Raw genomic sequence first — 407,299 nt, 5'->3', positions numbered from 1 at the left:
GGCTGTAGTACAAGTGAGCTGTGCCATCCCATCTACATCAGTCTGTTCTCAGTCTCCAGCAGGTGGCGGTGGCAAGTCTGGGCAGTCTTTCCTCAGGTTAGTTGGGCCTGTTGGATCTGCTTGGTGACCTTTGTTTGTCCCTGTTTTTGTTCGCCGGACTGAGCTTGGGGGACCCTTTCAGGGGTGCCACACTCGACTGGTCAAGTTCTTCCTCCACGTCCCCAATTTTTTGTGCTTAAGAGGTGCCTCAGCTGTAAGCCTTGCCACAGTTCAGGCAAGGCATATAGCTTTGAGAGCCTGTGCGGTCTGCTCATTTGTTAGGAAAAATTGTACTTAAAAAACAACAACCCCATCCCGAGGTTTAACTTGAAAGGGCCTGAAAGTGTAACTGTCCCCAAGTTCCTGCTCTTAATGCATCCCATTGTGGTCTTTAGAGGGACCAGCAACAGAACAGAACATAAGAATAACTTTATTGGGTTAGACCAATGGTTATCCCGTCTTCGCAGAGGCCAGTCCAAGTCAGAAGTACCTGGCAAACACCTAAATAGTAGCAGCATTCCATGCTACCAAGCCATGTCTGGCTCAACAGCAAACTATGGACCTTTCCTCCGGAACTTGTCCAAACCTTTTTTTTAAAACAGTTACATTAACTGCTCTTACCACATCCTCAAGTCCTTTTCCCAATCCCCAAATGACAGCTATTGAAATGGTATTTAACATATTCAGAGGTTTAGCTTTGAAATCAGAATAGCAATATTTATTGTGTCAAATTTGTATTAGTAGGGGACTAGAATTTCACAAAAATATACAAAAGAATTGAATTCAAACACTTACAATGGAAATCAAAAGATGGTTACATGCCACTACATGTTTCAAACTCAGCGCTGCCAAGTCAGTCCATGAATTGATCTGTATGAACGTTTGTACACATTCTGTAGATGACATGAATAAAGAGAAATAGAACGTGCTCAATTTGGGATATTTTCATGGTACTATTTCAGTGCACACCCTGTGCAATAATCCTTTGGGTTTTTAAAAAAAAAATGTCTGTCAAAAAGCTGGTGATCGTTGGTGTGTATTTCTTGGACTGACCTGGCCATTTCATCATATGTGACCCACATGCCAACAAGAGAAGTTCAGATTAGATTTTTAAGGTTTTAGTTTGTAGTTACTAATTTAAAACAGATATTGGAACTTGCGTACCATGGTCTTGAGGCCCAGTCTAATGGCTCAGCACGGAATGCTGAAGAGGTGTTCTTAGGAGGTCCCAGCCATCATACAACAGCGACACCTACTGGCTGATTCAGAGTCACGCATGGGTCAGGTCCTAAAGAAAACTTTTCAGACAGCGCACTGTTGCTGTGCTGGCTGGACCAGAATATAGAGGAGGAAAATCCCTAGACACGAGTGCATGAATGCTTTTTGGCACCAGAACCCGAGGAGAGGCTGGCTCTACTTGAGTTGGAAGTGTAAATAAACACGCGAAAGACTGAAAACACAAACAAACATGACCCTTCCTAATGTGAAATTCTGGCATATGCATTTGGGCTTATATAGAGATATTTATTTTTATTATTAGAGTAATTGTATTTTGAAAATTTCTACGCTGAAAAGGGTTAGTGTTGATAGTTCCTTAGAGAAGGACAGTGACAAAGGAGTCTTGGATCTTGGAATAGTTCAATTTTATTTTTTCCAACCCAACGGAGGCTGAAAAGAAGTATACAAATGGGGTCAAGTATGGCACAAATTAACTCAGAAAATGTTAATGCAATGGGAGAACTTGGTATGGGACAAACACTGGTGAAAATACACAGTTTGAAATGGGCCTGATTGGCAGGGTGTGGTCCAATATCTTTCTGTGGGATAACATGTCTTAGGAACGAGGTTCATTAGTCATGATAGCTGCAAAACTAACTTATTTGGTGTCGAGAACATTGATTGGGAGAAATGTGAATACATTGATAATGTGCTGAATTCAGAGCCTGGGCTATTCAGACAATGTTTCCTCTTAAGCTGTGTGGCCACACACCTTTTAAAAGGAGACCGTGCAGCTGGTGGAGTTGAGACCAGCATCCCCTCCATCTTGTGCTACTGTTTTCTCACAGCAGCAGCAGTGGTAAACTGAAACAAACCGGTTGCGGGACCTTCCCATACATACCTGCGGGTGCTGGCCCGCCCTCTCTGACATCACTTTAGGTGCAAAGCTGGCAGCCACAGATATGTATGGGAAGGTCCTGCAGCTGGTTTGTTTCTGTTTGCCACTGCTTCGTGAAAGCATCAGCGGCGGTGGGGATGTTAAGGGGCAAATGCTGGTGGATTGGGGTGGGGGGAGAGAGGGGACAGACACTGGTGGATGTAGGTTGGGGAGCGTGAGGGGTCAGGTGCTGGTGGATATGAGTTGGGTGGAAGGAGATACACTGGTGGATGGGTGAGAGAAGAGGGGCAGAAGCTGGTAGAAATGGTTTGGGATGAGGTAGATTTTGTTTAGAAGTGGGAAGACAGAGTCTAGGTAGAACAGGGGGGAGAGAGGGCAGATGATGGGGGTGGGGTACAGAGAGGAGGGAGATGATAGAATGGAAGAGCTGAAAGGGGAAATGCTGGCTAGGAAGAGAGGGAGCAGATGTATGGAAGGGGAGAGATACAAAAAGGATGGAAATACTGATTGAAGGAGAGGGGAGATGCTGGATGGAAAGGGGATGGGGAATAAGCTGTCTAGAAGGAGGACGACTGAAGTCTGGATAGAAGAGGGGAGGGAGATGATTGAAAGGGGGGCAGACTGGATGGGGGAGAGACAGAGAAGGAAGATGCTGATGGAAGGGGAGAGAATGTGGAGATGCTGGATGGAAGAGGGGAGATAAATGATCAGATATTTATGGGGAGAGACAGGAGGAACTAATATTGGAAGGGGAAAGAAAGGACAGCTCAAGGGGGACAAACTGTATAGGAGAAGGAGAGAAAGGGCAGAGTTGACGAAGGACTGGGAATAAGGAGAAGTAAAATAGGAGAACCAGGGGGAGATAGATGGAAAGCTGCCAGTAGACCATAAAAAATGAGGGAACTTGAAGACTACATAGTAAGAATTAGTTAAATCTGGACAGAGAGGTAGAAAAATAAATGGAAGAAAGCCAAAGGAAAAAGGAGAGAAAAATCCTGGAAAGAGACTTAAGATGGAGGAAAGCAGAAGCCAGAGAAGTGAAAAAAGAATTGTATTTCTAATACAGGATAATGTAGTGTGGTACCCACATTGATAAAGGTTAACAAATATGAATAGAAAATAGAATTAAGATGATTTATTTTCATTGAACTCATTTTAATATATTTTTGACAAACTGTCAGAGACAAACCTCCTTTCTCAGGTCAGGATAGCTTCTGAGAGCTAACAAGTCCTTTCAATAAAAAATAATCTTATTTTCCATTTTTTAATTTATATTTGTAATTCTTAATTAGTAATATACTGTGTGCATAATACTTTCAGGGTAATGTAATGGAAAATATTTGCTCACATCAATGTTTTTACTCTGGATTTGGGCAGCCAGAACATTGTTGTATTGTATTATTTCTGGGATTTGTGTGCGTGTTTTAATTTTTGATTATGCCATTAGGGGAGAAATGTTATTTATTTATTGGGATTTATTAACCCTTTTTATGAAGAGATTCACCCAAGGCAGTTACAGCAATTTTGTTAACGGCATAACAGTAGTAAAAAGACAAAAATATAAACATATGTGTAAATACAATGAATGAGGTAAACTCAAAATCAGCAAATTGAAACAATAATGGGACGACCATGAAAGTTTCAAAAATGTACTTAGCACTGAAATTCAAAGAACAGAGATATAATACAGTACAATGTCAGCATAATACTTATGAAACACCTAATAAGCACACATTAGAACATTCAAATAACATTGATATGATGCTAATTTTGTTCTACAATACCGCTTATCATATAGCTGAGGGACCAAGTGCAGACATTAGATGGGGACAAGATGGGTGGCTAAGCTCAAGGCAAGTTGTTTAATCAGTTAAGCAAGATTGATCTAAGTTACAGTGGGTGTGGCAAGCTCGTCCAGATGCAGAATGAGTGTGTAGTCAAGTCACCCTATCGACTGAAGGCTTGAGAGAAGAGCCAGGCTTTCACCTGCTTCCTGAAGTAGAGGTAGTCTCGAGTTAGATGTAGCCCTTCTGGAAGTACATTCCAGAGCATGGGGGCTACTCCTGAGAAGGCTCGCTGGTGGGTATCACATCGTACAATTTCTTTTGATGAGGGTACAGATAGGGATGCTCCTTGAGAGAATCTCAAAGGTGTGGAAAGGGCTATTCTGGCCCGTTTTGTCTGAGGGCCTTGAAAATCAAACATAGGGTTTTAAATTTAGCCCTGTAAGGTAGTTTTTGCAGGAAGGGTGTAATGTGGTCACACCGCTTGCAGCCTTCTATCAGTCGTGCTGCAGTATTCTTAACTGGCTGGAGCTGATGCAGACTCTTTTCGGTTAGACCAGTGTAGAGGGTATAGTTGTCTAGTCATGACGTTATTGTGGCATAAAAAGTACAGAGCCTTTCAAAAGAGTGCACATTCTTGCTTAACTGTACACATGCATCTACTCAGTGGCGAGGGTAGGGAGGCACCCAGGGCGGCAGTGCCCCTCTGTGCCCTCCTCTCCCCCCACATACCTTTGTAAATATTCACCAGCATGAGCAGCTTCTCCAGCATGCCGCTTGTGCCAGTGTTAGGTTTATCTCTGATGTCACTTCCTGGCCCTGCAACCCAGAAGTGATTCAGAGGGGGAACTATGCCCGCGCTGACGAAGATCTACAGAGATATGGGGTGGGGGGAGGGGAGAGATGGTGTGGCAGGGTGGAGAGGTGCAAGCACCCCCATCAAGATGGCACCCGGGGCGGTCCGCCTCCACCCCCCTCTTACAATGTCACTGCATCCACTATTTGTGCACTATCAGCAGAGTGCACTATTGATGGCATGTGAAAAAAATTGACATTTTGGGGTGGGGGGCTTCTTTTGTTTGCCAACAACATGAAATATCATTTCAAATGGATACATGTCTGGCATATGATGGTTCTATCATAGGAGGAAGTGATATCGTGATAGAGGAATGGGTTGAAAACCCAGAGAAATCGGAGTTCAGTACTGCTTCTGGCACCTCTTTTGACCATGGACAAGTCACTTTTTCTGTCATTGTGTCAGGTACTCTTTTAGATTGCATGCTGTTTGAGGGACAGTGCCTTGTGTGCATCCAGTGAAAGTGTTGTTATTATTTTTCACATGATACAATTATGGTCATAGAGCTGATTGAAATTAAATATTTTCTTCCACTGCAGATAGTGGTAGTGTTCTCTAGTGCAACGTCTCAGCAGGGCTGAATCAGGCAAATCATGGTGACTGGAATATATCCCGAGCGCATATAGGTCTGTATACCTTTGAAGGAAAGAGCATGAATCAGAAATACCTTTTGGAATCTTGGACACCCTTCCCTGCACTTGTAAGAATAAGAACTCTCTTGGTGGACAATGTACTGAAAAGTAGTGTGTCTTATGCTTTTAAAAGTTATACATATTTGGTTGTAACATAGTAAATGTTGGCAGGTAAAGAACGGATCATCGAGTCTGCCCAACAAGGCACTCTGCACAGGTTCCACTTCTTCATGATATAAGTCTTCATTTCTGTCTCTTCTGCCAATAAGTCTACTTGGCACTGGTCCTACTGCCCAACCACTGGAGTTGCTGTCAAAGCCAACTCCAGCCTAGATCCTGATTTCCTATGTGGGGAGCATTTTAACACAGTCAGGTAGGCTGAAGGACTTTCACAATTTCAGTGAGGCAGGACGTATCCTGGAGTTTTCAGCTAGGCAGTGTTAATGCACACACACTGAGCACCCTGTCTAGTTTCAGATGTCTTTCTCTGTGTACCGCACGATCATCATTTTACCCTTGGCTGCTGCTTTGAAAAATGCATGAGGGAGTGAGAAGAAATGCCAGTCACCTTCCTACACACACATCCTTCAAAACAAAACAGGACAAAGAAAAAACAGACTAGCGAGAGAGAGATTAAAAGAGGTAATTAAGTCGCAGACTTCTTCCAGCTAGCCCTCTGCTGCTATAAAGACTTCTGTAAAAAATACAATTTATTAAAAAGTAAACCCCTCCCCTAAAAGGAAATGTGAAAGTAAAACATGTAATTCCTATTTCTGTGCAGCTGAGCGCACGTCTTTTCAATGCATCAGGTAACGCTTCCTCCTGGTATCACTTCCAAGATACTACATGGAATGAGTCTTGTACGGTGCATGCCGCAGTTAACAGCGGTTCAGTCATACAATGAAAACAAAAATGTATGGCATTGATGCACTCTACTGGACATGGAGAACACGACTTGACTTGCAAGGCAGAAAACAGGAGTCGAAATTCTAGACCATGGGCAAGGCACCGATTGCAGCAAGTAGCAGCTCTGCCCACTGACCTAATATAATGGTTGCACATGAGGAATGGGTTCATGCATATGTTCATCAGAGGTGACCATGGCCCAAACTGCTTCAGTCCCACTATCTCCGGTAGGACGAGGGAGCTGAGTTTCTCTCTTCCTTGCAGAAATGCCAGATCTTATGTTGAGCTGTTTCAAAACTGTTTATTAAGATCCTCAGGTCTCTTCCCAGAAGGAGCTGGAGATTGCGTTGATGATAACACAGTTTGAAGAACTTCACAGGAATCTAATGTTCTCATTGAACATTAAACACACTAGTGTGCAGGAGAAGGTCATAACCAGCATCTGATTTTCCTTCAGCTCCTGTTCGATAGCTTACAATGGCTGGAATCTGAACGTGAGCCTTCACTATGCAGGGTAAATTTGGTTTCAGTATGTCTGCAGTTCTCCACCTGGACAGATTCCAGAGTCTGCATTCTTTGCTAAGGAACTGCTCCCTCCATCCCAGGGGGACTGCAGAGCATGCAGGAACACTGCGGATTTGATTGGATTGCAATGCCATCTCTTCCAGGCCAGCCTCTACAAGCACACTCATTCTTCTTAGGGTCAGTTTTCCACGCTTCTCCTTCAGTGAGGCATGTGCACACATTTCCAGACAAATAAGCTGCATTGAAGTAAGGAGAAATTGATCGTTAAGCTATATGACTATAAGAGTTTCTCAAGAATATCTATATCTTTTGCTTTTTAAAACCCGAAGCCCTACAGTGGACCTTAATAGCCTGAGAAATAAAATGCTTATTTAATATGTAGTACAAAACATCTGATCATGAAAAAAACAAGGTAAGGGGGGTTGTGGGGGTACGTCGGAGGCAGTATGGCAGCGGCGGGAGGGAGCGGGCATCTCTCCCACTGCTGGGGTGAGGGGTGTCAGGAGTTGTTGTATGGCGGCGGGAGAGGCATCTTTCCTGCTTCCAGGGGATGTGGGTGGAGAGGGAAGGGGAGCAAAATTTTCTGGCAGGTCTGAGCTGTCAAGCCTTTCTTTCCTGTCAATGCCTGAGCCAATCAGCACTCAGACACTGACCAGAAAGTAAGGCTACAACAGCTCAGACCTGCTGGAAAATTTTGCTTTCAAATGTAGAACAGTGAGGTTAGAGAATCACCCGGCGATAATAGAGAATCGCCTGGAGTGCTTCTTTAAATATTAATGACCTTGTAATACATTTGCCTGGCAGAGTTGGAGACTGCTAGGAAGTTTGGAAAAGACCACGGTAAGCCCTTTTGATAATCTGCCGCTAAATTAATATCGGGTTCAACTGATTAAAGGTTGCATTACAGGTACTATGGCAGAATCGTTAACTATTGTTTTGCCGAAGCCAAATAAAGAACCTATGTTGGTTTCAAATTACAGGCCTATTTCTTTGATAAATGTAGATGGCAAACTTTTGGCTAAGTTATTGGCTTTGCACTTGGCCAAGGCTCTCCCTTATATTATTGGTATGCACCAAATGGGGTTTGAGGCTCAAAGACATTCTTCAAATAACACCAGGCTGGCTTTTCACATGTTAAATTTAACAAAAGCCATGGATGATCCAGCCTTCTCTGTATCCTTGGATGTATCCTTTGATCCTGTCTCCATTGAGATTGTGTCACGTTTTGAGTATCAAGCTACCTAGGTTGTATAAGGACAATAAGATCTTATTGGACATTTGGGAGACATTAAAATTTTTTAATAATTTAACATCTGTTCCAATTCATAAATCCACATGTCAGTCCCTTTGGCTGAACTCCAAGATTCAAATTGGCGGGTTTAAGGTCATCTGGAAGCACTGGATGAAGGCGGGCATAAGTACTCTAGATGATGCAATTTCTGATGGAAAGCTGCTTGATTTTTCACGATTGCAATAAACATTTGGTATTGCTAAAACTCAAAATTATAGGTGATTGCAGTTGAAGCAGGCCATTTAGGAGGGATTCCCTGATTGGAAAAATCTTAAAACTCAGTATAGTTTGCCATTCCTGTGCTTCCAGATGGATTTCCTGGGTCACCAGGCCGCTCAGTGGTATAAATTAATATCTGGATTTTTGAATAAGAAACCAAAAACTGGTCTTCGTGACATTTGGAGCATTGAGATAAAGCATCAGATTACTGCGTCTCGATGGCCATGAATCTAGACTTGGAGAATGAGATGTCTACATCTATGAGACAAACATGGTTTTTCTTATTACATAGAGCATTTTGGACTCCGGTGTTGGCACTGTATCTTGAACCTGAGACATTAGATCATTTATTATATTATTGTCCCTTGATACTTCAATTTTGGAGATCCATTTGGGATCAGGTGAACAAAGTAATGGAAAATCCAGTGGCACTAATGTATGACACTGCTTTTTGGCACTTTGATGAGCGCTAAAAGCCAAATATCATCTCACAATAGCAAACTTCTCTTTATTATGACAGGGGTTGCCATACAGCTTATTTTAAGGAATTGGAAAAACTGGGATCGGTTAAACTATACTGTTTGGTGGGAGTCTCTGTGTCATGTCTTTAAAATAGAACGTATTATGGCTATACAACAGGGACATTATTAGAAGTTTCTGAGGATTTGGGAGCCATCGACAAAATTTTGCAGAGTGATTGTTGATTTTGCCCTTTAGCCATGCACGTCCAGGGTGGGTGGGTGGGAGGGAGGGCTGGAAAATATTTTTTAATTCCTTAATTTGAGGGCAATTTTTGAATATGAGTATGGGGGGTGATATATCTATTTATCATAGATTACAATTTGATTGAATTTAAGTGCTTTTATAGTGTAATATGATTGTATAATACTTTGCACTTATTTATGGCTTCAAAATGAATAAAGATATTTTAAAAAAAACAAAAAAAGATAATCTGCTGCTAAAATACATGGACGCTAAACTGGCTGGAACTGGCTCAGCGACCCTGTTAAAGTTTTGAGAATCTTCCCCTGAGAGTCCATTCTGGTGATGTTATATGCTTACAGCATTGAGTTTAATCTGCTTGATAATCGCCAGGGAAAGATTAGAACAGAGATAAGACTCGCTTGGGCCACAATAATCGTTGCTACAAAAATAAATCATCCCCCATAATGCGGTCAGTGCAGTGGAAAGGCTTACCTGCAGTCATCCCCACCGGCACTAATCACATAGCGATCTCCGCTCGTGAATCGTATATTCGTTACATGAGCTGAGTGACCTAAAAACCGTTTGTGTTTTGCCTAAGGAAAAACAAGAGAAAGATCTCGCTCTGAAGCATTACATTTTCTACAGGCAAAGGTCTACGCGAAAATACATCTATTACTACTACCTAATTCTATAGTGCTGTCATCAAACGCAATTACCTAACTTATAATTACGTCAACGTCTTTCATTATTTATTTATTAGGCTTTATTAACTGTCTTTATGAAGAGATTCACCCAAGGCAGGTATAATTCTACATAAAACGTACAATTTTGTTAACAGCAGTAAAAAGATCAAATAGAAAACAATGAATGCAATAAATTCAAAATCAGTAAATTGAAGTTTAATAGGACTACCATGAAACAGATTCAAAAATTAATATCACTGAAATTCAAATAAAAGAGAGACAGAATACTTATGAAGCATCTAATAAGCACATTCAAATAACATGCTAATGTTTATTTATTCATTCAAATAACATGCTAATGTTATTTATTCATTCAAATAACATGCTAATGTTATTTATTCATTCAAATAACATGCTAATGTTATTTATTCATTCAAATAACATGCTAATGTTATTTATTCATTCAAATAACATGCTAATGTTATTTATTCATTCAAATAACATGCTAATGTTTATTTATTCATTCAAATAACATGCTAATGTTATTTATTCATTCAAATAACATGCTAATGTTATTTATTCATTCAAATAACATGCTAATGTTATTTATTCATTCAAATAACATGCTAATGTTATTTATTCATTCAAATAACATGCTAATGTTATTTATTCATTCAAATAACATGCTAATGTTATTTATTCAATTTTCTATACTGTTTTCCCAAGGGAGCTCAGAATGGTTTACATGAATTTATTCAGGTACTTAAGCATTTTTCCCTGTCTGTCCCGGTGGGCTCACAATCGATCTAATGTACCTGGGGCAAAGGGGGGATTAAGTGACTTGCCCAGGGTCACAAGGAGCAGCGTGGATTTGAACCCACAACCTCAGGGTGCTGAGGCTGGAGCTTTAACCACTGCGCCACACTCTCCCCTAATGCTTTCTATAATAAAGTTTATCCTATAGCCGAGGGCTCAAATACAGATATTAGATGGGGACAAGATGGGTAGTTCAGAGTGAGTTGGGATAAGAACATAAGAATTAACCTACTAGGACAGACCGAAGGTCCATCACGCCCAGTATCCTGTTTCCAACAGTGGTCAACCCAGGTCTCAAGTACTCGCACCTAGCTCCATCCCATATGGGAGGCTAAACTCAAGGTAAGTTGTTTATACAGTTATAGGAGGTGTGATGTGGCACTTTGGGACATGAAAGCTGACCGCAAGAAAGACTTTCTATTTTCTCCCAGCTATTGCATAGCTATTCCACCCAACTTTGCAGGGTTGTTTTGGGGGGGAAGGCAATATTTTGATATGTGTTTTGGTGGCAAAGATGAATGATGACCATGGTATAAAATGGTAATAATATGAAGTAGATAATTTTTTTTTATTTTTTTTTTAATAAGGGACTATGGGGCTCATAATCAAAACTTAAGAACGTCATTGGGATCGCTTATACCTTTTGGTGGAACTCTGCGACATATTCAAAATGGAAAGGGTAATTGCCATACAGCGGGGGAACATTAAGAAGTTTCAGGATATTTGGGAGCCATTAACAAAATACTGTAATGAATGAATATCAATTTTGTCCCCTTAAATATGCACATCCAGGATGGGGGAGGGGGTGGGGATTTCTTGGTTTCTTTTGAGGGTAAACAATGTGGGGAGGAGGGCGGTTATTATGTGTTTTCTTAGGTTTGATGAATGTTATTGAATGGGGAGGGGGAGGGATATGGGATTTGAAATTGAGCTTTATAGAATACTAGTCTTATAGCCCGTTACATTAACGGGTGCTAGAATATATGTATGTATGTGTGTGTGTCTGTCTTTTTTCTCTCTCCTTAGTCGCTTTCTGTATTTCTGTCTGTCTTTTTTTTTTTTTTTTTTCCTTGGCTGTCCACTACCACCCCTTGCCTGCTCCCCCTGTCCATTCTCCCTTCCTTTTACCTCCCCTGTGTCCTCCACCACCCCATCACTGCTCACCTTATCCAGCAGAAGCCCTTCTCCCTTTGTTTTATCTCCCCCTGTCCATCATCACCTCCTTCCTGCTCCCCCTGTCCAGCAGTAGGCCTGTCTTCATTTTTCTGCCCCCCCTCCTTGTTCATCAGCACCTCTTCCCCTGTCCACAACCCCTTTTCTGCCCCTCCATTTCCCTCCCACCCCACTTTCCTGTGCAGTATTTTCCTCCCCCCCCATACCTTCCTCTTGAACTGCATGCCCTACTTATGTTAAAATGCTTTCCGGGTTTGGCGGCCGACATCCGACTCGGGCCGCCGCGGTCGACATCCGCCTCGGGGGGGTGGAGGAAGAGAGAGAGAGAGAGCTTCGGGTGGCCAGCAGCCACCGCGGCCGACATCCGCCTCGGGCCGCCGACAGCTGCTGCGGCCGACATCCACCTCGGAGGGAGGGAGAGAGAGAGCTTCGCGCGCATGCGCACTCCTATCTGCGGTGCCCTACAGCTCACAGAAAACGGATGCACGCGATGGGAGTGCGCATGCGCGGCCTAGCGTTTTATTATATTAGATTAAGTTATGTATTTAAGAACAAATTGATGTTATATAGTGTTTCACTTTTTGTAAGTATTAAAAATGAATAAAGAAGTTAAAAAAAAACCAAAAAACAACTTAAATACGTCTAAAAACCTGCCCAAGTCAACACTTGGATGACCTAAAAGACAGTGCTGATAATCAAACCAACTTTCTGGACTTGCCGCAGGACTTTTTATGACTCTGAATGCCACTGTGTGCCCAGAGCCGAAAAGGGCATATCTGGAGGAGTGGCTAGGGTGAGATAGGGGCCAACCTAGACTTACCCCCCTTTTTACAAAACTACGATAGCAGTTTCTAGCGCGAGGAGCGGCGATGAATGGCCCGCGCTGCTCCTGACGTTCATAGGAACTCAGTGTGCATCGGAAGCAGCGCAGTCCATTCAGCACGGCTCTTCGCGCTAGAAACTGCTATCGCAGTTTCATAAAAGGAGGCTTTAGTCATCCTGCAGGGATAATCAAATGTTTTACTAGACATCCTGGGTGAAACTTAAACATTGTGAGTTAGACGATGTAAAAACAGGTATAAGGGCCAAAATGACCAGATAAGCACTGCAGAGATAAAGTAAAGACCCCCCCCAACTCCCCCAGTGTTCACTGACCCCCTCACACCGCCCACAAAGATCAGAATAAAAATGTACATACCTGTCTCCAGAACATCAGCATCTGGTATAGGAAAGCCTAGCAGAGCAATACACAGATGTCTTAAATAGCCTGGGTGGGGGGAGGGGGCTAGTGAATCATAGAGAAGAGGACCCAAGCCCATAAGCCACCCTAACCACTATATTTATAGTGGAACATGTGTGCCCAACAAATTCCCCCCCCAAACCTTATTCTGCTGCCACCTGCAGCCATAAGGGCTATTGGGGTTGTAGACAGGTGGGTACAGTGGGTTTTGGGGGGGCTCACCATAACCTATAAGGGAGTTCTGGTGAGATGTTTATCTGGCACCCTTTTTGTGAAGTTCACAGCAGTGCTCTGTTGCCATGTTTGGGTGGCCAGTCTACAAGATTGGCCTCTCTCATGTCCAAATGGTCTTGTTCTGGGCATTTAGGACTTGGATGAAATTTTGGTCGAAAATGTGGTATGAAGATAGACATTCTGATGGTCTGGACGAACAATAGCTTGGATGCCCAGATTAGATGATTTTCGGGGAAAAAATATTCTAGATGTATTTATCGAAAATGGGCATACACTGTTACATTTGTTAATGCAATATAAGTTTTTATATGAAATTATGCTTGTTCTACACTGCCTGCACTGGGTGAATCTCTTCATCATAAATCCTAATAATAAATGCATCATTAATGCCAACTAAAGAGACTCTTACAAATTTTTCAGGACAAGGGAAGTCAAACAACTTGACCATGCCAAAGTCATCTCCAGTTACAAGACTGATTCCTGAGTGGGAAACGCAGGCGCAATTCACATCGGCCTTCTCAGCATGTCTGGACCAAATTCCAATGACTTCATCCCCAAGCACACTGGGAAAAAAAAAAATTAAAAAAATTAAAAAAAGAGGCAAACATTTTTTTCTTGGCTGCAACTCTCAAGTTTCAAGTTTAATAAAATTTTGATTAATCGCTTAATCTTGATTCTAAGCGATGTACATAATAAAAATACAGTGTTGGGGAAACAAAACAATGCATGACAAAAACAAAGGCCTACGGGACTATTAACAAACTTGACAAAACTAAAAACAGGAGGAAAAAGGAAAAGAACTACAAGTTATTTGACAGAAAGCGAGACATTTAGGGAAAAAACAAGGGGGGGGGTGGTAAAGTTAAAAAGCTTCAATAAAATAATAGAGTCAGATTAAAATTGACTGGATAACTATTTTCAAATGCGTCTTTAAAAAGAAAACTCTTCAATTTACTTTTGAATTTTTCCAAGTTGTATTCTTCCCTCCAGTAAATAGGAAGAGAATTCCAGGCTTGAGGAGCCGTAACAGAAAAAAATAAATTGTCGCCTTGTATTAATAATTTTGAGAGAGGGAATCGTTAGCAAATGCTGTTCATTGGATCTCAACATTCTATGGGAAGTATATGGAATTAATAATTTATAGATGAAAGCGGGAGTTTTATAGAGTAATGATTTGAATGTGAGCAGACATAATTTATGTGTTATCCAGCAAAGCAGCAGATTGCAAAGGGACCAAATGGGTCCTCAGAAATACGGACCATGGAAGATTTACCAATGGGTCCTGAGATGAGGAGGCTGCTAGGTAAATCCTCACTCGTACAATGCAGGACAGTTAGGCCACCGGCTTCCTAATCTGATCTGAAACCTGCACGCCCAGCACATAGTCACCTCTGACCTGCAACTTCTTCCTCCTCATCATCATATCACAGCTATTTCTATATCATTTAATCCAATCTACAATGTGTGAGTCGCTCTAAGCCTAAACAGGTTCAAGGCGACGTACAAGTCGGATGTTAAGCAGATAAAGGAAAAAGGAGGAGGAGAGGGAAGGGTGAAGAGACCTCTAAGGGTAGGGTTACCAGATTTTCCCAAAGGAAAATACGAACCCATGGACATGCCCCTCTGCCCCGCCCAGTTCCACCCGTGTCATGCCCTGTCCCATCTTTCCCCAGCCCCACCCCTTAGCTGTGCAGGACGGCATACGCACATGTGACGTGATCACGCGACGTCACCTCATTGCATCCGCGGATGACGTCCCGACGTCGGAAGCTTTTCAAAGCTCAGACAAAGTGCCGGGTTTTGAAAAGCCATCCGGACCTATGGACATGTCCTCAAAAGGAGGACATTTCCAGGGAAATCCAGACATCTGGTAACCCTATATGTGGGGAAGCAAAAGGAGATATTTGAAGTCCGGTTTACATTGGATAAGCATTGAGGAGACATTAGAAATACAGTTTACATTGGAGCGAGGAAGAAATCTTTGAGTGAACAAAGTTTATTCAGAATGGTCTCTGGGGCTCACTGGGCCATCAGGGAACTCTTTGTTCATGGCGGTGGTGGTTGGGGGGGGATGTGTTAGGCCCACAGAGAAACTGCCCCAGGTATATTAGAGAGACTGTGAGCCCGTCGGGAAAGAGAGGGGAAAATTTTTGAATACCTGATTTGTTACCCGTTCTGAGCTCCTTTGGGAGGACGGGATAAAAAAATTGAATAAATAAACAGATAATTGCATAAATAAGTCATTGACAAGCAGTGAGAGAGTTTGAGGCAGGGAGGTCTTGGTGAGGGGGTGGTTGGCTGGGGTGATGTGGTGCGTGTCGGATGACCCTTTGCTCTTGAACTGGGACCTTTATTCCAGTCTTGAGGCGGAGTAAAGATTCAACTGTACTGGGGAAGTAAAAAACACAGGCCCGAGTTTAATATTTTTTTTCTTTTTTACAGGGTAAGCAATTTCAGATTTGGATGTTTTGTTTGCATTTTAAATCCATGTCGTGTTACACTTTTTCCAGTGGTTTTATTGCAGTTTTTCCTGTGCCGAAAAGATCTTACTATATTGAGAGTATATTTAGTGAGGGAAAATCAGCAGTAAATAGGTGTGCTAAAGCAGTGTTCTTCAACCGCCAGTCCGCAGTGCGATTGATGAGGCGTTGTCTTCGAGCCTCCTCCCTCTTCCTCACTGCCGCATTGCACAAAGCCGCGGGCAACGGCTCCTGCACACGTCCTGTGCCTGAACCGGAAGCCTTTGGCTTCCAGATAAGGCGCAGGACACGTGAGGAACCCACTGCCGTGGCTTTGTGCACTGTGGCAGTGAGCAAGAGGAAGCCAGCCCGAAGATAACGCGGGGGCAGCATAAAATAGACAGGTGGGAGCAGGCCAGAAATTAAGGCACAGCATGGAAGGAGGGAGACAACAAAGGTAGGGGGAATGATTTTATTTTTAAATTTAGTGATTGAATTGTGTCAATTTTGAGAATTTTCATCTGCTGCCTATATTTTGCACTGTTCAGGAAGAAATGCATTTGTTTCTTTTTTTTTCTCTGGGGTTGTACAGCATACAGAGTCTTGCATCTTAGGGTTTGGTTTGTATATATTAGTACTTTTAGTTTTTGGTCCCGTATTTGCATAGGGGTTATCTGTGTTCTGGTAGGAATGAATGTTGAGAAGCATATAGTGTGCTTTATATACCGTATTTGCCGGCGTATAAGACGACTTTTCAGTACCTTAAAATCCTCCCCAAAGTCGGGGGTCGTCTTATACGCCGGGTACTGTTTACATGCAGTGGCGTACCAAGGGGGGGGCGGAGGGGGCGGTGCGCCCCGGGTGCCAGCCCTAAGGGGGTGTTCCCGGCCTTGCCGTTCAGTCCCCCGCCACCCCAGAAGGACCGCTCGCCCCACTGACCTTCCTGCACCACCTGTGAAGCAGCCCGCAGCAGGATCGCGAAGTCAGCGTCAGCGATCCCTGCGCTGCTTCCTGCGCCGCGATCCCGCCCCTTCTCTGACGTCAGAGGAGGGGCGGGACCGTGGCGCAGGAAGCAGTGCAGGGATCGCTGACGCTGACTTCGCGATCCTGCTGCGGCTGCTTCATAGGTGGTGCGGGGAGGCCAGGGGGGCGAGCGGTCCTTCGGGGTGGGTCGGGGCATCAGGCCTTCAGGGTGGGGCGGGCGGGCAGGCAGGCAGGCTTTCAAGGGGGGAGGGGGTGACAGGCAGGCAGGCAGGCCTTCAAGGGGGAGACAGGCCTATAAGGGGGGGACAGGCCTACAAGGGGGGGGACAGGCCTTCGGGGGGGTGCAGGCCTTCGGGGGGTGCAGACCTTCAAGGGGGGGACAGGCAGGCAGAAGGTTGTGCAGAAGGTGTGCGGAAGAAGGGGTAGTCTTATACGGCGAGTATATAACAAACTCTATATTTTAACTGTAAAAGTTGGGGGGTCGTCTTATACGCCCAGTCGTCTTATACGCCGGCAAATACGGTAGTTTAATTTTGTGGTTAACCATTAATACGATTATATTGTGTGTGTGTATATATGAAAAACGAATGGAAAAAATAGTGTTACAATTAGTATTATTATGGGGGTGGGGTCTGAGGCGGAGATTAGGCAGAGATGGGTGGGGTCTGGCCTACGACTTAGCCCAGTGTTCTTCAACCGCCGGTCCACAGACCAGTGCTGGTCCACAAAATAATTCTTTTATTTCTGCCGGTCCATAGATGTAAAAAAGGTGAAGAAAATTGCTAAAGAACAGTGCAGCTTATTACACAGGCCCTGGGAAGACCCCTCCCCCCCATCTAAAGTGGACAAGAAATACATCCTACCTAGGAAAGACCTAATCATCATCTGCTAGGTGTTTTTAGACCCTTCTAAACTTAATTCTGCTTTTCCCCGATACAAGTAGGAATATTTATATATATTTATATATTTATATATATTTAATTATATTTATAGAATTCTCTATAACACCTACAACATCATCAATGCTATTTTATATGTTTACTGTTCATTAAATCTTCCCCTTGTATCTGTATTTTCCCTTGACCCAGCCACACAAGCAGGAGTAGAACATTTCCAAACCCAATTCTACTCCCAAAGCAATCAACAAAGAAGCCTCCATAACGGTCCCTCACTACCACTCCTGTCCGTACTACCGTATGCAAATAGTAATCTTCAGGTTACACACATCTTCCGCTAGGAAGGTGGACCACTGATTGACCTGTTCTGACTTTACTAGCCAGTCAGGTGCCCCTAATTCTGGTCACAAATAAAGAAATCATTTTGCAATGTGATCTTACTTCAGCCCCTAGGTCTTTGGTTCAGATGGTACTTACCTGGTCCAGGAAACCCATGTAATCCTGTCAATCACAGCCTGCTCCATCAGTGGTTTTCCTGAAGGCACTTCATAGACATATCGCTTGTAAGAACCAGTGGAAACCTTGACGATAAAAAGATAAAGATAAATGCTTGGTGAAGTGACAAGTCGGAGGAGTGGGGGGTCCAGAGATAACATTATAGATATTGTTCAGCTACTGGACTAGATAATAATAATAATAATAACTTTATTCTTTTATTCCGCCATAACCAAAAGTTCTAGGCGGTTTACGCTACAAAGAGCTGGACAATCAGCGAAATACAATAATACAGTAAAAAATGCAAGTATTTGTAAAATAGAATTTCAATAATAAAACTCACTAAGTAATAAACTTATCGAACAAAGTGGTCTTAATTAATTTCCGAAAACAGCAATAGGATAACATAGTTTGCTGAATACATTTCCCTAACCAAGATTGTTGCCAGGGTCCTATCTAAGGTCTTATATCTACACCCATTAATTTTGGGATAAGCAAATAAGTAGAAGTTTCTAGTTTCTCTTGATGGTCTATGCAACCCAAAATGAGGAAAAAGGTAAGCTGGAGATAATCCCATTGGTCCAACCTAGTATAGTAATTCTTATGTTCATATCAGCTTTCAAATGTTGAATGGAATCTTGAGGGACTTCTTGGTAGATGGTTGTAGAAATAAGCATGTTGAAATGGATGAACATTTTTGCAGGAGTTGATGAAAGAAGTGTCGCATTTTAACCCTTTATTTGGCTTTGTTGTTCAGAAGCAACATGTGTCTTTTATGGCTCTTAAGCAATAGTAGGGTGGGAGGGTGGTAATCTGGACCAGATACTTAACTACAAAGAACAATGTTGGATTTTCGGATTAAATATGGTGACTCCTAATAGGCTAAATCTGGAGATAGAATGGGCAACTCCTCTTTAAATATATTTAATAAGAGGACGATTGACCTGTGATTGCTATTGGTTGTCAGGCCAGGAATCAGATTGGCTACCTGTTCTGTATGTCCTATAAAGTGACTGCAAAAAAAACCCCACCGCGGCCATTTTGAACTTCATCGAAGACGGTGAGAAGCGGATCAAATTGGCGTTCATAGGTAAATAATAATGAATAAGGGGTATTATTAGAATAGAAGAAAGAGTTGATAAGTTTTTACAGGAATTATATGCCGTTTTGGGCGATAAAAGGTTTTTAAAAAAAAAATATCTTGCATGCTTTGCTGGGGACAATCTTGAAAAAGCCACTGGGCAAAACATGTTGGAGGAAAATAGCCTCCAGCTGAAATAATAGATCAGAGTGCACAAGATAAGTGCTCTTTAAGTATATCTGTTAAAATGAGAACTTTTCATACTATTTAACCTATAAAATACATTAGTAAATCGTATGATGAAAGCGTAAAAACAGAGTATGAATAAAACGTATAAAATTAAACTTATGAAATCGTTGCTTAAGCTGTGCACATATTTCCATTGATTAGAAGGGATCAAACGCAGAAAGCACGTCCGATGACCTATTAAAAGAGCTCATGCTGAAGCTATTGATGGTTTATATTGCCTCACTTCTATCTATGGGGTCCTTTTACTAAGGTGTGCTAACTGACTTAGCACACGCCCATAGAATATAATTGGTGCCATAGCATTTAACGTGTGCTAATCTTTAGCACGTGCTAAATCAGTTAACACGCCTTAGTAAAAGAACCCCTATATCCATAGTTTGCTGAAATTGACGAGTGAGCAAGGTATTCATGGGAGATCTGCGTCCAAATGTCTGTCTACTCGGCACTGTTCCTCTCGTTCAACATCAAGTTACGTAAAGCAGCTGTTTCACCACCTGCCAATTAAAGGGTTAACCGGCAGTGTGTATGGAAAACAACAATTGGGTTAGTTTTCAGACCATTTTCGGATTTCTTGGCTCTCTGGGTATGTTCAGGTTCATTTCCAAAATTTGATTGACAGGTGCACATGAATTTCATGCAAATAAATCAACGTTACATGCATTGATTTGGAGGATTTATACCTGATTTTTGGTCACCTCACATGGTTTATTTTGTGCAAGGCTTTTTTTTTTTTCTGGGGCTACTCAGGGGTTCTGAGTGCCGACACCTTTTCCGTTGCCTCGTAAAATCGGTCCATTGTCTCTACATATTAATGAAAGAGCCCAGGTTTTGTACATCAACGCTGCTTTTTATAGATTCTGTGGCTGATTACAGGAGGCCTGGCTATTCTGAGGTAGATCTTTCAGTGATCACCCCACTCCTGAAGGACATCTTGGTATCTGAATGTCGGCCTTTCTATTGCAAATGCAAGCAGTGTCTCACTTCCGGCTCACCACACAATAGTTTCCCACGTATTCACCTTTATAGGACCCCCAGGGACCCCTGAAGAAGACTTTTTGTCGAAACGCGGACCGTGTTGGGTCCTGTATCCCTAGCAGACTAGGTCTTTTAAGGCTTTTATGTGGATGAATTTATTTTTATGTGGATGAAATTATTTTATGTGGATGATTTCAGTGTACCTTTGGAACTTTGACACTTTCAAATAAAGTCCTTTTAGGAACATTGTCACTCCACAGAGTATTTTTGGTTTTATCTGAATGTCGGCATGTTTTTTTGCTAGGAAAAAAAAGCACTGATTTTATGTAAATGAATACAAAGTCCATAGTCTTGCAGTGTCGGTTACCTGGATGTAACTGCTGTCTGCAGAGAAGTCCATCTGGATAACAAAACTGGGAATATCTTTACAGTAACTGATACGGTTCAGTGACGGGCCCAGCGTCAGATCATAGAAATCCACTGCATTCTCACTGGACCCGACTGCTAGATACCGGGAATCTGGACTGAACCTAAGCATCCCAAAATAATAATAGTGATAATTAACAAAAATGCTGACACTGACAATTGCAACTTGCCACTAACAAATACCCCGCCCGGATGCATGTTCTTCGGCAGGCGATGTCCTGGAGGGCCACAAACCAGTCTGATTTCCAGGCTATTCCTACTGAATATTCATTTATACCAGGGGTAGGGAACTCCGGTCCTCGAGAGCCGTATTCCAGTCGGGTTTTCAGGATTTCCCCAATGAATATGCATGAGATCTATTTGCATGCACTGCTTTCAATGCATATTCATTGGGGAAATCCTGAAAACCCGACTGGAATACGGCTCTCGAGGACCGGAGTTCCCTACCCCTGATTTATACGATATACCATCAATTCCAAAAAGTTAATTTAAATAATCAATTCACATTATTCATCATTAATTTTAATATCAACATGAAATATATCTCACATAACCTACATATAATTTTAATACACATATAGAGCCTCCCCACTTCTTACAATCAATAAAATGATCCCTTTAAAAATTGATGAGCATGATATATGTGTGTGAACTGGACATTACTTGCTATTGAGAGATCAACTGGACATGCACAAACTGATGAGTGAGAACTTTGAGTCCAAGCATGTTTTATGCTGGTTACGGCTATTAATGTTGTTTGATTGCTGAGATACCCAAATGATGGCTGAACATTTTATGAACAAATAAACCAAAACTGCAGATATGTACAACAACGTAGGCAGAATTTATTGTGACAACCAAAAAATATATATTAAAACCTTTTTACCAAACAGGGGACCCAACACGGTCCGTGTTTCGGACAACCTTCATCAGGGGTCCTATTTGAGTACAAATGTAACACAAGATGCAAATATTAAAATCATATAAAAAACAATATGAAAAAATATTAAAAAATATATATAATATACTAAAACGATAATGATGAAATTTAAAAGACAAGATGATCTTATGTGACCTTAAAATTGAACGTTGTGATCTGATAACGTCAGGACAGATGTGAATGTTTTATATATATTAAAAGAGTGACAAATCTGCATGCAATATTAATAAACTACATGCAAGAAATAAACATGAGACCAAATTTTAACCATATTGGGTTTAGATAGACTGCAGAGAAACCTAAGTACTCTATAAAGGTGCAAAAGGAGATATAAGATAATGGTGAATAGGTGAACATTTCATGAAATTTTTAAAGGGATCATTTTATTGAATGTAAGAAGTGGGGATGCTCTGTATGAGTATTAAAATTATATGTAGGTTATGCGAGATATATTTAGGAGTATTTAACAAAATTATTTCATGTTGATGTTAAAATGAATGATGAATAATGTGAATTGATTATTTAAATTAGCTTTCTGGAATTGATGGTATATCGTATAAGTGATTGAAGCTATTGAAAAAGTGGTGATAAGCCCTGGAAAGTTTTTTAATTGATTTTACTGGCTATTCATGAGATATATTTACATACAGTGGGTTGCATATAGCTGGTTAATTATTACAGTATTTATTCCCACCCCACACCCCCCTTTTACAAAACTGCGAAAGTGGTTTTTAGCGCCAGCCGGCACGCTGAATGCTGTGCGCTGCTCTGATGCCCAGCACTGAGCAAAACCTCACAATCCCTAAAAAAGGATGCCTGCATTTGCTCTGACCTGATGTCTTGAATTGCAGAGCGCCGATCTCTCTTTTTCCCCCATATTTTCAGAGAGGCCACAAGCAGGATAAGGAACTCCCCATTCTTCATGCCGATGGCCACCATGTCGCCTTCTGGGCTGTAGCAAACAGTACGAGCTGCATGCCCTAAATTCACTTTGTTCAGCATCTTCTGTGAGAGTAAATAAAGCCCCCACACCCCCCCAAAAAATAATTAGACGCCAGTAAATTCATCACATAAAGTAAATTCTGGAAGCACTCATTTAAAGATGTTTTGGCTGTTTATATCTATACTTTACTTTAAAATTACTGAGCTTTGGAATAATTTTCCTGTCCAGCTGCGTAACTCGGGCTCTTTCCAATTATTTCGAAAACATCTGAAAACGTGGCTATTTTCAAACATGTAAACTCCGCTGCTCTCTCTATAATCACTCATTCTTATTATAGTTTCCTCTCTTCAAAACTCTTGTAAACCATGCCAAGCTGTATCCTTACAGAGAAGATGTGGTATATAAGCTTAGGCTTTAGTTTAGTTAACTAGTAGTCCATACATTATATTACTGTGTGGTTTGAGCTATATTCCGTCCCAGGTCCCCAGAAGGCAAAAGTCAGTGACCAACAAACCAGCCTGATTTTGTAGCAATCAGAAAGGAATGTTTTTCAGGCCATGATAAGTTACGGGTATGAGGTAACCTTGTCCGCAATATCCCAGAGTCTCACTGTTCCATCCTCAGCTGCAGAGAGGAAAAGGTCTCTGGACGGATGTGTTGCCAGACCCCAGACAGGTCCATCCATGTGACCGTTGATTAGAATGTTACAGGCCGCGTTCTTCTCCCCAACTTCAATTATTTCAGCATTCCGAGTCCCGACGAGAATCTTTCCCTGGAACGGTGCAGAAGAGTAGTCAAAGCTGTTAAGACAGTACTTCCATTCTGTTTGTTTAATAATTTACACACACAATCTATATTCCAAACAAGAAAAACCTGCATAATCAATCTTCCCAAAGAAACGTAAATAAAACGAGTGGGGAAGGAACGTTACACATCAACCAGAGATAAACTAATCAAAATTTCCCCACTTCCAAGTTTATTTCGGATTTGATCATCTGCTTATCAGATTCCTAAGCCGCGTACAAAAATAGGGGTAAAACAAAGCACACAGTCGTACTAAGACAAGAGGGAAAGAGAGGGAAGAACTGCATTGTCAAACTAGGAAAGGAAGACAATTAGGGGTGATACATGAGGAGGGGCCCATCTGTTCTGAAGACCCTGCTATTATGGCCTTTAGACCACTCGACTCTCTTTATGCTGATACAAATAATATGAGTTTAATAATCAAATAGCAATAGCTTACAGAAACAAATCACACAGCATACAGAGTAATAGAGCATACACCAGGCTGGCCAGACTGATGGAGAACTTCCAAAGAGTTCTGAAACTACGGTCTAGGGAGCTTTCTTTTATATGATTCTGACAGCTCTGGCCCACGTTGGTGCAGGTTATATTTCATACTTTCATTGGTTAATCATATTCATTATCTCATTTATTAATCTATGGATTGGTTAATATAATTGAGTGATTCTGTGTCACGTCTTTTTTCATCTACTTCTCCCTTACTTCCCCGTAAATGTCCTTTTAATATAACAAGTTCCTCTTTAGAGCACCTGGGCCTAACGGTTTTCCGGTTCTGTGGTTAGCCTTCTTGTACACTTCTATCCGTGGTTCGTCTTCCTTTCATAAAGTTATCATGCTACTTATATTTTTCACCAGAATTGGTTTTCTCTCTAACTACGCCCTCTGCTTCTAAGAAAAAGCAGAAATGCCTTTCAGAGTTGACAGTTTCTAGTCAGAGAGCCCATTTTGCTTTTTCAGCAACCATTTTAGGTCTTAGCTGTATTGGCCTTGCTTTGGCCTGCTATTGCTGTGACAGGGAAATTCTCGGGGGTCTTCACCTGAGCCAGGGCCAGATTTAGATAAAAAGAGGCCCTAGGCTATTCCACTTATGAGGCCCTTTCACCTCCCATTTTTAAGTTTGTAAATTACATGAGAGATAATAAAATGCATAATTACTGTGATATATATCAATATGTTAAATGAAGCATGTTGTTATTGGTACTAACCTTTATAAAAAATGTGACACGGATAATAAATAAAAAAAAGTCGAGAACACTTATTTGGACATTTATTCTCAGCACCATATATAGTACTTGTAACAATAACTAATCAAAAATAACACACAACATTGCCCCTTCCTATGTCCATAGTGCCCCCAGTGCGTCCTTCCTCACCTCACCCCCCCTCCGATGCCCGCCTGCCTCCCGTCCCCCTTCCATTGAATACCCCCCATGCCATCCTGCCTGCCTGCCTTCCATTAAACCCCCCCACCCCCCTCCAATGCCAGTCTGGGCCACCCTGTCCTGACGGATCCACGTTTTGCCTCCCTCCCTGCGGGGCTGGGCTTTGCCCAGCTGTTTCCGCACTGACGTCTTTCCCTCCCCGATCCTCCTCCCAGGGCGAGAAAAAGAAAGGGAGAAGCCGAGTCGGCGCCCCGTTGCGGCCGGAGCTGGTTCTGATCCCGAAGCGTAGAATTTCTCCTTATTTTCGGTTCAGTGTTTTAGAGTTCACTGTTTTTAGAATAGTGTAATTTTAATTTTGCTAACAATTTGAATGTAGGCCCCTCTTGATCTTGAAGCCCTAGGCTGAAGCCTAGTTAGCCTATAGGAAAATCCGGCCCTGACCTGAGCTCGCAGGACTTTTCCTCCCCTTCCTCAGTTCTACTGAAGGTTTAACGGGAAAATATGGATACGTTAAAGGAGTCTTTAAACAGTTTTTCATGTGGTTGATTTCCTCGTTTTTGGGGGGGCTTAGATAAATAAAACAACACTTACCCCCCTCTTTTACTACGGCGCGCTAACCGATTAGCGCGCTAAATGCTAACGCGTCCATAGACTAACATGCACGCGTTAATCGGTTAGCGCACTTTAATAAAAGAGGGCCTTCAGCTGTCAGCTGATTGGGTAACCCAGTTCTCTAAATGTAGACACTGCAAAGGTCATTCTATCACTGGGCATTCACGAGTTTCCATCCCTTGCACAGAAAAGTGGCACTTAAGTGTTTAAGGGCACCCCATGCTATTCTATAAGGATGTTGTAAGAACATAAGAAGTTGCCACCACTGGGTCAGACCAGAGGTCCATCGCGCCCAGCGGTCCGCTCCCGTGGCGGCCCATCAGGTCTGTGACCTGTGAAGTGGTTCCTGACCATTTCTGTAACCTACCTCTACATCTATCTGTACCCCTCAATCCCCTTATCCTTTAGGAACCTATCTAAACCTTCCTTGAACCTCTGTAGCGTGCTCTGGCTAATCACAACCTCCGGAAGCGCGTTCCATATGTCCTCTGGGTAAAAAAGAACTTCCTAGCGTTTGTTCTAAACCTGTCCCCTCTCAATTTCTCCGAGTGCCCTCTTGTACTTGTGGTTCCCCACAGTCTGAAGAATGTCCACCTTCTCTATGCCCCTCAGGATTTTGAAGGTTTCTATCATGTCTCCTCTAAGTTTCCGCTTTTCCAGGGAGAACAGCCCCAGCATTTTCAACCTGTCAGCGTATGAAAAATTTTCCATACCTTTTATCAGTTTAGTCGCTCTTCTCTGAACTCCCTCAAGTACTGCCATGTCCTTCTTGAGGTATGGCGACCAGTACTGGACACAGTACTCTGGGTGCGGGCGCACCATTGCACGATATAGCGGCATAATGACTTCCTTCGTTATAGTGCATAGCTGCAGAGTTCATTGGTTTACACACCCTTTTATTAAATGTTGAGAGAACCCTCTCTTTTCAGGCTGCTAAATTGAATGTTTAGTTTGGAAAAAATCAGGCTAGGAGCTTCTTCTTATTTCGATTTTAGAAAATTATTAAAGACACAGCTTCTTTATTGCCTTTGGATGTATAATATTTAGTGGCGCTTTGTATACAGTCCTCACTATTGTTTTCTGGTTGCTCTATTGTGACATGATCAATTTTTGTTGTTTACTTATGCTTGAAAATAAATAAAAATTATTGAACTTAAAAAAAAAAAAAAAGACACAACTATTTGATAAGTTTATATCCTAACGCACTCTTTTGTCTGTTAAAATAACTATATTATATTTGATAACTTGATGTATTTTTATCATGATTTGTAGTTTTTTTCACTGTATGCTCAGCTCTACTTGTTGTGAACTGCCTAGAACCATGTCTGGTCTGGCGGTATATAAGAATAAACTTATTATTATTATGCATGGGTTGAGCATGGGCAGGGCTCTCACACACAACTTTACATAGTGGTGTAGTAAGAGGGGGGGCAGACTGCCCAAGGTGCTGTCTTAGTTGGGGCACTGGCACCTCTCTGCCCCCCCCCCACCACACTCGCGCTCTCGCTTCCCTCCCTGAACCTCTTTAAATCTTTACCAGTGTGAGCAACTTCTCCGGCCTGCTGCTCATGCCAGCATGGCTCCCCTCTGAAATCACTTCCTGGTTGAGGGACCAGGAAGTGACATCAGAGAGAAAGCCAACATTGGGACGAACAGTGAGCCAGAGAAGCTGCTCATGCTGGCAAAGATTTAAAGAGGTTCAGGGAGGGCGTGAGCGTGGTGTAGGGGGTGGGGAAGGAGAAGGGGCAGGGAGGAGGGCGTGGGAGGTGCCACTGCCCCGGGCACCTCCCACCCTTACTACACCACTGATTTTACACATTCTTATGCACTTATGCCAGCACTAAATATTAAGTCGAACAGGAGAGAGGGCGTCTATAGTGGAATAAACCAAGCCAAGTAAAAAAAGCACAGTGCACCTGCAAGAATGGGTTGTCATCAGGACCCAACACTGGCCATGCTTCAGCAAAACACCTCCATTAGGGGTCGTACATGTTAATAACTTTAATAATAATAATAATAACTTTATTCTTGTATACCGCATTACCATGGAAGTTCTATGCGGTTTACAGATGAAGAGACTGTACATTTACAGCGAAGTTACATTTTCAGCGATGCTATGTTTACATTTTTGGCGATGTTACATTTACGGTGAAGTTATTTTACAGCTGGGTTACATTTGCAGAGAAGTTACATTTGCTGTGAGTTACATAGAGCGGTGTTACATACAGCGGAGTTACCTACGGCGTAGATACATACTGCGGTGTTCGATAAGGCAGAGCAGAGGCATTTAGTATGGGGAGTGACGAAGACAGGGTAATTAGTTGGAAAGAGTGATCCATTTTGTTAAGCCATTTAGTGGCTGACAAGGTTGGAGGAGTCGGAGAGTCTAGAGGTAAGTCGAGGTCAGAGAAGGAGGATAAGGAAGAGGGGGAGGAGAAGTTAGAGGAATTTGTCAAACAGGTAGGTTTTGATTGACTTCCTGAACATTTGGTAGGGGGGGAGGGGGAATTGGAGATGAGGGCTGTGAGGCATTTGTTCCATTTACCCGCTTGGAATGCTAGGGATCTGTCGAGGAATTTCTTGTAGAGGCAGCCCTTCAGGGAAGGAAAGGAAAATTCGTGTACGAGATGGGCCTGCAATTTCAAGGTGCTCAGACAGGTAGATTGGTGAAGAGCCTGCTAAGGTTTTGTAGCAGAGGCAGGCGAATTTAAAGATGTTAAGTCCTTTGTTCCTTGAAAGATTGGTAAGCATTACTACCGCTTACAATGTTAAAACAATGTGGCTAATTCGTACAACTAAAGAAAAGCTGCTAAAATTATCTTAACGACAGAGAGTTCATCTATCTTATTGTGCAGAGGAGCAAAACCGACGCTGGGTTACACTAGCATTCTCTAACACAGGGGTGTCAAAGTCCCTCCTCGAGGGCCGCAATCCAGTCAGGTTTAATGATGTATGGAGTCCACTGACTACTTTTGTTTGGTTTTTGTTTTGTTACAATCCTTCAATATAGCCTGTGGTACGCTGCCTATGCCTGCTAGGTGTGTTCCTAGTCCAGAGCCCTGTCTGAAGTCCAACCTTCTCCCCGATGTTACCAATTCCTCTTTTTATGAATCTCCTGATGCCATTTCTCCTTTGCTCTCTAGAGGGAAGCAGAGAGCACATGTGCAGAATGCCCATCCCCCTCTCAGGCCCAGGCTTGCTGATAAGAAATTCTTTTTACCTGAGGGTTGGGGGCGGGGCTGCAAGCTAGTTACCCAGAGAGGAAAGCTCCTGGGGAATCACTTAAAAGGAGAAGAGGCACAGGACAGGCAGGAGAGTTCAGGGCTGGGAGATTCTGATAGCGGTTCTCCACTTGAATGCATGGAGCTGACTGAAGCCGGTGAAGTATCTTCTTTGAGGGAAAATGAAGAACCACAGTCCATGGAAATAGACCAGGATTCATCTGCTGCTCCAATTAGTGGGAACCTACCAATGGAAGTTGGCTCCTGTGAAGGCAAGCTGCTTGTTGGTTAAATGTGAGTAACTGGGAACCTTTTCTGAATGAGAGACTTCCATAAGTATATTATGCCCTGTAGGAGCTTCAGAAACCAAAAAGCTCCAGAAGATTTGAAAGACTCTTTTTTGTTTGCTGAGTTTTTTTTTTGTGTTTTGTTGTTGTTTCTCTGATATGAGAAAGGATTATTTCCAGCCTAGGTAGTGGGGTTCGCCTCACGTATTTTTGTGGTGGGATAGTGGGCCTATTTGGCAATATAATATCACGTGAAGCACACTACCTCCCCAGCTTTGCAGCAGCTGGGTAAGTCACAGCATTGCTCTGACTAGTGCTGTGAGAGTCAATTTAAGACTGTTTATATTTTGTTTCCTGACTAAGAAATAAGCATGGGCTGAAGCCAATTGCCTGAACTTAGAAGGACTGAAACTGTTGGACATTTACCCTTTGGGACAGTTTGCTGTTTTTGTGGTTTTCTTTTTATTTGTTTGTTGCTTTGGGAGCTTATTGCTAAACATGGAAATATCCTGACCAGGTTTTTGTTTTCTCCCAAAGGAAAAATAAATTCTGATTTTTATTTAAATAACTACCCTGGACTGGTGTAACAGTGTTTTTCTTCCACCATTATTTCCCTTGTGAAGCTCATCGCGGCTCACAAGAGCACAACTTTCGTGTCCCAGCCGCTCAGGGCCCATTGTCCTGAGACGGTTGGTGACAAGCCTCCCTGCTTTGCATTGACTGAGTCCCAATGTCTGGGAAGCTTCATTATTTCATCCAAGACACCGTTTTTGTTCAGTTGTCAAATGTCTCGGGTACTGGCGGAAGAAAGCTCTTCCAGAGATGCAAAACAATGTCCACGCATAGGTCGAAGTCTGGTAGACTCATGTCTGGACTGTAGGGAGCTTGAGGTAACACCTCCCAGCCATATTTGTCTAGTTTTTCAATGACGAGTGTGAAGGGACACGTATCAGTATCATGTACCTTGGTAGTTTTCCATAGAATGTTTTGAAGCTGTAAGAAAACCAGACCTGTTTGTTTTTCCTTCTCTGAAACTAATACAAGGACATTTATGTTTGATAAGATGTGTGTTATCTTGTTGTGAGGTGACTTCAATTGTTTTTATAAACCATATTTGCAAACAGCTTTAGTTAAGAGGCTTTGCTGGCCAAGGCTCTTCTGACCTTTTGGAAAAATGCTGATGTCTTTAAAGTTTCATGTAAGAACATAAGAACATAAGAAGCGCCATCTCCGGATCAGACCTTCGGTCCATCAAGTCCGGCGATCCGCACACGCGGAGGCCCCGCCAGGTATACACCTGGTTTATTTTATAGCCACCATATCTTTATATGCCTTTCTCAAGGAGATATGCATCTAGTTTGCTTTTGAAGCCTGGGACTGTCGATTCCGCAATAATCTCCCCTGGAAGAGTATTCCAGATGTCCACCACTCTCTGTGTGAAGCAGAACTTCCTGACATTAGTCCTGAACTTGTCCCCCCTTAGCTTCATTTCATGTCCTCTTGTCCGTGTCAAATTGGATAATGTAAATAATCTTCTCTGCTCTATTTTGTCAATTCCTTTCAGTATTTTGAAGGTCTCGATCATATCCCCCCGCAGTCTCCTTTTCTCAAGGGAGAACAATCCCAGTGTTTTAAGTCGATCCTCATATACCAGTTTCTCCATACCCTTCACTAGTTTAGTTGCTCGTCTCTGCACCCCCTCTGTGACCTGTGTCCATATATGGTTTGTGTTTACGTCACATGCTGACACATGCTGACAACACTGATTCATTTAGAATGATATAAAAGGGATGTAAAGCTCACAATAAAATTGGACATGTTTGAAAGATGATTTCTGGTCTTTAAGATGTGTCCCCAGGTACCTGACCTCCAAAATGACAGAGACAGAGAAAGTATGGGGCAGGAATTGGGACCTAATCCTTTTCAGAGTGGAGGGCTCCATTTTCCCCAGGGCCAAAAAAATTTTGACGAGCTCAATCAAAAGTCAAACAAATGATGATTTTTGCTTATGATCATGAAGGCATCATCATTACAAAGTTCCATGTGGAAGATTGTGTGTTCCCTCTAAGCTGAGCAGGAGTCCTCCACCCACAGTCTCACCAATAGAGGGTGCTGTTTTACTGTCACATTTTTCAATTGTGAGGGACAGGCAAGTTCTGCAGGACTCCAGGGAACATACCTGTCCTTAGCGACTGAAAATATTCCACCCCCTAGTGGTAGCAATGCAGCTGGAGGACACCTGCTCAGCTTAGAGGGAACAACCCAGTTGCTCTTGGCTGGGCCACTCATTCTTCACAACGTTCGCCCGTACACAGGGAATGTCGTCATTGAAAAACTACGTGAATACGCATGTGGTCCTGAGCTGGAAGCTTTTCAAAACCCGGACAAAGTACCGGGTTTAGAAAAGCCGTCAGGATGCCTGGACAGTCCGGAGAGTGAATGCAGGAACCTAACCCTATTTTCCCCAAAAGGATTCATTGTTCACTTTCAGCGGTTTTGAGACGCGGTCTTGTACTGCTGGAACCTAACCTTTATTTTCCCCATAGACTCAGCATTTCGTTATTCGTGATTTTGAGGTTCACGAACATTTTCCGGAAACATACTGCCATGAAAAAATGACAACAGACTATACTTTGCAGGTGGGCGTTCACATTTGCAGGGCTCGCGTTTACATGCCTGGATTATAAAATATTATAATCTATGTGCATACTTTCACAGTTTAGGAGCTAGCGCTTACATCAGCTCTACGGCTGTAGGTGCTCAAGAGTAAGACATAGGTGCGTATTTGACCTGTTATGCTTGCATTGTATTAAGAAAAGCAGATGCCTACTTTTCTTTATAGAATAGGCCCCCAAATACAATTACCCTCAAGATTAGGGTTACCAGATTCCCCCGGACATGTCCTTCTTTTTGAGGACATGTCCGGAGGTCCGAACGGCTTTTCAAAACCCGGCACTTTGTAAATCACGTTGGGCAGGCAGCGGGGGGATGGGACTGGGACAGGGCTAGGGTTGGGGATGGGACTGGGACAGGGCTAGGGTTGGGATTGGGGACGGGACTGGGGCATAATGGGTGAAACTGAGCGGGCCTGGGACGGGCCTAGGGGGTGTCCAGATTTTACTATAGTATAATCTGGCAACCCTACTCTAGATATCACCATTAAGAGATGGCTAGATTCGACATTAGGAGCCCCTGGGAAGGAGCTCTGTGCAGTATCTTGAATGAGCTCTAGCTAACCCCCCAGTCTAGGAAGACTATGCATGATACACTCACCTCATAGGCGCTTTATTGAGATTAGAAAGAGTACACCTCCTTTATCTTATAGGGAAGGCATGCTCACCTTGCCTCTGCACACTGAGCGAACGCAGTCTGTTGTCTGGCCTGTCTCCAACCTGAAGGCACGACATCGCTTCAGTTCCTGATCCCAGAGTTTCACAGCTCCTCCTTCCTTTGACCTAACACAAGAACCCAAAGCTCTGCATCAACTTCGAATGTACCGAAAGGCAACAAAAATCTTTACAAGGAAATAGAATTAAATACATGAGAAATACAAGGTAAAATCAGACTAATTTAATACTCTTCTTGACTAGGTGAGGTGTCGGCCTGGTGGCAGAGCTGATGCATCAACACCCTGACGTTTTGGGATCAATCCCAGCACTGCTCCTTGCGACTCTGGGCAACTCACGTAATTCTCCTTTGCCTCAGGTACAAAATAAGTACAGGCAGTCCCCGAGTTACAGACGCCTGACTTAAGTACAACTCGTACTTAAGAACGTGGTTGTGGCTTCATTTGATTTCACTGAGCAGTATTTCCAGTGGCAAAGACTCCTACACTTCAGGATTCAGGAATGATGCAGGACCATATTAAGAACAGCGTGTGTACCTTAGAGGGAACACTGTGGGACAGTTGGCCCTTTGTCAGCTGGGAACAGAGGTAAGCAGCATGAATTTTAAAATTTACAAGTTCTGAGTTATATACAAGTCCGACTTAAGAACAGCTTGAAAAACATAACTCATTCTTAACTCAGATACTGCCTATATAGGAATAATTAAACCATTGTGACATCACTGATGAAGTTGGCTCTTAGGCATTGGTGGAATGAGGCATTATGACATCACAATCTCAGCTCTGGAATGTTGCTACTCCTTGGGATCTTGCCATGCACTTGTGACTTGGGTGAGTCAAGTACAGCCAGTCCCTGATTTACAGACACCCAACTTAAGTATGAGTCGTACTTAAGAATGCAGTTGCTGTCAGGGCAGGATTAACCAATAGGCCCAGTAGGCACGTGCCTAGGGCCTGAAATGTCAGGGGGGCCCGATGAAGGAGGGCATCAACATTGTTTTTTCCAAACGGCAATAGGCCCCTCCAGCATCGATTGGCAATGCGGATCCCCTCCCTTCCCCCATCGATGGAAAGTAAGACAAGCAAGCAACGCGGGTAAGAAAGGCAACGGGAACTGTAATTGTGCAAGCGGTGCTGCTAGCCCAAAGCTTCCCTCTGACGCAGCTTCCTGTTTCTGCCTGGGCACATGGTGGGATGGGGCGGGGCAGGAGGCCCAGTGTACTTGTGTGCCTAGGGGCCCTCGAGGAATTAATCCTGCCCTGGTTGTTGCTTCATTTGATTTCTCCTAAAGCAGATTCAGGAACGATGAAGGGCCATATTAAGAACAGCGTGTGGTTGTGCGTGCTGTAGCTTAGAGGGAACACTGCAGGGACAGTTGGCCCTTTTGTCAGCTGGGTGCAGAGGTAAGCATCAAGAATCTTAAAATCTACAAGTTCTGAGTTATATACAAGTCCGACTTAAGAACAGCTTAAAAAATGTAACTCGTTCTTAACCTGTATAGGAATAACCAAGCCATTGTGACATCACTGATGAAGTTGGCTCTCAGGCATTGGTGGAATGAGGCATTATGACATCACAATCTCAGCTCTGGAATGTTGCTACTCCTTGGGATCTTGCCAGGCACTTGTGCCCTGGGTTGGTCACTGTTGGAAACAGGAAACTGGGCTTCAGGGACCTTCAGTCTGTCCCAGTATGGCAACTCTTATGCTTTTATGCGAGTCAAGTACAGGAAGTCCCCGAGTTACAGATGCCCGACTTAAGTACGACTCGTACTTTGTAGTTTCTCAGGAAACTACAAAGCCATGGCATAGAGGGGGATATACAAAGATGGATAGGCAAATGGCTGGAAAACCGAAAGCAGAGAGTGGGCATAAATGGGAAGTTCTCCGACTGGGAGAAAGTGACTAGTGGTGTACCCCAGGGCTCGGTACTTGGGCCGATCCTTTTTAATATTTATATCAATGACCTGGAGGAAGGAACATCCAGTGAGATCATCAAGTTTGCAGACGATACAAAACTATGCCGGGCGATCAGATCGCAGGAGGATAGAGAGAAACTCCAGAGCGACTTGTGTCGGTTAGAAACATGGGCGGAGAAATGGCAGATGAAGTTCAATGTGGAGAAATGCAAGGTAATGCATTTAGGCAATAAGAATAAGGAATACGAGTATACAATGTCAGGTGCAACTCTGGGGAAGAGTGAACAAGAAAAGGACCTGGGTGTACTGATAGATAGGACCCTGAAGCCGTCGGCACAATGCGCGGCAGCGGCAAAGAAGGCAAATAGAATGTTGGGCATGATAAAGAAAGGAATCTCGAGTAGATCGGAGAAAGTTATAATGCCGCTTTATAGGGCAATGGTCAGACCTCACTTGGAATACTGCGTTCAACATTGGTCTCCCTACCTAAAGAAGGATATAAAACTGCTGGAGAGGGTGCAGAGACGAGCAACAAAACTGGTGAAGGGTATGGAGAAACTGGAATACGAGGATAGACTTATAACACTAGGATTGTTCTCCCTTGAGAAAAGGAGACTGCGTGGGGATATGATCGAGACCTTCAAAATACTGAAAGGAATTGACAAAATAGAGCAGAGAAGATTATTTACATTGTCCAATTTGACACGGACTAGAGGACATGAAATGAAGCTAAGGGGGGACAGGTTCAGGACTAATGTCAGGAAGTTCTGCTTCACTCAGAGAGTGGTTGACGCCTGGAATGCCCTCCCAGAGGAGATTATTGCGGAATCGACCGTCCTAGGCTTCAAGAGCAAACTAGATGCATATCTCCTTAAGAGAGGCATATAAGGATATGGTGGACTATAAATTACGACAGGTGTACACCTGGCAGGGCCTCTGCGTGTGCGGATCACCGGACTTGATGGACCGAAGGTCTGATCCGGAGATGGCAGTTCTTATGTTCTTATGTAACGCAGTTGTGGCTTCATTTGATTTCACTGAGCAGATTCACATTAAGAACAGTGTGTGGTTGTGCATGCTGTACAGGGAACACTGGTGGGGACAGTTGACTCTTTTGTCAGCTGGGAGCAGAGGTAATCAGCATGAATTTTAAAATCTACAAGTTCTGAGTTACATACAAATCTGACTTAAGAACAGCTTTAAAAACTGAGTTACCGACAGGTCTGCAGGTTTTTTGACAGGCCTGCCTGTCTTTTTTATTCATTTTTTTCCCATGGCACAGATATTTTGCGTGTGTTAAAAAAATGAAAAGACAGACAGGCCCCCCCAACAAACGCGATCCCCCCCCAAATAGCAGGAGGGATGCCCACTCCCTCCTGCCACCAACTGACACTCCCTAACCAGCACTTGCCTCACCCCCTGACCGGCACTGCAAGGCATCCCCTCCACGAACAGGCCCATCCCTGGTCAGGCCTGGCCTGACCCGGCCAGAAACCTCCCTTATATCTAAAAGTTGGGAGCAGGTGGGGTGCTCAATCCCTCCTGCTCCTTAGGCCTCCAGCGCTGTCTTCTGCTGTCTTCGGGAGCAGGAGGAACTGCAATGTCCTCCTGCTCCTGCCCATGATGCACTGCGAATGTGGGCCTTAGGCCCTGTCCCAGTGCATTATGTGATGCACGGAGAGGAGCCTAAGGCCCTGTTTGGCTCAGGCTCCTTCCTTGGGCGGGGCCTGGGGTGCCTGAGCCAATCAGGGAGTTCCTTAGGGCTGAGCCTAAGGAAGTCCCTGATTGGTCAAAGCAATATCCAATCAGGGACTTCCTAAGGCTCAGCCCTAAGGAAGTCCCTGATTGGCTGAGGCGCCAAAGGCCCCTTCCAAGGGAGGAGCCCAAGGCGCCTCAGCCAATCAGGGCCTTAGGCCTCACGCATCACATGATGCACCGGGGCAGGGCCTAAGACCTCAGATGCGTCCCGAGAGGCATTGGAGCAGGAGGGGTTAAGCACCCCTCCTGCTCTGTGAAAACCAGGAATGGGGAGGGGGGCATCTGGGGGTGTGTGGCAGGAGGAAGTTGGCATTCCTCCTGCTGTTAGTTTTTGGGTGGGTGGGACTGATGGCAGGAGGGAGTGGGAACCCTCCTGCCATAATTTTAAGCGGCGTCGGGGCAAATTTTTTGTGGCGTTCGGGGAGTTTGGGGCACTTGTTGGGAGGGTGGGTTTAATTTTTTTTTTTTAAATCGGGCCAATCAGAGCCTCAGGCTCCTCCCTGGCACATCCCAAGATGCACTGGGGAGAGGGATATCCAATGTAGACGATGCAGCAGCAGCTGCAATGAGGAAGTCCAGCTCCGTCCGGCTCATCTGTTCAGGTAAGGGGGAGGGGTGTGGCGGAGACGGGGAAGGGGGATCACTACTAGTGGGGGGAGTAGTCAGCTCGGGTCGCAGAGGGTAGTTTAGTGTAGCAGGAGAAAGTGGGCATCTCTCCTGCTGCTGGGGAGGGGGGGGAGGTGCGTTCGGGTCAGGCTGGGCAGCATTTTTTTAAATTATTTTTTTTATTTAGTGCAGCAGGAGAGAGTCGGCTCGAGCAGCTGGAAGACAAAAAAATAAAAGAAAATCGCCACGAAGGTAAGGGAGGGTAGCTGCTGAAAGACATCTACTAATCTTTGCAGGCTTGACTGTGCAGATTTCACCACTTTCCTATAGCACCCGACTGTCCCTCCTAGTCCCAGACATCTATTGTATTTCTACTTAGTGTTCAGGAAACTCGGCGGCCCCAGTATGCTTGTGGGGCGAGAGAGTGGAAAGAGGAAAGGAGGAGCAACATCGGTCCCGCTGCCAAACATGCAGAGAAAACTGCGAACCCCTTCTTTCCTATTGGACAATATTTCCCGCCCATCATACTGATTGGCTGCTTTTCAATGACATTTGCCATATCTGGTTTTATTTAACGTTAGTAGCTAGTTTAAACCGACTCCTAAAAACATGGTCCTTGAAAAGAAATTTGGCTCTCAAAAGAAATCTTAATCGTTGGCTCTTTTGACTAATGAGTTTGCCGACCACTGCCCTAGTCTTTGCAATTTATGACGGAGTGAAAAATCGATCCACTTGTACCCGTTCTGCTCCACTTCAGTTAAAAAAGCTTTTAAAATTTGTAATATTCTAGCAATTACGAGTGACATACTTTCTGTCCCCCCACTTATCGATATTTCCAGAATTTGATGGGCTCACTTCACCAACCAACCATACCTGATAAAATCCCCACGCCAACTCTTTACAATTATCAATATAATCCATTCACATATCAATTCATTGTCCAAACGTCCATTCCTCAACTTTCTTATGGAAGGTGGAAAAAACCCTTTTCTGTCACACCTCTAATGGGCGTGAGTTCCAAAAAACAGGGGCCAGGGCATTTGTCCTGTAGGTCAGTGGTTCCTAACCCTGTCCTGGAGGACCACTAGCCAGTCAGATTTTTCTGGTTAGCCCTAATGAATATGCATGGAGCAGATTTGCGTGCCTGTCACCTCCATTATATGCAAATCTCTCTCTTGCATATTCATTAGGGTTATCCCGAAAACACGAGGGAAACAAAATGAGAGGACAAAAAACAGGGTCTTAAACTGCCTATACACAAATGCTAGGAGCCTGAGGGCCAAAATGGGAGAACTGGAAATCACTGCCAGCAATAAGGACCTAGACATAATTGGAGTCACAGAAACGTGGTGGACTGAGGAAAATCAATAGGATGTGGCCATACCAGGGTACAAACTGTACAGGAGAGACAGGACACATAAAAAGGGTGGAGGAATAGCGCTGTACATAAAAGACTCCATACCATCAGCCAAGATGGAAACAACAGTACGAGCGGATGGCTTGGAATCACTATGGGTTAAACTACAGGGAGGAGCAGGGGCAGACATTAAATTGGGTCTGTACTACCGCCCACCTGGACAACCGGAAGAAATCGACCAGGAGCTGGAAGCTGAACTGAGGCAGGTATGCAAAAGCGGAAGTGTGGTGGTGATGGGGGACTTCAACTATCCTGGGATAGACTGGAGTATTGGGCACTCAAACTGCGCAAGAGAGACCAAATTCATAGAGGTCACGAGGGACTGTTTCATGGAGCAACTGGTCACGAAACCAACACGGGGCGATGCCACTCTTGACCTAATCTTCAACGGCCTAGGAGGGCCAGCAAAGGAGGTGGCGGTATTACCCCCGCTAGGTAACAGCGATCACAACACGATCCAGTGCAGGCTTGAAATTGGATCATCAAAGGGGAAAAGAACCACAACGACGGCACTCAATTTCAAAAAAGGAAATTATGATGCCATGAGGAAAATAGTGGGAAAGAAACTCAAAGGCAACATAGGGAAGACGGAATCCGTAGAACAAGCCTGGACCTTACTCAAGGAGACTATGCACGAAGCGCAAAACCTATGCATCCCCAAGTTCAGAAAAGGGTGCAAAAAAAATAGAACGAAAAATCCAGTGTGGATAACAAATGCAGTGAAGAAGGCGATAAGCGACAAGAAGGCATCGTTCAGGAAATGGTAAAAAGACCAAACAGAGGAGAACCAAAGAGTACACAAACAACACCAGAAGGAGTGTCACCGAGTGGTTAGAAAAGCAAAAAGAGAATACGAAGAGAGACTTGCAGAGGAAGCAACAAACTTCAAGTCGTTCTTCAGATACGTCAAGGGGAAGCAACCGACGAGAGAAGAAGTGGGACCATTGGACGATGGTGACAGAAAGGGAGTAGTAAAAGAAGAGAAAGAGATAGCTGACAGGTTAAATGAGTTCTTCACGTCAGTCTTCACAATGGAAAATATAACCAACATTCCGGAACCCGAGGAGATCGTAATAAGAGACCAAGATGATAAGCTGGTCGATTTAGAAGTAAGCCAAGAGGATGTACTTAAGCAGATTGACAGACTAAAGAGCGACAAATCGCCAGGTCCGGACGGCATTCACCCAAGGGTACTCAAGAAGCTAAAAAACGAAATAGCGGAGCCATTTCAACAGATATGCAACCTATCCTTAAAAACCGGTGAGATCCCGGAGGATTGGAAAATAGCAAATGTCACGCCCATCTTCAAGAAGGGCGCAAGAGGAGACCTGGGAAACTACAGGCCGGTAAGCCTGACCTCAGTCCCGGGAAAGATGATGGAGGCACTGATCAAAGACAGCATCTGTGAGCACATCGAAAAAAATGGGCAGCTAAAACCGAGTCAACACGGCTTCTGCAAGGGTAGGTCATGCCTCACTAACTTATTGTACTTCTTTGAGGGGGTGAGCAGTCAGGTGGATAAAGGGGAATCTATAGACATCATTTACCTTGACTTCCAAAAAGCCTTCGACAAGGTGCCACATGAGAGACTGCTTAAAAAGATATGGAACCACGGGGTACAAGGGGAGGTCCACCGATGGATCAAGGTCTGGCTGGCAAACAGGAAGCAGAGGGTTGGCGTAAAGGGCCACTATTCAGACTGGAAAGGGGTCACGAGCGGAGTTCCGCAAGGGTCGGTGCTGGGACCGCTCCTGTTCAATATCTACATAAACGACCTAGAGGCGGGAATCAAGTGTGAGGTCATTAAATTTGCAGATGACACCAAACTATGCAGCAGGGCTCAAACCAGGGAAGACTGCGAAGATCTTCAAAAGGATCTAACACAGCTGGAAAAGTGGGCCGAAAAATGGCAGATGAGCTTCAACGTGGGGAAATGCAAGGTCATGCACGTGGGGAAAAAGAACCCGATGTTCACATACAAAATGGGGGGAACATCACTAGGGGTCAGCAACCTGGAGAGAGACCTGGGAGTGATGGTAGATGCAACACTGAAGGCATCAGCACAATGCGCCACGGCCTCAAGGAAAGCAAACAGAATGTTGGGTATCATTAAGAAGGGTATTACAACCAGGACGAAAGAAGTCATCATGCTGCTATATCGTGCAATGGTGCGGCCGCACCTGGAGTACTGCGTCCAGTACTGGTCGCCGTACCTCAAGAAAGACATGGCGGTACTTGAGGGAGTACAAAGAAGAGCAACTAGACTGATAAAGGGAATGGAAAAACTTCCATATACCGAAAGATTGAAGCAGTTGGGACTTTTCTCCCTGGAGAAGCGAAGACTTAGAGGAGACATGATAGAAACCTTCAAGATCCTGAAGGGCATAGAAAAAGTAGACAGGGACAGATTTTTCAAATTAAGGGGCGCCACAAGTACAAGGGGGCACTCGGAGAAATTGAAAGGGGACAGGTTTAGAACAAACGCTAGGAAGTTCTTTTTCACTCAGAGGGTGGTGGATACGTGGAACGCGCTTCCAGAGGCTGTTGTAGACAAGAAAACATTAAATGGTTTCAAAGAAGGTTTGGATAGATTCCTAGAAGAAAAAGGGATTGAGGGGTATAGATAGGTATAGACCATTGCTCAGGAAATGGGCCTGATGGGCCGCCGCGGGAGCGGACCGCTGAGCATGATGGACCTAGGGTCTGCCTCAGCGGAGGCAACTTCTTATGTTCTTATGTTCTTAGTCCTCCAGGAACCACTGCTGTAGGTAATTCCTTTTTATTTTCCAAAGAGACTGTACTAGAGGACATTAGAGAATATAGATGGACACTTTTTATTGGATATATTTTCCATGTTAAATCAGTCTGATTCAGATTTTTTGGTCACTTCCAGATTATCCTTGATCTTGGGACTGAAAAATGTGAGTCAGAAGAATTAAAAAAAAAATAGTCTCATCTGCAGGGAGAGGCGACCCCCCAATGTTGAACAAACTGGGATAAGAGCATAATGCAGGGATAAGTGATTTATCCATAAAAGCAACATAAGAGAATGATTCGCAAGATATTTATTCATTGAATTTGGACTGGTTTAAAGAATATAGGAGAAGTTTATATTAAAAAAAATAACAAAAATTCAGCAAAAATATATATTTATAAAAACGATCACTCCATGAAGAATGAGGCAATATGACTGAGCTCTAAGTTTGGAAGATCAGCCAGCCATCTGAGGACCTATAATAAACAACATATTAGTTTGCTGATATAGGAAATCGATACAATAAGTAGGAGTTTTATGAGACATAGGGACTTACGGTCTCTCCTTGCCCCCTGTCACTATGAGGCCATCCCTGAGCGTGGTGTACATGGTGAACACAGGCCCGTTATGAGCTTTGGCCACGATCCTGGACAAAATGTGATCTTTCCAGACAAACACATCTCCGCTGATGGTCCCCGTAAAGGTCAAGTTATTCTGAAACAAGAGAAGGGAGCACAGTCAACACAAGTTCGCAGATAGGTCCAAGAATGAGAAACCAAGAAAAGGCAAGAGACACACATTTTATGCATGGATGGTACATTTCAGTCTCCCAGCACTAGAAAACCTGCACCGGCCACCATAGCACAATCTGGATAGTGCTGAGGTGGTCCAGCAGCAGAGCTGAGGAAGAAACAGAAGTTTTTGGGTACTGCTCAATCTTAGCTGTACCCAGATAATTTCTGACGGCCGCTTTATACCCAGGCATTCAGCACTGGTTTTAAAACCACGGTCGACACTTAAGAAGCAACACTGAGCCCAGTGTTTAAATATTGGAGCGATAGCAGATGACAACAAAATAGACCCATTGACCCTTCCAGTCTGCTTGAACTAATTTCCTTTGTTGCCATTTCGTTGAATGAACTGGAATTTGGCATTTTAATCTACCTATCAGCTGTGTCTGGGGTAGGCAATTCCGGCTTGCACCAATTAAAAACCAATTAAACTGCGACGTGCAGGGGGGGGATGGGCGGCCGCTAAACTTATTGCGGCAGAGAGATCCCTTGCCAAAATAAGCTCAGCGGCTGTGTCTGCTTACAACGTAGGCCAGCATTTTGCTGGCCTACATTGTATGCTTCTAGTGCGGGCCTAGGGAGGTGCGTACGGCTTCTGGGCCATGACATGCCCATGCCTAGACTTAGGCGAGCTTAGGCAGGCTTGTGTGCCTCCCTAGACTCCTGGAGGCGCCTCCAATGTAGGCAGCCTGCCTCGGGAGGTTTTTGTAGTTTTGGTTTTTTTTAGAAAACATACATCCCTATTGGCTGATTAGGCAGCAGTTGGCCGCCTACAATCAAGATGCCGTTTATAAAATTTGGCCCTAAATGCTCAGACACTGCTCCAATGCTCACAGAATTCCTATGAGCGTCGGAGCACTTAGCGCCCCGGGCTACAGTAGAAGCCTCTACCATGGCTTCGTAAAAGGGGGGCTTAAATGAGGAACTGTGATAAAAAGAAAGAAACACAAGTGGTACGGTCGTAAAAAAAATCTGCAAATAGGAAAAGAGAAAAACAATATAATAACAAAACATGCAAGGTCTCTTTTTTGACCGATTTGTCATTATATTATTAATAATAATAATAATAACTTTATTTTTGTATACCGCAATACCACAAAACAGTTCAGAGCGGTTTACAGGAGATAAGAACTGTATTTATGCAATGAAGGTACAGAGAATTAGTTATCAAGTGTATGGTATAAACCAGTGGCCATTACAAAATGATCCAATACCTGTTGCAAGGGGGGGTGCAGAAAGGGGAAAGAAACAATAACCGGGGAAGAGGGGGAGGAAGGGTAGGGAGGGAGGCGAGGTTGAGATTAGTAGTTTGGTTGGGAGGGCGGGAGTTAGAGGAATTTATCAAAGAGGTATGATTTGAGAGATTTCCTGAAGTTGGGGCAAGAGAGATGAGGGTGGTCAAGCAGTCATTCCATTTGCCAGCTTGGAAAGAGAGGGTTTTGTCCAAGAATCTTTTGTAGATGCATCCTTTTGGGGAGGGATATTGCAGGTTTTTATAAGACCAGAAGAAAAGTCCATAGTCTATTATTGAGAAAGACATGGTTCCCCCATGGAAAGTTGCTACTCTTTGGGTTGTGGCTAGGTACTAGCGACCTGGATTGGCCACCATGAGGCAGGGCTACTGGGCATGACCCAGTAAGGCTATTCTTATGTTCTTATACCACTAGTGTTTCTATTATTAGTGGTTTCATTGCTTACATCTGAACTAGGTAATATATATAGAAAAATATATGTATACGTATTTTTTCTTCTTTGCATTTTGTCTTCTTACCACTTTACCTCATTTAGGCCCTCTTCTACAAAACCAATAACAGCAGCCCGAGGTAATCGCACTGAAACCCTTTGGGAATAAATGAACTTCTATGTCATTGTTGTGCGGAAGCCATTAGCATGGCTTTGTAAAAAGAAGGGGGGGTGGAGTTAGCTATTTATATCATTGGCGTTTATCCTGTTTCTTTATGTCTTTAATATCTTGCTAATCATCAACCTTTCTGTATATATTTTTAGATTGCCTATATACAGTTTTGTAATTTGTAGTGAACTCATTACATTTGTAATCATAAAGTGAAGCTCTATTTCTTAGTAATATTTGGAAATGGGATGGGTGGAGAAGGGGAAGGGAAGGGGGGAGGGAGTGTTGAGAAGTACTTTATCGTGTTTGTATTGTGATGATAATTGATTGTTGATTTCTTTGAATTTATATATCTACAATGTATTAACTGAGTTGAGATGATATTCTTGGTAAGATTTTTGCTATGTATATTTTATTTTTAAATCTCAATAAAAATTATTGAACATTAGATTGCCTATATACCCTCTCTTATTCTTTTAAATCTGTTTTTAAGTTCTTTGCTTATTTTATACATTAGATAAAGTTTTTTATATACTTGCTGGTTATTATTATCTATTTTTGCTTTGTCAATTTCATTGGTGCTTATAAATGAACACTGAATGTGCATTTTCTAAAAAATTTTTATATGTTCATATGTATTCATCCATAAATTATTGCATATCTATCTTCTCTCTAGTCATTAATCTATATTATTTTAACTATATTAATTTTATTGATGAATTTATTTTTTAGCTCATGGTCCCAATTTGTTTTCTATGGATTTAGACTCCTGAGGCTGGCTCTTGTGGCTGAAACATGATAGAATAAACCCACTTTTGTAAGACATCATTAGAGTTGGGTTCATTTTTTGTTCTCTCTGCAGTCGCATGCCTACGTAGGTAGCATTGATCAGTTCTGTTGGGTACCTACAGCTCCAAAGGCTATGGAAAGCATTGTCTGCATGCGGGCATTCTCGATGGAGCTCAGCATTCCCTTCTTGCTGAGCAGAGCCCTTCCGGCCAGGGTCCAGAACCTCACGTGCTTCACGCCCACCGACACAAACTGGGTATCCGAATCTGGTCTGAATTCTGCCACGAAAATGCGCTGACTGTGGCCGACTCTGCTGGCAATTTTGGCACCTGGAAACAAAGATAAGAAAGGATATCCTTTTTAGGTTACATGTACAAATTCAAATCAAGCTTCTTTCCTAGCATATTCTACGGTACAGTGCTGTGCTGTGATTCCTGAGGGGTGAAGAGGTGGTGGGTAGCAGTTTCCCTCCTGCTTTCTTTGCACGTCTGACTCATTCTGACACTTAACCCTATATGACTTGGGAGAAGGAAATGGCAAAACCACCCCTGTTTCATTCCAAACAAACCACAAAGGAGGCGGTGTCTTTTAGGGTGTGCTCATCAAGGCACATCTGGATCTGGAGTAGAGAATGACATGGTGACAAAATTCATCACCGTTCCCGTCCCCGCAGATAACCGCGGGAAATAATCCCATGTCATTTTCTAGTGTCTATTTCAACCTCGGTCCTTCTACACCAGCATTCTTCAAAGCAAAGCTTGCGGGTCAGTGGTTGTGGCCATTCATACTCTGATTCTTATGTGAGCCAAGGATAATGAAGCCATTGTGACATCACTGATGTGATTGGCTCTTAGGCACTGGTGGAATGAGGCATTATGACATCACAATATCTGCTCTGGATACCAGAGACTGTCATTCTGTAGTGTCTGTTTCAACCTCAGTCCTTTTACACCAGCATTCTTCAAAGCAAAGCTTGCGGGTCAGTGGTTGTGGCCATTCATACTCTGATTCTTCCCTCTCTCCTTAAAGAATTACATGAAGATGGATTCCCGCGGTTATCCGCGGGGACGGGAACGGTGATGAATTTTGTCACCGTGTCATTCTCTAATCTGGAGCTCATTCTGAGCCAGAGCGGAGATTAATCACGGTCGCTAAATGTGGCCACTAGGTGTCACTGGTGCATGATGGTTAAGGCTCCCTCTCTCCTCCTCTCCAAGGGCTGTGGTGTTCTCAACCCCAGCCTTCATCAGGAGTAGAAATCTGAGCTGGGAATCAAACCCAGAAGCTCCACATGACAATTTTGCTGTGGAAAAACCCTACTATGAAAATTGGATGGACAAGAAGTCTTTGGATAACCAGCCTCATTACCTGACGCATTCTTATAATAGTGTGACGTCTTACAAATGAAACCCCACATTTGTTTGATTGGTTCCTAAATTTTATTTTCAAATTAGCAATGGGATTTAGTCCAGGGTTTTCACAGATCACACTTCCATCTTCTATCCACTGGGGGGGATGAGGGGTGAATTCTATAAAGAATACAACAGGTGAAGTAGCTAAATGTAGATGTGTAAATGCTGACTCAGGTTAGCATTCTATAATAATAAGAATAATAATAATAACAGCTTATATACCGCAATACCGTGAAGTTCTATGCGGTTTACAGAAGATTAAGCAAAGGTACAAATTGACTGACTTCAAGAGGGGAGGAAGAAAGAGAATTAATAGGACAGGAAATTCATTGTTGAGGAGAGAGAGATCAAAAGGACAAGTTAATCGCTGTAGAAGGGAGAAAGAAGAAAGGATCAGTTGTCTAGATGCTTTCGGAACAAGTGTGTTTTTAGACGTTTCCTAAATTCTGAGCACCCAGATTCCGTTATAGAAAGCTAGCAGAAGTCAGCATTCACACGCCTACATTCAGGCATGGCCACTTCCACCATGCCAAGAGCAGGTATACCTAGGAGCACCTAATTATAGCACTTTAGTGTGTAAATCCAACAAACTTTTTCCTTCTTCTATTACCCGAACATATTGTTTTTCTCCACTGTATCCTGTAAGTACTTGAATCTTTATATGTAATTTCTCAACTATATTATGTAATGTATATAATTCTCTGGGTAATGTCCAGATCTCTTCTAATTTGTAATCCACTTAGAACCGCAAGGCACAAGCGGAATAGAAATCACTAATGTAATGTAATGCAAATGAGGCTATTCTATAACCCACGTGCGTAAGATGTTGCCACACCCATGCCCCACCCCATATGAACAAACCGTTGCGCTGGCGTGCTATATGACTTGCACACTTTACAATACAGGATGCCACTGAATGATAGAACATAAGAACATAAGAAGTTGCCTCCACTGGGTCAGAGAAGAGGTCCATCCTGCCCAGCGGTCCGCTCCCGCGGCGGCCCATCAGGTCCGCGACCTGTGAAGTGGTTACTGACCACTTCTATAACCTACCTCAAGTTCTATCTGTACCCCTCTATCCCCTTATCCTCCAGGAACCTATCCAAACCTTCCTTGAATTCACACACATGCTAGTACTCTATAATTTTATTAGGAGGTCCTAGCAGTGGCATAGTAAGGGGGAAGGGGGGAGCGTTCCATCCTGGTCGCCATGTTGCTGGGGGCTCTGGCACCCCTCCTCCTCTCTGCCCCCTGCCCATTCCCCCCCACCACCATGCATGCGTCCTCTCCTTCCCTTCCCCCGTACCTCCAGTTTATCACCTCCGCAACAAGTTCAATGTGCTCCTCACAACTGTGTTGTCTCTCCTACCGACGTCACTTCCGGGTGCCGCACATAGAAAGTGACATCGGTGGAAGAGATGACGGAGTTGCGAGGAGCATGTTGAAGTTCTTGACACTCGCGGCAGTCAACAACTAGAGGTACAGGGAAAGGGAAGGGGAGCGCACATGCGGCAGGTGGGATCAGAGAAGGAGGGGGGGTGGAGACGAGGACGGGGGAGGGGCGCCTCTCACCCTCGCTATGCCACTGGGTCCTAGTCTAGGAATAGCCTAGTGGTTAAAGTACCAGGTTTGATATCTAGGGCTGCCTGGCTCAAATCACACTGCTGCTCTTTGTGACCTTGGGCAAGTCACTTAACACTCCATTTAAATGATAGGGAAAAACCTAGGACTTCCTTTAAGAACAGAAGAACATAAGAATTGCCGTTGCTGGGTCAGACCAGTGGTCCATGGTGCCCAGCAGTCCGCTCCCACGGCAGCCCCTAGGTCAAAGACCAGTGCCCCAACTGAGTCTAGCCTTACCTGCGTACATTCTGGTTCAGCAGGAACTTCTCTAACTTTGTCTTGAATCCCTGGAGGATGTTTTCCCTTAATAGCCTTCGGAAGAGCTTTCCAGCTTTCCACCACTCTCTGGGTAAAGAAGAACTTCCTTATGCTTGTACGGAATCTATCCCCTTTTAACTTTAGAGAGTGCCCTCTCGTTCTCCCTATCTTGGAGAGGGTGAACAACCTGTCTTTATCTACTAAGTCTATCCCCTTCAGTACCTTGAATGTTTCGATCATGTCCCCTCTCAATCGCCTCTTTTCAAGGGAGAAGAGGCCTAGTTTCTCTAATCTCTCACTGTATGGCAACTCCTTCAGCCCCTTAACCACATTCTGGTTCAGCAGAACTTGTCCAACTTTGTCTTGAATCCCTGGAGGGTGTTTTCCCCTATAACAGCCTCCGGAAGAGCGTTCCAGTGTTCTACCATTCTCTGGGTGAAGAAGAACTTCCTTACGTTCGTACAGAATCTATCCCCTTTCAACTTTAGAGAGTGCCCTCTCGTTCTCCCTACCTTGGAGAGGGTGAACAACCTGTCTTTATCTACTAAGTCTACCCCCTTGCTAAATCCTAAAGTGTGCATGTCAGTCTATGGTCGCATTAGCGCACCTTAGTAAAGCAGGGGGGGGGGGGGAGGCTAGTGTACCTTGAGCTAGGTGCGAGCAAAATCCCAAATAGCAATAATACAACGGCAGCCACAAAAGTTTACGCTCATCTACCCAAAGTGGCAAAAAGAGTCTCAGTCTGGGCAGAGTGGATGGGTCCACTGGCCTTTATTTGAGCTGATTTGCCCCTGCGCTGTGAAACAAACACTTTCCTACCTTCCTGCCACTTCCAGATGGTAATGGTATGCTCCGTGTCCAACCCAACAGAGAGCAGGAGCTTGCCGGTGGCGCTAAAACTGACCGAGCAGACCCCCTTTGAGTGGTAGCACCTCAGCACTGCAAGGGTCTGTTTGTTCATCGCATCCCACACGTGGATAGAAGGAGCCGTGGCTGAAATCGTAAAGCAGAAGAGAGAGAGAGCGCCGAGGGGTAAGCAATTAATCAAAGGCTGCAAAGTCTGCAGTCATCGTTTATTTTTATATACCGCCAAACCATCAGTTCTTGGCGGTTTACACAGTAGTAATTACAACAAGTAATTAAAATACAGATCCAAATAACAATGTCTTATAAAAGAAAATAATACAATTCAATAAAAGATGCTGACTAACAAAATACAACCCTAACTTATTCAAAGTAAAATATGCACAATGCAGATTATTTATACTAAAATAGATAAGCAACATTATTCCATAAAAATAATAAAAAATCTGCTTATCATAATAATTTTGAAATCCATTAAATATTGTATTGTTTAAATAGATAAGTTTTAAAATCTTTCTGAAATTGATAAGTGAGGGCTGGAGTAATAAGAGCATTCAAACATGAATTCATTACTCCTGCTTGAAATGCCACAGTCCTATCTGGGATCCCATGTGGGATCCCTACGAGGGTCAACATAAGGAAATTGGGTCATTAGGGCTTAGACAGGGGGTGGGTAAGCAGAGTGGGCAGACTTGATGGGCTGTAGCCCTTTTCTGCCGTCATCTTCTATGTTTCTATCTACGAATTTCTTAAAGCGGCACGTTTTCGCTGAAGGAAAATAAAACCAACCGGATCTACGTAGATTTTTTTTACATATAAAAAATCTAAAATGAGCAACAAGATAAGATGGAGCTAACTCAAATAAAACTTTGAAACAAATACATCCAAATTTAAACAACACTCTAGCCTTGAACGACAACCAGTGAAGTTTTTGATAATATGAGCTGATGTGATTTCTGTCCGCCGTTCCCATCCCAGTCCTCGGGATACTCCCAGTCCCTCCGGGTTTTCAGGATATTCACAATGAATATTATTATGTCTACATGTTACTGAAGCAGTGTACGCAAATCTATTTTATGAATATTCATTTCTTATTATCCCCTCCCCTCTTTTTTTTTTTTTTTTTACAAAGCCGCGTTAGGCTTTTTTACCACCGGCCGCAGCCGTATTAGATCTGACGCTCATAGGAATTCTTTGTGCAACCGTGGCCGGCAATAAAAAAGCCTAATGTGGCTTTGTAAAAGGGGGAGGGGTAAGTTTTTTAATTTACCACTTAGACTTAATACAATGTACAAAAAAATAAAAACAAGATAAAACAAAGAAAAATAATTCCATCATAATGACAGAAAAGACCTAAGCATCACTCCCACCGAGAACAGATATGAAAACGTCTGTAAAGAACATATCCATAAGCTAACATATTTCAGTTAATAAACTCAAAATAAAACACTTTTCTTTTCTACCTTAATGATTTGTCATTTGTCATCAATGTCTGTACGGAAATATTCCAGAATTATTTAAAAATAACATATGAAGCTGAGAATTTGGCCCTACTGAAGACGACTGTGAATCCAAAGTTGGTTGATACTGGTAAAAAGAGCTTTTGTTGTGCAGGAGTTAAGTTTTGGAACTCCTTGGTAGGGCAGATACGGAATTGCTGTGAGAAGGGTACATTTAGAAAATTACTCAAAACGTAGTTATTTGTTGATGCTTTCTTTTAGACATACCCTTGGCCCTACGCTATTAATTTTTAGCCATGATTTCTAAGTTTTATTTTTATGCAAAACTATGTTATCATTTTTTAGCTATGAATTTTTAGGATTTGCTTGTATGTCTATTTTACTATGTTCTTAAAATTATGTATGTATATTTTGTTAACCGTTTAGTTGTAAACGGTATAGAAATTTTTTAAATAAAATAAATAAATAGATACCTTTGTTGTCTGGACATTTTTGTTTTCCATCATCTTGATTCCAGGGCAGAAGGAGATGATGTCTTATTAACGCCATCTCCTGCTGCCGACAGAAGTGGAAACTTCATTTTTACGTATTGTAGAAAAACAGAGGACTAAAAAAATAAGCTGGGAGGGTGTGAACGGTTAAAAAGAAAAGGTAAGGAAAAACTAGGCTTACTGGATTTACCCAGACATGTTCTCTTTTTAGAGGGCTGGACGGCTCTTCAAAACCCTGCACTTTGTCCGGGTTTTGAAAAGCTTTGAGCTTGGGGCCACATCTGGAGGGCATCTGCTCATGCGTGAATTCAATGCGGTGACGTCACACACACGCATGCATACGTGATGTCACCATGTCACACCCGCGTATGCTTGGAGGCTCTTCAAACACGGCTCTGAACTCGAGAAGAAGTTTGGGGGCTGGGGTGGACTGGGGTGTGTCTTGGGCAGAACAGGGCTGGGTAGAACTGGGCGGGGAGGGGGTGGGGCCACGTGTCTGGATTTTACTATTGTAAAATCTGGTAACCCTAGGAAAAACAAACTGTGCGTGGTAGTCAAGGGGTGATGTCAGGTGATCGACTTCACTTCCTATCCCGTGACCCATTGAAGATGGTGGCAAGTACTTTGAAAGTAATGTAGGGTCCTCTAGTGTGTGCTGCCATCTTGAAAAGAGGATATGGCCTGGGCAGAGTTATGATGACACTAAAAGGGGCAGAGATTAGGGGTGGGGTTATATAAAATGGGTGGGCCATAATACAATAACTAATGATGTCATAGAGGGTGGAGAGGGGCAGAAAGTAGGTGAGGCTTAGGCAGATCTTTGCTTCTGATTGGCTGATAGGAAGTGGGCATGGTCGCCTGTCAAAATATGCAAATTAGCTTTGACAAATCTATGTAATTATAGTACTTGCATATTTTATAAAATACTGTACATGTGGATATTGCAGCTTCACCCCACCTCTGCACAAATCAGTGCCTCTAGAATAGCCACACAAAAGTGAGTGCATTGTTTTCATATGCCCGCCTTTTACACGAATATAACTACAGGAAATTTATAAGAGCCCCATGGTATAGTATTTAAAAGCAACTAGTTACAATAATATATTACATTACATTAGGGATTTCTATTCCGCCATTACCTTGCGGTTCAAGGCGGATTGCAAATGGATTGTCCGGAGATTACAAGTATTTAGGGAGTACAGTCAAACCTCGGTTTGCGAGTGTTTTGCAAGACGAGCAAAACATTCTTGCAAAACTTGTCTTGCAAACCGAGTGTTGACTCGATTTGCGAGCACCCCCCCCCCCCCCGGAGAATCGGCATCACTCCCCCCCCCCGCCCGAACAACTTGAAACTTACCCCCGTCTGGCAACGGCATGCAGCCCACAGGATGTGCCGGTGCCGCTTGAAGAACTTCCTGCCTCTGCCGGGCCTTGAGCATGCATCTGCGCATGCTCAAGGCCTTCTAATTCTCCCTCTCGCCGGGGTGTGGGTGGGAACGTATCAAGCGAGTTTCCATTATTTCCTATGGGGAAACTCGCTTTGATATACGAGTATTTTGGTTTATGAGCATGCTTCTGGAACGAATTATGCTCGTAAACCAAGGTTCCACTATAGTTTGTACATTTCTTTGAGTTGTAAAGGATTACGTCCGAGTTGTCATGAAATTAGAAGTTCATATGTAGTAGTTGTAGGTGATGCCTGGGACATTTCTGATTGTGTTAGTTGGGTTTTATGTGTTTTTTTGAATAGAAGGGTTTTTATTTCTTTCTTGAAGGTTTTGTAGTCTGTGGTCGTGGTCAGTAGGTCGTAGAGTTGTGGGTCAAGCTTGTAAATGTTGCATGATGAACATCTAAGGCTAATGCAATTTAGCAATGTTATAATAGCCCAGAGCTGGTCACTTACCTGTTGGCCAGTCATCCTCTCTGATATTCTTTCTCTGCAACACTTAACCCCAACTGATTTATTAACTTCCGAGTTCCCGAAGCAGGAGACAAACCATTGTAAGCATTTTTCACGCATTTTGGCCCTCAACTTGCTCAAAAGCTATTTCTCCCCTCTCTCCAAACTCTGTATATCATTTGTCCTTTACATCATCTAATGTTTCCTTACCTGACATGTCTGCTGAGTCTCCTGCAATGGAAAAGTGGAAAGAGAGATTTAGACCAGTGATCGGGGAAGCAGAAATCAACTGAAATAACTGCAGAGATTATCCCTTGCTCTGCCTCATTTCCTTTCACAGAAGGGCATAAAATTACATTAAAAAAAAAAAAAAATTCATGTTGGGTAAGGCTCCACATCAGTGGTTCCCAAACCTGTCCTGGGGGACCCCCAGCCAGTCAGGTTTTCAAGATATCCCTAATGAATATGCATGAGAGAGATTTGCATACCTGTCACTTCCATTATATGCAAATCTCTCTCATGCATATTCATTAGGGATAGCTTGAAAACCTGACTGGCTGGGGGTCCCCCAGGACAGGTTTGGGAACCACTGCTCCACATTCAGCAGAGCTTTTGGTAAAATACCACCAGAGTAATATGGGCCACCACACCAAAGTGTAACACAAAGCAAAAAAACGGAATGAAACAGTGATTATTCATGAACCTTTGTTCCTAGTTGAGTTAATTATCATCATAACATTACATTCTTTCATAACCACAAGCAAAGCAGCAGTACCATTATGCGTTTGACAAATTAATCTCCTAAACAGAAGCCTCACCACTTACTAAGTTATATTTTCCCTCTGTCAATCTCGGTGTAATATGCTGTCCTTTTATCTATTTCTTATGTAATTAGTTGTACCCTCACTTCTTGCATTCTGTAATTCGCTGATTGTCCAGCCTTCTTCAATGTGAACCGCCTAGACGTCTTTCGACTGTGGCGGTATAGAAGAATAAAATTATTATTATTATAATAATTATTACAGTAAGGCTGACCACATCCTCCAGGTCTACGGGCTAGATTCACTAACCTGCCTGATCGTGACCGATCCGTGTCCAATCTGGGCAGGGCCGATCGATTCTGCAAACAAGAATATTCTAATGGGGGGGCGATTGGAGGCACTCAGCACGCCCCCATCCGCCGACACGGATCGCTAGGTAGTGATCCCGAAGCATGCGGAGACCGTCTACTTTGCCTGTAGATGGTCTGCGCATGTGTTTGCTGTCTGTTTTTTTTTTTTTTAGTGGCCTCGACTCACCTGCTCTCTGCCGCCCTTCCCTGCAGTGTGAGCCCGTGGTTTTAACCCGCGGGTTAAAACCACAGACTCGCACTGTGGGGAAGGGCGGATGAGTCGGGACTGAGCAGGACACGAGAGTCGGGGCAGAGAGCAGGGCGGCCAGAGCAGCAGAATCGAGGCAGAGAGCAGGGTTTTAGCGCAAGCGACTGGTCCTCACCAGTTGCTAGTTTTTGGATCAGCCAGCCAGTCAGTGTGCCAGAAGTTTTGTGAATCGCGTCCTTCCTGCTTTGCATGCCGATTCCCCTCATTTGCATGCACGGATCGGGATCGGATCGGTACACAGGTTAGTGAATCGGGTCGGAGGGAAATCGAGTCACATAGGGCTCGCAAACCGATCGGTACATGATCGGTTTGCTTAGTGAATCTAGCCCTATGTCATGAAGGGCAAAACTCCCCTGTCATTATCCAGGTATATATTTCAAGGCGTTGCTGAAAAGTTCTCAGCCCAACCAACCAGTTTCTTAAATTCTGAGCGTTATTTTACCACTGTAGCTCAAAAGAGTGTTATCTTATTTCATTAAGTGCCAATTTGCAGAAACGAAATTCTATGTTTTGACATTGTTTCAGACCATTGCTTGAACCAAATCCACATCATTCTCTTTGGCCTGAGAACTTTTCAGCACCCCCTCGTACTATTGCGCTAAATTAAGATCACTTGAAAACATTTGAGGGATAACTTGCTAATAAAATTTCCCCTCTCATAAGAACATAAGAAATTGTCTCCGCTGGGGCAGACCAAAGATCCATCGCGCCCAGCAGCCTGCTCCCGCGGTGGCCCATCAGGTCCATGACCTGTATGGTGATCCTTGTTTAAATCATTTAAGCCCCCCTGTCCTTCTGTCTATGCCCTATCATAGCCTATCTCTACCTCTATCTGTATCCCTCAATCCCCTTATCTTTCAGGAACTTATCCAGTCCTTCCTTGAAACCCGGTAGTGTACTCTGTCCTCTCCCTCTCTCAATCCATAATACATAAACAGCTACCATTTCTTCAACTAACCTCATTCTAGAGACATTAGAAGTTGTTAAACTCCCAACCCTCCAACACACTAGAAACAAATCAGGTACAGAGGCTTACACAATTATGAATCCCCTCCCCCCTAGGGAATGTCTGGGAATAAACATAACATAGAGAATGACACGGTGACAGAATTCATCCCAAACCATCCCGTGTCATTCTTTAGTGTCTATCTCAACCTCGGTTCCTCTACACCAGCACTCTTCAATGCAAGGCATGAGGGTCAGTGGCTGTGGCCATTCATACTCTGATTCTTATGTGAGTCAAGTATAGGACAGTCAAGCCTTTGTGACATCACTGCTGAGGTTGGCTCTTAGGCATTGGTGGAATGAGGCATTATGACATCACAATCTCAGCTCTGGAATGTTGCTACTCTTTGGGTTTCTGCCAGGTGCTTGGGACCTGGGTTGGCCACTGTTGGAAACAGGATTCTGGGCTGGATGGACCTTCAGTCTGTCCCAGTATGGCAACGCTTACGGTCTTATGTTCTAACCATCCCGTGTCATTCTTTAGTGTCTTATCTCAACCTCAGTCCTTCTACACCAGCATTCTTCAATGCAAGGCTTGAGAGTCAGTGGCTCTTCCCATTCATACTCTGATTCTTCCCTCTGTTCTTAAAGAATGACTCGGGGATGGTTTCCCACGGTTAACCACGGGGATGGGAATGAGGCTTCACTCATCAAGGGTTTCTTATTTAACTATATTGTGCAGTTTCAAGTTTATTTAAAATTTGATAAAAGCGCTTATAAAAATTTCCAAGCAATTTACATAATAATACAATGCTAGGTTGGATCTGCTCTGCAGGATAAACTTCTCCAGGATTTGTAAGGGAACGGAGCTACTCCTGGTCAGTGACATAATAAGGGGGGTAGGGGGTGGACCACCCCATGCGCCATCTTGGTGGAGGAGCAACCTCTCCGCTCCCCTGCTCCTTCCCACCTTTGCCCCACCACATGTGCGCCTTCACTCCCCCCCATATACCTCTAACTCATCGCCAGCACGAGCAACAGCTCCATCCTGCTGCTCATGCTGGTCTCAGGGCTCTTTTCTGACATCACTTCCAGGTCCCGTGATTAGAATGATGTCAGAGGGAGAGTCGACACTGGTGTTGGTCGACAGTTGGAGATGCTGCTTGCGCCGAGGAAGCTAAACAGATACGGGAGAAGGGAAGGGGGGGGAGGGAAGGAGCAGGGGGTGTAGAAGAGGGCAAGGGATGCTGCCACCGCCCAGGAGCCTCTCACCTTCGCTAAGCCAGTGCTTCTGGTTTAAAGATTAAAGCCTGTTTTTTTTCATCCAGGCATTTGGCAATTCAGGTTGGGAAGGTAGGCTATGATTTTGACTTATTTGTATGTGCGAATTGTTTATAATTTGTATTAATTTTATCTTTTGTAATGTAATTCACCCTGATGTATATACTTTATATGGGTGGACTCTAATATAGACAAAGCAACTTTTTATTTATTTATTTATTTAATTTGATTTCTAGTCTATCCTCCTCGAAGGGGGGGGGGGCAGTCTGTCGGAGTCTGTTTAGCTGAAAAGGAGGGTCTTCACTGCGAGTTCTGAGATCTTATCTAATCACGCAACCGGTTCCAGAGTTGAGGGATGAAATGACGGCATGAGCATTTCTGGGCAGTTTCCATCTGGAGGGATTTTCCCTGAGGGATGCACAGTTGTCTTTCCACGGGTGAGCGGAGGGGGGCAATTGGGGGTGTGCTGTTGTAGTTTGGAAGCTATGTATGTAGGGGTTATGTTGTGGAATCTTTTGTGAGCGATTATTAGAGCTTTGAAAATGCAGCGTTTCCTTTCCTGATAGGTAGCCAATGTTCTACTTGGAGAGCTGGAGAGGTGGGGTCATGGTAGTTGAAGCTGTACAGGAGTCAGATTGCTGCATTTTGGACCCACTGGAGCCGTCCGAGTTCTTTTGTGGTGATGCCGTTGAATAGAGAGTTGCCTGTACCCAAATAAAGCCAAGCCTCCTCTCAAATCACAAGTCAGGAACGTTGGAATATGACTAGACCCAACCCTTACTCTGATCCTCCAAATCCTAACCTACAAGAGCCATTTCCATGATGTATTATATCTCTCTTATTTGCATTTCACTGCTGTTATAAGTATAATTTTGAAACCGTTTCATGGTGGTCCTATTATTATGCTTCAATTTACTGATTTTGAGTTTACCTCATTCATTGTATTTATGTTGGTGTCGTATATAGAATATTCCCCAATGTGTACAGCCCTTGATGGAGCCTGCTTCAACTTTGACGGCTGGGCTGAGGACCTTTCAGCGGCCCCTCATACGGTAGTCCAGGGGTGGAGTCATATTTATCCAGGCGCTTCTGATTTCAGCAATATATACATAGTAACATAGTACATGATGGCAGATAAAGACCTGAATGGTCCATCCAGTCTGCCCATTAGTTATACCCATTAAAAATACCTGATTAAATTAACTTGTCTCTTCTTTGATATTTCTGGGTCATAGACTGTAAAGTCCACCTGGTATTGTCCTAGGTTCCATCTAATAAAGCCATTGTGACATCACTGCTGAGGTTGGCGCTTAGGCATTGGTGGAATGAGGCATTATGACATCACAGTCTCAGCTCTGGAATGTTGCCACTCTTTGGGTTTCTGCCAGGTAACATAGTTTCATAGTACATGACGGCAGATAAAGACCTGAATGGTCCATCCAGTCTGCCCATTAGTTATACCCATTAAAAATACCTGATTAAATTAACTTGTCTCTTCTTTGATATTTCTAGGTCATGCACTGTAAAGTCCACCTGGTATTGTCCTAGGTTCCAAATGCTTAAGTTGCCATCCAAGCTCACTCCAGCCTATCCAACCATCCTCTTTGCAGGATATCTACCATAAGTCTGGCCAGTAACATCCTCATGTTCCAAGTTAGTGGAGTTCCCATCGATGCCCTCTAGAGAATGACACGGTGGTTGTTACCCGCGGCTAGCCGTGGCTAGCTGCGGGTAACCCGCCAAAATGGTGACCAAAAAAAAGGTCACCGCGAGTTCGGGGTCAAGGCCATTCACCGCCCCGTGGAGCGGTGATTGGTAGCACAGGGCGGTGAACAAGTAGTGAACGCACGGTGAACGAGCGTTCGAACCAGCAGCCCACTCTCTCCTGCCGGCCGTCCATGCATCTCCCTCCCTCCTTTTCCTTTACCTTTTCTTCTTGAAACTGGCGATTTCTATAAGGCTACGAGCTGTATTACAGCCGGAGCCTTGAAGTCGTGTCGCGTTGCCTGCTGGGAAAAAGTCTCCTCTGACGCAACTTCCTGTTTCCGGTTGCATCGGAGGAGACGTTTCTAGCAGCAACCCGACGCGACTTCAAGGCTCCGGCTGTAATACAGCTCGTAGCCTTATAGAAATCGCCAGTTTCAAGAAGAAAAGGTAAGAGAAAAGGAGGGAGGGAGGGAAATGCACGGCTGGCCGGTGGGAGGGAGCTGCTGGACTGCGTGAAGGGTGCTGGGGATGGGGGGATGGAGAGGAGAAGACTCTGTAGGCGGGGACGGTGATGGGGCGGTGAAGGGGACGGCAGAGACAGGGAAGGGGCGGTGAAAGGACCAGCGGGGACAGGGCGGTGCAGAGGATGGTGGTCCGGGGACGGGGACAGAATTTTTCCCCGTGTCATTCTCTAATGCCCTCCCCAGCCCGTCCTATACCAAATCATCACATATGGGACACAGACAGTGCAAGTCTGTCCACTACTGGTCTTAGCTCTTTAATTTACAACTTTTGTTAATGGTGCCCACATAACCATAGGCCAGAAAAGATACTAGAGAACTCGTCAGAAGATCCAGGATTTAGGCACCCGTGTCTCAGCGGATGCGGAAATGCTGCTTGAAACAGAAGAGTGCATACATACATTCTGTAGGGTTGCCAGACGTCTGGATTTCCCTGGACGTGTCCTCCTTTTGAGGACATATCCGGGGGTCTGGATGGCTTTTCAAAACCTGCCACTTTGTCCTTCTTGCAGTAGAATATCCGCTCATGCGCAGATACAATGCAATGATGTTGCGTGCACATGCACGGATGTCCTGCCCGACGAGAGCAGGCAGTGGGGGAGTGGGGCTGGGGCAGGACCAGGGCGGGATTGGGGACGGGACAGGGCAGTGATGGGTGGAACTGGGCGGGCCTGGGGGGGCAGGTCTAGGCGCCCGGATTTTCCCAGATGGAAAATCTGATAACCCTAACAATATGTTTTTTAGGAACTCGTTAATTTTAAAAATCACTTGCAAAGGAGAAAAGTAAAAGCGGAACAGAGAATGAATTACAGTCCTCTACATGGTGAGGTTCTGTCTACTGTATGACGAGCATGTAGGGTTGGGTTTTACGAAAAGGTTACATCACTTGTGACTGTGCATACATTTGCTCTCTTTCTTTACAGAAATACAAACATACCTACTTGGCCAGTTGCCACCACGTTGCTGAACTTGGGGTGTTGGTTGACCGTCAGGCACAGAATGTCATCACTATGCTCCTGGTAAAAGCTCTGTGAGCCTGTAAAACACAGGGGGGTCTCTTTAGACTCTTGTACAGCAGGAAACTGCTAGACATAGAAACATGGTGGCAGATAAAAGCCAAATGGCCCATCCAGTCTGTCCATCTGCAGCATCCACTGTCTCCTCCTCTCTCTATTGGTTAAGGCTCTTAACATTTGCATCTCCTCTTCCTATAGGCTAAGGCTCTTTACACCTGCATTGTGATGTCACAGAACTTTAGTAACATAGAAACATGATGGCAGATAAAGACCAAATGGCCCATCTAGTCTGCCCATCCACAGATACCATTATCTCTTTCTCTCTCTGAGAGATCCCACGTGCCTATCCCAGACCCTCTTGAATTCAGACAGAGTCTCTGTTTCCACCACCCCTTACGTATTTACCACCCACATGAAACCTAATCGTTCCTTTGATGTTCGTTAATTTAAGATGGGAATTCCCAATGTAGGAAAGAAAATCAAGTGGGGAGTAGGACTGTGCACATCAATCTTGAAATCATGAAGCTTAAAGACAAAGGACATTATCCAGGGTGCCCACAAAAACATTCCTTGATTTTAAATAGTTACAAAACCAAAATTTATTGGAATATTCTCTCACCTTTGAGGCTACAGTTTCATCAACTCATAAAGTTTCATATGGTATCTCTTGATTACATACACTCGATGTGCGCCCCCCGCCTGCTACTCGGCAAACATCGATGTGATAATCGAGCTTGGACAAGACTCTCCGAAGCATATCCAGCGTGATCGTGTTTATAGCTTCAGTGATGCGTTCCTGCAGATCATCCGTAGTTGCGGGTAGTCGAGGTACATACACTCTGTCTTTCACGTACCCTCAAAGGAAAAAGATCTCGGGTGCCACTTGAGGAACACCTGGTCATTTTGTTGCTTTGCATTGCCTGAAGGTTGCAACTTCTGCACCAATTGTAGCTTATAAGGGTGAAAGTGCAAGTGATTGTGTAAGATCTTGCTAACCTTGATCCATGTGGGGACGTGAGCAACAGGAACTACATCAGGGAAGGAAAGAAGGACCAGTTCCGGATCCTAGGAAGGAAGCTGAAAACCAGAACACCGAGGGTACCCAGGGCTGACGAGAAGAGGAAGATGGAGCTGCAAGCAATCAACGCATGGTTGAGGCGCAGGTGTGAGGAAGAAGAATTCCACTTCATGTGCAACTGGACGGCATTCTGGGGGAAGAGCAAGCTATTCGGGAAGGATGGACTCCATCTCAGCAGAGATGGAACGAGGCTGCTTGCAAGCAACATCAAGAGAGAAACTGAGAAGTTTTTAAACTAGGAAGAAGGGGAAAGCCGACAGTCGACCGAAAGTTGATGGTTCGGGAACCGGTATACCCAGAGGATACCGTGCAGAAAGATACTGGATCACAGGCAAGACAGAAGTCGTGACGGAACGAAAGGGACACAAGAGGGAAAGAAATGCAAGAAATTAACAGGCCGCAAATTCAAGGGTAGGTACATGAACGCAAGGAGCCTGAAGAATAAGATGGGTGAATTAGAAGCTATGGCACAAAAAGATAACCTTGATATCATCGGCATCACGGAAACATGGTGGAACGAGGAAAATGTCTGGGACACTACTACCGGGATACAAACTATACCGCAGAGATAGAGTGGGTTAAAAAGGTGGGGGCATTGCCCTATACATCAAAGAGGGCACTGAGTCTACCGGAGAGAACACACTGGAAATGAAAAATAGGGTAGAGTCTCTATGGGCCAAAATTCCAAGGACAAAAGGAACGGAAACAAAGATCGGCATCTAATACCAACCCCCAGGGCAGTCCGAACGAATTGACGGAGAGATGACAGATAAGATTAAATGCAACTGCAAGGGAGGCAACGTGGTTATTATGGGTGACTTCAATTATCCAGGGATAGACTGGAACCTAGGCACCTCCGGCTGCGGTTGGGAGACCAAGTTCCTGGATGCTGTAGGCCAGTGGTTCCCAAACCTGTCCTGGGGGACCCCCAGCCAGTCAGGTTTTTAAGATATCCCTAATGAATATGCATGAGAGAGATCTGCATATAATGGAAGTGACAAGTATGCAAATCTCTCTCATGCATATTCATTAGGGATATCTTGAAAACCTGACTGGCTGGGGGTCCCCCAGGACAGGTTTGGGAACCACTGTTATAGGCGAATAACTTGTCAAGGAAAATACGAGATGAAATGCAATTCTGGACTTAATTCTAAATGGACTACGAGGACCAGCGCAAGGTGTAGAAGTAGAAGGGATGCTGGGAAGCAGTGATCACAATATGATCCACTTCGACCTGGACACAGAGGCAAAACATCGAACCAGAACATCGGCCACGGCACTAAACTTCCGAAAAGGGAATTACGAAGGGATGAGACTCATGGTGGGGAAGAAGATTAAGAAGAGGATAAGCACTGTAAAAACGCTAGAGCAAGCATGGCCCCTTTTTAAGGACAGGGTCACCGAGGCGCAAAATCTAAATATACCGCGTATCACCAAGGGATCCAAGAGGAAAAAGAACAGGGAACCGGTGTGGCTCACTGTAGCAGTGAACATAAGAACAATAAGAACTGCTGCTGCTGGGTCAGACCAGTGGTCCATCTTGACCAGCAGTCCACTCACACGGCGGCCCTTAGGTTAAAGACCAGTGCTTTAAATGAGTCCAGCCTCACCTGCATACGTTGCAGTTTACCAGGAACTTGAAGGAAGCGATCAGAGACAAGAAGACTTCGTTTAAGGAATGGAAAAGGTAAAAAAACGGATGAAAACTGGAAAAAGCAGGGGCCACAAGGCGGTAAGAAGGGCCAAAAAAGACTATGAGGAAAAAATAGCCAAGGAGGCAAAAAACTTCAAGCCGTTCTTTTGATATGTTAAGGGGAAACGACTGGCGAAGAAAGCGGTGGGGCCGTTGGACGACCATGGAATAAAGGGAGCGCTAAAGGAGGACAAAGCCATCGTCGACAAACTGAAGAGGATATACGCAACATACCGGAAGCCGACAGGCTATACGCAGGAAACGAGGATGGGAAACTGACAGGGATGACATGGTCAGTCTAGAAGAGGTATGCAGGTAGATTGATAGGCTTACAAATGATAATCCCCGGGACTGGATGGCATCCATCCGAGGGTGATCAAGGAACTGAAAGGGGCTATAGCTGAACTGCTTCAACTAAAAGCCAATCTGTCGATCAAATCGGGAAGGATTCCGGAAGACTGGAAAGTGGCGAATGTCACGCCGATCTTCAAGAAAGGTTTGAGGGGACATCTGGGGGAACTAAAGACCGGTGAGTCTGACCTCGGTACCGGGAAAGATGGTAGAGGCGCTGATAAAGGACCGCATTATTGATCACCTTGACAGACACGAGCTGATGAGGACCAGCCAGCATGATTTCAGCAAAGGCAGATCTTGCTTGATGAACTTGCTGCACTTCTTTGAGGGAGTAAACAGGCAGATAGACAAGTGCAAGCCGGTTGACATTATATATCTGGATTTTCAGAAGGCATTTGACAAGATCCCATATGAACGACTACTTCGAAAAATTGTGAGCCATAGAATCGAGGGCGAAATCCTGATGTGGATTAAAAACTGGCTGGCGGATAGGAAACAGAGAGTAGGGGTAAATGGACAAAACTCGGACTGGAAAAGCGTCACGAGTGGAGTGCCGCAAGGTTCGGTCCTTTGCCCCCTGCTCTTCAACCTATTTATAAATGACCTGGAAATGGTATGAGAAGCGAAGTGAATAAATTTGCGGATGATATGAAGTTATTCAGAGTGGTGAAGATGCAGAAGGATTGCGAAGACCTGCAACATGACATAAACACGCTCGAGAAATGGGCCACCACATGGCAAATGAGGTTTAACGTAGATAAGTGTAAGGTGATGCATGTCGGTAACAAAAATCTTATTCACGAATACAGGATGTCTGGTGCGGTGCTCGGAGAGACCCCCCAGGAAAGAGACTTGGGAGTAACGGTCAAGAAGTCGATGAAGCCATCAGCGCAATGTGCAGCAGTGGCACAAAAGGCAAACAGAATGCTAGAAATGATTAAGAAGGGGATCACGAGCAGATCAGAGGTTATCATGCCACTGTAGAGGGCCATGGTACGCCCCCACCTGGAATACTACGTCCAGCACTGGTCGCCATACATGAAGAAGGACATGGTACTACTCAAAAGGGTCCAGAGAAGAGCGACTAAAATGGTTAAAGGGCTGGAGGAGCTGCCTTACAGTGAGAGATTAGAGAAACTGGGCCTCTTCTCCCTTGAAAAGCGAAGACTGAGAGGGGACATGATCGAAACATTCAAGATAATGAAGGGAACAGACTTAGTAGATAAAGATAGGTTGTTCATCCTTTCCAAGGTAGAGAGAACGAGAGGGCACTCTCTAAAGTTGAAAGGGGACCGATTCCGTACAATCGTAAGGAAGTTCTTCTTCACCCAGAGAGAAATGGAACACTGGAATGCTCTTCCGGAGGCTGATATAGGGGAAAACACCCTCCAGGGATTCAAGACAAAGTTAGACAAGTTCCTGCTGAAACAGAAAGTACGCAGGTAAAGCTAGGCTCGGCTAGGGCACTGATCTTTAAACCAAGGGCCGCCACGTGTGCGGATTGCTGGGCACGATGGACCACTGGTCTGACCCAGCAGCGGCGATTCTTATGTTCTTATGTATTTGCTGTCACCTTATTTATAAACATATTCCAATAAGTTTTGATTTTATAACCATTTAAAATCATGGAGTGTTTTTCTGGGCCCCCTTTATTAATGCATTTTCTTGTTCTGTTCCACGTGGGGTAGCTTTACCTACTTTTCGTGGTTTCTACTGTCATGCCCAATGTAGCAAATAGGTTTTGATCTGGTACGCGAACAAAGCTTTTAAGTCAAGAAAATGTTCTTTTAACAGGTCAATTTTAATAATAATAACAGTTTATCTACCGCAGGACCGTAAAGTTCTATGCGGTTTACAATCGTTAAAAATGCTAGAAACTAATTTCCTGCACTGTATTTCACCTCTTGGATAGGTATAAATTTTTCGAAGCTGAATTTGTTTTGTTTAGCTGTGTCTCATGGTGTCAGGTCAAAAGCGCGTCGGGACAAAGGTGCGCGCAGACAATTGAGCGCAGCGTGGAGGCGCGCGCCGCAGAAAATTACTGTTTTTACGGCTCCGACGGGGGGGGGGGGCGTGGGGGGAACCCCCCACTTTACTTAATAGAGATCGCACCGCGTTGTGGGGGCGTTGTGGGGGGTGTAACCCCCCACATTTTACTGAAAACTTCACTTTTTCCCTGTTTTTAGGGAAAAGGTTAAGTTTACAGTAAAATGTGGAGGGTTACAACCCCCCAAACCCCCCCACAACGCCGGCGCGATCTCTATTAAGTAAACTGGGGGGGGGGCTCCCCAACCAAACCCCCCATCGGAGCCCCTAAAAACTGTAATTTTCTTCGGCGCACGCTTCCGTCTTGCGCTCAGTTGTCGGCGCGCACCTTTGTCTTTCACGGGGTTGTCTATGAACCGTGTCTCAAGGGAAAAACTCCCTGTAAAGCAGCAGCTTGCCTCCAAGCCATCAAAACACATTTATCAGATCAGTATTTGAAATTTATTTATTTAATTCATTTCCCATTCATTTTAATTCATTTATTTAATTCATCCCATTGACCCCCCAAAGAGCTGAGAACGGGTTACAGGTTGAACATACATCATTTCAGTACAAGTTTAGGATACAAGTTTTTATCCTAACTTGATACATACTAGTGTACTGTGAAAAGCAAGCTTTTAATGCTCTTTTGTCTTCCATACCTGTAGCGACATTGTACATGATTCCCACAGATGCAGTGTGATACAGGATATCTGCTCCATCATTCAGATAGTGGACATTGTTCCGGCAATCTCTACCTCGGTATCCAAACACCAGCTCTAACATCAGGTCCTACCACACAGGTGCAAAGAGACAGATCAGTAACCACTGTATTCTTCCTACAGGCCAGTCAGCTGTTTAACATTTAAAATCTTATATGGAGACGCTCCCAACAGTTTCTCCACATTGGCTGAACTTAATAGGCAGATCTAAAGAACATCGTAACTCTGGATTGTTTGACTTTATCGTCTCCATCTCTGAGAGGTATAAAATACGAGCCGATTCATTGCAAATCATTCAATTATCAAACTACAAAAATCTAGAATTCACTTCCCCTACAGATTCAGATTATTTCTAGGCATGCTCTGTTTTGCAAAAATCTGAAAGCATGACTTTTTCAAAAAGAGGTTTAGTTTGACCTTGACTCTGCACCGTATGTTCGTCTCCGTGTAACGAAAATTCTGTTTATAACCGGCTGTTTTTTTTAGAAGTCTATGTTAGGAATTTAGACTGTTTTTGATTCGCACCTTTGTGTAGCAATAATGCTGACTATAACCCATCTCAAACTCCACTTAGCGAGGATTTGGCAGAATATAAGATTACATATAAAATAACATAACATAATATTTTAACTCCAGGGTTTCTAGTCCATTCCAAACTTGTTAAAACCACAGGCAAAATATACAATTCTCTATAGAGCCATGGACATGTCACAAAGTCATAATCTTTGTAAAGAGGACAGGGGCCCAATATATTAACGATCTTCTCCTTTTTTTTTGTCTACGTAAAACCATGGCTTTCCTCTTGCTATAGCCTTGGTCCTCATTCCCATCCTTGAGGGCTGCCAACAGGCCAGGTTTTCAGGATATCGCTAATGAATATGCAAGAGAAATGCCTGTATACAACAGAGGTAGAGGTTAAGCAAATCTCTCCCACGTACAGTATAATCATTAGGGTTAGCCTAAAAATCTGCCTCATTGGCAGCCCTCAGGGACTGGAGCCAAGGCTAAAACTCTACACAGCAAACTATGACATAACTTTCCTCCTGGATGCCACTGGTATCAACGTGTGCTACTGTTAAGACACACGAATTGGCACCAATAATTGGCAATTAACACGTCATAATTGACGATTAGCCCTAATTAAAAGTTATGTCCACAACGCAGCGTGATTCTATACAATGTATGCGCCAATTGCAGTGCAGAAATTTCAAGAGGGGGCATGGCCAGGAGCAGATCACGGGAGTTCCTACAGAATACCCCCGATGTTATGCGCAACTTAGGTGCAGGCATCGAAGCATGGTTTTAACTGGCTTAAATGGGTGTGCCTAAGTTACGCAACGCACAAAGGCGCTCAGCACCGTCCTAGTCAATGCTGATTTTTTGGACACTATATATAGAATCAGGCCAATCAATAGGGTCGCTAGGATATAGACTTAATAGAGCAGGTCAGTAGAGTTAAGGGGGCCAGTAGACTTAAAAGGGGGGTCAATGGTATGGGCAGACTTGATGGGCTGTAGCCCTTATCTGCCGTCATCTTTCTATGTTTCTAGATTCTAGCAACGGCGCCAGTATCAGCAGCTGCCTACAAATGACCGCCAATCACGTGTTAATCACGCATTGGTGCTGTTGATAGAATTGTGGCTGTTTTTAAAACAGATGCCTTAAAATGTAGGCCCAATATTACTGGCACTAATCTTTAGATCCAGAGATAAATGCAAACTTTCTTAATAAATACTGGATTCTTGTAATATCACTATATAGTTTCTAAAACTCACTATATAGTTTTTACACAGACGCCTTAGCCCCACCCCTCCACCACTGTATTAATTTTATACTGTGGGAAGTTCACTGTGGCTTTCCATCATTGGCTGTCTGTTTGATTTGTTTTTATGTTCATTTCAATTCTTCTTTTTAATGTTATAGCTTATATGTTGCCTTCTTAAATAGATATACTTTTTAAATATTTTTAGTTTTGTATTATTGTTAAGTGTACATATCAGCTTAGCTGTTTTATACTTATCTCAGCTGAACCCGGGAGTCAGACCCGGGTAGGCCAGCATTTTAAGGCGCCTGTCTTGTGCCTACGGAAGTGTCTAGGGTTATCTAAGGATGCCAAAAGCCAATTCCAGCATAAACCATGCCCGTGCTGGTCTCAGGCGTCCTTAGACATGCCTGGGGTTACCAGATTTTTATCCGGAAAACCCTGGACACATGGTCCTGCACTGTTCTGTCCCTAGCCTTGCCCCATTCTGCCTGTAAACACCCCCTCCCCCCCCCCCCCCCCAGCAAAGTCTCATCTTTGTTTTCTGATCTCTGGCTTCCGTCTGGAGGAAAAGTCCATAGTCTGTTACAGAGAAAGACATGGGGGAAGCCACTGCTTGCCCTGGATCGGTAGCCTGGAACGTTGCTACTCTTTGGGGTTCTAGAATCTTGGTACTCTCTGGGATTCCGTAATCTTGTTGTTCTTTGAGATTCTATATGGAATGTTGCTACTTCTTGGGTTTTTGCCAGGCACTACTGACCTGGATTGGCCAACGTGAGAACAGGCTACTGGGCTTGATGGACCATTGGTCTGACCCAGTAAGGCTATTCTTATGTCTGAAGGGTCTCCGAGCTAGAGGTCTGCACGGGAATGGGGATACCGGGAATCCCACGGGTATCCCCCCTAACCCACGGGACTCCCACGGGGACCCCCCTCTGGCCCACAGGACTCCCACGGGTACCCCCCTCTAGCCAACGGGACTCCCACGGGGATGGAAGGCTTTGGAAGCAGGGTTCGTCCATATAATATAATGGACATGTCAGCCTTAGTAAAAAAGGGGGTTTACCTGAACAGAAAACAAAAAAGGGTTCCACCAAAGAGATTCCAGAAGGAAAACAGCAGCGCAAACACAAAAGAAACTGTGGAATTGATGATCCTGTCAGTAATCGCTGCTTTTTATGGGGACGGGTGGGGACGGAGAAGATCCTGGTGGGAATGGGCAGGGATGGGTGGGATTTCTGTCCCCCGCGCAACACTCTACTCTGAGCATGCGCGGACGTGTGCAACATCATCCGCTCATGCTCAGAGGTCCTCCAAACGCGGCTGGGAGGTCGGGGATTTGCATAACCTGGACAAACCACTGGGTTGGAAAGTCTGTCTGGGCACCCAATCCTCATGTACGAGTTTTCCTGGACGTCTGTAACCCTAGACGTGCCTAGACGCTTCTGTAAGTGCACAAACAGTGCCTTCAACGTAGGTGTTCGCCACAACGATTAAAACCCTTGCGATTGGTTAGTTAGATGACAGTAGGTTGCCTACCTCTGCTTAACTTTGGGACGCCGTTGCAAGAATCCGGGCCTCACTGCCTAAATGCCCCCATTCAGTTACATAGTAACATAGTAGTAACATAGTAGATGACGGCAGATAACGACCCGAATGGTCCATCCAGTCTGCCCAACCTGATTCAATTTAAATTTTTTTTCTTAGCTATTTCTGGGCAAGAATCCAAAGCTTTACCCGGTACTGTGCTTGGGTTCATTGGTTACAGGTATCATTGTTGAACTTACAAGTTTGGAAAAGAAATCAACATATTTCATCTTGCTAACGGGTACATAACACATACTTCTCGGAATTGACACACAAACTTGTCATCACGAGATCACAGGCATATATCGGATTGCATTTGCTCTTCTCTTTTGCTTACCTCAATGGGTCTCTTTTTTTTGCCCACATTATTTGTCTGCAGTTTTTCAGGCGGTGGCAGTGCCCTACTAACTGGTGGTCTGAAACAGAGAACTGTGAATAAGAAAAGGCCGTCCGTCACCCATTCTGCACCAAAGCAAAGTCTTACGATCTGTTATCTGCAGAAGGAAAGCTGTTAAAGTTTCTTCATCATTTGTCTTTCGATAAAACACTTGGATATGATTACATGGTTCTTCGCCTTTCCAGAGCTTCAAGAGTAAAGATGAGTTTGGGGAACTCAGCTCAAGGGGAGTAATCGTATTTCTTGATGAGCAAAACCTTCAAAAGCCACCGTGGCTCCTAAGCCCTCTGGTGCGTTTTGCATTTTCAGTGCTATTTGGAAGGATTAGGAAGGTGACCAAATAATTTCAGCTAATTGTTCGTTTCTTCAAGATAGAAAGGTAAGAAACCGCCTTTGTGCCTCCCCCATCAGCAAATGCACTGCCACGAGTCTATTTATGCTTCTGGTGTCACAGACTTTCAGGTTTTATAGGCCAACTCTACAGACATTATGGGGCCTTTTTACCAAACAGTGGAAAAAGTGGCCTTAGATGGGTCATTCTAATTCGCTGCCATTTTTACTGCCAGGGTAAAATGGACAATTTTTCTATTTTCCCTATTAATGGTCATGTGCTAATTTTCCCCATTAGCGTATGAGCTCCTACTGCCAGCTATTTTGTAGGCAGAAAGGAATCATGCGCTAAACTTCAGCTAATTGGTTACCACACGGATTAGCACAGAACACTCCCTCTCTTTGCTCTTACATCTGCCCCCAGTGCTAAAATTTGTTAAATATTTTAGTGCATGGGCACGTGCCAATTCCAATATTACCATGGGATGCCTGAACGCACTGCGCAGTAATACATTTTTTTGCTACGGTAAGCACACGTTACTGCTTACCGCAGCTTTGTAACAGGGACCCTAAATGAAACAAATTTGGCAAGTCAGGTTCCATTTCACTAAGCAACCCTACCCATCGTATTGTAAACTGAAAAAAAAAAAAATATATGAGCCATGCTTTACTGTGTGCATCTGATCTCCAATTTGTTCCAACAGATCGCTCCCCTGTGCAAGTACTCCAGTTAAGGATGGATTTATGGCCGCAATCACAGATCATAATGTTTGACCCCACCTTTATTTTAATTCAGAAAACTGTAGTAAGAAAAGTATGAGCAGCCAAGAAAACAAGAAAGCAACGGTCTATATATAAAGGAATTCAACCAGGCAGAAGAGGCTCCTGCCTAGTTAAATCACCTGTGGGGGCTATCCACTGATATTCAGATTTTTAAATATCTACAAGGCATAAATGTGCATAAGGAAAATCTGGAATGAGGGGGGCATAAGATGAAGGTGAAAAGAGATATACTCAGAAGTAACCTCAGAGAATACTTTTTCATGGAAAGGCTGGTGAATGCATGGCACAGACTCCCGGTGGGAGTAGTGATGAAAAAAAGTATACAGTATAATCTCATTATAATGGACTCACTTATAACGGAACCTCGTCTAAAGCAGACGAGGTCCGCTGGTCCCGGCTGTGCGCCTTTATAAACATGAAGTAAATCATCGCATATAGCGGACTCGCATATAATGGACTTACGGATATAACGGACATTTTGGTCCCCGGAGTCACTTTTAGCTGTAGTTTTGTTCTGCTATAACGGACATGCAGGCTCTGCCTATAAGGCGTATGGCATGCTGGTGATACAGTATCAAAATGCAGCCAAGAAAATGACAGATTATTTTTCTTTCCAGGACAGTGCGACATGCTTAACCTGTTCGCACTTTTTGTTCGCATCTTCTTCTTCTTTTTTTCTCCTTCTTCTTTTTCCATCCCTCCTTTCTTTCTTCTCTCCTTTGCTTAGCATTTGGTCTTCTGATGGGTTTCACGCCTGAGGGTACCTTGGGAATGGGTGGTGGGAGGGGGGGGGAGGTTGGTATGCTTGGGAGTATGTATGTTCTGTTGTTCGGACTGGCTGTTGTTGTGAGCGAGGTGGTGAATGTTGTGGTAGGTCCCCTTTGGGGACGCTTAAATATAAAATGGTGGAAGGTTATGACAATTGATGTCTTGCTTTATTGTATTCTTTGTCCTGGTCGATCAGAGCTCTGCACCGTTTTGTTTTTCCTGTCCTGCTGAGCCCCTGGGGGGCTTTGGTTGCAGGGGTCTCTGTTCATCTTGTTTATGATGCCTACTCTTTGTATTTGGCTGTTTTTCCACTCTTGCTGTGTACTTTGTATTTACTCTGGTTGTGACCTTTTTCACTTTCAATAAATATATGTTTAAAAAAATAAAGAACATCTTTTAGTGTTCTCGTTCTGCAATCATTTCGTGCCATACCAATGTTCTGCTGAGTTTTGTTCTTGATGTTGCTGATATACTTGTGCAGTGACTGTTGTTCATTGATTGAACGTTGTTTCAAGTTGACCTAAATAAAGTTAAAAAACAAACAAACAACCAACTCTGGATATAACGGACTCTGTGTATAAGACTGTTTTTCCAGGTCCCTTGAAGTCCGTTATAACGAGATTATACTGTATCTGAATTCAAGAAAGCTTGAGGAGAGGAAGGGACAGTGGATGGCATGGATAGGGCCATAAGGTCTTTATCTGCCTTTATTTTTCTCTGTTTCTATCAGCACTAACTACCTAAGCCAAAACTAGCTATTTAGTGAGTAGTCTGGGGTCGGAATCGGCACTTAACTGGTTAAGTGCCGATACTCAGTCTTTAACTGATTTAGTTGGCCAAACGGGATCACATAAATAGCAGTTGTCTTTTGGATGGTTTAACTTAACTGGTTAAGACTGAATATCAGTACTTAACAGGTTACGTGCTGGCCATAAACACATACTTGATATTCAACACTGGTGTCTGGACATGGCTTGATATTGAATATCGAGGCATATAGTCAACGGTGGTTAAAAAAAAAAAAAAATAGAATTATTGACTGCTGACGGCTGAATACTTACTTAATAAGAGCATAGAGTACTTACTACTGGATGAGGGAGGCAGGAAAGGAGTGGTAAAGGATGACAAGGAGGTGGCAGACAGATTAAACACGTTCTTCTCGTCAGTCTTCACGAAAGAGGACACATCCAACGTGCCAAAACTGGAAAAAACCTTCAAGGGGGATCAGGAGGAAAAATTATTATCGATAGAGGTGAGCCTCGAAGACGTACTCAAACAGATAGATTAAAAACTGACAAATCGCCGGGACCAGATGGAATCCACCCAAGAATACTGAAGGAGCTCAGAGACAAAATAGCGGAGTTACTACAGGAGATTTGCAACCTATCCTTGAAAACAGGGGTAATCCCGGAGGACTGGAGGATAGCGAATGTTACACCTATCTTCAAAAAGGGATTCCGAGGCGACCCGGGGACTACAGACCAGAGTGAGCTTAACCTCAGTTCCGGGGAAGATGGCCGAATCATTAATCAAGGATAGCATCAATGAGCATATAGAAAGAAATAATCTGATGAGAACCATCCAGCATGGTTTCTGTAAAGGAAGATCTTGCCAAACGAACCTACTGCACTTCTTCGAGGGGATAAACAAACAATTGGACAAAGGTGACCCCATAGACATCATATATCTGGACTTCCAAAAAGCCTTCGGCAAGGTACCCCATGAGCGCCTGCTAAGGAAACTGTGGAACCACGGAGTGGAAGGGGACGTGCACAGATGGATCTGTAATTGGCTGGCGGACAGGAAGCAGAGGGTAGGAGTAAAGGGACACCACTCTGACTGGGAAGCAGTCACGAGCGGTGTCCCGCAGGGGTCAGTACTGGGACTACTGCTATTCAATATATTCATTAATGACCTGGAAGTAGGGATGAAGTGCAAAGTTATAAAATTTGCGGACGACACAAAACTCTCCAGTAGGGTTAGAACTGTTGAGGAATGTAAAGAACTACAAAAGGACCTGAACAAACTGAGTGAATGGGCAAATAAATGCAAATATGTTTCAATGTAGAGAAATGCAAAGTCTTGCACATAGGGAAAGGAAACCCGATGTACAACCAGAAGATGGGGGGAATGGTATTGGGAAAAAGCAATCTAGACCTGGGACCTGGGAGTTATGGTAGACCAAACAATGAAGCCGGGGGCACAATGCGCAGCGGCCTCAAAGAAGGTGAACAGAATGTTGGGCATTATCAAAAAAGGAATCACTACCAGAAACCAAAGAAGTTATCCTGCCGCTATATCGGGCGATGGTGCGCCCGCATCTGGAATACTGCGTTCAATACTGGTCGCCGTACCTTAAGAAGGATATGGCGACACTCGAGAGAGTCCAGAGAAGAGCAACAAAGATGATAAAGGGCATGGAAAACGTTCCATATGCTGAGAGGCTGGATAAACTGGGGCTCTTTTCCCTGGAAAAATGGAGATTTAGAGGGGACATGATAGAAACTTACAAGATCATAAAGGGTATAGATAAGGTAGAGAGGTACAGATTCTTCAGACTGGAGGGGGAAACAAGAACAAGAGGGCACTCAAGAAAATTGAAGGGAGACAGATTCAGAACAAATGCTAGGAAGTTCTTCTTCACTCAGAGGGTGGTGGACACCTGGAATGCGCTTCCGGAAGAGGTGGTAGAGCAGAGTACGATTTTGGGTTTCAAAAAGGGGTTGGATAAGTTCCTGAAGGAAAAGGGGATTGAAGGGTATAGTTAGAGGGGTACATATAGGACAAAATGTCTTAAGTAAAGGATCACTTACAGGTCACTGACCTGAGGGGCCGCCGTGGGAGCGGACTGCTGGGCGCGATGGACCTATGGTCTGACTCGGCAGAGGCGATGCTTATGTTCTTATTAATGCCTCTGTAGACATCTGTAGATCTTATAATTTGTAGGTCATATATTTGTTATGGTTGGTCCTGGGATTCTAGCTCTATAGTTGCAACTCAATTTCCTCCAGCAACTCTTCTTTTTCCTCTGCCCATAAGCTTTTCAACTCTACCTATTTTTCTCCTCTGTAATTGCAGATAGACCCTGGAAAACTTCCAGCTTTAGAACTTTCCACTGAACTGATCCGAGTTTGCTTGCATCAACCAGGATCTGCTCCTTGAGCCTACAATTGATGCCTCTAGGCTGGTTGTCTCTCCTAGAGCCAAGTGTCCTATGTGCCCTGTCCATTTACATCGGCACAGTTGCTTCCTCAGTGGCTTCTGAGGACTTCAGAGTATGGCGAGTGATCTTCTGAACCACCACGGCGCAATCCTTAAAAGCCCACATCTTTCGGAACAACCTGAATGTGGATGTTGTGCCTTTTGGAATGGTTTTCCAAGTCTTTAACACAATCTCACAGTGTTCGAATATCCGTTCCCTGAGACTTGTAGGAGGAGTGGAGGCCCTTCGTGTGTTCTTCGCATTGCACTACTCTGCCCCCTCCATTTCCTCTTGCTTTGTGCTGATTTTTCTGATCTCTCTTTTCATATCATCCAGGATTTCCTTTAATTCCTGCTGCACTAACTCCAATTCTGTTTTTAGCTCCAGCTTCATTTATGCATTTCTTGTTGGCTGATTCCTTTCTACAACACTGCTGAGAACGCTTTTTCTCTATAAGTCTGAATACAGTGCGATTTAGATTACTCTGTAGACATTCAGCATACATCGCATATAAGTTGAGTTTTGCTATTTAGGATCCCTGAGGAAGGTATAGACTTGCCAAAACACAGACCATGTTGGGTCCCACTGACAAGTTCAACCTATGGATTTTCAACCAATAGACTGTATAACATTGTAGATACTGCCCCTCCCCCCAAAAAAAATCAACTTTTGAAGGGGCAGATCAGATCACTTTCTATTCTATTCAAGAGAGCATTCCTGCCTGCAGACGCCTCCAGATATTAAGATAGTCACTTAAAAATAAAATACATAGAGGCCAATATTCGTCCTGTGGCAGTACATGGCTTACGAGTTGCTCAGATTCACGGGCTGAACTAACCCTCCAGCATAGAACATCTGGGTTTGTATGGCAGCCCAGAAGTTAACTGTGCACCTGCCAACATTCACACTGGTGCCCAGTCTGCAAGTGCTCTTTACAGAATACTAGCTTGGCGCACTTCTTGCGTCTAGGTTTGAGTGTTAGCATTTAAGCTTGCCAAAGTCTGGTGTAAATGCTTACGACCAACTGATGGCAGTTAGACACGAAAGTGCAAATATTCTATTAAAATGCGCCTAATTTCTGGGAATGTCCCTGACCTACCCATGATCCTCCCTTGGTCACGCCTCTTTTGGAGTTGCATGCTTTGAAATTTAGGCACAAATAAATCTGATAAAAACAAAAACACTGTGGAAAAGATGATGTTGAAGTTGCAGGCTTTATTTAAAAGTTCAATCCAATAATCTAAGGACCCAAAACGTTGGGGGACTGTGGACCTAACACGGTGCGTGTTTTGACAAAACTGTTTCCCTCAGGGGTCCCTGAAGGTCGTAATACAGAAACTCGTGGATCAAAGGCTAAAAACAACTCTTGGCAAAACTCTGCACAGTTGAGAAGTCCTCAATGGCAGGAAATTTAGGCATGCATGCTACAGAATAGGGCTTAGGGCAGATAAGTGCATAGCTCCTAATTACTCACAATCAACTCCAATCATTTCTTCTTAGCATCTAATTGGCTAATTAGTTTACACGCAGATCTGGGATCTGCACCCAAATTTGGGCAACCCTTATAGAATCCTGAGCTAACTGTCAATATATTTAATACATGGTAAATATAGTAACATAGTAACATAGTAGATGACGGCAGATAAAGACCCGAATGGTCCATCCAGTCTGCCCAACCTGATTCAATTTAAATTATTTATTTATTTTTTCTTCTTAGCTATTTCTGGGTGAGAATCCAAAGCTTTACCCGGTACTGTGCTTGGGTTCCAACTGCCGAAATCTCTGTTAAGACTTACTCCAAGCCCATCTACACCCTCCCAGCCATTGAAGCCCTCCCCTGCCCATCCTCCTCCAAACGGCCATACATAGACGCAGACCGTACAAGTCTGCCCAGTAACTGGCCTAGTTCAATCTTTAATATTATTTTCTGATTATAAATCTTCTGTGTTCATCCCACGCTTCTTTGAACTCAGACACAGTTTTACTCTCCACCACCTCTCTCGGGAGAGCATTCCAGACATCCACCACCCTCTCCGTAAAGTAGAATTTCCTAACATTGCCCCTGAATCTACCACCCCTCAACCTCAAATTATGTCCTCTGGTTTTACCATTTTCCTTTCTCTGGAAAAGATTTTGTTCTACGTTAATACCCTTTAAGTATTTGAACGTCTGAATCATATCTCCCCTGTCTCTCCTTTCCTCTAGGGTATACATATTCAGGGCTTCCAGTCTCTCCTCATACGTCTTCTGGCGCAAGCCTCCTATCATTTTCGTCGCCCTCCTCTGGACCGCCTCAAGTCTTCTCACGTCTTTCGCCAGATATGGTCTCCAAAACTGAACACAATACTCCAAGTGGGGCCTCACCAATGACCTGTGCAGGGGCATCAACACCTTCTTCCTTCTACTGACTACGCCTCTCTTTATACAGCCCAGAATCCTTCTGGCAGCAGCCACTGCCTTGTCACACTGTTTTTTCGCCTTTAGATCTTCGGACACTATCACCCCAAGGTCCCTCTCCCCGTCCGTGCATATCAGCTTCTCTCCTCCCAGCATATACGGTTCCTTCCTATTATTAATCCCCAAATGCATTACTCTGCATTTCTTTGCATTGAATTTTAGTTGCCAGGCATTAGACCATTCCTCTAACTTTTGCAGATCCTTTTTCATATTTTCCACTCCCTCTTCAGTGTCTACTCTGTTACAAATCTTGGTATCATCTGCAAAAAGGCACACTTTTCCTTCTAACCCTTCAGCAATGTCACTTACATACATATTGAACAGGATTGGCCCCAGCACCGAACCCTGAGGGACTCCACTAGTCACCTTTCCTTCCTTCGAGCGACTTCCATTAACCACCACCCTCTGGCGTCTGTCCGACAGCCAGTTTCTGACCCAGTTCACCACTTTGGGTCCTAACTTCAGCCCTTCAAGTTTGTTCAACAGCCTCCTATGAGGAACTGTATCAAAGGCTTTGCTGAAATCCAAGTAAATTACATCTAGCATATGTCCTCGATCCAGCTCTCTGGTCACCCAATCAAAAAATTCAATCAGGTTCGTTTGGCACGATTTACCTTTTGTAAAGCCATGTTGCCTCGGATCCTGTAACCCATTAGATTCAAGGAAATACACTATCCTTTCTTTCAGCAACACTTCCATTATTTTTCCAACAACTGAAGTGAGGCTCACCGGCCTGTAGTTTCCTGCTTCATCCCTGTGACCACTTTTATGAATAGGGACCACATCCGCTCTCCTCCAATCCCCAGGAATCACTCCCGTCTCCAGAGATTTGTTGAACAAGTCTTTAATAGGACTCGCCAGAACCTCTCTGAGCTCCCTTAGTATCCTGGGATGGATCCCGTCTGGTCCCATCGCTTTGTCCACCTTCAGTTTTTCAAGTTGCTCATAAACACCCTCCTCCGTGAACGGCGCAGAATCTACTCCATTTTCTCGTGTAACTTTGCCAGACAATCTCGGTCCTTCTCCAGGATTTTCTTCTGTGAACACAGAACAGAAGTATTTGTTTAGCACATTTGCTTTCTCCTCATCACTCTCCACATATTTGTTCCCAGCATCTTTTAGCCTAGCAATTCCATTTTTTATCTTCCTCCTTTCACTAAATATCAGAAAAAAATTTTATCTCCCTTTTTTACATTTTTAGCCATTTGTTCTTCCGCCTGTGCCTTCGCCAAACGTATCTCTCTCTTGGCTTCTTTCAGTTTCACCCTGTAGTCCTTTCTGCTCTCCTCTTCTTGGGTTTTTTTATATTTCACGAACGCCAACTCTTTCGCCTTTATTTTCTCAGCCATTAGGTTGGAGAACCATATCGGCTTCCTTTTTCTTTTGTTTTTATTGATTTTCTTCACATAAAGGTCCGTAGCCATTTTTATCGCTCCTTTCAGCTTAGACCACTGTCTTTCCACTTCTCTTATGTCCTCCCATCCTAACAGCTCTTTCTTCAGGTACTTTCCCATTGCATTAAAGTCCGTACGTTTGAAATCTAGGACTTTAAGTATCGTGCGGCCGCTCTCCACTTTAGCCGTTATATCAAACCAAACCGTTTGATGATCGCTACTACCCAGGTGAGCACCCACTCGAACATTAGAGATACTCTCTCCATTTGTTATGTTCTATGTGGTATTTCCTTGGGGAAATGTGAGCCCCCCCTCCCAATAGTTAGCATTCAGCTTTACCATATATTAAATGTTTACTTTTAACATGCAGCAAGTGCAAACAATTATTGCACTTTTGCTAACTGGACCATTAGGTCCAAAATAAGCCCCTATACATCTTCATAGCATTTCGTAGAAAGTGTAGTTACCGTTTGTTAAGTTATGTTAATCAGGTTTTCTATTCCTCCTTTACTTATTCAAGGTTGGATTACACTTCTCCCTCCATATTCGCGGTTTCAGCAATCGCGGTTTCGATTATTCACGGTTTTTAGCTTGCTGGCTCCTCCCCCAAAATTACATCAGCTTGCATAGAGAAATCGCTGATTCCAAGCGTTTACAGAGAAAATAGTCTATTCCCAGCACTTTCTTCACCGTGTTTTGCCTCTCCTTCAGGTACAGGCCAGGTCTCCCACCATGTTATTCGCGGTTTTACCATATTCATGATGGTTTTTAATAGAAAACAGCAAATAACATATGAAAAAGTTATTCATGGTTTTTCTGTATTAACGGTTCTATTAATCTCCTATCCCAGCGAATACGGAGGGAGAAGTGGTACATTACAAGAGGTTGGGTCGGTTACCCAGGAAGTTACGATGGACATTCAACAGAGTTGCTAGTTCAACTATTAATACAAGTAGGTCATCGTTGGCTCTTTTTTTTTTTGTCACAGTTCAGAAAAGGGCTTTTATAATTACCATTTCAGTTACTTCCGGGTTGGCTCCCTGTCTTGGTACAGAAATGCTTTTCAAAGTTTTCTGAACCTGAGATCGTGATCCCAAGATCGCAGTGTAAGCGGTAGTTGGTGCCGGCATTTTGATAATTGATATTGGACGGATAAGGTAATTTGCCAGGTAGACTTTGTATTGTTGCATGCTGGGAATTTTAATTACCTTCTGCCCAAACAAGGTAAACTAATATCGACCATACAAAAAAAGTTTCACGATTTCCCTCTGGAACTTTCTTCATCTCTGAAAAGAACTGCATCTACAGACAAGGTCCGAGTTACCATCCTCTTCATGCTCACATTTTCTCCTTTTAAATCAATGTTTAAACAGTTTCTTTCTTACATGATGAAGAGTTTAAAGAAATAAATTACTCTTTCACTGAAAGTTATTGCCTTATACCAGGGATCTCAAAGTCCCTCCTCGAGGGCTGCAATCCAGTTGGGTTTTCAGGATTTCCCCAATGAATATGCATTGAAAGCAGTGCATGCACATTGATCTCATGCCTTATATTGTACAAGCGTGACTTTCCTTGGGAGCAGTATCTAATTCAAAAACTGACTTATCAGTTTTACAAATGCAACCCCTTCCAGTATTGCAAGGAAAATGATGGGGGGGGGGGGGGGAACATAGCCAGAAAAAAATAGTCATTCAGGTCAATAATATCAAGAGGACAATGACGAAACAATGCACACTGCTTTGCAACTGGAACATTCTGAAGACTAGTGGTTGAGGCCTAAGCAACCCTAAGACTGCATTGGACCCCAGTAATTGCACATGACAGATGATGGTGAGAAGAGCAAGCAGAGGACTGGATTCAGTAAAAGGTGCTGGAAAGATCTGCGCTGAAATCACATTCTATAAAGGGGAGAGAGTGGTTCAGTGCTTAAAGCTACAGCCTCAACACCCTGAGGTTGTGGGTTCAAACCCACGCTGCTCCATGTGACTCTGGGCAAGTCACTTAATCTCCCCCAATTGTCCCGGGCACATTAGATAGATTGTGAGCCCACTGGGACAGACAGGGAAAATGCTTACGTACTTGAATAAATTCCTGGAAACCATTTTGAGCTCCATGGGGAGAACAGTATAGAAAAATAAATAAATAAAGGGTACTCCATATGTCCTTTATAGCACTTAGGGCCTTATTCTATAAACAGAACCTACATTAGATGCTGCCTAGCGACACCTATGTTTGGGATCTGGGCCTATCTTTTACTTTTTAATTGACCACGCTAATTTTCAGCCCAATATAAAAAACCCCAAACAAACATTAATTAAACAATTCAGCACCTAACTCTTAGGATGCTTAGCGATTCCTGAGTGGAGGTGCCCTCCCACACCTAAGGATGCCTATCTCAAACAGTAGTCATGGTTATGGGTGAAGAATAGGCATTGCTGGGTTAGGTGACACCAAATTAGCCGAGTGAAAAGCTGGCCTAATGGACTGTGCCTATGTCTAAGATGCCTAGTGACATCCAAGTTTGCTTAAGCGCCGCTAGGCGTGATTCTACAAATGGCACCTAGCGGTTGGTTTGTTTCGTTTTTCATATTTATAGCCTAAGTGGTTTATATTCAGGTACTCAAGCATTTTCCTCAATTTGTCCTGGTGGGCTCACAATCTCATGCACCTGGGGGCAGTGGAGGATTAAGTGACTTGCCCAAGGTCACAAGGAGCAGCACAGGGTTTGAACCCACCACCTCAGGGTGCCAAGGCTGTACCTCTAACCACTGCGCCACACTCTCCGAGCGGTACTATTTATAGAATGTAGCCCTTAGTGCCGACCCTGGTATTGGCATGCAAACCTGGAATTCTATGACTTTGCAACTAAATTAGAGGAACACTCCTGATATGCCTGTGTCCCTTCCGTGGCCACATTCCCTTTTGGGCATGCAACTTTATCAAATAGCATGCAGGCAGAAGCACGTATAAATCCAAAAAATTGCCAATTGACACCAAAATTGGGGTTAATTAGCCCATTGACCCCCCTTTTACAAAACCATAGCGCAGTTTTTAGCCCCGACTATGGCGGTATCAGCTCCAACGCTCATAGAATTCCTATGAGCATCGGAGCTGTTACCACTGTGGCCAGCGCTAAAAACCACGCTACGGTTTTGTAAAGGGGGGGGAGGATAAGTAATTATGTTGTGCACGCATCTCAGGATCCAAATTTCAGCAGCCTTTATACTATAGAATCCAGGGGGAGAATGCTTAAGACAAGACAAGAAAAGACAAGAATTACCTGGAGCCTCTAGTCAGCAGCAGACAAGAGAAAGAAAATGATTACAGTATATAAATAGGATTGCCAGCATATGAAAGAACTTGTTAAAAGTCAGAAAGAGGTCTGGCCTGATGGCCCAGAGCAAGTGCGAAAGATTCGCAGCCCTGACGGGAAGGGATTCAATTCGTTGTGCAAGAGCGCCACCTAGGGAGTATTTTTTATAACAGTTCACTTACGTCAATGTTCAAACGAGGCGCTTATTTTATACCTATTTTGTAAAAGCCAAATAATCAGCACCAAAACTTGTACTAATATTTTTGAAAGGATTGGTCACACAGAAAAAGTTCACTCTATATATAATATTCCATAATAATTTATTTTGTGAATAATTGCAGCGGAGAAAGAGATGGAATGGTGAGATGACCTCAGCAGCATTATTACTGTTAAATGCGCAACCTTCGAAAAATAAGAAAATTCTTCGAAAAAGACCACTACAGGATCATAGTTCAATCCCTTGTCCTAGAACTAGTGGACTATTGCAACATCCTCTACTTTCCATGCCCCACAAACCTGATAAACCAACTGCAGACCATTCAAAACACAGCCCTCAGGCTGATCTACTCACTCGGAAAATTCGACCATATCACTAAAGCCTATCTTGACTCACACTGGCTACCGATATGAGCTCAAATCCAATTCAAATTTTAACGTCTACTATACAAAGCAATAAACGGATCTGCACCCACTTACCTCAACAACTGTCTAAATCTCACCTGCACATCCAGAATAAGAAGAACCCAGAACCTATTCTCCTATCCACCGTTCAAGGGAACTCAGTGAAAGAAGATGTACAATGGCCTCATAGCGAAACTGGACCCCTATATCTCCAACTTGTTGTCAACCACAAGTGACTTTAAATCATTCCGAAAAGAAATCAAAACCCTACTATTCAAAAAAATCTATACAACCTCCCCACCGACCCTAACAAGTAACCAACCCTAAACTCTTCTTCCCTACTAGTATTCCTCAATTCTCCTCCCTTCCCCAACCTCTCCCCTCTGCCTCCTCTATTAACCCTTCCCTAAACTGTAATCCCCCTGCATCTACTTTGTAAGCGTCCCCTTAATTGTAATTCTCTGCATCTACTGTGTAAGCGTCCCCCAAACTATAACTTCCTGGAAAAACCCAGCTATCTTATACTATAACCCGCTTAGAACTGTAAGCATCCCCTAAATTGTAACTTCCTGGAAATGTCCAGATATCTTATACTGTAATCCGCTTAGAACTGCAAGGTACAGGCGGAATATAAGTCACTAATGTAATGTAATGTAAATGATGTTTTTGTCTGTACTTGTTAGTTTTATGTAAGCGAGGTAGAAGTTTTTTAAATTAATAAATAAAAAATAACTTTTCTTTTAAGACCTTCTGAGGTGGACTTTAAGGGAGTCTCATCCCTTGATTTGGGGCTCTTCAAAGAGAACAGATCCCCTTTATTGTTAAGTCAAATTTTCTTGTTATGGAATAAGTGTCAAAACATTATTCCCCCTCCCCCCCCCCTTTCTACTAAGTGGACTGGAAAACTACAAGCTCCGATGTGCATAGAATTTCTACGAGCGTTGAAGCAGCGTCAGAGCATTTAGCAAGCTGGACTGTGGTAAAAACCTTTACCGTGACTTAGCCAAAGGGAGGGGGAGATAATGTTTTGAGACTGTTATTGCATAACAAGAAAATATGACTGGATGATGATGAGGGGTGTCTGTTTTCTTTGGCACAAGTATAGCAAAGTCTTTTAAATATCTCCCCCGCCCCCTTTTTTTGTGTTATGGGATACTGGATATAGAGTGCACTATTTTGAAAAGGTAGTAAAGGTGCGTTTGCGTCTTTATAAAACAGGCCCCACAATAAGTACCAGAAGAGCAGAAATCCTCATGCACCACTTTATGCCTACTCGGAAGACGTGGACATCACGAACCCATCTCTGCTCACCCAAAGGAAGAATTACGCCCACATCACACAAAAGTGGAAACACTTTTCCTGTATGTCTCCGTTTTACCTGTATGCACCCCTGTGCAATCTTATAACAGCCTCTTTTGCATGTGAAACAAGCTATACATGCAGCAAATGGCTTATAAACAAAGTTATATTGTCAATTTGGACTCTATATATGTTCTACTGGGTTATAAAATAATTGTCATAGGCTCATAAAGTTCAAATATTTCCTGACCTATGTAGAGCTACACAGCTCAGGAGAAAGGCCTTTTTGGCTTTGAAGTCTGAATTTTTGGTCTAGGCAGGGGGAAATATTTTATCTTCAGGTTCAGTGTAAATGCTTGGTTAAAACCGATTTTATTTATTGGGCTTTATTAACCACCTTTATGAAGAGATTCACCCAAGGCGATGTACAGCAAATACAATTCAACATTAAGCTTGCAATCTTGTTAACAGAATTAACAGTAACAAAAAGACAAAATACAAACAAATACAAATGAATGAGGTAAAGTCAAAATCATTAAACTGAAACTTATTAATAGGACTACCATGAAACAATTTCAAAATTACATATTTATTAAGAGCATTGAAATTCATATAAGAGAAATAGAATACAATGTCAGCATAATACTTATGGAACACCTAATAAGCACACGTTAGAACATTCCAATAACATAGATGTGATGCTAATGGTTTTCTAAAATACAGCTTATCACAGTGGTTTCAAACTCATGGCCCGGGGACCACATGCGGCCCACCAGGTACTATTTTGAGGCCCACGGTACGTTTATCATAATCACAAAAGTAAAATAAAACAGTTTCTTGATCACATGTCTCTCTAGTTATAAATGACAATATTATTATTAAGACTTAGCCAAAAGGAAAGATTTATAAACTATAAAGAGTTTTACCTCCTGCAAAATTGTCATTTCTTTAATAAGACATTAACTATTTTTTCTGAGGCCCTCCAAGTACCTTCAAATCCAAAATGTGGCTCTGCAAAGGGTTCGAGTCTGAGACCACTGGCTTATCATATAGTTCAGGGGCCAAGTGCAGATTTTAGATGGGGTCAAGATGGGTGGCTAAGCTCAAGGCAAGTTGTTTATACAGTTAAAACAACATATAAAGAACTGATTTACTTACATTGTGTGTAGCAAGCTACACTTGGTGCAAAATGAGTGTATAGTCAATTACCCCATAGGACTGGGGGTGCTAAACCAAATTGGAAATGACCCCTTTCTGGTTAAAGGAGTTTGTTCAATATTGGGGGTGCTCAAGCACCCACAGAACTGGCTCCTATGAATCAGCCCAAGTATTAAAGGCTTGGGTGAAGAGCCAGGCTTTCACCTGCTTCCTGAAGTAGAGGTAGTCTCGAGTTAGACGTAGCCCCTCTGGGAGTAAATTCCAGGGCGTGGGGGGCTACTCTCGAGAAGGCTCACTGGCGGGGATCACATCGTACAATTTCTTTTCATGAGGGTTAAGATAGTGATGCTCCTTGAGAGGACCTCAGAGGTCTCAAAGGTTTCATCAAGTATTCTGGCTCATTTTATCCGAGGACTTTGAAAATCAATCATGGAGTTTTCAATGAAATTACTGGTAATCAGTGTCGTTTTTGCACGAAGGGCGTAATGTACTTACGCTGCTTGCAGCCTTCTATCAGTCGTGTTGCTTCTAAGCTGAACAGGAATCCTCCAAATGCAATGTTGTGTTTTCAATCGCTAGGGACAGGCAAATTTCCTGGAGTCCTGCTGAGCTTGCCAGCTCCTCACCATTGAAAACGTGACAGTGAAATAAACCCTTCCACTGGCAGGACTGAAGATGGCGGACTCCCGCTCCGCTTAGAGGGAACAGTGATTCTAAGTCACGTTTTTGGACACTGAAGGGTCCTTTAACTAAGGCACGCTAGTGTGTCTTGGCGTGCACTAAAAATTAACACATGCTAAATGCTACCGCGTGCTAACACATCCATAGGATATAATGGACGCATTAGTACACATTAGCATGTAGACCATCTTAGTTGTTTTAGAGCTCTCTGGAAGCAAGGAAACTCCCTAAACCTATTTTGGTCTCTTCTAACTCGGTTCAAAAGGTCTCACATGCACAGAAGTATACCTGGTCATGGATTTAAGAAATTACTCATGTTTCCTTTTCTATTATGGAGGAGTGTGTGGTGCAGTGGTTGGATCTACAGCCTCAGCACCCTGCGGTTGTGGGTTCAAACCCCGCCGCTGCTCCTTGTGACCCTGGGCAAGTCACTCAGTCCTCCTTAGCCCCAGGTACATTAGATAGATTGTGAGCCCACCGGGACAGAGAGGGAAAATGCTTGAGTACCTGATTGTAAAAACCGCTTAGATAACCTTGATAGGCGGTATATAAAATCCTAATAAACTTGAAACTATTGCTAGTTCAAGGTCTCCTGCTAACTAGAAGTTTTCTTATCTCCACCCTCTAGAATTTCCTTAATTTTCTTTTCTTGTGGTTTATTATTTCTTACTTTTATTGATATTTCTTTACATAGTTCACCCCCCCCCCAAAAAAAAAAAAAACCTTTTACAAAACCGTAGCACAGTTTTTTTAGGGCTGGCCATGGCGGTAACAGCTCCAACGCTCATAGAATACCTTTGAGCGTCGGAGCTGTTACCTCCGCGGCCAGTGCTAAAAAAAACACGCTACTGTTTTGTAAAACGGGGTGGTAAGTTAGTTAAAGATTTCAAAGTAAAGGATTATTTCTGTTCAACAAGAGTTGTCTTGATTGAATATCAAAACTTTATACATAAAAAAAAAAAGATCTCTGTAGACACATGACTGCATCTCTTGCGCATGTTTGATAAAAGCTGCTTTTCAACAGGGGGGATATAGCTGAAGCTGTAAAACGATACAGATGCATATATAGGCTAATTTTATAATAGCGGTTCTCAACCTTGCTTCTGCTGTGGCAAAACTGACACTACTACTACAGTCAAACCTTGGTTTGCGAGAGTTTTGCAAGACGAACAAATTTATTTATTTATTTATTTATTTATTTAGATTTTTATCCCGTCCTCCCAATAGCTCAGAACGGTTTACAAATGAACATACACAGTGCGGAGTAACTAGACATATAAGTAGTACAACAGGTTTAGTGGTTGGATTTATAGTTTTTAGAGAGAATTGAATACAGGGAGATTAAGCAGAGAGAGAGAAGGGGGAAATACCGTAGTTTAATTTACGGAAAGTTATAAGCATATAGATGCAAATTTTTAGTGGATAGAGTAAGAGAGGGTCATACTGGAATTTCGGGAGGGAGATAGGAGAGTGGAGGGTGGGGCTTAAGGGGGGGAGAGACAGAGGAGATCTTTAATTGAAGAGGAGGGTCTTTACCGATTTACGGAATGCTAGTAATGAGTTCTGTTGTCTAAGTTGGGGGGGAAGTTGGTTCCAGAGGTGTGGAATGAAGTGGCTGTAGGATCGTTTGTGGGCAGTTTCTGTGAGCAGGGATCTTCCGGGGGGGACGCATAGGCGTGTCTCTGACTTTGAGCGGAGGGTGCGAGTGGGGTTGTAGACTTTGACACGCAAAACAAGCGTTGACTCGATATGCGAGCCCCCACCCCACCCCTGGGAACCAGCTTCGCCCATCCCCGCCCGTGGCCCACCCCCAAACCCTTACCTCGAGCGGGCACCGGCACACCGCACCAACCCACAGGTCGTGCCGGTGCCGAAAGAGCCTGCCAGGCCTGCTCAAGGCCTAACGGCTCCCACTCTCTCCGAGATTCTCATGAGAAACCGAGAATCTCACGAGAATCTCAGAGTGGGAGCCGGAAGGCCTTGAGCAGGCCTGGCAGGCTCTTTCGGCACCGGCACGACCTGTGGGTTGGTGCTGCGTGATGGTGTCCGCTCAAGGCAAGGGTTTGGGGGTGGGACGCGGGGGGGCTGGAGGTGAAGCCGGTTCCCGGGGGTGGGGTGGAAGCACACCAGTGGCCTCAGGGTGTGTGTGTGTCTTTTTGGGATAATAATAATAATTTATTTCTTATATACCGCCAAAGCCGTAGAAGTTCGAGGCGGTTTACAATAAAGAAGGGCTGGACAATCAGCGAATAGGTACAATCAGAGAAAGGGTACAATCAGCAAATGCAATCGGTGAATGGGAACAATACGCAAAATAGATACAATTAATAGATGTGGTGGGGGTAGGGTGGAAGCGCACCAGTGGCCTCAGGGTGTGTGTGTGTCTTTTTGGGATGTGGTGGGAGTAGGGTGGAAGTGCACCAGTGGCCTTGGGGGGGGAGGGGGGGGTTGGGATGTGGAATGAATCATTCGAGTTTCCCTAACTTTCTATGGGGAAATTCGCTTTGATATACGAGCACTTTGGTTTACGAGCATGCTTCTGGAACGAATTATGCTCGCAAACCAGGGCTCCACTGTATTTATCATTTCTATAGTGCTGAAAGGTGTCTGCAGCATTGTACATTTATTTCTTTATTTACACACCAAAAGGTTCTTTCACAAATTCAGAATTTTTTGGTTCAAAATTTATTTATTTTTTTTTTAAGTTGGTGGTACCTGCTGCAGGATACTCCGGCTTCGGAGCACACTTTTGCTAAATGCTAAGGCATCCACAGAATATAATGGGCGCCTTAGTATTTAGCATGTACTAAATCGGTTAGTATGCCTTAAAAAAAGGACCCCATAATATTCTGCTTTAAAAACATATTTGAACCTGAAGAGTTACACAGGATATCCTTACAGAATAAAGTGATATGGTAGCTGTGTTACTTTATTTTTAAAAGTAATAAGCATAAATAGAAATAAAACACATAAAACCAGATTAAAGAAAATAAGATGATACGATTTTTATTGGACGAACAATACTTTTTAAATTTTTATTCTTCATCATTTTTAACAATATTACAAGACATTATATAACCTTGTACAGAAATTAGGATAGATAACTTTACATTGAGTATCACTCAGATAAAAGAAACAGAAATACCTTCTTCGGGTCAGAAAGAGAAATGTAAAAGCATTCTGAGCAGAAAAAAAAAGCTATTTCCCTTGAAAGGTAGTCAAATATATTAAGATGATACCTTTCTACTGGAATAATATAGCTTCTTTTTTTTTTTTGCATAATTTTATTTCTGATAATTACTTTTAGAATAAATAAGGATAAAATAAGCCTTTCACTCTCATATATTCACCTCTCTAAACTAAAATGTGATACATTATTAGGGCTAAATGTTGTGTGATCGTGGGAACCGAAGTATCCCCCTCTTCAAACCCAGCATGCAACCAAAAATAGGGAGAAAAAGCCTCAGACTAATGTAGCAGTATAGAACCAAAAGGTATAAATCAAAACTGCTTTTCATACTTTCACAGAACAGCTCAGGTTTCGAAAAGGGCAAAGTCACCTGGAGGCATGTTCAAGGACTTAGCTGACAAAAGACGACTTGAGCTCCAACGCTGTCACGTCTTCTCCAATCTTCCCAACAAGCGACCTTGTTTCTCCAATGTTTGGCTCATCAGGGGAACAAACAATACAGCCTTGAAAAGTGCAGCCACGCTGAGACCAGCCCCCTCACTTGTTGGGAAGATTGGAGAAGACGTGACAGCGTTGGAGCTCAAGTTGTCTTTTGTCAGCTAACTCCTTGAACAAGCCTCCAGGTGACTTTGCCCTTTTCTAAACCTGAGCTGTTCTGTGAGGGAGTTTTTTGCCAGTGAAAGTATCAAAAGCAGTTTTGATTTATACCTTTTGGTTCTCTAGTGCTACATTAGTCTGAGGTTTTTTCTCCCTATTTTTGGTTGCATGCTGGGTTTGAAGAGGGGCGGGGGGGGTTATCTTGACCTCGGTGCCATGATTACATAATATTTTGACTCATTATATGAACATATTATATGTTGTGCCTCCTCGTATAATTTGTTAACACATTATTAGGGCTGCCATGCCCCCCTGCCTGTGTACTGAAGATTTTGGCATACAATCAGTCAAATGCTGCTTTCTTTGAATTAAAGTGTGCAAAATCAGCTTTTGTGGTGTAAGATATGTGAAATCCACAAAGCCGCTGAAAGGGAGCGCTGCAAAGAAGCAATCCCAAAGTCAGAAGCCAAAGACCAGGCTTCCACAAAAGAAGCAGGAACGTCCACAAAGTGCACTAAGTGGAGCCAGTCCTTGGACCCAGGAGTTTAGAACGCAAAATATTTTATTTAAAATTGTGAAAAATAAACGAACAAGCACTGGAACCTATACCCAATACGGGCCGAAATTTCGGCAATATAAGTCTTCCTCAGGGGTCCTATTAAGGATCGAAAATCCAATGAAAACATACAAAATAAAATAAAAATGACACAGCATTAGTAAAAATATAAAACATTACATCGAGGATATTGTTTATGTTTTTATTTGATTCCCTATCTAAATGTGTTGTCTTATTATTATCATTTTTCTGATGTAATATTATTATGAACGTTATGCATGATTAATGATTTATAATGCTCGCACATTAAGACTGTTTTTATATGTTAAGTTTTTTACTTCATTATTGTTGTTTTTATTTCATCCTCGATTAAATGTTTTATAATTTTACTAATGCTGTGTCATTTTTATTTTATTTTGTATGTTTTCATTAGATTTCCGATCCTTAATAAGACCCCTGAGGAAGGCTTATATTGTCGAAACACGGCCCGTGTTGGGTCTAGGTTCCAGTGCTTGTTCGTTTATTTTTCACAATTTTAAATAAAATATTTTGTATTCTATACTCCTGGGTCCAAGGACTGGCTCCATTTAGGACCTCTTCTATCAAACTGCTGCGCTGAATGGCCCGCGCTGATCCCGATGCTCATAGAGTTTCTATGAGCGTCGGGAGCAGCACGGCTCTCTGCGTTAAAAACTGCTAGCACATTTTGATAGAAGAGGCCCTTAGTGTACTTTGTGTAAGGTATGTATAGTGTGACCATATGGCTCCAGAATAAAGGGGACGGATTGAGACATCCGGGTTTTACTTCCATTGAAAGCAACCAAGATGTCTCAATCTGTTCTCCTTACTTCCATTGCTTTCAGTGGAAGTAAAACCCGGATGTCTCAATCCGTCCCCTTTTTTCTGGAGCCATATGGTCACACTAGGTATGTACCACACACAATACATTTTGGGCTCCTGTTATACAGCTGTGGTAACGATGCAGCCGCAATAAATGCAACGAAGCGCAAAGGAATCGAATGGGCATCGGTGCACTTACCACGGCAGCATCGCTACCACAGCCTTGTAAAAGACCCCCTTTAGGTCCTGTTTGCCCAAGGGGAACTGCAGTGCAGGACTGACACAATGAAAGCAATTCACCCATTTGAAAGAGTTTGTTGCTTACCTGACTACCCCCTGCCTTCATGGGAAGCAAGAAAAGAAAAAGAAGCAGAGCAAAAAGGTTAAAAAAAAAAGGCAAGCACGGATTAGCAATTAGAAAAGCTGAAGAGAACAGATGTTAGTTGTACATACAACACTAAAGGAACTAAAATATGCATTCTGTCAAAGGAAATTGTAAGGAATGGATTAACTGGCAAAACACAAATACGCATTTGTGGTGAACATAAAAATGGGTGATTCTATAATATGAAGTTATGCATGTCTCGTACGCTTAAGTGCACAGAAAAGCAGCTCTTGCACAAGTGCACCACTCACTATTTCTATAAGGTAGTGCATACATGCATGAGCTTGTACTTGTGGACTGAACATGGGAGGGGCATGACACACACAACTTATAGAATACTATAGGTTATGCACCTACCCCCCCATTCTACAAACGGTGTTGAAAGCTGTGCATGCAAATCTGGGAGTGGAATTCAATTGAGCAACAAGCCAATCGGTGCCGGTAATCGGGTGCTAGTAATTATTGACGTTAATTGGCAGCAGTTTGGATTTATGAGATGTGCGCGTGCATTTTTTTACGTGCAACTGAAAAGTGGGCGTGGCCATAGGAGCGGCATGAGCGGGTCACGGCCATTCACAGTATTAAGAGAGTATGGAGGACCCACGCCTAATTTAGGCACGAGGATCTTACACTAGGTTTCAGTTGGTGTACATCCTCATGCCCAGAAGTTCAGCGCAGATCCTGCCGCTATATAGAATGGTGCCCAGCGTGTATTAATTTTTTTAGCGCTAGTCCGTAGAAAGCCGCATCTAGGTGCACCCATTTACATCTGCCATTAATACGACCTAAATGGTCACGGCTAAATTTAGGTGTGCCAATATGGGCTTAATCTAGTATTCTATAATGGAATTGGGACAACACGATGATGTTAGAGACAGTCCGCCCAATATTTGGTTCATAGTCAGTCGCGCCCGAGACACCAGCGCGCCAACAATGGAGGGCAGGCAATTCAGTGCAAGACTCCAGCGCGCTGCGGGAAAACTTAGTTTTAAAGAGCTCCGAAGCGGGGTGTGAGTGGGGAACCCCCCACTTTACTGCATAGTATTCGTGCTGCTATGGGGGGGGGTTTGGAACCCTCCATTGTAGAGAAAACTGAACTTTTTCTGATTTTTTTCAGGAAAAGTTCCGTTTTCTCTATAATGTGGGGGGTTGCACCCCCCCCCAACGGCAGCGCGAAGAGTATGCAGTAAAGTGTGGGGTCCCCCCCACGCCCCCCGTCGGAGCTCTTTAAAACTAAGTTTTGCCGCGGCGTGCTTGTGCCGAGTCAGCGCTCGATTGTCGGCATGCTGGTGTCTGGCGCGCGATTGTCCCGTCACCCAATATTCACTAGTATTTAGCCAGCTGGGAATGGCTCTTGGCTGTCTAAATACCGCCAATATTCGCTGACTATCCTGGTCAGTGGATTGGCCGGTGACTCTCTGTGTCATGCGACAAAGCTGGACTAAGTCTAGTGGCCAGACAAGCCTGACTAAAAAGCAGGCCTATCTTTGGCCGCTATGTAGGGTTACCAGATTTCTGGTCGAAAAAGCAGAGAACTGTGACCCTGCCCCATTCCGCACACAGCCCTGCCTCATTCCACCCCCCCCCCCCCCAACTCCAGCCCCACACAAACCTCTCTTCGGGGCCATGTCTGGAGGGCTTCCGCACATGCACGGACGCGATGATGTCACATGCATAGGTGTGACGTCGCTGAGACCCATCCGCGCATGCGCAGAAGCCCTCCAGACAAAGAGGACATGTCTGGTAACCCTACCGCTATGACTTAGCCAGACAGATGATGAATATCAGCTTGGCTGGCTAGGTCAGATGCACCTGCTCTGAACCTGGAAATCCAATGCTGGTAGCCAGACGCAGCCGGCACTGAATATCTGGGTTCATAAGCCGACCACAGGAGGTAGCCGGGCTTCCTCCCGCAGTCTGAATATCGGCCGCTAGGTGCTCCCAGAGCATCACTAGGGCGCTTAAATTGGAGGTGTTCTGTTACAGAAATTGCCCCCAAAGATTTTTCCTGCATAGGTTAACTGAAAGGCAGCGAGAAGCTTCACTTTGTAAAAACTTTCCTCCATCCTGTGCCCATGGCTGCTTGCGTCTGGTCCTTTTTTCATTCCCCAGTGTGGGGACCCACCTAGGTACCAAACTGGCAGGTACAAGGGCCTTCATTTCTTCACCCAAGTGTGCACCCCTTTTTAAAATTACCTGCAGACTGGCACAACTGCTTTGGAAAACAGTGCAGACAGATTTGAAAATAGAGTCCACACGCTGTATTTCCCCCAGGAACTTTTTCCTTACATCTAGTTAAAAGCAGAAATATTTTGAAGCACCGCTCCTATTTTTAGCAGATTGTTTCCTACCAGTTAATGTACAATGGCACAGGGTAATACTATATATACAAAAAACACTTTCACCAAAAGGAAAAAGTTGAAGGTATATAATAAACAGAAACACAAGCAGAGACCAGTTTCTACGGAGGAAAAAGCCTCAGACAGGGGCCCACCCACCTCCACAATGGTGGAATAACGGTGTTCAGGCGATCACTTCACTGGCATAAAACCTCCTTCTATAGTGGTCATAGCAATGTGTTTAAAAATTATTATTTTCACTTATATTTTTGCTTTCAGATTTGAATGGTAAGAGAAGATAATGACTTAACTTTCTCCTTAGGGATCGGGACACCAACGGTGGCCAGCGTTTCACTGTCAAGCTGCCTCAGGGTGTAAACAAGTCCGATCACATTCTCACTTTCATGTGGACGCTCGCTTACGTCTCAAATGACCCTAAGACTTGTTTACACCCTGAGGCAGCTTGACAGTGAAACGCTGGCCACCGTTGGTGTCCCGATCCCTAAGGAGAAAGTTAAGTCATTATCTTCTCTTACCATTCAAATCTGAAAGCAAAAATATAAGTGAAAATAATAATTTTTAAACACATTGCTATGACCACTATAGAAGGAGGTTTTATGCCAGTGAAGTGATCGCCTGAACACCGTTATTCCACCATTGTGGAGGTGGGTGGGCCCCTGTCTGAGGCTTTTTCCTCCGTAGAAACTGGTCTCTGCTTGTGTTTCTGTTTATTATATACCTTCAACTTTTTCCTTTTGGTGAAAGTGTTTTTTGTATTCATTGTGATATTCACCATATCCGAGTTTTTGTGCTATTAATACAGGGTAATACTATAACAGTGCACCTAGAGGGCACCTTGAAAGACAGCCAAAAATTCCCCTGGCCTTAATCCATATTCCTCTTCCAATTCACTAAACTTTTAAATACATCTTCCCCCACCATCTGAAAGACCCTATGCAAATCTTTTTGGGCCCGTCTCTCAGTACCCCTCACTCCCTTCCTTCCATAAAGGGTTATTCTCTGTAATCGTGGTCAAACTGAATAACTCGGCTTGAAGAACTTTCGTGCTTTTGATCTCCCACCCACCCCAGACTGCTGTTAAATGAATGGTAAATAGGTTGCACACGTTTCTCGCCCAATACTTTCCCTCCGAGACCCATAACAAATATTTGAGTTAATATTTGTGCTATCGCTCCTGTTTCACTCTCATTGCTGGCTTCCAACACCTCCCCCTCCCCCAAGGAATTGATGTCAGAGGGCAAGCTCAAGCAAGTGCGAGCAGTGAGGAGGAGACCCTGCTTGCTGCTGGCGAAGACTTGAAGAGGTATGGTGGGAATGCATTTAAGAAACCCCCATCGAGGGGGGATGCTAAGTGCCATCTCCCCTCTGCCCCGTGCGCCATCCTCTATTGCTATGCTGCTGCTAAGCACCCTATATAGATTGCCCCCTTTCACTTGAACTGTTCAATTGGTTTACATTTTGCACTCTGAGTATATTGTTTAATTGTTCTCTCAGGGTTTCCACAGCTGGCATTGTGCTTTTTGCAGGTTTCCGGGTCTCAATGCGTCTTTCTCTGGTAGAAACCAACGTTTCAGCCACCCGTGCTGTGGCTTTCTTCAGGGTATGCTTTGAAGTCTGCAGTGTGACTGTGTAAATAGTGGGTTCACTGACTTGATTGGGAACAGGGCAGTCTACTGATTTGAATTTTGGCGGGAAAGTCAGTTGGTCAGAAATTTGAATTTTGTGAAAGTCCATAGAATGGAAAAGTCTCTGGTAGGTTTAACCCAGCTCCACAGGGAGAACGTCTTTAAACCTACCAGAGACTTTTCCAGTCTATGGACTTTCCCAGCAAAATTCTAATTTCTGACCAACTGACTTTCCCGCCAAAATTCAAATTGGTAGACTGCCCTGTTCCCAATCAAGTCAGTGAACCCACTATTTCCAGAGTCACACTGCAGACTTCAAAGCATACCCTGAAGAAAGCCACAGCACGGTGGATGAAACGTCAGTTTCTACCTGACAAAGATGCAGCGAGACCCGGAAACCTGCAACAAGCATATTGTTTAATTGTTTACATTTTCAGAAATAGGCATGAAATAGTATGAAGAGATGTGTGTCCCAAACAGCAGGTTCAGAGGCAAATTCTGTAAATGTTTCCTGCAGTGAGAGCCTATGAAATGTATAACTTCTGTTACCTTTCATCCAGTGAGGGCTCTTTTTGCTGTAGGTGAGGCTTGATTCCCTGCATTGGTCGAATCTTTGTAGATAAGGCTTTGATGGTATAGTTTATGTAGTTCTCCCTGATCACATCGCTGTCGTAGCCTAGTTTCAGAATGAGAATACGTGAAACAAGACCAGGGAAAGTACATATTAAAAGACAGCAGCCCACATAATAACTGTGCTCTTTGCTTCATTGTTAAGTCAGGCTCAACACTATACTGTGTACACTGAATTCTGATTGTCATGACAGTCGATTAATCGCTTGGAAATTCTACCTTTATGTTTCTGAAGGTTTTTATCGTCTAATCTATGCAGTAGTGTAAGTGGCACAAAACCCAAGCAAAGAATGATCCCCTGCCCCCTCTGTAAAAAGTCTTAATTTGTTTTGGCGTACTCATAGCATACTCATGAACCAAATATACAATCCAGTAAAATTCATGCATGCCATTTGATTGGCAATCTGCCACTGGGAGATGCTAGTAAGTTAATTAGAGTTCATTATCCAAGTTTCCAAGTTTATCCAAGTTTATTAAATATTTTTGATTTATCGCCAATTCAAAATTCAAGGCGATGTACAAATAAATAAAAAATTTTTGGTAACACACTTACAATTATTAAATAAAAACAGACGATTATCTAAAATACAAATATAACATTACACTTAAAGGGTATTTCAACAAATTAAAATGAAACAAAAGGAAAATTATTTAATGGTTACATTCAGTATTAAAATCATTAGGATTTGTGTGGCAGGTAGCAGGTGTACAAGTTGATCTACCATGGCCTGTGTATAGCTTATATCACTTTGATCATTGTTTTACACTGCTGTAAAATTTCTGATTCTCTTCCACAGCTTCAGCGATAACTTTAGGCTAGATAATAGCGCTATAGACAGTCGTGAGACATCGTGAAGCACAGGGAAAGGGGAGTGGTGAAATCCAGGTGAAAAGGCGGTCAGGGCTTCCGTCAGCTATTGTCATAGATGTCACAAATGAGAAGAGTGTCTGAGGATCTGAAGGCAACAAAGCAGTGTGACAAGTTGGTGGCTGTAGCTGGAAGGATGCTAGGCTGTATAGAAAGAGGTGTAACCAGCAGAAGAAAGAAAGTGTTGATGCCCCTGTACTGGTCATTGGTGAGGCCCCACTTGGAATATTGTGTTCAGTTTTGGAGGTTGTATCTGACAATGGACTTAAAAAGACTTGAAGTAGTCCAGAGGAAGGCGACAAAAATGGTATGGGGTTTGCACCAGAAGTCAAACGAGGAAAGATATGTATACTCTAGAGCAGGGGTGTCCAACCTGCGGCCCGAGGGCCGTATGCGGCCCCGTGAAGGATTTTGTGTGGCCCTGGTCGAGGGCGATGCAGTGTTTTCCTCTGCTGCCTCCGGCTGTTTACCGTCTTGCCGGCTCCCTCCTCTGTCTTGCTGCAACGTTTGCGCATTTGTGCGACCATCAGAAACATTTTTTTCGGCCAATGCGGCCCAGGGAAGCCAAATGGTTGGACACCTTTGCTCTAGAGGAAAGGAGGGACAGGGGAGATATGATACAGATGTTTAAATACTTGAAAAGAAAATGCCCTCCCATTTTACTAAACCTCGATAGTGTTTATTAGCGCAGGGAACCGCACTGAATGTTCCATGTGGTTCCCTGCGCTAATAACCACTATCACAGTTTAGTAAAAGGGTGGGGGGATATAAACAAATCTTTTCCAGAAAAGGGAAATTTGTAAAACCAGAGGACATATATTGAGGTTGTGGGGTGGTAGACATAGGAGCAGTGTTAGGAAATTATTTTTTAACGGAGAGGGTAGTGGATGCCTGGAATGCCCTCCCGAGGGAGGTGGTGGAGATGAAGGCAATTGAACAGTGCTAATGGACTACCTCCTCCTAGCTCCCCTTCCTTTCTCCTCTCTCCTGCTCCCTGCTCCTCTTCCTCTAATGCCTTGCTACCTTACTGCTCCCCCATCTCTGCCCTCCTCTTTCCTTCCCTTGCACCCCCTCCCCTTCTCTCTCTACATCCCCTCCCCTGCCTCTTCTTTGAATGTCTATAATTTTTTTTATCCTGTAACTTTACTGTGAATGTCAATTGTAACCTGTTCTGAGCTCCCGGGAGAATGGGATAGAAATCTAAATAAATAAATAAATTTAAAAAAAGTGTGGGATGAACACAAAGGATCTCTAATTAGAAAATGAATGGTATAAAATGAACTAGGGCCAGCTCCAGGCAGACTTGCACGGTCTGTATCCCACGTATCGTAATTCAGTTTAAGATGAGGTGGGGAGGGCTTCGACAGAAACTCGTCATTTGGAAGCGAGTTCAGTGCTGGGCAGATTTTTAGGCCCTGATTCTATAAAGTCTGCCTAAGTCTTATCTAATGCTGAGCGGGACTTAGGCGTACAAACTAAGTGGTTAATGAGCCATTTAAGGGTCTTAACGAGTGATGATTGGCACATGGACATCCAAAGGATGTGGATGGCACTTTGTAGGCGCCTCCACAATTTCATGGACGCCCATTGGGAAAACTCACGCCTAACGGAATAGGCATGGGCATGGTTTGGGCGAAGCTTCAATATGGGCATCCTTTGATTCATCATTTGCATAACTCTGAGCAACCTAGGGTGTCCATTTCATGCCTATGTACATTGTAGGCAAATGAAGACCAGGTCTACTTTTGAGCTTAGTTTGGGCTTCAGATAGATCTAAGTTCTATGAACGGAACTTAGGCACAGTTTGGACGTCAATAATGCGATCTGCTAAATAGCTCTCTGGGTTTTTATTTTTGCTTTATTAAGCTCAAAATACATTTAATAAGGCACCACAAAAACAGGGCACATCAAAAGAGATATATTGCATGCAAAACCTTCTATTTTTGTGGACAAACAGCAATTCTATTTGCTAATTAAAAGAAAAGATCCATTAACTGAAGCATAGCACATGAAAAACACAGCTTTAGGTTTTGTGCTAAAAAGCTACCCTTTTTTTCTGACTAAACAGTGCTTCAATTAGCTCATTCTTGAAAGCAAAGAAAGCATATGAAAAAAATATAGATTGCATACATAACTTCATTTGCAAAAGCTTAAAAACAGAAAAAACTGATATAGACCTTAACATGGCTTCTACTTCATTGCAAATGGAGGTGTGCAGCTGCACAATGCTGACCTCATTGTGAGATCACTGCTTCCTCACATCTGATATGATAGCTTAGGGATCTGCTATGCTATGATCTTCTCATGTATTTTCACCTTCACATGGCTAGGATCACTAAGCTCTCATGATATGAAGTGAAACCCTCACAACTGAAAGGAAGCAGCTGTGGCTGGGTAAAAACCCTGTGCTTATCTTCCAGAGGTCATGGGTTCAAATCCCAGGACATATTTTAATTGTGGCATTCTACCTTGTAGGTGCATCTTGATGATCTCACAATGAGGTCAGCATTGTGCTGCTGCACACCTCCATTTGCAATGAAGTAGAAGCCATGCTAAGGTCCGTACCTGCTTTTATTTCAGTTTTTAAGCTTTAGTAAATGAAGTTATGTATGCAATCTATATATTTTTTAATGTGCTTTCCTTGCTTTCAGTAATGAGCTGATTGGAGTACTGTTTAGTCAGAAAAAAGAGTAGCTTTTTAGCAAGAAACCTAAAGCTGTTTTTCATTTGCTGTGTTTCAGTTAATGGATCTTTTCCTCTAATTAGCAAATAGCCCAAACTATGCTCAAAAGTAGACCTCCTTTACAATGCCTATAGGACCTAGTTTTACAATTGCTATGAAACTTGCTAGCTCACTGTGTAGCACACTGGTTAAACCTACAGCCTTCTACCCTAATGTTACTGTTTCGAATCCCAGTCACTCTCTCTGATGGAAGAAAAACAAATAAAAGCATTAAACAGATCCAACTCCCAGAATCACAATTATAATGAAAAATACCATAGAATCGCCATTCCAATAACATCATAATAATAAAATATTATAACATTAAGGACATCATTTGGATGTCTAACTCTCGACGTCCAAACAGTGCTGAGCCTCGCTGATCACGATTCTACAAGGGACACCTATCTTGGACGTCCAAATGATGCTTAACTTTAGATGCGCTTTGCAGAATCAGGGCCTAAAGGTCTATATCCCGCAAATGGCAAGACAAGATGGTTTTGAAAAGCTGGAGTGAGCTGTGACGGCAATTCCAGTAGTTGGAACCTAAAGAAAGTACTGGGCAAACCTCTACAGTCTGTGTTCCAGAAATACCAAAGAAAAAACTCCAATTTGATCGCGAATGTATAATGCATGTGGCTATTGGGCAGAATAGATGGACCGTTCAGGTCTTTTTCTGCTACCATTTACTATGTTACTATGCAAGATGGACTTTTTTTTTAAATGTTATGAGCAGTTTTTTGGGGATTTAGACTTTTTTTTGAAAGTGCCCCTCCACAGCAAATTCTCTTTGCTTCTTACACTGATGTTTGGTCTTTAACAATGAACTCGCAGTGCTGCTAAAGTATTGAGAAGAGAACTGGGAAAGGTGGAAGAATAAGTATTATGACCCTAAAGAACAAGGATAATGATGAGATCTCAGAAAACATCACTGAAAGAGAAAAGAGAGAGATAGAAAAAAACAATGAAAAGGAAAGCAGACTGGAAAGCTGAGATGGCAGGTGAAATATCACAGCTTCTAGAGCAGTGATCTCAAACTCACGGCCCGGGGGGCCACATGCGGCCTGCCAGGTACTATTTTGAGGCCCTCGGTATGTTTATCATAATCACAAAAACAAAATAATACAGTTTCTTGATCATATTTCTCTTTAGCTATAAATGACAATATTATTATTAAGACTTAGCCAAGAGGAAAGATTTATAAACTAGAAAGAGTTTTACCTCAGACAAAATTGTCATTTCTTTAATAAGACATTAAATATTTTTTCTGAGGCCCTCCAAGTACCTACAAATCCAAAATGTGGCCCTGCAAAGGGTTTGAGTTTGAGACCGCTGTTCTAGAGTGATTTTCAAGGAGGAAAAAAAGGTTCCAGATTGAGAGGTAGGGGAAAGAAAGATGTCATAAAGTTTCTGGGTTGGTGACCTAGCAGAAAATCACCATTGAGAGGATCCATCAGGACCACAGAAGAAATCAACATAGATGTAAAGGCCTAGGCTATACATAGACAGTTTTTAGCGAAGGAACTTGAACCTAATTTCTGTTTCAGCTTTTAATTTCATACTGACCTCCATCTTCCTCAGAATCCAGGTCAGACTCTTCACTGTCACACTGCCTGGTTTCGCGGTGCCCCTCCATCTCATGGCTCCACAGCATGAGCGAGGTGTCCGAGCCTCCAATAGTGACTAGTAGGCTGTCATCATGGGTCCAGCGAACATTCGTCACATGAGTACTGTGGGCCACATACCTCTTAAACTTCCCAAACTTTCCCTGTAATATTCCAGAAACACTTAAGGAATTCATAAAATGGGAGCAAACTGATTGATTTACGATTAGCAACTTAATTAGAGCAATAAAACGGTCACAAGCAGGGGTTATTTTTTTTTAAATATCACCAGGGGCAATTCTATGAAGTGGCGTTTAAATTAATGGACCAAAATGGAGTGTGTTTGGCGCCATTTCTGTAACGGCACTGAGATGCACCTAACCTGTTACGAATGCCATTGTCCACGCTTTTATAAAACCTGGGCACCTTTAGATCTTTATTGTAACAATGATTAACACATTTCTATATGGTTCATAATTTACATATCTAATATAATAAAAGGCTAGCCGCGCATGCGCACTCCCACTGCGTGTGCCGGTTTTCCATGAGCTGTAGGGCCCCGCAGGTAGGAGTGCGCATGCACGCTTAGGGTTCTGTTTATGGTTTGTTGTTCGGTCTGGCCTGCTCCCTGCTCGCCTTGCCATATTGTACTTTTTAGTTGAAAGGCGTGGCGGTGGCTCCTCTCACGATCCCCGCCTGCGTCGGACTTCCGACGCACGTAGGGATCGTGAGAGGAGCCGCCGCCAGGTCTTTCAACTAAAAAGTACAATACGGCAAGGCGAGCAGGGAGCAGGCCAGACCGAAGCTCCTAATTTCTCTCCGATGTCGGCTTCAGGCGCCGCGGAGGCTGTTGGCTTATGATGGCCGCGCAAATCTCCTCACTGTCTCTCCCGGATGTCAGCTTCAGGTGGTAAGAGATTGGGAAGCTGTGCTTTGGTGGGGGAAGTGGCGGGTGAGCTAGAGAGGGAGGGAGCAACAGCCGGCCAAGGTGAGGTCCTTTCTCTGCAGCAGGAACTCTCAGGGCTGAAATTCTTTCAGGGGAAGAGACGGGGGGGGGGGGGGGGGAGAAAAAGGAAGGGAGGCCTACTGCTGGACAGGGGGACAGGAAAGAGGTGCTGATGGACAGGGGAACAGCCGGCGGGGGGGGGGGGGAAGGAAGGGAGACCTTCTGCTGGACAGGGGACAGGGGGGATAGAAAAGAGGTGATGCTGCTGGACAGGGGAAGAGACGGGGGAAGAAAAAGGAAGGAAGACCTTCTGCTGGACAGGGGACAGAAAAGAGGTGCTGCTAGACAGGGGAAGAGACGGGGAAGAAAAAGGAAGGGAGGCCTATTGCTGGACAGGGGGACAGGAAAGAGGTGCTGATGGACAGGGGAAGAGACGGGGAAGAAAAAGGAAGGGAGATCTACTGCTGGACAGGGGGACAGGAAAGAGGTGATGCTGGACAGGGGGGAGATAAGAAAAGGGAGAAGAACTGCTACTGGATGAGGGGAGCAGTGAAGGGGTGGTGGTGGACCCAGGGAAGGTAAAAGGAAAGGAAAATGGGTGGACAGCCGAGGAAAAATAAAGACACAAAGAAAGACAGAAATACAGAAAGTGGCTAAGGAGAGAGAGAGAGAGAGAAAGAAAGAAATAAACACAGACACACACACATATATTCTAGCACCCGTTAATGTAACGGGCTATAATACTAGTATATATATATATATATATATATATATATGTGTGTGATAATTAACTTCAAAGCAGCAAATTTGTTATTATCTTAATAATTCCATTCGTTAATTACGATGTTATTGTTCATCTACAGTGGTGCCTCGCATAACGGCCGCCTCGCACAGCGGATGCTGCGCACAACGAACTTTATGTCGTGATCCGTATAACGTACTTCGTTTCACACAACGAAGTCGCCCGAGCTGCATCCTTCCGGGGTTCCTGCGGGGTTGGATCGCAGCGGGGTTGGTCGAGGGTAGTCTCCTTCTCCTTACCTGCCCTGTCGCAGCACACAGCCGAACGGAAATCTTCCCGATGTCAGCGCTGACGTCGGAGGGAGGGCTTAAGCAAAGCCCTCCCTTCCTCCGACGTCAGCGCTGACATCAGGAAGACTTCCGGTCGGCTGTGTGCGGCTGCGGCAGGGCAGGTAGGAAGAAGGCAATGGCGAATGAAAGAGGGGGGAGGGGGCGGTCCGCCCCGAAGAATGTGCACAGCTGGTCAGGTCCCCCGATCGACCGACAACAGGCCCGGCCGACAAACCTCCCTGCCCTGTAGCCGCGAATCTAAATTACCTCTTACAGCAGCTTCAATAATCCAGCTGCTGTAAGAAGGTAATTTAGATTCGCGGCTACATGACAGGGAGATTTGTCCGACCGGGCCTGTTCTGTTGTCGGTCGGGTGCAAAAGCGCCACAAAGGTGGAGGCAGGGAGGGAGGAAAGGTGGAGTGGAGAAGAAAAGACGCTTAAGGGGGGAGAAGGCCGCTGAAAGCACATGTTGGAGCAGGGGATGAGAGGGAGGGAGAGAAGGGGAAATATTGGACAAGGGCAGAAGGGATGCTAAATCATAGGGTGACAGGCAGAGAGAACAACAGGAAAAAGAGTGGAAGCAATCTTGAACCCTGAGGGTGAGGGCAGAGAGAGGTGGTGAGATGATTGATCATGGGGAGAGGGACAAAAGGGAATAGAGATGGGATAGGAAGATAGTGGAAGTAAAAGGACAGGGAGATGTATGTTTTTAGATGTATCTAAATAAAAATAATAACAAAAAATTTATCTTTTTTATGTCATCTTAGCATATTTTATGCTGCAGAACGAATTATTTTTTTTTACATGTATTCCTATGGGAAAACGCGTTTCACATAACGAACGTTTCACATAACAAACTTGCTCCTGGAACCAATTAAGTTCGTTGTGTGAGGCACCACTGTATTTGCTATTTCATTTAGTCTTATGTTTGTGAACCAATTTGGGTTCAACTATATTTAAAGAAAACAGAATATAAATATCACATTTAGGAGACAGCTGCCATGAAGGTTGATGTGTTGAGTGTGAACCTGTGACACAACTGTTGTGATTTTATTCAATAAATCTTTACAATTTTGAGCTCCAGTTCATGGTAACATCAGCTCCAATTGCTAACTTCTTCTTATCCCTCTTTCAATAGCCTCAAACGCTGAAATCTAAGGACATAGCAGAAGCCATGGTGGGTCAGACCAAGGTCCACTGAGCCCAGCACCTTGTCTCTGACAGTGGCCATTCTGAGTTACAGTACCCAGCAGATCACAAACGTAGGTCCATTTCCCATGTTCATCTTCAGGAGTGAGCAATGACTCTCCCAAGGCTACTGGCTAATAATTTTCTTAACAGATTTTTCCTCCAGGAACTTGTACAAACCTCCTTTAGCACGTTAGTAGCCTTGATCATATCCTCCCAGAAAAGATTCCAGAGCTTACTGTAATTATGCACTGCACGAAAGAAAACCCTCTATGGTTTGTCTTCAATCTGCTGATCCCTTACTTTAACAGGATATCGAAAAATCTTCACAAATCCAAAATCATCTCCGGTGGCCAATATCTTGTGATCATTGCTAAGGCATGAGGCTGTTACGTCTGTGACTTCTCCAATTATTGGCCAGATCCCTTCGCAGCCAGAACCTAAAACACCGGTCCACGATGCCCATCCTATCTTTTCTTCCTAATGAAAAATAAGTAAAGATACAGCAGGCTTAAGGATCTGAATTTCAGTCAAACTCACTCCCAGTTCTTGATTTTCTTCATTTTTAAAAATATAAGCAGTATTTACTCCCCCCCCACCCCCACCCCCTTTTATCAAGGAATAGGACGGGAGGCTAGGCATTTAGCTCACGGTGCTCGGCGACACAGCTTGATAAAAGGGGGAGAAAATGTTAAAAGTTTCATTATTCCAGATTACAACTGTGAATACAATGCTGTGATTCTGTAGTCTCATCTTATTTTGTTTTCTAGATCTCTGGTCTTAATGGACATGAACTTTGATCTCACAGTTTTTCCTTTGTCCAATGAATTAACTTTCATTGTTTTATTCTCTTTTTATCTCATGGCAGAATACCTTCTATTAGACCAGGGGTCAGCAACCTACGGCTCTCCAGGCCCTGACCCTTTAATCTCCCTCCCAACTCCACAATCCTCCAGTGCCGAGGTACCTGGTGGTCCAGAAGGGGTCTTTGTGGCAGGAACATGGTCCTCTCGCTCCTGCCTTTTAAAATAGCTGCCATGTCCTCTCAACAGCTGCTCGCAGAATTTCCTGTAGTAGCACGAGCTGCCATGAGAGGTCACGGCAGCCATTTTGGAAGGAGGCAGGAGCGAAAGGGCCGTGCTCCTGCCACTGGATCACCAGGTACCTCGGCCCTGGAGGATTATGAAGTTGGGAGGGAGATTGGATTGGTAAGTCTGGGGGGGGGAAATCATGGGATTAGGAGGGAAAATTAAGGGTTGGGGCCTGGTGAGGGGAAACAGCCTTGTCTATGGTCAGGGGAGGGATGACAGGTGCAGAAACCTGCGAGGGATTGGAGGGGAAAGAAGCTACACCTTGCGGTTCTTTGTAAATTTTAGATCAAACATTTTGGATAAATTGGCTCTTTGCTGTAAAAAGGTTGCCAACCTCCATGCTAGACTCATAATGGAACATGGAGGCAGGAATATAATCTTTTCTCCTTTTAAATTAGGATGTAACATTTGTAATTATCCTCCACAGCCAATGCATCATTGGCTTTTTGCCTCACAAAAACTCAATAGATTTATGGTAATTTATTCTGCTAGTTTATCTTCAGTACAGACCCTGGCAAGCAAAATTATGAGTTATCTTCGCTTTGCAGATGTGGATCACAAAAAAAAAAGAGACTTTAAGTTGTGAACAATAAAAAGGCTCTAATTTTTTTCTGGATCAGAACTGAAGCAAAGGCCACTGCAAACAAATTCATACTAATTTCAATACTCTTTGAATATATACATTAATATCTAAATAACCTTTCATTTTTCCTCGGCCTCTCTCTCCTTATCTACTGCCTAAGCTAAGAGCAGAGGCAACTACCGGCATAGCTAAGAGGAGGAAAGGGCAACAGCTTTGGCTGGACCACTGGGGGATGAAAAGCATCCTCCTCCGGAGCAGGCTGGTGGGTGTCAGGTTCCCATCCAGGATTACACTGTTATCTAAGGCCCTCTTTTACAAAGGGCCGCTAAGTGTTTTACCACGGATTTAGCATGCGCTGAATCAACGTGTCCATAGGATAAACATTTAAAAACATTTCTTTTTAAAGATGCTTTTGATTGATAATTTTCCGTCTTTGAGTTAGTTATTGAATTGATTTTGATTATGGAATTTTACATCCCTTACCTTGTGTTTTTTCCCTGACTATTCTATTTTTAATATTTTGTAGTTCAATTCCCTCTTTCCCCTTTTTTCTTGTCTGTAAAGTTTGTTAATAGTCCTGTAGGATTTTAAATTTATGTTAATTATTGTATTACTCCTTAATACTGTAATTTTAATGTTTATTATTTATGTTCATCGCTTTGAAGTGTGATTAAGCGATTAATCAAAAACATTAATAAACTTGATAACATGCACGCGGTGGCGTTTAGCAAGCGCTAAAAAGCATAGTGCATCTTTGTAAAAGAGGGGGTAAGTTCTGAGCCCAAGGTTTATGTTTAGATTTATTAAAATTCTTGCTATACCGCTTAAACTATAAATAAGAACAAAGCGGTTTACAAAATAATATAATCCTCTGTAATAAAACCCTAAGCGCGCATGCGCACTTAGGACGATGTGTTCCCTGCCACCGTGGCGTCTGCCCCCACGTCGAATTCCACTTCCGAACACGGAGGCAGGGAACACGCCAGCGACTCCCCCCGCCAGCCCTCACTCACCAACCGCTGCCGACACCACTGCTTCTCTTCAAAGCAGCCTGCTGAGTTCACAGGCCGTTCTCCACCTCAGTAGCGTGTTTCCTCTGACACGATCGTGTCAGAGGGAATGTGCTACCAAGGTGGAGAGCGGCCTGCAAGGTTCACTACAGCCGGCCGGCGAACCTCAGCAGGCTGCTTTGAAGAGGAGCAGCAGCGGCGGCAGCGGTTCGTGCCGGTGGGCCAGAAGACACCAGGAAGCTGGGATGGAGGGAGGGTAAGAACAGGCATGCACAACAGGGGCAGGCATGGCACAACAGGGGGCAGGGGGAGAAGGAAAGGGGGCTGCTCTGGGGGGAGGGGTGTGCTGGGGGCAGACAGCAATCATGCTTTGTTCTGGGAGGGGGGAAACAGAAGGGTGCCATGGACTAGGCAAGCATGGCACAACAGGGGGCAGGGGGAGAGGGTAAGGGGGCTGCTTTGGGGGAGGGGTGTGCTGGGGGGCAGACAGCAATCATGCATCCCATGCTGGTAAGAAGTGGAGGGGGAGAGGGAAAGGGGGCTGCTTTGGGGGGAGGAGTGTGCTGGGGGGCAGACAGCAATCATGCTTTGATCTGGGAGGGGGGAAACAGAAGAGGGCCACGGAGAGACAGGCAGGCATGGCGCAACAGAGAAACACAGGCAGACAGACGGGGGCCAGGGAGAGACACCGACAGAAAGAATGACAGACAAACAGACAGCCAGCATGCAAGGAGAGAGAGACAAAGAAAAAAAACAGACAGATAGACATCTACTCTAGCACCTGTTAATGTAACAGGCTTAAACACTAGTATATTAATAAAAGAATTCCATTCAGATAAGAAAGCTCAATCAAACACAGCAGAAACATTCCTATGCAGACAATGCCTAGGAATTCAGACTGTCAAGTCTACGGAGAGGGCCAGCTTAAAATAATGTGATTTTAAACTCCTTTTAAACCTTATCAAAGATTCTTCTTTTCTCAGTTCTATTGGCAAGCTATTCCACAAGGTACAGTGTCTGGGTCTGGAGCTCCAAGCTATGCAGTAGGTAACCTATGATCTCGAAAAAGCGGAGAGCCCAAAGTTCTACCAAGGGATTCTAAGTGCACTGTGCGGGATCTAGGTCAGTGGTCTCCAACTCAAACCCTTTGCAGGGCCACATTTTGGATTTGTCGGTACTTGGAAGGCCGCAGAAAAAATAGTTAATGACAATTTTGCATGAGGTAAAACTCTCTCTAGTTGGATAAGTCTTAATAATAATATTGTCATTTATAGCTAAAGAGACATATGATCAAGAAACTTTTATTTTACTTTTGTGATTATGATCAACATACCGAGGGCCTCAAAATAGGACCTGGCAGGCTGCATGTGGCTCTCAGGCCGCGAATTTGAGACCACTGATCTAGGGTGGCCTAGAGAGGAGGGCAGGGCACATGAGAAAAATCTGCAGGCAAACATAGTAGAAATTGCAGCAAAGTGTAGTAGACATTTATTTATTTTGTTTTCCATCCTGTTGTCCCCAAAGAGCTCAGAACGGGTTAAAGCAGGGGTAGGGAACTCCGGTCCTCGAGAGCCATATTCCAGTCGGGTTTTCAGGATTTCCCCAATGAATATGCATTGAAACCAGCGCATGCAAATAGATCTCATGCATATTCATTGGGGAAATTATGAAACCCCGACTGGAATACGGCTCTCGAGGACCGGAGTTCCCTACCCCTGGGTTAAAGGTTAAACATACATAATTTTAGTACAAGTTTTTATCCTAACCAGACACATATTAGGGGTCTAATATTAATATTCATAATATAGTTTACCAATTACAATTTGCCAAAGTTATCCTTACAGTGCAAGATTTTCAGGACAAGTTTTATCCTAATTTGACACACAGATAGTTTACAAGTTGGATTTGCCATAGTTACAGTGCAAGGTTTTACAATACAAGTTTTCCTTACATGACACATACTGGTTTGGGTATAAATATACATTTATTTGCAGTCCTTTGGTCAAGGGCAGGGGTTTAGGTGAAAAGGTATGATTTTATTACTTTTCTAAAGCTGAGGAGTCCGTCAGGGGATCTGATCTGCGGGGGCAGTTTGATTCCAGTGGCTCAGTATGACGTGGGAGTAAGACCGTCGGTGCAGTCGAAGGGCATGACCAGGGGGCGTTTTGAGGCGTATTTCATCCCAGGAGTGGAGGGACAGGTTTGGCATGTACGGAGGAAGCTTAGCTGTCATGTAGCCCGGTGCCATTATGATTTTGCTTAAGTTTAATTATCAACGTTGTAATGGGGCTGGGGGCTAAAAGCTGATTGAGGGGACTGCAAGACTAAGGTTTATTTAGGGCATCTACCAAAGAAAGTAGAAGACCTAGTAAGTGCTTGTTATACTACTATTAATTATGTAGACTTGGGAAAGCCATTGCTTATCTCTGGGTGTGAGCAGCAATTAATAGATCTATTGCTCCGAGATCCTGCTGGACACACACTGAAAGCAATGGAAATAATCCTCCTTTTATGGCCTCCTAGCCACACAAGCAGCAAAACTCGACAACCAAATCTCCAATCTACTACTTATGACCCCAAGACTACAAAACATTCAGAAAAGAAGTAAAGACGCTACTTTTCAAGAAATTCCTGCAGACGACTTAATACCGCTAGCTCCTTCCCACTTCCCGATTCCCCAAGGCAACCTCATCTATTCTTTATCTCCTCTAGAAATTACCAGATATCTTCTTCTTGTAATACGTTCTTTGTAATCCGTCTTGAACCGCAAGGCAATGGCGGAATAGAAATCTCTAATGTAATGTAATGTAATATGGTAACCGTCACCCTACACAAATGTCTATTCAAAACTAAAACAAGAAAGCTTCCAAACCCTAACCAATCTGAAATAAAGCTAGCTTTTTCCACCATCTCTTTCTACTTGATGTTTTATACCTAAGCTTTTGAACAAATTAGCTGGAGTTCAAGCTCCATGGTGAAGAGGGTTGGGAACACTTCCTTGTTTCCAGCAAACCTTTTTCATTGTTCTGCTAGTCAATCCCAGTTGTTTGGGAGGGGGGATGTTAAGGATCTGTCATTGAACCCATTCTTTCTAGACCCTGCAATATTCCCTCCATTGCCAGGCTGGTCCAGTGGTTAAGAGTACTGATCATTTTCATAGAGCTGACCCTGTTTCAAGCCCTGCCAATAGCCAGGTCAGACTGGAAAAGGTCAGTAGTTGATGTTAGACCAGACTGGTATTGCACAGGGGATCTGAACGGCAGTGGTGAGTGAAGGATGGATGAGCAATTTACCACGATTCCACAGTCAGAGGCAAATTATGTGGCAGTAATCAGAGAATCATTTCAAACAAGTGGCCCCTAGTTGAACACCTCTATTCATTCAATTTTTCCCAGGCAAATTTTTCCTAAAGTAAATTTGGATGTACTTTTACATATCTGCTAGGAAGTATTTCTTTACCCAGCGTGTGGTGGACACCTGGAATGCGCTTCCAGAGGGCGTAATAGGACAGAATACGGTACTGGAGTTCAAGAAAGGATTGGACAATTTCCTGCTGGAAAAAGGGATAGAGGGGTATAGATAGAGGATTATTGCACAGGTCCTGGACCTGTTGGGCTGCCGCGTGAGCGAACTGCTGGGCACGATGGACCTCGGGTCTGACCCAATGGAGGCATTGCTTATGTTCTTATTAGAGAACGACATGGGGACAAAATTTTCCCTGTCCCTGCAGGAACTCATTTTCCCATCCCATCCCCGTGAGTTCTTTTCACGTCCTTGCCCCATTCCTGCAAGCTCCGACCTCATCTGCGGTTAAGATGGAGCTTACAGGAACAGGGCAAGGACAGGGACAGGGATGAAACTCGCGGGGACGGGGGAAAAAATTGTCCCCGTGTCATTCTCTAATCTGCATTCTTTGTAGGTCGGGATATTGCACAAATTTTATCTAGACGGTTCAATGGAACAGTGCATGTTTTATGCAGTAGAGTTGAGATTTTATGACCTATATCAGTGATTCCCAACCCTGTCCTGGAGGAACACCAGGCCAATCGGGTTTTCAGGCTAGCCCTAATAAATATGCATGAGAGAGATTTGCATATGATGGAAGTGATAGGCATGCAAATTTGCTTCATGCATATTCATTAGGGCTAGCCTGAAAACCCAATTGGCCTGGTGTTCCTCCAGAACAGGGTTGGGAACTACTGACCTATATCATGACCTAAATTGAAGAATTCAAAAGATTTTGTGGTGACGGAGGAAGGACTAGCACAGAGGATCACTAGCTGACAAGAAAAGGTGAGGATGGCAAAGATCAGATGGGATGGATGATGTTGCAATCGTAAGGAAATTGGGTAGAGTAGGTTGGCCTTATGGTTTTTAGCCACCAGTATATTCTGTCCAATCTTGCGGTCAGCTTTTTTCTTACATGCCAGCTGCACTGTTTAAATACATACTTTGCATATATTCAGTGCTGCTGCCAACAGAAGTGGTATCGCTGAATATACATATAGCATGGCCTATACAGGCAGTCCCCGAGTTACAGACGCCCAACTTAAGTACGACTCATACTTAAAAACACGGTTGTAGCTTCATTTGATTTCACTGAGCATTATTTTCAGTGGCACAGACTCCTACACTTCTCCTGTAGCAGATTCAGGAGGGAAAAATGCTTGAGTACCTAAATAAATTCATGTAAACCGTTCTGAGCTCACTTGGGGAGAGCGGTATAGAAAACTGAATAAATAAATAAATATTACGAACAGTGTGTGGTTGTGCCTGCTGTACCTTAGAGGGAACACTGGTAGGGACAGTTGCCCCTTTTTATCAGCTGGGAGCAGAAGGAAGCAGCAAGAATCTTAAAATCTTGGTCATCTTTGCTGTGTTTTGCTTTGATCTTCATCCTGTGAAGGTGCTTCTCTCGTTTTGCTTACAATGGAGGCAGTGCATAAAATACCCTCCTGTATCTGATCCAAGCACTAATTGGAAAAGTGCATTAGAGCAACTGGCAATCAGCAATCAATCCGATAGGCTCTGATGTGTTCAGGATCTCTGGAGTTCCCAAAGCTATCTGTTGGTGAGTTTTTTTGCAGCTCTTATAAAGACTTCCACAACTGAAAGCTGGTTCCTCCAACCTTTCACCCCCCCACCCCAGTGGTACAAGTTCAAATTGGGTCCCTTAAGGGACAGTTCTGGAAAGAGTCCCCCAGAGAGAGGATAGAGAGAATGTCCTCAGATAATCTGAAGTGGACTTCCTTCTTCCCTGGGAACCCCTGGACTCTAGGGTTTCTGGGGTGAAATTTATGCCACTATCTCACCTCTTGCAATCTGCTGGAGAACGTACTCCAGGTACTATATACAGGTGGTGTAGTGAGCTTAACCTGCTAAATCAGTATCAATTGCTAGGTGTCTCATATTTAGGGCCTCACAGGAGTGTGTAAGTCAAAGAGGTGCTAGTCAGGTAAGTATGCTTCGGAAAGAAGCAATAAGTGGCGTAGTAAGGGCGAACAGCGCCCGGGGCGGTGGTACCTCTCCCCGCCCTCTCCCCTGCCTCCCCTGATGCGCGTGCGGGCATCCCTTCCCCTTGCCTTTTTAATTTCTCTGGCATGAGCAACATGCCCACGTCTGTGTTGGCTCACCCTTTGACATCACTTCCTGGAAGTGACGTCAGAGAGAGCGCCAATTCCGATATGGGCAGCAACCTCTTGCCGGGGAAGTAAAAAAGGTATGGGGGAAGGAGAGGAGTGGGGGAGGGGGGAGAAGAAGAGGAGGGGTGCCATGCCTTTAGCAAGATGGCGCCTAGGGCGGAACCCCTGCCCCCCCTTACGCCACTGGTAGTAGTGGCCAGAGGAAATAAGTAGGATCTTCAAACCAGAACAAAGACGGTGCTGTGGCCCTCTATGTCTACGACTGTTTATGATACTCCTAGATTTGTGATGAGGAGTTCTTTGTTTACCTCTTGGCTTGGAATGGTTTGCTTTTTTCCGCGAGGAGCTTCAAAGAATAGCTGCTCTTTAGCACCTGTATTGATCTGTAAAAGTTTTCCTGCAAGACATGAAAGAATGACAGATGTATATAGAGAAAACAAAACGACAGCTTCCACATGTGCTCGATGATTGAATATAACATCAGCACACAAACAAACTACGTGGAACCAATTCCTGGACTTCCAAGAGTTAAAATGGTGTGGTTTATTGACATAAAATTGAAATACAATAATCACAGATAAATAAAAGCTAAGAAATAAAGCCCTTGCTTTAGTCAGATGACCAGACCCAACACGGGCCGTGTTTCGGCAATATTTGCCTTCTTCAGGGGTCCTTAAATACAGCTATAAAAACTGCTGCTTCACAGAAAGTGACTGTCAGAAGAGATTCTGATGCTGCTCCGAACATCAAAAAATATATGAGTCAATATTCAATCCCAGCCTGCTTCCTGTGACTCTGGGAAAGTCACGTAACTTTCCATTGCCCCAGGTAGCACAGTTAGATTGTGAGGGACAGATAGGGAAAATACTTTAAAGCAGTTTTTCAACCTTTTTACACCTATGGACTGGCAGAAATAAAAGACCAGCGGTTGAAGAACACGGGGCTAAGTTGTGGGCCAGACCCCGCCCATCTCTACCCAATGTCCACCCCAGACCCCGCCCCCATAATAGTACTAATTGCACCTTGCACGTCCCGTGCCTCATCTGGAAGCCTGGGAAGGGGTAAAACGTGGACCTCGTGGATCTAAAACCGCACGTCCTTAAAAATCCGAGGTCCGTGCCACTTTTGAGGTCTGTGCCACTTTTAGTCTCTGGCTCTGACAGAGCTCTATGACAATTTAACTCTGACGGATCCTAGCATAGGGAGGGAAAAGCATTAGGATCCGTCAGAGTTAAATTGTCATAGAGCTCTGTCTGAGCCAGAGACTAAAAGTGGCACGGACCTCGGATTTTTAAGGATGTGACGTGCAGTTCAGATCCATGAGGGAGCCGGGGGCCTGAGCTGAGCTGCAGGGAAAGCGAAGGCGGACTTGTCAATGCACGGACCTCGGATTTTTAAGGACGTGCGGTTTTAGATTCGCGAGGTCTGTAAGGTCCGTGAGGTCCGCGTTTTACCCCTTCCCGTTAAGCCTTTAATAATGGTGGCATTGTAATAATGGTACAGTATTATTGCTAAGACTGTTTTGTCTGACTTTTAAATTTTGGTATATGTTTTTACTTGTAAGCTGCTCAGTTGATACGCAGGCTATACATTAATAAATCAAATCACGGTCATATTCAGTTGCACGGAGAATGGATAATTTGGGTGCGAGTTCTTACGCCCAGGTTGGGTGCATAACTCATTATTCTATAACACTGCACTTTAAATGTTTGGAATGTCTTTGACCCGCTCAGGCCCCTCCTATGGCCCCTCCCCCTTTGGGGAAAGCAACGGCTGTTATATTTTTTTGCAATGCCAGAGAATACTGGACACGACATAAACTACAGGGGGGTCCGCCCTGAAACCAAGCTCGGTAGAACCGACCTGCTTGACATTTTTGAATATTTTACTTCGCCAGGAAGTTAAATTGAAGGGCGTTTTTTTTTTTTCACTAGTTTGCTGTGCTTTCTGCCCTCTTTTCATTTTCAGTCGGCGTTTTTCTCTGGAGGGAACGCTTATTGCTTCCTTTCTTTAACACTTTATTTATTATTTGGGATAATCTATTTAACTCACTAATTGCATCCCACCTGCAAGCCGATCACGGTGTGTGGTAACACAGAGGGCCCCCCCCCCCCCCCCCCCCCCCCGGACAAAAGAAGCCTTTGTGAAAGCAACAGAGCAGTCACCTTCGCTGTGGCTGGCTCTCACAGCCTAGACTTCACAGCGAGCTTCACTTTCACTTTTTCTCTTCTAAAATTATTTATATCTATTAATGAATTTAGTTATTTATTTAAAAATGTATACTCCGATTAAAAACCTAGGCAGTTTCCAAGCAAGATACATAATCATTTTTAAAACATTACACATGCATGCACAATAAAACAGCTGAATATCTGCACCACTGCTCAACCTCTCACATAAAAACATGTACAAACAACCGCGTCTTTAATAGTTTTGTGGGTTTTTTTAATTGTCCTATTAGTACACAAAAATGCACTTGACTCGGCAATGCATTCCTTAGTTTCACCCCAGCTACTGAAAACAATGACTCGCTTTTCTTTACATCCGTACGTATCTTAGCTACTTTATCCACTGACAATCGCATACCACTCTCAGATCTTAATGCTCTCCCAGCAAGGTTTGATTTGTACTTTCCCCAAGAGATAATGGCATGGCATGTTTATGGTCGGTTGAAGGACTTTATTATTGTTGGCATAAAACAAAAAAAAAAACAGCTATCATTTCATAGCATGCTTTATCTTCAAAATTACTAACATAAAATAATATGAACACCAAAATCATTCTAAAAAGTTGTGGCTACTGGTAAAATGGCCTCCAGTTTTGCTACTTCCTCTCACTGCTTTTAAGAACCTAAACCAGCTAAATTCCCTGCAGAAAAGCACTTGCAACAAATAAGTTTGTTGTTAAGAATTCACTGCATTATTTTCTGCACTCATTTGTAATAGCACAATTACCGTATTTTCACTCATATACCGCGCACCCGTGTAAAACGCGCACACGGGTATAGCGCGCGGGAAACTGTAATTTATGTAAAGAAATTTTTATATACCGCGCACACCCGTATACCGCGCATGCCGCCCCGACTCTCCCGTCGCCGCCCGACTCTCCTTTCGCCTGCCCCGACTCTCCTCTGGCCACCCCGACTCTCATTTCGCCCGCCCCGACTCTCCTCTGGCCGCCCCGACTCTCCTTTCGCCCGCCCCGACTCTCCTCTGGCCGCCCTGACTCTCCTTTCGCCCCCCCCCCGACTCTCCTCTCCCCCTTGAAGTCCTGTCCCCACCCTGAAAGCCTGATGCCTCTGACGTCAGAGAAAGGGCAGGGACCGCCGCGAAGAGGAATGTAGCGCAGACGCAGGCTCACAGAAGGGCCGGTGGACCGCCGGCAGATGGAATGCAGCCAGGACAACGGTAGGAGCTTCTCCATGACTGGGGGGGGTGGGGAGGCTGTGGGGGTGCGAGCGGTCCTGCGGGGTGAATCGAACGTCGGGGGGGGGAACTAATGTAAAAAAAAAAAGATGTAAAACGCGCTCAGCGCGTATGGTTGATGCACGGTTTGTAAAATCGTGTACAACGCGTGGCGTTAATAATTGTCTTGAAAATAACGGTATTTCTCTTTATTACCAACCCTCGGTTCTAACTAAATAATGACAAGAACGCAATGTCCTACGTGGAGCCAAAGTAAGGCGGCCAGACGTTTCCCTCTGTGATGCGAGTGTGCATCGGGATTGAGTTTCAAGTTTCAAGTTTAATTAGGATTTTATATACCGCCTATCAAGGTTATCTAAGCGGTTTTTACAATCAGGTACTCAAGCATTTTCCCTATCTGTCCCGTGGCTCACAATCTATCTAACGTACCTGGGGCTATGGAGGATTAAGTGACTTGCCCGGGGTCACAAGGAGCAGCGCGAGGTTGAACCCACAACCCCAGTGTGCTGAGGCTGTAGATCCAACCACTGCGCCACACACTCCTCAAAGGACTTCTCAAGGTCAATAGCGAAAGCTACAGAAATCATCTTCCAATTCACAGCAATTTATTGCAGACGCAAGGCTGAAAAAGGCTAACCTGGGCGAATGAGCCGTGTGAGCTCAGGCGGCGTTACTCACCGTTCATGTCCCAGTCTAAATGCGTTATGTAGCTGAAGGCTCCCTTACACACTCCGACCCGTTTACTGTTCAGCACGTTGTAGAGATCCACAAAGTTGTCATAGGAAGCTACAGCTAAGTATTTCCCAGTCCCTGGAATGTATCAGCAAGGGTGCAGCATCAATTAAACAGACAACATTTGCACGTACAGTCAAAACGGACTTTTCTTTACTGCCCCCTCCCTATGGAAAAAACTGAAAATCATTTTTTTAGATTAATTTCCCAGGGCGATAGTGATAGCTCTGTTAGCTGTCTAATAGTTCTGTCGGAGCTCTTTCGGTCAGTGGACTTTGTGGCCCTGATTTTATATAGGTCACCTAAAGCTAAGCGCCGATATGGATGCCAAGCTTAATGTATTAATAGGCTTAATCAGTGCTAATATTGGCACGAAACACCTCCGAATTGGCTTTAATTGGACTTAATTAAAAGTTAGGCACCTAACTCAAAAAATTTGATTCTATAAGAAGTAGGCGCCTATCCCAAAGCGCATGCACTAAAAGTGGGCGTGGTTAGGGGTGGATCATGGAAGAGTTTTCGAGTTATGCGCCTCTTTGTGAATTAGGTGCTGTTAGGCTTTGATATCGGCGGCCTAACACTGACCCAACCAACATATCTGTCTGTCATTCCCTTAATAGTCCCCCTTACCACCTTTTAGCCCCCTCTGTGTGTCTGTCATAATTAGATCGTAAGCTCTTCTGAGCAGGGACTGTTCTCTTGCATATACAATGCACAGTGCTGCATACGCCTGGTAGCACTATAGAAATAATAAGAACATGAGAATAGCCTTATTGGGTCAGACCAATGGTCCATCAAGCCCAGTAGCCCGTTCTCACGGTGGCCAATCCAGATCACTAGTACCTGGCCAAAACCCAAAGTGTAGCAACATTCCATATAGAATCTCAAAGAATAGCAAGATTCTGGAACCCCAAGGAGTAGCAAAAGATTCTGGAACCCCAAAGAGTAGCAACATTCCATGCTACCGATCCAGGGCAATCAGAGGCTTCCCCCATGTCTTAATAACAGTCAATGGACTTTTCCTCCAGGAACTTGTCCAAGCCTTTCTTAAAACCAGATGTGTTATCTGCTCATAGCACATCCTCTGGTAATGCGTTCCAGAGCTTAACTATTCTCTGAGTGAAAAAAAATATTTCCTCCTATTGGTTTTCAAAGTATTTCTCTGTAACTTCGAGTGTCCCCTAGTCTTTGTCATTTTTGACGGAGAGAAAAATCAATCCACTTGTACCCGTTCTACTCCACTCCGGATTTTGTAGACTTCAATCCTATCTCCCCTCAGCTGTCTCTTTTCCAGGTTGAAGACCCCTAAATGTTTTAGTCTTTCCTCATACGAGAGGCGAAGAAAACCCTGGAATAAATTGGGGATGCCTAAACTGCCTAAACACGCTTAGGTGACACTAAGCATGATTCTATAATAGCAGGGTTATCAGACGTCCGGATTTCCCGGACATGTCCTCCTTTTGGGGTCTGGACAGCTTTTCAAAACCCAGCACTTTGTCCAAGTTTTGAAAAGCTTCCCAGCAAAATCGCGTTGGGATGAGCGGCCGCAATGCGGTGACGTCAAACACGGATGATGCCATTTTGTTGTGTCCCCCCAATGAGCAGATAACATCTGGGAGAGGGGGGGGGGGCTGGGAGACGGAACAAGGCATTGCAGGGCGGAACTGGGCGTTCCTGGGGGTGTGGCCATAGGTCCGGATTTTCCCAAAGGAAAATCTGGTACCCCTATATAACAGTGCTGATACTGATGCCTAACTTTAGGCGTTCTTCATAGAATCAGGGCCTGTGTCTCTTATATTTAACAGATAAGACCACAATTACTTGACTGTGATTTAGGCAATTCAGTTTTTTTCAGGTGTGAGCAATCATTTACAAACGAGGGCTCTCACAAGCCATCTTGCTTACCAGGGGAAAATCGAATGTCAGAAATCATATCTTTCCTGTGATGGAAAGAGACTAGATCCTCCAGGGTGTCCGCATTCACTATTAAGAAACTGCCATCGTTGAGGCCTACAGCCAAAGACTTCCCGTCAGGGGAGAAGGAACAACACCTGCCACCTGGAAATATATTGAGACACAAAGACACAGTACAGAGGAAATCCACAGTCTAATTTGTTTTCAGAACATAAGCATTTGCAAGAAGGAAACTACCGTATTTTCACACATATAACGCGCGCGTTATACACGATTTTACAAACCGTGCATAACCATGCACGTTATACGTGTGAGTGCGTTTTACAACTTTTTTTTTACATAGTTTCCCCCCCCCCCCCGACGTCCGATTCACCCCGCAGGACCGCTCGCACCCCCACCCCGAAGGACCACTCGCACTCGCACCCCCCACCCCGAAGGAGCGCTCGCACCACCACAGCCTCCCCACCCCCCCCCATCATGGAGAAGCTCCTACTGTTGTCCTGCTGCTTCCTCTGCCGGCGGTCCCAGCCCTTCTGTGAGCCCTGCGTCTGCGCTGCTTCCTCTTCCGGCGGTCCCGCCCTTTCTCTGACATCAGAGAAAGGGCGGGACCACCGGAAGAGGAAGCAGCGCAGACGCAGGGCTCACAGAAGGACCGGGACCACTGGCAGAGGAAGCAGCAGGACAACGGTAGGAGCTTCTCCATGATGGGGGTGGGGTGGAGAGGCTGTGGGGGTGCGAACGGTCCTTCGGGGTGGGGATGCGGGTGTTCCCCGCGCGCTATACCCGTGTGCATGTTTTACACTGGTGCGCGGTATATGAGTGAAAATACGGTAGTAGGTAACGGTAGTGTAGACTTTGCATCACCAAAAAGTATATTTATGTCTTTTAAATAACGTATGAGGGCCTTGATCACATGAATAATATCATTTTTACTAATGGTTATTGCAGCAAGCGTTGATCCTGCCCGAGTTCAATTTCCACTTCAGCTCCTTGTGACTTAACCTTCTAATTTATCCTCTAATTTACTCCTCTCCTAAAGTCACTTCATTGGCTTCCCATCTGTTTCCATATACAATTCAAATTCCTCTTACTGACCTACAAATGCACTCACTCAGCTGCCCCTCACTATCTCTCTTCACTTATCTCCCACTATAATCCACCCCCCCACCCCCCATGAGCTCCGCTCAGCTGGTAAGTCCCTCCTTTCTGTGCCCTTCTCCTCAATTGCCTACGCCAGACTCCGTCTCTTCTGCCCTGCTGCACCATATGCATGGAACAAGCTGCCCAAATCCCTACGGCGGGCTCCGTTTCTGGTAGTGTTCAAGGCCCGTTTAAAAGCTCATCTCTTGTTATTACAAAAGGCCTCTTTGTTGGCCCGGAAGTGTATTCTTTTGTTGTGGCGCCAAGCTGAGGTGCCAACCCTTACTATGTGGAGGAATGAACTGTTTACTCTTTTGAAATTTGAATACCTGGATGTTCGGAGGGGTGGTCCTGGGCCTTGGAGGAAATTTAGGAGAATTTGGGCTCCAATTTGGGAGGGATTGTCTCCTAGAGCTCGCAGTTCTTAATTGAACTTTTGACACTGGAGTGCTGAGGGGGGGGGGGGTGGAGGATGGGGGTAGGCGGGGGGGGGGGTTCAGTGGGATGGGCTAGGTTTCTGTGGGTTTTCGTGAAGGAATGACACGTAAGACCCGATTGTTTCTGTATTTTATTGTCAGTGGTTGTTGGTGGTGATTTGTATTTTATAACAAAAAAATTTAATAAAAATGATTCTTCAAAAAAAAAAAGCTCATCTCTTCAAAAGTGCTTTCGACTCCTAACTCCTCTCACCTTGGGTTCTGCATCCTCAACCCTATATGTCATGTCTGTCTGTCCAAGTTAGATTGTAAGCTCTTCTGAGCAGGGACCATCTATAACTGTCAGCCCATCTCTTGGAGAGTGCTTTCGACTCCTAACTCCTCTCACCTTGGGTTCTGCATCCCCTACCATCTATGTCATGTCTGTCTGTCCAAGTTAGATTGTAAGCTCTACCTAGCAGGGTCTGTCTATAAATGTCAAAATATACAGCGCTGTTTACGCCTTTCAGCACTATATAATTCCCCAGATACAACCCCATTCATTAGGGACAAAGAAGTACCTGCATATAAGAGTAAATTCTAGTTTTTGTGCAATACTTTATTGGACAGCTTCCCTACCCTTGCTCTGTGACTTAACATAACATAAATTTTTATTTATATACCGCAAAAGCCTTTCAGATGGGCTGACCATTGTCAGTGAGCTACAATCTAATATAATAAAGCCCTAAGCGCGCATGCACACTCCCACCTGTGTGCTCCTGTTTTCCGTGAGCTGTAGGGACCCGCAGGTAGGAGTGTGCATGCGCGCAGTGGCGCAGAGCCTGTTGGACGCGGCGGCTCTTGCAGTCTGAAGGATGTGAACTGGCCAGGGCGACATCAGCGGGGGCTGAAACGGACTTTAATTGCTGCCTCCCAGGCTTCTCCTCCTGCTCCGGCTGGGCCCGCGTAAAAAAAAACAACAAAAAACCCCAGAGCTCACTTCGGGTCCTGAAACCTTCCGATTCAAGCAGCGTCTGCAGCACTCTACACACGCCGCTTCGGGGCCTTCTACTGAAGGCCCCGAAGCAGCAGTGTGTAGAGTGCTGCAGACGCTGCTGGAATCGGAAGGTTAGTCGGGACCACGGGAAGGGAAGGGGGGGGGGTGTTAAGGGACTAAGGGAGCTGGCCAGACCGCGGGAAGGGAAAGGGAGGTAGGGGAAACACTGCTGCTGCACAGGGAAGTAGTATGGGGGGAGGGAAACGGAGGGAGCGGGAATCCTGCTGTGGCTGCTGCACAGGGAAGTGGTGGGAGAGAAATGTCGCTGTATAGGAGGCAGGGAGAGAGACAGATAGAAAGAAAAGAAGAAAGACACAGGGGCAGGGAGAGACACAGAAAGACAGACAGACAAAGGGGGCCAGGGAGAGAGAGACAGAAATAAAGACACACAGACATATATTTTAGCACCCGTTAATGTAATGGGCTAAAATACCAGTAGATAGAATATTGGCATCGACGAGTTAACAATAGTTTGAAGGGATTACAAGAATTTTGAGAACAGATGGGTTTTTAATAGCTTTCTAAAATGCATCTATGAGGTTGATATTCTGACCATTTGGCCCAGTTCAGGATCCCTGGAAGCGGCTTGGTATGATAAGAGTGGGTTAATGAATCTTTTCTGAGTACAGCCTTTGACTGAAGGGTTGGTAAAAAATGATCGTGAAAGATAACTGGTGCTGGTTTATGTCTTCTAACGGAATGTCTCCCGCGACTGTCTCGTTCAATTGTTTTTCAGGAACAACATTACAAGTTTTTATTACGGCTCTATATATCCCCTTATAAGGTGGGAATTGCTTCTCACGCCTGTTGTCCAAAGTGCCCATCTACACCAGCTGGTTTGTTTCATATGTTCTGGTCCTGTGACCGAGTGCAAACCTTTTGGTCCTTTGTCTGTCTTTATCTGCAAATGATATTACGGCATAGACTTCCTCTGCAGGCGGATGTTATGCTTTTTTCACAATTTTCTTCTCTGGGACTGTCTAGGGGTCATTCTCAACTGTTACAAAAAGATTCCCTGTAGGCTAGGAAATGTATTCTTTTATTGTGGAGACAGGCTGAAGTGCCTACTGTTACCATGTGGAGAAATGAGACGTTTCTTTTCTTAAAATATGAATATTTGAATGTTAAAACATGGTGGTCCTGGCAGTTGGAGGAGATTTCAGGCTATTTGGGCGCCAGTTTGGGACAATTTATCTCAAAGAGCCCAAAGGGTGACGGGACAAATGTGTGCGAGGACAAAGGCGCGCCGACAAACGAGCGCCGACAATTCAGCGCAAGACTTCATCGCGCCGCAGGAAAACATTCTTTTAAAGGGCTCTGACGGGGGGTGGGTGTTGGGGAACCCCCCCACTCTACTTAATAGGGATCGCGCTGCCTCACGCTGCCATGTTGGGGGGGTGTGGGGGGTGTAACCCCCACATTATACTGAAAACTTAACTTTTTCCCTAAAAAAATAGGGAAAAAGTTAAGTTTCCAGTATAATGTAGGGTTACAACCTCCCAAAACCCTCCCCCAATGCCAGAATGGGCCCGGATTGGCCCAGCCGTCCCAAAGCCCCGCCCACAGGTGGGGCCTAAGGTGCCTGGGCCAATCAGAATAGGCAGTGTCCTAGACCACCCAAATACTGGAACTAATATTTGCATATTGGCAAATAATTTATAAATTGTTGTATATTGGTAGTACCTGGATAAATTCTGGCAGCGAAACCTATATCTAGATACTCAATAGTATCCTACAATTTTTTGCAAAACATTCCCTGGCTTGTCCATGGACAAAAGGCCATAGAGTTTTTAAAATCAAGGCATGGTTACTTCCGGCAAATGCCAGACACATAACAATGAGAGGCTTGCCTTTTATCTGCCCCTCCACTTTCCCAGGCACCAGAGACTAGAAAAGACAGCTGCAGTTAATTGCTTCACATTTTCTGGGATGTGCTCACCCTTCTTCAGCTTCCGCACAGCTAGCATACAATGACTAGGGGACAAATCCCATATCCTTAGGGTTCTGTCATCACTTACAGTGGCACATATAGGTAAATGAGGATGGGTAGCCAGACCCCAAACTTCCCCTTCCATGTGGCCCTGTATGAAATGCAAATACAATAGTTATTTGCAACACCAAAAGAGAATAAAACATGCTAGTACCACCTTAAGGGAGAAAGTCAGTCTCCCATCGAAAGAACGAGGGAAACTTGTAAAAAAAGTGAAAATAAAGGAAAGAAGATTTTTTTTTACCTGAACCAGCAGGGTTATTGGTCCACTTTTATCCACCTCCAATATTTCACCATTCTTTGTGCCCACTAATATATGCCCGTGTCCCAACGATATGGCACGAATGGAAGGGTTATCTTCTAAGAGCAAGCCTGCAATAATCAGTGAGGCAGGTTATTACTGTACTAGAAAACCACAATTCAGTGCAAAGCTGCTGAGGCCATCTGTTGGCCATACAGAGAAACTTAGGGCTCCTTTTACTAAGGTGCGTTAGGCAGGGCCGGATTTATATGAAAAGAGGCCCTAGGCTATTCCACTTATGAGGCCCTTTCACCTCCCATTTTTAAGTTTGTAAATTACATGAGAGATAATAAAATACATCATTACTGTGATATATATCAATATGTTAAATGAAACATGTTGTTATCGGTACTAACCTTTATAAAAAATGTGACACGGATAATAAATAAAAAAAAGTCGAGAACACTTATTTGGACATTTATTCTCAGCACCATATATAGTACTTGTAACAATAACTAATCAAACATAACACACAACATTGCCCCTTCCTATGTCCATAGTACCCCCAGTGCGTCCTTCCTCACCTCACCCCCCCTCCGATGCCCACCTGCCTCCCATTGAACACCCCCCATGCCATCCTGCCTGCCTGCCTTCCATTAAACCCCCCCACCCCCTCCAATGCCAGTCTAGGCCGCCCTGTCCTGACGGATCCACGTTTTGCCTCCCTCCCCGCGGGGCTGGGCTTTGCCCAGCTGTTTCTGGACTGACGTCTTTCCCTCCCCGATCCTCCTCCCAGGGCGAGAAAAAGAAAGGGAGAAGCCGAGTCGGCATCCCGTTGCGGCCGGAGCCGGTTCCGATCCCGAAGCGTAGAATTTCTCCTTATTTTCGGTTCAGTATTTTAGTGTTCACTGTTTTTAAAATAGTGTAATTTTAATTTTGCTAACAATTTGGATGTAGGCCCCTCTTGATCTTGAGGCCCTAGGCTGAAGCCTAGTTAGCCTATAGGAAAATCCGGCCCTGGCGTTAGGGCATTAAAGCACGGAATAGCGCACGCTGAATTGCCGTGCGTGCTAGACCTTAACGCCAGCATTGAGCTGGCATTAGTTCTAGCCGCGAAGCGCGCGGTAACATCCTGCGTGCGCTAAAAACGCTAGCGCACCTTAGTAAAAGGAGCCCTAAGGCAAACACAGTTTTATGGCATATAGTTTTAAAGAAGGGAGAAGGACTGATTCTTTTTCAGAGAGTAATATTAAACCCCCACCCACAATCTGCTGTAATTATGACAGTGCAAAAATTAAATCAAAAGGTCAAATGTCAGTGGTGGTGTAAACCACATTGGAACCATAATTAATAAACGCTGACCAAGGCATTTTAGAATGGGCCTGTACAAACCCTGAGCTCTTAATAGTATGAAATCTGCTGGCAAGCAGACGTGTCTGTAAACTGTTTGAACAGTTATCCGTTTGCAATATTTGGTATATCAAGCACAAGACATAAATACATTTTAAAAAAAACCCCAAAAGAGTTGCTCTGTTCTTGGTTCCATTTATACTCCCATCCATGATACCCAGCAGAAAAGCAAGCCTTTTGTCTCCAAACACACATATGTCAACCGAGACTAGGTTGTCCGAGGTATCTGTATTAATTTTCAAGGAATTTTCATTATTGAGCCCTTCAACTAGAATGCCCATCAGGGAGAAGGGACAACATCTGGTTTGCTTGGAATGCTGCTTTCCAAGTTTCTGCGTTTATTAATTAATTATATACTACCTCTCAATGGATGTTGTCTGATAAAAGGGATGGAAAACCTTTCATACGCTGAGAGATTGGAGAAACTGGGTCTCTTTTCCCTGGAGAAGAGGAGACTTAGAGGGGATATGATAGAGACTTATAATAACACCACGACCTCTTAGTAACTCTAAAACTGACATTTGATCTACCCATTACTGCACTAATAATAACAAAAGAATCTCCACTATGACCACCTATTAACTCTCTTACAAACCACCTCACCCTCAACAACCCGCTAAATGTTTATAAGATCTACAACTTACCTCTCTAGCTAATCATTGTAACTCTGTTTTTTTTTTAATTAACCTTTGTAATCCGCCTTGAACCGCAAGGTAATGGCGGAATAGAAATCCCTAATGTAATGTAATCATGAAGGGCATAGAGAGAGTAGAGAGGGACAGATTCTTCAAACTTTCGAATAGTAGAAGAACAAGAGGGCATTCGGAAAAGTTGAAAGGGGACAGATTCAAAACGAATGCTAGGAAGTTCTTCTTTACCCAACGTGTGGTTGACACCTGGAATGAGCTTCCAGAGGGCGTAATAGGGCAGAGTACGGTACTGGGGTTCAAGAAAGGATTGGACAATTTCCTGCTGGAAAGGGGGATAGAAGGGTATAATTAGAGGATCATTGCACAGGTCCTGGACCTGTTGGGCCGCCGCGTGAGCGGGCTGCTGGGCATGATGGACCTCAGGTCTGACCCAACGGAGGCATTGCTTATGTTCTTATGTATTCAGTTACTCAATCCCAGTGGGCTCACAAGCTACCTATCTTTGGGAGTTCCTTTACAAATCTGCCAGTAGCCAAGAGATAAGTTGTGTGTGGATAAGTCGGTGTCCAAGCAAATTTATCTATATAAATAAAGAAGTGACCATGAGTGGTCAAGGAAAGGGGTTACGGCAATAAGCGGCATTATCTAGCTAGCTTAATCTGGATATCTCAGTCAGTAGCAAAGCATGGGGGGGTGGGCAGAGGGGTGGTACGTCCTTGGCGCCATCTTCATGGGGTGCCACCGGGGCCTCTCCTCTCCACCCCATGTGTGCTTCTTTTAAGTGGGGGTGCTCAGGTAGCTGAGAAGAATGGGGGTTGCATGGCGTGGCGATGCGGGGAGATACCGCCCCAGGCGCCAACCTCCCTTGCTATGCCACTAATCTCAGCCGCAGAGTTAGCAGATCTATGGATATTCAGGTAGATTTCTCTATATCTCTGCGTTATGATAGTTGGCATTTCAGAAACATATCTGCATAAATACAACTGGATATGTGTCTACATAGATAACTCTATGCAGATTTGGCTCCACTGAATATTGCCTATTATATAACAGTTTTCATTGGCACAATTAAATCACAATGTGCAAAGAATTCCATTGAAATATTGAGCTAGAAGACCTTTGTCTTAAGAGTCAGGTTCTGTTCTTAGTTTAGGTAACTAAAACACTCAAACTCCTAAATCGGACTCCTGTATTCTATTCTAAATCACTTTCTGGGTCTTATTTAATAACACCTTTTTACCCTAGGCACAGATCGGGTGTGGAGAGGGTTGAGGAAGGGAGGGAGAGTATTTTTTTTTTTCCCAATAAAACCTTCTGTTTTATAAATCAAGGCCCTCTTTAACTAAGGTGCGCTAATTCGATTAACGCACGCTAATCGGTTAACACACCTTAGTAAAAGAGGGGCTAAGAGTCCCTTTTGTAAAGCTGTGGCAAAAAAAGCGGCCGATTTTCCATTTTCTAATTAAGGGGGAAATTCATCCACGAACGCTAACCACTTTAGCACATACAAACCGCTAAAGACGCCCGTTATATTCCCAGGGGCATCTTTAGCGTTTAGCACGCGCTAACATAATTAGTGCCCGTTCATGAATTTCACCCCCCCCCTCCCTAAATGGTCATACATTAATGCCTTTCCTCAGTTATAAATGAGCTTCAAAGTGGAAGGCTTATTATGGCTCCCTTTTATCAAACTGCAATAGAGCGTTTTAGCGCTGGCCGGTGAGGTAAATGTTCCAGCACTCAAAGGAATTGATTGAGCGACGCAGCATTTACCTCGACGGCCAACACCAAAACACTCTACCGCAGCTTGATAAAAGGGGGCCTAAGTTCATAACCTCCATATAGTCATATTGCGCTACGGTTTTGTAAAAGGTTAAGAAGGGACCTTAATAGCCAAAATATAGGTATACTAACAGCCTTAATAACACTCATCAGCCTAAAAAAAATAACCCCAAATTATTTTGTTGTAAAGAGATTTATAACAACTGAAAGAGACTAATATTGGTACTCTAAATAATAATGCTGGTTATGGAATAATCATTAATGATTTGACCTTTGGAGCCAGGAGCAAGGGATGCACGCTTGATGGCATAGGTTTTCAGGCACCGTTCAAAGGAGTCATCCCAAAGGGCCACCACCCCATCTTTTCCACCGGTCACAAATCCCTGCAGCAAACAGAACATGGCATTCAAGGTATGTTAAACTATATTGGCAAATAAATTGACAAAACGTGGGCATATAACCAGACACATTACTTAGGTTTACAGTGGTGTAAGTAGTAAGTTTGCTCCCATTTAAATAGTAGTAAATTGTGTCATACATTACTCAAAGAAAGCCATGATTATCTAATCTAATCTAATCCTTAGGTTTGTATACCGCATCATCTCCACGTTCGTAGAGCTCGGCGCGGTTTACAGTAGGAGAAATAGGAAGGAACTACAACAGAGGGTTAGAGGTAGAAGTGTGAAGAAAATTTAGAGGACTTGGGATGCCAAGATATAAGAGTTTCCTTGATTCCTAAGTTGGAGGGAGACTTACATTTTTTGAGAAAAGCCAGGTTTTCAGATGTTTGCGGAAAACTTGGAGAGAGCTCAAGTTCCGAAGAGGGGAGGTAAGGTTGTTCCAGAGCTCAGTGATTTAATACATATACTCTATGTACTCTGTAATCGATGACTGATGAACTCAAGGAGAGAAAGCTTCTAGTGAAGGAAAACGGTCTGAATGAGCTACTTAGAACTTTGCTACTGTGACAAGCAGTGGAGCAGCCAAACAGCCAATTTTGGGCAGGCCTCAGCCTAAAGTGGTTGGACATGAAATTATCTCCATCCCTGCTCTTCCCCTGCTATCTGTCCCCTCCCTCCAACTCAAAATACATATACTTTAGCTAGTAGGGATCCCCCAAGCCCTGCCAGCTGAAGGCAGCCAGAAGTCCCTTTTACTAAGCTTAGCAGTTAGAAGCAGCATCGGTGAGCTGCTGACACTGGAACCCCACACATGCTTTGTTATTGTACATGCATGAAAGCTGAGCATGTGTGGGGGCCAACATTAGTGGCTCAGGAACATTGTTTTGTTTTGGCTGCCTGTGGAGGTCTGTAACTGATGAGGCTTGGGGATCCCTACCAGCTAAAGTATTTATACCATGGAACCTTGGTTTTCGAGCATAATTCGTTCCAGAAGCATGCTCGTAAACCAAATTGCTCATATATCAAAGCGAGTTTCCCCATAGGAAGTAAAGAAAACTTGCTTGATTCGTTCACCCCCCCCAGGCCACTGGTGCTGCTCCACCTTACCCCCCACCCCCGAGGCCACCAGTGCTGCTCCACACCCCCATGAGAACCGGCATCGGCCCCCCCCCCCCGCCAGTGAACGCCCCCCTCCCGAACCGGCATCACCCACTCACCCACCCAAACACAATCCCTTACCCCGATCTGGCACCAGCACCAACGCACAGGACATGCCGGTGCCTGAAGATCCTCCCCCTCTTGCTTGGGCTGGGCCTTGAGCTTCTTTGACCTCGGGCCTGCCCAAAATTGGCTGTCTGACTATGGCTCTGCTCTTCACCGTAGCAAAACTCAGTAGCTCAATCAGACAGCGTTTCCCTTCAATAGAAGTTTTCTCCCCTTGAGTTCACCAATCATCTATTACACTGAGACCCAGGTGAGAAATTAAGGAAGTGGTAATCCAATCCCTTCTCTCCTCCCTGCCCCTGATCTCCCCCAATGCTATTATGACCACACACGAACAGATCCTCACCAAACACAGAACAAGGCATCACAAATTAGAAATAAAAGTATGTGGACAAAAGCTGAACGGGAAATCCCAAGGAATTAAACTCAGCATGTACTATAACACAGCAGAAATAAAAACAGAACATAGCACAAAGACATCTACCATGCACATTTTCCAAAGATATAAAAAAAATGAGGGTCAGTGAAGTGCATATAAAAATACATCTAATAACCCACTCAGACAAAGGTGCCTTTCTCAGCAAACTGGTATAATGTAAATTTTAGGAAGGAAAAGCTTCAGAAAACACTGTTGGAACACTAAATAAAATACATTGTTGATTCATTTTCTATCTTAGGCAAAACCCTCTCAATTTTAAGTCCTTTTTGTGGGATAAAAAAATGTATCAACTTAACCTTCATAATTATTTTACGTGTTCTCGAAAATGTTCAAACTCCATTTTACTTTTTACTTGCCTATCAACTTTCATCTCCTTCTCTCACCCCCTAGCGCCCCTATTTCCCATCTCACCCCTTCCTGAACCTCCTATTCCCTTCCATTGTTCATCTAATCTCCATTACCACTTTTCTACTCTCCGTACTCATCTCCTTGCAACTCCCTCCCCATCCCCCTCGGCCTCTTCCAACATATTTCCACTATTCCCAGCAAATCACCACCATTTAGACGTGGGGAAAGGCCACCATTGTAATGAACTGGCCACAAAGACATGCCAACAGAGCAGACTGTCTCTTGCGTGTTTAATGTACAGCACCGCTTGTGTATGGTAGCACTACAGAAATAATAAGTAGTAGTAGTAAATATGTACTGTTTCATTCAGATATTTGGGGGGTGGGAGGGGGGTCAGTGACCATGGGGGAGTGTAGGGGAGAGTCATACCTTCATGCATTCAGTGGTCATCTGCTCAGTTTGTGTACCTTTTTGGCACTTAAAATAGGTCTAGATCAGAACATCTAAGTTCCATCCAGAACGTCTTGTGAAATGTTTGATTATTGCCGCAGAACTTACAAGTCTAAGCCGGCTCAAAGCCAGAAAAAATCCCACACAAAACTCACCTCCAATACACCCCTTTATGAGTTAGACGTTTTGGAGGTCAAACGTCCCGCAAGACATTTAAAATATGTTTCAAAAATTGGCATTTGACCGTTTTGACAAGAAAAAAATCTAAGTGCCGATTTAGACATTTTTTTAAAAAATGTTTTTGTGTTTTGCAATGCTCCTAAATACCATTTTATTGGACTAGTACATTTTTCAATTAGCTTTCAAAGGCTAAAACCTCCTTCCTCAGGTTAGTACAGTACAAGGGGTTTTGGTCTCCAAAAGTTAGTCAAAAATGCACTAAAATTAGTCCAATAGAAAGATCACCTTATTTTTATTTTCTATTCATAGATGTTCATCAACACATCTAAAATACTACTTTATCCTAAAGCAAAAAAAAAAACAATAATAATTATTTTCTACTTTTGTTGTCCTTACTTTCCTCATCTTCTTTTTGTTTCCTTCCTTCCATCCAGCATCTGTCCTTTCTCTCCTTTCCATCTAACAATTGCCCTTTTTCACTACTAAATTCTACAATACCACCCTTCTCCTCACTGACCATCATCTGTTGAAGAACTTTCACAATTTATTACCCCACCTCCCCAGACCCAGCCAGTCGTCTCCAATACATTCAGGAACTTTCAGGCTATTGACCTTGGAGCCCTCTCCATCGCTGACTCACCCCTCTCTTCAACTACTATATCACATAAGACTGTCAACAAAGCCATCCTCTTCTATAATACCAATCTCTCCTCTGTGCTAGATACCCTCACTCCTCCAATTTCACGCCCTGTTAGGTATGCCAAATCCCAACCTTGTCTGACCCCCCCCCCCTGCATCCGCTATCTGCACTCCTGTGCCCACTCCGCTGCATGTTTCTAGCTTAAATCCTGTGCGCAAGCTGACTTCATACACTTCAAATTCATGTTGACATCATTCCAATATGCCCTCTCGCTTCCCAAACAAGAATACTAAACCCACTTAACCACCGCTCCAATCTTTGCCATTTCTTTACCACACTAAACTCCCTACTCAAAGCATCCTCACCTCCTATCCTCCCCTTCAATTTCTCTCCAGACTATGGCAGAGTTCTTCTACAATAAGATCTAGACGATACACCTTGAGCTCTCAACCAGGCTGTCTCCCCTTCCCCTCCCTCCATCTGTCCCTTCTGCTAAACTCCCCTCAACACCTGCCACTCTCTCCTCCTTCTCTGAAATCATCAATGAGGAAATTGCACATCTTCGCTCATCCTCCAAACCCACTACTTGCTCCTCCGATCCGATTCCCACTCATCTACTCAGCGCTGTCTCTCTCACTGTCATCCCCCTCATCTATCACATCCTCAACCTATCGCTCTCCACTGCAACAGTCCTAATGCCTTCAAACATGCCATTGTCACACCCCTCCTCAAAAAACTCTCATTAGATCCCATATGACCCTCCAACAATCACCCCATCTCCCTTCTCCCCTTCTTATCTAAGTTACTTCAATGTTCAGCTACAAAATGGGAGGATCACTGCTAGGGGTAAGTAACCTTGAAAGAGACCTGGGAGTGATGGTGGACATGTCTTTGAAGGCGTCGGCACAGTGCGCCACAGCCTCAAGAAAAGCAAACAAAATGTTGGGTATCATTAAGAAGGGTATCACGACCAGGACAAAGGAGGTCATCCTGCCACTGTATCGTGCGATGGTGCGACCGCATCTGGAGTACTGTGTCCAGTATTGGTCGCCGTACCTCAAAAAGGACATGGCGGTACTTGAGGGAGTCCAGAGAAGAGCAACTAAACTGATAAGAGGTATGGAAAACCTCTCATATACTGACAGACTGAAAAAGCTGGGGCTGTTCTCCCTGGAAAAGCGGAGACTTAGAGGAGACATGATAGAAACCTTCAAGATCCTGAAGGGTATAGAAAAAGTAGACAGGGACAGATTTTTCAGATTACGGGGAACCACAAGTACAAGGGGGCACTCGGAAAAATTAAAAGGAGACAGGTTTAAAACAAATGCCAGAAAGTTCTTTTTCACCCAGAGGGTGGTGGACACATGGAACGCGCTTCCGGAGGTTGTGATAGGCCGGAGCACGTTACAAGGCTTCAAAGAAGGTTTGGATAGGTTTCTAGAGGATAAAGGAATTGAGGGGTACAGATAAGAGTTGCGGTAGGTTATAGGGATAGTCTGGGACCATTGCTCAGGCAATGGGCCTGATGGGCCGCCGCGGGAGCGGACCGCTGGGCGAGATGGACCTCTGGTCTGCCTCAGCGGAGGCAACTTCTTATGTTCTTATGCTGTTCATTGCCATTACCTGGACTTCCTCTCATCCCAAATTATTCTTGCCCTGCTTCAGTCTGGTTTTGCCCGCTGCATTCCATAGAAACTGCCTTTACTAAAGTTTCCAATGAACTGTCCCTGGACAGATCCATAAGCCTGTACTCTTTCCTCATCCTTATCGATCTTTCAGTGCGCAGCGGCCGCTAAGAAGGCAAATAGAATGCTAGGCATAATCAAGAAGGGTATTACAACCAGAACGAAAGAAGTTATCCTGCCGTTGTACCGGGCGATGGTGCGTCCACATCTGGAGTACTGCGTCCAATATTGGTCGCCGTACCTTAAGAAGGATATGGCGATACTCGAGAGGGTTCAGAGGAGAGCGACACGTCTGATAAAAGGGATGGAAAACCTTTCATACGCTGAGAGATTGGAGAAACTGGGTCTCTTTTCCCTGGAGAAGAGGAGACTTAGAGGGGATATGATAGAGACTTATAAGATCATGAGGGGCATAGAGAGAGTACAGAGGGACAGAATCTTCAAACTTTCAAAAAATAAAAGAACAAGAGGGCATTCGGAAAAGTTGAAAGGGGACAGATTCAAAACGAATGCTAGGAAGTTCTTCTTTACCCGTGTGGTGGACAGCTGGAATGTGCTTCCAGAGGGCGTAATAGGGCAGAGTACAGTACTGGGGTTCAAGAAAGGATTGGACAATTTCCTGCTGGAAAAGGGGATAGAGGGGTATAGATAGAGGATTACTGCACAGGACCTGGACCTGTTGGGCCACCGCGTGAGCGGACTGCTGGGTACGATGGACCTCAGGTCTGACCCAGCGGAGGCATTGCTTATGTTCTTATCTGCCGTCTTTGATACTGTTAATCACCACCTACTCCTTGATATGCTGTCCTCACTGGAATTCCAAGGTTCTGCTCTCTCCTGGTTTTCTTCCTATCTCTCCCATCACACCTTCAGTGTATACAATGGTGGTTCTTTCTCCACAGTTATCCCGTTATCAACTGGTGTACTTCAAGGCTCTGTACTGGGCCCACTCCTTTTCTCAATTTATACCTACTCCCTTGGAGCACTGATCTCCTCCTATAGTTTCCAGTATCAACTGCAGCGGCAAAAAGGGCAAACAGAATGCTAGGAATGATAAAGAAGGAGATCACAAACAGATCGGAGAAGGTTATCATGTCGCTGTACCGGGCCATGGTGCGCCCTCACTTGGAGTACTGCATCCAGTACATGAAGAAAGATACAGTACTACTAAAAAGGATCCAGAGAAGAGCGACTAAAATGGTCAAGGGGCTGGAAGAGTTGCCGTACAGTGAGAAATTGGAGAAACTGGGCCTCTTCTCCCTTGAAAAGAGGAGACATGATCGAAACATTCAAAATACTGAAGGGAATAGACTTAGTAGATAAAGACAGACTGTTCATACTCTTCAAGGTAGGGAGAACGAGAGGGCACTCTCTAAAGTTGAAAGGGGATAGATTCTGTACAAACGTAAAGAAGTTCTTCTTCACCCAGAGAGTGGTGCAGAGCTGAAACGCTCTTCTGGAGTCTGTTGTAGGGGAAAACACCTTCCAGGGTTTCAAGACTAAGCTGGACAAGTTCATGCTAAACTGGGACGTACACAGGTGAGGCTGGACTCATTTTAGAGCACTGGTCTTTGACCTGGGGGCCGCCGCATGAGCGGACTGCTGGGCGCGATGGACCACTAGTCTGGCCCAGCAGCGGCAATTCTTATGTTCTTATGCCGATGACTCCCAGATCTACCTCTCTGTTCCAGACATCTCTACTGAAACCCAGACCCGAGTCTCAGGCTGCCTGTCAGACATTGCTGACTGGATGTCTCACCACGAACTAAACCTGAATATCTCTAAAACGGAGCTGCTTATCTTCCTACCTAATCCCACTTCCCCACTTCTGTTCAGCACTACAGAAGTGATAAATAGTAGTAGTAGTTTCTCTGCCCCTTCTATCCATTGTCTGCTGTCTTCCCGCTTCCATTTGGCATCTGCCCGCTTTCTATGCCCTTTCCATAAACTGTCTTCCCTCTCCCCTTCCATCTAGCCTGTGTCCCCTCTATTTTTTATATGATTCACTTCAGCTTCACCCTTCTTTCCATTTTTCTCTCTCCTTTCTCTGTCTCCTTCTCCTCACATGTCTTTCCTTTCCTCTCTTTTTCTTCCTTTCTACCTTACCCCCACCCCACTCCATCCTATCCTGGTATAGCATCTCTGTCTCCTTCCCTTCCATCTCTCCCTCTCTTCTTCCTTTCCTCCAATGGTTTTCATCTCTCTTCTCTCCTTTCCTCTGCCCAGGTCTGGTATCTCAGTCTCCTTCCTTTCCATCTCTCCCTCCAACCCCATGGGCTGGTATCTCTGTCTCTTTCCCTCCCCCTTCTCTCCATGGTTGCATTTCTGTCTCCTTCCCTTCCATCTCTTCCCCTCCCCAATGCTCTGGCATCACTCTCCTCTCCATCACTACCCCCTGGTCTTGCATCTCTCTCTCTCCTCACCCTTTCCTTCCCCCTCCCTTTTTTTTAACTTCCCTGGTCTTCCTTTTCCCTCCCTCCCTCTCCCCCAATTTGGCAGCTTTCTCCCTTACCTCTCCCTTCCCTGGACATGGCATTTTTATCCCCCCCACCCCTGCAGGATAGATACCATTTCTCTTTCTTTTTTCTCTTCCCTGCAGGCTGCCACTTGCAATCTTTGGGCTGCCGGCAGCGTCAGTGTGTTAAACATGCTGCCTTCGGCAGCCCCAGAAGCTTTCCCTTTGCTTCAACTTCCTGTCCCTGCAGAGGTAGAATGCTATAGAGGGAAAGCTTCCAGGGCCACCAAAGGCAGTGTATTCAGCTCACTGATGCTGCCGGCAGCCCACAGATTGCAGGCTACAGCATGGGAAAGGGACTGGAGCACCATGTGTACGCTCTCACCGATGCTTAAGCAGACAAAACAACAAAATTATAAAAAGATGCCCAGACACCTGACAGAGCCCTGAAAAAGGACATATGGTAATCCTAGTAAGGGCTAGCTGAGGGGAGGGGGGGGGGTCTGACTGGATTGCTGAGGCAGAAGTAGGGGATAGAGAAGCTGGCTGCTGCAGGGTGGTGAGGGCTAGCTTGGGTGGGGGTGGAAGAATTGGGGCCGAGGAAATGAATGATTTAAAGGAGGAGGGAGATGGTAGACTAAAGAAAGGAGACTGGTAGGTAGGAATGGGATAAAAGTGCCAGACTGGGTGACAACAGAGTAGGGGGGAAAGAGAAACCGGGTGAGGAGGAAACTGCTGGAAGTATCTTTCTATTAGTGGTTTGCAGGAGCTAGGGTGCATCTCAGAACTGATTCCTCCCACCCACCCAATCCTCAATTTCAGTGGAAACAAGGGGGAGAGGAGGGAAGGGCTCAGCTGGTGGTTCCTAAATTGAAAGGCCTGCTTTAATTACATTCTTGCTTGTAAGGAAGCAAAATCATACAAATATATTGAATTGCAAACTTTTTTTTATGCTAAGAGTGACAATTATATTTATAGTGCAACATTAATTTAATTATTTTGCTGCCACTGTGTTCCCCTTCTAGTGAAATCAATAAATAAAATGATCAGTCCAGCACTTTTAATAGTAAAACCTATTAACACAGAATACGTTGTAAATTCATGGATGGTTAATGCTTGGACCACGGGCAATGCTTAATTGGTTACCAATAATTTGTGCATTTGTACTGCTCTCTTCTAATGAAATGTCACATAATTAAACCTTAATGCCATTTGTTGAGCTTTCCTAGTCTGAACTCTTCACCCCATAAACTACATTGCAAGCAGTGCTGATAATATATAATCCAGCTCAACAATGAAAGCAAAATATGCAGCTTTTATGTTCGGGAAAACCCGGACATGTCTTCTTTTTAGAGGACTGTCCGGATGGATTTTCAAAACACGGCACAGTATAAATAAATAAAACAGACAGAGTAAGGGGACCGAGACAAAGCAACAAACCGAATACAAATAGATTCACAGGGGAAGGAAATGTTTACAAAGCTTAGGAAAGAACAAAAGGAAAACAACAAGTGGAAAAGGTTAAAAAGTAGAATAAAAATAAAAAGGCGTCAACCATAGTAAAAAATAATCCCATCAGGAGGTCATGTTGAATGCCATTTTAAAATAATAGGCTTTTAATTGAGGCTTAAAGTTCTTGAGAGATTTCTCAGATCTCAGGTACAGTGGTAACGAGTTCCATCGTGTAGGTGCCATGACGGAGAAACTAGAATCTCGATTAGAATCCCAAAACATCTGTTGTTTGGAAGAGTAAAGCTCCCTTTTTGGTGTATAGGGGTGTTTAGAATCAGAAAATAATATTAAAGATTGAACTAGGCCAGTTACTGGGCAGACTTGTACGGTCTGTGTCTGTGCATGGCCGTTTGGAGGAGGATGGGCAGGGGAGGACTTCAAATGGCTGGGAGGGTGTAGATGGGCTGGAGTAAGTCTTAACAGAGATTTCGGCAGTTGGAACCCAAGCACAGTACCGGGAAAAGCTTTGGATTCTCGCCCAGAAATAGCTAAGAAGAAAAAAAAAATAATAATAATAATTTAAATTGAATCAGGTTGGGCAGACTGGATGGACCATTCGGGTCTTTATCTGCCGTCATCTACTATGTTACTATGTAGGGGGATCAAGTAATTAGACAAAAATGAGGGCAGACCAGAAGACTGAATCAGGAAAGTGAGAACATTATATTTTAATGGTATTTTATAAACAATTGGAAGCATATGTTCTGATTTGAGCAAAGGAGTAATATGGTCGTATTTTGAACGACAATAAAGAAGACGGAAGGTGGTATTTTGTAGAAGCTAAAAGCGGCGAAGTTGATACTGGGGAAGCCGGAGCCCACATACCGTATATACTCAAATATAAACTGGGATTTTGGGACCAAAAAACTGGCCCAAAAATGGGGGTCCCGGTTTATATTCGGGTCAATGCCCCCTTCCAGAATTTTTTAAGGCTGCCACCAGGCTCTGCCCCCCTCCTCCTCCCTGCCCTATCATACCTCTGCCAATCCCTGGTGGAGGTGTAGCGGGCAGGAGCAAGCTTTCCGAACTCCTGCCCCGCTGCTAACCAGCTGCGCAGATCCAGTTTGTTCATCTCAGCGGCACGAGCAGCAGCGCAATTTGGTGCTGCTTCTCGGCGCTGAGCAGCTTCCTTACTGGCTCCCGCGAATTCTCGTGTATCACTAGCCATCTTAAACCAGACTCGAGGGCCAGGGATCTGACGCGAGGTAGAAGGATCCAAAGATTTCAGTAATGAACACATTTCTCTTGGAGCAACCTCTGAAAAAGTAGTCAATATTTTCACAGTCCCTAGGGGCAGGGCAGGGCAAGTTTTTATCTTAATGTGGCACATATTTAATTATTCAGTTTTCTATATCATTCTCCCAAGGGAGCTCAGACCGGTTTACATGAATTTTTATTCAGGTGCTCAAGCATTTTCCCTTGTCTGTCCCTGTGGGATCACAATCTATCTAACATACCTGGGACAATGGGGCAAATAAGTGACTCACCCAAGGTCAAAAGGAGTGGTGCGGGATTCGAACCCACAACCTCAGGGAGCCGAGGCTGTAGCTCTAACCACTGCACCACACACTCCTTACCCCAAACCTCTTTTAACTTATCCGGTCCAAGCAGTATCACCAACTCTCTGCCCGCGTCGGCTCTCTCTCTGATGTCACTTCCTAGGTGCGGGACCCGGAAGTGACGTCAGAGGGAGAGCCGATGCTGGCGAAGAGAGAGAGATACAGGGGGGGGGGGGGGGAGATGAAGGCGCATGCGTGGCAGAAGGGAGGGGGAGTGGGAAGGAACAGGAGGGGGCAAAGAGGAAGAGGGGTGCCAGCGTCCTCACCATGACGGTGCCCCTTATTACGCCACTGCCTGGGGAACTTCTTATGTTATTTTCACAGGATGAAGGGGCTAACATGCTAAATATTGAGCCGCCCATTCTATTCTTATAGGCGGCTCGGCAACGCAGCTTTGCAAAAGCTCACCTTCCTTTGCTCCCATAATCAAACTGTAATTACTTTTCAGAAGCTACTTGTCCACCAAAATAAAAGATGGAGATCAATCCATCGACCAGACAGTTTGGTGTACTCTTGCTGATCTTAAATCAAAGTATTTTAATGCAAAATCTGCTCTTCATACCGGAAAGGTCACAACACTGCTGGAAGTATTCCCTGTGTAGCAGAAAATTAGATTTTTCAGACCGCTAAATGGTGAAGGTTCCTCCTCAAAGGCTTGGTGGGGTGCTGGAGCTGGACATAAATCATGAACGAAGCAATTAATTTAGCTGCTTGGCTCTTCTTGTCACGTGGGGCTCCAAGGTTTAGTTTTGGCATTAGAAATAGGCCCAGAGAGACATTGATTTAGTTTATTTAAAACATATACTGTATTTTTCGCTCAAAAAAAAGTGGGTGGAAATAAGGGTGCGTCTTATGGAGCGAATACCCCCCTCCAGTACCTTTTTTTTTTTAACACCCATTGATCCAGCGCTGTATTGGCAGGAGCTTTCCGCGCTCCTGCCCCTCCCTCGCTGGACGGCTGTCCTCTCTGGCGGCAGAATGGCACACAATGGCTGCCGTCTCCTCTTCCCTAGCCACACCACCTTCTGCTGTCCTCCACTCTTTCCATCCATCCTATTCCCTATTCACACCCCCAACCCCTCGCATTTTCTGTTGCCCTCCGACCCCACCCCCCCAGCCTCACCCATTGCTTTTTCCTGGGATCAGCAGCAGCAATTCAAAGAAAATGTGCCATGGGATCTGATCTTCACCCTCCGCTGCCTTGCTTGGTATTAAGGAGTTTGTTCTATTCATTTGATTTTGACATCCTGCACGTACAAGTCAACATTATTAAAACAAGGGCCTGGTTTCCACAGAGATTTTTTTTTTTTTTTTTTTTTAATTCCTGCTTAGTCTAGACATAAAAGGTTCCTAGAGCTGCCTTCCATAATATGAACCAAAAATATATAAACTGACCTCTCATTCAAACAAGGCAGTTTTATCAGGCTATGGAATAGTGAAAAACATGAAATTGTAGGCAATGATATAACATTAAAAGCATCTAAATTAAAAACATACTAACTTGTGAAAGACCAGCCACCATAATAACGCAAGACGGGAAGGTGGCAGAAGTCCACTGGCTGATTGATTCAAGTGAATCCATTAGGAAAGGAATTAAAAACGAGGGGATTCAATATTCAAAAGAGTTTAACAGGGAAGGAAAGGCTCCTGATCAATTAAACCCTGCAATCTGTACTTGTGTAGGTATTTATTTTTAATAAAGTTTTTCATTTGTATTAATTAACTTTTATTATTGATATTTTGATTGTTATAGAATTTAAGTATTTGAAAAAAAAAATAATTTTTTTCTTCTTTTCTTTCCTATTTTTGAAAGGAGTTCTTTTCAAAATTGTTTTGAAATTTATATTGTAAACCGTTTGGATCCTCATTGGCCATATACGCGGTATATAAAGTCTTTAATAAACATAAAGATATTCAGTAGCACTTCCCTATGCAGTACTGCTGAATATTGAATTTTTTTAAAATTTATTTATTTAGGTATTTATATACCGCCTATCAAGGTTTACAATTAGGTACTCAAGTATTTCCCCTGTCTGTCCCTGTGGGCTCACAATCTATCTAACGTACCTGGGTCAATGGAGGATTGAGTGATTTGCCCAGGGCCACAAGGAGCAGCATGGGATTTGAACCCACAACCTCAGGGTGCTGAGGCTGTAACTCTAGGCCATTCACTAGGCCACTCCTTCCTAAATGGCCATTGAGAAACCAGGTGCGTGAGGGGCCATCTGGGGGTAGAGCTGGGGCGGAGCCTACTTAGCCAGTCAGTCTGCTGTCCAACTTAATGGGCAGACAAAGTTAGAGGACAGCAAAAAAAAAATCTTAACTTTATCCGTCGAATTAAGCAAGCACTGGTCTAAATATTGGCAGGTGCATGGTTAACTTTCAAGTTACCGCACTAACCCCATATGTTCGATACCAGAGGACAGTCATCTCCATGTATTAAATTGTTAGGTGCCATCAACTCGTGTTTGAGTCCTAGCAACTTAAGTTTTCATGGCAGAATACAGAAGTAGATTGCTAGGCCTTCCTTCTGCGCAGTATAAATTCGATGTCGCCATTGTCGCTCTGCTTCCAACACTGCCCATCTACAGCTGCATCATTAGTTCAACATCTCCGCTGAAACCTGTCCACCTTGGGAGGCCCTGCTGGTAGTGAAACTACTGATGGCATAGTTTTCAGCTTCACAGATGCGCGCAAGCCCCAGTGGCATGATGAAGTTACAGGGTAATACTTTTAAAACCAATAGGAGGGAAATATTTTTTCACTCAGAGAATAGACAAGCTCTGGAACGCGTTGCCAGAGGATGTGGTAAGAGCAGTTAATGTAGCTGGTTTTAAAAAAAAGTTTGGACAAATTCCCGGAGGAAAAGTCCATAGTCTGCTGTTGAGACAAACATGGGACGGTAGCATGGAATGCTGCTACTATTTGGGTTTTTGCCAGGTGCTTGTGACTTGAATTGGCCTCCGTGACGATGGGATACTGGGCTAGATGGACCATTTTTCTGACCCAGTAAGGCTATTCTTATGTTCTTATGACAAGCCCATGTACCATGGCTGGAGATGTATTGAATATATGGGGTTTAATTAGCCCATGCTGGAGGCAATTTACAAGCTGCTTACCTCTGCAGGCTGAGAATCAGGTCCAAGGGTCTTAAACATTATTATTATTATTTTTTTTAATTTTTTATTCATTTTTAAACGTACAATAAGTGCATCAATATAATATAACAAATAGATCATAAATATCACTTAATGGTCATCAAAAGTACACATAAAATGCTATTAACCCCCACCCTCCCCAACCCTTCCTATTATATAATCAAACATTATTTACAGAAGGGGGGATCCTGTTAGCTGAGGACTCAAACGGAAATTGTATGTAGCACCTCTATACCTGCGGTCCTTGAGACCATCATGAAAAATCTATATCAGAGGACAATTCTACTATAATTATGAGCTAAACTAAATCTTAGATTTATAGACAGGGTCATCAACGATTGGAGCTCAACTCGGCTTATAATAAGAAAAAATAATACACAGAAAGAACAAACTGAGAAAGGGATTGAAAAGCTTATGTCCATAATGAACTGAAACTGCAGTACCTGGAGGACACGAATATATTTTAATAATAGCACATATACTATATGGTGTTGTGAAGATTCCATGCAATAATATGAGACACGAGATATTACATAGTCCAACAGAAACACAAACATCCTCTGTATAGTTTAACCCATAGAAACCTGCTCACTTCACTTTCTGCACTCACCTTTTCCAAAGCATGCATGCTGAAAACGGGTCCATCATGTGCTTTGACTGTTTTTATCAGAAACACGTCTCTCCAGATACAGATGTCCCCAGTTGAAGTCCCAGATATGGACATCTCTTCGGACCAGCCATATACCACACACATCATTGTGTCAGTTTTGGCTCCAGCGCCTAAGCAGCCCTTTTTACCAATCAGCCCTCCGCCTGGTTTAAATGAAAACAAAGAAGGAAAGGTCGGTTTGGGAAATATCAGCTTTGTACGAGCAGGAAAAGCTGCTGTTCCAAACCAATGAGGAGGAACTTGTCAGATTAAGTTTGCTCTGCAGAGATTTGTTTGCTGTGACAAATAATGAACAAACATTACTTTAGGAGACGTGGAATAACAATCTTTTTTTTTTTTTTTTTAATTGAGACTAGTTCGATCTGTTTGTTCTTTGCTTTTTCCAGAAGCTTTGAACATATTGGTACACTCATTAGTGAACCAGCAATTAGATTACTGCAATGCTCTTTATGCTGGGGCATGTCAAAAAGATATTCAAAGACTTCAGAATATACAAAATAATGCTATTTGTTTAATATTTAATATTTGGAAATTTGATCGTATTACTCTTATTTTTGAAAGCAGCCCACTGGCCCCCCATTCTTTACCTTATCACCTACAAAATACTTCTATTGACTTTCAAAGTGATAAAGACGGGTGAACCTCTGCATCTCATAGTAACATAGTAGATGACGGCAGATAAAGACCCGAATGGTCCATCCAGTCTGCCCAACTTGATTCAATTTAAATTTTTTCTTCTTAGCAAGAATCCAAAGCTCTACCCGGTACTGTGCTTGGGTTCCAACTGCTGAAATCTCCATCAAAACCGACTCCAGCCCATCTACACCCTCCCAGCCATTGAAGCCATCTCCAGCCCATCCTCCCCCAAAAGGCCATGTACAGACCGAGCAAGTCTGCCCAGTACTGGCCTTAGTTCAATATTTAATATTATTTTCTGATTCTAGATCCTCTGTGTTCATCCCACGCTTCTTTGAACTCCCTCACCGTTTTCCTCTCCACAACCTCTCTCGGGAGCGCATTCCAGGCATCCACCACCCTCTCCGTAAAGTAGAATTTCCTAATATTGCTCTTGAATCTACAACCCCTCAACCTCAATCTCGCACGTTTTTTGATCCCACATACACCTTCAAGAACTCTTAGATGAGAAAATCAAAAACATCTTATAGTCCCAATATATCGAGAAATTGTTCATGAATATATTTCACTAAAAGGTCCATGTGAAAGAGTCAGGGATTCTTCTTCAATAATGATGATATTATACTGCCAGGTAGCAGGAGGCACTAATCAGAGAGAGAAGGAACTACAACCCCCAGGATGCACTGAGCTCAGCAGCTTTGGGCTGAACTACCTCTGAAGAGGTGGAAGAGTTGCTGAATTATGGGGGCGGGACCCAGGCAGACATGAGTATATCTTTTCCAGTTTGATTCATTCAAGGAGGTCCCAGAGTGAGAGGAGGCTTCCAAATCAAGAGGCTGATAGAAGCCTCGAGAAATACTCTCCAGGAGAGTTCTCTGAGAAAGTTCCCCATCGGAGAGAGAGACTTCAAAACTGAATTACTTCCCTAGCCTTGGGAACCTTGGGAAGTTACGTCTGGAAAGGACTGTTTGCAAGAGCTGACATTGTGAGACTGTTCATACTTGGCTGGCTGAGGTAAGCCCAACTGGAATATGTTCCTGGGTCTGGCTGGGACTGTTTCAGTAGAGAAACTACTTCCCATAAGCCCGTAAGGGAACAGAATCAAAGGTGTGTGTAAATAAAAGCTTTTCCTTATACCTTCCACGAGTGTCCAAGCTGTTTTGAATACTTTTGAAGGGGTCCAGGAAAGTCTGGACTGGACTCTGCTACAGTCCACAACTTTAGAATTCTATGCCTTTGGCTCTTCGATTACTGAGTTCAAGTGATAATTTTAAAGCTTATCATAATAGTGGCATTCGGCTTTTGAGAGTTTTCTGCAAGACACAAGAAGTTTTAGTCTAACCTATATTTTCCTCCCTACTTTCCTATAACATGTAAGGTAAAGCTAGACTCAGTCAGGGCGCTGGTCTTTGACCCAAGGGCCAGCGGCAATTCTTATGTTCTTAGTTCTATTTTTAAATTTATTTGGATGTTGTAATGTGATTTTATTTGTTGTTTTAAATCTGATTTGATTTTAGATTGTATCCCTTGGTGCGGGAAAGTAAAACACGAATAAACTTGAACTTCAGTATTTTATCCCTGTTATAGATAGGGATCGATGTAACTCTCTTCTGACACTTTCCCTCTGATTTGTACTGTATATTCCTGTTTTATTTTTCCAGATAATGTTATAAGATAGTTAACTATCTAATATAATAAAATGCTAGGCCGCGCATGCGCAGTTCCTAAGTGTGTGCCGCTTTTCCGTGAGCTGTAGCGACACATAGGAAGTGCGCATGCGCGGTTTCTGGTCCGTCCTGCTGCTGCGTGTTCGCGCATCACAAAAGCTTCCCTGCTCTCCACCTACCGGCCGAAGCGCGAGCGAGCTGCGGAAGTGGTGGTGGTGGTGGCCAGCCTCAGGTATCAGTTTGACGTTAGGATGGTGGGGTGGAGAGGCCTGCGGAGCCCAGCAAACTTTCCGCTGCCCGGGACCCGAGTCATTTGCCGCCGCCCCCCCCCTTCCGTTCCCGCGGGCACGACTGGCGATTTAAGCAGCGTATGCATCAGTGTTCACACGCTGCTTCGGGCCCTTCTACTGCCCTGATTTGCTCCGGACGTGCCTGAGTAAATCAGGGCAGTAGAAGGACCTGAAGCAGCGTGTGAAGACTGATGCACACGCTGCTTAAATTGCCAGTCGTGCCTGCGGGAACGGAAGGGGGGGGCGGCGGCAAATGACTCGGACCCGCGTTTGTAGTCACCACTGTGGGAAGGGAAAGAGGGTAGAGGAAACGCTAATGCTGCTGTACAGGGAACTGGTGTGGGGGGAGGGAATGCTGCTTTGCACAGACAGAGGGAGGAAGGGAGACAGAAAGACAAGAAGAAAGACACAGGGCCAGGGACATATACAGAAAGACAAACAGACAAAGGGGGCCAGGGACAGAGACAGACAGAAAGAAAGACAGCGGTAGTCGGGTCAGGAGGGGTGCGGGATGGTAGTGGACAGCCAAGGAAAAAGAAAGACAGAAAGAAATACAGAAAGCGGCTAAGGAGAGAGAGAAAGAAATAAAGACAGACACACACACATATATTCTAGCACCCGTTAATGTAACGGGCTATAAGACTAGTATCACTATAAAAGAAAGGATTTGTCTAAAATATTGAAGAATAAGTGTTCGATATATGATTATTATGTATTTTAGATTTTACAATTTAGGAGTTCACAAAAAACTTTTTTATTTATTTGCAGCAAATACTTCTCCTGAAGAAGCCTCCGTGGCAAAACTCAGGACTGAGTAGGGGAGTAGAGAGAATTCACTAAGCAGCACATTTGCACATATTTATATGATCACTTTGGAAAAGGAAGCCTGCGGAACCACAAAATTGGATATCCAAGCTGGGGAGGATAAGTGCTTGATTTATTATTAGTTAATAAGTCTAAAAATATATGAGCACAGGCTGGATATTTAGGGCTCCTTTTACGAAGGTGCGCTAGCGTTTTTAACGCACGCACCGGATTAGCGCGCGCTATAACTACCGCCTGCTCAAGAGGAGGTGGTAGTGGCTAGCGCGCGGGACATTTTATCACGCGCTATTCTGGGCGGTAAGGCCCTAATGCGCCTTCGTAAAAGGAGCCCTTAATATCTTGAGATCAGATATAACACACAACAAGGGGCCAATAAGTGCGATGATGGTCCCGAATGATCTCACTGTGGCTGTCACGCAGGAGATAAGAGACTGAGCACTTATTAACAGTAGTAAGAAATAATTTTAATATTCAATTATTAATATTATGAGAAGAAAATATATATATTACATTTGAACAGTAGCAAGTAAGAACAATGGTTTTCCAGAATAATTGAAATTAAAAAGCTGGTAATTAATTGAAGTTAAAATATTGTCTCACCACATCTTACAGATAAGGAGAGAAGACCTAAGTTCTAAGTACCTGTATTTTATTGTAAACTGCTTAGATCTGTAATATGCTTAAGTGGTATATCAAATGTTAAACATAAACCTCAAACTATTTATAGCTCTGTTAACTTAATGGCCAAAGACAGTACAGATCACTTCATCTGTAGTAAGGATGAAGTAAGGATGTAGTAAGGTGTAGTAAGGATAGGAGGTGCTCCCCCCCCCGTTTCCCCCCTTCCACACTTGCACTCTCCCTCCTGACCTCTTAATCTTTGCCAGAGTGGGCAGCAATGGATTTCCCTCCGATGTCACTTCCTTGCCCCATGACCTGGAAGTGATTTGGAGGGGAATCAGGCTGGTGTGAGCAACAGGCAAAAGTTGCATGCACTAGCTAAAATGCAAAGATACGGGGTGGGAGGGAAGGATTGCGCAAGCGTGGCAGGGAGGAGAAGTACCAGCGCCCCCACCGACTTGGCACCTGGGGCAGTCCACACACCCCTGCACTCCCTTTACTAAGCTACTGCTTCAGCTCCTACTACCATACTTGTAACACAGTAACATAGTAGATGACGGCAGATAAAGACCCGAATGGTCCATCTAATCTGCCCAACCTGATTCAATCTAAAATTTATTTATTTTTTTCTTATCATTTCTGGGCAAGAATCCAAAGCTCTGCCCGGTACCGTTCTTAGGTTCCAACTACTGAAGTGTCCGTCAAAGCTCACTCCAGACCATCTACACCAGGGATCTCAAAGTCCCTCCTTGAGGGCCACAATCCAGTCGGGTTTTCAGGATTTCCCCAATGAATATGCATTGAAAGCAGTGCATCCACATAGATCTCATGCATATTCATTGGGGAAATCCTGAAAACCCGACTGGATTGCGGCCCTCAAGGAGGGACTTTGAGACCCTTGATCTACACCATCCCAGCCAGTTTAAATTGCATGCATAATCTTCAAGCGTCTCTATGGAATATTTGACCCTTTAGTCCCCTTATGTTGGAATACCTTCTGATTTTGTCATTTGAGGAATACACAGAGATATAAGCTATCTTTCCCCTCTTTTAAGGGAATCAAATCTGCTGGGAAGCTTAGTCAATCAAGTTGGTAGAGATCTGGAATGGACTCCCTGACTCTATTAGACTGATAGGCCAGGTACAATTATTTCGTAAAACCCTGAAAACTTTACTGTTCTCACAATATTTAAATGGTTTAACTACAGTATCAACGAAATGATAATACTATAGCTCTTACTTCTCTTTCTATATGCTCTAGTCTTAATTATATGTGAACCGAGTCAAGCTCTGTTGGGAGATGACCCGTTATATAAACCGAAGATTAGATTAGACACTGCTCTAGGGCAGGGGTAGGCAATTCCAGTCATCGAGGATGGAGCTTAGGCATTGGTGGAATGAGGCATTATGACATCACAATCTGAGCTCTAGAATGTTGCTACTTAGGATTTTAAAGTGTTTGAGGCTTGTGCAGATGAGGATGGAGCTTAGGCATTGGTGAAATGAGGCATTATGACATCACAATCTGAGCTCTAGAATGTTGCTACTTATGATGTGAATGTTTGAGGCTTGTGCAGATGAGGACGGAGCTTAGGCATTGGTGGAATGAGGCATTATGACATCACAATCTGAGCTCTAGAATGTTGCTACTTATGATTGTAAAGTGTTTGAGGCTTGTGCAGATGAGGGCGGAGCTTAGGCATTGGTGGAATGAGGCATTATGACATCACAATCTGAGCTCTAGAATGTTGCTACTTAGGATTTTAAAGTGTTTGAGGCTTGTGCGGATGAGGACGAAGCTTGCAGGAATGGGGAAGGGACAGGAAAAGATCTCGCTGAGACGGGATGGGAAAATGAGTTCCCACGGAGAGTGGAAAAATTTGTCCCCGTGTCATTCTCTAAGTCAAATGTTCACTACTGTCATGAAATGCATAAAACTAATACTTCTGGAAACGCTATCCTGTGAAAAGGTGAAGATAAGATCAGAGATTACACAGAAGACTGTCGACTGGCCACCTGCTGCCTAGCAAAAATAGAGCCTAATGGGTGATCCTTACAATGCAAGGTCTGTAGTATCACAGTGAACCTTGGGAAGTTACGTCTTGGGAAGTTATAGATACTGGAAAGGCTAGGGAGGCTTCACAGACTTTACCTGCTTCCATCTCAGAGAAACACATAGTAACATAGTAGATGACGGCAGATAAAGACCCGAATGGTCCATCCAGTCTGCCCAACCTGATTCAATTTAAATTTTTTCTTCTTAGCTATTTCTGGGCAAGAATCCAAAGCTTTACCCTGTACTGTGCTTGGGTTCCAACTGCCGAAATCTCTGTTAAGACTTACTCCAGCCCATCTACACCCTCCCAGCCATTGAAGCCCTCCCCTGCCCATCCTCCACCAAACGGCCATACACAGACACAGACCGTGCAAGTCTGCCCAGTACACAAATCTTTTTTTGTTTTACCTGCTCTGCGCCAAAATTTAATGTGTTTAATTCCAGCTGTGATGAGTTTGTCAGGCATGTAAGGATTCATTTTCACAACAAAAATCTTTTCTTTGCTTCCTCTGTAATGAAAAACAAAACATATCCCAATGTATCAACAACTGATCCTAAATGTGATGAAATGCTTAACTTATAATACCAGGTTTTTGGTCTGAAGAAGAATGATCACATCAGCCCATATTATCTTTTATTGCATTGGTTAGCGTTAGAAGCAAGAATACTATTCAAATTTTCTTGTATGTGTTTTAAGTTGATATCAGGATTGTCTCAAGTTTATCTTTCCCCTCACTTTGATTTATATAGACCGTCAAGGAATACAAGAAGTTTTCACTTATTTGCCTTTCCTAAGCCAAATGGTGACCGCTATAAGACCTTTTTTGACAGGACCTTAGCGTTTCAAGCAGGTAAACTGCAATCTTGGCTTGGTGAATGCATTCATCAAGCCATATCTTATTGTTCTTTTCGAAAATTAGTCAAGTCTTCTCTGTTTGACAAATTTATCGCTTAATTGGGTATTCTTAAGATTTTAACCATATTTTTAACTTTTATTGTATGATTTTATTCTTATGGTATGAATGTAATTCCCTGACTGTCCAGTTTCTTTTGGTGCAAACTGTCTAGAACTTTTGGTAATGGCGGTATAAAATAATAATAATAATTATTATTATTATTACAGTAGGGTGGTGCAAACCATCTAGAACTTTTGGTAATGGCGGTATAAAAGAATTATTATTATTATTATTATTATTATAGTAGGGTAGTAACTATGTTAGTTCACTTAGTTCAACATATGAACAAAAATGATAGAATAATGCAAGGTGCTTGACTGGCTTTTGGGAGCTTACACCCTCCTGAAGTTCAAAGATGTGTCTAGTCAAAATCTAGTCAAGAGCTGTATTAAATGAGTCTAATAACAGGTATCACCTTATACATTTCTTTTTTTTTGTTTGTTTCATGAGAAGCACAATGTTGGAAATGACATCCAAGTCTCTACGTCAGATATGGACATCCATTTCTCATGTATTTTAGAAAAGGATCAGCTGACAGTAGTCCATACGGGAGAAATGGATGTCCAAGTGCTGGTTACATCCAAGCTATGAAGAGGGCAAAACAAGACACATGGGCATCTTTGTAACAGCAGAGGAATGTCCATATTATAAAATGTTCACAAAATCGAGGGAAAATTTGTAAACTTGGCATTCATAATCTTAATGATTATAGAATCAAGTGCCTTGTCTGTATTTAAATATTTTTATATTTTTCTTTTAAATAAACCTTTGTAATCAATACATTGTGTGCATCATGCTCAGTCACCTTCACCATGGTCACATCTGAAGCAGATTTAAGGACCACGATTATCAATGGACCATCATTGCACAATACTGTCCCCTTGCCTATCTTACTTAATAGTGAGTGTTATAATTCTTAACAGTTCAATGAAATTAGAGCATCTTTCTGTAACCTGGAAGTGACAAGTACCTGTTCTAAATACAGAAATCCATATTTTTGGACTGGGAGGTCCCTTCTCCTTCTGCAACTGAAGTTGGACATTCATCTTTTGGTCTCTCCCTAATCCCACCCACAACATGCCATCACCCGGAGTACTGCGTCCAGCACTGGTCGCCGTACTTGAAGAAGGACATGGTACTACTCGAAAGGGTCCAGAGAAGAGCGACTAAAATGGTTAAGGGGCTGGAGGAGTTGCCGTACAGTGAGAGATTGGAGAAACTGGGCCTCTTCTCCCTTGAAAAGAGGAGATTGAGAGGGGACATGATTGAAACTTTCAAGATACTGAAGGGAATAGATTTAGTAGATAAAGACAGATTGTTCACCTTCTCCAAGGTAGGGAGAACGAGAGGGCACTCTCTAAAGCTGAAAGGGGATCGATTCAGTACAAACGTGAGGAAGTTCTTGTTCACCCAGAGAGTGGTAGAAAACTGGAACGCTCTTCCAGAGTCTGTCATAGGGGAAAACACCCTCTAGGGATTCAAGACAAAGTTGGACAAGTTCCTGCTAAACTGGAACGTACGCAGGTGAGGCTGGACTCATTTAGAGCACTGGTCTTTGACCCGAGGGCCGCTGCGTAAGCGGACTGCTGGGCAGGATGGACCATTGGTCTGACCCAGTAGCGGCAATTCTTATGTTCAAACTATGCTCCTTTGCCATATGGATCTACTGCAGGTTTAGATATTCATATCATGGCTTTATAAAATCAGGATCTGGACATCCATGCAATATGGACATCTAAATGTTGGGTTTCAGACATTAAAAATAGGATTAGAATTTCAAAAATAACCACCCAAACTTCCAAGCATGACAAAAAATGGTGGTCATTTTAGAAGCATCCATAAGCAGACATTTGGACGTGTATATTGCATGGATGTCTGAATCCCGATATTACAAAGTTGGGATATGAATATCTAAAACTGAAGACTGTCCAAATGGCAAAGGGACATGGCCTGCGGGGGTTCTGGATGGGACTAGCGTGGGCACAAAATATGATATCTATTCCCCATTTCAGAAGGAGAATGGATGTCTATGTACAAAAAGATGGATATCTAAATTTAGACCCGCTACCTAAGACATGCACATGTCAGAAAAGTGCTTTCAATGAGTAGTGTTCCACTGGAAGGATTAAGGAAGATCCCCCCGACTCCCTTCCACACTAAAAAAAAAGTGAAACTGGTGAGGAATACCAGGCTCTGCGACATCTTCAGGAAAAACAAATGTTCTTGTTTCTAAAATGGCAGACTCAGACATTTGTGTTTTTGTACAAGAAGATTTATGCTGTCATTTCATATATGGAATGCTCATGTACTCCCACATAGACCTCCAAGAGAGGCTGCTGCAAAGTTCTCAGCGCAACCAAGAAGAGAATGATGTGGAGCCTTGAAACTTACAAGTTATTCCACACTTCTCTTGACACTTTTCATTTCGGTGAGACAAATGCATTTAGTAAATGGGCCCAAGCCATTGTGATATCATCGATGAGATTGGCTCTTAGGCATTGGTGGAATGAGGCATTATGACATCACAATACGAGGGGCCACTGAAAGGTTCTCAGCCAACCAAGAAGAGAATGATGTGGAGCCATGAAACTTACGAGTTATTCCACAATTTTCTTGACACTTTTCGCCTCAATGATATGAAATGAAACTAAATCAGTTAGCATCCCTCTTTTTTTTTATATATATTCTCTATTCATTTTCAAAACTTCAATTGTGCAGAAAAGATGATGCATTTACATAAAATATTAACATTACAGCACAATAAACTTAATAGAATAAAGACATGACTTATTTTCCCACACCCACTTTTCAGTTAACCAACACCTCATAAAAATATCTATAAACAACCTCTTAACCAATGCCAAAAAACATACCCCCCACCCCCTCCCCAGATGTGCATGTTTTCCTCCTTTATATAAATAATTCAGTCCTTAATGGTTCCCAAACTTTCATAAATTTTTTATAATAACCCTTTTGAATGGCCATAAACTTTTCCATTTTAAAGACATAACAAAGGGATTCCCACCAGAATGAATAATTTAATCTATCCCAATTTTTCCAATTCTTTAAAATAAGCTGCATGGCAACCCCCATCATTATAAACAAAAGTTTGTTATTCTTTGCCGAAATGTGACTTTTTTCCCTCATAGATTTCCAAATAAAATGGCATCATATGATAGTGCCACTGGATTTTCTAATAAATTATTAACTTGATCCCTAGAATTTTAGTATCAAGGGACAATAGTACAGTTAAAGTAAATGATCTAACGTCCCAACTTGCCTCTTTGCGCTACACACAGACTGGCTTTGAACTCAAACACAACTGCCTGTTGGATTACGGGCTTCCATTCTAAACCAACTCTCACCCTTCTACTCTTCAACTTATCTGTTCCAGCAGCTGACTCCTTTAAGTATTTAGGAGTTAATTTTGACTCTTTTCGATAAACACATTTCACAAGTACTTAAGTTAGGCTTTCTCTCCTTGCGCTGACTTCATTTTATTTGCCATGTTCTGGATTTTTCTACGCTGCACATCCTTGTGGATGCAATCATAATTTCTCTACCAAACAGGTTGAAAAGATGCACAGGGAGAGGAATGGCCTTTAGCAAAAGGAAGTATTGATGGCCCTGAATATGACTCTGGTGAGACCTCATTTAGAATATCGTGTACTATTTGGAAATGGGATGGGTGGAGGGGGGAAGGAGGGATGGGAAGGAGGGAGGGAGTGTTGGGAGGTACTTTATCGTGTTTGTATTGTGATGATAATTGATTGTTGATTTCTTTGAGTTTATATATCTACAATGTATTAACTGAGCTGAGATGATATTCTTTGTAAGATTTTTGTTATGTATATTTTATTTTAAAACTCAATAAAAATTATTGAACATTACAATATTGTGTACAATTCTGGAGAATGCACCTTCCAAAAGATATAAACAGGACGGCGTCATCCAGAGGAAGGCTACTAAAATGGCCCATGGTCTACGTCATATGGCACATGGGAACATACTTAAAGATCTCAATTTGTATACTCTGGAGGAAAGATGGAAGAGAGGAGATATAATAGAGGTTTGAATACCTACATGAAATAAATGCGCATGAGGTGAGTCTCTTTCAAATGAAAGGAAGCTCTGAAATGAGAAGGCGTAGATGAAGTTAAGAGGTGATAAACTCAGGAGTAATCTAAGGAAATAGTTTTTTTTTACAGAAAGGGTGGTAGATGCGTGGAACAGTCTCCCGGTAGAGACAGAGACTGTGAATTCAAGAAAGCATGGAACAGGCATGTTGGATCTCTCGGAAAGAGAAAGAGATAATGGTTACTGCGGATGGGCAGACTAGATGGGCCATTTGACCTTTATCTGCCGTCATGTTTCTACTTGCTGTAATTGTGTTTATTGTGGTATCCCTAAATTCCAACTTCGGTGTTTGAAGATTTTGCAAAATTTCACTGCCCGCTTCCTCTGCAGAGGTACAAAACACGATTCTGCTTCCCCACTCCTTATCAAATTACATTGGTTGCCTATGCAATATCGTATGTGGTTTTAACATCCTTTGCATTACCCATAAAGCATTCTACCTAGGTACTCCTCTATAAGTATTTTCATTCTCAATCCCCTATACCCCTATTCACACTCCCACCTCCCAAAAAATCTCACTATGAATCTGACCTCAACATTATTATGTGACCGGAATTTAAAGGTGGAATGTAGGTATTTGGTCTGGAATAAGTTAACTCTTACCTGACTGCAGAGAGCTTCTCTCCTTTTTTCCAGTCCCAGAGAATGACAGTATGATTGTCATCTATACCAACAGAGGTCAAGCGTTTGCCGTCCGCTGCAAACAAAAGTGAAATATGGACTGAGTGGCTACTTTTCAGGACGCAGTTTAAAAAGTAGAAGCATACCAGATATAATAATAATAATATTAACAGTTTATATACCGCAGGACCGTGAAGTTCTATGCGGTTTACAATGATTAAAAATGCTACAAATTGAGTAGAACTGACAAATTAAAACTAATGAATAGCGGCTCTAGAGATCAGTTAATGTGGGAAAGGTTGTACAAATCAGTTGCCTAAGTACTTCAGGAACAGATGTTTTTAGGTGTCTCCTAAATTCCCCATAAGTAATTGTTCCAGATCTTTACCCCATAATACTGCTTGATATGAGAGAAGATGTTGATGATGACTTTTGAATTTACATCCTGTAGCCAGTGGAGATACAAAATTCAAGTGTGAGCTTCTCTTACGTCTGCTGGTTGGGAAGTTACAAGAAGGCTCAAAACTGGTTTTTAAGTATATTTACAAAGAAAATAAAGAAAAAACCACTGGGTTTGAATACTGTTTTTATGACCAATGATGAAAGGAGTTCCCTCACCCTTGGCTGAGAAGGTTGAATGTTTTTTCTGAGGTCTTTTTCTCCACCTCTTTTATATTTCTATTTTTTCGATTTAGAACCCAGTATCGTCGTTGTTAGATGCCCTTGACTCATGTTCGAGTCCTATCATTATATGTTTTTTTAAATTTGTTTTGTGGGAGGTTCTTTTTGAGTATATTAATTCAAGCAATGGCCTACCCTGGATGAAAACTGAGAAGGCAGAAACTTAGCAATAGTAACTGCCCCTGGAGTGCAAATGCAAGAAGCCTGGCGGTAATGCAAGAGGTGGTTTAGGGGTATCACGCCTTTCAAGATGCTATTCTAGAGTTACCAGATGTCCGGGAAAACTGTCTTTTTAGAGGACTATCCGAGTGCCTGGATGGACTTCCAAAACTTTGCAGTTTGTCTGGATTTTAGAAAGCCTCGAGCCTTGGGCCTTGGCTGGAGGGCCTCTGAGAATGCGCGTATGTGACGCGGTGTCACACATATACGTACAGGCATGCAATGTCATCGCGTCACATCGGCGCTTGCTCGGAGGCTCTCCAGACAAGGCCTTGAGCTCGGGATAGAAGAGACGAGGTTTGTGTGGGGGTGGGGCTGAGGCAGGGCGTGGCTGGGGGGGGGACACGAATGGGGCAGGGGCAGGGCCACGTGTCCTCTTTTTTAATGAGGAACTCTGGTAACCCTATGCTATTCGACTAGACTTATGAAAAAGGCCACCGATGCCTCCTCTCTGCTTTGCCAGGAAAAGATGAAGTGGAATTAACAGAGTGCTCAGAAGGCGTAAAGGAATCCATTAGTGTGAGATCAGACGAGACCGTAAAACGTGTTTAACCACAGGCTGCTGCCTGCATCCCCTGCCTGACAGCACTGTTTTATCTTCATTCTTCATGCCCGCTACATTCTTTGCTTCGTTTACCTTCACCAAAGCTACGGAGGCTAATCACTTGGGAAAACCCCCCAAAACAAAACAAAGAGCTTAGACAAAGATGAACGGAATCCTGAGCATGGACAGGATTAAACGGGCGAGAGAGTCCTTTTCTGGAACCTTCTGCATTATGCGCAGGATGCGTGAACATTTAAACCACCTTTGCAGTTGCATCTCCAGTCCTACGGCTGCAGACGGGAATTGGGAAACTCCCAATGCGAGTAACCTCTCTACCCCCATACCACAATTTAGCAAAAGGGAAGAAAAGCACGATTTCATAAGTCTTGCAGTCAAAAAACAAAATCAGCAAGTTGTAGTTTCCTAGGTTTTAAAGCAGTGGGCTGCTAATAAGACAGATTAGAGTATAAACTCCACTGATACTCCTTGTGGCCTTGGACAAGTCACTTAACCCTCAATCACCTTAGGTTCAAGCCTAGAATGTAAAGGGGATGGAACTCGATATACTGCTTTTTTCTGTGTGATTTACACAGTCAAAGTGGTTTACATTATTTTAAAAAGGTCCTTATTTTGTACCGGAGGCAATGGAAGTGTTAAGTGACTTGCCCAGAGTCACAAGGAGCTGCAGTAGGAATTGAACTCACAACCTCAGGGTGCTGAGACAGCTGCTCTAATCATTGGGCCACTCCTCCACTCCCGGTGGCCTATGTTGCTAACTTCCCCCCTTAGTGTGAAGAGTTTCAGTCTCTGGTAACCTAAGCTTGTGATGTCATAATGCCTCATTCCACCAATAAGAGTCAACCTTGTCAGTGATGTCACAATAGCTTGATTGTAAAGGGTAAGGGACTTGATATACTGCTTTTTCTGTTTAAAATATGTAAATCACTTTGATTGCAACCAGACAGGGACTTATTTTGTACCTGGGGCAATGGGAGTTTTAAGTGACTTGCCCAGAGTCACAAGGAGCTGCAGTGAGAATCGAACTCACAACCGCAGGGTTCTGAGGCAGCTGCTCTAACCACTAGGCCACACCTCCACTCTACTCCTTGCAAGCTCTCCAGGAACAGAAAATTACCCTTTGGCGTAGCGAGGGTGAGAGGTGCCCAGGGCGGTGGTGCCCTTCCCCCGCCCTCTTCTCCGTGCCCCTTCCCTTCCCCCGCAGCTCTTTAACATTTGCAGTGCAAGCAGCAACCCCAACCTGCTGCTTGCATCAGCATCGGCTTTGCCTCTGCCATCACTTCCTGGGCCGTGGGTCCAGGAAATGACATCAGAGGAAGAACTGATGCTGGCATGAGCAGAAGGTTGGGGGTTGCTGCTCGCGCCGTGAACATTAAAAAGGTACGGGGGGGTGCCCTGGGGTCATCAGAATCCAGACCCTGGGGGACTTTTGTTGGTGTTTTTCTTTTCTATGTAGGTTTCGATTGCCTGGTTCCCCCCCTTTTTTTTTTGGGGGGGGGGCTTTCGGGCTCCGGGGGTCCTATGACTTCCGTACGCTCTGGCGCTGCCCTTGCATTTCCCCCTCCCCTCCATCTTGGGAGGGTAGGGGGCGGGGGGGACGGGGGATGGTGGGAGAGCCTTGGGGGAGGGGGGAGAAGGGGGTTTGTGGGTGGCTGTAAATGATGCATGTCTTTGTACTGAAGTGCTTTGTTAAGTGGATCTCCCGCCTATGTTCGTTGTCTTCTGTACCCTGTTGTTTTCCTCTGGTTCTGCCGGTCTTTTTTGTCAATAAAAGTTGTTTACAATCTAAAAAGGTACGGGGGAATTGGCGGGGGTGGGGAGGACGGGTGCTGGTGCCCGAGGCAGACTACTACGTCACTGAAATTACCCACTGTACCAGAATGAAACTCATCTTGGAAAGACATGACATCATAAACAGGTTGGGATAGATATTCAGCCAATAGCAGTGAGCATTTTTTAGCTGGCGTTTTTCCCATTATTCCTCTTACTGGCGGGATGCAGTGGAGGGAAGCCTGCAGGGGTTGATGCAGGCAGCGAAGATGAATTGCTGCGGCTACCCAAGTTAACTGTGGGACCACCCAAAATCGTAGCCCTGGCTACACCGCTGCTTGAATTCATTTGCCTTCACGTATCTTCATATTCACATTCTAAAACCACTTCTAGAACACAAACAGATTGATAAGAGCCACAAGTGAAGTCTGACATTCGAATCAAAGGTCAAAACAGACATGAATAAATCCGTACTGTACTGAATCACCTTGCTTCTCCTCCTGTTCGTTTATGCTTTCAGTGCAGTCACAGTACAGCGCTATGCAACTCTCGTTCATAACTACCTTGGGGCTGATCCTCCACTTTTGAATCCTCTTCTTCACATATAACTCAGCCCTTACAGCAACAGCCCTTGGCTAGGGCCACAGCTCCCTCCATAGCCCAATATGTGTGCATCTCAACTCTGGCCACTAGGTGTTGCTATTGCACAACAGCCGAGAATCTCACATACAGCAAGAAGAGGAAATGAATCCTGTTCTCCTGCATTTTATTTTGCTTTTCTGCTAAGTTTATGTTTATTTTTTGCCTTTCTACTTTTTTTAAATTTTGCCTTTGATATTATTTTCTATTCTCCTATATATTTTATGCACTTAAATGTATATTATGCATTTCATAGCCTTTTCTCAGGCACTTTATGTAGTTTAGGCTGTGAGAGAGGGAAGTTCTATGTGCCTTCAACACTATATATACACAAATGGTTTTAAGTGGAAAATGTTATTGTATATGTTCTTATGTAACCCACACTGAACTGTGGATGCAACGGGCTATAAATATTTAAAATAAAATAACACCACCCACCACTGCCACTGAACCACCACGAAAATATCTTCTAAAATAATACTAGAAGCAGTAATACCTGAAAAATCCACCGCGCAGACTCCATAGAGGTGATAGCCCTTTAATACTGAAAGAGGTTTCATGGTTTCTGCATCCCAGACATGGACGGCAGAATCGCGACCCACCTTTAAACAAAAGGCAAACATTGCACTTTAATTTTCAGCTCTTACTTGTATATTTATTTAGCAAAATCCATTCGAACTCTCTGTAGTCTCAGAGGCACAAATCCACCAGGTTGACATTACTTCCCAATCCCTACTCCACATTTTTAGCATATATGGATTCTGCTGTTTTAATGTGACTCTAAATCATTTATTTATTTGTTCAATTTTCTATACCATTCTCCCAAGGGAGCTCAGAATGGTTTACATGAATTTATTCAGATACACAAGCATTTACTCTGTCCTGGTGGGCTCACTATTTATCTAATGTACCTGGGGCAATGGGGGGATTAAGTGACTTGCCCAGGGTCACAAGGAGCAGCGTGGGTTTGAACCCACAACCTTGGGGTGCTGAGGCTGTAGCTTTAACCACTGCGCCACTCTAGAAATCTAAATGAAGTAAAAGTGAGCCAAGTACAGGACAATCAGGCCATTGTGACATCACTGATGAAGTTGGCTCTTATTGGTGGAATGAGGCATTCTATACCGTTCTCCCAGGGGAGCTCAGAACGGTTTACATGAATTTTATTCAGGCACTCAAGGATTTTTCCTTTTCTGTCCTGGTGGGCTCACAATCTATCTAATGGACCTGGGGCAATGAGGGGATTAAGTGACTTGCCCAGGGTCACAAAGAGCAGCGTGGATTTGAACCCATAACCTCAGGGTGCTGAGGCTTTAGCTTTAACCACTGCGCCACGCACTCCCCATTTTATTGGCAGCATAAACGCCTGCATCATAAACACCACCTCCGCACTTTCTTTCTTTTTTGTGCTTGGCTTCACCAAATTCAGTGCAGATCTGTTGCTTTCGGACCAAGTTTATATAGAACACAAACATCCATTTACAGCAGTTTTTGAAGCAGTTATAAATTTGTATGAGAGGGTTTGTGCTCTAAAAGGGAACGTTCCGGGTGTCTATTTCAAGGCAAATGGGCACCTATTGTATGTCTTTACAAAGTAGGACCCTTTTTGGACTTTTTACATAGGCACCCTGGCCCAGATTCTCTACACAGTGCCGAAATTGGCAGCCGCCTAAAAAGAGGCCACCGATCGTGTGTGAATCACACCATGGTGCCCTTTAGAGAATTGCGCCTCCAGGAACGATAGACGCCAGAAATGTAGGCCAGGGTTTTCAAGGGTTTGGTACGTAAACTCTAATTATGGGGTTCGAAAAAGCTTTATTGGATTCAAGAAGACTCGACCCAGGCCTGTGTTTTGGCTGAAAGGTCTCCATCAGGAGTCGATAAAATATCAAGAACAGAGACAACCAAATCATTACATAAACAATTGAATATAAAAAATAGAAGAATTAAAATGTAAAACACATAAAAACAAATATAATCATATGTTTAAGAATGATCATTTACTCGTTTTACATATACATAGAAAAACATTTCAAAGAAATCATATCTAAAAAAAATACATAGTATCTTTTTTATGTATGATAGTATCTTTAAAAAAACATTATCAAAAATGATGTTATAAGAAAAAACAGCTCAACAACTATAACCCTAAATCCATTCAAACAGGGATTGGACGGATTCCTGAGGGATAAAGGGATCGTGGGATACTGAGGGAGGAGCTGGGATGTAACACAGGTATAGAAAGCTAACCAGGTAATAAGTATAGAAACCCAACCAGGTCGTGCATGTGCAAGACCGGAGGGTTAGGACTTCGATGGGAAGATAGGACTCAATGGGAAACCAAGGTGGCAAGGGGGTCCCTTCTGGTGATTCAGACAGGTCGTGACCTGTTTGGGCCGCCGCGGGAGCGGACTGCTGGGCGGGATGGACCTATGGTCTGACCCGGCGGAGGCACTGCTTATGTTCTTATGTTCTTATAATCTGCTAAAGAAGACACACTCACATCAATGGAACTATTGTTTTTGTTATGAGTTATATTTATCAATTTTTCCCATTTTTTTGATTTTCATCGTATGATTAATTTTCACATGGACTTTTCATGCTTACAGGTTTTTATGGGAACAAGACGCGATTCATGGACTGGGTTCAACCTGATAGTTTGTTAAGTGTTTGCACCTGCACTTTATAACTTTTTCTAAGCTTTTTTTATGTATTTTTTCTAGCACCTTATATATATTTTTTTAGCCTTGGGAGATAGTCGATGGTCAGTTCCACTGGAGAAAATGTTTGTTGAAATTTATATGTGATGTATCAGGCAGTCCTTATTTAGACTTAAAGTCTAGTGCTAGTCACTAATGAGTTTCTGCCTGAGCCAAATAATCTCTCGTGCGGCATCACCAAGGCTCATACTGATGTCCATTATTTAAAGACAATTTTACTGTTCCTTTATTCTCCAAACATTTTTTCCATAAGAACTAGAGTTCTGTCCAGTTTTCTCTTGGAAATAAGAAAAAACCAGAACAGTGGTGGTTATGCACTTAACTGCTTACACTTAAGCACAAGCATTTACCGTACTTCAGCTATTTGGCTGACATAAGGACTCGGGCCTAATGTTTAGCACAGAACTGCAGACTTACAACTTTATTTACAGAAGCTTTTCTAATGAAATCTTTTGCATTATATTTTTATTTGAAGACTGTTTAGGTGAATGTTATTTATTTTTTTTGTACTGTGACCTAGACTGTGTAGTATGTGTTACGTGAACTGCTTAGGTTTAAGCGGGGTATAAGTTTTTTTTAATAAATAAAATACACTCATTTCCCATAAAGGCAGTTCCACACAGAACTGCTGCAACGGAATTAGAACATAAGAAGTTGCCTCCGCTGAGTCAGACCAGAGGTCCATCGTGCCCACCAGTCCGCTCCTGCGGCAGCCCATCAGACCCACTGCCCGAGCAGTGGTCCTTGACTATTTCTAATAACCTCTCTCTACTCCTATCTCTATATCCTAACCTCAGTCCTTATCTGTACCCCTCAATTCCCTTGTCTTCCAGGAACCTATCCAAACCTTCTTTGAAGCCCTGTAGCATGTTCTGGCCTATCACAGCCTCTGGAAGTGCGTTCCACGTATCCACCACCCTCTGGGTGAAAAAGTGCTTCCTAGCGTTTGTTCTAAGCCTGTCCCCTTTTAATTTCTCCCGAGTGCCCCCTTGTACTTGTGTTTCCCCATAATCTGAAAAATCTGTCCCTGTCCACTTTTTCTATGACCTTCAGGATCTTGATGTTTTGCAGTTGATGCTGAGGTTTTGTTATGGCACAATAACTGCAAAAAGTTATTGCGTAATATTTATAAAAAAAGAAAAAAAAAAACCCTCCACCGGATCCAGAAGTTTTCACAAACGTACATAGCAAATATTGCAGTGTATTTTTTCTGCCTGTACAGTGCTGTGTAAGGCATGTCCCACTGTAATTTAGGAATTGCAGTTCTCCTAGGCTATCACGCTTCTCTGATGTAACCAGCCTGTCAGCTTATTTTACATTTTCCACACTTTGTCAAGTTTCAGATCACAGCTCCTATTGTTTCAGGAAATCTTTCTGGCACCTTCTCTGTCTGTCCATCTCTAACAGTAAGGCTGACTTCTATTATGTATGCATTCTCCAATGGAAAGTTTGCATGAGGCACTGTCTAATTTTCAGCAACACCATAGTTAAGAATACTCTTGAGGTTTTCTGGTTCATTAGCCTACTTTGGACAGAAAAATATAATGTAAAAATGAGCTACATGCGACGCCTTCTTATACTATTTCAATAAATAGAAGGCAAACAGAATGCTAGGCATAATCAAGAAGGGTATTGCAACCAGAACGAAAGAAGCTATCCTGCCGTTGTATCGGGCGAAGGTGCGTCCGCATCTGGAGTACTGCGTCCAATATTGGTCGCCGTACCTTAAGAAGGATAAGGCGTTACTCGAGAGGGTTCAGAGGAGAGCGACACGTCTGATAAAGGGGATGGAAAACCTTTCATACGCTGAGGGATTGGAGAAGCTGGGTCTCTTTTCCCTGGAGAAGAGGAGACTTAGAGGGGATATGATAGAGACTTACAAGATCATGAAGGGCATAGAGAGAGTAGAGAGGGACAGAAAGAGAGAGAAAGGGAGACAGAGAGAAATAGAGAGAGAGAAAATAGAGAGACAGAAATATATATATAGAGAGAGAAAGAAAGATTGGAGAAACTGAGTCTTTTTTCCCTGGAGAAGAGGAGACTTAGAGGGGATATGATAGAGACTTACAAGATCATGAAGGGCATAGAGAGAGAAAGGGAGACAGAGAGAGAGAGAGAGAGAAAAGGAGAGAGACAGAAATAGAGAGAGAGAGAAAGAGAAAGATTGGAGAAACTGGTCTCTTTTTCCTGGAGAAGAGGAGACTTAGAGGGGATATGATAGAGACTTACAAGATCATGAAGGGCATAGAGAGAGTAGAGAGGGACAGAAAGAGAGAGAGAAAGGGAGAGAGACAGAAAGAGAGAGAGAAAGGGAGACAGAGAGAAATAGAGAGAGAGAGAGAGAGAGATTGGAGAAACTGAGTCTCTTTTCCCTGGAGAAGAGGAGACTTAGAGAGGATATGATAGAGACATATAAGATCATGAAGGGCATAGAGAGAGTAGAGAGGGACAGAAAGAGAGAGAGAAAGGGAGACAGAGAGAAAGAGAGATAGATAGAGAAAGATTGGAGTAACTGGGACTCTTTTCCCTGGAGAAGAGGAGACTTAGAGAGGATATGATAGAGACTTATAAGATCATGAAGGGCATAGAGAGAGTAGAGAGGGACAGAAAGAGAGAGAGAAAGGGAGACAGAGAGAAAGAGAGGGAGAGAGAGAAAGATTGGAGAAACTGAGTCTCTTTTCCCTGGAGAAGAGGAGACTTAGAGGGGATATGATAGAGACTTACAAGATCATGAAGGGCATAGAGAGAGTAGAGAGGGACAGAAAGAGAGAGAGAAAGGGAGACAGAGAGAAATAGAGAGAGAGAGAGAAAGAAAGAAAGAGAGAGAGAAAGGGAGAGAGGCAGAAATAGAGATTGATAGATAGAGAAAGATTGGAGGAACTGGGACTCTTTTCCCTGGAGAAGAGGAGACTTAGAGGGGATATGATAGAGACTTACAAGATCATGAAGGGCATAAAGAGAGTAGAGAGGGACAGAAAGAGAGAGAGAAAGGGAGAGAGACAGAAATAGAGAGAGAGAGAAAGATTGGAGGAACTGGGACTCTTTTCCCTGGAGAAGAGGAGACTTAGAGGGGATATGATAGAGACTTACAAGATCATGAAGGGCATAGAGAGAGTAGAGAGGGACAGAAAGAGAGAGAGAAAGGGAGACAGAGAGAAATAGAGAGAGAGAGACAGAGAGAGTAAGAAAGAGAGAGAGAAAGGGAGAGAGACAGAAATAGAGATAGATAGATAGAGAAAGATTGGAGGAATTGGGACTCTTTTCCCTGGAGAAGAGGAGACTTAGAGGGGATATGATAGAGACTTACAAGATCATGAAGGGCATAGAGAGAGTAGAGAGGGACAGAAAGAGAGAGAAAGGGAGACAGAGAAATAGAGAGAGAGAAAATAGAGAGACAGAAATAGAGAGAGACAGAAATATATATAGAGAGAGAAAGAAAGATTGGAGAAACTGAGTCTTTTTTCCCTGGAGAAGAGGAGACTTAGAGGGGATATGATAGAGACTTACAAGATCATGAAGGGCATAGAGAGAGAAAGGGAGACAGAGAGAGAGAGAGAGAGAGAGAAAAGGAGAGAGACAGAAATAGAGAGAGAGAGAAAGAGAAAGATTGGAGAAACTGGTCTCTTTTTCCTGGAGAAGAGGAGACTTAGAGGGGATATGATAGAGACTTACAAGATCATGAAGGGCATAGAGAGAGTAGAGAGGGACAGAAAGAGAGAGAGAAAGGGAGAGAGACAGAAATAGAGAGAGAAAGGGAGACAGAGAGAAATAGAGAGAGAGAGAGAGAGATTGGAGAAACTGAGTCTCTTTTCCCTGGGGAAGAGGAGACTTAGAGGGGATATGATAGAGACTTATAAGATCATGAAGGGCATAGAGAGAGTAGAGAGGGACAGAAAGAGAGAGAGAAAGGGAGACAGAGAGAAAGAGAGATAGATAGAGAAAGATTGGAGAAACTGGGACTCTTTTCCCTGGAGAAGAGGAGACTTAGAGAGGATATGATAGAGACTTATAAGATCATGAAGGGCATAGAGAGAGAGTAGAGAGGGACAGATTCTTCAAACTTTCGAATAATAAAAGAACAAGAAGGCATTTGGAAAAGTTGAAAGGGGACAGATTCAAAATGAATGCTAGGAAGTTTTTCTTTACCCAACGTGTGGTGGACACCTGGAATGCGCTTCCAGAGGGCGTAACTGGGGTTCAAGAAAGGATTGGACAATTTCCTGCTGGAAAAGGGGATAGAGGGGTATAGATAGAGGATTACTGCACAGGTCCTGGACCTGTTGGGCCGCCGCGTGAGCGGACTGCTGGGCACGATGGACCTCAGGTCTGACCCAGCGCAGGCATTGCTTATGTTCTTATGTTCTTATATTTATCATGAATTATTTCTTCAGAAAATCCGTTGGATGGTCAGGCAGTTTAAGGAAAATGATGATACAATTTAAAAGAATCCCAGGTTTCAGAACATTGTTTAAAGCCATTGTTGATCAAACATATATTTAATTAGTGAAACATCAGAAGGAACTGCATTTATATCTTTTTTACTAAGCTGTGATAGAGGTTTCTACCAAGGCTCAAGGCGCTAAATGTTCCGAAGCTGCTCCGACGCTTATAGGAATTCTATGAGCGTTGGAGCAGCATCGAAACATTTAGCGCTCCAGGCCATGGTAGAAATCTCTATTGTGGGGGGGGAGATAATTAGCAAAAATACTGCAGAAGTAACACCACAAGGAGCAGACTCTTGCTTCTGTACAATTAGGACTTCTGTAATATGGCTAGAAGCACGCCTTGAGCTACATGTAGAAGACATGATCTTTTAGGCATGTTTAGGTTACAGGAGTAAACAGCACACACACATTTGATTTTTAGCCAGGTGCACTCTATTTCATCCTCCCCCCCCCCTTGCATAAATAGGCAGTGCAAAGAAAAATGAAAGGGAGCTGTCTGCTTTTAAAAACAGTGGCTTAAAATATTGGCTTTTAATGCAATTTAGTTTTTTTTTATTTTTTTGGATTATTTTTGTATCAGTATTTTAATGTATGTTTTTATTGACTGTTTTATGTGATTGTACATCAGTAATACTAATGATAACCTGCTACCTTGTATTTAGCAATTCTCAAAGGGAAACAATGCCGGTGGCTTATCTGGACATTTGCTTCTAATACATGTATTAAAGCACCCATGCAATTTACAACTACAGCACATGCCTCTTACGCATACATCAACACACATCTGTCATGCTAATTTTAAAAAAACATATTCAAATTGCAAATACACTCCCACCCCCTCCTTTTACAAAACTGTGGCATGGTTTTTAGCACTGGCTGTGGCGGTAACAGCTCTGACGCTCATAGGAATGAGCGACGGAGCTGTTACTACCGCAGCCAGTGCTAATCCGTTCCAGGAGCATGCTCGTAATCCAAAATGCTCGTATATCAAAGCAAGTTTCCCCATAGGAAGTAAAGGAAACTTGCTTTGATATGTTTCCACCCCCCACCTTCCCCCCTCTCCCCGAGGCCAGCAGCGCTGCTCCCCCCCCCCCCCGCGAACCGGCACCCCCCACCGCCATCGGGCACCCCCCCGCCGCGACCTGAGGTCCCCCCAACCCACCCGAACCCTCTTCTTACTTTTCTGTAGCCTCCGCAGCGGCACCGGCACCAGCATGTCCTGTGCGTGGTGCCGGTGCCTGAAGATCTGCTTCCTACGCTGGGCCTTGAGAGTTCACGTTCGACGTGAGAGTTCACGTTCAACGTGAACTCTCAGGCCTTGCACAGGAAGCAGATCTTCAGGCACCGGCACCACGCACAGGACATGCTGGTGCCGGTGCCGCTGCGGAGGCTACAGAAAAGTAAGAAGAGGGTTCGAGTGGGTTGGGGGGACCTCAGGTCGCGGCGGGGGAGGGGTGCCGGATCGCAGGGGGGAGGGTGCCGGTTCGCAGGGGGGGGCGCTCGCAAATCAAAGTGCGCTCGGTTTCCGAGGCGCCGATTTTGCAAATGTTTTGCTCATCTTGCAAAACACTCGCAAACCGGTGCACTCGTAAACCGAGGTACCACTGTACAGTTTTGTAATGGGGGGGGGGGTGTTAGTGAAATAATCCAGGATTTTTTTTTTCTTTTTTTCAGTAAGCGACGACCCATCTTCTTTACCATACCTGGCCTGTTGCCACATAATCTTTCAGGGGATGGAGAGCCAGGCAGAGGATGTCGTCATCGTGTCCCAAATAGAAACGCTGCGTGTTCTGCTGCCGGTTGTACACCACACCCACTGCCGCAACATGGTACACAATCTCACCCGTCTGAGTGTAGAACAGATTGCTCCTACAGTCATAACCTCGGTAACTAGCAAAAGAGAAAAATACATCCTTTGTTTTCAGTCTTTGGGGGGGGGGGGGGAATGTGTTAAATATTACTTTAGTAACTCGCCCCCAAATTCTGTATACGGCGCCTTAAGTTGTGAGTGCCAATTAGTGTTTACAGACAGTGGCGGGTGGCACCCCTCTCCCGCCCTTGTCTCTGCTCCCCTGATCCCCCCTGCCGCATGCGCACCCCTTTCCTTTCCCTCTGACGTCACTATGCAGGGCACCCAAAAGTGACATCAGCGGGAGAGATGACGCGGTTGCGAGAAACACGCTGAAGTTCTTGCTAGCGGTGGTGAACAACTAGAGGTACGGGGCGTGGCGAGGGGAGGAGAGGGAAGAGGCAGGGGGTGGAGAGGAGGAGGGGTGCCAGCACCCTCACCAACGTGGCGCCCAGGGAGGGCCACCTCCCTACCCCTTCCTTACTGCGCCACTGTACAGACAATTTGTATGCACAACTTGTTTAACAAACCTAATCAGTGCTGATAATTGGCCGATCGGTTTGCGACCCCTTTACTATCAAATTTCCATCTGGCCTGATTCACTTACCTCTCCTGCGATCCGCTTCGAATCCGTGCATGCAAATGAGGTGAAATGCATGCAAATTGGACAGTGACCCGATTCACTACACCAAATTTCTGATCTGACTGGGCTGGCCGATCACCTGAAGAAGCGACTGCTGGGGACCAGTCGAAAATGTCTTTCCGACTGGAAGCCCTGCTCTCTGCCCTGCAATCTCTCCTGCCTGCTCGCCCCCAAATGCTGCCCTGCTTCTTATCTCCTGCTGCTCGTCTTTCCGATGCTCTTCTCCTGCCTGCCCCGAACTGCCATGATTTCCTGCCTGCCTCGACTCTCCCACCCTTCCCCGCAGTACAAGCCCGTGGTTTTAACCCGCGGGCTCTAAGCGGGTTAAAACCACGGGCTCCATTTATCTTTTTATTATTAGTGAGGGCGGCAGCTGGCAAGAGCGGGACCAGCTTTCTGGGAGCCACGCGGGTTGGGGGTCAGCGGAGGCGCCGGCGTTTGGTTCAGTCTCCCCGAAGTCCTGCCGCCCAAAATACAAAAAAGTTTAAAAAAAGATCGCTGCTCCTATGGTCTGTGAATGTGCGCGGATCGCGTATGCGCGATCCATGCAGGCAGACAGAGGCGTTCCTCCGATCGCCCCCATCTGCATATTTTTTTTTTCTGAATTGCCCGATCTGGCAGGTTAGTGAATCCTGTCCATTCATCCAAGTGCTGTGCATCAATCCTAGTGCGCAAAACTGAAAAGGGGGTGTGGTTAGGAAAGGATTAGGGGCGGATAATGGACATTCCTATAATTTATGTACACTGCTATAGAATACACTCAATCTGTGCAGAAGATAGGCGTAGGTATTTAGACCTGGTTTTCCTTGGCCTATGCCTAAAAGTTACGACAGCTCCAAGATCTTGATGTCAGAATCCAAAATATATCCAGAACACTCATCAAAATTCTAAATAAAGTACTGGATGTCAATATTTTATTTTATTCTTTGTTCTACTGGCCTCAGACCCACCACTCCACCGCCTAGCAAGACCTTTTTTGCACTGTTGTGCTTTATCAAGGGTCCCCCGCGACGGCTACTGTCATCCGAGCTCTTTAAGCAGTAGAGGAGTCAGATGACATTAGCGGCCGCGGGGGAACCCTTGATAAAGCACGACAGTGCGAAACATGTCGGGCCATTCCCTCCCGGGTTACGCACATTAAGGTAAGCTAAGTTTTTGAACTTTTATTAAACTAAACTAAGCCTTAAGTTTATATACCGCATCATCTCCACGGAAGTGGAGCTCGACACGGTTTACAAAGCTTAAAAATAAAGGAAGAGAGAGGAGAAGGATTTACAAAAGCATATAAAAGAGGGGATGTAATCAGGAGAAGAGATGTTATATGTTAGAGAAAAGCCAGGTTTTCAGTTGTTTTCGGAAAGTATTACTAATTTATTAATTTCACTATAAATTATAAAGAATGAGTAAAGATTAGGTCATGGATAATAATTTGTTGGGCCAAAGATGAAGAGCCATCTAATTCTCTCCGCTAAAAGTTCTTGGTAGGCAATGGAGTGGTGTGTCTGAGACCAGTAGAACAAAGAATAAATAAAATATTGACATACAGTACTTTATTTAAAAGTTACGACACGCACTGGTGCTTAGCGTAGCTGGTTTTAAGAAAGGTTTGGACAAGTTCCTGGAGGAAAAGTCCATAGTCTGTTATTGAGAAAGACATGGGGGAAGCCACTGCTTGCCCTGTATTGGCAGCATGGAATATTGCTTGTCCTGCGCGTTGGTGCCGGTGGTCAGATGGGAGTAAGCAGCATGTTCGGGTGGGTCTGGGGGATTTCAGATCGCGGCGAGGGGGGGGGGGTGCGACGCGAACGGGGGGATGCCGGATCGCGGGGGGAGGGTGCCGGATCGCATGGGGGCGCCGCATGCAAATTGAGGCAAGCTCGGTTTCCGAGGCGCCGATTTTGCGAATGTTTTGCTCGTCTTGCAAAACACTCGCAAACCGGTGCACTTGTAAACCGAGGTACCACTGTATTCTGAATGTCTACTATTAAATCTCTATCCCACGGGCTGAATTATGAGTGTCTCCGTTTTTCAAAGCTTGCATAAACAATTGCTGTTATAGAACTTATGACTTTTGGCAACCTATAGAAATTTTACTCCCTCAGCGACTGCTGATAAACCTGCATCCCTTTGAATATGTACTGACCAGTGAATTTTGACAGTTTTGATAGTAAAATTCAATGCATTTCTTTACTCCCTTCCTGTACATAAACTTTTACTCTTGCTTGTCCATCATTTATGAAAAAAGTAAAGAAAAAACAGAAATCTCTTGTGAATATCCGCATTGTGTGAATATTCAGTTCCTTACACTTTTGTCCTGGGAGGCAAAGGTCTTGCAGAATGAGGGCTAGATTGACCTTCAAATGGCAAAACCTGCCAGACACCAACAGGGATTTGCACAAAGAATGACATTTTAACTGCAAGGCAAAATCCCGTAAGCATCTTTACAAAAAAAAAGAAAAAGAAAATTGACTTTCTGAATGCTTTGTCCATATTGCATACAAGCCACAGTATTCATAAAAGTATTGGTGATAGGAGACAAGAATAGTTAAGAATAAATTATTAAGATGGACTGGCACTACAAAAAGAATATTAGAAAATTATTCTGTAACATTTTATCTTATACTCTGTCATAGAAGCCTACTTCAGAAGCCAGGTTTAAAATATAGCTCCTGAGGAAACCACTAAAGGAACTGGAGACCCTAATGAAAATGTGATTACAAAGGAAGGGGAAAAATATTGGGAGCATTACCATAAGGATGTGCCGAGACTGGAGTCGGTCCAGAGAATGGCCACCCGGATGGTCTCGGGACTCAAGGATCTCCCGTACGAGGAACGGCTGGATAAGTTGCAGCTGTACTCACTCGAGGAACGCAGAGAGAGGGGTGACATGATCGAGACATTCAAGTATCTCACGGGCCGCATCGAGGTGGAAGAGGATATCTTCTTTTTCAAGGGTCCCGCGGCAACAAGGGGGCATCCGTGGAAAATCAGGGGCGGGAAACTGCACGGGGACACCGGGAAATTCTTTTTCACTGAAAGGATGGTTGATCGCTGGAATAGTCTTCCACTAGAGGTTATTGAGGCCAACAGTGTGCCTGATTTTAAGGCCAAATGGGATAGACACGTGGGATCTATTCACAGAGAAAGGTAGGGGAGGGTCATTGGGGTGGCAGACTAGATGGGCCGTGGCCCTTATCTGCCGTCTATTTCTATGTTTCTATGTTTCATTGCTGAAGGAAAGGATAGTGAATTTCCTAGAATCTACTCAGTTACAAGATCTGAGGCAACATGGCTTTTCTAAAAACGAATCTGATTGAATTCATTGACTGGGCGATCAGAGAATTGGATAGAGTGCATGCACTAGATGTAATCTACTTAGACTTTTGAAATGAATAGGAGGAAATATTTTTTCACTTAACGAATAGTTAAGGTCTGGAACATGTGGTAACAGTGGTTAGCATATTTGGGTTTTAAAACGATTTGGACAAGTTCCTAGAGGAAAGGACCATGGTCTGCTATTGAGATAGCCAGGGCTTACCCTGGGATCAGTAGCATGGAATCTTGCTACTCTTTGGGGTTCTGGAATCTTGCTACACTGAGATTCTGCCACGTACTTGTGACTTGGACACGTGACTTGGATTGGCCACAGTTGGAAGCAGGATGCTGGGTAGATGGTTGTCCTTATGTAATTACTTGTAAAAGCCTAAGCAGAATTACACAAGCTTTAAAATTTATTTAGGAACAAGATGAACATATAATTTTTGTTATAATCTTTGTTGGGTCAAAATTCAGTTGTGGTGATCAGCGTTTTATTAAAAAAAAAAATCTGTGGCTGAATTAAATTTGGATATTCATTACCAATATGTGGATACTGGCCAGCACTGACTATCTGGATTCAGTGCCGACTTCTAGAGCTACCTGGATAAAGGTGATATTCAGTCCTCTATGGAGTGACTCTCTATAGGTTGCCAGAAGTTAGATGCAGAGATGATCCATACTAAGTATGAATGCTATAGCGCAGTATTCTTCAACCTTTTTACACCTATGGACCGGCAGAAATAAAATAATTATTGGTCCGTGGACCGGCGGTTGAACAACACTGGGCTAAGTCGTGGGCCAGACCCCGCCCATCTCTATCCAATCTCCACCCCAGACCCCGCCCCCATAATAGTACTAATTGCACCTTGTACGTCCCGTGCCTCATCTGGAAGCCTTCCCTCTGACGTTGCAACGTCAGAGAGAAGGCTTCCAGTTCAGGCGCAGGACGCGCATAGGAGCCACTGCCCGTGGCTTTGTGCACTGAATCAGTTAGGAAGAAGGAGCTGGCTCGAAGATAACACCGCATCGATTGCACCGTGGACTGGCGGTTGAAGAACACTGTTTTGGGCCTGTGGACCGGCAGGAAATTTCTGTGGACCGGCACTGGTCCATGGACCGGTGGTTGAATAACTCTGCTATAGTGGCAATTACATGAATAGTGGCACTTACACACCTAACATTAGGTGTACGCACCTTTGCTAGCTCAACGGCCGGTAGAAATACTCACACCTAATTGCTGTCGGTTAGCACATAATTCATAGTGTTCTATAACCTATGCGCATAAGTGCTAGGCACACTCCACTGACCTTACTTGCCCCTCCCATTCCACATTCCTGTTGCAGTTGCTTGCTAAGGATTTTGCACGCTTGGTTTGTAGAATGCTGACGAAGGAAAGTTACACACGTAACTGTTAATTACTGCCAATTGGCACCACTTCATAACAATTATCTCTACCCGCACTCTTCGATCGAGCAACCAGGATCTATTATTCTTTCCTCTTGCGAATTATTTTACGACTCCACTCGATCTTTTCAGTTACTGTACCTACACTCTGGAACGCCCTTCCTCTACAAATCAAACTAGAACCCTTGCTCGAAAAATTTCGATCCAAAGTTAAAACTTTCCTCTTTAAAGATGCCTATGATATCAGAGACCCCCCCCTCCTCAAACCAAGGACTTCAGCTCAGCAAACAACAAAAACACTTTTTTAGAAGCGTCCCCTTCCCTCCTGTGCTATGTATTTTTCATTCCCTAATGTCCTTCCCTTCTAGTCATGCTTGTTTTTGTCTCTTTTAGCTCATTTTTGCCTTTATTACCTTTTTAATATTTTTTAGCTCTATTTTAAACAATTCTCTTTGTAAACCGTTTGGCTATTCTTTGATAGACGATATATCAAATGATAAATAAACTTGGATTACAGCCAATTATTGGTTTCTTAACACCAATTAGCAGCTAATTTAACATAGAAACAGAGAATAATGAAAGCAGGTATAAACCACAAGGCCTATCCAGTCTGAGCCTGCCAGCCCCTCACTACTCCTTTTCTGATCCGCCCATGCTTCCCCTATGCCTCCCTTGCAAATACATGCTATGTAAATTAAGCAGATATTTGCAGCCTCTTAGATCTTTAAGGTCAGAGGGAGTGATGCAATTATCTACAAATGAGTTCTTACATGCGCATTGTGAAAATATGGAAGCATCTGTACACTTCTCCCTCCGTATTCGCGGTTTCAGAAATCGCGGTTTTGATTATTCACGGTTTTTAGTTTGCTGGCTCCTCCCTCCAAATTACGTCCGCTTGCATAGAGAAAATCGCTGATTCCCGGCACTTTCTTCACCGTGTTTTGCCTCTCCTTCAGGAACAGGCCAGGTCTCCCACCATGTTATTCGCGGTTTCACCATATTCACGATGGTTTTTAATGGAAAACAGTAAATAACATATGAAAAAGTTATTTGCGGTTTGTCTGTATTTGCGGTTCTGTTAATCCCCTATCACAGCGAATACGGAGGGAGAAGTGCAGCCTCAATGGCAGGGGTGTTATTGTGGAGTGATTTGACAGGATTATTGGGATTGTTTTTGGATATTCAGAAATTTGGGAAGATACTAAAACAACTCTGTTCGTGGAGGCTTTTAACTGGATGAGTAGACGTGGGGCCCGGAAGTGACGTCGGAGACAGGCGATGCCAATGCGGGCAGCAAGTCCGTAATGCTGCTCGAGCAGGGAAAATGAAAGAGGTACGAGGGAAGGGAAAAGCCACATACGTGCGGGGGAGGGGTAGAGAGGAGGATGGGTGCCTGTGCCTCGCACCCTCCACACACATCCTTACTTTGCCCCTGGATCTATTTGCATATAAGAGTGCACATATTTGTAGGGTTACCATATTTTTGATCTGAAAAAGAGAGTACACATAACTCCGCCCTCTGCCCTGCCCCTGTCCCCACCCTCGGAAGCTAGTTTGTCAGGGCCAAAAACGAAGAATCCGGAGGCTCTTCCCCCTCTTACCTCCTCGGCACTCCAATTCTATTTTCTCTGGGCTGCCAGCAGCTCAACCATGTGAGTCCACTGCTGTCAGCGTACCCCCCAGAAGCCCCGCTTTCTGCATGTCCTGCTGCCACAAGAACAGAAACTTGCTGAAGATGCAGTTTTCGGGGCAGGCCGGCGGCAGCAGGCTTACGTCGCTGAGCTGCTGGTGGCCCAAAGAAAGTAGAATTGCAGCGCCGAGGAGGTTAAAGGGGACGAGCCACCTGATTCTTTGTAAGCCAGTCCTGCCGGTGCTGGCGAAACCAGGGCCTTGTCAGAGGCTACAGGATTGGAGATCAAAAATTCAGTGTGTGAAGTTATTCTATCAGTGGCGCAGCATAGCAGAGGTTGGAAATGCTACTTGAAAGGACGCCGCCGATATTTTGGAGTACCAGTACTTTAAGCCAGTGATTCCCAACCCTGTCCTGGAGGAACACCAGGCCAATCGGGTTTTCAGGCTAGCCCTAATGAATATGCATGAGAGAGATTTGCATATGATGGAAGTGATAGGCATGCAAATTTGCTTCATGCATATTCATTAGGGCTAGCCTGAAAACCCAATTGGCCTGGTGTCCCTCCAGGACAGGGTTGGGAACCACTGCTTTAAGCTGAGTAAATATTTTTTCTATTTTTCCCTTCAACCCTGTGCCCAGTGGTGGGCTTAGTCCCTAATTGAAATTAGCATTATTGTGTGGAGTTTTTTTGCAGCCGATGATAAGAAAGTGAGCGGCTTAAAATCACTGTTGTTTGCCGTCTCTGATAATGCGTTTGAGGCTTTTTCTTCACTTTGTTATAAATCATTTTTTTCTTGTGGATAACCCCCACCGCTGGCTGGCAACACACCACTGTTTATGATATATATTTTGTTCCTGACTTATTACTACTTGTGAGACAACCCTACATATGTGCATACACCAGTGTCTCTCAAACTTTCTCGAGCCGGGGCACACTAATGGTAGTGGCCACGGCTTGAGGCACCCAGAAGTGCGCAGACGTCACCGTGATGACATCAGGCGTATGCGTGACATCATCAAGTCGATGTCCGTGTATGTACAGAGGCCCTCCAGATGGGCCCTGAGACGCTAGTAGGGGTGCCAGCAGGGAAGAGGGCCAGAGAAGAGAGGCGCTGGCGCCAGCTGATTGCCTACAGCGGTGTTTCTCAACCACTTCAAACTAAGTACCCCTAAGTCTAACAAATATCAACCGAGTACCCCAACCACAGACCTCCCTAGGCCCACCTACGCTCTGCCCCAGATCCCATCCCCTTTACTAATTGTAATGCAATTTTTTCCATTCATTTTTCATATACACAGCAGATATAAATTCTCAAAACTGACACATTTCAATCACTTTATTGAAAATTAAAATTATTTTACCTGCCGCCAATCCTCTGTAGGCTGCTGTAAATAGCTTTTAAGGTGAGACCGGGAGGCCAGGGGGGGAACTGTAGGACGCTAGAGAGAAGGGGGAAACATGCAGGCCTTCGGCGAATCGGGCAGCGCCGGCGCTGTACCGCGTAGGGAAGTCAGATGGCAGGCGCCTCTCTTTCTCCTCAGTGTGCCGTGGCTCACTTGGAATCTCAGGAGGCACACAGCTTGAGATACACTGGCATACACACTAGTATTCTCCATATTTATGCTCACAATGGCATGTAAATGCTGGTATCTAGTTTACAGAACTGTTCTTTTACTGGACGCTGAGCCTAGACAAAGGAGATACAGCAGCAGTACGTACCCATGGACAAAGTGTAACCTTATGCTGTTGACCGGAGCACGGTCTTTCCTTTTGGTGGCAGTACTTTTCTGTTTCTCTTTGCATTGCTCTTTCAGCTGAGGTAGATCTTCTTTGTAAACCTTTAAGAATTCAGATGTAAAAATATGGTAACTAAACACGTATCCACAGATAGACTGGATAGGGGGTAATTCTGGCCACTTTTATTACGGCAAAGAAAAATCAAAATCTATAAACAGTTCAGCATTAAAAATATCTGTACACGATAAAATAGAAAAAAAAACTTGGTTCAGGACTAATCTTGACCCCTTTCGGTGCAGTCCTGTATCCTTTCTAGGGAAGGACAACATTAAACATAACATAACATTAAAACAACAGTTGTATACCGCTATACCTTTCATTTCAAAGCGGTTCACAAAAATAAAAAAAAATCATACACACATAACAGATTACAAACTCAATTTATGAAATTTATCAAACAAGTTGGTCTTCAGTACCTTTCTAAAAACCTGGTAAGAGTCAAAATCCTGTAATAGTTTACTGAAATTCTTATCCCATAATGCTACCTGGTAAGCCAAAATGCTTGAGTACCTGAATAATCTCATGTAAACCGTTCTGAGCTCCCCTGGGAGAACGGTATAGAAAATTTAATAAATAAATTTAAAAAATAAAAAATTCTTTGAAAAAAAAAAAAAAGTTTGTTCTGAAGGAAATGTAACTTCTTCACAAACCTCATTATCAAATATCACTGACCTGGAGCTCTACACCCTCTGCTACTGACTAGGGAAAGGGATAGGGACTTGTATACCACTTTTTTGTAGTTATACCACCACACTCAAAGAGGTTTACATATAGGTACTTCAAGCATTTTCCCTCTCTGTCCTGGTGGGCTCACAATCTATCTAGTCCACCTGGGACAGTGGAGGATTAAGTGGCTTGCCCAGGGTCACAGGGAACAGCACAGGGTTTGAACTCATAACCTCAGGGTGCCGAGGCTGTAGCTCTAACCGCTATGCCACACTCTCCTCCACCTCCTGTGACCTTTAAGCCTTTCCCAGACCAGGTCATTTTAGCTTCTCAAGTTCTGCCCCAGTCAGCTCTTCTTAACCTCTCAGGAGAGCTTCGGAGCTTCCTCTCTTCTGACTGCCTGCAAACAAAACGTTCATCTTGCTTTAATTATTGCTTGCTTGTCTGCTGGCCATAGCCAAGAGATATATATATATATATATACCCTTCTTAATACTAAGGGCTCCTTTTACTAAGCTGCGTTAGTGTTTTTAGCGCGCACTAAATCTGCACTACGCAGCTAGAACTAATGCCAGCTGGCATTAGCGTCTAGTGCGGGCGGAAACTTAGTGCGCACTATTTCGCGCGGCTTAGTAAAAGGAGCCCTAAGTGAATTGCAATAGGAAAAAACCCCAAACAAGCACACATGTAAGTTTTAAAAAAAGAAGTCTGAATCAGGACTCTCCTTGTCCGCTAATCACACTCCTTCAAGTAGGAAGAAAAGCCTGTAAAGACAGATGGGTTCTTAAAAGGGAAAGGGAATGGACCTTTCTTTGCTTACAAGTTTATCTGTGTCGTGAACTCTAATGAAATAATATATAATCCCTGGATAGGGCCAGGCTCTTCTAAATTGTAAATTACACTGTACTCTTTCTGTGGTATGTTAACAATCCATAAATACTAATGCAATGTAATATTGTTCATATAAAACTTTACGACAGTCCAAGGGTTCAAATAACAACGTCCATTTCACTTGAAAAAGATTTACCTGTCGGCGGTATGTGATTTGTGTTTCTTGTTCAATTTCAGAGTCCAATTCCGGAACATCAGACTGATCCGAATCAGATTCATCACTATTAGAGTCGACCAAACTTTCTGAAAGCGAGAGAAATGAAAAGTGAATCTTCACACGTTGCTGGCAGCGTGGACAGGAATAATTGGATAAGCTGCATGTGACGTATGACTTTTCTGCCATCTGTTATTAGGGGGTTCATTTTGAAAACGGCTCAGATTTGTAGATGTGCAATGTAAAAAAAAAAAAAAAAAAAATGTCCAAGAAGTAGCATAAGAAGCTGATGGATGTTTTTCTTGCCAAACCCTTCCAATTCTCTATTTTCAAAACCCAATTTTCTAGATGAATTTCTATGGTGGTTGTCTGCGGTGCGTCCAAATCTGAAGGGGGTATGTTGGAGTCGTGGTTTGGGTGGGACCTAGGGACGGACGTTTGATTTGGACACTTTTCTGCAATAATCGAACATTTTAGAAAACATCTAGGGCCCAATTGGGATGTTTGGAGCTTAGACCTATTTTAATAACGAATAAGTGCCGGAAGTTGCACAAACCGACCAAGTGACCACTGGAGGGAGGTAAGCATGATCTCCCACACTCCCCAAGTGGCTACTGACCCGCCCCCACCTCCTAAAGATGAGATGAAATAGTACATGCCTACCTGTATGATAGCTTCAGATGTTATGGCCAATCCTAGTAGAACAACAAGCAGGTTCCTGGAGTGGCCTAGTAGGTGGTGCATTGAGCTATAGAGATGGGGACTGAGGCCCACATTCCATTCTGACTGCTATACTTATAGTGGAATATGTGAGCCTTCCAAAACCCACCCAAATCCCACTGTGCATACATATAGGTGATACCTGCAAGTGATGCCTGCAGGCATAAGGACTATTGGGGTGGTATACAGTTGAGTCTAGTAAGTTTTGGGTGAGTTTCAGAGGGCTCACCATACACTATAATGGGGTTATGGTGAGATGTGAAGTTCACTGCAGTGCCCCTAGGGTGCCCCAGTGCTCTGCCGGGATGACTGTGTGGCCAGTCTACTAAAAATGCTGGCCCCTCCTACATCCTAATGGCTTGTTCTGTGTATTTTTATTTTGGGCATGGTTTTTAAAAAAATACGTTTCAAAAAGAGAGATGCACTGAGGACAAGCACAACTGAGAAATGACCATTTTAAAACCAAAAACACAGACTTTTTGTCCTGGATTCTCAAAACGGTGGCTTTCGGAAGGCACTGACTAGAGAATGACACGGTGAGCAAACCCTGTGGGAAGCCGCAGTGGGTCGCAGTTTGCCCACGGGTCACAGAGACGCTACAGCCCGAATCGCCACAGACACAAAACTTTTCACCGCCCACAAGAACAGTGAAAAGCTTTGTCCCCACGGGTAAAAGCACCCCTTCCTTTATTACCATAATTTGCCATGGTGTCACCGTTGATTGGTCTTCAAGTTCCGGCGGCCGTGTTGTCTGTTCTCTGTTTTCTTCTCTTTATTGCTGGCTTGCGCTGTTCTGCCCTTGGCTCCACCCCCTTTAGCGTACCGGCTCCTAATTGGGTCTTCTCCTCCCGCTCAAGCAGTGAGGGGACCAATCGCTACTGCCACACATGATCTTGAAAACCCTAGTTAATGGGTTGTAGTGGTGTAGCAGTAGCAATTTGGATGAATTTTGGAGCCATGAATTTTAGAGCTGTGAACAGGAGGATGGGTCGCTGGAGTGGAGTCACCCACAGAGAAACTTTGGAGCTGGAAATTGAAAACTTTGGAGCTGGCAGCGAAAGTCCTAAGGTAAGGCAGGCCACATCCCCATACTTTTCTTCCGCTTGCCAGGCCAGCGTTAGATTGGGGGTGGGTTATTTCTCTTTGCTCCAGAGTCTGGTTGAGCTTATCGCAAGGGAATCCACAATCAGCTGAGCCGGCAAGACTTCGCGAAGCTCCAGGCTCAGCTGTTTGGAGCTTCCCTTTGCTCCGGACAAATTTTTTTCCCCATGTCATTCTCTAGCGCCGAACAGCAGTTTTAATTGGCAATTAACGGTGTGGTAATTGACTGTGCTATTAAAAACTAATTAAAAATTAACTAGGAAAAAAAAAGTAGGCACCTATAAAAAAAGGCGCCTGAGTTGCATCTCTGGAGACGCTTACCAGTGCCAAATGTCAAAACAGGCGTTATGGGTGGGGTTGATTTTCGGCGCCGCTACGTGTGATTCTACGTCGCACATTGGTGCCAGAAATGTAGGCCTGTAAAATCCTGGCCTACATTTCCTGCGCCTATCTTCAACGCAGATCGTGATTCTCAAAATGGTGCTGTAGTTTAAGGCGCGACCGGTGCCGTTTTTTCAGGCGCCGGCTGATTCCAGCGCTGTTTTGAGAATCCAGGCCTTTCTACTACAAAAATGGCCCTGTTCACTACTGGATTTTTGCTCATGTTCTGCAAAACACCCAAACTCAGATTTGGACGTCGTACTGAAAATGCCCCTCCACGTTTACCATGTAGAGGCAGAAAGTTCTGTTTCTCAGCTCAGTCCTGAAAACTGCATCATGACGTAGTTCAGGGTCTTACGAGAAAAGAGAAACTATAGCATGGGCATATGAATACATTTTTCCCATTACATTAAATAGACCGCAAATAGCCTGCAAATAGGCATCTAAGTGATTTGCATGCAATGCAATAAAGGGGAGTTGGTCCAACTTCCATATACAATGGCTGGCTCCACTATTAAGTGGCTGTGTTTTGGGCTTATGGCCATGCTTTTTTGCCATGCTTTTAAACTCCAATGCGCTCAGATGCACAGGCAAATCTAATGATAAGTCTAAGTAAGCTTCAGCCCCTATTGACTTATGCCAGGGGTGTCCAACCTTTTGGCTTCCCTGGGCCGCATTGGCCAAAAAAAATGTTTCTGGGGCCGCACAAATGCGCAAACGCTGCAGCAAGACAGAGGAGGGAACCGGCAAGACAGTAAACACCCGGGGGCAGCAGAGGAAAACACTGCATCGCCCTCGACCGGGGCCACGCAAAATACTTCACGGGGCTGCATGCGGCCCTCGGACCGCAGGTTGGACACCCCTGACTTATGCAAATGAAGGTAATACAGAGAAATAAAATTAAAGTAAATATGGTGATACCTTTTTATTGAGCTAACTTAATACATTTTGGACTATCTTTTGAAAGCCAGAGACATCTTCCTGATCTGAGGAAGAAAATTCTAGCCTGGAAATAGGGCGTTGAGTAGGAAAATTAGTCTCTTGGCTAGAAAATGTATATTACAATATTGGACGATCCCCGATCCTCCGAGGTTTTGGCATTGGCGAAACCAATTACATCGGCTGGCCATTTGGGAAGCTAGAGATGCTGGAATTATAAGAAAGCGAAAGATGTTATTTATACAAATCTGGGGTTCTTATTTGCAAGACTTACATCCTAAGGGCCGTAGTGCGATTTTAAGTTGGATCTCTTAATTGGGCTTTTATTTAGTTAAATGAAGAGAGTATCATTGGGTAGAGAGTACTATAGGGTGGGAAGGGGTGGGAGTGAAGAGGAATGGTAAAGGTCCAGTACAGGTGATCGAGGCCCGCAGTATCCCAGACTTCAAGAATAAATGGGATACCTATGTGGGATCACTGCGAGGGTCATACCAATGAATAGGGTCGCTAGGATATAGACTTAATAGAGCAGGTCAGTAGAGTTAAGGGGGCCAGTAGACTTAAAAGGGTGGGTCAATGGTATGGGCAGACTTGATGGGCTGTAGCCCTTATCTGCCGTCATCTTTCTATGTTTCCATATAGATATAGTGGGGGTTTATTGAAATTGGAATTTGTCTTTTATTATGTATATTATATTATAATAGTTGATGCATTATTGATGTGCTTTGATGTTGTACTTGATGATGTTTGCATCAATAAAATTGTTTGAATCTAAAAAAAAATATCAACTTAATCCAATAAAAATGGTATCATCTTACTTTCTTTTTATAATCTTTATTTATTAACTTTAAGGGGTCCTTTCATTAAGGCGTGCTAACCAATTTAACGCACATTAAAGATTAGCGCATGCTACATGCCAAGGCATCCATTATATTCTATGGGCGTTTTGGCATGTAGCATGCGCTAAATCGATTAGCGCACCTTAATAAAAGGACTCCTAAGAGACTTATAGGAACATCCACCACGACGTTCTGCAGTGAGTCTCTGCACATAGCCTTGCATTTCATCCTACTGAATTACACTCTCAGGTGTCTTGTTTTAATTCATCTACAACTCATCCTCCAGTGCTACTTGCCTCTTAATTGTCATCGTACACAGAAAAAAAATGCTCACCTTGTGGTGCTATATGAAGAGCTTCCTTAAGTTTTCTGTCGGGAATAAACTTCCACTGGAAGACAGAATGATCAGCTCCACCAATGGAAATAACCCACTGATGGTCATGTGACCATCTGATATTGGTCACATGAGCTGAATGGCCAAGGTATCGTTTAAACTTTGACCCTATAAAAAAAGAAGCATGCACTTAGATATTTGAGCATATTCTGAGTAAATCTACCGCACAATACTAGGATCATGGCAGAATAAATGTTTGTTTCTATCTGCTCTTCCAAGATAAATTTTGTATCTTCTTTATTAATTTTAAATCAAATACATGCACAGGGTACAACAAAATTCCCAAGGGAAAGTGTATGCACCAGTTGCAGTGCCACAGTTGGGCTTGAATGGGCCCGGGTCCACCTACTTTGGTTTCAGGCCCACCCAAAATTCTGGCATCCTTATTATGGCCAATGGGTATCCCCAAGCCCCGCCAGCTGATGCAGTCTGCCAGAACAGGTCACTTCCATACTGGCTGCAGCCGGTGGCACTGTCCATATACTGCCATCATGCCAGCCTCTCACCTCCCGTGCATATCCAGTTTGCACAAAAGTGATCAGGTGCTGGCGGGAGGGGCCGCAGTGCATGGACAGTGCCGCTGGCTGCAGCAAGTTGGGGAACGACTAACATGACCATACGTCCCGTTTTGAATGGGACCATCCCGTTTTTAGGTAGCCTGTCCCATTGTCCCCAAGCACAGCTTCAGGATGCCGAAATGTCCCGTTTTCAGGGGCCCACTGAAGAAGCAAGTACCGTAGCGAATACAGCTCCCACCCCTCCCGGTGCCTTTATTTAATCCTGGCGGCTGCCTCCTGTCCTGATGTCTTCCTGCAAGAACTGACAGCAGCCATTCAGTGAGCGGCGCGGGACCAGGCAGGCGCGTGAAAAGCTCACATGCCTGCCTTATGCGTCGCTCTGCCGCTGCCGGAAGACATCAGGACAGAAGGCAGCCGCCGGGATTAAAAAAAGGTTCCGGGGGGAGGGGGGAGGGAGAGTGTGTTCTGGGGTCCGGGAGGGAGTGGGAGGGGGGAGTCCTGTCCCGTTTTGAGGAAAAAAAAAAATAGAGGGGCTTGGGTAGGGTTACCAGACATCCAGGAAAACCTGGACATGTCCTATTTGTAGAGGACTATCTGGGCGCCCAGAAAGATTTCAAAAACCCAGCAGTTTGTCCAGGTTTTGGAAGTCCTTAAGCTCGGGGGCCGCATCTGGAAGACCTTTCTTTCTTTACGTATCTTTAATGTAACTATGGATAAAACTGTATGTTTATGGTTTTAAACTGTTTTATTTGTTCCCCCAAATTATTATTGTTAAACGCATTGAAAATACTTGATATTGCGTTTAAATCAAAATCTCAATAAACTTGAACTTGAAACTTGAACTTGACCTCTGTGCATGTGCGGATGTCAATGTAATGACATCATTCATGAGTACACATGTAAGTGATGTCATCGCGTCGACAACCGCACATGCACAGAGGTCCTTGGGGAAGGAGACAAGCGTTTCAGCTGGGGCGGAACAGGCGATGCTGGAGAAGGAAAGGGGTGGGGCTGGGGGCAGGGCCAGGTATCCTCTTTGTTTAAAGAGGAAATCTGGCAACCCCAGGCTTGGGGATCCCCACCAGTTCAGGTATCGTTTGTTGGGGGTTCAGCAGTGAAGGGGCAGAGAGCAGAAGGCTGAGTCCAAGGAAGGGAAATTGTGTGCCCACCCACTTTGGGCTCAGGCCCACCCAAAATATCATACCATGTCTGGCTACACCACTTGTATCCACATCATTTACAAATTATTCTACCAAAATTACCTGCACAAAATTACAACCACAAATTTGTGCAAACAGGGTGTTTTTTTCCCCCCCAGGAAACTTTACATTCATACTTTTGAAAGTGTAAAAATTTGCCCATATGCGCAAATCCTTGGGAACACCTTATAAATATATATGCATATATAATTATAATAATAATAATAATAACTTTACATCCCGTCATACCTTTCATTTCAAGACAGTATACAGTAAAGTGGAAGAACAGTGTGGATACCGCAGGTATAAATACAAGGGAAAAGCGTGGACTTTTACCTGCCTGTTGGATTGATAATTTTGTAACAGGACAATGCTATGGTTAAGGTACTTCCTTTACTCATGGACAAGATTAGAAATTATCCCAGTGTGGGGTAATTTAAAAAGGCTTTCTGCTTGTAAACCTTAGGAACATGTTTAAAAAAAGATTTATGGAAAAGGTGCTGCCATAGACACATACAAAAGCACCTGCAAAGAGGGTGGAGCCTATGAACACTGGTGTAGTAATGGTGGTGTGGTCCGCCCCAGGCGCAATCTTCCTAAGGGCGTGGCACCCCTCCTCCTCTCCCCCCCCTATGCCTCTCCTTGCCACGTGGGTGCCCCTTGCTTTCCCCCATACCTGGTGTGAGGTCGCTGCCCGCATCGGCGCTCTCTCCATCACTTCCAGGAAGTGACATCATAGGGCGAGCCGACACTGACGAGGGCATGCTGCTGACGCTGGAGAAGTTAAAAAGGTACGGGGAAAGGGAAGGGGGCGTGGGGGGGGCGGGGAAGAGGGTGAAGGAGGGGCACCACCGCCCTGGGTGCCGCTCTCGGTTACTGCGCTGCTGCCAATGAATACTTTTTTTTACATTTTTAAATGAGGCTTTTGTAGCTCGGTGGAGTCTGGAGTTTGCAAATATACGGCACAGATGCTGGCAGACACACGTATGTGCGTATTTGTGCCTGTCCTGAAGCAGGTGGAAATATACACACATGCTTTCACCACTGGTTGCAGATAAGAGTATAAGCAACGATTTTAGAAAGGCAATTACACATGTGCTTCCCCTTCCTAAACCACTGTTGCTTTTTGCACGTATACCAACTGCATTGGTAAGGCCCGACTTCAGTGCAGGAAGAGCCGGTCGGAGCATACAGCGAGTGATTTCCTTCACTCGCCGGTGCTCCGGCTGCTCTCTCCAGTCTCCCCCCATGAAAAACCACATTCGTGGTTTTTCAAGATTCGTGGCCCACGAATATCGGGGGAGTACTGTATATCAAATCCATGACCCCCGTTTACCCCCAAATTTAGTTCATTGCACCATAAGTTGCGCATGCAAATTGGGGCACCCAGCTGTTTTCTGTGCACAACTTTAATTGTCTAACGAGACCAATTGACACTGCTATTTGGCAATTAACACCTCTGATGCTACTAGGCACTAATTAGAAGTTACGCATAGAGGGCTAGATTAACAAAGCAAACCCATCGGTTTGCGACCAGATTTCCCTCGGGCCCCCATTCACTAACCTCTCCTGAAATCCGCTTCGAATCCGTGCATGCAAATGAGGAGAAACGCATGCAAAGTAGACAGGGACGCGATTCACCAACCAAATTTTCCAAACCGACCGGGCTGGCCGATCATCCCGAGAAGCGGCATCTGGGGACCCGTCGAAAACGTCTTTCCGACTCTCCAAAGCCCCGCTCTCTGCTGCCCCGAATCTCTCCTGCCTGCCGCCACAATGCTCTTCTCCTAATCTACTTGGGGGGTCGGCCGGTCATGGACCTGATGGCCCCGAGTGTCAATGCCAAAGCGCCCCGGTTCTTCAGTCGGCGCAGGGATGCTCAGGCCGAGGGGCTGGATGCTCTGGTACAGCCTTGGCTGATGGCAGGCCTCCTGTACGTGTTTCCTCCGTGAGTTCTTCATCACATTACTCGGCATTATCCAGCTTCACCTATTTTACAATAGGAGGTGAAGCTGGGTAATTTACGCTCAATTCCCTGATGAAGCTTGTTTACGAAACAGGGAGCCCTGTTGGAAATTGTGGCGACAGCGTGCAAGCGGTGAAGAGTGAATAGCCGTTTTTGCTTTTTTGCTCATGCTCCGTTGTGCGGGGTTTTTCCTGCTTCTACAGCCCAGTACTACGAAGACTACTATGAATTATTTTCAGATAAGTGTGATGTTATTTTGATATACTTAGATGAGAGTTGTAATAAGAAATGTATTTTTCCACTTATCTTGGAGTTTTTTGTCCGAGGATGTGTCTGCCTGTCTCTATGTCAGTATTTTGAGATAGGTTTGTCTAAATGGCACCCCTATTAGACACTGAGGTCTTTTCCCCAATTTTGTGTATGATTGCTTGTAGTGCTGGGTGGATGTTTGGATGTTTTTTTGCTGAAGATAAAATTACCCTCTACAAGTGGACGTGCATATTTCATAAAACAAGCAGACATCACAACTCCATCCAAGCTCTGCTCAAACTATGTCCTGGGAACGGTCACATAGTAAAGGGGGTGCAGGGGCGGTCCATCCCGGGCGCCAACGCCCCTCCTCCTCTTTCCATTCCTCCCCTCGCCACGCGCGCACCCCCTTCCCTTCCCCCGTACCTCTAGCTGTTCACCGCCGCGAGCAACAACTTCAACGTGCTCCTTGCGACCAAGTCGGTTCTCCAACTGACGTCACTTCCGGGTGCCGCGCCTGGGAGGTGATGTCAGAGGGAGAGACGATGGGTTCGCAAGGAGCACGCTGACATTGTTGCTCGCGGCGGTGAACAACTAGAAGAGAGGGAGGGGCAGAGTGGATTGGGGAAGGAGCTAGGGCAGACACGGGCAATGCCAGTCCTCGAGGGCCGGAATCCAATCGGGTTTTCAGGATTTCCCCAATGAATATGCATGAGATCTATTTGCATGCACTGCTTTCAATTGCATATTCATTGGGGAAATCCTGAAAACCCGATTGGATTCCGGCCCTCGAGGACCGGAGTTGCCCATGTCAAGGGCACCCTCCCCCCGGGTGCCTCTCACCCTCACTATGCTACTGCCTGGGAAGGCCTAAGTGAAGATCACATTAACAGCAGGCAACATCCTTCCATGCACCAATTTTAAAAAAATGTGTACACGCCTCTGCACGATTTTACAATATCCACTTTTCACATATAAAACATGCTTTACATGTACAAAGCACAGCTCCCTACATGTCCAAGTAAGCTTTTCCCAAAATTTAGCCCACAGCATTGGAAGGTAAGTGCAAAGCAGAAAAAAAATATTTACCTTTTCTTAGGCAAGGATATCGGAATAACTTTACTACTCCATAGTCATCAGCTGTAACTAAGACTTGGCCAGGAAAATTTGCATCTGCTGAATTGATATCATTAACATCAGAATATTTGGGCCAAATGCCATTCACTTCTGTGCCAGAAACACATGTCCATGAAATCCACTGAACGCCTTTCAGGTCTTCTTTATTTGAAACTTCTTTTCCACCTAAAATACATTTAAAAATAACTTGCATTATCTTTCAAAATGTGCAGCTGCTAACCATAAGCACTCTCTGACCCAGGTGATAGGCTCAAGTGGACAGAAATGAATGTTTTCTGTCTTTGCTTTTATATTAACATTATGGAATTCTTTTCTACCTGTTTTACTTTTGATTGTAAACCTCTTTGTCTGTAGGAATTGCAATATAGCAAGTATTGACAGACATGGGGGGAAGCCACTGCTTGTCCTGGATCGGCAGCATGGAATGTTGCTATTTGGGTTTTTGCCAGGTACTTGTGACCTGGATTGGCCTCCGTGAAGACAGGATACTGGGTTAGATGGACTATTGGTCTGACCTAGTAAGGTTATTATTAAATAAATAAAAATCACTAGATCTGAAGAAATTCCATGCAGATCTATCAAACAGAAAACCCCCCAGAAGATTCCAGACTACAGCATTAAGTGCAAAACCCTAAAACTACAAAAAGTCTCTTAGATTTTAAACATAGAAACATGACGGCAGATAAGGGCCAAATGGCCCATCCAGAGCATCCACTATCTCCTCCTCTCCCTATTGGCTAAGGCTCTTAACATTTGCATCTCCTCTTCCTATAGGCTAAGGCTCTGTGCACCTGCATTGTGAGGTCATAGAGCTACCCATCTGCAGTAACCATTATCTCTTTCTCTCCCTATTGGCTAAGGCTCTTAACATTTGCATCTCCTCTTCCTATAGGCTAAGGCTCTGTGCACCTGCATTGTGAGGTCACAGAGCTGCCCATCTGCAGTAACCATTATCTCTTTCTCTCCTTATTGGCTAAGGCTCTTAACATTTGCATCTCCTTTTCCTATAGGCTAAGGCTCTGTGCACCTGCATTGTGAGGTCATAGAGCTGCCCATCTGCAGTAACTATTATCTCTTTCTCTCTCTGAGAGATCCCAAGTGCCTATCCCAAGCCCTTGTGAATTCAGACACAGTCTCTGTTTCCATCTCTTCCAGGAGACTGTTCCATGCATTTACCACCCTTTCCATAAAGGAAATACTTTAATGTAACTTGTTTGACCTACCACTGAAAACAATTATTTGGGTTTTCAGTTGGAAAAGAATATTTTATTTTAAAAAGTGATCTTATTTATTTACTCCCAAATCCTTTAAAGTTGGCCTAAAAATCATCAGTGATGATTTATTGTCATTTTTACCTGTTGGCTATTATGTATTAAGTGATTACTTGTGATCAGCTCTATACAAATGCTATTTGGGATTCGCATAAGGGGGTCCTTAGCAGCAGCAATCTCCAGTCACTCCTGCTCTTCTGGTACCATCCCTCAAAGTGGTGCAACCACCACTCGGGGTCGTGTTTCTGTATAAAGAAACGTGACCCCCCAGCAGCAGTTGCACGAGGCGACTGATAAATGCACCATTTTGAGGGATGGTGCCAAAAGTGATTGGGTCTTCTCCTGCTCGGGGATGTTCTAAACCACTGGTTTTCAAGTCAGTCCTCAGGGAGAACCTGGCCATTTGGGTTTTCAGGATATCCACATTGAATATGCATGAGATAGATTTGCATCTCAAGGAGGCGGTGCTTGCAAATCCATCTCATACATATTCATTGTGGATATCCTGAAAATCTGAGCTGCCTGTGGCTCTCGAGGACCGGAATTACCTACTCCTGATATAATATAAAACATTCGAATAAGAAAATTCAATACCTGGCATTCTGTAAAACATTCTTCTCCCGCTGCCATCATTGGTCTGCAAATATTTACTGTCTGACGACCAGTCCATATGAGTGATGAAAGTCAGGGATCCAATACATTCCCCAACTTTTTTGTACCTCTGAACAACTCCATAAATATCGACTGAGCTGTCATTGGAACCCACAGCAAGGAAACCGCCATCTGGCGAGTACTTCAGCTCATGAATGGCTTCCTTTCTGTCTTTAATATGGACCACCTCCGTCATGTCTCTGTGGTACAGAAAAACAATATGTAGCACGCAGAAAAAATATCGTACATATGCCATATTGTTAGCATGTAGAATTGAATGTTTACCACCATAAAGTGGGCATATCTAATTATTCATGATGATATGTTTTATGAACGCTTAGGGGGAAATTCATCAAGGGGCACTTACCGATTTATTTATTTATTTAATTCGTTTTACATCCCATCCTCCCCAGAGAACTCAGAACAGGTTACGAGGTAACGTGCATAATAACTGGACAAAAATGAGATACAGTGCACAATAATGATTAGAACATTCTAACCACTAAGGGCTAGATTCACTAACGATAGCGACTCAATCACTGTGGGCCGATTCTCTGGCCAATTTTCCAACAGCGACTGATTCACTGCTAAGCTTGCATGCAAATGATTTGCACGGAGGTGCAAATCATTTGCATGCAAACCCACCGACTCAGTCGCTCAGTGAGCGATTGACACAATGAAGAGCCCTAACAGTAGTGACAGGGGAAGCAGCCTTCTGTCACTGCTGTCAGGGCTTCTGCTTTTTTTAATGGAACAGATGTTCTGCGTACCATCTGTCCCATTAAAAATGCTCCCTCCCCCTCCCCCCCCGCTAGCACTCCTGAGCCACTGTCCCCCCTGAACCCCAAAAAGATGGCAAAAGAGATGCCCACACCCTCCCGCCCGGAAATACCTCCCCCTCCCCAAAGAAAAAGGCAGGAGGGATGCCCACTCCCTCTTGCCCCAAAGGCGCCCGCCTGCTCCCCCCTAAAAACGGCAGGAGGGATGTCCATTCCTTCCTGCCCGTAAAGACCTCTCCCCAAAGAAAAATGCAGGAGAGATGCCCACTCCCTCCTGCCACTGGAGTGCCCACTCCCCCTCCCCTTCCAGGCCCCCATACCTTGACGGGACCAGGAGGTACTGAAAATACCTCCTGCTCCTGCTCCTCCGCGAAGACACTGGGTCTTAGGCTCCTCCCCAGTACATCATGTGATGCACGAGGAGGGGCCTAAGGCCCTGATTGGCTCAGATGCCTCGGACACCTCCCTTGGGAGGGGCCTGAGGTGTCTGAGCCAATCAGGGACTTCCTTAGGAAGGAGCCTAAGAAAGTCCCTGATTGGCGCTTCTTTAAGTGCAACACTGGCGCACACATAAACCCACAATAACTCCTTACACACTTTAATAACCATGCCCCTCAGTCTCCGATGAGGCAAAAAATACCACTAGGTGCAGAGCATTAGAGAAAGCAAAGCCTGTGGAAATTTCCAGCGCACCGATAAAATTAGGAAGGCCCCACAAGAATCAGATTTTCTTTCTAGGTCTGTGGTGGTATCATAAAATCTTATTTTTATGTGGAAGTCAGTTCACCATGTAAATCCAAGGGGGCCGATATTCCAATTCAGGAGGCAGCATGGCTTCCTCCCAGTCGGTGGCAAATTTGGATATTCAATATTGGGGCCATATCCGGCCACCGACATTGAATATCCAAGTGTAGTACAGCTATATCTGACTTAGCCAGCCAAGCTGATAATATTTAGGCTGGCCAGCTAAGACCTAGCAGTCAAAGACAGACCTGATTTTTAGGTGGGTCTATTTGGCCGCTAGACCTAGCCGGTGACCCAATGAACAATGTCAGTGACCGGCTATGTTGCATGACATAGATGATCACCAGCCAATCCGCTGACTGAGATCTTCAGCAGGAGATAGCCGGATAAATACCGCTGAATACTGGGCAGAATGAGACCAGAAAAGGCAAGTTCGTATTATAACATGTTCTCACCATGATTGTAGCAAGTTTCCAGGTCTTGCTGAGTCTGTGTAGAAAGAACTGACATTTCAGCCATCATGCTGTGGCTTTCCAAGTTTTATTTTTTTAATATACCGACCATCAACATGTATCTAGCCGGTTTACAATGCTAAAATTTAAAATAAAAAAGGGAGGAGTGAACATTAAAAAGACGATTGACAAGTACTTACATGAATTTGAGGGAGAGGAAGGGTCAATAAGTACATTATTAAAAACAAAATTTAAAAGAAAAGGGATGAGGGAGGGGGATAGGACATCAGGAATGGGGATCACTTCGTAGAAGCGGTTGAGATAATTTTGCTGGCATTTGGATAGGAGGTATTTAGAGGTTATGGTATGCATCTTGAGATAAGAATGTTTTTTGTTTAGTCTTGACGGAGTTGAGATGGCATGGCATTCCATAAGGTTGGAGCAACTATAGAGAAGTTAGTTTTCCTAGTATAGTAGAATTCTTTGATAGAAGAAACGGCCAGTAAGTTCTGATCTGCTGATCTCAGGGTCCGAGAAGGACAGAGAGGGATGATAAGTTTGTCGAGAAAAGATGGAAGACGTGAGAGTTTGATTTTAAAAATCAGCATTAAGGTTTTATAAGTGATACGGTGCGTGATGGGTAGCCAGTGGGCTTCTTTCAGGAGGGGAGTAACGTGATCATATTTCCCTACTTTATGTATAATTTTAATTGCTGTATTTTGTATGAGCTGCAAACGACGTAGTTCTTTTTGTGGAAGTCCATTATATAGGGAGTTACAGTAGTCTAGATGGGCGATGACCAGTGAGTGGACAAGGGTTAGGATTGCTTTTGTTTCGGTACTGTGGCTTTCTTCTGCACCAATGGTACCGGCAATTCGCAAGTCACTGTTGCATCGAGTCCCTTGATGCCGACTAAGCGATGTCCGCTCTGCGGCTTGCTTCTCCTACATCGAGGTGTGCATTCTCTTTGAGATCACCCTCTCTGGGGGCAAGCCGGAGCACAGCATGATGGTATGATGGCTGAAACATCGGTTCTTTCTATACAGACTCAGCAAGACCTGGAAACCTGCTACAATCATGACGCCAGCCGCGGAAGCCTAAAAGAACAAAATATGAAACCACTTTAGAAAAGATGATAAACTGGCACACCACAAAGGCGGTGTACAATTTTCAGAACCAGGGAGGGAAGGCTGGTATAGAAAATGATTCATTAAAATAGACTTAAACAAAGGGAGGTAGTTATCACTAGCGGCTCCTGCTAACCAAAGAAGCAAGGATGCAGCTTGGAGGAGGCATCTCTCCAGCCTTCAGGCTCACAAGGGCTCCCTAAAGCTGCCCGGATACGTGAAATGTGTTTCTCATTTTTTCCTTGTGTACTCTACCTGACTCGAAGTACTGTGAAAGAACCATCCTTCATTCCAAGTGCAAGGTGGATCCCATCAGGACTAACAGCTGCACATCGAATTGGTTCCTCCATATTACACCTGGCAATCAATGCATGATCTATCAAGCTCCATATTCTACGACAAACAGAAGTACTTAAAGTGAGGTTGACACATTACCAATCATCGAGAAGCCAACACAGCATTTCTATTAGAGTACCTGGAACACCCAAGGGAGCAATTCTATAAGAAGCCGCCTATATTTAGATGGCAAGTACCTAATTGCCTGTAATTCGACTCATTTATGCATTTACGTGAAAACTTGCATGTACGTGAAAACTTGCATCACTGATAGTGTATATTTTGCAAACAGCCATTCACATGGGCAGAGCTTGAGCAGGTGCACACTTGCATGTGGAAATTATGGAACAGTATTTAATTATTGGGCTTTATTAATCACCTTTATGAACAGATTCACCCAAGGTATTGTAGAGCAGGTACAGTTTAATAAGTAAAACTTAAAATTTTCTTAACAGCGCAACACTAGTAAAATGACCAAATATAAACATATGTAAATATAATCAATGAGGTAAATTTGTAAATGGCAAATTGAAACATAATAATAGAGCTAACATAAAACAGTATATAAAATATACACATTTAAAGAAAAGTCCATAGTCTGCTATTGAGACCGACATAGCCACTGCTTTCCCTGGATCGACAGCATGGAATTTTGCAACTATTTGGCATTCTGGAATCTTGTTACTCTTTGGGTTCAAGAATTTTGCTATTCTTGGGGATTCCGCATGGAATGTTGCTACTCTTTGGGTTTCTGCCCGGTACTTGTGACTTGGATTGGGATACTGGGCTGGATGGACCATTTGTCTGACCCAGTATGGCTATTCTTATGTTCTTATAAACATATAACAGAATTATAAATGTCAGTACAATGCAAACTATACCTTATTCGACAGCATGGAAGAAGATTTTGTACATGATGTGATTAATTTTGCTGGACATCTGGATATAAGTATTATTTCTTCAATGGGACAGGATTTTTAAGAAAGGGGTTAGGGAATTATTTCGCAAATCCTTTATTGTAGGTCAAAAATGTATTTACCACATTGGTTGGAAGAAAGTCCACCCTCATTTTGGCATTGGAGGGCAGCATTTCATGGAAGCTAGGGCGACCTCCCCATCTTATAAAAAACAGAGTAAATTTGGGATGACCTGGGAACCTTATATACAGCAATTATCAGTCAGAGCAGGCAGTTTTGGAGTGAACTCATTACATTTGTAATCAGAAAGTGAAGCACTATTTATTAGTAATAGTTGGAAATGGGATGGGTGGGGGGGGGGGGGAATGGGAAGGGAGGAGGGTTTGTTAGGAGGTACTTTATTGTGATGATAATTGATTGCTGATTTCTTTGATTTTATATATCTACAATGTATTAACTGAGTTGAGATGATATTCTTTGTAAGATTTTTTTAATGTATATTTTATTTTGAAAACTCAATAAAAATGATTGAACATTAAAATGTATTTCTTGTATCTGGATAGAAAGATTTAAGAAGGTATTACTTAAACTGAAACCCTAAATGAATCTAGCCCATCTGCCTTCCTACTATGGAAAGTCTGAAACAACAGGTGTTAATTGCCCAATCTATAGATAACAAAGGATGGTAGGGTAGTGCAGCAGTAACCCCTCAGACCTTTAGGCCTGGATGCACTAAACATAATCGCTAATACCAACTGGATCTCTGTTGGCCAACTGTGGAAGAGCGATCAATGTACCAAAAAGATTGCATGCAAATGATTCGCACAGAGGATCGTCGTAATCTCCGTCTCTTTCGGCTGACTGATTGGTGTGAGAGCGACTCTCACACATGCACAAGGCTAGCAAAGGGAAGCCCGAGCAGCTGGGAGGCAGGGGAAGCCCCAAAAAGAGCCTCCTGCCACTCAGCTGTTCGGGTACAATATCCTGCCAATGAAGCCCTCACCCCTGAACCATGCCCTACTCCTGCCTCCCTTCCCCCAAAAAAGCAGTTGGAATGCTCGCTCCCTCCTGCCACTGGATGAAACACACCTCCACTTCCCAATTCCTCCCCCCGGTAACTTTGGTAGATGGTGGGAGCTGGAGGGAAGCATGGTCCCTCTAACTCCGAGGCCCACCCATCAAAAATGGCAGGCTTCCCCTCCCTGGTGCACCATGTGATACACACTCTGATTGGCTCAGACGGTTAAGGGGAGTGGCCTTAGGCATCTGAGCCAATCAGGTCCTTAGGCTCCTCCCTGTGCATCACATGGGATACAGAGGCAGGAGCCTAAAGCCCTACTTGGCTCAGACATCCAAGGGAAGGGGCGAGGCCCTGGGTGAAACCACAAGTCCTCTTTTTCCAGATGCAAAATCTGGTGACCCTACCTTTGGAAGTAAGTTTAAGAATATGGGGCTATTCCTGAGAAGTCTTGCTGGTGGGCGTCCCATTGTGCAATTTCTTTAGACAAGGGAACAAATAGTGATGATCCTCAAGGGATCTTAGAGGTCTAACTTATTCTTTAAGTGTTCTGGTCCATTTTATCTGAGGAGCTTAAAAATCAAATGCTTAAGTTTAGCCTGGTAAGCCAGTGGTAGGCAGTGTGTTATTTGCAGCCTTTTGTCAGTCATGAAGCAGCCTTCTGAATTAGCTGGAGCTGGTGTAAACTCTTTTTAGTTTGATCGGTTGTATAGACATTTTAAGTTGGCCCAAAATGGCTGCTGTGAAACTGAAATGTCAGCCTGGAGTTTGACCTTTTTCTTACTTCAGATCTTCTGGAACAGAAGGCTGTACTCTCCTGCCTGGCTGACAGAATATGAGGAGGTAGTCTTCTGGAGGGAAACTGTGTAGGGTATAATTAGCCAGCCCAGGGTGTGTCATAGTCTTTGTCACAGTGCAGATCCCAAGCTGCTTGGAATCATTACAACTTAATTTTCATGAGTTCCCTTGCCACAGGCATTTTTTTTAAATGCTGAAATGCTGGCACATCCAAGTACATCATTTGTCATTTGTTTCAATTTACATTTTTGGGTAAATGATTTTATGACCTGGCAAAGTCAACCATGTTTACGCTGAGCTTTCAGGGCTTAATAAGTGTCATACCCCCCCCCCCCCACTCAATTTAATTTCAGAAGTTTGTGGTTTATGTGCCTCATTAAGATTTTTCTTTTAAAAAACTGACGTTAAATTATATTTCACACCTTCACCTTTAATGAATCTGAAACCCCTGATGCAGCCTGTGTGCGGGCAAAATGTGGTCAACGTTGGGTATTGTTAAATAAAGATCCAAGGGAAAAAAGGAAACTGTGGAGTTAATGCTCTTGATGCAAAAGTTTATTGCTCCTCATAAAAGACAAAATCATCCACACTGAAAAACAATGGACCCAACTCGGTCCGTGTTTCGGCTTCACAAGCCTTCTTCAGGGGTTCCAAGAAAATGTCCGCTCAATGGATGGAAGTAAAAGTGGATGTAGAAAATAAAATGGACCTACTCTCTCCCGAGGAAACTGATTGAGAGAGAAAAGTGGCTGCTATGCAGAAGCTAACTGTGGTACCCAGGGCAATGGAGGGTTAAGTGACTTGCTGAGAGTCACGGGGAGCAGGTTGAGATCAAACTCACAATCTACAGCAGCAGTTCTACTAGGCCATTGCTCCTCTCTGCATCTGTTTCACCGCAGATCTGTGTAGCCTCCTAAGAACTTAAGAATAGCCTTACTGGGTCAGACCAATGGTCCATCAAGCCCATTAGCCCGTTCTCACAGTGGCCAGTCCAGGTCACTAGTACCTGGTCAAAACCCAAGGAGTAGCAACATTCCATTCAGAATCCTAAAGAATAGTAAGATTCCGGAACCCCAAAGAGTAGCAACATTCCATGCTACCGATCCTATGGATATTGTAGCCTGTGGTCAACCTGGAGGTTAACCATACTGTTGGCCTGCTACAGTTTGTGACTCTAGGAAGTTACACAAAAGGGTCCTTTCGCTGGGGTCCAATGGCAGACTTGGCCTTCGCTAACGATTATCATGTGCTAAATGCTAGGATATCCATATAGGTATAAGAAGGCACCTGCTGATCTTCAGCCTTTTAGCTGGTATAAGGGGTTTGGGCACATCTGTGAAGCTGAAAGCTATGCCGTCGGCAGTTTCACTACCATCAGGGCCTCCCAAGGCGAACAGGTTTCAGCGGTGCTAATGATGTACCACCCATCTGGGCAGCAGCAGATGGGCAGTGTTGGAGGTGGGGACTGCGTTTGGTACGACAACAGTGGCGTCGAATTTATATTGCGCAGAAGGCCCGGCAATCTATTTCTGTATTCTGCCATGAAAACTTGACATTGTTATCAAGTTGCTAGGACTCGAACACAAGTCAATGGCATCTAACAATTTTAACTAGTTAATAAATGGAATATGGCCGCTAACCAGTTAAGTGCTATCTTCACCATGTAACCCGTTCTGGGCTCTTTGGGGAGGACGGGATATAAATCAAATCAAATCAATACAGTGGTACCTCGGAATCCGAACGCCCCAGAACTCGAACGCTTTGGAATCCGAACTATTTTTTGTAGTAAATTTTGCCCCAGAATCCAAACTTTACTTTGGAATCCAAACGCCATACACATTGTATGTGTGTGTTACTGCCCCTAAAATCCAGTGTATTTACTGTTAAAATTTGAGTTTGTGGGACCCAGGAACGGATTAATCCAGTTTTCATTATTTTCAATGGGAAAAATTGTCTTGGAACTCGAATGTTTTAGAACTCGAACGGGGTTCTGGAACAGATTAAGTTCGGATTCCAAGGCATCACTGTAAGTGGTATCTTCACCCAAGCTCCACCCCCAGACCACCCCAGCATTAACTGGACAGTGACTGGGTGGTCAGAGGCAATACTCAGCGACACTAACTCCCATACTGTATACAGGTCACACAAATCCGAGCACAGAAACATCGGGAATTTTGGAACTTTCCCAGATTTGCATTTTCTAAACAACAAAATTTAAAACAACGGTTGGTGCATTCACACTTTCTCAGTGTGATATCAGGGGAACATAGCCCCTGTGGACATTGCAAAATGTGTGTCCATAGTGCTAGATTGACACAAATGCATCTTACCATAACAGCTATACATAAATCTAATTGTCCCGCCATGGATTGTAACTCCCAGCAAGTTGTATATATAATCCAATGTCCATGTAACCTTCAATACTTAGGGTGCACTACCCGCAGCATAAAAACTAGGATAGGGGAACATATAAGTAGAATTCGGTTGGGTACAAAGGAAGCACCTTTGGTCTCTCACTGGGTTCAGCAACACCATGATCTAACCGATTTGAAATATTCAGTTTTGGACACAGCTACAACCACCAGAGGAGGTAACATAGCACATATCTTATGGAAAAAAAGAACAGAAGTGGATTTATACCCTTAATACGTTACAATCGACAAAATAGATCAGGAAAAAACGTTATTTACAATGTCCAATGTGGCACGGACAAGAGGACATGGGCTGAAGCTAAGGGGGGACAAGTTCAAGACAAATAGGAAGTTCTGCTTCACGCAACGAGTGGTGGACACCTGGAATGCTCTCCCAGAAGAGGTAATTGCGGAATCCACCATTCTAGGATTTAAGGGTAAGTTAGATGTACATCTCCTTATGAGTGGCATGAAGTGACATGGGTAGGGGTAGGCTAGATGCACTTCTCTTTACGAGAAGCGTGGAGCGATATGGGGACCAAAACTATGCCTGGCGGGGCCTCCGCGTGTGCGGATCGCCGGACTTGATGGACCTAGGGTCTGTTCCGGAGATGGCGCTTCTTATGTTCTTATCCTCATGGACTTAACAACGAAATAGAGTGGTTGGCATTCCTTGGATTTAATCTGTATCTTTTTTTTCCAACGGTGTCATTAGATGATTTCCAGCTCTACACTATTTTTACTATGACGTTTGATACGTTCTTTAGCTTCTACGTTCAATGCACACACGTCATCCCAAGTTTGTTTGAAAAACCGCACTGGCGGAAAGCGTCCTCCTGTCAGTTGGAATCTTCAGAGCCAGTATCAACATTTAACAGCGGTATGTACCGTTGCCGATGCGTTTGCTTTTCCACGGTTGGCCTGATGAAAACTACAACTTTGCATGTATAGTGTGAGTATGTATTCTTACCCACACTTAATATGAAAAATTATTTGTTTACAGACGTAACTGCACATCACGAAGTTAATAGATTTGTTACCGTTTGCTGCATTAAGCGCTTTGAAAGTCCACATAGGGCCTCCTGAAGCAGACTTCGAAAAGGGGCCACGTTGGGACCCCTCAAACTACATTTAAAAGCTAAGTGAACAGTTTATTATAGCAAATCAACTCAGTGGAATATTAAGAGAAGATAGCACTCTCAGTATTTTGGAATGACTAAAGAATTGCAAGATTTAAAACTATTTTCACCTAGTCTCAGAGAGTGATCAGCGATATAAGAGGTTGCAATGACTGGAAGGTGAACTCCTTTTGCAGGGTGGCTTTTAGCCTTCCCTTCGGAGTTTTATATCTCCGAGCGCTTTAGATACATAACCGATCACTCTCCATAGACAGCTCTTCATTAAAGTCAGTTTGTTTTTTTGTAATATGAAGCAAAATCATGCAGAAGCACTTAGTACTCAGTTGTGTTCCATACAAAATCGTCTTTGCAGACCGAATTTAGCAAAAACTAGTTTCCTGCAGAAAAGCTTCATGCGCTATTTTCCTATTGAGTTCATACGCACAGAAGTCCCAGGAGAAAAAGCCTGTGATATTTTGGGAAGACTGCATAGTCTGGGGTTAACACATTAATATCAGAGTGTGCTGGACCCTTTGTTATTCTTTTAATGAATATCTATTTCCCTCATTTCATGTAATATATCAAAAAGCTAATCAATGAAATTAAAAAGATCACTCATCATTGCAAGGCCATTTCAGGAGAGTAAATGTCTTGAGACCAAAGAACAAACAGTTGCCCTCTTCGTATCCTAATGGAAAGGAGCCAGCTGTTCAATCAGGTGGCTGCAGTTCAGATCTTATTAACTAAAAAGCTCTCATGTGATCCAGAAGCTACTTTACATTTCCCTACTTCAGCAAATAATACTTCCTTTGCAACCCATATTAGAGGATGACAGGAGGAAAAAAAATCTACTTTAAATTCTTTTCACAATGAAATCATAGTAATCATAGTGGAAATTCTTACAAGTAGAACAAATTATAGTCCACACTGAGAGGTGAATAATAGATCATTTTTATTGTCTCTGTCCTGGAAGTCTTACGATTGAAATATATGCTTCTTTACAAATTGTGAAGTTGCTATAATTCAAATCCAAATGAAAGGCAAAATTTGCATAATGAATGCAATCTCAGAGAACTTCAGAAATCTTAAAAACAAATTACAGTGCACATCTTTCCAATCACATTTCGAGTGATGAGACTACGAGTAAGTTTTCCACTGACATCACATGGGAAAGTTTGCTGAGCATTCTGGGAGACAAGTTCAGAAGATCACATGCTTCCTGGGATATGCAATCTTTTGAATCTCTGTCCCATGATGCTAGTAGTCAGAAGCACCAAAATATCTCTTCATAAAAACGATTAATAAATCCAATATCCAAAACCCTGCATGCCCAAATACTGGGGAAACATTGCTATGCCAGGCACTGTTTTATAATTAATCTGAAGGGTGCAGTGGCACAATAAAGTTGATCTATTTATTTGTTTATTGGGATTTATTAATCTCCCCTTTGGGCTCCTTTTTCAAAGCTGCGGTAGAGGTTTCTACTGCAGGCCAACTAGGTAACTGCGCCGACGCTCATAGAATTCCTATGAGCGTCGGAGCATTACCTCACCAGTCTGCGACCAGCTGAAAATTGTATCTAAAAGTAGTCAAATGGATGTTAATGATGTCATTTGCTATGCCCTCCCAATGCTATGAGAACAGCGCACAAACAAATCCTGCTCTTACTTCTGAAAACCTATCGCCAGCTTGGCGTTGGCATTGGGAGATTTGAAAGGGGGATTTCTTAAGATTTTTCTGTTTAAAATCTCGTTTTGTTTCGGAAACGGAAGGAAGTCTGTGCAAGCCTCTAAGAATCAGTACTGAGAAACAAATGCCTATGAGCAAACCTGAAAGAGAAAGCACACTTTGGTGCCTCTTTTCCGAGCTTAAATATAATACAGTCAAACCTTGGTTTGCGAGCATAATTCGTTCCAGAAGCATGCATGTAATCCAAAGCACTCGTATATCAAAGCGAATTTCTCCATAAGAAACAATGGAAACTCAGACGATTCGTTCCACAACCCAAAAACTTCAAAATAAAATACTATATGTAATTGTATTGCAAGATCTCGCTCATTTAGAACGGTCACTACACTCCCACAGCGTCAGGGAAAGAAGAACCATCGGCTCAGTTGTGATGACATGACGCACGTATATTGTATGTACTCGCATTGCAAGACCTCACTCATTTAGAACAGTCACTACACTCCTGCAACGTCAGAGAGAGAAGAACCATCGGCTCAGTTGTGATGACATGACGCATGTATATTGTATGTACTCGTATTGCAAGACCTCGTTCATTTAGAACAGTCACTACACTCCTGCAACGTCAGAGAGAGAAGAACCATCAGCTCAGTTGTGATGACATGACGCACGTATATTGTATGTACTCGCATTGCAAGACCTCGCTCATTTAGAACAGACACTACAGTCCCGCAACGTCAGAGAGAGAAGAACCATCGGCTCAGTTGTGATGATGTAACATAGTAAATGATGGCAGATAAAGACCCAAGTGGTCCATCCAGTCTGCCCAACTATACATGCTCCATAAATTAATTTAGTTTAAGTGGTCCTTTTTCTTAGATATTTCTGGGGACCCGTATATACTATATGCACTCGTATTGCAAGACTTTGCTTGTATATCAAGTTAAAATTTAATCACATGTTTTGCTTGTCTTGCAAAACACTTGCAAACCAAATTACTTGCAATCCAAGGTTTTACTGTATGTGGAAACATTTTTTGAAAAGCTTATATAGTCAAACCTTGAATAGCGAGTAACGTGGCATGCGAGTGTTTAGCAAGACAAGCAAAATATTACATTTTAACTCGATAAACGAGCATTGTCTTGCAGTACGAGCACGTATGCACTAGAGGTCTGCACGGGAACGGGGATCGCGGGGATCCCGCGGGTTCCCCCCCTGGCCCACGGGACTCCCACGGGGACGCCCCCTGGCCCACGGGACTCCCACGGGGATGCCCCCCTGACCCACGGGACTCCCACGGGGACGCCCCCTTGCCCACGGGACTCCCACGGGGATGAAAACAACCTACCTAAATTCTGGCGATGCAAGCATGCAGCTTACAAGTCTGGCGTCGCGTCGGGAAATAGCCATGTTGAGCAGTGAGCTCAGCACGTACACAGATGAAAGCCTTGCTTGCTGATTGGTCCGGCGGCCCCGCCCCACCGTGCCGCCGGACCAATCAGCAAGCAAGGCTTTCATCTGTGTACGTGCTGAGCTCACTGCTCAGCATGGCTATTTCCCGACGCGGGCATTAGGCTGTTTTTTGTCATTTCGGGTGGGGGATGGCAGCGGCAGCAGCAGCCTGAAAAAGAAATCATCCTGGCCGGGTTCGGTGTCATGCTCCGGAGCTTCTACAGCCTTCCTATCTCCCTCTCCCTTCTACCTGCGGCTCTCTTCGGCAACTCAGCAGCAACGATCGACACAAGCTTCTGGCGTCGGGGCCTACCCTCTGCGAGTCCCGCTTGTTTCAACTTCCTTTTTCCACAAAGGTGGGACTCGTAGAGGGAAGGCCTCGATGTCGGCAGCTTGTCTTGATCACCGCTGCTGACGAGTTGCTTAAGAGAGCCGCGGAGCAGGGGGGTGTTGCCAGGTGCAGGTAGAAGGGAGAGGGCCAGATGCAGGACTCGTGGGTGAGGGAGGAGAAGAGAGAGGGGAGAGAAACAAAAGGAAATATTTCATACTGGGCTGGGCCGGAGTGGAGAGAGGGTGGGAAGATTCTGGCTACAGGGTGCAGTAACAAAGGAAAAGGGGGGAAAGCTGAAAATGGAGATAGTGACACAAAGAAGAGAAAGGGTAAGCAGGACCTTCTGAATAAGGATAGAGATACAGAGGGGACATGAAGAGGAGGTGAAATAGAGACATAGAAGTAATGCTGAAAAAGTGTGTGTGGGGGGGGGAGATAAAGACATTGAAAGGGCAAATGGTGAATATGGGGTAAAGACAAGGACAGAGACAAATGAAGATTCTGAAAAAGTGGTGAGATAGGGATATAGGTGAGATGGACACAAAGAAGGGTGATGCTGGAAAATAGGTGGAATGGTAATTCTGACAGACACAGAAGGGAAATGCTGGATCAAGGAGAGATGGGGCTCAGGCTGGATGGAATGAGGAGAAATGCCTTGTTGGCCCGGAACTTCCTCTCCTACGTCAGAATTGACGTCAGGGAGCGGAATGCTGGTCAGCGCGACGCTTCTGCAGGGAAAGCTTGGGACAGCGGTGGCTTGGGGACTATTCCCCGATGGCGGTGGCAGCAAACCGAGTGGCTTGGGGGAGGGCACGGAGAAAGAAAGAAAGGGGGCAGACAGAGAGACAGAAAGAAGGGGGAACAGGGAGACAGAAAGAAAAAGTTGGGGGAGAGAATGAGGTCTGGAGGAGAGGAAACATACAGGAGGCTGAAAGAAAGGAAGAAAGATTGGATGCACAGTCAGAAGAAGAAAGTGCAACCAGAGACTCATGAAATCACCAAACAGCAAAGATAGGAAAAATGATTTTATTTTCAATTTAGTGATCAAAATGTGTCTGTTTTGAGAATTTATATCTGCTGTCTATATTTTGCACTATGGCTCCCTTTTACTAAACCGCAATATTGTTTTTTAGCGCAGGGAGCCTATGAGCATTGAGAGCAGCGCGAGGCATTCAGCGTAACTCCCTGTGCTAAAACCTACTATTGTGGTTTAGTAAAAAGGGAGGGGGTGTATTTGTCTATTTTTGTATTTTGTTACCGAGGTGACATTGCATAGAGTCATCTGCCTTGGGAAATGTATATGGCAGATATCTTTGTTTTGTGTTCAAAAGAAAAGGAAATGCATTTCTGGTTTTATTTCTACAGTGTTGAAGTACTCGTTGGCCCTTGCTGTGACTGGTGGGGATCCCCAAGCACCGCCAGCAGAGGACCTCCTCTAGAGATGGTCAGAACTCCCCTCCACCAAGCGCAGCAGTCGCTGGCAGCATCCATGAGCCACTGAGGTGCCAGCATCTGTGACTCAGGGACGCTACTGCTGCCTGCCAAGCTTGGCAAAAGGGACCCCAGGCCAACTGCAAAGGAAGTCCTCAGCTGACAGTTTGTGGGTTCTCATCAGCTGAGTATTTATATTTTATATTTACATTAGAGGTTCTGGTAGAAACCCATTTACAAAGTATGTATTCTTCCCAATTAATATTTCCAAATTAATAGTCTCTTTGCTTATTTGTAAATGGGTCTCTACCAGAGCCTTTAATTCAGTAGCATAATTAAATAAAATAACTATTTCTGAAGTTTATAGGGAAGGATGGTGACGGAGGGGATTCCTCGCGGGGACGGGTGGGGACGGAGGGGATTCCTCGCGGGGACGGGTGGGGACGGAGGGATTCCTCACGGGGACGGGTGGGGATGGGTGGGATTTTGGCGGGGACGGGTGGGGACGGGTGGGATTTCTGTCCCCGCGCAACTCTCTAGTATGCACGTGTCACATCAAGTACGCATAATACACGCGTGTCGCATCGCTGAGCGCAGCTGAATGTAATATGTACATCCGCAGTTCAAGCGCGCACAACATACGCACATCTCACACTGGTAATAAAAGCATCACGCCCAATTCACCCGCAGTGCAGTGACTGTTCGAAATGAGCGGGGTCTTGCAAAACAAGTACGTTACAGTACTGGATTTTGTATTAAAGTTTTTGGGTTGTGGAACGAATCGCCTGAGTTTCCATTACTTCCTATGGGTGAAATTTGCTTTGATATACGAGCGCTCTGGATTACAAGCATGCTTCCAGAAAGAATTATGCTCGCAAACCAAGGTTTGACTGTATTTAAAGGTGCAGAAACAGTGCCGATGTGTGCTTCACTTCAAGAGTTTGATTAGGCATGCACACATAAAGCTGCGCTTACCACAAAACTGTTCTGTGCATTAGAGAATGACACGGTGGCGGTTTACCCGCGGCCACCGCATTTTAGCCGCGGGTCACCCGCCGAAAACGGGGAAGAAAACTAGCAGTCGCTGCGGCGACGGGGACAAGGCCATTCACCGCCCGCGGGGCGGTGAATGGTCTTGTCCCCCGCAGTGAGGCATGAAGGATCGCGCGGTCCCCGCAGCTCACACCCGCCCGCCCAATCGATTCCAGTGTCCAGCCAGCTCTCTCCCCTCTCCTCACCCCAGTCCGCAGATCCTCCTCCTCGGCGACCCGCACGCTACCAGAGAGCCGCGCACACCCGCCGCTGCTCAGCCTCGATCTTCTGCTCTGACGCAACCGGAAACAGGAAGTTGCAGCAGAGCAGAAGATCGAACACTGAGCAGCCGCGCGTGTGCGTCTCCCTGGGAAAGCGCGCAGGTTGCCGAAAAAGAAAACCCACAAACCAAGGTGAGGAGAAGGGAGAGAGACGGCCAAACACCAGGATCGACCGGGCAGGCAGGTAGTGGCCGCGGGGACCGTGCGATCGCTAGTGTTCCCGGCTCAAATTGGAAGGAGGGAGTGAAAGGAAAAAGGCTTATATGGATGCAGCGGGGACGGTGACGGGGCGGTGAATGGGATGGCAGTGGCGGTGACGGGGCGGTGAAAGGGATGGCGGTGACGGTGACGGGGCGGTGAAGGGATCGGCGGTGACGGGGCGGTGCAGAGGATGGTGGGCCGGTGACGGGGCGGTGACGGGGACAGATTTTTTCCCCGTGTCATTCTCTACTGTGCATGCATCAAGCACATTCGGTAACAAAAATCTCATGCACGAATACAGGATGTCCGGGGCGGTACTTGGAGAGACCTCCCAGGAAAGGGACTTGGGAGTTCTGATCGACAAGTCGATGAAGCCGTCCACACCATGTGCGGCGGCAGCAAAAAGGGCAAACAGAATGCTAGGAATGATAAAGAAGGGGATCATGAACAGATCAGAGAAGGTTATCATGCCGCTGTACCGGGCCATGGTACGCCCTCACCTGGAGTACTGCGTCCAGCACTGGTCGCCGTACCTGAAGAAGGACACGGTACTACTCGAAAGGGTCCAGAGAAGAGCGACTAAGATGGTTAAGGGGCTGGAGGAGTTGCCGTACAGCGAGAGATTAGAGAAACTGGGCCTCTTCTCTCTCGAACAGAGGAGATTGAGAGGGGACATGATCGAAACATTCAAGGTACTGAAGGGGATAGACTTAGTAGATAAGGACAGGTTGTTCACCCTCTCCAAGGTAGGGAAAACGAGAGGGCACTCTCTAAAGTTGAAAGGGGATAGATTCCGTACAAACGTAAGGAAGTTCTTCTTCACACAGAGAGTGGTAGAAAGCTGGAACGCTCTTCCAGAGGCTGTTATAGGGGAAAACACCCTCCAAGGATTCAAGACAAAGTTAGACAAGTTTCTGTTGAACAAGAACGTGCGCTGGTAGGACTAGTCTCAGTTAGGGTGCTGGTCTTAGACCAGAGGGCCGCCGCATGAGCGGACTGCTGGGCATGATTGACCACTGGTCTGACTCAGCAGTGGCAATTCTTATGTTCCTCCCCTTTATTTCTGATCTCACAGTGTGCATATAATTTGCATGCCATTAGCTTTGAGTGCTGGAGGGCTATTTTTCTGCCCTGTTCCTGCGATATAGGGTAAGCTTTGTTTGCTTTGGCGCTGGACCTTTGAGCATCAGGGCCTGGGACTCAAGCCCCGATGCTCACAAGCTTTCTGTCCCAGTAAGACTCATTAAAACAGTCCCACTGGCATGGAAGCTCTGCTGCCGATGTTCAAAAGGGTTCTTGGGGGCTGCTACTGATCCTCGTAGCAGCCACTGAGAAACCTGTTAAAATTTATCACAAGGAGCGTATTAGTATTTCAATGAGCTCTCCTTGTGATGCACAAAAGGGAACACCCCCTTTTATGGGGCAAAAATTTCCAGACAAGAGCTGCACCCATTGGAAAGGTGAGGAATTATGGATGAGGAATGCAGTGAATTATATTTTGTGTTAAGTGGATTTTCTTTTTTGGGTTTACAAAGAAACAAAATAAGCTTCATTTTGCCGTGCAGGTTCTTATCTAGAGGACTCCGTTATCTGCTGCTTTATTGTATCTAGGAGACTAGACACTCTGGGCATTTGAGTTGGTGCTATGTATAATTTCTGGCATTATCCTGAGTTATGCTCATTGTATTTACTCTTTCCTGAGTTTCTATAATTCCTTGTACGGTTTTGAAGCTTCAATAAAGATATTTAAAAAAAAAAAAAGGTCCCCAGCTGAGCTGGCAGGTGAAACCTCGATCAGCTGAGATGGCAGGACTCTCTGGAGCCGCTTATCGGCGCTTTGGGGTCTTCCCCTGACAGCTCAGCTGATCTCGGCTCTGCAGCCATGACCAGATGAGCCGGCAGAGAAAACAACAGCGGCAGGACTTTAAAAATGAAGCTGACAGGGGGGGATGGGAGGGAGGAACTAGGCCTAGCGATTGCTCTTCACACAAATAGCATGCAGAAAGGTAAACCATACAATCTGGAATTCTTCTATCATTTTTATGAAAATAAAAACCTTCAAGCCAAATGAGCTTTAGACAGTTTGCATCGTTCGCTGACCTGACTGAACGATCATCGCTTCCGGTCATCGCTAGGGGTTTTGTAGGGTGGATTGCCAAGGCCCACAGCTCCCCTTCACAGTGCCCCTGCATAATCAGAAAAGGTTTATTGCGGTCATGCACCACAATCTCAAAGATTTCGCTGTCCTGTGTCCCCACTAGGATGTGGTCTCCTCGCCAGCAAACACTCCTCACAGATAAACCTACAGAAAAGATAATAAGGTTGGCAGTGCGTTCACATCTACACAATATTACTCTCATCTTCAAAGGTGGATGACAGCAATTCTTCTGAATGCTTCCTGGTAAAGAATGATATCTATAATATATGCCAAGAAGCCAGCCCAAACTACGTCACACAATGAAAAACAAATGCAAGAGGTAATGTTTTTATTGTACTCATTTTCCTGTGGGTTATTTTTCTAACTTAACTGTACAAAATTAGGCCCTCTTTTATTAAGCCATTTTATCAAGTTTTTTCATCGCCGGCCGCTGCAATAAAAGCTCCGAAGCTCATAGAAACTCTTTGAGTGTCAGGGCTTTTACCACAGCGGCTGGCGATAAAAAAAAAACCCTAATGTGGCTTGATAAAAGGGGGCCTTAAATCCTTGTGTGAAAAATGTGATAGTTTTAAAATTGCTCAGAATAACTGAACCTTGCATGCAAACTCCCGACTCAAAGCGATTGAGTCGGGGCAGAATCCTGACAGTAGTGACAGGAGAAGCAGCCTCATGTCACTGCTGTCAGGGTTTATACCATTTTGTTTTCTTCATTTTATTTTTAATGGCAGAGATATTTTGCATGTATTACAAATGCAAAGTATCTTGCCAATAAAAAAAAGCCCCCCTCCTCCCCCCAAAATGCCCCACCGCCGCACAGTGGTGCCCACAACCGCGACTGCCCTAAGGAAGTTCCTGACTGGCTCAGGTGCCTCAGGCCCCTCCCTTAAGGGGGGAGAAGTCCGAGGCGCCTGAGCCAATCAGGGTTTTAGGCCCCTCCCAATGCATCACATGATGCACCGGGGCAGGGCCTATGGCCCGCAGATCGACACAGGAGTTCGAAGGAGCAGGAGGGACTGGGCATCCCTCCTGCTCCCAACTTTTTTACAGGTATGGGGAGGAGGAGGGGAAGGGGAACGTGGATGATTTTTTTTTGGAGGGGCGCAGTCGGGAGTGGGCCCGATGGCAGGAAGGAGTCGGCATCCCTCCTGCTATATTTTTAAGCAGTGTGGCATGGTGAGGGAAGCGTCAGGTGGCAGGAGGGAGTTGGCATCCTTCCTGACATCTGGTGGGGGGGGGGGCGCATTTAAGAACATAAGAATAGCCGCTGCTGGGTCAGACCAGTAGTCCATCGTGCCCAGCAGTCCGCTCACGCAGCGGCCCCCAGGTCAAAGACCAGTGCTCTAAATGAGTCCAGCCTCACCTGCGTACCTTCCAGTTTAGCAGGAAGTTGTCCAACTTTGTTTGTCGGGGGCGGCGTTTTTTTGACAGGTCTGCCTGTCTTTTATTAATTTTTTTTTAATGGGGCAGATATTTTGCGTGTGTAACACATGCAAAATATCTGTGCCATGGAAAAAAAATTAATAAAAAGGACAGGCAGACCTGTCAAAAAACCGGCAGACCTGTCAGTAACACAGTTACCGACAGGTCTGTAGCAGTCGGAAGTTTGACAATAGTAAAACCCGATTCAAAATAGCCAAGCAATTGTTAGTGAATCAATTGCTTGGCTATTTTTCATGGGGTTTTACTAATTTGCATGGGAGGATCAGATCGGGTGGGAGATTGATCGGGCAGTAGTTTAGTGAATCGGGTCCGGGTAGGGGAACGATTGCAAAACCAGTAAAACTGGTTTTGCGATCGTCGTTACAGAATCGGTAGGTTTAGTGAATCTAGTCCTTTATCTGCCTTCATTTTTCTCTGTTTCTATCCCATTGTCAAATCTCAAATGTCAGAATGTGGCATCCAACATTCTGCCCTTAAATGCCACAAAAAAAGAGTCCTGCTGAGGTTGGGGAGGAATGTCTAAATTTAACCTCTAGGAAGTCCCTATCTGAAACCTATTCCACAAAGAAAAATAGAAGCATACTTTTCTTTAAAGAATGCTACCATAAGTGGGCAAAAACCTCTCTATATTTAAGGCACAAACATTTAAAACAGCCGGTGTAAATGCTCAAGCCTGGAAAGAGGTAAAGGCCACTCATTCCCAGCCCTATGGAAAATCCTCAGCATCAAGCATGGGAGAAGCTAAATGTCTCAGAAAACCCAGACATTTCCTCTTTTTAAACTATATATAATATTTACATTTCATAATAATTTAATGTTGGTATTGCTACATCATCTTACAACTCCCAATACATTACACATCTCTCAGGCCTAGGTCAATGAACCCCCTTTAAACATCACATGAAGGCATCTAGAAATAATTGGGTTTGCAGCTGCTTGATGAAATTCATACGATCTTTACATAGTCTCAAAAACCCCAGGAAGTGAATTCCAAAGTTTTACACCCACTATAGTAAACATGGAGTTCCTTTGTTCTCACATAAAGAATTCTTTTATCCTTATCGTTAATCAGCCTCATCCCACCCTCAGGATCGTAACCTACGGACTGGTTTGATAAATTTCCCAAAGGTTTTGGAAACATGTCGGAGCAGATGAATATAACACTTGGTGCACGGTCTGAAGGAGTCTGGGACTGGTTTTCCTAAGTGTTGAACTAAGTTTTCTCTTTCATAAAATGCTGAATTATGTTTAGCTGCAGACCTAACTTATCTCATGTTCTAGCCTGCCTGCACTGGGTGTTTTAGCTTGGGCATTCTAGCTTCTTATGGCTATCTCAGCATAAACGACATGTAACAGAAAGACTGCAGGGCTTAGATAAGTAACCTGCTAGTGACCTGCTAGTGTGAGCTTAGGACCAAAGTTTTTTCTAGAATTCAGTTGTATAGCCAGAAGAATGTATAAATAGCTCTGAAACTTCCTGGTTTCGGGACTTCTGAAGCCAGCTTGGGGCTCAGGGGTCCGCATATGCTGAATAAAACATCTGTGCTTTCTTCAAGTCTCTAAGTTTTGTGGCTGCCCAAAGTGACCTTTCAGGTCGAGAGCACTTTGTGGTATATTCGCTGTTGGACTGGAAGCCAAAGCAATTTTTCAAAACTGGAGTGATATGTTCTGTCCTCGGAGTACTTTATATCAAACTTGCTGCAGAGTTCATTAACTACTGTCTAGCAGCGTCTAATGTAAACACCATTTATAAAATATTTCTCCCCCCCCCCTTTTACAAAATCACAATAGTGATTTTTAGTGTGCTGCTCACGACACTCATCGAGTTCCTCTGAGCGTCGGGAGCAGCGCAGAGCATTCAGCGCGCCGACCTGCGCTAAAAAAACGCTATCACGGTTTTGTAAAAGGGGGGGTGGAATGGTAATTTATGTTTTCCAACTTTGCTATTGAACAAAATTGTGACTAGAAGAAGCCCATTGATTAAATAAAATAAAAAGCTATGGCTAATATTAAATAACCATGCCCATAAAAATGAAAACATGCATCTCGAGATCAAAAATTAAAATTTCAAGAAGCGCATGACAACAGCATGGAAGGTAGTTTGGGCATTTACAAAAATATGCTCGCTATGACCCTATGCCAATATCCCATGCAAATTAAGACTGTAATGCCTGAAAATGTTCTCAGTTTTATCTGTGTCAGCAAATGCACAGGGTCACCGGACAAGACAAATCTTTGGTGCTATTTTGGAAATATGATGGTGGATTTTCAGCAGTGAAATATAATAAAGTTACCTAAATATCCAGCTGATTCTTCCAGTGATGTCAGATGGCATTTTAAGTGATCTGGTTTAATCTAATTGGACAGCATTGAAATTGGGGCTGTCTGGGTAACTTTAGGCCATGACTAAGGCAAGCCCCGGCTAAATTTTAACCAAACTCTGATGGTTGAATGTTCAGCAAATGCAGTCAGCATTGTTTTTAAACACCAGCTAAATAACACATTATAAAAATATGAATATGATATATTGTACTTAAAGTATTCATGAAGGAAAATCAAGTGTGTGTTTATAAGATTATATGTATTTTTCTGATACCCTTGTTGTAATATGAAAAAATGAATAAAGAAATTAAAAAAAACAAACAAACATTTAGTATGACATAATACACAATACTAGTATTTTATGTGTATATACATAGGATGATTGACTATGCTATAAATGTGTCTGTATTGAAAACCATCTCAAAAAATGCTAACCCTGTATTGTAACACCTTTACAGAAGCTCATGTAAACCGCTCTCAATTGACTCCCCAGTCATTAGTAGCGGTATAGAAGCTTTCAATAAATATAAACATGGATATTTAGCCCACCTAAATTGTACCTGCTGCTGATTCTTTGGGTAGAAGCAGGAAATGTTGCTGCAATATTCAAACTACTATCAAGCTAAGTTAAGTTGACCTGAGCTGCAGTGGGACTTGAACCCAGCTCCCCAGGCTCTTAGGCTACTGCACTAACCATTAGACTACTTCTCTACACCTAAATTTAGGCCAGCGATTTTTGTGGCCTAACTTTTATTCCTGTTTTCTGAATTAACTGCCACCCTGAATTAACTGCCACCCTCCACCTGTGTGCCACCCTGCTGGAACTATGCAGACAGTGCTGCTGGAAATCACTGTTGACCGCCTAAGCCCTACTCAGATAGTGCCAGGGCGCTGCTGAAAATGATGCACAGACAGTACAGGCTAAGCTGCTTATTTGAGAAACAGCAGCTGTTTATCTGGATAAATGGTTTCTAAACTTCTTTGACCTGTGAGTGTGTGACACAGATTTTCTAAAACAAAAGACCTGTGGGGTTAACTCCCGAAGTTAATGTCACAGCTCTTTTGAATACAGACCCTACCATGTTTCAATCCCTTTCCCTCGCAAGATTTATTTTTTCTCAATGTACTTAGGGCTAGATTCACTAAACGGACCTACCGATCCGATCCGGGTCCGGGGGGCTGATTCACGATGTGTCCTCATGCAAATGAGGACGATTGGAATCACGCTAAATAGCAATCCCGATGCATGCACAGACCATATGCAGATGGTCTGCGCATGTTTACAGAGCAGCAACCTTTTTTTTTTTTTTTTTTTAACTTTTTTTACTTCTCTTTTTCTTCGCGAGCCCGTGGTTTTAACCCACTTTAAACCCGCGGGTTAAAACCACAGGCTCGAAGTGCGGGGAAGAGCAGTAGAGTCGGGGCAGCGAGAGGAGGAGATTCGTGGCGGCAGGAGAGATTCGGGGAGAGCAGGGTGTCAAGCCAGGGCGGCAGGAGAGATTCGGTGTGAGAGCAGGGTGGTGAGTTGGGGCGGCAGGAGAGATTCGGGGCGAGAGCAGGGCAGCGAGTCGAGGCAGCAGGAGAGATTCGGTGCGAGAACAGGGCGGTGAGTTGGGGCGGCAGGAGAGATTCGGTGCGAGGGCAGGGTGGTGAGTTGGGGCGGCAGGAGAGATTCGGTGCGAGGGCAGGATGGTGAGTTGGGGCGGCAGGAGAGATTCAGTGCGAGAGTAGGGCAGTGAGTCGGGGTGGCAGGAGAGATTCGGTGCGAGAGCAGGGTGGTGAGTCGGGGCAGCAGGAGAGATTCGGGGCGAGAGCAGGGCGGTGAGTCGGGGCGGCAGGAGAGATTTGGGGTGAGAGCAGGGTGGTGAGTCGGGGCGGCAGGAGAGATTTGGGGCGAGAGCAGGGCAGTGAGTCGGTGCGGCAGGAGAGATTCGGGGCGAGAGCAGGGTGGTGAGTCGGGGCGGCAGGAGAGATTTGGGGCGAGAGCAGAGCAGTGAGTCGGTGCGGCAGGAGAGATTCGGGGCGAGAGCAGGGTGGTGAGTCAGGGCAGCAGGAGAGATTCGGGGCAAGAGCAGGGTGGTGAGTTGGGGCGGCAGGAGAGATTTGGGGCGAGAGCAGGGCAGTGAGTCGGGGCAGTAGGAGAGATTTGGGGCGAGAGCAGGGTGGTGAGTCAGGGTGGCAGGAGAGATTCGGGGTGAGAGCAGGGCAGTGAGTTGGTGGCGGCAGGAGAGATTTGGGGCGAGAGCAGGGTGGTGAGTTGGGGCGGCAGGAGAGATTTGGGGCGAGAGTAGGCTGGTGAGTTGGGGCGGCAGGAGAGATTTGGGGCAAGAGCAGGGTGGTGAGTTGGGGCGGCAGGAGAGATTTGGGGCAAGAGCAGGGTGGTGAGTCGGGGCGGCAGGAGAGATTAAGAGCAAGAGCAGGGCGGTGAATCGGGCGGCAAGAGGAGGAGATTCAGGGTGAGAGGAGAGTCGGGGCAGGAGATGCAGTCGGAAAGCAGTGAGTGACTGGTCCCCAGTTGTTGATCAGCCAGCCCAGTCGGTGTTGCAGATTTGTCTAGTGAATCGCTGCCTGCCTACATTTGAAAGCGGTTCCCCCTCATTTGCATGCGTGGATCGGATCGGAGGATGATCGGGAGAGTGGTTATTGAATCAGGTTGGAGGAAAATCGGGTCGCAAAGGGGTCGCTAAGTGGTCGGGACTTGATCGGTGGGCTTAGTGAATCTAGCCCTTAATCTCTTACCATTTCCCGCCTCTTCCTTTTGGTTCCAGTAAGTCAGCTTGTATTGTCTCCCCTTTTAATTTTTATTATTTTTTTAATAACACTTGAGAAATGTAAACCGTTTAGGTATATATTTGATAAATGGTTTATCAAAGATTAAATAAACTTAGAAACTTGATGAGTTTTTAGCAAAAAACAAACAAACCCAGAGACACTCTATTGTTTCATGTTAGTGCCCACTGGCCTTTTTTGCGGACTCTTAGATTCCTACCTTTGTATCCTTGGTCTGTTTCCCTGAGATCAATCACAGTAATTGGTTTAAAATTTAAATCCCAGAGCCGAACGCAGCTGTCCCTGCCGCCGGTGGCAAAACCCTCCTCGCAGGCATTCATGCTGAAAATTCCTGCCTAAAAATAACAAATAGTTAACCACACGCTCAAAGAACTTCACTAAAAGAGTGCTGAGTGAGCCAGTCCACAAACAGAGAGACGGAGCTTCAAAAATTGGGGTTACAAACACAACACATATGTTCTCAAACAATTCAATGGAGTCAAATCATCAACGCGTATAAAATTTGGGGACCCGCCTTCCAGCCTTCCGTCTTCATAATTGGAAGGATTGGAGGAGATTAAATTATAACTTCTGGTGGAACTCTTTATGCCATATTTATAAAATGGAAAGGTTTATTGCATTGCAACGGGGATACTTTAAGAAGTTTCAGGATGTGTGGAAACCATTAACAAAGTATTGTAAAGATGAATTTGAAATTGTTTCCCTTATACTTATCGATTTAAGGGGTAGGGAGGGGGGAATTTTATTATTACATGTTTTATATGATGATGGAATATAAGGGTGGGTGGGGTGGGAAAAGGGAAGGGATATGTTTTTATGTAATATATCAATGATTGTTTGTAAGTGATGTAGTTAATGTTAATCTGAATGAACATATTTAACACTTAATGTAATTTTGAAAATAAATAAAGAATATATAAATAAATAAATAAATAAAATTTGGATTCTCTGCATTAATTCTTCATGCTTAACGCAGGACTTTTTTATTTTTTTTTTAAACTGCTCTAACATTCTCGTTATAATCATAGATCCTTGTGTGAATGCTAAAGGTTTTTTTAAAAATGCAAATTAAACTATTATTTTAGGCCCTCTTCTAGAAGTTTCCACCACTGCCCAGAGCGCGGAATGCTCCAAAACTATTCTGACACTCATACGAATTCTCTGAGCATCAGAACAGCATCGAAGCATTGAGCACCCCGAGCCGCGGTAGAAACCTCTACTGCGGCTTAGTAAAAGGGAGGATAAATATAAACAGGCTTATAGTCAGACCACGGGAGATAGCCCGCAATACTGGAAATTCAATACCGACACCATTTTCCAGGCCTACATTTCCTCACGGTTATTAGCGGTTATATAAGAATTAAATTAAATTAAATTTCCAGCGCCTACCTCTGATGTGAATCGTGCCTCTGAAGGCACTTTAGGCTGCCTAACACCACTTACTGCTACAACTTATCACTTATATAGCGCTGAAAGGTGTACTCGGGGCTGTACATTTTGGCATTTAATAGGTCCCTGCACGGAAGAGCTTACACTCTAACTTGGACAGACAGACACGACACATAGGGTTGGGGATGCAGAACCTTTCCCAGCTGTAGGCTGAGGGAGCCTTGGAACGGTTTGGGACGCGTGCAAGAACCTCTAGGGGTAACTGGTCTCTACTGAAACAGGGTAAGCCAAGCCCATAAGGAAAAGTGACTTAAGGCTATGAAAGCAATTGTCTGTGCCTTTCCTTAGGTCTCTAGAAAAAGAAAAGCTTTCTTGTTGTTGCCCCTTTTTACCGTGGTTGTGTGTTGTTTTGGGTGAATATGGGCAGTGCTCCGGGCGACTCTGGACTGGACTCTGCCACAATGCCACTGAATATTTCTCTTCCCTCAGCCCCCAACTCGAGTTTCGTCAATTTCATGACTCCTTTGGGGTTTAATTCATAAAGCGTCTGAAGAAACTCTGCTCTGGCATTATATCTTTGCTGCCAACAGTGTCTAAATCATGTAGTAATCACACAAGGACCCATGATTGTAATGAAGAGAATGTCGTAAAAGCAGTTTCAAAGATCTGCATTAAGCAGGAACAATTACCGCAGACTCCTCGTATCTGAGCTCCTTAAATTTACATTTCACGTCATGAGCTTTCAAGCTTGGCTTCCACAAACTGAGTCTATGATATTACATTACATTTGTGATTTCTATTCCGCCTGTGCCTTGCGGTTCTAAGCGGATTACAGTTAAAAGAGATCAGGACATTACCGAGAGAATTACATTACAACGATTTAAGTAAATTACATGTTGTGGTATAGAAATACAAGTATAAGATATCTGGATTTATCGATAGAATAACTTGACAGGGTTCAAGTAGTTACAAGGTTCAGTGTGGAAAACAATATAGGCAACTGAAGAAAGATACCTAACTTTGAAGGAATCAGTTGAGTGGATACCTAAGGGAGATGCTTATTTAGGAGTTTGGATATTTTTGGTAAATGAGGTTCAAGGGGATGACTAGTGTGTTATTTGCTGGGGAGAGTGCATGTGCGATTGGGGAGGGGAATATTAAGTAAGGACGTGTTTTTTGAAAAGAAATGTTTTGATTTCTTTCCGATATAGCAGGCGATATAGCAGGCGTTCTGTCTTTAACACTAAATTTTGAAGTATATTTTCGCTATTGTAAATAACAAAATGTCACATGAGGTTGAACCAGACTCTCTCTCTTTAAATCATACCAGGAAGAACTCTGAGGAGTGGAATAAATCAGAGATGCTGAAAACAGAACTATCACGGTAATTTTGTCCTCCCCCTTTTCTTCCTGTAACATTGTGAAGGAAAACCTGAACAAAGAATGGAGTCTGTGGACTGAGGAACCAGAATCCACATTTACCTGTGCCTCTCCCAGACATTCTCCTCTTCTTGCACAGGTATCAGGTGAATATTAGAGAGTTGCACGGGGACAGAAATCCCACCCATCCCCGCACGTCCCTGCCAGGATCCTCTTCGTCCCCGCCCGTCCCCATAAAAAGCAGCAATTACTTCTGACAGGATCATCCATTCCAGTTTCTTTTGTGTTTGCGCTGTTGTTTTCCTTGTGGAATCTCTTTGGTGGAACCCTTTTTTTGTTTTCTGTTCAGGTAATTAACTTATAAACCCCCTCTTTTACTAAGGCTGACGTGTCCATTATATTATATGGACGAACCCTGCTTCCAAAGCCTTCCATACCCGTGGGAGTCCCGTTGGCTAGAGGGGGGTCCCCGTGGGAGTCCCGTGGGTTAGGGGGGATTCCCGCGGGAACCCCGCGGGACCCGTTCCCGTGCAGACCTCTAGTGAATATTACCCTGTAAACACAGTGGGAGAATGGCAGAACTGTATACTGTGAAGGTGTGTGTGTGGGTGGGGGGGGGGGGGGGGGCAGCCCCACATCTCACACTGCATGCATCTCTGTGGGATTTCAGTGCATTTTCTTGCAGCTTGCATGAGGTCATTTTAGCCCAGTGGTCTCAAACTCGCGGCCTGGGGGCCACATGCTGCCAGGTCCTATTTTGAGGCCCACGGTACATTTATCATAATCACAAAAGTAAAATAAAACAGTTTCTTTAGCTATAAATGACAATATTATTATTAAGACTTAGCCAAAAGGAAAGATTTATAAACTATAAAGAGTTTTACCTCATGCAAAATTGTCATTTCTTTAATAAGACAAGTATTTTTTTCTGAGGCCGTCCAAGTACTTACAAATCCAAAATGTGGCCCTGAAAAGGGTTGGAGTTGGAGACCACTGCTTTAGCGGTACTGAGTGACATCTGTTTCCCTAGCACAAGCTTTGATTTATACTCTGCCACTGAGATTCTGATGTGCTGACACCTTACAGAACCAACCCCATTACAGACTGCAAAGACCACCAAAGGTGGCCAAAAAGAAAATGCAGTAGTCTAGAAAAATAAAACACAGTTATAATGTGATTCTGTAATATAGGGGTTAAAATGTATTTATTCATTTGTAAATACGATTATACGCATAGTCGCAGAGTATCAAAGCAGTTTACAATATCCAAAATAAAAACAGAACAGTCAAAAACTGTAATGTTATATCATCATTTTTTTTTTGCAATATTTATAGGAACATAACAACAGCCATACTGGGTCACACCAATGGTCCATCTAGCCAGTGGTTCAACAGTGGCCAATCCAGGTCACAAGTACCTGGCAGAAACCCAAAGAGTAGCAACATTCCATACAGAATCCCTAAGAGTTGCAAGATTCCGGAATCCCAAATAGTAGCAACATTCTGGAACAGAATGCTAGGAATGATCAAGAAGGGGATCATGAACAGACTGGAGAGGGTTATTATGCCGCTGTACCAGGCCATGGTGCGCCCTCACCTGGAGTACTGCGTCCAGCACTGGTCGCCGTACATGAAGAAGGACACGGTACTACTCGAAAGGGTCCAGAGAAGAGCGACTAAGATGGTTAAGGGGCTGGAGGAGTTGCCGTACAGTGAGAGATTGGAGAAATTGGGCCTCTTCTCCCTTGAAAAGAGGAGACTGAGAGGGGAATTGATCAAAACGTTCAAGGTACTGAAGGGGATAGACTTAGTAGATAAAGACAGGTTGTTCACCCTCTCCAAGGTAGAGAGAACCAGAGGGCACTCTCTAAAGTTGAAGGGGATAGATTCCATACAAACGTAAGGAAGTTCTTGTTCACCTAGAGAGTGGTAGACAACTGGAACGCTCTTCCGGAGGCTGTTATAGGGAAAAACACCCTCCAGGGATTCAAGACAAAGTTAGACAAGTTCATGCTTGTTCATGTTCAAGGCCCCACTTGGAGTATTGTGTTCAGTTTTGGAGACCGTATCTGGCGAAGGACGTAAGAAGACTCGAGGCGGTCCAGAGGAGGGCGACGAAAATGATAGGAGGCTTGCGCCAGAAGACGTATGAGGAGAGACTGGAAGCCCTGAATATGTATACCCTATAGGAAAGGAGAGACAGGGGAGATATGATTCAGACGTTCAAATACTTGAAGGGTATTAACGTAGAACAAAATATTTTCCAGAGAAAGGAAAATGGTAAAACCAGAGGACATAATTTGAGGTTGAGGGGTGGTAGATTCAGGGGCAATGTTAGGAAATTCTAGTTTACGGAGAGGGTGGTGGAAGCCTGGAATGTGCTCCCGAGAGAGGTGGTGGAGAGTAAAACTGTGACTGAGTTCAAAGAAGCGTGGGATGAACACAGAGGATTTAGAATCAGAAAATAATATTAAATATTGAACTAAGGCCAGTACTGGGCAGACTTGCATGGTCTGTGTCTGTATATGGCCGTTTGGTGGAGGATGGGCTGGGGAGGGCTTCAATGGCTGGGAGGGTGTAGATGGGCTGGGATAGGTTTAAACGGAGATTTCGGCAGTTGGAACCCAAGCACAGTACCGGGTAAAGCTTTGGATTCTTGCTAAGAAGAAAAAAAATTTAAATTGAATCAGGTTGGGCAGACTGGATGGACCATTCGGGTCTTTATCTGCCGTCATCTACTATGTTACTATGTTAAGTTACTATGCTGAACCAAAACGTATGCAGGTAAGGCTAGTCTCAGTTAGGGCGCTGGTCTTTGACCTAAGGGCTGCCACTTGAGCGGACTGCTGGGCACGATGGACCACTGATCTGACCCAGCAGCGGCGATTCTTATGTTCTTAACCCCAAAGAATAACAACATTCCTCGTGCTGTTCACTAATGGGTCACTATTCAGTCAGCAGTGGTGAGTGTTTTGCTGACCTCCACCGGTGCTATTCTAGGATATTCAATGCTGGACCATGTCTGGGCTTCAGCACTGAATATCCGGTTTGTCCGGCACAGGCTAACACATGGCCACTTCAGTCGATAGTCAGAACTTAAGTAGCCACAGGTTGCCACATAAAAATCGGACTGTCATCTCATTTATGTAGTTATCACTACTTATCATTTCTATAGCACAGATAGACATATGCAGGGCTGTACGTTAACATGTAAGAAGAGACAATCCCTGCTCAATAGAGTATACAATCTAATTAAAATAGACGAACTGGACAAGGGTTAGGAAATTGCTCAGAGAGAGAATGATAAAACAGCGAGTGGGAATTAGAAGTTAGAAGCTGCCTCGAAAAAGTGGGCTTTTAGCCTAGATTTGAATACCGACAGAGATGGAACTTGACGAAGTGACTCAGGCAGGCAGTCCGTTCCAGGCATACGGTGTGGCAAGATAGAAGGGACACAGTCTGCAGTCGGCAGTAGAGGAGAAGGGTACAGATAAGTGACACCTGAAGAATGGAGTTCTTCATAAGGAGAGATAAGAGAGGATGGATACTGGGTGAATGCTTCTAAATCAAGAAGAGGAGTTTGAACTTTATGTGGAAGTGACTGGAGGAGAGAGGTAATGTGAGCATAGCGACACTGGTGGAATATAAGTCATGGGCTGGTTAAGAACATAAGAATTGCCATCTCCGGATCAGACCTTCGGTCCATCAAGTCCGGCGATCCGCACACGCGGAGGCCCAGCCAAGTGTACACCTGGCATAATTTTAGTCACCCATATCCCTCTATGCCTCTTGTAAGGAGATGTGCATCTAGTTTGCTTTTAAAGCCTAGAATGGTGGATTCCGCAATAACCTCCTCTGGGAGAGCATTCCAAGTGTCCACCACTCGTTGTGTGAAACAGAACTTCCTGATATTTGTCCTGGACTTGTCCCCCCTTAGCTTCAGTCCATGTCCTCTTGTCCGTGTCACAATCTCAGCTCTGGAATGTTGCTATTCTTTGAGATTCTGCCTGGAATCTTGATACCGTTTGGGGTTCTAGAATCTTTTGTTACTCTTTGGGATTCTGGAATGTTGCTACTCCATTGTAACATCACTGATGAGGTTGGCTCTGAGGCACTGTGGAATGAGGCATTATAAGAACATAAGAAGCGCCATCTCCGGATCAGACCTTCGGTCCATCAAGTCCAGCGATCCACACACGCGGAGGCCCAGCCAGGTGTAAACCTGGCGTAATTTTAGTCACCCATATCCCTCTATGCCTCTCATAAGGAGATGTGCATCTACTTTGCTTTTTAAATCCTAGAACGGTGGATTCCGCAATAACCTCCTCTGGGAGAGCATTCCAGGTGTCCACCACTCGTTACGTGAAGCAGAACTTCCTGATATTTGTCCTGGACTTGTCCCCCCTTAGCTTCAGTCCATGTCCTCTTGTCCGTGTCACATTGGACATTGTAAATAATTTTTTTTCCTGCTTTATTTTGTCGATTCCTTTCAGTATTTTGAAAGTCTCGATCATATCCTCTCGCAGTCTCCTTTTCTCAAGGGAGAAAAATCCCAGACTCCTAAGTCGTTCCTTGTATTCCAAGTTCTCCATACCTCTTATTAGCTTCGTTGCTCGTTTCTGCACCCTCTCCAGCAGTTTTATATCCTTCTTTAGGTTGGGAGACCAATGTTGGACACAGTATTCCAAGTGTGGTCTGGCCATTGCTCTATATGCGGCATTATAACTTTCTCTGATCTACTCGTGATTCCCTTCTTTATCTTGCCTAACATTCTATTTACTTTCTTTGCCGCTGTCGCGCATTGTGCTGACGGTTTCAGGGTCCTATCTATCATTACACCCAGGTCCTTTTCTCGTTCACTCTTACCCAGAGTTGCACCTGACATTCTATACTCGTGTTCCTTGTTCTTTCTGCCTAAATGCATTACTTTGCACTTTTCCACATTAAACTTCTTCTGCCATTTCTCTAACTGACACAAGTCACTCTGGAGTTCCTCGCTATCCTTCTGCGATCTGATTGCCCAGCATAGCTTTGTGTCATCTGCAAACTTGATGATCTCACTGGATGTTCCTTCTTCTAGGTCATTGATGAAAATATTAAATAAGATGGGTCCAAGTACCAAGCCCTGGGACACACTACTAGTCACTTTCTCCCAGTTTGAGAACTTCCCATTTATGCCCACTCTCTGCTTTCTGTTCTCCAGCCATTTGCCTATCCATCTTAGTATATCGGCACTTAGGCCCGAATTTTATTAACGGCACTATTTTTGGTGGCCTCCTTAAAAGTGACCGCCAATCGTGTGTCAATCACACAACGGCGTCATTTACAGAATTGCGTCTTTGGGAAAGATAGGCTTCGGAAATGTAGGCCAGGGTTTTCAAGGCCTACCTTTCCGGCACCTACATGAATCATAGCTACGGAGGAGCTTTATGATGCCTAACACCACTTCTGGTGTTAGCCACACCTACAGTGGCGTTAGGTGTCATAAAACATCTCCAGGGGCACGAATCCAAACTCAGGGGCGGAAAATTTCATGGCGACACCAGAAAGTATTTCTTCACAGAGAGAGTGGTTGATCATTGGAACAAGCTTCCAGTGCAGGTGATCGAGGCAGACAGCGTGCCAGACTTTAAGAATAAATGGGATACCCATGTGGGATCCCTACGAGGGTCAAGATAAGAAAATTGGGTCATTAGGGCATAGACAGGGGGTGGGTAAGCAGAGTGGGCAGACTTGATGGGCTCTAGCCCTTTTCTGCCGTCATCTTCTATGTTTCTATGAATCCGGCACTGTGTTTTTAGGCACTGTTTTAAGTCTGCTTTTAAACAGCATTTTGGACTTAATTTAGGTCCCAGTAAGGCGCCCGCCAATGCCAAAGCTAAGGCACCGTTTATAGAATACGGGCGTTAGTGCTGACTTCACCCCTGGAACACCTCCATAATAGCCGGCTTTCTCTTAGGCACTAATAACGAAGTGCCGCTAAAAATTAGCAGATAGCCCCAAAGAACAAATTTAACCTGTTGGCAGCCATTTCTGGCCCGTTAAACCATTTTGAATATCAACCAACAGATTCTTAATTTGCGACTTCTTTGAACATTTTGGGCGAAGACAGGTAATAAATGCATACCACACAATATTCAGTGCTATTTAACCGACCAGGGAACAGACTTCAAGATCTACTGGGAAGCCCTTTTAAAACTGGTCAACACATGCTAGCGCTTACTGCAGCTGGGTAAATGGACCCCTTAGTGCAGGGGTGTCCAATGTCGGTCCTCGAGGGCCGCAGTCCAGTCGGATTTTCAGGATTTCCCCAATGAATATACATGAGGTCTATTTGCATGCACTGCTTTCATTGTATGCTAATAGATCTCATGCATATTCATTGGGGAAATCCTGAAAACCCGACTGGAATACGGCTCTCGAGGACCGGAGTTCCCTACCCCTAATCTAGACCAAGGGTTGACAACTCCGGTCCTCGAGAGCCGTATTCCAGTCGCGTTTTCAGGATTTCCCCAATAAATATGCATGAGATCTATTTGCATGCACTGCTTTCAATGCATATTCATTGGGGAAATCCTGAAAACCCGACTGGAATACGGCTCTCGAGGACCGGAGTTCCCTACCCCTGACCTACAGGATGCAAGGTAGCTTATAAACAAATAGACTTCATATTTGAGAGAACATGCATTAAATTATCTCAGCCACAAAGAGCTATTCGTGTTTGCTGATTTTAAAAATAAGTTTAAAGAGTCTTTCAAAAATGTAGAAATGATGGAATCTGATGAATCTGATGTGGGGTAGTATTCCAAACTTTAGCACTTTGAAATAAGAAACAAGATTCCCAGATTCACTTTGAACTTGTTTCGTTGAAGGAAAATCTAAATTCAGCCTATTATATTTCTCGAGTTGGGCCTGTTCTCGGGAAACATCAAAGTTTGCACAAGTTCATCAGAACTGAGCACAAAAAAACTTTTACAAACCATACAAGCTAATTTAAACAGAGTCATGAATTTATTTTAAGCCAGTGAAGTCTGTTTAAAAGTGGAATTGCTTCATGAAATTTATTTAATTTGAAGATCAGACGTGCAGATGTATTTTGCAACAATTAAAAAAGCCCGAGAGCTGGTCTCGATGGGCGACTATAATAATGGGCTGGATGGCCCGAGTTAGTCGCCCATGTGAAGACAGTTCACAGGTTGGGGGGAGGTAGTTGTGGTAAGGGGGGTGTGGTGGTAGATGATAGGACAACTGGGTTTCCCGCCTGGTAGCCAGAAGTGATTGGGCTTTGGAAGAGGTGCAGGGCATGATGGGAGGGAAGCCCATAGAATGCGTCTTCCCGGCGTTCAGAGGCGGCTTTCCCTCCCACCCTCCCCTTTGTACGTAAGGTTTGCTGGGGAGAGGGAGGGGGCTTGGGGCTGTCATAGCAGCGGTATTCCCGAGCTACAAAGTTCTGGTTCATCGAGAGATGGGTGATGATTTGATAGTGAGCTCAGTCGAGTGGTGATGCCATGGGTCAGGTGACCCAGAGGAGGGGGGCATGGAGGTCCATACCTGACACCCCCCCCCCCCCCGGCTCATCTGGGGATGAGCAGTTAGGGGGAACTGAGCTCAGGTGAGGGAATATGCCTTGAGGCAGGTGGTTCGGAATAGGGGCACAGAAGGTCTATGCCACCCCTAGGCTCGGGGTCAGGGGAATACAATTTCAATTTTGTCAAATTGCAATGTTTTGTAGCTTAGGAGGTGAAGCAATCATTGATTCCTTATTTATTTGATGACCCAATAAACAAAGCTGCGGCCTGGTTATTACCATCAATAAAGTGTCTGTGGTTTATTTATTGTCTACGTTACTGCTGAGGTCTTAAGAGGTTTAATAAGCAGTGTGGGGTCATGGTGATTAAAGGGGGAGGCTGGGTGTAGGAGGACAACAGCTCGGCCATTCCAGATCCATATATTAGTAACTTTCTACATAACTTTTGAAAACACGAAGAGTTACAACAATGCAAATGAATTAAAATTGACTGAGCAATTAATCTAAAGCTCAGAGGGCTTAATGACGACCAAATTGCTCTTAGCCAATGTACGTAGGCACGTCTTGCTTTTGGGTATCAATGTGGTTTTGTGCTAGCATTCTGGAATAGCTTAATTACACCCTTAAGCTTTATAGAATTGGCATTAAGCATTCCCCTTGGTGGCACCTGAAATAAAGTGCCAATTTATAGAATTACTATCACAGACTGCTGTAGCTTTAAGACAAGAAAACGTTTTATTTCGAGTACAACACAAGGTTATATCTGTGATCCATGAAACGGTTTATCATCAAACACACCGTGGTATTTTCAGCAAGTCATTCTGAACTATAAACCAGGCAGATCTTTTACGATCTGAAAATAAAAATGTATTAACTTCAAGGAAGCAAGGTTACTCTGCAGACAAGACACCAGAGCAATGACTTTCTGCATAGCGGGTGTTAAGATGTGGAATGCTTTGGTGGGTCAGTTGCAAGAACGCATTGATCGGTTTCAATTCGAGAAACAGCTAAAAACCCAATTGTTTGGTTACCGCAGTCTTATGACTTAACAGTTCTTTGGAAAAGAAAAGATAGTTCTCCCCTGTTGATTTTAAGATTTTAGTTTCTCATGATTATCATGTAAACTGTTTAGTTCTTAAGTGGTATAACACTCCTTACAATAGAATCACTTAATCAGATCAGTTCATCTAATATAATAAAACCCTAAGCCGCGCATGCACACTCTTACCTGTGTGCTCCCGTTTTCCGTGCGCTGTAGGTCCCCGCAGGTAGGAGCGTATGCGCGGCTTAGGGTTTTGTCAGCTTCAGGCTGTTGACGCGTGGTAAGGGGTGCTGCTGGACAGGGGAAGAGACTGGGGGGGGAGAAAAAGAAAGGGAGACCTACTGATGGACGGGGAAGCAGGAAAGAGGTGCTGATGGACAGGGGAAGAGACGGGGGGGGGAGAAAAAGAAAGGGAGACCTACTGATGGACGGGGAAGCAGGAAAGAGGTGCTGATGGACAGGGGAAGAGACGGGGGGGAGAAAAAGAAAGGGAGACCTACTGATGGACGGGGAAGCAGGAAAGAGGTGCTGATGGACAGGGGAAGAGACGGGGGGGGAGAAAAAGAAAGGGAGACCTACTGATGGACCGGGAAGCAGGAAAGAGGTGCTGATGGACAGGGGAAGAGACGGGGGGGGGGGAGAAAAAGAAAGGGAGACCTACTGATGGACGGGGAAGCAGGAAAGAGGTGCTGATGGACAGGGGAAGAGACGGGGGGGAGAAAAAGAAAGGGAGGCCTACTGCTGGACAGGGGGACAGGAAAGAGGTGCTGATGGACAGGGGAAAAGACGGGGGGGGAGAAAAAGAAAGGGAGACCTACTGATGGACGGGGAAGCAGGAAAGAGGTGCTGATGGACAGGGGAAGAGACGGGGGGGAGAAAAAGAAAGGGAGGCCTACTGCTGGACAGGGGGACAGGAAAGAGGTGCTGCTGGACAGGGGGGAGATTAAAAAAAGGGAGAAGGGCTGCTGCTGGATAAGAGCAGTGAAGGGGTGGTGGTGGACACAGGGAAGGTAAAAGGAAGGGAGAATGGGTGGACAGCCGAGGAAAAAGAAAGACAGAAATACAGAAAGCGGCTAAGGAGAGAGAGAGAGAGAGAAAGAAATAAAGACAGACACACACACATATATTCTAGCACCCGTTAATGTAACGGGCTATAAGACTAGTCTTACTATAATTTCTTCTCCTAATTCAGGAAAAGGCCTCAGAAAAGGAGCCTTAAAAGATTCCTTGAACGAACCTTCTCTTTTCAAGCGGCCAAACTAAACTCATGGCTCGCCCAAATTATACTTGACGCCTCTTCATACCTCCACTTTAGAAAAAAGCTCAAAACTCTACTTTTCAATGGACCAAATCCTTAATGCTTCCCTCTTCCACCTTAGAAAACAGATCGAACACTCTTCTTTGCATCAGACCAAATCCTTAACTCTCCCCTCCCCCCCTCAACACGACCCACCTTTCTTTACTTTTTCCCCCTCCTCCCCCCCCCAAGATCCCTGCCCCCTCCCTCTCATACAATATGCTTTGTTCCCCCCTCTCATAAATTCAATTGTACTCTCTTACAGTACATGCCATATGTGCTCTGTATTAGCCTCTCCTTCACTTAAATTGTCAATGTAAACTAGTTTTGACCCTTTGATTGACTTGTTATGTTCTTCTTGTTTTTCAACTGCACTGTATGTAACTCTTCTATTTGTTGTGAACCGCCTAGAACTCCCTGGGTATGGCGGTATACAAAAATAAAATTATTATTATTATTATCATAGACCGAGATGATCTGCGTAGTTTATTCTGCTCCAAGCTCCAGTCATCGGCCACAAAAACCTGAATATTTTATTCACCTTTTTTCAAAAAATTTATTTAATTTTTATCTTTTATCTCAATTAAATCTCTTCTTAATAAACAAGCTTCTTTATTTCTTTTACCAAAACTTGTTCACGTTACTATCCCAAGCAAGCAAAAAACATTTAAAATGCACTTCTTTACTTAGAGAAAATTGACAGTTATTTTATTTATCTCAATCGCTTACGCCTCTCACTCAGCATTATTCTGTATGCATATCATTTGTACCATTGAAGATTGTTAAGTGACATAATTATTGTTAATTTTTTTGAATATATTGTTGCACTTATTGTAAATTTGAAAATGAATAAAGAATTGGAAAAAAAAAAAAAAAAGAAGAGATTTAATTGAGATAAAAGATAAAAACTAAAAAAATTAAATACATTTTTGAAAAAAGGTGAATAAAGTATTCAGGTTTTTGTGGCCGATGACTGGAGCTTGGAGCAGAATAAACTACGCAGATCATCTCGGTCTATGATAAGACTGTGCGTAGGCTCCTTTTCTGAGGCCTTTTCCTGAATTAGGAGAAGAAATTATAGTAAGATGCAGTTGATGCCCCTGTACAGGTCATTGGTGAGGCCCCACTTGGAGTATTGTGTTCAGTTTTGGAGACCGTATCTGGCGAAAGACGTAAGAAGACTTGAGGCGGTCCAGAGGAGGGCGACGAAAATGATAGGAGGCTTGCGCCAGAAGACGTATGAGGAGAGACTGGAAGCCCTGAATATGTATACCCTAGAGGAAAGGAGAGACAGGGGAGATATGATTCAGACGTTCAAATACTTAAAGGGTATTAACGTAGAACAAAATCTTTTCCAGAGAAAGGAAAATGGTAAAACCAGAGGACATCATTTGAGGTTGAGGGGTGGTAGATTCAGGGGCAATGTTAGGAAATTCTACTTTACGGAGAGGGTGGTGGATGCCTGGACTGCGCTCCCGAGAGAGGTGGTGGAGAGTAAAACTGTGACTGAGTTCAAAGAAGCGTGGGATGAACACAGAAGATTTAGAATCAGAAAATAATATTAAATATTGAACTAAGGCCAGTACTGGGCAGACTTGCACGGTCTGTGTCTGTATATGGCCGTTTGGAGGAGGATGGGCAGGGGAGGACTTCAATGGCTGGGAGGGTGTAGATGGGCTGGAGTAAGTCTTAACAGAGGTTTCGGCAGTTGGAACCCAAGCACAGTACCGGGTAAAGCTTTGGATTCTTGCCCAGAAATAGCTAAGAAGAAAAAAATAAAAAAAAATAAAAAAATACATTTAAATTGAATCAGGTTGGGCAGACTGGATGGACCATTCGGGTCTTTATCTGCCGTCATCTACTATGTTACTATGTTACTATGATCTGATTAAGTGATTCTGTTATAAGGAGTGTTATATTGTTTATTTTGATCACTTGGGTTGAGATTTTTTCTTTAGTTCTTAAGTGGAACAGAAAAATTGTAATTTAATAAATAAAACTGAAGATGTGCTGTAAAAATACAATACAATACAGTGTCTTAATCCTGCAATTCTCTACAAGGAATCTATGCAGCTTACAATAAGAATTATACCAAGTTCTTGAAATGAAATTTTTTTAAGTCAGATTTTGTGGTTGTTAAAGGGAAGAGGTGAGAGGGTAGGAGGTTGGCTATAGAGAGAAGGGATACTGTATGTCTTTCGTTTCTTCAAGATGTCAAGTTAAGTGGTGGGTTGTTCCAGATAAGGGGTCCTTGATATTCAATCTTAAAAATCAAAAATGGAACAAATGGGAAAGAAAAAGCAGACATATAAGCAATGTAACACAAAGCAACAACCCCCAAAATGGACACATTAGTGAGAGCTGCATCTGGTGTCTGCCTGCAAATTCTTGAATGCTTGCATGGCAAGATGCCAGCTTTGCTACATGTAAATGATGCATTGAATTTGTAATGACATTTGCTATGAAGTACAAGAACACATCATTTGCCATAGAAAAAGCAGCTCAGAGACAAGAGATCATGATTTGAAGCTAGGAATGGGGGAGGCTTGGAGAAACAGCAAAGAAATATTACCATATTTTTTTGCACCATAAGACGCACCTGACCATAAGACGCACCCTAGATTTAGAGGAGGAAAACAAGAAAAAAACCCATTCTGAACCAAATTCTCCCTGCCAGGCTCTGTACCCAACCCCATAATCCTTGTCAGGCTCTGTACCCTGTCCCCCCTCCCTACCAGGCTCTGTACCCTGTCCCCCTCTGGTGGTTAGAGGTAAGCTGGGACAGGGTACAGGGTACAGGGCGGGCAGGCAGGGCACAGAGTGGGCACAGGGCAGGCAGGCTGGCCTAGTGGCCTAATGGCAGGCAGACCCCATACCCCACATGTACCCTAAATCATCCCCCATACCCCCCACGCACCCCCCCAGTACCTTAAATTATCCCTTTATACCCCCTACATACCCCAGTACCATTTTTAATCATACCCTCCCATACCTTTAAAAATCCCTCCCTCCCTAGATGGCTGTCTTGGTATTTTAAACATCCCCCCACCCCACCCCATCCCCGGTATCTTTTAAAATCCCTTCCACGCTCGCTATCTCCTCTTCTTATTTCCCAGCCAGCGGCATGGGAGGTCAGAAGAGTGCGGCGGTCAGAAGCAAAGCTTTCTGCGCTCCCGCATGGGCCCACGCTGTTTTCTGAATGGCTGCGATCAGTTCTTGCTTTGCTCCTAACCACCGTGCTCTTCTGACCTCCATGCTGCTGGCTGGGAAATAAGAAGAGGAGACAGCTAGGGAGGGAGGGATCACGCTGGACCACCAGGTAATTTGCAAGTGGTCAGGCGGACGGTGGCAGGTGGGCAGGGTTTTTAAAAGGTGCGATGGACGGTGGTGAGCGTGCAGGAGGGTGGGGTGTTTTTACAGAGGTGTAGTGGGTGTGCAGTGGTGCAGCGGGCGGGGTGTTTTTAAACGGTACGGGGGGGTGTAATTTTTTGTACCTTCGCTACATAAGACGCACTGAGATTTCCACCCACTTTAGGGAGGAAAAAAAGTGCGTCTTATGGAGCAAAAAATACGGTACCTAGCGTATAATGGATGTCCAGAATTATTCAACAGTTTCACTAGCAGGAACTGAATCAGGGACAGAATTCAACCATGCCTAGGATAGATTCAGCAGCTGGTGGTAAGGGCATGAAAGGGAGATAAAACAAGAATGGGTAGGATATAAATGGACAAAGTAGAGGCCCGACTGTAGAGGTCTGAATGGCCTACGAACTCAAGTTTTCAAGTTTTATTTAAAATTTGATGAATTGTTTAATCTTAATACAAAGCGATGAAAAAATCTAAAATATTAAAAACATCAAATTTGGAGAGACAGTAGCAATAACATAGACAAATCACCAAACATAAACAGAACCAAAAGGGAAGTGGGGAGGAAATACAATACACTTTTCCCTCCGTATTCACTGTGATAGGGGATTAACAGAACCACAAATAATGAAAAACCGCGAATAACTTTTTCATATGTTATTTGCTATTTTCTATTAAAAACCATCATGAATGGGAGACCTGGCCTGTTCCTGAAGGAGAGGCAACACACGATGAAGAAAAGTGCTGGGCATCAGCAATTTTTCTCTGTAAACGCGTGGAGGGCCATAATCGAAAGGGACGTCTAAGTCCGTTTGCGTCTAAGTCGCAAGTCGTCCAAACTAAAAAACAGCCTAGGACACATTTTCGAAAAACACGTCCAAAATTTTTTTTGTTTCAAAAATTGTCTCATTACACGTCCTGCCAATCTGATCGTCCAAGCTGCTAAATCGTCCATCTTTATACCACATTTCCGTCCAAGTCAAAAATGCCTAGAACAAGCCCTGTTGGACGTGGAAGGGGTCTGCAAAGTGATGGACTGAACACCCAAACATGGCACCTAAATAGTGGGGTACCTTACAGGTCACTGCTGTGAACTTCACAAATAGGGTGTCATGTGTTCTCCTCACTACAGCTCCCTTATAGGTCATAGTTAACCCCCCAAATCACCTCCAGAATCCCCTAGGCCCACTTATCTACCACCCCAATAGCCCTTATGGCTGCAGGTGCCACTTATATGCCAGTAAAAAAGGGTTTTGGGGGTGTATAGGGGAGTGTACATGTTTAAGTATCAATGCAGTCATTACAGGGGCTTATGGGCATGGGTCCTCCTCTCCATGGGTCCCTAACCCACCCCAAAGACGGCTTAAGCCGCCTCTGTGCTGGATGACTAGGCTTTCCTATGCCAGGCTGCCAGATGATGATGGTCTGCAGGCTGAATTTTAAAGGTGTGATTAATATTTTTATGGGGGTGGGGGTGATTTTGAAGTCAGGTATTTGTCCACTTGTGTAAGGAACCCAAAGAACCTCAGTTTTTCTTGGGTTCAGGCAGAGTTTGTTATGGTTTGCCCATTCCTGAGTTGCGGTTAGACAGGCGGTCTACTCAAAGCTGTGGGTAGATCTGGTTCAGTGGGTATGAGTAGTTGCAGATCATCGGCATAGAGACAGAATTTTGTGTCCATCCACAGAAGCAGCTTAGTCAGAGGCCTAAGGTAGATATTAAATAAGATGGGAGACAGTATTGCATCCTACAATACAGTGCCCAAGGTAAAGATGTACTCCAAAACTTGTACTTATTGAAAGCTAGCACTTGCAGTTATATGCACTGAGCTGAAGACTAGGGGAAGATGCTGCCATTTTGAACCCAAAACTAGGCCAGGCCTCTCCTGCTTGGGTCCACTAACCCACATGGATGGCCTTCAGGTAAGTCTCAGGGGCTCTAAAGGGGTCCTGGAGGATGGAGGGTGGAAGAGGGTCAGATGGGGATTGAAGGGGGAGGGGAGTCATAAGTTTAGGTGTGGGATTGGTACAAGTTCTCGTTCAGGAAAGGTGAAGTCTGCCCATGAGGGGGAGATCTTGATTGATGGGGGAATCGATAGTACTTCTTTGATTTGTCTACAGGTATCAAGAGGGTGCCGTGTCAGTCAGAGGCAAATTATGGGGGGGAGGGAGGGAATATTATGAGAGAGCGGAAAGGAGGACAGGCCAATGGCAGCAGCCTTATGGGACCACCAATAAATCTGCGGCACCTGCACCTCCTCTTGAGATGGCTGTATTTGCAGCAGCACTATAGGCAGTTGTGATGCACTAGCTGTCACCAGTGGCCCATCCTCTGCTCTGCCCCAGCCAAGCCTAATCTCTACCTCTACTAGCATTAAGCAGTTTGCCTGGGAGTTTTACCGTATTGCCCATTTAAATTGCTTTACTCATCATCGCAGGCTTCCACTGTTTAACGTGAGGTAAAACCAGCACTAAACATACCTCTAAGTTTATACCTGAAGCAATGGAGGGTGTGAAGGGCAATTCTATAAACGAGGCACCCCTATTTAGATGCCAATTGTGTACATAAGCTTCTCTTCGGACACCCCAACACCAGCTCCGAGCTGGCATTAGGTTTCCAGTGCTAAGTGCGACTTTGTTTTGTGCGCTGTTCTCCGAGTACTGGGAATGGAGCAGGAAATGACCTCATTAGCGCAAACAGTATTTCAATATGGTCAAACGGATGGCGTGTTGTTTCCTGAGCTAGAGCCCTGTGAATACTCTGCGCAGATCAACGCCCGCGCCAATCGGCACTAGCGCCGGCGTTAGGTCCTGATCTTCGGCCCCTTAATCACACAGAGTCAGGGGTAAATTAGAAACCTGGAGTCCCAATGTATGTCTTTTATTCCAGAAAACACAAACTGGCACACTGTGTACACTCTCAGTGAACTAAATGAGGCTCAGAATAATCTGTTTCAAGCAGTGCTCAGAGTTTGAAATCTCAGACCGAACTTCGGGTCATGCCCAAGCTGTTACATGTCTGTGTTTGATCTCTCAATCAATGCACTTGTTTGACTTGCTATTGTTCATTAATATAAGCAATGTTGTAAAAAAATGTTTTACTTATCTGCTTTTGTTTAGAAGAAAGATCTTGTTCATACTTTGGGTTCTGACATAAAGCGTGAAGGCAGTTTACAACAGACCAATTTTTGCAAATAGTGTCAGCGTTCTGCATTAAGGGTTTTCTGAAGCAGCAGCTGCAAAATGCGTCAGAACCCAAAGTATGAACAAGATCTTTCTTCTAAACAAAAGCAGACAAGTAAAACATTTTTTACAACATTGCACATAGTTACGGTTACCTTATAATAATAATAACTTTATTTTTGTATACCGCATTACCACAAACAGTTCAGAGCGGTTTACAATGCAAGAGACTGTACATATACAGCGAAGATACAATGCAAGGGAATGTACTATGCAGTTGAGAGCAGTTTACAATGCAGGGGACTGTACATATTCAGCATAGGTGTTTATACAGCGAAAATACAATGCAGATTTATAATGCAAGAGACTGTACATATACAGCGGAGATATTTATACAGTGGTACCTTGGTTTAAGAGCATAATTCGTTCCAGAAGCATGCTCTTAAACCAAAAACTCGTATATCAAAGCAACTTTCCCCATAGAAGATAATGGAAACTTGAACAATTCGTTCCACCAACCCTCCCCCCACCCCGAGGCTACCGCCGCTGCTCCATCACCCCCTCCCCCCGCTCTAACCGGCATCACACCCCTCCCCCGCGAACGCCCCCCCCCCCGCGAGAACCGCAAAGCACCCCCGTGCTGAAAGCGGCATCCGCCCGCCCTTCCTCCCAAGCACGGTCCTTACCCCTTCTGCTCATTGTAAGGGTGAATGCGAGCTCCCGCCTCTTGCCTGGGCTGGGCCTTGAGCATCTGCGCATGCTCAAGACCTTCTGGCTCTCGTTCTCTCGGAGAGAACGAGATCTCCGAGAGAACGAGAGCCAGAAGGCCTTGAGCATGCGCAGATGCTCAAGGCCCAGCCCAGGCAAAGGGCGGGAGCTCGCATTCACCCTTACAACGAGCAGAAGAGGAAAGGACCGTGCTTGGGAGGAAGGGCAGGCAGATGCCGCTTTCAGCATGGGGGTGCTTTGTGTTTCTCGCGGGGGGGGGGGGTGCGATGCCGGTTAGAGCAGGGGGGAGGTGCTCGTACACCAGAACAAGCTCGGTTTGCGAGGCAAAAGTTTGCTGAGTGTTTTGCTCGTCTTGCAAAACACTCGCAAACCGGGTTACTCGCAAACCGAGGTTCCACTGTACAGTGAAAATAAGAGTGCGAGAGACTTATGGAGCAAGATACAATGCAAGAGACTGTATAATGCGGTTGAAGCGGTTTACTATGCAAAGATAGATGTACATTTGTAGCGAGGATACAGAGTGGTAAATGACAAGAAAAATGCAACCATATGGCTCCAGAAACAGGAGGACGGATTGAGACATCCAGGTTTTACTTCCATTGCTTTCAGTAGAAGTAAAACCCGGATGTCTCAATCCGTCCTCCTTTTTCTGGAGCCATATGGTAACCCTACATATAGTAATTGACAATAGCAAGTCAACCAAATGCAGCGATTAAGAGTCCAGACACAGACGCATAACAGCTCGGTTCATGACCCGAAGTTCAGCCCGAGATTTCTGAGCACTGCTTGAAACAGACTATTCTGAGCCTCAGTTAGTTCACCGAGAGTGTACACCCAAGTCCGGTACTCGAGATCTACTGGCAGGCCAAGTTTTCAGGATATCCACAATGAATATGCATGAGAGAGATTTGCCTGCACTGCCTTCTTCGTATGCAAATCTCTCTCATGCATATTCATTGTGGATATCCTGAAAACCTGGCCTGCCAGAAGATCTCGAAGACCGGACTTGGGCAGCCCTGGTGTACACATTGTGCCAGTTTGTATTTTTTTTGTTTTCTGGTAATAGACGCTATCTGGCCGGTTTTGCAAACTACGATACTCTTCCCTGTTATTTTGGGTGTCTTTTATTCCAGCCATTACCTCACCTACTATCAAGCCAAAGAGGGCAGCAGGGATTTGTCTCAGATCGACCAAATTGCTTCTGACCCTGAGTGGTTCAGATTGCATCGATACCCTGGCAGCCCTTGAATTTACCAGTTGTCCTTATTTCCACTAATGGCTTGTTCAGTAGGATGCTGCGAGTCACGTCCTCACTTCCTGTCAGACCGCTGAAATGATGGGATGGGGACAGCCTAGATACGAAGCTGCATTACCAAGTCCGGAAAGGACAGGGCTTCACACATTGCAAGCTAAAAGGAAAGCTACCTTTTATTACACAGTAATAAAATATAGAAGTACTTCTTGTTTTAAGATTATACTTAGCGTTTTGTAGTGTTTTTGTTCTTTTACAATTGATTAATAAATGTTTTGAAAAGTCTCAGTGTGAGTTGAACGGCTCACTGGTTTTCTGTGATTTCAACCCTGCTAGATTAGACATAAGCTCAGTGAGATACTGTCATTAAGGAAGTATAAGATTCAATTGCTAGATCACACACATTATTAGTTTTTACACTAAAATTATTTACCTTTGGCCAGCCCACATGCTGCTGATGTGGTGTAAACTATCCCCAGAGACCTTAATTTACGCCAGTTTTTAGCTCAGTCCCATTTCTCTCAATTACTATAATTGTCTGTTCTTTAATACATAGAAAAGGAAAGAGAAATGGCTTCAGAGTATCAGTAATGAGTGAGACAGAGGTCACTGGGAAGGTGGGTGTAAAACGGAGGGTAGGGAAATGAGAAGGGGGGGGCTGGTCGGGGGTAGAGAAGAGAGAGGACTGGTGAAAATGGTACACCATCGAAAGTGCACAAGACAATCCCATCCCGACATTTGTGTGCAGGACAAATGCACGCCACCGCTTCCACCGGTTTGAGGCCTTCCCATTTGCATTCTGAGGGGGGGGGGTGTGGGGGAGGGAACCCACTACACTTACAACTCCTCGCGCTCCCGTTGGGAGGAACTGAAAACTCTCATTCTCTTCCTGTTTTCACTCTTCTGGAGTTTTCAATATAGTGGAGGGACCCCACTCCCCCCTTCAGAGGGAGCACAAGGAGTTGTAAGTATAGTGGGGGGGTTCCCCTCCCTCAGAGCGCAAAGGGGAAGGCCTGAGAGCGGCAACGCACATTTGTCCTTTGCACAAATGTCGGGGCAGGATTGTCGGCGCCCTAATGTCCTGTGCGCTTTTGACGGGTCACCAGTGAAACTAGGGTGCTGAGGGGGTTCTGAGAGGGAGAACAGTGGTGACGCAGTAAGAAACTGGTGGGGATTAGAACTATGGTGACAGGTGAAGCAAAGAGTTAAAGACGCCTCAGGTATAGGGTTCCCATATGGCTCCAGAAAAAGGAGGACGGATTGAGATATCCGCTGAAATTGAAACTTGTCCTCAGCGTAAAACGCTAGGGACAAGTCTCAATTTCAGCGTTCATTAGGTCTTAAAGAATCAATATATTTATCATTACACCGGAAGTTCGGGCGTTTGTGGGCGTTTTTTCATCCATAAGACTCTTTAAGACTCCTGAGGTTGTTTGCGGTCGGCGGTTAACAGTCCCGGTCATTCGCGGTATTTTTGGACCGTGAATCGCCAACAAAGAGAGGACAGCGGGAGAGGCAGGAGAGAGCAGCCGGAGCGCTGCGAGTGCAGGAAATCACTTACAGTTCGCTCCAACCGCCTCTTCCTGCACAAAGTCGGGCCTTTTCCAGTCAGGAGCTGGTTTGACACGCAGCTCCTGATTGGATAAGGCCCGACTTTGTGCAGGAAGAGGTGGTCGGAGCAAACCGTGAGTGATTTCCTGCACTCGAGGCGCTCCAGCTGCTCTCCTGCTGCCCTCTTCAGGCTCCCCCATGAAAAACCGTATTCGCGGTTTTTTGAGATTCGCGGGGACTCCTGGAACGGAAAATGCTTGACTACCTGATTGTAAAACTGCTTAGATAACCTTGATAGGCGGTATATAAAATCCTAATAAACTTGAATAATAAACTTGAAATCCTGCGAATCTCGGGGGAGCACTAATGGAAACTCGCTTTGATGCGTTCCCCCCCGAGAACCGGCATTGCTCCCCTCGAAGGCCCCCCCCTGCGATCAGGCACCCCCCCTGCGATCCGGCACCCCCCCCCCGCCACGATCCGACCCCCCCGACACGATTGGTGCTCAGATGCTCAAGGCCCAGCAGACGAGTAGGCCGATCTTCAAGAGTGCCCAGATGAGGGTAAGAAGCGGCGGGGGGGTTGCCCAATTGTGTCGGAGGGATGTTGGATCGTGTCGGGGGGGGTGCCCAATCGTGTCGGGGGGGGGTCGGATCGTGGCGGGGGGGTTGCCCAATCATGTCGGGGCGGGGGTTGGATCGTGGCGGGGGGGGTGCCGGTTCGAGGCAGGGGGGGTGCCGGGTCGCAGGGGGGGGGTGCCGGATTGCGGGGGGGGGTGCTCGTAAATCGAGCCATGCTCGGTTTCCGAGGCACCGATTTTGCAAATGTTTTGCTCGTCTTGCAAAACACTCGCAAACCGGTGCACTCGTAAACCGAGGTACCACTGTATTTGATGAATAAAGGACTTTTATGTAACAAATAGTGTTCACAAATCTTATTAGTTTGTGGATTTGGTTCTCCTGTATTTATCTTTGTAAATTATATACGTACATAAGAGCACTTCATTGCCCAACCTTGTGCACACTCCCTTTGTATTTACACGCTATATTATTTATTATATGTGTCCTCTTAGGCCAGTGGCATAGCTACAGAAGGGTCTAGGTGGGTCAAAGCCCATCCAATTTGAACTTCGGTCCACCCAAGATTCTGGAATTCTTGATGGCATTCATACTGTGGCTGTTGGGGACTGCCAAGCCCCCTGGGCAACCAACACTCTTCTATTCTCAAGCTGATGTCGACAGTGGCCCCCTCTATGCAAGCTCAGTTTTCAAATGTGCGCAACCACAGAGCATGCGCAACCCGCTGGCAGCAGCAACAATCGGAGGAAAGTGCCGCCGACTTGGAAGAATGCTGGCCATTCGAGGGGGAGGAGGTCTTCAGCTGGTAGTGCTCGGGGATCCCCATCAGACAAATCACCACTCTGTTATCTTCAACTACAAACTACAAAACCTTCAAGAGAGATACCAAAACCATACTCTTCACAAAATACATAAAACCTATCCAACACAACCAATCCCATTTCAACATCTAACACTCTCTATACTCTTAATACTCTCTAATACTCTTCTATTTACCAAACGTTATCTAAAACCCTTAATTCACCCTATTCCTATCTCCTAAAACCTTCTACTTCCCGTTGATAACTATTTTTACCCGACATTGTTATTACCTTAAAATTTTATCTCATCGCTTATTCTATTCCTTCAAATTTTGAATGTAATTCTTGTTTTAGTTTGGATGTAATCCGCCTTGAACCGCAAGGTAATGGCGGAATAGAAATCACTAATGTAATGTAATGTATTTTATATTTTGGATTGGGGGTTGGGGGGAGGCAGAAAGACAGAATGCAGAAAGTGGGTGCATTGGGGGGGAGGGGGGTGATTTAATTCCACTTACTTTGGGTTCATGCCTGCCCAAAATCAGCCACCTGGCTTTGCTACTGCTAAGGCACCCTGCCAGCATCTCCGTGGATGAGTATACATTTATGCATGCAAGTGTTTAATATTCTGTAAATTAATATGTATTAGGAGCAAAGTAATTGTGGGATCTCAGTTCTAGAACTGACCTTATTGTTTTCATCTCAGCAGTAACTTAAAAAGACATCGTTTCCCATCTAAACTCAGGCACTGGCTTCAATCCATACCATTTTTACTTAAATCTAAGAGAGTGTCCAGTAATAAATTCCTCGAGCTGGAACAACCCCCTTAAGAAAATTAATCTACAAACAGAAGTTATTTATGTAGACGGGTATTGGCATCACTTCAGCAACGTCCTTCATGTTGAGATTTAGCCATGCATAGTAATTAGCACCGGTGAGGAAGAATAAACTTACAGCATGTGCTCCTTGGATGGTCCGTGCAAGGGTCGTTCCTTTCCACACATATATGTCACCGTTTAATGCACCGGAGTACGTTACTTCGTCTCTTGCACAAGCTAGGCACAGTATGGTCTGGAGATCACCTGTTCTGCCAAACACACCACGTTTCGGTGTTAAGGAATTGCCACACAAACTCCAGAACTGTAAGAAAACAGATATCCCCCCCCCCCCACAATCTGTTATTTCGGAAGATTTAATATATTCATTTCATAAGTATTTCACTCAGGTACTAAATAGGGCTCCAGAAAATTTATAAAAAATATATGCGGTAAGGACTAGATTCCATAAACAGGGCCTACATTGTAAATCAACCACTAGGCGCCATTTACAGAATCACATTAAAGATGGTGAGACCAAATGGAAATCCTCCAAACAAACAAAAAGATCCCATTGCTCTACTCATGAGGTGTAAAAAGGGGAGGAAAATGGATCTCAGAAACCAGCTTGGTGATAGATATGGAATAACCTCAGCCAAGTCTGACAAGGTTCCATGTTTCATTCATCTGATCCTAGAAAAATGTTTTCTACTTTTTAAATTTAATTTTTATTCTTAATTCACTCTTCTTTAAAACTTTCCTCGTTCAATCTTTTCTTTAAAATTTGAATATCCCATCCAATCCAACTTTACTTATCTTCAATGTCGCAGGCTGCCGTTTACAGAATCATATCTAATGGATGGAACCTGAGCAAACTACCGGGCAGGGCTCTGGGTTTCTGGCCCAGAAATATCTAAGAAAAAGAACCATTTAAACTAAATAATTAATTTATGGAGAATGAATGGTTGGGCAGACTGGATGGACCACTCGGGTCTTTATCTGCCGTCATTTACTATGCTACTATGTAATGGCGCCTAGGCATGCTTAGGCATCGCTAGACGTCGTGATGGTAGGCACCGGCATATGTTTTACTGGTCCTAATCAACCGGCACTAATCTCGGATACCTAAGTCTCCATCCCTAACCATGCCTACTTTTCAGGTAGGTTCAGGAAGATATCAGAAGGCACCTTGATTTTGGTGTCGCTAGGCACCATGTGGAATTCTACGCCCAACTTTTTAAATTTAATTTTTATAATTTATTCAATTAACTTCAATGGCGCAGTTAATTATCATGCCATTTAAGCTAATTGAACTACAGTGCTCCCCCGAGATTCGCAGGGATTCAAGTTTCAAGTCTATTAGGATTTTATATACTGCCTATCAAGGTTATCTAAGTGGTTTTACAATCAGGTAGTCAAGCATTTTCCGTTCCAGGAGCCCCCGCGAATCTCAAAAAACCACGAATACGGTTTTTCATGGGGGAGCCTGAAGAGGGCAGCAGGAGAGAGCAGCCGGAGCGCCGCGAGTGCAGGAAATCACTCACGGTTTCGCTCCGACCGCCTCTTCCTGCACGAAGTCGGGCCTTATCCAATCAGGAGCTGCGTGCCAAACCCGACTTCGTGCAGGAAGAGGTGGTCGGAGCGAAACCGTGAGTGATTTCCTGCACTCGCGGCGCTCCGGCTGCTCTCTCCTGCCTCTCCCGCTGCCCTCCCCTTGTTGGCGGTTCGAAAATACTGCGAATGACCGGGATCGTTAACCGCCGACCGCAAACAACCGGGGGAATACTGTAATTTAGATTAGGTGCAGATTTTAGTTAGGCATTGCCAGGCGGCCTCAATTGGGGCACGTAGCAACACCTTACTAGGGCGCCATTTATAGAATCTGGCCCTAACTGAATAATGGAACACAGTAAATAATGGCAGATAAAGTTTCAAGTTTATTATAGATTTTGATCAATCGCCTATTCCAAATTCTTGGCGATGTACAAATAAATAAAAATTACAGAGTTAGGGGAAACAGACATAACTAACACAAAAAGACTAAATCTACTAAACATAATAAAAAACCAACTTATACAGACATATTAAAACATGAGGAAAGGCTAGGAAAGAAATACAATCTGATTATAAAGAAAAACAATTAAGGTTAAAAACGATAGGAAAGAGAAAAACTATCCAGAAAATATAAAAATACAAAGAGAGTCATAAGCAATTCATTTAGTCATTGAATGCATCTTTAAAAAGAAAACCCTTGAGTTTGCTCTTAAATCTTTCCAAGTTTTTTTCCTCTCTTAAATAAATTGGAAGGGAATTCCATGTTTGTGGAGCAGTAACGGAAAAGATAGATTGCCGCCGTGTGTTAATAATTTTGAGAGAGGGAATGACCAATAAGGGTTGGTCATTCGACCGCAGTAATCTGGATGTAGTATGAGGAATCAAAACTTTATAAATAAAAGCTGGGGTTTTGAATGTCAGAGATTTAAAGGTGCACAGACTTAATTTGTACATTATACGATGAGCGACTGGAAGCCAATGGGCCTTTTTAAGTAGCGGGGTCACATGATCAAATTTCTTGGCTTTCATAATAAGTTTAATAGAAGCATTCTGGATGATCTGCAGACGCCTAATTTCCTTTTGAGCCAATCCCTTAAATAGGGCATTACAGTAATCGATTTTTGAAATGACCAGAGAATGAATTAGTATGTTCAGAGACTTTGGACATAAAAATTTAGACACTGAACGAATCCAGTCTGCCCAACTGTACACTCTCTATAAAGTAACGATTTAATTTAAATTGTCCTTTTTCTTAGATATTTCTGGGCCAGAAACCCAGAGCTCTGCCTGGTACTGTGCTTAGGTTCCATCTACTGGAGTCTCTTCAAAGCTCACTCCAGCCCATCCAAACCATCACAGCCATCAAAACGCTCCCCAGTCCATCCTCAACTGAATGGCCATAAACGGGACACAGACTGTGCAAGTCTGCCCAGTACTGGTTTTAGTTCTTCAATATATACCCATTCTTTTCTGATTAGAGATCCTGGGATAAGAACTGGTTGAGAGGAAGACGACAGAAGGTTGTGGCTAATGGAGATCGCGCTGAGGAAAGGGGGGATGTTACCAGGGGTGTGCCTCAAGATTCTGTTTTTGGGCCTCTTCTTTTAACATTTTTATAAATGATATTGCTGAAGGGCTGTCGGGTAAAATTTGCCTCTTTGCGGATGATACCAAAATCTGCAATAGAGTAAACACCCAAGGTGGTGTGAATAACATGAAGAAAGACCTTGAAGAATGGTCTGAAATTTGGCAACTACAATTTAATGCTAAGAAATGTAAGGTCATACATTTGAGCTGTTAAAACCCAAAGGAACAGTACTGTTTAGGGGGTAAATAACTTACGTGCACGACAGAAGAGAGGGACTTGTGTGTAATTGTACGTGATGATCTTAAGGTGGCTAAACAGGTTGAAAAGGTGATAGTGAATGCTAGAAGGATGCTAGGGTGCATAGGAAGAGGTATGGCCAGTAGGAAAAAGGAGGTATCGATGCCTTTGTATAAGACTTTGGTGAAACCTCATTTAGAATATTGTGTACAATTCTGGAGTCCGCACCTTCAAAACGATGGAGTCGGTCAATGTTTTTTGGGGGGATTTTTAAATTCTTTATTCATTTTAAAACATACATAAAGTACCTTAGAAAATACAACAATTTATACAATAAAACAGCACTTATAATTAACAAATAGTAATAAAAATATCTTCCCCCCCTCCCATCCCGGATGTGCATAAAACTCTATTGAAAATGGAAGTTTTATGGAAATAGCAGACATTTTCTGTACTTTTCAGGCATGACCAATTAGGAAATTACACTTACTGCCTAGGAACAAAAATCGTGTTACATAATAGCTTTTTAAATTATGGCCTATGCACAGGCATTTTTCTCTCAAGAAAAGTAGCTTCTACTATTTTCTCCTTGAGCCCCACAGTACAGAACTTGCCGAAGGAAAATAGCTTTCTTTTCTATCAGAGGAATTTAAAAAAAAAAAAAACCCTCTGTTTTATAATTCAGCATAAATCATCTGTTAAATAGTGAGAGCAAAAATGTGTGTATGTGAAGTAAAATGTGATGAAACTGCCCTAGACCGTATCTCAGGACTGCAGGACATTTGACATGTTCCTAGGGACCATTAGATCATAATTTGTTTCTTTGTTTAATGTCCTGTAAATGTGATGTCTTCACCGAGATGGGGATTGCCTACAGGAAGACGAACTGGAAGGCAACATGGACTGGAACATGAATGCTTCTGTCTCTTCCAGTCTTGATGAAGGGCTTTGCTTATCCCCATTTCTAAGCTGAAAACAGCGGTGGTAGGAAACGCATGTCGCAAGATAATACATAGTTGTCAGTTAACACAGGCTGAGTCATTTCATTCCCGAGGAGAAATCTGTGTTTCAGTTTGCTACAAACTCCTCCAGATGAACACACGATGAAAAAAAGCCAAACCCAGTGCAGTAATCACAGATCTGCTAGAAAAAACGAATTTTAAAAGCCAGAGATGTAGCAAAAACATGATCTAAGAAAAATTAGGATGATATGAAAAATAAAATATACCAAGAGGGGCATAATTAAAACTTTAAAACGCCCAGAAGCCTGCCTAAGTCAGACGTCATAATAGCAGGGACATCCAAGTGCCGCTAATCAAAACAAACTTCCTTGACGTTCAGTAGGACTTCTAAGCTGCTGTGCATCCGGAGCTCAAAGGGGCGTGTTGGGAGGTGGGTTATGGTCGGGAATCGGGCAGGATTCCACTTGGACATCCTGAAGCAATAATCAAAGCTTTTTCAGGACATCCTAGGCTTAGATCAAAGTAAAACAGGTCTAAGTGCCTCAAAGGCGAACAACTGACAAGATGACCACTGGAGAGTTTAAAGCATGACTCCTCCTTACGACCTCCTTCCACCACCCAGAGATGGGGAATAAACACATTGAGTGCTTTCCATCAGCTGATCGCAGCACAGGAATCCCCATCAGCTGAGCCGGGGATTCCCCCTGCCAGGTTCAGCTGAACCAGAGCCCTACACACCTCCCTCCAACATCTCTGGACCCCCCCCCCCCCCCGCATCCTCCAACACATCCCCGGATCTTCCCCAATATCCCCCAACATTGCTGGACCACCCCTGACATCCATGGACCACACCCAACATCCCCCCATATCTCCCAATATTGCTGGACCATCCCCAGCATCCCCGGACCACCCATGACATCCCCCTATATTATTGGACCACCCTTGAAATCCCCAGATCTTCCCCGACATCCCCCCACATCCTCCAACAGTTTTGGACTCCCTTCCCACATCTTTGGACACCCCCCTCCCCCCCACGTACCTGCCAATGACAGATCAGTAGGAGGGAAACCCACTCCCTCCTGCCTACAGGATTGCGTGTTGCAAATGATAGGCCTTCAACCTTCTAATGCATCTTGGGATGCAGTTGGAAGGGCCTAAGGCCCAGACTGGCTCAAAATGTTGGGGATGGTCCAGCAAAGTTGGGGGATGTGGGGGGAGGGGAATGTTGGGTAGGGTCCGGGGATAGCAGGGGGTACTGCAATGTTGAGGGATAAAGGGGGATGTGTGTGGGGGGGGGGACTGAGGATGTCATGGGGATGTTGAGGGATGTAAGGAGGAGGGGCATGAACCCTCCCCATCAGCTGAACTGGTAAGAATCCTCCCCAAATCTGGCTCAGCTGATGGATATGACTCTACCACCATCAGACAAGGTAATTGGGTACGTCTATATAACTTGCTTTTCTGCATTTTTCATGTGGGCATTTTTATTTTATTGCCAAAAAAGACAGACGTCCTAAGGACCAAAACTTACACATAGGTCATTTTCAAAAATAAAAGATAGACGTCTGGCAGTTTTGAAAGTGGACATTTTTTCTGCTCGGTTTGTGGACGTCTTACCCAAAACATCCAACTTCAGACTTAGACGTCCTATCAAAAATGCCCCTCCATGCAAAACAGAAAAGGAGATTCATAAGGTGATTAAATTTGCAGATGACACTAAACTATTCAAAGTTGTTAAAACGCATGCGGATTGTGAAATATTGCAGGCAGACCTTAGGAAATTGGAAGACTGGGCGTTCAAGTGGCAGATGAAATTTAATGTGGACAAATGCAAAGTGATGCATATTGGGAAGAATAACCCAAATCACAGTTAACGGTTGCTAGGGTCCACATTGGGGGTTAGCGCCCAAGAAAGGGATCTGGGTGTCATGAAACCTTCCGCTCATTGTGCGGCGGCTGCCAAAAAAGCAAATAAGATGCTAGGAATTATTTTAAAAAGGATGGTTAACAAGACTAAAGATATTATAATGCCTCTGTATCGCTCCATGATGCAACCTCACCTGGAGTATTGCGTTCAATTTTGGTCTCCTTATCTCAAGAAAGATATAGCGGCACTAGAAAAGGTTCAAAGAAGAGCGACCAAGGGGATGGAACTCCTCTCATATGAGGAAAGACTAAAAAGCTTAGGGCTCTTCAGCTTGGAAAAGAGACGGCTAAGGGGAGATAAGATTGAAGTCTATAAAATCCTGAATGGAGTAGAACAGGTACAAGTGGATCGATTTTTCACTCTGTCAAAAATTACAAAGACTAGGGGACACTCGAAGTTACAGGGAAATACTTTTAAAACCAATAGGAGGAAATATTTTTTCACTCAGAGATTAGTCAACCTCTGGAACGCGTTGCCAGAGGTTGTGGTAAGAGCAGATAGTGTAGCTGGTTTTAAGAAAGGTTTGGACAAATTCCTGGAGGAAAAGTCCAGAGTCTGTTATTAAGACATGGGGGAAGCCTCTGCTTGCCCTGGATCGGCAGCATGGAATGTTGCTACTCTTTGGGGTTCTGGAATCTTTTCTTACTCTTTGGGATTCCAGAATCCTGCTATTCTTTAGGATTCTGAATGGAATGTTGCTACTCTTTGGGGTTCCGGAATCTTTTCTTACTCTTTGGGATTCCAGAATCCTGCTATTCTTTAGGATTCTGAATGGAATGTTGCTACTCCTTGGGGTTCCGGAATCTTTTCTTACTCTTTGGGATTCCAGAATCCTGCTATTCTTTAGGATTCTGAATGGAATGTTGCTACTCTTTGGGGTTCTGGAATCTTTTGTTACTCTTTGGGATTCCAGAATCCTGCTATTCTTTAGGATTCTGAATGGAATGTTGCTACTCCTTGGGGTTCCAGAATCTTTTCTTACTCTTTGGGATTCCAGAATCTTGCTATTCTTTAGGATTCTGAATGGAATGTTGCTACTCCTTGGGGTTCCAGAATCTTTTGTTACTCTTTGGGATTCCAGAATCTTGCTATTCTTTAGGATTCCGAATGGAATGTTGCTACTCCTTGGGTTTTGGTCAGGTACTAGTGACCTGGATTGGCCACCGTGAGAATGGGCTACTGGGCTTGAAGGACCATTGGTCTGACCCAGTAAGGCTATTCTTATGTTCTTATGCATAATATCCAACAAGGAAACAACAGAGCCATAAAACATTGTAAGCTCTTTCAAGCAGGGACTGACTCTTGCATGTTTAATGTACAGCGCTGCATGTGTCTGGTAGCACTATAGTCTATGAGAGGAATGCAGTGGCTTTTTAATATCTACTGCTTGTTGGTTAGTCACCATCTCTCCATTCCCAGAGGTCTTTCATGTAGAACTCTTCTCAAATTAAGTTCAGACAACAGCAAAAATAATAGCAGAGCGACTTGTGGTGGTTGCCATTAGGAAAGCTGATTTCACTTCCTCCCACATTTTAGATCATTTAAAAGTATTAATAGCCAAAAAGCTGCCCTACTTTTCAAACTACCAGGCTGAAAACACCCAGGCACATCAGACTACAGAAGGCTTCTGATGCATACAATATTTAAAAAAACAAAACACCCAACCTAATTCCAGTTCTGGATTCCCTACAAGATATGAGTGTTGTCGACTGTGGAGCGATCCAAGATGGCGGCAGCATACCTTCTGCGTCTATGAAGTCGATCTGTAGCAGGAGCAATTTGTTTTGTCTTAAGATATTTTTATGCTAGAGGTGATCATGCCACATTCCCAACATAAAGGAATAGTTCGAGCCGACCCCCCCCTGCAGCTCGAACGTCTACTCCTTCACAACACTCCATGCTGGAGTTTGTCGAAGTTGGTTCCCCTACCATCGGAGGAGTGTCCGGCGGTTCCCCGGCTGGAAGAGAGGCTAGGGCTATGGTCTGGGAGGTTTCACTCTCCCCCCTCCCCCTCCGATGTCTAAGATCCTCTGGAAGCTTTGGATGCAGGCAAGTATACGTACGTTAGAGGATGTGATATCTAATGGGAAAATGCTTGATTTTTCAAGACTGCAACAATCATTCGGTATTTCAAAATCTCAAATCTATAAATGGTTGCAGTTGAAGCAGGCCATTCAGAAAGAGTTCCCTGATTGGCAAAATCTCAAAAATCAGTATAGCTTGCTGTGCTTATGCTTCCATACTGATTTCCTAGGACATCAGGTCGCCAAGTGGTATAAATTAATTTATGAATTTATGAATAAAAAAACAGACCGAGCTACCTTACTAATTTCCTTTGTATTTGAGCAAGACATTAATGCACTTTTGAGATTATACTTTTGAAATTCTCAAATACCATTTCTGGGGAAAAGAGTCTGGATTTACCCAGACGTTGCAAGGCAAGACGCAAGAGCGGCGAAAACTTTTTTGGCCAATGAGAACAGAGACAGTGATGCTGGGTGCAACCTTTTTACTAGCCTATCCTGTGAATGTTTAGTAAAATACCTTGGAGTTAAATATGGTTTTTTTTGTACTTGAACACTTGTGAGCATTTCTTGATATGAAGAAGGTGTCTACTATTAGTGTTTAATTGAACATTTGTTTGTTAACGGGAACTTTCTGCTATGCCTATTCTTTTTTAACATTAATTGTTATTAGCATTGTTTCTCTTCACAATTTCAATTTTCAGGATCTCTCCAAAGATTAGATGGTAGTCTAAGAAAGTTTAAATGTTTACCTTTGATATTTGAATCAATGCTATAATTTTTTTTTTACTGCTGTTTTTCTTTTTTTTTTATATATAATTATTCATTTTCAAACTTACAATAAGTGTGACAATATGTCCAAACAAATTAACAATAAATATATCACTTAATAATCATCAATGGTACAAATGATATGCTCTTATCTCCCACCCTTCCCACCCTTTCCTATCATATAATAAATACCTTATACAATAAGTAACAATAAAATTACCCCCTACCCTCTCTCACAATTGAACTTGTAAATTTAAGGGAAAAAAATGTCATCTAATCAGTACAATACTTTGTTAATGGCACCCACACATCTTGAAATTTTTTGAAACATCCCCGCTGTATTGCAATAAATCTTTCTATTTTATAAACATGACATAAGGAATTCCACCAGAAATTATAATTTAATCTACTCCAGTTTTTCCAATTATAATTTGTTGAATGGCAACCCCAGTCATTATAAGTAATAATTTGTTATTATTTGAAAAAATCTGACTTTTTGCTCTCATTGCCATTACAAACAGCACAGTATCATATGACAAATGCCACTGGGTTGTCTAATAAACAATTAATTTGGTCCCAAATTGATACCAAAAAGTCATAACAAACGGACAATAGAATAATAAATTATCTCAAGTCCCTGCTTCGAGATGACAATACCAACATCTATTAGACTTAGAGCTATTCAATTTTTGTAACCGAACAGGGGTCCATAATGCTCTATGTAACAGAAAAAACCAAGTTTGTCTCATAGATGCCGACACTGTACATCTCATCCTCCAAGTCCAAATTCAACTGCTGTTTTTCTTAAGCAAGGATATCTTGTGTATAATTTGAAAATTCAATAAAGAAAAAAAAAAAAAAAAAGATACGAGGGTTGCCTGCCAATGGATCTACAAAGTAATTTCAAAGCTACACAAGTCCCTTCTTGAAAAGCAGCGCTTTGCACTGATAAAATAACCTGGTGACACCTAAAACAAGGAGCCTGAAAATTCTAACAAAAAATACTCTGTTATGTCACAGCCTACAATGAGGCCAGTTTTCTTTCTCTCGGCTTAACACAGACACTGAGGCTGCAATGAAGCAAACCCTGATTTGCGCGGCAGGGGGAGGGAGGAGCCGCTCGTTTTGAGTCATCTAATTATGACTAATTGCTGCCGGTCAAAGATACTTTAGCATTGGCAAAACATCTCCTTCTGAACCTTTTGATGTAAGTGGTAATCAAGCTAATGGAAGTCCTTACAGAGCACCAAGGACGCCGGTGATAAGTCAGGGTTCTGTAAAGTACAGTTAACAAATGTCTCCCGGTGCTAGCTTAACCCTTCAGCCAAATATATTTCCAATGTGAACGGCACATATTTGTTCTCATTTTTCATTGTGCGATGTTTAATCTTTCCAGCATGCTTTCGTAGAGGGCAAAACAAGAGTATAAAGTCTATTATCTAGAAACAGAAACAGAGCGAAATGAAGGCAGATAAAGACCATATGGCACGACCTATCCAGTCCGCCCATCCTATCATATAAATACACAACCTAATAAAGATGCAGTCTTTTCTAATCTAACCCTCCTACTCTGCCAGATCCCCCCCTCCCTCTCCCTTCACAATTTAAGAACTAGGCAGAGACAATCTGTTTGAGAGATTATTCTTTATAGACAGATGCTTTGTGGCCAAAATGTATAGAGAATTTTAACAGAAACACTGAACACACTAAAATTAATCATTTATTTATTTAAAATATTTATCCAACAATGCTAAGCGGGTGACAACATAACAGACATAATAACAATATGCAAAACATACGTGATTTGGAGTGGGACTACAAGACACTACTTCTTGGTGATCAGGGTCTCCTAGAGGCTCAGGGTCTCATTATGCTTCAGAGGCGCGTTATTTCTTTGACATTGTTGACGATCAAACGAACAATTCTACAATATTGGACTCAGGAGGGGTCTATCCCTTTGGACTACTGGATCAATCAGATGATCGAACTGGCCCGCTTTGAAATTTGCTATCATAAACGTTCAACCAATCCTGAGATCAAGGCCTATTTGCCCTTGTGGGCGTTGTTCCTGCGGTTGCCCCTAGTCTCCCGACTTGGGAGGGTAGGGAGGGGGGGTGATTGTGGGGGGTGAATTGAATGTGGCTATTTTTGTTCTTGCCTGGTTTGCTTACCAGGCGGCTAAACTGAACCCCTGGCTAGCACAAATGGTATTCGAGGCCCCCACCTACCTCAGCTTCAGAAAATTACTCAAAACGCACATTTTCCGAGAATAGGCCCTTTAACCCCTTTCCACCTGCACCTACCCCCTTCCCCTCTCTCTCCCGGCCCCCTTTACTCCCTCCCTCCCCCTACTTGATCTCTCTCCTTTCTTTCCTTTACCTTCATTCCCTCCCTTTATTGCTGCTTATACTTTTGATAAAACGCTGTATATCGCTCCCACGCTCCCTTTCTTTACTGCCGTAACTCTGTTCAAAATATTGTAAATCCGTGTGTCAGCACGGATCTTAATTAATGGATGTGAACCGCCTAGAACTTTTTGGGGTGTGGCGGTATACAAGAATAAATTATTATTATTATTATTATTATTGTATCTTCTTGCTGTATTAAGTTTCTCGGTGATGATCATTGTAAGCTTCTTTAGTTTGCTATTGTGTGCTTTTGCTTGTATTGTGCAAGCTGTCTGTTTCTCTTGTTGCCTCGTTAATAAACACAATTACAAAAAAAAAAAAAAAACATACACGCAAATATACAAAACAAAAACAAATTTAAGAAGTCAACAACATAAAATTCTATGAAGTCATGCACACCTACCTGAATGACTAAGGGCTCCTTAGGGCCTTAACGCGCGGAATAGGGCGTGCTAAATTGCCGCATGCGCTAATCCTTTTAAACAGGCAGTGATTTTTTGGCTAGCGCGCTAATCCGGTGTGTGCGCTAAAAACGCTAACGCACCTTTGTAAAAGGAGCCCCTCCCCAGTGCATCCCAAGATGCACCAGAGAGGGGAAGGCCTATTTTAGATGACACAGGCAGCTGGGAGAAGGGTGTCCACGTCCCTCCAGGTCATCTATTATGAGGTAACGGGAGGGGTGCAGCGGAGACAGGGGAAGGGGGTCACTTGCTAGCGGGGGAGAGTGGGCATCTCTCCTGCTGCAGGGGGAGGATCAGGTCACGGTGGGGATTTTAGGGCAGCAGGAGGGGGTTGTTCACCACCGCTGCAGGGAATGGGTGTTGTGATGCAGCGGAGAGCATGGGCATCTCTCCCGCTGCATCACAACACAGGGGATTTCTAGCAATCTTTAACACTGACCGGAATTCCTGGACCAGCCGCATATTTTTGTTGCCAAAAGCCAACGCTGCTTTTTGAAAATGACTCGGCATTTTTTAAGAATCTACTGGAGGGCTTAGTTCAGTGTCGAAGAGCCCATTTTCATTTCAGTGTCGGAGACTGCTAGAAACCTCGCCAAAGACAGAGATAATCCGTTTTGATAATCTGCCGCTAAACTGACTACAGGCTAAACTGCTGAAAAACAGTTTAGAAACGGCATTAAAATTTTGAGAATCCGGGCCAGTTTTAATTTTTTTTTTTCTTCGGAATCTGTTGTAGAATGTTTCCATCCTGATGTCAATTGGGAGGTTGTTCCAGGTCTTGGTGCCAAAATATGTGAAGACTCTCACCCTGTCCCTCCTGCACTTGACTATTATCTCAGTTTGTTTCATGTGTCTCCAAGTTGTACCTTAGATAACAGTGAGCCCTTGGGGGCTGGGGAATATACTGCATCTATGGGCTAGATTCACTAAGCCCACCGATCAAGTTCCGACCACTTAGCGACCCCTTTGCGACCCAGACCCGATTCACTAACTTGCCTCCCGATCCGATTCCAATCCGCGCATGCAAATGAGGTGGAATGGCATACAAATATAGGCAGGCAGTGATTCACTAAAAAAAAAAAAAAAGAGGGACACCGACTGGGCTGGCCGATCCCAAAACAAGCGACTGCTGAGGACCTCTCCTGCACCATTGCCACCCTGAAATCCCTGCTAACTTCCAGCCCTGCTCTCTGCCCTGAGCTCTGCCCCGACTCTCCTGCCCCAATCTTCCAGCCCTGCTCTCTGCCCCAATTCTTCCTTGCAGCGCGAGCCCATGGTTTTTACCCGCTTCAAAACCATGGGTTAAAACCATGGCTTGCGAGTAGAAAGTAAATAAAAAAACACTGACATCAAACGCATGCGCAGACCATCTACAGACAAAGTAGATGGTCTGCGCATGCATCTGGATCGCTGGAGAGCAATCCGTGTGGTCGGTGGGGAACGTTCCTCCGATCGCACCCCATTTGAATACAAGCCCGTTGTGAATCAGTCAGCCTGCGTCAGATCGGACACGGAGCGGAGTGAATCGGGCAGGTTAGTGAATCTAGGCCTTTGTTCCTCTTTTAGGTGGGAGTAGTTGTCCACCTAGATCAGGGGTAGGCAATTCCAGTCCTCGAGAGCCGGAGCCAGGTCAGGTTTTCAGGATATCCACAATAAATATGCAAGAGATAGATTTGCATCTCAAGGAGGCAGTGCATGCAAATCCATCTCATACATATTCATTGTGGAGATCCTGAAAACCTAACCTGGCTCCGGCTCTCGAGGACCAGAATTGCCCACCCCTGACCTAGATAATCCGATAAGATAAGACAGGGGTGTCAAAGTCCCTCCTCGAGGGCCGCAATCCAGTCGGGTTTTCAGGATTTCCCCAATGAATATGCATTGAAATCTATTAGCATACAATGAAAGCAGTGCATGCAAATAGATCTCGTGCATATTCATTGGGGAAATCCTGAAAACCCGACTGGATTGCGGCCCTCGAGGAGGGACTTTGACACCCCTGAGATAAGATGATTACTGATAAGCTTTTTTGCATTCAAACTCAAACTGGTACAGTTTTAAGTTCCTTGTGCTAATTCCGCTCCCCTACTAATTATACCAGTTTCAAATAACAAGAACAGCCTTGGCTCAAAGCCCAGACTCTTAGCAAAGTGTCCTTGGCTGAGACGGAGAAGTTTTCCTTCTCTCTGGTAGTTCTGTTTCGGTTCCGAAAGAACAGCTTGTCCTGTCAGACAAATTAAACAGACTGTTTCTTCTGACCACCTTATGAAACAGGGAGAAAAGTGTTTGTTTTCTGTGCAGAAGCTAGAGAAATAAAGATCGCACTACTAGTTAGACACTTTGGTCCACTTTAGCTGTAATAATTTCTAAAGCCTCCTTATTTCTCTGATGCGTGCAACGTGTGTTAGGTGCCATCGACTCGTGTTGGATTCCTAGAGACATTAATGAACATTGTCAAGTTTTCATGGCAGAATACAGAAGCAGATTGCCGGGGCCTTTCTTCTGCACAGTATAAATTCAACGTTGCTGCCGTTGCCGCATGAAACGCGATCCTCTGCCTTCAAAACTGCCCATCTGCTGCTGCCCAGATGAGTGGTACATCCTTAAGTCTAAAAGTGGAAATGTCCAATCAGAATGGTGCACGAAAAGTGTCTTTCAACTCATCTGATAAATCCAAATGTCTTTATTCATCCAAAATGACTCTTTCATCCAAAGTAACCCAATGACTCGATATGATCATGTTTCGGCCACCCGGCCTGCATCAGGAGTCTTAGGGTATCAAATGGATAAATATGCTCTAAAACACAACGATCAAACCGTTGCTCCGAATCTTGTGACGCTACAAACCAACATGGCCTTGCAGTGAAAAAAAAAGAAACATGATCATGTCGAGTCATTGAGTTACTTTGGATGAAAGAGTTATTTTGGATGAATAAAGACATTTGGATTTATCAGATGAGTTGAAAGACACTTTTTGTGCACCATTCTGATTGGACAATTCCACTTTTGCTCTTGCTTGTTTGATTTTTGTGGATTTGTTTCCCCTGTTTTAATGTACATCCTTAAGTCTGCCATCTCCGCTGAAACCTGTCCGCCTTGGGAGGCCCTGCTGGCAGTGAAACTACTAATGGCGTAGTTTTCAGCTTCTCAGATGCACGTAAGCCCCAGTGGCACAACAAGCCCATGTATCATAACTGGATGCGTACTATACTTCAATGCCAAAAAATGCAAAGTTATGCACCTGGGCAGCCAGAATCCATGCAAGTCTTATACCCTTAATGGCGAGATCCTAGCAAAAACGGTAGCAGAACGAGACTTGGGGGTAATCGTCAGTGAGGACATGAAGTCTGCCAATCAAGTGGAGCAGGCTTCGTCCAAGGCAAGACAAATCATGGGCTGCATACGAAGGGGTTTCGTCAGTCGTAAGGCGGAAGTCATTATGCCATTGTATAGATCCATGGTGAGGCCCCACCTGGAATACTGTGTGCAATTCTGGAGGCCGCATTATCGCAAGGATGTGCTGAGACTGGAGTCGGTGCAAAGAATGGCCACCCGGATGGTCTCGGGACTCAAGGATCTACCATACGAAAAACGGCTTGACAAATTACAGCTATACTCGCTCGAGGAGCGCAGAGAGAGGGGAGACATGATCGAGACGTTCAAGTATCTTACGGGCCGCATCGAGGCGGAGGAAGATATCTTCTTTTTCAAGGGTCCCACGACAACAAGAGGGCATCCGTTGAAAATCAGGGGCGGGAAACTACGAGGTGACACCAAGAAGTTCTTTTTCACTGAAAGAGTGGTTGATCGTTGGAATAGTCTTCCACTACAGGTGATTGAGGCCAGCAGCGTGCCTGATTTTAAGGCCAAATGGGATCGGCACATGGGATCTATTCACAGGGCAAAGGTAGGGGAGGGACATTAAGGTGGGCAGACTAGATGGGCCGTGGGCCCTTATCTGCCGTCTATTTCTATGTTTCTATGTTTCTATACATTGCAATCAACTCTAGTAGCATCCAGCTTCAAACTAGTCATCACTGCACCAGCCTTGAGCCACTAAAATTCCTCGTGTGCTGGAAGAATTCATCACACTAGAAAGTATTACCAACCAGAGATTTGTGGGGTTTTAGTTTATAGTCATGGGGTTAGATAATATTTGCTCTCCCAACACAAGCGTACATCACTGGATTGGATCCTACTGAGCTTTACTTTAAGTACTGGAAAGAAAGTCTTTTCGATATTGATCCCAGAAAGATGTGGTGGTGATCTAATGAACCATGATCATATCTGATCCTTTATAGCCTCTGTATTAGACAATGAGATGGAACATGAATCAGACAGGGAAAGTAATATCAGACACTGTCTTTCTGGGAGAATGTGATGCAACTGAGGACGCCCCTCCCATGACAGTAGTTGGGGAGGAAAGCTCCTTATGTTTAATCATGGAGCAAAAGGGGCACTCAGGGAGGATAAGGCCAGAGCGGAGAGACTGAATGAATTCTTTGCTTCAGTCTTTACAGAAGAGATCTACCAGAACTGGAAATGGTATTCAAGGGTGATGATGGGGAGGAACTGAAAGAAATCTCTGTGAATCTGGAAGATGTACTAAGCCATATCGACAAGATAAATCACCTGGACTGGATGGTATACATCCCAGGGTACTAAAGGAATGCAAACATGAAATTGCTGACCTGCTGTTAGTGATCTGGTAAACTGTTGCTAAAATCTTCTGTAGTACCTGAAGATTGGAGGGTGGCCAATGTTATGCCAGTTTTTAAAAAGGGTTCCAGGGAAGATCTGAGAAATTACAGACCGGTAAGCCTGACTTCAGTACCGGGCAAAATGGTGGAAACAAATATAAGAAATAAAATTGTGGAACACGTAGACCAGGGGTCCCCAAAGTCCCTCCTTGAGGGCCGGAATCCAGTCGGGTTTTCAGGATTTCCCCAATTAATATGCATTGAAAGCAGTGCATGCACACAGATCTCATGCATATTCATTGGGGAAATCTTGAAAACCCGACTGGATTCCGGCCCTCAAGGAGGGACATTGGGGACCCCTGACGTAGACAAACATGATTTAATGAGACAAGAGTCAGCATGGGTTCAGCCAAAGGAGATCTTGCCTCACCAACTTGCTTGACTTTTTTAAAGGTGTGAATACACATGTGGATAACGGTGAGCTGGTTGATATTATAGTGTATCTAGATTTTCAGAAAACTTTCGACAAAGTTCCTCATGAGAGGCTCCTGAGAAAATGAAAAAGTCATGGGATTGGAGGCAAAGTTCAGTTGTGGATTAGGAATTGGTTATCGGATAGAAAACAGAGGGTAGGGTTAAATGGTCATTTTTCACAATGGAGGGGAGTAAACAGTGGAGTGCCGCAGGGGTCTGTACTGGGACCGGTGCTATTTAACTTATTTATAAACGATCTGGAAATTGGAACGATGAGTGAGGTAGAAGGGGTACAAATGGATCGATTTTTCACTCTGTCAAAAATTACAAAGACTAGGGGCACTCAATGAAACTGCAAGGAAATACTTTTAAAACCAATAGGAGGAAATATTTTTCCACTCTGAGAATAGTTAAGCTCTAGGAACGCGTTGCCAGAGGTTGTGGTAAAAGTGGATAGCGTAGCTGGTTTTAAGAATGGTTTCGACAAATTCCTGGAGGAAAAGTACATAGTCTGTTATTAAGACATGGGGGAAGCCTCTGCTTTCCCTGGATTGGTAGTATGAAATGCTGCTACTCCTTGGGATTCTGTATGGAATGTTGCTACTCTGGGGATTCCAGAATCTTGCTATTCTTTGAGATTCTCTATGGAATGTTGCTACACCTTGGGTTTTGGCCAGGTACTAGTGACCTGGATTGGCCACCGTGAGAACAGGATAGTGGGCTTGATGGACCATTGGTCTGACCCAGTAAGGCTATTCTTTTATATTCTTATTCCAGGCCTTGACAGTAGAAACAGAGGGGGCGCAGTAGAGAATGACATGGGGGACAAATTTTTCACCGTTCCCGCAGGAACTCAATTTCCCCATCCCATCACCGTGGGTTTTGACGCTGTCCCTGCTCAATCCTGTAAATTCTGCCTTACCCACACAAGCCTTGAACACTTATGATTTTAAAATGGTTGAGGCTTGTGCAGATGAGGACAGGGATAGGAAAAGAACTCTCTGGGACGAGACGGGAAAATAAGTTCCCGCGGGGATGGAGAAAAATTTGTCCCCGTGCCATTCTCTAGGGCGCAGTATTCGTGCAGCAAATTGACAGCTGCTTGGCTCAGGGAGCCAACTTTATAATGGTAACACAGAAGTGTATCTTTCTGTCCATGGTCTCTGGCTCTGAAAGGGAGGTGAGACAAATTAAAATATATTTTTGCCCCTAGAAGTGAAAGCACAGTTACTGAATCCCCTCTACCTAATCACACAGAGGGCTTGAGACAGAAGATTCAGTGGATTAAGTGGAGGGAGGAGGGAGGGAAATATGGCCTTTGCCTAGGAAATTAGAGGTTGTGGAAGATTGTCCTGTCTGTATAACATTTAATCAATAGGGCTTTTCAGCAGGAGAATTGGGCATCCTCCTGCCCGCGATTACCAGTTTGGGGGGGAGGGGGGTTCCAGGGGGTTTCCGGCAGGAGGACTGGGCATCCTCCTGCCCGCGATTACCAGTTTGGGGGGAGGGGGGTTCCAGGGGGGTTCCGGCAGGAGGACTGGGCATCCTCCTGTCGGCGATGGGACAGGCGGCCGCAACCGCGGTTGCTATACTTATTGCAGCAGGGAGATCCCTTGCTGCCATAAGTATAGCGGCCACGTCTAATTTAACCCGATTCTCTAACCGGCGTCTGTACTATGGATGCCGGTTACAGAATCGAGGTTTAGTGTAGGAACGATTCTGTATAGGACATCTCTCCTGGGCGTCCTATACAGAATCAGGGCCTTAATCTTTGAATTATAGCTTTTTATATTTCATGAATCTCCTGCACACATCTTCTCACCGGGGTGGGAGGGAAGAGAGGGTTGGACTATAGAAGGCATAAAGATAATTTGATATTTTTAGTATATACTAAGAAATAAGATATACAATGAATTAATGTATTGCTTTATGTTTGAATATATGATACATGTTTTAAAAATGCATTTGAATTATTAATAAAGTAATTTAAAAAAATTAATGTGCTCTTAAAGGTATATCCAGGGCCAGCTTATCCATTTGCTGTTTTTCTCTCCTTCAATTTTTGCCATACATCCATCTTTAGCATTAACTGTTAACATTCAACTTCCATTTTTCTGCTTTCTTCTCAAAATTTATCTACTTTTCCATGTCTTCCCTTCCCATCTATCCATGTGTACCATCTCCTCCCTCTTTCTTCTCCCCTATTCCCATCTATCCATAAGAAGCATTTCTGGCTATTCTCAAAACTGTAACACTTCCCCCCTCTTAGGCCTCTCACCTTCCCCTTTACACCTAACTCTTTAATCTCTCCACTGTAGTTCCTCTCTCATCCTTCTTCCTGTAAACCGTGCCAAGCTCCACATTCGTGGAGATGGTGCGGTATATAAACCCAAGGTTTAGTTTAGTTTAGTTCTTATCTCTTCCCTGCCGCACCCATTGCTGTGCACCATCTCCTCCCTCCGTCTCCCCTTCCATTCCAACTCTGTGCACCATCTCCTCCCTTTCCCATGGTCTGTCTTCCCCCTTCCCCCTCATATGGTCTGACATCTTTCTCCTCTCCTTCCCATAGCCTGGAATCTCTCTCTCCTTCCCTCCCTCTTCCTGAGGTCTAACATCTCTCTCCTCTCCTTTCTGTGGTCTGGCATCTCTCCTCCCTGCAGTCTGGAATATCTCTCTCCCCTCCTTCCCTTCCAGCCTGTGGTGTGGCATTTCTCTCTCTCTCCTTCCCATTCCAGTGGTCTGACTTCTCTCTCTTCCCCATGCAGATATCTCTACCTCACTCCTCTCCCACCACCATATCCAATAATTCTCTCTCCTTCTCTCTCTGCCCAACAATTCTCCTCTTTCTTCATCTCCTCATGTGCACCATCTCTCACCCAAGGGCATCTGTGCATACGTGGATGCAGCATGCGTGACGTCATTGTATCGTGTCCGCGAATGCGCAGATGCTGCCTGGGGGTGGGGCTGGGGGCGGAACTGGGCGGTCCTGGGGGCGTGACCATGGGTCCGGATTTTCCCAAAGCAAAATCTGGCAACCCTAATCCTTCTTTTGTACCTGTTTGGCCACTTTAAGATCATTAATTATGGTCACCTCCAAGTGCTTCATTTCCTACATACTGTACTGTTCCCTCAGGTTTTAAATTTAAGATGAATATGGCTCAGATTCAAATGCACTTTCTTTTCACAAAAGCAACAATTTATGAGCTTCAGTGAACTGACAACAACGAGAGAATAAAAAGAGCTGATTATCTATTCTCAGGAGAGTAAAATGGAATCACAGTCTGGAAGCACCATGTTCTCTTTGTATAGCAAAGCAGTTTTATGCGTTCGCTGGTTTATCACAGGAGAGATATTACAGAACACATCATTTTTACATTGCTTCAAATCTCAGTCAACTGTGTACCAGAATACAAAGCACGATTCGTCTTTCTGTTGGTTATCCCCTCCTAGTGCTAAGCTCCAAGAGGAGTTTGGTTTGTTCCATATTTATCTTTTTCCGCTTTTTAAAGATAAAATCCGCAAAGTAAAAAAAAAAAAGTAAAGCAGTATTCCAAATAACTGACACAATTACTCTTCTTGTAAGACGTGTTTAGAATCTAATTAGGGGTTAAAAGCAAATCTGTCTATATTCAGCCCAATATTTGAAGGGACTTAGGCCCAGATTCACTAAAGGTAGCGATTCAATCTCTGTTGGCCGATTACTGGCCGATTTTGAAACAGCGATTGATACACTACCTTTTTTGCACGCGAATGATTTGCACAGATTTCAAAAATAGCGACTTGGAAGGTTGGGTGAGGAAAATGTCCATCTGCCCCTTTATGGACATTTTTTCTTTTTTTGAAAATGAGCCCCAATTCTATCTTGTAAAAGAGCTTTTTTAATTTTTTTGCATGGAAACTTAACAAGGAATTGATGCACTTCTCTTGCCTCATAATCATAAGGACCTGTTGTAGAAACATAGAAATAGACGGCAGATAAGGGCCACGGCCCATCTAGTCTGCCCACCCTAATGTCCCTCCCCTATCTTCGCCCTATGAATAGATCCCTCCCCTACCTTCGCCCTGTGAATAGATCCCATGTGACGATCCCATTTGGCCTTAAAATCAGGCACGCTGCTGGCCTCGATCACCTGCAGTGGAAGACTATTCCAGCGATCAACCACCCTTTCTGTGAAAAAGAATTTCCTGGTGTCAGCTCGTAGTTTCCCTCCCCTAATTTTCCACGGATGCCCCCTTGTTGTCGTGGGACCTTTGAAAAGAAAGATATCTTCCTCCGCCTCTATGCGGCCCGTGAGATACTTGAACGTCTCGATCATGTCCCCCCTCTCTCTGCGCTCCTCGAGTGAGTATAGCTGCAATTTGTCTAGCCGCTCCTCGTATGGGAGATCCTTGAGTCCCGAGACCGTCCGGGTGGCCATTCTCTGAACCGACTCCAGTCTCAGCACATTCAACATCTGTTATTTAACTCACCCTGGTGTGCACTGTTCATTTGCACACAAAACAGCTGAGCAACACCCTTTCGTATGACCTGATTAACTGAGCTTTCTTCCCTATGCAGACAGAATGGGGTAAAAGGTAAGTCGGATCCTAAAGGACAAGTTTTACCCATGTCCTTGGGAACTGTTCATTTTCTTAGAACTCATGATTAGGCCTCCATAGCCACTGAGCCAATTCTGCTTTATAATTTGTCAGGCAGTATAGATTTTCAATCAGACTCTTGTGACTTCAACTGGATTCAAGTCATGGTGTTTGACAGGTGCTTCATAATAAAATATTGATATATTTGCTCCTTTCACTTTTCTTTTTAAAATACAAACATTTCAGAATCTATGCTGCCATTTCTGTAGGTGGTTTTCCCCTGGCGAGGCCCATTCCCTTAAAAAGCTATCTGATTCAGCAAGGAACAGTGACAAAGCTTATTAGGTGATACAGAACAAAGTGACAGTGGTGTATTTATTTTGGCATTTATAAAGTACCTTAAATTGAAGATCTCAAACAGGGCTGGACTTTTAAAAAGACTGCGGCTCGTGAGGCAACTTTTGAATTAGCACCTTTCCCCTTTCCCATGATCCTTCCCCTCTCTCTCAAGCCCTACTTCTACTACTTATCACTTAAATAGCACTGGAAAGCGTACACAGCACTGTACATTTTGACATTTATTGATGGTCCCTGCTCAGAAGAGTTTACAATCTAACTTGGACAGACATGACAAAGAGGGTAGGGGATGCAGGATCCAAGGTGAGAGGAGTTAGGAGTCGAAAGCACTCTCCAAGAGGTGGGCTTTTAAATGGGCCTTGAACACTGCCAGAGACGGAGCCCGCCGTTGGAATTCGGACAGCTTGTTCCAAGCATATGGTGCAGCAAGGCAGAAGGGACGGAGTCTGGAGTTGGCAGCTGAAGAGAAGGGCACAGATAGGAGGGGCTTACCAGCTGAGCGGAGCTCACGATGGGAGGGCGGGAACATAGGGGGAGATAAGTGAAGAGAGATAGTGAGGGGCAGCTGAGTGAGTGCATTTGTAGATCAGTAAGAGGACTTTGAATTGTATTCGGAAACGGATGGGAAACCAATGACGTGACTTTAGGAGATGAATAATATGAGTAAAGCGGCTCTCCTGGAATATGAGTGGTGCAGCCGAATTCTGGACGCGATTCACGCACAGTGCTTTCAGTCAGCCCCAGAGCTTTCTTCTGCTGCATACGGCCCCACCAGAAACAGAAGTTTCATTAGAGAAGGCGAAATGTAGCAGAGGGATGACTCTGGGCCAGCCACAGGCAGTCTCTGTGAATCACTGGCAGCCTCTAGAAGTAAAGGCAAGCTTGAAGGTAGGCATGGGGAAGGGAGGTCTGAGAGAGAGGGAGGAGGGCCAGACCGTGTGTGGGGATGGGGTGGGGGTGTGGGGTAGGAATATAGGGATATCCTGGACCACAGAGGGCCTAGAACAGGCACGGGTTATTTTCAAGTTGGGTTATATATATTACAAAGTTCTAGCTGGTGATGCTTCTTCTCATTTGACAGAATTATTTTGTTTTACTTCTTTTAAAATTTTCTCGAAGTGCTAAGGCCCCTCTGACTTTTCCATCGGCGAAAGGCTGTAAATTAAAAAGATATCATGATCGGATGCTTTCATATCAGGCTGCTATCTGGGATAAGGAACTGAAATCTTTATCACTAATATCTGTATCTTACCTACACTTTAGGAGACAACTTAAGACTTACTTATTCTCAAAGTTCTTGGGTCCTTAATTTCTAACTCTCATCTATTGTGTATTCCTAGCTAATCTTGTGTAAACTGCATATAACTTAAAGGTAACACGGTCTAGAATGGATTTTTATGTTATGTTATGTTACTTAATTCTGGTTTTTGAGATCCACAGGCAGGCCTGGTTTTCAGAATATCCACATTGAATATATATGAGAGAGATTTGCATACCAAGGAGGCAATGCATGCAAATCTCTCTCATGCATATTCATTGTGGATATCCTGAAATCCTGGCCTAACTGTGGACCTCGAAGACCAGAATTGAGTAGCCCTTGCCTAGAGGAGAACAGTGGTTTTATTGCTCTCTATCACCTGGTCCACAGGCTAAGTTGGCCCTGGCCTCAAAACATTTTACATAAAGTTTATTAGCCTCTGCACAAAATAGTCATACAAGGCTGAAGAATATGAATAGGCTGGAGAGAGGACCCCATTCTGCACACCTGTGTTGATACTCAGCTAGTGGCAATATCCAGCACTTAACTGGCTAAGGTGAACAGCATAACTTCAGGCGTAATAGGGCAGAGTACAGTACTGGGGTTTAAGAAAGGATTGGACAATTTCCTGCTGGAAAAGGGGATAGAGGAGTATAGATAGAGGATTACTGCACAGGTCCTGGACCTGTTGTGCCGCCGCGTGAGCGGACTTCTGGGCATGATGGACCTCAGGTCTGACCCAGGAGAGGCATTGCTTATGTTCTTATGTTCAGAGCACCATTGAGCACTGAGATATCAAATGCTAGTGCCTAGATCAGGGGTGTCAAAGTCCCTCCTCAAGGGCCGCCATCCAGTCGGGTTTTCAGGATTTCCCCAATGAATATGCATTGAAAGCAGTGCATGCAAATAGATCTCATGCGTATTCATTGGGGAAATCCTGAAAACCCGACTGGACTGCGGCCCTCGAGGAGGGACTTTGACACCCCTGGCCTAGATTAAGAGTCAAGAAGTAGCTTAATGGTTAGAGTAGTGAGGCCAAGAACCAGTGGAGCCTGGTTCAAATTGCACTACAGCTTTGTGTGATCTTGGGCAAGTCATGTAACCTTCCACTGCCTCAGGTACAAACTCAGATTGAGCCCTCCAGGGACAGAGAAATACCCACTGTACCTAAATAGGCACTTCAATGACTTGTAGGTAGTATATAATAAATTAAAATAAAATAAAATATTCCGATCAAATTCAGTACACAGTGGTCTATGCTTTTAAAATCACCAACTCCTGCTGACTGAATATCAGGGGGTTAAATTTTTGAATTTATAAATCACAACAGGGCCGGATTAAGATTAACTGCCACCCTAACCACAGCCCAACAGTGGTGCCCCCTTGGCCCATTCATTGCTTAACTGACAAGACACCGAGACTCAACAAGTGCAGAGAAATTTCATTCTTCCACGTATATATTTATGGTGATTAGAAAAACACTGAATTTCGTGTTGGATAATGGGTGTGGCAGATGGCAGTGAAAGGGTTAAGGGCATGATAGTTAGGGGGGAAAAACTTTCTGGTGCTCCTTTCCCTTGGTGCTCTAAGTACATGCCTATGTGGCTGAATGGTTAATCCAGGGTCTGAGGTGAGTATGGTTTCAGGTGTGGGTGTGGCTGGCATTTGCACTTCTGTCTTAGTGACTATATCACTCAGTACCATCCTTTCCCATACATAACTGTGGTTCTACAAAGGTATTGGCATGAAACATCCAGGCCTATCCGGGCACTTCCTGGTCTCCAGGAGTTATGTAGGGCCTGGCCAATAGTCACCAAATTACCTTTATATTGAAGGCTGACTCTAGGGGTCAGTGTTCCTATTTTGAACACGAAGCTAGACCTTGGTATACAAATCTCTCAATGTGGGAACGGAAGGGGACTGCTCCTACCCTATCTCACTAGGCAATACATTCCATAGGAAAGGACCAGCTACCATAAAACATGAGTCTCTAAATATATCAAGCCTAGTTTGTTTAAAGCTTGGGATGTCAAGAAGAGACTGACTACCTGAGTCTAGAGCAGCGATGGCGAACCTATGGCACGCGTGCCAGCTGTGGCACGCGAAGGCCTTGCAGCTGGCACGCGGGAAGGTCCGCAATTAAGATATGCGGCGCGGCGGGAGGTGAGTGTGCCGGTGTCTGCTTTGCAGCTCACCTGGCAACAGGGCCGGACTGGCCACTGGGAGGACCGGGCATTGTCCCGGTGGGCTGCGGCCCATCCTCCTGTGCTGGCTGCAGTCCTGTGAGTGGATGTTTAGCCTGCCTGTCTTCCCCTTAGTATCCTATGAGCCAGGCAGTGTGTGAGGGGGAAGTGGGGGGAGGAAGAGAAGCTTCACACTGAGTCTATCACAGGAACTCAGTGAGGCTGTAGTGTGACTCCACATGTGACATCTGTAATCAGGAACAGTTCCTAGTGCTCCCATGCTAGAGAGGTGAGGATATGGGGGATGTTAATGTGTCTAATAATGTGCTCCTCTGTAAAAACCTCTGTATCTTCCATGGGGGACATGCTAAATTCGAGGAAATAAAAAAGCTGCTTATGATGATTGCATAGAGAAGTTCAGTAAGCTGAGAGGAGGGCTGGGCTCTCTGTGAACAACCAACACACTAATCCTATTTGTCTAGGTGTCCAGGTTAGGGTTGCACAAGTCCGGTTTTCACCCAGACAGTATATTTTTTGACCAAAACGGATGTCTACAATTAGTAAAATTCCCCAATCACATATTTTTTTATGGGGACGGATTTGTATACAGCACTTCATTAGATTTTTTTTATTATACAAATTTATCTTTTGTAGACTTGAAGTCTTGAACAAAGAAAATGAGTACAGCAAAAAAAGCAAAAACATAGTGGAAGACCATTCCAAGAGGCCTGGACAGAGACATATGGAGTGATTGAACTCAGTGGGAAAGCATTGTGTATTATGTGTAATGAAAGTGTTGTGTCTCGCACATCAAGTGTCAAACGTCACTTTGAGACCAACCATAACAGTGTTGCTGAACTTGGTTTAGCTCAAAGAAAAGAGTTCCTTGTAGGAAAATTAAAGAAATATCACTCCCAGTCTCTTAGTTTTAGCAACTATCTTTCAAAAACTAATCATCTTACAGTTGCCAGCTTTCAAATTTCACTGTGCATGGCAAAACATGGTAAGCCCCTCTCTGATGGAGATTTTATCAAAAAGGCAATTTTGGCTGGGAGTAATTCACTCTTCCATGATTTCCAAAACAAGGATAAAATTGTGCAGCGCATCTCTGAGATGCCGCTAAGCAGAAATACTGCAAAAGATAGGGTTCTGCGAATGGCTGCTGATGTTAGTCAACAGCTTACTTGCGACTTACAAAAAGCACCCTTCTACTCCATGTGCTTGGATGAAAGTACAGATATTACTAACCATGCAAGACTAGCGCTCATTTTGCGTTATGCTACTGGTGACATCATGAGAGAAGAGCTGGTAAAACTGCTGTCTTTGCCTGGAAGAACACAAGGGATAGATATCCACAATGCTGTGATGGAGGCTTTTTCATCACTAGACATAAGTCCAGAAAAAGTGGTTTCAGTTACTAGCGATGGAGCACCTAGCATGGTGGGGACAACATCAGGATTCATTCATTTCTTTGCTAAGGAAGCAAAACATCCACTGATTCAATTTCACTGCATAATACATCAAGAGGCTCTCTGTGCCAAAGAAAGCAGCAAAAAACTTGACGATGTCCTCAAAGATGTAACAAAAATGGTGAACTTCATCATGGCGCGTGCTCTTAATTTTCGACAATTTCAAGCCCTTCTTGATGAGGTTCAGGCACAATATAACACTTTACTGATGTACAATAATGTCCGGTGGCTGAGCAGAGGACGAGTGTTAGAGAGATTTGTGGCCTGCTTGGAAGAAGTTAGGCTATTTATGAACGAAAAGGGGGAAGACTATCCTCAACTCACCAACATGGCCTGGCTTACCAACCTCATGTTCTTTACAGATTTTACTAACCACTTTAATGTACTAAACAAAAAATTACAAGGCATGGGAAAAACAGCTGAAAGCATGTTTAGTGACATCAAAGCTTTTGAGAGAAAATTGCATGTTTTTGAAAAAGACCTTGAGAGTGGACAGCTAAAATATTTTCCCAACCTAAAAATACATTTGGATAATTCTACAACATTTGTGGACAGTCATAAAAAACACCAGGAAATCCACAAAGCATATTCCACCATTGTAGCCGAAGCAAAGGAGAATTTTAGTAAAAGATTTTCTCAGTTCCGTAAGATGGAGACAACCCTTTCATTTATAACTTCCCCAGAAAAGTCCACATTTGAAGATCGTGATCTTTCCTGCTTACAGTGGTTGGATATTCAAAATTTGGAAATGGAGCTACTGGAATTTCAAGAAAGCTCTATCTGGAAAAGTAAATTCAATGACCTGCGTGCGGCTCTTGAACGTATTGAGTGTGAAAGGGTGACAAATGAAATCACTGCTAGCAGTTCTGAAAATGAAATCCTAAAAGCGTGGAATTCTCTGCCAGACAATTGTAAGTCCATGAAAGCACTTGGGATTGCTCTTTTTACTTTGTTTGGGTCATCCTATGCTTGTGAGCAGCTGTTTTCGGCTTTGAATCATATAAAATCTGATGCTAGAAACAGATTAATGGATGACATGAGTGCTGCATGTGTTGCTCTGAAAATTAACGCACTATGAGCCAAGGATTGACAAGTTATCAGCATGCATGCAACAACAAAAATCACATTAATTTTTTTCAGAGCATGCCCAATGCATATGTTTACATGAAGCAGTGTTTTCAGTTTGCAGTTAAGACACTTTCTAAGTTATTTAAATATTATTTAAAGATGTTATTTAAAAAAGGGACTTTACATGGCCCTGTTGTATTCCAATCTGGAATTTCCAATAAAAACGGTTGGTTTAATTGAAAGCTCTTTTGTTTTCTTTACATCATATTATTAGAAATGTAATGATTTAACTATTTTCTAATTTGATTGTAAATTTTACAAAAAAACATGTATAGACTCTTTGGGAATACACAGTCTTGACACAGTTAACAGTTTTAAGAAGTTTATCTTTTTTTTTTACTCAGGATGCATTTGACATGTTATGTGAATAATACATTTAAAATATATTGTGTAACTGAATCAAATTCTTCCTAAATTCATTAAATTGAATGAAATCATTAAAACATTATAAATTGCCAATAAATTGAAATGAAAACCAAAGGATTGTGAATCAAATTGATTCTCTGACAATACAAAGATTCCAACCTTTAAAAATGATGTTACATAGTTCAGGCAACTTTATAAAGAGTTTTTAGATACTAAAATCTTGTTATTAAGGTTTAATTGACGTGCTGGCACTTTGAGGAAATTCTTTGGTTTTGTGCGGCAGTTTGGGCACTCGGGCTCAAAAAGGTTAGCCATCACTGGTCTAGAGAATGCCCTAGGACAGAGGTAGGCAATTCCAGTCCTCAAGAGCCACAGGCAGGTCAGGTTTTCAGGATATCCACAACGAATATGTATGAGATAGATTTGCATGCACTGCCTCCTTGAGGTGCAAATCTATTTCATGCATATTTATTGTGGATATCCTGAAAACCTGACCTGCCCGTGGCTCTCCAGGACCGGAATTGCACCAGACTGGCTAAGACTCAGAGGTGGCTAGGAGCCAGGGCCAGAAAGGGGATGGGAGAACCAGGAATGGGGGGAAAGTGGTTGGGAAACTGAGGGAGGAGGGAGGAATCATGTGATTGGAACGGATAGGGATCAGGACTGGAAAGGGGGGTAGATTGGTGACCAGGGGATTATGTGGGTGCTAGTGCCCGCTTAGCTAGACAGCCTTTAGTGCAGTCCTGTTTGGCTGCTTAGCTATGCGGGGATTGGCATGCAGATGGCACATGCATGCTAAGTGCTGGCTTCTCTCCACTTCCTGGTCTTGACATGTGCAATTTTTGGCAATATTAAATGGAACTGCCTGTTTAAATGCCACTGAATATCGGTGGCCAGCCTCAACTGCTTGGGTGGAAATAATAATAATAACTTTATTTTTCTATAGTTTCAAGTTTAATAAGATTTGTTATCTACGCAGTATCATATATTTCAATGCGTATAACAATTTTCCAATGCATAAAAAATAAAAGAAAGGGTGGACAAAATATGACATTACATACAAATCATATAAGTTCTAATAAAAACTGATACAAAAAGGGTAAATAGGATGGACTACAGTCTTTAATTTAAAAAAAAAAAAAAAAGAAACATTTAGGGAAGAACATATCGGATGGGATCACATAAAATCCATTAGGATCTGAAGATTTTATATTTGGGAGGTTAAGCTATCTATGTACTGAATGCATCCTTGTACAGAAAGCTTTTTAAGGAGCGCTTGAATTTTTCTAAGGATGGTTCATTACGTAGGTACAGTGGTAAGTTGTCCCACAGCTGAGGAGCAATGACTGAGAAAATGGTAGATCTCCTGGTCCCTATTATTTTTAGAGAACGAATAGTTAGTACATTTTGTTGTATTGATCTGAGAGCCCTGAATGGAGAGTACGGTATCAAAGGTGATTGTTGAATTTTAAAGGTAAGCAATATGATTTTAAAAGTTATTCTATGTGTAATTGGTAGCCAATGTGCAGCTTGTAAAAGTGATATAATGTGGTCATGATGTAATGATTTTTATTGCTGTATTTTGTATTATCTGTAACCTTCTTATTTTTTTATTGGTTATGCCATGGTATAAAGTATTGCAATAATCTAACCTGGAAATGATTAATGAATGAATAAGAGTATTGAGAGCTTCAGGTTTTTCTATACCGCAATATGAGGGTATTTGTCTCCCATCCTGTGTGTACTAAACCTATACCCGATTTTATTTTTGGTTTTATTTTTTTTAATATTGTAATTTAAGATGCCCTCTTCCCTAATGTTTTAATGTTAATTAGCAGTATATGTGATATATGTGGATTTTGTTATTTTATATTTTTATCTGATGTAAATCGCATTGAAATGAGATTTTGCGATCTAATCAAAGAATTTATTAAACTTGAAACTAAACCACAAATAGTTCAGAGCGGATTACAGAGGAAGAGACTGTATACAGACAGCGATAATACAAAAAACTTTTGAAATTATACTAGCATATTAAGATTAATTGAGTTTATCTGGGAGTGTTTTAGGAATGCATCAAGGCAGAAGTGGGGACAGAGAAATTTGTCAAAGAGATAAGTTTTGATTGACTTCCTGAAAGTTTGATAAGAAAGTGTGTTTGAAATAAAGTTGGTTAAACGTTTGTTCCATTTGCCTGCTTGGAATGATAGAGTTCGATCAAATAATCTCTTGTAGGTACAGCCCTTCAAGGCCCCTTTCAAATGTTGGGCCCTAAATTTTTTAAGGTGCTGTAACAATCTAAATGCACATCTTTAATTTAAAGAAGTTATGAAAGGTCGGTCAATATTGAGCCCTCCTTGTAATTTTCCCAACTATTCTTATTTACCGTATTTGCCGGCGTATAAGACGACCCCCCAACTTTTACAGTTAAAATATAGAGTTTGTTATATACTCGCCATATAAGACTACCCCTTCTTCCGCACACCTTCTGCACAACAAATAAAACTTAAAAGAACATCAGAATTTATTTCAACAATTTTAATTAATTCACTAAAGCTGAATAGAACAATAAACCCATGGGAGCTGCCATGCTATTTGTTTTCTAAACTGTTAACCAAACTGAAACTGTCAATGATAGAAGGAAGATAACACATAGAGGGAGAGAGCAAGTCCCTAGCAAGTTTGCTGGCATGACAGTTTCCCTTTAAAAGCCTTCAAAAGCCTCCTGTTCGCCCCCGCAACTTCCTTAAGAGCTAGACTCCACACACGGCCGCATGTGCGAGAGACGTAGTCAAGAGAAAAGGGGTGGGGCCAGAGCGCCGCTGCTTCCCGCTGCGCAGGATGAAGGAGCTGGCACCCTTGTCGCACTGATGTCCCGCCATGGCCCCGCTGATGTCCCGGCAGGTTTACTAGTACCATAAGCACCGTAAGGAGGTAAGGAAGGAGATGTTAGGGCATGTAAACAGTACCCGGCATATAAGACGACCCCCGACTTTGGGGAGGATTTTAAGGTACTGAAAAGTCGTCTTATACGCCGGCAAATACGGTATATATAGTATCTTTTCACAGACCCTCAGAAATGCCACCAGCCACTCAAATGCATATCATAGTGGTTGGATTTATACATTAATTCCTCACCGGGTCAATCCAACTATTTTTTAAATTTTTATATTGATGATTTTAAAAAAGTGCATCAGTGCATAGATAAAACTTTATATAAATATAAAGCTTATACTTAGCTTAGCTTAGGTGGTCCATTCTAAGGGATCCTGTCACCGACATGTTTCACCCTGCTCGGGTTTCATCAGGGTTGAAATCCCTCAGTTAGAGTTGGTTTCCCACAACGCGACCACTCCCAAGATTTCAAAACTTACATCTTTAATTTAAAGACTTTTTTTTTTGACAAACATTTTCAGGGTTATGGGCAGAGGTAGGGTGGTAAGTTCTGGATTAGTGGCTTTTTTTTTCAACTGAGACAATATTTTTGTGATCAATTTGGTGAACAATGCCCACGCTGACGTTCTGTGGTGAATGATGCTAACCATGAACTTGTCTAATAAATGGCTATATGATTATATTGCCTATGTAGGCTGTATTGTTATTTGCCTAGAACTGTGGATAGAGCAGATTATAAAACAAACAAGTACACCTTACATTTTAGCATAAAATACACTTTGAAAAGCATTAATTTGAGCATATAGTGGAAGGTTAAAAAACATGACTTTGGTACAGACCTTGATGTGCTTCACACCACAACTGACAAGTTTGTTTGGTTGGTACAAATCCCAAGCGATATCAAATATCTGGAAAAAAAAAATCAAGACTGCAGTCAACACCCAGACGATAAAGCATACTTGGGTTCCATGGTATCTGTGAAACGGTTCATGTTTGAAGGAAAGAAACACAGTGGGCGAGTTACCCAAGAGGCAAAGGGGTTATCCTGTAAGAAACAAAGACCCAAGATTCAGTAAACTAAACTAAACTAAACTAAATCTTGGGTTTATATACCGCATCATCTCCGCAGATGGAGCTCGACACGGTTTACATGGTTAGGGAAGGAACGGAACTCCAGTGGAATTATATAAGTATGAGAGAAGAGAGGTTGGTGTGAGAGTGCCAGGAGCGTAAATAAATAAATAAATAAAGTCCGGGATCGTCGCTAAATGCCCATTTTCCGATCCGGCCATGCAAATGAGTAAAACCCCATGCAAAACAGCCAAGCGACTGATTCACTTACATTTGCTTGGCTATTTTGCATCGGGTTTTATGATCCCAAAACCCAACTGCTTTAGACTGTTGGTAACTGTGTTACCGACAGGTCTGCCCGTTGTTATTTTTTCATTTTTTTTTGCAATGGCACAGATATTTTGCCAAATAAAAAAAGAATGAAAAAAATAAAAGCCTTCCGACAGTGCCCCCCCCCCGACAAAGCCCCCCTCCCTCCCCGAACCCCCCAAAATGGCAAAATGGCAGGAGGGATGCCCATTCCCTCCTGCCACCAGACTTTTCACCTGACATGCCCCCAGCACAAAATATGGCAGGAGGGATGCCCACTCCCTCCTGCCATCAGACACTTCCCCCAACGCCCCCCCCCCCACTGCCAAACCTAAGTATAGCAGAAGGGATGCCCACTCCCTCCTGCCATCAGACACTTCCCCCAACGCCCCCCCCCCCACTGCCAAACCTAAGTATAGCAGAAGGGATGCCCACTCCCTCCTGCCATCAGACACTTCCCCCAACGCCCCCCCCCCACTGCCAAACCTAAGTATAGCAGAAGGGATGCCCACTCCCTCCTGCCATCAGACACTTCCCCCAACGCCCCCCCCCCCACTGCCAAACCTAAGTATAGCAGAAGGGATGCCCACTCCCTCCTGCCATCAGACACTTCCCCCAACACCCCCCCCCCACTGCCAAACCTAAGTATAGCAGAAGGGATGCCCACTCCCTCCTGCCATCAGACACTTCCCCCAACGCCCCCCCCCCCCACTGCCAAACCTAAGTATAGCAGAAGGGATGCCCACTCCCTCCTGCCATCAGACACTTCCCCCAACGCCCCCCCCCCACTGCCAAACCTAAGTATAGCAGAAGGGATGCCCACTCCCTCCTGCCATCAGACACTTCCCCCAACGCCCCCCCCCCCACTGCCAAACCTAAGTATAGCAGAAGGGATGCCCACTCCCTCCTGCCATCAGACACTTCCCCCAACGCCCCCCCCCCCACTGCCAAACCTAAGTATAGCAGAAGGGATGCCCACTCCCTCCTGCCATCAGACACTTCCCCCAACGCCCCCCCCCCCACTGCCAAACCTAAGTATAGCAGAAGGGATGCCCACTCCCTCCTGCCATCAGACACTTCCCCCAACGCCCCCCCCCCCCCACTGCCAAACCTAAGTATAGCAGAAGGGATGCCCACTCCCTCCTGCCATCAGACACTTCCCCCAACGCCCCCCCCCCACTGCCAAACCTAAGTATAGCAGAAGGGATGCCCACTCCCTCCTGCCATCAGACACTTCCCCCAACGCCCCCCCCCCCCACTGCCAAACCTAAGTATAGCAGAAGGGATGCCCACTCCCTCCTGCCATCAGACACTTCCCCCAACGCCCCCCCCCCACTGCCAAACCTAAGTATAGCAGAAGGGATGCCCACTCCCTCCTGCCATCAGACACTTCCCCCAACGCCCCCCCCCCACTGCCAAACCTAAGTATAGCAGAAGGGATGCCCACTCCCTCCTGCCATCAGACACTTCCCCCAACGCCCCCCCCCCACTGCCAAACCTAAGTATAGCAGAAGGGATGCCCACTCCCTCCTGCCATCAGACACTTCCCCCAACGCCCCCCCCCCCACTGCCAAACCTAAGTATAGCAGAAGGGATGCCCACTCCCTCCTGCCATCAGACACTTCCCCCAACGCCCCCCCCCCACTGCCAAACCTAAGTATAGCAGAAGGGATGCCCACTCCCTCCTGCCATCAGACACTTCCCCCAACGCCCCCCCCCCCACTGCCAAACCTAAGTATAGCAGAAGGGATGCCCACTCCCTCCTGCCATCAGACACTTCCCCCAACGCCCCCCCCCCACTGCCAAACCTAAGTATAGCAGAAGGGATGCCCACTCCCTCCTGCCATCAGACACTTCCCCCAACGCCCCCCCCCCACTGCCAAACCTAAGTATAGCAGAAGGGATGCCCACCTCCCTCCTGCCATCAGACACTTCCCCCAACGCCCCCCCCCCACTGCCAAACCTAAGTATAGCAGAAGGGATGCCCACTCCCTCCTGCCATCAGACACTTCCCCCAACGCCCCCCCCCCACTGCCAAACCTAAGTATAGCAGAAGGGATGCCCACTCCCTCCTGCCATCAGACACTTCCCCCAACGCCCCCCCCACTGCCAAACCTAAGTATAGCAGAAGGGATGCCCACTCCCTCCTGCCATCAGACACTTCCCCCAACGCCCCCCCCCCCACTGCCAAACCTAAGTATAGCAGAAGGGATGCCCACTCCCTCCTGCCATCAGACACTTCCCCCAACGCCCCCCCCCCCACTGCCAAACCTAAGTATAGCAGAAGGGATGCCCACTCCCTCCTGCCATCAGACACTTCCCCCAACGCCCCCCCCCCACTGCCAAACCTAAGTATAGCAGAAGGGATGCCCACTCCCTCCTGCCATCAGACACTTCCCCCAACGCCCCCCCCCCCACTGCCAAACCTAAGTATAGCAGAAGGGATGCCCACTCCCTCCTGCCATCAGACACTTCCCCCAACGCCCCCCCCCCCCACTGCCAAACCTAAGTATAGCAGAAGGGATGCCCACTCCCTCCTGCCATCAGACACTTCCCCCAACGCCCCCCCCCCCACTGCCAAACCTAAGTATAGCAGAAGGGATGCCCACTCCCTCCTGCCATCAGACACTTCCCCCAACGCCCCCCCCCCACTGCCAAACCTAAGTATAGCAGAAGGGATGCCCACTCCCTCCTGCCATCAGACACTTCCCCCAACGCCCCCCCCCCCACTGCCAAACCTAAGTATAGCAGAAGGGATGCCCACTCCCTCCTGCCATCAGACACTTCCCCCAACGCCCCCCCCCCCACTGCCAAACCTAAGTATAGCAGAAGGGATGCCCACTCCCTCCTGCCATCAGACACTTCCCCCAACGCCCCCCCCCCCCACTGCCAAACCTAAGTATAGCAGAAGGGATGCCCACTCCCTCCTGCCATCAGACACTTCCCCCAACGCCCCCCCCCCCCACTGCCAAACCTAAGTATAGCAGAAGGGATGCCCACTCCCTCCTGCCATCAGACACTTCCCCCAACGCCCCCCCCCCCACTGCCAAACCTAAGTATAGCAGAAGGGATGCCCACTCCCTCCTGCCATCAGACACTTCCCCCAACGCCCCCCCCCCCACTGCCAAACCTAAGTATAGCAGAAGGGATGCCCACTCCCTCCTGCCATCAGACACTTCCCCCAACGCCCCCCCCCCACTGCCAAACCTAAGTATAGCAGAAGGGATGCCCACTCCCTCCTGCCATCAGACACTTCCCCCAACGCCCCCCCCCCACTGCCAAACCTAAGTATAGCAGAAGGGATGCCCACTCCCTCCTGCCATCAGACACTTCCCCCAACGCCCCCCCCCACTGCCAAACCTAAGTATAGCAGAAGGGATGCCCACTCCCTCCTGCCATCAGACACTTCCCCCAACGCCCCCCCCCCCCACTGCCAAACCTAAGTATAGCAGAAGGGATGCCCACTCCCTCCTGCCATCAGACACTTCCCCCAACGCCCCCCCCCCCCACTGCCAAACCTAAGTATAGCAGAAGGGATGCCCACTCCCTCCTGCCATCAGACACTTCCCCCAACGCCCCCCCCCCCACTGCCAAACCTAAGTATAGCAGAAGGGATGCCCACTCCCTCCTGCCATCAGACACTTCCCCCAACGCCCCCCCCCCACTGCCAAACCTAAGTATAGCAGAAGGGATGCCCACTCCCTCCTGCCATCAGACACTTCCCCCAACGCCCCCCCCCCACTGCCAAACCTAAGTATAGCAGAAGGGATGCCCACTCCCTCCTGCCATCAGACACTTCCCCCAACGCCCCCCCCCACTGCCAAACCTAAGTATAGCAGAAGGGATGCCCACTCCCTCCTGCCATCAGACACTTCCCCCAACGCCCCCCCCCACTGCCAAACCTAAGTATAGCAGAAGGGATGCCCACTCCCTCCTGCCATCAGACACTTCCCCCAACGCCCCCCCCCCCCACTGCCAAACCTAAGTATAGCAGAAGGGATGCCCACGTCCCTCCTGCCATCAGACACTTCCCCCAACGCCCCCCCCCCCCACTGCCAAACCTAAGTATAGCAGAAGGGATGCCCACTCCCTCCTGCCATCAGACACTTCCCCCAACGCCCCCCCCCCCACTGCCAAACCTAAGTATAGCAGAAGGGATGCCCACTCCCTCCTGCCATCAGACACTTCCCCCAACGCCCCCCCCCCACTGCCAAACCTAAGTATAGCAGAAGGGATGCCCACTCCCTCCTGCCATCAGACACTTCCCCCAACGCCCCCCCCCCCCACTGCCAAACCTAAGTATAGCAGAAGGGATGCCCACTCCCTCCTGCCATCAGACACTTCCCCCAACGCCCCCCCCCCCACTGCCAAACCTAAGTATAGCAGAAGGGATGCCCACTCCCTCCTGCCATCAGACACTTCCCCCAACGCCCCCCCCCCCACTGCCAAACCTAAGTATAGCAGAAGGGATGCCCACGTCCCTCCTGCCATCAGACACTTCCCCCAACGCCCCCCCCCCACTGCCAAACCTAAGTATAGCAGAAGGGATGCCCACATCCCTCCTGCCATCAGACACTTCCCCCAACGCCCCCCCCCACTGCCAAACCTAAGTATAGCAGAAGGGATGCCCACTCCCTCCTGCCATCAGACACTTCCCCCAACGCCCCCCCCCCCACTGCCAAACCTAAGTATAGCAGAAGGGATGCCCACTCCCTCCTGCCATCAGACACTTCCCCCAACGCCCCCCCCCCCACTGCCAAACCTAAGTATAGCAGAAGGGATGCCCACTCCCTCCTGCCATCAGACACTTCCCCCAACGCCCCCCCCCCCACTGCCAAACCTAAGTATAGCAGAAGGGATGCCCACTCCCTCCTGCCATCAGACACTTCCCCCAACGCCCCCCCCCCCCACTGCCAAACCTAAGTATAGCAGAAGGGATGCCCACTCCCTCCTGCCATCAGACACTTCCCCCAACGCCCCCCCCCCCACTGCCAAACCTAAGTATAGCAGAAGGGATGCCCACTCCCTCCTGCCATCAGACACTTCCCCCAACGCCCCCCCCCCCACTGCCAAACCTAAGTATAGCAGAAGGGATGCCCACTCCCTCCTGCCATCAGACACTTCCCCCAACGCCCCCCCCCCCCCACTGCCAAACCTAAGTATAGCAGAAGGGATGCCCACTCCCTCCTGCCATCAGACACTTCCCCCAACGCCCCCCCCCCCACTGCCAAACCTAAGTATAGCAGAAGGGATGCCCACTCCCTCCTGCCATCAGACACTTCCCCCAACGCCCCCCCCCCCCACTGCCAAACCTAAGTATAGCAGAAGGGATGCCCACTCCCTCCTGCCATCAGACACTTCCCCCAACGCCCCCCCCCCACTGCCAAACCTAAGTATAGCAGAAGGGATGCCCACTCCCTCCTGCCATCAGACACTTCCCCCAACGCCCCCCCCCCACTGCCAAACCTAAGTATAGCAGAAGGGATGCCCACTCCCTCCTGCCATCAGACACTTCCCCCAACGCCCCCCCCCCACTGCCAAACCTAAGTATAGCAGAAGGGATGCCCACTCCCTCCTGCCATCAGACACTTCCCCCAACGCCCCCCCCCCACTGCCAAACCTAAGTATAGCAGAAGGGATGCCCACTCCCTCCTGCCATCAGACACTTCCCCCAACGCCCCCCCCCCACTGCCAAACCTAAGTATAGCAGAAGGGATGCCCACTCCCTCCTGCCATCAGACACTTCCCCCAACGCCCCCCCCCCACTGCCAAACCTAAGTATAGCAGAAGGGATGCCCACTCCCTCCTGCCATCAGACACTTCCCCCAACGCCCCCCCCCCCACTGCCAAACCTAAGTATAGCAGAAGGGATGCCCACTCCCTCCTGCCATCAGACACTTCCCCCAACGCCCCCCCCCCCCACTGCCAAACCTAAGTATAGCAGAAGGGATGCCCACTCCCTCCTGCCATCAGACACTTCCCCCAACGCCCCCCCCCCCACTGCCAAACCTAAGTATAGCAGAAGGGATGCCCACTCCCTCCTGCCATCAGACACTTCCCCCAACGCCCCCCCCCCCCACTGCCAAACCTAAGTATAGCAGAAGGGATGCCCACTCCCTCCTGCCATCAGACACTTCCCCCAACGCCCCCCCCCCCCCACTGCCAAACCTAAGTATAGCAGAAGGGATGCCCACTCCCTCCTGCCATCAGACACTTCCCCCAACGCCCCCCCCCCCACTGCCAAACCTAAGTATAGCAGAAGGGATGCCCACTCCCTCCTGCCATCAGACACTTCCCCCAACGCCCCCCCCCCCACTGCCAAACCTAAGTATAGCAGAAGGGATGCCCACTCCCTCCTGCCATCAGACACTTCCCCCAACGCCCCCCCCCCCCACTGCCAAACCTAAGTATAGCAGAAGGGATGCCCACTCCCTCCTGCCATCAGACACTTCCCCCAACGCCCCCCCCCCCCACTGCCAAACCTAAGTATAGCAGAAGGGATGCCCACTCCCTCCTGCCATCAGACACTTCCCCCCACGCCCCCCCCCCCCCCCTGCCAAACCTAAGTATAGCAGAAGGGATGCCCACTCCCTCCTGCCATCAGACACTTCCCCCAACGCCCCCCCCCCCCACTGCCAAACCTAAGTATAGCAGAAGGGATGCCCACTCACTCACTGAGCGATTGAGTCAGTGGGTTTGCATGCAAACTCAATAGTGAATCAGTTGCTGTTGGAAAATCAACCAGAGAATCAGTCAATAGCGATTGAGTCGCTATTCTTAGTGAATCTAGTCCAAAGGGGCCCTTTACAAAACTACATTAACTGGTAATGCATGCTTAATGTAGGAACAAAGATTTGCCGCAAAACACATTAAAGCATTTTGTGGTAATTTGCCTCTCAGCACATGGCGACGGTGCATTATTTAATTTTTCTGCAAACCTTTTGGGTAGGGGATGTGCTATGAGTGTGGACGCCTTATCAAACCTCACCGGTTGCTAATCGAGCAAATTCTTTTGAGTGGACCTGATTATTTGGCTAGGCTAACACTTCTGTATGCATCAGCTCATTAATCCTCCCCTGACCCTCCCAGGTTCACTGGGAATCAACTAGGAAGAGTGCTTTTTACTTTCTAATACCAAGTTTGTGGCATAATTTTCCACTTTCACTTCATTCAGCACTATCTTTTCAGAAGTTTAAGGTTGGTTTAAAAATTCTGGGTCTGGGTCAGGTGGGTCTGTTATGATATATATTTATTACACCATTGATAAGAACCTACAGCCAATAGTACATAGGATTGTATTGAATGGATGTTCTTTTATCATTTTTTAAATAATTTTTTTATTCAGATTTTAACAATATACAGTGGAACCTTGGTTTACGAGCATAATTCGTTCCAGAAGCATGCTCGTAAACCAAAATACTCGTTTATCAAAGCGAGTTTCCCCATAGGAAATAATGGAAACTCGCTTTGATACATTCCCCCCCCCCCCCCGAGGCCAGCGGCACTGCTCTATCCCCCCCACGCGAACCGGCACCCCCCGCCCGGCAGAGGCAGGAAGATCTTCAAGCGGCACCGGCAAGTCCTGTGGGCTGCGTGCCGGTGCCAGACCGGGGGGGTAAGTTCAAGTTGTTCAGGAGGGGTGTGCCGGTTTGCGCGGGGGGGGGGGGGTGCTTTGCGAGTGGGGAGGAGCGATGCCGGTTCTCGGGGGGGGGGGCGGTGCTCGCAAACTGAGTCAACACTCGGTTTGCGAGACAAGTTTTGCGAGAATGTTTTGCTCGTCTTGCAAAACACTCGCAAACTGAGGTTTGACTGTACATAAGTTTTCATCCTTTGTCAAAAATAGATTTCTGGTAACATAGAATAAATATTAAGTAAGAAGTATACACAATAACATTATTGCAAACAAATGCATACCACTGATTAAAACTTGACCATCATAGAAAATAAGCACTGAATTTGAGGAGGTATTAAACTGACTACAATTAAGGTGCGTTAGCGGTATAATGCGCGTAATAGCGTGTGCTAATTTGCCGGCTGCGCTAGCTGCTACCACCTCCTCTTGAGCAGGCGGTAGTTTTTTTCGGCTAGCACGGGGGTTAGCGCGGGCTAAAAAGGTGCGTGCGCTAAAGCCGTTAACACGGCTTCATAAAAGGAGTCCTTATTGTCCAATGGAAAGACCAGGATTTCTCAGACTGACTCTATTCACAGGCTTCATATTTCCTGAGTTTCATGTTGTCCTTCCAATGAGGCCGTGCCAAGCTTTTCTATCACCAGCTGCGGCGGTATTATCTCCGACGCTCGTAGGAATTCTAGGAGTGTCGGAGCTAATACAGCCATAGCTGGCGTTAAAAAAGACTAACGCGGCTTCGTGAAAGGGGGGGGAGGGGTGCTATTGCCATCATAATGTTGAATAGTTTTGCATATTTTTCTGGGATATTAAGTTCAGAGCTTGACGATCTGAGGATTACAATGTTGTAGGCCAGGGATGTCCAACCTGCAGCCCCGTGAAGTATTTTGTGCGGCCCCCGGTTGTTTTCCTCTGCTGCCCCCCCCCCCCGGGTGTTTACCGTCTTGCCGGCTCCCTCCTCTGTCTTGCTGCACCATTTGCGTGTTTGTGCGGCCCCAGAAAAATTTTTTCAGCCAATGTGGCCCAGGGAAGCCAAAAGGTTGGCCACCCCTGTTGTAGGCAATGGGTTTTACGTCTCCACAATTGAATTACTGAGATTATTTTATCCCGCACTCTTTCCCAATATGGTTGCAGATTGCTGCATCAGAATAAGAGAGGAGACAAATCACCTCTTTCCAGGTTGCCTGACCAGCACTTGTTAGAGGAGGCAGCTGTGGATATCTTTGCTATTTTCTTTATGGCATATCCAAAAACGAAGCTTGTGTGTTAGCTCCTGACAATGAGGGACTGGCCTCCTAAGCCAAGGACTGTGGCTTCATGTCCCATCTGGGGTGGTCATTGTTTATACCCTTATGCACAAAATTATTCCTATTACAGTTTACTGCAGTTATTTTAATATTGGCAAGAACTAATATGAAAACATATTTTGCATTTCCTGCATCGTTACAGTTTGCACACAAAGCTAAGTAAAAATAATGAGCAGTTACCCTGTCGGTGTGACCAGGGGCCATGGACAGCATCTTCCCCTTCCTCCAGTCCCATACGCAGATTGTATTCTTTGAGTCCAGGCCGACAGATACCAGGCGCTAAGATTTGAAGGCAGGAGCAAAGAAAGGCAAGTAGAAATGTTAAAAAAAAAAATTCATCAAAATTAAAGATTCTTTTCATGAAGGACAAGTTCTTTACCCTGTACTTTGGTAGATGTGTTTGTAATTTTTCCTGACATAAACAAATCGCTCATAGATTTATGAGGGGGGGGGGGGTTGAAAAGTTTGGTAAAAAAGTAAGTTAAGCAATGTATTCTCTATCAAGGGCTATAAACTTACCCTCCCCTCCCACACATGCACACACTTTTTATCAAGCCACTTTTTATCAAGATTGAGCAGCTCGGTATTTAGCTGGGGGGGGGGGAGGTAGACCATAGTCCAGCGAGTTTCCAGTTTTTTTTTTAATATAGAACAAATAAGTTTTGTCAAACTCTGCAAAATACTCATTGACAGCATCGATGACTTAATGTACTCTGGTGTCATTTCATGGAAATTTACCAAACATTTTTTAAACCATGCTCGTATGAGGGGCCGCTGAAAAGTTCAGCCCAGCCAAGAAGAGAATGATGCGGAGCCTTGAAACTTACAAGTTCTTCTCCACTTCTCTTGACACTTCCTTTCATATCACTGAAATGAAAAGTGAGGAATAACTTGTAAGTTTCACAGCTCCACATCATTCTCTTCTTGGCTGGGCTGAGAACTTTTCAGCGGCCTCTTGCATTGTGATGTCATAATGCCTCATTCCACCAATGCCTAAGAGCCAGCCTCATCGGTGATGTCACAATGGCTTGGGTTCCCTAGACTTGTGTCAGTTTACTAGATGCATTTGCCTCACTGAGATGAGAAGTGTGGATTAACAAAATCACATTTCTCTGGATACTGTTGGCTTATTTACTTGGGTCACAGATTTTGCAGAAATTCAGGCCCTTCAAAATTTTAGGCCCCCTTTTACAAAGCTGAGCAGCCAAGTGCTGCACAGTGAATGCTCCGATGCCCGTTCAAATTCCTATGGGCATCAGAGAATTTAGGCCTGGATTCTCTATACAGCGCCAATTGCGTGTCAATCATGCGACGGTACCATATACAGAATTGCACCTCCAGCAAAGATAGGGGCCGGAAATGTATGCCAGGGTTTTCCAGGCCTATATTCCCGGCGCCTATTTTTGTCATGAATTGCGCCTACGTAGGCGCTTCAGGCTGCCTAACACTACTTCCAGTGTTAGCCACGCTCACGGTGGCATTAGGTGGCCTAAAGGACTTAAGGAGGCACGATTCCAGCGCAGATTTTTTAGATGCTTGTAGGCACGTTAACGTTTTTTGCCATTTTAAATGGCACTTCTTAATTAACTTAATGGTCCCTAAGTTTAGATTCTGTTTGTAGAATCTCCCCCTTATTGTGCTGGCCCACACTGCTAGCTTTTATGAAAACAGGGGTTGGATCTTTATAACAAGTGCATATGTCTAATACTGAGGACAAATTTGGATGAGAAAAAAACAAAATTAAATAATCTACCCCTTCCCTCCTCTTTTTACAAAACTGTAGCGCGGTTTTTAGCCGCGGTAACAGTTATGATGCTACAGTTTTATAAAAGGTGGGGCTAATTGGCTAGATTATATCTTCTGTCTCTCCAGGAGCCAAGAAGCAGATATCTGACTTGGGAACCAGTAATCTTTTGAGAAAAGAGAAATTATTTTGCCTTTTGAACTCTTTTTGCATGCAGGGTTTCAGCTGCCATTAATCTGGAAAGGGATTCTAACATCTAAAATTTTCTAATAAATATTAAGATAATAGACGTAACTGAAGAAACTAACCCAAGTGGTATATCAAATCCAAAAGTAGAAAAATAACAAACCCACTTATACAGAGAAGTGTATGTATTACAAAAGTTATTTCTATACGGGAAAAGGCCTCAGATACGGAGCCTATGCACAGTCATCGACTGAATACATCAGCGTAGTTTCTCTGCTCCTTGCTCCAGTCATCGGCCATAAAAACCCGTCAATCTTTAATATTATTAGTTATTCATAACTTATTAAAAGTGTTGTGAAATTACTTAACTTATTAAAAGTATTTTAAATAATATTTTATTTTTTTATATTTTTTTATATATTTTTTCTTATAATTTACTATTTCTTCATCTATATCTACAGATAATTCATACACAGCTCAATCGCAACTGAAAAAGGTGATTGAAATGTTACTTAGCTTAGCATAGTGTCTACATTTAGGAAAATGCCTTTCAAGAGACGTAACTGACCTTAATTTTTTTTCCTTCAGCTACTGAGAAAACATCTCCAAACTCATGAAAATACTTCCAGATATACTTACTAAATACACCACTCCTCAAAAAGTACTGTTACCATCCTATCTCCCTCTTCCTTTGTGCATCCAAAATACTCAAATGTCATGTTCGCCTCCACTGTCTTGAGTTTTTCATCTCAAGCTACTCTCGATCCATCTTAATCTACTTTAACATTGTATATTCCACGCACAACTAAAATCATTATGTACATCCACCGAACCATCTCTTTTCATTTCAGTCTATTCATAATTTGGCAGCACGGCTTATATTCTGCCAGTGTCGCTATATTCACATTAACTTCTCTTCTCAAATCACTTCTGTTTCAAGTTCAAATTCAATTCATTTGATATACCGCATATATAATGCTTGAGAACCTGGGGGTGGGTCAGTAGAGTGGGCAGACCTGATGGGCTATGGCCCTTATCTGCCGTCATCTTCTATGTTTCTATGTTTCTATGAATGTAAACCACTTAGACTATAAGTGGTATATAAATGCTTAAATAAATAATAAATAAGGAAAAATTATGTTCTTACCTGTTAATTTTCTTTCCTTTAGATGCAGCAGATGAATCCAGAGACCAATGGGATAGCCCACATCTACCAGCAGGCGGAGATAGAGAAACTGATTAACAGGTGGTCCTATTAGCTGGCACTCCTCCTGCATCTTCAGTATTGCTCCTTGCCCAAGCATCCGTAACCATCAATATGCTTAGCATGTAAAAAACTTCTTTCCCATAACAAATTTCAAAAGGTAATAATACAGAATACAACTATCAATAATAACAGACTTCGAAAGTTGCAAAAGAAAAAAAACAACAGTCAATGTCCAGAAAGGGTAGGGCTCTGGATTCATCTGCTGCGTCTAAAGGAAAGAAAATTAACAGGTAAGAACATAATGTTTCCTTCCTTAGCAACAGCAGCAGATGAATCCAGAGACCAATGGGATGTGGCAAAGCAATCCTCAATCTGGGTGGGAAGCAAACGCCGCCTCCGCAACAACCGAAGCACTAATCGCTGCCTCCGCATGTGTCCCCACATCCAACCGGTAATGCTGAGATAAAGTATTCTTGGAAGACCAAGTAGTCGCATGACAAAACTCCTCCAAGGGAATAAACCTCTGGACTATGTCCAAGTAGCCGCCATTACTCTGGCTGAATGGTCATGAAGTTCTTCCGCCAACCGCTTCCCTGCCATCAGGTAAGCATAAAGAATGTCCTCCTGGATCCTTCGAGCGATGGAGGCTTTGGACGCTGCCAAATTGTTTGTCGCATCCCTTGAAGAATACAAAGAGGTGATCTAAACGACTAAAAGTCATTAGAAACCTACAGATTGCGGAGAATGCTACGCACTTTCAAAAAAATGCAGTGAAGAAAAGCTCGCCTCCCTAATTCCTCCTCCCAGGAAGAAAGAAGGAAAAGTGAGAGCGGCATAAAAGAAAGAATGACACCACCTTAGAAAGAAATTGTGGTACTGTCCGAACTGACACCCCAGAATTTGTAAATCAGAAATAAGAATCCCCGCTGTACAGGGCCTGCAACTCAGAAAACTGCCAAGCTGAAGCCAAGAAACACTGTGTTCAACGTCATAGCCTTTTAGGGTCTCAAAAGACAAGGTTCTGTAAACTGCGAAGAAGTACCTTAAGACTGTACTCCGGACAGGGCTTCTTAAGAGGTGTACGAATATACAGTACTCCTTTTAGGAACTGAACTGCATGAAGCTGAGAAGTAAGCGAAGAGCGAGATACCTAGCCCTTGTAACAAGCTAAGATTGCCACTTGAAGTTGAAGGGAATTGAACGCTAAGCCTATGGCAATACTCTTGTGCCAAAAAAGAAAGAATATAAAGCATAGAACTCTGGAAGGGTGCCAATGTTGAGAAGTAGCCAAGAAAAGAAAAGCCTCCAAACGGAAGCATAAGCCACAGGTGAAGACGTCTGTATCACCTGGAGAAGAGAAGAAATAACCTGCTTTGCATAACCCTTACACGTCAGCCATGACTTTTCAAAAGCTAGGTCGTAATACCAAAATAGGACGAATATCCATGTTGATCGGACCCTAGGTGAGTAAATCTGGAGATACCAGGAATCTCAACAGTTCGGCCGTCGAAAGACTCATCAGATCCGCATAGCAAGGATGGCGCAGCCAATCCGGAGATTCTCTAATTACTGTGCCCTGAAAGCGAGCTTGAGATGGCAAATCCATCCGATCATCAGCCAGGGGAAAACACTTAGAAAGAGAAACCAGAGGCGAGAGAAGCAACGCTACTACCCCCTCTGACTGCCACTCCCTGCGTCTGCTGAAGAAGCTAGGAAGCTTTAAATTTCGAGACGAGGCCATGAGGTTAGTTCTAGTTCTACAAAGAGCTGGAACGCCTGAGCGAATAGTTCCCAATTTCCAGGATGTAGAATATTTTACTACTACTACTATTTATTATTTCTAAAGCGCTGAAAGGCGTACACAGCGCTGTACATTTTAACATACAATAGACGGTCCATGCTCAGATTTTGTGGTGAGAAAGTCTATCTAAACCCTTTTCCTGTCCTGTAAAATGATGCGCTGACAGAAGAGGAAGATGAGATTCCACCCATTGAAGTAGAACCATTACTTTACTCGCCAACTGAGTACATCACGTACTTTCCTGGCTGTAGAGAAATACCACCGTCATAACACTGTCCTAAAAGACCTTTTTCGTCATTCCGGAAGAATGGTCTGAAACTCCTGAAACAGTAGCCTGACCATGCTTCAGTCCAGAAGAATGAACGAGTACGCCCTCACCTGGAGTACTGCGTCCAGCACTGGTCGCCGTACCTGAAGAAGGACACGGTACTACTCGAAAGGGTCCAGAGAAGAGCGACTAAGATGATTAAGGGGCTGGAGGAGCTGCCGTACAGCGAAAGATTAGAGAAACTGGGCCTCTTCTCTCTCGAACAGAGGAGATTGAGAGGGGACATGATCGAAACATTCAAGGTACTGAAGGGGATAGACTTAGTAGATAAGGATAGGTTGTTCACCCTCTCCAAGGGAGAACAAGAGGGCACTCTCTAAAGTTGAAAGGGGATAGATTCCGTACAAACGTAAGGAAGTTCTTCTTCACCCAGAGAGTGGTAGAAAGCTGGAACGCTCTTCCAGAGTCTGTTATAGGGGAAAACACCCTCCAGGGATTCAAGACAAAGTTAGAACAAGTTGAACAAGAACGTGCGCTGATAAGGCTAGTCTCAGTTAGGGCGCTGGTCTTAGACCAGAGGGCCGCCGCGTGAGCGGACTGCTGGGCATGATGGACCACTGGTCTGACTCAGCAGTGGTAATTCTTATGTTCTTATGTTCTTATGTACTGAGTTTCCTCTTAATACCAGACTCCTTGCGCTGAGGATTGAAGGCACTGAGCCCCTCAACCCGACAGCCTGGGATGTTTGGTGAATTTGAGCCAGTCCAGCAAAGACCGAGGCATGCATTTGAAAAGATTAATCTCGCTGAGCCACCAAATTATATTGAGCGATGTTTGTGGAGCCTACTAGATACTACAATTGGAGCCTTGAGATACCGGGAACCACTGGAACAAAAGCGACTGCTGCAGCGTTCTCATGTGAAAGCAAGCCGAAGTTCCCAGTGTAGTCACCACCATAGATCCTAAAACTTGTACAGAATCCCATACTCTTGTTCTTAGTGACTGAAGAAGGCAAACCTGAGACTGTAACCTGTCGTCCCAGTCTCTGGGAAGAAACACATTCCTCTCCTACGTGAACAACATCCCCTGATATTCCAATAATTAGTACAGGAGAAAAGAGCTCTTTGGAAATTTGAAGATTCACATCCAAAGAATTGAGGAAAAGAAGTTCAAATTAAAGAAATCACCCGTTTGTGTCTGACAAATTGACCTGGCTGGAAGACATCCGAATCAAGCAGTCGTCTAAGAAAGAAAGTACCTAAATCTCCTGTTTGCGCCAAAACGCCCCTACTGCCCTCATTTTCTAAAATGTTCATGGAGCCGTGGCTAGGCCAAATGACATCTGCCCAAACTGATAGCGCTGCTTGATGAAAGCCAAGCGAAGATAGTGCAAATTCGGTGACCATAGGGATATTGTAAATATTCTCACAGTTTTTCTCCGGAAATGTCTAACTCTGAGAAACTAATTTACCAGAATAAGATCCAGCCCCCTTCTGACCAATTACTCCGTCTTAGGCACTATGAAGTAAATGGAATAACTTCCCTTAGTTCCGGAAGAACTAAAACTACTGCCCCGAGTACCAGTAACACTTAAAAGGGGGTTTTGCATCAACGTAACCTTTGGAAGCTCAATACATGGTCACTCCAAGAAAGAACCTGAAATGGGAGGAGGATTCAAAGTTGCAAGCATCCTGAAAAATGCCCAAAGCCCCCTGACCTGACATCATAGTGTCTTCCCCCCTTCACGAGAAAGCATAAAGAGTTACCAGAGGAAGTGAAGATCCCTTCAGAATGAAAAGCAGACAGTCGGGGAACGGCTGGACAAGAGTTGTAAATTCTGGAAGAAGAAAGGAACTTTCCCACAAAAAATCCAGCTTTGCGATGTAAGATGGAGTATGCTGGAATTCTGAAAACAGTACTAACTCCATGTAATGTTAGCCAAAAACTTACTGCCTTTAAAGTGAAGACGTACTAGACGTAATCTAGAAGCTGCAATGACTGCCCCATGGGAAACAATCTGCACCCTAATTGTTATCAGATAAAGCTCACATCCCTAAAGAGAGCTTCAGGGATGATTCCAACATCCACATAACATTTGCTACTCTGTGGGTTTGGGAGAATAGGTAACTTGTCCCTGGTTAGAAGGAGTCACACAGCTCTTCCTGCTAGTTTGAGGGACTGTCTAGCAGGTGCCATGAGAAGATGGCGACCTGAGAAATATGTGCAAGAAGCTTTGAAACTTGCAGTCCCCGGCACACTAGAAATAGAAAAGACAGTTCAGGAATCTATAGTGCTACCAGACACACACAGCGCTGCATAGAGGCACAAAGAATAAGAAAACCTCTAAACCTACATAGACTCACCCTTCAGAGACACCGAGAGAGACAAGAAGATACCCGTATGAAACCAGGGTACTCTCATGCCACTGACATCACTGCGCAGCAATTTGCCTTCTGCCGACCCATAACAGCAAAAAAACGAGATTGGGTAGCTGAGCACAGGGCAGAATCTCATTCTTAAGCACCATGAGGCATAACAGTACAGTCGCAATTAAAGTAGTTAAGTCTTTTCAAGCAGAGAGAGTGGGGAAACACACACACAAGGTATATCACCGCAACAGTGGAAAAAGCTGTTGAAACACTCCTGATGCATAGAACCCTGAAAACAGGGAAGCCGCAGGATAGTGACTTAAGTCAGCTGCAAAATAAACTCCGTGAATGCTGCAGTGCTCCCGCTAGCGCCAGAGACCCAAGCGCGTGCCTGTTTCATGCTGAAATGAGCCGGCTCTATCAACAATGCATTAAAAACCTACCTGGAGCCAACCATTCAAATATTTTTCCCACTGTCATGGTATAAAATGCTTAAAATAAACATTGGAGAGAAATAAAGGAATGCTGTTTCGTTCTCAACTTAGGAAAATAAGCACACGCCTCTTTCGCTCAGTCAGGAACTGGCTATGTGAAGAACACACCCGGAGCCATCCAAATATTTACCTCCACTCGGTTGCAGGAACTGCCAAGCAGAGTCCGCCTCAGGGAGAAATCCCACTACCGCTGTGGCGCTGCAGCCAGAGTATGAAAACAAGCACGCGTTAACAACACGCGGGAAGGCACTAGTTCTGTCAACGGAGCTCTATCCATACACCCGAAGCCCTTTACTGAATAAACTTCATATAAATGTAAATTTACTTGTCGGTCACTAAACCATTTCCACAACTCTAAAAAATATAGCGTTTAATAAAAACCATATTCCTTCTATAGTCTCACACCGAACCCGCAGCTCCACTACTACCAGAAACCAGAAAAGAAGTTTAAATAAAACATATACTCACAACTTTGTTGATAGTGCCGGGAGATGCCGGTTGCTCAGCACTATAAGGGCAGAATTGTTTAATAGTCACTGTGGTCTCTTTTTTTTTTTTTTTTTACAGTGAAGGGAAGGAAGAAAAATCGAGACCTAGTCAGACCCTCTATCATTGGAGGGAGGGTGAGAGGCCCAGGTGTAACCCCTAAAGCCGGCACCGTTCAGCCGGACACCCCGTCTCACTGAAGAGAAACCTCAACAGAAGAAATAATGTTTCAGACGCAGCCAGAGCTAATTGAATAGCGACCATCACCTGCTGGGAGATAGAGCATACTGAAGATGCAGGAGGTGTGCCAGCCAATAGGACCACCTGTTAATCAGTTTCTCTATCTCCACCTGCAGGTAGATGTGTGCTATCCCATTGGTCTCTGGATTCATCTGCTGCTGTTGCTAAGGAAACAGAAGTTTAGTCTAAGCGGTTTACAATAAAATCAGGGGAGGGGAAATGATATTATAAAATAATAAAAAAATAGGTTACAAAAACAAAAGTCACAGCATGGCCAACAGAATAAAAAAGGGTTAGAAGGTATGGAATGTTTACAATATTTATCAAAGGCAAAAAGGAAAGGGAAAACACAAAAAGGGTAGCGAAGAAACAAAAATTCTCTAAATAATGTCTAACCCTCCTTTTACTAAACCATGGTAGAGGTTTCTACTGTAAATGCTCCGACACTCATGGAATTCCTATTAGCATCAGAGCAGCATCGGAACATTTAGCACTCTGGGCCAAGGTAGAAACATAAGAACATAAGAATAGCCTTACTGGGTCAGACCAATGGTCCATCAAGCCCGGTAGCCTATTCTCATGGTGGCCAATCCAGGTCACTAGTACCTGGCCAAATCCCAAGAAGTAGCAACATTCCATCCTACCAGTGGCTTCCCCCATGGACTTTTCCTTCAGGAACTTGTCCAAACCGTTCTTAAAACCAGCTACGCTATCCGCTCTTACCACATCCTCTGGTAACGCATTCCAGAACTTAACTATTCTCTGAATGAAAAAAAAAATTTCCTCCTATTGGTTTTAAAAGTATTTCCCTGTAACTTCATCGAGTGTCCCCTAATCTTTGTAATTTTTGACGGAGTGAAAAATCGATCCACTTGTACCCATTCTACTCCACTCAGGATTTTGTAGACGTCAATCATATCTCCCCTCAGCCGTCTCTTTTCCAAGCTGAAGAGCCCTAACCGTTTTAATCTTTCCTCATACGAGAGGAGTTCCATCCCCTTTACCATCTTGGTCGCTCTTCTTTGAACCTTTTCTAGCGCCTCTACCATGGCTCAGAAAAAGGGGTGGAGGGTAAGTGTTATACAATCTAAAGTTCTAAAGCAAATGAAAATGGGCTATGAAGTCCATGATGCTGTTGATCCAAATGCCAAAGTAAAAAGATAGGCTTTTAATTGAGATTTAAAGCTTTTGAAGGATTGTTTGGTCCTAAGGTACAATGGAAGAGAGTTGCAGAGAGTAAGTACCATTACAGAGAAACAAGAGTTCCTGTGAAATGTCTAGAAATATTTGTCTGAAAGAAGGAATAGTCAGAAGATGTTATTGAGTTGAACGAAGTGTCCTTTGAGGAGAATAAGGAACATGAAAGCTGGATAAGAATAAAAGGAGACCTGAGGACTGGATCTGGAAGGAAATGATATTAAGTTTAAATGGAGTTCTACGAAATATTAGGAGTATGTGTTCAGAGTTATAAAGAGGGGTAATGTGGTCAAACTTAGACAGATGGTCCAAGAGTTGGAATGCAGCATTTTGGACAAGCTACAGTCAACGGAATTTATAGTGCAGAAGACCAATAAAGAGTTACAGTAGTCAAATTTAGAGAAAATTAAAAGAGTGGAAAAGAATGGGCAAAGATTTCTTATTAAGCAAAGGTCAGCTAATACTTGCACCCCTACCCCCATCCCCGCCGGCTGGCAGCTAGCGTTCCCTCCCAAGCAAGAGTAAAAAAAACCCAGGCCTACCATGACTTTCTGGTGGTCTAGTGGTGCACTGGGGAAGGAGCGATTCCCACTCACTCCTGCTCATTCTTTCTCTGCAGCAAAAATGGTCACCAAGACTTCCAGTGGCAGTCTCATGAGGCTTCAGCAGACTCGCTAGCCTGCTGCTGGAAGTCTCGGCAGCCAGTTTTGCTGAGAAAATAGAATGGGCAGAAGTGGGTGGGAATCGCGCTACACCACCAGGAAGTCACACTAGACCTAGGAGGGAGGGAACGAACGCTAGCTGCTGGCCAGGAGGGTTGGGGGTAGGGGCAGGGATGCGGGTAGGGGCTGAAATCTGCTGGTTCAGGGGGGGAAAGGTGTTGGCAGCTGCAGAGGGGGAAGGCTCAAATATATACTGACACCCCCCACTTTTGGGGCCAAAAATCTGAAATTATATGATATTTATTTTGTACCTGGGGTAATGGAGGATTAAGTGAGTTGACCAGAATCACAAGGAACTGCAATGGGACTTGAGCCATCCTCCAATTCCCTACTATTTCCAGAGCTGAGGTCCAGAAACCCCCTCTAAACTCCTTCCCCTTTACTAAAGCTCACCCCCCTTCTACCCCTGTGGACCATCTGCCCCCAACTAAATACCCCTTTCCAACTACCTACTCCCTTGATCCACCCTGAGGTGAACTGGTTAACCCTTTCAGGACCATAAGGATCGTAGGCCAATTTTTGTGGTTTTGAAGACATTTTTATGGTAAAAAGGGCTTGCAGATGCCAAAAAATTGATTTTTTTTTTGTGAAATATCATTATTTTTATTTAAAAAAATCACACTTCTGGCTTATGGACAGTGTGGCAAGTGAATCTTCTCGTCAATCTGGCAACGACGCTAATGAACGAATGTCGGAACCAGTTTGTTTACATAAAGGCAGTATCATATGGAATCCGTACATATCAAATTTAGAACTGTAGACTATCCCAATCAAAATTTATAGGATTTTAAAGTTATGGGACAAATATGTCCCTTGGTCCTGAAAGGGTTAAGAAGCAATCCCTCTTTACTCCTGCCCCCCTCCAAATTACGGGATACAAAATGTACCATGAGAGTACTGCGAGGGGGTCATCAATATCATTTTGAATCCCAGAGGGAGTGGGTGTGAAGGGGGACTGCTCTTATCCAAGCCTCTGCTGGGAGGAGAGAAGCTGATATGCACGGACGGGGAGAGGCACCTTGGGGTGATAGTGTCCGAAGATCTAAAGGCGAAAAAACAGTGTGACAAGGCAGTGGCTGCTGCCAGAAGGATTCTGGGCTGTATAAAGAGAGGCGTAGTCAGTAGAAGGAAGAAGGTGTTGATGCCCCTGTACAGGTCATTGGTGAGGCCCCACTTGGAGTATTGTGTTCAGTTTTGGAGACCGTATCCGGCGAAAGACGTAAGAAGACTTGAGGCAGTCCAGAGGAGGGCGACGAAAATGATAGGAGGCTTGCGCCAGAAGACGTATGAGGAGAGACTGGAAGCCCTGAATATGTATACCCTAGAGGAAAGGAGAGACAGGGGAGATATGATTCAGACGTTCAAATACTTAAAGGGTATTAACGTAGAACAAAATCTTTTCCAGAGAAAGGAAAATGGTAAAACCAGAGCACATAATTTGAGGTTGAGGGGTGGTAGATTCAGGGGCAATGTTAGGAAATTCTACTTTACGGAGAGGGTGGTGGATGCCTGGAATGCGCTCCCGAGAGAGGTGGTGGAGAGTAAAACTGTGACTGAGTTCAAAGAAGCGTGGGATGAACACAGAAGATTTAGAATCAGAAAATAATATTAAAGATTGAACTAGGCCAGTTACTGGGCAGACGTGTACGGTCTGTGTCTGTGTATGGCCGTTTGGTGGAGGATGGGCAGGGGAGGGCTTCAATGGCTGGGAGGGTGTAGATGGGCTGGAGTAAGTCTTAACAGAGATTTCGGCAGTTGGAACCCATGCACAGTACCGGGTAAAGCTTTGGATTCTCGCCCAGAAATAGCTAAGAAGGAAAAAAAAAAAAAATTTAAATTGAATCAGGTTGGGCAGACTGGATGGACCATTCGGGTCTTTATCTGCCGTCATCTACTATGTTACTATGTTACTATGCAACACCAACGATCACCTCAAAGTAGGACCCGGGAGAGGATAGGGGATCTGGGGGGTTTGGTCAAGCGGAAGGGGCTTGAATGATGGTTTTTGAAGATCAGGTATGGGGAAGGTGGGGGATCAGAGGGAGGGTTCTGACTGAAGGTGGTTACGAGCTGTGGGAGGTGTGATCCAGGGGTACCATCACTGGAGAGCGGTTCTGATTAGGGGGCTTGGACATCATCAGGAAGGGGAACCAGTACAGTGAGGTATTTATTTATTTTATTTAAAACATTTATATTCCGCTTTTGACCAAAGCAGTTCACAAATTAGCACACACAATCTCTGGACACACATAAAGTCTTAAAATCCACATAGCGGACAAGAGCAAACGAAGGCAGAGGTCTGAATGTAAACATTATATCATAGTCATTCTAGAAAAGGATAACATACTCAGTGTCAAATAAAGTGCTGCTAGAAGAAATATGTTTGTGTAAAAAGATAGGTTTTTTTCAACAGTTTTCTAAAATGTAACAGGTTTCCACAAAATCTCAGTGTGCCTGTTAAAGTGTTCCTGGCCGTTGAAAGACTGGCACTCTTTTTTGCAGGAATTAGCAGGTGCAAATTCTGAATTTTACATGCCGAGACATTCCCTAAATGAAATTTTAAAAAATAAACCTGGTATGTTGCAGTCCTGCCCTGACTCCATGCACAATACCCACCCACCCCAACATGCATGCAATATGGTTCATGAAGATTTTATCTACCGTATTTTCACGTAGATAACGCGCACCCGTGTAAAACGCGCACACGGGTATAGCGCGCGGAAAACACAAATTTATGTACAGAAATTTTTATATACCGCGCACACCCGTATATCGCGCATGCTGCCCGACTCTCCTTTCGCCCGCCCCGACTCTCCTCTGGAGACCCCAACTCTCTTTTCGCCCGCCCCGACTCTCCTTTCCCCCTTGAAGTCCTGTCCCTACCCTGAAAGCCTGACGCCCCCCCCCCCCGACGTCCGATTCACCCCCCCGCAGGACCGCTCACACCCCCACCGCGAAGGACCGCTCGCACGCGCCCGCACCCCCCCTCTGAAGGACCTCTCGCACCCCCACCCCAAAGGAGCACTCGCACTCCCACCCCGAAGGACCGCTCGCACCCCCACCCGAAGGACCGCTTGCACCCCCACAGCCTCCCCCCCTCCCCCATGGAGAAGCTGTCTACCTTGTTTCTGGATGCCAGCAAGCCCAGCTGTTTCCTCTGCCGGCGGTCCCGCCCCTTCTCTGAGCCCTGCTGCGCTGCTTCCTCTTCCGGCGGTCCCGCCCTTTCTCTGACATCAGAGAAAGGGCGGGACCGCCTGAAGAGGAAGCAGCACAGCACAGGGCTCTGAGAAGGGGCAGGACCGCCGGTAGAGGAAGCAGCTGGGCTGGCATCCGGAAACAAGGTAGACAGTTTCTCCATGGGGGAGGGAGGGAGGCTGTGGGGGTGCGAGCGAGGTGGGGGTGCGAGCACTCCTTCCGGGTGATGAATCGGGCATCGGGGGGGGGGGGAAACTATGTAAAAAAAATTTTGTACAACGCGCTCACGCGTATAACGCGCAAGGTTATGCGCGGTTTGTAAAAACCATGTATAACGCGCGCGTTATATGCGAGAAAATACGGTAATCTTATCTAATTTAAATCTGAATTTCTGAATCACACTTTTACATACTGCTGTTCATGAGACTACAACAAAGAGGTCTACAATCAGATTAAAAATTAATAGGGAAAGAAAGAAAGGAAAACCAGTAAATAGGACAGAGGAACTACAGGCCGGTGAGCCTGACTTCAGTTATAGGGAAGATGGTGGAAGCAATAATCAAGGGCAGCATTTGCGAGCACATCGAGGAAAATGGCCTACTGCGGACAAGCCAGCACGGATTCTGTAAGGGAAGGTCGTGCCTGACAAACCTTCTGTACTTCTTTGAGGGAATAAGCAGTCAGGTGGACAAAGGGGAACCCATAGACATCATTTACCTCGATTTTCAAAAGGCCTTTGACAAGGTGCCACATGAAAGGCTGCTTAGGAAGCTGTGGAACCACGGGGTAGGCGGGGATGTACATAGATGGATCAAGCACTGGCTGTCAGGCAGACTACAGAGGGTCGGAGTAAAGGGCCAATATTCTGACTGGCGGGGAGTCACGAGCGGTGTGCCGCAGGGATCGGTGCTGGGGCCGCTACTCTTCAACATATTTATCAATGACCTGGAAACGGAGGCAAAGTGTGAGGTTATAAAATTTGCAGACGATACCAAACTCTGCGCCAGAGTTAGGACCAGGGAGGAGTGTGAGGAACTGCAAAGGGACCTCGATAAGCTGGAGGACTGGGCAAACAAATGGCAAATGCGCTTTAACGTAGATAAATGCAAGGTCATGCACATAGGGAAAAAGAACCCGTTGTTCGAGTATAAAATGGGGGGGGGGATTGCTGGGAGACACCGGACTTGAGAGAGACTTGGGTGTGCTAGTGGATCCATCCATGAAACCATCCGCACAGTGTGCAGCAGCCTCGAAGAAAGCCAACAGGATGCTGGGCATCATCAAGAGGGGCATATCAACCAGGACGCGGGAAGTCATCATGCCGCTGTATCGAGCGATGGTGCGCCCACATCTGGAATACTGCATTCAATATTGGTCGCTGCACCTCAAGAAGGACATGGCAGTTCTTGAGAGAGTCCAAAGGAGGGCAACAAAACTGGTAAGAGGGCTGGAAAACTGCCCATATGCCGAGAGGCTGGATAAACTGGGGCTCTTCTCTCTAGAAAAGAGGAGGCTCAGGGGGGATATGATAGAGACCTTCAAAATACTTAGGGGCATAGAGAGGGTGGACAGGGACAGGTTCTTCAGACTAAAAGGGACGACAGGTACGAGGGGGCACTCAGAGAAACTGAAGGGGGATAGGTTCAAATCAAATGCAAGGAAGTTTTTCTTCACCCAAAGGGTCGTGGACACATGGAATGCGCTTCCGGAGGAAGTGATCCGGCAGAGTACAGTACAGGGATTCAAACAGGGATTGGACGGATTCCTGAGGGAAAAGGGGATCGTGGGGTACTGAGGGAGGTGCTGGGGTGTTGCATAAGTATAGACAGCTCACCAGGTCGTGCAGGTGAAAGGCCGGAGGGTTATGGAGGCCGAAGGCTCTCCAGTGATGGTACCCCTGGATCACACCTCCCACAGCTCATAACCACCTTCAGTCAGAACCCTCCCTCTGATCCCCCACCTTCCCCATACCTGATCTTCAAAAACCATCATTCAAGCCCCTTCCGCTTGACCAAACCCCCCAGATCCCCTATCCTCTCCCGGGTCCTACTTTGAGGTGATCATTGGTGTTGCAGAGGCAGTCCCCCTTCACACCCACTCCCTCTGGGATTCAAAATGATATTGATGCCCCCTCGCAATACTCTCATGGTACATTTTGTAATTTGGAGGGGTAATTTGGAGGGGGGCAGGAGTAAAGAGGGATTGCTTCTTAACCAGGTCGTGCAGGTGCAAGGCCGGAGGGTTAGGACTTTGAGGGGAAGATAGGACTTCGATGACAAACCTAGGGGGCAAAGGGGGCCCCTTCTGGTGATTAAGGCAGGTCATGACCTGTTGGGCCGCCGCGGGGGCAGACTGCTGGGCGGGATGGACCTGTGGTCTGACCCGGCAGAGGCACTGCTTATGTTCTTATGTTCTTATGATAGTGGGATGCTGCTAAAAGTAGGTAAAGAGGAGAAAAACAATCTAATCTAATCTAATCTAATCTAATCTGGTACAGTGATACCTTGGAATCTGAACGCCCCAATACTCGAAAAAATTCAAGCAAATTTTGCCCCGGAATCCGAACGCCCCGCACGTTGTTCGTGTGTGCTTGTGCCCCGGAATCCAAACGCTGCATTGGAATCCGAACGCCCCGCACCTTGTTCGTGTGTGTTTGTGCGTACGTTTCCCCGGCGCTCGGGCCACCCATACGTCGTTCACTGTTTTTTTAAAAATTTTGATTATGTTTTGTATTGTCTGTAATAAGTCTAATTTGTCAAAATTATATGTGAAACCACCATCTGTGGCTTTTAGAATGTACATCGCCTAGATATTACGATAGGCGATTCATAAAATGCTAATAAACTTGAAACTTGAAACTTGTTCAGTTCATTGACGGAAGCTGTCGTGAAAGCATCTCGTGTGATTTTCGCCTTTGTGTAGTGTAGTGAGGAAAATACTGTACTGTATTATTATTATTTGTTACTATTTTACCTTAAAATCCAGTGTACTTCCTGTTAAAATTTGAGTTTGTGGGACCCGGGAATGGATTCATCCAGTTTCTATAATTTTAAAGGGGGAAAATTGTCTTGGAACTCGAACGATTTGGAACTCGAACGGGGCTCTGGAACGGATTAAGTTCGGATTCCAAGGTATCACTGTATTTCTAATCTAATCTATTTCTGAGTCGCTCATACCTATGCAGGCGCAAGGCGACTTACGATATTTCAAATTACAGAATTGATTTATTTTATTTAAAACATTTTCAACCCGCTTTAGACCAAAGCGGCTTACAATTTACAAGACACAGTTTTAACACAGTTAAAGCAAACAGAATATAAAACAGACAAAGGTGGGGCAAAGGATAAAGACACTTAACCATATTCATCATAAAGAGGGGCGCATGATTCGAGCTAATAGCACTGTCCTAGATGAAAAACGCCTGAGCAAAAGAGGTAGGTGTTAAGCAGTTTTCTAAATTGCAGCAAATTTTCATGCAAAATCTTAAGTTACCAGTCATAGCATTCCATAGGGATGGCCTATGGTAGAAAATGGGATTTTTTAGTTCTTACATTTCGATCAATATTCATTTACTGGGTCTTTTACTAAGGTACGATAGCCTTAGTAAAAGGACCCCTTAATTCTTACAATATGGTAGAAAACGGGATTTTTTAGTTCTTACATTTCGATCAATATTCATTTACTGGGTCTTTTACTAAGGTACGATAGCCTTAGTAAAAGGACCCCTTAATTCTTACAATATGGTAGAAAACGGGATTTTTTAGTTCTTACATTTCGATCAATATTCATTTACTGGGTCTTTTACTAAGGTACGATAGCCTTAGTAAAAGGACCCCTTAATTCTTACAATATGGTAGAAAAACGGGATTTTTTTAGTTCTTACATATCGAACATTATTCATTCTTCCTGTATCAGGTAACAAATGATTTTCAGACCTCTTGATAGTCTATATCAGTGGTCTCAAACTTGTGGCCCGGGGGCCACATGCGGCCCGCCAGGTATTATTTTGAGGCCCTCGTTATGTTTATCATAATCACAAAAGTAAAATAAAACAGTTTCTTGATCATACGTCTCTTTAGCTATAAATTACAATATTATTATTAAGACTTAGCCAAAAGGAAAGATTTATAAACCATAAAGAGTTTTACCTCATGCATAATCGTCATTTCTTTAATAAGACATTAACTATTTTTTCTGAGGCCCTCCAAGTACCCACAAATCTAAAATGTGGCCCTGCAAAGAGTTTGAGTTGGAGACCACTGGTCTATATACTAATAAACAAGAATATTAACAAAAGAAAGTAAGGTGGGGTCATCGCCCCAGCAGAAATCTGCTTTCTTAAACTGCACTGTACCTATGCACGCTAAATGTGCATGTGCTAGTTTTTACAAGTGTATATCATGAACTGGTGTTCTAAGATGAGGACCTTATGCAACAGGATTTGATAATACTTCTTTTCAGCTAATTTTCCAAATACTGTGCTGAACATGATTCTAAGATAACTTCAAAACAGGATATGAAGCCACAGCTTTTAAAGCATCATCATTTTAGTGTATGACACATGTATTTTAATTAGGAGCCAGTAAAACCAATGAGACTTCCTGGCAACCACTCAAGAAATGCAAGCAAAGAAACATGAAGACTCTAGAAGCAATTAGATTGTTCCGTATAATGAGCCCTACAGGAGAGAGGCTGCAAAAAAAGAACCCTTTTAAAAGAAAATATATTATACTGGGCAAAGGAAACTATTAATGTGAACCTACCTGCCCATCTAAGTCGAATGCTAAGCAGGCTATCCCATGTGTGTGAACATCCTTGAGAACTGATATAGTCTGAACTGTGTAAGAATCCCAGACACAGATAAACGGCTCTTTCCCAACTTGTCCCGTGGCCACCAGCGCTCGTTCAGGATGTAAAGCTAGGCTGTAAAACAAGACAAAGGACACATTCAAATATTTATTTGCTCTACTATGGCCTTAAAACCATAATTATATGCAGAACGACCACCTTATTTCATTAGCAAACAAGCCCACGGTACGTTATCCTATACAATCATTTTCAAAATACCTTAAGGTCTTATTGTCCTGGTTTCTCATCTGTAGGCTCTGTATGTACACGATAATGTAAGTTCCCCCTGCTTCCAGAATGTTATGAATACATTAGTGGTGCTGGTGGGGGGGGGGGGCAATTTAATAAAGCCTTTTCCATTTGTAAAGGTTATTTTGCATAAGGAAAGGACGTTTTCTAAAACTGCACAACCACCTACCTGAATAAAAAGTGCATGGAAAGCATGTGACTATTTTATATACAGTCTGCATGTAGATGTTCCTGGGGGCAGGATGGAGGCAGAGCTGCGATGGAGTGGCAAGTGAGGGGGGGGGGGCAGATCACCCAGGGCGCTGTCTTGGTGGTAGCATCAGTACCTCTATGTGCCCCATGCTATGTTTGACTCTCCCTCCCCCCCATACTAGGGTTACCAGATTTTCAGGAATGAAAATCTGGACCTATGGCCCCGCCCCCAGGCCCATCCCATTCCAACCGAGTCACGCCCCGTTCTGCCCCCCCCCCAGCCCCACCCCCTCAACCTGGTCGCTTGTCTGCACATTTAACCCTACCTTCTGTTTTATATCCAATAACCAATTCCCAATCCACAAATGAACTTTGCCACCTATCACGCGACTCTTTAATTTTCTCAGGAGCAGCTCATGAGGAACTTTGTCAAAAGCTTTCTAAAAATCTAGATACACTACATCAACCAGCTGACCTTTATCCACATGTTTATTCACACCTTCAACGAAGTCAAGGGACAGATTTTTCAAATTAAGGACCACCACATGTACAAGGGGGCACTCGGAGAAATTGAAAGGGGACAGGTTTAGAACAAACGCTAGGAAGTTCTTTTTCACTCAGAGGGTGGTGGACACATGGAACGCGCTTCCAGAGGCTGTTGTAGACAAGAAAACATTAAATGGTTTCAAAGAAAGTTTGGATAGATTCCTAGAAGAAAAAGGGATTGAAGGGTATAGATAGGTATAGACCACTACTCAGGCGATGGGCCTGATGGGCCGCCACGGGAGCGGACCGCTGGGCAGGATGGACCTATGGTCTGCCTCAGCGGAGGCAACTTCTTATGTTCTTATGTTCTTAATTGGTGAGGCAAGATCTCCCTCGGCTGAACCCATGCTGACTTTATCTCATGAAATCTTGTTTGGCTAGGACGGTGTTCCACAATTTTATTATTTATAATTGTTTCCACCATTTTGCCCGGCATTGAAATAAGGCTTACCGTCTGTAATTTCCTATATCTCCCCTGGAATCCTTTTTAAAAAAATTGGCATAATATTAGCCACTCTCCAATCTTCAGGTCAGCAATTTTTGTGTCATCGATAAATTTAATTACCCGTATTTGCCGGCGTATAAGACGACTTTTTAGTACCTTAAAATCCTCCCCAAAGTCGGGGGTCGTCTTATACGCCGGGTACAGTTTACATGCCCTTACTTGCGGGGCTGGATGTACTCAGTCGCGCGGCTCTTATTCTCCCTACCTTCTCTGCTTGCAGCACAGAGCCGAACGGAAGTCTTCCCGACGTCAGCGCTGACGTCGGAGGAGAGGGAGGGCTTAAACAAAGCTTAAACAAAGCCCTCCCTCCCTCCGACGTCAGCGCTGACGTCGGGAAGACTTCCGTTCGGCTCTGTGCTGCAAGCATGGCAGGTAAGGAGGAGAGTAGCCTCGCGGTACCAAGAGAGAGGGGCGGCCGCCCCGCCCCGGTTGCAGCACAGCCGGCCAGGTCCCCTTACTTTTGTGGCACTTCCCCGACCGACCGATAACAGCCCGGGTCCGACAATCCTCCCTGCCCTGTAGCCGCGAATCTAAATTACCTTCTTACAGCAGCTGTAAGAAGGTAATTTAGATTCGCGGTTAAGGGCAGGGAAGTTTGTCGGACCCGGGCTGTTGTCGGTCGGTCGGGGAAGTGCCACAAAAGTAAGGGGACCTGGCTGGCTGTGCTGCACCCGGGGCGGTAGAGAAGGAGGGGGGAGGGGGGGGGGGGAGAAGGACGCTGAAATACCATGGTGAAGACAGGAGGGGGGGGGAAGGACTCTGAAAGCACTTGAAGACAGAGGAGGGAGAAGAACGCTGAAAGCACATGGGGGAATACAAAGGGGTGGAGAAGGAAGAAGGGGTCGTCTTATACGTTGAGTATAACACAAAACTCTATTTTTTAACTAAAAGTTGGGGGGTCGTCTTATACGCCCAGTCGTCCTATACGCCGGCAAATACGGTATCTCACCAGTTATTCCCACTTCTAGCTCTTTGATAAATATGTTACAAAACAGTGGTCCCAATACAGACCCCTGGGGACTCCCATTATTTACTCTTCTTCATTGAGAATATTGACATCTTTTAACCAGTTCTTAATCCATATTAGGACATTACCTCCTATCCCATGACTTTCTCATTTCCTCAGAAGTCCAGATACACAACGTCAACCTGCTCACACTTATCCACTAGCACAATAGCCTTTAATATGGTCATGCACTGAGGGCCGGAATCTGCAACCAGCGCCAGTATTGGTTGGCACCTCCAAAACACGCCCTGGTCATGGGTCAATTATGTACTGCTGCCAGTTGCAGAATCACAGCCGCGTGTAAAGTAGACGCTAGAAATGCAGGCCAGGGTTTTACTGGCCTACATTTCTGACACCTACTTTACACGAGAATTGCGTCCACAGGGGCTCCCACTGGCACCTATGGTGACTTCCAGCGCAAGCTATGCCCAGTTTGACTGTAGGCACCTCTGTGGACGGGACTTCGGTGGCCTGTTCTGTAGGTGCCTGTAGGCACCTACATTTTTTTAAATTAGTTTTTAATTGGTTTTAAATTACACGGTCATTTACCACATCGTTTTTTGCCAATTAAATAGACCACACTTGGAATACTGTGTCCAACACTGGTCTCCCTATCTAAAGAAGGATATAAAACTGCTCGAGAGGGGTGCAGAGGCGAGCAACGAAACTGGTAAAAGGTATAGAGAACTTGAACTACGAAGAACTGGGACTGTTCTCCCTTGAGAAGAGGAGACTGCGAGGGGATATGATTGAGACCTTTAAAATAATAAAAGGAATGGACAAGATAGAGCAGGACAAAAAGTTATTTGCGATGTCAAATGTGATCAGGACAAGAGGTCATGGACTGAAGCTGAGGGGGGACAAGCCCAGGACAAATGCCATGAAGTTCTGCTTCACACAGCGAGTGGTAGACGCCTGGAACGCTCTCCCGGTGGAGGTTGCTGCGGAAACCACCGTTCTAGGATTTAAGGGCAAGTTAGATGCACATTAGAGAATGACACGGTGACAAAATTCATCACCGTCCCCGTCCCCGCGGATAACCGCAGGAAATAATCCCATGTCATTTTCTAGTGTCTATTTCAACCTCAGTCCTTCTACACCAGCATTCTTCAAAGCAAAGCTTGCAGGTCAGTGGTTGTGCCCAATTATACTCTGATTCTTTCCTCTCTCCTTAAAGAATGACATGAAGATGGTTTCCCGCGGTTATCCGCGGGGACGGGAACGGTGATGAATTTTGTCACCGTGTCATTCTCTAATGCACATCTCCTCGAAAGGCGCATAGAGGGATACGGGTGACTAAGTTACACCTGGCTGGGCCTCCGTGTGAACGGATCACCGGACTTGATGTACCCAAGGTCTGATCCAGTGATGGCAGTTCTTATGTTCTTATGCCTACCGCCGATTAATTTTCGGCATCCCTACGAGAATTAGGGTCTAACTGCTTAACACATGTTAGTAAAAGCACCCCCTCCCCCCATCTCCTCTCTTAGGGAAGCTGAAGGTAAAGCTGCAGATGACGAGGATCCCACAGTATTACAACATAAATAGAAATTGTGCCGGCCAGTGCCCCATCACATTCTGTGCTTTTATGTAAGTTTTAAAATAGAATATATTCAAAACTAGGAGAAACACAACTTCTCACCTCAATTCTAGATTTTTAAATGCTATAAATACAAAAACACTGGCAAAATCTCACAGTATACAAGGTGTGGCTGTACCTTCCACAATATACAGCCTGTCAGTTTTCATTTAAGATCCAACACAGCCCGGCATGTATTGTTGAGAACTGGAATTGTGCAGTGCTGCAATGCAATCTTACACCACAGGGAAGCCCACTGGCAAAGCTCAGCAAGCCACCTATAAAACAGACTCAATCATCACTGTTGTACTTCTAACCTTCAGAAATGACCTTTCGCCAGCCTGTAAAACTAGCAGTCTATTTTTACTGCCAGCTTTTTTAGATCATCAGATAATGGGCACTTATCTGTAAATACGATGGTGATGTATATTAAAATAAATTCCTTTCATAGCCTCATGTTAAACTGACACATGTAGCAGTAAACAACTCACTCTAGATCTGTCTTTCAAGGAGAAAGAGAACCAGAGCTAATGGAAGGCTATTAGGTACTCTAGGGAAAACGTCAATCTTACACCCTGACCACCACCCCCTCCCCAGCCCATATCTTCCCCCCACCCTAGCAGAACAGAACCTTACCTCTCTTCCTGACATAGTACAGATTCATTCTGTTTTCCCTCCCTCGGTAATCTTCCCCCTCTTTGCTCCTTCCCCTCCCCTCCTCCAGCAGTCCAGCATCTTGTGTCCCGTCCCTTCCCCCCCTCCCCATATTTGGCATTCAAGAATCTCTCCTTTCTCCTCTGTCCCTTGTCACAGTAGCCATTTGGAACAGAGCTCAGCAGTCGACTAAATAATGAGGAAGTGGCGGGCCTCGGCAAAGGCAAGTTCTGAGGGTTAGTGCATCCATTAACAGGAGGACCGTGTCAAGATACCCCACAAGTCCTTGTTTAGCTGCCAGTCTGCTTGCTACTTGCAGCTATTCTGCCCACTGCTATTGGAAGAGGGATATATGCCAGGGCAGCCCGCTGCTGTTTTCTGCTCCCTCCCCCCCTAAATCTCAATTCTCTAGGCAACTGCCCGATTTGCCTATTGGAAGCACCAATCCTAAGAGGACCCTGATCAGAGCTCCAGCACTGAACGAAGATCTTTGCAAAAGTGTTAAGAAATGTGTTTCAGGTGCTCACCCTGAGCGGTTCAGCTACACAGAAGAAGGTGTCAAGCGGAGAACGTTGCAAGAGAAGAATCGAGCATTTGCAGATAGGTACAGAAACAGACCTTGAAGAATTAAGGAACCCAGAACTATCCCAGAGGGAGTCTGAAATCTAGAAGGGGAACGGGGGTGTCCCAGGAGAGTGTGCAAGTAAGGATCAAAACTCCTAGTCAGCCTGTGATTTCATCCTGTGAAAACTGCAACAATTTATTATTTCTATAGGGCTCCCAGATGCATGCAGCGTTGTACATTAAACATGCACACGACAGTCCCTGCTCGATAAGAGTTTACAATCTAACTATGTCAGACACACAGGACAGAAGGGTGACTCTATATTCACTGCTCAGGTAGGGAATCAGAAGGGGAACGATGAGGCAGATAGGGTGGGGGACTATGGAGGGAATGACCAGCAGAAATTGGTGCTTTACAAGTTGGTTGGCTTAAGACCTATACGCAGCTTCAAAAAAAGTGGGTATTCGGCATGGATTTGAATACCGCCAGAGGAGGAGCCTGACGTACCATACAGATCTTGCAGGAATGGGGCAGGGTCAGGAAAAGAACGTGACGGGAAAATGAGTTCCTGCGGGGATGGGGAAAAATTTGTCCCAATGTCACTCTCTAGTTCCAGGCATATGGTGCAGCAAGATAGAAGGAACGGAGTCAGGAGTTGGCCATAGAGGAGAAGGGTACCACTAAGAGAGACTTACGCAACAAACAGAATTCTTGGGGCAGAGTGTAGGGAGAGATAAGAGAGGAGAGATGCTGAGAAGCTGCAGAGCGAATACATTTGTAAGTCAATAAAAAGAGGTTGAACTGTGTGCGGAAATGGACGCAACTGAAGCAACTTGAGGAGAAGGGTAATGTGAGCATAACGACACTGGCGGAATATGAGACATGCCAGCAGAATTCTGAACAAATTGAAGGGAAGAGAGTTGACTTAGCGGAAGATCTGTGAGAAGCAAGTTGCAGTAGTCCAGGCGAGAGGTGATGAGAGCATGGATAAGGGTCTTGGCAGCGTGCTCAGACAGGAAAGGCCGGATTTTGGCGACATTGTAGAAAAAGAAACGACAGGATTTGGCTGTTTGTTGGATATACAGAGAGCAGGAAAGAGATGAGGCAAAGATGACCCCCATGTTGCAAGCTGACGAGATAGGGAGGAAGAGAGCAATATCCACCGAAATAGAGAACAGAGGGCCCGGGTTCCCTGCTGCAGCTGATTTGAGGCAGGGAGATTCCCTTGCCATGATCAGCTCAGCGGCAACACAAGGACGCCTGTGACAAGGACACCGGTTAGAGAATTGGGATGGTTAGGTAGGGTTAGGCAATCTGTCTGTCAGGACAGACATGATTCTATATTGGACGCTCTATGCGATTCTCAAAAGCCACTTAGGTGGCTTCTGAGACCGAGCGTCCTATACAGAATCCGGGCCTAAATGTCATGCTGTTCCAATGTCTTCCTGAAGCATATATCACTTGTAGAGAATGACACGGTGACAAAATTCATCACCGTTCCCGTCCCCGCGGATAACCGTGGGAAACCATCTTCATGTCATTCTTTAAGGAGAGAGGGAAGAATCAGAGTATGAATGGCCACAACTACTGTCCCGCAAGCTTTGCTTTGAAGAATGCTGGTATAGAAGGACTGAGGTTGAAACAGACACTACAGAATGACAGTCTCTGGTATCCAGAGCAGATATTGTGATGTCATAATGCCTAAGAGCCAATCACATCAGTGATGTCACAATGGCTTCATTATCCTTGGCTCTCATAAGAATCAGAGTATGAATGGCCACAACCACTGACCCACAAGCTTTGCTTTGAAGAATGCTGAGATTGAGCATCAACATTCCAGAGCAGATATTGTGATGTCATAATGCCTCATTCCACCAGTGCCTAAGAGCCAATCACATCAGTGATGTCACAATGGCTTCATTATCCTTGGCTCCCATAAGAATCAGAGTATGAATGGCCACAACCACTGACCCGCAAGCTTTGCTCTGAAGAATGCTGGTGTAGAAGGACCGAGGTTGAAATAGACACTAGAAAATGACATGGGATTATTTCCCGTGGTTATCCGCGGGGACGGGAACGGTGATGAATTTTGTCACCGTGTCATTCTCTAATCACTTGCAACACCTGTCTTTGAAAGGATATGACACTCAACAAGGGAATGAGGGTAATGCTCAGTCATTCCCAGCACGGTCTTATTCAATGGGAGGTTGAATGCAATAATGGCTGTGGCTTATAAACTGATTTACGAGCCTAGCCTCTGGATTTGCAGATCTTTTAATTACAGGGAATTCTTACTGAAGGCAAAATAAACAAAAAGAAATCAATGCCTAGGCTAGGTCTGAAATAAAGTTGATATCTTGAAAAAACATTTTGTAGTTTATAGAGGAAAGCTATCACAATGCTATTGGGTCTGTGCCAGAAGGCATATAAAAACATAGAAAAATGATGGCAGAAAAGGGCCAAAGCCCATCAAGTCTGCCCCCACTAATGACCCACCCCCCTAACTTTGCCCTCTTAGATATCCCATAGCCCATCAAGTCTGTCAACTCTGATGACCCTCCCCCAAATTTACCCTCTTTAGAGATCCCACATGTGCATCTCATTTATTCTTAAAATCTGGCACGCTTCTGGCCTCGATCACCTGCACTGGGAGTTCATTCCAATGATCAACCACTCTTTCGGTGAAGAAATACTTCCTGGTGTCGCCATGAAATTTCCCGCTCCTGATTTTTAGCGGGTGTCCTCTTGTGGCCGAGGGGCCTTTAAGAAAGAAGATATTATCTTCCTCCTCAATACGACCGGTGATATATTTAAACGTCTCAATCATGTCTCCTCTCTCTCTACGTTCTTCGAGAGAGTACAGCCGCAATTTAGTCAGCCTCTCCCCTTATGAGAGATCCTTGAGCCCCGAGACCATCCTGGTGGCCATTCGTTGAACTGACTCAACTCTCAGCACTATGTACACACCAGAGGAGAGGAGGGATATGGGAGATATAAAATAAATACTATGCATATTCTTAAGATAGCCAAACAGTTCAAAAAAAGGCAAAGGCGAGAGAGAGAGAGAGGCAAGATGGCGTCGTAGTGGAAGTACGCTCTGAGTTCTCCTCCTGCTAGAAACCTTTTTCTTCTATGTTAATAGCTCTCTGAGCGAAATTCGTTATGCTGAAGAGACGAGGCAGGGTGGCTGCTTCAGTCCAACAACCGGAACCTACTTTAACGAGGCAAGAACTTCTCACGAGCTTCTACACGTCCTCTCCTCGGGGCGATCCTGCTGAGCCAGACGCAAAGGAAGCACCTCCAGTTGCAGCCGCGAGAGAGAGGGGAACTTCGGCAGCAATGTCAGCAGCGGTCTCTCCGCTGCCCCCGGAACTATCGGGCTTGCCGGCTTCACCAGAACTCGGAGTTCCAGCGGAAAGAAGAGAATTACCAACACTAAAGCCCCTTGTTAGACCCGCTGAGGTTACTTTGGACACTATTTGGACTGCGTTAGATTCCCTTTACAAGGTATGTCTTGGAATCTTTCCTCTTGTTCAGACTCAATCATTGAGGTTAGAGAAATTTGAAGAGGATTTGAAGTCCCAGGGAGAAAAAGTTAATTCCTTAAAACAGTCGGTGCAGATCTTTCTATTTAAAATTTCCTTGTAAATGTTTGGTTAAGTTACAAGATATTGAATTTGTTTTTTTGGGATCCCATTCAATTGCAACAATTTCTATTAGCTCGTGAACAGAAGTGAGATTTCTTTTCTTTTATTATTTTGATGAGAAAAATAGGTTGGAATGTCCGTGTCCTAATTTAGTAGGGAATGATTTGGGTTCATTGGAATTCAACCCATTTCTTAGTTTTCCTTTAAAATTAAGTTAATAAATAATGCAAATATGTCTCCCCATTAGTGGTCTTGTAAAGGATTGTTTTGTATGTTTATTGGGTTTTTAAAAAATGTTGTATGAAAACCTTTTTTTCCTTGATATCTTTTGATATTGTAAATGTACTAAAATTTTATAAATAAATAAAAAACAACAGTCGGTGCAGGGAATAAAACCTACTACTGGAATTATCTTGCAGGACAAACTTTTGATGTTGAGAAAAATAGAAAATCTTGAAAATTATACTAAGAAATTGAATTTAAGACTATTAAATTTCCCTAAGACACTGACTATGACACCAAAATAAACTTTTTATAAGTTTCTGAAAGAAGTTTTCAAATATCCCCATAATGGACTGCCTCCTCTCTATAAAATTTATTTTTTGCCAGTTTCTCCAAAAAGCATAGTTACTTACCGTAACAGGTGTTATCCAGGGACAGCAGGCATATATTCTCACATGTGGGTGACGTCATCTACGGAGCCCCGATGCGGACAGCATTTCAAGCAAACTTGATTGAAGATTCAAGCTTGCTGTGCTGCACCACGCATGTGTGCCTCCTGCTCCACTAGAGGGCGCATCCCCTCCTCGTGGTCTCCAGTTCGTTTTTTTCCGCAGTGCTAAGAAGACACGTTTTTTCTTAGCTCTGCCCCAAGTGCCTTCTTGCACTGCGATTTATTATTTTTGTCGTTCAAAGTCTTATAAGTTTCTGAAAGAAGTTTTCAAATATCCCGATAATGGACTGCCTCCTCTACATAAAATTTATTTTTTGCCAGTTTCTCCAAAAAAGCCTTCCCCTTCTGATTCTGAGGTTATTTCTCAGATAACGACAGCTGGTCCACTGGATATATCAAATATATTGGAGAACACTCAAGAGGAAGTCATTTTGTGTTCAACGCTTCTTGTAGCATTTGTATTTCATCAAGATAAAGAAGCACTCCTTCGCCTCTTTTTTAGGCTGAAGGAAGTCCATTTTTTGAATAGTAAAATTTTGATGTTTGCCGATGTATCAAGAGCTACACAGACAAGAAGGAAAAGATGCCTGGAAATGAAAGACGGCGTGAAAGAATTGGGAGCAAAATTTCCATTGCGATATCCCTGTAAATGTATGATCTATCTGGATCAGAATTCCTATATATTTTATGAGCCCTCCCAGTTACAATTTTTCTTAGAAGGGAAAGGGTTAACAACATAGATTTCCAAGGGTGAACCTTAGTACGCAAATCTATGGGCTCCTTTTACAAAGGTGCGCTAGCGTTTTTAACGCAAGCACCGGATTAGTGCACGCTAGCCAAAAATCTACCGCCTGCTGAAAAGGAGGCGGTAGCAGCTAGCGCAAACGGCAATTTAGCACGCGCTATTCCACGCATTAAAGCTCTAGCGCGGCTTTGTAAAAGGAGCCCTATATCATAAATGGGGATGTGTCACTACTTTTCCTAATAACTTTTTATTTATAATATCATTCCTTCTGATTGTGAAATTGTCTTTCTCCATAATGAGGTCTATTACAAGAGTATTGATGCAGTGTAAGGAATTGATTTATTTGTTTATAATTTCTTATTATTTTAATGTTTAAGGCTCTTGTATCTCTTCAATATGTATTTTATTGAAATACTAGTCTTTAAGCCCGTTACATTAACGGGTGCTAGAGATGTCTGTCTGGGTTTTTTTCTTTGTCTCTCTCTTCTTCCTCTGTTATGATCTTCCATCTCTCTGTTCTTCCTCAGGGTCTTCCCCCCCCCCTTGTCTGCACCTCTCATAGTCCAGCATCTGCCTCCTGTCTTTCCCCTTTGGTCCAGACCTTTCTGTGTTTCTTCTGCTTACAACCCTCACCCCTTCTCTGCCTCTCTCTCCTTCCTTCCTCCCTATGTCCCCCTTACTGTCTTTCAGCCTTTGTCCCACCCCTCCCCTGAAGCCAGGCTGCCTGCGTCCTTCCTGCGCCCAAGCCTGGCCTATCTGCTGGCGATACTTCCTCCTCCCGGTCTGCTGCCACTCGCCGTCCTTGGCCGCCTTCCTGCCTCCTCCCAAGCAGACATTGACTCCGGCATCACCCCGCCCTCTGACGAGAAATCGACGGCTTGGCGATTGACCGCCGCAAGACTCGAGCCCTCCACCATTTTAGGCGGGGACGACAGGGGGCGGCGCTTGGGCAGTGTTAACTCTTCATTTGTCCGTGTGGAGCCTGGTTACGGCGGCGAAGCCCTTTTATTTATGTTTACTAAGTGGCGGACCGCCAGCTGAGAGGCTGAGGCGGGAAGTCGCAGCCCGTCGCGAGCGCCGAATCCCCCTGTGGAAATGAAACTTTTTTGTCCTTCTCGCCTTGGGAGGACGATTGAGCCAGGAGGGAGGAGTTGCTGGCACACGCACCTCCAGCTAGCGCAGGCGCCGTTGGGGACTGGCACAGAAGCACACCTCACGGCGCCAGGAATCACGAAATTTGAACAGCACATGTGCGCTCTAAGGTTTTATTATTATAGATGTTTAAAATGATAAATTTTAAAAAAGGCGAAAGCTAGAAAGATGCTTAAATGCACAGGAAGAGGAATGACCAGTAGGAAAAAGGACGTAATGATGCCCCTGTATAAAATCTATTTATTTGATTTTTTAGTCCATCTTCACAAAGGGGCTCAGAACAGGTTACAAATCAGGTACTCAAGGATTTTCCCTATTTGCTCTGGTGGGCTCACAGTTTATCTAAAGTACCTGGGGCAGTGGAGGATTATGTAAGTTGCCCAGGCTCACTAGGAGACCTAATTTAGAATATTGTGTACAATTCTAGAGATCACACCTTTAAAAAATATATAAATAGGATGGATTGGTCCAGAGGAAGGCTACTAAAATGGTCAAGTGGTCTTCAGCGTAAGTCATAGGGGATAGACTTAATAGTCTTAATATGTATACTTTGGAGGAAAGGCGGAAGAGGGGGGAAATATGAAAGAGGTGTTTAAATAGCTACGTGGCATAAGTGCACGAGGTGAGTCTTTCAATTGAAAGGAAACACTGGAATGAGGGGGCACAGGACGAAGGTGAAAGGGGATAGATTTAGAAATAACCTCCAAAAACACTTTTTACGAAAAAAAAAAAAAAAGTGGTGAATGCATGGAACGACCTCCTCGTGGAGGTGGTGGAGACAAAAAGTGTATATTACATTACATTAATGACTTCTATTCCGCCCGTACCTTGCAGTTCTGGGCGGATTACATAAGAAAGTACAATCGTATTCCGTGAAGAAAGAATTGTAAATATAAACGTTGTAAATAGTTAAAGTAGGGATTCATTCACACCAAAAAATATATAATAACAAATACAGGACAGTTGACAAAATCATAAATAAACGGAGAAAAATAAACCTCAATTGTGGGTCGCCGGGACTACACAAGTACCCTAAGCTCACCACCTCATCACGGGTTTATAAAAAAACTCCGTACAATTATAAGTTGCTTTCATACTTCAACATCTCTTTAAAAGAATAGTTTTCAAAAAATTCTCAAAGGATTTGAATTTCAACGTCCATAAATTTTCTATAATTAGGTGAAACAGTCTGTTTCACCGGATTACATAAGAAACAGCTGGACATTTCCATGAGAATTACAATAAGATTTAGAGAATTACAATTTAGGGTTTAGGATACAGAGAATATGACTGGGCTATTCCAGTAGATTTACAATTTGGGGAGCTGCATAAATAGGAGATAGTGCAGATCCAGTAAATATACGGTTTGGGAAGCGGTTGACATGCTTGAGGCTATGAAGAGAAAGAATAACTGGAGAAGAGGAGAGGATTGGGGGCGAATTAGATGGAGGGGAAAACCAGGGTACAGTTAAGACATCTGGATAAATGTTTTGAAAAGCAAGGTTTTGGTTTCTTTTCGAAAAGATTTGAAGTCGCTCGTTGATAACAGCAAGTTGGAGATGGTATGGTCAAGTTTCGAAGTTTCCAAGTTTCCAAGTTTATTACAAAAATTTGATTAATCGCCTATCATATTTCCTAGGCGATGTACAATCTCATTAAAAATCAGTTGGGGTGACAAATATAACAAACAATATAATTACAGACATTGCTATACATAATTTCTACATATCATTTCAAAGCTAAGGAAGGTTTTTTAAAGGGTTACAATCATTATTAATTTAATTTAATTACATTTAAGGAAAAAACAATAGGAGGGGTAACAAATAAAATTTATATTTAATATATAGAATAAAAGTGAAAAGTAAAAAAGTTTTAGGATATAAAATTTATACATTAAAAGCATCATTAAAAAGGAAGCTCTTAAGTTTGAATTTAAATTTATCTAGGTTCCTTTCCTCTCGAAGAAAAAGTGGGAGATCATTCCAAGATTGAGGAGCTGTTATTGAGAACATGGTGTGACGCCTTGTATTAATAACTTTCAGTGAGGGTATTGCCAATAAGTGTTGATCCTGCGATCTTAACTGTCTCGAAGTATGATAAGGAATTAAAACTCTAAATATAAAAGCGGGGGTTTTAAATAATAATGATTTAAATGTAAGCAGACATATTTTAAATAAGATTCGGTGTGTAACTGGGAGCCAATGTGCTTTTTTAAGAAGTGGAGAGACGTGATCGAATTTTTTGGCTTTGTAAATTATTTTAACAGAGGCGTTCTGGATAATTTGCAGACGTCTAATTTCTTTCTGCGATATACCTTTAAATAAAGCACTACAATAATCAATTTTAGAAATTACTAATGAATGAATTAAAATATTCAGAGATTTTGCACATAAAAATTTTGCCACTGAACGAATTTGTCGGAGTCGATAGAAAGTAGATTTGACCACATGACTTATGTGATCATGATATGTTAATTTATTATCAAATATCACTCCGAGAATCCTAATATTGTGAGCCATGTGCAAAGGGACAAGCTTGGGACAAGTACATTGGATCTCTAAGGAAGAGGAAGGGATAGTAGATGGCATGAATAGGCAAACTTGATAGGCCATATGGTCTTTATCTAGGCAAGTCACTTAATCCCCCATTGTCCCAGGTACATTAGATAGAGTGTGAGCCTGCCAGGACAGATTGAAAAAATGCTTCAGTACCTGAATATAAACCACTTAGGGCTCCTTTTACTAAGCTGCAATAGCATTTTTAGTGCACGCAGGATTTTAGCACGCGATAAACCCGCGCTACGCGGCTAGAACTAATGCCAGCTCAATGTTGGCGTTAAGGTCTAGCGCGCGCTAAAACCACTATTGCAGCTTAGTAAAAGGAGCCCTTAGACTATAAGTGGTATATAAATGCTTAAATAAATAAATATTTAAATTCTTGAAAAATAGTATGGAATAAAACAACTTTTTCAAAAAAATTGAAAAGCTAAGAGACTAGAGGATATAAAATGAAGTTGCAAAGAAGGAAACTTTAAAGCATCATCAGGAAATGTTTTTCACAGAGAGGATAGTGGATATTTGAAATGTTCTTCTGCAGGATATGGTGGGGATGAAAATGACAATAGATGGAATAGAAGTGTAAAGCATTTCTGCTCACAGAGAATTAATGAACTTCCACATTTTAAAGAACAAACACAAAGGGTTCAATATTCAAAGGAGTTTAATTGTGCAGGACGGGCTCTGGCCTGATTAAATCCCGTTCAGCTGGCTGGTCATTGATCTTCAGCTGCAATTAACTGGGTGAACTGTGGAATATCATCGTTAAGTGGTCATTCCCTAACTGGCAAGGTTAGGGGCAGTCTGGGGGCAGAGTTTGAGTGGTTAGTTAACAACAATATTTGGTCTGCTAACTAAGAACCTAAGACTAGCCCTACTGGATCAGACCAATGGTCCATCTACCCAATATCCCGTCTTCATGGAGGCCAATCCAAGTCACAAATACCTGGCAAAAACCCAAATAGTAGCAGCATTCCAGAGCTGTGATAGTGATGTCATAATGCCTCATTCCACCAATGCCTAAGAGCCAACTTCATCAGTGATGTCACAATGGCTTGATTGTCCTATACTTGGCTTGCATTAGAACCTAAGACTAGCCCTACTGGATCAGACCAATGGTCCATCTACCCAATATCCCGTCTTCACGGAGGCCAATCCAAGTCACAAGTACCAAGCAAGAACCCAAACAGCAGCAGCATTCCATGCCACCGATCCAGGTCAAGCAGTAGCTTCTCCCATGTCTCAACAGCAGTTTATGGACTTTTCCTCAAGGAACCTGTTCAAACCTTTTTTTTAAAACCAGCTACATTAACCGCTCTCACCACATCCTCTGGCAACGCGTTCCAGAGCTTAACTATTCTCTGAGTGAAAAAATATTTCCTCCTACTGGTTTTAAAAGTATTTCCCTGTAATTTTTGACGGAGTGAACAACTGATCCACTTGTACCCGTTCTACTCCACTCAGGATTTTGTAGACTTCAATTACATCTCCCCTCACCCGTCTCTTTTCCAAGCTGAAGAGACCTAACCTCTTTAGTTTTTCCTCATACAAGAGGAGTTCCATCCCCTTTACCATCTTGGTCGCTCTTCTTTGAACCTCTACTAGTGCCACTATATCTTTTTTGAGATAAGGAAACCAGAAATGAACGCATTATTCAAGGTGAGGTTGCACTATTGAGCGATTATAACATTCCTAGTCTTGTTTACCATCCCCTTTCTAATAATTCCCAGCATCTTGACTGCTTTCTTGGCCGGCACCGCACATTGGGCAGAAGATTACAGCGTATTGTCCAAGATGATACAGATCTTTTTCTTGAGCGCTGACACCCAAGGTGGACCCTAGCTTCCGGTAACTGTGATTTGGCTTATTCTTCCCAGGTTTTTAATGCCAGGCCGAACATAGACACAGATGCTAAATATCTGAATACGAGGCAGCTGCCAGTACCCGGATATATAGGGGTGGGGGAGTGGGAGGGCGTTCAAGCAGCAGGGAAGACTGGGGGGGGGTCACATAGTGTGGCGATGCCAGGTACCACCGCCCTAAGAGCCGATCTCCTTTACTATGCCACTGCACCCTGGCACTATCCGGAGAGTGTCAAAAATTTTCAACCCCTGTAAGCAGCATTTATCTGAGTAGGAGCGGTTCTTAACCGGTAAATGCCACTTATATATATATTTCATAATGTTCTAGGACCATATTAATTAGTTCACCCCTCACTTCATTAGTTTATTTTCTGTTTCATTAGTCTCGCTGGCCACTGCACCAAGGGAGGAATGTATTTATAAGAATTGATCAGATAGATTTTAGCATTAAGTTATTAAAAAAAGTTTTAAATAAAGTAAGTTATTACAAAAAGTTTAAACAAAAATTTGTTAAAAAATTAGATTAAGTAAGTATTAAGGAAGAAGTCAATACATTTAGTATAATTTTCAGGTTTTTGGCCGATGACTGGAGCATGGAGCAGAAAACACTACGCTGACTATCCGGTCTGTGATAAGACTGTGCGTAGGCTCCAATTCTGAGGCTTTTTTTCCTGAATAACTAATAGTTATGATACAGAATACTGTTGATACACCTCCTATTTAGAGTGGTATATATTATATAGGTTAGTACACTCCACCAGTGGATCATATTCACTGAGTATCTTTCACAAGGTTGACATCACATTTCGCCACTTTTAGAGTTTTCATTACCACGCCTTCTTTTTTGTGGATTAATTTACCACCATTTGTCCTGCTTTGTCTTTGCATCATTTCATTTCACCTCACACAGTGATTCATCATTCACCCTTTTATTACATCATGTGCACCACCACTCATTCTAGTTTATTTAAGTAAATAACTATATATTTTTTTAATAAATCTTTTCTCTTTCCATCTTTTAGGACCCTATAAGACCCCTGAAGAAGCCATTTTTATTTTGCCGAAACATGGCCTATGTTGGGTCATTTTTGCTGTATATATTATTTGGTTTCTATCCTGTGGGTCACTTGTGATTGTTTTTAAGTTATTTGGACACTTATTAAACTACAAACTGATACACCCGCTCTTGTGTTCCACAATCTTTTTTGTTATTTTGCTGCTCTATTTCCTTTGTGGAACCATTTGATGCTATTTGAATTTTGTTGTTCTGTCCACTTATATCAACCCCAGTGCTTCCAGAGAGTTATAAAGTACAGAATTGCCATACTGGGACAGACCAAAGGTCCATCCTGTTTCCAACAGTGGCCAACCCAGGTCCCAAGTACCTGGCAGAAACCCAAAGAGTAGCAACATTCCAGAGCAGGTATTGTGATGTCATAATGCCTCAGAACCAACCTCATCAGTGATGTCACAATGGCTTGATCGTCTTATACTTGGCTTATATAAGAACATAAGAATTACCATACTGGGACAATCCAAAGGTCTATCAAGCATCCTGTTTCCAACAGTGGCCAACCCAGGTCCCAAATATCTAGCTAGATCCCAAGTAGTAAAACAGATTTTATGCTGCTCATCCTAAGAATAAGCAGTGGATTCCCCCAAGCCATCTCAATAATGGCCTATGGACTTCTCTTTTAGGAAATTATCCAAACCTTTTTTTTAAACCCCACTAAGCTAATTGATTTCACCACATTCTTCAGCAATGAATTCTAGAATTTAATTATATACTCTGTGAAGAAATATTTTCTCCAGTCTATTTTAAATCTACCACTTACGCTTAGTAGCTTCATCGCATGCCCCCTAGTCCTAGTATTTTTGGAAAGAGTAAACAAGCGATTCACATCCACTCTTTCCACTCCACCCAGTATTTTATAGACCTGTATCATATCACCCCTGAGTCATCTCTTCTCCAAGCTGAAGAGCCCTAGCTGCTGTAGCCCTTCCTCATAGGAAAGTCATAGGGAAGTCATAGTCCAATCCCTAGTCCTAAGTCTAATGGACTATTGCAATATCCTCTAGCTTCCTTGTCCCACCTACTTAATAAAACAACTACAGACAGTCCAGAACACTGCCCTCAGATTGATCTATTCCCTTGGAAAATCTGACCACATCACCAACGCCTTCCTAGATTCACACTGGCTTCCAATACAACCCGCATCCAATTCAAACTATATTGCATATTATTCAAAATATTAAACGGAACGGCACCCTCCCACCTAAACGACCGCCTAAATAGGAACCTCTCTTCCAGACAGAGGAGAACCCAATCCCCTTTCTCCTACCCCCCCTATTAAAGGAACTAAGAGCAAAAAGATGTACGACAACTTACTAGCAACACATGCAGCTAAATTGGACCCCTCCATCTCCAATCTACTGACAGCTTCAATTGACCTCAAAACTTTCCGAAAAGAAATCAAAACCATACTATTCAAGAAATTCATCCTAATTTCCTAACCCCCCATTTTTTTCCCCTCTCTCCCCCTCTTAGTTTCCTCCCTTCAAAATTTATTTAGACCTAACGCCTTTAATTGTATTCCTCTTCCTGAAAACGTCCAGCTATCGTTTTGATGTATTAGGCCCAACGTCTTTAATTGTATTCCCCTTCCTGGAAATGTCCAGTTATCTTTTTGATGTAATCCGCTTTGAACTGCAAGGTACAGGCGGAATAGAAGTCATTAATGTAATGTAATGTAATGTAATTCCATCTATTTTCATTTTTGTCGCCCTTCTCTGTACCTTTTCTAATTCCACTATATCTTTTTTGAGATATGGCAACCAGAACGTGCCCTCATACACGTAAATATTTAGAAAACTAGCACTTAAGCACATAAATATACACTTACCCATTAAAGTGTCAGCAAGACACCCAAATGTAACTCCATTATATTTGAAATTTCGTTACCAATGGAATTTAGAATTAAATTTAAAATCCTGATGCTGGCACATAGGGCATTACGCCAGCACCTCTCCTCCTCTCCGCCCCACCTCTTCCCACTCCTCCCCTTGCCGCTCCCCCTTCCCCTTCCCCCATACCTCTAATTGTTCACTGCCACGAGCAACAACTTTAATGCGCTTCTTGCGACCGTGTCTTCTCCCCGGGTATTGCGCATACGAAGTGACATCAGCGGGAGGGACGACGGGAGTCGCGAGCAGCACTTTCGAGTTCTTGTTGCTCGTGGCGGTGAACATTTAGAGGTACAGGGGAAGGGAAGGGGTGTGTGCGTCAGAGGGGATTGGGGTGGAACGGGGATGGGTGGAGACAAGGGCGGGGGAGGGGTGCCACTGCCCTAGGCACGTCTCGCACTCGCCACGCCGCTCATTACCAATACCAGGCACGCCCAGATCCTTTGCGCAGCTCTCCAGACCTGACAGTGCAAGTGCCTGCATTTTTTTTATAGCACTCACACGCTGTGTCTGTCTTACAACTGACACTTACGCATTAAAAGCTCAGAAGAAAGCCTGAGAAAGAGAAGGATCAAGATAAGCACAAGAACATTCTCTTCATTTTTTAAAAATGTTCCCTTAAACATTAACAGGTTGGATTTTCGGTGCTTTGTGCCTGAGCTCTTTGGGGACAACAGGCTAGAAAATGAATTTAGTTAATTAATTTTTTTTTATTTTTTTTTTATTTATAAATTTCAAAATTTAACACAAGAATCCTCTTGTTACAGTAAATCAGAGAAAATACATACAAGAAAATTATCCATTTGTTATACAACATAATCCAGTAATTCTTAATAACATAAAGTAAAAGGAAATAAGAATAATTTCAATGTTGTGAATAAATTATCCTTTCTTAGACCACAATGACCTCCTAACAGAGCAAGATGTAAAGAGAAAAGGAGTTCTCAACCAATGTAACTAATTAAAAGGAAAAAGGCTTAACATGTTTCAAACCAGTCTAATAAAATGAAATTACAGCCATCACACTTAGGTAAACTTTGTAGTGTCCAAGAAGTTACGAAGCTGCTCCGGCATCAAGTAAACATATTTAGTACCAGCATATCGAATCAGACACTTACAGGGATAACTTAACAAGAAAGTAGCTCCCAATTTTATTGTTTCCTCTCTCATATTTAAAAATAATTTCCTACGTTCCTGAGCAGATTTTGTAACATCAGGAAAAATCCATATTTTTTCTCCCAAAAATAAATTTTGGGAGAAACGAAAAAAAGTTTTCATGATCATATTTAAGTCTTGTTCAAAGACCAGTGAAACTAAGAGAGTACCACGGTACTGAATCTCTTCCTGTGAAGTTTCTAAAAATCCCAGTCATATCTTTTAAATCCAATTCCGACTGTTTATCATTATTGTTTTCTGGTCTTCTAGGAAGATAATAAATCTTATTTATAGGTGGTATCAGTTCTTGAGGAATTTTAATGTTTTCCATAAGGTATCTTTTGAAAACTTCAATTGGTGAAGAAACAGAAAGTTTAGGAAAATTTAATACCCTTAAATTCAATCTTCTATTGAAGTTTTCTAGTTGCTCTATTTTGTTCTGAATAACAGATCTGTCCTTAACCCTTTCAGGACCAAGGGACATATTTGTCCCATAACTTTAAAATCCTATAAATTTTGATTGGGATAGTCTACAGTTCTAAATTTGATATGTACGGATTCCATATGATACTGCCTTTATGTAAACAAACTGGTTCCGACATTCATTCATTAGCGTCGTTGCTAGATTGACGAGAAGATTCACTTGCCACACTGTCCATAAGCCAGAAGTGTGATTTTTTAAATAAAAATAATGATATTTCACAAAAAAAATCAATTTTTTGGCATCTGCAAGCCCTTTTTACCATAAAAATGTCGTCAAAACCACAAAAATTGGCCAAAGGGTTAACCATATTAGCTGAAAGAGCTTGTTATGAGGATATTTCTTTATTAACTTGGTCATATTTCCTCGTTGTTTCTAGCTGGTTATTTTGAACTAAATTAGATAAGTCGTCGAGTTTACTCACAACTTTAAAAGTATCAGTATATTAATTAATATACAAAATTGTACGTTCTGTATGGCAGAATATGTAAAGAGCCATTGTTTGTGCTACTCCAGTGAGTGGAGAGTTACAGAAATAGACCCAGGGAGGAAAAAAAAAATCCAACTAATCTAATCAGCATCAGAGGGCCAGTATGTTAACTGTTTTAATTAATTTAAGGAGATGAGATGGCTCCCTTTGGCAGCAAAGCTTAACAGGTTATGGCTCTTTGGGCTGGAGAAATAAAACAGTGAGAGAAGATATGACTGAGATTTCTAAAGTTATGCATTGGGTGGATCAAGTTATGTACACTATTAAATAATCCTAGGACTAGGGACACATAAAACAACTTTAAATGACTTCTTTGCACACACAAAACACAGACAGACCTTTACCAAAGGATCAGAAAAAGAAATAGATACTGAACTGGGAACCCCAAGAAATTAAACTCAGCAAGTATTACAACACTGGAGAAATAAAAACAGATACGCACGTCCTTCTGTACTGAACACTCAGGGATCCAAGGCCCAGGTCCACCAAAAATGAGCCAATTCCCTTGCTGAGGCTGGTGGGGATCCCAAAACCCTGCCAGTTGAAGACCACCTCCTCCAATTTAGCAGCCAATAATCTCCACGCCCTTTTATGTTTTTTCCTCTCTTCTATCCAAAAATTGTAACTTTTTTCCCCTCTTATCCTCACAATTCTTGTAAGTCTCAACCCAGAAAAATTATTTTAAATGTATGTGCTCAGTTTGTTAAGTTCTAACTCATAACAAAAGTTATTTTATATGTTAATACTAACATTTTATTTGTATATTTTATTAGTACATGTTTTTATTGCTGTACATCGCCTAGCAATTTGAATAGGCGATTCATTAAGAACAAATAAACTTGAACTTGAACAGCCCCAAAGCCCTTTAAATCTCTATGGGCTTTGGGGCCGTTACCGCGCAGCAGCCGGTAGCACGGCTTTGTAAAACAGGCCCTAAGTTTCACCCCACATATTTCACCCCCAGAATGTTTGCCCACACACCTTTTGCCCCCAGGATGTTTCACCCCCTCCACATTTCACCCCTGGGTACCTTTTGTCACAGCCTTGTTGTTCCAGTGGTGTATGCCTTGCTGCCAAATAAGATCCATGCAACATATTGTAATTCTCTTTTCTTGGGGTTACCCAAGTATGTGTTGCAGGCTATGCAGCTAGTACAGAATGCTGTGCTTCCAAATTTAATCATATCACACCAATTCTTCATAATTCTACCAACTTTTGGTACAATCTCTAATCTTAGGCCTAATAGACTACTGTGACATACTATATCTCCCCAGCCCAGCAACCACAATAAAACAACTACAAACAATACAAAACACAGCCCTAAGACTCATCTGCTGATTGAAAAAAATACGACCACATCATAGAAGCATACCACGACTCATACTGGCTCCCAATACAAGCCAGAGTACACTTCGAATTCCACTGCCTACTATTTAAAGCTATAAACGGAGACAGCCCAACCTACTGGAACAACCGACTAATTCAATCCACCTCAACCAGACATAGGAGAACCCACACAATATTCGCACACCCGCCAACCAAAAATGTCAAACGAAGAAAACTGTATGACAACCTACTGGCCACCAGAGCAGCGAAACTGGCCAGACAACTCACCAATCTGCTGACTTCGACCACAGACTACAAAACCTTCAAAAAAGAAACAAAAACCCTACTCTTCAAAAAAATACATAAAACTTATATAACACAACCAGATCATCTCAGCAAAAAAAAAAAAAAAGTTCAATCCACTCCTTATGTATTTCCAAATATCATGACAACTCATATGTTATCCGCCTTATTTATTTAGCAATATGACAATTCTTATGTAATCCGCCTTGAACCGCAAGGTAATGGCAGAATAGAAATCACTAATGTAATGTAATGTAATTTACATTGGTTGCCGATTGGCCTTAGAATTGAATTTAAGGTCTTATGCACAATCTTCAGGCTGCTACAGGACAACTGGCCCAGTGCCTTGCGCTGTGCCTTACAGTTTTATCAACCAACACGCACATTGCGATCTATGGACGGGATGTGCCTGATGGTGCCATCTCTGAGTTCTGCGAAGTTAACAGGAAGTTGCAAGAGTATGCTTGGAGTTAAGACAAGCCCCTACGTTCCTGCAGTTTAGAAAAAGTTTGAAAACAGTTGAACGTTATTTTGTTCAGTGAGATTAATTGGCTCCTGCCTTTCCCAGCTTTTTGCTCTGGAGCTGTCCTTTACAGCACCCTACTTCACTCAGGGTGAGTGGACAGCTCCCAGATAGAAACATAGAAACATGACGGCAGATAAAGGCCAAATGGCCCATCTAGTCTGCAAATTAGCTCCTTCTGTTCAGACTCCCTCTGCTAGCCTGTGACAGGAACTTCACCCGATCACAGCAATACAACTGAGTGTAACTCAAACAAGAGCAAGGACATCCACATCTTGCAAATTGGATCCTAGGATGACATGAATTAATATATGCTACAGATCATTGAAACTCATTTATGGGTCCACTCCAAAAGCAAAAAATGTCATCAATGAAGTGGACCCACCCAATGACATTCTTAAAAAAAAAGAGAAAACCAAAAAAACTCTGTGGAGTGACAATGTTCCTAAATGGACTTTATTTGAAAGTGTCAAAGTTCCAAAGGTACACTGAAATCATCCACACAAAATAATTCCATCCGCATAAAAATAAATCATCCACATAAGAGCCTTAAAGGACCTAGTCCGCTAGGGATACAGGACCCAACACGGTCCGCGTTTCGACAAAAAGTCTTCTTCAGGGGTCCCTGGGGGTCCTATAAAGGTGAATACGTGGGAAACAAGGTTCATAAACAAAACCGCCGAAGACAAAAGCGCGCGCCGACAACTGAGCGCAAGATGGAAGCGCGCGCCGAAGAAAAAGAGTGTTTTTAGGGGCTCCAACGGGGGGTTTTGTTGGGGAACTCCCCAACTTTACTTAATACAGATTGCGGAGGCGTTGTGGGGGGCTTGGGGGGTTGTAACTCCCCTCATTATACTGGAAACTTAACTGTTTCCCTGTTTTTTAGGGAAAAAGTGAAGTTTTCAGTAAAATGTGGGGGGTTACAACCCCCCAAACCCTCCACAACGCCCCCACAACGCGGCACGATCTGTATAAAGTAAAGTGGGGGGTTACCCCCCCACACACCCCCGTCGGAGCCCTTTAAAACAGTCATTTTTTTCAGTGCGCGGCTCCACGTTGCGCTCAGTTGTCCGCGAGCGCCTTTGTCCCGGCGTGCTTTTGACCTGACACCGGAAACAATTGTGTGGTGAACCGGAAGTGAGACACTGCTTGCAAGAACTATATAAATCCACTTCTCCTCGAATGCAGCCATATACAAATAGGGGTAAGGGAATTTCTCACAGAGGGAATGATAAAACTGACATTGGTACTTTACAAGAGAGTGGGAGTTAGGAATTAAAAGAAGTGATAAGTGAATTTTTAAAGGCACTTTGGCACGGATTCTATAAATGGCACCGTGATCGGCAACCACCCACAAAAGTGATCGCATGTCAATCACGTAATGGCGCTGTGTACAGAATCGGGGCTATGTCACAGATAGGTGCCAGGGTTCGCAAGGCATACATTTCCGGCACCTACCTGTGACGAGAACTGCAACTACGGATGTGACTACTGATACCTAAGGGCACTTCTGGCATTAACCATGCCTATTCTACCCTTAGGAATTGGTAAGCGCCTCCGTGGTAGAGATTGACACGGGGACAAATTTTTTCCTGTCCCCGCAGGAACTCAATTTCCCGGCCCCCCATCCCCGCAAGTTTTGTCCTTGTAAGCTCTGACTTAACCGCACAAGCCTCGAACATTCATAAGAACATAAGAACATAAGCAATGCCTCTGCCGGGTCAGACCCGAGGTCCATCGTGCCCAGCAGTCCGCTCACGCGGCGGCCCAACAGGTCCAGGACCTGTGCAGTAATCCTCTATCTATACCCCTCTATCCCCTTTTCCAACAGGAAATTGTCCAATCCTTTCTTAAACCCCAGTACCGTACTCTGCCCTATTACGTCCTCTGGAAGCGCATTCCAGGTATCCACCACCCGCTGAGTAAAGAAAAACTTCCTAGCATTTGTTTTGAATCTATCCCCTTCCAATTTTTCCGAATGCCCTCTTGTTCTTTTATGTTTTGAAAATTTGAAGAATCTATCTCTCTCTACTTTCTCTATGCCCTTCATGATCTTGTAGGTTTCTATCATGTCTCCTCTGAGTCTCCGCCTTTCCAGGGAGAAGAGCTCCAGCCTCTCCAATCTTTCAGTGTATGAAAGGTTTTCCATGCCCTTAATCATTCGTGTCGCTCTCCTCTGGACCCTCTCAAGTATTGCCATATCCTTCTTAAGGTACGGTGACCAATACTGAACACAGTACTCCAGGTGCGGGCGCACCATTGCCCGATACAACGGCAGGATGACTTCTTTTGTTCTGGTCGTAATACCATTTTTAATAATACCCAACATTCTGTTTGCCTTCTTCGCGGCTGCTGCGCATTGCGCCGTTGACTTCATTGTTGTATCCACCATGTTGTATCCACATGATTTCAAAAGTGTTTGAGGCTTGTGCAGACGAGGACGGAGCTTGCAGGAATGGGGTAGGAACAGGAAAAGAACTCATGGGGATGGGACGGGAATATGAGTTCCTATGGGAATGGGGAAAATTTTGTCCCCGGGTCATTCTCTAATCCATAGTTGTTCCAGTGCTGTGTGTGGAGGTATTGTCAGTTTTTAATGACATTTCACTTGCTTTTAAATGACTTGATCAATTATTGAGTTGATTAAAAGCAATTGAACTAATTAAAACCGGCACCGTTAGGGCACCTAATGGCACCTAACTAGTGGCATCTTTTATAGAATTTGGGCCTTTGTAATAAAATTTTCTCTTTAATGCATACTCTGGAGCGTGCTATTGTGCTTTAAAAACAGTTCCGGACAAGTGATTTGAATAGCCAGGAGCCTCTCCTTGCATTTAAACTACCTTGACTATAGAATCCCAGTGTCTACATACCACAACAAAAAAATAAAAGTTTGTGAGGAACCACATTCATAGAGCAAAGAGCAGAGATGCTAAGTTACTCAGTTCCAGGCTGGAGATTTTGGGGACTGTCCTGGGTTCCCCATCCTGGTGCATTATGCGACTTGCAGCACTGATTTAAATTGGCAGGATTGGGTACTATAAATCCCACACTGCTTCTGGGTGTAAAATTCAAAACCAGGACTGACCAGAAAGCTTCCAGTTTGGAACTGGATAACTTAGCACCTCTGACAGAGGAAGACTCCCTGAAAAGGAGCTGAGAAAATGTGGTACCTAAGAATAAACCATGCTATGCACTCAGGTGTGTTCGGTGTGGGGCTATAATTGAGCTGGGGTATATTTTACGGAGTGGAAGTTTAGAGAGGAGAAAATGGGGCTCATAATCGAAAGAGAAAAACGTTCAAAAACTGGCCTAAGTCGGCACTTGGACAAACATTGTCCAAATACGTCCAAGTGCCACTAATAAAAATGGGTTTTGGATGTATTTCTAAATGACCTAGGCCTTCATAGTGCCGCTGAACGACCAAAGCTAAACGGGGCGTTTCGGGAGGAGTGTCAAGGGCGGGATTAGGGCGGGACGTGGGCTGGCTTAGACTTAGTCGGACAGCATGTATAACCAAAAGTTATACAGCCCAGGATCGACATGGTCTAAGTCACAAAAAAGTTGAACTATCAAAGCGAAATATTGAAAAATGTATATCCACACAAAATATACCGTACTACACCAAGTTGATATATAGAATATTACCTATCAGGAGGAAAAGATCTCAGATTTTACCACATAGGGAACATGTATGTTTTCTCCCTATATTGGAGTGGTATATGGTTGTCTTTCATCGATCAAAAACCTCCTTCCACACAAAATTTATATTTTAGTATAATAAATATTTTAAATATTTTTAAATCTTTTTGTCTTTTTATCTTATCTTTTTATATATATAAAGTGCAAATAACGTTACTTATCTGCTTCTTTGAAAATGTAGAAAATTCCAAGTGAAAGTGCTGGGTGCATGGATGAAAGTGCTTCAATAGAGGATATTTTCAAATAAAGTGCTTGTGCCTAAATGAAAAAATTGATTAGATAAAGTGCAAATGCTTAGGACTGCCCAAATGCATTACAATGAAAAATGGCTTAAAAGGCAGCACTTATCTCAAGAAGCTGTCACGCTAAGAGTGTAAAGCGTGCTCCAGGAATCATCAAAAAGCTTTGGAGAAAGTACCCAACCAGCAGCTTTTCACTATATAAAGAATTAGTTCCGTTCTACGGGCCCCGTTTCACCACAGAGTGCACTTTATATATATAAAAAGATAAGATAAAAAGACAAAAAGATTTAAAAATATTTAAAATATTTATTATACTAAAATATAAATTTTGTGTGGAAGGAGGTTTTTGATCGATGAAAGACAACCATATACCACTCCAATATAGGGAGAAAACATACATGTTCCCTATGTGGTAAAATCTGAGATCTTTTCCTCCTGATAGGTAATATTCTATATATCAACTTGGTGTAGTACGGTATATTTTGTGTTGATATACATTTTTCAATATTTCGCTTTGATAGTTCAACTTTTTTGAAAGATGGCTGATAATACCTTATTACCAACATTAAGTTTCTCTAATGAGAAGATGCTAGACATTCTTAAAGTACCATCCATCTTTGGCGATTTGAATTCTTTGTCAGAAAACAATGACTGGTCTAAGCTATTTAATTTACAGAAGAATGCCACACGAATTGAATTGAATAGTGCTTTTCTGATTGAATATTGTAGAGCTGGTAGAATCCCTAGGGGTTTACGTGTTAACACAAGCCCACAGATCTTTAAGGATGATTCTGAATTTATAGATAAATGGAAAATGATTCTAAATAAATGCTCTTTAGACATCATGCTCTTAATCATTGAGAAGAGCAAGACCGTTGTTGTTGAATTACAGGATCAAATTAAAGAAGAATTAAACAATATGAAAACCAAAATTAATCATTCTGAATATGACACCAATCTGAAACAAATGCATGAGAATATAGATAAATTTAAAGATCAATTAAAGAAGAACAAATTAAGAAAGTTTCAAAGGGATGAAAAAGATTACAAAGAAAATCATGTATATACCTGGTCATACATTAATACAGATAAAGGAGGGGATTTGTCTACTAACATCTATACAAGTAATACTAGCCTTGATAATAGGTCTTCATCTTCAAATAGCAGTGGATCTGGAAAGAATTTTTTACCCCAAAGAACCAATCGAGGAAGAAAAGGAAACACAAGAGGGAAATGGCTACAAAGAGGACGGCCATATACGAGGTCCCAACAACATCAACAACAACCATAGAAGTAGATTCTGTTGTAGTAAATTTATCGAATCGTATTTTGTCATCCCAAGAAATACAATTGTTAAATTGTGGATTATCATTTGTACCATCAAAGAAATTTGATTTTTTTCAATTTAACATTGATTTGGAAAAGTTTATTAGGAATCTTCAAATCAAAATCTTTTTTCATGGAAGAGAATTTGTTGATCATTCTATATTGTCTCCTCATTCTAACTGGTATCCTCCAGGCCCTTTGGACAACATCTTAACTATCTTTAAAAGCAAAGTTCTAAAAGAGATTCAATTCAATAAATTAGAACAAATGGATGGTTTTAATAATTTAAATAAAGAATTAAGAGTGGCCTTAAAAAATCTATTAGAAGATGATTCAATCGTAATACGCAAGGCAGATAAAGGTGGTGCAGTTGTGGTGTTGAATGAGAATGACTATATGAATGAAGCACATAGACAATTAAATGATTCCACAGTATATAAGAAAATCAAGTTGGATCCAACTAAGAGACTTCAAAATGTCATCAGAAAATTAACCGAAAAAGGAGCAAAAGAAGGTTTTTTGACTAAAAGAGATGTCAGATTCTTAAATAAACCTCATCCTATCATACCAACTTTATATTTCTTACCAAAGATCCATAAAGACATACATCATCCACCGGGTCGACCCATCATTTCGTCAAAAAATTCAGTATTGGAACCCCTCAGTAAATTTGTGGATTTTTTCCTCCAAAATGTTGTTTCACAATGTGATTCATACATTAAAGACACTGCTCATTTTTTAAGATTACTAGATAACATCCATCTAAATTCTCCATGCATTATGGTTACTCTAGACGTTGTTTCTCTGTACACCTCTATTCCTCAGAGTGCAGCAATTCAAATTGTTAAAGATACCTTAGAAATTCTTCCAAGACCTCATTTGATTCCGTTTGAATTTCTTACAAACATCACCAGATTAGCGGTCACCGAAAATTTTTTCATGTTCAATAACGAGTTGTATTTACAGACATCAGGTGTGGCGATGGGGGCAGCATTCGCACCCTCCATCGCCAACCTATATATGAGTAACTTTGAAAAAGAGTGGGTACAACATTCCCCGTTTGCAGAAAAAATAACATGTTGGTATCGTTTTATTGATGATATTTTCATGGTATGGGGAGGAACTCTATCTGAATTAAATGAATTCTACTTATGGTTGGGCACTTGTGATACACAGATTCAATTTACTCTAAAATATTCCACCAACAATATTCAATTTCTAGATGTTGATATCTTTTTGGATCTGCATCATAATTTTTCCACCAAAGTGTATTTTAAATCAACAGACCGAAACACTTTTTTACAATTTGATAGCAGCCATTCAAGAAAATTAAAAGAAAGCCTCCCTTTCTCTCAAATGGTCAGGATTAGAAGGAACTGTTCTTCTTTAAATGATTTTAATACACAATCAAAGGATTTAACATCAAAACTTGGAGCAAGAGGATATCCCAAAAAAATATTGCACCAAGCTAGAAAACGAGCTAAATACTTGAATCGTGATCATTTATTACAACAGCTTAAAGGTATTCCCGTTCTTGAAGATCAACATACATTCATTACGAGATACTGTTCTAAAAGCAAGACAGTTGCTGATATCATGAGAAAAAATTGGGAGATTGTTAATCTACACCCTTGTTTTGCAAATAGCAAACTTCGCATTGCTTTCTCAAGAAATCAAAATTTAAAAGAAATTTTGAACTCTTCATCTTCTTCATCTAGAAATTCATTTAAAAACATTGTGTTGGGACATTTTAAATGTGGTAATTGCAATACCTGTCAAATCACTAAAGAATGTAAGGAATTCATGAATCCTCAAGATCAAAAAAGATATACTCTAAGACATTTTACCAATTGCAAAACCAACTTTGTTATTTATTTAATTATTTGTCCGTGTGACAAATTCTATGTCGGTATGACGTCACGTGATTTAAGAACTCGTATGCGTGAACACAAGTCCAATTTAAAGTTAGGGAAGAGCTCTGAAGTAATTGTAGAACATTGTCAATCAAAAAGTCATTCTTTCAATGATTTACGTTGTTTTGTAATCGATGTTGAACCAAAGTTTTCAAGGGGAGGAGACCGTATTGGACGTCTCAAACAACGTGAATCTAGGTGGATATTCAGATTGAACAGTGTACATCCATACGGCTTGAATTCCAAAGTCGAATGGTCAAGTTTCATATAACAACAAAGCATTGATGGTCTTTATTCTATGTCTAACTTAGTGTTTCTGTTTTCTTTTTCTTTTTCTTCTTTTTTCAAATCACATTAGAATATCTTTTTAAATTGAGTCATGCTTGTAATCAAGCAAATGCGCATGTGCAAGCGTTCTTTCAGATAAAAGCGCCATTTTGTGTATGGTAGAATGTGTACTGAATTGATTCTGAGCAGACACAATGTAAGTGTGCAGGACTTTATAAGATATTTATGGATTTAAAATGACTTAACTTTTAACTTTTTCTAATTCTTATCTGTTAAAGTATGCTTCCTGATGAAGCCACTCTGTGGTGAAACGGGGCCCGTAGAACGGAACTAATTCTTTATATAGTGAAAAGCTGCTGGTTGGGTACTTTCTCCAAAGCTTTTTGATGATTCCTGGAGCACGCTTTACACTCTTAGCGTGACAGCTTCTTGAGATAAGTGCTGCCTTTTAAGCCATTTTTCATTGTAATGCATTTGGGCAGTCCTAAGCATTTGCACTTTATCTAATGTGCAATTTTTTCATTTAGGCACAAGCACTTTATTTGAAAATATCCTCTATTGAAGCACTTTCATCCATGCACCCAGCACTTTCACTTGGAATTTTCTACATTTTCAAAGAAGCAGATAAGTAACGTTATTTGCACTTTATATATATAAAAAGATAAGATAAAAAGACAAAAAGATTTAAAAATATTTAAAATATTTATTATACTAAAATATAAATTTTGTGTGGAAGGAGGTTTTTGATCGATGAAAGACAACCATATACCACTCCAATATAGGGAGAAAACATACATGTTCCCTATGTGGTAAAATCTGAGATCTTTTCCTCCTGATAGGTAATATTCTATATATCAACTTGGTGTAGTACGCTAAGTCACAAAAACCCACCTAAAGTCACTAGGTAAGCACTGCAAACACATAATACAGACCCCCACACACTACCCCAGTGATCACCGACCCCCCCAATAAAAATATTAATCACACCTTTAAAATTCAGCCTCCAAACCATCATCACCTGGCCGCCTGGCATAGGAAAGCCTAGTCATCCAGCACAGAGGCGGCTTAAGTCATCTTGGGGGTGGGTTAGGGACCCATAGAGAGGAGGACCCATGCCCATAAGCCCCTGTAATCACTGCATTGATACTGAAACATGTGTACTTCCCTATACACCCCCAAAATCCTTTTGTATTGGCATATAAGTGGCTCCTGCAGCCATAAGGGCTATTAGGGTGGTAGATAAGTGGGTCTAGGGGATTCTGGAGGTGGTTTGGGGGGCTCACCATGACCAATAAGGGAGCTGTAGTGAGATGAAGACATGGCACCCTTTTTGTGAAGTTCCCAGCAGTGCCCTGTAACGTACCCCACTATTTAGGTGCTATGTCTGGGTGTTCAGTCCATCACTTTGCAGACCCCTCCCACGTCCAACAAGGCTTGTTCTAGGCGTTTTTGACTTGGACGAAAAGTTGGATGGAAATGTGGTATAAAGATGGACGATTTAGCGGCTTGGACGATCAGATCGGCAGGACGTATAATTAGACAATTTTCGAAACAAAAAAAATTTTGGACGTATTTTTCGAAAATGTGTGCTAGGCTGTTTTTTAGTTTGGACGACTTGCGACTTAGACGCAAACGGACTTAGACGTCCCTTTCGATTATGCCTCTCAATATGTATTAGCTGTGAGATTGTTGTTTCTGGGGACAATATTGATATTGTATACTACCCTGCTACTATATATTCTGGTTATTGTCTCTTGTGCAATATGTTATAATCAAAATTCCAATAAAATTTTATTTTAAAAAAAAGAGAATAAACCGTGCTACATCTGTGGTCCATCATCCTTACATAAACAACTGGAAAACCTTCTGACTCCTAGGAGAGAAAATTTGATGGTGAGATTTGTTTACTTAAAGACCTTTCTTCCTACCCGTACCTGCCCCCAACACACAAGCACACCAGCAGAAGAGCCATAAACAACTCCAGACAGCAGTAATTACCCTTCCTGTAGAATTTCTGCTTTATTTTGAGTTTTACACACCAATCTAGAAAATTGTTACTTGTTAGACCAGGGGTCAGCAACCTTTTTAAAGCAAAGAGCCAATTTTTCTTTAAAATTTGACCCAAGATTTACAAAGAGACACAATTGGCAGAGAAGGGAGTTTGAGATATTTCAGGTCTCTCACACTCTCTTCCATCCCCAAGGTCTAGCTTCTCTCCCTTCTTTCTTCCCTCCAACCCCTTACAGGTCTCTGCACCTCTCCTCCCTCCTTCCCCCACCCCTCGCCCCTGCCTGTCCCTCTTTCATAGCCAAGGTTCTCTCCTGGCCCCAATCCTTTAATCTCCCTCCCTCCCAACCGCTCATCCGCAGTAACCATTATCGAGAGATCCCACGTGCCTATCCCAGGTCTTCTTGAATTCAGACACAGTCTCTGTTTCCACCACCTCTTCTGGGAGACTGTTCCATGCATCTACCACCCTTTCTGTAAAAAAGTATTTCCTTAGATTGCTCCTGAGCCTATCACCTCTTAACTTCATCGTATGCCCTCCCATTCCAGAGGTTTCTTTCAAATGAAAGAGACTCAACTCATGCGCATTTACATCACGTAGGCATTTAAACGTTTGTATCATCTGTTCTTTAGATGGATATCACCAACCTACAAGAACTCCAGTTCTCACCTGACTACAAGAACTCCGTTATAATGGAATATAAAATCCAAGGAAATATGACCTGACGATCATAGGACAGCCTTACACTGACAAACCCACTCTGTTCTCTTTTTCTTGAAGTCGATTCATTAGCAGAGTGCCCCTTTAAGAATTAATGGCCTCCCTTTTATCAAGCTGTGCAAGAAGTTTTTCATGTGAGTCAGCACAGTAAATGTTCCAGGATCATGGAATTCCTACGAGCATCGGAGCACTTACTTCTGCAGCCTGCACTGTAAACTAGAGAATGACACGGGGACAAATTTTTCCCCGTCCTCGCGGGAACAAATTTTCCCGTCCCCACAAATTATTTTCCTGTCCCTGCCCAATCCCTGCAAGCTCCATCCTCATCCACACAAGCCTCGAACACTTTAAAATCCTAAGTAGCAACATTCTAGAGTTCAGATTGTGATGTCATAATGCCTCATTCCACCAGTGCCTAAGCTCCGTCCTCATCCGCACAAGCCTCGAACACTTTAAAATCCTAAGTAGCAACATTCTAGAGCTCAGATTGTGATGTCATAATGCCTCATTCCACCAGTGCCTAAGCTCCTTCCTCATCTACACAAGCCTCAAACACTTTAAAATCATAAGTGTTCAAGGCTTGTGCGGTAAAGGCAGAGCTTACAGGAATGGGGCAGGTTTGTCCTCGTGTCATTCTCTACTGTAAACCTCTAGTGCAGCTTGATAAAAGGGGGGAGGGTAAATTATGTATATGACTGTACCTCTGTCTAATACCAACTTTTTTAGAGAGAAAGAGATAGGCTGCTATTAAAGCATTTTAATCTGATTAACTGTAATGATTTCCTGCCACCCAGGATATAACCGGAAGAAATCTCCTTCTTGAAGGTGATATTCAATTAATTATTTGATTTTTTTTTTTAGTCTGTTCTCCCAAGAGAACTCAGAACAGGTTATATTTTCCTTATCTGTCTCGGCAGGCTCACAATCTATCTAATGTATGTGGAGCAGGAGAGGATTAAGTGACTTGCCCAGGGTCACAAGATTTGAACTCAAAGCCTCAGGGTGCTGAGGCTGTAGTTTTAACCACTACGCCACACTCTCCTGACTTACCGAGTCATTCATTCAAGAAGAATTATAATCACGTCTTTGAATAATGCCAGCAAAATATCTTCTTTAGATGCAAAATGCATTAGAAGTGGCCCGTTCCTTGGCCTCTAGTGAGTTCCTGGCACACTTCCTAATTACATTGCATGTCTGAGAATACTCAAGTAAATGGAATGCAAGAATTATTATTATTTTTTCCTCTAAAGCTAGTCATAAAACAAAACCTTAAATGGTGCAGGGGTTCCTGTATGCCTCTAATGCTTTAAGTAATGAACATGGCTCGTTTTCCTAAATATACCACTTCATTTATTATGATCAAAAGCAGAGAGAGAACCAGCTGCAGAATGGCATGAAAATTATCTCTTTCTTTTCATTCGATATCTCTTTTCCTATGGTCTTAAGTCATAACTAAAAGTAGGTTTAATGCAATATATGAACTCTATGACTGTCGGAGCAGCGCAGAGCATTCAACGCACCCTAGTCAGTGTTAAAAACCTCTTGCGCGGTTTTCTAAAAGGGAGGGATAATTAAGAGGTAAATAACTAGAAATATAGAAAATGATGGCAGAAAAGGGCCACGGCCCATCTAGTCTGCCTACACTAATGGCTCACCCCCTAACTACCTTCATGAAGAGATCCCACATGCCAATCCCATCTTTTCTTAAAATCTGGCACGCTGCTGGCCTCGATTACCTGTTGTGCAAGATTATTCCAGCGGTCAACCACCCTTTCGGTGAAGAAATATTTTCTGGTGTCGCCATGATATTTCCCACCCCTGATTTTCAACGGATGCCCTCTTGTTGCCGTGGGTCCTTTAAAGAAAAAAAGATCCTCTTCCACCTCGATACGGCCCGTGACATATTTGAATGTCTCGATCATGTCTCCCCTCTCTCTGCGTTCCTCGAATGAGTACAGCTGCAACTTACCCAGTCGTTCCTCATACGGGAGATCCTTGAGTCCTGAGACCATCTAACCCCTCCCCCTTTCAGTAAGCCTCAGTAGAGGTTTCTACCGTGGCCCAGTGCGAATTGCTCCGACACTCATACAATTCCTATGAGCGTTGGAGTAGCTTCAGAGCATTTAGCGCTTGGGGCTGTAGTAGAAACCTCTACTGCAGCTTAGTAAAAGAGGGCCTAAGGCAGGGGTGGGGAACGAGGGCCGCAATCCAGTCGGGTTTTCAGGATTTCCCCCATGAATATGCATGAGATATAGTTGCATACAATGAAGACAGTGCATGCAAATAGATCTCATGCATATTCATGGGGGAAATCCTGAAAACCCGACTGGATTGCGGCCCTCGTCCCCCACCTCTGGCCTCTGTCTTCCAGAAGGATCCGGCTCAGGCCTTCCCCAGGTGTATTTCCTGGTGACCCGTCAAATGCGTGCAGGACAAATGCACGCCACCCTATCGTTTGTACTCTGAGGGAGGGTTTGGGGGGAAACTTCCCCCCAATACATTTGCGCTTTTATTGAGGGGGGAACCCCCCCACTACACCTACAACTCCTGCTCTCCTTGCGTAAACTCAAAACTTTTCCTTTTCTGCTCTGAGGGGGGGACCCCCCCACTACAATCAGGGGGATGCCAAGGCACACTCAATTACACCATTGCCGCAAACCCCTCCCCCCATCCACTTACAATTTCGCCCCGAAGGGAAGGCAATAGGGCAGCAAAAATTTGTCCTGCGTGCAAATGTTAGGGTGGGATTGTTGGCGCACCAATGTCCTGCGCGCTATTGATGGCATACCGTATTTCCCTACACCCTCCTTTATTTTAATATTTTTATTTTTATCTTGATATATTTTTTTACCACCTATTGTTTTTCTCTTCCTGTCCTTTTAATCTTTTTTGGTCTTGTGACCCCCCCTCACCACTGCAAATTTTATTAGTTATATGTGGAAATTATTTACTTTTGTCATTTTAATTCTTGTAAACCGTCTAGATAAAATTATTGATAAGACAGTATATCAAAATAACAATAAACTTGAAACTTAACAGAAGAAAGTAAGAGGTCTAATTTAAAGCAAAGTGCTGGAATATTATTTATTTATTTATAAAAGTTTTACCCCACACCGTCTACCATTCTTGGCAGCTTATGAATAACACACTTACTATTCTCGCATACATCAAAAACATCATACAGTACAATATACAAAAGATGCTAAATCCTCACAGTTAACCTTACTAAAGGCTAAAATCTTCCAGCTATAATTCTATATTCAAGAATATGCATACATAAAAACAAAAACCTTCACTTGCTTTTGTGTTTGATTGTCTTACTTATGAACATAAGAATAGGCTTACTGGGTCAGACCAATGGTCCATCAAGCCCAGTAGCCCGTTCTAACAGTGGTCAATCCAGGTCACTAGTACCTGACCAAAACCCAAAGATTAGCAACATTCCATTCAGAATCCTAAAGAATAGCAAGATTCTGGAATCCCAAAGAGTAACAGAAGATTCCGGAACCCCAAGGAGTAACAACATTCCATTCAGAATCCATAAAGAATAGCAAGATTCTGGAACCCCCAAGGAGTAGCAACATTCCATACTACCGATCCAGAGCAAGCAGTGGCTTCCCTCATGTCTTTCTCAATAACAGACTAAGAAGATTCTGGAACCCCAAGGAGTAGCAACATTCCATGCTACCAATCCAGGACAAGCAGTGGCTTCCCCCATGTCTTTCTCAATAACAGACTATGGACTTTTCCTCCAGGAACTTGTCCAAACCTTTCTTAAAACCAACTACGCTATCTGCTCTTACCACAACCTCTGGTAATGCGTTCCAGAGCTTAACTATTCTCTGAGTGAAAAAATATTTCCTCCTATTGGTTTTAAAAGTATTTCCCTGTAACTTCGAGTATCCCCGGCCTAGTCTTTGTAAATTTTTGATGGAGTGAAAAATCGATCCACTTGTACCCGTTCTACTCCACTCAGGATTTTGTAGGCTTCAATTATATTTCCAAAAAACCCCAAAACCCTAATGTACTGACATACAGGTGGCATCTGCAGCCATAAGGACTATTGGGATGGTAGACAGGTGGTATAGTAGGTTTTGGGGGTGTTTTGGGGTCTCACCGTGACCTATAAAGTAGTTGTGGTGAGATGTTTATGTGGCACCCTTTTTGTGAAGTTCACAGCAGTGCCCTGTAAGATGCCCCACTTCTCTGTTTGCCATGTCTGGGTGGCCAGTCCATCACTTTGCTGACCCTTCCCACATCCAAAAGGACTTGTTCTAGGCGTTTTTGGCTTGGATTAATTTTTGGACGAGAATGCGGTATAAAGATAAATGACTTGGGGGTTTGGACAATCAAACATCTGGACGTAGAAGTAGACGATTCTTGGAGAAAAAATTTTTGGAAGTATTTTTCGAGAATGGACTTTGGACGTTTCTGTCTTTGGCTAACTAGCGTTCTAGGCCCAAAATGAACTTAGAAGGTTTTTTTTTTTAATCATGCCACTCTGAGTACACTTCTCCCTCCGTATTTACGGTTTCAGCAATCCCGGTTTCGATTATTCGTGGATTTTAGGTTGCTGGCTCCTCCCCCCAAATTACATCAGCTTACATAGAGACATCGCTGATTCCAAGCGTATACAGAGAAAATAGCTGATTCCCAGCACTTTCTTCACCGTGTTTTGCCTCTCCTTCCAAACAGGCCAGGTCTCCCACCAAGTTGTTAGTGGTTTCACCATATTCACAATGGTTTTTAATAGAAAATAGCGAATAACATATGAAAAACTTATTTGTGTTTTTTTCTGTATTTGTGGGTCTGTTAATCCCTTATCACAGCAAATTCAGAGGGAGAAGTGTATTCCAGGTAAACTGATGGACTGGATTAAAAACTGGTTAAGTGGAAAGAGACAATGGGTTGTGGTAAATGGAGTTTGCTCCAAGGAAAAGGATATTATTAGTGGAGTGCCACAGGGATAATAATAAACTTTATTTTTATATACCGCCCTACCCTATATACCCTCTGACGTCAGAGAAAGGGTGGGACCGCCGGAAGAGGAAGCAGCGCAGACGCAGGGCTCACAGAAGGGGCGGGACCGCCGGAAGAGGAAGCAGCGCAGACGCAGGGCTCACAGAAGGGCCGGGACCACCGGAAGAGGAAGCAGCAGACGCAGGGCTCACAGAAGGGCCGGGACCGCCGGCAGAGGAAGCAGCAGGACAACGGGAGGAGCTTCTCCATGATGGGGGGGTAGGGAGGCTGTGGGGGTGCGAGCGGTCCTTTGGGGTGGGGGTACGAGCGGTCCTGCGGGGGGGTGAATCGGATGTCGGGGGGGTGGCATCAGGCTTTCAGGGTGGGGACAGGACTTCAAGGGGGAGAAGAGAGTCGGGGCGGGCGAAAGGAGAGTCGGGGCGGCCAGAGGAGAGTCGGGGCGGGCGAAAGGAGAGTCGGGCGGCGACGGGAGAGTCGGGGCGGCATGCGCGGTATACGGGTGTGCGCGGTATATAAAAATTTCTTTACATAAATTACAGTTTCCCGCGCGCTATACCCGTGTGCGCGTTTTACACGGGTGCGCGGTATATGAGTGAAAATACGGTAGTCAGGTATATCTGGAAGTATTTCAGAGATATAACAAGGCAGGAAGGAGTCAGAGAAATTTATCAAAAGAGATAGGTTTTAATTGATTTCCTGAAGGTTTGGTAGGAGGGTGAATTTGAAACGAGGGTGGTTAGACATTTATTCCATTTGCCTGCTTGGAATGACAGTGATCTATCGAGGAATCTCTTGTAGATACAGCCCTTCAGGGAGGGGAAGGCAAACAGATAGGCATTACGTGTGTAAGTGGTGCCTGGAAATTCAAAAAGGTGCGACAGGTAGATTGGGGTGAACCTGTTATGGTTTTGAAGCAGAGGCAGGCAAACTTGAAGATGACCCTTGCCTCCATCGGCAACCAGTGTAGTTTTCTGGTATACGGGCAGTAAGCAGTCAGCATTTTAACTGTTAAGTCTGCCAACGGAAAACTGCACAGACACAGTTAGGAATCATATTTCTTCTCGTGTAGTATTGAGGTTTCTAAATAGTCATTAAACTATCAGTAGTGTGGAAGAGCATTTTCGCTAGTGTGTCTAAGTCCAACTTTGGACGTTTCCCGCTAGTTGTCCAAAATTGGACTTCCAAAAGTATCCATTTTTTAAAATATTGCATGTCCAAATTTTTTTTGGGGGGGGGGGGATTCGTCTAGATGGACATCTTTTCCACCAGGACATCCAACTAGACGTCCAACCCCATATCTAATTTTATAACCCATTTTCGACCACAAAATTGTGTAAGTTGAAAACATCCAAATGAAACCCATATTGATTTGGGAGGGGCCATTCTTCTAATGGACTGGCCACACAGACATGTCAACAGAACACTGGGTCACATAAACAGTGCCAGAAGTACATGTCACCATAACCCCCTTCTAATGTATGGTAAGCCCTGCAATACTCCTCTAAATGACTGGACACCAAAATCTTCTACACCAGTGGTCTCAAATTCAAACCCTTTGCGGGGCCTCATTTTGGATTTGTAGGTACTTGGCGGGCCTCAGAAAAATAGTTAATGACAATTTTGCATGAGGTAAAACTCTTTCTAGTTTATAAATCTTTCCTTATGGCTAAGTCTTAATAATAATATTGTCATTTATAGCTAAAGAGACATATGATTGTGATTATGATAAAACATACCGAGGGCCTCAAAATAGGACCTGGCGGGCCACAAGTTTGAGACCTACTTGTCCACTATCCCAATAGCCCTTATGGCTGTAGGTGGCAGTAGGTAGTAGTTAGAGTGGATTATGGGCCAGGCTCCTCCTCTCTATGGTTCACTAGCCCACCCGACTACTTAAGACACTTGTGTGATGCTCTACTACGCTTTCCCATACTAAGTGATGCTGTTCTAGAGCCAGGTATGTACTGCTTTATTCAAAATATTTTGAGGTGGGAGGGGGTCCGTGACCACTGGGGGAGTGTAGGACTCATTACTTAATCCCTCCAGTGGTCATTTGGTCAGTTTGGGTACCCTTTTGGCACGTTAACACTTCTCAAACAGGTCTAGTTGAAAACGTGTAAGTTCCCTCTGGGATGTCCTGGGAAAGGTTTGATTATAGCTGCAGGAAGTCCAAGTCTAAGCCTACCTAAATCCCGCCCATTCCCCACCCACAGCACGCCTCCCAACACACTCATTTCTACTCTGGAGGCACAGTGGGTTAGAAGTCCTGCTAGACATCCAGAAGGTCAGCTTTGAGAATGCCCACTTGGATGTTTGGTCTAGTAAGACGTCCAAGTACAGCTCTCCCTCCGGATTCGCGGTTTCCCTACTTGCAAATTTGGTTATTCATGATTTTTTTTTTTCTTCTTTTTGCAGGCTGCCTGAACATCCCCGGACCTTACCTGGTGGTCTAGCGGTGACGCGGGGCAGGAGTGATCTTCCTATGCTCCTGCCCCGTGCAGAGCCATCATCAAAATGGCTGCCGTGAGTTCCAGTTGTAGTCTCGAGAACACAACGGGAACTCACGGCAGCCATTTTGATGATGGCTTCGCATGGGGCAGGAGCATAGGAAGATCGCACCTGCTCTGCGTCACCGCTAGACTACCAGGTACGGTTGGGGGACGCAGGAGGGAGGCGGGGTGGGTCAGAGCTGGTCCAAAAAATTATTTGCGGGTCGGCTCTGCACCTAACCCCCACGAATACGGAGGGAGAAGTGTATTCGTTTATGCTGTCTTTTGGACGTCCTATCTTTTTTGAAAATGAGCCCCATATGTACAAAGAAAATGAAATAGAAAGTTACGCTGTCAGTAATGTACAAAAAGTGGTTACCAGTGAGGGCACCTACTGTTGTATTGAGGGTTCTGTTTGGCCAAGACATGTTGGATTCAGATCACCGTATATGGGTTAAGAAAGACGTTATTTTCATATTTGCTCTAGGTTTGGCTGCAGATCTGTAGTATTTTCTTCTTCTTCTGGATTAGTACAGAGAAAACCATTCAGAAATGAGAAGTTTGAACATAGGAAGATAAGAGTCTTGCATCCTGTCCTATGTATTCAGCAGTCTAGGTTGTACGGAGGTACCCAGCAGATCCTTATGGGAAGACCTAATTCCTGTCACTCAGTCTCAAAGGTAAAAAGTACTGATCCAAGTCTATCTAGGCAGTAATTGTTAATGGACCCATTATCTGCGAATTTATCCCAACAACGTTTTTTTAAATTCAGCTATACTACTAGCCTTGGTGGTAACCTCCGGCAATAAAATCTGCAGTTTAATTATGCGTTAAGTGAAGAGATGCTTTGTTTAATTTGTTTAAAATCTATTACCAATTACTTTCATGGAATATTCTTTAGTCCTAATACTATTTTAAGGGGTAAATTCCCCATTAAACCGTTCCACACCTCTTTCCTGTCATTTTTCTAATCTCTTTAATTTGCTTAGCCTTTCTGAATAACAGAAGTATTCCTTCTATACGTATTTTTTGTTGTTCTTCTCTGTACCACATTTTGTTCTGCTCTATCTTTTATGAGCTAGAGTGACTAGAACTATATTCACTACTCAAAAGTATTGTCGCACTGTGGATCCATAAATAATAATAATAATAATTTTATTCTTGTATACCGCCATACCCAAAAAAGTTCTAGACGGTTCACATCTGTTAATTAAGGTCCGCGATGACACACGGATTTACAAAATTTTAACAAAGTTAGAGGCAATGAAGAGGGGGGCGTGGGGAACTCTTTAACTGAGATTTAGCAGAGGTAACGATAATAGAGAAGGTAGGGTTGGAAGGTATGAGATAACGAGAGAGAGACCAAGTGGGGGGAGGGGGAGCAGAAGGAACGGGGTGAGTATGGGAAAGGGGAGAAGCAGGGGGCAAGGGGGGGATATTATGAGATATTATGATATTTGCAAAATTATATTCCTATCTGAATAATTCCTTACAGGCTATGTTTTTGAGAGCTACTTTGCACCAACATGGAGGGTCTGAAGCTAGGCCTTTAATGGAAGAAGAAACTAACTTCCTTGTCATACACACACAAGGAGTGACACAGGCTGCCGATACTATAGCAGGACTCGTTTATTCACTCCCATCCTAGTTAAGATAAGGCCCTGCACTAGTCCTGTAACAGCTTGGACCCTTGCCTACTTGCAGCGAATCCTGGTTTTATCTATCTACTGGGCCCTCCTTTGAGCAATTGTCATCTGTCTACACCGGGACTATCTATAGTTCCGCCTACCTTGTGAAATCACTCAGTGGCATGAGTTGAAGAGGGGTAGACTGATGCCGGATGCTCACCGTGCAGGAGAAGCGTGCACCTCCTTTGTTGCACTGACAAAGAAGCATGACTAAGGAGCTCCTTGATGCATACTTTAGTACAGACTTAGTGAAGACTTGGGGGAAAGGTTGGATGTATGACTGAAGTCATGAATATTCCTGTAGTAGCAGGAAGGGGGAGGTGGTTGTTTAGCTCCCATTTTTCCTAGGCTTTGGTTGAACTGCTGTTTAACTCCTAATTATAGTATGGGATCAGTTCAGTATGTGGATAAAATGGTGTCAGGTCAAAAGAGCGCTGGGACAAAGGCGCGCGCAGACAATTGAGCGCAGCGCGGAGGTGCACACTACGGAAAATTACTGTTTTTAGGGCTCCAATGGGGGGGGCGTGGGGGGAACCCTCCCCCACTTTACTTAATAGAGATCGCGCCACGTTGTGGGGGGTTTGGGGAGATGTAACCCCCATTTTACTGAAAACTTCACTTTTTCCGTTTTTAGGGGAAAAGTTAAGTTTACAATAAAATGTGGAGGGTTACAACCCCCCAAACCCCCCACAACGCCGGCGCAATCTCGATTAAGTAAACTGGGGGGGCTCCCCAACAAACCCCCCCCCGTCGGAGCCCCTAAAAACTGTAATTTTCTTCGGCGCGCACCTCCGTCTTGCGCTCAGTTGTCGGCACGCGCCTTTGTCTTTCACGGGGTTGTCTATGAACCGGGAGTTACTTATCATTTTATTTTGGTGAATGCTAGAGAAATGTTAAAAAAAGTATTCCTTTTGATCTTGTTAAAGACTCAAATTGTGATTTTATATGTACGGTAGTACTAAAACCAGGGTAGAGGACGCTGAATCAGTTTTGTCCCCCAGGTTACAGAACATTATGCAAATCTAGGATTAGTAAATGGGACAGAGGTCTACTCATTATTTTTAAGAAGTCCTTGAATTTTTTGTAGAGCTTCTTTTGTGATTGATGCTTCTTAGATGGGTAAAGTCTCCTACACTGAATTTATTATTGGGCTATTTTCCTCCAGGTTTATTATATCATAACTATTCCCCTCTTACTGAAGCACTGAGTTATTATGGAATTAATTCCCGTAATACTGTCTTATTGGTAGCTCCTAACCTGCACTTTGATCAATGTTCTTTTGAAACAGTGGTCAGCGATGGTTTAGAAGTTTTGGACGTATTGGGAAGGATTCAAGTTGTAAAGGGAGTTACACATAGAGAAGGTAATACATTAGAGGCCATTTTTGCGATAAAATCTCTAAATCTTGATAAATATGTAGTTATGCAGTGTAATTTAGTGTCTTGGTCTGATCATTTTGAATTGAGTGTAGTGTATCCTTGTAGACTGGTGATGTGCTATACCTTGGGTTTTGGCCAAGTACTAATGACCTAGATTGGCCACCATGAGAACGAGCTACTGGGCTTGATGAACCATAGGTCTGACCCAGTAAGGCTGTTAGGTTAAGAGATTGATTTTACGTAGTTCATATGAGCTAAAAGAATTGAAAAGTGTGGTTAAAACTTAGATGATCTTGGTAAGTTAAATGTTGATGAGGCAGTAGATTTATGATAGAGATGCAGATTTATGACAGAAACATTTAAATACCTACGTGATGTAAATGCACATGAGTCGAGTCTCTTTCATTTGAAAGGAAGCTCTGGAATGAGAGGACATAGGATGAAGTTAAGAGGTGAAAGGCTCAGAAGTAATCTAAGGAAATACTTTTTTACAGAAAGGGTGGTAGATGCGTGGAACAGTCTCCTGGAAGAAGTGGTGGAGACAGAGGACTGTGTCTGAATTCAAGAAGACCTGGGATAGGTACGTGGGATCTCTTAGAGAGAGGAAGAGATAATGGTTACTGCGGATTGGCAGACTGGATGGGCAATTTGGCCTTTATTTGCCATCATGTTTCTATGTTTCTCTACTGAATTTCTTGGATAAGATTGCCCCATTTAAAGTAATTAATGTGAATTGCAAGAATTCTGTTCCTTGGTTTAATACACAGCTTCAAGAGCAGTAAAGATCAGTACGTAACGCAGAACATGTTTGGCATAAGAATCTCGAGATGAATGAGAAACATCATTTTGATATACTGTTGAGTGAATATCATATAGCCACTTGATTGACTAAAATTAGAATACTTGGACAAAAAGATTGAATTGGTAAACAAATACTTGGGAATTATTTGCTGTGGTCAACGGTCTCTCTATTAACTCAAATACAGGGACTAATTTGAATTTTTCATGTCCGGAGTATGCTGATAGATTTCAAGGTTAGGAAATTCTTTTTCACGGAGAGGGTGCTGGATGCCTGGAATGCCCTCCCAAGGGAAGTAGTGGAGAAGAAAACAGTGACTTAATTCAAAAAGGTGTGGGATAAACACAGAACATAAGAATAGCCTTTCTGGGTCCATCAAGCACAGTAGCCCGTTCTCTCGGTGGCCATTCCAGGTCACTAGTACCTGGCCAAAACCCAAGGTGTAGCAATATTCCATGCTACCAATACAGGGAAAGCAGTGGCTTCCCCCATGTCTTTCTCAATAACAGACTATGGACTTTTCCTCCAGGAAATTGTCCAAACCTTTCTTAAAACCAGATACACAATCCCCTCTTACCACATCCTCTGGCATGGCGTTCCAGAGCTTAACTATTCTCTGAGTGAAAAAAATTTCATCATATTGGTTTTAAGAGTATTTCCCTGTAACTTCACTGAGTGTCCCCTAGTCTTTGTAATTTTTGATGGAGTGAAAAGTCAATCCACTTGTACCCATTCTACTCCACTCAGGATTTTGTAGACTTCAATCCTATCTCCCCTCAGCCGTCTCTTTTCCAAGCTGAAGGGCCCTAACCATTTAGTCTTTCCTCATACGAGAGGAGTTTCATCCCCTTTACCATCTTGGCCGCTCTTATTTGAACCTTTTATAGCCCTACTATATCTTTCTTGAGATAAGGAGACCAGAATTGAACGCAATACTTCATATGAGGTCACACCATGAAGCGATACAGGGGCATTATAACATTCTTAGTCTTGTTAACCATCCCTTTTTTAATAATTCCCAGCATCCTGTTTAGTTTTTTGGGCGCTGCGGCACATTGGACGGAAGGTTTCATCGTATTGTCTACAATGACACCCAGATCCTTTTCTTGGCCGCTAACCCCCAAGGTGGACCCTAGCATCCGATAACTGTGCTTCAGGTTATTCTTCCCAATGTGCATCACTTTGCATTTGTCCACATTAATTTTCATCTGCCACTTGAATGCCCAGTCTTCCAATTTTCTAAGGTCCACCTGCAATTTTTCACAATCTGCATGTGTTTTAACAACTTTGAACAGTTTAGTGTCATCTGCAAGTTTAATCACCTCACTCGTCATTACAAAGGATGTAAATTAAAGAACTAATGGCGGTACTGGATGGACTTGCACGGTCTGTGTCCCATATGTGGTGATTTGGTCTAGGATGGGCTGGGGAGGGCATCAATGGGAACTCCACTAACTTGGAACATGAGGATGTTACTGGCCAGACTTTATGGCAGGTATCCTGCAAATAATGGGATGGTTGGACAGGAACTCCAGCAGCTGGAATCTAGGACAGTTCCAGGTGGATTTTATGGTCTAAAGCTTAGAAATATCATAGAAAAAAGACAAGTGAATTTAATCATCTAATATAATAAAACGGTAAGCCGCGCATGCGCACTTCCTATGCTTGCGCCGGTTTTCCGTGAGCTGTAGCAACCCATAGGAAGTGCGCAAGCGCGGCTTACGGTCTGGCCTCATGCGAGGCAAGACAAGTGCGCATGCGGGCCCTTCCCTGCTCTCCACCTGCGGAGTGACGGCTGCCGGCCGCTATCACCCCCTGCTCTCTCCGTCGCCTCCCGGCTCCAGCGGCGTAGGCAGCACTATAAACACGCTGCTTCGCGCCCTTCTCTACCGATTTCCTCTGCCGCTTTTCTGATGACATCATCGGAGACAGACGCGACAGAGGAAATCGGCAGTAGAGGGCCGCGAAGCAGCGTGTTTAAAGTGCTGCCTACGCAGCTGGAGCCCCGAGTTGACGGCGGTGGGAGGGTCAGGAGCAGGCTGGATCGACAATGGCAGTAAAAAAAGGGGGAGGGGCCGAACGGAGCAGGGAAGAAAATAGAAAGGGGGGGTGGGGGAAAATGCTGTTACTGCTTCTGCACAGGAAAGGGGGGGGATAGGAGGGAAATGCTGTTGCTGCAGCATAGGGAAGTGGGATGGAAATGCTGCTGCACAGGGAACTGGGGAAAAATGACAGAAAGAAAGAAAGACACAGGGGCAGGGAGAGGGACAGAAAGACAGACAGAGAAAGGGGGCCAGAGAGAGAGTCAGCGGGAGAGGGAAAGGGGGCTGCTTTGGGGGGAGGGGTGTGCTGGGGGGAGACAGAAGGGGCCATGGAGAGATAGGGAAAGGGGGCTGCTTTGGGGGGAGGTGTGCTGGGGACAGACAGCTTTGCTCTGGGGGGGAAGACAGAAGAGAGCCATGGAGAGACATTTGGGGGGGAGGTGTGTGCTGAAGACAGACAGACATATATTCTAGTACCCATTAATGTAACGGGCTTAAAGACTAGTGAACTTATAATGTGCAGTCTGGATGGACTGTTCAAGTCTTTCTCTGTCGTCATTTACAATGTTACTATGTTTAACCTGAAGAAAAGAGCTAGCTAGTCCAAATACTGTTCTATAAAATCATGTTTTGAATAATTCTTATTTTCATCCAATAGAAGGTACCACAGCCTATCAAGACTTCATCTTTAGCAGTGAAAACCATGCTGCACTTTTGACAATGGCTTATGAATAATCCATAAAACCTGCTGATTTTGACATTACATGCAGACTGGGGAGTACTCCCGGTCAGCTGGAAACGTGGATTGCTATTTCAGTCTCCCACTGAGATAGATAACATCAGCAAATGGAGCAAAATTTCTAATTTCCCAGTTCTGGCACTGCTGTTTCTGAGATGCTGTAACCCAAGGGTGAAAAGAAGGCAGACAGGAAGAATACAGTGATAGATGCCATGCCCCTTCTCCTTCAGCATAAGCTCTGTTATCAGTTTGTAGCTTTGCAGCAAGGAAGCTTAAATGACTGCTGCAGGGCTTCAGGCTTCCCATCAGAGCTAAAATGATTACTTCAGAAGGAAGACACAGGCAACGTAATTGCTATAACAATCCTTCTATCCTGTCATATACAAGGTGCAATTTACCATCTGGTTTAAAGTGAAACCATATCTTCTCTCATGCTATTCAATATTGCAAAGAACAATCCTTAATACATAACCAGGGAACAGCACAAATAGTTGGATATCCCGTAATGTCAGCAGAGGTTCTGGGTCCTATTTACAGGTTGCCTTTCGGCAGTGCTTATCAATCTTTTTGTGTCCGCGGGCACCAGAGGTGAAGAATAATAATGCTGAGGTCATAACCCCAAGTGCAGACTTTGTAACCCCACTTGGTGTTATAACCCACGGTTTTGGAATGGAAAGCTCTGCCTTTCAGCCTCCACTTGTTTGAAATGATGGTACATATCTCCAGGAGTCCAGCAGAAAACAAACTCACGTAAATAACAAGAGCCAGGTAAACAGAGGGATGGGACAAATGGACTTTCCACAAGAATTATAGCCAACAGGATGATGTTAAAAAGTTTATTATGTCCAATCAAAATGGTATGGACCCGAAACAGTACTGTGTTTCGGCGTAAAATACGCTTGCCTCAGGGGTCACAAATACAGTGTGACGAGCATGAATGGAACAAAATGAATAGTATTTTACAGATAAAAAACATTGTCCAATAAAGGGTTTCTGAGCATCTCAAATGCCTTTGTAGTTTTTTTGCGCATTTGAGATGCCCAGGAACCTTTAGTGGACAACATTTTTTTAAAAAAAATCTTTAAAGTACTATTGATTTTGTTCCATTCATGCTCGTCCCACTGTATTTGTGACCCCTGAGGCAGGCATATTTTACGCCGAAACACAGTACTGTGTTGGGTACATACCATTTTGATTGGACATAATAAACTTTTTAACATCATCCTGATGACTCAAATTCTCGTGGGAAGTCCATTTGTCCCATCTCACTGTTTACCTGTTTCTTGAAATTATGGTAAACCATATGTCCCCAATTTTCAGGAATTGTCACCAAGTCGCTCTATAATACAATAACCTCTTCTCCTCAGATCCAGCTGGAATAGGCACACTTCTCTTCCACCCCTTCACCCCTCTGTTAGGGCATGAACAGCTATCCAGTCTTCCCTTCTTTTCCTCCATGCCAACAGCAGAAGTGCTTAATAGCACATCTTCCTAGATTATGCGAGGTCAGTCTCGTAAGAACCACAAGGTTTTTCCAACGGAAGATGAGCCATAAGCACAGCAGTCCTAGTGATGCTGGATGGTTGGTTCAAACAAAAAGAGAAAGCTACCAGGTTAGACCCATCAGCTGCCTCCACCCAGGGCAGATGCAAGGCTATAAGGAATTCTATGTGAACCTTCACCCTTACACCCCCCATCCCATCAATTATATTTCAGGCCTGTAGCCTCCCCCTGAAAGACTTATCATTATACTCACCACTCAGAATCATACTAACACTACTCCTTCCAGAATAATCCCTTAAATATACATAATTGGAGAACATTTTGTTAATATTAAGCTTTCTTTCATTTTCATCTTTCTCATATTTAAATAGATTAGTTCCTCCACAGAGGAGTCCTTTTACTAAGGCGTGCTAGCCAATTTAGCGCGTTCAAAATGCTAAAGCGTTCATTATATTCTATGAATGCGTTAGCGTTTAACGCACACTAAATCAGCTAGTACAGGGGTAGGGAACTCCGGTCCAATCGGGTTTTCAGGATTTCCCCAATGAATATGCATTGAAAGCAGTGCATGCAAATAGATCTTATGCATATTCATTGGGGAAATCCTGAAAACCTGACTGGAATACGGCTCTCAAGGACCGGAGTTCCCTACCCCTGGGCTAAAACGTCTTAGTAAAAGGACCCCATAGTCTCCCTTGAAAACCATTTCTGATAGATCTCATATATCTTCTTCCGTAAAGATCAAAGCAAAGAATTCAATGTTTCTTCGCTATGGCTTTGTCCTCCTTCAGTGCCCCTTTTACTACTCGATAATATAGCATTCTCATGGATTCTCACAGACTTTCTGCTTTTGATGTACATGAAAAATATGTCCTGTGAGTTATTGCCTCCGTGGCATGTTTGTTTCTCTTCATATTTTTTTTTAGCCTTATTGGTGTTTTGCATCTAACTTGTCAGTGCTTATGTTGCTTCAAATTTTCTTCATTCGGATCCTTTTCCCATTCTTTAAAGGATGTTCTTTTGGCTCTAACAGCTTCTTTCACTTCTTCTTTAAATCATGCTGGCTGTTGTGTGCTCTTTTTTCCATCTTTGTTAATATAACCTTTCGGTTCTATGTGGTTTACAAAAGAGGTAAAACTGAACAAAGTCAGTGAGCTGCAACATAACTTGGCAAGGAGGTTAGCAGTGGAATTACAAAGGTGGTTGGCAGTATAGATTTGCAAAGAGGCTGAAATGACCAGTGTCAAAGAGCTGCCATATAACTTGACATAATATGTGGAATGCACCTGGTCTGGGCTTCCAAAATGGTATTTATAAACATCATCCTGATTTAAAGTGATTTGGCATGACCTGTCAGAAAATTTCTACCTAGTATTTTCCATAGTGAAACATTCTATTTCATTTAAATAATCATTGATCTGAATCCTCTCCTCTCCTTTAGACCCTTCAAAACTTTATACATACTACAGCAGTGTCTCTCAAACTGTGTGCTACAGCACAGTTGTGTGCCTCGAAGAGATCCCAGATGCGCCACAAGAGATTCCAGAATTTGACTTATTTAAAAAAAATTCCCTTCTTAAGTATACACTAGAATACATGACATGTACGTCGCGTACGCAAGAATCTGTCAATGTTATGAGCGTCTGTGTACATAAGGATACAACTGCCTAGACAAGCATCATTCTTTGGTGTGATTGTGCCTTGAAAACTAACGGCAAGTAATTTTAGGTTTAGTTTTAGTTTTTATGCAGTAGTTATCTTAACTTGAGTAACAAAGCAATCAAGGCTTTGTTACAGTTTGGACCTTCTTATCTTTGCGAACTTGGATTTTCAGCTCTGACAGAAATTAAATTTTTTCAAAAAGAGAATGACTGCAGATTGTGGATGAAATGGATGTTTGCTTATTGACTATAGAGTTAATTTGCACTCAATAAACAAACACATCCATTGCATTGATTAGCAATTCTATTCTATCTACTTTTGAAGGTAACCCCTTGATTTCTGATCTGAGGAAGAAGGGGCTACCTTCGAAAGCTAATCATAAACTACATTAAAGTTAGTTTAATAAACAAGGTATTTTTTTCCTTTATTGCTTATTGAAAAGCCACTACTAATGACTGGGGGACAATTCAGAGTGGTTACAGGGTGTTACAATACATATACTACAGTAGTGGTGTTACACTACATGAGCTTCTATATGGTGTTATAATACGTTTTTGTTTTATTTATATATACTACTCTATTGACAGGGAAAATATAGGGAACCAAGCAGAAAAGCACTCTTATCTGAAATCTGCACATTCTTGCTGGTTAAAAGGTGAAGTGAAAGAGGCTATTAGAGCAAAAAAAAAAAATCCTTTAAAGAATAGAAAAAAAGGATCCGAATGAAGAAAATAAGAAGAGACACAAGCACTAGCAAGTTAGATGCAAAGCACTGATAAAAAAAAGCTAAGAAAGAATAAGAAGAGAAACTTGCAAAAGAGGCAAAAACTTTTAACAATTTTTTTAGGTACATCAGAAGCAGAAAATCTGTGAGGGAATCCGTGGGACCGTTGGATAATCAAAGAGCAAAAGGAGTGCTCAAGCAGGATAAGGCCATAGCGGAGAGAATGAATGAATTCTGTGTTTTGGTTTTTATGGAAGAAGATGTAAACAGGTCTACCTGAACCGGAAATGGTTTTCAAAGGTGATGATATAGAGGAACTGAAAGAAATATTGGTGAATCTGGAAGATGTACTAAGCCAAATAACAAGTTTAAAAAATGATAAATCACCTGGACCGGAGGGTATACATCCTAAGATACTAAAAGAACTCAAACATTAAATTGCTGACCTACTGTTAGTGATCTGTAACCTGTTGCTAAAATTGTCTGTAGTACCTGAAGACTGGAGGGTAGCCAATTTTACACCTATTTTTAAAAAGGGTTCCAGGGGAGATCCAGGAAATTACAGACTGGTAAGCCTGACTTCAGTGCCAGACAAAATGGCAAAAACAATTATAAAAAATAAAATTTTGGAACACGTAGACAAACATGATTTAAAGAGAGTCGGCATGGGTTCAGCCGAGGGAGACCTTGCCTCACCAATTTGCTTGACTTCTTTGAAGGTGTGAATAAACATGTGGATAAAGGTTAGACAGTTGATGTAGTGTATCTAGATTTTCAGAAGGCTTTTGACAAAGTTCCTCATGCGAGGCTCCTGAGAAAATTAAAGAGTCACGGGATAGGTGGCAAGTTCAGTTATGGATTAGGAATTAGTTATCAGATAGAAAACAGAGGGTAATAATAATAATAATAATAACAGTTTAAATACCGCAGGACCGTGAAGTTCTATGCGGTTTACAATGATTAGAAAGGTGCTACAAATAGAGTAGAACTTACATAGTTGAAGAATAGTGGCTAGCAGTTTAATCCTCTCAGGACCATAAGGATCGTAGGCCAATTTTTGTGGTTTTGACGACATTTTTATGGTAAAAAGGGCTTGCAGATGCCAAAAAATTGATTTTTTTTGTGAAATATCATATTTTTTTTTTTTTAAATCACACTTCTGGCTTATGGACAGTGTGGCAAGTGAATCTTCTCGTCAATCTAGCAACGACGCTAATGAATGAATGTCGGAACCAGTTTGTTTACATAAAGGCAGTATCATATGGAATCCATACATATCAAATTTAGAACTGTAGACTATCCCAATCAAAATTTATAGGATTTTAAAGTTATGGGACAAATATGTCCCTTGGTCCTGAAAGGGTTAAGGGAACAGTTGTGATGGGGGGGGGGATTGAGGTAGGAGATTGTGATGGGAGAGATTGTGCAGATTCGCTACCTAGGTATTTCAAGAACAGATATGTCTTTAGGTGTTTCATAAATTCACCATAGTTATTTGCGTTTATAATTAGTTTTTCCAAGTCTTTGCCCCATAATGCCGCCTGGTAAGAGAGAAGGGTAGGGATAAATGGTCATTTTTCTCAATGGAGGAGAGTAAACAGTTATTATTATGAAACTTTTTTTATTGGTAAATAGAATAACAACTCACAACCACAGAATACAGAGAAGGATTGTAACAGTTACAAGAAAAGTCAAAGGAGGGCACCTCCCCCCCAAAGAGGACTGGACTCTGATGTCCTCTCAGGGAACGAAGAAACCCAAACACCCCCCCACAGACCCAGACCCCCCCTTCCCCCCAAACCCCTCCTCCCCCCAGCCCCAACAGAAAGAATCCCAGGTCAGACAGGTGGAGCAGAATACAGTTGCAACCCATTTACAATACGACTACGACTCCTCGGCGGCAAACTGTCCAAGTAGGGAAGCCAAGTATGAATAAAGTCACTACTCTTTCGGCGAGAGGAACAAGCCAGCCGGGCCTCCCAACACATCAGCTCATGTAGTTTGTTCCTCCAATACCAGAAGGAGGGAGGAACATCGGCCAGCCAATGATTCAAGATACACTTCTTCCCTAAAATATAACATTTACTCAAGAACAACTTTTCAGCGGAAGAAAAAACAGAAAATGCAGGGAAGTAAGCAAACAACATGTGGAAAATAGAAAGAGGAACAGGAACCCGAAGGAGATCCTGCAGGAAGGAGGCCAGAGCCCCCCAGAAACCCTGTATACTCTCACAACTCCAAAAGCCATGAAAATAAGAGTTCACTTCAGTGTTACAGGTGAGACAAATCTGGGTATCCACACAGCCCATATAGAAGGCCCGGCTCTGGGAGGTATAGGCCCGCAGCAAGGTCCTGTAATGGCACTCTCGCAGCTCCGCATTTGAGACCAAGGCCGGAATCCGGCGTATAGCGTGGAGCAACCAATCCGCCTTAAGCTCCCGCCCCACATCCCTTCGCCAAGCCTCCAAAACCAAGGAAAAGTCATGGGGAGGCTCCAGGGCTACAAGCCTCCTTTGAAAAAAAGAAACCGAAATCTGAGGCTCCGGATCCTCCCCCCCCTCCAAAAAAGCTCTAAACCGTATCCCAAAGGACAATGAGAGAGAATCTCTAGGAAGCGAGCGCACATAGTGACGCAGCTGACAATGCGCGTAATCAAGCCCTTGAGAAGGAAGACCCCCCTGTAGCAAGTCAGCGCAGGGTTGCAGCTCCCCGTCATCCCGCAGAACCTGAAAGAGAAATTCACAGCCCTTAGCCCGCCATCGTCCAAAAACTGAAGGCCCGTATCCCGGAAGGAAAGAAAGATTACCGGTCAGGGGCAACAACACACTAACCCGAGAGTCCTGATGCCACATGGGAAGAATCCGCCGCCACACCTCCCAAAGAGGGCGAAACAAGACACTACGTCTACCAGGAGCAGGCACCTCCACCAACCGTGCGTGCAAAAGAGACACAAGGTGGGTAGGATAAAAATAATCGCGTTCAAAGGAGATGTCCGTATATAGAGCGGTACCCAAAGTCCAATCTCGAATATGCCGCAATAAACAAGCCCAGTTATAAAACCTAAGATTCGGCACCCCAAAGCCTCCCCGGTCCCACGAACCCACCATAAAGCGCCACCGTAGCTTAGGCTTGCGGCCTCCCCAACAGAACCTCGAAAGCAAAGAGTAAAAAGTCCGTATGTCTCGCTGCAAAAGACACAAGGGAAGCGTCTGCAGGACGTACAACCAACGAGGAAAAAGCACCATCCGAAAGAGATGCACTCTACCCATCAAGGAGAGCGGCAACTCCCGCCAAGCAGCCAGAACCGATCCCATAGAAGACAGGAGACGCGTAACGTTCAACCGATAAAGTTCCCGCACATCCATAGAAAGCTGGATTCCCAAATAGCGAAAGGAAGAATCAGCCCACTTCAAAGGAAAAGTCCCTCCCCAAGACGCCCGGAGCCCCGCCGAAGAGGCCAATGCCTCAGATTTAGTCAGATTCAATGCAAATCCAGAAAAATCCCCAAATTCCCGAACACTCTCCAAGAGAGTAGACAAGGAGCGGTGTGGATCAGACAAAAAAACCAAAAGATCATCAGCAAAAGCTGCCACCTTAAAATGAGTGGCACCCAATTGAAGGCCACAGATGTCCACATTAGCTTGCAGCTCCCGAATCAACGGATCTAAATAAAGAGCAAAAAGCAAGGGCGATAAAGGGCAGCCCTGGCGGGTACCCCTTCGAATCGGAAATGAGGCCGAAAGGCCCCCGTTCACCGAGATCTGCGCCGCCGGATCACTATACAGCGCTTGGAGAGCATTGAAAAAGAAAGGGCTAAACCCGTACGCCCGAAGCACAGCAAAGAGGAACCCCCACCCCACTCGATCAAAGGCCTTTTCAGCATCAAAACTAATAAGTAGGGCGGGGGTGCCCTCCACACCAGCCTTCTCCAAAGCCAACAGAATACGACGAATGTTTTTAGACACCGGACGAGCACGTACAAAGCCCACCTGCTGGTCAGACACCAACGAAGGCAGTACCCGGGCCAAACGATTGGCCAGCACTTTAGCCATCAATTTCGTCTCAAAATTCAGCAAGGAAATGGGTCTATATGATTCCGGCAAAACCGGATCCCGATCCGGCTTGGGAAGAACGATAATCTGCGCAAGATTCAAATAACGGGGCAAAAAACCTTTAGCAACGCTCAAATTAAAAATCTCCGACAAAATCGGAGCAATCTCAGAAGCGAGCAACTTATAAAACTCCCCTCGAAAACCATCGGGCCCCGGCGCCTTGCCCAACGGGCACGCATGAATCACACTCTCCACCTCCTCAGCAGTAAGAGGACAGTCCAACATATCAGAGTCAAGAGTCGATAGGCGGGGCAAATCCAAACTATCCAAATAGACCTTACCATCAAGGAGGTCCGGGTCAGGCGAATCATACAAAGCGGCAAAAAAATCTCGTAAAATACGACTAACATCTCCAGGCTTATGATGCAGAACCCCCCCCGAGTCTCTCAACGCCGCCACACCAGACGCCCCCCGATGAGAGCGGGCCAACCGAGCCAACAGCCGGCTACTCTTATTGGCAAACCGAAATAGCTGGAATTTATAGTGATCCCGTGATCTCATCGCTCCCCGATGTAAGAGCTCATTCAAATCCTGCTGAGCCTCCAAAAGCTGCGTCCGGAGCTCCAAGGAGCCTCCACCAGCATACCGTCTCCGCAAAAGCAATACCCGACGCTCCAGCGCCAATACTGCCCGGTGCCGTAGTTTAGTTTCGTGGGCCACAAACGCCAAGATCTCCCCGCGCAATACGGCTTTCGCAGTTTCCCAATACAGGATGGGATCGTCTCTATGCTCCAAATTGGTATGCTGGAAATCCCCCCACTTACGCAACAGAAAATCATGAAATCGAGTATTCCGATACAAATGACAAGGGAACACCCACCGGGCGCCCCCCCCTCTAGAGGGCCCCCACTGCCAGTCCAGACTCACCCACGCGTGATCGGATATCTCAATGGGGCCAATCGCTGCGGCCTGAACCACCGGAAGCAACTCCCTGGACAAGAGAACCAGATCGATCCTAGAAAGTGAACCATGGGCCCTAGAAAGGTGGGAATAATCCCGTTCCACCGGGTGCAAAACCCGCCAAACATCCAACAAATCAAGTGAAGAAGCCAGAAGCTGAGCCCCCGTACAAGTTTTGTGGGCTTCCCTTCCCGCCGAGGAAGAGCGGTCCAGCTTCGGGTCCGGAACCTCATTAAAATCCCCCCCAAGCAACAAAGGGATCTCCCCAAATTGCAACAAAAGAGAACGCAGCTTTCTAAAAAATTTGGCGGAGGGATTGTTAGGAGCGTAGAGGTTACATAAAAGCAGAGGTTTATTGTTAAGAGTAACCGAAGCAATCAAAAACCGGCCCCCAGGATCCTTGAGAACCCTGTGAGTCTGTAGCGAAAGGCCCTTACGAAAAAGAATCACAACACCTCCCTTCCCCCCCAGAGCCGGAGCCTCCAGATGCTCACCCACCCACCATGTACAGAGCTTAGCATGTTCCACAGAGGTTAACCGAGTTTCCTGCAGGAACGCCAAGGAAGCTCGTCTCCGATTAAGCTGCTGTAATATTTTAAAGCGTTTAATTGGGGAATGAATACCCCCCACATTCCAGGAAATCAGTTTATGTTCCAGAAAAAACCAGATAGAGATAACATAGCAAGTACAATAAAACCCTTTGAGCAGAACCAGAGGAGTGTCCCAGCCACCACCCCCCCAGCCATATCAACCACCAAGAAGCCCTCCGGACCCCCACCAGTCTGAACCTAGGAATACCCCAACCCTCCAAAAACCTCCCCCTCCCCTTCCCAGAAACTCCCCACCTTCCCCAACCCCCCCACTTCCCCCCTACCCACCAGCCACACCACAACCCAACGGTTGCCACTTCCTGAAAGCAAGATACGCCCACCACAGGATCAGCAGGATATCCAGACACCAAACTCCCCCCCCCGACTCTCACCCCCCGGTCTAACCACACATACCCACCAGCCCCCCGCAAACAAAGGAGCCTCCAGTCAACAAACAACCAAACCCACTCTCACACTCCCATCCTTCCACACCAAGAGATATCAAAAGCACCCCAACAGCATGGAGCTCATGCCCCTAAAGAGTCCAGAAGTCAGAGCGAGTCCAACAGAAGACCAAAGGGAGGCAGAGGAGTCGGTCCACGGAGGCGCCCCCGAAATCCACAGCCCCACAAGGCCAGAGCTCGAAAGGATCTCCAACGGTGCAACAGCAAAGTCTTCAAAAACTAGGAGGAGGCAGCAGGAAAGTGTTCATCCACAAATTTCTGAGCGGCCTCAGGAGAGTCAAAGTGATGAGCCGAGCCAGAGAACATCACCCGCAGCCGTGCCGGGTACTGCAGAGAAAAAGGAACATGGCGGCGAACCAGCGCAGAGCAAAGAGAAGAAAACTTGCGACGAGCCTGGGAAACCTCCGCAGAATAGTCTTGAAAGCAGAGGATGGAGACGTTGTTATATTGCAGTTTCTTCCCCTGCCGCAAAGCTCTAAGGACCTCCATCTTATGCCGGTAATTCAAAATCCTGCAGATCACCACTCGCGGACGATCCGCGCCGTCTCTGCGCCGTCCCAAACGATGGGCCCGCTCGATATGCAGGGGACCCAATTTTTGTGGTAAAGCCAGGGACTCCGTCAGCAAATGCTCCAAGACGTCCCCCAGGTCGCTCTCCGCAATAGTCTCCGGCAGGCCGACAAACCGCAAGTTGTTCCGGCGGGACCGGTTCTCAAGGTCCTCCACCTTGGCCTTCAGCACCTCCAGAGAAGAAGCCTGCACCCCCTGTTCTTGAGTCAGCCGGAGAACCGAATCCTCCGCATTGCTGACCCTCTGTTGGGTATCCCGGACCTCGGAGGTGAGAGCAGCAAAACGCTGGTCCATCGAGTCCAGCTTGTCTAAGATCCTCTGCAGTTTGGCACCGAGCGTGCCCTCCAGCGCGGCCTGCACCTCCGCCGACACCTCCGCCACCCAAAGCGAGCTAGGGGACTCCGGCGAGGCAGGAGCCGCGGGCGCCGCCATCTTGTTGTCATGCGGCTTCCCACGCTCGCGGCTCTTTGCCGGCGTCTTAGCGGCCATCCCACCTGCACCCGCAGTGAAAATGGTGCGAGGACCAAGCGCGGCGATCCCTCAGCCCGGGGGAGCAGTGTCCGGCGAAAAACGCCGATTAATAATCAAAAGGCTGTGGCGGGCGTATCGGAGCCGCGAAGCTCTCAACCTCACAGCCCCATGCTTCCGCCGGAAGTCCAGAGTAAACAGTTAAGTGCCGCAGGGATCTGTACTGGGACCGGTGCTATTTAACTTATTTATAAATGATCTGGAAATTGGAACGACGAGTGAAGTGATTAAATCTGTAGATGACACTAAACAGTTCTAAGTTGTTAAAACGCATGCTGTGAAAAATTGCAGGCAGACCTTAGGAAATTGGAAGACTGGATGTCCAAGTGGCAGATGAAATTTAATGTGGACAAATGCAAAGTTGCACATTAAGAAGAATAACCCGGATCACTGTTACCGGATGCTAGGGTCCACCTTGGGGGTTAGCGTCATAAAAAAGGATCTGGGTATCATTGCAGAAAATACGATGAAACCTTCTGCCCAAAAAGCAAACAAGATGCTAGGAATAATTTAAAAAGGGATGGTTAACAAAGACTAAGAATATTATAATGCCTCTGTATTGCTCCATAGTGCGACCTCACCTGGAGTATTGCATTCAATTGTGGTCTCCTTATCTCAAGAAAAATACAGTGGCACTAGAAAATGTTCAAAGAAGAGCAATCAAGATGGTAAAGGGGATGAAACTCCTCTCTCTCGTATGAGGAAAGATTAAAACGGTTAGGGCTCTTCAGCTTAGAAAAGAGACGGCTGAGGGGAGATATGATTTAAGTCTACAAAATTCTGAGTGGAGTAGAACGGGTAGAAGTGGATCGATTTTTCACTCCGTCAAAAATTACAAAGACTAGGGGACACTCAATGAAGTTACAGGGAAATACTCTTGAAACCAATAGGAGGAAATTTTTTTTCACTCAGAGAATAGTTAAGCTCTGGAACGCGTTGCCAGAGGATGTGGTAAGAGCGGGCAGCGTAGCTGGTTTTAAGAAGGGTTTGGACAATTTCATGGAGGAAAAGTCCATCTTATTGAGAAAGATAGGAACCCAAGCCTGGTGAGAAATGCCCTGGACACCCAGCACGGAGAGGCTCCATATTCAAAGACCCTGCTAAGCAGGATAACAAATTTTACATGTCCCCATCAGGAATACTCCCACCCATCCTCCCGCACACCCTAAGTCATAGAAACATAGAAGATGACGGCAGATAAGGGCCATAGCCCATCAGGTCTGCCCACTCTACTGACCCACCCCCAAGTCTACTATCCTAGGGATCCCACTCCTGGTGACAGGTTCCCTTGGCTTAACCCTCTAAGGGATCCCACATGGGCATCCCATTTGCTCTTAAATTCTTGCACGCTGTTTGCCTCGATCACCTGCACCGGGAGCTTGTTCCAAGGATCAACCACTCTCTCGGTGAAGAAATATTTCCTGGTGTCGCCATGAAATTTCCCACCCCTGAGTTTGAGCGGATGCCCTCTTGTGGCTGAGGGTCCTTTGAGAAAGAGAATCTCTTCTTCCATCTCAATACGGCCGGTAATATACTTAAACGTCTCGATCATGTCTCCTCTCTCCCTACGTTCCTTGAGTGAGTACAGGCACAAATTTTTCAACCCTTCCTCGTACGATAGATCCTTGAGCCCCGAGACCATCCTGGTGGACCATCCGTTGCACCGACTCTACTCTCAGCACATCTTTTCGGTAGTGTGGCCTCCAGAATTGCACACAGTATTCCAAATGAGGCCTCACCATGGTTCTGTATAATGGCATTATGACTTCAGGCTTCCGGCTATTGCGTCTAATTTACGTTTGATTAGTGTTTCCATGAGTTTGTATACTATTGATGTGAGACTCACCGATCTGTAGTTTGCAGCCTCTGCCCTGCAACCCTTTTTGTGCAGTGGAACGACATTAGCTGTTTTCCAGTCTATGGGGACTCTCCCCGAACTTAGGGAGAGATTGAAGAGTCCTGATAGCGGTTCTGCCAGGACACCACGCAGCTCACTGAGCACCCTGGGGTGTAGATTGTCCGGTCCCATGGCTTTGTTCACCTTGAGTCTTACCAATTCGTAGTAGACGTTGCCAGGTGTGAATTCGAAATTCTGAAACGGGTCTTCCACGCTGGGCCTTGCCTGCAACTGCGGACCGTGCCCCGGTGCCTCGCAAGTGAAGACCGAGCAGAAGTATTCATTCAGTAGTTCTGCTTTATCGGAATCTGATTCTGCGCAGTTCCCATCTGGTTTTCTAAGGCGTACAATCCCGTCTGTGTTCTTTTTCCTATCACTAATATACCTGAAGAAGGATTTGTCCCCTTTCTTCATGTTCTTTGCCAGTCTCTTCCACTCGAAGTTTGGTCTCCCTGACTGCCATTTTGACCGCTGCAGACCTCGCCCTATGTTCTAGTTTAGCTTCCCTAGTCTCCGTTCGTTTGTAGGAAATAAATGCTTTTTTCTTCTACTTGACAAGGTGCGAGATTTCTGCGGAGTACCATTGGGGTTTGTTGTTTTTCCGCCGTTTGTGTACTGATTTAATGTAGAGGCTTGTCGCTTCATGTATGGTAGATTTCAGGGATGACCACATAGCTTCCACATCATCAGTCGTAGCTTGGTTCTGCAGTGTCCGGTGGACGAAATCTCTCATGCGTTTGAAGTCAGTACCTCGGAAGTTGAGCACTTTTGTTTTCGTGTTTGATCTAGGGAAACCTTTCCTGAGGTAGAACCAAACCATGTTGTGGTCACTGGGGCTAGAGTATCTCCTACCGAGACCTTCGAGACGCTATCCCCGTTGGTGAGTACCAGGACCAGGATCGTCTGGGCCCTAGTGGGTTCCAATACCATTTGTTTGAGTCGTGCTCCCTTTATGGATGTTAACAGTCTCCTGCTGCCGCTGGTTGTTGCTGAGTATGAGTTCCAATCTGCATCAGGCATGTTGAAGTCCCCTAGCAGAACAGCGTCTCCCCGTAGAGTGATATTCTCTATGTCTTCAATTAATTTGGAGTCTTTGTCTTCCAGTTGTCTTGGAGGTCTATATACTACACCAAGATACAGGCATTTTTCCCTGCCTCTGGCCAGGTTCACCCAGAGGGATTCCCCGGTGTACTTGACATCTGTGATTCTGGTGTTTTGATGTCTTCTTTAATGTATAGTGCCATCCCTACCCCTGACTTTCCCTTTCTGTCCTGACAAAATAAGTTATATCCCGGTATAGCCATATCCCACCCATGAGAGTCTGTGAACCAAGTTTTGGATATTGCCACCACGTCAAGGTCGGCATTCATTATTTCGGTCTCTAATTCTAGAATCTTATTGCCTAAACTGTGTGCATTAACATACATAGCTCTCCATATCAAATGATTGCTAAGTCCCTGTGGCACAGCAACCTGCAGTTTGCATGGGACCACTCCACTCACAGAGCAGGAAGTTTGTCCAGGAAAGATCGGAGGTCCGCAGGGTTGTCCAAAGTAACCATTCTATTGTTGTGGTGGATGCGGACTTTAGCGAGATACTGAAGGGCAGCTGGGTACAGTACGGGGCCAGAGCTCTGCGACGCTCCGAGAGTTGGGCTGAAAAGTCCTGGAAAAGTAATAGCTTAGGTGCCCTGGTAATCCAATGTGCGGATCTGCCAGTAAACCTCCAGGATTCTCACTTTGACAGCATAATTTAGAAAACGGGCTATCACCGGCCTCGGCCTGTCACCCTCCGCATGCAGAGCCCTGATGCGATGGGCCCTTTTCAAGTGCACTAGACCCAAAGTTGTCACCAAGCCCAGAGTCTGCAGCAGCCAGCTCACCATCAGGTCTCCCAGCTCCGCATCCTTCACCATCTCTGGCAGCCCTATTAAGTGGAGATTGTTGCGGCGGCTGCAATTTTCGGCATCCTCTGCTCTTTCCGCTAAGGTTTTTAATTGGGTCTCCAACGCAGCAATGCGCTGCTCCGCTGTCTCCGCCCGATCTTCCTGCACTGAAATTCTCTCCTCTGCCTGCTGGATGCGTGCTGCATGGCCATCCATGCTGTCTTTGACTTCCTCTAGCACAGTATGTAGTTTTGATAATTTTTCATCAAGCAGGGTAGATAAATGGCGAACTGAAACCTGCATGTTGTCCTAGTGCTTGGGTGTGCTGCTGGGTGCCGGGCTGGTAGCCGCCATGGTGGAGATCTTGACGGGCTTGTCTTTTCCATGCCACATTGCTCTTATGGGTATAATTGCCAGGCTGCGGCGGTGTACTCTCCAAGAGACCCCTCGATAGTAAGCAGGTACAAATCGGGAGATGATGGTGCCTTGTAGTTGAGGTAATTTAGCTGACAAGTGCTATGTAGGGGGGTTTTGTGAGGAGGAAAAGTGGAGCTCAAGCAAGAGGTGTCTGATCAGAGCGCTGCCATCACGTGATATTATGTATTAGAAATGTTATTCCTTTTCTTCTTTTCTCTTTCTTTTCTATTCAAATGGAGTTCTTTTCTTAATTTTGACTGAATTATGTTGTAAACCGCTTTGATCCGTTTTGGCTGTATATATGGTATATAAAGATTTTAATAAACATAAACACTTCTCGGTGTAAGCACTGACCGGAAAATGTTGGAGAAAACCCAGCACTCCAAATATTTACATGATGTAGAGTGAGTGACTCATCTTTTACTGATACTTTAATCTGACAATGAGTAAGAACATTTACTCCGGCGCTCTTAAGGAGTGGACGTATTTCACTTTGCTGTTTAGAAATATAAGCCCACCTCCTGATTTCACTCAAAGAGGACCAAATTTTATTGGAGCATCCAAATTACATATTGTTAACTAGTGTTTTAGCCCGTTACATTAACGGATGCTAGAGTAGATGTCTATTTTTTTATTTTTTTTTTTGGGGGGGGGGGTTCTTTGTCTCTTTCTCCTTGGATGCTGTCTGTCTGTCTGTCATTTATCACATTGTGGATTATCTTGCTGAACAATCAATAATGTCTACATCAGGAACATCAGTTTCCACAGCATCTTTTGTTCACGTCATTGATTGAACCATATCCACATCATTTTCTTCTTGGCTGGGCTGAGACCTTTCCAGCACCCCCTGGTAGTTTCAGTCTCTGGTAACCAGAGCTGATACTGTGATGTCATAATACCTCATTCCACCAATAAGAGCCAACCTTGATTGTCCAATACTTGGTTCACTTTTATTACATACGAGGGGGTGCTGAAAAGTTCTCAGCCAACCTACCAACTTCATATATTCTGAGCATTAATATCTTATTCCATTAATTGACAATTTCTAGAAACAAAATTTTCTGTTTTGACATTGTTTCAGATCATTGCTTTAACTATATCCACGTCATTCTCTTCTTGGTTGGGCTGAGAACTTTTCAGCACCTCCGCGTAGTGTGAAGTATTTCAGTCTCTGGTAACCAGAGCTGATACTGTGATGTCACAATGCCCCATTCCACCAATAAGAGCCAATCTCATCAGTGATGTCACAATGGCTTATTTTGATTAGTGCCAATTTGCAGAAACCAAATTCTATGTCTTGGCATTGTTTCAGATCATTGGTTGAACCATATCTACGTCGTTCTTGTCTTGGTTGGGTTGAGAACTTTTCAGCACCCACTCATATTATTAGCATTCTCCTCCAAGCAAGTATAATTTATCAGCAACCCAGACTTTTCACTGAGGTCTTGAAGTAGTTAATGTCTACAAGTATCCTGTCCTCTACAGTACCAGTACCACATGTTCGAGCTCCCTGTCATGTAAGGGAGAATTCCTGCATGTATGACTAGATGCAAACATCAAGACAGCATTTCTGTGTGAATGGCTGACACATTGATCTGATCCCTGCACGAAGCTTGATTTACAAATTCAAACCTACACAGTAGGGAAAGGAAGTACAGAGCTGTTAATCCAGCAACCCCCACTAAAAAGTAATGGCTTTTTTTTTTTTTTTTTTACCTCTAGCTGTGTGGCATTTAATTGATCAAATGCTTCAATGGAAATCTAGATTAATGAAAAGATGTGTTCTTTTTATCTGGGTAGGATTCCCTGTCAATATCACCTTATGCCCTTATAAATCAGAACAGAAGAAAAATCTATAAAAAAAGAAAATTTTGTTTTGTACTAGACAGTACAGTTATGACTAATCTAATTAAACATATTGCTTCCACTTAAAGATGGAAAATCAAAATGTATTAGCCAGGTCCATCACAGGATTATTTCTCTGTTTTTTTAATATCATATTGCATTGACTTACCAAAATACAAGGATGCATGCAATAAGACTACACATTAAAGATTTCTATTTTGCTACTTCTTTGCTGATGTTTTGTAAAATTCTGAAAGATGTGCAGTCCAAGTACTGCTTATGAAAGACCATTTCAAAGCTCGAGGCCTCTATAAACACAATGAGCACAGCCTGTGATTTTATTTCTTATATCACAGCATAAAGGACGACAGTGGCTCGGAAATGCTGTGTCCTCTGCCTGTTCACATCGTCTCCTTATCTCAAGCAAGATATGGCAGTACTAGCAAAGGTTCAAAATAGAGTGACCAAGATGATAAAGGGGATAGAACTCCTCTCGTATGAGGAAAAACTAAAAAGGTTAGGGCTCTTCAGCTTGGAAAAGAGACGGCTCAAGGGAGATAGGATTGAAGTCTACAAAATCCTGAGTAGAGAAGAAAGAGTACAAGCAGATCGATTTTTCACGCCGTCAAAAATTACAAAGACTAGGGCACACTCGATGAAGTTACAGGGAAATACTTTTAAAACCAATAGTAGGAAATATTTTTTTCACTCAGAGAATAGTTAAGCTCTGGAACGCATTGCCAGAGGTTGTGGTAAGAGCGGATAGCCGTAGCTGGTTTTAAGAAAGGTTTGGACAAGTTCCTGGAGGAAAAGTCCATAGTCTGTTATTGAGAAAGACATGGGGGAAGCCACTGCTTGTCCTGGATTGGTACCATGGAATGTTGCTACTCCTTGGTGTTCTGGAATCTTTTGTTACTCTTTGGGATTCCAGAATCTTGCTATTCTTTAGGATTCTGAATGGAATGTTGCTACTCCTTGGGTTTTGGCCAGGTACTAGGGACATGGATTGGCCACCACGAGAACAGGCTACTGGGCTTGATGGACCACTGGTCTGGCCCACTAAGACTATTCTTATGGTCTCAGAACCAAGAACTGCAGGCACCCTAACTAATATTGCACTGAGTGGAAAGAGAGGAAAAGGGAAAAGAGAAAGGCAGCATCTCATGCAAGACATTCTACAATACAGACCAGAGGAAATGAAGAGCCCTTAAACATTTGCACCTAAAGTATCCTGTACAAAGAACACGGAGCAAATGAGTCCATAATGGAGACCCACTGTGTGCAAATCTGTCTCATGCATAGGAGGGGGTGCTGAAATGCTCTCAGTCCAACTAAGAAGAAAATGACTTAGACAAGGTTCAATCAATGACGTGAAACAATGTCAAAACTAAATTTTGTTTCTGCATATTGGCACTTAACGAAATAAGAAAACACTCTTTTCAGCGCCAGTGGCAAAATAACGCTCAGAATTTAGGAAGTTGGTTGGTTGGGTTGAGAACTTTTCAGCACCCCCCACATGAGCGAAGTATAGGACGGTCAAGCCTTTGTGACATCACTGATAAGGTTGGCTCTTATTGGTGGAATGAGGCATTATGACATCACAATCTCAGCTCTGGTTACCAGAGACTGAAACTCTTCACACTACCAGGGGGTGCTGGAAAGTTCTCAGAAGAGAATGACGTGGATACGGTTCAATCAGTGATCTGAAACAATGGGCTCCTTTTATCAAGGCGCGCTACGGGGGTTAGCGTGTCGGACATTTCATCACGCGCTAACCCCCGCGGCAGCCTAAAATCCTAACGCCTCGTCAATGGAGGCGTTAGGTACTAGCGCGGCAGGCAGTTTAACGCACGGTATTCCACGCATTAAACCGCTACCTCGCCTTTGTAAAAGGACCCCAATGTCATAACAGAGAATTTCGTTCTCGCAAATTGTCAATTAATGGAATAAAGATAACACTCTTTTCAGCTACGGTGGCAAAATAATGCTCATAATGTATGAAGTTGGTTGGTTGGGCTGAGAACTTTTCAGCACCCCCTCGTATTCAGAAAACCTGACTGGCCAGATGTGCCTCCAGGAGAGGGATGAGAAGTGCCACTCGAAGCAATGGAAAACTATGTCATCCTTCAGGAAATATTTCTTGCCGACTTCACAAACTTTGACATGAACAAGAAACTCACCAAGATGATCAGATCATAAACTGAATTTCAAAAACAACTTTTTAGCTGCCACTTTTTACCAGCAAAAATAATTGAAACCAGAAACTTGTAAAACACTTTATGTAGAGCAGTCACTGCCATAATTAATTCTAATATTTTGTTCTATTTTGATTAGCTTAGACAGGCTTTGTATAAAATCAAAAACCTACTGAATCTAAAAAAAATTGTGTTAATTGGGTGAAACAAAAATACAGTCATCACTTCTGGTAACTTTGACTAATGACAGTCTTCAAAATTAGGATATATCATGTAAAAATAGGACAAAATATTTTAATACTGACAAGCTAATAGTAGGGAAAATATTATAGTAGTAACTACAAAGCAAAAGATGGAAAAGCAGATCAGGGATGAAACAGGGAAAGGAGGGGATTTGGGATTTAACCCATACCTTTCTCAGTAGCAGCTCAAGGTAAGTTCCATTCAGGCATTATAGATAGTTTTCTGTCACCAGAGGGCTTACAATTTAACACACACACCCTTCTACAAAACTGCAGAAGTTTCTAGCACAAGCCAGCGCGCTGAATGCTCTGAGCTGCTTCCAACACTCACTGCAACTCTATGAGAGTCGGGAGCAGCGCAGAGAATTCAGCACGCCATCCGGCACTAAAAAACGCTTTTGCAGTTTTGTAAAAGGGGGGAGGGGTAAGGAAGCAATTTTATAAATTTTGTATCTTATTTTAGGTGCCACAAAAGGGCATGCCTAGCACCAATTATAGAATGGCTTTAAGGACATGCCTAAGCCTTTATAGAAAACTAGTCTTATAGCCCGTAACATTAACGGGTGCTAGAATATATGTGTGTGTGTCTGTCTTTATTTCTTTCTCTCTCTCTCCTTAGCCACTTTCTGTACTTCTGTCTTTCTTTTTCCTCGGCTATCCACCCATTCTCCCTTCCTTTTACCTTCCCTGTGTCCACCACCACCCCTTCACTGCTCCCCTTATCCAGCAGCAGCCCTTCTCCCTTTTTTTAACCTCCCCCCTGTCCAGCAGCACCTCTTTCCTGTCCCCCTGTCCAGCAGTAGGCCTCCCTTCCTTTTTCTTCCCCCCTAGCACCTCTTTCCTGCTCCCCCGTCCAGCAGTAGGCCTCCCTTCCTTTTTCTTCCCCCCTAGCACCTCTTTCCTGCTCCCCCGTCCAGCAGTAGGCCTCCCTTCCTTTTTCTCCACCCCGTCTCTTCCCCTGTCCAGCAGCACCCCTTACCTCGCGTCTGCCCTCCGCCGACAGCCATCGACAGCCGCCGCGGCCTGCAGGCACTGACAGCTGCCGCAGCCTGCAGGCACTGACAGCCGCCGCGGCCTGCAGACGCCAAGAGCCACCGCGGCCTGCAGACGCCAAGAGCCGCCGCGACCTGCAGACGCCAAGAGCTGCCGCAGCCGACAGCCTCCGCGCCGCCTAAAGCCAACATCCACCTTGGGAGAGAGAGAGAAAGATATGCGTGGAAGCGCGCATGCGCCCTCCTACCTGCGGGGACCTACAGCGCACGGAAAACGGGAACACGCTGGTAAGAGTGCGCATGCGCACTTAGGCTTTTATTATATTAGATTAGCACAAAGCCACACTGATGTGCCAAAAAATAGGCATGCCTATATATAGCAGTTCAATGGCTGACATAAGAGGGAGCACCTACATGCACCATGCAAACAGTATTCTTTGCGTTGCACACATCATTTGGCGACATGCCTGTACTCCATCCCTCTGACAGTTGTGCACTTAGGGCCGGATTCTACAAATGGCGCCATTATCGGTGGCCCCCTGCAAAAGGGCTGCTGAATGCGTGTGCAACAGCGCCATTTGGAGAATCACAGGTACATGAAAGGTAGGCGCTGGAAGTGTAGGCCACGGTTTTAAAGGCCTACATTTTGAGCGCCTACCTTCCATGAGAATCGCATCTACAGAGGTGCCTAAGGGCACCTAAGGCAGAGCTGTGGAGTCGGAGTCAGAGTCGGAGTCGAGGAGTCGGAGGAAATTTCGGGTACCTGGAGTCGGAATTGCCAAACAATGCACCGACTCCGACTCCAACTAAATTTAGATTGGAATTTAAAAAAAGCAAGTTTAAATGTCCCAATTCACAAAAAGTTATAATTAATGACTTCTCTCCTGTAAGAATAAAGACCAACGCACGCAGTGCCTCACGTAACCGCAAAACGAACACGTGCTTCACTATATGGCACGCAACGCCCAATTCGGAGCACCAATACTTATAAATGTATTCTCCCTTGTTGTTGTTTACAACTTATTTCCAACGTTCAACAAGGTTTTCAATACCTCGTTGGTAGAAATCACCTGGTGTAGACTCGAAAAATTCATCCAACCAAGCTCTCCCACCATAGGCACAACATCTTTTTACGCGGATGAAGATCTTGTTTCACGCGGAGTCGGAGTCAGAAGTACAAAAAACTGAGGAGTCGGAGTCGGAGTCAGAAGTACAAAAAACTGAGGAGTCGGAGTCGGGGAGTCGGAGTCAGAAGTACAAAAAACTGAGGAGTCGGAGTCGGGGAGTCGGAGTCAGAAGTACAAAAAACTGAGGAGTCGGAGTCGGAGTCAGAAGTACAAAAAACTGAGGAGTCGGAGTCGGGGAGTTGGAGTCGGAGTCAGAAGTTCAAAAAACTGAGGAGTCGGAGTCGGGGAGTTGGAGTCGGAGTCAGAAGTACAAAAAACTGAGGAGTCGGAGTCGGGGAGTTGGAGTCGGAGTCAGAAGTTCAAAAAACTGAGGAGTCGGAGTCGGAGTCAGAAGTACAAAAAACTGAGGAGTCGGAGTCGGGGAGTTGGAGTCGGAGTCAGAAGTACAAAAAACTGAGGAGTCAGAGTCGGAGTCGGGACATTTATCTACCGACTCCACAGCCCTGGCCTAAGGCCACTTCCGCGCCCTTAGGCACCTCTTTAGACGGGACAAAGGTGCTGTTTTTGGAGGCACCATCTTTTTCATTTTTGGTATCCTTTTCATTCAAATAACTACGCCACAAGTGTGCGGTGCGTACGTTCCTGAGGAAGGAGGCGTGGCCTCCGAAATGGAGCTCTGTCATGCTGAATGCAGCACGCCACCGGAACACTGAATTTGGTCTAAGACCTCAGATATGGAGAAGATAAGTTCTTAGTCTTAACCTTTTTGATTATTGACAGTACTTTGAAATGTACAGTGAATTTTTATGAACTAGATATTTGCTCTTCTGAAGATACTGGACGCGTAGGATAGAAATTGTTATATTACATTGTAACACAGTAAACATTAGGGGTCCTTTTACTAAACCGCGCTAGCCGATTTAGCGCATGCTGAATGCTAACCTGTCCATTATATTCTATGGACGAGTTAGCGTTTAGCACATGCAAAATTGGCTAGCACGCCTTAGTAAAAGAGGGGGCATATAAAGACCTGAACGGTCCATCCAGTCTGTCCATTAAAAATATCTGATTAAATTAACTTGTCTCTTCTGTGATATTTCTGGTTCATACACTGTAAAGTCCACCTGGTATTGTCCTAAGTTCCATCTAATCAAGCCATTGTGACATCAGTGCTGAGGTTGGCTCTTAGGCATTGGTGGAATGAGGCATTATGACATCACAATCTCAGCTCTGGAATGTTGCCACTCTTTGGGTTTCTGCCAGGTAACATAGTTTCATAGTACATGATGGCAGATAAAAACTTGCCCGTTAGTTATACCCATTAAAAATACCTGATTAAATTAACTTGTCTCTTCTTTGATATTTCTGGGCCGTAGACTGTAAAGTCCACCTGGTATTGTCCTAGGTTCCAAATGCTGAAGGTGCCATCCAAGCTCACTCCAGCCTATCCAGCCAGCCTGTTTGAAGGACATCTACCATAACGTCTGGCCAGCAACATCCTCATGTTCCAAGTTGGCGGAGTTCCCATTGATGCCCACCCCAGCTCACCCTACACCACATCACCACATAAGGGACACAGACCGTGCAAGTCTGTCTAGTACCAGCCTCAGCTCTTTAATTTACACCCTTCGTTTTCTAATTAGAGATCCTTTATGTTTATCCCACGCTTTTTTGAATTCCATCACCGTTTTCCTCTCCACCACTTCCCTTAGGAGGTTATTCCAGGCATCTACCATCCTCTCTGTGAAAAAGAATTTCCTAACATTAAACCTGAGTCTTCCTCCCGCAACCTCAAATTATGTCCTCTAGTTTTACCATTTTCTCTTCTCTGGAAAAGATAATAATAATAACTTTATTTTGATACTAGTGTTTAAGCCCGTTAGATTAACGGGTGCTAGATGTCTCCTGCTTTTGAACCTGGGCAGGGGCAGAGGCAGAGATGGGGCGGGAGGGAGTGACAGTGGGAGAGCAATTTCAAAGCTTCAGCAGCGGCGGCTCCTTGACCAATCCGCGCTTACAACGTCCCCACACTCGCGGTCTGGCTGGCTCCCCCTCCAAAGCCCTTCGCAGCGGCAGCCCCTCCGCAATCCGTCCCAGCGTCCCATGCCTCTCCGAAGGCCGGCTCCCACGAAAATGGTGCCCCTCTGTGCAAAGCCGCAGCGGCAGCCTCCCTCAAGACACATTTAAAATCTGACATATTGTAATCACAAAACAGAAAATAAAATTATTTTTCTTACCTTTTGTTGTCTGGTCATTATTCATATCATGTAGGGGTCCCAGGCTATGGTTGGCTTTTGATAACTGGCTTGCCAGGGCCCCTTCTTTCTTCTTCCCTCCCTCCATCCCTGCAGCTGAAGACAGGCACCTCCCCCCAGTAGTCTGAGACAGGAGGGAGCAGTTAGGAGAGGGTCTGAGGGCAAAGAGGGGCTCAACAGCACACAACCACCTTTCCTTCCCTCTCTCCATCAGGTGCTCCAGTGGTCTGAGACAGGAGGGAGCAGTTAGGAGAGGGTCTGAGGCTAAAGAGGGGCTCAACAGCGTCCAACCACCTTTCCTTCCCTCCCTCCATCAGGTGCAGTGAATCCACCAATGTTAAAAGGAGCCGCGTCGAAATCGGAGGCCTGCCACTGCCGTAGCACGTTCCCCTCTGCCTTGGTCCCGCCCCTTCTCTGACATATGGGACCGCGGCAGAGGGAACGTGTTACGGTGGCGGCAGGGCTCCAATTTCAAAGCAGCTCCTTTTAACATAGGCGGAGATGAACTGTACCTGATGGAGGAAGGGAAGGAACGGTGGGGTAAATTTCGGGAACGGCAGGAATTGTTTTGCGGGCCAAGCACCGTGAAAGTTTGTTTCTTTAGGCAGCCCCGGTTGTTTATTTGGATTAAATGTGAGCCGGGTGAGGAAGGCCGCCGCAGCCTCGCTATGGTTGTTTCGGCCTTAGTCGCGCACGGTCATGTTTGGAAGTTGATTTTTCACCCTCCTCGTCTTTCGGGAGTGCAGTTGGTTACTCCGTTCCCTCCCTTCTTCCCTGTCTTTGGATTTGGGGGGGGGTTGTGTTTTGGAGTGGAGTGCTGCCATTAGTGACACGGTAGGGGTTTTGTGATGCTGCAGCAGTCCGGGTTGGCCGTGACGGTATGGGAGAGTGTGATGTCATGGCGGCTGTGCTTTGCTGGAGTACACTGGTTGCAGCTATGTTGGGCAGGTAGGGGACAACAATGGCGCTTATGCTCAAGCCCCCGCCGCAGCTCCTCTCTCGATCCTGGTGCGGTTCGAGAGAGGAGTCGTGGCGGCGGCTTGAACATAAGCGCGATTGTTGTCCCCCTACTTAGCCGCGAGGCTGCGGCAGGGTTTCCATGGCAACCCTGATCGCGGATCTCAGTGTAGGGCCTGGTCTGGCGGCGCCGTGTAGGGCGGAAGCGGGAGGCGGGACCTCAGCACAGCACCGGCGGCCCCCAGGAGTTTGAGGTCGGCGGCGGACATGCCTGGCGTGGCATGGTGCAGGAGGAACAGTGATCGGTGGCGCGAGCTGGAGAGCAGGTGGTGACAGTGATCGGTGGCGCGAGGTGGAGAGTAGGTGATGACGTAAAACGTGCGCATGCGCACTCGTGTTTTCGGGACGGATCAGGGAACACGTTTTTTTTTAGTGCGCATGCGCGGCCTAGCATTTTATTATATTAGATACCACAATACAACAAACAGTTCAGAGCAGTTTACAGAGGAAGAGAGTGTATACAGACAGCGATATTTTAAAAAAAACTTTAAAAATTACATTAGCATGGTAAGATTAACCAAATTTTTCCTGGAAGTGTTTTAGAAGTACATTACATTACATTACATTACATTAATGACTTCTATTCCGCCTGTACCTTGCAGTTCTAAGCGGATTACAACAAAAAGATAACTGGACATTTCCAGGAATAGGAATACAATTAACGGCGTTGGGCCTAATACATCTAAACGATAGCTGGACGTTTTCAGGAAGAGGAATACAGTTAAAGGCGTTAGGTCTAAATCACATTTTGAAGGGAGGATCCTAAGAAGGGGAGAGAGGGGAGAAGAGTGGGGTTAGGAAATTAGGATAAATTTCTTGAATAGTATGGTTTTGATTTCTTTTCGAAAAGCTTTGAGGTCAGTTGAAGCTGTCAGTAGGTTGGTGATGGAGGGGTCCAATTTAGCTGCATGTGTTGCTAGTAGGTTGTCGTACATCTTTTTGCGCTTAGTTCCTTTATAAGGGGGGTAGGAGAAAGGGGACTGGGTTCTCCTTTGTCTGGAATAGAGGTTCCTATTTAGGCGGTTGTTTAAGTGAGAGGGTGCCGTTCCGTTTAATGTTTTGAATAATATGCAATATAGCTTAAATTGGATGCGGGCTTGTATTGGAAGCCAGTGTGAATCTAGGAAGGCGTTGGTGATGTGGTCAAATTTTCGAAGGGAATAGATCAGTCTGAGGGCAGTGTTCTGGACAGTCTGTAGTTGTTTTATTAGGTAGGTGGGACAAGGAAGGTAGAGGATATTGCAATAGTCCAGTAGACTTAGGACTAGGGATTGAACTATGAGTCTGTATTGTTCTTTGCCGAAGAATTTTCTAATTTTGCGAAGGTTGCGCATGGTAAAGAATGCTTTTTGTGTGATTTTGTTGATTTGCACCTGAAGAGTGCAGCATCTATCTACTGTTACTCCAAGGAGTTTGAGAGTGGTCTGTATAGGATATTTGGTGGTTTTTATTTCTAGTTCAGTTATCGAAGGGGGTTTTGTCTTTTTCAAGCAGTAGAAATTTAGTTTTGTCTGGATTGAGCTTCAGTTTGTGTTCTGTCATCCAGTTTTCCACTATTTCTAGGGTTTTTACCAGGTTATCTGTTGTAGTGGGGTCTTGTGAGTCAAAGGGAAGGAGTATGGTTATATCGTCTGCATAGCTGAATGAGGTTACTTCGAGTTTGTCTAATAGGGTACCAAGGGAGGCAATGAAGACATTGAAGAGCATGGGTGAGAGTGGTGAACCTTGAGGTACTCCGCAGGGATTGGTCCAGGTTTCCGATATTAGATCTTTTGTTTTTACTCTGTATGTTCTTGTTTTGAGGAATCCTTGGAACCAGTTGTATACTCCGCCTGAGATCCCTATTGCTTCTAATATCTGAAGAAGTATACTGTGGTCAACCAGGTCAAATGCGGCTGAGAGGTCTAGTTGAATTATCAGCATCCTTCTTCCTTTGCTAAGGTGTTGTCGGGCTGTATCTAGAAGGGAGACTAGCAGTGTCTCAGTGCTGTGGTTGGATCTGAACCCTGATTGAGTTGGGTGGAGTAGGTTGTGGTCTTCAAGGTAGTTGGTGAGGTATTGGGCAACCAGACCTTCTATTAGTTTAACATATAGTGGAATAGAGGCTATGGGTCGGTAGTTGGAAGGGGTGTCTATTGGTCCTTTGTGGTCTTTCAGTATTGGAGTGATTATGATTTCTCCTAGGTCTTGTGGGAATTGGCCTTCCGTGAGTGTTGTTTGGATCCATTTCAATAGGCAAGCTCTAAATTTGGGGGAGGCATTTGTTAGTAAATATGAGGGGCAATTATTCAGGTCGCATGACGCTCGACTATATTTATTGTAGAGTTGGTTAAAGTCCCACCATTGCACCTTTTTAAAGTTGGACCAGTGTCTGTCGGCTGCAGTGGCTTCATCAGTTGTGGGGTTTATTATGATCTCTTCTAGGAGGGTCGGTGAATTGGAGAAGGAGGCTCTGATGGTAGCGATCTTGTTCTTGAAGTGGTCTGCTAGTTGGGTGGCCTTTGGAGGTTGGGTTCCTTGAGTGGCTAGGAATGGCTGAGTGTCTGTGAGGTTCTTCACAAGTTGGAAGAGTTTCTTTGTGTCTATGGGTTCTGTGCCGATTAGTTTGGAGTAGTAAGCTCTTCGTTTTTCTTTAAGTTTGGCTTTGTATTGTTTTATTAGGTTTCTCCAAGCTACTTTGGTTAGTTCTTGGTTCTTTTTTTGCCATACTCTTTCGAGTTGTCTGCAGTGTCTTTTTAGTTGAAGAAGTTCTGTGTCGAACCATTTGTCAGAGGATCTGCAAAGTTTGTGTTTTGTCTTTTCTGGGGCTAGTCTATTCAGGGTTGTTTCGCTCAGGGAGCGCCACTGGCGAATGAATACATTGTGGTCTATGGAGGCGATTGCGGGGTCTACTGTGGTCCAGAATGTAGAGGGGTCGATTTTTGGTCGGGTTTTGAAGGTGGTTTTGTGGGTTTCGTGTTTGCTTGTGCTTTGTGTCCAGTTGATGTTGAAGGTGAATTTGAAGTGGTCTGACCATAGAGAGGGGTGCCAGGCCCCATTGGAGATATGAATGTTAGGTGTATGGGGGTGTTGGGCCATGTAAGCTGCAATATCGAGTTGGTGGCCTTTTTCGTGTGTGGGTTGCGGATACAGAATTTGGTAGGAGAGTGCATTGAGGTATGAGATTATGCCTTCAGCTTGTTTGGAGGAGCTGTCTTCTAGGTGGAGATTTATGTCGCCGAGAAGCAGGTTGTGTGTTGAGGTTAATGAGTTCCGGAAGATGAAATCTTCAAGATCATGTTTTGTGGTATTCCATTTTCCTGGAACGATGTAGCAGAGGATGCAAGTTAGGGTATCTTTGAGTGAGTTACTGGAGATTTGACAGGCAAGCAGGTCTGATTGGGGGGTGGAGTGTTTGTCTAGGACTGTAATGGTAAGGTTGTTTTTCACTAGGATAGCCAGACCGCCCCCTCGCTTTTTTTCTCGGCAGACTAATTCGAGTTTGTATCCCTTAGGGCAGAATTCTGTAATGCTAGGGTCTGAGTCGGAGGATAGCCAGGTTTCGGTTAGGAAAAGGCAGCCTAACTGTTCTTTAACTATCCAGTCTTTTAATAGGTCTGCCTTTGGGCTGATTGATCTTATGTTCATATACGCACAGGGGATTGTGATTTGATTCTTGTGGATGTTGGGAATAAGCTGTGGGTGAAGGAGGTTCTTGGAAGTATGGGAGAGTTTGTGACCTGACTTATTTGTGTTGTGGGGTGGTTTTCGTCCCCATGTGGTTGGGATGCTTTCTTGTGTGGTTGTTGTGCATTCTATCAGGTTTCCTAACTGAAGTTTCTTGTGTGGATGTGTCTGTCTGTGTGTTGTTGTCACTATTGGAATTGTTGAAAAGTGGTAGCCTGCTGTTTTCCAGTTTGTTGAGAGTAGGGAAAGCAGTAACATGATGCATAGGAGTTTGGTAGTGGAGGGTGCCATTTTGCTGAGTGGGGGTGAGAGGCTTGGGTCAGGGATCAAGAGTAGAAACTAGGGGGACTGGAATTTCTCAGGATCTCACCGAACCTCGGTGAGACTTGATGGCTGCAAAAGTCAGATATGAAAATAATACTATAAACTCAATAAGGAAATGCCGTAGGCAGTGTAGTTTTTAAGGAAGAAGACTTGTCCCTTGCTGGATCGGGGGAGGGGATGAGCGTGCTCCCACGCTCCACGGGATAGACCCGAAATCCCCTGCCGACTGCGGGTAGCTGGTGCGGGGGTAAAAGGGAGGAATCCCGTAGGCTGTTAAACCCGCTGGCTCGGGGGAGGGGCAGAGCGATGCTCGTGTGCCTCTCCGGAGCTGGACTCCTGTCGAAAGAACTCGCCCGCTGAAAACTTTTAGTGTTCTCCTCGCTGGCTCGGGGGAGGGGCAGAGCGGTGCTCGTGTGCCTCTCCGGAGCTGGACTCCCGTCGAAAGAACTCGGCCCGCTGAAAACTCCCAATGCTATCCCCGCTGGCTCGGGGGAGGGGCAGAGCGATGCTCGTGTGCCTCTCCAAAGCAGAACTGGAGTCAGTGACATTTGGTTCTATATAAATACCTTTCAAGTATTTAAATGTGTGTATCATATCTCCCTTGTCCCTCCTCTCTTCCAGAGTATACATATTTAGGTCTTCCAGTCTCTTCTCATACTTCTTTTGCTTCAAACCCTTTACTATTTTCGTCACCTTCCTCTGGACCGCTTCCAACGCAGGCACGGATCGCGCATGGAGTTGCCACCTCCCGCGGCTTTGAACGGAAAAACGACCGCAACAAGGGAGCCGACACTTGATCGTCATGTCCAGACCGAGGGCCACAAAATAGCACCTGGGGGGGGGGCCGCGAGTTTGAGACCACTGCTATAGACTGCGAGATATATTCGTTCATTATTCAGAAGGACACAGTTTTTGATTTATCACGAATTTGCACAAAAGAGATCCTGGGATGTTTCAAGACATTGTTACCCGATTGGGTTAATGAAAATTGACAACTCTTGTTCAAAGGTTTTCCCTTAATGAGTTGTGAAAACCGAGGACTCTCGTTTCACACACATATTTACATTTATATTTTTCATTATCAGCTTCACAGTGTGTTCCTTCTCAGACAATTTTGAAGGTGTTGCTTAGATGCATATGAATATATCCACCCAGTCCTTAACACAGAAAGAATTCTTTAGGGTACAGAGTTTTGATTATTCATAAGAACATAAGAAATGTCGCTGCTGGGTCAGACCAATGGTCCATCATGCCCAGCAGTCTGCTCACGCGGCGGCCCTTTTGGTCAAAGACCAGCGCCCTAACTGAGACTAGCCCTACCAGCGTATGTCCTTGTTCAGTAGGAACTTGTCTAACTTTGTTTTGAATCCCTGGAGGGTGTTTTCTCCTATGACAGCCTGCGGAAGAGCGTTCCAGTTTTCCACCACTCTCTGGGTGAAGAACTTCCTTACGTTTGTACGGAATCTATCCCCTTTCAACTTTAGAGAATGTCCTCTTGTTCTCCCTACCTTGGAGAGGGTGAACAACCTGTCCTTATCTACTAAGTCTATCCCCTTCAGTACCTTGAATGTTTCGATCATGTCCCCTCTCAATCTCCTCTGTTCGAGAAAGAAGAGGCCAAGTTTCTCTAATCTTTCGCTGTACGGCAGCTCCTCCAACCCCTTAACCATCTTAGTCGCTCTTCTTTGGACCCTCTCAAGTAGTACCGTGTCCTTCTTCCTGTATGGTGACAGTGCTGGACACAGTACTCCAGGTGAGGGTGCACAATGGCCCGGTACAGCGGCATGATAACCTTATCCGATCTGTTCGTGATCCCCTTCTTTATCATTCCTAGCATTCTGTTCGCCCTTTTCGCCGTACATTGCGTAGATGACTTCATTGACTTGTCGATCAGAACTGACAATTGTGATGGAGGGAGAAATGTGGCATTGTGCTGAAGAGGGATGACAGATGGAGAAATGAGGCTGGTGGGCAGGGGTGAGAAATGCTGCACATGATCCCAGGGATGAGGGAAAAATGTTGGATGTGACAGTAGAGGGGGTGGGAGAGATGCCTAGATCTCAAGACAGATAGATAGTGAGAGAGAGAGAGAGAGAGAGACATGTTGCCAAGTGGGGTGGAGGAGAGAGGAAGAAAAGTTGGACTTATGGAGGGACAGAGAGAGATGTTGGTTAGGGAAGGGAATGAGGTCTGAAGGAGAGGAAGTGTGCAGGAGGCAGAAAGTGTTGGACTCATAGAGAGAGAGAGTGAGAGATGGATGGGGAGGGCAGAAAGGTGGGAAGGAGAAATGTTACACTAAGGGGAAGGGGGAGAGGGTGGAGAGTAAAAAACTGAACTCATGGAGAGAGAGAGATGTTGGTTGGGGGAGGGGATGAGGACTGTAGGAGAGAAAGCATGCAGGAGGCAGAAAGAAAGAAATATTGGATGCACAGTCAGAAGGAAGTGCAACCAGAGACTCATGAAATCACCAGACAGCACAGGTAGGAAAAATGATTTCATTTTCAATTTAGTGATCAAAATGTGTCAGTTTTGAGAATTTATATCTGCTGTCTATATTTTACACTATATTTTTCTATAGTTATTAATGAGGTGACATTGCATATTTTAAAAGTCATCTGCCTTGACCTCTTTGACCCCCCCTCCAATATAAATGATAATTAACATTTTCTGTGTATAGTGTGCTTAGTGGTTTTTTAAAAAAATTTGTGGTTACCATTATGTATTAATAAGATTATATTGTGTGTATATGAAAAATGGATAGAAGAAATTACATTACAATTAGTACTATTATTATGGGGGTGGGGTCAGGGGCAGAGCCTGGGCAGGGGTCTTAGTTGATATTTCTTAGATTTAGGGGGTACTTGGCTTGAAGAAATTGAGAAACAGTGAGCTAAGGCACCAATTTTTTTTTGTCTCAACTTAGGCACCACATTATAGAGTTGCTTTTCATATTTGTACCTGAAATAAGAGGGGTTAGGTGACTTGCTCAAAATCGCAAACAGCCACAGTGGCATCTGAATTGAGTTTGTTGCTGCTCTAATCATTAGGCTACTCTTACGTAGGGGAGCAAGTGGCATTGTAAGTTGGGGGCACGGCACCCCTCTTCCTCTCCTTGCCATGCGCGTGCGCCCCTTCCCCCAAACCTTTTTTACTTACCCGGCGCAAGGCTGCTGCCTGTGTCGGCTTCGGCACCCTCTCTAAAGTCATTTCCAGGATCCGCGCCTAGGAACTGACGTCAAAGGGTGAGCCGACACCGATACGGGCATGATGCTCAGGCCGTAGAAGTTAAAAAGATACGGGGAAAGGGAGGGGCACCGCTCACCCTTACTTCGCCACTGAGGGGAGCCAAAGGTAAAACAGATGTATAGTATGCTTTGTGGAAAAAAGAAAGAAAATAATAATGGGTTGTGTATTTCTTACACATTATGTATGATTTGCAAGTATCCAAAACAGAGTAAAAATAAAACCATGCTTGAATTTTAAGATTACCTTTCTTGCAAACATAGAACATAGAAACATAGAAAGATGACGGCAGAAAAGGGCTACAGCCCATCAAGTCTGCCCACTCTACTGACCCACCCCATTAAGTCTGAGTGCTAATGACCTAGTTCCTTAACTCGACCCTCGTAGAGATCCCACTGGATGTCCCATTTATTCTTAAAGTCGAGCACGCTGGTGGCCTTGATCACCTGCACCGAAAGTTTGTTCCAGTGATCTACCACCCTTTCTGTGAAGAAATACTTCCTGGTGTCACCACTAAATTTCCCTCCTCTGAGTTTGAGCGGGTGCCCCCTTGTGACCGAGGGTCCCAAGGGAAAGAATATGTCGTTTTCCACCTCGACACGACCTGTGACGTACTTAAACGTCTCAATCATGTCACCCCTTTCCCTGCGCTCCTCTAGAGTATAGAGCTGCAGTTTGCCCAGTCTTTCTTCGTATGAGAGACCCTTGAGTCCGGAGACCATCCTAGTGGCCATCCGCTGGACCGACTCAGCTCGAAGCACATCTTTCCGGTAATGTGGCCTCCAGAATTGCACACAGTATTCCAGATCCTAAAGCATGCTACAGTTTAACAGCTTCATCATATTCTCCATATGGTTTATTGTATTTACTTAACTATTCACTCTGGATGCAAGCAGCATCTTACTTGCGGCTCACCACATATTAGCATTTCCACGTATTCACCATTATAGGACCCTCAGGGACCCCTGAAGAAGACTCTTTGTCGAAATGTGGACCGTGTTGGGTCCTGCGTTACTAGTGGACTAGGTCCTTTAGGGTTTTTCATGTGGATTATTTTACTTTTATGTGGATGATTTTATTTTATGTGGATGATTTGTTATATCTTTGGAACTTTGACATTTTTCAAATAAAGTCCATTTAAGGAACATCGTCATTCCACAGAGTTTCTTTTGGTTTCTTCTGGATTTACTTAACTATGCCACATTTCCTATTATTTAAAATTTCAAATAATAAAGAAATAGAAAAGAACTCCATTGCATCATAGGAAAGACAAACAAGGAAAAAGTAAGAATGAGTAGGAACATTTTTTTCCGGTTATACAGTATCAATAATCTAATCTAATCTAATCTAAACCTTAAATTTATATACTGCATCATCTCCACGAGTATGGAGCTCGACACGGTTTACAAGAACTTAAAATAGTAGGTAGAGAAGAAGAAAAAGGATTACATGAACTTATGTGAAGAAGGGGGGAGAAAAAGGGGGGGAAGGATAGAGTTACAATTTGCTGAAAAGCCAGGTTTTCAGTTGTTTGCGGAATAACTGAAGGGAGCTCAGGTTCCGCAACGGGGAGGTGAGGTCGTTCCAAAGACCTGTGATTTTGAAGAGAAGGGATTTTCCCAGTTTGCCTGCATAGTGGATGCCGCGTAGGGAGGGGAAGGCTAGTTTATACCTTTGGGCAGTTCTGGAGGAGTCGGGACTGGAGGAGTTGAAAGACAGTGGGATAAGAGGAGGGAGGATGCCATGAATGATCTTAAAAACCAGGCAGGAACATTTGAAATGGATTCTGGAGATTATTGGGAGCCAGTGAAGTTTGGCAAAGAGTGGGGAGGCATGGTCAGATTTGCGTTTTGAGAAGATCAGTTTGGCTGCAGTATTCTGGCTTAGTTGGAGTCTTAGAAGACTTTTTTTTTTATAGATTTACCAAGTAGATGGCGTTGCAGTAATCTAGTTTGGAGAGGATGATGGATTGGACCAGGATGGCAAAGTGTTGTTGGCTGAAGTAGGATCTGGCTTTCCTCAGCATGTGGAGGCTGAAAAAGCATGATTTTGCCAAGGAGTTGAGGTGGTCATTGAGGGAGAGAGAGGAATCGATAATGATACCAAGGACCTTGCATGAGAATTCGAGCTGGAGTGTATCGCCTGTGGGTAGTGCGAAAAGGGTGGGCAGGTGTTCGAATTTTGGGCTGAGCCAGAGTAGTTTTGTTTTTGATTCGTTTAGTTTCATCTGTACCGAAAGGGACCAGGCACGGAGTCTCATTATGCAAGCTGTAATGTTTTCGTGGAGGTTGGTGAGGTTCTGGTCAGTCTCAAGGAGGACAAGGATGTCATCTATAAGTGTAGATTGTTTCCAGGGGGGATAGTTGAAAGAGTTTCAGGGAGGACATGTAGATGTTAAAGAGAATAGGGGAAAGGGGTGATCCTTGAGGGACACCGCAAGATGGAGTCCAAGGAGTGGACATGGTGCCATTTGTGTTGACGGTGTAGGAGCGGGAGCGTAGGAAGTTTGAGAACCACATTAGGACGGTGGAGTCGATTCCAATCTCAGAAAGTTGGTAAAGTAGTATGTCGTGGTGGATGACATCAAAAGCAGCAGAAAGATCGAATTGTAATAGGACAGCGAATTTGTTACGTGAGTGTAGTTGTTGTACCTTTGAAATTAGGGAAACTAGGAGGGATTCAGTGCTAAAGCTGGGTCTGAAGCCATGTTGGTAGGGGTGAAGAATGGAGAATCTCTCGAGATAGGAAGAATAACACATCTTTATAAGAGATTCAAAAGAGAAACAGAGATAAGGAATAATGTGATTAGTTATGTAACTGTCTGGCTTTCAATATATATATATATATATTACATAAGAACGTAAGAATAGCCCCTCTGAATGAAAAAATATTTCCTCCTATTGGTTTTAAAAGTATTTCCCTGTAACTTAATCGAGTGTCTCCTTAGTCTTTGTAATTTTTCAGGGAGTGAAAAATTGATCCACTTAAACCCATTCTACATCACTCAGGATTTTGTAGACTTCAATCATATCTCCTCTCAACCATCTCTTTTCCAGACTGAAGAGCTCTAACCTCTATAATCTTTCCTTATGTGAGAGGAATTCCATTCCCTTTATCATCTTGGTCGCTCTTCTTTCAACTTTTACTAGTTCCGATATATCTTTTTTGAGATTAGGTGACCAGACCTGAACACAATACTCAAGGTAAGGTTGCACCATGGGTTGATACAGAAGTATTATAAACATTCTTAGTCTTGTTTACTATACCTGCCCGACAGTATGACGCAGGACCTACTCCTGTTGGAGCATTGGTCAAAGGCTTGGCAACTAAGTTTCAATGCCAAAAAATGTAAGGTCATGCACCTTGGCGGCAAAAATCCATGCAGGACTTACACCCTAAATGGTGAGATCCTAGTAAGGACTGTAGCAGAACGTGACTTGGGGTGATCATTAGCGAAGACATGAAGACTGCCAATCAAGTGGAGAAAGCTTCATCCAGGGCTAGACAAATCATGGGCTGTATTCGTAGAAGTTTCGTCAGCTGTAAGCCCGAGGTCATAATGCCATTGTACAGATCCATGGTGAGACCCCATCTGGAATACTGTGTACAATTCTGGAGGCCGCATTATCAAAAAGATGTGCGGAGAGTTGAGTCGATTCAGCGAATGGCCACCAGGATGGTCTCAGGACTCAAGGATCTCCCGTATGAGGAACGACTGGATAAGTTGCAGCTATACTCACTCGAGGAACGCAGAGAGAGGGGAGACATGATCGAGATGTTCAAATATGTCACAGACCGTATCGAGGTGGAAGAGGATTTCTTTTTCCTTAAAGGACCCACGGCAACAAGAGGGCATCCGTTGAAAATCAGGGGTGGGAAATTTCATGGCGACACCAGAAAATATTTCTTCACCGAAAGGGTGGTTGATCGCTGGAATAATCTTCCACAACAGGTAATTGAGGCCAGCAGCGTGCCAGATTTTAAGAAAAGATGGGATTGGCATGTGGGATCTCTTCATGGAGGTAGTTAGGGGGTGGGCCATTAGTGTGGGCAGACTAGATGGGCCGTGGCCCTTTTCTGCCGTCATGTTCTATGTTTCTATGTTACCTTTTCTATTAATTCCCAGCATCGTTTGCTTTTTGGCCACCACCACACATTGGGCGGAAAGTTTCATCGTATTGTCTACAAAGACACCCAAATCTTTTTCTTGGGCACTGACTCCCAAGGTGGACCCTAGCATCTGGTACGATTTTGTAACTATGATTTGGGTTATGCTTTCCATTGTGCATCACTTTGCATTCGTCCACATTAAATTCTGCCATTTGGACGCCCAGTCTTCCAGTTTCCTAATGTCTGCCTACAATTTTCACAGTCTGCATGTGTTTTAACAACTTTGAACAGTTTAAGTGTCATCAGCAAATTTAATCACCTCACTCATCGTTCTAATTTCCAGATCATTTATAAACAGGTTAAATAACACCAGTCCATGAACAGATCACTGCAGAGATGTCCAAAGATCTCAATTCTGTAAACAATGGGCACTTGAAAACACCCTGGCGAAGCAGAAGAAACAGGTGCTAAAATCTTAATGGCAGCACATAAAAGACACAAACCAAGGTTCCAAGGCTATGAAGTCTCACAAAGACTTTGGAATGGGATGGATCACTGGGGGCATGGACACTGTTCCTTCTAAGCTGAGTGGGAATCCTGCAGCTACTGTCCTGCCAGTGGGACAGGTAATACGCTCTGCAGGACTACAGGGAATCTGCCTGTCCCTAGTAATTGAAAACACAATACAGTGCTCCCCCACAAATTTGCAGTCTGTGATTCGCGGTCCTGGTCATTCGCAGTATTTTCTGACCGCGAATGGACCGGGCAGGAGAGGGCAGCCAGAGCGCCGGCAGGTGAAGGAAATCACTCGCGGTATGCTCCGACCGCCTCTTCCTGTACTAAAGTCGGGCCTCACCAATCAGGAGCTGCTTTGACAGGAAGAGGCGGTCAGAGCATTCCGCGAGTGATTTCCTTCACTCACCGGTGCTCCGGCTGCCCTCTCCTGCCGCCCTCTCCTGTCTCCCCTGCTAATAAACGTATTCGCAGTTTTTCAACATTCGCAGGGATTCCTGGAACGGAACCCCCGCGAATATCGGGGGAGCAATGTACTGAAGTACCACTCCCTTCTGCAGGAGGACTCCCACTCATCTTAAGAGGAAACAGTGGCTATGGACCTTCCAATAACTTGGGTGGGGTTACAGACTGGGTTTGTTTAGCCCCTCCATGCACAACTGTTTGAAAGATGCCAAGATGAAAGTAAACCAGGGACATATTGAACTAGATAACAGAGAATGACACGGTGGTGGTTAACCGCGGCTAGCCGCGGGTAACCCGCCAAAACAGTGATTTAAAAAAATGGTCACCGCGAGTTCGGGGAGGAGGCCATTCACCGCCCCGTGGAGTGGTGAATGGTAGCACGGGGCGGTGAACAAGGAGTGAATGCGCGGTGAATAGTGTTCGAACCGGCAGCCCACTCTCTCCCGCCGGCCGGCCATGCATCTCCCTCCCTTCTTTTCCCTTACCCTTTCTTCTTAAAACTGGCGATTTCTATAAGGCTACAAGCTGTATTACAGCTGGAGCCTTGAAGTCGCATCGCGTTGCCTGCTGGTAAAAGTCTCCTCTGATGCAACTTCCTGTTTCCGGTTGCATCAGAGGAGACTTCTAGCAGGCAACCCGACACGACTTCAAGGCTCCGGCTGTAATACAGCTCGTAGCCTTATAGAAATCACCAGTTTTAAGAAGAAAAGGTAAGGGAAAAGGAGGGAGGGAGGGAGGGAAATGCACGGCTGGCCGGCGGGAGGGAGCTGCTGGACCGCATGAAGGGTGCTGGGGGTGGGGGGATGGAGAGGAGAAGACGCTGAAGACGGGGCCGGGGCCAGGGCGGTGAAAGAGACAGCGGTGCGGTGACGGGGTGGTGAAGGGGACGGCAGACGGGGACGGGGCAGTGAAAGGGACAGCGGGGATGGGGCGGTGCAGAGGATGGTGGTCCGGGCACGGGGCGGTGAAGGGGACAGAATTTTTCCCCGTGTCATTCTCTACTAGATAATAGATTTGCTGTGGCAACACTAAACTTAAGCTTTGGGAAAATTAAAAACAAAGCAAACTTCTTTGGTGGGCATCCAATGAGTTTTAAGGCTTATTACTTCACAGGTAAGAACACTGAGGCCCAGATTCTGAAAACTTTAATGCCGTCGCTATACAGTTTACCGACAGTTTAGCCTGTACGCATTTTAGCGGCAGATTATCAAAATGGATTATCTTTGTCAATAGCGAGCTTTCTAGCAGTCTCCGACAATGTCATGCAAATGGGCTTTTCAACATTGAAATGAGCCCTCTGGTGGATTCTTTAAAAATGCCAAGCCATTTTCGAAAAGCAGCATCAGCTTTTGGCAACAAAAATAAGCGACTGGTCCAGGGGTGAATGAAAAAGTTTAGACATTTTAAAGCAGTTAACATCACTCCATAAAACAACCGGAAATGACCAACACAATCTCAGAAATAGGATTACAAATAGTCAGGACTCCTTTAATCCAATGTCATATACAGGCAGTCCCCGAGTTACAGACACCTTACTTAAGTACAACTCGTACTTAAGAACATGGTTGTGGCTTCATTTGATTTCACTGAGCAGTATTTCCAGTGGCCTAGACTCCTACACTTCTCCTATAGCAGATTTAGGAATGATGCCTGGCCACATGAAGAACAGTGTGTGGTTGTGCCTGCTGTACTTTAGAGCAATGGCTCCCAAACCTGTCCTGGGGGACCCCCAGCCAGTCAGGTTTTCAAGATATCCCTAATGAATATGCATGAGAGAGATTTGCATACCTGTCATTTCCATTTTATGCAAATCTCTCTCATGCATATTCATTAGGGATGTCTTGAAAACCCGACTGGCTGGGGGTGCCCCAGGACAGGATTGGGAACCATTGCTTTAGCACTGGGAGCAGAGGTAAGCAGCAAGAATCTTAAAATCAACAAGTTCTGAGTTACATACAAATCCAGCTTAAGAACAGCTTTAAAAACCCGGGGACTGCTTGTATTACATATTGTTTAAGCATAGCTCATCCTCCCTAGTGGAAAAGCAGCCTCTGGTCTAGCTCAGCCATGCACTCACTGATCATGTTTGTGGGATTTTTTTTTTCATTTGTACAGTCGTCTACTTAAATACCAAGCTGACATCATTAAGACTCTATTCTAAAATGCATGTATAAAACCCTACTTGAGATGAAAAGAGAATGCTATATATACCCTATTCACTAAGCCATTCTGAACTGCCACCCCCCAAAAAAAAAAAAATTAATAATAATAATTAGTAGAATCAATTAGATTTGCAAAAGTATAAGATTCTTCCAGATACAACTACCAGGTTTACAAAGCACAGTAATTATTTTGGAAGAGGTGATCCCAGCAGTTTCACAGATAATATAAGGTGAACTATAGCATTAATTATTTAACTTTGAAACATCTAAGTGGCAGCAACACACCACCTGCTGCACAACAAACACGTCACTAGGGCCCAACACAGTTGCCACAATACAGAGATGTTTGAGTAAGGATGATAATGCCGATCCCTCTCATTGAATCTGGCCATTTTTCTGTGTTGCTTCAGTACTAAAATGTTCCTTTTCAGTTCAGGACTCTGGAAAACCAAAGGCCTAGATCTGTCTTCCTTCTAAACCAGTGGCTCTCAACCCTGTCCCTGGAAGATCCCTACAGTCAGATGTTTAAAAAAAAAAAAAATCCACAATGAACAAGCATACCATAGATTTGCACGCACTGCCTCTGTTGTATGCAAATCTATTCTGAATATAATGAGAAAGACTGGGTGGAGAACGGGGTTCTGAACCCTAAGCTCTCCACCCAACCAGATTACTGTGCAGCATCTGGAACCCCTCCACTTTGTCCAAATCAGATAGTAAGCTCTTCTGAGTAGGGACCGTCTGTTAGAATGTTAAATGCACAGCGCTATAAAAATGATTTCCGGGCTAAATAACCCCAAATGCCGATTCCCAAGGAAAGTTTTCTGAAAGTCATGCACACCTAGCAGGAGGGACCCCAGAGACGGCCAACTTCTTAGAAAGCTGGAAGCATGCGGTGCGTGTTTCCCCTCTCAGCCCCCGAGCAATCTGGCCCCCCTCCCTCCCTCCCTCCCCGATCCCAGGCGGCCTTACTCCGCAGGGAGCTGTCCACGGGCCATGGTGCTGAAGCGCTTCCTCTTACCTGACGATGTCGTCGGTGTGGCCCAGGTAGAACTTCTGCTTGTGCTCGCGGGTGTTGTACACCACCCCCACCCCGGCCACGAAGTAGACGATCTCCTTGGCCGCCGTGTAGTACAAGTTGTTGCGGCACTGGTGGCCCCGGTAGCCGTACACCCACTCCAGGCGCAGGTGGCAGCTCGGGGCTGTTCTGTCGGCCATCGGCTCAGGGGCGGCCTCTCGCGCCCTTACACGCGGACACGTTTCTCCCCTCCACCGCCGCGCGCTAATTCCTCGACGTCAGCGAGCCGAGCCGCAGCCAGGGCACGCTCGTGCCGTCGTCTCGCTTCGCGGCTTCTCCGCTCTTTTCAGTCCGTCAGGCGTGCGAAACAGCGCGCGCGCATCGCTCATATTTATGCCCCACTGCAGGATGCGGCTTGTTTTGGGGGGGTTTTTAAGCACGCAGTTAGTGTTCTTGTTTAGTTCCCCCCCTCCCACCCCCCCAGCTGCTGAGGGGGAAGCTGCCGCTTCTCCAGCTCGCCGGTCAACGCCGCCTCCGTCGCGCGAGCCTGCAGCAGCTGCCCCGGAGCCGTGTGGGCTCGCGCTCCGGCATCGAGGCTCGCGCCCGACTGCGCTTCATGTTCCCGCCCGCTCGCCAATGGCGGCTCGAGGCTTTGGAGCGCGGGTCTGGCGGCCAATCGGCGCCATGCACGGGGAGCCTGCGGCGCCCTACTAATCGGGCTGCAAGGTGCTATATTATTGACATTTGAAAGTATGATTATTGGCAAGGACGGGTACCTCCGGGTAGAAATCTGACCACTTTTGTCCGGGTCAGGTTGGACTTAGGCGAGGTTTTCTTTCATTCTTTTGGATGAAGTAGGCAAGGTTCAAGTTCAGATTTTTCCGGGGCAGCTTTTATCTCTATAGGAACACAAATACACAGCAAATATAACAGTACACGCAAGCAATCGAGGCGGAAGGTTGTATTTAGTGGTTTATTGATAGGTGTCTAGAAAAGGGAGATCATGTTTACCCATTGCTTTTTTTTTTTTTTTTTTGCTAAATAGACAGATTTACTATTTCAAACGTAAAACAATCAGTATTACAAGACACTACAAATTCCCCTCCTTTTATGTAAGTGCCAGAAGACAACTGACTAAATTGGCTACTAAATAACATTAGATGGTTAAACAGTATTTATACTGTAGATACTTTATAAAATATCTGTTGTATATAAAGCACAGTTACTTACCGTAACAGGTATTATCGAGGGACAGCAGGCAGCTATTCTCACAAATGGGTGACGTCATCAACAGAGCCCGGATGCGAAAGCTCGCAAGCAGACTTGCTTGTAGAAACTAGAAGTTTCGAGTCGACCGCACCGCGCATGCGTGAGTGCCTTCCCGCCCAGCGTAGGGCGCGTCTCCTCAGTTCAGGTAGCTAGCAGAGAAGCCAACCAGGGGAGGTGGGTGGGTTGTGAGAATAGCTGTCCCTGGATAACACCTGTTACGGTAAGTAACTGTGCTTTATCCCAGGACAAGCAGGCAGCCTATTCTCACATATGGGTGACCTCCAAGCTAACCAGAATGGGATGGTGGGAGTGTTGGCAATTTAGGAGAATAAATTTTGTAATACTGTCTGGCCAAACTGGCCATCCCGTCTGCAGAAAACATCCAGACAATAGTGAGAAGTAAATGTATGAACCGAGGACCAAGTAGCAGCCTTGCAAATTTCCTCAATAGGTGTAGATCTGAGGAAAGCTTCTGAAGCTGCCATTGCTCTGACCTTATGAGCTGTGACTCTACTGTGTAGGGGTAATCCAGCCTGGGCATAACAGAAAGAAATACAAGCAGCCATCCAGTTGGAGATGGTACGCTTAGAGATCAGATATCCCAACTTCTTGGGATCGAAGGAGACAAAAAGTTGGTGCGTTCCAAATAGAAAGCCAAAGCATGTTTACAGTCCAGAGTATGAAGAGCTGATTCTCCAGGATGAGAATGAGGCTTTGGAAAAAACAATGGGAGAATAATGGATTGGTTGAGATGAAATCCGAAACCACTTTAGGTAGGAATTTAGGATGAGTACAGAGAACTACCTTGTCATGATGGACCACAGTGAAAGGTGGATCAACATCTAAAGCTTGCAGCTTATTGACTCTTCGAGCAGAAGTGAGGGCAATGAGAAACACCACTTTCCAAGTGAGATACTTCAGATGAGCCTTAGACATTGGTTCAAATGGAAGCTTCATCAATTGAGTAAGAACAACATTGAGGTCCCAAACCACTGGAGGTGGTTTGAGAGGAGGTTTGACATTAAAAGTCCTTTCATGAATCTGGAAACCACCGGATGAGCAGAAAGAGGTTTTCCTTCAATAGGCTGATGGAAAGCAGCAATTGCACTGAGATGGACTCGGATCAATGTAGACTTGAGGCCAGAGGTGGATTAGTGCAAAAGGTAGTCTAAAACAGAAGATAAGGAGGAATGTTGAGGCTCCGTATCGTGAGAAAAACACCACGTAGAAAATCTAGTCCATTTTTTGTGATAGCATTGTCTAGTGGTAGGCTTCCTAAAAGCCTCTAAAATGTCTCTTACAGATTGAGAAAACTGAAGAGGAGTTATGTTGAGAGGTTCCAAGCTGTCAGGTGTAGAGACTGCAGGTTGGGATGAAGCAGAGATCCCTGACTCTGTGTAAGCAGAGATGGAAAAACTGGTAGAAGGTATGGCTCCCTGCTGCTGAGTTGAAGGAGAAGGGAGTATCAAGGTTGTCTCGGCCACCGAGGAGCAATCAGAATCATGGTGGCATGATCGTTCTTCAACTTGACAAGAGTCTTGAGAATGAAAGGGAATGGAGGGAATGCATACAGGAAGAGATTCGTCCATTCCAGAAGAAAAGCATCTGCCTCGAGGCGATGAGGAGAATAGATCCTGGAGCAGAACTGAGGCAGTTTGTGGTTGTGGGGAGCTGCGAAGAGATCTATCTGAAAAAATGTGATGAAGAGGCGAGGAATGGAGTGTCCATTTTTGAGGTTGCAGAAGACGACTCAAGTTGTCCGCCAAGCAATTTTTCACCCCTTGGATGTAGACAGCTTTGAGGAAGGTGTGGCGGATTTCCCAGTCCCAAACCTTCAGAGCTTCTTGACAAAGGAAGGAAGATCCCATAATACAAGGCAACTTGGTTGTCCGTCCGAATGAGGACTATCTGATCTTGAAGAAGATGTTGAAAAGGTTTGAGAGCCTTGAAAATTGCCCTGAGTTCCAACAGATTGATGTGACACTGATGATCTGTACTGGTCCAGTGGCCTTGAGTATGGAGACCATTGAGATAAGCGCCCCAAGCATAGGTCAAAGAATCTGTTGTGAGGACCTTCTGATGAGGAGGTGTTTGAAACAACAAGCCTCTGGAGAGATTGGAAGAGAGCATCCACCAGCGGAGAGACTGTCTCAATGAAGGAGTGACTGCAATGTGTCGAGAAAGTGGGTCGCAAACCTGCGCCAACTGAGATGCCAGGGTCCACTGAGGAATTCTGAGGTGAAGTCTGGCAAAAGGAGTCATGTGTACTGTGGAGGCCATGTGACCAGGAGTATCATCATGTGTCTCACCCAATATGGAATAATCACAAACTAAAAATAGAAATATGTAGACAAAAGTTAAACTGAACCACCAAGAAACCAGACTCTGCATACAATGCAACACCACAACACCACAAAAACAGTAACACATGTCCTCTAATACTGTGCAAAATATAAAGACAGTAGATGTAAATTTAAAAAAACTGATACATAACAATCACCACTTTACAAATTAACAACTAAAAATAAAACAAATAATGAGAAATAAGAAAATACCATTTTATTGGACTAATCCCCGTAAGCTCGGTCACCATCCCCACAAACCACCTGATTCCATCCACACAAGCCTTGAATTGTTTTATATTGAACTTATTATATTAAAGTATAAAAAGAAACAATATTCTGTACAATTGTCAATTTATAAATCAGCGTCTTCTCCCCACTCTCTCTTCCTCATTTCCCTTCAGCGTCCTCAGCTCACTCTCTCTCCACTTTCCTTCAGTACACGCACATAAAAAGAAGCAAGTAATTTTATATCATTTTCATTCTATTCATTCATAGAAATTAAAGTCTAAATAATGCCAGTCACATAACAAAACATGATTTTACAAAAATAATTCCCTGCACAGTCAAGCCTGCAAGGATTACTAGATGTCTTTCAGCAGCTCTCATCCCTCCCTCCCGCCCCCTTACCTTTGTGGCCAAGTCAAAATGATCTACCAACAATAAAATTTTATATTTAAATCTTTTTTATTAGGTTTTCAAATACAGAACAGACACAAGATCAATCAGTCCATCAAACAGGTTACCCAATCAGCAACACCGTAACCCAAAAAACCCACCCCCCAACCCCCCAATCTCCCACTATCCCACCCACCCTCCCATGGGAACAGCCTCAAACTGGGTTCAGGTCAATTCAACAATCTACTGCGTACTACCGGTGTTAGGGTAGAACAAAAGGGCATCCAGCAACGTAAATATAAGGAACCAGATTTAGAGTTCATGTCCGCAATGGACAAACGTTCATAGCCTGCCAACTGGATCATTTGTGTGCGCCAATGGGAAACAGTTGGAGTGTGCGGAGACAGCCAGCAATGAAGAATAGTTTTAAGTCCCATGAAGCTAGCCTTTTGGACAAACGCCGCAGCACCTGAACAGATGGGCATCAAAGTAAGTTTTAACGTAAATAAAAATGTGTTTGTAGGCTGCCAGGTACAGTTCCAGATGGATTGAATATGCAAGCAAACACGTTTCCAGTAAGCCTGTATGCCTGGACACAGCCAAAACATATGGCCCAAAGAAGCTCCCGGGGCCGCACACTTCGGGCAACAATCAGTAGAACTCACATGTGCCCGAAAAGTTCGGACTGGGGCAAAATATGCCCGGACCAGAAACTTGTAATATCGTTCTTTTTCTGCTACAGATACCAATAGTTTCATGCCCATTGAAAAACTCCGAAATGGTAATCTGCAAGTCTTGAGTCCATTTTAAGGCCAATGAAGCATAGTCCAATTCTCCGGCCAAGTCCTGTAGAAATCGGTGATGGGAACGTAATGGTATGGGTTCCTGGGCAGTTAAACAAAAGGCTTCTGACAATTTGTCCTGTATGGCACCACTCAATGCGGAACCAGACAAGGTACTGATATAATGATGTAACTGTTTATATATGAACCAGTCAGCAGGCTTTAGAATAGAAGAGTCACATAACGTTTGAAAAGACTGTAGGTTTCCATTAGATTGTAATACATGAAACAAATAATATAATCCCCTCCCAGTCCACCAAGCCTGGGCACCCAGATCCATACCCGGGAGAAAGTCTCCATTACCAGCCACTGGGAGACATGGGGATATATCATATCTAATAGCCAATCGCTGGCAGAGAGACTTCCAAAGCCTACGCAGGGGAAGGAGAAACATATCACCATAATTGTCCTCCCGTTTGGGAAGGCACCAAGCATGAAATAGGTAACTAAAGTGGTAGGGGGCGAATGCTAAACATTCCACCTCCGTGGCCGTAAAGTAGGATGTGCCACAGAACCAATCATTCAAATGCTGGATCAAGCAAGCCTCATTAAACCTCCCCAAATGTAATAGACCCAGACCCCCTTGAGAGGTAGGTAAAGTTAAATTGTGTAGAGTGATCCGGGATCTCTTACCCCCCCATAAGAATCGTGACAATGAACGGTGATGTTGCCGGAGATGTTTGCGTAACAAAAAAATGGGCAAAGTTTGTAAAACATAGAGCCAATGTGGGATCATCATCATGTTATACAAAGCAATCCTGCCCATTAGTGTCAATGGATAGGATCTCCAGGCCTGTAATCGTTGTTCAGTTCGGGAGAGCAATGGCAAAACATTAAGTGAATAAAGTGTAGTCAAGTCCCTTGGTATGAGGATACCCAGATATCGAATGGAAGATGGAGCCCAAACAAGAGGAAAGGGGCCTGGCCAAGAATCGCAAAGTGAGGACTGTAGAGGAAGTACCAGTGATTTCTGTTTATTCAACGTCAGTCCAGAATATAAGTGGAATTCATCCAGGATTTCTAAAGCACGCATCAGAGAACGATGTGGCTGAGCGAGTGTAAGTAGGATGTCGTCTGCGAAAGCTAGCACTCGTAGTTGAGAAGAGCCCTCCATCAACCCGACTATAACATCATCCCTCAATATGGTACGTAAAAGAGGGTCTAGGTAAAGAAGAAAAAGTAGTGGGGACAAAGGGCATCCCTGACGAGTTCCCCGACCTACTGTAAATGTACGTGTCAATATACCATTTACTAATAGTGAAGCTGTTGGGAAAGAGTATAACACCCGCAAAGATGACCAGAACCAGCCCCCCACTCCCATGTATTCCAATACCTTAAAAAGATAAGACCAATTTACTTGGTCAAATGCTTTTGCAGCGTCTAGACTGACCAGAATGCCCGGTGTAGATGCAAGTTGAGCTCTGGACATTGCCAACAGTACCCTCCGAATATTCACCACCGAGTGGCGGCCCTGGACAAATCCAGCCTGTGTACGATATTACATGTGGTAAGAGAGGAGTCAATCTGTTAGCCAATAAACGAGCCAATATTTTTATATCAACGTTAAGGAGGGATATAGGACGATAAGAATCAATCTCATCTTTAGATTTACCCGGTTTAGGGAGCAAAGTTATAGTAGCTGTGTTGGCATGGGACGGAAAGGATCCTTTCTCCAATGCCACTACGTAGTAGCCCAGAAGAGATTCACACACCTGCAAAGACATCAGTTTATAAAATTCGGTGGAAAACCCGTCAGGCCCCGGAGCAGTATAAGAGCGTAAATGTTTGATTGCTTTCTGGATCTCTGTGCCTTGAATAGGTCCATTCAACACTGATCTCTGCAGGTCTGTGAATTTAGGCATGCCCGCATCCTCCAAATAATCGAGGACATCAGGGCCCATAAAAGTAGTAGGACTAGCATAGAATTTAGAAAAATGTTGATAAAATGCCTCAGCAATGTCCGCTGGTTTAGTATGGTAAGAATGAGATCCTGTTTTAACCCGGGAGATATAGCGATCGTCCTGCCAGTTCTTAGTCAGCGTGGCTAACAATTTACCGGTTCTATTCCCAAAACGATAAAACCTGTATTTTCTGTAAAATAGCGAACGCTTGACCCGATCATGTAACAAAGCATTCAAAGCTACTCGTGCTGAATGCATGTCCTCACGAAGCAAACGAGAAGGAGTTTGGATGTATCGGGCTTTCAATTGTGAATATTGTTTCTCTAGTCTAATAATACCGTGGGAGATTCTTTTGCGGCGAGCTGTTACATAAGAAATTATCGCCCCTCTAAGTACTGCTTTGGTCGTATCCCAAAACAGATCCGGAGTGGGTATATGTTGTCCATTAGTCTTCAAGAAGTCCTCCCAACAAGAATGCAGATACGCTTGAAAGGAAGGATCATCTTTCAAATAGGAAGGAAATCGCCACCGGAAGCACCCCGAAGGGGGAGCACTCCAGGACACATCCAACCAAATAGGACAATGATCGGAAATGGCTAACGGACCTATAGTTGCCTCAGTTACTCGAGAGAATAATGATTCAGAGATCAGTATATAGTCCAAACGGGAAAAGGTTCCATGAGCTCGAGATTGGTGAGTATAGTCCCGTTCAAACGGGTGAAGTAGACGCCAGGGATCTACCATGCCCAGCGATTTACACAAAAAGGGTAGCCCCTTAGTATCAGATGCAGTTGGAGACTTAGATGGACCAGTGCGGTCAAGAGAAGCATCCAGGACCTGATTTAAATCCCCAACCACCAGAAGAGGAACAGAAGTGTCCTGAAGTCCTAGAGTAATCAAAGAATTAAGGTAAGTTGATGAGTAAATGTTAGGCCCATATGTAATCAGTAATCTGAAGTCTGTACCCTGTAAGGTGATATGTAATAGTAAAGACCTACCCTGAGCATCTTGATGGCAAGAGGTGACAGCACACTTCAAACCCTTGCGAATCAGCAAACAAACTCCAGCCCGCTTACCCGAGGAGGATGCATAGAAAACAGAACCAACCCATCCCCGCTTCAATTTCTCATGTTCCTCAGCAGTTAATTTAGTCTCTTGTAAACAGGCCAAATCAGCGTTGTGGTGTTTCAATTGTTGCAGGATTTTGGACCGTTTTACCGGTGAAGTTATACCAGCAACATTCCAAGAGACGATTCGAAGTGTGCTATCTCCCATGGGCACCCAATATAGTATGCATGTTGACGATTATATCCCAAAACCACGCCCAGATGCCCAGCCTCACCCAAGCGTATATCGCATAGTACCAATTATATTGCAGCAGAAACAGATTCAAATACAGTAAAGAAATACTTAAACTGACCCAAAAGAAAAACAAAACTGAAACAAAATTTTTCCCCCAAGGCTGTTCCCATCCCATCCCACAATCCCCAATCCAACCCCCCACAGTCCCAAATCTCCCAAATAGCATATCCCCTGTGGAATATGCAAGAGGCCCGGGAAGACACCAACGGAACCCCAATCCTTCTAACAAACCAGAACGTACTTTACATAAATGAAAGCTTCAACACAGAAACATATACTGGAATAGAATCAATGAAGTTCATCCTAGCCAAAAACTAATACAGTTACATTCTAGGATCTTCAAGGAGGGTCTCCCGGAGAGCTCAGGCGAGTGTTGATGTAGTCAGCTGCTTCAGAGGCCACTGAAAAAGAGTGCCAAGTACCCTCATGTTGAATCTTCAAAATAGCTGGGTAGAGAAACAAAAATCGCTGTTTAAGTTCCATCAGACGCTTACAAAGAGGATAAAATTCCTTTCGCTTGTCAGTAAGGGCCGTCGAGTAATCCTGGCTAATACGAATAGCTGATCCTCGCAGCATCAAGGTATCTTTCTTAGCCCGGTACTGGCGCAATATTGCCGCTTTATGTCTGTAGTTCAGGAACTTAGCTATCACCACACGTGGTCTGGCATCCTGAGCTGGCCTCGTTCCCAAGCGATGGGCCCTTTCCAAACATAGAGAGCTGGACTCCATAGCATCCGGGAATTCCATTTCAAGCCAGCCTTCCAGCTCCGCAGGCAATCTCGCGTCAGGGATCAGTTCTGGGACACCCAGAAAGCGTAAGTTACTGCATCGCGACCTATTTTCCAGGTCATCAATTTTTTCAGCCTGCCGATGAACTGTTTCTGGTAGTGCAGCTATATCCATTTCATTTGAATTTATATTATCCTCCGCCGCAGACTCCCGTTGTTCTAGATCCGTTGTGCGGGCCGCTGTATCTGTTAACAATTGTTCCAGGCGGGTCATTTTATTAGCCAATGCCTCTAGCTGCGGTCCCAGCACCTGAGCCACCGCCGTCTTAATTTCAGTCAGCGCTGTGTCCGAAAACTCGGACACCGCCGTTCCTGATGCGGCTGCCATTTTGGCTGTGCCCGAGATCAATTTTTGTTTTCCAGCGCGCACTGTTTTTGATTGCGCCATCTTCTGCGACCAGGTCAAATATTGATCCATAGATGCCCGATGTTGGGCACTTCCAGGAGACCCGGCCAGGATGAAGATTTCACTCGTTGAAGTTGAATCTAGTGGATTGGGGCCTGGAGCCGATGTAGGACACGTCCTCAGCGGCTCATAGCGTCACGTGACCTCCACAATAAAATTTTAAAAACACAAAGCACACGGTACGCAGAGAAAATGTTAATTATCATTTATATTCTGCGGATTTATGCAATGTCACCTCAGTAACAACTATACAAAAATAGACAAATATACCCCCTCCCTTTTTACTAAACCGCGATAGTGGTTTTTAGCGCAGGGAGCTGCACTGAATGCCCCACGCTGCTCTCGACGCTCATAGGCTCCCTGCGCTAAAAACCGCTATTGCGGTTTAGTAAAAGGGGGCCATAGTGCAAAATATAGACAACATATATAAATTCTCAAAACAGACACATTTTGATCACTAAATTGAAAATAAAATCATTTTCCTACCTTTCTTTGGTAATTTCATCAGTCTTTGGTTGCACTTTATTCTTCTGACTGTGCATCCAATATTTCTTCCCTTCTTTCAGCCTCCTGTATGCTTCCTCTCCTCCAGACCTCATTCCCTCCCTCAACTTTTTCTTTGTTTCATTCTGCCCCCTTCTTTCTTTCTCTCTCCATGCCCCCTTTCTTTCTCTATGTCTGTCTTTCTCTCTCTCTGTGCCCCATTTCTTTCTTTCTCTCTCCATGCCCCCTTTCTTTCTCTGTGTCTGTCTTTCTCTCTCTCCGTGCCCCATTTCTCTTTCACCTTGCCCCCTTCTTTTTTCTCTCTCCATGCCTCCTTTCTTTCTCTATGTCTGTCTCTCTCTCCTTGCCCCATTTTTTTTCTTTCTTTCTTTGTTTCACCCTGCCCCCTTTCTTTCTCCCTGCCCTCCCCCATTGGGAAACATGCTGCTGCCACTGCCACCGGGGAAAGGCTGCCACTGCCGCCATCTGGAACAGGCTGGCGCCAAGATCTCCCTCCCTGCTTTTCTTTCCTGTGGGGCCGACCAACTCTCGCCGCCCAACGTCAATTCTAATGTCGGAGAGGATGTTCCGGGCCAGCCAGGCAGCGATTGGCTGTCCCAGAACGTCCTCTCTGATGTCAGAATTGATGTCGGGTGGTGAGAGTTGGTCGGCCCCTTGGGAAAGAAAAGCAGGGAGAACTCAGCGCTGGCTTGTTTCCGATGGCGGCAGTCGCAGCCTATTCCCTGGCGGGTGGCCAGTTGTGCACTTGGGGCAGACCGCCCCCGCCCTCCCCCTTGGTATGCCACTGATATACCGTATTTTTTGCTCCATAAGACGCACTTTTTCCACCCCCAAAAGGGTGGAAAAGGGGGGTACATCTTATGGAGCGAATACACCTCTGCGCCTCCCCTGGCGTTCTGTTGCTGCTCGTCACCACCCCGCTATCCCCTCACCGCCCTCTTACTTGCTTGACGTTGCAGGAGAAGAAGAGAAGGTGTGCACTGGGGCCCACAAGTCTTGCCCCGATGTCAATTCCCATCAGAGAGAAGGTCCAGGCCAGCCAATCGCTGGCCCAGACCTTATCTCCGACGTCAGAATTGATGTCAGAGGAAGACTTGTGGGCCCGATTTCAAGCCGCCGGCCCTTCGTGGAATTGTGCACAGGAGTCATCAGCACAGTCGGCAACCACTTTGCCTTGTCGGCAGCAGGAGTCAACCGCTGCCGTATCAGCAGCAGCATCGGGTGTGCTGTGCGGTCCAGGAGTGCAGGAGCCTCGTTTTGGGTGCGTTGCGGTCCAGGAGTGCAGGAGCCTCGTTTTGGTCAGAGGAGCCGTTTTTTGATCTTCGGGCTCTTGAGAAGTGGGCAGTGCTGCAGTTCCTGGGGTGGGGCCTTGAGGATTGTTCTTGTGGCAAGTTCAGGGGTGTGTGTTGCGTGGTGCATGGCCTGGGAGGAGAGCCTCTGGTTATTTGGGGTAGTGGGGTGTTGGTAGGTTGGGGTTTACCAGGGGGGGGTTTGTGCTCCTTATGGTGCCTTCTAAAAAGTCTGGTTCCAGAAGAGGGAGGGCGGTGGAGCTCGGAGGGGTTGTTCTGCAGAGGTGGCAGTGTCTGTTGGCAGACCAGGGAGGAAGAATCAGCGTGGCAGGGAGGAAGGCTTCGTGGAGTTGCGGCAGCAATGGGGGAGTGGCGGACCGGGGAAGAGGAATCGGCTTGGCAGGAAGGAAGGCATGCAGGCTTCGGTGTGGGAGGGAGGCAGGCTGTCAGGCTTCAGAGCGGGAGGGACGAAGGACAAAGGCTGGAAGGCAGTGAGGGGGAGGGGGCAATAGAAGAAGGGAGGGAGGGAATAGAAAGAGACAATTGTTGGGCCTGAGGAAGTAAGAAAGGAAAGAAAGAAAGAACTATCTAGTGCAACCAAAAATCACCAGGCAATAAAGGTAGGATTTCAATTTAGTGATCAAAATTTGTCTGCTGCAGTATATTTGTCTATTTTTCTAGGGGGCTGGGTTCAGAGGCACAATTTGGTTCAGAATATTTTTTGGGGGGGTTTTCCTCCTCTAAATCTATGGTGCATCTTATGGTCAGGTGTGTCTTATGGAATGAAAAATATGGTATATTGCACAGAAGAAAGGCCTGGGAATCTACTTCTGTATGCTGCCATGAAAACTTGATGATCATCATCAAGATGCTAGGATTCAAACACAAGTTCATTGCACCTAACAGCAATACCACACAGGATAAGCAACTGATTTTGGAACCAAGGGAAACAAAATTTTAAAATCAGGAGTTTAGTATAATAAAAGTACATCCCTTTATTCTAACATAGTATAAAAAATGAAAGAAATAAAATATATTGACAAAATGAATAAGAGATGTAGAAATAAGGCATCAAAGGGAACACAGGAATTAAGAAATAGACAAGCAGGGGCATTTTCAAAAGACAAAGACATCACATTTTCAAGTGCCAATTTTTAAAACCATTTTTCTGGACATACTGTGAGGCATCCTAGACGCTGTGCATGCAAAACTAAAAGGGTGTGTGTTGGACATTTGTTATGGGTGGGGGGGGGGGGAGGTGGCAGCTTAGACTTGGATGTCTTAGAGTAATAATCAAACCTTTGCCAAGATGTCCTAGACAGAACGTATACGTTGTGAGCTAGACTTGTTTTAAAAGTGTCAAAGGTGCCCAAACTGACCAGATGTCTACTGGAGGGATTAAGTTATGACTCTTCACACTCCCCCAGTGGTCATTGGCCTCTTCCCACCCCTCAAAAATATGAACAGCAACTCCTGGTTGGGAAAACCTAGTAGAGCAGCACATAGGTAGCCTAGTGAGTGGACTAGTGAGCCAAAGAGAGGACCCAGACCCATATCACGCTCTAACCATTACATTTATGATGTAAAGTGTGAGTCCACCAAAAACCTATTATATTGTCATATAGGTGCCACCTGCAGCCATAAGGGTTATTGGGTGGTAGACAGGTGAGTATAGTAGGTTTTAGGGGAGTTTGGGAGGGCTCACCATACATTATAAGGGGGTTATAGTGAGTTGTAATTCTGGCACTTTTATGTGAAGTTCACAGCAGTGCCCTCTTAAGTGCTCTATTGATATGTCTGTGTGACCATTCTATTATAATGCTGACCCCTCCCACATCCAAATGGTCTGGATTTGGATGTTTTGAACTTGGAGAGTTTTGTGGTTGAAAATGGCAAATTTAAAAGTAGGTGATTTTAAAAAAATTTTGATGCCTTGTTTCAAAAATGACCATTTCTCTGACGTCTTGCGGGAAATGTCCAAAGTTGGACTTAAATGTCCTATCAAAAATGCCCCTCAAGTTGATGTTTAAAAAAAAATCTGGCTATGACTGAAGTTTGAACTCACAGACTCCCACGGGTGGGACATGGTCTTACCGGGTTACAACTTGCTTCGCCGGGACAGGGAGGGCAAAATAGGGGGAGGTGTAGCATTATATACTAAAGATGACATTATGGTCACAAGAATCTCAGATGTCCAGTACACTGGGGAATCCCTTTGGGTTAATTTAGCCAGAGGGAAGGACAAATGCTTGTATCTTGGTGTAATTTACAGACCCCCAAGACAACATGATGACCTGGATATGGAAATAATCAGTGATATAGAAAATATCACCTTGCGTGGGGACACAGTAGTGTTAGGTGACTTCAACATGCCTGATGTGGATTGGGATAAACTTACCTCTGCTTCCGGCAGCAGCAGGAGGCTATTAAACTCTATGAAGGGAGCTGGTCTCAAGCAACTGGTGTTGGACCCAACAAGGGATCAGGCAATACTGGACCTATTACTTACCAATGGAGAATGTGTCACAGAGGTCTCGGTGGGTGACACATTGGCCTCCAGTGACCACAACATGGTATGGTTCAATCTTAGGAAAGGTTTCACTAAATCTATCACACTGACCAAGGTCCTCAAATTCAAGGACACAAACTTCAAAGAAATGGGAGACTTCGTTCACCAGGCGCTACAAGGACAAGCAGAAACCGATAGCGTGGAAGAAATGTGGTCGACTTTGAAAACCACCATACAGGAAGCGACAAACCGCTATGTTAAATTAGTAAGTAAATGGCGAAGGAACAATAAGCCGAAGTGGTTCACTGCGGAGATCTTGGCCCTTATCAAGGAGAAGAAAAAAGCATTCATCTCTTACAAACAATCAGGGAAACAGGTCTCTAGAGCAGAATACTTGACCAAATCAAAAGCCGTCAAAACGGCAGTCAGGGAGGCTAAGTTTCACATGGAGGAGTCTCTGGCAAAAAACATCAAGAAGGGAGATAAATCCTTCTTTAGGTATATCAGTGACAGAAGTAAAAACTCAGGCGGGATTGTACGTCTTAGGAAACCAGACGGAGACTATGTGGAAAAGGATTCGGAAAAAGCCCAACTATTAAATGAATACTTCAGCTCAGTATTCACCCGAGAAGCGCCGGGGCTTGGCCCTCAGCTACAGACAAGGGTTGACTCAGTTGACCCGTTCAGTAACTTCGAGTTTACGCCCAGCAGTGTCTACAGTGAGCTATCAAGGCTCAAGGTTAACAAGGCAATGGGACCTGACAACCTATACCCCAGGGTGCTAAGGGAGCTGTGTGATGTCCTGGCGGAGCCACTGTCCAAGCTCTTCAACCTCTCCCTTAGGAAAGGCAGCGTCCCGTCGGACTGGAGGACGGCTAACGTCATTCCACTCCACAAGAAAGGCTCCAAGATGGAGACAGCAAACTACAGACCAGTGAGTCTAACATCGATAGTAAGCAAACTAATGGAAACTCTAATAAAACACCAATTGGATAAGATCCTGGATGAGGAGAATCTACGGGATCCCCGTCAACATGGATTTACAAAAGGGAGATCGTGCCAATCCAACCTGATCAGCTTCTTTGACTGGGTGACGGGGAAGCTAGATATTGGGGAGTCCCTGGACATCGTGTACCTGGACTTTAGCAAAGCATTCGATAGCGTACCACACCGCAGGTTGCTGAGCAAGATGAGTTCTATAGGATTAGGTGACACATTGACGAAATGGGTTGGGAACTGGCTTGGAGGTAGGCTTCAAATGGTGGTGGTGAACGGCACTCCCTCTGAAATGACGGAGGTGATCAGTGGAGTGCCACAGGGCTCGGTCTTGGGCCCAATCCTGTTCAACATCTTTATAAGGGACTTGGCAGAAGGGCTTCGGAGTAAAATAACATTATTCGCCGATGACGCCAAACTAAGCAATGTAATGGGCAAATGCACAATAGATGATGTTTCAATGTCCGACAACATGATGCACGACCTACTCCTACTGGAGCGCTGGTCTAGGTCCTGGCAACTCAGCTTCAATGCCAAAAAATGCAAAGTTATGCACCTGGGCAGCCAAAATCCATGTAAGACTTACACCCTAAATGGCGAGATCCTAACAAGAACTGAAGCAGAACGTGACCTAGGGGTGATCGTCAGTGAGGACATGAAGGCTGCCAATCAAGTGGAGCAAGCTTCATCCAAAGCAAGACAAGTCATAGGTTGCATACGCAGGGGTTTCATCAGCCGAAAGCCGGAAGTCATTATGCCATTGTATAGATCCATGGTGAGGCCCCATCTGGAATACTGTGTGCATTTCTGGAGGCTGCATTATCGCAAGGATGTGCTGAGACTGGAGTCAGTTCAGAGAATGGCCACCCGGATGGTCTCAGGACTCAAGGATCTCCCATACGAGGAACGGCTAAACAAATTGCAGCTATACTCACTCGAGGAGCGCAGAGAGAGAGGGGACATGAATGAGACGTTCAAGTATCTCTCGGGCCGCATAGAGACGGAGGAAGATATCTTCCTTTTCAAGGGTCCCACGACAACAAGAGGGCATCCGTGGAAAATTAGGGGAGGGAAACTACGAGCTGACACCAGGAAATTCTTTTTCACAGAAAGGGTGGTTGATCGCTGGAATAGTCTTCCACTGCATGTGATCGAGGCCAGCAGCGTGCCTGATTTTAAGGCCAAATGGGATCGTCACATGGGATCTATTCACAGGGCGAAGGTAGGGGAGGGATCTATTCACAGGGCGAAGGTAGGGGAGGGACATTAAGGTGGGCAGACTGGATGGGCCTTGGCCCTTATCTGCCGTCTATTTCTATGTTTCTATGTCAGGTTCTGTTGTGTGTAACCATAAATCACTCCAATTACAAAAGATGACTTGTCAGTAAGCCAATTGAAAATAGAATGAGCTCCAAATTTAAGCTGAAATTTCTAAATCCGTTCCGATTTTCCAGATAAGAAGGCTGAGGAGTCAGTGAAATGTAGTTAGTCACTGTTCTTGTGGCTTGTTTAAAGCTCTCCTGCCTGCCATACACAACATAAATTGGCAGTATCTCAAATGAAATTGCAGGCTCACTTAACCAGATTGTTTCAACACATGTGTAACTGATAAGTGGGACTTCAAACTGACAAACAACTGATTAGAAATAAGGAACAGAACAGCATGCACTAACACTGTATTTTTACACTTAAGCAGCTGTGTTGAGAAGACAAACAACAATGAGGGAATAATTATAATAAACTATAGATGAGTAACAGTCAAGCTTTCATCTGACTTACTTGTACAGTATATCCCAAACATGTTGCACTGTTTGGCACATTTGTAAAAGTTTCAGCAAAGTTTTTTAAGGCTTTGAAAGGATTTTGGTCTGACAAACTTGGGGCTATATTGTACATTACTGCCCATTCACTACATTTGATTGATAATGCATTTTATTAGCTTTGTCATTGTCTGAAGCAAGATTAACCTGAACATGGGAAAGTGCCTTCATGTATTGTCTCCCATCTTTGGAACAATGTGTTTATACATTTCATATACTGTACACTTATAAAGCTAAGATGTACTTGTATATGTATGTTACTGAGTGTGTATCAGGGGCAATTAGAAAAAGACTATTTGTCAAACCTCAAGAAATGACTGTTCAACTACTCCAGGCTTTTTATGTGAAAATTTGTGATGTTACCATCTTTGGCTGTGACCTGGACTAGCACAAAGTGCCATTGCTGTTATTTCATGCACTGGAGCACTATTGTCCAAAGGCAGTCCAGCTCGAGCATGGCAACATGATATTAAGCCTGTTGACTATGGAGAGATTGACCTCTTGGTTACCAAAGTTTGTAGTCTGTTGGGATTAAAGGACAATAAAAGTCAAGTTGTAGTTTGGAAATGAGTAGACCAATGTAGGCAGCAGGCCAAGGTAGGTTTAAAATCCAATAAGTGAAGTATAGTTCTCCCAGGAAGACAATGTGGTCTGGAGAAGTTTAGTACTTCTATATAGTGACTAAGATAAATATTGGAGGAAGGTGAGATGAGTGAGAACAATTCTGCCTTGAGAAATTATGAGTAAAGTGGATCATGTATTAGAGATTGGAATCCACTGGATCTGTGCACAGAAGGGATTCAATGGGTGAAGACTACTGGCTAAATAATGTGCTATAGAGATAAAGTTATAAGTGCTTCAAACAGAGATTTAAAATGTGAAGATTATCTGTGGATTTGAAACTGGAGGAGGATGGATTAGAGGCTTTGACATCATGAGGCCCTTCATGAAGTGAGAAAGCAATGGACATCCAATCTGATGGTTGTGCCCAAAGGTATAGATATGGTACTTAAGACTGATAAGAGGTGAGATAAGCATGTATTGAAGTGTTGTTGATTGTTGTGTACTTGAATGCCAAAGTTGTTGTTTGTATGAAAAAGGCAAAAAAGGTAATACAGCACTGACGATATAGGAAATATGTTTAGAGTCCATTCCTTGAGATGATACCAACAGGTAAACCGTGTGCACATTATGTGGTAAAACCATCATGTTGAGAATTGATCAAGAAGTTATGGTGGTCAACACTGGAATAGAGAGATGGAAGTTTTCATGCAAAGGGAGCCAGGAATGAGGCTGTAAAGTGCCTATACTGTAGATTGGTAGGCAGAAGGGATCTTTCACTGAGTCCAAACAGTTGAAAGATTTGAAGAGGAATGGGCTCCCTGACATGGAACTGAAAAAGTGAAGCTAATGAGGGTTGCCTTGGTTACTGTGGAGCCATGAGAATCATGGTGGTTTAATCATACTGAAGTGTGAATAAGAAGTTTCATATTACAGGGACGCAAGGGAATGCAGATAGGAGCTCAGTTCATGCTGGAAGAAATTCAATGGAATCCAACGATGAGGAGAATGCAGACTGGAATATAATTGTATAAGGTGCTGGCAGAGATTTGACGGAATGGAGATGACGGAAGACATTGTGAGGCTGAAAAAAATTGATGAAAATGACTGCTAGAGTATTCCATTGCTCTTCTAGCTTTGAAGAAGAGACTTGCATCACCTCTTGACAAGAGAAGGGTCTGCACACCCTTGACTGATTATGTAGCAGATGACTAGTAGAAGAAGTAGGAGCATAAATACTGTGTGCTGATGCCAGGCGAAAGGGTAGAACCCTCTACTGAATATGATGTGTTCCTATCTAGAAGCAGAAGTATTTTTTGTGGGCCAGAAGAATGGGGATTTGTGTGTTGTTTTCCTTGAGATCTAGAGAGAAAAGCTAGTTGTTCTCCTCTAATTGGAGATAGAAAGTGCTTAGGAATAGCACATGAAACCTTTGTTGTATGAAAAACTTGATAAGGGTTCAGAGGTTGAGGAATGGGCGCAGTCCTCTGGACTTCCTTGGTGTGAGGAAATACTTGGTGTAGAACCCCTGGCCCCTCTGCTGTGGAGGTACTGGTTGATGGAAAGCGGTTGCAGAAGGTCTGAGAGTTCTTGTTGAAGAAGTGAAGTCGGCTGAGAATTGAAAGGATATTTTCATGGAGGCCTGTGCAGAGGTATCTTGTGAAGATGAATCACAGCCATCGTTGAAGACTCACAAGGCCCAGTTGTTGTTGGTGATTAGTGTCTAATAATAATAATAATAATTTATTTGTATGCCGCCATACCGGGGAGGTTCTAAGTGGCTCACAATACAGGAAACAATACATACAATTCCATCAAAATATCCTGGTGAAATACAAGGAGCTATACATTTCAATAATATATCAGAATAAAAAGCATGCCATATAGATAAAAATGCAAGTGATAACAATGTTAATAATGAGTCAGACGATGGAATAGTAAAACTATGGCCAGACTTTGGATAAGGAAGTAATAGAAAAACTGGTATTTTCAGTGGCAATTTGTTGCCGGAGGTAATGTGCCTTTGTCAATCAGACTTTCAAGTAGAGCAGGGGTGTCCAATGTCAGTCCTCGAGGGCCGCAATCCAGTCGGGTTTTCAGGATTTCTCCAATGAATATGCATGAGATCTATTAGCATACAATGAAAGCAGTGCATGCAAATAGACCTCATGTATATTCATTGGGGAAATCCTGAAAATCCGACTGGACTGCGGCCCTCGAGGACCGACATTGGACACCCCTGAAGTAGAGGAACAGATCAACTCTGTAAGATTGGAGCAGTGTAGCACAACAACTAAATACTGCATAACCATTTGTATGCTGAGTCCAGGCCAAAAGGTAGAAGGTGAGTTGGCCTATGCAGAAATCACAGGTATTGTGTCTTTCAGGAGACTTGGAGTGCACTGTTACTGGTTGTGCTTCTGGAAGGGTATAGTTATTGCTGAAGGGCTGTCAGGTAAGATTTGCCTCTTTGCGGATGATACCAAAATCTGCAAAAGAGTAGACACCCCGGATGGTGTGAACATGAAGAAAGACCTAGCGAAGTATGAAGAATGGTCTGAAATTTGGCAGCTAAAATTTAAGGTCATGCATTTGGGCTGCAAAGTCCCAATGGAATGGTACAGTTTAGGGGTGAAGAACTTACCGGTATGTGCATGACAGAAGAGAGGGGCTTAGGTGTGATTGTATGTGATGATCTTAAGGTGCCCAGATTGAAAAGGTGACGGTGAAAGCTAGACGGATGCTAGGGTGCATAGGAAGAGTAGGGTGCATGGCTAGTAGGAAAAAGGAGGTATTGATGCCCCTGTATAAGACTCTGGTGAGTCCTCATTTAGAATATTGTGCTCAATTCTGAAGACATCTTCAAAAAGATATAAAATGGATTGAGTTGGTTCAGAGGAAGCCTACTAAAATGCTGCATGGTCTTCGTCATAGGGCATATGGGGACAGACTTAAGATCTCAATATGTATACCTCAGAGGAAAGGCGGGAGAGGGAAGATATGATAGAGATGTTTAAATACCTACGTGGCATAAATGCGCATGAGTCGAGTCTCTTTCAATTGAAAGGAAGCCCTGGAATGAGAGGGCATAGGATGAAGATAAGTGACGATAGGCTCCAGAATAATCTAAGGAAATACTTTTTTACAGAAAGGGTGGTAGATGCATGGAACAGTCTCCTGGAAGAAGTGGTGGAGACAGAGACTGTGTCTGAATTCAAGAAGGTGTGGGATAGGCATGTGGGATCTCTTGGAGGAGATAATGGTTACTGCGGATGGGCGGACTGTATGGGCCATTTGGCCTTTATCTGCTGCCATGTTTATATCTATATATTTATTCTTCTCTTTTTTTTTAGATAGGAAGAGTACGGAGGTCAGGAATTAGCAGATGACCTCCTACCTAATTCGATATGAGAATGGAACACCTCGATAGTGTTGGTCAGAAATTAATGCAGAACTCTTTGTTTGAATGAAGTTCTGGCAAAGGTAGAGTATATTTTCAGGTGTTAGTGTTATAGGATGGGTGAACTTCCAGTGGATGTGGATGGAGGTTGTAGAGCATTGTTAGAATGCCAAGAAGTTGAATGAACTTTTATCAGAGTTTGAGATGTTTGAGAACATTAGGAGCCAGAGTTGTGGAAGACGTTGATGGCATAGTGTAATGCCTTTTAAACGATGTAGTTGAATGTTTAGGATCATGAAACTTGGAGGCTGAGGGAAAGGTCATACGGCATCCTTGCCTGGTGATCTTCTGCATAGGATTTTTTTTCAATGTGATCACCTTCTAGTTGTGAACAAAATGATTTACAGTACATACTTATTTTGTACCTGGGGCAATGGAGGGTTAAGTGACTTGCCCAGCAGTGGAAATTAAATCCAGTTTATTATATCTCAGTACCATTCAAATTACATCACCCACTCCTATGCCTCTATGGAAAACACCTGCTACTCCCGAGCAACATTGTTATTCTAAAGAAGTGGGATCCCTTCTATCATACATTGGGTTTATTTGTCTGGCATCCCCAGACCCATTTTCCAACTTCATAGGTCTATGTCCCAATTTTTCTGACCTTTGCCAAGTTTTAGCCTGTTCTATTAACCTTTTATTAAAGGATTAGTTTTGTTTTCAGCCGTTTCTTGATCTCTCCTGGTTCATTCTAACTCAGGGATCTCAAAGTCCCTCCTTGAGGGCCGCAATCCAGTCGGGTTTTCAGGATTTCCCCAATGAATATGCATTGAGAGCAGTGCATGCACTTAGATCTCATGCATATTCATTGGGGAAATCCTGAAAACCTGACTGGATTGCGGCCCTCAAGGAGGGACTTTGAGACCCCTGTCTCTAACTTCTACTTTGGTTTAGAACAGGGGTAGGCAATTCCGGTCCTCGACAGCCGGAGCCATG

The 407,299-nt window shown here is 44.3% G+C and overlaps 1 protein-coding gene across 2 annotated transcripts; it reads right to left on the bottom strand.

The window, feature by feature from the left end:
- Positions 1 to 3,790: 3,790 nt before the first annotated feature.
- Positions 3,791 to 385,932, bottom strand: EML5 (EMAP like 5). 2 transcript variants are annotated; one of them, XM_033952880.1, is made up of 44 exons: positions 385,697 to 385,932; positions 297,696 to 297,855; positions 279,204 to 279,302; positions 269,549 to 269,617; positions 237,509 to 237,694; positions 212,663 to 212,798; positions 205,854 to 206,055; positions 190,997 to 191,134; positions 187,583 to 187,839; positions 185,670 to 185,882; positions 180,589 to 180,756; positions 176,257 to 176,363; positions 174,486 to 174,604; positions 165,622 to 165,808; positions 157,250 to 157,355; positions 152,865 to 152,958; positions 147,577 to 147,677; positions 141,014 to 141,216; positions 126,624 to 126,735; positions 122,514 to 122,641; positions 122,219 to 122,360; positions 117,658 to 117,810; positions 115,699 to 115,830; positions 111,904 to 111,992; positions 103,573 to 103,749; positions 100,026 to 100,227; positions 94,789 to 94,915; positions 90,195 to 90,209; positions 80,895 to 80,903; positions 68,621 to 68,699; positions 64,875 to 65,004; positions 58,984 to 59,082; positions 52,424 to 52,444; positions 48,318 to 48,491; positions 44,326 to 44,534; positions 41,330 to 41,487; positions 32,314 to 32,428; positions 23,251 to 23,439; positions 22,557 to 22,729; positions 20,726 to 20,888; positions 18,036 to 18,139; positions 13,629 to 13,782; positions 9,566 to 9,666; positions 3,791 to 7,094 (listed from the first exon to the last, which is right to left on the bottom strand). In XM_033952880.1, exons 1-44 carry the CDS (start codon positions 385,891 to 385,893, stop codon positions 7,058 to 7,060), a joined length of 5,934 nt encoding a protein of 1,977 aa, XP_033808771.1. In that variant the 5' UTR covers positions 385,894 to 385,932; the 3' UTR covers positions 3,791 to 7,057. The 2 variants fall into 2 exon arrangements, with proteins under 2 accessions (XP_033808771.1, XP_033808772.1); XM_033952881.1 differs by lacking the exons at positions 52,424 to 52,444; positions 80,895 to 80,903; positions 90,195 to 90,209.
- Between the last annotated feature and the right edge of the window lie 21,367 nt (positions 385,933 to 407,299).

This window comes from Geotrypetes seraphini, chromosome 7 (genome assembly GCF_902459505.1).
Source record: "Geotrypetes seraphini chromosome 7, aGeoSer1.1, whole genome shotgun sequence".
Classification (NCBI taxonomy): Eukaryota; Metazoa; Chordata; class Amphibia; order Gymnophiona; family Dermophiidae; genus Geotrypetes; species Geotrypetes seraphini.
This window is presented reverse-complemented; position numbering and strand designations above follow the sequence as displayed.

Coding starts and splice junctions, on each gene's coding strand:
- EML5 (XM_033952880.1), bottom strand. CDS start 385,893: ATGGCCGACAGAACAGCCCCGAGCTGCCACCTGCGCCTGGAGTGGGTG. Junction 165,809..174,485: donor AGGTTACACTTTGTCCATGG/GTACGTACTGCT, acceptor CTCTTTTGCTAG/TTACCGAGGTTATGACTGTA. Junction 141,217..147,576: donor TAAATTTTGGCGCAGAGCAG/GTAAAACAAAAA, acceptor CATTTAAACCAG/GCGGAGGGCTGATTGGTAAA.